General features: G+C 42.9%; 1 protein-coding gene and 1 pseudogene across 3 annotated transcripts; both read left to right on the top strand.

Moving 5' to 3' along the window:
- The first annotated feature begins 104623 nt into the window (after nt 1-104623).
- TMEM163 (transmembrane protein 163) lies at nt 104624-549550 on the top strand. 3 transcript variants are annotated; one of them, XM_029605359.1, is made up of 8 exons: nt 104628-105265; nt 132083-132202; nt 364240-364283; nt 374672-374763; nt 480243-480339; nt 514662-514773; nt 541561-541702; nt 548088-549544. In XM_029605359.1, exons 1-8 carry the CDS (start codon nt 105070-105072, stop codon nt 548146-548148), a joined length of 864 nt encoding a protein of 287 aa, XP_029461219.1. In that variant the 5' UTR covers nt 104628-105069; the 3' UTR covers nt 548149-549544. The 3 variants fall into 3 exon arrangements, with proteins under 3 accessions (XP_029461220.1, XP_029461219.1, XP_029461218.1); XM_029605358.1 differs by having other exon boundaries at nt 104633-105265; nt 132080-132202; XM_029605360.1 differs by lacking the exon at nt 541561-541702 and having other exon boundaries at nt 104624-105265; nt 132080-132202; nt 548088-549550.
- Nucleotides 353126-355088, top strand: LOC115093334 (annotated as a pseudogene).
- Nucleotides 549551-576716: the final 27166 nt, after the last annotated feature.

Below are 576716 nucleotides of genomic sequence, written 5' to 3'. Positions count from 1 at the left end.
ATTTTCCCAAGGTATGATCAGTTAACAGCTTGGGTGAAGAGAAGGATGTAAACTTTTGAGTTCATAACTCAAGAGACTTGGATTTTTTGTTTTTTAAGAGTTTGGATTACATTTGAAGAGCTTGACGTTTTTGAACCCAGCTTGGATACTTTTGCTTGGGGATATTTTTCTTCTTTCTGCCCAGTTCATGCCAGAACTGGAATTACACTCTAGTTATCCCACTCTCATGATAAGAAAGAATATTTTCAATCAGGATGAAGGTGCAAGAGTAGGAAGGCAAATGGACAAAGAAGCCATTTGCTTTCTATTGTTCATTGGGTGCATGGTGATTCTTATTTTTTGTGATCTTGACTTGGATCCTCTTCTTTAAGTTTCAGTAAAACTATCTTTGGGCCAGATTCATTAAGGCTTTTCTCCCATTTTGTGTCTATAGGAAAAACCCTTAGGGGCGGATTTTAAAAGGCCCGCGCGCCTATTTTGCATAGGCCGCCGGCGCGCGTAAAGCCCTGGGACGCACGTAAGTCCAGGGGCTTTCGAAAAGGGGCAGGAGGGGGCGTGTCTGGGGGCGTTCCCGAAACAACGCGGTGTTTCTGGGGTGTGCCGCGGCATTTCAGGGGCGTGGCGCCGGCCCGGGGGCGTGGTCGAGGCCCCCGGACCAGCCCCCGGGACCGGAGGACGGAGCGGGGCTGCCGGCGACGCGCGCAAAGTTACGCCTGCTGAAAGCAGGCGTAACTTTACCGACAAAGGTGGGGGGGGGGGTTAGATAGGGCCGGGGGGGGGGGGGGTGGGTTAGGTAGGGGAAGGGAGGGGATGGTGGGGGGAGGGCGAAGGAAAGTTCCCTCTGAGGCCGCTCCGAAATCGGAGCGGCCTTGGAGGGAACAGGCAGCGCGCGCTGGGCTCGGTGCGCGCAGGTTGCACAAATGTGCACCCCCTTGCGCGCGCCGACCCCAGATTTTATAAGATACGCGCGGCTACGCGCGTATCTTATAAAATCCAGCGTACCTTTGTTCGCGCCTGGTGCGCGAACAAAAGTACGAGATCGCGCAAGTATTTATTTTACTATTTATTTTAATTTATTTTAGTTACTACTGTAACTCTCTTTTCCTTGGCCTCCCTGCCACATATACCAAACCTCTACAACTCTTACAAAATGCCTCAGCACGCATCCTCACTAGTTCCAAAAAATGTGACCACATTACACCAACTCTTATCGATCTCCACTGGCTACCTATACATTCTCGAATCCTTTTCAAGGCTATCTCACTCATCCACAAAAGTATCACTAATGAAAACTCCGACTCTTCAACCCTCCCCTTTTTCCTCGCACTTCCACCCGTCCAACCCATACTGCTCTCCAAGGAACCCTACGTACCCCTTCCATTAAATCCACCAAACTCAGCTCCACAATGAACAAACAGAGCCTTCTCCCTAGCAGGTCCCACCCTTTGGAATTCAATGCCCCCTGACCTACGCACTGAAACCGCCACAGCTAAATTAAAAAAACTAAAAACCTGGCTGTTCATACAGGCCTTTCCTTCCTCCATGAACCGCCCTCCGGAAACCACCTAAACCTTTGAGTACACCTCCTTTATCTTCCAGCACTCCTGCTGCTTTTAGCAACACTCTCCTTCCCCTCCTCTTCCTCTCCTCACCTGCCCTCTGATCTTAACGCTTTTGCAACCTAACTTTTGTCTAATATTTTGTAAATTGTCCATCCTTGCCTTGCCAGTTACCGAAGTTGCATATCTTCCCGATTTGCCCCTCTTGCCTTCCTAGTTCCCAAGCTGTAATTAATCTACTCTGTCTCCTACCTTTGTAAATACTATTAATGTGCTTTTAGATGTTTGCTGTTCCCTAGTTCACAGTTTCTGTTCCATGTAAAGGCAATGCCGAAAGTTTTTAGTTATCTGTAAACCGATACGATGTGCAAACGGTTGTCGGTATATAAAAGTTTCTAAATAAAATAAATAAATAAATAAAATTTAAAATCTACCCCTTAGTGAATCAGGTCCTTTTATCTGAACACCAACTATGGACTTCAGTGTTTTCTTTCAGTGCTCCCCATGTGGACCCTTTTGTGATTCCTGGTTTCTCCCTGTTTTGCTAATTTTAACTTTCCTGCTGTTATTTTTCACAATCTGGCAGCTCCTGGAGATATTTGATATAGAGCATGAAGTGGTCATTGATATAGTGATTGACAGCGCCAGGGGCACTGGAAGAGAATTCTTCCTCCTCATCCGGACTTGAACCCGGACCCATAGCCCCCCCTAATCTAGGAAAAAGCACCAAAATGGGGGACAGGGTGCACGCATTTAGCCGGATAGCTAACTTCCATTCAAATAAAGCAGCTTGCAATTTTTCAGGCAGGCTGCATTATTTGATTTGCATAGTTTAAGGCATGTTAATCGGCTCATTTTAGTATGCACAGTGCCGGGAGCTAAATAACTTGAAATACCTTCTGTTATCCCCGTGTTAGGCCATTTACCGCATGGTAAACAGTTAACAAATCTTGTGAATGAGCCCTTTTATTTGATATGCACAATTCACAAACAGGAATGCTGCAGATGGAGTTTACAACTCAAAGTCTTGGTTCTATGTCTCCCAAAACACAGGTCGCTTCGGTTTCTCAGGACTGCACTTCCCCACAGTCCTGGGGTTTAGGGTTGCCAACTGGCTCCAGATTTCCAGGGCAGGTTGAGATCCAGCCCTGCTTTTACCCCATTGCACGCAGGGATTTGTAATTTTGTTTTTCTAAGGAACAGCAATAAGGAATTCAGATTACAAGTCCCATGCATGCAATGGGGTAAAAGCAGGACTGGATCAACCTGTCCTGAAAATCTGGAACCAGTTGGCAACCCTACTGGGGTTGCTGGTAGTGGCTGCAGCACAGTGCACTGAGGCACAGCCACTGGCAGGTGAGAGCGGATACCACTGGCCCTTCCTGAGTACACAGGTCCTGTTCTGGCTGGCCCTCCCAACCTCCTCACCAGGGTGTTCCCCCACCCACGCATGAATTTCCCTAGGTGCAGAGTCTTCTCTAGAGAGTCCCAGCCACCTATCTACAGAGCTTCAGGCTCTCCTGCCTCTAACCTATACAAAATAGCCCTGATCTGACATTAAACACGCAACAAGCATCAACTTAGTAATCACACTCTCAGTTTCATGTCTGTCTTTATTAGTTTCTCGTTCCTCTGGCGCCCCCGTGGAGTCGTCTATGCACACACACACACACACACACACACACACACACACACACACACCCAGCAGGTCCTCCTTTCATCTAATTGGTGGCCTGCACATTCACCAGGGAGATAGAAGGCAGGCTATGGCAACAGCAGGGAGCAGGGAGGGGCAGAGCACTACAGTGGCGGCAGCAGTAGTTGCTAAGATACAGAGGCACACATGCTCCCATCCAGGTTTACCATACTTTACCCTTGCTTTTTAGTGGATGAGGGTTATACAGCCTGCATACATTGGAACGTTGCAATGTAAGTAGGCTATTTACTCCTCTGCCCTAAACACCTGCCCCCCCTGGGGAACACATCTTTTTAACCCAGCTAGAAAGACATGAGATGGAAAATCCCACTTGTATTGTTAGCCAGGCAGAGGAGTAAAACTTTCAGCAAGGCCGATCTAGCCAGGTAAATGTTGGAGGATGTGGTTCATTGAACCTTTGTGTTCAAAATTAAATTGAGTAACTAAATACCTGAGTAAAACAAAAATTCCTACTCTCATAGTAGCTACAGGACAGTTGCAGGGCAGATCAAAAATGAAACCTGAAGGAAGCAAACAGAGAGAGAGAGAAACAACGTGGGCCAAATTTTAAAAGATTTACGCGTGTAGAGTGGGTTACGGGTGCCGGGCCTATTTTATAAAGGTCTGGTGACATGCATAAAGCCCCGGGATGCATTTAAGTCCCGGGGCTTTAAAAAAGGGGCAGGGCCAGAGGCCTCCGGCACAGCGGCCATTTGCCTCTGTGCCGGGGGATCGCATGCTGGCAGGCTGCCAGCGCACACAACTTGCGCCTGCCCAGAAGCAGGCGCAAAAGGTAAGATAGAGGGCGGGGGTGTTAGAATAGGGCTAGGGGGTGGAAAGGTTAGGGGAAGAGGTAGGAAGGTTAGAATAGGGGGAAGGGAAGTTCCCTCCTAGGCCGCTCCGCTTGCACGCACATGTTATAAAATCGGGTAGTGTGCGCACCTGTATGCCCGCGTGTATAGTTGAACATTTATCCCTGTGTGTCTTATGACATCAGCTCAACCCCATTGCCCAATCATGATTGGGCAATGGGGCTGAGCTGAGAAAGCTGGAAACATTCTAAACAGAGAAAGCTGGAAACATTTTAACGTTATCTTATTTTACATAACTGAGCATTAGTTCAATACGCACAAAAATACACTTTCTTCCCTCTGACAATTGTTCTCTAATAAGTTTCCATTTTAAAAGTGCTGCTATAGGTACCAGGCAGTTTTTACTTCTTTATAAGTAGGCATTATTGTTTTGTCAGATTTTATTAGATTTGTTATGCGCTTTTGATTTGATAGAGCATGATATTTTGATATAGAGATGTCGGGAGATGGATTTGGGGGTCCTGTTTTGGACTGGATCTCTTCTTTTTCTGGTAGATAGGTTTGGATCCAGTCACTTCTTTCATTGGAGTTTAGGAGAAATTAAAGACTATTGTGAAGTGGTTGATGATGAACAAATTGATTTTGAATGAGGGAAAGAGAGAATGGGTGTTATTTTCAGTGAAGGAGGTATTACGACCTTTGAAGTAATGTGCCAGTGCTAAGAAATTTGGGGGTATATTATGACAAGAGATTGACTTTTGAATCACATATTTCATTGATGGTGCAAAGCATATTGTTGAAGCTTCACAACTGAAGAACATTTATAGTCTGAGTCTTCCAGTGTTTAGAATGGTGGTACAGGCACTGGTGGCACTAGTTTTGGATTATTGCAATAGGGTTTGCTGGGAGTGTCTGTAAAGACCACTCAGCAGCTTCAGGTCATTCAGAACATGGTGGCCAGGTTGATATTTGCTTGCCCACGGAGAGTAAGTGCTAGGCCGTTATTAAATCAATTTCATTGGCTTCCTATCAGGGAGAGGGCTAAGTTTAAGATTATGACATTAATGTTCAAGGTGGCCCGGGAAGAGATATGCAATATTTACAGATGTTGTTAAGGAGATATTCTCCAAGTCACAATTTACGTTCAGCCCATGGTGTTTTGTTTCAGGTTCCAGTGGTAAAAGAGATTAGGAAGGTAGTATTTTGGAATAGGATGTTCTCAGTGTGTGGGCCAGTGCTGTGGAATTCAGGACCACTGGCTATTATATTGGAGACAAACTATTTGTCATTCAGAAAGAAGGTAAAAAACATGGCTATTCCCAAGTGCCCAATTTGGGACGTAGATGTGCTGGTTATTGGCTCAAGGTGTTTTGTTATTTTTATAATTGCTGTATGTTTTATGTGATTTTTGTTATGTTGTAAACCGTTCTGGTCAGATATTCTGATTGGCATTAGATGGCAGTATAAAAGTCTGGAAATAAATAAATAAATATGGAATTTTGAAACTTACTTAAGCATGGACTTTTTTTTTTTTTTTTTATTATACTCAAACAAATGTCTAGTCCAAAAACTTTTAATCGCTAACTAACTTTTTTTTGTTCTGCCAATTGTAATTTTGTGTGTTACTTGTTCTAGGAGGCCTTCATATACAGGTATTTAAGACACAAATCCATGTGTGCCTTTTTATGAGCTCACTTGTTAATCATCAGTCCAAGTCCTTTATATCTCATCATTTACTTTTTATATTTTTCTTCTTGCAGTTAAAAATTACTTTGACATTCCCACGCACGGGTTCATGTCTCGAAGTTTACATTCTCTGCATCAGGGGCAGGTGCTGCCTTATTCCACTCCACTACAATGGCATCTCTTTGAACAGACACATTTTTTTATTGTCATATGTTCAAAGTTTGCAAAGAAAACTGATTATTGGCACAACATGGAGAATATTCAGCATGAATTAATCAATCTTGAAATTTTGTAAAACATTAACAGCAAATATTCACTTTCCCAACCATGAAGAAACAAATGTTATAAAATCCCAAACATTATTTAATTATTCAAACCAGCAACACTGAGTTTGGTTTTGAATGTCCATTTTTCAAAGGAGTGATGGTTCCAGTTTTATAGATCCTCTTGTGTTTTTTTGTTTTTTTTACAGATGCTGTGGATGGGAATCAGAAGCCAATGATGCTTTTTAGGAGCTTTCCAACTAGCTGAGCACTAGAACAAGTTACCCAATGGGGTGGTGCAATTTCTGTCACTTTTTATTTATTTCAAATATTTGTTACCCACCATTCCATAGTCCAAAGCGGGTATTTTTAAAAACAGGTTAGATATACATCTCTCTAAGAAGGTTTAGGTATAGTAAAACCTGTCTTAGATGTCCACTTGAGATCCATTCCAACCCAATCGTTCTATGATTCTGTTCTCTAAGTTATCAATTTATCCATTTAGAGGCCAGAAAGGAGAATGTAGTGAACAAATATTTGGGAGGAGAGGGTGAAGATTTAAAATGCTATCCTGAGTTTGAGTGATAAGCCTTTAGAAGCCCCAAAAATGGCAAATAGGGTACAATGAATTATTTGGGGAATTTATGTAGCACAGGTCTCCTAAAGAACCATTATATTGTTAATGGTCAGTAGATGGCAAATTGGACCACAGGTGGTAAGTCAGCAAAAATTAATTCTGGAATTCCCTGAATTCTTGGTGATATCTTTTGTAGTTTAACTCAGGATTTTATGTCATCTTTGTCTAAGACTGGTTTATCCCAAGCAGATCAAATATTAGACTTCATTCTATGTGCATAAGAAGAAGACTTTCATTATGTATCAATTAATCTAAAAGTTATTCCAACCTCATTGGTTGATCACTTTCTTTTTTAATTTAAGATACAGTCATCCTGTTTCCCTTCCTGATAACTACCAGCAACAAATATAGTCTAGAGAAAAATTAATCCTTGACAATGTTAACTGTGTTTTAAATAATTGTGATTGGAAATGTCTCTGCAGACTATGCAAAACATTTTGGGGGATGCTATCTTGAGCTCTGATTAGTACTTGATGCTATAGCCTCAGTAAAATTAAAAACAGTTCATTCTTCCAGAAGAAATCATAAGAGACAGACAAAGAGACTCTGTATAGAGTCTATGTGACTTGCTACATTTTTTTCATAATGAATTCTTTATTAGTTTAATTCATAATACAAAGAACATGAATAAACAAAAGAGAATATATACCAATACATATACAACCATCGGTGTATACAAAAAAAAAGAAAAATACTTAAACCCAAATAAACACACATAGTTCCCATAAAGGAAGCTGCCTGCTTTCAATCACACTTACTAAAACTATTACCAGCATGGTTAAAAGGTGAGGTGAAAGCGCTATTTTAGCCAAAAAAATTTCCTTCAAAAATTGGAAGAAGGATCCATCTGAAGAAAATAAGAAAAAGAATAAGTATTATCAATTAAGTGTAAAGCATTGATAAGACAGGCAAAGAGAGAATTTGAAATGAAGTTGGCCGTAGAGGCAAAAACTCATAATAAAAACTTTAAAAAATATATCCGAAGCAAGAAACCTGTGAGGGAGTCGGTTGGACCATTAGATGACCGAGGGGTTAAAGGGGCTCTTAGGGAAGATAAAGCCATTGTAGAAAGATTAAATGCATTCTTTACTTCTGTGTTTACTGATGAAGATGTTCGGGAGATACCAGTTCCAGATATTGTTTTAAACAGTCAGATGAACTGAACGAAATCACTGTGAACCTGGAAGATGTAGTAGGCCAGATTGACAAACTAAAAAGTAGCAAATCACCTGGACTGGATGGTATATATCCTAGGGTTCTGAAGGAACTAAAAATGAAATTTCAGATCTATTAGTTAAAATTTGTAACCTATCATCAAAATCATCCATTGTACCTGAAGACTGGAAGATGGCCAATGTAACCCCAATATTTTAAAAGGGCTCCAGGGGCGATCCAGGAAACTATAGACCAGTGAGCCTGACTTCAGTGCAAAGAAAAATAGTGGAAACTATTCTAAAGATCATAATTATAGAACATATAGAAAGACATGGTTTAATGGAACACAGTCAACATGGATTTAGCCAAGCAAAGTCTTGCCTCACAAATTTGCTTCATTTTTTGAAGGGTGTTGCACCCGTCGGTCGCAGATGGCTGCAACCTCTGTTGCTCACCTCTCTTCTGCCTGCTCCAGTGATTCTCAAGTTTCTCTTGGCCTTAGCCTGCAAATGCCGCTCTCCCCGGTGTCCCCGGGACAGTGTGGGTGATCCCAGATGCCATCTTGAAGTCAGAGTTACCTAGCGCGCGAGTGCACACCAGCCCCTTCTTATTGCCATCATGGCAGGAACCTCAGGGGCGTTCCTTCCAATGACCTCACCCACCAAGATGTATTTAAACCTGCAAGTTTCAAGATTCCAACGAGTTAGCAAGGACTTCCGTCTTGCCTGATTCCACTCCTTCGAAGATCGTCTCTTCACTTCACAGTACTTGTTCCTGACTACTGAGATTGGATCTAGGTACCCGCTCCTCGGGGGCCTATTGTGCTCTGGCTATCTGCTCCTCAGAAGGCCATCTCGCCAGCAGGAATCTGCTATTTCTGTCTGTGAGTACCATCTTGATGACAAGATCTTCGGTGTACCCCGTACCTCGGGCCACTACCGAGTGCTCTCTGTTACCTGCCTCATCTCTACTATCGTGAGTGCTCTCATCTATTCTGTTCCTCTGCTACAAGTGCTTCTGTCATCTCTTCCTGATTCATGGCATATCCTGCGCTGCGGGTCACTACCGGATCACATTTACGAAGCATCTCCACTCCAGAGGAGCTGCCCTGGTGTACCCCACACTGCGGACCACTACCAGGAGGACCAGCTTCGAACCACTTCACTCCAGAGTTTATACCCACCTAGTGGGATGCCTTCGTTCCTGCTTAATAAAATACCTAACTGTTGTCTGTCTATTGAGATTAGAGCCTGTCGTAGTAAGTCCCCACAGGGCTCCTCCCTGTGGGTGGAGCCAACTCTCACTACGACCCAGGGGTCCACAACCTCACCGAACAATAAAAAGGGGTTAAAAACATGTGGATAAAGGTGAGCCGATAGATGTAGTGTATTTGGATTTTCAGAAGGCCTTTGACAAAGTCCCTGATGAGAGGCTTCTAAGAAAACTAAAAAGACATGGGATAGGAGGTGATGTCCTTTCGTGGATTACAAACTGGTTAAAGGACAGGAAACAGAGAGTAAGATTAAATGGTCAATTTTCTCAGTGGAAAAGGGTAAACAGTGGAGTGCCTCAGGGATCAGTACTTGGACCGGTGCTTTTCAATATATTTATAAATGATCTGGAAAGGAATATGACGAGTGAGGCTATCAAATTTGCAGATACAAAATTATTCAGAGTAGTTAAATCACAAGCGGATTGTGATACATTGCAGGAGGACCTTGCAAGACTGGAAGATTGGCCAACCAAATGGCAGATGAAATTTAATGTGGACAAGTGCAAGGTGTTGCAAATAGGGAAAAATAACCCTTGCTATAGTTACATGATGTTAGGTTCCATATTAGGAGCTACCACCCAAGAAAAAGATCTAGGCATCATAGTGGATAATACTTTGAAATCATCGGCTCAGTGTGCTGCAGCAGTCAAAAAATCAAACAGAATGTTAGGAATTATTAGGAAGGGAATGGTTAATAAAACGGAAAATGTCATAATGCCTCTGTATCACTCCATGGTGAGACCACACCTTGAATACTGTGTACAATTCTGGCCGCCGCATCTCAAAAAGGATATAGTTGTGATGGAGAAGGTACAGAGAAGGGTGACCAAAATGATAAAGGGGCTGGAATAGCTCCCCTGTGAGGAAAGGCTGAAGAGGTTAGGGCTGTTCAGCTTGGAGAAGAAACGGTTGAGGGGGGATATGATAGAGGTCTTTAAAATCATGAGAGGTCTTGAACGAGTAGATGTGAATCAGTTATTTACACTTTCAGATAATAGAAGGGCTAGCGGGCACTCCATGAAGTTAACAAGTAGCACATTTAAGACTAATAGGAGAAAATTCATTTTCACTCCACGCACAATTAAGCTCTGGAATTTGTTGCCAGAGGATGTGTTTAGTGCAGTTAGTATAACTGGGTTAAAAAAGGTTTGGATAAGTTCTTGGTGGAGAAGTCCATTAACTGCTATTAATCAAGTTGACTTAGGGAATGGCCTCTGCTATTCCTGGCATCAGTAGCATAGGATCTTCTTAGTGTTTGGATACTTGCCAGGTTCTTGTGCCTGGTTTGGCCTCTTTGGAAACAGGATGCTGGGTTTGATGGACCCTTGGTCTGACCCAGCATGGTAATTTCTTATGTTCTTAGTTACCCGCCAGTTTTATCTACTAAAACAGTTTCTAAATGAACTGGGTCTACAAATACAAATTTGTTCTTCTGATATGTTGCATGGAAAACGTAAATAAAACAAGGCACCAATGAAAGAACCTGAGGTTTTAACTGAAGAAATTGCTTCCTTCTGATCTGCGTCTTTATAGAAGCATCATGAAAAACCAAAACTCTTTGACCACAAAATAGAGACTCCTTAAACTTAAAATACTGCTCAAAAAATATATCTCTATCAGATGTCAATGCAAAGGAAACCAGAAAAGTTGTTCTAGTAGAGATACTGTCTTCAGAAGTCTGAAAAAAGAAGAAAGGCTTGGGATAGGGAACAGTATTTTCACTTGCTCTGTCTTGCTACCTGCAACCTTCTTATCAGGTATATAATAAAACTTATTAATCAAAAACTACTTTTCAGGAAGGAATTGCAATACTTCAACCACATATTTCTTGAAATATTCCTCACCTGAAATCAGGCTAGAAATAGGAAAATTCAATAAATGAAAGTTATTAGACCTAAGTTTATTTTCGAATAATTCACATTTAGAATATAAGAAAATACTATTTTTAATTCCTGCCATAGACACTGACTGCAATTTAGAAATAGAAGATGATTTCACAACTAGTACTGATTCCATAGCTGAAAGTATTTGAAAGTTTAGAGTCAATATCCACAACTACCTTCCAAATATCAAGAAGCAATATTTCTCCTGAGACAGACAATGACTCCAATTCCACCAAACCAGTTCCAGTTGTAAGTTGAACTGGGGTTGGTATTGAAACAGTTAGCTTCTCCATGCAAACCTGTCTACGCGTCGGTGTCCACTAATTGAGAAGTACAACCTTCTAATTGATTAACGTTAACCTCTTGGTGAGAAATTGAGCCCAATGGAATTGGAGGAGGAGATCTCACTTCTGGGCTTAAGGAGACCTTTCAAGTTCTGTACTCACATTACTGTACAGTGTTGAACTTGAAACTATGTGGCCACATTAAGAAGTCAAGCTGGAAGCTTGTTGAATATATGGAGGTTTCCCTTGCCTTTTCTTGCCCATTTCTTCAGAGTCCTCTTGTGAGGAAAGACAAATTTTCATAAGGGGCATGCCCCTTTGGCACACAGCTTCAGTGCACTGGCAGCAGCGCAGCATAAGACGTCTCTTTTTAAGGCCCCAACACTCCAATGGCATCAGCATCGGGTAGTTTCAGCGCTCCAGAGTCTCCTCCTTGGGACCGGGTGTTGGCAGGGGGCAGGCAGCTAGCTCCTCTCTGCAGGATGCCTCCTTTTATGGCCCCCAATGCTCCGATGGCATCAGCGTTGGGTGGTCTCAGTGCTCCAGAGCCTCCTCCACGGGACCAGATGTTGGCACAGATCCTCGACACAGGATGCTTCCTTTTAAGGCCTCCGATGCTCCGATGGAATCAGTGTCGGGTGGCCTCAGCGCTCCTGAGCCCTCTCCTTGGGATTGGGTGTTGGCGGGGGAACAGGCAGCTCTGACTTGCTATATTTATATACCACTGTAACAGGGACACTTTCAACTTGGGGTGGGTTTGGGGGTGGTGGTTTTATATACACAGTCAGAGGAAATAACTGCAAATTTGATATGACTGATGAATTTCTAGCATTTGAATCAATGAAATGTACCAACCTGAAGAGTTGAATACTACAACACAGTCTCTACACATTGTACGTATTTATAGCAATATGATGAATCTAGGGGTATATTAGTTAAGATTATCCATAACATGTCTGACTGCAACACTTTTGCAAATTAATTTGAGAGCAAGATTAAAGATGTTAGAATGCTGCTTGATGGAGACAATAGGACTTAACCTTATAATCTCTGGGAAAATTATGCCAGCTCTGTCTTTTTCTGAATGTAAAGACATAATGTTAGATGAGATCTAGGATAATTTTACTTACAGTCAACTGCATAAGTTGTCCACTAGACCCATGCCCATTGTAGCTTCTAAAACAACTAGATGGTCCTTGCTTAATAGTGTTATCTTCTAATAGTTTTTGTGTCCCGCGGCCATAGCAGGCCACGACCGCGGTCCCCTACCTCATCCGCGGCGGCAACCCGCCGCGGCAGCCTTGGGGAAAACCCCTGATCGAGTGTGCGTTGCCCCGGCGCGGGCCCCTGGCCTGACTGCCGGGTGAAGAGCCATCTCTGCTCCATCCCCGCGCCGGCCCTGCAGTCTTTCCTCCGCGGAGGAAATTCAAGATGGCCGTCGCCATCCTTAGGGGCGAGGCTGCACCCCCTTCTGAGATTTAAAGGGACCTGATCCCTTTAACAAGCCTCACCTGTTCTTGATCAGCCTGAGCAGGGGAAGTATATAGGGAGACTTCCTCTGCTCATTCCCTGACTTGGCAACGTCCCTCAACGCTGTCTAGTCTGCTTGCTTCGGTGAAGTTCCTTGCGCTTGGACGCTGGTTCCTGTTTCGTCTTGGTGTTCCTGGTTCCTGACTTCGGATTGGCTTATGGTGATTCACTGGTTCCTGACTTCGGATTGGCAAGTGGTGATTCTCCGGTACACGACTTCAGACTGGTGAGCGTTGACCCTCTGGCACTCGACCTAGGACTCCTTCAAGGCTACCGTCTCCAAGGGCCCACCTAAGTCCCAGCAGCCTGGGTCCCTACGGGCTCCTCCGGGGGGGACCGCGGGCTTCCAGGGCGAAGCTCCAGTCAGCCCTTGCACCGACACCTGACCTCTCAAAGGTCCGCCTAAGTCCCAGCTAAGTCCGTCCTAAGTCCTGGGGGGACCGCAGACTTCCAGGGGTGAAGACACAGCTCCTCTTCTCATCTCTTCATCAGTCTCCGCTGCCGCCTCAGTCTCCAGTGCCAAGGGTCAGCTCGTCCCGCCTTCTGCTCTGCCTCGCCTCCCGACGAGAGAACCTACGGATCCTCCGAAAGGTATACCATCCTCCCGTCGGCCAAGGGTCCACAAGCCTGAGCGTAACAATAGTAATATTTTATTAAAAGAAGGCATAATGTCAAACTGTTTGAAGCAAGCCTTAGTTTAACCTGTTTTGAAGAAAGCGATCAATATGAAAATTATTACCTTATTTTTAACTTACCATTCTTGGGTAAATTAAGAACATAAGAACATGCCATACTGGGTCAGACCAAGGGTCCATCAAGCCCAGCATCCTGTTTCTAACGGTGGCCAATCCAGGCCATAAGTCTATTCCACACTACTGTTGCTAGTAATAGCAGTGGCTATTTTCTAAGTAAACTTAATTAATAGCAGGTAATCGACTTCTCCTCCAAGAACTTATCCAATCCTTTTTTAAATACAGCTACACTAACTGTACTAACCACATCCTCTGGCAACAAATTCCAGAGTTTAATTGTGCGTTGAGTGAAAAAGAACTTTCTCCGATTAGTTTTAAATGCTAACTTCATGCTAACTTCATGGAGTTCCCCCTAGTCTTTCTATTATCCGAAAGAGTAAATAACTGATTTATATTAAGCTGTTCCATCCCCTTTATCATTTTGGTCGCCCTTCTCTGTACTTTCTCCATCGCAACTATATCTTTTTTGAGATGCAGCGACCAGAATTGTACAGAGTATTCAAGGTGCGGTCTCACCATGGAGCGATACAGAGGCATTATGACATTTTCCGTTTTATTCACCATTCCCTTTCTAATAATTCCCAACATTCTGTTTGCTTTTTTGACTGCCGCAGCACACTGAACCGATGATTTCAATGTGTTATCCATTATGACACCTAGATTTCTTTCTTAGGTGGTAGCTCCTAATATGGAACCTAACATTGTGAAACCATAGCATGGGTTATTTTTCCCTATATACATCACGTTGCACTTATCCACATGAAATTTCATCTGCCATTTGGATGCCCAATTTTCCAGTCTCACAAGGTCTTCCTGCAATTTATCACAATCTGCTTATGATTTAACTACTCTGAACAATTTTGTATCATCTGCAAATTTGATTACCTCGCTTATCGTATTTCTTTCCAGATCATTTATAAATATATTGAAAAGTCGGGTCCCAACACAGATCCCTGAGGCATTCCACTGTCCACGCCCTTCCACTGAGAAAATTGTCCATTTAATCCTACTCTCTGTTTCCTGTCTTTTAGCCAGTTTGTAATCCACAAAAGGACATCAGCACCTATCCCATGATTTTTTACTTTTCCTAGAAGCCTCGCATGAGGAACTTTGTCAAACGCCTTCTGAAAATCCAAATATACTACATCTACCGGTTCACCTTTATCTACATGTTTATTAACTCCGTCAAAAAAAGTGAAGCAGATTTGTGAGGCAAGACTTGCCTTGGGTAAAGCCATGCTGACTTTGTTCCATTAAACCATGTCTTTCTATATGTTCTGTGATTTTCCTGGCACTGAAGTCAGGCTAACTGGTCTGTAGTTTCCCGGATTGCCCCTGGAGCCCTTTTTAAATATTGGGGTTACATTAGCCACCCTCCAGTCTTCAGGTACAATGGATGATTTTAATGATAGGTTACAAATTTTTACTAATAGGTCTGAAATTTAATTTTTTAGTTCCTTCAGAACCCTGTGGTGTATACCATCTGGTCCAGGTGATTTACTACTCTTCAGTTTGTCAATCAGGCCTACCATATCTTCTAGGTTCACCGTGATTTGGTTCAGTCCATCTGAATCACTACCCATGAAAACTTTCTCTGATACGGGTATCTCCCCAACATCCTCTTCAGTAAACACTGAAGCAAAAAAATAATTTAATCTTTCCACGATGGCCTTATCTTCTCTAATTGTCCCTTTAATCCCTCAATCATCTAATGGTCCAACTGGCTTTCTGCTTCAGATATATTTTAAAAAGCTTTTACAGTGAGTTTTTGCCTCTACGGCAAACTTCTTTTCAAATTCTCTTTTAGCCTGTCTTATCAATGTCTTACATTTAACTTGTCAACATTTATGCATTATCCTATTTTCTTCTTTTGGATCCTTCTTCTAATTTTTGAATGAAGATCTTTTGGCTAAAATAGCTTCTTTCACCTCCCCTTTTAACCATGCCGGTGATCATTTTGCCTTCTTTCCACCTTTCTTACCCAATTAATTGAGTGGGTGGTTTCTCAGGCAACTCCAAAGGTATTTGGAAACTGTAGAAGCCTTGGATAAATACCAGTCTGGTTTATATTCTGGTCAAAGTACTGAGACAATTATAGTATTTTTAACCTATCAGATATGTTGTGATCTAGATCCAGGAAAATCATTTTTGTTAATGCTTTCTGATGGATCTGATGAAGAGAGGGTAAGTCTCTAAAGCTAGTCACAGATGTATTAAGTTAACTTGTTTGTTGACTTTTAATACCATTACTAAAAACTGACAAATTAAGTTGCTTATTATAATGAGGTCCTAGGTTGGATTGGTAGGAAAACAGCATATGTACATGGTATTTTCAAAAGTACATGCACTATTTGAACCCCCTACCCTCAACCATCTGCAAAACTAGCAGGTGCGAAGTACATGGATGGTTTTTAGTAGGCATACTGAATACCAATGTACCTGGATAGTTTCCTTCTGAAATTAATTAAAAATGAAGCAGGGTTAAAGTACTCATGCACTGTACTTTGCAACTATGAGGTCTACTGCTATTTGAAAATGAGCTCCTTGTATGACTGACATAACTTAACTCATGTATGTGTCTTATAGTGGCGTGTATTGGTCATTCGGTACACGTTCATTTATTAAACCATTTCTTCATAACATGACAGGCTGCAGCCACAAACAGCTTCAGAAACATGTTGCAAGCAAAGCTTAATTTTATTGGCAAAATATCTCCCTCAAATGTAGTTGTCAAGCTCAAGCTGACAGGCTTTGCATCGGTTGCTAGGTAACGTGGAATAACACACAACTTGTTTATTGGTTTTATTGGTGAGTAGTTTGGTCCCAAGAGAGGATCATCCAAGACAAAAGCTTAGCCACGTGGGATGTGCCAGACATAGCTGTCATGTTTGGAAGGCTTTTAAAAATAAATGATAAAGCATTTTGTTTATATAGCTAGGTGGTTACCAGCCAATCAAATCTTTTCACCACCTTGCACAATAACTTTGTATTTATTTGTTACCTTGAATTCTCATTGTGCTCCCTTGCTCTTTCAGCTCATTGGGATGGGAACTAGAATGCAATCAGGCTACAGTACAATGAGCCTTTATTAGCAAGTAGCTAGGGGTTTTCCTTTATTTTCAACCCTCTTCCATCACATCTGGCAATTCATTGAAATATGACTATATGCTAAGTCTGAGCAGTAGGTGTCCCTGTTAAGATATGGCTGTGACTACACTGGAACACTTCATGTGGTTTCGAAAGCTCATCTTTGAATAACTCTCATGTTAGTTCAATTAAAACTATCGCACCCTGCATGATCAAAATAATTACTGGATCTCTATGGGGCATAATCAAAACTGCCTGCATCTGTCTGCTTTTTCTGTAAGAAACTATGTGGGTAGGTGTCAATGATTAAATCTATGTGTGTTAAGACCACTGGCCGTGGCCATCCGCGGCAGGCCCAACTCACTGCATTTCTGACCTGGCCCTCCACCTCCGGTGTTCTTGCAGCGGTGGCCAGTTACCACCGCCGCGTTTCTCCCTGCTCCCTGCACTCCACGTGGTGGCCAGGATGTCGCCGACCAGCCCTCCGATCCTGGGCCTCTCTAGGCACGTGCACACGCGCTACATGCTCTACTTTTAAAGGGACCTTGGCGGGAACTCCAGGTTCATCCCCGCCTGATGACATCATGGACCCGGGATATTTAATCCCCTCCTGTAGCCTTCACTAACCAACTTGGCAACAAGTTCCATGGTTCCTATTGGTGCTATACTTTCTCCACGTACTGATTGTTCCTGTTGTCAGATCTTTGCGCTTCTCCTTCCAGGTTCCTCTGTCAGCGCTTCCCGCTCCGTGGGTCCTGGCTAAGCGCAACCTAACCGGACTCCTTCTCAGCGCATCCCGCTCCTAGGGGCCAGGCTCAGCACAACCTTATCCGGACTCTCTCTCTGCACCTCCCGCTCCTCGGGTCCCGGCTCAGCGCGATCTAACTGGACTCTTTCTGTGTGCTTCCCGCTCCTTGGGGCCAGGCTCAGTGCAACCTTACCCGGATTCTCTCTCTGCACCTCCCGCTCTGCGGATCCCAGCTCAGCGCAACCTAATCTGGACTCTCTCTCAGTGCTTTCCCCTCCTCGGGGCCAGGCTCAGCGCCAGCCTATTTGTGAGTTCCAACAGCAGTACCCACGGCTCCTGGGAATTCCCATGGTACTTCTCCTGGAGGACCTTTGCTACAGTGCCTTCTCTCTCCGGGAGTTGGCTTAGCGCAGTACAACTTCAGACTGGGCCTCGGAGCCCCGCTCCTTGGGGTAGCCCTCTACGCTGCTGCTACAGAAGGTCTTGCCACCAGATCACCGAGTCCCAGACGGTACCCCTGCGTTGCTACTCTCCAGGCATCGGCTACAGCAGGTTACCCGCTCTAGCTCTCCTCCTCCTGCACATTACAGTTCGTGTCTCCGCAGCTGCACCTCCTCTCCTCAAGGCCACTCCCACGTGATCCGGCTCTACTCCTATCAGTGCTGCAGGGGCCTTGCACTCGCTGAGACTCTTTCTCCTCCTCCCTCTGAGAGTGCTCCTGTCTCGAACTGTGCCTAACCTCTCTGACACTCTCTGCACTCGCTCGCCTACCCTCTCCGGGACAGCCACACAGGGGCGCTCCTAAGTCGTACCGGCCCTGGCACCCAAGGGTTCAACCTGAGGGGAATGAGGGTCAGCACAGGTGAGGTTCCAGCTCGCCCCTGTTCCCGACCAGCCTCGCCTCCTGACGGTGGGGACCTGTGGGGCCCAACCCTTCAGGTAGCAACAACCCCGCCTCGGGCCAAAGGTCTACAATTCCTGACAATGTGCATTATTCTTCTTTCTGCCCTGGAGAATGCCTCCAGAATCCGCAAGTGAAAATATGTGCATTATTGAACAACGTAAATACTTTTTTTTTTCTGCAGACAGATTGGGCAATATTCAATATCTACTTCTGTGGGTAAAAATGTGTTTTTTCCCATGAAAAAGGCTTTGCATATTGCCCTCTATATGCCCTTTAATTACTTACACTTACGTTACGAGTTTGCATAATTTCTTCTCTTGCCATGCTAGAAAAAAATTAATGCTTTCAAAACCATTTTTTACTTTTTCTCAGATTTTAATGGTGAAAATCATACTTTTTCTCTTCCTGTTTCATTTTTAAACTGATAGAGAGAACTATTCAATTTTACTTAGAGGCCTATTTACTAAGGAATATTATCATGTTAATGCATATTAAATGTGGAATTTGGTAATTAAAATGCATTAAATTCACATTAATATCATTCTCAATAATGCTTGTTTAAGCATTATTGATAATAAGAGAATTCAACTGAACGTGTGGAAAATATTAATGAGATATGTTGCATGTAAATGCATACAGATCAGTTCATTAGCATTAATATAATGTAACGCAAATCAAATTGCACTTGGCGATTTGATTAAGTTATAAAAAGTTAACTACATTTCAAAAAGTGTAATCAATTTTGGCTGAGAAAATTGGCAGCCTGGGTGACACATCCTACATTTTCCTAAAAGGACTGCCAATGGCTCAAAGTAGCTCATCCCCAAAGTGACCCTCGGGCAGGCGTAACTTTTGCAATAAATGTAGGGGGATTTAGATAGGGCTGGGGGGGTGGGTTAGGTAGGGGAAGGGAGGGGAAGGTGCGGGGGGTGGAAGGAAAGTTCCCTCCGAGGCCGCTCTGATTTCGGAGCAGCCTCGGAGGGAATGGAGGCAGGCTGCGCGGCTCGGCGCGCGCAGGCTGCCGATCTTGCACAGCCTTGCATGTGCCGACCCCGGATTTTAAAGGATATGCATGGCTACGCGCGTATCTATTAAAATCCAGTGAACTCTTGTATGCGCCTGGTGCGCGAACAAAAGTACGCATGGGTGCACTTTTTAAAAATCTACCCCTAAGGCTTTTTGCCTACTCTGTGTGTATGGGAATTAAAACTTAGCAATCCCATAGCTCAGACCATAGTACTGTGTGCTGCCACATGGGATATCCAGGTTTATGGCACACATCATTTTGGCGAACCAAGGAACTGGTATGCTCAAGCCTGAGGCGAAAGGCAAGATTGATGCTGCTACTGGGGCAATCCATGATTGGCAGTGATAGTACTTGACAGAGGAGGCATTCCTCCCGCTCTCAAAGCTGTAAAGCTTCTCGAACTGTCAAGGCATGACATCTGAGCAGAGAAGGCATGGAGAGTCAGCTAGGGGAGAAGAAGATAAGGAAAACGTACAACAAAAAAAACCCACTTAAGGCCCTTATTTATTAAAATGCATTAAAAATGTATATGTGAAGGGATATACACCAGAAAATCCCAAAATATCTTAAGGGACCAGATCCAAAGATCTAGCCCGGTCCACCTTAAGTCCCAGATAACAGGGAATTCTGGTCCAGGAGGAGGCCTCTGGGAAGGCATATATCTAGCCAGGCCCAGGAGGGAACAGGAGGCCCCGGAGAAACAGGAAGAATCTTAGGAAAGGTCCAGATCAAAAGACTGTAAATTGTTATGCTGCTTCTTTGTTTATAAGCTGTAAAGATATGCAGTTGTTTTTATGTTGTGAATTAATACAGTTCCTTAATATTCAGCCAGAGCCTTGCCAGCATCTATTCTTTGGCTATTTTGACTGCACATATATATATATGGTATTATATAGTTTTAAATATTGTATTATTTTTTTATTATGTAAAGTATGTATTTTTAAATTGTTTTTATCATGCTATACTCCGCTTTGGACAGAATCATTGAGAGATAGCGGAATAAAAATATTTTAAATAAATAAATACAGCATATTAATGAGCACTTTTAATGCTCATTAGTGTCCCATCATGAACATGTATTTATTAAAGGGCATTAAGCCCTTAGTAATGTAGCTCCCTTTTTCCAAGCATTCCCAGAAATAGATAAGGGGCCACTTACGAGAACTGCAGAGTAGGTGAAAAACTGGCTGCAGATATAAATTAGGATTCTTCCAGACAGGGGACAGCTTCTGCTGTAAGGTCCAAGGGAATCACATGCAGTCAATAAATAAAAAACTCTTTACCAGAATGTATTGTTCTAAAACCAAATATTTTACTGAAAATGAATGTAGGAAAAACACAACAATCTAATCCAGACTCTTGGATGCTCCAAAATACAATTTTCAGTCCATCACAACAACATAATAATGGTTGCAGAGCAATGAAAAAGATCCCAGGTTTCCTTTGGTCCTCCCTTGCCTCCAAGATCTTTTCAGATTAACTTCCAACTCTATTATCCAAATTACAGATTCCCTGAATGCCTGTAAGGACAGCAGTCCTTCAGTAAAGGTTCCCCTCTCTTCTCAAGATGGATACTCTCCAAAGGTTGTGCCTGTAGAGTCCTCACCAATTTCTCTTGCACAAATATAGAATATGGCTGTGGATTTCGAGCACCTCACTAGAAGTCCTTTGACACAGATTTGCAGAAGGTTGAGTTATCCTATCTGAGTAGAAAAAGCAAGGGGGAACTCTCCCATTATTGCAAAACAGTAACAAAATTGGAAAATCAACCTGCTCTGTCTCTGTGAAAAGACAGATAGCTTTCCCACTGGAAAAAATTGAGAATTTGGAGAAACCTCTCCACAGAGCTGGTCAGAATGCTTACTGCCTCTTTCCAGTCCTCTGGGACATTGACTCCACACAGTGTCTCAAGGTGACACTTATATTTTACACAGAGACCCACCCTTTTTTGGAATGGACTAAGAACATCAATAAATAACCAGTACACACCCCTTCCATTACTTGATGGTGAAGCCTAGTGGGCTTTAGAGTAAATATTGCTTTCAAGCTTATGCTGCAGACAGACAACACATGGATGCATCTGCTTTCCTGCTGTTGGTAACACACCCAACTCTAGCCCCCACCTCCATCACTCTCAGCCTTCTAAAAAGCTCAGTGGCATCTCTAAAAGTAAACCCCTCTCCGCAAGCTCTTTCCTCATCCTAGCGCCTCTATGACCATCCCTCTGGGGAAGTCAGTCGTTCCTACTCGACTCCATGAAAAGGGTTCTGAAATAATCCCATCACTCTCATGTCACAGGGCACCCTCGACAGACTCAAACCCTTGCAATGCTTCTACAGTGGCCCCAACTGAAGCAAGATGTTAAAGACTATGTGGATTTGTGTCCCACCTGTGCACAGAAGAAAGCTCTGTCAGGCCAACCCTAGGAGCTGTTACAGCTATTGCTAGCCCCCAGGGAACCCTGAACACACTTGTCCATCAATTTTATTGTGGTCCTCCCTCTCTCAGATGGCATTACCGCAATATGAGTGGTCATCAATCGCTTCTCAAAAATGGCTCACTTCGTCCCACTCCTGGGCCTCTCTTGAGCCCTGAAGCTAGCATGACTTTTTACTCTCCATGTGTTCCACCTTCACGGCCTACCCAAGCCATTTCATCTGGCTGGGAAGTACAGTTCATGGCAAAGTACTGGCGCTCACTTTGTAAAAAGTTCAATATTACCCTGACATCATGACAACGTATCACTCACTGGGAAATAGTCTGAGCGCACTAACCGAATGCCTAAGTCAACAAGTGTCAAGAAAATTTGGCTTCACTTCTACCCTGGGAGGAATTCTCACATAATTCTCATGTCTGTGCCGCTATGGAGTCATCACCATTTCAACTGGTCTACAGGAAGCCACCCGTACCACCCTTACCTCTTCCAGTGGCTGTAACCTCTCTGGCAGCTCAGTTGTCCACTGAGGAACTCCAGAACCTGTGCACCCGCACTAATACCCTTATTGAAAAAGTGACTAAGAAGGCCAAGAAAACCACAGATGCACACAGGAGACCCTCTACTCAATTTAAGGCTGGAGAGAAGGTCTGGCTGAGCACCCTCCACATACATTTGAGGGTGCCTTTAATGTACCTCGCCCCACGATACATTGGACCCTTTACCATAATTCGTCAAAAAGGACCTATAACCTAGCAGCTCAAACTACCTCCCACTTTGGCTATACATAATGTTTTCCATGTCTCCCTATTCAAAACTCTGATATTTACCTGGCCCACCAGGGCACCTCCAAAATCTGAAGAAGAGACTAGCAAGAACAGCACACACTAGAAAGTGGAGGATATTCTGAATTCTTAGCACAGGGGCAAGAAGTGGGAATACCTTATCTCCTGGAAGGGATATGGTCCCAAGGACAATTCATGGGAACCCGTGGCTAACATTCTGGACCCCATCCTTCTACAGGAATTTCATGTCTCACATCCCAAGAAACCAAAACCCTCAGGGAGGGGGATTAAGAGGTGGGTTACTGTTACATTTGGAGGTCTGCGGGTCTACCCCGTGGACCGTTGCACTTAGCTCCAGCCCTGAGCCCAGTGTGGAAGGCCAGAGAAGGCCCCCGAGAGGATCCACAGCAGGCTGCCACCCTCGCGCTGCCTCTGCTCCCTGTGATGTAGTTCCTTGTGCACTGCGCCGTTCCGAGGCGCATGCACACAACAATCTGGCAAATTTAAAGGGACCATGGCTGGAAAGCTTCTGCAGCTTCTATGGATGATGTCTTCAATGCTGCCCTACAAAAGGGCAGTTCCCCTGCTTCAGGATACCTCAGCAATAGGTCCACTACTTTGGTAGAGCAAGTTGCTTCAGCATGTTCCTGGTCTTTTTTCCTGTGTTCCTGATCTTTGTTCCTGTGGTCCTGGTCTTTGTCTCCTCAGTTCCTTCTCTTTGTCTTCCACCCTTGATCAGTCTTCAGTTCTTCTTCAGTTCCTCATCCTGTGGTCAGTCTTCAGTTCTTCTATGTCTTCGGAGTCATTTCTGCCTGCCTGTGCTGTGCCTCGTCTGCCTGCCTATCCATCCTACCTTCCCTCGGATGGATCTCTGATTCTGACTTCGGCCTGCTTGACTCTCGACTTGCTTGAACTCAGCCTGCCACTGACCAATACCTGAATCTTGACCTTGCCTGAACTCCACCTGCCACTGACCACTGCCTGACTCACAGCCACATCCGAACTCTGCCTGCCTCAACTACTGCCTGCCTCCGACTACGCCTGAAACCAACCTGCCTCAGATCCTGGCCTGTAACCCATCCATCTCTTCAGAAATCCAGCTCATCCACAGAGGCCCCCACCTAAGGCCTTTCAGCCCTGGCACCCGAGCGCTCAACCTAAGGGGAATGAGGGCTGGTATAGATGAAGCTCCAGATGCCATAGTCATCTCTGCCAGCTGAATGTGGGGACCTGCAGAGCTCCTCCTTGCAGGTTGCACCAACTCCACTTCGGCCCAAGGATGCATGTCTGTAACACCTTAAAAGTATACCTTTGAGAAGAGCATGTCAAAAAAACCTTGTAAGGAGGGAAAATGTTTGACAAGACTCATTTAATCACTAGAGTTGAGGGGGCTTATTTGCTGGGCTGTGCCCTCTAATATTCTGCTTAGTCTGTGAGATAGGAGCTGTTGTGTTTAGTAGATGGTTGGAGATAAACACATTTCTCCATCAAAGAACATATTACAATATAGGTTAGTGCTAATCACCAGCAGAAATGTCTTCAGTCTGTCTTTTTAATTGGTCTTCTCTTGATCTTGATTCTTTTAGGGGTGAATTTTCACAACTATTTCTGAACATAAAACAGGGATTTATGCACATAAATGTCTTGTTATACAACTGTCCAGGGTTTGTGTGCATACAAATATGTACGTCACCTGATTTTTGCTCATACTTTTATGCGCATAGAGAAGAAGTGTTCCGGGGGTTGGAGATGGTGTGTGGTTTGGATTTACACATACACACACACACACTTATGATTTTAAAAAAGTGTGCAAATTAATTCACATGCACAAGTTATGTTTTGGAAAGAGCAGGCAGAGAATGGTGAATCCAGCAGTAACGGAAGGGGGTGGGCAGGCCCGCGAAAGCCGGCAGCGATTGCACCACCTCAGTGTTATCGCTGCCGGCTTTCGCATCCAATAGCGCCACCATGAAAGGTGATGCTATTGGGCACGCTACTGGCGACGATAACGAAACTTACCTTATCGCCACCAGCGAAGATACCACTGTGTCCACATCCTTGCCGCCCCAACTCCTCCCCTCCCCACCCCCGGCAAGCTATCGCACGCGAAAAGGGACTTTCAGCGTATGATAGACTTAGAAAATGACCCCCTTTGCTATAAGAAACTCTCTTTCTAACAAAAAAATTCATTAACTCCCCACCTCCTACAAAGAGAGTCCATTGTAGGCCTGTTATAACCAGTAAAAATGAATACATTTTTTTGGCTTCTGTTTTCACCAAAAACATGGAAGAGCACCAAATCTGTGATCTTAAGCTCTTTAATGAATTATTGGAGTCGAAGATTTTGTTGTAGACGTGGACTCCTGGAACAAGGTGGGGTTGGTGCAAACTGCAGGAAGGAGCCCTGCAGGTCCCCATCGTTGGCTGGCATAGCTGGTTGTAGTAGAAGCCCAACTGGAATTTCACCTATACTAGCCCTTGTTCCCTTTAGGTTGAGCCTTTGGTTGCTGGGGCCGGCAGGTCTTAGGTGGGGGCCTCTGCTGACGAGCTGGATGTCTGCGGAGATGGTCGGATCACAGGCCAGGGTCTGGGGCAGGCTGGGTTCAGGCGAAGTCAGAAGCAGTTGGTGGTTGAGGTGGGCACTGTTCATATGTGGTAGTGAGTCAGGCAGTGTTCAGTGGCAGGCAGAGTTCAAATGGAATCAAGTGTTAAGCAGGCCGAAGTCAGAACCAGAGATCCATCTAAGGGAATGAAGATGGATGTACAGGCAGGGAAGTAAGGAACAGCAAGGCAGGGCAAGCGATGACACAGAAGACACTGAAGAATTGAATACTGACCATAAGACAAGAAGCTGATGAAAAACTGGTGACTGACCACAGAACAAAAATGAAGACCAGGAATTGAAGAAGGAAGACCAGGAAGTGAAGAAGAAGTCCAGGAACAAGGAATGAAGACCAGGAACATGCTGAGGCAACTTGCATTACTTACAATAGTGGACCTATTGCCGAGGCAAGGAGGAGCTCCTAAGGTGGTCTTTTATAGGCCAACACTGGTGATGTCATCATCAGGTGCCGCTGACATTTTTCCACCACAGGCCCTTTAAGAGGAGCAATGTCAGGCACACACGTGCCTTAGGAGGGGCCCAGGGAAGCAGCGGTGTCAGAGGTAGACTGATCATGGCAGCTGTCGTGTCCTTTCAGGGGGCCTTCCCCGGCATCAGAGAGTGTCGCTTTGGGCTCAGGGCTGGAGGTAAGTGCAGCAGTCCATGGGGCAGCCCCACAGACTGCCAAACACAACAGGTATAGGTTGGGAGGGAAGTTATGAAGTGATAGGGAGAGGATTGAGGGAAATAAGAGTGGGGTATTAGAGAGAGGGAGGGAAGGGAATGAAAGGGAAGCGATTCTCAGTTTACTTCTTAGTACAGCACTATGGCTTTACTTGAATACAAAAATGAAAACATACAAGAGGAAAAGGAATGATTTGAGTGGTGTAGGACATGGCTGGGAGTCCTGCATCTCAATATGTAGGTGTCTGACTATTGTGTGGTCCATATGCAAAAATGAGCAATACAATAAGATTCATATCTTGGAATGTTGATCGGCTAGGGTCTCCTATTAAGAGGGAAAAGATCCTGCAAGCCAGACATAAGGCATCCGTGGCTTGCATTCAAGAAAGTGCAAGAAGAAAGTTAGTTCCTGGTATAGTTTTAAAGTTCCACATGTACGATAGACTTAGACACATGTGGAACTTTAAAACTATACCAGGAACTAACTTTCTTCTTACACTTGTGTGGATATCAGTATATTTAGAGTGCAAGCATTACTCCAGTGTATTGTTGCATTCAAGAAACCCATTTTTCAGAATTATAAAGTAATGAAGATGGGATCTTAAGGAAATAAATCATAATATAAGGTTTTTTTATACGGAATGGAAAAAAGTCCAGAATACCTTTAACAACCTTAATGAGACCTGTAGCACAAGGGGGCTTAAAATGTCCAAACCTGCAAATGAATAATTTGACATGTTTGTTAAGACTTTTTACAGATTGGTTATTTGAAACCTCGACTTATACCTCTGTGGAAAATTTTGCAAATTTGGTGTTATCCGTTATTTAGACATTCTTTGATACAGAATGGAGAAAAAGACATTCCAGGGGAATTTAGGAAACATATGTTGATTGATGCTAGTAGGAAAGCCTGGAAATTATTTTGTAAACTGACACATAGACAAAGCACAGTAACACCCTTTATTTCTATTCAAGAGAATCCACAATTTTCTCCAGATTTAATAACCCAATATTTTGGGACTGGCATGAAAAAGGAGCCAAGCAAGTTCAACAATCCTTTATTGGAGATACGATTATATTACAACATTTTCAAGATTTACAAAAACAATATTCATTATCACATAAAGATTTTTATGCTTTCTTACAATTGAGATATTATGTAATAGATTTAATTAGAAACAATCTGAAGACTGGTAATTCTATGATATTAGAGGAAGGGCTGATAGAAGACAAAAAGAAAAAGAATTCATGTGCCAGATAAAACAGGGCTCTGCATAAAATAACAGTGGCAGACGAATATTCAGGACTTTAGCCAGATGGAACAGGTGGTCAGGGCTAAACTTAACAATAAAAGAGATACAGAAATGTTTTAAAAACACAAATTCTACTACAGAAAATGTTATTCTATGACAAAAACACAGTTTAAATTTCTCTATCAAGGTTATATATGACAAGAAAAGAGCATATTAAGCAAAAATATTCACTTCAGCAATAGGCATAAAATATACTATAGAGATGGGAGACTATGAACATGGATTTTGGAGCTGCCATCAGATTCAAAAGTTTTGGGGAGAATACCAGGAAAATATGGAGGGTATACTAAAAACTTCTGTTCCACTTGAACTGAAAATCTGGCTCTTTGGTAGTTATGGAAATATCCAACCTGATTTATGACAAAATCAGAGGGGTGTGGCGATGACATCATCCTGAGCAGCTGCTCCTGAGTCTTGCTCCCTAGGGATCAGCAGCATATCTATCAATAAATGCATTAAATTGTTCTAGCAAATACTACCTTCCTTGAATATGGAAATTAATGGACAATTTGTGATCAAGAAATCTGGTAAAATACAGAAAGATCAAAGAGATTGGGAGTGGATAAGACTGCCAGTGCTGATGACAAGATGGCGCAGGAGGTAGGCCCTGCCATGGTAGGATTGTCAGAGACTTATGGGACTTATGGGACTTCATTATTGTGGATGAGTATCCTTTCTTTATTAGTCATGCAGTATTAATGGGGAGTTTCCCTATAATTTTCGTATCAACTTTTTAAGAAAATTAAGAAAAATTAAGCAAACGTTTTGCAGGATTTATTAAAAGTAAATTAGACCCCTATGGTAAACGAGAAGATATTTAATATGCTTTACTCGTGAATAGAGGGTCTTACATTAGTAATTTGGCGACAGAGTGCTTTCTGTAAAAAAGTGACCAATACATTTATTCTTTGGTTATTGTTCAGGATTGTCAGAGGCCATGCTAAAAACTCTTGGGGGCAGTTTCTGTAGTGCTCACTGACCAGCTGCAAAAAATACAATCTTTGGTAGACAAGTTGACGGATAAAGTAGAATCACTAGAATCCAAAAGAAAGTCTCGGATCACGATGATCGATTGGGGTCCCTTGAGGGTGGAACTGCCGAGCTACAAGAGAAAAATAATCATCTCGAAGACAAGTTAAATGATCTTAAAAACCAAAGCCAGTGTAATAACCTTTATATCTTGGGGGGGTCCCTTAGAAAGTTCATGGTGAGGCTCTGCTAACAATTTGTGAGAAATGGCTTCCTGAAGCGCTCACTTTAAATGTAGCAGATAGAGTGATTCTGCTGGAGAGGGCACATCAGCTGGGGGCAGGAGGTCTATATCAGGGCAGGCCCTGACAAAGCATTGCCAAATACCTTAATTATATTGATAAAGCAAAAATACTTACAGCGTATTGCAAGACCGTTGATCTACAATATGAAAACTGCACGCTTCTCATCTTCCAAGATTTTTCAACCAAGGTTCTTGCCATCAGAAAACAAGTCATTCCCTACTGTAAGGGAGTTAAATTGTCACTGGAGTTTCCTGCCTGAAAGTCTTTCATAAGGGGGAGACTTGTGTGCTTGCCACTGGTAAAGAGACCAAAGCATTCGTTGTTGATCTGCTGGACTAAGATTGGTTGGCCATACTTAAATTAGTTCTTGTTTGTTAACTGCTAATGAGTTTACAAAAGTAACTGAAAATTGGACCAAAACGTCCATTTTGTTGATTCACAGATGCTTTTGCCAGTGAACTAAATTCTGACAGGTGCATGGCAACCTTCTCAAAGGGGCGGCTATCTTGCAATGGAGGCATTTTGAAACCTTTGTAGAATTGCCTATAATGTTTAATGCGATGCCAGTATTGTCAAGAGCTGACATGGAATGTCATAAACTTAACTGATCATCATTTGCAGACTGGGGCTGAGAATGCATCGGTGTTTCCTGTTTGCGTTTCACAGCTATACCATGTGCAATGCTGCTTGGAAGCACAAAAGTACGGAAGAAGCAGCACCATAAAAGCCCACCAGGAGATTTTGGGAGCTGAATGAGCTGCAGTTTTTGGTGTAGAGGAAAGAGTACACCTCGCATCGGAGCAGACAGTTGGCTCATTCGTTCCTGGAATATAGGGACTGAATAAATCTATTGGTATTGGAGAGATTTGGGTAACGGGAAGTGTGTGGGACTATGCTCATGGTTGCTGTGGATGAATGTGGGCGAGATTGTGTGTGGATGTGTGCACATGCTGGGGCATAATTGGACTGTTAAGGATATATGGAATAGCTGGATAAGCATTAAGCTTACCTGATTTTTGGATAGTATTCACCTAAGGTGGCAGAAAATGTGCCCTAAAGGCCAGATTTTAAGATTTATGGGTGGGCGTAGATATGTGTGTACAACCAGGCGCGCACAAATCTATGCCTGATTTTATAACATGCGTACGCAGCCATGCGCATGTTATAAAATCCGGGGTCGGTGCGCGCAAGGGGCTGCACACTTGTGCACCTTGTGCGCGCCGATCCGTGCAGCCTTCCTCCATTCCCTCTGAGGCCACTCCGAAATCGGAGCGGCCTCGGAGGTAACCTTCCTTTTATCCCCCCCCCACCTTCGCTCCCTGCCCTACCTAAAACCTCCCCTTACCTTTATCTGATAAGTTGCGCCTGCCTCCGGGCAGGCATAGGTTACGTGTGCAGGCCGATGGCTGGCCCGTGATCTCGGGCACAGCAGCAAATGGCCACTGTACCTGGAGGCTCTGGCCCCGCCCCGCCCTGCCCCGTATTGCCCCACCCACTCCCCACCCCCTTTTTCAAGCCCTGGAACATACGCGCATCCCAGGGCTTGCGCGCGTTGCTGGGCCTATGCCATATGCCTATGCCTATGCCTATGCAAAATAGGCTCGGTGTGCGCAGGATCGGATTCTCAGGGTTATGCGCGTAACTTACCTTGCGCGCGCCGAGCCGCGCAGCCTCAGAGGGATCCTTCCTTCCACCCCCCACCTTCGTCCCCAGCCCTACCTAAAACCTCCCCTTACCTTTATCTGATGTTGCGCCTGTCTCCGGACAGGCGTAGGTTACGCCCGAAGGCCGATGGCCGGCCCGCGATCCCGGGCACAGTGATCCCACGATTTCGGGCATAGCGGCAAATGGCCGCTGTGCCTGGAGGCTCTGGCCCCGCCCCCACCCTGCCCCGTATTGCCCCACCCCACCCACTCCCCACCCCCTTTTTCAAGCCCTGGAACATACGCGCATCCCAGGGCTTGCGCGCGTTGCCGGGCCTATGCAAAATAGGCTCGGTGTGCGCAGGATCGAATTCTCAGGGTTACGCGCGTAACTTACCTTGCGCGCGCCGAGCCGCGCAGCCTCAGAGGGATCCTTCCTTCCACCCCCCACCTTCGTCCCCAGCCCTACCTAAAACCTCCCCTTACCTTTATCTGATGTTGCGCCTGTCTCTGGACAGGCGTAGGTTACGCCCGAAGGCCGATGGCCGGCCCGCAATCTCAGGCACAGTGATCCCACGATTTCGGGCACAGCGGCAAATGGCCGCTGTGCCTGGAGGCTCTGGACCCGCCCCTGCCCTGCCCCCGGATTGCGTGTAACTCTATGAAAATCCGCCCCATAGGGCCATATTTTTAAACCTACGCCCGATTTTATAGCATGCACGCGTAGCCACGCCCATGTTATAAAATCTGGGGTTGGTGTGTGCAAGGGGGTGCACACTTGTGCACCTTGCGCACGCCGATCCCTAGGGGAGCCCCGATGGCTTTCCCTGTTCCCTCCGAGGCTACTCTGAAATCAGAGCGGCCTCAGAGAGAATTTTCCTTCTGCCCCCCCCCCTCACCTTCTCTTCACTTCCCCTACCTAACCCGCACCATCTAACCCCCCCCCAACCTTTGTTGGTGAAGTTGCGCCTGCCTCCAGGCAGGTGTAGGATGCGCGCGCCGGCCGAATGCTGGTGTGGGAGCCCCCGACACGACTGCTGTGCCGGAGGTCTCAGTCCCACCCCCGCCCCCGGCCCGCCAACTCCCCGCCCATTTTTTTCAACTCTTGCGCGCGTCACCGGGCCTATGCAAAATAAGTTTGGCCCGCATAGGAGCGGGTTTTCGGGGTTACGTGCGTAATATACACGTGTAACCCTTTGAAAATCCGCCCCATGGTTTTATTTTTGCATATTAATGGGGGGTGGGGGGGGGCTTAGGCTGGGAAGTCCTCCCTGATAAGGAGTTATTTAGACCTAATGTAATACTCTATTGACTATGTAATGGCTAGTATGAGTATAAGCTAACTAAATGTAGATGGATTACATTCCCCAATCAAAAGGAAAAAAGTTCTTATGGAATTAAAAAAGGTTAAAATAAAAATTGCTTTTCTGCAGGAAACACATTTACTGGTGAATTTTAAAAGCTTTACACATGCCAAAACCAGGAGATATGCGCATTTCTCGGATTTGGACGCACCTTGCGGATTGTAAAAGTCCCATGACAACGCGCATATCTCTCATTATGCGCACAAAATATTTTTGGGGAAAAAGGGCTGGGGTGTGGACAGGCTGGGTCTGAGGCGTGAATTCTGTGCACAAGTATTTACACACACAAGCGTGTGCCGGAGTCCCCTACTGCATAACTTTACTTCTGCTATGGAGGGCGTGTAAGTAATAAATAATAAAAAAGATTCTAGTAAGCAAGGTTTAGGGGGTCTGGGCTAACAGGATAAAAAGTAGGCAAACTAACAAGGGGGGGGGGGGGGTAGGAAGGCTGATTGGTTAACTGGGCGAACTGGGATCGAACTGTGAAAATGGACTCTGTCGGCGTGCATATCTACTGAAATCTCCCCACTTATGCGGTCAAGGTGGCAATTGCGCACACATAGGTGTGTCCATATAAACTGGGGCGCACATGAACAGGTGTCCAGGCTATTTTTAACATGCGTGCATATACTCGCGTATGTTATAAAATGGCCTCGCCCATTGGCTCTTAAAATTTACCTCTTAGTGAATAGAGAGTATGCCAAGCTTCAAAGGGAATGGGTGGGTCACTGTTGTTTTTCCTTTTTTTTCTGCTAGACAAAAGGAGTGGCTATCTTAATCCAGAAGAACCTCCCATTTATATTAACTTCAAGGAGCAGTTTATTTGCTGAGTGCAACTTTTATATGAGTAGCCCTTGGTGCAAATAGTTGTAAACGGGGTGCTCTCTGATCCCTTCATGCTGGAAAGGGGAGCAAGGCAAGGTGTCCACTATCTCCATTGTTGTATGTAATAGCGCTTGAACCACTAGCTATAAAATTAAGAAGCATGGCTAGCTGTCAATGTATTAAGGTTGGGTGAAAGCAAATTAAACTTTGTTTATTCACAGATGACATGCTGCTATTTATTGGCAATCCCTCCCTGTAATTATTGATACTATAACTACATATGGCTACTTTTCAGGGTTAAAGTTTAATATGAAGTGCTCCCTTTAGATCCTGCTCTTCAGGAAAGGTGGAATGGAGTTTTCCCTGTAAAATGGAATCGGAAGCCATGACTTATTTCTGAATTTGGTTAACCCATTCGGCACAGACAATGTATAGGCATAATGTTATTGCTGCATTGCACAAGGTGATAGCCCTCCTCAGTAAATGGCCAATGTATCCATTGTCTATCATGGGGTGTTGTGCTGTGGTTAAAATGATCATTCTTCCCATATTACTGTATGTGCTACAGATGCTTCCTATTTGGGTATGAGGAGCTGAGATAAGTCTATACAGGTCCCTGATATTCACTTTTATCTGGCATAATAAATGTGCATGGATTAGTCTAGATACTTTAATGAGCAGTAAATAAAGGGAGGCTGGATATTCCAGGTTTACGCTACTATAATATAGCATGCCTAATGCGATATTTCCAGGACTGGGCTTCTCTCCACAAGAAGTTTGAGAGGAGGGATGAGTGGTCATGGCCACATAGGAATTTAAATTTATTACATTTTTCTAGAGAATCGGTTGGATTGTTGCACCTTGATGCTTTTTGGATTGCCACTTTTGGGAGAGCATGGAAGTGATGGAGAGAAAGATCTCACAGGGCAATGAATTCTCCCCATTTTTATCCTTTGTTGGCAACAAAGATTTCACTATGGGGCTTGATATTTCAGTTTTTCACTCTTGGGAACAAAGGGGATTATACTGTCTTGGCCAACTGGTTAATTCGGAGGTGGAATCTCTGTACTCCTTTCAGCAACTGAGAAAATAATGGGATATACCAATGTGTAATTTTTATGCTTACTTCAAATCCAACATTATAGTTTACAGGTCTGTAACAGAGTTATTGGGAAATTGCCTTTTCAGATGATCAGGAGACCTTCATTGAAACAACCCCTGAATTTAATAAGATTGGAATTTAGGAGCTATTTCTGAAAGAAAAAAACAACTTAAAATACCCCATTTAATGAAGCTTGCGGCCCATTGAGCCAGGGATTTGGGACCGACATTGAAAGAAACTGACATAATTAGTGCGTTCACTACTGTTTACCGCTATTTACTGCTGGCTAATTTAAGGGAGATTCAATTTAAAATACAGCACCGCATACAGATTACTAGAGTCAAGGGCGTTAAGATGAATTTGTGGAAATCTGACAAATTGTTTAAAATGTAATTATTTTAGGGGGACCTTATATCACAAATTTACAGAATACTATAAAATACAAGCTCTTTGGAGACAAATATTTGCACTGTTGTAAAGAGTATTGGGAGGAGTGATCTCTTGGGATGGGAAAATTCTGTTGTTACATTTGTTTGATAATAGTATTATATTACCTAGTGGAAAGAAATGATTTATAGCTGGATAAGAAAGTAATCCTTTCCCATTGGCACAATGATGAACGTCCTTCCTTTAGAGTCTGGAAGTTGGCAATGTTAAATTATGCATCACTGGAATTGCTGATGCATCAGAATTTGCCTGGCAAGATATCTCTGTTGTATTTACGAGGATATATTTTTTTTTTTTGTGGGAGCAAGTGTCAAAACAGTATTAGTGTTGTTATTTTCTATTTAAGGAACGTACTCTGTTAGAGAGATTGGATTACTTGCAGTGTGTTATGTATGCTTGGATTTGGTATGAATGTGGTGTCTAAGGTATGTCTGTTGTACGGATGAGGGAATGTATTAATAATAAACAAAAATGAGAAATGTTAATATTGAGGGAAGAAATGTTCTTTGCTGTTATCATGGAAAATTATTAAGTGGTTACACTTTGTAATCTGTTATATCTGGTTCTCATGTCAATAAAAATGATTATTAAAAAAAAAATCAAAATAAAAAATTATTCATGAATGAAGTCAACTTAGTGGCAAATAAAAATGATTCTGGCTAATTGGATTGGGGAAAGTCCAAGGATTACACAATGGAAGAAGAGAATGGATAAAGTTTTAATATTTGAGTATTTAACAGCGAAATATCTCTCTAGCAAATGATTAGACCACATGTTGGAGATATGGCAAGATTATTTATCAACTATTGAGAACCTAAGAACATTAGAATTGCTATACTGGGTTAGACTAATAGTCCATCCTGATTCCAACAGTGGCCAATCCAAGTCACAAGTACCTGGCAAGTACCCAAACATTAAATAAATCTCAAACTACTATTGCTTATTAATTAATAGCAGTTTATGGATTTTTCCTCTAGGAACTTATCCAAACCTTTTTTAAACCCAGTTACACTAACTGCTGTAACCACATCCTCTGGCAATGAGTTCCAGAGCTTAACTATCTGCTGAGTGAAAAAATCATTTTTTTTTTCAATTTGTTTTAAATGAGCTACATGCAAGTAAGAAATTTAATTTATAATTTGTAACAGTCTGAATTTAAAAGGGGAAGTAGTTACTGATATAATTTTATAGTTTTATACTAAACACAGTGTTAGTAATTGTGATATCATTTTTCTAAGTTGAAGGATACTTAGACCTAATATACATTTAAGATTGCCTTCTCTGTGCTAGTTATACTTTGTAAAATTAAGACTCATGCCATTTTACAAGAATTTCAAATGGATGTAAGATATATTGTAATATGGGTAGCCAGGACATACACTTCTACCAGTATCCGCCCTTTTACAATAATCAATACAATGAATACAATAAATACACAGACACCAGCTTTCTTACCAAAACAGTCGGGTGCCTGAGCCCCCAACAGTAACAAAGAAATAACCAAACCCACAGTGAACATCCGCCACCAGCCAGCAAGTTGAACACTACCAGGCCACCTAGCCTGTAGGGTTACCGCGATATTACACTTAACCGCTCCCATGACACCCCCCCCCCCCGCCGCCGCCCAGCAAGGAGCAGTGCATGTAGACCCCCGCCACACCCCAGCAAGGAGCCATATGTGGAACAACTGCACTCAGTTGCTCCCACTGGAAATCCAGACTTGACCACTGTCAAGTCAGCCAGCGAATCAGCAACAAGCTGAATCCCAACAGGCTCGGGCAACCCGCTCCATCTCAAGCTGTGACAATGCAGAAAATATCCCCTAACAAACAAACTATGAGCAAATAAGGGTGGGTGGGTGGGATGCAGTGACCACAGCGACAGCAGGCAAGTGAGATTTGCCCAGCCACGCACAGCTAAACTCCACCCCCCTACCCTACATTCTTTCCAGCCAAGAGTCAATTGGCTCTCACGCCCAGGTTGCTTTGAATTCAAACCGCAACTGCTTCTAACCTGAAGACTGGAAATTCCAGTCACCACCAACCTCCCCCCATCCCCCCCTGGCTTGCTCACGAAGTGAGCCTGGCACCAGGCTGTCTTTCCATAATATGAGTAGCCAGGACATCTCCCAGCATCCGCTCTTTTACAATAATTAATACAATAAATACAATACATATGCCGACGCCAGAGTGGGATCAAACAGGCTACAGCTTTATTACCAAAACAATCAAGTGCCCAAGCCCCCAACAGTATCAAAGAAATAACCAAACCCACAGTGAACCCACAGTGAACATCTACCATCAACCAGCAAGATGAACACTATCAGGCCACCTGGCCTGTAGGGTTACCAATATTACACTTAACCATTCCCATGAGCCCTGCCGCCGCCCAACAAGGACCCATTCATGTAGACCCGTGCAACAACCAAGCAAGGAGCCGTACGTGGGACAACTGCACCCAGTTGCTCCCACTGGAAATCCAGACCTGTAAATTATAAGCGAATCACTGCCCAAAGTATGCTGGACTAACAAACCAGAGAGGTCTGATGCAGTCGTGGCCTTAGTCACAAGCTCACTAATCCGAAAGGCCCCAAAAAATGCAAATATGAAAGCTAGCCGAAACAAACAGAACTCATATTGCGACACAAACCCCGCCAACATGTTCCATAACCCAAGCAAAATATCATGAGTTATGGGCAGCCACCCATCTGGACCCTGCACCACACCCCTGGACCAACCCAACAACAAATGATGAACAAAAAAACGGCCCATAGGAAAACCCCAACCGTGCACGTGCATAAAAAAGGAAAACCCAAATAATTGTCTAGAAACTGCAGCCTTCGAGACCCCCTCAGCCTCTGTACTCTCAATAAACTGCAAGAAAACATCCGAGACAGGGCCCTACCTCCAACCCAAAGATGCAAGAAAATAAACCACCTTGTTAGCTCCTCGAAGCAGTTTCCATGCTTCTGGGAAAAAAATTTCCATAGGAAAGGAGGCACTGAAGCTCCATACAGATCTGCCTCCAAAGTGAGCTTCAGAAACAGCACCTATTTGCAATGAGAAAGAGAATCAGTCACAGAATTAGTTACGCCCGGAACATGACGAGCCCAAGCGGTCACATTCAACTGCATGCACTGGAACACAAACTCCTGCAGCAAGTCAGAAACCAACATGCACTTCGCAGACCTCTTATTGATAACCTCAATCACACCTAGGTTGTCACACCAGAAAACCACCTTCTTGTTCCGAAAACGTGATCCCCACGAACAAACCACTACCACTAAAGGAAACAATTCGAGAAAGGTAATGTTTTTAATTGTACCCGCTAACTTCCAATCCTCCGGCCATGAAACCGCATACCAAGAACCCTGACAGCAAGCTCCAAAGCTGATAGAACCTGCTGCGTCCGTATAAAACTCCAAATCATGGTTCAATAATGGATTAGATTGCCACAAAGAGGAGCCGTTAAAATCTGTCAAAAATTGGTCCCAAATGCACAAATCATCATGAATCCCATGAGTAATCTAAATATGATGACTGCTCCTCTTGATACCGGACATCGCAAATGACATTCTATGTAAGAAAACTTTCCCCATTGGAAGGAACTTACAGGCAAAATTCAAACTACCAACCAAGGATTGCATCTGTTGCAAAGTAATCTTCTTACAAAGAAGCGCCCTCGTTACCAACCCCTTCATGCTGACTACCTTTCAGAGGATAATCACGCACCATGTCCACCAAATCTAACTCGAATCCCAGAAAAACTAAATAAATGCAGGACCCCTCCATTTTCCCCTCCGCAATGGGAATACCAAAAATGGCAGAACTCTGCTGAAAACACCACAAGACATCAGCACAACCGCTCGAAGTCCACCCCAGTCAAGCCACAAACTACTTAGCCCAGCTAGCCCTGAATCAGAGGCCCAACCCACACAGAAGCCTGAAGACCGACCCTCAGCCGAAGTGGGGATTGAACCCCCAGCCACTTCCATAGGAACGCATGCAGACAAGCTAGCAGCAGAAGCTACCACTAGAAGGCACCGCACTTCAGCTGCTGCACCGATGAGCCCTGAGCCTGCTGCCTCCATGGCACTTGAGGTTACTAGCCTTGGAAAAGTGTTAAGTAGTGTGATTTGGTTTGATTAGGTACCAACATTTGTTAATCAAGAGAGCAGTGAGTCACTCTGCTCTCTCTCTCTGAAGTTAGACTGTTTGTATTTTCCAACCCTCACACCCCTAGCTCATCCTTTAATTTATAGGCAGGTGCCACTATAAAAAAAAAACAACCCAAAAACCTTATTGAGAGTTTGATCATTCCCCTGTAGGCCACTACAAGACATATAGTGATTTCAAACCACAACTACACCTAACCTGACAGACTGGAAATTCCAGTCACCACCAATATCCCCTCCTGGCCAGCTCACGAAGTGAGCCTGGCACAATATTACTATGGGCAGCCTGCCTGCCTGCCCTTCCAGAAATGTAATAAAGTAAGCCATGAGTTAATAGAATGGAAACTGTTGTAGGGGAGGGCGGAGGGGTGAGATGGGATGGGAAAAATAAAATATGAATAGCGGGAAATGTCTAAAGCTGAATTGTTATGTAAGTTAACATTGGGACATGACCCATTGTTTCTGAAATATTTAAATAAAAATGTTTTGAAAAAAAAAACATGGAAGAGGGTAATTTTCAAGAGCCATGTACTCAGGTAAAAGGGCTGCCTGAAATTGCTCATCCTTAATCTATTTAAAAGACAATCCAGTGGGAGCACTGAGAGGAGAGGATCACCTTGCTGGTGGCTGAAAGGAATCAGTAAGTTTTTGCTTGGGACATTTTCTTTTTTAAAAGTATTGGGGTGAAGTTAACTATTTGGAAATATTATTTAGTGTGTTTGTGCTTTTAATAGTAAGGCAGTGAATAAACAGAAGTTAGACTGCGTGTATTTTTAAATAGTCAGTAAGGCAGCTAGTAAGCGGAAGTTAGAGTGTTCGTATATTAAAAACAAAAAAAAGAAAAAAGTAGCCAGAAGCTAGAAATAAGCTAGGAGCAGTGTATACCTAAGTAAAAAGGTTGAAAAGTTCAGTTCAGTTACTAGCCTTGGAAAGGTGTTAAGGTAGTGTGATTTGGTTTGATTAGGTACCAACATTTGTTAATCAAGAGAGCAGTGACTCACTCTGGCTTACTAACTGAAGTTAGACTGTTTGTATTTTCCAACCTTCCCACTCCTAGCTCATCCTTTAATTTATAGGCAGGTGCCACTATAAACCCCCCCCCCCCAAAAAAAAAAACAAAACACCTTATTGAGAGTGTGATCATTCCCCTGTAGGCCACTACCAGACATATAGTGAATTCACTAATACATTTAAAGGACATTAATTGGACACATTCCTGCTCCCATAGTGGGAACTGAACAAATTTGAGATGAAGGCAGCAGTCCAGCAGCAAGAGGGGGGCTTCCCAGTCTTTTGCATTGAGTGTCACATGTATGATTTTTTACGTGCCGGTGAGAAATTGTACATGTGCATGAGATGCAAAGAGCTCCTGGCTCTCAGAGAACGAGTCCGATCTCTGGAGGCTAGAGTGGCAGACCTGGAAGAGCTGAGGCAGACAGAGAGGTATATAGATGAGACCTTCAAGGACATAGTAGCCAAGTCCCAACTTCAGACTGGCAGCTCTGGTGCTTGGAGGAAGAAGATCTCATGATTGGAGAGCATCAACCTGGTGCAGCAGGAAAGGATCCTGTAGCAAGGACCTGCTCTCCAGGTGGTGCATTGTCCTTTCGCACCGAGGTTATCTCCCCAAGGTCTACTATCCAGGAGGGAAGGGTTAGGTTGGCTATCATAGTTGGTGATTCGATTATTAGGCTGGTGGGTGCGAGGATCACCTGGTAACATGCCTACCTGGTGCAAAGATGGCGGACCTCACGCGTCAACTAGATAGCATTTTAGACCGTGCTGGGGAGGAGCCAGCTGTTGTGGTACATGTGAGCACCAATGACATAGGAAAATGTGGGAGGGAGGTTCTGGAAGCCAAATGTAGGCTCTTAGGCAGAAAGCTTAAATCCAGAACCTCCAGGGTAGCATTCTCTGAAATGCTCCCTGTTCCACGCGCAGGTCCCCAAAAGCAGGCAGAGCTCCGGAGTCTCAATGCGTGGATGAAACAATGGTGCAAGGAAGAGGGATTCAGTTTTGTAAGGAACTAGGGAACCTTTTGGGGAAGGGGGAGTCTCTTCCAAAGGGATGGGCTCCACCTTAACCAGGGTGGAACCAGACTGCTGGCGCTAACCTTTAAAAAGTAGATAGAGCAGCTTTTAAACTAGAACAAAGGGGAAAGAAGACAGTCGCTCAGCAGCGCATGGTTCGTGTTGTGTTCCGTGCCCGTGGAGGACCACGGGCGCGGCCCCCTACCTCACTCGCGGCAGAAACCCTCCGCGGCAGCTCCTAGAAATACCCCTGGGCCGGTGCCCGTCGCTCCAGCACAGGTCCCCAGTCTGGCCGCCGGGTGGGGAGCCATCCCTGCTCCTCCCTCGTGGCGTCCTGCAGTCTTTCCTCCACGGAGGAAATCCAAGATGGCCACCGCCATCTTTAAGCACGAGCCCGCGCCTCCTCATTAGAATTAAAGGGACCTGATCCCTTTAACCTTCTACAGCTGTTCCCTATGAGCCAGAGTGAGGAAGTGTAAAAGGAGACTTCCTCTGCTCATTCCTCGACTTGGCAATGTCCCATGTAGTCAGGTCTGCTTGCTTCGGTGATTTCTTGTACTTGGGATCCTTGTTCCTGTCTTGTCTTGGTGTTCCTGGTTCCTGACTTCGGATTGGCTAGTGGTGATTCCTGGTGTGTGACTTCGGACTGGCTAGCAGTGATTCCTGGTGTGTGACTTCAGACTGGCTAGCGGTGATTCTTGGTGTGTGACTTCGGACTGGCAAGCGGTGATTCCTGGTGTGTGACTTCGGACTGGCAAACGGCGATCCCTTGGTATAAGACCTCGGACTGGTAAGTGACGACCCTCTGGCACTTGACCTCGGACTTCTTCTGGACCATCATCTCCAAGGGCCCACCTAAGTCCCAGCGGCCCGGGTCCCTATGGGCTCCTCCCGGGGAGACCGCGGGCTTCCAGGGGTGAAGCTCCAGTTAGCCCTTGCACCGAATTCTCGACTCCTTGACCTCTCAAAGGTCCACCTAAGTCCCAGCGGTCCGGGTCCCTACTGGCTCCTCCCGGAGGGACCGCGGACTTCCAGTGGCGAAGACTCCATTCTTCTCCTTGACATCACGACTCTTCATCTGCTTCCACAGTCGCCTCTATCTCCAGTGCCAAGGGTCAGCTGGTCGCATCTTCTGCTCTGCCTCGCCACCCGACGGGAGAACCTACGGATCTTCCACCTAAGGTATACCATCCTCCCGTCGGCCCACGGGTTCACAAGCCTGAGCATAACAGTTTGGAGGGAGGTATCTTCAAAGGATACTAATGATGCATTAGAATTAGGGCATCCCAACAGTGAGGTTCCGATAATAAGAAAAGTAATCCAAGTGCCTGTAACTAAAAAATCACATAAGCTAAAAATTTCTAATTTATCCCTATCAATTAAAAAGCAGAATGAAAATACAAACAAAAAACAAACTTTGAATTTTATCACACATTATATCTGAAGCAGAAAGCCTGTGAGGGAGTCAGTTGAACCATTAGATGATCGAGGGATTAACGGGGAACTTAGAGAAGATAAGGCCATCGCAGAAAGATTAAATGATTTTTTTGCTTCAGTGTTTACTGAAGAGGATGTTGTGGAGGTACCTGTACCAGAGAAAGTTTTCATGGGTGGACTGAACCTAATCACGGTGAACCTAGAAGATGTGGTAGGCCTGATTGACAAACTGAAGAGTAGTAAATTAGAATGTATAGCAGTGAATGATGACATAGACTTAATTGGCATCTCAGAGACATGGTGGAAGGAGAACAACCAATGGGACAGTGCTATACCGGGGTACAAATTATATCGCAATGACAGAGAGGAGCACTCGGGAGGCGGTGTAGCACTTTATGTCTGGGATGGGATAGAGTCCAACAGGATAAACATCCTGCATGAGACTAAATGCACAATTGAATCTTTATGGGTAGAAATCCCTTGTGTGTCGGGGAAGACTATAATGATAGGATTATCTACTGTCCACCTGTTCAAGATGGTGAGACGGACAGTGAAATGCTAAGAGAAATTAGGGAAGCTAACCAAATTGGTAGTGCGGTAATAATTGGGAGATTTCAATTACCCATCAAAAAATAGTGGAAACTGGTTAGTCTGACTTCAGTGCCAGATTTCAATTACCCCAATATTGACTGGGTAAATGTATCATCGGTACATGCTAGAGATATAAAGTTCCTGGATGGAATAAATGACATTTTTATGGAGCAATTGGTTCAGGAACTGACAAGAGAGGGAGCAATTTTAGATCTAATTCTCAGTGGAGCACAGGATTTGGTGAGAGAGGTAATGTGGTGGGGCCGCTTGCAATAGTGATCATAATATGATCAAATTTTAATTAATGACTGGAAGGGGGACAGTAAGCAAACCCACTGCTCTCGTGCTAAACTTTCAAAAGGGAAACTTTGATAAAATGAGAAAAATAGTTAGAAAAAAACTGAAAGGAGCAGCTACAAAGGTAAAAATTGTGCAAGAGGCATGGTCATTGTTCAAAAATACCATTCTAGAAGCACAGTCCAAATGTATTCCACACATTAAGAAAGGTGGAAAGAAGGCAAAACGATTACCGGCATGGTTAAAAGGGGAGATGAAAAATGCTATTTTAGCTAAAAGATCTTCATTCAAAAATTGGAATAAGGATCCAACAGAAGAAAATAGGATAATGCATAAACTTTGGCAAGTTAAATGTAAGACATTGATAAGACAGGCTAAGAGAGAATTTGAAAAGAAATTGGCCATAGAGGCAAAAACTCATAGTAAAAACTTTTAAAAATATATCCGAAGCAGAAAGCCTGTGAGGGAGTCAGTTGAACCGTTAGATGATCGAGGGATTAAAGGGGAATTTAGAGAAGATAAGGCCATCGCAGAAAGGTTAAATGATTTTTTTGCTTCAGTGTTTACTGAAGAGGATGTTGTGGAGGTACCTGTACCAGAGAAAGTTTTCATGGGTAATGATTCAGGTGGACTGAACCTAATCACGGTGAACCTAGAAGATGTGGTAGGCCTGATTGACAAACTGAAGAGTAGTAAATCACCTGGACCGGATGGTATACACCCCAGAATTCTGAAGGAACTAAAAAATGAAATTTCAGACCTATTAGTAAAAATTTGTAACCAATCACTAAAATCATCCATTGAACCTGAAGACTGGAGGATAGCTAATGTAACCCCAATATTTAAAAAGGGCTCCAGGAGCGATCCAGGAAACTACAGACCGGTTAGTCTGACTTCAGTGTCAGGAAAAATAGTGGAAAGTGTTCTAAATATCAAAATCACAGAACATATAGAAAGACATGGTTTAATGGAACAAAGTCAGCATGGCTTTACCCAAGCAAGTCTTGCCTCACAAATCTGCTTCACTTTTTTGAAGTAGTTAATAAACATGTGGATAAAGGTGAACCGGTAGATGTAGTGTACTTGGATTTTCAGAAGGCGTTTGACAAAGATCCTCATGAGAGGCTTCTAGGAAAAGTAAAAAGTCATGGGATGGGTGGCAATGTCCTTTCGTGGATTACAAACTGGCTAAAAGACAGGAAACAGAGAGTAGGATTAAATGGACAATTTTCTCAGTGGAAGGGAGTGGGCAGTGAAGTGCCTCAGGGATCTGTATTGGGACCCGTACTTTTTAATATATTTATAAATGATCTGGAAAGAAATACGACAAGTGAGGTAATCAAATTTGCAGATGATATAAAATTGTTCAGAGTAGTTAAATCACAAGCAGATTGTGATAAATTGCAGGAAGACCTTGTGAGACTGGAAAATTGGGCAACGAAATGGCAGATGAAATTTAATGTGGATAAATGCAAAGTGATGCATATAGGGAAAAATAACCCATGCTATAGTTACACAATGTTAGGTTCCATATTAGGTGCTACAACCCAAGAAAGAGATCTAGGTGTCATAGTGGATAACACATTGAAATCGTCGGTTCAGTGTGCTGCGGCAGTCAAAAAAGCAAACAGAATGTTGGGAATTATTAGAAAGGGAATGGTGAATAAAACGGAAAATGTCATAATTCCTTTGTATTGCTCCATGGTGAGACCGCACCTTGAATACTCTGTACAATTCTGGTCGCTGCATATCAAAAAAGATATAGTTGCGATGGAGAAGGTACAGAGAAGAGCAACCAAAATGATAAAGGGAATAGAACAGCTTCCCTTTTCAGCTTGGAGAAGAGACGGCTGAGGGGGATATGATAGAGGGCTTTAAAATCATGAGAGGTCTAGAACAGGTAGATGTGAATTGGTTATTTACTCTTTCAGATAATAGAAAGACTATGGGGCACACCATGAAGTTCGCATGTAGCACATTTAAAACTAATTGGAGAAAGTTCTTTTTCACTCAACACACAATTACTCTGGAATTTGTTGCCAGAGGATGTGGTTAGTGCAGTTAGTATAGCTGTGTTTAAAAAAGGATTGGATAAGTTCTTGGAGGAGAAGTCCATTATCTGCTATTAATTGAGTTGACTTAGAGAATAGCCACTGCTATTACTAGCAACAGTAACATGGAATAGACTTAGTTTTTGGGTACTTGCCAGGTTCATATGGCCTGGATTGGCCACTTTTGGAAACAGGATGCTGGGCTTGATGGACCCTTGGTTTGACCCAGTATGGTATGTTCTTATTTTCTTGTATGAGTGGGGTTCCATATTAGTTTTAGCCACATTCAGAAGTGGCGTTCCTGGGATTGTGTTTATGCTGGGGGAAGCAAATGATGCTTATATGTTGCATTTTTTAATCTGTCTGCATAATTTTCCAGTGAAAAAGGTACCTGTACAAAAAGCAAGTGCAGTACCCACAGCAGTTCTCAAAGTGAAAGTACACGCACACCTTCTCTTTGAAAATTGGTACAAAGACTATGAGGAAGAAATACCCGTGGATTGTGCAGCAAGGCAGAGAGTTTGAAAAGTGCCCCATTTATGTCTTAAAGTAAGAACTTTTTTTTTTTTGCTTTCACAAAAGGAAACAACAAACTTGTTGTATAGAGCTCCTTGTCTGCCTACATGTTTGTCTCTTTGCCCTAAATCCAAAGTCACCAGAGAAAACAAAAAAGTAATGAAAATATGAAACCATTTATTGAGTTCAAGAGGTTCCACATGAAACTCATTTAAAGCCCTTGAGTATCCAACAAAGTCATTATAGAGAAGTTCTGTGCCTCACCTAAAAGAGACTAAATGCGATAATCGGAGGTGGAGAAAAACCCTCCCATCTTCTTTTCTCCTAGTTGTTCTCAGTCCCATGACGGCAAATGAATTACATTTCCAAAACTTCCAGGGTGAAAAAGCCTCCTACAATTCATCTCTGAGGAATAACTCTTATTGCAACATAATCTCCCACAGTTTCAAAGTTTGTCTTGTTATTATTTCTTTATTACCCTGCACGCTTTAAAATACAATATTGTGTTGTTATTTTGAGAGTGAAGAAGGCAGTCAGTTGTGAAAAGTAAGAAAGTGAGATTGTCTACTTCTAGGTTATGTATGGTGTGCAGAGAGTCAGAGAGTGGCCCATATGGTAAATAACAATACCACTTAGGATTTCTATTCATTTTCAACTTTCCCCCCTAATATTGTGTACCTCAGGACTCTAGAAGTCCACCTAGTGCCATCGTAGGGGAGAAGCAGCAGCTTCTTCAGGTCAGGACATGCATACACCAGTTATCAGTTTTTCATGAAACATAATTTATTTCATTTTGCAACTGCCTTCCTGTGAAACTTTATAAGCTACCTAAAAACAAATAATACCAAGGGTGAGACCTACCCGCTGCACATTTTGCTTCTTTTTGCAAGACGTTGTTAAAGAAATACATTCTTCTGTAATAACTGATAACTAATACATCAAATTGTGAAGGGCTTTGAAAAGTGAAAGTGCATGTTATCACATTTGTGCTAAAATAGTGCCTGGTATTTGGAAATTTTGTGCATGCTTTTATTTTTTTGCGAAAACCTCACCTGAAAATACAAAAATAGCTACAATCAACAAATACTTATTAAGAGGCAGAAAATGTTTGTTATTCCAAGATTATTATTTTTTAACACATTTTAATGCGCCAGAAAATTTTTCAGATACTTGCACTCCATTTTGGAGCAGGCTAATAAATCATCAGTGGGATGCTTGAATTCTCTGTAGTATATTTGAAAATAAATTTCCAAGTTAGAACATCCTGAAGAATCACATAGTTTTTGTTGAAAACTTGGCCTTTGCTATTATTTAGGAGAATTCTTTGGTTGGATTTCTCTTCACTTTAATTCTCCAGTAGCAAGTCACTTTGTCTTCCTATGCTTTGTAATCAATCAATTATCATGCAGAGCAGATGGCAGCAGTTTTTCCAAGCCTTCTCTCTCAGAAGTGACTGTATGCAGGCTTCTGAGGCATCAGAAGATCCAATATAGGAGTTGGCAGCCTCCAGTACCCTTGGATAGAAGTCTGCATGGATTTTCAGGCAACCACTAATGAATATGTATGAGATAGATCTGTACATATTTGAAGCACTGTGCATTCACATTTACCTCATTGCATTATCATGAGGAATAATCTGAAAATCTGAGTGGATTGGTGTCTACAAGGACAAGAGTTTGCCTACCCCTGATTCTATACAGTAGTGTAATATACCCTTTGTTGCACCAGAGGTGAACCCTTGGGCCAAGGTGGGGTTGACGCAACTCGTAGGTAGGGACCCACCGTTGGCAGGTGGAGTGGGATGATGAACGGAGGCTAGCTGGTGCTTCACCAATACCAGCCCTCATTCCCCACGGGTTGAGCCTTTGGGTGCCGGGGCCAGGTGGGCCTCCGTATGTCATCGTTGATGAAGAGATCGAGGTCAGCCCAGAGACAGCAGGAGAGAGATGGTACAGACTCATACTGGACGAGGCTAGGCGAAGCCAGAGTCCAGGACATCGGAGGCCTCAAGACAGACGTCTAGAGGTAGGCTAAAATCAGACAAGTAAAAGTCTGGGGCTTCTAGAGAGCGCAGGATGGATGACTCAACAAAGAGCAGCACAGATGCGCAGGATGGACGATGACTCCTCAGGAAGTTCAGGAACATGAAGATGGACAACTGGACTTCAGAGACGGAGGACGTCAGGACAAACGGATGGCCAGGACTCATAGCAGCAACATCTTGGACTGAGCTTCGGGAATCCGGCATGATCGACGCACCTGACAGGTCATTCGAAGGAAGACGAAACTTCCGACCCAGCATGTAAGACACATCAGAAGGTCATCCCGAATTTGGACTGAGGATGGGCCACTAGGAGGTAGATCTGGAACCAGGAATAGGATCAAGACTGATGAAGGACGTAAAGAATCCTCAGCAATGATGGATGGAACTGTCCAACCGAGCACCCTACACACCCCAGCCGGGATGGTCACAGACCACTCGTACCACTGCGCGCCTTACACAACCCAGCTGGGCTGGTCGCGGACCATGCAGGGACGGAACAAGCGGATCCTCAGAGACTTGGAACTCGGAACATCAGGAACTTGGAGACATGGACATCTGGAACAACAGGATTTTCAGGAATGGAATCTTGGAACATCAGGACTTGGAACATCAGCAGAAACAGAGAGCAAGGATGACGAGGGATCCCATGAAGACAGGGAGAATGCCAGGAAGGAGCAGGAAATAAGGAGTCCTATGGAGGACTAGCCCCTTGCCAAGGCAAGGAAGAAGTGAAGACTGAGCCCTTTTATAGGGCTGAAGAGGAATGCCCAGGATGAGGTCATCAGGAGGAGCCAGGAGGACTGGCCCTTTAAATTCAGCAGAGAGGCACGGCCTTGCCTCTTAGGAAGCAGGGGCAGGACCTTGGAGAGCCGCGTCCTGCCGCTGAGAGTGCAGGAGCAGGGCTGGGCTGTGGAATAGGCCCCAACATCGGAAGCAGCTTCCTGCTGTGAGAGGAAAGCTGGGAGTGGCTCCTGCCACAGAGGTGGTGGATTCAGAGCGGCCTCCAGGCCACATGGAACCGGCGACAGCGGCAGGCCCGCCACAGAGAATGACATCAGTGGCCTCTGGGCCACATGGAAGCACGGCAGCAGGACCTGCCGTGCAGGAAAAGGAAAGAGGTGGCCTCCAGGCCGAGAAGGCGGAATGATGGCGGCTCCTCCTGAGTAGAGACGGCATCGGGACAGGCAGGCTGGAGGTGAGAGGCTGCTCGCGGCTAGGCCCACAAGCAGAATTGCAACACAATACAGACAAAAACATAAAACAAATAATTAAACCTGAATAGAAAATGAATTCTAAAAATCACATAACATTAGCTAGAACTGTAATGTGAACACCTCGGCAAACTATAGTACTTTCAACTATTTCCTGAATATCATGATGTCTTTTTCCTGTCGTAAGACCAGCAGTACCTTATTCCACAGTACTGCATCAATATAAGAAAAGGCACAAGTATGTGTCACTTGCTTACAATAATCAGAGGACCACAAGCTCCGCAAAGGCCTAGAAGGAATTAATAGTTGCTTTAAATACCCTCTTGCATGGCCTTAAAGACCAATAAGATAAGTTTAAACTTAACCCTAACTGAGATAGGCAACCAGTTCAATCTCATCAGACTCGGTGAGATATATTCCCAGCATCCCAGTTCAATGGATTAGGCGGGCTGCCACCTTCTGAACTGCCTGGGGACCATGCAAATATTTAATAGGCAGTCAAACGTGCAGCGAATTGCAATAATCCAGGGCTGAAAGCACTATTGCCTGCGCCATGGATCTAACAAGTATCCCAACATAAATAAATACTGCCATCTAGTGGCAAAACCAAATGGCACAGATATTGGTAAAATATGTTAATTTTAAAAGATTCAGATTCATCAAATCTTTAAAATGTATCCCGGAGAGTATAATTTTGTGTCTATAAAAAGTTGACAAACATTCATATCACTGTATGTGGGACATGAAACATACTCGGGAGTTAACAATTTTTCTTTTCATTGTTGTTAATTAACATTTGGGCTTCTCATTTGCTAAGTTAAGATTAATGCTAGCAGAACATTAGATGTTACAGCCATTAAGTATTTAAACAAATAGTACAAGTGGGAAAAGTGTCTCAAAATAGTTAAAATAAATCCTTTGTACACCAAAGGAAGAAAACATCCTTTTTGTGTGTGGTCCTGTAGTTCTTCCTTTCTCCTTTTGATTCCAGATTAGTTGAAACTAGTGCTGGGCTTCTGGTGCCATGGACCTTCCTTCACAACTTCCTGTGTATTTCTCCCTGGCCTCTCACTGTTCCTAGTCTTGACATTGCAGCAACGGTCCTGTGGCTAAGAGTCGTGCACCTGGACTCCTTCTGAAACCTTGAGCTCTAAAACCAGTTGAAAGCTGTCACCCTTAACAATGATCTGGATTTCCCCTTCCCTCGGGGACTGTGAACGCTGCCTCTGTGACTCAGGAATTGAACCAGAGACCTCTACTACTGTTACTGAGACAAAAGGCAGGCCCCAAACAGCTGTTTTTGATGTTAGGCAATTTTCTCAGTATAATATCTGTGCTAAACAACTAAATTAAGATTTATTATCTTAACTTGCTGCTAGATAATCAAACCTGCTGTTAGGGGGGAAAAAATGTTATTTCTGGCCTTATGCTGGTGTCTTGGAACCACAGCCTAACTCGGAAGCATCCAGCCTCAGACTGCAATAGTCTGCTGTATGGCCCCCCCCCCCCCACCCCCTAAATATCTGGATTGGTTCTCAGGGGATTCAAAAGGAGTGCGGGAATACCTGGAAGGTATTGCCAGCATTTTAGATGGCTTAGGAGGATAAAGGAAGATTTCGGTCCCAGCGGAAGACCTGTGAGCCCTTCTCCTGAGGTGTATTAATTATATATTATGATGGTAAGTCTGGAAGTTTTGTGCCACACTTCTAAATAGAAGTCTTGTCTCCTGGGCTGAAGTAACCTGGCTTGTGAGTAAGCTGTACCCAAACTGTTAACATTTCCTGACTTCTGTGCTGCAGGTAAACTTATTTTGTCACTGTTATTAAAGAAATCAGTACTGAGACTCAAAAACTGTGTGTGTGTGTGTGTGTGTGTGTGTGTGTGTGCGTGCTGCAGGGGCCACCAACCTGACACCTGCATACCATATCAACTTCAGTTTGACAGGCCTTAAAGTTTATTAATTAAAGATATTCTCACAGGTACTCATCCCATGAAATCATTTCCTTCAGTGAGATGAAAATTAAGTGCCAACTCATCCTTAACAGATTAAATGCAGTGAGGAAGTGATGCTTGAAGAAGTCACACTTTTAGTGTTATCCTCACTTGTGCTTGTTTGCCTATTTTCATCATTAATAAGGAAAGGAATAAGGCTGTTTTCAGGGTAAGCAACAGGGTAGAAATGGGAAGAAAGGAATAAACAAACAATGATTTATTTAAAATAATGTATTTGAACATGTGACTGCTTATAATGTTTAATACTAGAATTTTACTGTAATTTGCTCAATAAATTAGAACTGCATGTGATTCCAGTTAAAAAAAACTGGAAGATCCATACTGAAAAGGTTCTGTATGGATAACTTTTGGAGTTACCTGCACAAAAACCACCAACTGCATAAATTTTGTATGCATAACTCATTGTGCATACAAAGTTTATCCCGATAAAAAGGGACATTCTTGGAGGCATTCTGGGGCAGGAAGCAAAATTGCTGAGTGCTTCCTGGCTAAAATTATGTAAGTCTGGTTGGAAAAATAGCTGTTCTAAAGTTATCTGGGAAAAGTTATATGCGTAACTTTATCAGGATATATTAAACAATAGACTTATCCAGGTAAATCCCATGGAATATCTACGAAAAGTTACAGATAACTTGCCGGTTCGCTGGTTCTCTGAATATTTAACTCTGGGATTCAACATACAGCAGTTCTGAACTGATTTATAAACAAGAATGACCAAAAGCATGCTATTCAGCACCATGGTCTGGACAGCTCCTCAGGCAAAGAGATGTCTAGGACAAACGGCTCGATACTGTAAGGCCGCGGTAGAAACAGTGCGGCAGTGCCAGGCGCACCCTTCCTCCCCGCACGCACAGTTCTCTTCACTTAGCGCCCGATACTCTCTTCTAATTGCATGCAAATGCATGCCGCGGCTGCGAAGCCTTAGGCAAGCGTTAGGACCGCGCAACCCATTTTACTGTATAAAGCGCCTATACAGTATCCTGGGTTCGCGGGCCTAACGCTTCATGGCCGCGCTGGTATCTGTTATTTCAAATGTCATTTCAAATGACATTTGAAATGACAGGTACCAGATGTTCCCCGATGCTCAGCAAACTTTCCCCCAGCCCCCGCTTACCTGCCCTGGCCCCGTCCGGTCTCCGGTGCAGCCCGTCCGGTCCCCTCCTCCCGAAGCAAAAAAAAAAAAAAACCGAAAAAGTAGCAAGGCTCGGGCCTGCTATGGTAGTCCCTTCTCCCTTCTCCTCTTCGTGCGATTCTCCTCCGTGCGATCCTCCCCTCCCCTCCTCTCCGTGCGATTCTCCTCTCCGTGCGATCCTCCCCTCCCCTCCTCTCCGTGCGATCCTCCCCTCCCCTCCTCTCCGTGCGATTCTCCTTTCCGTGCGATTCTCCCCTCTGTCCCTTCTCCCCTCTCCTCTCCGTGAGATTTCAGCGCTCAAGGCAGTCACATGCCGTGACTGCCTTGAGCGCTGAAATCGCATGGCCATTCATCCAGGCAGAGGGAGCCGGCCTGCCTGGATGAATGCACGGCAGTGAAGGAATGGCCGTGCGATTTCAGCGCTCAAGGCAGTGAGCGCTGAAATCGCACGGCCATTCATCCAGGCAGAAGGAGCCTCTGCCTGGTTGAATGCACGGCCCCCGCCGGAATGAATGCCCGTGCGATTTCGGTAGTCACGTGACTGTAGCAAGTCACGTGACTACCGAAATCGCACGGGCATCCATTCCGGCGGGGGCCGTGCATTCAACCAGGCAGAGGCTCCCTCTGCCTGGATGAATGGCCATGCGATTTCAGCGCTCAAGGCAGTCACGGCATGTGACTGCCTTGAGCGCTGAAATCGCACTGCCATTCCTTCACTGCCGTGCATTCATCCAGGCAGAGGGAGCCGGAGGCCGTTTTCGCCGCTGGCTCCCTCTGCCCAGATCCCGCCGCCCGTCTGAGACTATCCCGCGTCCACCCGCCCCCGCCGCTGCTTGGAACAGGCGCCCACCCACCCGCGGCCTAGATTTTACACGTGACCACTCGCTCCCCGGCTCCTGCCGCCGCCCGCCTGGACCCACGCGGCCCTCCGACAGGTATTTAAAAATTTTTATTTTTTTTTCTGACAGGTTTTTATGTGTCCCACAGCATTACATTTTCTCGATCATCTCTGTATCGCTTTTTTTTTTATTGTGTTTTATTGTGTTTCAGTATTTTAAGTGGTGTCGATGGGTTTGCTACAAGACTCACAGTCCTAACACCTACTAGGGAGAGGCGGTAAACTAACACGTTAAGGCCGCGGCAAAACAGCGGGTTACTAAGGAGATAATATCAGCGCCAGTTACAGTATCGGAGGAGAATAGCTAATTCCTTCATTATACAGCTAATTCGTTCATTTACACATCATCTACATGCTGGGTGCGGAAAGGGTTATGTGTCTATTTTAGGAAGCGCTAAGGACGCGTGAAACTGGAGACTGTATCGCTGGATGGCCTTACTCGTCTGTATTGTGCGCTCCCAGCACGTTACAGACGGGGAATCTTTAACTGAACGTTACTGTATCGACCTGAAAGTTAGCAGTACCTACACATGCAACATATTGGTGGATATGACAAGATTTATCTGTTTAATTTTGGAAGTCCGCTGGATAAATCTAGCAGGATGAAAACTCTTCCTCCATCAACTGACTAAATTTGTGTGCACAAAATCACAAGATGCACAAATTTAGTAAGTCAGAAAAAGGGGCATGGCCAGCTAAATTTAACTCCAATCGCAGAAATAGCTGTCCTAAATCTAGCCAGATTTTGTCAGATTAGATTTAAGTAAATTTCAACCAGAAAAGCTGAAAAGCTGGCTCATGATGACTGGGTAAAACTATCCAATTAAAGTATCTTACCTTCTCAATGGGTTTTTGAAAATTGAACAGATTGTGCTTTACTGCATGTATTTGTTAAGCTGACTCCTTACATTTGCCTATGAGTATGATGATCCAGTGTTGGGCTTAACACTGCTTAACTTGTATATCAGTGATGTAAAAGAAGATGACTTAAAATAAAGGACACACCTGAGAACAGGATATTCATTCAGAAAAAGCCTCAATAGATTAAGTGGAAATAAGATTCCTGGATTTAGAATTCATACAGGATTCATCTGGTTTTTACTTAATTTACCTTGGCTTTCTTATTTCCCTCACACTGGTTCTCTGCTTTAGCTATGGATTGTTCAGTTCAGTTTACTTGTGTTGCATTCTTCTACTGCTTCTAAGAGGTCCTGCTGTTACGTGGGGGGTGTTTTAGTGTGCCCATGGGCCTCAGCCCAACCCCAGATGGGTCCAGGACCGAACCGAAGGTTGACGGCATGTACCAGCATGGCTGACGGTCTTACCCTCTGCCAGGCCTGCAAGCTCCCAAGGCCAACAACAGGATGATGTTGGATTGTGAATGGTCCTCTGACCATTCCGAGCCCTTTCAGACCTGCCGCTTGGATTGGCATAAAGCAGCAGGCCTGGCCTGAGGTCAAGGGCAGACGGGCCTTGACACGAAGACATGACACCAAGGTTGATGCGACAGCATCACAGACGAGGGTTAAAGCGAAGACATGACACCAGGGCTGATGGAACGGCATCAGAGACGAGGAACTTGATGAAGTCCAGACGAGATAAGAAGCTGGGAAGGAAGACATTGGCACTGTTTCTCAGGGCGCCCTACACAGCCCACCTTCACGGGCGGACTCAATGAGCTGGTCACGAACCACCTCATCCCACTGCGTGCCCTATACAGCCCGAGGAGGCTGGTCATGGACCACACTGAGAATGGGACAAGCACAGGGAAGAATCCAGTCGAAGTGGGACTCCGATGACGAAGCCAGATGTCGCCCGAAGAACCACAAAGGCTGGCAGGACATGACGGCTCAGGAGCACAGGACACCAGTCCACCTGCAGGCCACTCCAACCCGGGAAAGACGTCGTCCAAGGGAGAAAGACTGACAGGACCAGAAGGCTCAGGAGCACTGATGACACAGGAGCAAGCCACCAAGGAAGCAGGAACATCAGGAAGCGGAGGATCAAGACGAGACACCAGGATGAGGACCTCAGGCATGAAGACATGGCATGACGAGGAACAGACGAGACGAGGAACTCCATGGAGAAGATAAAAGACCTGACGGAGCTCTGGCAGGCAGGAGCCTCCAGAGTGAAGTAACTCCGATGGAAGGCAAGGCTGACTGGAAGTTGAAGTCCTTTTATAGGGCTGCAGACAGGCAACTCCCTGGGAGGAGTTTGGAAGGCCCACACCTAGCTGGCCCTATAACTACAGAATAGTGCTATGGAAAATGCCCTTTCTCTTGTGACATTCAGTCTAGCAATTCGTACTGTTGGGACTTCTAGCAGATTCTTGCTGATAGATCTGAGGCTTCTTGTTGGTTTGTAAAGCCACAAGGAGGTGCACAGCCAAATGGTATCTTGATTATTTATGAGTAAGAACATAAGAACATAAGAAAATGCCATACTGGGTCAGACCAAGAGTCCATCAAGCCCAGCATCCTGTTTCCAACAGTGGCCAATCCAGGCCACAAGAACCTGGCAAATACCCAAAAACTAAGTCTATTCCATGTTACCATTGCTAATGGCAGTGGCTGTATGTAATGTAATGGTGATAGTATTTTGTATTTGATTCGGTATTTAATTGGCAACCAGTGTAAACTGAATAAAATGGGCGTGTTCATTGATGAACCCAGTGAGTACTTGTGCTGCTGCATTTTGAATTAGCTGTAAGGGTTTAATAGTGGAGTCCGGAAGGCCGAGGTATAGTCCATTACAGTAGTCCAGACCAGAAAAAATCAGTCTTACCACTGCCTCTCCAGAAGACTCAGCAGTTTGTTGCAGTTATAAAATACACATTGATGCCACTGTCTGCAGGTTCCAGGCTGCAGGCCCCTATCCTCCTCTTCCTTCTCCATACCATCATGGGTCTTATCTCCTCTCTTCTGCTCCTGCTGCTGTGTGGTTATAAGCCCCCTGCATCTAAGTAACCAGCACATATGTATGTATTTATTTATTTTATTTCTTATTTTACAATTCTTATATTCTACCTAATATAATAAAATTGTTTTAAGCGGATTACAAACAGTGTGAATAATAAAAAAGCAACACAGACCACATATAGACAATACATTCAACACCCTAAAAAAACCATAAAAAATTTCTCATCTTTCAGGATATAAAAAAAAAAGAGGTAATGAAACTGCTACATCAAAGATATTTGTAAAATAAAAGGCTTTTACTTTCTTCCTAAAAATTTTATATTCCAATATCTTTCTCACAGCTTAAGGAAGAAAGTTCCAAAGGGCTGGTCTGAGAACAGAAAAATTACACCCACACGTTTCTTCCAGGCATATCTTTTTAAAAGAAAGAAGCATCGGTAGTGAGTGCTCCAAAGAGCTTAGGGGCGGATTTTAAAAGGGTTACGCGCATAACCCTTAAAAAAAACATAGGCTCGGTGGTGCGCACAAGCCCTGGGACACGCGTATGTCCCCGGGCTTGCAAAAAGGGGTGGGGTGTGGACGGGGAGGGGTGGGGCGGGGAGGGACGTGGCCTGAGCATAGATTTGTTCGCGCCGGGTTGCGCGAACAAGTCTTCGCCCGCGCACAGGTTTTAAAATCTGCCCCTTAATGAATGTGAGGTGATATAACTTTCTTACTATCCCCTTTAATAGCCTGAGGGATGAATTCTCAAAGAGTTATGTGGCAAAAATTAGCCTTTATAATTGTATTTAAAACCATTATTACATGTTGGTGTTTATTGTATTTTGATATATAAACAATGGTTAATAAAATATAAATTAAAAAAAAAATTAGCATAAGGCATGTAAGAAGGCTGTACTTGTGTAATCTGTATTTTTTTTATCATCTTTTTAATGATTTTCAAATAAACATCAACGATAATTGATATAAGAAAAAAGAAATACATTTCAGAATTCACAGATACATGTACAGTCTACAAAAAAAACGGGAAAAGTATAACATAATTAGTCACAACTAAGGGAATAAAGTTGAGACAAACAAAATATCACAAGAAATGCCAATTCAATTGCGTAGTTTAGCTTGGTGATTCCCTAGAAACATGGACAGAAGTTGAAGAGATAAATCTAGACTGGAGACATGTTTCAAGCTGTTTAAAGTCAAAAAATAAAAAAACTACCATTCCTAGCCTTAAGTAAACACTTACATAGAAATCTCAATAGAAAAGAATAACTTAAAGCAAACACCCTATCTCTATATGTCAAAAAAGCTTTCCTTTTATGTTGGATTACTCTTGAAACATTTAGGAATACAGGCACTCTATGACCCCAAAAGATCTTATTCTGTGTAAAAAAAAAAGTTTTAATGTTCAATCCCTGTCTGACCTTAAAGCATAGACAGCCAAGAGTGTAGCTCCAGAGATTATCTTTGCGTTTTGCAGAAAATTGGAGAAATCTAAATCTTCGAGCTGGTCTTTCTCCATCACTATATTTTCCCTAGAAGAAACTAACACAACAGGAAGATAATACAACGTAATTAAGAGAGGAAAAACTCAGCTGGAATTTGTAACACCTCAGAATAATATTTTCTAAGCAATTCCAAAGGGGAAATTAAGGAGAATGAAGGAAAGTTAATAAATCTTAAATTAGTCTCCTAAGATGATTTTCATAATTTTCCAATCTATGATGAGAATATTCCTTATCCTCAATTAGTGCCATATTGCTCTCCTGAAGCTCCTTAATATTCCCTGACAATTCTTGAATCTAACTTTCACATTCGATATGCTTTTGAGAATGAGAAGATGCCATAACAGAAAGATCGTTAATTGAAGACAAAACATTCTCAGTACTACAAGTAAGAAAGTTTTGCAGTCCAACTAATCTGTATTTTATAAAAAGTCACAAGTATCCGCGTACTTTATGTTTCACACACACATATACATTTTGCGGCGGATTTTAAAAGGGTTACGCGCGTAATATACGTGCGTAACCCTTTTAAACCCCTCCTGTGCGAGCCGAGCCTATTTTGCATTGGCCTGGCGACGCACGCAAGCCCCGGGACGCGTGTATGTCCCGGGGCTTGAAAAAAGGGGCGGGGAGTGGGCGGGGTGGAGGGTCTGGGGGTGGGGCAGGACCGAGGCCTCCGGCACAGAGGCAGTCATAAATAAAAAAATAAAGGTAGGGGGGGATTTAGGTAGGGCTGGGGGGGCAGGTTAGATAGGGGAAGGGAGGGGAAGGTGGGGGGGGGGGAAGAAAAGTTCCCTACGAGGCCGCTCCGATTTCAGAGCGCCCTTGGAAGGAACGGGGAAAGCCATCGGGCTCCCCTAGGGCTTGGCGCGCGCAAGGTGCACAAGTGTGCACCCCCTTGCGTGCCGACACTGGATTTTATAATATGTGCGTGGCTGCGCGCGCATGTTATAAAATCGGGCGTACATTTGTGCTCGCCGGGTTGCTCGCACAAATCTATGCTCGCGCGTAGATACGAAAATCTGGTCCTTTGTGTTTATAAAAAGGGACAGTCTAGGGGCATTCTGGGGGGGGGGGGTCATCATTTATGCACATAAGTTGCTATTTTAAAAGACATGTGTATACATTTGGTAACTTACTCGTGCAATTTTACACCTGCTAAATATCTTGTGTAATTGATATCAGACTTGTTTATTGTGTACTGGCTGGGTGGGAGGTATGGATGAACTGGGGGGGGGGGGAGAGTTCAGGCTGAAGAACCAGGAGGTTCTTGATGATGTGAAGAAGAACTGGGAGAACTGGTGAAATAATTGGTAAACTGATTAATATCAATTATGCATGCATATTTTAAAATATGCTGACTTATGCATGCAAATCAGGTTCTATGCAAATAAGTCCTACTTTATTTTGGCACGTAAAAATATACGTACATATATTTTTAAAATAGGTAGGAAAAATATTTATGTTCAATGCATTTAAATATTTGTGCATAAGCATATATCGTATACACACATGTGCCAGGGTAAAGATACACAATACACATATTTATACATGCTAGATATAAAATACTATCATAGATCTACGCGTGACCATATATGCATGTATATGCTGCCATACATATTTGTTTGAAAATTCCCCTCTTATACACTAACATAATCCAATTAAAACCTATCCTCTGCAAAACAGGAAGCCAATACAATTCTTGTAGTCTAGGAGCATTATGATCCCTGACAAAGCAGCTAATTACCAACTGTGTGGCTGAGTTCTGCCAGAGCTGCAAGACCTGCAGTTGAGAAGGCCCACATATATAGAATTACAGTAATTGAGTGTCCCCACTACCAAAGATTGCACCACAGTACAAAAGTCATCCCTGCTGAAAACCTATCTTTGCCGTCACATTAGCCTAAACATATAGAAGTCTGATTCCAATGCTGATTTAATCTGAGCTTGCATGGACAGCCTAGTATACAGCATTAAACTCAAATCATGAACTCCTAAATCTGTATAGCTTACAATATAGATGATTAAGAGGATAAGAGACCCAGTTTTTCAAAACTGTGAATAATAATGTTCTGAGGGATCATCTGGCCATTAAGATATTAAACAACAAATGTAAAGGGCAGCTGTGTTGCAGAAAAATATTTTATAATGTTCTATCTCAGATATATTAATGGTGTTAGATTTATCTATAAAACACATTTATCCTTTCACTAGTAAACTCATCACTCATTTATTGATGGCAGTATGATGTATAATTGCTGCAGCAAGTCAAGTCTACCATAGATGGCTCATGAGCCAGAGTCCCAGACATGCATGCAGTGGGACATTTTACTTCTGATAGACCAAAGGTAATAACTATGAAATTTGGAATCCCTTTTTAACATTCACTGAGAAAAATTTCAATATGTGACAAAACTGAGGAATTTTAATCCATTCTGAAGATCACATATTTTTAGCTCCCATAAAGTAGATGGGCTAATTTCAACTTCCAGACCCTGACTAGTAGAAAATTTGTGTTACATTTGTTTTTATGTTTCTGATTCTACAGAATTTCCTTGAATTGTATTATTTTGCAGGGTTTTTTTTTTTTACACTTTGCTTCACCATTTGATACCTGATAGAAATCAGAAGTTACGTGAATAAAAGAAAGAAATGGTTTTCCTCCCAAGTGCTGCTCCTGAAATGAGTGAATGTAAGGTAGGGATGTGAATCGTTTTTGAACGATTAAAATTATCATCAGATAATTTTAAAATTGTCCAAAATCGTTAGATACGTGATACAATACAAATGCCCCCGATTTATCGTCAGGGGCATTTGTATTGTATTGTTAAATAGGGCGTGGGAAAACCGGCACACCAAAAAAATCCTAAAACCCACCCGAACCTTTAAAACAAATCCCCCACCCTCCCGAACCCCCCCAAAATGTTTTAAATTACCTGGGGTCCAGTGAGGGGGTCCCGACGCGATCTCCTCCCGCTCTCTGGCCACCGCTGCGTTGAGAAATGGCGCCGGTGGCCCTTTGCCCTTATCATGTGACAGGGCAAAGGTAGCGCCGGCGCCATTGTGTTTCCTGGCTCCCGACGTCACGCGTGCGGGAGATCGCCCCCGGACCCCCGCTGGACTTTTGGCCAGCTTGGGGGGGCCTCCTGACCCCCACAAGACTTGCCAAAAGTCCAGCGGGGGTCCGGGGGCGATCTCCCGCACGCGTGACGTCGGGAGCCAGGAAACAAAATGGCGCCGGCGCTACCTTTGCCCTTTGCCCTTATCATGTGACAGGGCAAAGGTAGCGCCGGCGCCATTTTGTTTCCTGGCTCCCGACGTCACGCGTGCGGGAGATCGCCCCTGGACCCCGTTGGACCCCCAGGGGCTTTTGGCCAGCTTGGGGGGGCCTCCTGACCCCCACAAGACTTGCCAAAAGTCCAGCGGGGGTCCGGGGGCGATCTCCCGCACGCGTAACGTCGGGAGCCAGGAAACAAAATGGCGCCGGCGCTACCTTTGCCCTGTCACATGATAAGGGCAAAGGGACACCGGCGCCATTTCTCAATGCAGCGGTGGCCAGAGAGCGGGAGGAGATCGCATCGGGACCCCCCCACTGGACCCCAGGTAATTTAAAACATTTTGGGGGGGTTCGGGAGGGTGGGGGATTTGTTTTAAAGGTTCGGGTGGGTTTTAGGGATTTTTTGGTGTGCCGGTTTTCCCGCCCTCCCCCGATTTACGATTTTTAGAAAAAAAAACTCGACGATCAGATTTCCCTCCCCCCCAGCCAAAATCGATCTTTAAGACAATCGATTACACGATTCACACCTCTAATGTAAGGTTCCTTTAAAGGAGATGGGCAAAGTTTTGGAGGCGAGATTAGATAGGAATCTCTCAGTGCTGAGGCAAATTTCGCATGTAACCAAAGTCACGCTTTAGTATTTGTGGTTCATTCAGCGCCTTTGACCTTTTTTTTTTTTTAAGAGATCTGATTATTACATTGGTCTGTCCAAGTGCATTGGTTTTAGGGGGGAATCTGAATATGTTAAGAGAAGAACTGGGATGGGGGAGGGGCATAACTTTAAAGCTTTTATGGATTTCTTGTTTATCTCCATGTTCACTTTTATTTCTTATAGGGGCCTCTCATAATGCCTGAGATTATTAGTAGTCTGGAATTATATTTGGTGTCATTATTTAATTGCTTCCAGTGGCATCATGAGCCTATAAATATTTGTTTTGTTTTGCTGAAAATTTTTTAAAACAATAAAAATTACATTCAACAGCACACATATCAGGGATCAGCTGTTCAAAACAAAGCCAGTAAGGTACTTCTTCACACAAAACATAGCTGGCATTTAAAATAAACTACAAGAAGATATAGCACTGTGAGACAAATCCCTATTGGTAAATGAGATCAGAGGATGAAGAACATTCCTGCATGGCCTATTCACATTATAAAGAAAGATACTGTGGCAGCATATTCAAGAAATTCTTCTGTGTTTTATTATGCAGTTCTGTTATGAAAAATAAATGAATGCGATTCTGGTACACTCTAATTTATTTTACAATATGCAAACGTTGTATCTGAACCTTTTTTTTTTTTCGTTATAGTAACTTTTTCACATGACTAAATGAATCAGGGCAGGACACTCACAACTGAGAGTGGAAAATGAAAGGTGATCACAGCCTTTTTTTTTTCATTTTAAGGTTGTTTTTATGACATCAGAGTTTATTTTTAGAAACTGTGAACATAGTATGCTGTAAACAGGATTTGGAGGTTAAAACAAGTTTATGGTAGAAGAATCTTATTAAGCTTTTGGAAGCAGGTCCTGAGTGTACTGTGTCTTAGTTTGACGGTAGACCTTCAACGAGCAAGCAGGAAAGCATATGCTAACTTCTACACATCACCTCTCTACATTAATGTCTGTACATTGTATATTAATATTGTCCGCTACACATTAAATTCGAGGGAAAACAATTCCTAAAATATTGTGTAATATTGTATGAAAATTGCTTCCATATAGATGTTTCTCCCGCAGAAACCTTCATCTCTTGTGATCCCTTGTACATAATGCTTTTTCTTTGTTATAGACCAGTGATTCCCAAACTTGTCCTGGGGACCCCCAGCCAGTCCGGTTTTCAAGATATCCACATTGAATATGCATGAGATAGATTTGTATACACTGCCTCTATTGCATCTGGGTGCCTTGGGGAAGCCCCCAGTGCTGAATTTGAGTAGAGTCACTTCCAGGACCTAGTGCCAGCATGGGTAAAATAAAAATAAGTCAAAATAATAAAATTAATAAAATTAACATTGGGGGCATCTTTAAAGAAACAGGGGTTCCTGAACAGACCTATGTGAGGTTAAATAAAGCCAGGGAAGATAAAAGAATAACACTAGCATTACTATGGAGTTCCACTAATAAATAGGAAGATTGAGGGTAAAATAAATGCCAGTGTGCCTTAAGTAAGTAAGCCTCTGACATCTGAAGAATGTCTAGGAAGGGTTTTATTTGCCAAAAAATATGTACAGTATGTTGCGATCTCGGTTGCTAGACTAGCGACCGGGTCCTTACCTTCTTTCCCCCGCTGCAGACCGCGATGGAGCTCGGCATCTCTCGGCCTACTGGGCCTCTCTGCAGTGGCATCTCCACGAGGGAGATGCCGCCGAGCCCCGATCTGGACTCCGCCACCCCCCCCCCCCCCCCCCCCCCCGGGACACATGCACGCGCGAGGGAGGACCTTTTAAAGGTCCAGCCCCAAGAAGCTCCAGCCAGCCCCCTTGATGACGTCAGACGCCGGCAGAGTACTTAAGGCCGGCGTCTGCCTTAGGGAAGTGCCTTGCAACGAGGTTCCTCAGTCTCTGAATGTCTAGTTGTGATCCTGCTGTTCCTGATCCTGATCCTGGTCTTGCTGTTCCTGATCCTGATCCTGCTGTTCCTGGTCCTGCTGTTCCTATTCCAGATCCTGCTGCTCCTGAACCTGCTCCGCTTCTCCTTGGTTTGCTTCTCTGGTTCCTGACTCCGGCTTCGCTTCGATACCCTGTGTCTGCCACCTGCCTCGACTTCTGGTCTGTCTTCTCATCTCTTCTCGCTGTCGTCACCTAAGTCCCAGCGGTCCGGGTCCTCTCGGGCTCCTCCCGGGGGGATCTCGGGCTTCCAGGGTGAAGATTCCTTCTTCTTTTCAAATATCACTGCCATCACCTAAGTCCCAGCAGTCCGGATCCTCACGGGCTCCTCTCGGGGGGATCTCGGAATTCCAGGGTGAAGACTTTACCTTTGCCTCTGCCGTGGTTCCGCCTCCCAGCCTGATCCATCTCCACGGAGCTTTCTCTTCCAATCAGCGCAATCCGCCAGGCCGGCCCAAGGATCCACCGTTCTGTCCGCAACAGTTTGCAAGGCCATGGACCCGGCAGATATCTCTGGACTGCAAGCCATTCCCGGAATGGCCCAATGACTGCAGCAGCAGCAACACTGTCTCGATGTTCTGGCTGCCACCGCCGAGCGATTGGCAAATCGGCTGGATGCCACTCTGCTAGAGCCACCACCAGTGCAACCTCCGGTTCCCACAGTAAGCATAACTGCGCCCACTCAGCTCCCTGCCCCCTCCCGCTATGCGGGCGATGCCAAGGGCTGCCGGGGATTCTTGAACCAGTGCTACATAAGGTTCTCGCTACTTCCTGGTCAATTCCCATCAGATTCAATGAAGGTAGCCTATATTCTGTCATTGCTGGAGGGGAAGGTGTTGAGTTGGGCTTCACCAATGTGGGAATGCCAGGATCAACTGTACCTTAATTTTTGAGCTCTTTCATCTTTTGTATTTATACTGTACTCACACTCCATTTACTCTATCTCTTTTATATTTATTTTATATTTATTTTCTATATAATATTTATTACTATATTACTATGTTTAATTGGTTATCTATTCTATTTGTTCCAGCATTATTATTAGTTCTATTGTTACCTGTTTTATTGTTCAACTGTTCTATGTAAAGCCCACTACTCTTTTTGGGCATTTAAAAGTTGTATGTAAACCGGATTGATTTGTAGTTCCTACAAGAACTTCGGTCTATAAAAATTAAAAATAAATAAATAAAATAAATCCATTGTTGAATAATCTACAGCAGTTTGTCCTCAGTATCAAACAAGCCTTCGACGAACCCGCATGCCTGCCTACAGCTATGTCAGAGCTGTTACAGCTAAGACAGGGATCTCGGTCCCTGGCAGATTATGCTATCGAGTTTCGCACTCTCACAATGGAGGTAGGCTGGTGCAATGACAGCCTGCGGGGAGTCTTTTTGGAAGGCTTGTCTGGTCGCATCAAGCACGAGTTGGCTGCCAGAAACCTTCCAGACAACCTCAACGAGGTAATCGATTTAGCTGGCTGGATTGACTGTCACCTCCAGCAAAGGGCAAAGGAGGGACGATCACTACGCCGCCCCATATCTTTGGCACCTGTCTTCTCTAGATCTATGACAACACCCTCAAGTCAGGGGACGTCACACTCAGAACTGTCAGCTGAAGAACCAATGCAGTTGAGCCGCACACCGTTGACTGCGGAGGAGAGGCGAAGACGCTGGGAATTGGGCTTGTGTCTATATTGTGGCAGCAAGGGCCACTTTCTAGCCCAGTGCAAGGAGCATCCGGAAAACGCCAAAGCCTAGGCAGTTCGGGGGAGCTACTCCTAGACTGTGTTAATTCTGCTCCTCAATGTACTGTACCAGTGACTCTAGAATACCCAGGAGGGTCTTTTAACACTTTGCCTTCATCGACTCTGGAGCGGGTGGAAACTCTGTCTTGGCGGATTTGGTGCAACAGCTGCGGTTGCCCATTGTTCCTCGGAGCCCCCCACTACGAATCACTTCTATCCGAGGTACAGTCCTCCCCGGGACTATTTCTGACTCTACGGCTCCTCTGATTCTCCGGACCGGGGCGCTGCATTCAGAGGAGATATCTTTCTTGATTTTGGAAAAGGCTGTTCACCCAGTGGTATTGGGTTTACCGTGGTTGCAGCAACATTCTCCCATAATTCATTGGGACTCCTTACAAATAGCTCAATAGTTCCTGCCCCAACCTGTGCTAGACAAAAACCTCAAATAGGTCAACCGTGGGGGTTATTGCAGCCACTGCCTGTACCTACTGAACCTTGGACTTTGTAGTAGATTTGCCTTCATCCAATGGGAAAATGATCATTTGGGTCACAGTGGACCACTTTTCCAAGATGGCTCATTTTGTTCCGCTGGCCAAACTGCCATCTGCACCAGAGTTAGCACTGCTATTCGCACAGCACATCTTCCGCATTCATGGACTTCCACAGGACATTGTTTCTGACTGGGGCTCGCAATTTACGGCCCGTTATTCGAAAGCTCTGTGCAAGACGTTTGAGGTTCATCTCAGTTTCTCCACCACTTTTCATCCCCAGAGTAACGGTTAGTCTGAGCGCATGAACCGTTCTTTAAAGACATTCCTCCGCGCCTTTGCTAATGACAGACAGAACAATTGGTTAGAGTTGCTACCCTGGGCCGAGTTTTCCTACAATAACCAAATTCACTCGGCTACTGGAGAGTCACCCATTCAAGTAGTTTATGGGAAGCAACTTAAACCACCGCTACCGCTGTCTGTGTCTGTGCCATCACCAGCAGCCCAGCTGTCTGCTCAGCATTTGCATAGACTCTGGAATTCCATTCAAACCAAACTCACTGCATCAGCAAGCTCCGATAAAAGGCATGCCGATCGGCATCATCGGCCGGCACCAGTATTTCTTCCAGGGGACAGAGTCTGGCTCAGCACCAAGAACATTCACCTTAGGTTGCCCTCTAAAAAATTGGCTCCTAAATTCTGCGGGCCATTCTGAATTGCTGAGAGGGTTGGAATGGTTTCCTATCGCTTACACTTGCCTACTACTTTACGTATTCACAATGTATTCCATGTCTCCCTTCTTAAACCAGTAGTCCTTTCTAGATTTCATCGGAGACCGCCTGACCCTGTGGCTACCCCCGCTGCTGATGATCCTACATACCAGGTTCGAGAGATCTTTGACGTATGTTTCTTCAACCGTCGCTGGGAATACTTGCTGGCTTAGGAAGGTTGCGGTGTGGAGGAGAACACCTGGGAGCCCGCTCACAACATCTTGGACAAATCCCTTCTGCAACAGTTCTACTTGGACCATTCTGGTAAACCGGGTCCCTTGAAGAGGGGACGTAAGGGATGGGGTACTATTGCGGTACTTGGTCATCACAGAACCATCATTTTTACCCTCAGCATCAAAGGGAAGCAGGAGGCAACCAGGAGAGGTTAAATCACAAGCGGATTGTGATACATTACAGAAGAACCTTGCAAGACTGGAAGATTGGGCATCCAAATGGCAGATGAAATTTAATGTGGACAAGTGCAAGGTGTTGCATATAGGAAAAAATAACCCTTGCTATAGTTACACGATGTTAGGTTCAATACCTAACACCCAGGAAAAAGATCTAGGCATCATAGTGGATAATACTTTAAAATCGTCAGTTCAGTGTGCTGTAGCAGTCAAAAAAGCAAATAGAATGTTAGGAATTATTAGGAAGGGAAATGGTTAATAAAACACCTTACTGTGTCCAATTCTGGTCGCCGCATCTCAAAAAAGATATAGTTGCGATGGAGAAGGTACAGAGAAGGGCAACCAAAATGATAAAGGGGATGGAATAGCTCACCTATGAGTAAAGGCTGAAGAGGTTAGGGCTGTTCAGCTTGGAAAAGAGACGGCTGAGGGGGGATATGATAGAGGTCTTTAAGATCATGAAAGGTCTTGAATGAGTAGATGTGATTCGGTTATTTACACTTTCTAATAATAGAAGGACTAGGGGGCATTCCATGAAGTTAGCAAGTAGCACATTTAAGACTAATCGGAGAAAATTCTTTTTCACTCAACGCACAATAAAGCTCTGGAATTTGTTGCCAGAGGATGTGGTTAGTGCAGTTAGTGTAGCTGGATTCAAAAAAGGTTTGGATAAGTTCTTGGAGGAGAAGTCCATTAACTGCTATTAATCAATTATACTTAGGGAATAGCCACTGCTATTAATTGCATCAGTAGCATGGGATCTTCTTAGTGTTTGGGTAATTGCCAGGTTCTTGTGGCCTGGTTTGGCCTCTGTTGGAAACAGGATGCTGGGCTTGATGGACCCTTGGGCTGACCCAGCATGGTAATTTCTTATGTTCTTATGTTCTTACTACTTCCTCCTCCGAGCCACCACCATTGAGGGAGCACCACTGCCATAAAAAAAACTCAACCCACAATTGACCCTCTGACTGAGAATCAAGTCTGTAATTAGCAGTGGGAATCAAGGCTGCACTGACGTTGATCTGGAAGTCTGGTCACAGACTTTGTGACCTGGAAGAAAGCAGGAATTAGTGTAGGCTGCAGCAATCATGGGTATTGGGAAACAGCATTGAGCCACTGCAGAGAGTTGTTCCTCTCAATCTCGCCAATGTGGGAAGGTAGGAGTGGCTGATCAGCTGATGAGCCAAAGCGGACGGACAAGCATTGTGGGCCGCTGCTTCTGGCTTCCACTCCTATCGCAGGCCATGAAGAGAAAAGCAGGCAGAATCAGCTGCCCAGCAGTGATCAGCTGGGTTTCTGATTTTTGCCACTGCTGGCAGCTTCCTCCTTCTCTTGCAGCCAAATCACGATGGAGTGAGCCCCCAGAAGTGCTGCTGCGGTTTCATTTAAAAAATAAGCATAGACACTGGAAATGCATCAGCAAACCCCAGCTATGAACCCCAATAACATCTGACACATCAAGAAAGCAAAGTTAAGTGTGAAAACACTGACAAAAAAACATACAAGCTTGTTTAACAGAGACAATAAAAGATACAACAGAATAGAAAGGACATTGAAAGAAAGAATAAGACAAAACGAAAAAAGACATACAAAGAAAGAAAGAAACAGAAAAAAAGAAAAAGAAAAATACCCAGGAACATCCTTGAAAACAGAACAGGTATTCATCAGTGATATAGTCACTGGTAACCTAAAGGGATGAAAAAATAAAAGAACATAAAGAATCAATAATTATGATTACATTTAGATACTAGAATTAGAAATAACAAAAGATGCAGTAAGGATCTGTGTAAGCGTGAGCCCCTCTTGCCATGACGTCGCCTTGTAGGTTGAGTCCTGAGATCAACGTCAGTGGCGGGCGAGCGTGTCTTGGCAGGGGTCAGACAATGACTAAGTCCAAAATTCTATCCAAATATCAACAGCAGCTGAAGCCAGGCAAGGACAAGACTGACAGTTTGAGACAACGCTGATGGCTTGTGACAAGGCTGATGACTTGAAGCAAGGCTGAAGCTGAAGCAGAGCTGAAGACTGCAGCAGAGCCACAGGTGAAGAGTGAAGCAAAGCTGAAGGCTGAGAAGAAGGAACCAGGCTGGAGAGCTTGAGCAAGCAGAAGACTAGAACCAGGAGGAGCAGGAACCAGGAAACCTTCTTGCTGAGGCAACAAATCCAAGTCCAGGCAGGCTAAGTAGTCTTGTGCATGTGACATCATTATCAGGGTGGGTACCCAACTCTCCCACCAATGTGCACTGAATCGTGTGCACCAATGGCACACCCGCCCTAAGCATCTCTTCACCTGGTCCTTGTATCACACTCATCAGAGCATCCAATGGCAGCTGTCTGCCACTGAGGAGTCTGGGAAGGCGGCTAACAGTACCCCCTCATCAAGCCCCCTCCTCAAGCTTCTTCTCTTCACCTTCTGAGGAGACAAAAGTACTATTTCCTCAACTGGGGCCTCGGGATCCAGACTGGACTGAAAAACCATTCAAAGCAGAAGACTTAACTGAAGAAAAGGTTGAAAGTTTGGACAAGGACTGAGACTGGTTCTGATCAATGGACAAAGGTTCTTTAGCAGGAGGGCAACACAGTTCAGAATTCATGTAAGAAAAGGATGTACATTGAAGCGCAAAACCGGTCCTTCAGATGAGGTGGTTCAAAGTGAACAGTCCAGAGACAAAGATGAAATGATACAATGTGTTGTGGAAGTGAACCCTTGAGCTGAGGTGGAGTTGGTGCAATCCGCAGGGAGGAGTCCTGCAGGTCCCCACCATCGGTAGGCAGAGCTGGCTGGAGTAGAGGCCCAACTGAAGCTTCACCAATACCAGCCTTTGTTCTCCTTAAATTGAGCCCTCAGGTGCTTGGGGCAGCTGGACTTAGGTGCAGCCTCTGTGGAGGTGAAGATCCATTGCATAGAATATATTGCAGACCAGCACAGTGAAGAAGTGGAGTCTGTATGAGCAGTGGCTGTGACAGATGGCAGTCAATGGAGTCAGATTCAGGCTGGGGTCAGTGGTGGGCAGAGTTCACTCAGTGTCATGGTTCAGGCAGTGGGCAGGGCAGGCAGAGTTCAAACAGTAATGGTAGACAGGCAGTGGTCAGAGGCAGGTAGAGGTCAAGCAGCATCGAGGTCCAATCTGATGTCAAGCCAGAAGACCAATCCAAGTCAAATCTGAAATCAATCTAGAAGTCCAATCTGATGGGACAAGGAATGAAGAGGAGGAGGAAGAACGATGAACCACAGAAGCAAGACGAGATGCTGAAGACAGATGAAAGGAAGACTGACCAGAAAGACAAGAACTCAGAAGACAAACCAGACTGCCAAGGAAGCAGGAACAGGACACACAGAAGAAGCAGGAACCAGGAATCAGGAACGCAGAGGCAAAACACTTCTCCAATGGAGTCAACCTATTGCCGAGGCACTGAAGGTTCCTCCATAGGGTTGCCTGGATGACATCATCAGGGGCACATCCGGAGGATTCCTGCCACTGGATCTTTAAATTTTGAGCAGTCGTCTTGCGTGCGCCCTTAGGGAAGGGGGTGGGGATCTGGTGGCATCCTGCCATGAAGAGAAGGGCAGTTGCAGCATGGCCTCCCACCATGCTCCAAGGAGGACTTGATGCCAGGGAGTGAATGGGAGCCTGGAGGCAGGCATGAAAGTCGGCCACATCTCAAAAAGCCGGTATTGGGTCAGAAGGAGAGGAGAGCTGGCCCGATTTAGTGATAAGGGAGGTGGGCTGCGGGACGAGCCCACGATCTGCCGAACGCAACACAATATTCTTGGCAGGATGGACCTCATTGGTCAGTCTTTAAGGAATTCCAGTCAATAGATGGTTAATGAAGACTCATCCAGGGTAATCCACATACAAGAGGGCTGGATGCTTTAGATAGTACATTGAACTGAATGTTCTCTTGGTGAGACCCAATCTGTATTGTGATGGGTGAGGAAGCTGTAGTCACATGACCAGGTAGGGGTTCTCCATAGACAGATGAAATGAAGCAAGGGGTGGTTAAGCTGGTAGTAGGACAACCACATTAATGTAGTAGTGATTCTTGAATAAAGTTGCTCCTGGCTCCGGAATCTACTAAAGCTTCAGTCTGAACTTAATGTTTTCCATAGTTCAGACACACCGGAAGTTTTAGTAGTGGAGAGAAAGCAGGATTGTGCAAGGCTGCCTTCCCAACAAGACTTCTTTTTATAGATTTTTCCGGTCTCAGGGGGCACTGCGGCGCAGTAAGACAAATATTTAGTGAGCTTCACCTTTGTTCTCATTAAGCAAAAGTTGGGTTCTTCAAAGGCAGATATATTTGGTGATTCCATGATGAGCTGCGAAAGATTTGAAGGCCTAGGAACCACAAGAGATGTCTACTGAGAGTTCTTCTTTTCACAAGCCTGTTCCTGGAATCTCAGGTCAATATGAATAGCCAAGGCAATGAGTGTTTTGAGGGACGGAGAAAGGTCCTGGCTGTAAGTTCATCTTTTATTCTTTCAGATAATCCCTGCCAAAGAATAGCAGTTTGGCTATCTTCACCCCAACCAAGTTCGGAAGCTAAGGTACGGAATTCTACAGCACATTCACTAACAGAATGATTGCCCTGACTAATATGAAAGAGCTCTGTAGCAGCAGATGTGGCATGCCCAGGTTGATCAAAGATCAGATGGAATTGCTGAATGAAATTGTCCAAATTCCTGTGAAGCAAATCATTGTTCTCACAAGGGAGAGGCCCAAGTGAGAGCTGGACTGTCCAACAAGGCTGGGGTAAAAATGAGCCAACTGTAATTCAAATTGCATCTTGCACATCTTAAAGAATCCTCTGCATGCTTTAGGATCACCTCCATACCTTGGAGGTGGCAGTAGTTGAATCAAGGACACCAGTCTGGATAGGTGCTGGTGCAGGGTTCACCAGAACTGGAACTGAGACTGAAGCTGGACATTAAGAACATAAGAAATTGCCATACTGGGTCAGACCAAGGATCCATTAAGCCCAGTATCCTTTTTCCAACAGTGGCCAATCCAGGCTACAAGTACTTGGCAAGTACCCAAACACTAAATAGATCCAAAGCTACTGATGCCAGTAATAGTAGTGGCTATTCCCTAAGTCAATTTGATTAATAGTAGTTAATGGATTTCTCCTCCAAGAACTTATCCAAACCTTTTTAAAACCCAGCTACAATAAGTGCACCAACCACATCCTCTGTCAACAAATTCCAATCTTAATTGTGCATTGAGTGAAAAAGAACTTTCTCTGATTAGTTTTAAATGTGCTACTTGCTAACTTCATGGAGAGCTCCCTAGTCCTTCTATTATCTGAAAGCGTAAATAACTGATTCACATCAACCCATTCTAGACCTCTCATGATTTTAAACACCTCTATCATATCCCCCCTCAGCCGTCTCTTCTCCAAGCTGAACAGCCCTAACCTCTTTATCCTTTCCTCATAGGGGAGCTGTTCCATCCCATTTATCATTTTGGTCACCCTTCTCTGTACCTTCTCCAGAGCAACTATATCTTTTTTGAGATACGGTGACTAGAATTGTACACAGTATTCAAGGTGCGGTCTCACTATGGAGCAATACAGAGGCATTATGACATTTTCCATTTTATTCACCATTCCCTTTCTAATAATTCCTAACATTGTTTGCTTTTTTGACTGCTGCGGCTCACTGAGCAGACAATTTCAATGTATTATCCACTATGAACCCTAGATCTTTTTCCTGGATGGTAACTCCTAATATGAAACCTAACATTGTGTAATTATAGCATGGGTTATTTTTCCCTATCTGCAACACCTTGCACTTGTCCACGTTAAATTTTATCTGCCATTTGGACCCCCAATCTTTCGGTCTTGCAAGGTCCTCTTGCAATTTATCACAATCCGCTTGTGATTTAACTACTCTGAATAATTTTGTATCATCTCCAAATTTGATTACCTCACTCATCATATTCCTTTCCAGATCATTTATAAATATATTGAAAAGCACCGGTACTAGTATAGATCCCTGAGGCACGCCACTGTTTACCCTTTTCCACTGAGGAAATTGACTATTTAATCCTAATCTCTGTTTCCTGTCTTTTAACCAGTTTGTAATCCACAAAAGGACATCGCCTCCTATTTCATGACTTTTTAGTTTTCTTAGAAGCCTCTCATGAGGGGCCTTGTCAAATGCCTTCTGAAAATGCAAATGCACTATATCTACTGGCTCACCTTTATCCACATGTTTATTAACCTCTTCAAAAAAATGAAGCAGATTTGTGAGGCAAGACTTCCCTTGGGAAAATCCATGTTGACTATGTTCTATTAAACCGTGTCTTTCTATATGCTCTGTGATTTTGATCTTTAGAATAGTTTCCATTATTTTTCCCGGCACTGAAGTCAGGCTCACTGGTCTATAGTTTCCCAGATCACCCCTGGAGCCCTTTTTAAATATTAGGGTTAGATTGGCTACTCTCCAGTCTTCAGGTACAATGGATGATTTTAATGATAGGTTACAAATTTTAATTAATAGATCTGAAATATCATTTTTGAGTTCCTTTAGAACCCTGGGATGCATACCATCTGGTCCAGGTGATTTGCTACTCTTTAGTTTTTTAATCTGGCCTACTACATCTTCCAGCTTCACAGTGATTTGGTTCAGTTCATCTGACTCATCACCCTTGAAAACTATCTCTGGAACTGGTACCTCCCCAACATCTTCATAAGTAAAAACAGAAGAAAAGATTTCATTTAGTCTTTCTGCAATGGCCTTATCTTCCCTAAGAGCCTATTTAACCCCTCAGTCATCTAACAGTCCAACAGACTCCCTCACAGGCTTATTGCTTCGGATATATTTTTAAAAAATGTTATCATGAGTTTTTGCTTTTATGGCCAACTTAATTTCAAATTCTCTCTTTCCTTGCCTTATCAATGTTTTACAATTAACTTGTAAACAATACATCAACTGTCAGTGAACCTGGTTTCTTTGTTTAATTAATTTATACCAGCTAATATCTCATCCAATGTATTGTTTACAATTTGGTACCTGGAGTACAGATGGTGTTTGAGAGCCACAGGTTGTGATTGATACGTTACAATTAACTTGACAATGCTTATGCTTTTTCCTATTTTCTTCAAATGGCTCCTTCTTCAAATTTTTGAAGGAATTTTTTTGGCTAAAATAGCCTCTTTCACCTCCCCTTTTAATCATGCCAGTAATTGTTTCGCCTTTCTTCTACCTTTCTTAATGCATGGAATACATCTGGACTGCACGTCTAAGATTATATTTTTAAACAATGTCCACACCTGTTGTACACTTTTAACCTTTGCAGCTGCACTTTTCAGTTTTTTTTCTATTTTCCTAATTTTATCATTTTATCAAAGTTTACCTTTGAAAATTTAGTGTTAGTCCTGAGGATTTACATATTATCCCCCTTCCAGTCATTAGTTCAATTTTATCATGTTATGATCACTAATGCCAAGTGGCCCCACTACCGTTACCTCTCTCACCAAATCCTGCGTTCCACTAAGAATTAAACCTCTCTCGTTGGTTCCTGAACCAATTGCTCCATGAAGCAGTTGTTTATTCTATCCAGGAACTTTATGTCTCTAGCATGTCATGATGTTACATTTACCCAGTCAATATTGGGGTAATTGAAATCTCTTATTACTACTGTACTGTCAAATTGTTTAGCTTCCCTGATTTCTCTTAACATTTCAACATACGTCTGATCATTTTGGCCAAGTGGAAGGTAGTATACTCCTATCACTATACTCTTACCCAACATACATAAAGTGCCACACCCCCACCAAGTTGATCTTCCCTTTCATTGCAATATAATTTGTTCTCTGATATAGCACTGTCCCATTGGTTATCCTCCTTCCACCATGTCTCTGAGATGCCAATGGTGAACTTGTATTATGTCTAAATACTATGATAATGTCCATAATGAGTCTTTTACTTGATCGAGTTGCTGCTGGGCCTGTTACATGAACTGGTGCAAGAGACCAATCAATTCTGTATTTTGCTTCTGCATCTGGGTGATCAAGTCAATGATGGCCCATCATGGGGATGCATTCACCGAGCTCATGGCCTCAGAAAACTTTAAGGAACTGCGTATGTGTGAGCCCCTCTTGCCATGACGTAGCCTCTCCTGAGACCCATGCCAGTGGCGGGTGAGTCAGACTATGACTGAGTCTAAAAGTCTACATAAAGACTAGGTTGCAGCTGAAGCCAGGCAAGGACAAGACTGATGGCTTGAGACAAGGCAATCGGCTTGAGGCAAGGCTTATGGCTTGCAACAAGGTTGATGGCTTGAAACAAGGCTGAGGCTGAAGCGGAGCTCAAGACTTCAGCAGAGCCACAGGTAGACTGAAGCAAAGCTGAAGGCTGAGAAGATGAAACCAGACAGAAGACAAAGGCAAGCACCAGGCTGGAGGGCTTGAGCAAGACAGAAGACTTGAACCAGGAGGAGCAGGAATCAGGAGACCTTGTTGAGGCAACGAATCCAAGTCCAGGCAGGCTAAGTAGTCTTGAGCATGTGAGATTATTGGGGTGGGTATCCGACTCTCCTGTCAACATGCGCTAAATCGTGCACACGCCCTAAGCATGTCATCACCAGGTCCTAGTATCATACAGAGAGTCCACTCCCTGCCACACAGTGAACATCCACTGCCAAGGAATCTGGGAAGGTGGCTGGATTCTGTTTCAAAGGCAAGTACTTATCTGACTAAGTTGATTAATAGAATTCTGTAAAGTTCTCTGTGTGGTTCTCTGTATGTAGATATAAACATACATTTTTAAAGCCCGACATGTGCCAAAATTAGGGGATGCACGAATATTTCCGGCCAGCACACGTTGACCAGATTCTAAAAGCTGGCCGGATATGCATGTACTAGCCACTGCATGCACAAATGAAAAGTATATAAAAGGGATGTGGCATGGGCCTGATCTGTGTGGGGCATGGGCGTTCCAAGATTTAACCATAACATTTGTGTGTAAATATTTACGTGCACTAGCACACACCGGGTTCCCCAGCCACATAACTTTACTTCTGCTATGGGAGCACTGAGAGGAGAGGATAACTTTGCTGGTGGCTGAAAGGAATCAGTAAGTTTTGCTTGGGACATTTTTATTTTTTAAGTATTGGGGAGAAGTAAACTATTGGGGTATATTATTTAGTGTGTTTGTGTTTTTAATAGTCAGTAAGGCAGCTAACAGAAGTTAGATCTAATTTTCAGTGGAGAATAGGATTTAGTGAGAGAGGTAACTGTGGTGGGGCCACTTAGCAATAGTGATCATAATATGATCAAATTTGAATTAATGACTGGAAGGGGGACAATAAGCAAATCCATGGCTCTAGCGCTAAACTTTTAAAAGGAAAACTTTGATAAAATGAGAAAAATAGTTAGAAAAAAACTGAAAGGAGCAGCTACAAAGTGTGCAAGAGGCATGGACATTGTTAAAAATTACCATCCTAGAAGCACAGTCCAGATGTATTCCACTCATTAAGAAAGGTGGAAGGAAGGCAAAATGATTATCGGCATGGTTAAAAGGTGAGTTTAAAGAGGCTATTTTAGCCAAAGGATATTAATTCAAAAATTGGAAGAAAGATCCAACAGAAGAAAATAGGATAAAGCATAAGCATTGGCAAGTTAAATGTAAGACATTGATAAGACAGGCTATGACAGTCCTCTCCTCCATAAAAAACAGGAACTTGTTTGAAAACATACCATAAAAATCAAAAGCAGAAACACAACCAAGACAAAGGAAGGTCCTACATAATGTACTTGACACACACATAGACAGTAACATTTGCCTGGAAATTCTTTTACATTGAAAACTTCTCAAAAGACTTTGTAAGCAAAGTAGATGTTATAGACCGGCTCCCCCAGAGGGGAGGAGTTAGCAATCTGTTATAGATCTGCTCCTCCAGAGGGGAGGAGTTATCAATCTGTTATGAATCTAGCTGCTGGATATTCCGTTGAAGGAGGAATTAGCAATCTGTTAGTGAACACCCCACCAGGGGGCGCAGTTAGCACTCTATTACAGATCTTGCTAATGGCGGCGGCCATAGACAAAAAAGATTGGACGGCAGGAGGTCCTTCCGGACCCCCGCTGGACTTTTGGCAAGTCTCGTGGGGGTCAGGAGGCCCCCCACAAGCTGGCCAAAAGTTCCTGGAGGTCCAGCGGGGGTCAGGGAGCGATTTCCCGCCGCGAATCGTTTTCGTACGGAAAATGGCGCCGGCAGGAGATCGACTGCAGGAGGTCGTTCAGCGAGGCGCCGGAACCCTCGCTGAACGACCTCCTGCAGTCGATCTCCTGCCGGCGCCATTTTCCGTACGGAAAATGGCGCCGGCCATACGCGTATGGCCGGCGCCATTTTCCGTACGAAAATGATTCGCGGCGGGAAATCGCTCCCTGACCCCCGCTGGACCTCCAGGAACTTTTGGCCAGCTTGTGGGGGGCCTCCTGACCCCCACGAGACTTGCCAAAAGTCCAGCGGGGGTCCGGAAGGACCTCCTGCTGTCCAATCTTTTTTGTCTATGGCCGCCGCCATTTTTCGGCGCCATTTTGGAAAATGGCGCCGGCTGAAGACGACAAGATTCAGGAGCAGGAGCCCGTTCCGGACCGCTGCCGTTCCGGACCGCCGCTGGACCCGCAGGTTATTTAAGTTATTGGGGGGGGGGTTCGGGAGGGTGGGGGATTTAATTTAAAGGGTCGGGGGTGGGTTTTAGGGGGTTTTAGTGTGCCGGCTCACGATTCTAACGATTTATAACGATAAATCGTTAGAATCTGTATTGTATTGTGTTCCATAATGGTTTAAGACGATATTAAAATTATCGGACGATAATTTTAATCGTCCTAAAACGATTCACATCCCTAGTCTGATGTGGGTTGGCTCCCACAGAGTGGCAGATGATAATACCGCTCTATTAGTGTAAGAAGTAACACTTAGTAGAAATAGTGAATCCCTGGGCCGATGGCAGATGACAGCGCCTTCAAGTGGAGATCTTGAGAGGGACCACCGGCTAGGCTGGAGTATTGAGACAAACACAGATAGTTCTTTATTAGGGCTGAAGTCCCTCTGATACTGGAACTATGATCTCTGAGCTGCTGAGCTGTAAGGAGAGACTAGAGGTAGTGAGTAGACAGGGTATGCTGGACATAACCTGTGGTAGATGATACACTCACAATTGTAGCTCTTTATAGTGTCTTCTTTATGCAACAGAGACTCTTCAGTATTCAGGAACAGGAGCCGCAGGTGAGTACTGGTTTCTATAGGCAGTCTGAAATAGAACTCACAATAACTGTGTATGGGATGGCTTCTGGAATAGAAGAGAGCTAGAAGAGATTTAGGAACGTAGGCCCTCATGGAGTGAGTACCGGTTCCTGTCTGTTAATCTGTAATAGTAATCCATAAGATATTGGTATGCGATATCTTCTGAGAAAGGAATTAGGAACATAGGCCCTCGTGGAGTGAGTACCCAGTTCCTATCTGCAATCTGCAATGGTAAATCATGTTCTCCGTACCTGTGATAACGTCTTAGACTGAAGGGAGCTTTAACGATTAGGAACAAGGGCCCTCGTGGAGCGAGTACCGGTTCCTGTCTGTAATAGGACTCATTGTGTTCACGTCTGCGATCGCCCCCAGGCAATAGGAGTTTTCTGAAACTTCGGGAACGTAGGCCCTTGAGGAGCGAGTACCGGATTCCGTCCAACAATCTGAAAACAAGAATAGAGAGAGCGGAGCCTCCAAGGAGCGGGTACTCCAGGTAAGTTTGAAAAGGCCGAGCAGTGGAGAAAGGTTTCCCCTTGCTGACTCGGATCGTTGTTGCAAGTAGCGTGGACTGCCGAAGCAAGTCCCGATGGAGTTCCTTGCTAACTCGTTTGAGGTTAGCAAAGACCTTTTAAATTGAAAACGGATGACGTCACTACGGGGGACGCCCCCAAGGTTCGCGCCCTTGCTGGTTCAAAGTCTGGAGCGTGCGTGCGCCCTTACGTCCTCAGGAACATGGCGGATCCGTGGCATCAAGCCAGCCCGGGGATACCAGGACCAAGAGGCGGAGAGAAGCCGTGGCTGCATCTGTCCATCTGAGCCGAAGGGAGTCGCCACAAAGGTAGAGAGGGTGGAGCAAGGCGAGAATAGGCACGAACGCAACAGTAGATTAAGGCACATTAGTTCTGGTCTAATTTAGATTAAACATAAAAGCTTGGTGCTAGAGAAAAACATGCACAGCCTAGCTTTCACAATCACCACCTGCCTATTAAAGACATGTCAGCATTTTGTATGCAAGACAAGACCTGGGTCTGGTTACTGGTTTTAGAATGAATATAAACGTTTAACATATAAGCTCAGTAACATTTTTCCATACTTTCATTATAGGTCTCATACCCTTACGGTTGCATGTGGCTAGACTGTCCGTGTAATAAGGAAGTGCTCTTGACTCAGGCTACTGGTCTTCCTCTTCCTGCTCACCTCACTACCAGCTCCTTCTCTTGCAACGGGAATCACTTCTGGAATGGGAGTCACCAGCAACCAAAATCTCCGAGGCATGTTGGGATGCATAGTCTGGTGCAAGACGTCGGGGTTCTGTGAAGCCTCGGACTCAGTGTTGCTACTGCAGGTAGGTCCCAGAGCAGGCCGATATCTTGCCCAGCCCTAATGAGGAGCTAGGATGTAGAGGACTTGACATTTATTTGATAGAGACCAGTGCAATGCATTGAGAATGATGGCAGTTCTTGGTGTCAGCGGGCTAGAAATAATGGAAATTTGGCACAAGATAGGGGGCCGTATTACACAAAGTATGGGACTGGTTTTGGCCTGCGGGCCACAGTTTGCCCACCTCTGGGTTACAACACTAAATAGTAGTGGTATTCAAGAAATTTTTACTACTACTACTACTACTATTACTACTTCTACCTAGCATTTCTATAGCAATACCAGATATATATAGTGCTCTACGTCTGGTACATAAGAGACAGCCCTTGCTCTGTGGAGCTTACAATCTAGTCAAGACAAACATAGATGACAAATAAGAGTCTCCGGTAAATATATTTATTATAGAGTAGTGGGATGTGGGCAAGCCCAGGGAAGGGGGGGGGGGAAGTGTTTTTATTAAAACCTTTAGTGGGAGTGGGGTGGGCTTCTGAAAAAGCTTTGGCGGCGGGGGAGTAACAGAGTTCAGATCTGACTCATTTTTCCTATCATTTTATTCATTTCATTTTAAAGAAAAAAGAAACAAGAAAATAAAGTGTACACCCCTAATAAAGATGCAGGGACTGAGCATATTTCAAATGTGAGGGAACTATACTAGTTACCAGTATCCTGTTGGGTATAGTTTAAGGTACTATCAGTTGCCTTCAGGACAATGTATGGCTTTGGCCCAATGTAAAGAATTTTTTATCTTTTTACATTTTCCCAAGGGTTTTGTGCATGGCAAACTAAGGTCTTTTGGCTATGCCTTCTCTATCAAAAATGTGTCTGTCTCAGAGAAGTAGAAACACTTTTCTTATGTAGCACCAAATCTGTGTAACACTGCCAAAAGAAAGCAGTCTACTAAAGGATTATATAACTTTTAGATGCTCAGTTAAAACTGTAGAGATTTGCTGCAACCATAAGTCCAAGCCTAATATGTTGGAGAGTATGATCCATTACAAGGTCATCGGGTGTCACTAATCTGTTTAAGGGGTTCAAGCAAGAGAGGAAAAATGTTTTTTTTTTCTCTCATTACCTTGTCCTCTGTTGCCTTGCTGATGATCTTACTAATCCTTCTCTAGCTATAACAAAATGAAAACTACTAAATATTACATATTGTCCTGTTCCATATTCCTGCTGCATCTTGTTCTTGAGTATGTTGAAACAACCTCACTCTGTATCAAAACTTGGTTATTTCAGAAAGCATTTGATTGACCTTGTTACATTAGCCATTTGTGGGGTTATTTTGTTCTGTTTTGATGTGTTTTTAGTTTTACTGTTTTAATGGTTTTTATATGTTAGTTGTTATATTTGTTTATATTCTTATTTTAAGATTTGTATTTATTTTCCACAGTTTTATATTTTTGGAAATTTTTGTTATTATCTTGTACCTCACCTTGAGCTATTCTGGAAAGATGAGAAATAAATGGAAAATAATCAAGTAAATAAATAAATAAACAAACAAACAAATAAATAAAGATGTATCCCGTACCTGCTGCATGTCTACATTTGCTGATGGGGCTTAGCTACACTGAGTCAAGTCTTTTCATTCTCTTTCTGCATAATAATAATAATATATTTACATTACGTACTAAGGATTCAGTTCAAACTGTCACAATCCACTTGCATCTCCATCTTAAAGTAAAAACATACAGCAGAAGAAGTCTAATCAGTCCATCCTATTGACTAATTTGTCTCTTTTCAGCTGGTATTGCTCCCTTTTTTAGAATGATGTATTCTATATTTATGTTTGATTATTTATTTATTTATTTTATTATTTTTAAATACCGACATTCGATCTGAGATATTGGTTTACATTCAGGTACTGTAGGTTTTATCTTTTTTCTGTACACCATTTTGAGTTTGTTTTAAGAATGATGGCTTATCAAATTACTATTACCATTACCAATTACCATTTCCTTGGTAGGGAAGTTAAGTTGAAAAGAACTATTTGTTATTTAGAAAGAAGGTAAAAGCATGGTTGTACTCGAGTTTGCTGTAGGATGTGTAGACTGGTTACGTCTCTGACCTAAAGTGCTTTTTACTGTTTTTATGACTGTAAAATTTTATATGATATGTTTTACGATTTTATGTTTATGTTGTAAACCACTCTGGCCAATATTTCTGATGTGTGGCAAATAAATGCCTGGAACTAAATAAATAAATAAATAAAGTTGAATTGGGACTACTGTTGTGTCCCATGCCCGTGGACGGCCATGGGCACGGCCCCCTACCTCCACCGTGGCAGTGACCCGCCACGGCAACTCGAGATCTGGTCCCCTGGGCCGGTGCCCGTCACTCCGGGGCCGGTCCGCAGTCTGGCCGCCGGGTGGGGAGCCGTCCCTGCTCCTCCCTTGTGGCGTTCTGCTGGCTTTCCTCCGCGGGGGAAATCCAAGATGGCCGCCGCCATCTTTAGGCACGAGGCCGCGCCCCCTGGCTTGACTTAAAGGGCCCTGATCCCTTTAATGATACTCACCTGCTTCCAATGATCCAGGGCAGAGGAAGTATATAAGGAGGCTTCCTCTGCTCATTCCTTGACTTGGCAACATCCTACGTTGGTCAGGTCTGCTTGCTTCGGTGAGTTCCAGTGCCTTGTTTCCTTGTTCCTGTTTCGTCTTGGTGTTCCTGGTTCCTGACTTTGGATCGGCTAGTGGTGATTCCTGGTATTGACTTCGGATTGGCAAGCGGTGATCCCTCGGTGTGTGACCTCGGACTGGTAAGTGACGACCCTCTGGCACTTGACCTTGGACTTCTTCCTGACCATCGTCTCCAAGTGCCCACCTAAGTCCCAGTGGCCTGGGTCCCTTCAGGCTCCTCCCGGGGGGACCACGGGCTTCCAGGGGTGAAACTCCAGTCAGCCCTTGCACCGAACATCCGTTTCCTTGACCTCTCAAAGGTCCACCTAAGTCCCAGCGGTCCGGGTCCCTACGGGCTCCTCCTGGGGGGACCGTGGACTTCCAGTGGCGAAGGCACACTTCCGTTTCCTGAGTCACGACTCTTCGTTCGCCTCCACAGTCGTCTCTGTCTACAGTGCCGAGGGTCAGCTGGTCACATCTTCTGTTCCTGCCTCGCCTCCTGACGGGAGAACCTATGGATCTTCTCCAAAAGTATACCATCCTCCCGTCGGCCCAAGGGTTCACAAGCCTGAGCATAACAACTGAAATATTTATTTTTCACTACTTCCTTCTTAGCAAGTTTTTCACATAGCAAGTTAGATTCCTTAAGCCCTAGTAGGGTACTATTTAATAGTTCAAAACTGGTGGTAATTTTTTTTTTCTTAAATGCATGTTGTGAGTAAGCTGTTTAGTGGACCCTTGGGCCGACCTGTGAGAGACTGGGGAGAGGTGTACTATAGTCTCTAGTGATTGACAGGTCGGGAGGTGGATACCAGGCAGGAGCTGGACGTGAGCTTCACCCTGGAAGCCAGTACTCCCCCGGGAGGAGTCCGTAGGAGCCCGGCCGCTGGGACTTAGGAGATCACGGAAGCTGGAGCTGGAGCAGGCAGGCAGGGATCAGGAGTCAGGCAGGAACTGAAGCAGGCTGGGACTGAAGCAGGACTGGTTACTGGAACCAAGCAGGAACTGAAGCAGGACTGGCTACTGGAACCAAGCTGGAACTGAAGCAGAACAGGTTACTGCAAGCAAGCCAGACAGAAGCAAGACTTGGGCACGAAGTGAAACAAGTCTCAGGCAGGAACGGATTTGCTAACGCAATAGCACACTCCGAGGCACGGCGCAACAGAGAACCGCAAGGAACCCCGTTGCAAAGCAAAGTCCTGGGCTCCGCGGCGGCCTTACATAGGCCGCAGTGTCTGACGTCACGGATAGGGCGGAGCCTTCAGTGGCGGAAAACAGCCTTCATAAGCGCAGCCTGCACGCGCGCTCGCGCCTAGGGAGAAGGCGTCCAGGCAGGGCTTCTCTGCGGCGTCCCCCCCGCGAGGATGCCGCGAAACAGGCCGCAGACCCTCGGAGACGGGCCGGGACCAAGGAGGTAAGGGCCTAGTCGCGGCTGCCGCGACTGGGACCGCAACAATGCATGTACTTTATAATAAGACTTGACCTTTGGGCTTACTGAAGAGGCTGCTGATGTAGCGTAATCAAAATTTCATTTATGCCTTTGTTACCAAATTCTGAGGCTGTCACTTTAAACGTTTTCATACTGAGACTACATGTTCACACTATTATAAGATATTTAGCGCAGTGCTGTAATGGGCACATTACAGTTTTGTGGAACATTACTTACAAGATAAGTAATTCAGCTGCGAGAAATATTCACTTGTTTATAATTACCTTCACCTCTACGTTATAATAGTATATTTATTGATACTATTGAATTCTATAATCATTGTTTCATCACAATGTAATTATGATTGTTCTGGTAAACCATTTCATAATGGCCATTCATTTCAAAACTAATATGGTACTTCTCATATACATGCACAAAATTATATTTATATGATACACCCCATGGATACAGAATGGAAGAAAAGTCTTAGTAAATGAGGCCCTTAAAACTTTTCATTTACTAATAATCTGAAGTGTATAGATTAGCTGGTGCTTGTCAATATGGTGCTTGCTATTTTTGCTTTAATTCTGTTTTGCTCCATTGAATTTATATTTCTTCAAGCGTCACATAGGTGGGATGATTTTTTTTTCAGAAATGATGATTTTGGTGTTAATGCTATGCACAAAGGAGTCCATGTTTAGAAATGTGTGGAAATATTTACTGTGAAGTAAAAATGGTAAAAAGCAGGATTTTGGATGTTGTGGAAACTTACTTCATCCAATCTTTTTTTCCCACAAAAAGTTAAGGAAAAATATTTGATAAAACAAGTAAAAAATAGTAAACAGCTTTTTTTTTTTGTTGTTGCTGTGTTTGAAAACCCTTTACCAGTGCTTAAGATGGCATGGGATTTACGCGCACAGGGCACTTGCTCGCCAGCGCGCCTATTTTGCATAGGCCGCCGGTGCACGCAAAGCCCCGGGACGCGCGTAAGTCCCGGGGCTTCGAAAAAGGGGCGTGTCTGGGGCATGTCCGGGAGGTCAGGGGGCGGTCTGGGGGCGTGGTGACGGTTCAGGGGTGGGCCGGGAGGGTGGTCCCGAGTCCCCCGGCACTGCAGCCTATGCCGGGGGATGCTGAGGCGGCGTGCTTCAAGCAGGCGTAACTTGCCCAACAAAGGTAGGGGGGGATTTAGGTAGGGCTGGGGGGTGGGGTAGATAGGGGAAGGGAAGGGAAGGTGGGGAGACGCGGAAGGAAAGTTCCCTCCGAGGCCGCTCCGATTTCAGAGCGGCCTCGGAGGGAACGGAGGCAGGCTGCGCGGCTCGGTGCGCGCAGGCTGCCGATTTTGCGCAGCCTTGCGCGCGCCGACCCCGGATTTTATAAGATTCACATGGCTATGCGCGTATCTTATAAAATCCAGTGTACTTTTGTTCGCGCCAGTGGCGCGAACAAAAGTACGCACGCACATATGTTTTTAAGATCTACCTCAGAGGATCATCGTAACATAGTAATGACAGCAGAAAAAGACCAAATAGTCTGCCCAGCAAGTTTCTTATGATAGTAACTGCTGCTCCATGCAGGTTACCCCTATGTTTCTGTTAAGGGTAGTAACTGCCACTCCGTGCAGGTTACCTTCAAGACTTAGGTTAAGGGTTGTAATATTTACAGTCAAAACCAAGCAACTGTCAAACCCGTAACAAAATTACTGCTAGCAACATTTTTACAGAGTGAGCAGCATTCCTGATAATTCAGACAGTGGTGCTTGAATGTGCTTTGCTTTTGGACTTGGCCGTAGCAGCAGTTCTGTGCTCCTTAGTAAAAGCGGATAGAGAAGAAAGCATGACCTAGTGGCATGTATGTAAGCATTCACAGCGCTGTACTAGTCTGAGTCAAGAATGGGCGTTGGGGCTGCCAGAATATATGACAAAGTGGTTACTAAGAAAAATTAGAAGTCCTAATCTAACAAAGGCTTACCCATGAACAGGTTGTCTGACAGGTTTCAGTGGTGCAATTAACCAGCAACTGGGTCAGTCTGGCAGGCTACATGTTCTGTATTCTGTAATAATTAGAAGTCTGAGTAGGCACTCAGTCTGGCAGGCCACACTAGATACCGTAGATACTTTCATAGGGATGTACTTTTACTTGAAAACAAAATGGGAAATTATTAGGGATGTGCAGACCAAAAGTTTAAGTTCATAAGTCCATAAGTCGAAAGGGGGTCCCATTTGCAGTCAATATGGACATATGGAGAATTCCATAAGTTGAGTCTATGTCCATATGTGCAAATAAAAATTTAAACCCCTCACCCGCCTTAATCCCGCCCCCCCCCAAGATTTACCAAAACTCCCTGGTGGTCCAGCGGGGTCAGGACGCCATTCCTGAACTCCTTTGCAAGGAGCACGTGACGTCGGCGTCACGTCGGAGTGACGCGGCGTCACGTGATTCCCCTCGGGTTCGCTCCCGGACCCCTCGTTGGGCCCAAAAGGAACTTTTGGCCAGCTTGGAGGGGCCTCCTGACCCCCCCCAAGCTGGCGAAAAGTGCCTTTTGGGCCCAACGAGGGGTCCGGGAGCGAACCCGAGGGGAATCACGTGACGCCGCGTCACGCCGTCACGTGATTCCCCTCGGGTTCGCTCCGGGACCCCTCGTTGGGCCCAAAAGGAACTTTTGGCCAGCTTGGGGGGGCCTCCTGACCCCCCCAAGCTGGCCAAAAGTGCCTTTTGGGCCCAACGAGGGGTCCGGGAGCGGAACCGCGATGGACCACGTGACGTCGGCGTCACGTCGGAGTGACGCGGACGTCCCGTGATTCCCCACGCGTCCGCTCCCGGACCCTCACGGAACTTTGGGCCAGCTTGGGGAGTTTTGGTAAGTCTTGGGGGGGGGGGGGATTAAGGAGGGTGAGGGGTTTAAATTTTTATTTAGATCAACAATCGCGATTTCCAACGTATTCAACATAGCTATGTTGAATAAGTTGGAAATCCGATCATTTACGCCTCATCATTTTTTTAAGTTAAAAAAAAAAAAAAGTTGCGTTTTCCATTTAAGTTCAAAACGAATGCACATCCCTAGAAATTATAACAAAATTTTGTTTTGAAATGAAATAAAAATGAACAAAAAAGGCTGTCACTGTTGCCAACTCCCCTCCCCTATTTCTGGGCTGTCTCCCAATCCTTCCCAGCAGGGGTGGCTCTAGACTAACCAGCGCCCTGAGTGAAAACTGCAATTGGTGCCCTCTCCTCCCCCCCCCCCCCCCCCCCCCCCCCCCGGTTTGGTGGTGGCAGCTCTGGCACAACGCTCTCTCCTTTGGTAGTGACAGCGACTCGAGCACAGTGATCACCCTCTCTCTCTCCTACCCAGAAATCCCCTTTTCTCCCTCCCCCCACCTTTTACCCAGCACCATTGTACACTTCTCCTCTGGACTCTAACTCCCAGACTGCCCTAGGGACACACCTAAGACCTGCCAGCCGCCAGAACCCAAGGGCTCAACTTGTGGGGGAGGTGGTTGGTTAGGCGAAACTCCAGCCGGTCCCACCTCAGGACTTCTCCACCATCTGTCAGTGTGGACCTAGTGGGCTTGCTCACCAGGCAGTGCCAACCACGTCACAGCACAAAGGGTCCACTTTTCCAGTGAACCTTACACTACGTCTACTCATTGAGAAGACAAACCTACAAACAATAATTCAACTCTGTACACTGCTGTGAACCAGTGATTCTCACATGAAACAACGGTATATAAAGCACTCAAACAGTAGCTCATGCCACAGTAACCACAAGTCTAGATTATTGAACACACTGTTCAAGGGTCTAACTGATAAGGCCCGCCAAAAATTTCATATAATTCAAAACTGCACGACTGATAGGAGGATGCAAAAAAACATGATCACATCTCTTCTGTCATACAAGAACTACATTGGTTACCAATACCATAATTTAAAAAAACAGACACCAAAACAGATTCTTCTCAGGAGTGGCATCAGCGCTCTGGAATTCTCTCCCAGAAGGATTCAGAGAAATACAAAATTGCTCCCAATTCAGGAAGCAAAAAAAAGCCTTGCTTTTCTGTCAGAACTTGAATGCCAAACCTGAGAGTGACTCTGGAACACTTCCTGACATCACATCAAATGCCTTTGACATGCTACTATAAACAAATATTCTTGCTGTTAAATAATCTTTAAGATTTTAAAAAAGTAGTGTTTTCTACTGTGCTGTTTCATAGACCTTAGCATTTGTTTAAGCAGCTGCAAAGGTTTACAACAGGCACGAATGTTGTTTAAAAATACCATCTTGGAAGCCCAACCCTGATGTATTCCGTGCGTTAAAAAAGGTAGAAGGAAAGCCAAATGAGGTGAGGTGAGAGAGGCTATTCAAGCCAAAAGAACAACTTTCAAAAAATAGAAAAGGGATCCAAATGAAGAAAACAGCATAAACACTGGCAAGTTAGATGCAAATCACTGAAAAGGAAGGCAAAGACAGAGTTTGAAAAGAAGCTTGCTGTGGAAGCAAAAACTCATAATAAAAACACTTTCAGGTACATTCAAAGCAAAAAGCCTGTGAGGCAGTCAGTTGGACCATTAGATGATCAAGGGGTAAAAGGGGCACTAACAGAGGACAAGGCCAAAGTGGAGAGATTGAGATGTTATTTAATGTTTGGGTAATTGCCAGGTTCTTATGGTCTGGATTGGCCACTGTTGGAAACAGGATGCTGGGCTTGATGGACCCTTGGTCTGACCCAGTATGGCATATCATATCTTCTGATTATAGCAGTGGGGGTATACTAGCATCCACTTGACCAATTAATAGGATTGCTTGTCTTCTAGGAATGGTTTCAGACATGATTCTGGTCACAGGGAACTGAAGTGCTGTTATATATGCACAACACAGATAAGATGCTGTTATTTAGCCACCAAGAGATGGTTCAAAAAAGAATCTAATACAGATAGGAAGAGCTGCATAAACTACATGTGGTACCATTATCTCATAACTGTTTCTTGATCTGTGCTTTGAACCAGAATCTGATTTTTTCATTTAAGCGGCATATGGACGGTGTGATAGAAATCAGTTTTACTAGCAGGTGAGTATACTGTTTCTTATCTTGTTTTGTTGAGAAGTGAATTTAAGATAAGACATGAGTGATTAAACCTCTTGCGAGAGAGAAAAATTAAAAGTTTATTCTCAGAAGCCAGCAGTAGTGAAAAGAATGCCATATAAGCAAAATGAGTTTATTTACAAGAGAAACAATTCTAGTAGGGTAATAAAGAGAACAGTATTAAAAAGAATAACGTCAGTAAATTAAAAAATTGAGCAAAAAAAGAGTAAACATTTGTATTTATAAGGTGGCCATAGTGAAAAAGGAATGTTGTATAGGTAAAAGTAATTGCAAACTATTGGACGGCAATAAGAAGAAAAGAAAGCCGTACAAGTAAAATGAGTATAAATACATGCAAGAAATGACAGATGTGCTTTCTGCTTCAGAGCTTCCTGAATGTGACGTAGCCTCTAGTCATGGATTGAAAATGCATTACCAAGATCTGGTTCTTAAGTTCTCCCAGTGTAGGGAGCCCCGTCCGTAGTCTGCCTCCCTAATGGACATGCAACAGTGAAGCATGAAGCTTGCTCACATGTGTAGCTGTGCGGTGGTACCCTAACTGCTCCTTGCCCCCACCAGCCAGCCGGATTTTCATGTTATCTACAGGGAGAACGCACAAGATATATTGGCACGCTCTGCCTGAAATGTTTGCAAATCTATCTCAGACTTATTCATTAGGGATATTCTGAAAACTCAACTGGGTAGGTGGGGGTGGTGTGGGGTCAAATACTGGTTAGAGCACCAACTTATCCTGGATGGTTAAATCACTAACTTGCTTCAATATAACTCTTACAAGGAACACAGGAATCAGGGAGATAGAAGTCAGTTAAAAATTAAAAGCAGTTTCCATGATGCATGAAATCAGCCTGCAGGAAGTGCCTCCTGCTTATGGTGCCGGCACAGACAGGAAGGAGCAGTCAGCAGGAGCAGCCGAAGGATGGGCTCCACTGCCGAGTGATTCGCTCCTTCCTCCCAGCCTCTAGCAGCTGTTTTGGTCTGACAGCCCCCCCCCCCCCCTGGATGGATCTCTAGTGTCTTCAGGTGCTGCTTCGGGCCTGTAATTTAAAGGGGCAGTGCACCAGGTGTATAAAAAATAATAAAACATTTGAGCCGCTTGGTTGGCTCACATACTGCAGGGAAGGTAGGGGCAGAGGTAGTGGGAAAGGTTGGAGGAAGGGAAGGCCTGAAGCAAAGGTTTTTGCTATGGCGGGCGGGAGAAGGAGAAGCAACTAATGCCTTCCCCCCTTCCACACACACACGCCTCCCTTTTCTATGGTCGGGTGCAGGATAGCAGTGAATGTGCCGGCAGTGCTTCTAACCTACTTCTCCTGCTGCAGTCTGAGTCATTTCATCTGGTGCAGTTTGAATTGTGGGAAGAGACGCAAGTTTAGGAGCATCAAACTCTGGGTGCCTCTCTTTTGCCAGGTGCCGCCACTTAAGGTTGACAGCTGGCTCCAGATTTTTAGGACAGGCTGATCCAGTTCTGGTTTTGCCCCATGGCCTGCATGGACTTGTAGTCTTCCTTTTCTTAGGGACATCAATGGGGACACCAGAACTACAAATCCAGGCAGGCAGTGAGGTAAAATCAGGATTGGATAAACCTGTCCTGAAAATCTGGAGCTAGTTGGCAACCCCACTGCTGATGCCTTTTTCGATACAGCCCATGGGGCTGGGGAAAAAATGTTACCATCCTCTCTCTTCCCACTGCTCCTTCTCCATCCAGGGCAGCTCATGCGACGTTAAGGGATGAAGAAGAACCATTACTTATGGCTGCTCTCCTCAAACTGTAGTCTGCTGGGACTAAGGGCGTAAGAGGCAGTGCTGACTAATGCCCAGCTGGCAGAAGAGTAGGGTTGCAGGGCTGCCATGTTACCCAGTTCCAAGAGGGAGACTTTATGGCCAGACCTGGTTATGAACTTACTTTTTCATGCACTGTGGTATTTGTAGTCCCTGGTTCTACCCATTGAATGCAACAGGGTGGGCTTGTCAGAAAGCCAGGACTGGCCTAAAATCTGCCTTTTGGAATTGGGTAGCTTGGCAGCTCTGGATTTGGGGGGCCCAGCTCCTTTTCCTTCTGTGCCTATCAAACAACAGATCTGAACTGCAGGAGAGAGAGAGGAGCCAGTGGCAGAAGCAGGTTAGAAGCGCTGGCCCTGCTCTCCTGCTGGGGAAGGCAAGTGAGGGAGTCTTCAAGCTGGTAGGGGAGCAAGACTGGGGATTAGCGATTAAAGAGGGGAGTGGGGACTTGCAGAATTTCCAAGCTACCCAATTCCAGGAAAGATACATCAGGATTGTCTGAAATCCAGCACTGGCTTAAAATTCCCCTCCTAGAACTGGGTAATTTGGCAGCTCTGGACTTGAAGAGTAGGTGCAGGGCAGGGGAGAGCTCAGGGAATAAGTGTGTGTAGAGGGAGTGGAAACTCAGGGATTAGGTCAGGAAAGAGCAGGGGCTGGAGGACTGAATGGGAACTTGGAAAAGCAAAACCCAGGTGGGTCAGTGGGGGAGCAGGGGAATGGGGAGAACAGAAAGGCATGAATGTGTGTAGGAGGGAGAAGAAGAAGTCACAACTGTATTTGGAATGGAAGAAATGGAAAGAGGGACTAGTATCACATATATAAATGTTATTGGAGTCCCTCATCAGCTGATTTGCCCCAGGCCATGCATACCACACCCTCTTGGAATCAACCTTCCCTTGGGTGAGGGAGTCAGGCCCCTGGATGGGAGGTAGGAGGAACAGGCTAGAAGCTCCAGGGGCAGCAGGGGCTTGGGTTTAAGGTGGGGACTCAGGGATGGGGAAGAGCAGGAACTCAGGGATTATGTGGGAAAGCAAAAGAGCATGGACTCAGATTGGGTAGGGATTGAGTGAGTGGGGACTCAACAACTGAGTGGCGGTATGAATGGGAGTATTAATTGGGTTGGGGATGTGCGACAGGATGAAGAAGGGTAGGGAGGGGGTGAATAGATGGTATGAAAGTGAGAGGCAGTAGAAAGGAACGGGACTGTGGAGGGGTGAGAGGGTGGAAATGGAGGAACTAGGGAGGAGGTGAAAAGGAGGCATGGGAGGCTAGGTAGGGGTAAGAGATAAAAAGGGGCTGGAAGCTAGGGAGGGAATAAGTAACAGGTAAGGAGCTGGGGCTAGTGATGGGATAAGAGGCAGAGGAATGTAGATGAGGGCCAGGGAAGAGGCTGAGTATAGAGGGTGGAAATTGGGGACTAGGGAGTAAATGAATGTTGTGTCCGTTGGTCTTCAACGGCTTCGCCCCGCCTACCTCTCTCTACTTGCAGCTCCTCCCGCTCACCTTGGACTGATGGCCGCCATGGCATCTGCTTGCCATCCTCTCCGGTGTCCCCGGACCGGCTATGGTGCTGCCTCCCGCCATTCTCCTTCAAGGTACCTCTAGGGCGTGCACACGCACGCCGCCCTCATCTTTATTTCCACGTTGGCGCGAACCTCAGGGGCGTCCCCCTGTTCTGACGTCACGACTCCAGGGTATATCTGCCTACTACATTTGCTAGCTCGTTGAATTAGCAACGGAACTCATACGGATGGGATTCACTCTCCGTTCCTAAGCTACTCTGTCGCTCCAGCTCTCAACTGCAACTCTTACTAACCTTCGGGTTCACTAATTGGTACCCGCTCCTCGGGGGCCTCTCTGCTTCTTTCAGGTGCTATCAGGAAACCGGTACTCGCTCCTCGAGGGCCCATGTTCCCTGTGTCGCTGCCTGCAACCTCTACCCTTCTACTTGGAAGAACCAACTACAGTCACCATTTGTGAGTACAGAAAACATCTCTCTCTACAGTACTGCTTTTCCGGAATCAGGTACTCGCTCCTCGAGGGCCTGCCCTCTGCTCCAGTGCCAGACCTCTCGTCTAGTGGAATCTCGGCTACTGCTAGAGAGTACAATGCTACTGAGTCTCTCTGCTCTAAGGGATCAGGTACTCGCTCCTCGAGGACCTGCTCTCCCTGTCTCGGAGCTCTTCTATTCTACTTGGGACTCTGAATGCTAATTCTATTGTGTGCTCATAACTCTCAGTCTCTTTTCCACTACAGCACTGCCTATGGAGGATCCTCTTTTCCAGCGTCCTGTAAGAGATGCGCCCAGCCGGGCTCTACAACCACTACTCACTACTGCCACTTCTGGTGGTTCCATATACTGTTTAATAAAAGATTCATTCTGTGTTTGTCTGTCCGGAGTTTAGCCTGACACTGTGGTCCCTCACGGGACTGCCCCCCCCCCGGTGGGCATGGTCAGCTGCCACAGTGTCCAAGGATCCACCCAAACACCAATAACTATAACACTGAAAGAGAAGAGGGCTTGGAAGCTGGGGAAGGAGTGAGAGACTGAGGGCTGAGGAAGGAGTGTTATTGGGAGTGGAAAGTTGGCAGGTAAGAAGTGAAAAGAGGGAGACAGGAGGGTGAGAGAAAGGGAGAAGGAGGGATGAAATTTAGCTATAAGCGAATAGAGAGGAAAAGAAGAGAGAAATGAGAAAAGAGAGATGAAAGTGAAAGATCACTGCTAGACAAAGGAAGGAAAGAAGACAGGAGACAAGAGATGAAATGGAAAATGGAAAGAAGATTCTGAAAAAGGATTTAGAAAAGCAACAAGAGGAAAGCAGAAAAGAGAGACTGGCACCAACAGAGTTAGAAAACCATATTGTCCAGGCTAAGAAAGGTAGAAATAAACATTTTATTTTCGATTTAGTGATTGGAATATGTGAGCTTTGGAAATGTGCATGTTTTTGTATCTTTGCATTCTGCATGCAGAGTCTGGCTTCTTGGAGTTCCCATTTCAGTTTTTGTCTGCACGTTTCTGTTTCTAATTTGTGGTCCCATATTCTGTATTAGGTAAAGGTCAGTCTCTGTTCTGAGTGTATGACAGAGGTGAGGGATTCTGCTAGCGAGTAGTGTATGTGTAGAGGTCTGTAGGAGTCCAGCTTGTTCTGTTTTCCCAATAAGAGTTGTATTGGTAGTAATATTTTCAGTGTTGCCTTTTCATAGATGGGATTGTTGCTGTTCGAGTTCGGGGAGTTAGGGCTGTTTTGGCATGGCTGGTTTGCTACATAAATTCTGAGGGTCTGTTTTTCAGGAGTTTGTATTATTTCACAAACTGTCTGACAATGCAGGGAGTTTGTGTTTATCATTACTGAGGTAGCATCAGAATTTGAATATATTTTTTTTTTGCATGATGAGTTATAAGGGGAAATGTGATAGCTCTGCTCTGCACATGTTGTTGGGGGAATTTCTGTGAATGTGGAGTGTATTTTACAGAACCAAAGATGCAGCTGGGTTCAAAAAAGGTTTAGTTAAGTTCTTGGAGGAGAAGTCCATTAACTGCTATTAATCAAGTTTACTTAGGGAATAGCCACTGCTATTAATTGCATCAGTAGCATGGGATCTTCTTAGTGTTTGGGTAGTTGCCAGGTTCTTGTGGCCTGGTTTGGCCTCTGTTGGAAACAGGATGCTGGGCTTGATGGACCCTTGGTCTGACCCAGCATGGCAATTTCTTATGTTCTTATGCTCAAGTCCTCTCTCGTTGTGCAAAGACTCCAGACTTCTTTCCTGTATAGAATAATTGTTTGACTAATGCTATCAAATAATTTTGCTGGGTGGTTGAAAATGACCTGGGAATTCTTTATTGCAAAGAAGGCTCTTCAGATTTTTTTCTTGTATTGTCTTTTATAGTCAATTTAAAAGCAGTACCAAGCTCTGGGCATGGGCATGATGTTAAGAACATAAGAACATGCCATACTGGGTCAGACCAAGGGTCCATCAAGCCCAGCATCCTGTTTCCAACAGTGGCCAATCTAGGCCATAAGAACCTGGCAAGTACCCAAAAACTAAGTCTATTCCATGATACCATTGCTAGTAATAGCAGTGGCTATTTTCTAGGTCAACTTAATTAATAGCAGGTAATGGACTTCTCCTCCAAGAACTTATCCAATCCTTTTTTAAACACAGCTACACTAACTGCACTAGCCACATCCTCTGGCAACAAATTGCCATCTCACTGCCCATGCCCACAGCATGGCTCCCTGCCTTTAAACTGGCTATAAAAGACCAATGTAATGTCAAGCTGCTATGCTGTGAGCACTGATGTGATGTGTTAGCTTTCCTGTCTGTCGGACACTGCCCACCCCATGCTTCAGTCTACTGAGCAGAAGGCAAAGAGTACTAACGGGGAGGGGGATGCATTAGAAGCAGAGTCCGTATGCTGGGGAAAGGGGAAAGAGGCAGGGGGCCAAGATGCTGGGGAAGGAGGGTGCCATGTTTGGCGGCTCACAGGACAGCCCCGCGAGCCGCCACACTCACCCCTTCCACTGCACGATGCTGCCAGAGGCCTCTTGTTTTGGCAGTGTTGCGCCATTGCCAAACACCGCTGACCACTGCTAAAGCTGCCATTCCGGCCAGGCCACCGCCGCCTTCCCGTAGGTATGCGTGCATGCATGTGCATGCATAATCTGGGCCATGTGGTGGGAATCCCTGAGCAGCGCCTCCAGATGACGTCAGCCTCCTGACCTATATAAGCAAAGGCCCTGGAGCAGTCCCTTGCCTCAGCAACTGGTCTCCAGCCTTGCAGTGTCTGTTGCTCTGAGTTCCTGGTTCCTGTGTCCTGCATTCCTGATTCCAGACTTGCCTCTCTACCCTTGCCTTGTCCTGCTGTCTCGTCCAGTGTCTCCTGTGTGTCTTCATCTCGCCTTTGAGTGACTTTTCTGATCTTGACCTCTTGCCTGGACCTGACCACAATTGCCAGCTTCCTGGACCTGACCTTTTGCCTGGACTTGACCATGATCGCTTGCTGCCTGGACCTGATCTCTTGGCTGGATTGACCACTCTTGTCTGCTGCTTGCCCTGACCTTGGCTTGTCTCCAACTCTGTTAGTCTGCTGCCTGCCCTGACCTGGGCATACCTTTGGACTCTTGCTCTAGCCACCGCACTAGGGACCTGCCTAAGACCTGCCGGCCGCCAGAACCCAAGGGTTCAACATACAGGGGAGGCGGCTGGTATAGACGAAGCTCTAATCTGTCCTGCTACAGGGCGCATTTGCCAGCTGCTGGCATAGGCCGCCCAGGTTTGCTTATGAGGCTGCTTCAAATATGCCACAGCACAAAGGGTTCTCATCTACCCCACAGTTTTCTGAGGCCATGAGCTTGGTGGACTTGCCTCAGACCTCCACTATTGCCGGGCTAGCATACCAGCTTCAGCAGCGGCAGGACCAGTTGAATACCATAGCTAGTTACCTCCAAGTTATGGCTGCTCGATCTACCCCAGCTTCTGCTCCAGCACCCTTGATATCGCCTACTACTCCTGCCCTTCACCTGCCTCCGACACAGAAATACGATGGAAATCCTGTGAAATGTAGGGCTTCCTAAATCTATGTTAGATGCAGTTTGAACTACAGGCACCTTTGTTTCCTACTGATTGAGTTAAGATAACTTAGATTCTATCCTTGCTGGACAGCGCTGCCCTGGCCTGGGCCCTGCCTCTCTGGGAGAGAGATGATCCACTCCTGGGATGTTGCGTGTCCTGGCTGCGGCAGGCCCGCGACCGGCCCTACTCACCCCCAGTGCCCGGGTCTTGGACCTGGCCCTTGTTCTTTAGCAGCAGTAGGCACCCGTCTACACGCCCGCACTCCTACCACTTCCCCAGGTTCCTCCAGCTGCTCTGTGGCCTCCTCCGGTCCCAGTTGGGTCTCCCCACGTGTGAGTCAGGGAGACACTGCCACCACGTAATCCCAGAAATTGGCCTTAAGTGTGCACGTGCCTTTTCCGACTTTAAAGGGTCCGAGGCAGGAAACTTTCCCGTGGCCCCAGATGATGACGTCGTCAGGCCCTGCTATTTAAGGCAGGCCCCGCCACCTGGTCTTTGCCTTGGCAACAGGTCTCCACGTTTATCGTGTGCTTAGTTGCTACTCTTTTTCCTGTTCCTGATCCTGTGCTTGTTTGTTCCAGTCCTGCATTCCTGTTTCCAGTTCCTGAGTTCCAGTACCTCTTACCTGTTCCTATTTACCTTGGATGGATTCCTGGCTTTGATCCTTGCTTGTTCCTGACCATGCCTTGGACGGATTCCTGACTTTGACCCTTGCTTGTTCCTGACCACGCTTTGGATGGATTCTTGGCTCTGACCCTTGCTCGCACCTGACCTTCATTTCTGTCCACCTGCCCTGACTTTAGCCTGCACCTCAGAACTTTCCTGATGGCTGTAGAACCTTCTAGAAGGTTCTAGAACCTTCCACAAACTTCTATAAGCTACCAGAAGCACTATTTTATTGCAAATTAAATTCTCTTTCAATCATATTCTATACTTCTTTTGAAAAAAATATAATAAAGAAGATAAAAACAGTTTAGTATAAAAAATATAGATTTTGTTAAAGTCTGAAACTTCAGGGCCTTTGGGGGCCATTTTAATATTATCTGATTGAGCTGAAATTTTACAGAGGATGGATTGGAACAATTTTGGGGGTTGGGAAATGAAAAATATTTCAGTTCACAAAATCATATACAACTAAGGGCCACCCTAAGGGGGATGTATGATTAAAGGGACACCTAGGGTGCCAAATAATCTTGCACTGGCCCTGAGGAGGCATAACCTGGGAGAGGGGTGGAAGAGGTTGCAGGCAGCAGGATGGATGCTGGGGAAAGGGGGAAGAGACAGGAAAACAGATGCTAGGGAATGGAGGAATGGAGAGCTGTTAGTGGGAAGGAATAGGAATGGAAAAGGAGGCATGATATTGAAGAGGTCAATGGGAAGATGGAGGAAGGAAGGGAAGGCTAGGAGAGAGGAAAATGGAATGGAAGGGTGAGAGAGAACTGAAAGATTTAAGAAAAGCTAGGGAGGGTAAGAGGAGATGGTAACTAAAAGAAAACAGATGGTGGCTAAGAAGAGAAAGATGGAGAACATGAAGGAATAAGACAGCTTGGGTCCCTGCTGGTGGACCAGTGGCAGTGGTAAGCAGTTGCGCTATAGTAGAAACAGCTTGCAGGGAAGGTGCTACTGCTCACATGCAAAAATGATGTGCCCAGTGGTAGAAGAGAACATCTGCTCACACCCCAGAAAAAAGGAGAGATGTGTTAGCTTTCCTGTCTGTTCCCATACCATATTTTTATCAGAGAATGGCAAACTCAGGGGCCTATTTACTAAATCGCAATAAAAACAAGAGTTAACCCCTGATTTTAACATTGGTTAGTTTCTGCAGTATTTACTAAACCGCTGTAACTGAGTACTGCAGTTTAGTGAATATTGCATTGTTCTTACAATTGGGAATGCACAGATATCATGGTTAACAGGGAGAAAGGAGAGACTTCACGGTGCCAGCAGGGCAGGAGTGACTGAGAATTGTTCTTGCCTCATTAGAGACCTGGAGGTTCCTGTAAGTAGAGAGAAGGGTTCGGGGGGGAATGTAGGGGTATTTTTCCTTTTGGGTTTGGGTAGGGTTCAAAGACAGGGTAGAGCTTACAAATTTACCCTTTATTTGGTGTGGTGGTATGGTGGAGGAGGGGGGCTTGGAGGGGCATCTTTTTTGAGAGGGGTGCTTCAGTCTATGTGGGGAGTTGCAACTCTGAGTTTTATGCTCTTTAAGTATCAAGGGGAGAGGGGAGAAGGGAGAGGGGAGGGGGGGAGGGGGGAGAAGTGCCTGAGAGCATGGGCATGAGTCGGGGACTCAGCAGAAGTTAGCTATTCCTTGTGAGCTCTAGTTAACATCTGTGGCTTAACATGGATGTTTATCATGATCTGCCTTAAATTGTTTGAATATTAATGAACTGATTTGCATACATTTGCTTGTGACACAGCTCATTAATTTTGACACATATTTTATTTGATTTTTTTTCCCATGGGACTAGCAAGAAAGAAATTTGTTTAGCAATATTGTGCAATAATGCATTTTAACAGTCAATAGGGTAGCTTAGTAAAGTTTTCTGTGTAGGCTAGAGTCATCTCCTTTTGTATTACAATCCTATCTGCATTCTCCCTGTGGAAGTTCTATCCTGTATAATTACATCCATAAGTGCAGGGAACTTACAGTGGTCTTGCCAGGGGCATGACCCCTTCACTGAAATCCCAGCATGGTACCCCTGGCCCCATTAGCTCTGCAAGAAATAAGCACTGCCCTATTACTGTGCCCTTTCAATACAGGCTGTGCCTTCTGCCATCACTGGATGCTTGGGTTACCTTGCTGAGAGGCAGCAGGCGTTCCCAGAGACCCTGCTCTAAGGACACCTATTCTGCTACCTTAGAGAGGAGCCACACACCATCCCCTCTCTGCTTTGTTTCATGAGTTGCTGGACCATGGTCCTGCCAGAGCATTGTGTGGTCCTTGCTTAATTGTGAAGGTTGAAGTTGGGATGATGGTGACGGAGAGAAACAGGCCTACCCTGTAGGTAAGTCCCTTCCCCCTTCCCCGACCCAGACTCCTGAAACCTGGTCTTCCTGTACCATAGTATACATTTTCAAGATTAATAATTGGGATTAAGCAATTTACAGATGCACAGATTTAGGACATTGGGAGATTCACATATTGCCAATGTGTTTTTAATATTAACCAAGTGCTTCTCTGTCCAGCAATACTGTTTCCTGCAAACTGCTAGGGGACTTTGCATTATATCCTTTCAACAACAATTTGACCGCATATCTTTACTGTCCCATTAATATATATATATAGAGAGAGCAATATGCCTGACACAGAAGTGAACTTGACTGATTCTGGAAGGGAGATCAGAGTTTATGGCCCGGATTTTCATTTATCTCAGGGCAATGACTGCTGGAAAAAGGAGCAATGAGCCCCGTTCCCAGAACCTGCAAAGCTGATCTGAATTTCCCCACTTGCCAGATGCAGTAGGATATGAAGGTTTCAACATTGACAAATGTTTCCAAACATAATAAGCAAATTCATAAGAACATAAGACTTGCCTTACTGGGTCAGACCAAGGGTCCATCAAGCCCAGTATCCTGTTTCCTACAGTGGCCAATCCAGGTCTCAAGTACCTGGCAGGATCCCAGGGGGTAGGTAGATTCCATGATGCTTATTCTAGGGATAAGAAGTGGATTTCTGCAATTCCACTTTAATAACGGTTATGGACTTTACCTCAGAGAACTTGTCCGAACCATTTTAAATGCAGCCACACTAATAGCTTTCACCACATCCTCTAGCAACGAATTCCAGAGCTTAATTATGCGTTCAGTAAAAAAATATTTTCTCTTATTAGTTTCTAATGTATTACCTAGTAACTTCATTGAGTGTCCCCTAGTCTTTGTACTTTTCGAAAGAGTAAACAATTCATTAACGTTTACTCATTCCATTCCACTCATTATTTTATAGACCTCTATCATATCTCTCCTCAGCCATCTCTTCTCCAAGGAGAAGAGTCCTAACATCTTTAGACTTCCTCCATCCTCTTTATCATCTTAGTCGCCCTTCCCTGTACCTTTTCTAATTCTGCTATATCTTTTTCAAGCTGTGGTGATCAGAACTGCACACTTAAGATGAGGTCGCACCATGGAGCGATATAGAGACATTATGATATTCTCTGTTTTATTCTCCATTCCTTTCCAAATAATCCCTAGCATTCTATTTGCTTTCTTGGCTGCTGCTGCACACAGCAAAAGATTTCAACGTATCAATGATGATGCCTACATCCTTTTTCTGAATGGTGACTCCTAATGTGGAACCTTGCATTGTGTAGCTATAATTTGGGTTACTCTTCCCTAACTGCATCACTTTACACTTGTCTACATTAAATTTCATTTTCCATTTGCATGCCCAATCTCCCAGTTTTGCAAGGTTCTCTTGCAATTTCTCACAATCTTTTTATGATTTAACAAAATTGAGTAATTTTGTGTCATCGGCAAATTTGATTACCTCACTTGTTGTTCTCATTTCCAGGTCATTTATAAATATATTAAAAAGAGGTGGTCCCAAAACATAAGCCTGGGGCACTCCAATATTCACCTTTCTCCATTGGGAAAATGTGCCATTTAGCCATGCTCTCTGTTTTCTAACTTTTAACCTGTTGGCAATCCACAATAGGACACTGCCCCCTATCCCATGACATTTTAGGGGGTCATTTATCAAAGTGCTATATGGCATTTTTGCATGCGAAAACACCATAACGCGATGCAAATTAGGAGGGATTTCTGGCATCACAATTTGCAAAGCCATATTGCACAGTTTTAACTACACCTTTTTCATTTGTGTTAAGCCATGTGATATGGCTTTATTGTACTTTGCAATTTTTTCACAAATAGCATTATCAGGAGAGAGAGAGAGAGAGAGAGAGAGAGAAAGACTAGCTATAAGGTGCTCATACTAGGTAGGTATTTATTCCTCTATAGGAGGCCCACCTAGCTACTCGAGGTGAGGTTTAAGTATTAGTGTAGGGGTTAGGGGCCACTTTGACATCCAGAGTGCGATGTACGAACAGAACAGTGCTCTCTTGTGAAGATTTGTTGACTTTTGGAGTGAGGAAACTCACACAAAGATTAGATTTGTACAATGTTCTCACAAGCTAGCTTGATGTTGCCCAGGTAGAGAGTCCATCAAGCTAGGTTGAGAGAACACTGCACAAATCTCATCTTTGGGTGAGTTTCCTCATTCCGAAGGTCATCAAATCTTCACAAGAGTGCACAGTTCTGTTCGTACGTCACACTCTGCATGTCAAAGTGGCCCCTAACCCCTACACATGAGTGACTTTGTCAAATGCTTTCTGGAAATCCAAATATACTTTATCAACTGGCTCATCTTTATCTACTTGTTTATTTACACCCTAAAAAAATGTAGCAAATTGGTGAACATAAGAACATATGGCTAAATCCATATTTTCTTTGTCCCATTAAACTATGCCTATCTATATGTTCAGCAATTTTGTTCTTTATAATATTTTCTAACATTTGGCCTGGCATGGACATCAGACTTACTGATCTGTAGTTTCCAGGATCACCCCTTGATCCATTTTTAATAATTGATATTACATTGGCAACCCTCCAGTCTTCAGGTACCATAGACGATGGTTTACAAATTTCCAATAGCAGATCTGCAATTTCATTTCTCAGTTCTTTCAGCACTCTGGTCCAGGTGATTTGCAACTCTTTAGTTTGTCAATTTGCCCCAGTACATCTTCAAGGTTCACTGACATTTGTTTCAGTTCCTCTAAATCATCACTTTTGACTATCATTTCTGTCATGGGTATATCTCTAACATCTTCCTCAGTGAATATTGAAGCAAAAAATTAATTTTAGTTTCTCTGCTATGGTATTGTCATTCCTAAGTGCCCCTTTTACCACTTGATCATCTAATGGTCCAACTGACTCCCTTGCAGGCTTTTTACCTCAAATGTGTTACATTCGAACTGCTAGGAGAGCGGTCCCATCTTGAGGGGATTGTGTGCCCTTGGGCCTCGGCACGATCCCAGATGAATCCAAGACAGCACTGAGGATTGGCAAGATGTGTCCAAGCATGGATGAAGACAAAGTCTGACCCTCTGCCGGAACTGCATGCTTCTGGAAGCCAACAACACTATGTTGGTTAGTGAACAGTCCTCCGACCGTTCCCAGCCCTTTCAGACCTGCCGCTAGGAATTGGCAAGAAGCAGCAGGCCGGACTGAGGATGAGGGCAGATGGAGGCCTTGTGACACAGAAGACTCAAGACATGGACAAGAAGACTCTGGAAGTGGATGAGGATCTTGGAAGACTCTCGACAAGAAGAGGAACTTGGAAGACTCTTGGACGAGACAAGAAGCTGGGAAGGTTCAGACATTGGCACTTTCTCTCAGGGTGCCCTACACAGCCCACCAACATGGGCGGACCCAATGGGCTGGTTGCGGACCACCTTGTCCCACTGTGCGTCCTACACAACCTGAAGAGGCTGGTCACAGACCACGCGGAGAGCAGGACAAGCACAGGAAGGGAATCCAGCTGAGACGAAACTCCAATGACGAAGCAAGGTGTCATCTGGAGAACCACAGGAGCTGAAGGTTCAAGAGGACTCAGAAATACAGGAAGAGAATCCAGCTGAGACGAGTCTCCAATGATGAAGCAAGGTGTCATCTGGAGAACCAGAGAAGCTGGAGTGTCAGGAGGACTCAAAATAAACAAAAGAGGGTGGAACTTCGGAAACATCAGGAAGTGGAACATCAGGAAGCCTGGAACATCAGGAGGTGAAACATCAGGAAGCCTGGACTAGGAACCTCAGGACATGAAGACATGGAACATCAGGAAGCCACAGGAAGCAACAAAGACTCAGGAAGCACGACGAGACCTGGAGCTCCAATGAAGAACGAAGACCTGATGGAGCGCTAGAAGATGAGACTTCCAGGAGGGAAGAAACTCCAATGCAAGGCAAGGCAGGACTGAAGGAGAAGCCCTCTTATAGGGTTGAGACAGGAAACAGTCATCAGGTGGGGTCGGGCATATTCAGCCGCGGGCCCTTTAAATCTTGTGAAGAGGCGCGGCCCACGCCCTAGGAACAGGAAGCAGGACGTTGTGCAGGACCATGGCCAGTGGCCATGCTGCTGCTAACCCCGAAGAGCAGGGTAGGGCCAAGGAACAGGCCCAGCGTTGTCGGCAGCTCTCAAGCCGCAGAGGGCAGACCGAGGAGCGGCTCCAGCCACAAGGAAGACCAGGGACTGCGGCCTCCAGGCTGCGGGGCAGGCAGAGAGAAGGTAAGAGGCTGTCCATGAGGGCAGAATCACAACAAAATGTACCTGAAAAAGGTTTTATTATGAGTTTTTGCTTCCATGGCAAACTTCTTTTCAAATTCCCTCTTTGCCTTCTTCATCAATGCTTTGCATTTAACTTGCCAATACTTATGCTATTTCCTGTTTCCTTCATTCAGATCCTTTTTCCATTTCTTGAAATATGTTCTTTTAGCTATAATAGCCTCTCCCACCTCACCTTTTAATCATTTCAGTAGTTGTTTAGACTTCGTTTCACCTTTTCTAATGCATGGAATACAACTGGTCTGGGCTTCCAAGCTGGTATTTTTAAACAATGTCCATGCCTAATCTAAACTCTTAATCTTTGCAGTTGCTCCTTTCAGTTTTTTCCTAACCATTTTCCTCATTTTATCATATTCACCGTTTTGAAAGTTAAATGCTGTTTTAGTGCCTGCCCTCCAATTATTAAATCAAATTTGATCATACTGTGATCTCTATTGCCAACGGCTCCAACAATGTTACCTCTCGCACCAAATCCTGTGTTCCATTAAGGACTAGGTCTAAATACAGTAGTTTTCTCTCTTGTTGGTTCTTGCTCCATGAAGCAGTCATTTATTTAATCTAGGAACTTTACCTCTCTAAAACGTCCTGATGATGCTGGGGTAATTGAAATCACTCATTATTACTGTGCTGCTGATCTTGTTAGCTTCCGTAATTTCTTTTAGCATTTCATTGTCTGTTTGTTCATTCTGGCCAGGTGGCTGGTAATACATCCCCATTGCTATTTTATTCCCCTTTTCATCTGGAATTTCTAGCCATAAAGATTCAACATTGCATTTTGTTTCCTGTAGAATTTTTATCCTGTTTGACTCAGTGCCCTCTTTCACATATAGTGCCACCCCTCCACCAATTTGATCCATCCTATCATTTCAATATAATTTATACCCTGGTATAACAGTGTCCCATTGGTTATCCACCAGGTCTCTGAGGTGCCAATTATATCTACCTCTTCTTCCAGTGCTATGCACTCTAACTCTCCCATCTTATTTTTTAGACTTCTAGCATTTATATACACATATTTCAAAGTATGTTTTTGGTTTGTATTAACAACCTGCTCATCAGATGACAAGGGTAATTGGACTCTTTCTGCTCTTTACTTAAAGACACCTGGTTCACTTTGGCATTAATTGCAACCTCTTTATTGGGATATCCTATTTTCACGGTTCTCTTAGTATCCTCTAAAGATACATCATTCTGAACCATGCCCTTCTGAGCGACAGTCAGCTTTCCCCCATCATCTAGTTTTAAGTGCCAGCAGCCTGGTTCCACTCTGGTTAAGGTGGAGCCCATTCTTTCAGAAAAGGTCTCCCTTCCCCAAAATGAAGCCCAGTTCCTAGCAAAACTAAAACCCTCTTCCCTGTACCATTGTCTCCTCCACACATTGAGAATCTGGAGCTCTGCCTGCCTCTGGTGTCCTGCACTTGGAATGGGGAGCATTTCTGAGAATGCTATCCTGTAGGCTCTGGATTTCAACTTTCTACCTAAAATCCTACATTTTGTTTCCAGTACCTCCCCCTGCACTTTCCTATGCCATTAGTACCCACAGGTACCAAGACAGCTGGCTCCTCCCCAGCACTATTTAAAATCCTATCTATGTGATGCGTGAGGTCCACCACCTTCGCACCAGGCAGGCTGGTTACCAAGCGATCCTCACGTCCACCAGCCATCCAGCTATCAACCTTCCTAATAATCAAACCACCAACTACAGAGCTCTTGGAGTCCTATCCTCAGTGCTAGAGGATACTACATCACCTTGAGGGCAGGTCCTAGCCTCAGGATTACTTCCTGCCTCAGCAAGATGATCTTTCTCTTCCAAGGCAGCACAGGGACTGCCAGATTGGAGGTGGGACTTCTCTACTATGTCCCTGAAGGTCTCCTCTATATGCCTCTCTGTCTCCCTTGGCTCCTCCACATCTGCCACTCTAGCCTTCAAATTAAGAAGAGACCCCCAAGTTCAGTGACTTTGAGCCCCTACTGACACCTTTGCTGGGAGAAGGGCAGTTCTGGAGCAACTCCCATTGATACCAACCTTACCCCGACCCCCATCCCTTTGCCTATTACAATCGCTTTCAGCAGCGCGTTGTGACCAGTGACTAAGATCAACTCCAACAGGTGCTGATAAAATCTCAACTGTTCTGCATTATCATTTTACCGGCCGAGAATGTGGCTGACAAGCCCAGCGCCTGGGCAGGATTTTTTGCTCCGCTGCTTGTGCAGGGCTGCGCCCCCTGGCGGCGAGTGCGTGCGGCGCCGCACAGCACCCCTGTCCGGGCAGGGAGCTCTCCCGCAGCCCGGCTTGGCCACGTCCGCTCTTTCATTCCAAGCTTTGGAAGGGAGTTGGGGCGGGGGGGACGACCAAGACGCTCCCCTCCCGTTTTGTGTCCCCCGTTTGGCGAGCAGCGCCGGGGCTGCAGCCGCTCTCCGTGTTAGCAGCCGGCGATCGGAAATGAGGGGGGGGGAGAGGTCCGGAGAGAAAGCGTTGAGTTTAATTAGAGCCTGCCTGCTGCTTCGCGTTACCGCTTAGCGGCTCCGTGCTGCTGACAAAGCTCTCCTGCTCTGGAGTTTGCATTGAGCTGTGGTATTTTTCCCCCCTCCTCACACCCCATCTAGGTGCGTGTGTGTGCTTTTTTTTTTTAACTTCATTTTCTCATTCCCCCTCGTATTCCTTTGCTGGATGCTGCTTGGACTTCTCGCTTTGGTGAAACATTCCTGCGGCTTTTCCTCAGCGGGATGGACTCGTCGGACCCACACTTCACCGATGCCCCCGACCCCACCATCGTGCAGCCCCTCAGGAACGGGCAGGCTCCCCCGCTGCCTCCGGACCAGGGTCCCCCGAAGGGACCGGAGACACCTTTCCAAATGGACCGGGACCAGCAGATGAAAATCAGCGAAAGTGCCCAGTTCAGCGACGCGGTGGAGAACAGAGGTGAGCTCCAACAATTCACAGACATGTTTTTTTGTTAGCATTGTTATTATTGTTACGTGTCTTTCCTTCTTAGCAAATCTTGGAAACTGCCTCAGGCAATTAGAGGATGCAAATCTGTGCTCCATTCCAGCTCTTGGAAGGAATTCAGGCTGCTGAAGCCAGGATCTGAATAATTTAAGAAGGTGACTAGGTTGTAGAATACATAGGAACCAAGAAGATACTCTGCCTTAAACTACTTTTGAAAGACATTTTTTTTTCTAATCTTACTACCGCTCAGATCTTCCTCTGCTTTGAGTGTAGGCACAGACTCGTTTTTTTTTTTTCTTTCTTTTTTCTTAAGGGGGTGCTTCAGTCATATTTAATGTGCTTTGTAACTGGAACAATTCAGAAAATTAGAAAATGCAATTTCTTGTGAATGTAGACAAAGCATATTATCTACATGTATAGTCTGAAAAAAAAATTGCATTTTACCAGCTTTTATCTCAAGCTCATTAAGTGATATTTCCTTCTGAAAGTTATGTCTGCAATTATTTGCAGATCATAGCAGCAGCCACTATTCCCACGGGTATGACTGCAGAAACTAATTATGATGAGATATATTCTTGTTCTGGCAATGATTTTTAAAGAAATTTTGGAAAACCTTGTGTTTTAAGTGATTGACAAACTAATTACCTTCCTAAAACAAAGGTGCTGAGAGCACAGTTCAGGGCACCTTCTCCCCAGAATTTGGCTGGCTTTGTTTTTTTTTTTTTGTCTAGCAAGTGAAAGTGACCATTTGGTTTGGGAATTAAGACTGGCCACGTGGCTCCAGGTCACAAGGAACTGACAGGTCAAATGGGCATGGTTTTATGTAAGGATGATCCTGCAACTGATTGAAGGAAAGTGTAAGCATATTAAGGTGTAAAAGAGTGGCAGGAGCCGGTGATTCCTAGGCTGCTGAAGTCATGAAGATCTCTTTTGTTCTTCTTTATAAAGAAGGGCAGTGCATTTCACATGCAGGTGCTGGCATACATGTTTATTGTGGCATTGTGTATAGGTGTTAGGCCCAAAAGTTCATGGATTCGATGTAATGCCTGGGCCTGACGGCTGCCTACCGCCACACTTTATTGGCAGGATTGCATCATTCCTTTCCACTATACTAATAGCAACACCAACAAACCAAAAAAAAAAGAATGAGCAAAAGTGACCCTCACTTTGGAATTGTTACAGTCACAGAAAAAAACAAATCTCTCCTTTTGGAGAGGTTATAAATTAGCTGATTATAAGTTAGCTGACTTATATTTGGAAAAAAAAAACAATATTGCTTTTGCTATGAGGAAATATTCAGGCCTTTTGCTGGCTTTGCAGCACAGGAAAGAACTTCCAGAAGGAATGATTATTCATTTTAAACAGCAAAAAAAAAAAAAAAAGGTAAATAATGAAACTTTTTATAGCCTCCTAAAACTGAGCATCTAGTAATTCAATCTCTAGTAATTCAACCCAGTCTTCTACGAGCGGACATATTTTGTGTGTGTGTGTGTGTGTGTGGTGCTTCATACAATTTTCACAATGACATGAAAATTCAGCAGTGATTAGGAGTGTACAGAGTGCTATAAAAGACATTCATTTAAAAGACTTAGGCTCTCATGAAACCATGGACTAAAATAATTTTGCTCCAGCACAGAAAAAAAAAAAATTAGCGAGTATGCTGGCGTGCAAACAAATTATAGTAATGAAACAGTCAGATAGTACAACTGTAATGTTTCAGACAGCAAACTAAAGAATTGGTAACAATAGAAATAGAATCTGTCTCTCTCACACAATCACACACTCTCACTCTCTCACTCACACAAACACACTTCTCTCTTTCTCTGGCAGCCTCTGTTTTTATCTCTTATCTCTTTTTCTTTCTGTGTTATACACAGGATTAATTCCATTAGTCCCAAGTTCCTTGCCCTTCAGATACACTTGAAAGGTCTGCTATCAAAAGAGAGTTCATTCCCTTCACATGTTTGGCCCTCTTGTCTTACCTTCTGCTGAAATAGAGGACATGCTGTGATTCCAAGAGCTGCGTTATCCACATGGGATTAAATTATGGGCATCAAGTTCCTTTTGTTTAGGTAGAACCTCATTAGCCTAAAATAGGGTCCCAACCATATCTCATGAATGCTCCACCCTAAAACAGCAGGTCTACTCTATTTCTGCTTTGTAATAATAGATAACAGAGTTAATGTATACATTTGATAAATACGAAATGCACCAGAAAGAGATTCAGATATATACTGCGTATGGGTGGATTTTTACAGTTTCTTTTCATGAAATAAAATAGTGCATAATCATTACAAAAAAGAAAGCTGAAAATAATTCCAGAGCACAGTATATTTTGTCAGGTAAGGCCATCCAAGGGTAGCTGCCTAGTGCAGGTTTTCCCATAGATGGGCATCAGTTATGCAATGAATAGGCAACATAGACCTGGCTAAATACAGAGTGTAAACGAGATACAAAAAGCCCTTATCAGTGCAGCTAACTCACATATTGCTCTGGTGAATTTTAGGAAAAATTTCCAGTTAGAAACTACTAGGGTTGATCCAGTTCTCTCATGATTTCTTTTTAAATACAGCCCCTGTTGTTGTGACTGAATTCATGCTATCTACGTACTATCTCTTAATCTGTCATGTGTTCATCATCATTCTTTTATCATTTATCGTCAGATATGTAGAAAGGTGGCGCGCTGCTTATTGGAGGGGAGGGGTATAGAGGCACTGACGTACAGTGGAGAATGGAACAGCTGCTGTTGGGGGTGCATCGAGGTCGTTGGTTTATTTATGACAATTTATCATTTATAGTGAGATATTTCATGGGAGGGGAACAGTGCCGCTGACGCAGGGTAAAGAATGCAATGGCTTCTCTAGCCACCGTGTACCAGAGGCCCTATTTACTAGACTTAATACAAAGATACCACTTAAAACAGCTCTGGAGAAGCATCTGCTAACATTTAATATGCTGACGCATCAAAAAGTTAATCCTGATAACCAGGGATTGTATTTATCTTATTTCATTTTTTTGCGGTGTTTTTTCTATATTTAGCGGCATACCAATTTCAAAATTCCCTTCATGTATTTGCAGCGCTCCTGAATTGCTAAAAAAAAAAAAAAAGGCTCTTAAAAGTTTGATTTTGTAGGCTATTTCTCAGATGCTAACATTTTTAAATTTTATTCCCATATGTCTTAATTGTAAAGTTTTTCAGTACTAATAAATTAAGATTAAAATTGATTGATCATTTAACTGGAAAAAGATGCTATTTAACGTTGAATTTCAGTAACCTTTCATGCCCTTTAATCTGGAAATCTAGAAAATATGCTCATTTTATAGATAATATACAATCACAAATTACAAGAAAATCCTATTCTATGTTTCATAAGATTCCGAAATAACAAAGCAATGAGTCTACAATTATGGTGCACAGGGAGAAATTAACAACAGCATTGATCTCAAACAGAAGTTTCCAGGGTCTTGAGGAAATAGCTAATATAAAAATATTTTCCTATATGCATCTGGAAAACATATTGGGCTGGATTTTGATAGCTACGCGCGGGCGTAGATTTGGGCACGCAACATGGCGCACACAAATCTATGCCCGATTTTATAACATACGCACGCAGCCATGCACATGTTATAAAATCCAGGGTCGGCACGCGCAAGGGGGTGCTCACTTGTGCACCTTGTGTGCGCCGAGCCCTAGGGGAGCCCTGATGGCTTTCCCCATTCCCTTCGCCCCCCCCCCCCCACCTTCCCCTATCTAACCCACCCCCCCCCCCAGCCCTACCTCAATCTCCCCCCTACCTTTATTTTGTAACTTGTGCGTGCTGGCCGGCTGCCGGCGCGCAATCCCCCAGCATGGCCCCGCCCCTGGACTGCCCCCAGACCGGCGCCCCACCCCTTTTTCAAAGCCCCAGGACATACGTGCGTCCCGGGGCTTGCGTGCGTCACCGGGCCTATGCAAAATAGGCTTGGCGTGCGTAACCCCCCTGTGTGTGTAAATCCAGCCAAATTTACGCGTGTAGGGCTTTTAAAATCTGCCCCATTATATCTACTCTGAGTAAAATTATTCTTCTCAAATGAGGTGCAGGAACCATTCAAATTTATCGTAGAGACCTAATATAATTTATACTTGTTCATTAGTAAAATTACATTGAGTAACATTAACTGCATAGTCACTTAAAATGAATTTTAAGGATGGATTTTCTTCTATCAGAATATACCTTCTTTTGCTTATCCAAGTATGCAATTGGAATTCAGTTCACCCGAATGCTTTTGGCTACTGGAAGGCAAATATCTGCAAAAAATCCAAACTTCGACTGTCATAAAAGCTGATATTCAGAATATACTAACCAGAATAAGAAGATATTTTTATAGCCCTAAAAAGATATTCAGTATGCATAAAAGGACCCGGAATAGATGCCTTAATTTTGGATTGATTTAATTACCTTTCCAAATCCTATTCAATTAAGTTCAGGGATGGATTGCAGGAAAATACTGGCCCTGGGTGATTTTTTTCAAAACAGCCCATGGGATATTTTATTATTTATTACATTTTATTTATATACCGACATTTGGACATTCGATCTGAGATATCACATCGGTTTACATTCAGGTACTGTAGGTATTTCCCTATCCCCAGAGGGCTTACAATCTAAGTTTTTGTACCTGAGGCAGTGGAGGGTAAAGTGACTTGCCCAAGGTCACAAGGAGCGACAGCAGGACTCAAATGCTGGTCTCCTGGTTCATAACTCACTGCTCTAACCAGTAGGCTATTCCACGTCCCTCATGCATGCCCTCATGCATTTTCCCTGCAGCACAAGTGTCAACAGCTCCCCAAAGCACGTTAATTGAACCCTGGAGCCCAGCAGAATTGAGCCAAAATATCTCCAAAATAAACTTCATCTTTCCTAGATAACTAAGAAGTCGAGCACATTGTAGACCAGGGGCAGGTAGAGCTGCAGCTCCCATTCCATCCATGCAAACTGGTTGGTCCCCTTACACATCTGCTTGTATTTCTTATAGAGATCTATCCTGGATTCCCAGTCTGGTTCTTCAACTAGTTGCTCGTAATGACACTGCCAGCCAGTCTCAGACACACACACTCAGTCACAGATTTTTAGATTGCAGAAAATTTATTGGCGCATACACAAGTATCTGAGATTCTGCCAGGTACTTGTTACCTGAATTGGGCATGGTTGGAAACAGAATACTGGGCTTGATGGACCTTTGGCCTGACCCAGTATGGTAAGTCTTAAGTTAAGACACATACTCTTTCTCAGACAAAAAGACACACCCACACACAGCGTGAGTGTCTATATCAGAGAGAAAGCTACACATACACACACACTCTCACAGATAAAGGGCCGGATTTTAAAAGTCCTAAGCGCGTAAATCCAGAGGATTTACATGTATGGGGGAGTTACGCACGCCGGGCCTATTTAAAAAAGCCCGGCGATGCACATAAAGCCCCGGGACGTGTGTAAGTCCCGGGGCTTGCGAAAAGGGGCCGGGCGGTCCAGGGCGGGGCCAGAGGCCTCCGACACAGCGGCCATTAACGCTGTGTTGGAGGATCGCGTGCTGGCAGGCTGCTGGTGCGTGCAACCTGCGCCTGCCTCCAGGCAGGCGCAAAAGGTTTGACAAAGGTCGGTGGGGGGGGGGGGGGTTAGAGTAGGGCTAGGGGGGGGAAAGGTTAGGGGAAGGAGTGGGAAGGTTAGGATAGGGGGAAGAGAACGGGGGAAGGCAGCGCGCCGACCCCTGATTTTATAACTTATGCGCATCTGCGCATGCAAGTTATTAAATCGGGTTACATGTGTGTGCGCCAGGTAGCGTGCGCACTTGTACGCCCGCACGCTCCTTTTAAAATCTACCCCACATTGTGTATGGGTGTATGTGTTTCTCTCGCATGCTCTCTGACACAGACTCACAAACTCTCTCTGACATGCTAATGTTGTGCTGCTGCTTATGTGCTCACACGGTGAGCGCTGCTGCATCATGTGTAAAGTTCTTGCTTGCTGCCTGCAGTTCCCCATTCTGCAGCAGCCCCTCCCTTTCCCAATCTCATTCTCTAGAAGACTTGCTGGTGCCAGAGCCAGCTGCAACGAGGCGGGGTGGGAACAAGGCAGAAGGTGCCTAGGGTGCCTGATCCCCTTGCACCAGCCCTTTAAGTCAGGCTACTATACATCCCTATACAGAAACTACATTCTAGCAGAATTTCTCACCTTGGTCACATATGCAGAACACAAACAAACCTTCACCATACATGGAATAAAGAGATCCTAAAGTATAAACAGAATCATGGAGATAAAACCTGTACTCTGTATGCAATGTAACAATGGAAAAACTGAAACATCACCATGCCATAAAAAACATTGAACTATAAAATCAAGAAATATAAAACATCATGAGAGTAAAACCATACTTATAGAACAAATATTTCAAAACAGCTGACAAAAACTATACAATTATTAAAAACTCATTACAAATTATAAAAATTTCCCAAACACCAATAAAATAATTCAAGACAGCAAATACATCAAATAACAAGCAATAATCAAAATAAGGATTTTAAAAAATTGCCCGCTTTCCGTACCTGGGAATGTTTGATTTCCAGTTATCCAGAGATTGTTGTGGATTAACAGGGGGAGTGATAGGGAGGCATGCAGATTTTCTCTCATGCAGCTTTCTCCTTGGGCCTGTACAGCATCTCTCACACACACATGCTATCTCTCTCACACACATAAGCTCTCAAAAGCTCCCTCACACACACACATGCTCTCTCTCCCTGTAATCTGTAGGCAGCAGCAGCCTCCTTAGGCCCACACAGCATCACTCCCATACATATACAAGCTCTCACACATGCTACTGTTCACACTCAAGCTCTCACACATGCCACTTCAAACAGACACACACTCGAGTTCTCATACATGCTATTGCTTACACACACACATGCTCTCACCCTCTCACTCTGTCTTTGGAATGTGCACAGTACACCAGCAGCAGTCTCGTCCTTTCTTCAGCTGTGCGGCCCAGCCTTCTTCGGTAAGCAGCGCAGCCCAGACCAAAGTTGCAGTTTCCTTTTTTACATGCGGGGGTTGAGCCTCTCTCTCTCACTGGATTTCTTCATTGGCCACTGGCAGCGCAAAGGAAGCCCCTTCTTCAGTTGCTGGCTGCACAGCAGGGCCTCCTCTTCCGCTGGCTGCAGGGGAAACACCGGCACGACAAATGCTGGCGACCCGCTGCGTCTTCCTATTGCTGGCGGGGAGTGGGAGTGGCACATCCCCGCCACGGGGCCTTTTCTCGTACTGGCGGGGAGTAGGAAACTCGTCAGCACGTCATTTCGCAGTGCTGTGGGTTTTCTTGCCAGCAGTGTGTGGAACCCCTCTGGCTTTAATAATCAAAAGGCATAGTGAGGCGGCCACTGCAGGTATTTTTTTTTTTTTGAGGGGGGATATCTGCCATGCCCCAGATTTTGCCGCCTGAGGTGGTCACCTCACCCTGTCTCTTAGAACTGCCCGAGGTGGCCTCGCAGACCTCTCTTTGAGCACAGCATCCCCCTCTTCTTTTTTTGACCAGGAAACAGAAAAAAATAAAACACGTGATGGGAGCGATCGGCCCATCAGGGGAAGCCCGATCCACTGATAGGCCAATCCGCCCCTGATTAAGTTACATTTCAGATAAAAGTAGATAGTTCCCTACCCCAGAAACTTACCATCTTAGGAGCCCTGGTATTTTTAAGCTGCAGTATTCTGTACTGCAGCTTAGGAAACCCCATGGTAATTTACCGCCAGGAAAAATACCACAGCCTCCATTAATTGCACATTAATGTAGCCTCCATTAATTGCAATTACACATAATTAATTGCAATTACACATAATGTAGCCTCCATTAATTGCACATGATGGTGGCCCCTCAGCGTGAAGTCACAAGATCCCCAGGGAAACCCCCTGGGGATCTTGTGCGACCCCTTTTCCACCCCTGCCCCCTGCTTCCCCTAGAGGCAGCCCCAGTGTCTGGTTTAAAAAATAAAAGGTGCATTGCAATCCCTCTCCCTCCTTAACTCCACACCCTAGCCCTCTCCCTGCCCCTCTCACCCGATCGTACATTTGGACACTTGGTGGCTAAATGGGGCTTGGGTTGCCCCCTAGGCTCCAGGCCCTGTGCTTCTTAGAAAGAATGGCGCTGGCTGGGCCGGTTTTCAAGTGCTGCAAGTGATCACAGTGTTCACCTTTTTATTAACTGCTTTGATAAACCTAAACACTTGCTTTAATCTAGAGCAGTGTTTCCCAACCAGTGTGCCATGGCAATCCTCAGTTTCTCTTTCCGATACAATGGCTGGCCTGCAAGATATCCTCCCTCCAGCAGGGGGAGTCATAGAGCAGTGCATGTCTCCCACTGCTTCTGCTTTCCCCCCTGCTGGTTCTCCTCTACAACTGAAACTGCTCTGGGCCCTGTAGGCTCACAAGTCCTGCTGGTCCCATGCGGTTCCCATTACAGAGGGAAACAGGCAGAAGAGAAAGCAGCATCAACAGGTAAATATTCTGGAAGGGGCAGCTGAATTTTCTAGGAAGCTGGGGGTGTTGGGGGAGAGGGAAGGTAAAGTGATTGGGGGGGGGGGGGGGCATGAAGAGAGAGAAGGAAAGAGAAAGTGCTGATGCCAAAGAGGGGAGAGGGTAGGAAAGGGAAGGTGACGGAAGGGGGTGGTGGAATGAGAGGGTAGGAAAGAGAAGGTGATAGAGATGATGTCTGGGGATGGAGGGAGAGAGTAGGAAGGTGGTGATGCAGGAAGGTGGAGGGAGAAAGTATGGAGGGGAAGGTGATGGTGATGATGCGGGGCAGGGGGGAGTAGGGAGAGAGGGGGAGAAGGTGGTGATGATGAAAGAGGGTGGGGGAGGTGATAATACAAGGAGAGAAGGGAGAAAAGAGACGTTTATGATACAGGGGATAGAAGGGAGAATAAAGGGAAGAGAAGGTGATGATGCAGGGAGAGAAAAAGGAAGAGAAAGTAATGATGCCAGGGGTAGAGAGAAAGGGAGGAAAAGGTAATGATGCTGGGGGATAGGGGCAGAGGGAAGAGAAGAGAAGGTGATGATGCCAAGGGTGGTGGAGAGAAGATGAGGATTGCAGTGGAGTGAAGGGAGAGGGAAGAGAGGAGGAAAAGATGGTGATGATGTGAGGGGTGGAAGATGGAGAAGTAAAAAAGGCGATGATGCAGGGAGGGGGGGGGGGGATAGTGAAGGAAAGGTGATGATGCCAGGGGTTGGGGGAGGAGAAGAAAGAAAAGAGAGGAAGATGATGCCAGGGATAAGGAAGGTGCAGGTGTGCCATGATGTAGTGAACCCAGTGCCAGGTGTGGCACGACACAAGAAAGGTTGGGAACCACCGATCTAGAGAACAATCCTATTACTTCCCTCAGCCAAATGCAGACCTATTTTTCCTTTGCTTCATACCTTTATTATATAATTTACACATGTTCTGCACACATATTTACCTTTTACTGTCTCTTACAAACTGCACACATCCATGGCACTGTCCCCAGGATGATGGAGATTATAGGCAATGACAGTATTGGCTTACAAGAAAGCTACATAAAGCTATGTGAATCGCTCACGTTGACCATTAACTTAGCATTGCTGAATTTAGTCATATCTTTATCATACAAGTTAATGTGTATGGAGACCAATCGCAATGCATAGACAGCTGTCATTAAAAGATATGCAGAAGGCTCTCAGGTGTATTCTTTCAGGTGAGCACTGTGGCACTGAAAGAACAGATGTGAAACTCTTACTCTTATCAACATAGAAAAGTGCGTGAGCATATATGGGTACAAGGTAACAGACACAAAAAGGGGTTGAATTAACCCAAGTTTGAAATTTGTGAGCAGTAGTGCCATGGTCCCTAAGAATGTAGCACATGCTGCTCTTTGAAACACTGAGCTGTGAGAAACCTCAGGGTGGTGGCTCCGTTTTTCAAAGAGCAGCATGTGCTATATTCATAGGGACAACTGGCGCTATGGCTCACAAGTTTCAGACCCTTTGGCATCTCTTATCAGCATAAAAAGGGATCGGGAGATAGTATCTGGTTGCCGAGCTGCTCTTGCAGCTTTTCATTTTTTTTTCTCTTTGCTGTGGCATCTTGTGGCTTGCATTTTTTTCTTCCTAGCTCCTTAGCTCATTGCTGCATAGGGATAAAAGGGGGAAGACTTTCCGATTTTACCACCGATCGACCTGATGGGCTGTTTTGTTGCTTTGCTGCACAACACCAGAGCTCCAGAGCAGGTGCTGGAGCCAGGTGGGGGTAGGTTCATCTCTTGGCAAGGCCTCATTAAGCCCCAAATATCGTTTCCTGCTGCAGCTGATTTTAAATGGGGCTTAGATAAGTTCCTGGAAGTCCATAAATGATCATTAGCCATTTAGACTTGAGGAAAGTTACCACTTATCCATGGGACTGGGCAACAAAAAATGGATCTGCTCTGTGAGATCTACCAGGTGCTTCCTAATGATCTGGATTGGCCACTATTGGAAATAGGATGCTGGGCTCGATTGACCCTTGGTCTGACCCAGCATGGCACTGCTTATCTTCTTATGTATTTGGCCATGGAATATGGGGGAGATCAGTCGTTGTTGGAATTGGCGATGAACCTCGTTGTGGCCTTGATGCTGAGCAGTGGAGGCAATTGGCCAGTAAATATCAGGCTGAATTGATGGAGGTATCTGGGAAGTAGATCAGTTTTGAGGGCCCGGTGGAAGAGTCTCTAGAGCTGTACTATCAAGGTGTGGAACGATGGCCTCTGTGAAATCCCTACAAATCTATGAACATTTTGGGATCTCCTGAGCATTATTACCTTTGAGATCATATGGAAGGGAATTTTAAAGCTAGAATCTTCTCAGGTGAAGGATGTGAATGTTAAAGATTAAATTTTGACATCCAGATTTTCTGACTGTGGGAAAAGTTTTTCTTTTTCTGAGAAGACTGGAAGACCAGTTATTTTCAGTTCAAAAGTGTAACACTGCTTTCATTAAAGAACATGCTTCCTTAGGGCATACAACTGAGGATTTGGAAAATTCTGCTAAAATAAAGAATCTGAGAGTATCAAACTTTCCTAAATTGAGAAATATGTCTGCTTCAGAACTTTTAAAAAGATATCTTCAGGAGATTTTGCTTCTTCTTAAGGAAGCTATTCCTCCCATCTTGGTAGGCCACTACCTCTCCAGATCTAGGTCACAGGATACAAGGGTGGCTTAGTCCATGGAATACATGGGCTAGGAAGCACAAGAGGTAGACATTGGTAATTGAAATTTGTCTGAGTAAGAAAACACTGTTGGCATCCTTTATTTTAGAACCCGAAAGGAATTAAAGATTTTCTTTTGAAAAGGAGATGTTCTCCTAGCTCAAAAGCCATATAACTAAGATGGAAATAGGTGGTGGTGGGGGTGGGGGGTTGGCTCCATTATGACTTTCTCTGGGTCAGGATAACTTTGTCTTGTAAATGTTGGGTAGTGTTTGAGGGAAACGTTTATATTTTCTTTGATCTTGCGCAATTAATTGCTTTCCTCAGGAATAAGCCCCCCCCCCCAACAAAAAAAAGCTCAGATCTGATTCTGTTGTCAGGACTACTCGCTCTATAGCTTTGCTGCTCCTGTTTGTGAGGGTAATTTTCAAAGTCACTTACACGCATAAAACCCGGTTTTAGGGCGTGTGACATTGAGGATAGCCCTAGGAGCATGCATATAACCTGATTACATGCGTATTTTTATGCACACATGTGGTGGAAGTTCCAGAAGGGGGGAGGTGGGCATGGGGATAGGATGTACAAATAGACTTTGGGATTTTCAAAAGTCTGGCAGAAGTTGCACATGTAACTTGGGTGCATAATAGAAGACTTTGGCCCAGCACTTTTGAAGCCATTTTGTGAGCATAGAATCGCTTTGAAAATTAGTGATGAAGTCTGCGCATAGCAGGTTTCTGCAGACTTTACCATTCTGTGCGGCATTCTAAGATTACCCTCCCTGTACTTTCATCAATCCTGGTATCTTTGTTTCTTTTTATGCTTTCCAAAATACGGAACGTTGGAAAAAGTTATACAAAAGGGATCGATATCCATCTGTCTCTCTGTATGAACAATAAATCACCAAAAAAGGGACAGAAATTCACAAATTTGGCATGCGGGAGGAAAATGTGAACATTTTGGACTCGTTTGAAAACCGAAAACATTAGCTTGGTATTTTCAGAGAACCAAGCCTCCCAAAAAATTCTCCATTGCTTACTATGGGAAAGTGTTAGAAGCTGTTTGACTGTTAGAACACAGACCAGCGCTTCTTTCCAAATGTTCCCCCTAACACACGCTACCCCCCCCCCCCCCCCACCCTTATCTGGGATGGAGCAACACCAGCAGAGAGACAAAGAAAATAACTGAAGTAATTGGCAAAGGAAGGCACAAAATGGTGCATCCAAAGTACAGACAAACACTCCTCTCCCACACCACCACCCCCCCCCCCACACACACACATCTCCACACATATCACCACATAACCCCACCCATACACACGCACCCCACAAACAACTCCACACACATCCTCTCATGCCTCCATTTGTACATATGCACATACCTTCTCATGCATATCCCTTTGCACACGTCTACAGTCCTCCATGCTCCCCCACAAATTCCTACATTCTCACTTCCTCCCACACATGTGCAACTCCTGCAGACACACATCCCACACCTGCTTCCTGTACATCCACACCTACACCCCTCCACAGAGAGAAGTTAAATAGATAACACAGCTTCTCAATTCATATACATTCACACGTACACACACACACACCCCCCACACATACATTTGCCCCATCTACACCCCGGCAACTATATCCCTACCCAACATACATAGAGATAACCCCCAAATGCCCCATAACCAACCTTACACTTTCAACCCTGTCACACATTACCCATCTCTGCAGAACATTCCTCAGAGAAACCTACCCTACACACAACATATACACACAGCCAATTATACCCCTCATATATCTGTATGTATATATTCCCATGATACTCTCAGACACTCCCACACACACAACCCTTCCTCATACATCTAATTTACACAGCACATATACACAATCTTTCATAACCAAATCTGCTATCTACACAGTCACCCCCCCAAAAATCACACCTCACAGCCCTCATACACTCACAGCCGTCCACAAACTCCTCTCACCCACACAGCCTCCTACTCACCCCAAAACACCCCCCCACACATCCATTCTGCCAAATACCTTCCCACGTCTCCAAACACACCTCCACTACTCGCAGCCACCCACCCATTCACAGACACACAATCCCACCCAATCCTCCAAACACCCCATCTACACCCCCTCATACACCCACACCCATAATTCACTCAAACTCACTCACACCTCAACCTCTAGAGCCACACCCCACCCCTACATATGCCCCTTCTACAAATCTAGGTTGGAAAGCATTCCTGAATACATGCCTCTGCATGCTTTCTCTACTTGTTTATTTTTATTTTCATTTCATTAAATTTTGCCTTTTTGAATCCCCTTCGCCATTTGTGGACTTAACAGGGCACCATGTTTGTTTTGAATTAAGATGACTTGATATGGTGTAGCTTTGTTTAATTATTTAGACCTCTACTCAAACAACTTGAGATTGTTATCTTGACATAATATATCAATTTACAAAAAGTTCCTGGAGGAAAAATCTATTAACCATCATTAAGGTAGAGTTGCAGAAATCCACTGCTTATTCTTGGGATAAGCAGCTTGGAATCTATCTAACCCCTGGGATCCTGTCAGGTACTTGTGACCTGGCTTGGCCACTGTTGGACACAGGATATTGAGCTTGATGGACCCTTGGTCTAACCCAGTTTGGCAAGTCTTATATTCTTGTGCACTTAAAAATCAATAAAAAAAACCATGGCTCAGCTTGTGAAGAAAATTGACTGTATGTGGGTTCTTCTCTTCCTTTAGTGGGCCTGCAGCCACAGGCCAAGCTTTTATTTTTTTTTAATTTTGTGTGGGTACAAGACAAGAGAAACAACATAAAGCAAGTAGGTCCTTCAAGCCTTCCTTAACCTCTCCCTCATCATCAGTAATGCCAATCTTTAGCATTAAGTCTAAAGAGAAAGGCAGAAAGTAGACAAAGGGGGTAGACAAGAACACAGCAAACATAAAACAGAGAGATAGCAGAAAGAATATCTTAACAGAAATAGCAAGCCTTGAAATCACTCAGATCACATTATGTCACAACGAGGAAAAAGAAAACAAGTAACAGCTTGAAGAATAGGAGAGTGAAATCCTCGCTCCCTCAATAGTAACACACAGATAATGTACAATAACCAACTGCTACCTACTGCAACATGCACGTTTAACAGGTTGCACAACAACGGACAACCAGTGTGACTAAGCAACAAGTCAGAGACTCACACTTTCAGAATGGATAGGAACATATGCTACAGACAGAAAAGATGTGTATTCAAGCTTGCAAGCATATTATAGGGATGCAAACATTTGAGAAAACCAAAAAATATTTCAAAATATAAGAATTGCCAAGCTGGATCAGACCAAGGTCCATTGAGCCCAGCATCCTGTCTCCGACAATGGCCAATCCAGATCGCAAGTGCCTGTCAGATCCCATAAAATAGATATAATTCCTGTTTCTCCCAGGGATAGCAATAGCTGTCTTTAGTCTACCTGAATAATAACGTGTTAGGGACTCACTCCTACAGGAACATGTCCAAACCTTTTTTTAAACCCTGCTATGTTAGTCTGCTTGGTCATGTCCTCTAGCAACAGATTCCAAAGCTTGATTGTGCACTCACTGGAAAACTTTCTACAATTTCTTTTGAATCTGCTGGTTGTTAGTTTCATGGAGTTTCCCCTTGTTTTACCATTATCTGAAAGGATAAATAACTGTCCTTTATGTACTCCTTCCACCCCACTTCTGATTTTATAAGCTTCTATCATGTCCCCTCTCAGCCGTCTCTTTTCCAAACTGAAGGGCCCTAGCCTGCGTAGCCTCCCATCATAGGAGAGATGTTCTATCCCTTTTATCATTTTTGTCACCCTTTTCTGCACCTTTTCTAGTTTCGCTATGTCTTTCTTGACAGGGTGTGACCCAAACTCACACAGTATTGAAGGTGAGGTCGCACACAGGCTTGATCGGGAAGCAATATTATATTCATCTGTTTTATTGATCATTCCTAACATTCTATTTACTTTTTTTATGACTGTCGTCGCACACTGAACAGAGGATTGCAACACATTAGCCACAAGGACTCCAAGGTCCTTTTCCTTGAAGAATAGGAGAGTTAAAGGCATAACCCAGCATTGTGTACCTTTTAGCTGGGATTATTTTTTCCTATGTGCATCACTTTGCACGTTTCCAGATAAAATTTCATCTGCCACTCAGTTGCCCAATCTTCTGGTCTCACAAGGTCCTTCAGCAATTCCTCACAATCCACTGCTGTTTTAACAACTTTGAATAATTTTGTGTCATCTGCATATCTGATCACTTAACTCATTGTTCCCTTTTCCAGATCATTTATGATTTGTTAAGCAGAAGAAGTCTCAGTACCGATCCCTGTGGTTCTCCACTAAAGACTTTTCTTCATTTGGAAAACTGACCATTTAGTCCTAGTTTCTGAGGGTGATTAGCCAGAAAAGTTAGGAATTATCTGGCTAAGTGGTGGTGGCTGAATATCCAGCCCCAGTGAATGGCTGCAACTTAGCCGGATAACTCGTTATCTGGCTAAATGACTAAGGCCTAGATTTTCTATCTTCGCCCGGCTTCCTGAATCACGCAGTACCGGGGGGCAGGGGGGTGGGGGGGGGGGGGCGGGCCGGCTTTTGCACCCAATAGCGCAACCGTAAAAGGTGGTGCTATTGGGCGCAATACTGGCGGTGTTAAGGATTCTTATCTTTCGCCGTCACGGAGTCCGCCCCAAAGCCGCCCCGACTCCTCTCCTTCCGGTGCGGACTCCGCCCCGATTTAGATATCGCGTGCGATACCTTTGGAAAATGACCCTCTAAGCTGGCTAAGTAGTGGGCAGGGCAAGGGCAATCCAGGGAGGAGCAGACTTAGCCAGATAAATTAATCTGGATAACTTTAGGATAGCTGGATATATTCAGCGGCGCAGTTGCACCACTGAATATATAAGATAATTTAGCCAGATAAGTTTATCCGTCCAAACTAGCTGAGCTGAACTGTGACTGAATATTGCCCTCCTTGTTTCCATCCTCTTAACTTAATATTGTGGCAATATTAAGTTAGAGGAGCGAAAGATTAAAAAAAAAATTTTTTTTAAGTGCCGGCAGTCAGGTTCAGGAAACAGATGCATCCGTTTTATGAACCTGTGGCTGTGTACCAATTAGGAAAACAGATGCTGATAAATTCAGCGTCTGTTTTCTAAACTGGTGGACAGCCACGGCAAGCAGATCGCAATCGACTCTAGCGCCTCCTTGACAGTGTGACCCCTAATTAAAATATTGCATGGCGCCTCCAGGAGAGATGCCTGGGGACACGTTAGGAAAGTGGGCACTGAACACTCAGGGCCCGCTTTCAGCGCATTTTTTCTGCATTGACCCCCATGACTTTATAATTTCTTGAGAAATCTTTCTTGGCCTAACTATTCAAGGCCCTGCTCGCGTAAATCCGCCCGGATTTACGCGAGCAGGGCCTTGCGTGCCGGCGCGCCTATTTTCCATAGGCCGCCAGCGCGCGCAGAGCCCCGGGACGCACGTAGGTCCCGGGGTTTTTTGAAGGGGGCATGTCGGGGGCGGGACCGGATGATGCAGTGTTTCGGGGGCGGGACCGGGGGGCGTGGTTTCGGCCTGGGGCGTTTCGGGGGCGTGGCCGCGCCCTCCGGAACCGCCCCTGGGTTGAGTCTCGGTGCGCCAGCAGCCCGCTGGCGCGCGTGGATTTACGTCTCCCTCCGGGAGGCGTAAATCCATGGATAAAGGTAGGGGGGGGTTTAGATAGGGCCGGGGGGGGGGGGGGAAGGGAGGGGAAGGTGAGGGGAGGGCGAAAGAAAGTTCCCTCTGAGGCCGCTCCGATTTCGGAGCGGCCTCGGAGGGAACGGAGACAGGCTGCGCGGCTCGGCGCGTGCCGGCTACCCAAAATCGGCAGCCTTGCGCATGCCAATCCAGGATTTTAGAAGATACGTGCGGCTACGCGCGTATCTTATAAAATCCAGCGTACTTTTTAAAAAAATCTACCCCATAGGCTCTTGCCTATTGTTTTCATTTGGGTCTGTTTTCCATTTTTTGGCCCTTTTAGCTTTAACTGCCTCCTTTACCTCACCATTAAACCACACTGGCAATTATTTGGTCTTCCTTTGACCTTTTTTAAAGCGAGGAATACATTTTAAACAATGTTCATGGCTCATGCAAACTTTTAACCTTTTAAACCATTCCTTTCAGGTTTTTTGTATCTAATTTCCAAATTCTGACATAGTTTCCCTTTTTAAAATGAGATGATACTGTAGTAGTTTTACTTAACGTCCTCCTTCCAGTGATTGTGTTAAATGATAATTCCTATACTACTAGCCTGATGTCGTAGACTTTTAGTTAATATGTATTAGAATATCTCAGTAGATTTATATTAATCCCTGTTGTGTTGATTTATAGTATGAATGTTACTTTTGTAAAACATTTTGATTTTTACTTGGAACGACGGTATATAAAATGTCTAAATGAACAAATAGATACATTTGATTGTCATTATGATCACTATTGAAAAATAGTGATCGGTGCGTCTCGACAACAAATTCAACCTTAAATCCTTCATTTCCAACACAACTAAAGAATGTTATTTCAAATTGCAAGTGCTAAAAAATCTGAAACCACTCCTCCACTTCAGTGACTTCCGTCTAGTACTCCAATCTATAATTCTGTCTAAGTTAGACTATTGCAACTCTTTACTGCTAGGTCTTCCGCTCTTATCTACAAAACCCTTACAGATGGTGCAGAACGCTGCAGCAAGGCTACTCACCAACACAAACAAAAGAGCCCACATCACACCTATTCTTCACAGCCTTCACTGGCTTCCTATAAAAGCCAGAATCACCTTCAAGACACTATCAATGATTCACAAGGATATCATGGGCATCGCACATCTAAATCTAAACACGCAACTCCGCCCTCATACATCACAAAGACCCATCAGATACAACTACAAAGGTTCTTTATATGCTCTCCCGATGAAAACCTCACTTACAAAACGAGCACTCTCCACAGCCGGACCCACCCTCTGGAACTCATTACCGCCGGATCTACGCCAAGAGACTTGCCATCTAACTTTTAGGAAAAACCTAAAAACATGGCTCTTCCGGCAAGCCTATCCAGAATCACAAGAACATTCTGACACCGGTCAAAGAACAAAATAGTCCTCCTCAAGCTCCTTGACCACCCACGATATGGACAGTCCACCTGTATTGAATACACTCTTCTGTTGATGCATTAGTTCGTCGAGCTCTTGCACTACTCATGTTTGCGCCCATCTACACATTTTTCTATTAAATGTATATCCCAAGTTACACTACCCCTATTTAGCTAGTACCCATATTTATCCACGTTACTTTGTCGAGTTACTGTTGCTTATGTAATATTTATTGATGTTCCTATGTTCAGAAACTCTGTTTATTGTAACGCCTTAACCGCGACAGTTTTGTTCTTTGGAAACCGACCTGATTTGATACTTGTATTAAGAAGGTCGGTATATAAAAATCCTAAATAAATAAATAAATAAATAACTATTGCTTAGCGGCCCCACCATAATAACCACTCGTCCCAGGCTGTGTGTTCCACTGAGGATTAGATCTAAAATAACTGCCCCTCTCATCGTTTCTAGGACCAGCTGCTCATGAAGAAGTCATTTATGGCATCTAGTATATCCTGATGAGACACTGACCCAGTTAATACCAGGGTAACAGAAATCTCCCATTATTACTGTGTTGCCAAATTTATTTGCTTTTTTAATTGCAGCTAGCATTTCACAGTCTGTTTCTTCATTTTGGCCGGGTGGCTTGTTGTGTACACCAACTGTCATACTCTTACCCAAGGATTCCATACTCTTACTTCTTTCCTGCAGGATTTTTATCATGCTTGTCTCTGCCATCTTTTACATATCGTGCAATCCATCCCACCAATTTTGTCTGTCCTATCACATCTATATATTTTACACACTGGAATCACAATGTATCATTGGTTACTCATCAGCCTGATGAACAGTATGCATCAGAGTGGCTCTTAGCATGAAATAACTTCTTGGGCCCTACTGGAGGAGCATCCTATTATCCAGAAACCTGGAACCGTATATCCTTGTGGAAGGTGGCCTTAGCTGTACTCCCAGACTGGGAAGATGGTTGTTACTTGTCCATCTTAGTTCTGAAAAACAAAAGTAAAGGCATACATATCATTTAGCAAATATATACATGTAATGATGGATCTAAATTTTTTGCCTTCTCTAGAACAAAGGACAAAAGCTAAAAGAGATGAAGTGGGGAAAAAACGTCCTTTAAAAAAATTATTGATGATCAACAAAATCATAATTCAGTTGAATCTATGCAAAAATCATGAAATGTATTCTTTGAACACAAATTACAAATAAGTGGAAATTTGTTGATTATACTTTAGGATGTAAGGCTAAAACCTAACAAACGTCAGTCACATACTGCAGTCAGCATCTTCCTAAATGTGGGTTAGCATGCGAAAAGGTGGAGAGTTTTAAATATCCCACTGTAAAATTGCATGACCATTGGAAACAATCCCCCAACACGACAGTATTAAATGGAGCATTTTTGTAAAGAGAGAGCTTTTTTCAGTGATCAGTATTAGCTAATAAAACATGTCCAGTCAGTGATGGACCTTATAAAAATGCATTCCACTCTATTTTCTGATTAAGTCCACACATTCAAAATGTCACAAATTCAAAATAGTAGACAAATGAGAGCATGTAAACACTAAATATGTCCTTACATCAAGTTATTTGAAGAAGTCTTTATTTAAACGTATAGAACTCCACAATTTTGAGGAAAAAAGGCAGCTTGTCAACCATATAAGTCCCCCGACACAGTCAACATGTTTCACTGTGAGGGCTGCATCGGGAGGGACAATAAATTGCCATTCAAAGAGCTTTTAGCAACTTTTCCAATTTTAATATGTAAGAGTTCGTCACAAATTGTAATCCACAAATTCAAAATATGAATCCTGTGTTCATCTCTATGGATTGAATTTCCAAAAAAGTTACATGCATAAAAGTAACCTATATATCGTAGCATAAGAACATAAGAACATAAGATTAGCCATACTGGGTCAGACCAAAGGTCCATCAAGCTCAGTATCCTGTTTCCAACAGTGGCCAAGCCAGTCTTGCATTGTGATCTAAAAAAACCTGTCCACCTGGTATATTATTCCTTAGATATCTAGGATGGTAACTGTCATATAGCAGGAGATTATTTCTATCTGTAGGTTTCCTATAAAGGGAAGTAACAAGCAGACCATGATGGAAGAGTGATTATGAATTAATCACCTGTACACTGTAATAAACTATAGAGGGTAATTACCCATTCCCATATTTTATTCACTGTTCAGTCAAAGCAAGCAAAAACCACTTTATACTTACTAATGTGGGCAGAAAGACTTACCATAGTTGCTCATCATGGTCCTAACCATATCAGTTGAAAGAAGAGGGGCAAGCTTGATCTCATGATGATGACTCAGCTGCTATTTTCTCAGTCAGGCAATAAAAAAAACAACATTCATGAGGTATAACATGAGATCTGCTTATGTGACCACAAAGGCAATGCTGTAGAAGAATATAACGGGGCTTTGTACATTTCACATAATTGTACGAGAGGTGGGTTGTGCTGCAGTCTCACCTACAGATCTGTTCTAAGCAGGGGGAAAGCTATTAGGGATGTGAATCGGGCTTCGGACGATTGAAAATATCGTACGATATTTTCAAAATCGTCAGAAATCGGGGGCTCCCCCAAAACGATAGGAAAACCCCACAATATTGTTCGTGGGGGTTCTCTTATCGTTTTGGGGGAGGGTGGGAAAAACAGCACACAAAAATAACCCCTAAACCCACCCCGACACTTTAAAACTAATCCCTTAGCTTCCCCCCACCCTCCCGACCCCCCAAAAACGTTTTACAGGTACCTGGTAGTCCAGTGGGGGTCCCGGGAGCGATCTCCCGCTCCTGGGCCGTCGGCTGCCACTAATCAAAATGGCGCCGATGGCCCTTTGCCCTTACCATGTGACAGGGTATCCGTGCCATTGGCCGGCCCCTGTCACATGGTAGGAGCACTGGATGGCCTGCGGCATTTTTAAAGATGGTGCCGGCCATCCAGTGCAACTATATCATTTTTGAGTTGCAGCAACCAGAATTGTACACAGTATTCAAGGTGCGGTCTCAACATGAAGCGATACAGAGGCATTATGACATTTTTCTTTTTGTTAACCATTTCCTTCTTAATAATTCCTAACATTCTATTTGCTTTTTTGGCTACTGAAGCACACTGAGCCGACAATGTCGAAGTATTATCTACTATGATGCCTAGATCTTTTTCCTGGGTGGAAACCTAATATGGAACCTAACATTGTGTAGCTACAGCAAGGATTATTTTTCCCTTGCATTTGTCCACATTAAATTTCATCTGCCATTTGGATGCCCAATCTTCCAGTCTCGCAAGGTCCTCCTGCAATGTATCACAATCCGCTTGTGATTTAACTACTCTGAATAATTTTGTATCATCTGCAAATTTGATAACCTCACTCATCGTATTCCTTTCCAGATCATTTATAAATATATTGAAAAACATCTGTCCAAGTACAGATCTCTGAGGCACTCCACTGTTTACCCTTTTCCACTGAGAAAATTGACCGTTTAATCATACTCTGTTTCCTGTCTTTTAACCAGTTTGTAAGCCACAAAAGGACATCACCTCCTATCCCAAGACTTTTTAGTTTTCTTAGAAGCCTCTCATGTGGAACTTTTTCAAACGCCTTCTGAAAATCCAAATACACTACATCTACCAGTTCACCTTTGCCACATGTTTATTAACCCCTTCAAAAAAAATGAAGCAGATTTGTGAGGCAAGACCTGCCTTGGGTAAAGCCATGCTGACTTTGTTCCATTAAACCATGTCTTTCTATATGCTCTGTGATTTTGATCTTTGGAATAGTTTCCACTATTTTTCCCGGCACTGAAATCAGGCTCCTTGGTCTATAGTTTCCCAGATCGCCCCTGGAGCCCTTTTTAAATATTGGTGTTACATTGGCCACCCTCCAGTCTTCAGGTACAATGGATGATTTTAATGATCGTTTACATATTTTAACTAATAGATCTGAAATTTCATTTTTTAGTTCCTTCAGTACCCTGGGGTGCATACCATCCGGTCCAGGTGATTTGCTACTATTTAGTCAATCTAGCCTAATACATCTTCCAGGTTCACAATGATTTGGTTCAGTTCATCTGACTCATCACCCTTGAAAACCATCTCTGGTGACAATTTGACCCAAAGTACATTTTTTTAGGAGAGGAATCCATTATCTTTAGTTTGGTAGTACTCAGCATCTCCGAGTGGGTAAGATCTAAGGTTCCTTTTCTTTCTGGAAGACCTCATTGTCCTAAACATCCAATGCTCTGTTCTGCTGTACTGCAGGACAATCTCCTCTCCTTATATTTCCTGTGATGCATCACATTGGGTATTCTCTCTTTTTTTCTCCACCTTATCTGCATGAATGGGAACACACTCTTTTCTACCTCAGGAATAATGTCTGGGTGGCATTAGGATATGTTGATTGAAGGAACCCATTGTGAACTCTTTTTCTCCAAAGATAGCTGACCAGGTAGCTAATTGTTTTCTAGGTTTCCTTACTGGTAAACCCAAAAAAACCCAAACCAAAACCCTGAACAAACTCAAGCTCTAAACAGGATTCTCTATTCTAGCAGAAACAGAAGTCATAAGGATAAGAGCTATTATCTGATTGGTGGGGAATTCTTAAGCCTTGACCATATTCTTAGGACTTGGAAATGTACCGTAACAAGGGGACAAAAAGCATCGGTAAATCTTCCCTTCAGCTGTTGTTTCCAAACACCTAAAGAGAGACAGCTAAAAAAATCCATTCCTCTGAGCCCTTAGGACATACCACAGATCCAAGACCATTTTTATATGTTCTGCAGATAACTGCAGGGGAGGTAGAACCCCCACCCCCCACCCCCTACCTCGCTCCCTTGCTTCTGATGTCTCTCCAGTTCCTGCTTTCCAAAACACTCTAGGGGGCCTCTCTACATTAGTACATTGTGACAACCTCTCAAGGGAGTGATATAAGAAATGGGTTATACCATCTGCCACTCTGCAAAAGGGGGCACATTGATTAGCAAGCAATCCTGTGGCTACTTGTACCTGATTCCAGTAATGGCCTGGCAAGATAAGAAGGGCAGAAGGTCTGATACAATGTCCACTCCAAAGATGGAAATGCTGTTACAAGTACCTTGCTGTGGAGGAATAACCTTTGTGCCATGTTCATTTGTACTGATGACCTCCAATAAGTTAGAGATTGCTTTTTGCCCTAGTAGGAGTATAACAACTTCCCTTGATGTAGAGGCTTCCTACTGACTTCTTGGAAAGTTTATGGTAAGACACAGCCAAGTAGGATCAGTCTGTAGTATATGTGTAGGTGTGTCATTTCCTTTGTGGTGAAATGCTTGGTTACTATTCCTCCAGATAATTACTTATGTTTGTAGTATAAATTACAGACAAAAATTGCAATTGTGCTTTCATGAAATGAGTCAGTTGCTGAATGAGATGTGAAACTGAGGGCGGCTATAGTGTTCTATTTCAGCTGGCTACTCTTCCCAGATTTCCCTTATTCCCCTCACTTGACTAATGAGCTCTGTAATGTGTAGTGGAGAGCTGTAATGGCATAGTATGATAGAGAGATATGGTTTGTGAAGGGAAAGGCCTGACTTGATATGCAGTGAGGCTCACAAACTGTAGGAGTGAGGGCAAAGCGCAATGTATAATGTGCCTGTAACCCTGTTTGGCTCTTTTTCAGACTATGTGATACTTCCTTTTCTCCCTTCTATTCTTTGTTAATTCCTTGTATGTTCAGACTTTTTAATTAAAGATTTGCAATTTTACAAACCAATAATGTGTATTGTGCATTGTTCCTTATGCACCTCAAACAACATAGACATAATATCAGAATTCCAGTTTTCTCCCCAACTAGCAAGGTCTATACAACAACATCCTTACCCACCCCCAGAGAAATGAAAAGGGAGTGAGAGAAAGAAGTTTAATGCCACTGCTACACAGATAAAAATAGAACCAAAACACAGTCCCCCAGTAACATTTTTTAGGAGAAGGTATTCAAAGTTGCAAGTCATTAAGAACATGGCATCTATTTCTGGGAATTAGCATTTGCAAACAATCATTCCACACTGCCAAGAAAGATTGATTGCTCTTAAAAGAGCATGAGGAAACCAATTTTTCCATTAATGTCAATTGATGCATAGCATTCCTCCATGCCCTACCTTCGTTTCATAAAGACTCCTGTTTTCTCTGTACAGCCTCCCAAAACCGACCCCTCCCTCTTCCATCCTTTCCCCCTTCCATACCCTCCCAGCTACCCTAATAAGCTATTCATCTCTTCTGGACAGTCACACATTAATAAGAATGGGGGTTGCCCCATCATACAACACAAAGGCAAAAGTCATCACCCACACCCAATCCTACCCAAAGAAACAGTTCTTGCACCTTCTTAATCAAGACAACATAAAGTCTATAGCAATACCTCAAAAATTAGAAATCAAGCCTAGAGGAGGAGAATGTAAAGCTGTAGGGCCAGTAAAATCTTCTTCCTCTGTCATCGATAAGGAGGAGTCTGAAATGGTTTCACCAATCCCAGGCTCAGTACTTTGCAGGCAAACCTCCAATGGACTAACTTTAAGGTTCTAAAAAAAAAAAATCAAAGAAGGAAGTCGAGCCTCATCCTCCAAGGAGCTTTGAGTCACATTACACACATTCGTAACAGGTCATTCAACGTGAAGCCGGTACTTCAGTCAAGCTAAGTCGCATTGCATGTAATTCCAACTGGCATAAACGTATAAGCTCAATTCCAAGCGTGACATTGAAGTCCTGCCCTCATTTCTGATTTCCCCATAGTGAGATTCCACTAAAGAGGAATTCAAAGTTCACAGTCTAAGGGGTTTCTAATCTCCCAATCAAGCAATGGATGCCATCATAAAAAGTAAAGCCGGTGCGGCTCTCAACTGTCCTGTGGTTTCTTCCTTTTAAATACAGAACTCTTTTAATGCTTACACATTTAAAGGTTTCTAGTTTTCTTTTCTTTATCCTTCTCCCTCCCTTCCCTATGGAAACCTATGGAGTAGGGCTGCTTTAGAGCATATTAAAATGAAGCACTGTGGTGGTTGAGTGTGGGCAAGTTCTGTTTGCTTCTTCCCTTAATTTAAGTGGTCACTGCCGGAGAATGCTCAATGTGCTTCTTTTGTCCAATTGCACCACGGGCCTTGGGGTCGTGCTTTGGGCAAGCGTGAGCTCAGAGCAACCCTAAAGCTTCCCTCGCCAGGGTGATGGCTCCCCATCCCCTGAATACCCCGTTACCCCCCCCCCCTTTTTTTTTAACCTCTGTTTTCCTGCTTTCCACCCTTGCATAATTTGGATAGGTTTTGTTTCTTTATTTGATTTCTGTTATTCATGCCAGGCATACTTGGTGACTGGCCTAGGTTGAGCTGGTTTCAGTGGCTCCAGAAAAGGCCTAGGTTGTTTGTTGTTTTTATATGAGCTCAGCATCTTGAATTATGGCTATTGATAAAAAGTATCTGATCATGAAAAGGGGCGGGGCCATTGGAGACAGCCCCTGCCAGCTCAAATAGTGCAATTGTTAGTGCCATGAATAACATGACTCCATCTATTAGGGAAGAATAATGAAGATTATGCATATTATAATGAAATTGCTAATGCATTACACAAATCTAGATTTTGATATTAAGAGGGTTTATTCAGTTTCCTCGAGACATGCAGGGACTCTGAGCCTCATTTTCTTTTTAAGGAACATGTGATGATGTCTATTTGCTAAAATGAATGAATAAGTTTATGATGAAAGTTTTTGGAATTCCAGAGTATGTGTGAATTGATCCCCTTTTCCCCCCGTGTTCCCCTCCACCCCGCATCAGTAAAGTGTTTCAGAGCATTATATCTTGAATGTGCACTGTGAATTCAGTCCTGGCTCCTATACTAATAGGTTATTATAATTAGTATGTGACTTTATATTCAAGAGGAAATGGGACAGATGAAGCACAGAAATGGGAACATAATATCAGCAGTGTATCTGTGCCATTATGTAGTTTGTTAGTCACAGAGGAGTCACATCATAAGCTGAATGCCGAAAATAGTATCTATAATTAGACAATTAAAAGAATTATTGCACAAAAGAGAATGGTCATGCTGTTTTCTTAAAACATATTTCTGGTTCCTTTTGCATGCTATAGTTTTCAAATTCTATTTAAAACAATAAAATAAGAATAATTAAATTGTACCATTTACCCCACATCCTCAAAATGGAACACAATGTCAAATGTTGGTAAGATCATCCTTCAAGTGCATACAAACCGATGCAGAAAAATGTATATGACATGATATTTCTTTAAGTGCAGTAGTGTACTGTGCTCTTGAACTAACATTATTATTAATATTTTTTGTAAACTTTTAAGATTAATACACAAGGCTCACTGATTTATTTTGTTAATTTTAGCAGGTTTACTAGAAAGCAGCACAAAACTTAAACCTCACGAAGCTCAGAACTACAGAAAAAAGGCACTTTGGATATCCTGGACATCCATCATTGTTACCCTGGTCCTTGCAGTGGCTGCCTTCAGTGAGTACCAAGCACATTGTTAATGCCTCGTCTTGATAGCTTTAAATTTTCAGCATTATGGGATTGCTTGAGGCTTTTAGGTCAGTGCTGAATATTATTTTTCATATATTTTAGATCTGTTTTAAAGCTTGTGAATTACTGAGGCCGTTAATGTTTTATGCAATGCCCAACACTATTTAAAGTCGGGGAAAATCTACTAGACTTTGGTTCTACTTATTTCTTCTCATGGTAGTTCTGTCAGTCTTCAGTTTCATGGAAAAGAAAAAAGGAAAAATGAAATAAATATATACATCTTATTAGATTTCTTTCAACCAGAAGTATTCAACGTGATAGGACCTATTTTTTTAAATATTTTTAGTGTAAACTCAATATGGCAGAAATAATTTTTAAAAGTATTGCTAGATAATTTCATTGTAGAGTAAGTCAGTTTGAAAGAAAGCCATTAAGACCAAGTATAGAAATATGGTTATCAGGTGGCAGTTAGAGTTATATTTTCAAGTGAAATATTTGACTTTTTCCTGCTGAGATGCACTGTGGAGATGCACTGCTGAGATGCACGGTGGAGAGTAATCACAGCCAGCACTTTCATTCGGTGAACTAGGCAGTCGCCTAGCATGCCAAATTTTAGGGGCAGCAAAATCTCTAGTGTGAGCCCCTGGCCATTGGCTGAAGATAGAGAAAGGCCTGGAGATGCTGTGGATGGAACCCATCCCACCCATGGCTTAAAAGGAGGAAAGAAGCCTGGCAGGGCTGCAGATGGAGCCTATACCTCCCATGGCTGAAGAGAAGGAGGAGGAGGAGAAAGGCCCAGGAGGGCCACAGGCAGATCCCATCCCATCCACGACTGAAGACAAGAAGCAGCAGGGTGCAGGAAGACCACACCTGAGCCCCTTCCCAAACCAAGCCGAAGAAAGGAAGGCCTAGGATGGCTGTAGTAGGTGACAGGTAGAGTCCTGGAGTGAAAGAGCAAGGGAGTCTGTGTGTTTCAACGTGAGTGAGAGAGACAGAGAGGGAGCCTGTGTGGGTTTGGGAGTGAGAGACAAGGAGCCTATGAGGTTGTGTGTATATGGGAGTGAGTAAGGGAGCATGTAGGGATGTGCATTCATTCTGAACGAATGTGAAAAATGTAACAATTGAGGCTATTTTCAGTTCATTCGAATCATATGAATTGAAAATAGGCTTCGGACAACAATACATTAAAATTTTCCTTTATTTTCTTATTTGTTTGCTAAAAAAAAAAATCTGTCCTTTGGAGGGACCAGGTCTCATCCTAGTCTTGTCCCGGGGCCTGTACTGAGGCTGGGTCGTAACACTGATGCCTGGGTCTGACTTTAGGCCTGGGTCCAGTGCTGGAGCTCAGCTGATGCTGGATCCCATCACAGATTTCCAGTCACCAAGGCCAGGCCCATGCTGGGGGCTGGCCGAGGCTGGGTCCCATTGCTGAGATCTGGGTCTAGACCCGGGCCCAACACTGGGGCCTGTCTGAAGCCAGGTCCCTTTGCCGAGACCCAGGCCTAGGCCTGGATATGATGCCAGAACCTATGCCTAGGCCAGGCCCAGGCCCAAGGTCTAGGCCTGGAGGCCCAGGCGTAGGCCTTCCTTTGTCTTCTTTCTTGATCCAGTGACTAAAATTGGCATTCTTTGCCTGGAAGATGCACCACAATAATGTCACTGGTACTACATTAGAACCATGCATAGGTGACCAGGACATAGGCTGCAGTATTGAATTTGAGCCTAGGCTTCAAGCTGGGTCCTGGGCCTGATTTTCTTTTATATTGAAGTCAAAGGGGCCTTCTCTTGTTTGTAAATGAGAGAGGGAGCAAGGGTGTCTGTGGGAATGAGAGAGAGCCTGTGAGGTTTTGTATCTGGGATTGAGAGAGGAAGCCTTTGAGTGTATGTGTGTGTGTGTGTGTGTGTGTGTGTGTGTGTGTGTGTGTGTGAGTAAGAGAGAGAGGGAGCCTGTAAGGTTTTGTGTGTGTATATGTGTCTGGGAGTGAGAGAGCAAGGTAGCCTCTGAGTTTGAAAATGAGTGAGAAAAAGAGGGATATGATCTGTGTGTATGTGTGTGAGAGAGAAGCCTTTGAGGTTGTACGTGTGTGTGAGAGCATGTTTGTTTGTGTATGTGTGTTGTGTGTGAGAGGGAGAGAACATGTGTATGTGTGGGAGAGAAGAGACATTGTGCACAAGAAACCTCCCTTTCCATCCCAACTAACCTGCTAATCCATAATAATCTCAATGCTTTTGGAAGTCAAATGTTCCCAGGCATGGAAAGCAGAGGATTTTTTTAAATCTTTCTTAGTTTAAAATCATTGGGTGTTATTTGATATGTCTGATGTTTTTAAATATTCTTTTAGTATTTGGAACATTTTAAAAAATATTTATATGTTTTTAATTATTGGATGTTAATCTGTTTCTTAGCTGTTTTTAAATATTTGTTTTATCAATAAGGTTTAATTATTGTTGATGTTTGTTATTTCTTTATTTTATTGTCTGATTTTTTTATGATGAATGGTAATGTTTCTGTTTTTCCCTTGTTGCACAGCATACAGAGTCTGGCTTGTTGTGGTTTTACTTCAGTTTTTGTCCACATGTTTCTGTTTATACCTTTGGGTTTCTTTATTCTGTATTTGGTGAGGATCTGTCTATGTTCTGCATGTGTGACCTAGGTGAGGTTTTCTGCTAGTATGTAGTTTCTGTGTAGCTTAGCCTGTTCTGTTTTCCAAACAGGAAGTGTTTTAAAAGGGCCTGGTGTAATATTTGCCATTTTGCCTTTTTATAGATAAGGCTGTGACTGATTGCTGGCAGTCAGTACTGTTTTGATATGGGAGGTTTACTATATTGTAACTGTAATTGAGTTTATTCATGGCTTTCTGAGCACCAAGCCCACACCCAACATGTGTTACAACAGACCTAATTTCATTTGGGTTCCAAATATCTTTTATGCAAGGCTTTGTGGCTGGCACATAGGAGTGCCTATAAATATACAAGTTGTAAGTGATATTTTTACCTTGGAAGACTGTACTTTCAATGTTCTTTTTCATGTAAAATCTGTTCTTATAAATGAATAATTTTTAATTCTGCATGGGCTGGGCTGGGGAGTGGGAAGAGGTCGGGGTCAGGACCAGAGGGCGCAAGGCTGTAAGGTTCGCCTAGAGCACCTAATACAATTGCACCGGCCCTGAGAATAATTGCTTCTACCTCTTAATTTTGAACAATATAAATCAGCGTTTTTTAAAATAATTCTTTTATTGATTAAAGCTTTGACATTCAACACTCTTGACCATTGGAAATGCAGTGATATATTAATTTCTACTTTGCAAGGGATAAATTACAGGCATAGGTAGAAAAAAATGTATACAACAATATCCGGGAACTAGTGATTTCAATAGACAGTGAAAGGCAAATATTTTCATCCTTAGGGAAATTAAATTTAAATTCAAATCTAGTTCTGAAGAGCACTTTAAGAGAAAACCAAACCTAATATAACAAGTAAAATCAGAAACTGAGCAAGTCATTGAATGTATATATAGAAAGATATATGTATTATATTGTCAAATAATGTAAACATCCAGGCAATACTGTGATGGCAGCATAACAGTCTAGATTCAAGAGGATGCATTTCTTTTTTATTATTTTCACTACAAATTGCTGAATATTTTCCTTCAAGTATTTGTAACTTGATTAGAAAACCTTGACATTCTAAGTACAAGGCAAGAGGCTGCAGGCATCTATAATGTCTGTCCATAGCCTGAAAATAGAGAAAGGCACAGCATTTCCCTGAGACAGCAGGAGCTGGTTTATTGTTGTAATCTGCAGTGTTGGACCTGCTGGAACTTGGTGTCAGCTCCCAAGAGGGATTATTAAAATTTGACCAAATGCTGTCTGCAAAATTTAGCATACATTAGGAGAAGCAATTCATTTGAAAAACATAGCCCCATTGCTTTACTTCATAAACTGGCATGAAACACACGGGCACACATAGAAAGAATATAAAGCAGATAACAATTAAAACTTGAAAGAAATCAAGGGCTGTGAGAGACTGAGTTTCACTCATTCATGTTCTGCATTAAATAAAATTGGATTGCTTCCTTTATAATTCTCAATGTGAAAGCTCGGGGACAATAATAATCCGTTCTGTGCGACATTGTTATGAGGATCAGGGAACTGAGAATTGCGTAAATCCAGAAAAATACATATATGCATAAAAAGGAAATATTGTAATTTAAACATAAATATTTGACTTCATTGATGAACGGACAACTCTAATTTAGTTATTCTATTTTGCAGTATTTTATTATTATGCTCATTTGTGGTTCTATATTTTATTGAAACTTGTTTTATTTTGTTTAATGATGTTTTTATTGTTGTGATAATTTACAGATGTTCTTGTTGTTTATGGCTTTTAAAAATTATACTTAGTACATTATTGTTTATTTATTATCTTGTAGCATTCTGCTTTGATTGCTGTTAGTGAAACTTGGGTTATAAGAATCTTATAACTAAAATAAAGAAAGAAATGGTAGCAATGGTTAGTCTGCCTGTGCTATATACTAAAGTAGAGCCTTTTTATTCATCGTGATCTGGAAATATTCTTTAAGTAGATTTTCTCATTTGACGAAAAGTGCAGGAAATTATTTCCTTGCATTCAAGAATTGAATTGAATTGAAAGCCAGTAAAGCATTTTTATACATTGTGCAGCAGTGCAGAGTTAAACTGGAGGCTTAGCGGGGTTTTAATACCCCATCAGAGGGCCAGCAGGTTCTCGAAAATTCATGCACTACAATATCTTTTGTTGATCCTTTAAAAGGCATCATGGCTCTACTAAAACTGCAGTAATGGGGATCTGAAAAAATAAGTCTGAATGACTGTGAGAAAGTACAGGGTGGCCCATGGAAATGTAGCCCGCCTCCAGTACCACTACTTTTCCATGGGCCACCCTGTATTTGGAAACGTTTTTGGGCCCATATTTTTTTTGCATAATTTGGCAGGCTTTTATGATTCTAATAATCAAAGAACATACTATGGTTTTGAGATTAATACAGTTCTTCTTCTTTATTGTCTGACTTCTCACTGTTGCTTTTCTAATAAAGCATGATTTCAAAGTTGTTCTGAATCTGGCAGTTTTCTAGTAGATTTATTTTGCTTACACTTAGGAAAAATTTTATAGCAGACAAGACAGTAGAAGATATATTCTATTAAAAATGTACTTTTGGAAATCCCGAATAAGGAAAAATAGTAGCAAATTTCTGCCAAATCTAATCTCATGAAAAGAACTGAAGGGCTCATTTCCAAATACGGCAGTGCTGTTCATCAGCATCAGCGTTCCCTCCGAGCGGCACGGGAGCCCTCCAGCTGTGGTCTAGCCATGGGGCATGCTGCAGCCATATTGTGGTCTGTTACAGGACGTTTTCTGATGGAAGGGAAGAGAATGTGATGACGATGCCAGGGGATGTGGGGAGAGGAAAGGGAGAATGATGATGATAATGCCAGAGGGAGGGAAACATGATGATCCCTGGGGCTTGAGGGAGATTATTGGGGGGGGGGGGGGGGAGGGGAGAGAGAGAAAGTGATGATGCCAGGGGGTGGGGTAGAGAGGGAAGGTAGTGATGATGATGAAGATGATACCAGGGTGTGGGGGAAAGGTAAGAGAAGGTGATGATGCCAAAGGAGAGGAAGAGAAGTTGATGATGATGATGCCAGAGGGTAGGAGAGGGAAGGGAATGATGATGATAATGATGATGCTGTGGGTAGGGGGAGAGGGAAGGGAGAAGAAGAGAAAATGATGATGGTGAAGGTGTTGATGTATACAAAAATAGGAGGGCTATTTCATCAATGACGAAAGTCAAAAATTGAATAAAGAAACAAACAAAAAACACCACACAGTTCAAAGACTTTCTGTGTCCTGGTGTGTACTATACTGTATCCCACACAGGTGAAAAAACTAGTTCCTAAAGAAATGTACATGATGTACATGAGCAGTAATATGTTGTGTTAATTGTAAGCCGCCAAGTACTTTGGATTGTGTGGCTTATAAATCAGGGCACGTAAATAAATAAATAACAGACCTTTAATCATTACTGGCATAAAAACCACCTGCATTTTGCTTATGTATATAGTATGTTTTTGTAAAACTAGTGAATGTGTTCAATAATCACCTCACTGTGCTGTGTGGGACAGATATTCAGAGTGAATTCACAAGGACAATACAATTAATTAGTAAGCTACATCTCATCCCAATAGCCCAACAAAGGCCTCTGTTTCACCATGATGGCTTCATCAGAGGAAATCTATAAATAGGTAGAAATAAAGTAGCACAAGCGGTTTTTTTGTTTTTTTAATGTTTGAACAAAACCTATCTCAGTGGTCCCAGTTCCTGGGTCATAGGATCTTATTTTACACCACCCTGTTAAAAGAAAACAAAACATAGCAGTGCACTTTCTCAGCATTATAGTCCACATAATTATATTCTTTAAACCGACATACCCCAAGATAAATTTACCAATCTCCTGGCTTATCTAGTAATCAACTGCCCAGAATCTATGTGCCTATTTGGAGAGCCCATCTATATACAACCACTACTTCACATGTTCCCGCCCACTAATTAACATATCCCCACCCATTTCACTAAGTATAAGCATATTCACATTCATTGGTTTAACTAAAGGAAGGCTTGCCATGCTGTTTCTTGATTAGGTCCCTTAGAGGTAGATTTTAAAAACATACGCGCACGCGTACTTTTGTTCACGCACCAGGCGTGAACAAAAGTACGCTGGATTTTATAATATACGCGCGGAGGGAACTATTTTTCTACCCCCCCCCCCGCACCTTCCCTTCCCTTCCCCTACCTAACCCACCCCCCCGGCCCTATCTAGACCCCCCCCTACCTTTATCGGAGAAGTTACTACTGCCTCCGGGCAGTAGTAACTTACGCGCGCCGGCGCGGCAGGCCCCAACACAGGCCACTGTGTCGGGGCACTCGGCCACGCCCCTGGACTGCCCACACGCCCCCGATCCCTAACCGTGCCCCCTGGCCACGCCCCCGACCGCCCCTTTTTGCAAGCCCCGGGACTTACGCGCGTCCCGGGGCTTGCGCGCACCGCCGAGCCTATGCAAAATAGGCTCGGCGCGCGCAGGGGGGTTTGGGGTAGGTTTTCGGGGGGTACGCGCGTATCTTACACATGTACCCCTTTGAAAATCTACCCCTTAGGTTGCAGAGTTTGCCACTTGAGAATAAAAAATTGTTCTCAAATGCTGCAAGTATGTACTGACATATCCTTCACATTTAAGTAAAATCTTAGTTGTTCAATGGTATCTGACTTCTGAATCCAGTACTCAAGCAATGGAACTTCTTTATTCCAAATGTAATCTTGAGTTTCAAAATGCTTATTCTGATTCTCCGTTTCATTTGGCCGATATAAATCACATGGGCAAATCACCGCATAGATAACTTGTAACATGGAGCAATCATGTTGATCTGGCAAGACGTTTTGAAGATTCAAAATGGGATGGACAAATTTCTGAATGGTCCAACAGTCGTCACACAAGCTACAGGAACCACATATAGATTGACATCAGCATATCTGATGAACATCTACTGGTGCAGGTGGGAGACTAGAAAACCCTAGGCATGTTCATTAGTTAAAAACAAATGGGAAAAATGAAACAAATAGAGGCCAATTGTTTATTTTGAGGACCCCCAAATGAATCCTATTAGTTTCATTGGTTTTGAATTGAACGATTTATATAAGCCATTATAGTTAATGGACTCATAGAAATCACGAGGAGAGCAATAGGTGTACAATTAGGAATTAACACAAAGTATGGAGGAGGCCACCAAAAGACATAGATAGGACAGACATGCTGTCAAGGAGACAACAGAAATGATATATTGCAGTGAAGCAATTTTCAAATGTAACCTCTCGCTGCGCACTGGGGGGCAGATTTTAAAAGCCCTACGTGCATAAATCCAGGAGGATTTACGCGCGTAGGGGGTTTACGCGCGCTGGGCCTATTTTCAAAAGGCCCAGCGGCGTGTGTAAAGCCCCGGGACACGTGTAAGTCCCGGGGCTTGAAAAAATGGGCAGTCCAGGGGTGGGGCAGTGGCAAGGCCGCTGGGCCGGGGGATCGCGCGCCGGCCAACTGCCGGCGCGTGCAAGTTACCCCTGCCTCTGGTAGGGTTAACTTGTGAACTAAAGGTACAGGGGGTTTTTGGGCTGGAGGGGTGGGACAGGTAGGGGAAGGGAGGGGAAGGTGGGGAGGGGAAAGGAAAGTTCCCTCCGAATCTGCTCCGATTTCGGAGCGGCCTCAGAGGGAATGGGGAAAGCCAGCTGGTCTCCCCGAGGGCTCGGCATGCAAGGTGCACTAGTGTGCACCCCCTTGCGTGCGTTGACCCCAGATTTAATAACATGTGTGTGGCTGCGTGCGCATGTTATAAAATTGGGCGTCAATTTTAAAATCTGCCCCTGGGTGTAGTGACATTGATTTTGAAGACTGAACATGTTAGATATTTGCTGTGCATTCCTTGTGAAGATATTGTCTGTGAAGGCATTTGCTATTTGAACTCTCTCTGATTTCTAGGTAAACGTTTCCGAAACTATTTTTTTGCTGCTGCCCATTTTGCAGTGACAGTTTTCCATTCACACAATAGAGGAAAGTAACTAAGCAGCGCTGTGTTATAATTTCTGTGTCTCAGAGCAGACTTATTTATTTATTTATTTAGGGTTTTTATATACCGGCATTCGAGACAACAGTCACATCATGCTGGTTCACATAAAACAGGAGTGCGAAATAAACTTAAACTTGAACTATGGTGCGGAAAAGGCAGTTACATGTAACAGGGAGAATAGAACTTGGCGAAGAAGGAAAAGGAAGGACAAGATTAGTTAAATATGGCTAACGAATGTTGTTAGAGGTAAATAAATAACAATGATGTTGATGGTGATGTATGTTGATTGTGAGGAGTTAAATCACATTGGAGTCCGGAAATGCCTGATTGAACAGCCAAGACTTGGGTTGCTTACTGTTCTTTTTTTTTCCTTTGTGGTGACTGAAAGCAGAAAGGAGATTTGCTTAAAGAGCTGCTGGTGTAAAAATTTTTCCCGATTTGTCATTTGCCACATAGCATAAGAGAAAGCAGTTTTTGATATATCGCCAGGAAATGATTACTTTAGGTTACTCTTTTATTTTAAAATTTCCATGCAAATGTGTAATTAAGAAGGAACAAGATGTTTTCATATTTTTTCTACCAGACCAGTTAAAGTTTTTTGTGGAACAAAAGAAATTAACTACCTCGTCTCCCCTCACTAGTGTGTAATGAGAGAAATGGATTAGCACAATTTGTGAAATTTTGTTTGAGATTTTTCCAATATTGAAGCTCCCAATTGTTTCAAACCTCTTTTTTGTTGACTTAGGTACTAATTACATTTGGTTATGTTATGAAAACATGCTAGTTGCTTAAAGATTGATTGTGGAATAATAAGTTTGGTAGGTTTTTTTTTTGTATTATCAAACTATATTCTGTATTCATTTTTTCTGTTTTAATAATGGAAAATCAATAAAGATATAAATATAAAAAAAAAAAAAAAGCTGCTGGTGATTTTGTCTCTGCCTGGGCAGTGGGCATAAGGTGAGCACTGAGGGCAGGGCAGAGACTGAAGCATACCAGGCTGTGTTCTGAAGCCTTTTGGTGCCAGAAAACTAGTGCATACAGTATGACAGTCACTGCAGCAGTATCTTTTTGTTCCTTGCACACACACATCAGCGTGGCACTGGATTTACGATACCACTGTGAAATATTAAATCACTAATTTGCACATCCCCAGTAACAAAAAAAAAATCAATCATGTCAGGGATAAGGAAAGGCAGAGCAGGTAAAGTAAATGTTTCCAAACTTGGCCAGGTTGGCACTGGCAATGCCAGCAAGAACCAAAAAATGTAGTCCTGCACCTAAGTTGAAGCAGAACTTCTTCAGGACTAATAATGCTAATATCCGCCTGTATTCCTCTACCTATGATTTCAAGTACCTGATTCCCCTTCTCCTTCCTAAACTTACATAAATTATTGTATATATCCATTATATATTGCCTTAATATAGAATCCATTGTATATAAGCTTTAGTTTAGAAACCACTGGATCTCCAGTGGGCACACTGCTGACTAATTTTTTCATAACTATTGTAAAAATCCATTACTCACTGCTCTAATATATAATCCATTGTATATAAGCCATAGTTTAGAAACCATTGTATCCCAGTGGTCACACCTCCGACTTCCCAGTTATTCAAATTATGCTCTATCTAGTTAACCATTCTATTTCCCCTCCAAGTTATCCCTTCCCCCTGTTCATTGTAAATTTGGCCCTTGTGGGATGTGATATTTTATATGAATGTCGGTATAGGAAATTCTTAAATAAATAAAAGGCAGTATTAGTCAGCTCTATCCAAAAGAAACTGACCTATGGAGATGATCATGTGCCACCACAGAGAGTAGCTCAATAACCAAACATCATATGTGGAAACTTTAGTTATTTTAAATATTTTAAATATTTTGTAAAATGGACGGGAGTCTCATAAATGCAGTAACGATAGCTATTTAAAGCTTTAAGCAGTCTGCTACGTTGAGACTGTGCCATTCAATTTTTTAATCATTGATTCCTGTTCATTATATTAAGCGTGGGACACATTAGCTCTTAAATTTTTAAATTTTTTTTCAGAGGGTTTTCTTTCCCCTAATTTTTTGAATGAAAACGAACGCTCTTTTGTATAAACAACACCACTCTTAAAGATGGTCAGGAGCTGTCGCTCCACGTTGCCCGAGCTGCCGCTCTGCTTGAGATTCACCGCTTTACTGCTTCACAGTGACCGAGCTGTTACTTTAATTGAGGAGACACTACTCCACTCTGCCCAACATGGCTCGTGTTTCGTAAAGATACTTCCTCAGGGGCTTGTGGTAAATAGTGTAATTATGGTCCTTGCGATGCAGGGTTTAGTGTCCTCTTCTCCGGTACGGCGTTTCCCTTAAGGATCCAGTACAGGGAAGCGCTGTACGGGAGAAGAGTGCGATGAGTGCAAGAAATGTCTGAAGTTATTTGTGATTTGGACTGGCTTAAAATTTGGATAGCCTGGTAGGCATCTCCTTATCCACCATCGTTTGTCACATCAATCCCTGATGAAGAAAAGTGATATCAAAACACTACAGCATCGGTTTGCAGATGAGACAACACTCTTACAGATTGTTACCTGTGGATTTAAAGTCATTTGGATGTCTGCTTTTGAAAACATAATCCTTGAGTTTGCAGATAAGTATCTGTCCTCCACTTTGCTTTGCTTCACCTCCACAAGGAAGCTTTGATTTGCATTAAAAAAATGTTATTTAAAAAAATATATATGGGACTTGTAGGAATAAGACTCATTTTAGATCTATGATTATAAACATATTGGACACTAAATATCATGGTCAGTTCTGGTGTCTTGATATATGAGGTCTTTGTTATGCAAAGTAGGTGTTCTGTAAAAATGTGTGCTATGTATTTTTAATTTGAGTGAAATGTTTGCTTATGGTATTAATTTTTTTTTCACTTGACAGGTTCTGATGTCAAGTACTGATACCCTTAGTACCAGCATATGGGACCTGCTGCTTCATATCTACATGCCTTGCCCCTTAAACCACCATGGGGGTCTTAGAGGCATATGCCTATCTGCCATGCCTCATATACTACCATGGGTGTCTTGCTGGAACATACCTATCTGTCATGCCCCTTATACTACCATAGGGATCTTGCTGACACATGCATACCTGCCAGGCCCCTTATGGTCTTGCTGACACATGCCTGCGATATCCCTTATACCACTATTTATTTATTTATAGCATTTATATACCGGGAGTTCCTGTATAATATACATATCACCCCGGTTTACAAGGAACAAGAACTATCGCTTCATTTAGCGGTTTACATAGAACAGATTAATCAAATAACATGCCAGGTAAATAGTATGGAGGTCTTGCTGCCACATACCTATCTGCCATGCCCCTTATATCACCATGGGGGTCTTGCAGGCTCTTGCCTAACTGCCATGCCCCTTATACCACCATGGTGATCTTGCTGGCACACGTTTACCTACCATGCCCCTTATACCACCATGGGGGACTTGATGCTACAGCTCCACCTACCTGCTATACTAGGCTATTAATATGTATTAGTGTGAGTGTTTGGTGCTTCTGTGTTGTTTGCTTTTCTTTGTTTCTTTGTTGTACTGGGTTGTTTGCTTTTCCCCTGAAAAAGAGGTGAAACATTTTGGAAAAAAATGTCTCTTCCCCTCCATCTATTTTACAATTCTTTATTTTGTTCTAACCCCTCAGCAATGATCTCAGCTTGGTTTTCACACCCTGTTTTTTTTATTGTTTCCATTGTACTGTTCTGAGCATAAATCAAAAATGTGAAAAAAAAGATAAAAGAAACAAATTTCTCCTTCCATAGACTTGCTGCCTCATACCTATCTACTCACCCAGCTGACATAACACCGTAAAAGCATGCTGTCACATGCCAACTTGTCCTTATGTTTCTGATGACCTCTTTTGAGTCTTTGGGTATTCTCTTCTTGGTTTGTCATACTGAGGTCTTTTATCCCCAGAACAAATATTTGAAAAAAATGAAAAAAGACACAAGTTTAAATAGTAACATTGTCCATCTAGTCTGCCCAGCAGTTTGCTTATGGTAGAAACTTCTGCTCCATGCAGTTTAATCCCATGCTTTCTGTTAAGGGTAGTAACTACCCTTCCATGCAGGTTACCCCCATGTGTTCTGTTAAGGGTAATAACTGCTGCTCCATATAGGTTACCCCATGCAGAAATGTTATACCATCTGTTTCTTTAAGTCTTTAGGGATTCTCAGGGTTAGTCTCTTGCTATTTTGAATTCATTAACTGTTCTTCTCTTTACTGCCTCATCTGAGAGGGCATTCCAGGCATCCATCACCTTCTCTATGAAGAAATATTTCCTGATATTGGTTCTTAGTCATTCCCCTGGAGTTTCAAATCATAACCCCTAGTTCTACTCTTTCCTTTCCAGCGGAAGATGTTTGAAGTTTGTACATTATTGATACCTGTCAGATATCTGAAGATCTGTATTATATCTTCCCTGCACCTCCTCTCCTCCAGGGTATATATATTTAGATCCTTCAGCCTCTCCTTGTAGGTCTTCTGAAAAAGACCCCACACCATTTTGGTCACTCTCCTCTGGACATTTTCCATCCTGTCTCTATCCTTTTTAATATATGGTCTCCAGAACTGAACCCCGTACTCAAGATGAGGCCTTACCAAGGATCTGTGGAAGGGCATTATCACTTCCCTTTTCCCGATAGGTATACCTCTCTCTATGCAACTCAGCATCTTTCTGGCTTTAACTACCGCTTTGTCATTGCTTTGCAACCTTCAGATCACCAGACACAATCACCCAAGGTCTCTATCCTGGTCTTTTAATCCCCATCACATACAGCTCTTTTGGATTTCTGCACCCCATATGCATGACTCTGCAATTCTTGGCCATGAATTGCAGCTTCCAAATCTTCGACCACACTTCAATTTTTATTAGATCACTTTTCATTCTCTCTACTCCTTCAGGTGTGTCCACTCTATTGCTGATCTTAGTATCATGTGCAAAAAGGCAAACTTTTCCTTCTAACTCCTCTATAATGTTACTCACAAAGATATTGAACAGAACTGTTCCCAAAACTGATCCTTGAAGCACTCCACTTAATGCCATTCTCTCATCAGAGTGGGTTCCATGTACCATTACACACTGTTTCCTGTCAGTCAACCAGTTAGTAATCCACTCCACCACCTTGGCGCCCACACCCAAGCTTCTCATTTTATTCACAAGCCTCCTGTGTGGGATGATTTCAAAAGCTTTGCTGAAATTCAAGTAAATCACATCGAGCGCTCTTCCTTGATCGATTCAAAAAAGTCAATCAGATTTGTCTATTAGGATGTTCCCTTGAATCCATTCTGCCTCAGGTCTATCAACCCACCAGTTTGTAAATAGTTCAGGAGAGCCTCCATTAATTTTCTCACCACTGAGGTGAGGCTATCTGGCCTGTAGTTTTCAGCCTCCTCTCTGCTACCACTCTTGTGAAATAGGACCATAACTGCTCTTCTCCAATCACATGACACCACTCCTGTTTCCAGGGATCTATTGAACAATTCTTTCAGCAAACCTGCCAGCAGATCTCTGAGCTCCTCTGAGCCCCATGGTCTTGTCCACTTTCATGTTTCCTAGTTCTTTCCATTCATTCTCTTCTGTAAAAGGGGTTGCATCTACTCCACTGCCATCCATGGTTTTGTCAAACAGCAACAATCCTTCTTCAGGGTCTTCTTTAGTGACCACTGAACTAAAGTTTTTCTTTAATATTTTTATCATTTCTTCATCTTTCTCCACCCTTGCTCCTTGTCACCTTTCAATTTCACTATACCACTATGGGCCTCCCTTCTTTCTCTGATATATCTGAAAAATGTTTTGTCATCTCGCTTTACCTCTTTGGAAATCCTTTATTCAGCTTGTCCTTTTGCTTTCCTGATTTCTTTCTTCAACTCCTTCAGTCTCACCAGATATTCTTCCCTGTGTTTCTTTGATTGGGATCTTCTTTGAGAACCTAATTTATTTCTTTCTCCTCTTACTTTTGTTTACTTTTCTAATGTATAGATTTGTTTCCTTGTAATAGCTTCTTTAAATTTGGCTCACTATTGGTCCACCTCATCCATTGTCTCCCAATCTTTTATTACTTCTTCCAGGAATATCCCTATTTTTACAAAGTCTGTATTTCTGAAATTCAAAACTCAGATCTTCGTGTGACTACCTCATATCTTATTTGCGATATCAAACTATACCATCTGATGATTACTGGTGCTGAGATGGGCACATACTCATACATTAGAGAGATTATCCCAATTTGTGAGCACCAGGTCGAGTATCACACCCTCCCTCATGGGCTCCATTACCATTTGTTTGAGCAGAGCTCTTTGAAAGGCATCCACTATCTCTCTACTTCTTGCAGATTTCACAGAGAGGATACTCCAATCTACATCCAGCGCAGATTAAAATCTCTAATGAGCAACCCTTCTCCCTTCTTTCACACTTTTTGGATGTCTTCAACCAGATCTCTGTCCAGCTCTTCTGTCTGAACCGGAGGCCAGTAGACCACACCAATGTAAATGGAAGCAAATCTTCCTTTTTTTAAGGCAGTTCATAATGCTGTTCAAAATAATGCTGTTTTCACTACCAGAGCGAGAAATATATTCTATAGTTCTTCCTTTCCTCCAACAGTCTCAGCCTGGTTTTCCCACCCTGTTGTTTGGTTGATTACACTAGGGTGGTTTGTGTAAAAAAGCCCTCATTCAGAGGAAGAACTACCGGCACAACACAAAAAATGCTCAAGAGAAACTATTTACTGTACTGAATGTCATAAGAGGTTAAAGAAGTAAGAGGGAACTCATGCAGAACCACTGAATGAGTAAGTGCAACAGCGATAGTTCAAGTACATGATATGGGAACTTATTTTGTCCAAAAAAGTCATCTTTCTGAAGGAGAAAATACTGGCACAAGACGAAAGATGCTCAAAAAAACCCCCATTTCGATCTTCTAAATTTGATAACACTTAGAGTAGTGCCAGAGATTTCATGCAAAACCAGAAAATCAGAAAATGGAACAGGCTGAGGGCAGTTAAATAATGTGGTAAATGATTCCTAAATAATGCTGGGTTCAAAAAAGGTCTGGATAAGTTCTTGGAGGAGAAGTCCATTAACGGCTATTAATCAAGTGTACTTAGAGAATAGCCACTGCTATTAATTGCATCGGTAGCATGGGATCTTCTTAGTGTTTGGGTAATTTCCAGGTTCTTGTGGCCTGGTTTGGCCTCTGTTGGAAACAGGATGCTGAGCTTGATGGACCCTTGGTCTGACCCAGCATGGCAATTTCTTATGTTCTTATGTTCTTAAGCAGCCCTCACTACTTTCCAGGAAAACCGCACCACAATCAGAGAAACCATTTCCATATACTATCTGTAATATTCTTTACATTTGGAAAACCTGTTCTCCAAGAAAATTTAAATTCCACCCCACTTCTTGGGGGTCTTTGTGCCACTCAACCTTGCTTCCATGCCTGGATCTTTCATCTTGGAGTTCTCTTTGCCACTGTGCCTTGATGTCATACTCCAGACCTAACACCTTGCCAGTCTAGGGGGACTGCTCTGCATCTCTCATGTTGCTTTGGAGTCTTGAAGCCACTCTTTGTGCTGCTTGGCCCCTTTATCAGTACCTGCTTTGGTGGTTTTCTGCCACCTTTTTCGCTTCATTTCCCCTTCATGCTGTATTAGGATGCTAATATCACTTTGGATGCCAGTTTGCCAGTGCCACTTGAGATGCCATAAAGGGCTCATGTCACTCTTGCTGGTGCCCTTCTTTTGGAGCCTTGAAGTGTTCTTCCCATTTTTTCTGCTTCTTTGCCTCTCTCGCAGTGATTTGGTGAAATCCTGCCAAGGCTGGTACCTGTTTGCCCCTTTTTGAAGTTGTAGGCTATTAATGCAACTTTTGGTGCCATTATCCAGTCTCCTCAGTCTTTCTAGGTACCTTGGAGTTCTTTCCCCCTTCTGTTAATATCTTTCCACAATTGATTAGAAAACCCCTATTCTAGAGTCCAATATAGGCTGTAAATTACCTGTAATGCTTCCCCCATTGACTTTAATGGCAAATGAAAACAAATCAAACTAAAAAAATACATTTGTTTTTTGTTTCAAAACTAAAAAAATGAATTAGGGTTCCTATGAGATGAATTTCAAAATGAAACAATTTTTTCCCTGCTGCACACGCCTAGAAGACACTAAGCTATTCAAATTATATCCTCTCTTATAGGCTAATAGTGGGTTTTCCCTGAAGATGGCATGACCAGTTAGTACATCCCAACGGTGCATAATAGCCCACCTTACTAAACCAATGCTAGGCATGAACAAGACTGCCCATATCAATCTTGTACAAGGTTTTTTCTGAGAAGTTTGTAATAGTAATGCCCAATTGGTGAATAATGCCTGTTTGTTTGCCCATTTGCTACATCTGTGGGGGTCTCCTTCTGTTGAAATTTGCCACTCATTTGTACCATCTGTGCTTTGAATTCCTTCCCTGGGCTACACAATCTTCTCAGTCTCAGGAATAGCTCAACAGGGATGTTCTTGCATAAATGAAATGGATGATAGCTGGAAAGCTGTAGGAGTGTATTTCTATCCGTAGATTTATTATAAATCATTGTACAAAATGCATCTTGAGACTTATAGATAAGAATTTCTAAAAATGAAATGCTCTGTTCATGACTATGTATAGTAAACTGCAAGTTTGAATCAATTGTGTTAATCCATACTTTAAATTCAGCCAGAATAGATGCCTTGCCCACCCATACAAAAAAAAAGTCATCAACAAAGTCCTTCCAGAACTTAATATGTTGCCAATAAGATGATATAGAAATATCACCCTCTTCAAATCTGGAGACATAGAAAATTGCAATCGAGGAGGCCATTGTAGACCCCATCATTGTTCCTTTGTTTGAGGAATTGGTCCCCAGATTTCAAATAGTTGTGGCGCAGAGTAATTGATTCTTGTGTTTGCTGCATTGACACTGCAAATACTGAAATGACTGTTTAATAATAAAAAGGGCTGAAGACTCTGATTGAAATTTCTGCTTTTTTTTCAATGCAAGACAATAGACCAGTAAAATGCTGAAGACTGGTGAGAATGTGAACAGCAGGCAATGGTCTGATATCAACAGAAGAGAAATGCAGACAGGTGACTGTGGTAAAAATACTACAGATGGACATTTTTTGCTAAGTACTGCAAAATAGCCATAACTGTATATGGCCACCATCATACAGCCTGCCTATTCATATAGGATGTTATATATGAAGTGCTTTTATGAGAGAGAATTTGAACATATATCCAGTCAGAAAGAGACACATGTTCTCAACGGTATTCTCAAGACATCTAAAAATTACAAAAATGCACTGTTGAATTTGTATCAATGGAGGCAAAGAGAAGATTGAAGGAAGAAGACATCTCTGCATATTCAGTCTGTCTCCTCACTTATATTCCTGAAGCTCCTGATTTGGCCCATCAGAATGATTCAGAGTAAGTGTCAAAGCAGAGATGAAAGATAGGAATTTAGAATTGCTCCACATTACCTCTATTTTACCCTTAAAGATCCCTAGACAATATTAGGAGAAAAACTAATTATACAGAATACAGCTTGGAGAAGAGACGGCTGAGGGGGGATATGATAGAGATGTTTAAAATCATGAGAGGTCTAGAATGGGTAGATGTGAATAGGTTATTTACTCTTTCAGATAATAGAAAGACTAGGGGGCACTCCAAGAAGTTAGCATGGGGCACATTTAAAACTAATCGGAGAAAGTTCTTTTTCACTCAACGCACAATTAAACTCTGGAATTTGTTGCCAGAGAATGTGGTTAGTGCAGTTAGTGTAGCTGTGTTTAAAAAAGGATTGGATAAGTTCTTGGAGGAGAAGTCCATTACCTGCTATTAATTAATTTGACTTAGAAAATAGCCACTGCTATTACTAGCAACAGTAGCAGGGGATAGACTTAGTTTTTGGGTACTTGCCAGGTTCTTATGGCCTGGATTGGCCACTGTTGGAAACAGGATGGTGGGCTTGATGGACCCTTGGTCTGACCCAGTATGGCATGTTCTTATGTTCTTACATTAGTAAAATGTAATTAATAATAATTAATGTAATTAATAATAAAAGACTTGTTTACTTCTTGTCATTCATTATCAAATGTGTTTAATAATACATTATTCAATGTCCAAAACAATGATAATTTTTCCAAATTTTCATAATCAGAATAAATCTAAATTTTTATATACAAAGTTAGAAGTGGCTTCTTTTATGTTATATTCCCCCACTATACAGGGCCAAAGCAACAGGGGCTAGATCACAAATGAAAGCCTGTTGAGCCTCTGTGATTGATATATCTGTTTCAGTGTTACAAATCTTTGCAGATAGTGATCTGATAGGCCTCCAACATGGTCTTGAAAACTCATGTTGGTCAAATAGAAAGTATCCCTGTCTGTAAATAATTACTTTTCCCCAGAACCAATAAGGCGACTAGAACTCTACAGTTAAAATGAAGGGAATTTTTTTTTCTTCAGTACTTCTTCCAGTCGTTCATTACCTATTATGTTTTTTCAGAAGCCATTTTATGGAAGTACCAAAGCAGAACTTGACAGAACACTTCAGAGCCTGAGGGGATTTCAATAGTGATTTCTGAGAAATTTCCTGGAATATTTTCCACTGAATTAATTTAATTTGCAAGTATAAGGTTCTTTATGCAATTAGTTTATATAATGTATATTTATTTCTATACAATTCTAACATTCCTTAAATGTATTAAAGTCAACGGTACTAGTTGCTGTGCTCGCTTGTTTACTGCTACCTGTAAAGCCCCTTACCGTTCCAGCGGCATCCCTTGACCACAGGTTCCTCCGACATAGCTCTTGGCACCCTGCTGCATCCAGTAGCTCTGACTGGAAAGTACACTGCAGCTCCCGAGCTTTTATAGGCTCTGCATTTAGGGTCTCCTGTGGGCGCTGACTGATGACATCATCACTCTCCCTTCAGTGCAGTGAGCCAGGGCCTCAGCAACAGATCTTTCTGGTTATCTCTGCCTGCAGCCTAGGTATTGTCTTTGCTCCTGCTCCTGACTACTGTCCCTGCTAGTCTTCTTGCCTGTTTTCCAGTTCCTGCCTCTGCTGCAGTACTTTCTTTACCTGCCATGTCCTGCTCCTGCCTACCCTTTCTGAACTCTTCCAGCCTGCCTTTATCTCTACCGGAACTCTGCCAGTTCAATCTGGGCCAGCTCCTCATCTCTGCCTAGTCTCTGTCCGCCCATACCGCAGCCTGCAACACTTCAGCTACCACCTGTCAGAGCCAGGCTGCACCAAATCGACAGTGGCCCAAGGGCTCAAGGGCTCACCTGTCTGAAGCATGACGCTACCCATAAGTCTTAAAACAGAAGAGGTACTGGCTCTGATTTAGCAAAGGATGTTTTCCAATTATTCAGGGAATCTTTGATAAATGGAGCCCCTTAGGTGGTCTATCATGAATTTTTGTTCTTAAGCATATAAATCTCTTATTATAGCTGGCTACCATATGTTGGGATGCGAAAGATATTAGATGCAATAGATTCAGATTCTTTTTGAATTCCTTTATGATCTTTGTCCTCACTGCCTCTTCCGGGAAGGCATTCCATACATTCATTATCCTTTTTGTGAAAAAAATACTTCCTGACATTGGTCCTGACTCTACACCCTTGAAGCTTATTATTATGATTCCTTGTTCTACAGTGTTCTTTCCATCCTGTGCATCATTAATACCTTTTAGATATTTAAAAGTCTGTGTCATATCACCCCTGTCTCTTCTCTCCTCCAGGAAATACATATGTAGAGCCTTCAGTCTCATAACTATTTTGGTACAAATCCAATACCATGTTGGTTGCCCTTCTCTGCAATGTTCCATCCTGTTTCTATCCTTTTTGAGATACGCTCTCCAGAACTGAACACAATATTCCATATGAGGATTCACCTCTATGGGGCTTTTTTTTTTTTACATTTTTTTCCTGTTAGTTATACCTCTTTCTATGCAGCCCATCATCTCTCTAGCCTTAGCTACCATTTTGTCATATTGCTTTGTCACCTTCAGATCATCAGACAGTATCACCCCAAGGTCTATGACCCTGTCCGTGCATATTTGACTTTTGCCCCATTCACATATATCTCCTTTTGATTTTTGCACCCCAAATGCATGACTCTGCACTTCTTGGCATTGAATCCCAGCTGCCAAAACCTTTGACTATTCCTCAAGCTTACATAGATCGCTTTTTATTTTCTCTGCTTCTTCAGGCATGTCCACTCTGTTGCAGATCTTAATGTCATATACAAAAATATAAACTTTTCCTTCTAACTATTCTGCAATATCACTCACAAAGATATTGAATAGAACTGGTCCCAGAAATGAACTTGCTATTATCGGTCAGTCAACCAATTACTGATCTATTCCACCACCTTGGAACTCATTACCAGCTTTTCAGTTTGTTCATGAGCCTCCTATGTAGACAGTATCAAAAGCTTTGCTGAAATCAAGATAAATCACATAAAGCACTCTTCCTTGATCTAATTCTCTAGTCAGTCAGGGTTGTTTGACTTGATCTTTCTCTGGTAAAACCATGTTGTCTTACATCATGCAACCCACACTATTGCAGATAGTTCACTATTCTTTCCTTCAGAAGCATCTCCATTATATTTCTCACCACTGAGGTAAGGTTGACTGACCTGTAGTTTCCAGACTCCTCCCTGCTTCCATTTTTTGTGAAGCAGGACCAACCAACCACCCTTTGCCAATCTTGTGGCACCACTCCCTTTTCCAAGGATCTATTGAACAGGTCTGACAGCAGACTTGCCAGCACCTCTCTGAGCTCCCTTAGTATCCTGGGATGTGTCTCATCAGGCCCCCATGTCTTGTCCACTTTTAGTTTTGCTAGTTCCACCCAAACACTCTACTATAAACGGATTAATATCTACCATACTTCCATCTTACCAACCAGCAACTGTCCTCCTCCAAGATCTTCTGTAGTGAACACAGAACTGAAGTATTTGTTTAATATTTCTGTTTTTTCCTCATCTTTCTAAGCACAATGACCCGTGTCTCCTTCCAGTCTTACTATACCATCTCTGGTTCTCTCCTTTCCCTGATATAGCTGAAAAATATTTTTTTATTACCTTGCTTCAAGATGAATTTTAAAAGCCTGGCGTGTGTCAAAACTGGGAGATATGCGCACAGGTTGGGCTGGCGCATGCCAAGCGATTTGTAAAAGCTTTCCATATATGTATGTACTTGCCGCTACGTGCACAAATAAAAAATTCCAAAGAAGGGGCGGGGAATGGGCGTTCCTGGATTTTACATTAAAATCTGCACATAAGTAATTATGTGCACAGGCGTGCGTTGGGGGTCCCCTGCCGCGTAACTTTACTTCTTCTACCGATGACATGCAAGAAATAAAAGACAGACAGATTGGCAGGGTTTAAAGGGTTGGGGCTAACAGGAGAAAAGGGAGGCTATTAAACTAGAGGGGTTTGGAAGTCCTATTCCTTAACTGAGTGAATTGGGCATGAACTGGTAAAACTGGTAATGGTGTTGACGCACGCATCTTTTAAAAATCCTCTATTTATGTGGTAGAAGTGGAATTTGCACGCATAGGCATGCGTCCACTTAACATTGCATGCACTGTGCAAGCGGTCAGGCTGTTTTATAATATGTGCGCGTATACGCATGTACGTTATAAATTGGCTGCGTCCCTGGGCGCGAGCCGACGAACGCCTCTGCGCCTATTTAAAAGTTACTGTCTTTACCTCTTTGACGATCCTTTCTTCCAATTGAGCTTTTGCCATCCTGATTTCTTTTCTTGTCTCTTTCAGCTTCTTCAGATGTTCTTCCCCGTGTTCCTCTTTTTGAGTTCTTGTGTACTTTTTGAATGCTGATCTTTTTGCCCTTAATGTTTCAGTCACCTATTCTTTAGTCACCAGTTTCTGTTTCCTCTTACTTTTATTTACTTTTCTTGCATAAAGATTTGTTGCCTTTGTTATAGCTTCTTTTAATTTAGCTCACTAATGACCCACTTCCTCTATCTTCTCCCAGTCTTTTAACTCCTCCTGAAGGTACTCCCCCATTTTAACAAAGTCTGTATTTCTGAAATTCAGGACTTTGTCTCTCCTTCTTGGCTGCTATATCAAACCATACCGTCTGATGATCACTGGCACTCAAATGGGAACCTACTCGGACAGTGGAGATACTGTCTCCATTTGTGAATACCTGGTCCTGATTTACTCCTACCTCCACAATCTCATTACTCTTTACAGATTCTGCAGCAGGAATGTTCTAATCCACGTCTGGTAGATTTAAATCTCCAAGGTGCAGCACTTCTCCCTTCCTTTCCACCTTTTGGCTGTCTTCACCCAAATCTCTGTCCAGTTGTTCTGTCTGATTTGGAGGTTTATAGACCACACAAGTGTAAATGGAAGTGCCATAATTTTTTTTTTTTTTTCAAATAATACAATAAAGGAAATCCACATCAAATGGAGTTGTAAAATCCAACTATTTTAGTGAGACCATCATATATATTTTTAAGGCTTAGATGGTAACTTTTAAACAGCCACGTGGGCATACAGGTTCGTGCGTATGCCAGCTCACACAAATGGATGCAGCCATTTTATACCATATGCATGTATATACATATATGTTATAAAATTGGCAGTACACGTGTACATGTGCACGCACTTTTATATGGGCATACATGTGAGTGAGCAAATGCCGCCTATACCTCATAAGTAGGGCTTTTTCAGTAGATATATAATAGCCCTTTTATCCAGGTCATTCCCAGTTCACCCAGTTAACGGATCGGACTTCCTAAACCTCACCTGTTATGTAGCCTCCCTGCTGACTCGCCAAGTTTTTTTATTTTAATACTTACACGTCGTCCATAGCAGAAGTAAAGTTATCCGGTAGGGGACACCAGTGCACACTTGTGTGAGTAAATACTTATGTGCACATTACATGGCAACTTCCTGGAACACCCATGTCCCGCCCATGCTTCTCTCAGACGACACCCATGTGCTGCTCCTTTTTAAAACGTTTTGATTTAGGCGTGTACCGAGAGATAAACATGTACTTGCATGCTGGCTCGCACGAATAGACCTGGCCATTTTATACCATACATGCGTATATGCGCATATGTTATAAAATCGGCAGTACGCCTGAACATGTGCTCACAATTTTATATGGACCCATGTATGAGCGCACAAATGCTGCCTCTAACGCGTAAGTTGGAGGATTTTGCTAGGCATGCAAGCCGATGCAAACACCCGTATCCCTAGTTCATTCACATTTCGCTCCGGTAAGGGATAGGACTTTTTAAACCCCCTAGCTAGATAGCCTCCCTTTTACCCTATTAGCCACAACCTTTCAAACCCTGCTGGCTAGCCCTGATTTTTTTTATTTTAAAACTTACGCACTATCCATAGCAGAAGTAAAGTTATGTGGTGGGGGACCCTGGCATGCGCTTGTGCTTGTAAATAGTAACGCGCACATTTCAAGTGACCTTCCAGGAATGCCCTGGTCCCACTCATGCTCCTCCCAGATTATGCCCACACCCCGCCCCTTTTTTAACTTTTTGATTTGTATGCATATTGGGAAATATGCGATTTTTTTCGATTCTTCCGCAACTCTACTTATTTAAGTAATACCTCTCTTAAGTCTCATGTATTAAGTCTTATGTATTCTCTCCCTTTTAATTTCTTTTAACTTTGGTTCTCTCCCCTCCCTCTCCTCTTCCCCCCCTTTTTCCCACTCCCCTCTTAAACCCTCACCCACCCTCCCTCCCCTCGCCCTCCCCCTCCTCTCCCCCCCCTTCCTCCCCCTTAAATCTTCTGCTCCTTTGGTTCCTTTTGTAATGCCTTTGTACTGTTTTATTTTGTTCAGTTCTGTCTTTTATTCTTTATTCTTTTGGTTAGTAATATTATATTACATTGTTTATAAAGTTATTTTGTTATACTGTTATATTGTTTTACTGTATCTCATCTGAGTTCTTTGTAAACCGGCATGATGTGCTTCACGAATGTCGGTAAATAAAAGTTAATAAATAAATAAATAAATAAATATGTGTGTACTTGGGTGTTCTTTAAAATCTGCGCGGTGGGCTAGCCTGAGACACGCATGTATCTCCCGGCTTTGGCATGTGTAGGGCTTTTAAAATTCACCTATTGGAATGTATCACTTAAAAGTAGTTAATGATACAAGCACTTTGCACCAAAACTACTTACTGTAGTGTAGCCCATCATTTATAATCATGGTCTCCTAAGCAAGTCAATATTTTTTAAAAAGATTTTTTTGTTGCATTTAAAAATTAAGAAAAGTGAAATCCATTGACACTTATCTTAAAGAAGTCCGTTAAATATCCTTGTTTCGCCAAGCCCAATACAGCTTGTGTTTCATTATCCTCCTTCGTCAGGGGCAATTTTATTGTGGCAAAGCCTCAAAATAATTTTAAATGGAAAAATATGAACTTCAGGTAAATTATCATATCTAAAATACAGATATTAATTTCCTTTAAATATAAAACATACATGTCAAAGAATATCCAATTTTTTAACAAATGCAGACATTCACAATGACGAGCGGTTTGTTCCAGCATCTGTTTCTTGAATCCTCCATATTTTTCTAGCTATATATAGTACTGAGCTATTTCTTGTAAAACAACTAATCACCTCAAAACAGACTAGGGAAATTGGCCATTCACCATCAGGGCCAGTGCAAGGGTATTGGGCACCCTAGGCGACCCTTGCGCAGCCGCCCCCCTCCCCCAGTCGCACCCCCCTCCCTACCTGTTTCGGCGCTGACTGTGCGCTTCTCAGGGCGCCGAGCCATAGGGGGCACCGAAGAGCAGCCATGTGGTGCCGCAAGCAGGGCCTATCCCGCTTGCGGCAAAGAGAAATAGAAACATTCTGCGCCGAAACAGGTTGGGGGAGTGCGATACTGTGAGCCTCTCAGGGCCGCGAGCAGTGCGCTCTTGAGGCCCTGAGAAGCACACAGTCTCTATTTCTGTTTGCCGCGAGCGGGATAGGCCCCGCTTGCGGCACCTTGTGGCTGTTCTTCGGTGCCCCCTACGGTTCGACGCCCTAGGCGACCGCCGAAGTTCGCCTAATGTTCACCATACAAGTATATCATTTCAAAAGTGTTGCGCACAAATCTGTATTTAAGGACAGCCCACAGCTCTTCTTCCTTCCCCTACACCCTCTGCATTTTGGCTACTAGGATATTATTTTTGACATAAAGAGCTACTCCTCCCCCCTTTTTGGCCTCTCTATCTTTCCTCAATAGGTTATATAGCTTGGAATGGCCATATCCCATTCAAGAGATTCATTGAATCATCTCTATGGTAGCAATAATTTCCAAGTCTGCCTCCACAATTAGGGCCTACAAAATCTGGAAGTTTGTTGGCTAGACTGCAAACATTTGTGCACATAGCTTTCCAACTTTGCTCTCTCAGCTTGCTGTTCTTCTCGGGCACCTTTTCTGTGCTTTTGCCTAATCCTGGACTAAGTTTGATCATTTCTTGACCCACTTCCTGTATTTTTATGTGATGGGGTGACATTTCAATTCCATTGGCTTCCTTATGCCACCCCCATTCTTTAGTTTAAACGCCTTTACTTCTCAGGTTTAATTAACCTTGTACATGTGTCCTAAGGCTATATAATAAAAACAAGGTCAAGGGCGGCTGGGAGATGGGTGAAATCTCTTCACATTTGTTGAGTCACTTCTCACAGAAGGCTCAATCTCCAAAGCTAAGCTTGTCTTCCTTTATATTTAATATTTTCCTTAATATCTGTCTGCTGTATATTTAATTTTATTAATGTCTGCCTGCTTTTAAGAAAAATAGAATTTACTTTCTTTTATTGTTTGCTTCTTTTCACTTACCTGAAGCTAGATAACGGACCAGTTTACAGATTTGCTAATCTCTGGCTGTTTTAACTGTTGAGTGCTTTTGATAAATTGTGTACATCTACCTGGTAAAAATGTTAAACAAATGTGTTAGAAAAGGAACTGCTGCTTTTCTTCTAAAATCTATTTTTAGGGGAAATAAAGGTGTGCATTACCTGAGGACTTTAAAAAAAAATAAAATTAGGGGGTGGAGGAAGTGGTACTTGCAAATCAGTGCATACTAGCCAGGGAAGCTCATTTGATGAATCTCTTCTCACAGAAGGATCAATCTCCAAAAATTAAACTTGTCTTGCTTTATATTTAATAATTTTCATAGTATCTGTCTGTTTTATATTTCATTGCCTTCAATTCTGCAATTTATTAATTGCATTCAAAAGTCCAGAATTTATTTTATGGGGACTGCTTTGTAGTCCCAAGGTTTGCATTTCTCTCTGTCTAGGAGTCTTTAGCATTTATGTCCATGCCGTGTCACAAAACAGTCACTCTGTCCTGAAATGGAACTGCTTCCGTTTCTATGGTAGCAGTGGATTTTCATTCATTTCAAATGCCTGGATACAATGCGTACTTCTGCGACCTTACTGTAGGTAGCGTCTCATTGAATCCTGGCTAAACACTTCTGGTTTCTTTCTTATCAAGCAAAGCGGCACCTCTCAGGACTGCCGCTACTCATTTCAGACAACAAGATTTCATTCCGTCTGCTTTTAGTTGTTCTAATCCATTTTAACATCTTCCGTTTCTCTCATGAAAGAAAATGTGAAGTCAGTTTAAAGAAAACAAAGCTGTTGGGCAGCAATGATATCTTTATTGTGTTAGTGAAATATGGGCATTTATCACGATTTGCTGTGCTCAGCTGTAATTGAAAAAAAACCCAACCCAAACTCTTTCACTGAAAATAATTTAATGACTGAATTTCTTCATCTTCCACATTTGCTGCATTAAGAGATCTATGAAATAGATTGTGAATACTCTATGTACCAATGTGAGCAGTGGAATGGAATATATCTAATCAACTGCTTCCATGAAGTCTAGCAATATCATCCATTACTACCCTCCTATAAAGAGCATGTTCTTTTTTAAGATAATTTCAATAGCTTGATGAAGTTTCGAGAGATCATAGCTGTTCATCCAATCTCATTTTAGTGTACAGCAATTCCTTAATATACGGAAGGAATACATTCCTGTAGTTTTCTGTGTATTGAAATTCTGTACGTCGAAATCTATTTTCCTATCGACTTTCATTAAAAACCAGAGATGCATTCCTATATTCATCCAGGGAGGCTCCTCTATAATGCTTCTGTACAAAAATAGTTCTCCCACAGGATTTTAATTGCTATGCAACATTATTTTCAATTATTTTTATCGGTCACTTTTGACACTTTTTGCTAAATTTCATGTTCTTTGTTAATTTGGTTTTCTAGCAGAATTCCATTATAGCACATTTTACTTCCTCTCCAGCACATCTCCAGTCTGTAAATCAAATTTAGGCCCTAAAAAGTAAATCAAATTACAGTGAAATTCCGCCGAGTGAATTGCCATATAATGACAGATTGCTGTACAATACATTGAAAAAAATACTTTATGTGTAGAAAAGTTGATATAAATTAAAAAACCCCAAAAACTTATTGTCAAGGTCAATAGAGTTTAGATACATCTCAAAGATGGGTAGCCTGAGTGTCAGTAGTTGCATTTTCTTTAGTATTTCTATCCATTCTTCTGACTATATATGCATACCATGTGATAGCTGTCAGAGAAAGGATGAGAGGATGCTGTTGGTAAGAATAAACTCAAGCTTACCTCAAATCTGGCAAATCATAGCACTGAGTAGTAGTACTAACTTTGAGACTCTTATTTACTAAGGCAGGGATAGCCAAGATGTCTGCTGTGATTACTCTCTTTATGCTGACTTCCCTTTCTTACTGGCCCTCACACTCAGAAGGGAGTGTACATATATTTTTTTGAATTTTGCAATTTTGTGAAAAAAGTAAGAACTTCCTTTTACAGCTGGCAAGGGGTAAATTATTACAAATATAATATAATTTACCACAGCTGTCTGGATCCTTTTAAAAATCAGGATCCAGTATAGGGGTAGCCAACTCTGGTCCTCTAGCCATAAATAGGTCTGGTTTTCAGGATATGCACAATGAATTTATATGAGATAGATTGTATGCGATACCTGCATTTTATGCAAATCTATCTAATGCACATGCATTGTGACTATCCTGTTTATGGTTGCTTATGGCTCTTAATAACTGGAGTTGGCTACCTCTGTACTAAAGAGTTTATTTGTAAAAGGTTCTAGTTAGCTGTGCTGAGCTATATTGTATTTGTAATCATTTACTGCTTGCCAGTTCTAAAACAATCCATTTCTTTCCACAAATTTCAAAATTCAATATATATATGTAACCCCTCTTCTGGGTATGCAGGCCAGTAAGAGAGGGGATCAGCATAAGGAGGATAATTTTCAGCAGTTCATGGACATAGTACCCACAGACATGAACCCAAATTTTCAAACCAGACTTATGTACGTAAATCTGCATTGAAAAATCCAGTCAATGATTCGCGCAGACAAAAATGAGCTGCTTAATGAAGGGAAACGTTTAAAAACAAAGTAACCCAGACAAATTTTAAATATCAGCTTTTTCAGTGTCCTGAAAGGAAAAGACACTTCTGTGTGCAATATTGGCAAGTGGTTGAATTGAGTAAACACAGCTCACAGGCATATGGGAGAAAACCAGGCGATCTGGATGAAGACATCCAAAAAGTGGAAAAGATGGGAGAAATGTTGCTCGTTAGAGATTTTAATCTGCTGGAGGTAGATTGGAGTATCCCTTCTGTGGAATCTGCAAGAAGTAGAGAGATAGTGGATGCCCACCTTACCCAGTGTCTCCCAATCTTCTATTTCTTCCTCCAGCAACATCCCTATTTTGACAAAAGTCCGTATTTCTGAAATTCAAAACTCGGGTCTTCGTGCGACTACCTTATATCTTATTTGTGCTATCAAACCATTCTGTCTGATGATCACTGGTGCTCAGATGAGCATCTACTCAGACATTAGAGACATTATCCCCATTTGTAAGCACCAGGTCGAGTATCACACCCTCCCCCCTCATGGGCCCCATTATATCCTTTTGAGATCCCAAGTCATTATTTCATCTTTGAACATTTGTGGGTGCTTGGTTGAGAACACTTTGGTACTGATGTGATATGGGAAGCAAAGTCAACATGAGTTCCCCTGATGAAGACTTCCTACTGAAACTGGCTGCCATCCGGACATGCTTGGGATATTAGGAGAGCATAAAATGTGTATGCTTTGAACTGTGAAATCTTGTGAAATAAAATTTATTGTGAAGATATTTTTTTAGGACTTGCAAAGGGTAAATGGTTATAAATACAATATACCTCAGCACAGATTTTGTTGTGCAGCAGAGAGAAGTGTATGATTCCTTTATAAAAATAGTTTTAAAAACTAGGAGGAAATGTTTGTCTGGGAAAACATTCTTGCAAAAAAACAAATCTTTGAGTCATCCAATCTAGATAAATTAAATACATAAGAACAAAAGAAATGCTACGCTGGGACAGACTAAGGCCCGTCAAGCCCAGCATCCTGACTGTGATAGTAGCCAGTCCGGGTTGCAAGTATCTGGCAGGATCCCATGAAGTAGATCTATTTCCTGTTACTCGCTCTCTGTGATAGCTTTCTTTAGTCTGCCTGGCTAATAATTTTAATGGAATATTCCTCCAAAAACTTGACCAAACTTGTTTTAAATCCTGCTATCCTAGTTGACTTGACCACGTCCTTTAGCAACAAATTATACAGTCTGATTGTGCACCGAGTGAAAAAGTACTTTTTACAATTTGTTTTAAATCTGCTGGTTCTTAGTTTTTTGGAGTGTCCATTTGTTTTTATATTATTTGAAAGGGTAAATAACAGTCCTTTATTTAACTATTCTAGCCCACTCATGATTTGATAAACTTCTATTATGTCCCTTCTCAGCCATCTTTCCCAAGCTGAAGACACCTGACCTACATAGCCTCTCATCATAGGGGGATGTTCCATCCCCTTTATCTTTATTGTTGCTCTCTTCTGCAACCTTCATTGAGATGGGGTGACTGACACAGCACTCAAGGTGCAATCACATTATCTATCAATATAGAAGCAATATGATAGTTTCCATTTTATTCTCCATCCCAATTTGTATCATTTCTAACATTCTCTTTGCTTTTTTGACTGCTGCTGCACACTGAGCTAAGGATGTCAAAATATTATCCACAAGAACTCCAAGGTCCTTTTCCTGATTAGCGACTCTCAGAAGAGAAGCCAGCATTGTGTATCTGTAGTTGGGATTATTTTTTCCTAAGTGCATCACTTTGCACTTGTTCACATTAAATTTCATTAGCTACTCAGTTGCCCAATCTTCTGGTCTCACTAAGTCCTTATGCAGTTCCTCACAATCTATTGCTGTTTTAATAACTTTGAATGATTTTGTGTCATCTACAGATTTGATCACTTCACTTATTCCCTTTTCCAGATCCCAGTATCAGTTCCTGTGGTACTGCATTAATGACTTTTATCCATTTGAAAGACTATTTAGACTTCTTCTCTGTTTCCTGTCTTTTAATTAGTTCCCAATCCACAGTAGGATAATGCCTCCTATCTCATAACTTTGAATTTCCTGAGGGGTCTCTCATGGGGGATTTTGTTAAATGCTTTCTAAAAATCCAAATACATTATATCCACTAGATCATCTTTATCTACATGTTCATTTATGCCTTCTAAATGATTGGTAAGCAAGGCTTCCCTTTGGTAATATCATGTAGACTCTTCCCCATTAAGCTTTGTCTATCTATATGGCTAGTGCTTTTATTTTTAAGAATGGCTTCTACCTTTTTGTCCAGCAATGGTCTATAGTTTCTCAGATCACCCTTGGAGCTCTTTATAAAAATTGGCATCACATTGCCTACCTTCCAGTCTTCAGGTATCTTAGCTGTTTTAAATAATAGGTTCCAGATTACTATTAACAGGTTTGCAATTTAAGAACATAAGAAATTGCCATGCTGGGTCAGACCAAGGGTCCATCAAGCCCAGCATCCTGTTTCCAACAAAAGCCACAAGAACCTGGCAAGTACCCAAACACTAAGAAGATCCCATGCTACTGATGCCAGTAATAGCAGAGGCCATTCCCTAAATCAACTTGATTAATAGCAGTTAATGGACTTCTTTTCGAAGAACTTATCCAAACCTTTTTTAAACCCAGCTACACTAACTGCACTAACCACATCCTCTGGCAACAAATTCTAGAGCCATCTGGCCCTGGTGATTTTTTAAATTTGTTAATCTGATCTATTACATCTTCTGTTATCAGATGTGGGAAGGTTTCCAGCATCCTCCTCAGTAAAGACCAAAGCAAAGAATTAATTCAGTTTTTCTGTTATTTCCTCATTCTCCCTGAGCACCTCTTTTCCCCTTGGTCATCTAGCAGCCCAACTGACCCTCCTCACAGGATGTTTGCTTTGAATATACTTGAAAACATTTAATTTTAATCATTTTTTGCCCCTCTGGCAGTTTTCTTTTCAAATTTTCTATTGGCCTGTCTTATTACTGTTTTACATCTAACTTGCCAGTGCTTATGCTCTTGCCTATGTTCATCCTTTGGGTATGCTTTCCATTTTTGAACAATGCTCTTAGCTTAACTGCCTCCTTTATGTCATCATTAAACCATCCTGGCAACCATTTGTTATTCCTTCAGCCTTTTTTAATGCATGGAATACATTTTATCTGAGGTTTAAAAAAGCTATTTTTAAACAATGGAAAATCCAAACCCTAAAAGAGCAGAACCTCAATAACAAAAAACAAATAGGTTCAAAATTCTATAATTCCATCCTTCATAATAAAGGTTCAATAAAAAATTGATCTAAAAAAAAAGTCTTTTAGCAACACCTTGTAAAACACAGCATCAAATCAACACAAGCGCTAGAGTTCAATCTTTCCTCTCTTGCCATGCAGTGGGCTACAGAAGTATCAGATATCATGCGTTCAATACTTTCATTCATCTGCTGGTTTTACTGAAAAAACCTACTCTACAATTCTAATATATACTGAAACTTTTTTTTTTTTATTAAAGAACCATTAAAGACTTAAATCATCTTCAATAATTAAATCCAAACAATGCATTCATAACAAAACTAAAAAGTATTATAGGATTTTGAGCCTGTTATTTGTATTTTGTTATAATTTTTAAACAATGTGCACACCTCATACAAACTTTTAACTTTTGCAATGCTCCTTTTAGTTTTTTTCTAAATAATTTCCTCATTCTATCATAGTCTTCTGTTTTAAAATTATATGCTACTATAATAGTTTTACTTAATGTCCTTTCTCTGGCGATTATGTCAAATTTGATTGCATTGTGATCACTATTGCTTAGCAGGCTCACCACAGTCATCCTTTTTACCATGTAGAGCATTCCACTGAGAACTAGATCTAAAGTAGCTGCCTCACTCATTGCTTCTAGGACCAGGGTCTGCATGACGTAGTCATATATGGCATCTAGAAACTTAACTTCTCTAGCATGTCCTAGTGAGACATCGACCCAGGCATTGCTGAGGTAATTGAAATCTCCCATTATAATTGTGTGCCAAATGTATTTGCTTTTTTAATTTCAGCTACCATTTCACAGTCTGTTTCTTCATCTTGGCCAGGTGGCCAGTAATATACCCCCACTGCTATAGTCTTACTATACTCTGACCCATCGCCCATGGAATTTCTATCCATAAGGAGTCCAGGATGCATTTTGTTTCCTGCAGGTTTTTATCATGCTTGACTCTGACATTTTTGCATGTAGTGTCACCACCCCTCTGCCAGTTTATACTGAGGTATCACAGTGTCCCTTTGGTTAGCCTCCTTCTAGTACATCTGTAAAAAGGCCTATAATGTCTGACTCACCTAATGCTATTAGACTTCTGGCATTCACACGCCAGACATTTGAAAGTATGTCTTAATTGTACTTTCATTGTTCTTCGTATTCACCTTATTAGCAAATGATACAGGTCTGGACAGTCATTCACACCTGTGTGTTCTTTATCTACATCCATCTTGGCTACTTTAGCCTTAACCACAACCTCTCCAGTGAGACATTCTAACCTCCTTTTTTTTTTTGCAAATATCCTTGGAAGATGCTTCTCTCTGAACTATGCGCCTCTGAGTGACTGTCGTCTTTCCTCCATTGTCTAGATTAAAAGCTTTTCTGTCTTCTTTTGAAAAGTTAGTTATTGTGTTTTGAAGAATTTTTCTGTTTGATACATTATCACTGCTAATCCTGATAATTTGTTTCCTTATCACAGGTTTGCGCTAATGATTCATTCCATACAGAGAGTGCTTCTTCTGCAGTCGCCTTTTTGCAAATCTTTAGCAGTATCCCAAGAATCACGGAAGCTGACTGTATCTGCCCAAGGCTTCACTGATTTCTTTTATAGCTTTAATTTCCCAGTTTCTTACCCTGTACACATGCTTTCTCGAGCAAACTAAAAACATGATTGATCCAAGGACCTACTAAATCTTTTGGATGTCATATTCTAGAAAGATAACTAACTTGGCAGAGAAAAAAGTATAAAGTGTGTCCTCTAACACGTTGGAACCTGAACCAGGCTGCTTAAAATCTGCAGCTTCCGTAACAGTTGGGAACTGCTCTGTCAGCCAAGAGTTGTCAATATGAAAAATCCCCTTTGATTATCAAATTCTCATGGCTAATATGCAAATTCACTAAAAATTCCGCTAACCATGTAACCTGATCATGTTTTCCTCCTGGAGGGCAAAACAACAAATAGTCTGTTCCCTGGTTTTCACAATAATAGCCTCTGTGGGCAATTCTATTTCAAAGGCAATTTGTCTTATTTGAATTAATTTTAGATAAATTCTTACCACTCCTTCTCCCTTTCTTTCTGGGTGCACTCTCTTTACATATATGTACCCATCAGGACAATAAAATATCATAAGCCCTGTACAAGACTCAGTTATTAGCAATATATCCAGTTTATACAGAACAATTAAATCTAGCTTACAGGCTTCTTGTATTCTGTTAGGGTTTGCTCCCCCAGAGGGGAGGAGTTAGCAATTTGTTAGGGTTTAGACTGCGAAGTTAGCAATCTGTATGAGTGAACTCCCCAGGTGGGAAGAGTTAGCAATCTGTTAGAGGTTTGCTTCTCCAGAGGGGAGGAGTTAGCAGTCTGTTACAATCTCCGTGCTGAGTTGCAATCTGTTACGGTTTTGATGTCTGATGGGCGGAGAGCTTAGATGAGAGCTAGCATTCTGTTATGCTCAGCTCCTGAAGTAGGAGGAGTGAGCACACTGTAGTAAATAGGTGAATCCTTGGGCCGATGGCAGATGACAGCGCCCCCAGGAGGGTATCCTGAGAGGGACCATCAGCTAGGCTTGAGTATGGAGACAGACACAGATAGTTCTTTTATTGGACAGGTTAGTAGAACCACCAGAGGTGGCAGTAGTGAGCTGGTATGCCCGGCAGGGCTGAAGTCCCTCAGATACTGGAACTGCGATCCCAGGGTTGCTGAGCTGTAGGGAGACTATAGATAGTGCGTAGACAGGGTATGCTGTATACATAGCCAGTAGTAGATGACAATCTCACACAGAATCTTAAAGAGGCTCAGTAGCTGGAAAGAGTTAGGCCCTCGAGGAGTTCCAGGGAAAGCTCTGAGAGAGCTGTGGCAACTCACGATTGTCTGTATCTGTAATAGCTTCTAGGCAGTAGAGAATCTTCAGAGTCTTCAGGAACAGAGGCCCTCGAGGAGCGAGTACTGGTTCCTATCTGCAATCTGAAATAGAGAAAAGAGAGCGAGGCCTCTGAGGAGCGGGTACCCCTGGTAAGTCCGAGGAAGCAGAGTAGCGTAGAGAGCAACGGGTCCAGAAGACTCCCGCAATCAATCCTAGACCGAGTTTGATTCGTTGTCCTTCATAGTCCTTCATACTCCTTGCTAACTCGAATCGTAAGCGCAAGTAAAGAACTTTTATGTTGGAAGCGGATGACGTCAATACAGGGGGTCGCCCCTGAGGTTCGCGCCCTTGCTGGTACATACTTTGGAGCGTGCACGCCCTACATCATCAGGAACATGGCGGATCCACGGCGTCGAGCTGGTCCGGGGACGCCGGGGAGAAGCAGCATGGAGACGCCGTGGCAGCAAGCCGTCCATCAGGCCCGGAGGGAGTCGCCATAGAGGTAGAGAGGGTGGAGCGAGGGCAAAGAGCAGACCCGAACTCAACATATTCATACGCTCAGCAAAGGCTCTTTGGTCTCAGGGGGAAAGGGAATGGGGCAAGGTGAGGATGAATGTGGGGATGAATGGGTTGTATGGGTTTGAAAGGGCTGAATAGATGGATGAATGACTGGACAGTCGGTGGACTGCTCAGTGTGTAAGACTGGGGATGGGAATTTGATTTTCTAAAACGAAGATTTGCACTATGATTTATATGAGGCCTAGTAGCCTGAAGGGCATGGCCACAGGCTTAGTTCTTGTGGTGTTTCATTTTTTGTCTCTTTTGCCAGCCACATATTTTGTAAGTTTATATTTTGATTATGTATTGCTTGTCTTCTCAATAAAAATTATTTTGACAAAAAAAAATAAAAAATAATAACGCTCTTTCTCCTTAACAGATCTAGCATTCAAATACCCCACCTGTACAATTTTCTCCTTTTTAGACCTATAAACTTCTAACTTCCCACCACATCTAATATCAATTACTCTGTTTACTCATAGAAAGCCATACCTTGTGACTTAACCCCTGATTACGTTCCTGACCCCCAAATCACCTATTATTAGCATAAATGGAATGATTCCTTTCCTGCAAAATGCGTTAAAAATAAAATAGAAATGATCAAACAGCTTAACAGCTGCAACTCACCCCTTACTCACATCTGAAACCACTCAGACAGCATGCTGGGCCCTGAGCCCAGTGGTGGCTCGCCTATAGGCTGCATTTTAGGCAGTCCGAGGGGCAATGCTGAACGACTCCTTCTCAGGGCAGGTCCACACAGCTCAGTGGCAGATCAGGAGAGCCAAAAGACCTTTTCAGGGCAAAGGGATTAGTGCTCCATTTTAATTGTGCAGATTGCCCAAGTCTTTGTAGATCTGCCCATTGAAGCTGTACAATAGCGATGGCAGAAAAAGATGAAAATGGCTCATCCAGTCTGTCTAGTTGTGATTCTTCCAATTTATAGATGAGCATACACGTTGCCATACTCAAGCCAACACCAGCTCCCCAAATGCACACTGTTAGCCAGCATTTGGACACGCGTTTTGGACGTGCTAGCTTTACCCCTTATTCAGTAAGGGGTAATAGCGCGTCCAAAACGCGCGTCCAACCCCCCCCGAACCTAATAGCGCCCGCAACATGCAAATGCATGTTGATGGCCCTATTAGGTATTCCTGCGCGATTCAGAAAGCAAAATGTGCAGCCAAGCCGCACATTTTACTTTCAGAAATTAGCGCCTACCCAAAGGTAGGTGCTAATTTCTCCGGGCACCGGGAAAGTGCACAGAAAAGCAGTAAAAACTGCTTTTCTGTGCACCTTCCGACTTAATATCATGACGATGTTAAGTCGGAGGTCCCAAGAGTTTAAAAAAGTAAAAAATTAAAAAAAATTTTTTTAAATGGGCCCGCGGCTGTCGGGTTGAAAACCGGACGCTCAATTTTGCCAGCGTCTGGTTTCCGAGCCCGTGGCTTTCAGCGGGCTCGAGAACCGACGCCGGCAAAATTGAGCGTCGGCTGTCATACCCGCTGACAGCCGTTGCTTCCGTCAAAAAAGAGGCGCTAGGGACGTGCTAGTGTCCCTAGTGCCTCTTTTTACCGCCGGGCCTAATTTAAATAAATTAAGATACTGTATCGTGCGCACAAGAGAGTGTCCTGTGCTCGCGCTGGGAGAGCGCAGCCCGTTAGCCATCCTAAGCGTCCCTACAATCCAGTAAAATGCTGGCCTCTCCCACCTCTACTGATAGACCATTTCAGGCTTTTTCTACTTTTTCTATGATTTTCAAAATATTAACACTAAGGTCCCCTTATGGTATTATTATTACTACATTTTCTAATAACCCAGGCAGTTACCAAAACTAGTGAAGTCACTGTCCAAAATATCTGACCTCCCCATGCTCACTGGCTTGTATTTCCCCCTTTTTTGGCATAAGGGGATTAATTAGCGCCTATACAACTCGCGTCCAACTGCGGGTTATACAATGCGCTCGACTGAGCGCACTGTATTGCATCGGCCCCAAGGTGAGGGAAAAACCTTAGGGCTGGTCTACAAATTAGAGATGTGAATCGTGTCCTCGATCGTCTTAACGATCGATTTCGGCTGGGAGGGGGAGGGAATCGTATTGTTGCCGTTTGGGTGTTTAAAATATCGTGAAAATCGTTAAAATCATGAGCCGGCACACTAAAACCCCCTAAAACCCACCCCCGACCCATTAAATTAAATCCCCCACCCCAAATGCCTTAATACTTCATCAACTTTGGGAGGGAAGTACTTACTTGCCCTAAACCAATGGCAGGAAAACCGGCACACTAAAACCCCCTAAAACCCACCCCCGACCCTTTAAATTAAATCCCCCAACCTCCCGAACCCCCCCCCCCCCAAATGCCTTAAATTACCTGGGGGTCCAGCGGCGGTCCGGAACGGGCTCCTGCAATTGAATTGTGTTGTCTTCAGCCGGCGCCATTTTGCAAAATGGCGGCGGCCATAGACCAACACGATTCGACTGCAGGAGGTCGTTCCGGACCCCCGCTGGACTTTTGGCAAGTCTTGTGGGGGTCAGGAGGCCCCCCCAAGCTGACCTAAAGTCCCTGGGGGTCCAGCGGGGGTCCGGAAAATGATCTCCTGCCGCGAATCGTTTTCCGTACGGAAAATGGCGCCGGCAGGAGATCGACTGCAGGAGGTCGTTCAGCGGCGGTCTGAAACCCCCGCTGAACGACCTCCTGCAGTCGATCTCCTGCCGGCGCCATTTTCCGTACGGAAAACGATTCGCGGCAGGAGATCGTTTTCCGGACCCCCGCTGGACCCCCAGGGACTTTTGGCCAGCTTGGGGGGGCCTCCTGACCCCCACAAGACTTGCCAAAAGTCCAGAGGGGGTCCGGAACGACCTCCTGCAGTCGAATCGTGTTGGTCTATGGCCGCCGCCATTTTGCGGCCGCCATTTTGCAAAATGGCGCCGGCTGAAGACAACACAATTCAATTGCAGGAGCCCGTTCCGGACCGCCGCTGGACCCCCAGGTAATTTAAGGCATTTGGGGGGGGTTCGGGAGGGTGGGGGATTTAATTTAAAGGGTCGGGGGTGGGTTTTAGGGGGTTTTAGTGTGCCGGTTTTCCTGCCATTGGTTTAGGGCAAGTAAGTAAGTTCCTGCCCTCCCCCTTCCCCCGATTTACGATTTTTTAACGATAAATCGGGGGAATTGGTATTGTATCGTGGCCCTAACGATTTTTGACGATTTAAAATATATTGGACGATATTTTAAATCGTCAAAAAACGATTCACATCCCTACTACAAATACCAAAGGTTCTCCTTAGAGTTAGCCTTAGAGTTCCCCTTAGATTTAGCATGTTTAAATTGTGTCATGGTTTTCATTACCGCTGTCTCTGCCAGCAAGCTGTTCCAGGCATCTACCACAATCTCAGTGAAAACATATTTTCTCATGTGTCCCCTTTGTACCTTCCTGCTTACAACTTCCAATCATGACCCCTTGTCCTCAAATTTCCTTTTCTATGGACAATTTCACTTTCCATACTTTACTACCACTTATCAAATATTCAAATGCTTCTATCATGTCTCCCCATCTCTCCTTTCCTCCAGTAAGTTTACCGTGAGGGTCGTAAGCCTTTCTTTGTAGGATTTGTGTTGCAGAGTGTGCGTTACAAGTTGTGCGTGGGTGTAACAGACAGGTTGTTCGTTTGAGTGAGACAAAGGTTAAATAAGCATGTGTGACAAATATTGCTGACGTTTTTTTCCCTGTGCATATTAAAGCCAAACTCAAGATAATTAGAGAGCTGTGAGCATAACTCACATATTGTGATATGAGATAAATTATTTGTAGCTTCTCCCATTACTGCTACAGCTAAAAATAATTTCCTTTTGCATTAATTTGCACTTTCATATTGTAGTTTCATAAATACATTGCTAAAATTATATTTGATTGCTCAGCCACATCACAGTCTGTAAGCTGTGCTCACAGATCTCTAGTTTAATATCCTGGCAAAAGCCCACTATATCCCACCCTAATAAATAACACTTTGAGGCACAAAGCTTGGAACAGACACATAAAGGTGAATTTTGAAAGCCTGGCGTGCACATTAATTACGGGATGTGCAAATATATCAGGCTCCTGTGTACCGAGCGGATTTTAAAAGCCGCCTGGATACGCGCATATCTCTCTCAGTGCACACATTTCCAGTGTTTTCAAAAAGGGTGTGGGGTGTGGGCGTGGTCTGGGCAGAGCATGGGTGTTTCAGGGCATGAGCCAGAGATGTGCATATAAATGCTCAGGTGCCTGGGCATGCGCCCAGAACCCCTGCAGCATAAGTTTACTTCTGCTATGGAGGCGGTGTAAATTATACAATAAAGCAAACTAGGCAGACCTGCGGGATTTTAAGGGTTGAGGCTAACTAGGGGGAGTGAAGGCAAATTAACCGAGGGAGGGGGTTTGGAGGATCTATCTCTTACCGAGGCGAACTGGAGACAAACTGGTAAAACTGAGAATGGTATCGGCACTCCGCTTTTAAAATCCCTCGACTTGCCTGGTAGAAGCAGGATTTGCTTTCCCACTTAAAATTCAGCGCACGCGTGCACGTGGCCAAGCTCTTTTATAGCATGCGCGCATATGCTCGCAGAAATTATAAAATAGCTGCATCTCTGGGTGCGGACCGACATACGTGTGCAAATGTGCGTCCACGCACCGGTTTGAAAGTTACCGTCCTCCTGTGAATACAGAAGTAGATGTATGAACAGTAAACATTCAGTTATACACAAAGCACAACTTTCAAACAACTCAGCATGGGCCCATCTACGCATGTACATGGCAGTGTGGATATCTACCACAATATCTTATAACCTGGCACGCGCAGATTATAAAATACGTGTGTCTGTCCTCCAACATACAAGAGTATGTTTGGTATGCACGAATACTTGCAATGCATTGAAAGCATGTACCTTTCCTACCTATTTTAGAAATATATTGTATGCATGAAAATAAATAACTTACTTGCGTAAAACCCTGATCTATATGCGGAAGTCGGTGTATTTTAAAACAAGCATGTGTAATTGATATCACCAGTTTGCTTTCACCAGCTCACTCAGTCCTTCTCTAGGTCATGAAGAGCCTCCTAGTTCTTCACCTTGAACACCCACCAGTTCACCCAGACCTTCCACCCAACAAATAGCAAAGAGCAGATGAATCTGATATCAATTGCGTTAGGTGTAAAATTCTGTGAATAAGCTCACAAATGTGTATGTGCAAGTCTCTTATGAAATACTAGCTTGAGGGCATGCCTGTTGGCCCTGTTCTGGAAGGCCCCTAGACTCCCCCTTTTTTTCATGCATAAATGTGCACTCAAGACTGAAATATGAATGTACTTTTGATGCTTACAAAATAGCGTGTATGTGAGTACATGCTACTTACGCACGTATATGCTAATATTATCTGCATAACGCCTTTGAAAATTCACCCCTAAATGTGCAATATTCAGAAATCTCCTAGTTTTGCATCTATAGTAAAGGAAGGGTTTTATTAAGTGTAGGATTAAAATTATAGTAATTAAACATCTCTTTTTTTGCAGGCCTTTTTTCTGCCGATGATTCTTTGTACGGGCACTGTTTTTTTCCCCTTTTGCATCAGTCCCTGGGCAATGACAGGAGGTGAGGGAGCTGGGTTAGGGAACACTATTCATCCCCCCTCCAAACACACACACCTCAACTCCACCAAAGACCGTGCCTTATCTATTGCTGGCCCCTATCACTGGAACTCAGTGCCCCCTGATATACGACTTGAGCCATGCACCCAGACCTTCAAAAGGAAATTAAAGACCTGGCTCTTTAAGCAGGCCTTCACCTAGCACCCCGCCACTCCTGTTTGCCAACATACGACCCCCTCCACTGTACAAATTCCCCATTTGAGTTAATTCTATGTTTTCTTAAACCAGTTACCTGTTCCTATAGCCTCACTCTCTTTGCCTTTCCGCTCTCCTCTATCCTTATTCACATCTCTTAGCCTCATTAATTTAAATAGTTATTTTGTTATAATGTAACTTTTTTCTTCCCTGTTTTCTTCCTCTTCCTCATTTCTCTCCATTTTATGTAAACCGATGTGATGTCCATACGAACTTCGGTATATAAAAGTGTTAAATAAATAAATAATATATGTTGTATTCTCTCTGCTCCAGTCTAAGCTCTTTTCCTCCTGATCTCTGCAGGCTGCTGCCTGTGATGGGAGGGGAGGGGAGGGCAGGAAGCAGAAGTCTGTTCTCTGCAGGGCATTGGCCAATAGAGTTGGGGGCACCACCCCTGTTTGTTATGACCAGGGACAATACAGAAGAGCACCAGAACCCGGAAATTGCCTGTGCTATTAACCGTTCTGGACCCTGACATTTTAATTCCTGTTATATTTTCTTCTTTTTTCCATTTAACCACTTTTTGTCTTAGTTTGGCAACATATGTACATGTCATGGTGATAAAGTTTCCCCATTCTACAGCTGAGAAAAGCACCAGTAGGGGATGGAGAGGAGAGAGAAAAGCAGCAGTGGGGGAGAGAGAGTAAAGCACCGGTGGTGCCTCTCTCTCAACCTCCCTTCCTCCACTGGGGCTTTTCCCATGCCAGGAGGGTGGCAGAGGAGGTACACACTGCTCTCTTATGCCTCCTTCCAATGGGAGGGAGGATAATGCAGTCACTTGCAGGGAGCAAGGTTTCCTTGGAGGGGGAAGGGGCAGGGCCTTGACAGTTGCCCCGATTTCTCCCAGCCCTCCTGCCCCAAGGATGACACCCCATTAAAGTGCCAGCACCTTTCTTTCTAGAAAAAAACAAAAAGCACTACTTCACCTTGCCTTCCCTCTCTCTCCTTTTCCAATTTTTACTGTGATGCGAAGACAAACAATTCTGATCACTTGGGAGTTGTCTTGCATGTAGATGTACTTCTTTTGAGCCCTAAAGCCCTTTTGAATTCTTTGCTACCATATGGTGTTTTTTTCCCAAACTAGGCAAGTCTCACATAAGGTGTAAAAATGAACACTGCAGACAAAAGATGCTTCTGAGGTTAAATTATTTTACAGCTCTAAACACATATTTTTTGATGATACTCTTGACCTAAATTAATGAGACTTCATTAGCAATCAGAAATTAAACCCTGGAACTAGAACTAGGAATCAATTGCTATGAATTAGAAATCAATGTGAACACCCTCCTGGGCTAGGCGAGTAGAAATTGATGATCCTTTCCTTCTCCGTACTAGAAAACCAAAAGACTGTTTTCAAAACAGCTCTATTCTATTTCCTATGGCAAAACAAAAGCTTAAAAATAGGGCCCGCAAGTGGACCAAATCCATAGTATATTCAGCAAGATTACTTTTTAATTTTTTGATTGCACAGCTTCCTTCTGTTCCCTTGGGCTTCCAGTTCAATCATCAATGGCCTCTAATGGGGCTATGTCTTCATGATCCTTCATTCACAAATACCCGGAGTTCCTCCCCCCGCCACCCCACTGTACCCATCCTCTTGTCCAGCAGAGTGATTGTTGAGACAATCCTTTGCCAGGAGGGTCACAGACCGTTGGTCCCTTAGCAACTCAGTAAATATTGCATCCCAAGTCTGACTATTGGGTCATTGTGCAACGATTAGGACTCCTTGATGCAATTGTAAATGCTGCCTCTATAGCATCTCTAGTCTTTACCAACCTGTGACACCAAAGTTTTTATCTCAGAAATTGAACTGAGATATCCCACATTGTAATGCACAGCATCTGAGCCATTGGGCCAGGCATGGCAAGATTATGTCTGAGCATAGGCTACTTGAATGGTAATGTGATGTCACAAAACAAATTATTCGGAAGAAAACAGCGGTACAATAAAGTCTTCAATTAAAAGTAATATGTTATGACAAAACTCAGGAGTTTCATCTGTAACAAATACAATTTAATGTTTATAGTTGCATACTTTGAAAGAAGACTTCAGTCAGTGAGCCTTCTTTGACTTGTCCACATATACAGTACATCTGAAAAGAATTAGGGCATCTATATACATGCGTGTGTGTGTGTGTGATGATTCAGAAGGTAAAATTCTTGTGAAACTCACTTAGAGGCGGATTTTAAAAGGGTTATGCACGTAACCATTTTAAAACTCTCCTGCGCATGCCGAGCCTATTTTGCATAGGCTCGGTGACGCGCGCAAGTCCTGGGCATGCGTATATCCCAGGGCTTGAAAAAATGGGCTGGGAGTGGGCAGGCCAGGGGCGGGGGCAGGACCGATGCCTCCGGCACAACGGTCAAGCTGGGGGCTCAGCGCGCACAACCTACACCTGCCAGAGGCAGGCGCAACTTATGTAACAACAGTAAGGAGGGGTTTAGATAGGGCTGGGGGGCGGGTTAGGTAGGGGAAGGGAGGGGAAGGTGGCGGGGGTGGAAGGAAAGCCATCGGGGCTCCCCTAGGGCTTGGCGCGTGCAAGGTGCACAAGCCTGCACCCCCTTGCGCACGCTGACCCTGGATTTTATTACATGCGTGCGACTGTGCGCGCATGTAATAAAATCTGGCGTAGATTTGTGTGCACCGGGTTGCACGCACAAATTTACGCCTGCGCGTAGAATCGAAAATCTGGCCCTTAGTCTAATAATTATTTGTGTGACGCCTTAATAAAATGACTCAAATATGATATGCATTTTGTTAAAATGCTAAGTAAAATTTAATAATAATGAGGTTAATTTTATAACAGCACTGGTAGAGCTGAAACTCACGTGTAGAAAATACATTTGGACTTCATCCCTAACTTTAAAAGCAGACTTACACATATACAATAAATCTGTTTTAAACATGAGTGGATGTACGTGTCTTACACACATACATTGATGCCTGCTTCTGAGCAGATATGAATGTGTATGCGTACATTTACATGAATAATTTTGAAAATCAAAACTAATTTCTGTTTTACACACACAAATGCTTCTAAAAATTATCCCTAATAATAATATATTTGCATACTTGATCATATGCTGTATGTTTGAGGTGAGTAGATGTTCAGATTTTGATATATAAGTAATCAAGACCTCTGCTGAATGATACAAATTTTGTGATGATGTCACAGATTCCCTATTTTTGAGGCAGTAGGGAAAAAAATCCATGTTAAATTTGAATCCTGCTATTTTTTGACTCATTTAATATTTTTAATAAGTAATTAAATATAAGTTAATAAGAGAGGAGGCATGCTGGATTATGATCTAAAGGAAGTTCTAGGTCATGTGTTCAAGACTCACTTCTGACACTAACTTTCAGTGATTATGGGAAAGTCACTTTACGCTAGGGATGTGCATATGTTTGAAATGGATAGGCAAAACATAATCCAATATACCATATTTGTTTTATTTGATGCTCCCCTCCCCCTGAAATAAATAGAAGTCCTATGAATGAAACAAATAATCTTCATCACCTTTGTTTTTGTTTTCTGTTCATTTCTATAACCTGTTGTAATCTATGTCTGTGTACTACTTAGGAAAAAAACAATTGATAACTATTGGAACCAGCTCTTGCCTGTGTGACCTCAGTGCCTTTTTGGAGCCAAGGCAGGTCAAGTTGTCAAGGAGACTAGCCAGAGGACAAATCACAGTGCAGCATATTTTTAACTAGCCTGCAGCTGCTATCTGAATCAAGTAATGCTGACATCTTCCCACTGTAAAGTCTGAGCATGTCCAAGAAGCTCTGTATTTCCTCACTAGCTCTTCACAGAGGTGGGAATGCATCTAGAAGCTCTCATAGATTTTTTTAAAAAGCTTTTACATTTTGGAATTTGGCACAGGTAAAGGGCTGCTTCTGCTCTTCTTTGTGCTGCAGTGGTTTCTTTCTGTGCCAGAAAGAAAGGTAGTACACTGCTGTTGATTTTGATTTTTCTCTTCACTGGGGAAGGGTCAAGGTGGGAGATAGTGTGGAGATTTCAGTAGCAGTGCTAGTAGTGGGTTTTTTTTATTTCTGTCTGTCTAGATATCAGTGAGGTAAGCAGTGCACCCTCAGAGACTGAAGAGAAGAGTGCTACCAGGCTGCCAGTCTTTTATGTCTGTTAGTGTTTAACATTTTTGTGTGTGTGTGTGTGGAGTCAGCCAGAACTAATGCACACAGCACAGCATACAGACACTGTAGACATGTCTTTGTGTGTGCGACATAGTTCTCCATACAGTGAGTGGTATTGTGAGTAGCACTATCATGTTTTGTAAGTTATTTATTTATTTTATTTAAAATTATTTCTATACTGCCGATACAATAATATAAGACCTAAGCGGTTTACAAAAATAATCAAAAGTACAGTAACCATAAAAACAATAAAATAAATCGTAACATAAAGCATTAAAAGAATAAAAGAATAAAATAGATCATAAAAATTAAGAGTATGTGGGCGGTAGAAAAGTTGAATAAATCATAAATGACATATTAAAGAAAAGAGCAATAAGGAAATTAACATAGTTTAGAAAACATTGGTGTTTAAATGGTATTTGGGTGTAAAAAACGAGTGTGTAAAATGTTATGTTTTTTGTGGAAATCAGATTAAAAACTGAGGAACATAGATATGTTTTTAGAGCCTTTTTGAACTCTTTAATGTTTGACAATTATTTATTATTTTATTATTTATTTAATTTTATATACCGACAGCCGTTTGCACATCGTGCCGGTTTACAGATAACTTACAAACCAAAAATATATAGGCAAAGCCTTTACAAGGAACAGTGTGTAACATAAACAATAGTAACAGAGTAAATAACTTGATAACTAAGGGAGGGAGGGGTGGGGGTGATAGTGGAATGAGTCTGGAAGGGTGACAATAGTGGTGACAATAGGGTGACAATAGTGGAATGAGTCTGGAAGGGAGTTCCATAAAAGGGCTGCAACTGAAAAAGCACATTTTCTTGTTAGATCTAGTCTTGCCACTTTGACTGTAGGAACTTCTAGTAAACATTTATCTTGTGAATGAAGTGGTCGATATTTACACTCCTTCTTCCGTGCTACACCTGTTATGAATCCGAACGTGGACCCCTGTTCAGAGGTAGAGTCAGCGCTACCAAAAAAGGAAGTCAACCCTCTTCGGTCTCTACCGTCGGATGGCAAGGCCTGTTGAAGATGTACCGATGAAGGCTTCACCCTGGAAGCGCTTGATCCCCCCAGGAGCCTGTAGGGATACGGCCACTGGGACTTAGGAGACTTCCTGAAGAGTGACGATGGTCTGGATGCAGGCGCCTCCTGCAGGTCATGGATTCCAGATGGCTGGCGCCTCTAGCAGGTTGTAGTCAGTCCGGGAGTATATGTCAAAGGATAGTCCCAATCCAGTCCAAGGGTCGAAGTCCAGTGAGAAGTCGAGAGCCAGTCCAGGAGCAGGCGGGAGAATGGTCCGAAGCCAATCCAGGAGCAAGAAGGAGAAGGGTCCAGAGCCAATCCAAGTCAAAAACCAGAAGAACACCACCACCGGTCCGAGGGTCAGGAACCAAAGAGTCAGTCCAACGAGGAAAAGAGCAGAAGTGGGACGGAGAGCAAATCTGGAACACAGACACAGGAACCAAGCACAGAGCCTCAATACCAATGCAAGGTCTGGGTGTCAGACCTTGCCTTAAGTACAGGAACCAGGAAGCGGAGTCCCAGGGGGAGCCATGACAATATCCGGTCATGGCTCCTTTAAATATCTTCTGCAGCCATGCGTGCAGCTCCTAGGAGGCTGAGGGGGAGGAGCCGGACCGCCGAGAACCATGCGGCCGGGTAAGGCAGTGGCATTGGCCGCGAAGAAGCTGAAACAGAGGGCTGCCTGCCGCTGCGGGAGCCTCTGATGCTCCTGTTGAGTTTCTTAATGCTGTGGCTGCTGACCCAACCATGGTCACGGCCTGCTGCGGCCGGCGGCCATGACACCCGGCTATGGGGCGCCATGGCCAGCATTCCTAACAACACCTTTCCACTTCTGTCCCTGTTTCTCATTATGAGAAAGGAAGATTGATGTGAACATCAGGCAAATGGGCCTCAATTTAGGAAGGGGATCAGGGTAATATAGGTCAAATTTACCTTGTTTTGACATGAGAAACTGTGTACATGATACTCCCATATGTTCATGCAATTTAGGGATTGAGACTCTCTATGTTATTTATAAAAAGAAGACTTCACTAATGTTCAGGGAGAGACACAGAGAGTAGTGCTTCTCATGAGCATCTGGCCAGAGAAGTCCTGCCCTTCTGTTCCTCCCAAGGATACCTGTATTGCTTATTGATTATGGTCCAATGAAACAAACCGGAAGGTGGTCCCACGTAGCCAAGGCAAAAAAACAGAGGGGACTACCTTACACCTTACACCTTACACTTAGTTGCAGTGCAAGTCTTTGCGAGATGTTTCATTGACTGACAAAGCTTTACTGCAACAACTAATGGTCAGATTGATATACTGATATATGTAGCTGTGAGTATACGGTTACAGCATAAAGCCCCTGATGCAGCCTTTTGGCGAAACTCAGCTTGTATTTTGAGTCGGGCAATTCTAATTAAAGTCTTTCCACGGTGTAAGGTAGTCCCCTCTGTTTTTTTGCCTTGCTTATTGATTATACAATAAAAAATTGATATTTGTTTCTCAAAAAAGTTTGGTGTGGAATCCTTGTGTCCATGGAGAAGCGCCTTAAGCGTGATTTGGCGCTTAACATCTTGGCGACCGTGGCAGAACTCAGCGGCGGCTGAGGCCACTGTGCATTGCACAGTCTCATAATGAGAGACAGGGACAGAAGTGGAAAGGGGTAGTACGGAAGAAGAAGGAATGTTAATCTATGATAAAAAAGAGAAAGAGCATTGGAAACAACAACAGCCGAGGATAAGAATAGCGAAATGGCAAATAAAGAAAGAAGTAATGTACGCAGCTAGGAAAGTGAGGGAAGCCAGTAAAATAAGGAAATAAATCAAGAGTCAGCAGAAGAATTCACACTGCCTTGTGCATACATAGTGCGGCGTTGTTTCGCTGATGGAAGGAGGGTAAGCCGTTGCGGTCTTGGTTGCAAGTGGAAGTAAAGGTAAGCAGTACCCTTTTGAGAGAGAATTTTAGGGTGTGGGTTTGTGATGATGGTTGGTGCTAGTGGTGTAAATTTTTTATATATTCTTCACAGACAGTTGTTCGGTGAAAACAATTTTTGGTATCAATTTTTGGCATGAATATGTGAGTAGAGTGTAGATAATACGGAATGGCTTCAGGTTAGTATACTGACAGAACAGGGAACAATATAGAACAGAGGTTGTTAATGAACTGCTTGTAAATGGTATTTTACTTTTGAATTTTATGCAGTGGAAAAAAGTAAGGAGATGGCAACAATGAAATGAATAATTGCTAAAGAGGAATTGGAAAGGGAAGATACTAAGTGTGGATTGAAATATAGGTGAGTGTGATGACGATAGTAACAATGACTAGGGTAAAGTTAATTAAAATTGATTTGAGTTTCATTTAGGAGGGCTGAGGTTTGTTCATGGAATATATGTTAATAATTAGATGGTGGGTGAAATGATGGTTTTTTTATTGTGATATGTTTAATTTTCCCCAATAACTTTGATTTGGAATTGGAGTTGTATGTCTAAGAAGATATTATCTGGAAGTCGTTGGATGTAAGCATAAGAAGAAATCCCCTGAAGAAACCAACGGGTGAAACAGGAGCTTCCTGTGGGGACATTTACTAAATAAGGTTAACAAGGGACATCTGTCTAAAAAAGGAATTAATATTAAAGAGATATCTGTTAAATTAGGTTAAAAAGGGATATCTGTTTAACAAGCAGTTTATTGAAAGTTATGGGGCGGATTTTCAGAGCCCTGCTCGCCTAAATCCGCCCAAATCCGGGCGGATTTAGGCGAGCAGGGCCCTGCGCGCCGGTAGGCCTATTTTACATAGGCCTACCGGCGCGCGCAGAGCCCCGGGACTCGCGTAAGTCCCGGGGTTTTCGGAGGGGGTGTGTCGGGGGGGCGTGTCGGGGGCGGGCCCGAACCGCGCAGCGTTTTCGGGGCGTGTCGGGAGCGGGTACGGGGCGTGGCTACGGCCCGGGGCGGTCCGGGGGCGTGGCCGCGCCCTCCGTACCCGCCCCCAGGTCGCGTCCCGGCGCGCAAGAGGCCCGCTGGCGCGCGGGGATTTACGCCTCCCTCTGGGAGGCGTAAATCCCCCGACAAAGGTAAGGGGGGGCTTAGACAGGGCCGGGTGGGTGGATTAGGTAGGGGAAGGGAGGGGAAGGTGAGGGGAGGGCAAAAGGAAGTTCCCTCCGAGGCCGCTCCGATTTCGGAGTGGCCTCAGAGGGAACGGGGGTAGGCTGCGCGGCTCGGCGCGCGCCGGCTATACAAAATTGATAGCCTTGCGCGCGCCGATCCAGGTTTTTAGCAGATACGCGCGGCTCCACGCGTATCTACTAAAATCCAGCGTACTTTTGTTTGCGCCTGGAGCGCAAACAAAAGTAGGTCTATTCGCGGAGTATGAAAATCCGCCCCTATATGAAATAGGATGAGTTCAGGGAACATTAACATTAAAGAATAGTAATAATTGTTACAGAAGTGTTTGTGAAATAAAGTGTTTACAGTGTAATTAGGGATTGTTGCAATATGTTTGTAATATTTGTGCACTGGTTGTTAAAGTGAAATAGTGATGTATTGTGAATTTTAATATATTGGGGTGGATTTTAAGAGCCCTGCTCGCCTAAATCCGCCCAAATCCGGGCGGATTTAGGCGAGCAGGGCCCTGCGCGCCAGTGAGCCTATTTTACATAATCTCACCGGCGCGCGCAGACCCCGGGACTCGCGTAAGTCCCGGGGTTCTCCGAGGGGGGCGTGTCGGGGGCGGGCCCGAACCGCGCGGCGTTTAGGGGGCGTGCCGGGAGCGTTTCGGAGGCGGACCCGGAGGCGTGGTTACGGCCCGGGGCGGCCCGGGGCGTGGCCGCGCCCTCCGGACCCGCCCCCAGGTCGCGTCCCGGCGCGCAGGAGGCCCGCTGACGCGCGGGGAGGCGTAAATCCCCCGACAAAGGTAAGGGGGGGGCTTAGACAGGGCCGGGTGGGTGGGTTAGGTAGGGGAAGGGAGGGGAAGGTGAGGGGAGGGCAAAAGGAAGTTCCCTCCGAGGCCGCTCCGATTTCGGAGTGGCCTCGGAGGGAACGGGGGTAGGCTGCGCGGCTGGCGCGCGCCGGCTATACAGAATTGATAGCCTTGCGCGCGCCGATCCAGGATTTTAGTGGATACGCGCGGCTCCGCGCGTATCTACTAAAATCCAGCGTACTTTTGCTTGCGCCTGACGCGCCAGCAAAAGTAGGCCTATTCGCATAGTTTGAAAATCTACCGCAGTGTGTATGGTATGATGTTTAGAGAATGAATGAGGTATGAATGTTTTGATATAATAGGGTATGTTTTATGTGTTTTAAATATTATAAGGAATAAAATTTGAAATATTTAATTGTAAACACGGGTATATTATTTGTGAACATACATAGTGTGGGACAAATTATGAAGGTGCTGAAAAACATAAGTCATTGATCAGGTTGGTAAAGTCTGAGAAAGGAACAAAGCCAAATAGATGAGGGATTGTAAATGAGATTATGAACAATTGATAGGACTTTAAATTGTATACGTTGTTTGATGGGAAGCCAGTGTAATGATTGAAGAATTAGAGTAATGTGATCATTGTGTTTAGTTTTAGAAATGAGAGGGGCAGCAGTATTCTGAATTAATTGTAACAGGCGAAGTGCAATATCAGGAAGACCAACATACAGAGAGTTACAGTAATCTATTCCAGTTAGAATCAAGGCTTGAAGAACAGTACAAAAATCAGTGGGGTACAGTAACGGTTTCAGTTTTTATTGTAAATGTATTTTGTAAAAAAATGTTTTACTACTGTAGAAATGTTTTTTGACATAGATAGATCCAAATCCAAACCACAATAGCAGTGTATTTTAACAACTCTATCATGTCAGGAAATGAAAGAGGAGGGGATGTTGACAGGATTGGCAGCTTTGACAGGGGCAGCAATAAAAAAGGCAGTACTGCACTTAAATTGAAGAGGGACTATTTTAGATCCAGAATGGCAGGAAGGAAGACAACTCAATGCAGAAGAAATTGAAATTTGGATGACATATGCCACCACTACCTGTTCCTCTTGTTTTGGAGCAGAGGGAAAAGGTAGGAAAGTCACCCAAGAATGGTATTAGCAGGGCAAGGGTAGCAGAAGTACAATGCCCATAACCAGTAATATGCTTCTTTGGTTCCTGTTTCTGAGGCAGTAAAGACAGTAGCTGCACCAACTGATTCAGAGGAAGAATCATATCTGGGATTCTCTGAATAAGAAGATATTGAAGAGCTAGCAGCTAAAGAGAATTTGGGTAGTTTAGTCAGTAGCATCTTAGCCTCCGATGAGGTGATGGAGGAGAGAAATGATACTGATAATGTTAAGATCAAATGCCAGGAAGAGCAGGCAGTGCAGGTAGAGAGCATAAATTATGCTCCTGGCATTTTTCCTCAGGGTCTACCTTTAACCTCAACTCTAGTGCCAGGATCAGCCTCCAAGGATTTAGAGAAGGGATCACGGAAGAAATCCATGATCTGGAGGCACTTTAAAGTGAGGGAGGACTTGCTTTTTGCTCAGTATATTCACTGTAAGAAGGATATCAGTCAAGGGAAGTAAGTTGGGCATCTCACAAACACTGGTATGCAGCATCACCTGCAGACACAGAACCCAGGGTGGTAGTACTAGCCTGGGTCCCCTTCAGCCACTCCAGGTAAAAGCCAGAGGAAAGGGGCTGAAAAGGGAAAGACTTTTCCCTCAGCTGATCCCACATCTTCTTCCAGCTGATCCCACATCTTCTTCCAGCAGTCCCCAGAATGAGCTGTCCAAAGCAGCAACCCACCATAGAGGAAATACAGTGTTCTCTAGCACCATTTTGAAGCAAGAGGCAGCATTTAAAATAGTAATGAGAGAAAAGGTATTAAGATGGCTCTATGACTCCTATATAGCAGGGCACCCTGGCCGGGCTTGGATGCTCACCCTTCTTCAACAATACTGCTGGTGGCCACAGATGTAACATGATGTCCAAGCCTATGTGGATTCCTGCCCCACCTGTGCACAGCAGAAATCTTTGTTGGGATGACTCTGGGGGCTGTTACAGTCGTTGCCAGCCCCCTGGGAATCCTGGACTCATTTGCCCACCGATTTCATAGTGGACCTCCCACTTTCTAATGGCTGCACCATTGCATGGGTCATAATTGACAATTTCTCTAAGATGGCTCATTTTGTTTCCCTGCCCAGACTTCCCTCAGTGCCCAAGTTGGCCCGTCTGTTCATGCACCATGTTTTCCGTCTGCATAGTCTGCCCAGACACAGTCTTGTGACAAGGAACCCAATTCATTGCTAGAAATTGGTGCTCCTTGTGCAAGAAATTCGACATTTCCCTGGATTTCATGATATCATACCACCCCCAGGGGAATGGCCAATCCAAACGGACCAATGTACCCTCAAAATGTTTCTCAGAGTGTTTGCCAGTGAAAGTCATGATAATTAAGAACATAAGTACATAAGAACATGCCATACTGGGTCAGACCAAGGGTCCATCAAGCCCAGCATCCTGTTTCCAACAGTGGCCAATCCAAGTCATAAAAATCTGGCAAGTACCCAAAACCTAAGTCTATTCCATGTTACTGTTGTTAGTAATAGCAGTGGCTATTTTCTAAGTCAACATAATTAATAGCAAGTAATGGACTTCTCCTCCAAGAACTTATCCAATCCTTTTTTAAACACAACTATACTAACTGCACTAACCACATCCTCTGGCAACAAATTCCAGAGTTTAATTGTGCGTTGAGTGAAAAAGAACTTTCTCCGATTAGTTTTAAATGTGCCCCATGCTAACTTCATGGAGTGCCCCCTAGTCTTTCTATTATCCGAAAGAATAAATACCCAATTCACATCTACCTGTTCTAGACCTCTCATGATTTTAAACACCTCTATCATATCCTCTCTCAGCTGTCTCTTCTCCAAACTGAAAAGTCCTAACCTCTTTAGTCTTTCCTCATAGGGGAGCTGTTCCATTCCCCTTATCATTTTGGTCACTCTTCTCTGTACCTTCTCCATCGCAACTATATCTTTTTTGAGATGTGGTGACCAGAATTATACACAGTATTCAAGGTGTGGTCTCACCATGCAGCGATACAGAGGCATTATGACAATTTCCCTTTTATTCACCATTCCTTTCTAATAATTCCCGACATTCTGTTTGCTTTTTTGAGTGCCACAGCACACTGAACCGACGATTTCAATGTGTTATCCACTATGATGCCTAGATCTCTTTCTTGTGTGGTAGCTCCTAATATGGAACCTAACCTTATGTAACTATAGCAAGGGTTATTTTTCCCTATATGCATCACCTTGCACTCATCTGCCATTTTGATGCCCAATTTTCCAGTCTCACAAGGTCTTCCTTCAATTTATAACAATCTGCTTGTGATTTAACTACTCTGAACAATTTTGATTCATCTGCAAATTTGATTACCTCACTCGTCGTATTTCTTTCCAGATCATTTATAAATATATTGAAAAGTAAGGGTCCCAATACAGATCCCTGAGGCACTCCACTGCCTACTCCCTTCCACTGAGAAAATTGTCCGTTTAATCTTACTCTCTGTTTCTTGTCTTTTAGCCAGTTTGTAATCCATGAAAGGACATTGCCACCTATCCCATGGCTTTTTACTTTTCCTAGAAGCCTCTCATGAGGAACTTTGTCAAACGCCTTCTGAAAATCTAAATATACTACATCTGCCGGTTCACCTTTATCTACATGTTTATTAACTCCTTCAAAAAAGTGTAGCAGATTTGTGAGGCAAGACTTGCCTTGGGTAAAGCCATGCTGACCTTGTTCCATTAAACCATGTCTTTCTATATGTTCTGTGATTTTGATATTTAGAACACTTTCCACTATTTTTCCTGGCACTGAAGTCAGGCTAATTGGTCTGTAGTTTCCCGGATTGCCCCTGGACCCCTTGGGACCTATGATGATTACAGTGGCAGTGCTTGAGATGTTATAAATGTCTCTTTTCTGCAATCAGTATAGAATGTTCCCCAACAAGAATTTGTTTTATGTGTAGTAATGTTGAAGTTTATCCTGGGTGTTCACTTTATTGGATTAAGAAGTAAAACTTGCCAGTCTTCAGTTTCATGGAAGCCAATTCCAAGCTTTTACATGTCCAGGATATGGCTGTATATCTGTAATTTCTTCACCAAAACAAGTCCTAAAGAGCAAATAGAATGGCCAGTTGTTTTTTTTTTTTTTTTTTTTCAGGTAAATTAATCCCTTCTATATGTTCACCTATCAACTCTGTGAAAGAATTGAATCCACCCTATAGAGTTTCAAGCACAAATCAAAATTAAAATGGTCTTTCTTTTCAAGGAAATTTCCTGACAGTTTTATTTGTGAGATTTTTTATGTATAGTTTTTGGAAGGAAAGAGTTATCGAAAACAAAAAGTCATTATAGATGAATTCAGTTTCTTCAAGAAACAAACAAATGCACAAACCATCATCAAAGACAGCTCTATATATCCTTTCATAAGCAACCATGTAATGCTGTTATACTTATGTCTCATTTTGAAGTGACCTGGTGAAGGGAGTATAACTTTTGAAGGCTGGTCCCAAATATACTTTGTTAGTCCATTAAGAAGTTATCACCCACAACTTGTTTGTTGACTTTCATTTTAATGTCTCTTGTTAGCAAATTTAATTATAAGTAATTGTGTGGTAAAACCATTAGCACAATGGTGAAATCTAATTATTTCTTCTATTAATTTGATGATGCATTAGAGTTAGGAGTTAAAACCAACTGTGTCAAATATTGTTTTATGGTAGCTTGATTGCTTGCCCTTGGAGTAGAGGTCTAGCACTCATATAGATTTCATAAGATCATTACTAGTTTATATTTAACCTAAACACCTCAATACATATAAAAATTATGTATCAAGAAAATTGTTCAAAGATCTGTAATAGAGGTGAATAAAAGAAAGGGTGAAATATGAACCTCAGTAATGAGCAAGATTTAAGGAAACTACATGGGGGCCATATATAGAATATTTACTCCCTGTTCTGGCTCACTTCTATGGGAATCTGACTTAGAAAACTTAGCCAGATAACTCATACATCAGTTTCTATATGGGCTTTGCTGCTTTCTGACCTCAAATGTCAGTTATGTTGTTCCAACTGCTAAGTCCGATAGATCTATAGAAAAAGATAGGTTGGATGCCATCCCGTGCACACTGCATCTGCAGGACCACTGATATTACAAAATAAGATAAATGCTGATTTCTTATCACTACACAGAATACCACAACCATTTACAGTTTCATGTTTAAAGCCATGCCCTTCTGTCTGTGAATTGTGCATTGTCATAGTTCATTCTTATCCCTGTTAATGTTACTGGGGCATTGCTCCTTCTTTTTCTAAATCTGTTATGCAATGGCCTCACAGTGAGAAACCTGTCATGACTAAGGCTCTCTATGTATGACTGAACAAATCCTACTACTATTAATCTACAAATAGCTTTCGCTCCTTCCCCTCTCATGCAGAAGCTGTCATATTCTTGTGCTTTGCAAGACCTGCCTGGACATCGGTTTTTGAAGCCATGTAATTGTAAAATGGACATCAAGTCTGAATAAGATCTGTTGATAAATTCAGTGAGGGTGATTTACTAAAGTGCGCAAAATTGCACAAAACCACTATGCATGCTAAAAAGGGAACATAGTGCACATTGATGGAAGAACACACACTCTTTACTCTTTTAGTGCATAAAATGTAACTAATTATTTTGTAAAGAGCTATTTTTCACATGTAGGTTTTTGCTTGCAAAATTGTATTTAATTCAAGTAATTGTCAGTGATGCAAAATTATGTAAAGCTTCTCATTAGCTACAAATGCATATCTAAACTACATGTGAAAATTTAAAAAAATTAACTAGACTTCATTGTGGTAGTTAAAGGTTATATGAAATTTTCCATAGGAGAACTACATGTACTCTTTTGCCACCAAACTTATTAGCAGAGAAGCAAAATAGCAAAGCAACTTATTACGGTAGCAGCGTCTGCGCGTGCATGTTATAAAATATGATTCCTACGCGCACATATTGGCGGGCACGTGGGCGTCTCGTAGAGATAGCAAAATAGTCTTGACTATTTACTAAAGTGCACATGAAGTCTGGCGCATGTTGGCACATTGGCCTTTTTGCATCATACAACTATAATTCCTTTTTTTTTTACTCACCTGCATTTTAGATACCATCAACCTCAGCCTGCCCTCATCTTTCTCCAGTCCTCACACATCTCATCAAAAACCATACTGACTCAGCATTACTTTGTATAAATTTGTATGTTCAATATAATGTGCATGTGAAATTCAAATGAAATCAGCCCTAGAAAAGGAGTAACGTGATTTATTGTACACATTTTAATGTTAATTTGAGAGCTGTAATGGTTGTTACACTTTATTATTGAACCTTAGTGTTGCGATTCCGGTCACTGGGGCAGTGACCGGGCCCTTACCTCCTTCTGAGGCGCCGCGATTCGCCGGTCCCCGAGCCTCTCGAGCCGCGAGGCAGCGGCTAAAAACCGCAGGTTCCTGGGCCTCCCAAGCCGCATGGCAGCGGCGTCTCCACGAGGGAGACGCCGCCGAAGACTTCGCCCCCTTGGAGTGCCACACGTGCGCACGAGGACCGCCGTTTTATTGGTGCAGCCCCGGATGTCAGAATCCGCCTCCTGATGACGTCAGACGCCAGTAAGGGGGATTTAAACCGAGCCCGGGGATTCTATCTTTGCCTAGCAACGAGGTCACTTTCTGAAGTGCTAGTTGCCTCCTGTCGGTTCCTGATTCCTGCCTGCCTGCCTTGTATTCTGCTTGCTTAATCGTTGGTTCCTGTTTGCCACCTGCCTTGATTCCAGCTCGTGACTTTGACTTTGCCAGTTTGCCGCCTGCCCTGATTTCTGCCTGTGACTCAGACCCTGCTTGACTGCCACCCGCCTCGACTCCGGTCCGTGACTCCGTCTCCGCTGCCAGCCTCCAGTCCTGACTCAGCTCCGTGACTTCACTTTGCCTGTTTGCAGCCAGTCCTGACTCCGGTTCACACTCTTCCTGGGTTCATCAGTACTTCGCCTAAGTCCCAGCGGTCCGGGTCCCTACGGGCTCCTCCTGGGGGGACCTCGGACTTCCAGGGTGAAGACGCCTAAGCCCTAGCGACCCGGGTTCCTACAGCTCCTCTGGAGGAATCACGGGTTTCCAGGTGAAGCTCGTCAGCCCAATGTGTGTTCTGCCTCCCGGTCGTCCTTCCTGGCCGGCCGGCCCAAGGATCCACTTCCCGGATTGGATAGTCGTAACACTTAGAAACAGGTCAAATATTCTTTTGATTAAGCTATACATTGACGGCCAGATTTTTAGTGGCCCGCGCGCATAAAACACAGCGGTTACGCGTGTGGCCGGGCCTTGCCCACACCGCGTGCATTTTAAAAGGGGCCCGGCCGCGTGCGTAACCCCTGTCACATACACAAGAACCGAGGGGTGGTCTGGGGAGTGGGGCGGGGCAGGGCTAGGGGCGCCCGATATAGTGGGGACCTAGGATAGGGATAGGGGGCAGGTAGGAGAGGGGAAGGGGAAATTAGGGTAGCGAAGTTCTCTCCCAGTCCGCTCCTTAATTGGTACTGGGTGGCTCCCAGAGAAGGATATAATGTAGGCTCAGAGAGGAATAGGAGAGAGGCCCAGGAAACTGAGAGGTAGACAGTGACCATGAGTAGAGAGGGAGCCCTAGAAAGTAATTGTAGCATAGTGACATAGTATTGTTGGCAGAAAAAGACCAAATGGTCCATCCAGTCTGCCTAGCAAGCTTCCCATGGCAGTCACTCCATGCTGGTTACCCCCATGCGTCTGCCAAGTCAGGTTACTGACGCTCCATGCAGGTTACCCCCATGCCTATTGTTATGGATAGTAATACTTACAAGCAAAACCAAGCAACTGTCAAACTATAGCAAAATTATTGCAACAGTTTTACATGGTGAGCAACCTTCCTGATAATTCAGACAATGCTGCTTGAACGTTCTTTGCTTTTGGAATTTGCTGTAGAAGCATTATCCCCAGTGTCAGCAAATCAGTACCCCAAAATGTAAAAGTCAGGGCCCAATGTTGGCTGTCTTTAGAATCCAATACCCTTTTTTCCTCACCCCACCATCAAAGCATAGAGCGATGTTGCAGTTGTGTCAAAATCATTAAGGTTACTTGGTTAAGGGTAGTAAGAACATAAGAAATTGCCATACTGGGTTGACCAAGCGTCCATCAAGCTCAGCATCCTGTTTCCAACAGAGGCCAAACCAGGCCACTAGAACCTGGCAATTACCCAAAAACCAAGAAGATCCCATGCTACTGATGCAATTAATAGCAGTGGCTATTCCCTAAGTAAACTTGATTGATAGCAGTTAATGGACTTCTTCTCCAAGAACTTATCCAAACCTTTTTTGAACCCAGCTACACTAACTGCACTAACCACATCCTCTGGCAACAAATTCCAGAGCTTAATTGTGCATTGAGTGAAAAAGAATTTTGTCCGATTAGTCTTAAATGTGCTACTTGCTAACTTCATGGAATGCCCCCTAGTCCTCCTATTATCTGAAAGTATAAATAACCAATTCACATCTACTCGTTCAAGACCTCTCATGATCTTAAAGACCTCTATCATATCCCCCCTCACAAACCTAACCTCTTCAGCTTTTTTCCTCATAGGGGAGCTGTTCCATCCCCTTTATCATTTTGGTTGCCCTTCTCTGTACCTTCTTCATCGCAACTATATCGTTTTTGAGATGCGGTGACCAGAATTGTACACAGTATTCAAGGTGTGGTCTCACCATGGAGCGATACAGAGGCATTATGACATTTTCCGTTTTATTAACCATTCCCTTCCTAATAATTCCTAACATTCTGTTTGCTTTTTTGACTGCTGCAGCACACTGAGCTGACACTTTTAAAGTATTATCCCCTATGATGCCTAGATCCTTTTCCTGGGTGTTAGCTCCTAATATGGAACCTAACAACGTGTAACTACAGCAAGGGTTATTTTTCCCTATATGCAACACCTTACACTTGTCCACATTAAATTTCATCTGCCTTTTGAATGCCCAATCTTCCAGTCTTGCAAGGTCCTCCTGTAATGTATCACAGTCTGCTTGTGATTTAACTACTGTGAATAATTTTGTATTGTCTGCAAATTTGATAACCTCACTCGTCGTATTCCTTTTCAGATCATTTATATATATATTGAAAAACACCGGTCCAAGTATAGATCCATGAGGCACTCCACTGTTTACCCTTTTCCACTAGAAAATTGACCATTTAATCCTACTCTCTGTTTCCTGTCTTTTAACCAGCTTGTAATCCACAAAAGGACATCACCTCCTATCCTATGACTTTTTAGTTTTCTTTGAAGCCTCTCATGAGGGAATTTGTCAAATGCCTTCTGAAAATCCAAATATACTACATCTACCAGTTCACCTTTATCCACATGTTTATTAACCCCTTCAAAAAAATGAAGCAGATTTGTTAGGCAAGACTTCCCTTGGGTAAATCCATGTTGACTATGTTCCATTAAACCATGTCTTTCTATATGCTCTACGATTTTGATCTTTAGAATAGTTTCCACTATTTTTCCCAGCACTGAAGTCAGGCTCACTGGTCTTTAGTTACCCGGATCGCCCCTGGAGCCCTTTTTAAATATTGGAGTTACATTGGCCACCCTCCAGTCTTCAGGTACAATGGATGATTTTATTGATAGGTTACAAATTTTAACTAATAGATCAGAAATTTCATTTTTGAGTTCCTTCAGTACCCTAGGATGCATATCATCTGGTCCAGGTGATTTGCTACTCTTTAGTTTGTCAATCTGGCCTACTACATCTTCCAGGTTAACAGTGATTTGGTTCAGTTCATCTGACTTATCACCCTTGAAAACCATCTCTGGAACTGGTATCTCCCCAACATACTCATTAGTAAACACGGAAGCAAAGGATTCATTTAGTCTTTCTGCAATGGCCTTATCTTCCCTAAGAGCCCCTTTAACTCCTCGGTCATCTATTGGTCCAACTGACTCCCTCACAGGTTTCTTGCTTCGGATATATTTTTAAAAGTTTTTATTATGAGCTTTTGCCTCTATGGCCAACTTCATTTCAAATTCTCTCTTCGCCTGTCTTATCATTGTTTTACACTTAACATGACAGTGCTTATGTTTTATCCTATTTTCTTCAGCTGGATCCTTTTTCCAATTTTTGAAGGATTTTTTTTTTGGCTAAAATAGCCTCTTTCACCTCACCTTTTAAGTTGTGTTAAATGTTTGTGGTTATGGAAGATTATGTGAAATGTTGAAGATATGAAGCTCTGTAAATGAAAAGCTCTGAGAAAAGTCTTGACTGCTCATGTGTTGTGCCACAGGGGTAGATTTTCAAATAGCGCAAATTGGCCTACTTTTGCTGGCGCATCAGGCGCAAGCAAAAGTAAGCTGGATTTTAGTAGATACACGCGGAGCCGCGCGTATCTGCTAAAAACCTGGATCGGCGCGCGCAAGGCTATTGATTTTGTATAGCCGGCGCGCGCCGAGTCGCGCAGCCTACCCCCGTTCCCTCCGAGGCCGCTCCGAAATCGGAGCGGCCTTGGAGGGAACTTCCTTTTGCCCTCCCCTCACCTTCCCCTCCCTTCCCCTACCTAACCCACCCACCCGGCCCTGTCTAAGCCCCCCCCCCTTACCTTTGTCGGGGGATTTACGCCTCCCTCTGGGAGGCGTAAATCCCCGCACGCCAGCGGGCCTCTTGCGCGCCGGGACGCAACCTGGGGGCGGGTACGGAGGGCGCGGCCACGCCCCCGGACTGCCCCGGGCCGTAGCCACGCCCCCATACCCGCCCCCAAAACGCTGCCAACACGCCCCCTAAACGCCGCGACGACCGGGCCCGCCCCCCGACACGCCCCCCTCGGAGAACCCCGGGACTTACGCGAGTCCCGGGGCTCTGCGCGCGCCGGTAGGCCTATGTAAAATAGGCTCACCGGCGTGCAGGGCCCTGCTCGCCTAAATCCGCCCGGATTTGGGCGGATTTAGGTGAGCAGGGCTCTGAAAATCCGCCCCACAGTGCGTAAGTAGCCTCTACTCACATATTCTATATTTTATAAAAGATGAAACTATGCACATATTTTCACTTTCGAGCACACATATATGCACATAAAAAAGGGGCAGTCTATGGAGTGAGGCCCGAAACTTACATGCGTAAATTGCTTTTTCAAAAGATACTTATATGCGTTATTTGCTACTTAGTCGTATATTTTTATACCTGTTAATTAGCTAGCATAAGTGTAATTAAATGTGTTTATTGTGTTGTACTAACTGGGTGGGAGGTCTGGGTGGAATTCAGGTTGAAGAACCAGGAAGATCTCGATGATTTAGAGAAGGAGTGGGTGATCCGGTGGACTAATTGGTAAACTGGTTCATTTCATTATGCACGCATGTTTTACAATAGGCAAACTTATATGTGCAAATCCTGATTTAACGCGAGTAAGTCCCACGTTATTTTCACTTGTAAAATATATGCACATATACTTTTAAAATAGGAAAAGTATATACGTTTAATACCTTGACATACTCGTTTTCAATGCATTGCAAGTATTCGTGCATACATATGTGCTTATTCTGCATGGTAAAGATATGTGCATTTTATAATACTCACGGGTTATAAAATACTATGGTAAAACTATGCACAGCCATATATGTGCATATATGCCTCCGTGTGCAGTTGTTTGAAAGTTATCCTCTATATCTCAAACTTTACTTTTCCTAACTGCTTCTTAAATTTGTTTCTAATTTTGTGAAGGCTAAAGACACAACTTAAAAACCTAATTTTTTAAATAGGACATCTTACTACAAAAGTTTAAACAATGTGGGGTTCATATTCATCTGCTATGTGGCTCAGCTAGTTAACCGGATAGAACTATCCGGCTAACTTAGCCTGCAGATTCAGAGGCGAGGACGCACATTAAATACACCTGGCTATCTTAAAGTTAACCGGATAAGTCTATCTAACTTTAGGAAAGGTCTACTGGATGACCAGACTTAAGCCCCCAGAACACCTCTATCTTATCCGGCCAAATTGTAGCCAGTCAAGTTATCCAGCTAAATGCTTCTAAATATGGATATCTTACTTTTCGGCTTAATGTTATTTTAGTTTTAACATTAGTTTGGAAAAAGTGGCCTTCAGTAAAATGAATTTCATTTGTAGGGTTGCTAGAATATATCTATGCAGATATTATATATTTTGTGTCATAAAATACATTAGCATATATTTTAATATAACTTGACAGTGATTACTGGTTACACAAAAGATCTGGGAATTCTTTATAACTGGTTAATATGTTGAGAAATGGAAAATCCTTTTGCTGCACTCTCATTAGAGGCCAAATTTTGAGTGTATTTATGCTTCCAAAGAGCTAAATAGAGAAATTGTTCACAGGTTTATAGAACTAGAATTTAAGATAATGGTAATGAAATATTTATTTTCTGAATAATTCACATTATGCACTTGCCTCCCTCCCAGCAAGACATATTCTATTATTTTGTATTTATTATGTCAAGACTTATCAGAAGGTATCCAGCTAGAGACTTGAAACAGATAGAAAACATAGGAAATATATTTTCCTCCATGAAGCATGCTGGATATTGTACAAAATAGCAAATCTTTTTTTGGATTATTTTTCAGTTTGTTGTATTTCTGAATGAAATAAAGTATGCAAAACAAATGTTTTCAGTATCAAGATATGACATTTTATAATATTTGTTATAAATATCTCTTGGCCCATCAGTTCTTAAAATTGTGACCTGTGAGCATTTTCCTGTGTTCCTGTTCCCCTAAATGGCCAAGCTATAACATTTTTTGTTGCTGTATATGTTTTGACTATATTCACTGTAAGCGGCCAAATTGATTTGAATGTTTTGGATGAATATAGCTGAGATATTGACCATACATGAATATAGCTGAGATATTGACCATCCATGGACTGCAAATATTATGACTTGGCCCTTTAGAATTCAGTGCACATTTTTGGCTTGGTATGTGTCATCTGTATAAGAGGATTTTAAATTATTATTATTGTTATTACAAAGAGTACAAAGAGTAAGATGTTGGATTATTACATGATATCAACCTTAATACAGAACCATAGAATAAATATGTAACTCACAAGTCAGCATCCATGCTGCAGCGTTGTACACCATGATGGTAACTTTGAAACAGCTGCGTGGGCGCCAAAGGATTCAGCCATATTATAACATACACGTGTATATGCATACATGATATAAAATAGGCTGTTCGCGTGTCCATGTGCACACAATTTTATATAGATGCAAGCATATGCCGCCATTACCGCGTAAATGGGGGGATTTTAGTAGACATGCATGCCAATGCAATTACCATTTTCCCCAGTTTGTTTCCAGTTTGCCCAGGTAAAGGATAGGAATTCCTACCCCCCCCCCCCCAGTTAATTAGCCTCCCTTTTATCCTGTTAGCTCCTACCCTTAAAATCCCATTGACTACCCTAATTTGTTTTTGTTTTAGGCCTTACATGCCATCAATAGCAGAAGTAATGTTACACGGTGCTTGTGCGTTTAAGTATTTACGTCCTGGTTTCATTCATAAATCCTGGAACACCCATGCCCCACCCAGAACACACTCATGTCCTGCTCCTTTTTGGGAAAAAAAATTTTGGCACGTACCAGGAGATACGTGTGTATGCGAGCGTCTTTTAAAATCCGTGCCAGCCCGACTTCTGCACCTATCTCCCAGCTTTGGCGGGCGCTAGACTTTTAAAATTCATCCCTAACTGCAGAGGTTTGAACTGATCAGATTAAATGATTTGGCCTTTTGTATGCAGAGCTTTCTTCTATATGGGAGATATGTCCCAGGTCAAAAAACTTGAACTGGGTTGCAAAGAGGTTTTTCTATAGATAAAAAGAGAGTCATTTTCAACAGTGTGTATAACTCAGCAACGTACATAAGCAGGTGATCCTAGTTACACCTCTATTTTATAAATTGTGCCGCAGGAGCCACACAGTTTTATAAAATACTAGGGATGTGCATTCATTTGCAACGAAATAGGAAATAAAGACGATATTTCCTATTTCGTTGCATTTTGGGGGCCTGACGAAACAAAAGGAAAACCCACGAAATTTCGTGTGGTTTTCCTATTGTTTTTTTTTGGGGGGGGGGGGGGGGGGGAGAAAGGGCACACTTAAAAAAAAACCCAAAAACCCAAACCCACCCCAACCCTTCAAATTAAATTAATTACAAACCCCCACCCTCCCGACCCCCCCAAGACTTACCGAAAGTCCCTGGTGGTCCGGCGGGGGTCCCGTGTGGTGCGGGCCATCCATTGCTCCTACCATGTGACAGGGGCCGACCAATAGCACCAGTAGCCCCTGTGACATGGTAAGAGCAAAGGGCCACCGGTGCCAGTTTGATTAGTGGCAGCCAACGGCCCGAGAGGGGGATATCGCTCTCGGGACCCCTGCTGGACCACCAGGAACTTTTGGTAAGTCTTGGGGGGGGATTATAGGGATGTGCGAAATGGATTTTCCCTAAATTTCGGAAAAATTTGTTTTGGGGCAGCCGAAAAAAATTCGGCCCAAACTGTGGGAAAATGAAATTCCCGCGGCTGGCCGATAACGAAGGCCAAACCGAAGGGTTCAGCCGAATCACATCTCTATAAAATACCTCATATCACCTCCCTAAAGAACATGCATATGTTTCAGTACATGCATTTATGCACATTGGGGTAGATTTTCAAAGGGGTACGCACGTACCCCCCGAAAACCTACCCCAAACTCCCCCTGCGCGTGCTGAGCCTATTTTGCATAGGCTCAGCGGCGCGCGCAAGCCCCGGGATGCGCGTAAGCCCCGGGGCTTGCATGGAGGGGCGTGTCAGGGGGGCGTGTTGGGGGCGTGCCGGGAGTGATGCGCCGTTTCGGGGGCGTGTCGTGAGTGACGCGGCGTTTCGGGGGCGGCACCGCGGGCGTGGTTTCGGCCCGGGGGCGTTCCAGGGGCATGGCCGCGGCCTCCGGACCGGAACATGGAGCACGGCAGCCGGCCCGACGTGCGCAAAGTTACGCCTGCTTCCAGTAGGCGTAACTTTGCCGACAAAGGTAGGGGGGGGTTTATATAGGGCCGGAGGGTGGGTTAGGTAGGGGAAGGGAAGGGAAGGTGCGGGGGGGTGGAGGGAACGGAGGCAGGCTGCGCGGCTCGGCGCGCGCAGGCTTCCGATTTTGGGCAGCCTTGCGCGCGCCGACCCTGGATTTTAATAGATACGCGCGTATCTATTAAAATCCCGCGTACTCTTGTTCGCGCCTGGTGCGCGAACAAAAGTACGCGTGTGCGCAGATTTATAAAATCTGCCCCAGCGTTTATACTCCTATATAAAAGTGCATGCATATATTTAATGCATTAAATTATTGAAATATGTGCACATAATAACCCTAAGTTAGTGTGTGGAGGCAGTATTTTATAAAGTTGGCTTACTGTATGATGTACTTCTGCACCTACTTCCAAGCATCAGTTCACTGAGACCTCCAGCAGTTGACCCAGATCTTCACAAGTTAACCCACACTCTTCACCAGTCTACTTGGCTTTCTCCATTACTTGCTCCAGACCTCCCACCCAAAAACTGCAGACAAGAGATGTCAGACTTAATATTCCCAAATTGATTAGTAGGTATAAAAGTATACATGTATGCTTGATGATGTATTCTCATACTTCGTTTAAAAAAATATGAATGTATACTTTCAAACCCCACCCTGGAATGCCCATTTGAAATGCCCTTGTGTGTGCACATACTTTTCCTTGCAGCAGTGATAGTACACGCATATTCCTGCTCTTCAGAAAGTTCACTTACCATGTAGAGAGGCAGATTATATGTGAATATGCCAATTTTACATGCACAATCCCCATGTAAGTCTTTGGAAATTACACTCACCTCCCAAAGGCAAAATATGGTTTGGCAGTGATTAGGATCCTGTGTGAAGAGAACAATCCAATTGATGTGGTTTAGATTTCCCAGTGAACCATATGGCAGGTTTCATACAACACATGCCCCTTTGGGTATTGCAGTATTACAGTTTAGGATAGACTGATTTTCTAAAATTTATAGTTCTTGTGCTTCTTTGATGAAATGCTTTATAAACTAACGTGCATGATGGCACACATTGAAGCTGCTCTTAGATTCCTACATGAGTTTGCTAGGTGCCATTGCGTTAATTATACTTTGGCTTTGTCTAGAATTTCTCATGCAAGTCTAAATAGGTTAATTTGTCATGCTGGAAGACCTGACCTTTGCTTATAATGGGTCTGGTTAACTGTCAAGTCAGTGATGTATTTCACACTTAAATATAATTTAACAAGGGCTAGTGCCATCTGTGTTTCAAAAACAGTTTGTCACAGCCATACTACAATTTCATTTTATAGGGTGAACTACAGAGTCTTCAATTTGATAATGTCACTTTATGAAAGCTCTTGGTGAGATAATTGCCAGCATGGAACTTTTGTCTTAATTGTTCAACACATTTGTTTTCTGGATAGTTTTCAGTTGTTTGTTACAGAAAAGAAATATTTTTATTCTGCAAGAACTCCACCCAGTGCATCCTGAAAAACTATATTCTTTTGTTGAATAATTAAAGGTGCTGCTGTATGTGTTCACCATTGTTCATTGCAGTAATTTTATGTGCAGTTAGAAATAATCCTTTCGATCCAGAAGCTCTCGGTTTTGAGAAAAAGAATTATGCAAGTCATGGATGTGTTGACTTTGAAGAGAGCTCGTTATTACTGCTGGGAACATCCATTTTCTGCCAGTTGCAGCAGATCAATTAGTTGTGTCAGCATATCCTCTGTTTACCATATCGCTGTGGATTATGATGGTCTCACTTCTGTCCTGTTATGAGCCGGGAGGAGGGAATAAAATTGGATTGATCATTATATTACTGTAGCATTTATTCCTTTTTGTGCTGCAAAGGTGGGCATAGCATGCACACCAAAAAAATAAAAGAAACCTTGTTTCATATCATTTCTAATCTGCTTGATAGTTGCTTCAGAGTGATGCCTTGGCTAAATTTAAGTGCTGGAGGCAAAATTTAGGGAGCTAGTTAGGAAACTAAAGTCCAGAACTTCCAGGGTAGCATTTTCAGAAATGCTTTCTATTAAATGCACAGGACCCCAGAAGCAGGCAGAGCTTTGGAGATAAGACAATGGCGCATGAAGGAACTGGGAAATTTATTGGAAGGAGGCAGCCTATTTTGGTGGGATGGGCTCCAACTTAACCGAGATGAAACTCAGCTATTGGGGAAAACCTTTAAAAAGGAAATAGGAGACTGGTGAGAGCTGTTTTGCCTTCATCTCAAGTTTGAGAAATTTGGAATCCTGTGAAATTTGTCCCGGGGAGGAGCCGGACTGGAAACCGGAGGGAGAGGCGCTGGAAGAACAGGCAGCGCGCGCCGAGCTCGGCGCACGCAAGTTGCACAAATGTGCATCCCCTTGCGCTCGCCGACCCCGGATTTTATAAGATACGCGCGGCTACGTGCGTATCTTATAAAATCCAGCATACTTTTGTTCGCGCCCGGGGCTGGATTTTAAAGGCCCTGCGCACGTAAATCTGGCTGGATTTACGCGCGCAGGGCACTCACGTGCTGGCACGCCTATTTTGCATATCCAGCGTACTTTTGTTCGCGCCTGGGGCCGGATTTTAAAGGCCCTGCGCACGTAAATCCGGCTGGATTTACGCGCGCAGGGCACTCACGCGCTGGCACGCCTATTTTGCATAGGCCGCCGGCGCGCGCACAGCCCCGGGACACGCGTAAGTCCCGGGGCTTCGTAAAAGGGGCGGGGAGGGGGCGTGTCTGGGGTCAGGGCGGGACAGGGGGCATGGCGCCGGCCCGGGGGCGTGGTCGAGGCCTCCGGACCAGTCCCTGGGTCGGGTGATGGCGCGCCAGCAGCCCGCTGGTACGCGCAGATTTACGCCTGCTTTCAGCAGGCGTAAATCTGCCAACAAAGGTGGGGGGGGGGTAGATAGGGCCGGGGGGTGGGTTAGGTAGGGGAAGGGAGGGGAAGGTGCGGGGGGTGGAAAGAAAGTTCCCTCCGAGGCCGGCCTTGGATGGAACAGGCAGCGCGCACCGGGCTCGGCACTCACAAGTTGCACAAATGTGCACCCCCTTGCGTGCGCCGACCCCGGATTTTATAAGATACGCGCGGCAAGTTTTAAGGGCCTTTCTAAATGCCCTAGGATCATTCATAAGATGATGTTCATTGGGTAAAGCATTCTACAATAGAGGCCCCTTCACTGAAATAGCCCTTTCACGAATTTCCCATTTATCATGCTATTTAATGCACATCCCTACTACAATTAAACATATAGATATAAATGGTTTAATGGGGAAGGGCCAGCATGGATTTAACAAAGGAAAGTCGTATCTTACTAATTTATTAGAATTCTTTAAAGGTGTGAATAAACATGTGGACAAAGGTGAGCCAGTTAACATAGTGGATTTTCAGAAGGTATTTGATAAAGTCTCTCATGAGGCTTGGGAAACTAAAAAGTAATGGAATAGAATGTGCACTCTTACTATGGAGAGGTAACTAGACCCTTAGCAAAACCTTTTTGCAGAAAAGATAATCTCGGGGATGGAGGACCGAAGGGCGTAAACCCCATTAGCAATACACCAGGCCTCGAACACCTGCCAGATTCTAATGTAAGCCAGATTAGTAGATTGCCTCTGGGTTGCATGCACAAATCTACGCCCGCGCCTAATTCTTAAAATCCGGCCCTATGGTTGTGGGTTTGATGTTTAAGAGATTGCCAATGGATGATTCAATGAGATTTATGCGTGGGGATAGTCTGATGGTCACAGAAGGGAAACGTTTGATTTTTAAGCTTCTTTATTCAGCAAGGGAAGTTTATTTTATTTATTTAATATATTTATAATTCGTCTCCCCATTTTAATAAAAAAATTGCGCATGGCAGTTTATATTAAGCCTCTGAGCTAGGTCTAATCCAACATCTTGCCGGACCATTGTTTTGTGAAGCCACAGAGCTGGTGCCAGGACCATAAAAATCAGCAGCTGGACTTTATGTGCCCTCAGCTGGCGTTACAGATTTATGATGCAACTGCACTTTGAACATTGCATTCAGTTCTGTTCACTCTCTTAAAAAAGATATAGCGGAACTTGGAAAGGCACAGAGAAGAGAAACAAAAATGATAAAAGGGATGAATGTTTTCTTTTTTTAATTGTAAACTGTTCGGCATAAGTGGTATATCAAGTTTAATAAACAAACATAAATATGCAACGGCTTCCTTGTGAAGAAAAGCTAAACATATTAGGGCTCTTTAGCTTGGAGATGATTGAGAGAAGAAATGACAGCGGTTTCTATAATCATGAGTAGAGTGGAACAGATAAATAGGGAATGGCTGTTTACTCTTTCAGATAGTAAAGGACCTTGGGATACTCCATGAAATTATTAAATAGCAGATTTTGAAAAAATAGGAGAAAATATTTTTTTCACTTGCTGTACAATTCAGCTATGGAATTTGTTGCCAGAGGATGTGGTCAGGGTATCTAGAATAGCTGAATTTAAAAAGGGTTTGGACAAGTTCCCGGAAGAAAAAGTCCGTAAACATTATTATCCAGGTAGACTTGGGAAAGCCATTGCTTATCTCTGAGAATGGGCAACAAGAAAGGGATTTACTCTTGTTGTTCTGCCGGGTACTTTCTAGGAATCAGAAAGTACTGTTGGACTCAGTGACAGGATACTGGGCTCGCTCGACCCTTGGTCTGATCCAGCATGGTAATTCTTTTGAACTTATGTTTTTGGGAATGGAGATGCATGCCACTGTATTTTTACTGGCTATGAATTATTGTCTATGAGCCAATCTGAAGGATTCTTTACAAATCTAAATAAAGAACATCTTGCATTTTATGATATAGAGATGGATCCCCCAAGTAGACAACTATCCCTATTTTGAGATAAAGCAACTTCTTTATCAAAGATTTCTATTTGTCCATCAAAACTATACAGGAATGGATATCTGAAGCTATGTAAGACCAGAAATAACTGGATTCCTTGTACACTGTGCTTTTATTGAATTGTTAGGGAGGTCTGGTCCTATGGAAAGTCTGCAGAACTCCAGAAAGAACAGGCCTGGTTCAGCAATGTAAGGGCTAGTTAGTATTATAAAATAGGGTAAGAATGATAAATCTAAAATATAACCTAGTCTTATTAGTGGTATGAAATAAAAGGTAAAATAAAGTGAATGATTTGTGGATGGCAAATATGTTCTTGGTATGGTTGTGAACCCTAGATCGTAATGAGAGGTGACTCCACCCACAGGGAGGAGCCCTGTGGGGGTCTCACTACGATAGGTGTGGCCTCAGCAGAAATGGACACAGCAGTAATAGACTTTATTAAGCTGAAAACAAAGGCTGAACCTGCGGCGCGGGAATGTAAACTCAGTCCAGGATACTGTGTTTAAAAAAGGATTGGATAAGTTCTTGGAGGAGGTCCTTTACCTGCTATTAAGTTCACTTAGAGAATAGCCACTGCCATTAGCAATGGTAACATGGAATAGACTTAGTTTTTGGGTACTTGCCAGGTTCTTATGGCCTGGATTGGCCACTGTTGGAAACAGGATGCTGGGCTTGATGGACCCTTGGTCTGACCCAGTATGGCATTTTCTTATGTTCTTATGATAGTGAAGTTGCGACCGACGGGCGCAACAATATGCTGTGCCATGTTGTGTATGGTTTCTAAGTCAGAGAATAAATGTTGGTAAGCATGATGCCCTGCCAGGAAGGGATGCATATTTGTTTTCTAACAAAATGAAAAACGCAATGAGAGGGGAAAAAAAAACCCTGCCAAAATTCTGGGTTTTTTTTTGTTTTCTTTCATTTTGAAAACAATCCTGCCCCTCCAGCCTGAACAACATTTAAAAATTGAAACCCCTCTCCCCCCCCCCCACCCCCGGGCCTTCCTTTCCCCCTTCCTATTCCACGGATGCCACTTACCTCATCCATGAGATTCCATGAGGGCTTTTTCTTTGTCTATTAGTAAAAGTACCCATGGAGTTTGCATCAACGTAGAAAATGTTTATTATTGCCCTCAGTGTCTTTCCCAATACATACATAGGTGCAGCACTAGAATGAAATCTGCTTTGAAGTGTCTGAAAGGCAGAATACAAATAAAATAAATAAACAGTGCTGAGCATTCCAAATAATTTTGGGTCTATACCACATTCTTACTGGTGTGCAGCCTCAGCCCCCTCTCCTGCCTACAATCTGCTTGAGTTTTTAGGGCAGGATTCCCAAGCCTGTCTGGATGTTGGGTGTCCAACTCCGGTCCTTCAGAGCCACAAACAGGTTGGGTTTTCAGGATATTCAGGATGAATATGCATGAGATAGATTTGCATATAATGGAGGGAGTGCATGCAGATTTGTCTCATATGTATTCATTTAGATATCCTGAAAATCCGACCTGTTTGTGGCTCTTGAGGACCTGAGTTGACCTCTCTGCCTTAGCCACAGGGTTTTAGGATATCCACAGTGAATACGCAGAAGCTACATTTGCATACATTGAAGTCTCAGTATATGTAAATGTATCTATGTATATTCATTGTGAGTGCCCTGGAAAGCCGACTGGCTATGGAGTTACCAGGGCAGGTGTGAGAAGCCTTGCTCTGGGGAAATGACTCTGCTTCTGGTTGGCAATTTCACTTTCATCAGCAGGGGTCACGCCACACGGTCCCAGCTATTTCATCATTCCTTGTTTGTGTCTCTTGTCTGCTGGTTGCTCCTTGTCAACCTGCTTTTCCTGCTAAGCAGAGCTTCTTAGTGTTGGGGACAGGGAACTATGCTGTGAAAGATGAAATACATGCCCACTCATACTGCTCTCAGGCAAAAAGCTGACAGAACAGATCAAGGTCTACCCTTCCATTATGGAAAATCAGACTCAGAATTGTAAGTTGAAAGGAGGTGCTATTGTAATTGTAATAGATAATAGAAATAAAAAAACATAAAATAATGTTCTAACTGTTTCACAATTATTTTACTGCAGTTTTACATGGCATACATTTTCAAAGGCTTAGGCATCTAATACACAGGTAAAAATAGACCACTTAAGACAGCCATAGCTGGGTATGTGGATTTTTAGCCAGCCACCTGAAAGTATGTGCATGGTTTTGGCTGCATAGCAAAGAAATGTTCCAGCGGGGGTAATTGTGACGGCGTGTTTGGAAATTACATGCGTACATTTTATTTTCAAGAGTATGCTCATGGTAGGTATCCTACAAATGTTCATATTTTATGCCATTGTTTTTATAGCACATAAAGGAACACTGAACACATGAACTTGTAGCTGCATTGATAACCCGATATTCAAACACAGTGATCCCATGCTACTGATGCTAGTAATAGCAGTGGCTATTAAGACAACTTGATTAATAGGAGTTAATGGATGTCTCCTTCAAGAACTTATCCAAACCTTTTTTAAACCCAGCTACACTAACTGCACTAACCACATCCTCTGGTAACAAATTCCAGAGCTTTATTGTGCGTTGAGTGAAAAAGAATTTTCTCCTATTGGTCTTAAATGTGCTACTTGCTAACATCATGGAGTGCCCCCTAGTCCTTCTATTATCCGAAAGAGTAAATAACCGATTCACATGTACTCGTTCAAGACCTCTCATGATCTTAAAGACCTCCATCATATCCCCCCTTAGCCGTCTCTTCTCCAAGCTGAATAGCCCTAACCTCTTCAGCCTTTCCTCATAGAGGAGCTGTTCCATCCCCTTTACCATTTTGGTCACCCTTCTCTGTACCTTCTCCATCGCAATTATATCTTTTTTTGTAATTATTTTATTGTTCTTAATGTGGATTTTTGACTCTTTCACAAAGGCAGGGCAATTCTCAAAAGCCATTTACTCATGTAAATTACCCATCCTCTATGCTGGTGAAAATGTACATGAACCAGAACATACAATTTTATCCAAATTTTTGTGGAAGCCTTGCCAGGGTGGGCTTAGTTTTGGGGAGGCAACAACAAGTAGTTTTGCATTTTCAAAATTACACACCTTTTTCCTAGGCAATTTTGAAATGAAAAGTACGCACATAATTTCCTTTTGAGAACTGATGCAAAGTATGCTGGGAAAAGTAACCATGAACTTTGAAATAATCTGCACAGTTTTGAAAATTGCTCCTGAAGGACTAGGCATGGAAGCAAGCCCAACAAAGTTTTGTGGTAGGAGAGATGCCATCGGAAGCCCCATCCCCTTCTGCATCTCTCTCTCTTGTAATCCCCCTTCTTGTCTTAAAGTTCAGCCACAGTTCATTGAGGTCCTACCCGGTCCATATATTTGGGCATGCCCATATCGCCTCATTACTCAGCCTCAGCAGGGGAAGGCCTTATCCTAGCCATAGAAATTGAGGAATGGCCTGACACCCCTCCTCCCATGACACCATCATTTACTGTCATTACCCTTAACAAAAATATTTAGCAGCTGTCTGCCCTATACAGGCACCCACTTCCAACCTACCTGGCTATGCTAACTCTAGCAACTGTGCTTATCCTCCACAAATGGTACTGACTCATAAGGTGAGAAACTTGTATAAGCTTTTTTCCGGGGATAAGCTACATCCCAAAATGAGGCTAGCTCCACAGTTTCTTTTCCCTTCTTCTTGTCCCAAGGGGTGGGTCCTTTCTGATGGAGGGGGACAGGATAATCTTCTAGGCCCAGGGCTGTTGTCGATGGTACACTTTGGTGAACTTCCATCTCCACTCCCGACTGGTTGTAGACAGTACATCTCACCCATCTGTTCACTCATTGCCACAAGTTGGCCTCAAATCATGTACGGATTTCTTGCTCTGCTCTGACTCACTGCTCGCTCGATTGTTCGCACACACGCTGCTCTGCCACCACACTCTGCACACATGTCTCCTATGCTGAGATGTGTGTCTCCAATGTGCCGCTGTTTTTATAGGCCCTTACTGGCTGTACGTCACAAACATCACTGATGACCTCTTATGCTTACAACACACAATCCCTTCCTTTTGGTGCACTCTGTTTCCTGCTGTTCTCCCAAGGTAGGGAAAACAGCCATTTTACTAACTTTTGCAGTTTAACTTTGTAACACTTAATAGTAATGATATAGTTTCAAATCATTACAGTTCTCTTCAGCTCCATTTTTTCCATGCCCTCAAGCTCCATGTTCCTGGGCGCTATTTTATGTAACCCTTTTTCCGGGGATAAGCTGCATCCCAAAGGGCCATAAAAACATTTCTTAAATGGGGCTAAATCCACAGTCTCTTTCTCCCCTCTTCTTCTATCCAAGGAGTTTTTCCTTTGTTTTGGGGGAAAGATAACCTTCTATGCCCAGGGCTGGAATGAACTCCCTTGAGTGTAGGATGACATAGCTCTCTGGGGCAGACACATTTACAAAATAGGCTGGAATCACTGAATGTGTGCTCAAATTAAAATTTACTGTGATTGATTGTAAGGAAATCATTAGGAGTAAATAATAACATGTCCAGATACATCCAGGTTTCTTATCCATACAGGAGTACAGATTTTTAATGTCTACCTCTTTGGATGTTTCCCTGAAGATTGGGCTGGGAACTTGGTTATCCTCTAGAAATTGGACAGAAAAATGTCTCAGGTGGACTAGGGTTATCCTAATGGTGGAGGGCCATTTTTCCCACGGTACTGGAGGTCCAACGGCACTCCCAGTCTTCATCTTGCCTTTGTCCTATGTCTCTGCAGTGGAAATTCCTTTGAGGGTCTCCAGATGTTCTTCTCTCTTGAATTTCTCTTCAAAATTGCTGGCAGACCTTTCTGGAGGAAAGGCCCTTTTCTGAAAACAGTTTTACTTTCAGCTCTGGGCAAGGAAGGGGCAGAAAAAGACTTCTCTCCCAAGTTGATGACAAAACAATACTTAATCTTCCAATTTGGGGTCTCTGCAATTTCCTCTTGAAGGGCCAAAGTGGTATACAGATCCCTCCTGTACTTCTGAAGAGTGGATTTCTGCCTCCCAGAAAGAATGGGTGTCCAACATACAACTTTCAAAAGCTTAATAAAAGGTAAAAAAAAATCTCACTTTCTCTCTCTTCCCTCCAGTCTTTATCACAAAGACCTGGCAGAGCAGTGTGTCTCTCTTCCTTAGCTAGGCAGGGGTCCTAAACTTGAAAAGCACATTAAAACACTTCTCTCTTCTCCAAAATCAAATCTACACTTCCTCTCACTCCTATCTCTTAACCCCCTCTCATGGACTAGGGGCTATCCATTCTAGCAAGCCTCTGGGGAAAGAGCTATTTGGAATGCTATGTCCCTCTAGATGACTAACCATGGGCTGGGAGCTAGGGCCATTTAGTGGAGATCCAAAGGATCTCTACACTTGGTTTCCAAAAGAAGGAGTTAATAGGAACCAGTGATTTGGCTAAATAGGGCTTAATATATATATACATGGAGCACTGTACAAACACTTTTAAGAAAAAATTAAAAACCTGGTTGTTCAAACAGGCATTCACTTAATCCAACCTAGTCCCCATACTTGTCCCCATACTTGTCTGTCCTCAACCCTGGTAATATTACGCTGACAATGTAACCCCTATTGCACCTGAACTTATCCATAGCCAACAAGGTACTCATAACAATTACTCATTGTAACCACAAATTGCTGCTTTAACCTGTGTTTATCTGTCATACAGTATGTAATATAAAATGTTATATAGTTAATTGCTTAACAAATTTGTTAAATTTGCTATCGCCTTCTCTGCAGTTATTCACTTGGTCCTCTTGACCTTTCCTCAATCTTATCCCATTCCTTACGACTTCCTGTTCATTGTAACTTTAATTTTCCTTTCACCTTTCTAGTTTTTTGCTCCCGGGTTGTATGTGAACCGATGTGATATTCGATTGAATGTCGGTATATAAAAGTTATAAATAAATAAATAAATAATATCACTGGCAACATTCCTCCTCCTTCCTCTAGTTGTCCTGGCCCAGTGGTGGGAATATTGGATCTACCTAACCGGCCACCTCCCAGTAACATAGACATAGTTACAGACATAAAGTTTGGGTTGAGGACTTGATGGTTGGCCATACAGCTCACAAGTTTTAAACTTGTAGAAATTCAATCTCTTTTTGAATCAGTTATTATGTATATGGAATTATAATTAGGCATAGTTTGCATATGCACCAAGAATACTCTCTTTATAGATCCAAGGAAATGGGTCTCCTAAATGGTTGAGATAATCACTTAGCTATGATAGTACTAGCAAATATACTTTTAAATAAATTGGACAGTTTAAACTCCTAAGCAGGGGCTCGAGCCTGAGCCCACCAAGCATGCTGAACCGCTCACCTGAAGAAAAGTAGCATTGAGCCTCGGATAGAGGTGCCAGGGTCCATAGGTCCAGTAGGCCCCCCTCCCAGCCCCTTCATCTTAAACAAATGAAACCGGCCTGAGGAGCCTCCCCACCTACTCTTCCAAACCCATTTGTAACCATCAGAACCCTCCAAAAAAAACTCTGCACTCCAGAAGGCCCTGCCTCTTTTGACAGGTAGTTACTTTACCTGAAAGCCGATTGGTCCCTCCACTGTGAAATATCAATGAAAGGACAGCTCTCTGAAAGGGGATTAGTCCTTTCACTGTAATTTCACAGTGGAGAGACCAATCAGCTTTCAGGTGAAGGAACAGCCTGTCAGAGGAGGCAGGGCCTTCTGGGGAGCAGGGTTGGGTTTTTTTTTAAGTTATAATGGTTGCACATGGATTTGGAAGGCGGGCTGGGGGAATTTCCTAGGCTGGTTCCATTTGTTTAAGATGAGGAGACTGAGAGTGGGGCCTACCAAACTCATGGACCTTGGCAACCTGACCCCGAGACAACTCTACTTTTTTATCAGGTGAGCGGTTCGGCATGCTTGGGAGGAGTTGGGGTAAGGGGGTTTGGGAAAGTGGGGGAATTCAATTCAGGCCTTGGGTTTTTTCTTAAGGTGGGGTTCGTTGTTGTGGGAAGTTTAACGCCTGATTCCGTTTAACGAGTCGCGGTAGGCAGCTTCCTGCTTAGCGTGCCTCCTTGCATTACAAAGTAATAGCTAATAAGGCCTGTTACCCTGCTATTATCATAAAATGTGCTAACCTTGTAGTAGGTTTTGTTGCGCATGTTTTGCCTGCTCCAAAAATCCCTATTACATACCAGGGTTAGGTTTGTGCTGAAAACCCTGAGCCTCAACGGGAATTAAAACCTGCGGAAAGGTCAGTACAGGTTTTTACATTGGCCCCCCATGTGTCTAGTATGCGCACATATTTTTCTGTTGAATTTACGTTCAAATTAATTTTTTCAATGTTTCTCAGGTATCTGAGGAAATTCATTTATTTATTGATTTTATTTATTTAAACATTGTTCTATACCACTTTCCATGCATTGTTTGATGCAGTTTACAAGTAAAAGAAACATACATAATTGATGTAAAATAACAAGCATTAAATAAAAGCAGAGTAAAACAAACTCAAGACTACTGCTGAATTTAACATTTGATGAAGATATGTTACACACTAAGTAGAATCAAATAAAAAAGTGAAACGATGCCAGGATTCAGTTAACATATGCAGTATGTCAATGCAAATGCGAGATCTAATTTCTGAGATACTTATCCTGAATCATTTCAACAACACCTTAAGAAAGAGGATGAATTTAAAAATAGGTGATCCCGTCTGTTTGAATAGAAAGGGGCCTGATTTTTTTATTTTAAAGTTGCAGACTCACAATAAAGACATTAGGGAGGAGTCAAACATTATGATAATCCTGTTTGAAAAGATAAGTCTTCAAAGTCTTTCTGAAGTCTTTCAAATTAGTAATTTCTCTTAAGGCTTTAGGGATTTCATTCCAGATTTTAGGACCAGCAACTGAGAAAGTGTGATTTCCTGTGATATCTAATCTGGATGTTTTAAGAGCTGGAATTTCTAGAAAATTTTTATTTGCAGAATGAAGATGTCTGCTGGGTTTATAAATGTAGAGAGATGTGTTTAACCAGATAGATGATTCATTGTGTCTTAGGTTGAATATTAAAATGTTTATTTTATGTTGGATTTGTGATGAAACTGGTAGCCAATGTAAAGAGTACAAACCAGGAGTAATATGATCTCTCAGTTGTGCTACAGTATTCCTCTTTGTGCTACAGATTCGTGCTACAGATTCGTGCTACAGTATTTTGGATTAGTTGTAGAGGATATGCGGGTAAACCCAAATATAAAGAGTTACAGTAGTTGAGATTGTTTAATGTCAGGGCTTGTAGAACAGTGTGAAAATCCTGTTTCAAGTAGTGGCTTTAAGCATTTTAACAAATGTAACTTATAAAAACAGGATTTGACCACTGCAGCAATTTGAAGTTGAGTATTACTCTTAAGTTGCGAGCTTTGGGGCAGATTTTAAAAAAGTACGCCGGATTTTAAAAGATACGTGTGGAAAATCCAGGGTCAGCGTGCGCAAGGCTGCTCAAAATCGGCAGCCTGCGCGCGCTGAGCTGCACAGCCTGCCTCTGGCAGGCGTAACTTGCGCACGTCGCCGGCTCCCTGCCCCTGCACAGGCCGCTGTGCCGGAGCACTCGGCCCCGCCCCCAGACCGCCATCAAGCCTCTGGCCCCGCCCCGGGCCGCCACCACGCCCCCAGACACGCCCCGATCGCCACGCTGCCCCCGGCACGCCCCCCCCCCCGACACGCTCCCCAAGCAAAGCCCCGGGACTTACGCGCATCCCGGGGCTTTGTGTGCACCGGCGGCCTATGCAAAATAGGGGCACCGGCGCGCAGGGCTTTTAAAATCTACCCCTTTGTGAGTAATTGGGATAGTCTCTCCCTGAAAGCTTAAAGAGGTTGGAAGTCTCTAAGGAGAAAGCCAGTGCTTAACTGAATTAATGCATAAGGAAACAAAAACTAAAGTATCGACCACTGTTAGAAACAGGATGCTGGGCTTGATGGACCCTTGGTCTGACCCAGTATGGCAATTTCTTATGTTCTTTTGACCAAGAAGAGTTGTAAGGAACAAAAAATTAAATGTCATCAGTGTAAATATTGAAATTTACGTCAAGACATTGGAGGGGTTGACAGAGGGGAACGAGATAAATATTGAACCCTTTGGAACACCAGAAGACAGTGGATAAAAATCTGAACATAATGAACAAATTCTTACTTGTTGGATTCTGTTTGATAGATTTGAGGGAAACCATTCTTGAACTACTCCAACAATACCAGCAGATTGTAGGCATGTGAGTAAAATCTGATGATCCATAGTATTGAAAGCAGCAATTATGTCAAGTAGAACCGAAATATAATCTATGTTAGAGTCAAAACCACAACAAATCGTGTCAAATGATAATAATAAAATTTCCATGCTATATATAGCCTTTTCGGAAACTGTGTTGTGAATCCAAAAGTGAGTTGTCAGTAATATAGTCCATAAGTTGATGTAGCACTATTGATTTGATGATTTTTGCAAGTGATGGTAATGACAATATAGGTCGAAAATTTGAAAGGTTGGTAGAATCACCATTTATTCTTTAGGGATGGGGTGATATATGCGCATTTAAGAATTGCTGGTAACTTTCCTGAAGAGAGAGACAAGTTGACATGGGCTGGATTTACTAATGCCGCAAGGCATAGTGAATCCCGCGGTAATGGGGGCGGGGGGGGGGGAGAAATGGGGGGGGGGCAGTCCTGCGATAGCCGGCAGCGATCAAAACTCCATGGTGCGATCAGTGCCAGCGTCGCGCCAAATAACTACACCATAAAAGGTGTAGCTATTTGGCTTGAAACTGACAGCGATAAAGGTGCTTACCTTTCCCGTCGGCCCCGGTGCCGCCCTGACTCTTCCGGGGCTGATGCTGCCCCGACTCCGCCCCCATCTTGGTATCGCACGCAATAAGGGACTTTACGCATGCAAAACATACCTTATCGCGTGCAATCCGCTTGGTAAATGACCCCCAATGTTTCCAGTATTTTGAGAAATTTCATTTTTTGCTAATTTCAATATGGTTGTTGAACAGGGGTTCAGGCGTCATGATGTGGATTTAATTTTTTATATTATTTGATCAATTGTTTTTGCACTAACACAATCAAAAGAATCCCAAGAATGGTAAATATCACGTTCACTTTCTTTTGGTAATAGAAGATAAAAAAATTCATTTGAGATATTATTGGGGTTTTTTTGTGAAATAATCCACTAATTGGTTACAGCTGTCAGGAGTAGCTTTAACTGAGGATTTGTTTTGAATATTAGTCAAAGATTTGACTAGACTAAATAGCTCTGTGGGGTTACTATCAGAAAATTGGATTTTTTAAAAATTGTTTTTTAATGAGATTCATTTGTTTTTTTGTGTTTACCCATGAGTGCCATAAATGTTTTTTATTCACAGTGGAATTGATTTCTTTCGCCATCGGCATTCGAGACATCTCAAAGATTGATTCATAGTTTTAAATTCAGGAGTATACCATGGTACATTATGTTTTTGAAATTTGAGAATGGCTTTTAGGGGTGAAATAATGCTCATTGTATTTGTAAGAGTTTGGCTCCAAACTGTGGTTGCATTTTCAATATTGTCAGAGGGGACATCTGAGAGCATTGGAAGCAAAGTGGATATAAATAAATCAGGGTCAGCATGTACTCTTTTGGTAATAACAGTAGGTGGAGAAAAAGGATTGAGTGTATTGGATTTTATTGTACAATTAAAGGAAATTAAAAGGTGATCAGACCAGGGTATGGTGGTCATTGTTAATGCTGCTGAATTTAATTGTATATAATCTGAATTGATGAAAATCAAGTCTAGAGTGTGTCCATCTTTGTGCGTGGGACAATTTACTATTTGTTTCCAACCAATGCCTGTCATACTTTTCAATATTCGACCTCAGGCCCGACTCATTCAATTCCGAACATATATTCTCCTAAATTATTTTGTTATTTAAATTGTACTCTCCTTGCTCCGTTGAAGTTATTTATTGTTCTCATTAAGTTATTTTATTTTATTTTTCCAAGTTAAATTTTCCCTGTTCTCTGTAAGACATTATTCTACATTCTGTCAATTTTATTGTTACAATGTAAACCGAATTGATTAGTAACTTTGTTGCTAGAACTTCGGTATATAAAACTGTTAAATAAATAAATAAATAGCATCTAGTGAGGATAAAGCTAAGGATGATAGGGAGCTGACATCAATGTGTAGATTGAAGTCACCAGCTACAATTGTTTTTGATAGGTCAACTGGTAAAGAGAGTTTCAAGCAGTGGAGATAAGTCTGCATTTAGTAGACCTGGAGGACAATAAACCAGGTAACATTGACAAGTGAAGAGCAGCATAAACTAAATTGTGAGGAACTATCAAGGTTTTTTGATGGAGGGAAAAGATAGGGTTTAACAATGGCCACCACACGATTAGTTCTGGGTTGGGAAAAGGCAGAGTAGCCATTATGGCAAAGCTGATTAATTATTACATTGTTTAAATGTGAGCATCAGAAAGAAAGCCACAAAAATAATGTGTGGCAGATAATGTACTGATCAATAACAGTTAACATTAAAGCTTTTTTATTTCGCATATGCACACATCAGTTGTGCATAATATTAAACTCCACAGTAAATAATATTGTATAGGGGTCACCTATACAATATTATTTACTGTGGAGTTTAATATTGTATAGGGGTCGCCTATACAATATTATTTACTGTGGAGTTTAATATTATGCACAACTGATGTGTGCATATGCGAAATAAAAAAGCTTTAATGTTAACTGTTATTGATCAGTACATTATCTGCCACACATTATTTTTGTTGCTATTTACCTATATGTGTGTGCTGTTTACTCCGCCCTTCCTTTGTGTTAGCATCAGAAAGAAGCCAGAAATTAAGAACAAGAATAAACCTTCGCAGACATAAACTAGCATATTACAGAGAAGAGCAGAGGGACATTTCAGGGGGTGAACATTTCTAAGGGAAGATCACTCCTATAACAACCTCGCAATCAGGATACCTGAAGGGAATTTTAGAAATCCAAAAGTACTCAAAACATTATAAATTAAGGTGATCAAACACTTGGAACAAAAAGAACTTCCTGATACTGATTTTCTCATTGTTTCAGACGTAAATGTCTTAGAACTGTAAAATTTTGCTGCTTATGTCACGTCTGCTAAACTCCACCCTCACCCCTCCAGCCCTTTACTGAGCTTTAAAGCATACACAGATAACCTCATGCCTGGATGGTTCTGTACTATTTACATCCAGTGTAACTGTGCTGTTTCTGTATTGACCTGATGAAAGGAGCATAACTCTAGAAAACTGGTCACCGATGTATTGTGTTAGTGGATTGGCCATTGTTGGAGACAGGATACTAGGCTTGATGGACCCTTGGTCCGACCCAGTATCGCATATCTTATGTTTTTAAATAGGTATCACCCATAACAGGGCTGGGCAAACTTTTTAAAAACGGGGCCACATTGTTGACTCTTGTCTGCACCAGTGGGGGCATTGCTGTCTCTCTTCACTCTCCCCCAGCAGGTTAATCCCCAGGTTGGACCAGGCAAAATGATATCTCCCTTCTGGACAAGCTTGAGCAGAAGACACACTGGGCCTGTCTTCTTTCACTTCCCTCCCCAACTTCCCCTTTTCCAACATAATTTCTTCCCTCCACATCCACCTTGCCATGCTTTCCTTCCATTTCCTCTCCTCAAAGCCCCCATTCCTGCTGAAAAGCCTCTCCTCACTGTTGCTGCTTTCTTCCCCATTCCCGTGCTTTAGTGTTAGAGTTCCAGCTGCTGTGCAGCCTCCCCTCCACTAGGGGACCCCCCCAGTGAGCAAACACTACAAGCTGGCCAAGCTCCTCCTTCCTGCCTACACCACACCCAGACACCAGACCCTACTTACCCTGCCTGTCTCTTGCCTCAGAGCTTCTGCATCGAGTCTCTTGGCTCCCTGCTTTAGCCACCTTTGCCTTGTGGCCTTCTCAGAACTATCCTTGCTTTGCCTCGTGGCTTCTGTGCCTTCTGATCCCAGTCTTGCCTTGCCTTGTCTCATTGCCTCTTGACCTCAGTCTTGCCTTGCCTAGTGGCCTTAGGGATTTTTTGCTGTTTATCTTACTTTGCGGCCTTCTTAAGCCTTTCCCTGACCTCAGGCCTATCCAGGCCTTGCTGCCTTTGGTGGCCTCTCTCTGTTGTGCCCCTCAGGGCCTTCCTGTATTGCTGCCTTTGGGCTTTGTGTTCCATGTCCTGTCTTAGTACGTCCCTGTTCCCGAGTTCCACTCTTACCTACATGCTGTTCCTGAGTTCCAGCCTTGCCTGCATACTGTTCCTGAAGTTCCAGTCTTATCTCCATGCCGCTCCAGTCCAAGCCCTGGTTTCAGCATTACCTGCACTCCGCTCTGGTCCAAGCCTTTACTCCATCCTTACCTGCACTCCGTTCCAGCCTCCTCCACCATCCTGTGCCACTCTGGAGGCGGTGTCCCCCCAAGCTCTGCCTCAACCAAAGCCACAACATTTACGCTGCTACTGCTGGGAGAAAGGAAGAGAAAATGAGTGTGAGTACGCATGTGTGTGAGAATGAGGAGTATGTGTGTGAGAGAGAGCGTAAGCATGAGAGTATGTGTAAGTAACCCTTGCAATAAGCATGACAGGTGCCAATATGGGACCAGATACTGAGGAACCCCTTGAACCCAGGGCACACTGCCAGCACTGCGGTAAATTAACAGAACTTTGCACCAGCACTAACTCCTCCTCTGGGATCATTGGCCCCTTATCTGGACTAACGACAATGACTCCTCCTTCTGACCCAAATGGGCCAACATCAACTCCTCCTCCTTCTGACCTGTGAAGGCTGATGTAAACACAGACTTCTCCTTCTGGTTCATATGGGCTGACACCAAATCCTCCTCCTCCCGGCCTGCATGGGCTGATGCAAATATAGCATTCACTTTGCCTTTCCAGATAGCAGGATTGCAGCAGCTTCCTCCTTCATGACTGCACAGACTGACGTGTGTGTGTGTGTGTGTGTGTGTGTGTAGCATCCTCCTCTTTCTGACTCGCATATGTTGCTCCTTACAGTGTGTGTGTGTGTGTGTGTGTGGGGGGGGGGTTATTGCTCCCTCCCCCCACCCCCCAGACTCTGCCCGTGCTTATTTTTATATTTTCAAGTGGACTAACATAGCAATCGCAGTATTGTGCACAATGTAAACATCAGACAATCTTTACTTTCAAGGGCATCAGCTAAAATAGTCAGCTTAACACTGAAAGGGAGGAGATTGAAAATCTCTGGCACCTACTTCTCATTTGTACTTCCTGTTGTTTCACAGCAGATTTACCATGCAGAATACATTCATCTTATTCCAGTCATCGCTGTCATTGAATGGAGCCATTAAATTGACATGGCCTATGTGGATAATAGAGGAAAGAGATTAAGTGTCAGAGTTAGGTGGGCAATATAGCTGACACATGTAAGATAAGAACATAATTTACTTGGCTCTTCTTTAACCTTAATTGGCTAAGATTGGTTCTTTATCATTAGAGACTGTCAAACTACTAGAATGACAGTATTTTAAAATCTAGTTTTAAAACTAGTAAGAAACAATTCCCTTCCGCAAAGTGGAGCAATCATGCTCATGAAAGAAAATTTAGTGGCTGTAAACCGTTATCAAGAGCTTTGGAACTTAGGGGGTCATTTACTAAACTGTGATAAGGGTATAATGGCAATGCGTGAAAAAGAGTTTATTGCGTGATATAGCCATATTGCGGCAATGTTGCATAATATTTGCCCTAAACCACTCCTTATTTAGATGAGCTGCTTTGCATGCAAAATATTTTCAGATGCATGCAAAGCAGCTCATCCATATGTAATTCTATGCAAATAAATTCAAGCTGTTAGCCAAAGCTGCATTATTTCCTGAAAAGTTAGCTACATGTCAAGAGTTGTATCTAACTTATCCCTGGAGGCATAGGGACACTAACATGCACCCCAGTGCCTCTGTGCATCAAATTAAAGGATCACATGACCCAAATGCTCCCCCCCCTCCCCCCCGAATGTGCCAAAATGTTCCCTGGGGGTTTGGGCACAGCCCTGTTCACCCCCCACCACCTGTAGAGGTGACTCAGCACAGGAAAAAGTTTAGAAAATAGATGATTTCTCACCGCTTAAATGGAAGTGTATCACTTGGTCTTTTCTTTAGTGTGTAATAATGACTCCCTAATAAAGATTGGATATATATGTTGATATTTCCTAAGACAGATGATTGTGATTAGAGTTAGTCATTATAATATTACAAAGTATAATTGTATTTGTTGTACTTATCTTTTAAAACAATAAATAAAGAATTAAAAAAAAATAGATGTAAATGTCATGTGGTTACACCCCACCCCCTTTCCAAACCTCTCCATTTTGTAAAAAGTCAATCCCCTCACCCAAATATTCCTCAACCCAAACACTGTCGCCACCCCCCAGTAGCAGTCCCCGTCCCCCCCCATCCCCTTAGAGAGCACCTAATCCCTGGTGGTCTAGTGGCTTGCACCCTGACTCCCCACCCCCAGGAGCTCCCCTTACCTAAAGAATGTGACCCCGGTGGTCCAGTGATCCTAGGCACCTGGCCACTAGATGCCATCTTTCAGAATGGCACCAACCAACCCCTTTAAGCGATAGTGGCCCTAAGGTTCTGTGCCTGCCATCTCATTGATTTTGGGGGCCCTTTACCTCTGCAGTATTTTATACTAGCGGCATTTTACTTCTGGGAAATATACCAAGGGAGTTATAAAGTAGAAGGCCAATTACCGACACTTTATGACTCCTGCAATATTATTCCCTATGGGAAAACCACTGCGGCATAGTGAATGAGCCCCTAAGTTTGGACCTGAGGCAACACAGGGCGAAACGACTTGCCCAAGATCACAAGGAGCATCAGTGGGATCTGAAGCCTGGTTTTCCTGGTTTTTAGACTGCTGCTCTAACCACTACTCCTCCATAATCACAACATGTTCTAAATGTAAGCAGCCCCCTTGGCTCCTTACTAAGTTTGCTGGGGCTAGAAAGGACTTGTTTGTGCATATAAGGATGGAGCCGTATGCCAAGCACTTGCATGGGAGATGCCACAATTGATCATTCCAGCTTTTAATGTAGTGATCCGTAGAGTGTTTCAGAAACAGATCATTTCGGAGTGGAGCTGGACATCAAAGAGCTAGCAGGCTTTTCTCTCCCCTCCGCATAGGCTTGTAGGGAGGACACCAAGGATAACGTCTCCGGATGGGCGTGTTGTGGGCATACCATGACGCGAATGAACCTCCCTCTTAAGCCGGTCTCTCCAACCTACTGCGAGTGCTCACTTCAGGACTTTCATTGTGCCAAAAAAAGAGCTCCCTTCCGGAGTTTATAAGGTGGAATATATATACAGGCAGCAATATCAGGGTGCGCCTGGACGTTCTTTTTAATTATGCCGACAGATCCCAATACAATTGAAACTATTTCTATATCTTTCCCACATTTTGTTTAATATGTAAAACTAGTGAACACGATGTGAAGCATGTGCAGCCTTAGATCCAGTCTTATTACAGGTCCCCTGGCACATTGACATAGCTTATTTTCTAGGGTTTTATTTAAAATATACAAGTTAATAATTAGTTTGTCCCCAAAAATATATAAAAAAAATTTTTTCTTCTTAAGGAAGTTTTTTTCAGATTGTATTTCTCCAGGACTCGTCAAGCTGCAGACCTTCTACATTTTTCACTTCCTCCTCCTGCTTTTCTCGGTCCCCAGAGAGAACAGCCAATCTGGCGGCTTGTTTTATGACATCAGCTTTCGCAGGGTGGGGTGGGAGGGGGCCCCCCCATGTAGTTTGAGAAAGCTATTCTTTCCTCATCACAGTACTTCCCTCTTTATTTCATGTGCTAGTAGTGCACATCATTAGTCTGTATTTACCTTACCTGCATCCTAACAGGAAGTGACCTGCCGGCTTACTGAACGGTTTTAAATGTTTAAAAAAAATAAAGAAAGAAAGAATTCAGAAACCATAGCAACTCAACATGCGATTTGAAAAAAAAAAAAAAAAAGGTTCTCTGGTCTTTTGTCCCTATATTGAGCTCAGGATACACATTGTCTTCTTTACTCAGCATCTACTGCTGCAGCAGGGCTATGACCTAATTTTTTTTTTATCCCTTTGCAGTTGCCACCTGGAAACCACTCTCTCTAGATGCTGGGTGCAAGGCAAGCGAGGTTGAGTTAACTACTTGCTGCCTCATTATCTTGACGTACCTCCTCCTGTGCCAAAAGTAATCACTGAAATAAACCTGTAGGCACACAGCAGTCTCCATGGTAAAGGAACATGGCTACTGGACAAAACGTGAACAGATGCGCCTCATATTACAGACCTTTGTGGCCCACTGAGTAATGCCTCCCAACAGAACCCATTCTTTAACTAACAATGTTAATTACAACAGGCCATGTCTCAGAAGTGGCCTGTGCTCATATTTTTCTTGATTAATTCAATCTGAAAATGATTTTACTTTTACCGGGCTGGCAGTTTTGTATAATGTTGAGCACAAAGATGTAGAAGCTTAGTAACATCTATTTAACTCCTGTGTCTGTCTGCCACTCATTCTATTACCCTGAGGAGACTGCATAATCTCCCAGGACTTAAAGTTAGATTGTAAGTTCTTATAACTAGGAACTTTGCAACCATGAATTATCTTGAGTGGCATTGTCTACACAGGTATGTTATCTATCTATCTATCTATAAGGGCTGTGTCAGTCGTTGTTCACTAATATGTTTTGTCTGTGAAGTTCTGTCTCTCCGCTCCCACAACTGGGACAGGCATGCGTAGGAATACATACACATAGGCGCACATTGTACCTGAAGACCTGAGGGTGGCTAATGTAACCCCAATATTTAAAAAGGGCTCCAGGGGTGATCCGGGAAACTACAGACCGGTTAGCCTGACTTCAGTGCCAGGAAAAATAGTGGAAAGTGTTCTAAAGATCAAAATCACAGAACATATAGAAAGAGATGGTTTAATGGAACAAAGTCAGCATGGCTTTACCCAAGGCAAGTCTTGCCTCACAAATCTGCTTCACTTTTTTGAAGTGGTTAATAAACATGTGGATAAAGGTGAACCGGTAGATATAGTATACTTGGATTTTCAGAAGGCATTTGACAAAGTCCCTCATGAGAGGCTTCTAGAAAAAGTAAAAAGTCATGGGATACATGTAGATGCCCTTTCGTGGATTACAAACTCGTTAAAAGATAAGAGATAGAGAGTAGGATTAAATGGACAATTTTCTCAGTGGAGTGGGCAGTGGAGTGCCTCAGGGATCTGTACTGGGACCCGTGCTTTTCAATATATTTATAAATGATCTGGAAAGGAATACAACAAGAGAGGTAATCAAATTTGCAGATGATACAAAATTATTCAGAGTAGTTAAATCACAAACGGATTGTGATAAATTGCAGGAGGACCCTGTAATACTGGAAAATTGGTCATCCAAATGGCAGATGAAATTTAATGTGGATACGTGCAAGGTGATGCATATAGGGAAAAATAACCCATTCTATGATGTTAGGGTCCATATTAGGAGCTACCACCTAGGAAAGAGATTTAGGCATCATAATGGATAATACATTGAAATCGTCAGCTCAGTGTGCTGCAGCAGTCAAAAAAGCAAACAGAATTTTAGGAATTATTAGGAAGGGAATGGTTAATAAAACGGAAAATGTCATAATGCCTCTGTATCGCTCCATGGTGAGACCGCATCTTGAATACTGTGTACAGTTCTGGTCGCCGCATCTCAAAAAAGATATAGTTGCGATGGAGAAGGTACAGAGAAGGGCAACCAAAATGATAAAGGGGATGGACACAGCTCCCCTATGAGGAAGGACTAAAGAGTTTAGGACTGTTCAGCTCGGAGAAGAGACGACTGAGGGGAGATATGATAGAGGTGTTTAAAATCATGAGAGGTCTAGAACAGGTAAATGTGAATCGGTTATTTACTCTTTCAGATAATAGAAGGCCTAGGGGGCACTCCATGAAGTTAGCATGTGGCACATTTAAAACTAATCAGAGAAAGTTCTTTTTCACTCAACGCACAATTAAACTCTGGAATTTGTTGCCAGGGGATGTGGTTAGTGCAATTAGTGTAGCTGGGTTTAAAAAAGGTTTGGATAAGTTCTTGGAGGAGAAGTCCATTACCTGCTATTAATCGTGGTGAAAACATGGAATGGCTGAACGCTGCAATACGGGTACACATACCATAGAGAGATCTGAGATCCACCAATAAAGGCTTACTGTGTTAGCAAAACTAACCTCAGTAAGGGAAAGAGCCCTATCACTTGCTGCTCCAAAAATCTGGAATAACCTACCAGTTGACATTCAGCTAGAACCAAATAGATTAGTATTTAGAAAAAAAGTCAAAACATAGCTTTTCCAGCAAGTTTTCAATGACGGTGATAGTAATCTGTGAAGCAAAAAATACAAAGAAAAAAAAAAAAGAATAAAACTAAAAGCTGAGGTGAAATGAGGTTGAGTTAGTCACAATGTTGAATGTTGTTGTTTATAAATCTCACTGTTAGGCCATTATTATGAAAAATTGTAATGAAGCTTTTAACTTTTTAGAATTGTCTTCATATTATTTGTAATCTCTGATTTTTTAGTATAAATGTTTTTATGTAATTATGTAAACCGATATGATGGTTCCCACCAAATACCGGTATAGAAATTTTAATAAATAAATAAAGTTGACTTAGAAAATAGCCACTTCGATTACTAGCATCAGTAGCAAGGGATAGACTTAATTTCTTATGTTCTTATGTTCAAGTGTGCATGCAAATTCGCAGAAGTGCTCATAAACTCACGCAAGCATGAACAAGCATACACAAGCTTGCCCAAGAATGCAGAAGTGCACACAACCTCATTCAAATATGCCTAAGCTTGCAAAAGCGTGCAGAGGCTCCCAAATGTGCACACACTGACTCACACATGCATATGTACACACAGACACACACAAACACTCAGAGGCACACACAGAGGCAGGGATGGGTAAAGTCATATAGACAGATGTGCAGAGACACAGGCACAGCCAGCCACACATAGGCACACACATACACACACACACACACACACACAGGCTGAGGACCCCCCCACACACGCACAGGCATAGGCCCTCCAACACATAGGCACAGACACACACACACACACACGGGGCTACCCGAAACACAAACTCACATGCAGGCAGAAGCATCTACATACATTACTCAGGGCCAGGCATACACAAACACAGGCACACTATATATACCAGACTATTCGAGCAACACCAAGCACTTTTCATTAGTATCTAATAATCATTGATGATTTAAAATAATCTCAAAATGAATTGTTTTAGTGTAGTTTTCAATATAAAAATATCTTTCTGAATCCCTTCTTCTTACATTTACAAAAAGGAGGAATATCTTTTGTAGGAATGATTCACAATAATTTTTTCTCTAATTTTTGGGTACTGACTTCAAAATTAATGTTGCCCAGATGAGATGCATAAATTAGATTAAAGCAAGCAGCATACTTTTTCAAATGTATTCATTTAGCACAAACAGAATGTTAGGGATTATTAAGAAGGGAATGGAAAATAAAACAGAGTATGTCATAATGCCTCTGTATCGCTCCATGCAGTTCTGGTCACCGCATCTCAAAAAGGATATAGCTGCACTGGAGACAGTGCAGAGAAGGGCAACCAAAATAAGTGGCATGGAATGGCTGCCTATGAGGAAAGGCTAAAGAAGTTAGGGCTGTTCAGTTTAGAGAAGAGGAGACTGAGGGGGGATATGATAGAAGTCTGCAAAATCATGAAAGAACTTGAACAAGTTAATGTAAACTGGTTATTTACTCTCTCAGATAATAGAAGGACCAGGGGGCACTCCATGAAGTTAGCAAGTAGCTCATTTAAAACAAATCGAAGAAATTTTTTTTCACTCAGTGCATAGTTAAGCTCTGGAAGTCATTGCCAGAGGATATGGTTACAGCAGTTAGTGTAACTGGGTTTAAAAAAGGTTTGGATAAGTTCTTAGAGTATAAATCCATAAACTGCTATGACGGTAATTAATAAGCAATGGGTACTTGCCAGGTTCTTATGGCCTGGATTGGCCACTGTTGGAAACAGGATACTGGGCTTGATGGACCCTTGGTTTGACCCAATATGGCAATTCTTATGTTCTTATGTCAAGTACAAGCAACTTCAAAAGGTTAAAGATAAATTAATTGCACAATGTATCATTTACTAGAGTAATTTAAGTTTTGATACCTTATTTTCGTGATTTCTGGGTTCTGTTCCACAGCCCTGGTGTTGAAAGGGAATGTTCTAATGATTAGAGAGTAATGAACCATGAGACCTTGATTTAAATTTTGCTTCTCCCACTGGTACAGTGCTTTTTGTGAACTTAGAAACAAACATTTTAGCTCCCATTGCCTCGGGTATCCACTAGATTATTTCCCCCTTCATCCCTCCTCATGACCTTCATCCATTAGGCAAATTAACTCTTATCTATGCCCTTCTTCTCCAACCCCCATCTTCTGACTCTGCTTTTCTCTTTCCTGTGCCATACTGTGCCATGACCAGAGAAGGGACATGATGCACCCCGAGGTGGTGCATGTCCCTTCTCTGGTCATGTTCAAGTCCAACCTAAAAATCACATTTTTGAGATTGCTTTTCAGTCTTAAACCCTTGCTCTTCCTGATCACAGCCTTTTCAATTTTAACCAAGTTTACTCTCATTACTACATTTCCTGAAATCTCTTATTTGTCTTGTTTGTGTTATCTTGACTAATTTGTGAGCTCCATGGAGCAGAGACTGTCTCTTGTGCTGCGTATATGTGTAGTAGTGCTCTAGAAATGATTAGTAGTATCAATAGGGTCAATATTCAAAAACTTTCTTAGTGGGTTTGATAACCAGTTTTCATTACGGATCCTCAGAGCTCACTGCCAGTCTTGTCAAGGTTGATCTGGAATTTTGGGGTTTTCTCAGGACTGCGACTAAATGAGTCCAAATCCTTAGCCACTGGCGTTTCCAGAGACCATGAAAGAGCAATGGCCGGACACATTCCCCTTGCAGTGGGCGGAGGGGAAACTTAGATATTTGGGAGTGACTATACCCTCTAACCCAGAACGAATATATGAGACGAACATACCTCCACTACTCCAAAAGACTAGGTCCTCCTTGACTGCTTGGGGCGCCCTATCGCTTACTCTTAGCGGCCGGATCAATCTCTTTACCTTTACCTATTACAAAATATGCCTCTGTGGCTGACCCGGAGAGACCTTACTATATTGAATAGCGTCATCAGGCGTTTTATCTGGCGGGGTGGGAAGTCTCGGATTCCTCTTACATGGTTAACAGCACGCTGGGGGGATGGGGGGGTTGGGCCTTCCAGACCTTGCCTTATATAATTGGGCATGTAACTTGCGAGTGATCCGAGAATGGTTATTAGACAGGAGACTTTGTGGATCACTAGAGGCGGACAGAGCGGTGGCTCATCCACATGCTCTTTCTTATGTTTTGCAGTCCCAGCCCTCATCTCTCGCACCGTTTCTGTCTCAAACGACGCTGATAAGGCCTTTTAGGCTCACCTGGGTAAAGCTGACTAAAATTCTTAAGATCCCACGCCTTTGTGCTCCTTTTTTACCAATAGTGGGAAATGCTGACTTCACTCCAGGGTCTCAATCTGGCTCCTTTCTAGTGTGGGAAGCAAGGGGGCTTACCTGGTTGGGCCACTTGCTTGACAGGGATGGGAAGGTTTTGGAGTTTGCAGAATTAGGCCAGGTGTATGGGTTGGGGGTTTCCCATGTCTTTCCTTTCTTGCAGATTCGTCACTATATTAATTAATTGCCGGACAGTACAAAACAAATTTCAGTGTTTGAAGAACTGGACCAAGTGTTCCACTTTGAGCGAGCCAGGAGCCCATCTCTGTCTGACTATTATAAATACCTTCGAAAGAAAACTCAGCACAATGTTAGTCAATCCCTGGTGAGCCACTGGTCACGAGATGGGGACTTCCAGGAATCTCCTCCAATCTTACAGAGATGTTTTAGCCAAGATCTCTCCCAATCAATACTACAGGGAAATGCAATTTAAATTTCTAAGCCGTGCATATGTATCCCCACAAGTGGCATATCAGCTCACCATAGCGACCTCGGCGGAGTGCCCCCGCTGTCGTGCCCCAGTGGGCAATTTATCACGTTTTCTGGTCCTGCCCGCAGGTACACAGTTTTTGGAGAAAAGTAGCTGAGTATATGGCAGACGTCCTGGACGTGGCATTCCCTATTTCCCCTCCGTGGCTCTTATTTGGATGCATTTCACCCATTCGGATTCGAGATCCTGGCTCCCGTTTATTTCTACAAAAAGCCTGTTTGGTGGGTAAAAGAGTCATTCTGTCAGTGTGGCGCTCGGCGACAGCCCCTTCATTCTGGGTGTGGAGGAATCACTTCCATGCCTTAATGACCATGGAAAACCTAGCATCGCACGCAAACCCTCGCCGGAGAAAATTGTTTCTCTCAATATGGACTCTTTATATATAACAGTTGTTGCACCGTACACGGAGCCTGGTCCTGAACGACTGAATCACGATATTAACAGACCCATCTCATCTCAGCGACTAGTAGTCAAGAAATTAGGACGAAGGGGTTAAGGGGGGTAGGGTTTTGGGGTGGGTAGGGAGGGACTGAAGGACATGGGTGCTGTACAACATGTGAGTCTTTTTGAATGGTTTTGTTAATGAGAGGAATGGTCAGGAAACCAACCATCCTCTGCTGTTATATTTGTATCTTGTTAGAGCGAAAACCCAATAAAAATTGTTTAAACATAAAAATCTAAGAGTTAGGTTGGGGGTAGGGGTTGGGGAGGAGATGGGAAAATATAGGAAAGTTAGATAGGGGTATAGGGAAGTTCCCTCACTGTCCGCTCCTTGTAAAATCCCCCCCCCCCCCCACAAACAGAAGTCACGGGCTGACCGCAAATGTGTGCATGGATTTTAAAATCCGGCACTCATGTGCACGCGGCCATCGGATTTTATAACATGCGCATGCCGGCGCACGCATGTTATAAAATTGGCCCGTCCATGTGCGCCCGCTGGGAACCGGGCACACATGGACACGTGCTCACGAATCTTAAAATCGATCCCTTACTGAGGTGGCTGCACTGGCTTCCAGTTCAGCAAAGAGTACAAGTTAAGATTATGAATTTAATGTTTAAAGTGTCTAAAGGTCAGGGAGCAAAGTAATTACAGCAGTTGGTAGCAGTTTATACACCTAGGAGATGCCTTCGCTCCGCATCAGAGATTTTGTTTAGAGTGCCAACAATGAAAGAGGTATGAAGAAGGGCAACCGGGACGCAGCTGTTCTCTGTTATAGGACCGGCGCCGTGGAACTCAGCACCAAAAGAGTTGCAGATGGAGTTAAATTACCTGCTTTTATGGAAAAAGGTGAAATCTTATTTTCCCTGGGAATTTCAATGTGGTAACAACAACAAAAAAATCAGTGGAAATATGACTGCCATAAGAAACCGAGAAAAATCAGTGGAAAAGTCATTTTTCCACTAACATTTTTGTTCTTACAAAATTGAAATTCCTAGAGAAAATAAAATAGAAGCTGAAACTGAAGGTCTCTATACATCTGGCAGGATAATTTTCAAAGTGGATTTATCTGCATAAGTTTGCTTTGAAAACTGGTGTAAGTAGTTGTGGCATAAGTTATACAGGATGCCTGAAAATTCCTCCCTTATTTATTGAAGTATGACAAGAGGACAGAATTTGCAGGGTCATTCATCAATATGCATTAGGCCATTAGGGCCCTAACGCCCACACACATGCAATATTTATTGCGCCCCACAACACAATTGCAAATTTTTTAAATTTATTGAAAGGTGAGGGCTCTATGAAAATGAGGGGCAGTAATGCAGTGTGCAAGTCTGTTAAGAGAGAGAGAGAGCACCTCTGGGGTGGCATACATAGTAGTGTTGTGAACTCTCTACCAGGGTACTATCAAGCTATGGCGAGAGAACATTGTAGAAATCTCATCTTTGTATGACTTTTCTCACTCAAAATCACATCAAATCCTCACTGACGTGTACTGTACTGTTCATATGTCTCACTGTGCATGTAAAACTGCCCCCAAACCCTAGACCACCACAAAAACCGCACCTCAAGTTACTAGCTGGCCCTCCTATAGTGGTATAAACAGTTGACTACTATGAGAGCCTTACAAATAGGTTCTCTTTCTCTCTCTCACCAGGTCTGGGCTGCTTGCAAAGTAAAAATATTGTGGGGCATGATAAAGTTAATGCACGTTGTGATAAAATAACTATGTGAAGGCCTAAAATAGCACATGGTGCAGTAACTCTAAAATGATCATAGCCACAACTCTTTTTCTCATCGCAGGCGTTATTAATGCAAAATTTATCACATTTTGATGAATCTAGGCCTTGGTTTGCAATCACATTTTATGTAAACTGATGATAGGTCCCTGCATGCAGCAATAAGGTGTTCTTGAGAGGTATCTCAAAGCATCAGTGTTCTTTCTCCAAACAAGGTCACATCGAACCTGAGAAAGTGCTGCCTCACTGCATAAATTTGAGACTCCACATCTTCAGTATTCATCTATAGTTAAGCTTTAATTATTGCTTTCCTTCTAACTTTCTTTTGGCGTTTTTTTTTTAATTGGTTTTTTTTTTAAATAAAGCAATCACAAACCTGCCTCATGTTTAGTTCATCCTCTTCTTTGAGGATTTGTTGCTGTGGGCCCTGGCTCTAGAGGACTGGTGGAAGCAGACTCGGATAGCGGCAGCACTGAGCAAAATTTGATGCTGATGGCAGTTGCCTACATTGCCTATTCCTAAATCCACATCTGGGCTGGAAGGAAGTCTTCTTCAAGATAATTACTCAACATTACTAACTGTATGTGTGTGTGTGGGGGGGATGTGACCCAGGTAGTCACCTTCCCTCCCTCCTTGTGCTGAAGTACGTTGCCTCTCTGGTACTCCATTGGCTCAGAGCTTAAAAAAGAATACTGCCATGAGGCTGATAAGAACCAGCTGAATGAAGGTGTTGGTGAAAAGAAGAACAAAACAGATTGGGCCGGATTTTAAGAGGTAACGCGCGGGCGTACATTTGTGTGCACAACCCGGCATGCACAAATGTACGCCCGATTTCATAACATGCGAGTGCATCCGTGCGCATGTTATAAAATCCGGGGTCGGCGCACGCAAGGGGGTGCACACTTGTGCACCTTGCGCACCTTGCGCGTGCCAAGCCCTATGGCTTTTCCCGTTCCCTCCAAGGCCGCTCCGAAATCGGAGCAGCCTCGGAAGGAACTTTCCTTCCGCCCCCCCCCCCCACCTTCCCCTTCCTTCCCCTACCTAACCCGCCCCCCAGCCCTACCTAAACCCCCCCCCCATCAGCTTTGTTTTACAAGTTCCGCCTGCCTCTGGGCAGGCGTAGGTTGCATGCGCTGGCCAAGTGCCAGCGCGCGATCCCCCAGCCTAGCAGCCCCACGAAGGCCTCTGGCCATTCCCCTGCCCCAGACTGCCCACGCCCCACCCCTTTTTCAAGCCCCGGGTCATACGCGCATCCCAGGCCTTGCGCGCATCGCCGGGCCTATGCAAAATAGGCTCGGCGTATGTAACCCCCCCCCGTGCGCGTAAATCCAACTGGATTTACACGCTTAGGGCTTTTAAAACCTGCCCCATTGGTTTTTGTCTGCCTGCATCTCCATCCCTTATCTCCATTTATGTCTCCGCTTCCTGCTTTTACCATTGTAGGGAGCCTAAAGGATCTCCAGAAAAGACGAATGCCCCATTGTTATGTTATTGTGGGCTATAGCTCCCCCATGTGAGCCTGAGATGATGAGCTCCCTATGCCACTATCTTAGGGTGTGGATTCTTTAGTTATCCCTTGTAGGGGGAGCTTGGTACTGGGCTTGCTCCCTTTTTTGTTTTCTCTTGTTAGGGAAGGACTCGAGTCTCTAGAGATGAGTCCTGGGTTTAGTAAAGTAGAAAGAATGAATTTGCTTAACTTTAAGATGTTTTCTTGGGAAACTTTTACTTTTTGGAGGAGGAAGTTTGTCCATGCTTCCTTTCTGTATTTTTGTTTTCCTTTCTTTCAAACAACTGCCTAGGGCCTAGAGGCTCACTGTTGTTCAGGGGAGTGGTGTCTCTCCTCCAGAGAGAACCTTTAAACTATTGGAAGTCCTATTGAGAAGTGGGCCTCGGTTCATTCTTAGAGAGAAGGAGAAGAAGATGTGTTAATGCATCTGCGTTACTGAGTTGTTGAAGAGAGGAGGGTGGAGGTACCCTTCAGGTACCAACTGGGAAGTAAGGAGAAGGAGCGAACAGTTGGTTTAAAGGTATGAAATATGTGACTTTACTTAAATGCATCTAAACTGGGAGATATCCTATTCACCAAAATCTGGGAGGAAGCTCTAAAACTACCCCATTAATTGGAATGACTCAAGAATGAATTGACATCAGTAACAGAATAAATGTAAACTGGAATCTTAAAGTCACAGATTTATTGAGAAGAGCTGAAGAAGTAAATTTGGATTGTAAAGAATAAGAACATGTAGCCGAACATTTTTATCAACTTTCCATCTTTAATCAGAAAATGTTAAGTTGGAAACTCAATCAGCTTCCAGTGTGATTATTACTGCTGTTTACAAAAGACTTTTATGTTGAATTAACTATGGAACAATGCTCAGGGCCTAGGAATAATATTTTCCCCTTCCCTCCGACATGGAATCTTGGCCATCAGATTGGATTAACATCAGGAGGAAAGTTAAATAACTTGAACTCGTATTTCAGGTGAGGCTTTGGGGGGGGGGGGGGGTGTCCTGAGAAGGGAAGCTAGCCCAGGAGTCACACCGTCTACTGCTGTTCCTGGCTGTGCTTGGCTCCATCCCCCTGCTGGCATCAGCGCAGTCTCAGAGCTTGGAAAAAGAGGCCTACCTTGGACTCAGCCTTTCATGTTCTCCTTTAGGGGCCACGTGAGAGCATTTTTTACAAGGCTTCTCCCTCAACCTCTGTGTGAGAGGCTGTTTGAGATGGATTTTGTTTTATAACTGTGTATTGAGAAAATATCATTGTATTTTAAAATGTATTATAACTTTATTTCATTGTGCTTTTGAAATTTCAGGATTGTATTGCATGCTACCAGTATGCTCTTTGCTATGTTATTCTCATTATGCTTGTAAGCCCCTTTGTGAGAACAGCGGGATGTAAATTTAAAATAGAATAGACTGATGGGTCATTAAGGGAGGCATTTTGTAACATGGTGCATAAGTTATACCAGCTTTCAAAGCAGACTTAAGTCTACCAAATTTACCTGCACAAGTTACACCTGTTAAAATATCTACACAAGGTTTCAATGAAAATTTGCCCGCATACTTTGTAAAATTCAAAGCAATGTGCGCACGTCCAATCCCCTCCCCACTCTTCCCCCAGGAACGCCTCTGGTCAGTCAGGGTATATTTAAATGCGGACATGACACACGTGCGTAAGTTTACCCGCATATCATGTGGGCAGTTTTACAAAAGCCCACTTCTGCAGGTAAAGCATTCTTGTACCCACAGACATGCTTTTGAAAATTGCACTGGCAATGTACAGTAAGGCAGATGACTGACAAATATCCCCGTACATTTTATTCAATCAAATGAAGTATTTGATCTGCCATCATTTTTTATTTCAGTTTTTGTATGTCGGTTAACGATTTAGCAATCGAAAATAGAGACGGCGTTACCAGAAAGTGAAAAAAAAAATCCCCATTTATGAACTCTGACTTCATGGCATCCCCGGTCCCAGCTGGCTGGAGGAGAACTCTTATCTCCTGCATAGTAACATTTGGGCAGATAAAGACCAATTGGCTATCCAGACTGCCCAGGTTATTCTGCTCTACACTGTTAAGGAAACGTCCCCAGCTGTCGGCCACAGGAGCGTGACTGCTTTCAGGATATTGCTGCTTCTTATCTGAATTAGTTTTTGTCCTCTTCCTCTTAGCTTCTCTGCCATCCTAGGGAGATAAAGCATAAAAGTTCCCATATCCCCCCGTGTCTTGTCAGCAAGCTTTGTAATAATCTAAACAGCTACCAAAGCATGGCAATAGATACACCAAGGTCTGCGTCAAGTCAGTGCTCGGCTGGTATATTACTGCACACAGCTACTTCAGCAGCCAGCTAACTCCTAAAGAGCCAAATGCTACCTCTTTTTACATATTAAATGGTAAGTATTAGTTGCCATGAAGTATACAAAACTTTAAAAAAAATTCAGTGGCATAAAGAGTCTCACTGGGGGCCTTGAAGAGCCACATGTGGTCCCCAAGCCATTTCTTGAGTATCTCTATTCTACATTGCTAGGAGGTTATCCTTAGAACAAGGAGCTGGGAGCTGTCAGATTTGTTATTTTCCCAGATTTACATTTTAATACATATCGTGAACACTTTAATAATCTTTTAATTAAAAAAAGAGGGCTGGTGTAACAGAACTTGACTAGCATAACAAATACCCACTGAACATTTTTAAGAAAATGAAAATGTTTGTATTTTTATGTTAACTCAGGTACACTAAGGAGGGAGCTTTCAAAAGGATTTACATGCATAAAAGTAGCCTATATCACAGCAATTTATCGTGCACTTACACGCCTAAAACCTAGTGACAATTCAATTGCATATATCATCACAATTTTTAAAGCTCACTTACATGCTTTAAAACCCAGTTTTAAGCACGTAAATCCTTTTGAAAATGACCCCCTAATTGTTTGTTTGCTCCTGTTGTGAATTTATAATAACAAATCGCCCTCGAGCAGGGCTTCCCAAATCTGTCCTGGGGTTTCCCAGAGCCAGTCAGGTTTCAAGATATGCACAGTGAATATGCATGAGATAAATATCTAGGCAGTGAAGGCTCAGCCTATGCAAATTTATCTCATGCATATTCATTGTGGATATCCTGAAAACCCAAAAGGACAGGCTTGGTAAGCCTTACTTGAGTTCACTTAAACTATTTTCAAATCACAAGAACTGATTTGGTATATAATTTATGTGAAAACTGCATGCTAGGTTCGAAAAGAGGAGACTTGCTAAAAAAAAAAAAAAAAAAAGCCTTGTAGAATAAAACACATTTTAGAAACAGCTGAATTAGTTCTCTGACAAAGCAGAAAATGCAATACGTTAAAAAAACCTTCTGCCTTATCATTTTCAGCTGTAGAAAGATGAGTTGATTTGGAGCATGTTTTAAAGAGTTACCATATAATCTGATCTTTACTGTAAGTCATCAGTTAATTTCTTCTATTGTATTTCTACACTTAGGACCGGATTTTCCACGGCTTCCTGAATCCCGGCGTGTGCGATATCAATAGAAAATGACCCCCTCAGCACTCTGTTTTTAGTTGTAGTGGCCTCTCAAACACAGAGTAACGTAAATATATTATTAGGACAATTTTCAAAGGGATTTACCTGAGTAGGCAAGAGTTACCTGAGTATGAGTATTACCCTCCCTTCAGCAGCTAAAACTAGCTGCCAGGTTTCACTTACAGGCCGATACAATATTGGCACGGAGAAAATGGGCACTCATGATTGAGCGCCTGCTCTCCTAATGCACATCGATTGACCTCTCTAGGGCGCCCGATTTAAATCAGCTGCCGCGGTAAAAAGGAGCAGTAGGGGAAATTGTGCCTAACAGACGCTCGTTAATTGAGCGTCCCTTTTCCCTAATTTTATTTTTTTAATTTTATTTTTAATCGTTCTCCTTTTTGTTCCTCCGACTTAATATCGCCACAATATTAAGTCAGAGGAAGTACAGAAAAGCAGTATTTTCTATTTTTCTGCACCCTTTTTGGGCTGCCCAGAAATTTATGCCTGCTCTGGGCAGGCATTAATTTTTGAGGGTAAAAATATGCGCGATGGGTGCACATTTTTTTTTTTGCATTGGAGGAGAATAGCTAATAGCCTCATCAACATGAATTTTCATGTGATGAGCACTATTAGCTTTGCGGGGTGGAGGGGGGGGGGGGGTTGGACGCACGTTTTGGATGCGCTAATCCCCTTATAGCATAAGGGGTTGTGGACGCGCATCCCAAAACACGCATCCAGCCATGGGTTAACCAGTGCGCTCGGCTGACCAAAGAGGTTTGAGAAGATTTTTGTTAAGTGAGGAGTTTTGGCTATTGTTATCCAGTCTGGACCAGTTCCTGATAGAAAGGCAAATCTCCCATCTCTAGGAGGGTTCTTTCCCCACTGTGCCTAGTTAATAGCAAAGGAGAAGACCTGGGAGTGTGTGGTGAGAAAAGAAGTTTGGAGACATCTATTTTGACAGAAAAAAGGAGGTTTTGTATTGTCTCTTGTTTTATGATTGTTATTGAGGACAGTAGAATGTTGATCCACCTAGACGAAGGAGGAGTGCAATGAGTTATGTTAAACCATTACTGTTGAAATGACCGTCTTTCATCTAGATGGATCAACATTCTGTTTTATTTATGGTATTTCAGCTAAGTGGATTTTTGTGGTTTTTGGTATTATTGAGGCAATCATCCCACTCTCTATGAGGTAGGGATAGTGGAAGCAGTGGGGGCTGGATCAATTGGAAGAAGGAGAGTGGCTAGAAGATGCACCATGGATAAAGACACCACTGTTTTTCTTGTTATGATTTTTCTCTTACTATTTATGATTTTTGGTATCCTGTCTTGGATATTCATTTTTAAGTTAAAGTACATACAGTGGCTGATCTTCTCTGAAGGAGAAAGCATTCTTGAAATAAAGCACGAAGGCAGATAATGGTTTTCAACAGAAAACATGTGCACATGGGAGTTTGGACTAAGTAGTGTTACCCATTTCTGCACCAGGGGCCCCAGAGGTATATATCTCCTCCCTGCCAGATGAATCCCGGCATCCCAGCAGCTGGCAAGTGTTGAAAGAGAGAAAGAATAGTTCTGGGAACTGTAGCACCTGGGATTCAGCCCACCAGCGAACTGAGGGGGTCACTATATTTGTCTTGACCTAATATATATATGTTTTTTTGTTTAAAACAATTTTTATTATTATATGCAGAACCAGACGATAATACAAGAAAATAGCGAACATTGAAATAGTCTCTGCATCGAGAATACCCCAAATTAACACTGTAGAAGAACCCCCCCCCAGCTCCCTCCCCCTTTTACTCTTTCCCCTACGATTAGACGGATCAACCCATGTGTTCCATTATTATAACCATCACTCTGCACAATACAGCAAGCAACGCAATAAACTCCAGTTCAGATTAAGCCCAGTTGTTTAGTATCAAGCTGCGGGACTGATGTGGAAGAGATTGCAGGTACAGATCCCAGACACTCAGGAACTTTTTCTTAAGCTGCGGAGATTGGCGCATCATCGCTGCATCCATTTGCATCATCCGATGCAGGCAATTGCGCCACGTCCAATATGAAGGGAGAGCTGTTTCTCTCCAGTTTATTAAGATGAAGTTCTTGGCTACAAAGCAAGCCTTAAGAATTAGTAAACGAGATCCCAAAGGTCTCACTTTTAAGGGAGAGATACACCCAAAAAGTAACCAATAGGGAGAAAGTGGTATGGAAATCCCCAAAAGAGTAACAAGATATCGCACCACTCTACACCAGTAGTTCTTGATAGGTGGACATTCCTAAAAGGCATGGGACAGTGCCACATGCATGACGACACCTCCCACACTCAGAGTGGGTGATATCTTTAAATGAAAGGCGCTTAGGGTCGAAATATAGCTTCGACAAAGAAATTTAAATTGTATTTCCCTATAGTACATATTCGCAGAGATTTGGGATACCTGTTTAAAGCACGCTCATATCATAACCCCGGTAATTGTGAATACCTCATCACTGTTCCATCTCTCTACAAGAATTGAGCATGTATCAATAGCAGTTAAAGTTTTCAATCTTGTATAGTAAAACGAGAGAGAAGGCACTTTGGTTTCCTCAAACAAAAATATATTATCCAGTGACTTGAAGGTCAAGGCCTGACGTGAACCTGGGGACAACGACCCCACATAATGCTGAATTTGTAAATACGGGAACACCCCCTGAGCCGAGAGGCCATACAGCTCCCGGAGTTCTAGCCAGGGTAAAATCGAACCCTCCGGGGTGAGCACATGGTCCTATTGTGAGATTCCCTCGTCTACCCAGTCGTGAAAGGCAAGTGTCTGTGAGCCTGGGATAAAGTCAGGGTTTCCTTGAATCGGCAAAAAATAGGCACATGAGCAATCAGCCTTTAATAATCTCATCAGATGGACCCAGGCAAATCGAATGGGTTTAATGAGTACGTTTTGTACAAGGAATGTTGAAAGTGTATTAGACTGTGATTGAAAAATAAATTTTAACTCTAAAGGGCTGGCCAAGGCGTTATCGGCTAACACATTAATGAATGTGGAAGTATCCAGCAACCAATCCCTAACTACGCGGAGGTTGCTAGCCAAATCTGGGTCCCCCAAACCACCTAGGCCCCACTTCTCTCTCAACCAGATCAAGGGTACTCTCGCCTTCCCTCCCCTCAAAAAAAACCTCCACTGAGCTCTATCAAGCTGCGTCAAGTCCGCCCGCCATACTTGTAGAGGTAAATTCTGAAAGAAATAGAGCCATTTTGGGAGCAGAACCATCTTAAAGAGATTGACTCTGCCACCCAAGGACAACGGTAAATCCTTCCAGGTTAGTAACTTATCTTGTGTGTACTTAAGCAATGGCTGTACATTTAACATAGAGTTTCACCATTGATCGCAGGATAATAATACCAAGATAAGAAAATGACTCCTCGGCCCATTGAGGAAAGTCCACTCCCCAAGTCCGTGGAAGGTCTTCCGGGTAGGCCAATGCAGTGGATTTATCCATATTTAGTCACAATCCCGAAAACCCCCCAAAATCCCAGATTAATTGGAGGAGGGGTAACAGGGATCTCTGGGGGTCAGTATAAAAACTAGTATATCATCTGCAAAAGCAGCGCATTTAAAGGTAGCTGTCTGAAATCTCATGTCTTTTATCTCGATATCTGTATGGATTTCAATAAGGGTTCAATAAGGGTTACGATTCAGGCAACAAAGGGTCCTTCCTAGGTTTATGAATGAGTGTAATATTTTCTGTATTGGTATGTGCAGGGAAGGAACCACTGACCAGTAGTTCCGTGTAAACACGAACTAAAGGGCCACCCACTAATTCAGCCATACATTTATAAAATTCAGCATTATAACCGTCAGGTCTGGGGGCTTTAAGGTATTGAGCCTCTGGATAACCAATAGCACCTCCTCCAATGTGATTGGGCTATTCAATACCTGTTTTTGTTCTCCCGTTAGCTACGGGAGATTTAACTGGGAACAAAAACGATCACAGGCTTCGCTATCCCATCCTTCCAAGGAATATAAGTTACCATAAAATTCCCGAAAGCGCTGCAGTATGGCAGATGTCTCTGTAAGAACCTGTCCAGAGGGAGAACACAGCGCTGGGATATGACGGGACCCGCAAGCCATGCGCACTAAGTTGGCCAATAATTTACCTGCCTTACTGCTATGCTGGTAAAGTTTATACTGATAATACATGAAGCTCTTCTAAGCCCTCTGGTGGATTAAGATATTCAGCTCAGCTTGCACAGTCAAGAACTGAGTCCGAGTTGCACTAGTGTTTGCTCTATTTAAGAGCATCCGCGCTCTTCTTAATCGAGCTGTCAGAGTCAATATTCTATGATCTATGGCCTTCTTTCTATGCACCATATACGAAATGATGTCTCCCCTCAATACAGCCTTTGCCGCATACCAAAATAAGACAGGGGACTTCTCATGCTGTGCATTCAGCTCTGCGTAGTCCACCCATCGGGCCCGTAAATGCTCTTGAAATTTGACATCAGTGGCCAGATAGAACGGAAAGCGCCAGTTAAAAGAGACTGCGTGAGAAGTACCCAGTGCAATCTCTGGCTGTTCGGACTTTGGACAATTCCTTAACACTGATCAAGAAATAGTCTAACCGAGAAAGGGTACCATGTGCTCTAGAGATATGAGAGAAATCTCGTTCCCCAGGGTGCAAGATGCGCCAGACATCCAGTAATTGCAAAGAGCGCTCCAAAAAGGCGTGTCCCCCTCCATAGCCAAAGTCCTGCTTAGAAGGAGGAGATTTATTCAGTTGAGGATCACAAACTGTGTTGAAATCTCCCCCAATTATAATAAATTCACGTAAATAAGGTAACAGGAGTTGATAAAGCTCATGAAAAAAGGAAGGGCTATGATTATTAGGGGCATAGAGATTACATAAAATCACTGTAGAGTGATGGATCTCCGCCACTAGCATGAGAGATCGTCCGAGAGGGTCTTTGATTTCTTTGTGAATACTGATAGGTACATTTTTATTAACCAAGATGGCAATCCCTGCTGACTTGGCTGTGGCAGAAGCATAGTGCACCCCTCCCCCCCAGTATCCACGCAATTTCTCGTGTTCTGTGTCATTAAGATTCGTTTCTTGTAAAAAAGCTAGAGCGGCTTTTCGTCACTTAAGGAGTGTCAGTATCTTCGACCTCTTAATTGGGGAATTGATCCCACAAACATTCCAAGTAATTAAACCAATAACAGTACTAGAGATAACATACAATTAGGTCCATTGTAAAAAGTGTACAAAGCAGTAACCACAGCGAGAGTCCTCCCAGCAAAGACCCCCAGCTGTCTAAAGAGTGAGAAATGAATGGTTTTGAATCAGAGTGAAGACATGACATAATATGAAACACAGTTAGAGCATCTATATATCGCATCAAATCCCCAAATTCCCCTTCCCCCCACCCTTCCAGCCCCACTAAGCCCTCATTCCTTTCCCCTTCCCCGCATCCTGTATTGTAAATGGAGAGCACTACCATGCTGGCATACCCTCCCCCCCCAATCAGGACCCCATCCGCACCATACTAGTCCCCGTCAAAGACTGAGATATACAGAAAGGATTAAAGACTTGAAGCTAACTGCGCTTCAGATCCAAAATAAGCATACAGTGAAATTGCATTATTGAACAGCCATAATATTCTGAATGACATGAACAGATGTATATGCAACCGGTGGAATTAAATTCAGGCAGTATAAGCAAACATAATGCCCGTATAACTCCGGTATTTAGTTAGTGTTTACGATAGCCATTGGCCAGCGTTGCATGTTGAGCAGATGCCCATGGTTTCTCTGCGTGACTTGGAATTCAAAGGAGAAGAATAAGAATACGACCAATGGGGACTTTTATCCCAAATCGCCATTATTAACTATGGCATCATATCAGGCTCCATCAAAGAATAAGATACACAGAAATGATTAAATGCTGGCAGTTAACTGCGCTTTATATCTCAAAACAGTCCTAACATTAAACTGTATTATTAATCAGCCAAAAGATGCCGAGAGAGATAAACAGATTCATAGGCAACTGATGTGAGTAGCTTCAGGCAGTATAAACAATCATAATGCCCAAGTAGCTCAGGTAGTCAGCTAAATTCCACAATAGCCATCAGCCAACTGTTCCTGCTGATCAGATGTCTACAGTGTCACTACCCGGCTGGTGGTAAAAGGCTCTTCGCTTTGTCAGCAGAGTTGTACCAAGTGACTCCCTTCTCAGTGGCAACCCGCAAACAAGCAGGGTACAGCAAGGTGGCCCAGATCCCCTGGGCGATCACTTGAGTGCAAATAGGGGCCATAGCTCTCCTCTGTGCTGCGACCGCCGTCGAAAAATCCTGGAAGACCAGCACTTTGGTGTTTTCATAATGCAGAGCTTTCCCTGCCCTGACTGCTTGCAGGATTTCATACTTGTGCGCAAAGTTGAAATGTTTAGCCACTACTACTTGCGGTCGGGTGGCATTTTGCTTTCGGGGTCCTAGCCTGCTCTATATGCAGCTTGCCATGCGCCTGGGAATATTCAGCTCAGCCGTCAGCCACGACTCTAAGAAGGCAGGTAACTTTTGGTCTTCCAACGATTCTGGCAAACCTACAAACCGAAGACTTGACCGACGGGACCAGTTTTCTAGGTCCTCGAGTTTAGCCGCATTTTTCTCGACCGAAGCCTGCAATGCCGCTATATCAACTTGTGCAGCCTGGAGGCCATCTTGGGTCTCAGACACGCGGCTCTCTAAGTCAGTGAAATGAGTTTCAATCTTGTTTAAATTCACGGAAATCTCCTCAACCTTAGAGGCAATGTTTTAAATATCAGGACCCAAAGCTTCCAGCACTGCGGTTTTTATATCCGCTATCACCGCTACGGGGGTCGACTCGCTCAGGTGAGTAGCCGCCATTTCTGGGGTAGCCACGGTCTGCTGATGGTCTTTTCCCCTTTCCTTGTCTTTTTTGGCAGCACGAGAGGAAATTCCGGGTCAGGCTAATGCGCGACTTTCGTGGCTTCAGCGCACTAATATTTTAGGCTGACTTATCTGATTTTAACGGTGCAGATGAGATGCGATGGAGAGGGCCTAGTGCCGAGAGAGAGAGGGTTACATCCTCCGCCCTCACCGCATCATGTGATCTCCTATATATATATTTTTTTTAATGTGTACACATTTTTGGAATAAATCCTATGGTTGCCTTTAATGATGGCCCCCTCCCTTCCTTCTGTCTGCTTTTCAGCTGTGTTCACTTTTGTGCGCTGTTCTTGCCCAGGCCTGAGCAGGCTTCTGATGAGGGGTATTGTTGCAGTTCTTACTTTCATTATTTATTTATTTATCTATTTATTTATTTATTTAAAAACTTTTAAGTTATATACCATCGCAACGGTTTACAAATAGGCACATAGACTAAGGTTAGTAAATCTAGGATATTGTACATTCTAACAGGTGCCAATAAAGTTCGGTTACAATTTCATAAATAAAATCATTATTTGAGTAATGTTGGTCAAGTCCAGGTATATTATTGAGTTACTATGAGGAGGGCTAAGAAGGAGGAACTTGCCAGGAATTTAAACACTTATCTATCCTAAATGACACAAAAATCAGAATTAGGAAGATTCTGAAATGTTTATGTGCAGTTTTTCATTTGCTAGAAATGCTGCTTGAAAGGAGGACTCAGTGGTCCACAAGTATAGAAAGAGTTACAGTTTACCATGGAAACTGCTATCTTTGCTTTCTTGATTGGGATTTCTAGTAAATTAGTACTATTGAACTCTGTAGAAGAAGTAAAGACTTCCTAATGGACCAGATGCACTGGTGATGAGGTAGTAAATTAAGGTTGAATTCCAGTTGTAACTAAGCTTTATAAGTCTCATGCAAAGCAATGGTCATTGAATAAGAGTTATCAAATTAAAATGGCAAAGATTTTTACAAACAGACATGTTTCTATGATGTCCATTCCCTGTAATCAATGCATTAGAAAGCTTCAGAAGTCATCCTCATTTTGCACGTTAATTTATTATCTTTCTATGTTTCTAAGAGATCCAAGTAGAATACATACAAAATCACTTCAGTAGAGCACTCCAGACTAATGAACTAAATGCACTACCCAAATATATATTGATCTTGGGGTTTAACAGTCTGCAGTCTCAGTAGTCTGTGTTTTTTACTTTTCCTTAATGGAAAAGGAATGGAATGGAAAATAAAACAGAGGATATTATAATGCCTCAGTATAAATCCATAGAGCAACTGCACTTTGAATATTGTGTGCAATTCTGGTTGTCCCATCTCAAAAAAGATATAGCAGACTAGAAAAGATGCAGAGAAGTGTGACCAGAATAATAAAGAGGATGGGATAGCTCCTCCATAAGGAAATTCTAAACAGGATAGGTCTTTGCAGCCTGGAGAAGAGATATGAAAAGATCTATAAAATCACGAATGGGGTGGATCAGGTAAACTTGGAACAGTTATTTACTTTTCCAAATAATACTAGGAGACACTTCATGAAGTTAATAGGTAGCACATTTAAAACAAATCAGAGAAAATATTGTGGAATTTGTTGCCAGAAGATGTGGTGAAAGCAGTTAGTATAATTGAGTGTGAAAAGTGTTTAGACAAGATCGTGGAGGAAAAGTCTATAAATCATTATTAGCTATGTAAACTTGGGATTTGGGAAAGCCAGGACTAGATAGATTCTTTGGGATTCTGCCGAGTACTTGTGATTGGATTGGCCACTGTCAGAGACAGGATGCTGGGTTTGATGGACCTTTGTTCTCACTAACGGGCTGATTCAGTAAAGTTCGCGGGAGAGCGGGCAAATGCCCGCTCTCCTGTGCGTGCGATTCTGTATTTAAATGAGGCCCGGCAGTAAAAACGGGCAAAAGGAGGCGCTAGGGACACGCTAGTGTCCCTAGCGCCTTCTTTTGGACCACAGCAGCAGCTGTCAGCCGACGCTCAATTTTGCCGGCGTCGGTTCTCGAGCCTGCTGACAGCCACGGGCTCAGAAACCAGACGCCGGCAAAATTGAGCGTCCGGTTTTCGACCCGACAGCCGCCGGCCGACTTCAAATTTTTTTTCTTTTTCTTTTTACTTTTGGAAAGTTTCGGGACCTCCGACTTAATATCGCCATGATATTAAGTCGGAGGGTGCACAGAAAAGCAGTTTTTATTACTTTTCTGTGCACTTTCCCGGTGCCCGAAGAAATTAGCGCTTACCTTTGGGTAGGCGCTAATTTCTGAAAGTAAAATGTGCAGCTTGGCTGCACACTTTACTTTCTGTATCGCACGGGAATACCTAATAGGGCCATCAACATGCATTTGCATGTTGCGGGCGCTATTAGGTTCGACGGATTGGACGTGCGTTTTCGGCCCCTTACTGAATAAGGGGTAAGGGAAAACGCGCGTCCAGTGGCAGGTTAACAGTGTGCTCCGTCGGAGCGCACTGTACTGTATCGGCCTGTAAGTAAGGCATTTCTTAAGTTGTTAATTGCAAAATACCAAGAGATGCATCTGAAATTATTTCCTAAAGCATGAGAACCAGCTTGATTTCAAAATATCAGTTTTCTTGTTTCTTGGACTTTTTGCTTTTTCTTAGTCCTTGATGTCCTAATTTATATCACTAGTTTTATTTTCACCCCCCTTTTTGGAATAAAAGGTGTGCATATTTTCTTATGGACATATCTTTTGGTTTGAAGAATCTCTTTCCATGAATCTACTCTTCAGGTGTTCATGCTGTTTATTCATACTTAGTATCAGCAGGATGATGCCTACCTGTGGTTTTGATAAGGGTCAACACAGCAGTACCCAAATATTTTTAAATTGATAGGAAGGACCAAGTAAGAGGGCCTTTTGAATTAATTGAAAATTAATATCCTGTCAAGAATGCTATATATATATATATATCAATTAAAAAGGGGAAAACCTTAATGCATTTGTTTTAACCATGCAAATACTGCACCTTTAACTGTATGCATGCATGTACTACAATGCAAAATGATACCAACAGTGAAAAACGTAGGTCTAGTGGCTTTGTGGCTTTTCCTATTTTAAACATATTGAGGTCCCTATTCAGAGGCATTTAGCCAGATAACTCACAAATTATCCCGTTAAATGCCAACTTTTGAATATTTTTGGCACTTATCTGGCTAAACTTTAGCTGGATAACTCATTATCTAGGTAAAATGTAGCCGGGTAACAAAGCAGCATTCCAGAGACATTTATTTATTTATTTATTTATAGAGTTTTATATACTGTCGTTCGGTTTTGCCATCACAACGGTTTACAAGCTTCCATTTAGTTAACAATCCTACGAAATGTGTTACGCACGTTGTAGTAAAAGTGAAGTCAAGGGTAAGTTTGCAGATTAACAATGGTAGAACTTAATTTAGGTTAAAGAGTGAATTTCACCTAATACAAATGGTTTCTGGGAAGAGTTGGTTAACTGGCTAAATCATCGGGCTAACTCTGATGCTGGATAAAGGTTTACTGGATAAAGGTAGACAGCAAGATAAGTTCATCCGGCTATCTTTGCAATCCGGCCAAGTGATTGAGATTAATAATGCAATGGAAACTTGTTATATTTTTCCCAAAAATAACAAAAAACAAACACATTCTTAGGAAAAAAAAATATGTTTATGAAAACATTGTAATCAAAAATTGCTTAATGCGTGAACTGAGCCTTGTTGGTCATGGATTTTTTTTTTTTGCTTAAAGGTACAAAAAGCTGTACATCGGCATGGAGCGCATTTTTTTATATCTTACTAGTCAATGGTCTTTATTGTGTACTCCTCCTATTACAGAAATGCTGCTGGGGATTACTAGCTAACTGTGATTCCTGCAAAAACTTGCCACAAAGATAGGATACTAGACTAATGGGCAGACAAGAGAAAAGCATAAGTGCACCCGGTATGTTGCTCTTTGTTAATTGATTTCAAGGAGCTGAAACACTGGGTCTGCAGGTCTCAGACTGATGTCATAATTAATTTCTCATCCACCAAAAAAAGATGGCCCTGTGCACAAATGAATAGCTAAGAGCAGAAGTTATCACTTCTAAAGATTAAATTAGGAAAAGCATTCTGTATAAATAAATAACAAAAAAACACACCCAAAAGTAAATAAATAAATATTCACCAGATAGAACTTTTTCACTTCACCCACATTATTTTTGCCTTAAAGGTGGGGAAGTGGGGGAAGGGGGACTTCAAGAGATATAATATTTCCCCAAATATCAACTCTGATAACTCCCTCCCTCACAAAAAAATGCTACCAAAAGATATTTAAAAATACCTGCCAAAAATATTTTGACCTCGTACATGCCCTCATTCTCCCTCTTTTCAAACAGTCTCTTGGAAGAGATTCACCCAAATCTGGACATGCTTTATGCAGGAGTTGGAGGAGTTTCAGTTTTTTCAGTGTTCACAGGCTAAAACTGCAAGGAAAAGCAATTAAAGCTCTGATTTGGAGTGATTTCATGGTTTAATGAGTTCCCTAGAATTGTAGTAGTTTGCTTAAAATGTCCCAAATGATGCTGTTTTGGAAAGGCAGAAATGAAATCACATGTACTGATGTCTGACCCCCTACTGTGTAATTTGTACGGTTACCTTGCGGCTTCAAGCAAGTTGCCAAACATCTGTGTACCTAACACCTTACTCTTCCTGGTGGTGTGCCATGTACCGAACATTAAAGCAGCAGTAACAGCAACATTTTAGCCAAATCACTTGGCAGTTAAACAAAATTATTGCTTTTGGTCTTTTTTTTGTACATCATTCCTGAGGAGATAATGTTTTTTTCAACTATTTAAAAGCTCATCTTACTCTTTTGAATGTAAATAACTAATCCTTACCAGAACAATGAGCAGCAATCCCATGATATATATATATATATATAGGGAGCAATTTCCATAAGCCTGCGTTGTTGCCGGGTGTGAGCACACTCTAGTATACATGGACCTTGTAGCTCCTTTCGAAAAGGAAAACTCTCTGGATGGTTTCCCTCAGAAAGTTGCCTGCAAGATAACGATGCACAAAGTACTCATGTACATTTGCAAAAATTAATTTTGCAGGCAGTAGATCAGGGGTAAAATAATGCACATAGTTTTGGTCATAGGAAAATAAATTAAATATAAGAATTTATATCCCATCCCCTCCACATACATAAAATCATTATAAAAAGAAAACAACATAAAAAAAATACAAACTAAAAATATAATCTATATGCAAAACACTCATAAAATACTAATTTCAAATAAAATAAAATAGAAATAAAGGCTTAGGATCAAAATAAGCCAGTGTCAGACTAACCAGTGCCTAGACGTAAAAGAAAATAGGTGAGAGGATGAGTAGATAGAGTCCTGGCCTGCCGTTATTAACATGGCATTGGGCCGGACTCCCTCCCACCTAATCATCATGTTATGCTCAGGCTTGTGAACCCTTGGGCCAACGGGAGGATGGTGTACCTTAGGAGGAAGATCCGTAGGTTCTCCTGTCGGGTGGCGAGACAGAGCAGAAGATGCGACCAGCTGACCCTCGGCACTGGAGACTGAGGCGACTGTGGAAGCAGATGAAGAGTCGTGACGTCAAGGAGAAGAACGGAGTCTTCGCCACTGGAAGTCCGTGGTCCCCCCAGGAGGAGCCCATAGGGACCCAGACCACTGTGACTTAGGTGGATCTTTGAGAGGTCAAGGAGTCCAGAGTTCGGTGCAAGGGCTAACTGGAGCTTCACCCCTGGAAGCCCGCGGTCCCCCCGGGAGGAGCCCGTAGGGACCTGGGCTGCTGGGACTTAGGTGGGTCCATGAAGACGATGGTCCAGAAGTAGTTCGAGGTCACGTGCCAGAGGGTCGTCGCTTACCAGTCCAAGGTGGTATACCAAGGGATCGCCACTTGCCAGTCCGAAGTCACACACCAGGAATCACCACTTGCCAGTCCGAAGTCAGGAATCCGGAACACCAAGACAAGACAGGAACAAGATCCGAAGTACAAGAACTCACCGAAGCAAGCACACCTGACTACGTAGGACGTTGCCAAGTCGAGGAATGAGCAGAGGAAGCCTCCTTTTATACTTCCTCTGCTCTGGCTCATAGGGAACAGGTGAGTGTAGTTAAAGGGATCAGGTCCTTTTAAATCTGAGGAGGAGGCGCGGCCTCGCACCTAAAGATGGTAGCGGCCATCTTGGATTCTCTCCGCGGAGAGAAACGCCGCGAGGGAGGAGCAGGGATGGCTCCTTCCCGATGACCATCACTGGGGCCCGTGCCGAAGTGACGGGCAAGGATCCGAGACCTCCCCCAGAGCTCCCGTGGTGGGTCGCCGTGACGGCGACCCACCGCGGTAGGGACAGCGGTCATGGCCTTCCACGGCCGCGGAACACAACACATCAGACCTCAGTACAGTTGAGGGGCTGTGCCCTTTATGTGAGGTGGCTGGTGGATTTTGCTCCCCTTCCCCTACATTCCTCATGGGAATTTGAACCACACAGGGGCTGAAGATCTCCCTGGTTGGTTGATTCCCATGGGGATTTTGATGGGTTCGGGGCCTGGTCCACCTCTCCTCGCCGCCCTCTTCTTTTCTAAACAACTTAGCTCTTTTCCATTTTCCTATTCCTCAATTTTTTCCCTGTTCACCTTCTTCGTTTCCCACCCCTTCTCCCCTTTTCCTTTCCTTGTGTATTTGCTGGTTATTGTTTTGTGTTTATTATCGCAGCAGTGGGTGATCTGAGTCCTGTTTGATGTTATGTATGTATAATTGGTGTAATCATTTTGACTCTTGGGATGTGTGTCAGGCATTGTTGGTGGTGGGGCTGATTTTCTGGGTGCTGGTGGGTCGGTGCAGTCACCAGTCATGCTGCAGAACCTCCCATTTGGTTGTGGCAGAGAAGGAATGGTGCATGGCTGTGATTTGCCGGAGTGGCCTGGGAAGCCAGGATTAGCCATTGGTGGCATACTGCTGGGTCATGATAGTATTTATTTTATTTTATTTATTTATTTATTTATTTATTTACATTTCTATACCGGTATTTGGTGGGACCGTCATACTGGTTTACACAGTTTCATAATACAAATTAAAACGAAATGACAAATACAGACAATCTAAAACAATACTAAAAATTATGAATTTCATTACAATTAAAAAAAAAAAAAAAAAAAGGCCTAAACATAGAACATGTAATACTGGACATTCAACGCTCTGTTTTACTCATCATCTCTTCACACTTATCACCGTTTATTACTTGTATCACAAGTTACTGTCGCCTTCATTGAATACTTATTGAAAGAGCCTTGCTTTGACTTTCTAATCGTATTTTAGCTGGCAGATTGTTCCAGATTTTTGGGGCGGCGAGTGATAAGGCTCTTTCTCTCAACTGAAGTTAACTTTGCTGAAACCATCGAGGGAATAGATAATAGGCCTTTATTGGCAGATCTTATGTACCTGTATTGCGGCGTTCAGCCATTCCACCTTTTCCTCATGTACTACCTTGTGAAGAATATAGAGGGTTTTAAACTGTACTCGCTGTTCAATTGGTAACCAGTGGAGTTCCTTTAATATTGGCGTGATATATCCTTTTCTATTGGTACCTGTAAGCATTCGTGCTGCGGAATTTGGCATAATTTGCAATGGACGGATTGTTGAATAGGGTAATCCGAGCAATAGGGCATTGCAATAGTCAGTGGATTGAAAAATTAGAGCTTGAAACACTGTTCTGAAAACTTTTAGTTTTAGCAAGGGTTTCTGGCTGGAAGAGGGTGTAAGGGGGATGGAGAGGGTGTCAGCGCTGTGAGTTCAAGCTGTATTTTGGTTAATGCCGTTAATGCTGTTTATATGGGGCTCAGGTGGTTTTCAATAAATTGCAGCCATGTTTAAATCTCTTTGAAGTGTATTGTGTATTGTTTGGGGGCGAGAGAGTGGGAGGGAGACCGAGGCTGTCCCCAATGCCTATTTTATATCTAGCTGCAAATAAGCACATCCAAATGGGATGCCTACTTTGCACCTGCTATTTCTGCAAATAGCACAAGTATGTTTGAAATTCAAATGTACGCACACTGTGTTCCTCCCTAACCCAAGCATACCAAACTGAGATTGCTTTTTTATTTAACCCAGCTGAAAATATATGTGCTAGGCATGTCCATGCATGCTTTTAGCTGCTCTGAAGGAAACAGTTTTTAACTAGGACAATTCGGGCAAATCCATATTTACCCTTTGAAATTTATCCTACCCGAGCGTATAAGTGCACATCTTTATTCCAAAAAAGCGTGACAGGTGTAAGTACCAAAAATAAAAGGTAACCTAAAAATTTGAAATTTATGGGATTTACGTGGAATGCAAGTGTTTTGAATAAATAGAATAATAAGACAAAAAGCAGTGATTAAACCTCAAGATGGTCAAGCTGGATTTTTGAGAAATCTAGATGCTGTTCCTGCTTTAAATATTTCTTGCCACATTTCCAGCCCAGAGATAGCTGTGCTTTTTTCTGCATAGTTTGCTGTTTAAAAGTATTTATCCACCCATCTTTTATTCTTGATTGAGTGAAGTTTTACCACTCCTTGTACTGTATGATTAAGATGTTGCATTAAACCAAAATTAAGTTAAAAAATGTTGTTATTTCTTACTGTAGCCTTTAATTTACTTTTGAAACTGAATCGTGCCTTCTACGTGCAAGCATTGTACTAAATTACTACCTCTAGCAGTAGTGCAGGTCTTGCACAAATTAATTTTCAGGATATAATGAGCTGAGGTTTTTTTTTTTTTTCATATCAAATTAAAATTAAATTAGGGATCCAATCTAGGAAGGACATCATCCTTCAAGAATGCAATTTATATTCATTTCATCATCATTGTGAAAGTTACCCTGGCTGGGATGACAGCTGATTTAGATATGGAGAGGTAAATGACGACCACCAAATATCAAGCAATGGCTTTCTGTGAATTGCCATCCTCATGAAAGTTCTTAAACTGAGCAAAGCCATCTTGCAGGCATGCTGCATTCTAAAACTGTAGATTAAATTCTTTTCCGATATCACTTGTGGGCTGGTACAAAGTTTTTTTGTTGCCTCTGGAGATGGGTCAAAAAGTTGTGATCACTTATGAAGTAATACCTAACTCATCCCATTAACCCAGTATTTTCAGTTGGGAAGGGATTGAGCAGATCGCAGTCTGTAATCAAACAGAAAGAATCTAGTAAGATTAGTTTATGAATAACTATATCTTTGATTTAATTGGATACTTATTTAACCTCATTGGATTGGTTCAATTTAACTGCAGAATTATTTTTTTTTTACCCAAGATTTTTTTCTTTTACCAGAATCTGCTTTCACTGGTTCCTTCTACTTAGTATTGCGACAAAACTACATAAGAACATGCCATACTGGGTCAGACCAAGGGTCCATCAAGCCCAGCATCCTGTTTCCAACAGTGGCCAATCCAGGCCATAAGAACCTGGCAAGTACCCAAAAACTAAGTCTATCCCATGTTACTGTTGCTAGTAATAGCAGTGGCTATTTTCCAAGTCAACTTAATTAATAGCAGGTAATGGACTTCTCCTCCAAGAAGTTATCCAATCCTTTTTTAAACACAGCTATACTAACTTCACTAACCACATGCTCTGGCAACAAATTCCAGAGTTTAATTGTGTGTTGAGTGAAAATGAACTTTCTCCGATTAGTTTTAAATGTGCCACATGCTAACTTCATGGAGTGCCCCCTAGTCTTTCTTGTTGTGCGTCCCGGCCACATCCGTTCCGTGGCCAGCCCTTTTCACCTTGTTCTCCCATCCATGAGCTCCGGGCTCTCCTCCTCCGCAACCGCAGCCAGTTCGCGGCGTCCCCGGCTCCCCCACTCTCAGTCTCCTCCACAGGCCTCACAGCAGAGCTCCCGTCGGGGATCCGTATCCTCGGCCCCGCCCCTAGGCGCGGGCATGGCCAACCTGCAGCCCTTTAAAGGGCCAAGCGTGGGAAAACCCCAGAAGACGCACGCTGATGACATCACAGAACCACCATATTTAAGGCAGGGCTCAGACCCATTATCCCTGCCTTGGCAATCGGGTCGTATACTCCGGTGTTATATAGTTTGCCTGTTCCAGTGTCTCCTGCTCCTTCGTCTCTCCATTCCTAGTAGTACCCTTCGGACTGATCTCACGGTACTGACCTTTGCTTGCTCCTGACCTCATCTGACTGCTGCTCGGATCTTGACCTCTGCCTGTTCACTGACCACGTCTGACCGCTGCCTGGAACTTGACCTCTGCCTGACCTGACTACTACTGGATTGACTAAAGGTATTGACCCCTGCTTCGGCTAACCATTCTGGACTGATACTCTGGCCTTGATCCACGCTATCCACTCGGACACTTTTTTTGGCCTCCTGTGACCTCTGAACATTCTCGCCTGGACATCGACCGTGCACCTTTGTTCGTGGTGGGCATGCCACTGCACTTCCTCTGTTGGAGACCCTGCGAGGCCCACCTAAAACCAGGCAGCCCGGGTACCCAAGGGCTCAGCCTGCGGAAACCCCGGGTTGCTATTGGTGAAGCTCCAGCTAGCCTATGTCTCCTCCTGTGCTCCACCTCCTGGTGGCAGGCGCTCTCTGGGTTTGACCAGAGAGCCGCACCAATCCTGCACCAGACCAAGGGTCCACCTCCAGCGCAACATTTCTATTATCCGAAAGAGTAAATAACTGATTCACATTATCCTGTTCTAGACCTCTCATGATTTTAAACACCTCTATCATATCCCCCCTCAGCTGTCTCTTCTCCAAGCTGAAAAGTCCTAACCTCTTTAGTCTTTCTTCATAGGGGAGCTGTTCCATTCCCTTTTTCATTTTGGTCGCCCTTCTCTGTACCTTCTCCATCGCAACTACCGTATTTTTCGCTCCATAAGATGCACCTGACCATAAGACGCACCTAGGATTCAGAGCAGGAAAATTAAAAAAAAAAAAATGGTGTGCTAAACCGGCTCTGTTCCCAGGTGTCTGTGCGTCTTATGGAGCAAATTAGGGTAAGGCATAAAATGTTTTTTTTGTCCCCATTCCAACCCTTTAAATTTAATAAACTACAACCCCCCACCCTTCTGACCCCCCCCCCCCCCAAGACTTGCCAAAAGTCCCTGGTGGTCCAGCGGGGTTCGGAGCGATCTCCTGCACTTGGGCCGTTGGCTGCCAATATTCAAAAAGGCGCCGATAGCCTTTGCCCTTACTATGTCATAGGAGATACCGGTGCCATTGGGCAGCCTCTGTCACATGGTAGGAGCAATGGACGGCCGGCGCCATCTTGTGCTCCTACCATGTGACAGAGGCCGACCAATGGCACCGGTAGCACCTGTGACATAATAAGGGCAAAGGCTATCGGCGCCATTTTGAATACTGGCAGCCAATGGCCCGAGTGCAGGAGAACGCTCCAGACCACCAGGGACTTTTGGCAAGTCTTGGGGGGGGGGGGGTGTCAGGAGGCTGGGGGTTTGTAGTTAATTAAATTTAAAGGTTTGGGATGTGTTATAGTTAGTGAGGTTTGGGTGGACCCTTGGACACTGTGGCAGCTGACTACGCCCACAGGGGCAAGTCCCATGAGGGGCCACAGGTCAGGCTCAGCTCTGAACACACAAACACAGATAGTTCTTTATTTAGACAATTTGACAGTAGTGAGTAGAAGATGTAGCCCAGTTGGGCTAGTATTCCCCAGGGTGCTGGAACAGCGGTTCCTCCGGTAGCAGTGCTGTAATGGAGAGAACTGAGAAAGTGAGTACAATATAACATTCACAGAGTCCCAAATATGGAGAAGCCCCGAGATAGGGAGAACTGGCCCTCGAGGAGCGAGTACCAGATCCCTGGAGGTAAAGAGATTTGTTGGCAAAGTACTCACTCAGCGGTTTCCACGTAGGAGATGGCACTGGTGCTGGAACGGGGGCAGGCCCTCGAGGGGCGAGTACCTGGTTCCAGGGAGACAGCTCTGAGGAGTGGATGAAAGTAATACTCACTGATGGTGTCTGTAGCGAATTCTTCCAAGTAGAAGAAGAGATAGATGCAGGCAGCGGGTCAGGGAACATGGGCCCTCGAGGAGCGAGTACCGGTTACCTGATAGTAACCTGAAAGAAGCAAAGAGACCCCCGAGGAGCAGGTACCCCATTAGCAGAAAGAGTGCAATGGAAGTTGGAAGGCAGAGTAGCTGGGTACAGAGAGCGAATCCCATCCGTAAGAACACCCTTGCTAACTCAACAGCTAGCAATAAACTGTAGGCTTAAATATCTGGGCAGCGTGACGTCATCACAGGGGGACGCACCTGAGGAACGCGCCAATGAGGAAATAAGTATGAGGGCCACGCGGCTCGCGCGCCCTAAGGTACCTGAAGAGCATGACAGGAGGCAGCACCCAAGCCGGTCCGGGAACGCCGGAGAGGATGGCAGGCAGACGCCATGGCAGCCAGGCGTCCGTGAAGAGCAGGAGTAGTTGCAAAAAAGGAAAGGTAGGCAGAGTGAAGCTGTTGGGAAGTGACGGTCGCAACAGGGTGGGGAATAGGGACAAAAAAAACATTGGTTGTAGTTAGTTTTTTAAAATTTTTTCTTTATATTTGCTCCATAAGACGCACAGACATTTTCCCGCCAGTTTTGGGGAAAAAAAGTGCATCTTATGGAGCAAAAAATACGGTATATCTTTTTTGAGATGCAGCAACCAGAATTGTACACAGTGGGGCAGATTTTAAAAGGGTTACGCGCGTAACTACGAATACCCGCTCCTGTGCGCGCCGTTGAAGCGCGCAAGTCCCGGGACGCGTTTATGTCCCGGGGCTTGAAAAAAGGGGAGGGGAGTGGACAGGGTGGTCCGGGGGCGGGACTGAGGCCTCCTGCACAATGGCCATGCATCTTACTAAACAAACGTCGGGGGGAGAGGGTTTAGATAGGGCTGGGGGGCGGGTTAGGTAGGGGAAGGGAGGGAAAGGTGGGGGGGGGGAAGGAAAGTTCCCTTTGAGGCCGCACCGATTTCGGAGCGGCCTCCGAGGGAATGGGGAAAGCCATCGTGGCTCCCCTAGGGCTCGGCGTGCGCAAGGTGCACAACTGTGCACCCCCTTGCGCGCGTCGACCCCGGATTTTATAACATGCATGCGGCTGCGCATGCATGTTATAAAATCAGGCATAGATTTGTGCACGCTGGGTTGCACGCACAAATCTACTCCCGCGCGTATCTATTAAAATCCGGCCCAGTATTCAAGGTGCAGTCTCACCATGGAGCGATGGACCAAAAAATCCGTTTAGGCAAATATGGAGGTTAGACGCCAAAGAAATGTCCAAGTACAACTTTATTAAAAATGGAGACCAATAGTTTGTATGTGTGCCCGACTCAGGCCAGAGTTTCGCCCCACACCGGGGCTGCCTCAGGGGCTAAAATAAATAAATACAAATGTGTAAACAATACAGGATATACATAATTAAAAAATAAATACAAATAATAATTAAAAACATAAAAATGTGTAAAACAGGTAACACGTACAAATAGCAATATTTCAACGAACACTTCAAATGATGCAGTCAAAGATACAATGAAAATGAAACATTGAAAACCAATATTAACATAATCCTTATTACCTGTATATGTTGAATTGCTATATTGTGAGTACCAATAGTATTCTTAAATGATTACATAAAATGGTCTAGTGGTCTGATGCTTCTGCAATGAATAATAAAAACTGCATATAGATCACCAATACAAAAAACTTAAATGAACAACGATTAATTATAAGAAACAAATGTTTTGAAACAAAATGAGATTGGAATGTGATGTGATATTAGATAGTATAAATTAAATTAATAAGAAAAAAATAATAATAAAATAATAAAAAATGAACATGATCAATTACGAAAACTTAATATCAAAATGAAAGGACCTAATAAACTGCTGAAAAATGATTGTCCAGTGGTCAAATACTATTATAAAGAAACAATATTGGACTCGGCCTCATAAATAAAATGTGATAATTAACATTTGTAGAATAAAAGTGACAAATAAATGAATTTATTAAAAGGAATATAAACTTAGTGTGTGAATGGGAAATAGACTTAACAAATAGTGCTCTGTGAAATAAATGACCTAGTGGTAACTTGCTGCTGCTCCAAAGTACAAAATATCAAAAAAAAAAAAATGTGTGGTCGGTATTAAACAAAAACTAGCAGGACAACATTAGTGAAGTGTAAGGAGAGGTGAAATAAATTAAATACTATTGAAGATGAAAGAATTAAAAGGGGGAAAAGGACCATTAAATACTCTCTGTGATATCGTGAGCAAATCGGCACGCAGAAGATAAACAATTAAATGAATAAAATGGTCTTGAAACTCACAAAAAAATGGTCTTAAAAATCGCAAAAAGGCAAAAAAAAGGGGGGGGGGGGGAGTGTCCAACACAATATTAATGAGACTGTGATAAACGGAGAATAGTAACCTGTTAAAAATCATCGCAACTATATTTAATGACTACGCTCGGGTGTTGTTTAGAAATATCAGGGCGGCAGGTCACTATGTAGAAATATATTTAAAATTGCTCGCTCACTGGGAGTACTTAATCTGTATGTAAACAAACGCCAAAAATATAAAAATGAGAAAAAAACACTGATTACAACTTGAAAAGTGACTAGCAATAAGTATTGACAAACAAAATAAAATAAAAATACAGCAACCTCTTAGAAATACTTCTTAAAATTAATTAAAGCAAAAGGGTGACATGAATGTTTACAAAAGCGGCAAGACGATGTGCCGACATGGAGCAATTGACTTAGGCATTTTAAAACTCTTATTAACAAACTGAGTTGAATTGGCTAACGCCCAGATTAGAATTAACAGTTTGAAAAACAATACACCCTTTTGTGAAAGTAAACTCTTGGAAAGAATACTTACTAAACAATTATGTCGGTTTCACTCGGTCTCCACTGGAGTACAAAATGGACGTAAAGGAGGAAGCTGGTTTAGAAGGTGCTTTAAATATGTGGTAAAATTGTGCCAAAAAGGTTGTCAATCTCAAAATGGGGGCGTGGTTAAGTCAGTGCTCCATTGGTAGATTGAATGTATGAGACATATTATTGAGATGCTAGAACATGTTTGTGGATCTGACAAATTGCCTTCAACAAAACAACAAAACCTAAACAATTAATTAAAAAAATAAATAGAAGTAATTAAATAGAAGTAATTAAATAAATAAATAAATAAATAAGGTGACCTATATATAAATTATATAAAAAATAAAAACATATGACCACTAAAATACAAATACTAATTGGTTACTATAGAATAAATGAAAGGAAAAAACAGGTAAAAAATGAAAAATGTGAACCCACTGTACTAAAAAAACTATTTTTTACGTAAAACACATCAAACTAAAATGATAAACGCTCTCCGAACACATATATGCAGATAAAAACAAAAATGTGGCAAATATGAATCATCAAACGCAGTTCATAAAAAGACAAAATAATCGATTTCTAAATTCAACCCATGTGGTTCAATAGTCTTAAATTAAAAAATGTACTTTTGTTCTAGTTGTAAAAGTATTTTGTCTAAATCGCCACCTCTCCAGTTTGGTGTAATTTGCTGTATCACACAGAACTTAAAATCATTAAAACAATGATTCATTTGAATACTGTGTTGAACTAATGGTTTTGACTCTATTCTTCTTTTGATGCTGCTTTTGTGTTCAATTATGCGCTTGTTGAATTGCCTAATTGTTTTGCCTACATATGCTTTGTTACAAGTACATAGTGCCAAATTAGTCTTACAGTTTGTAAAAGTTCTCAGTTTAAATGTTTTAGTCATACCTGGAACCTGCAAGTTGGTGACCTTCATATTCACATTGCAAACAGAGCAGTGTCCACACGGACGATGTCCTGGAGGTCTTCTGTCCTTAACTGAGTTGATAGGCAAAGCGGACGGGGAAACTAATTCTTTGATGTTTTTGTCTCTTTTATTAGCGATCATCAGACCTTTATCTTTGAAACATGGTATTAACTGCAAGACTGACCAATGTTTCTTGAGAATGTTGGTGATTTGATGAGACATATGTGTGTGTGTTATAGGACATACTATCCAGTCATTAGGTTTTTTGGTTTTTGTGGTGAGTAAGTCTTTCCTGCCAATCATGGAAGCTTTTCTAAAGCCTGCTTCAACATATTTTTGTGGATACGATTTAGCTAAAAACCTATCTTTCAGTTCTTCTGAGAGGGATAAAAACAATGTCTCATTGCCACACAAACTTTTTAGCCTAAGAAACTGGGAATACGGTAGATTTCTCTGTAACGACTTATTATGACAGCTCGAATAGTGCAGCAATTTATTAGTATCTGTGGGTTTTCTATATATATCAGTTAAAAAATTACCATTACTAAAACTCACTAAAATATCTAAAAATGGAATACTAAAAGTATTAAAATTAATAGAAAACCTTAAATTGTTGTCCAGTGTATTGATCCATACGTGAAATCTTTGTAGAGTGTCTGAGTTGCCTTTCCAAATTATAAAAACATCGTCAATATACCGCTTCCAAAGTAAAATATTTTCTTTAAATTGGTGATCTATCAAAAATGTTTTTTCAAATCTAGCCACATAGAGGTTGGCAATAGACGGAGCCATGGGCGAACCCATGGCCACTCCCTTTGTTTGCAAAAAGAATTTTTTGTTGAATGAAAAAAAGTTTTTCTTCAGAACATTTTCATTTTATTCACTATTCCCTTTCTAATAATTCCCAATATACTGTTTGCTTTTTTTTTTTTACTGCTGCAGCACACTGAACTGATGATTTCAATGTGTTATCCACTATGACGCCTAGATCTCTTTCTTGGGTGGTAGCTCCTAATATGGAACCTAACATAGTGTAACTATAGCATGGATTATTTTTCCCTATATGCATCACCTTGCACTTATTTATTTATCTATTTTATTTATTTATTTGCAGCTTTTATATACCGACATTCGTTTAGTAACATCACATCGCTTCACAATCAACAATGCTTAGCAACAGTGCTATATAAATTAACGACTAGCAGCAGTGCTTTATAATTGAATATTTTAACTTAAAAGAGTAATGATAATGCTTTACAATTGAAAAATTTAACTTAATAGAAATTAAAAACAAGAAAAACAAAGTAAAAAACAAAATGAGGGTAATTATCGCTAGAGGAACTAGATTAAATGGAACTATGTCTAAAGAAACTAAACTAATGGTATTACATCTGGAATTACATCTATAACAGCAGAGTAAAGCGCATATTGCATATAGCAGCAAAGTAATTTCATCTGCTATTTGGATGCCCAATTTTACAGTCTCAGAAGGTCTTTCTGCAATTTATCACAATCTGCTTGTGATTTAACTACTCTGAACAATTTTGTATCATCTGCAAATTTGATTACCTCACTTGTTGTATTTCTTTCCAGATCATTTATAAATATATTGAAAAGTAAGGGTCCCAATACAGATCCCTGAGGCACTCCACTGCCCACTCCACTGAGAAAATTGTCCATTTAATCCTACTCTCTGTTTCCTGTCTTTTAGCCAGTTTGTAATCCACGAAAGGACATCGCCACCTATCCCATGACTTTTTACTTTTCCTAGAAGCCTCTCATAGGAACTTTATCAAATGCCTTCTGAAAATCCAATATACTACATCTAACGGTTCACTTTTGTCTATATGTTTATTAACTCCTTCAAAAACGTGAAGCAGATTTGTGAGGCAAGACTTGCCTTGGGTAAAACCATGCTGACTTTGTTCCATTAAACCATGTCTTTCTATATGTTCTGTGATTTTAATATTTAGAACACTTTCCACTATTTTTCCTGGCACTGAAGTCAGGCTAACCGGTCTGTAGTTTCCCGGATCGCCCCTGGAGCCCTTTTTAAATATTGGGGTTACATTAGCCACAGAATCTCAGAAAGTAGGATTGTTTATTTTTATCAATGAGCCCTAAAGCGTGACATACCTTTATGCCAGCTTGTATAAAATTTGCCACGCTGCAATGGGTGCATTGGCCATGCAGGAAACTTTTTGCCTCGCGGGTATTAGCAAATGGAATTTACACGTGATGAATGCTATTAGCTATGCATGGTTTGGACGCGTGTTTTGGACACCTTAATTCTTGTATTGCATCAGGGGTTATGGATGTACATCCAATTGCGTGTTAAGCCGTGGGCTAGCCGCAGCTCATGGTATTGTATTGGCCCCCAAGAAAGGATTTTGGAGAGTGGAAGTTTATGGAAGAGTTGTGTAATTTTTTGGAGGTGAGCCAGTTTCTGAAGGAAGGGAAACTGGTGTCTGAAAGGATTGGATTCTACATCTCTTTTACCTTTGCTCATTGGCAACTGCAGGGGTGAAGAGCTTGAAGACTTTTTAGATCCTGGATATTGCTGAGAGAGCCTTTTGGACTTACCTATTTGAAGGCTATATTTTTGGATGAGAGGTTTATGTCACTCTTTTTCCAGCCCTTGTTTATTTCTGGAATTACAAAGATACTATCCTACCCTCCAAGGGGAAGGAATGATTGAAGTGGATGCTGGTGCTGGGATGAGAAGAGCATCTAGAAGGAGTGTCTTGTATAAAGAGACAATGGTTTTACTGACTTTGATTTCTCTGATACTGTTTTTTATTTTTTCTTTACTGGCTTGGATTTTGATTTTCAAACTCAAGTAAACTTTTATGTTGAAGACCATTACTGGAGCCTGTGAGGTCAATATTCAAACCATTTAGATGGATAACTTACAAGTTATCCATCTAACTTACAAGTTATCCATCTAAATGGCAAGTTATCCATTGAAATGTTTAGTTTTGAATATTGACCTCTGTGATTTTTGTTTCTCATTGGACATTAAGAAGTTGGGTGGGGAGCACAAGTGTTTTATTTTTGTTCATGTCTCACTTCCTGGAGGACTCCCCTGCCCAGTGACTAGGATCAGTGGACTGAGGCTTAATGAGGATGACTGCATATATGATCACACCAAGGGTCCAGGAGGTGAGAAGCCTTCCCTCTGCCAGATGGACCCCAGTATTGCAGCCCCCCAGTTTCAGTCCTCTTACAGTTGTTTACTACTTTATGCCAGTAGATTTTCAAAAGATTCATGTATTTACAATGAGAAGAAATGTCTGTATTTTTAGAGGTTGTTTTTAAAAATTAATGTATCTGAACTGAAAGAAAACTGATATCTGTAATATTATTCAGGAGCATTTGCTATCAGTAACCTAAAAAATGCTTAGCATCTGACATTATAATATTCTCTAGTATGCAGGTCTGTAGATGGGGAAGTATGATTGGAAGGCTTTAGCATGCTCAAGACTCCATGACTTGGTCCTTAAATAGAGTTAGAAATACCAATACTTTCCTAATTTTGCCCACAAATTCTCTACGATACTATTTATGTAAGTTACAAGGAAGCTGATTTATCATGTCCTTAATATATCAGCTTAATATCATGTCCTTAATATGCTTGACTAGGCAGTCAGTATAGCAAAGTATGTTAACATAGGACATTAATACATGTTAATTAGCTTTCATTAACAGCCCGTGTTAATGACATTTATTTATTTAAAGACTTTTTTATACTGGTATTAGTATGGACATCATACCAGTTTACATTTGAACAAAAGGTTAGAAATACATAATAACAGGGTCCATTTAACGGGAGGGGGGAAACCAACATAGTACAGCGTAGAAAAATAGAACAGCTGCAACATAAACGTGATAAATAATGGGCAGCATCTAGAAGTACGGAGCTACGTCAGTGCAAGAAAACAGGTTAATATAAATAACAATGTCAAGTAGACAAGGCGATATGTACAAGGACATATGTACAAGGTGGTGTCGTGACAGTAGGTTAAAAGGGTACAGGGTGGCAACAGGGGGTGTACAAAGGAAGGAAGGAGGATAAGAAGCAGGGGAGGGGGGAGGATTAGTCTGGGTAGGCTTGTCTAAACAGCCATGTTTTAAATTTCTTTTTGAATTTGAATGAGCAAGGTTCTAGGCGGAGACTGGTAGGCAGGGAGTTCCAGCGTGAAGGGCCGGCAATAGAGAGAGCACGTTCTCTGGTGGAAGAGAGGTGTGCTGTTTTCAGGGAGGGCACGAGCAGGGTTCCTTTATTAGTTGTTCTTGTGGGTCGGTTAGACCGCACCACACTAAGAGGGATATCAAGCCAATTGGAATTGTGAGAGAAAATGGCTTTGTGAACGATGGTTAACATTTTGTAGAGAATTCTGGAAGGGATGGGGAGCCAATGTAGGTCTTTAAGGATGGGGGTGATGTGCTCAGTTTTACGGGTGTTGGTGATGATTCTAGCTGTCGCATTTTGGAGCATTTGCAGCGGTCTTATCGTGGAGTAAGGGAGACCTAAGAGGAGGGAGTTGCAGTAGTCTAATTTCGCAGATAGAGTGGTTTGAATCACAATGCAGAAATCTTGGGAGTGAAGTAGTGGTTTAAGTTTTTTTAGGACGTTAAGTTTGTAAAAACCTTCCTTAAGAATGGAGCTCACATATTTCTTCAGAGTTAGTTGTTGGTTGAGGAAAATTCCTAAGTCTTTTATAAAGAGTGGTGCGGCAATTGATTTGAAGGCTGGGTCAGAAGAGAGAGAGGGATTGGGAGAAGAATGTGGTGAGATGAGAAGGAGCTCAGTTTTATTAGTGTTGAGGGCAAGGTGGAGGTTGGTGAGGAGAGCGTTGATAGATGTAAGGCAAGATTCCCAGTGTTTCAGCTCATCGGAATTGGAGGTATGAATAGGAATGATGACTTGAACATCATCAGAGGTTAAGTTCAGAGAGTAGGTGGCAAAGCGAGGTGAGATAAACATTGAAGAGGGTAGAGGAGAGGGAGGAGCCTTGTGGGACTCCCTGTAGGAGGGAGTGTGGGGCAGAAATGGCGTTACCTATTTTGACGGAGAATTTTCTGTTGCATAGATATGATTTGAACCATAGTAGAGCAAGACCAGAAATGCCAATCTCTTCAAGACGGGCTAGTAGGAGGGAATGGCAGATAGTGTCAAAAGCCGCGGAAATATCTAGGAGGGCGAGGATGTAGCTGTGGCCTTGCCCCATACCTCTGAGGAGATGATCAGATAAGGTGAGAAGGAGGGATTCTGTATTGAAATGCTTCCAGAAGCAGAATTGGGCAGAGTGGAGGATCTTGTGAGTTTCGAGGTAGTCCGTTAGTTGAGAGTTGACTACTCTTTCCATTATCTTGGTGATGAAAGGGAGGTTTGAAATAGGGTGAAAATTGAAGGGGTCTTTTGGGTCAAGGGAGGGTTTCTTCAAGAGGGGTTTAACCACTGCCTGCTTGAGTGTGTCAGGGACAGTGCCAGTAGAGAGGGAGCAGTTGATAATATCAGCTATGGCTCTAGCTATGGAATTAGGGACAGCTAGGAGAGCTTCAGTAGGGATGGTGTCATTAGGGTGGGAGGCAGGTTTGAGTTTCTTGAGGATGGATTCAATCTCTTTGGAAGAGGTGAGATCCAGGGAAGAGAGCGCGGGAGTGGCGGGTGAGATGCCGGTAGGGGGAGGGAACGAGGAGTTGGGGAATCTAGTGAGGAGCTTCGTTATTTTATTGTGAAAATAGTGTGCAAGTTCCTCACTTTAGCAGCAGCCTCAGAATCAGGTATGATAGGGGGTGTCGGTTTCGTGAGACCTGCGACGTAAGCGAAAAGCGCCTTGGGATTGTATCTATAGTCGTGAATCTTGGCTGCATAAAAGTCCCGTTTGTGCTTCAGGGTAGTAATTCTGTAATAGTGCAGGGCTGTTTGATAGCTTGCGGAGTGCTGTGGGGTTGGGTCTTTGCACCAGGTTCTCTCTTTTTGGCGGAGTTTATTTTTCATTGATTTTAATTCAGAGGTGTACCATGGGTTCGCGTGCTTGGAGGTAGTATTTATGGTGCATGTGAAAATAGGGCAGAGTTTATTAGCTATATCCAAGGTGATGTTATTCCATGATGCTAGCGCAGTGTCCGGGTCGGAGCAGTTTAAGTTATGCAGGGAAGAAGTTAGTGCGGTGATTAACTCGTCGCTAGGGCAGGATTTTCTGGAGACTATGGTAGTATGGAGGGCCTTCCTGCTGGGGGGGGGGGGGGGGGGGAACTGTTAATGTTGAAAAGGCTTTTTCTTAGGTAATGGTTGGACCACGGGACTGGGGTGCACGATGGGGAGGTGGTGGAGCAGATACCGGAGTTAATAAAAATTAGGTCAAGGGAGTGACCAGCTATGTGGGTAGGGGAAGTAATGATTTGCTGAAATCCTAGAGCATGGAGGGAGTTGAGGAGGGTTTCACATGAAGAGGAAGGGAGTGGGGCGTCTACATGGAGGTTAAAGTCTCCAAGGATGATGGTGGAAATGTCAACTTTAATGTACTCAGCAATGAATTCGATCAAGGGTGAAGGGTTAGTTTCAAGCAGGCTTGGAGGGGAGTAAACCAAACATATTTGTAGTTCGGAGGATTTGAAAAGGCCTATCTCGAGCTTCGGAGGAGTGGTAATGTGTACGGGTTTAAGGTTTAGGTATTTTTTGGCAGTGAGGAGGAGGCCTCCTCCTCTTTTTTTGGGTCTCGGGATTGAGAAGAGATCATAGGATGATGTGGGGAGTTGATTGATAACGACCACATCAGTTTCTTTAAACCAAGTTTCAGTGACCGCACAGATGTCAGGCTTGCAGTCGGTCATAAGGTCATTGAGGATCGGGGTCTTTTTGGTGAGGGATTGTGCATTGAATAATATTAGGGAGAGTGTGGAGAGGCCTAGGAATTGTGTCAGCGGAGAGCTGAGGATGGGGACATGCAAATGAGTTATGTATCAATTTTCGCCAGACAAAGTTAGTGCATTAATGTGGATGTGTAATTAAGTTTCTTGCGTTAATGGCTTTGTGTTAACTTTCACATGTGGGAAGAAATTTTCAAAGGAGTTGCACGTGCAAATGTAACATATTATCCCAGCAATTTTAAAAAGACATGAGCATAAAGTGCACTTACACGTGTATAACCTATGGACAATTCAATGGCATATATTGTAGCAATTTTCAAAAGCCCACTTACACGGGTAAAGTGCCCACACTTGTAAAACCAATTTTAAGCATGTAAATGCTTTTTAAAATCAGGCTCATAATGTGCATTATTTCTTTTTTTGCGCTAATAGATAATCATCTATTTTGTGCAGATTTGCTTCTCATTACCTAAATTCTCCTAGATTTAGCTTGTATTAAAGGACATTGGCAACCCTGTTAATATGCTTTAAATGTCTGCATCATTCATTAATGCCCTGTAGTACATTGGCCCCTAAATAATGTGAAACTTCAGCTGCATATTTAGCTAGAAAGCACCTATTCCAAGTAGGACGGTTGCACCACAGAAAGAACGCTCTGTTTCTGTTGCTGGGTTTCTGTTGATTTTCTAAAACAGCAAGATCGTGCTTTGAAAGCTAACTTTAGGGCCATTCCAAAGTCAGACTCTCTGTCGGGCCGATACAGTAAAGTCCGCGGGAGATGTGTCAGCAGTTTGCTTGATCCAGGGCATCGTTTCAGTTGCCTCATGTGCTCCCCCCCCAGAACGATGTTATCATCAGTTAGTGCCTGCTCCAAAGAAAAAGGAGGTACTTTAGCCCTAGGTCTGTGCACGACAAAATGACTTGCTTTGCAGGGAATGAAAGTGAAGGAAATTTATTCCTCATCAAGTCAAGTCTCAGAAAAATATTGATTTTTGCTCACAAGGTCCTTTGCTGCAGAGATTGTACATTCTAATTTTTCCTTTTTTTTTTTCCAGATTTAAACAGCGTTATAGTGAAATATTATTACCATTATTATGACTAGCAGTATTAGTAATAATGTAGAGGTTGCATAGCAACAAATACACTTTAAAATCTTAGCATTCACATTTTTATTTTTACCCAGTTATACTAAAGGGGGGGGGGGGCATATTAGGAAGAGGTAGTTGTCCATTGTTTTACTTCTTGAGGAAAGCCGTATCACATCACCCAACCGGCTTTACCCATTGACACAAGAGTCAATGGGAGAACTGGGAGCCGAGCTAGAGAGTACCTAAATTCTCACCACTAGATTACCTATGAATTCCATATACCTGGGCGATAATGTGATTTAATGGCTTTGCGAGATAAAAGCCTGAGCAACAGCTTTGTTGCAAATAACCTGATGGGCACAGTCCAGTTTATTACTCCTACTGTGTGTCAAACTGCAACCCACCTAGAATGGATGACAGAGCAGAAAATAAATATTGTAAATGAAATAAAGAAATAAATCCTACGTAGCTCATTCTACATGGACCCGAGGAAACAAAGCCCTTGAAAGCTAGTTACAAATGTTTTAATGTACTCCAATAAAAAGTATTGCCTACAACTTGCTTATTGATCTTTATTTCTATTATTCCTAATGGAAATTCAAGTAACATAGATGGATTTTTATTTTTTTTTAATATTACCGAATGTGGCAATCTTGCCTGAAATCCCTTCATGTTTCTCTTTGTATTCCTTTCTGTTAATTGAGATTGAAAAAAGATACTGCAGTTCAGCTGTCGTTCTGTACAGCTGAAGAAAACAGTGTCCTCCTAGAGACTGTGAAGTTCTTGCAGGTACGCATGAAGAGCTATGAAATCATTTTCTTCTCTCATATCACGAGGGGGAGGTGAGTGTGAAATCATTTAAGCTTTTTAAAGTGGAGATCAGAAACGAAAATATATCTCTATACGTCTAGGAGGTGGCTGTGCCCAGATATGTGGAGGGGAATGATTGGATGTATAAATGTAGTGGCACAGCGGCAGCAGAACACATTTTCAATTGGGGAACCATGCAAATTGTCCCCAACTCCGCCCCCAACTCGGTGATGAAGGCTTGGTAGCCCTAAAGTAATTCAGTATTATGTTGAGGCTGCGGGTAGATGTGGGACAGGAGATAGAAGAAAGAGGAGGGGAGACTAGAACAGAGGGATAGAGCAAGAGCTGGGGGCAGGGGGAAATGGCAGGGGACAGAAGACGGCAAAGGGGGCACAGGGAAAGAGGGTAGGGGAGAGACCTGGGGATGTAGTGGAGAGGGCTGGGGGCCACAAAGCGGAGAGGGCTAGAGAGCACTGAGAAGGGGGATGAGAGCTGGGGAGCATGCGGGAGAGGGCTGGGGGTACAGGGACAGAGGATGGGGTGGGGGAGAGGCCTAGGGGGCACAGAGAAGAGAGCAGGGGAGAAGCCTGTGTGGCACAGGGAAGAGGGCAGGGGACAGGGAAAGAAGAGACATAGAGAGGAGAGGGCAGAGGGCACAGGGAAGAGAGCAGGGGAGAAGCCTGTGTGGCACAGGGAAGAGGGCAGGGGGACAGGGAAAGAAGAGACATAGAGAGGAGAGGCCTAGGGGGCACAGAGAAGAGAGCAGGGGAGAAGCCTGTGTGGCACAGGGAAGAGGGCAGAGGGCACAGGGAAAGAAGAGAGGGCAGGGGAGAGGCCTGGGAAGCAAGGAGAAAGGGGGGGGGGGGCAGCAAATGAGAGCAAGGGAGAGAACAGGGGCCATGGAGAATGAGGACAAGGGGACACAAAGAGAGGAGAGGGCTGTGGCCAGGGGGAAGGGTCAGGAAGCAAAAAGAAAAGGACAGGATGGAGGCAGATGGAGAGGATCAACCTCAATGAATGTAATACCCCCTTCTCAAAAAAAAAAAAAAGCAGCAACCAGAATATTAAAAAAACAAAATAAAGTAGACAACCAAGTCACTTTTGTCCCCTCAGCCCCCTCTTTCATTTTGCTTTCAGTCCCCTCCCCTCTCCTCCTCCTCTCGTCTCCCTTCAAATGGAGCCCTGCTCTCAAATTTTCCTGAGTGCTCCAGAGTCCTAGCCCTCCTCCTCCTGCTCTCTCCAGCCCCCTTCCCTCCCCTCCCCCTCCCCAGCTATCCCTTTTCTGGAGAATGGAAGCATAGGCAGAAGCAATGAATCGTGCAGCTGATTCCCAGACAGAACAGGGGAGCCAGCAGCGCGCAGCAGAGGCCGGTCGCGGATTGAGATCCCATCTCCCACAGAAGCTGGCCCCATGCAAAGGATGCGTGTGCACCGCGGAGGCTGGGATAGCTAAAGGCAGGCCCCAGCCTAGCAGTCAGTCTTCTCTCCTCGCGATGGCTCAGTCAGCTCATATGGTGTGCAGGATCAGCTAGCCAAAACTTCCAGCAGCACAGGTAAACAAGCCAAAAAAAAAAAAGCCTACACGTGTTCCAGGCCCTTTTTAAGCTTGCTCCTGGCTGAAGTTTCCTCTTTGATGTAAGTTCTGCAGTGAGCAAGCTGTAGCTCAGGTAGAAGGAGCGGGGAGGGAACGGGAGTTGGTGGGGGAAGGGGAGGAGTTATGTTGCTGTTCATCAAGAAAGTTTAAGGAAGGGAGCAGGATTTGTTCTTAGCAGCTTCTGAATTTGTTTTGGGGGGGGGGGGCATGGCGCCTCCCCCCTTCCCTTTTCAATGCGTACGTAGTGGCAGACGCCAAAGTAAGCCATCTGCAGTGGTTTCACAGATACAGATTACTACACAGGGGTACTTTATTAATTTAATTTATTTAGTTACAGTAACTTGTATTCTGCCTATTACCAGGTCCTGTTCTAGGTGGATTCCAGAAAAATATGAAAGATAAACATGAAATAAATAATTGTAAGGCAGGTTGTGGTTTGTCCTGTTCAGTGGTGAGTACAGCCTGCATCTCTAATAACTTTTAAGGCTATCAGTCTACAGATTAAAATGTTCTAGGATGATGTAGACTATAAATGATAACATTTGACAAAGAGTATTGACTGTATGGCTTAGCAGAAGTAATGGATATTTTCATGAAGGATTCAGTCTAGTCGCTTCACAACCAAAATAAACTGCATAGTAACCACTTTTTACAGTATTAAACCCTTGATCTGGTGCTAAACTTCTTCGTCATTTAAACCATTTTTATATCTCTGCTTAAGGTTCAAGTCAGTCAGGCTGAAGAAAAATGAACACCATCAGGGCCAGATTTGTTTCAGGAAAACGTAGGCCAAAAAGAAAAGTTTATGAGGTCTGCAAGTCGATAGGCGGTTTGCAGTTCAGGGAAAGCTATTGATTATGCAAAACCAGTGATGAGCCTTAACTAGCCTAGGTGGAGGAGCAGCAATTTACTAATTCATTTTTAGGGTTGTCTTTGTGCAGGATTTTTGTCATGTGAAAAATGAAACAATCCCCCCCTCCCCCAAAACCGTACCATCCCTAGTAACAGCAATGTTAGAATGAACAGAGTGTCCCCACTAGTCCGATCTGTGCTGATCCTATCACTGGGTAGAATGTCGGCAGTTCAGTCTTCATTTAAGTCTCTTATAGTGCTTCTTGAATAAAATAGCGTGATTGGCATGTCCATCTTGAATAAAGTAATGTGGATACTGTGTAATACACATGGCACCAATTTTATCATTTTCTTTAAATGTAATTCCATGATGACTAAAGACAATTCATTTTAAAGTCTAAAACTGGTCTGAAACCAGTTTCCTTACTCACTGGCAAAGAAAATTGAATAAAGGCTGTACTTTATTTAGTGATGGGGAGAGGCAGTTATCAATGCCTGCCTAAAACTTTGTTTTACTTGTGAAAATGGGGTCTCTGAAAACTGTTTATTCAATCTGTGAAGTACCACTATGTGCATAAGAACATAAGAAATTGCCATGCTGGGTCAGACCAAGGGTCCATCAAGCCCAGCATCCTGTTTCCAACAGAGGCCAAACCAGGCCACAAGAACCTGGCAATTACCCAAACACTAAGAAGATCCCATGCCACTGATGCAATTAATAGCAGTGGCTATTCCCTAAGAAAATTTGATTAATAGCCATTAATGGACTTCTCCTCCAAGAACTTATCCAAACCTTTTTTGAACCCAGCTACACTATCTGCACTAACTACATCCTCTGGCAACAAATTCCAGAGCGTTATTGTGCGTTGAGTGAAAAAGAACTTTCTCCGATTAGTCTTAAATGTGCTACTTGCTAACTTTATGGAACGCCCCCTAGTCCTTCTATTATTCGAAAGTGTAAATAACCGATTCACATCTACCCGTTCAAGACCTCTCATGATCTTAAAGACCTCTATCATATCCCCCCTCAGCCGTCTCTTCTCCAAGCTGAACAGCCCTAACCTCTTCAGCCTTTCCTCATAGGGGAGCCGTTCCAGCCCCTTTATCATTTTGGTTGCCCTTCTCTGTACCTTCTCCATCGCAACTATATCTTTTTTGAGATGCGGCGACCAGAATTGTACACAGTATTCCAGGTGCAGTCTCACCATGGAGCGATTATAGCATTATGAAATTTTCCGTTTTATTAACCATTCCCTTCCTAATAATTCCTAACATTCTGTTTGCTTTTTTGACTGCTGCAGCACACTGAGCTGACAATTTTAAAGTATTATCAACTATGATGCCTAGATCTTTTTCCTGGGTGGTAGCTCCTAATATGGAACCTAACGTGTAACTACAGCAAGGGTTATTTTTCCCTATATGCAACACCTTGCACTTGTCCACATTAAATTTCATCTGCCATTTGGATGCCCAATCTTCCAGTCTTGCAAGGTCATCCTGTAATGTATCACAATCCGCTTGTGATTTAACTACTCTGACTAATTTTGTATCATCCGCAAATTTGATAACCTTATTCATTGTATTCCTTTCCAGATCATTTATATATATATATATTGAAAAGCACCAGTCCAAGTACAGATCCCTGAGGCACTCCACTGTTTACCCTTTTCCACTGAGAAAATTGACCATTTAATCCTACTCTTTGACTATCCCATGACTTTTTAGTTTTCGTAGAAGCCTCTCATGAGGGACTTTGTCAAACGCCTTCTGAAAATCCAAATACACTACATCTACCAGTTCACCTTTATCCACATGTTTATTAACCCCTTCAAAAAAATGAAGCAGATTTGTTAGGCAAGACTTCCCTTGGGTAAATCCGTGTTGACTGTGTTCCATTAAATCATGTCTTTGTACGATTTTGATCTTGAGTATAGTTTCCACTATTTTTCCCGGCACTGAAGTCAGGCTCACTGGTCTACAGTTACCCAGATCGCCCCTGGAGCCTTTTTTAAATATTGGGGTTACACTGGCCACCCTCCAGTCTTCTGGTACAATGGATGATTTTAATGATAGGTTACAAATTTTAACTAATAGATCAGAAATTTCATTTTTTAGTTCCTTCAGTACCCTAGGATGCATACCATCAGGTCCAGGTGATTTGCTACTCTTTAGTTTGTCAATCTGGCCTACTACATCTTCCAGGTTCACAGTGATTTGGTTCAGTTCATCTGACTCTTCACCTCTGAAAACCATCTCCGGAACTGGTATCTCCCCAACATCCTCATTAGTAAACACAGAAGCAAAGAATTCATTTAGTCTTTTTGCATTGGCCTTATCTTCCCTAAGAGCCCCTTTAACCCCTCTGTCGATTTCGGAAAAGATCGATCAACAAGACCTAGGAAATTTTAAGATTACACCCTCAGATCACGTACGAGACTTAGATATACAGATCGATGAGAACTTTTCAATGAAAAAGCATATAAGCAAATTAATAAAAACAGGATACACCAAACTGAGAATACTTTACTGGCTGAAACCGTTGCTAACAATACAAGACTTCTGCACTGTTTTACAAACATTAACATTTTCAAACATAGATTACTGCAGCTCCCTATGACTTGGCTTACCCTCAGGTCTACTAAAACCACTACAGAGATTACAATATGCCTCAGTTAGACTCTTACTAGGGACAAGGAAATTTGACCACATCACCCTGTTGCTGTTATCACTGCACTGGCTTCCTGTACAATCCAGAATCCATTATAAAGTATTAATTCTAATTTTTAATATCATCAACATTAGCCCATGTTTAATCGGAATGACTCTTCAACCATACACCCCGCAGAGAGCCCTCAGATCTCAAAACAAAGGACTTCTAAAGGTGCCTACAACACGGAACACGCACCTAACTCAAATAAGAGACAGAATGTTTTCCATAGCAGGCCCTACACTATGGAACTCTCTTACAAAGTCTCCATGCCAGATAACAGAAAGAAAGAGTTTCAAAAGAGAACTGAAAACATGGCTCTTTAGAAATGCATATAAACTAATGTAAAAATCCAATATGCCAATAACATCGCTGTCAGAACCTTAAATTATGCTAACAGACTGAGCAATATATTTGGATCGAACTTGGGGTATACTGAGTAAAATGAAATGAAAATCGTAGGTTACAATCCTACCTCAAAGCACCCTAGTTACCATGAACTTGATGTTGATGATCTACCCAGCACATGCATTTGTTGCTGAGATGAACTAGATTATGTATAAATTTGACCTAGAAAATGTATTTGCTGTTATTTTGAACTAGAACAATAATATTGAAACAAAATAGGAATGTTGACCCAATAACTGAAAGCTGAGTTTGTAAACCATTGTGATCTTATTTTGGAACAACAGTATATAAAACGTCTAAATAAGTAAATAAATAAACATGTTATGCAATACATTTTATGCTAAAAATCACCCTCAGCAGAGTGGCCTCAGTACAGAAATGGATGTTAACACAAAATAATTCAACATCTACATTTGCTGTCTTGAGATCCCCCATGATAACCAGCTCAAAGTGAAATAGCCAATTAGGGAGATTTCATCCCCTTTCCTGCACATAAAATGAAGGGGATGTGGTGCCTTGATGTATCCCGAGTGGAGGAGTAGCCTATAAACCAGGAGACCAGGGTTCAAGTCCCACTGTCACTCCTTGTGACATTGGGCAAGTCACTTTACCCTCAGGGACAAACTTAGGGGTAGATTTTAAAAACATACGCACGTGCGCTACCCGGTGCGTGCATATGGATGCGTGATTTTATAACATGTGTGCGCTGGCACGCGCATGTTATAAAATGCAGGGCGGTGGGCGCAAGGGGGGTTGAAAAATGCAATTTACGCACGGCGACAAGATCTGGCCTCCCCAGTTCCCTCCCAGTCCCCTCCAATTAAGGAGTGGTCTGGAAGGGAACTTTCCTACCCCCCCTACCTACCCCACCTCTTCCCCTCTCCTCCCTGACCCCTTAAAATGCCCTACCTTCTTTTTTTTTCAGTGTTTTAAAACTTAAGCCAGCCGGCTGCCAGTGCGTGATCCCCTGGCACAGCGGCAAATAGCCGCTGTACCGGCTGCCTCCAGCTCCAGCCCATCCTGACCCCTGGACTTACCCTCCCCGCTCCTTTTCCTCGGCCTGGCTCTTGTGCGTGTAACCCCCGTTTTTATACGGGCCGGCCATTTAAAATTGGGCCGTTAGATTGGTGGCCGCGCCGTCCGGAACAGCCCCTGGGTCGGGTGATGGTGCGCCAGCTGAGTGCTGGCGCGCGCAGATTTACATCTGCCTCCGGCAGGCGTAAATCCGGCGATAAAGGTAGGGGGGATTTAGATAGGGCCGGGAGGGTGGGTTAGGGAGGAGAAGGGAGGGAACGGAGGCAGGCTGTGCAGCTCGGCGCGTGCAGGCTGCCCAAAATCGGCAGCCTTGCGCGCGCCGATCCTGGATTTTAGCGGCTACGCGCATATCTATTGAAATCCCGCGTACCTGGTGCGCGAACAAAAGTACGCGCTCGCACAAAATTATAAAATCTACCCCTATACGAGCATAAGTATGCTTCCATGTGAATACATTCAATGCATTGAACGTGCATATTTCTACTACCTATTTAAAATCTGTATGTGCATTTATTGTGCATAATTTAAATTACCAGTTTTACAATTTACTCTACCAGTTCTTCCAATCCTTTCCCAGGTCATCGAGACCCTCGTAGTTCTTCAGCCACAGTTCACCCAGAACTCCCATCCAGCCAATACTACACAATAAACATCTTTTTAATATTACTTACGCAAGATAATTAACAGGTGTAAAATTATATGAGTAAGCTGGCAAATCTATTAGGTGAATTGCGAAAGCCATATGCGCGCCAATGCCTGCGCGCACAAGTTGGACCAGTGCACGTCGAGCGGATTTTATAAGCTGCCCATGTATGCCTGAATCTCCCGCTGTGTGCACAAGACAAAAGTTTAGGAAAAAGGGTGGGACATGAGAGTGGTCTGGGTGGGGTGTGGGCATGTTGGAGGAAGACCAAGAGACATGTGCGTAAATACTTGCGAGCACAAGTGTGCGTCGGGGTTCTCTGCCGCATAACTTTACTTCTGCTGTGGATGGCGTGTAAGCAATAAAATAAAAAAAACTAGGCATGTCGGTGGGTTTTTAAGGTTCGGGGCTAACAGGGGAGAAGGGAGGCTATTTAACTAGTGGAGTTAGGGAACGAACTGGGAAAATGGCCAATTGCGTCGGTGCGCGTGGCTTTTAAAATCCCCCCACTTATGTGGTAGAAGTTGCATTTGCGCACATATGCACACGTCCACTTAAAGTTGTGCGCATGCTCAGCCTATTTTGTAACATGCTCACATATACGCGTGAAAGTTATAAAATGGCCGTGTCCCTGGGGTGATCTGGCAAACGCATGCACATGCTGCTGTTTCAGAGTTACTGTCTCTGCGAATAAGTGCCTTTTAAAATAGCAACTTACACACACAAATGTTGAACCTACCCTTGAATGCATCTAGACCGTCTCCTTTATTCTTATGTATATGTGTGCGCGAAAGCAAAAATACGTTTGTATGTTTGATGTTTATAAAATAGGATGTATGTCAGTAGATGCTACTTGAAAAATCCATAAACTGCTATTAATTAATAAGCAATAGTAGCTTGAAGTTTATTTAATGTTTGGGTACTTCCCAGGTACTTGTGAGTTGGATTGGCCACTGTTGGAAACAGGATACTGGGCTTGATGGACCCTTGGTCTGACGCAGTATGGCATTTCCTATGTTCTTAATGTTGTGAGGCCGATCAGTCAGGACTAGCCAGAGAACAGACTCCGGCCTGGACTCTGGCAACAATCTTTATAAGCTTCTTTATTGTTAAGCAGAAGTAAACTAAGCAAGTTAGCTGGTTTGTGCACTTCAGCAAAAAAATGTGCGAGCCCGTGCCAAATGTCCGGGGTCTGCAGGTGACCTGGGACTGGGCCCTGCGCATGGCCGTCGCCTTTTTCCGATGACGGCAGCATCTGGACGGGGGAGCACCAGCCCGGGGTCAGCTTCTATCAGGCGGGCTTCCGCCGGCACGTCATCGGGAGTGGCTGGTCCCCCGGCCGCTTCTGATGACATTATGGCAGCGTTTAAAGGGCTCAGTGCCGCCCGGGGCAGTCCCTTTTCGCCGGCAACAACGTTCCCTCCCACCCACCCTGCATGTGGGACATGGGCATGGGGGAAAGTGCATGCCTCTCTATTAAATACTCATGTTAACCTTCATTTCAGGTATTGGGATGTGGTTCCATTACAGAGGTTAGTAGTTATTGTTAGTTAGAACATGTTCCTGTTGTGATCTGTTTTTTCATTATGATAGAGTATTATGTTAAGCATCTGTATGCAATGTTGCAGCCGGGATTTTTTTGTGTAGGGGTACAGCGGGCACGGGAACAGGTTGGAGCTGCCTTACGAAGACAGGTCAGCCGTGGGGCTGAAGAGAAGGCCATGTTGCCTGAAAGGGTGGGTACCATGCCCAGTACATTTGGGCCCCCTTGCTGGAAAATGCGGCGGGGGGGGTGCCTGTCCTTGGGTGCGTTGCCTTGCTAGTATGTGGCGGGCGGATGTGGGGTGTGGAATCAGATTCTTTCGAGCTAGTAAGGTATTTGGCCCGGGTACTGGTTTTTTATATCTCATGTTGCTGTGTTAAATAAAGCTGCAGCCTGTTTATTTCCAATTTGAATGCTGTCATGCATATTTATTTCAGGGATGAGGGTAAAGTCTCCAGCTGCCCAGCCGGGCGCACATCCTGGTTGCGGCTCCCAGCGTCATAATTGTTACCTACAGTTTGTATTCTCGAGAGCTCTGTTTCTTTCCTTGGGCCTCCCTCATCCCTCTGGTCCTGGTCCCTTATCCCCGCTTGCAGTGATCCACCCTATCCCAGAATCCCTTGCTGGGATGGGACTTAAGGAGAACCGGTACAAAGCTGTACTCTGTCCTTTAAGATGTTCTGAGGGAGTTCCTCACACACGCATATATGCTAATTTTTACACGCATAACTCTTTGAATATTCACTCCTTAATATTTAATAGCTACCTAAATTCTCAAAATTGCTTGTGCAGTTTGGACAGATGACTGATCTCTTTAGCCTATGTTTTGTACCGAGTGCCTCAGAGCCTCATCTTTTCAGTCGTATATGCAGCTCATGTCACTAGAGAGAGTGGTACTCATTGCATGTGGGAAATCTGGGCTGAAGCTTAAATGACAGACTCACTTGTTCAGCTGCAGAGCCGAAAAGGAAAGCAGAAGCTCAGGCTTAGCAGGAATATCAGGCAACATATATTTTCTTATTCTCCATATTGTTGAAAGAGATTGGAATATGAATCTTTTTCAAAGAGCCTAGGATTATAATATATTCTAGTGGAAATTAAATCAAGGAGTTTGCCTTGGGTAAAATAGTTATTTGTCAAATGTTTGTATAACATACACGGATTCAGTAACAAGCAAATAATAACTGTATAGTTTGAAAGATTCCCATGAAGCACAATGGTAGAGCAGGCATTAGAATCAAATGTATTTCTGTAAAATATGTAAAAGAAAATAACCCCTTCTAAAGAGAAGAAGAATCTGCATTCTGCAAACATTTATTTTCCTAGCATGTGGATAAATGGATTCAGGACCACCTCTATCAGCAGATGGAAAAGGAGCAAACTGATGTCACAGTATATATAGTTCTGCAGTGACATCAGCTTGCAGTATTCTCCATCTCCAGCAGATGGTGGATGTGCATCTCCCTACTGGGGATTGCTTCAGATTGTAGAAGGAGAATTAAAACAAATTGTTTGCCCTGCTCTCCTGTGGTGATACCAAATGGTTCTTCATATTGCTGAGGTGATTTCCATGGTCCCTCATTTGTGTGCCTTGGTCTGGGAGTTGGTTTTTCAGCTGGCGTGGACTTAGTTGATTGTACAGCTTAAAGGCAGCGGGTCCAGGAAGCCGAGCACAGCGGTGATGGCAGATGCCCTCTTCCACTGCAGTCAGACCATCTCTGTACTCAGCCGGGAAGGGATGAGCTCAGGTAAGTCAGGTCTGCATCCAGGTTTCCCCCTCTGTCAGGGCCTCCCTGGCTTGGTTGAGGTCCCCATCCAATCTGGAGCAAGGGGTGCCTTTTCAGGCTCCTCCACCAGGTTGTGTTTACCATGGATGCGTGCCACTTGGGCTGGGGCACCCAAATAGAGGGCCTCCACACCCAAGGTCTGTGGACTACTCAAGAAGCTCGGTGTCATATAAACTTCTTAGAGCTGAGGGATCAGCTGTCCAACAAGGTAATCCTCATTCGGACAGGCAACCAGGTGGTGATGTGATACATAAATTATTGACACTCAGACGGCTCCAAACCCTTCCTCACTCAAAATGACTTTAGAACAGTTCTGCAACTATTACTCTTTGCAAACCTAGACTACTGCAACGCCCTACTCCTCGGCCTCCCTTTTACCACCATACATCCACTACAAATTCTTCAGAACGCAGCTGCCAGGATTCTATCAGGAACCAAGAAAGAAGATCACATTACACCTACTCTCATATCCTTGCACTGGCTCCCAATTAAATACAGAATAGAATATAAAGTTTTATCAATCCTCCATAAATTAATCACAGGACCACAAAACCATTGGCTAACTGAACACATTGAACTACATGCTCCAAAAAGGAATCTTCGCTCAATGAATAAAGGCCTCCTCAAAATTCCTCATGCTAAAATCACGCACCTAGTATCAACCCGAGAGAGAGCTATATTCATCGCCAGCCTATCGCTATGGAACGCCTTACCCCTAAATCTAAGAACCAAAGTTGACACCAAAACTTTCAAAAAAGAATTAAAAACCTGGCTTTTTACTAGAGCTTTTTCAGAAGATCTCAACTATCAACACCAACACCAACCAGACAACTCCAAAGAAAACAAAGACACCAACCTATCAACTTATGACAGACTTATCAAACCACGAACTCTATAACAGAAATCTAAATTTTCCCTATATAATCTAACCCTCTTTTACCCCCATTGCTACCCAACTTTATCTTTAAATTGTATTTGTTAAAACTCTAATGTCACTCTCCTAATGTAAACCGTTATGATGGCAAAACTGAATATACGGTATACAAAACATGTTAAAATTAAAAAAAATAAATAAATAAGCAGGGGAGTCACCAGGTCTTTCTTCCTTTGTCAGGAAGCAGTAAGATCTGGAGTTGGGCTCTGTCTCAGGAGATGTCACCCCGGGCAGTGTACTTGGCTGGTGCAGAGAACACCCTAGCAGACAGGCTAAGTCGCACCTTCTGACTCTACGAGTGGTCCCTGAAGCAGGAGGTGGCGTACCCAAACTTCCATCTCTAGGGAATCCCATACGTGGATCTGTTTGCCTCCCCCTGCAACAGGAAAGTTCCTCGGTACTGTTTTCTTTCCAGGTCAGACGGCCAGCCAGCCATGGATGCCTCTGCTCTCCATTGGGGAGAGGGCCTCCTGTATGTGTACCCTCCACTTCAGTTGGTGATGAAGACTCTCTTAAAGCTTTGCCAGGACTGGGGGACCATGATCCTTGTAGCCCCCCATTGGCCTAGGCAAGTCTGGTTCCTGCTTCTGTGGGATCTCTCCTAGTGGGACCCGATCCATCTGGGGATTGTCCCAGACCTCCTCATACAGGATCAGGGCAGATTGTGCCACCCCAACCTCCGGACCCTGTCCCTTACAGCCTGAATGTTGAAAGGTTGATCCTGCAGCCATTTGACCTCCCAGAGGAAGTGTCTTGGGTCCTGGTAGGCTCAAGAAAGCCTTCCACCAGGAAGTCTTATGCTTTGAAGTGGAGGAGGTTTACAATCTGGTGTGATCAGAAGGGCCTCGACCCCCCTTCTCCTGTCTGATCCGGGAACTCCTAAGTTATCTGCTGCACCTTTCGGAAACTGGGCTTAAGACCAACTCCGTTTGCGTGCCCCTGAGTGCCATAGGCGTGTACCACCAGGTGGTGGATGGGTCGCCCATCTCGGTGCAGCCCCTTATAGGGCAGTTCATGCATGGATTGCTTCAACTGCAGCCTCCTGTAAGGAATCCTGCAGTGTTGGCCCAGTTGATGATGCCGCCGTTTGAGCCACTGTGCTCTTTTGCTCTCAAGAATTTGACCTGGAAAGTCATATTCTTGATAGCGTTCATGACGGCATTCAGGGTCATTGAGATGCACACCTTGGTGACGTATCTGCCCTACACAAGGTTTTTCCATGACCGGGTGGTCCTACGAACACACCCTGTTCCTGCCGAAGGTGGTTACAGAATTCCACCTTAACCAGTCCATTGTCTTGCCCACTTTTTCCCCCAGGCCTCATTCCAATCCAGGAGAAAGGGCGCTGCACACACTAGATTGTAAAAGGGCCTTGGCCTTCTACCTGGACCGGACAGCAGGCCATAGACAATCTGCTCAGCTGCTTGTCTCTTATGGCTCCGATAGACTGGGTATGGCTGTTACCAAGCAGACTCTTTCCACTGGCTAGCGGAATGCATCGCCTTCTGCTATGACCAGGCAGGCCACGTCACAGCTCATGCTGTTGGGGGGGAGGAGCAGCAGGCCAGCTAAAGATTTTCTGCCTTCCAATAAAAATAATGTAAATTATACTAATAAGTATAGTGTAAAACTACTTTAGTTTTATAATGCAATATAAAAGATGGAAATGTTTGCCAATTTGCTTCAGAACCTTTAAATTTTTGTCACAGAATCTACCCCTGAGCTTCCACAGGAAACTAGGGGACACTGTACCTTAGACATTCTGTCCCCTGTTGTTCAACCTTGGGGGATGGGAGGGAAGAGGGGGATGACAGGGGCAACAGCACCAACAGTGCCTAGGGGCACCAAAATCCTAAATCCTTCACTGGATACTGGCAGACAGAGTGTAAGGAGAAAGCTCCGCAATGGCTGTTTGAGCATGGGAGAAGGCTGAGCAGTACTGAGGATGGGTGCAAGTATATCTGCAAGGAATATTGAAGGTCAACAGGCCCTTGATAATTCACCAATGTAGAGGAATTTTGTGACTAGTTTCCAAATGGGGATAACATCTGAATTCACATTGGAGGAAATATGGAAACAATTTGGGGGTTGGGCAAGACTCACTGCACAAATTGCGCTTATTATGGATAAAATCAGGTGCGGACTGGCCTCTTCGGGGGATTAGACATCCCCCTGTGGGCCAGTTGCTCCGATCATGTTATTTTTGCCCCAAAGAGAAACCTGCGGGCCTGTGGCAGAGCCCATCCTGCTATTGCTCGACATAGGGCCCTGCATGGTGAGGCCCTCCCCTCTCCACCTTGTAGAAGCAGCGGGTAGCAGTGGCCTTCTTCCACCTCCCTTCTGCATTGAGGAGCAGCACTGCCATCCCACAGCGGACAAAGGGAAGGCCAGAAGAAAGGGGTAAGTCTGAAAGTTATATATGTGTATGCTTGTGTATATGAGAAACTGCATGTGTGCTTGTGTGTGTGTGTGCAAGAGAGCCTGCATGTATATGAAAGTGCAACAGAGTCTGTGTATGTGTGAGAGACTGCACATGATTGACAGAGTGAGAGTGCCTGAGACTGTGTGTGTATGTTTGTGTGTGTGAGAGAGAGTGAAAGAACCTGTGTATGTGACAGCTTATATGTGAGTGTGAGAGAGAGAGACTCTGTGTATGACAGCATGTGGTGTTTGTTGGGAAGGAGGACAGAAGTAAAGATTGTGAGGTCCATTCCCCCAATCCTCTGCAAAACTACTGTTAGGGAAAAGGAAATTTGACCACATCACCCCCTCATTGGTAGATCTACATTGGCTGCCAGTACAAGCAAGAATACACTATAAAGTGCTAACACTCATCTTCATCATAATCAATGATAGTAACTCCTGCTTACTAGGCATGACTCTCCAACCAAACACACCACAATGAATACTTGGTTCACAAAACAAAGGACTATTAACAGTACCTGCACCACGGAACAATCATCTAGCGCAAATAAGAGACTGAATGTTCTCTATAGCGGTCCCCAAGTTATGGAACTGTAATGAGTGATTTCGTCTCATTACAGAAAGAAAGAGCTTCAAACGTGAACTGAAAACATGGCTCTTCAAACAAGGGTATGATCTAACATAAAATTACAACTTGTAGAAAATTATATAGATATGGTTTGATGAATGATCGACAATTATTAAGAGGCTTAAAAAGTATTAAGACAACTCACTGACTACCTCATGAAGATTATCTAAATGGAACTAATTTATCATGAATTACTATTTAACAATCTAGCTAACATGTTTTGATGTTGTGTCAACTTGTAATTTTTATTTAATTTACTTATTTAATTCTTTTCTATACCGGTATTAGTGGTTACATCATACCGGTTTACATCCGAACTGAAGGTAGAAAGTACATCAAACAGGGACAGGGGATGGGACAACAAGGAACAGGAGAGAAGGGTAGCTGAAAACTGGCAAACAAGAGATCAGAATAAAGAGGTAACATGTTAAACAATGTAACAAAACAACTAAGTTCAAGTAATGTACTGATGCAGCAGGGGGTAACAGTGCAGGGGATCTAATCTGGGTAAGCCTGTTTGAAAAGCCAGGTCTTTAACTTATTTTTGAATTTGACAGTGCAAGGCTCAAGTCGGAGGTTTGTGGGTAGTGAGTTCCAGTGGGTGGGACCGGCAATGGAGAAGGCTTGGTCTCTCGTGGAGGTGAGGTGTGCCTTCTTGAGGGATGGGATATGGAGAGTTCCTATATTGTTTGCTCTGGTGGGGCAGTCTGAGAGTGTGAGATGGAACGGCTCATCAAGCCAGTTGGAGTTGTGTCTGTAGATGGATTTGTGAATAATAGTAAGGGTTTTGTAGAGGATACACGAAGGGATCAGGAGCCAATGCAAGTCTTTAAGGATAGGGATAATATGGTCATATTTACGGACATTTGTGATAGTTCTCGAGATCGCTTTCTGGAGCATTTGAAGCGGTTTTATGGTGGAATAGGGGAGGCCTAGGAGTAGGGAGTTGCAATAGTCCATCTTGGATGAGAGGGTGACTTGAATGACAGTACGGAAATCATAGGTATGGAGTAAAGGTTTAAGTTTTTTCATGACATTAAGCTTATAGAAACATTCATTGAGGATAGAATTGATATATTTTTTCAGATTCAATTGCTGGTCAATCCAGACACCAAGGTCTCGTACGAAGTGCTGAGAGGAGATGGAGCTATATGCCGGGTCGCTTGCGAGGGAGGGTTTGGGGATCTGGTGTTGGGAGATGAAGAGCAGTTCAGTTTTAGAGGTATTTAGGGCGAGGTGGAGATTCGTGAGTAGGGTGTTAATGGAAGCGAGACATTTCTCCCAAAGTTTTAGAGAATCAGAGATTGAGTCGTGAATTGGTATGATGATTTGGACATCATCGGCATATAGGTAGAATTTGAGGCCAAGGTCGGATAGGAGCTGGCAGAGGGGAGTGAGGTAAATATTGAATAGGGTGGATGAGAGGGAGGAACCTTGAGGAACTCCTTGGGAGAGGGAGTAATGAGTGGATTCAGCATTGCCTATTTTGACAGAGAATTGCCTATTGGACAGGTATGATTTAAACCAATGGAGGGCTGAGCCTGAGATGCCTATGTCAGATAGGTGGGAGATGAGGTGGTTGTGGCTTATTGTGTCCAACGCTGAGGAGATGTCAAGTAGGGCGAGAAAGTAGCAGTGACCTTGGTCCATGCCCCTGATGAGGTGGTCAGATAGGGTGAGTAGGAGGGTTTCAGTATTAAAGTGCTTGCGAAAACCGAATTGAGAAGGGTGTAGGATATTGTTGCTTTCGAGGTAATCCATGAGTTGGGAGTTTACTACCTTTTCCATGATTTTAGCAATAAAGGGGATGTTTGAGATAGGACGAAAATTCGTTGGGTTGTTGGGGGTCTAGCGAACGTTTTTTGAGCAGGGGTTTGACAACTGCATGTATGAGTGTGTCTGGGACTGTGCCAGAGGAGAGGGAGCAATTGATGATGTTGGCTAGGGGTTTGGCTATAGTGTTAGGAATGGTGAGGAGTGCTTCGGTGGGGATGGTGTCTGTGGGGTGGGATGCAGGTTTAATCTTTTTAAGAATGGATTCAATTTCCTTGGAGGGGTAAGGTCAAGGGAGTCAAGGGTGGCAGTGGTTACGCTTGGACCAGGTGGTGTGGGAGGTGGGGTGAGGGGGAATCTGAGGAGGATGTTTGCTATTTTTTTGTGGAAGTAGAGAGCTAGTTCTTCACATTTGTTACTAGCTACATTGTCAGGGATGGGGGGAGTGGAAGACCTAGTGAGATCTGCAACGTAGCAGAAAAGGGCTTTGGGGTTGTACTTGTATTTATGTATTTTTGATGCATAAAAGTCACATATGGATTTAAGTGTAGAGAGTCTGTAGGAGTGCAGGGCAGATATGAAGATGGAAGCATGTTGGGATGAGAAGTCTTTACGCCAGATTCTTTCACTCTGTCTGAGGTTATTTTTCATTATTTTTAACTCAGCAGTGCACCATGGTTTTTTATTTTTTGATGCTGGGTGCAAGTATCGGCTGGTGACTGGACATAAATCGTTTGCGATGTCATGGGTGAGGTTGCTCCATGAGGCAAGTGCAGCTTCAGGATTGGTACAGTCGAGTTTTCACAGAGAGGTGGAAAAAGCTGAAATCAGGTCCTTGCTGGAGCAAGATTTTCTGAAGACAATGGTGGTACTTTGTGCAGGGTTGCACAAGGTCAGGGCATTTATAGAGAGTAGGGTTTTGATGTGAATGTCGCATGTTTTGATGTTGCGTGATGTTGCGTGGATCTATAAAGTGAATATTGCTTTTGTAAACCATTGTGATCTTTTGGAAACACAGTATATGAAATGCCTAAATAAATAAATAAAAGTGTATGAGAAAAAATATAAGGGAGTTTGTGTGAGAATGAGAATATATGTTAGAAAGTGTGTATATGTTAGAGAGAAGAGAAAGTTTGTGCATACTTCCTATCCCTGACTAATTCATGACAATCTGAGGGTAACTGGAATATAAAGTTCCTAGGTATGAAGAGCAAGGGATTTTTTTTTTTTTAGCCATAGTTTTAATTATTGGGTGTTATGTGATGTGTCTGCTATTTTGAAATATTTTATTGATTGGAAAATTAAAACAAAAAATCAATGTTATATATTTTTAATCATTCAATGTTCTATTCATCAGTTGCTTTGAAATATTTATTCTTTTTATGAGTATGTCTTTACTTTTATATAAACCTCAATCATATCTTGATTTTATCGTTTGATGTTTAATGAGGAATTGTGATGGTTCTTTTTTTCCATTGTTGTACTGGATACAGAGTCTGATTTGTTATGGTTTCCAATTCAGTTTTTGTTTGCATGTTTCTAGTTCAACTTTATTGTCTCTTTATTCTGTATTTGGTAAGGGTCTGTGTTCTGCATGGTGCCTGAGGTGAGGTATTCTGCCAGCATGTAGTTTCTTTGTAGGGATCTATATAAGCTTGGCTTGTTCTGTTATCCTAATATCAGGTGTATTGGTGTTTTAGGGCTTGCTGTAACAGAATAGGTAGGCAGTGGTTCCTGGTTCCATTTTCCCTGTTCCTATCTGGCTTCATCCTCAGATTGACTACACGGACTTTGACTTTGCATTGCCTGACTTCACCTTTGACTCTCTCCAAGCCCGGATCTCTGCATTGCCTGACTCATTGTCTTAGTGGTGGGAACTTTCAAATATGGAATGGGTGATCTCTTTTCGATGTCCCCTTACCCCCAAATTGTCCTAATCATGGATACGTCCACCCTGTGGTGGGGAGCTCATGTAGATGGGCTCAGAACCCAGGGTCTCTGGTCTGCTCAGGAATACTCTTGCCAAATCAGCTTCCTGGAATTTCGGGCGATCAGGTACCCGCTATGGGCTTTCAGAGATTGGCTGTCCAACAAAGTTGTCCTGATCCAAACCAAAAACCAGGTAGCCATGTTGTATGTCAACAAACAGGGAGGCATGGGCTTGTACCTCCTGGGTCAGGAAGTGGTCCAGATCTTGTCATGGGCCCTGTACCATGGGATGGTGCTCAAGGCCTGGTATCTGGCCTGGAGGGAGAACATGGTAGCGGACAAGCTGAGTCAAGCTTTAAGACTCCATGAGTGTGCCATGGATCAGGGGATAGTGAATTGGATATTCCGCCTCTTGGGTAGCCCGGACTTAGATTTGTTCACGTTCCCTTGCAACAGGAAGGTACCTCGGTTCTGCTCCCTGTACAGGTTGGATGGCAAACCAGCTTCAGACGCCCTTGCCCATCACTAGGGCAAAGTTCTTCTGTATGCGTATCCTCCAACTCCCTTAGTGATGAAGACTCTTTTGAAGCTTCATGAGGACAAGAGGACTATGATCCTCATAGTCCCTCATTGGCCAACAGGTCTAGTTTCCACTCCTACGGAAGTTGTCCATCCAGAGACCGATCAGTCTGGGGACTTTCCCAGATCTCATCACCTATTGGAAGCTGGTTTAAAAACCAACTCTGTTAGAGTTCATCTCAGTGCAATTGGCGCATACCACCGAGGTATAGATGGTACGCCTATCTCTGTACAGCCTATAGTTGTACAATTCATGCGGGGCCTGCTTCAACTAAATCCTCTGCTAAGGCCTCCTGCTGTGTTGTGGGACTTCAACGTGGTGTAGTTCAGCTGATGAAAGCTCTTTTTGAGCCGCTGCGCGCCTGTGACCTGAAGTACCTGACCTGGAAGGTCATATTTTTGGTGGTGGTCACTTTAGGACACAGGTTAAACGAGTTCTAAGCCTTAGTGACTTATATACTTTGCACTGTTTTCTCATGACAGGGTGGTCTAGCGACACACCCTGCCAAAAGTGGTGTCAGATTTCCATTTTAACCAGTGCATCATCCTGCCAACATTCTTCCCCAAGCCCCATTCGCATCAAGGAGTAGGTTGGGCGTTGCCTTTGCCAGATAAACACTATCCAATTGGCTAGCAGATTGCATCTCCTTCTGTTATGCCCAGGCTGGAATGCCTCTTGGGGGTCATGTCAAGTCTCATTTTGTCAGAGCCATGGCAGCGTCAGTGGCCCACTTGCTAGCAGTTCCCATGGAGGAGATCTGCAAAGCTGTAATGTGGAGTTCTCTCCACACATTTACATTGCTCTGTCTGGATAGGGATGGCTGACATGACAGTAGGTTCAGCCAGTCTGTCCTTTGGAACCTGTTTGAAGTGTAGAACCCAACTCTCCCACTAGGGTCTGTTGTTTGGCTGTCTCCCAATATATTACCAGCAGCACCATTGTTGTTGTGCCTGTTGGCATCTGGTTAGGGGTCTTTTGGTCCCCTTTTTGTGTTTTGGAGCAGTCTATAGCTAAAGATTCACCACTGTGTGAGGACTACCAACCTGTTTGTCCTCGGAGAAAGCAGAGCTGTAACAGGTGTACTCTGAGGAGAGTAGATTATTAGTCCTTACGAAACCCGCCTGCCACCCCACGAAGTTGGGTTTCTCCTATTTTTTGTTTTAATTAATTCTATGTTACAAGACGGGAGAGGGACCCTGCATGGACGCATGGTGTAGGGCATGCTGGGCATGCTCTCTGTGCCTAGACAAAGGTCTCGAAACTTTGACATAAGTTTTCCACATTGGGGCTCCATCTGATGATGCCACCCATGTATGAGGACTAACATCCTGCTATCCTCGAAGAACACCTGTTACAGGTAAGCATCTCTGCTTTTTCTGAGTGATAAAATGGCGCAGTCAGGTAGAATCTTACCCTCTTTGTCTGCTCCTTAATTTATCTGCATGTTGATCTTCTTGGTGTTTGGGTAATTGCCAGGTTCTTGTGGCCTGGTTCCCCTCTGTTGGAAACAGGATACTGGGCTTGATGGACCCTTGGTCTGACCCAGCATGGCAATTTCTTATGTTCTTATAGATTACTGAGATGATCATACTAGGTTCTTTTTCTTATGCTTTGTTAAATTTTAGATTGTAGTATTGTTTCTTGCTAAATGGTGGAATTTATGGGAGTTTATGCATATCAATATTCTGCTCATTGCTTCCTTTTTAGATAATACTGATTAACTATATTATTATGCAAATGCTGATATTTCAGCCCAAGTTGTTTTTGCTTGCCATGTATAGTTGAAATACATTATAAATAAAAAAGCTAAAAAAAACAAACTTTCGCCAGGTAGACTAGAGCAATCCATTACTATGTATTTATTTATTTAGGAGCTTTTATATACCGATGTTCATGTACTGGTACATATCACGTCGGTTTACATAAAACCAAAGTAGGAAATTACATCGAACAATCGAACATTGTGTCAGACAAGAGGTAACATTGCTATCCATGGGAGTAACAACAAATAGATCTAATTTTTAGAATTTGCCACTGTCGGACACAAGACACTGGGCTAAATGGGCTTTGGTCTGACCCTGCATGGTGTTTCTTATGTTTTTATGCAGAGACATACATTTTTTTGCTTCCCCAATTTAAAGAATGACTGAAACTCTTGTATTAGGGATATGCATTCATTTAAAATAAGAAATCAGAATGAAAAAAAGGCCTTTTCCAGTATGGTTTGTCTAGATTTAAATGAAACAAATCTTTGCTGGTTATTCTTTTTTAGAAACAGCATGCACCGTTTCTGAATAGTGTGCTCTAATTGCAAATAGCATGCTCTTGAAATACTATACACTACTTTCTGAAATGAATTAAACCTGGCAAAATGCGGAAAAGAAAATCCCTCAGTAAGAGAGTTATATTGGCTAAAAATAAATTTCTTCCCTAAAGAAATATCTTATTATCACAATAAGGGTAAGTATATAGTCAATTTCAAATAAGCCTAAATTCAAAATATTTTATTAATTTAAACAGCTTATGTGATAATTTATATCAACATTCAAGTTTATACTAACAATCAAGAACAAAAACAATTTTTATATATCCAGTGTTTGTATGACAAAGTGTAAAGAATACCATACAAATATAAGACATACAAATAAAATAGAAACTATTTTACCAAACACACCTACACATCCACACAAAAATGATAAAATAAAAAGTAAAATCAAGATAAATGCAGCTCTGCAGCAAATACTGAATTCTCTCAAATACATAAATCCTTCTTGGAAAAGCGACCAAAACTCCAGTTCAGCTTTCTAATGCATAAGTACTTCTTGAAAAGGCAACCAAATCTTCGAACCAAACCATAGATCTTTATGTAGGAAATAATCCCCAAGAACAACTTAATGAGGATCTACATTTAGAATTGGATTGGAGTTTCCGGCTAACTTATCTGGATAAGTCTGGTCATGTTGCAAGGCAGTCCACTAAAACTTATCTGGATAACTTTAATTCATCTGGGCATATTCAGTGGCACAGTTGCACCACTGAAATTCCCATCTAGGTTATCCAGATAAGTTTATCTGGATGACTTAGCTGGACTGCCTGCAGCTGAATATCGACCTCTAAGAAATCAAGCACCAGTTGACCTTCTTAAGCTATCTACTGAAAATAAAATAAAAAAGGCTAATTTCAGCATTCCTTCTGGAGTACACAAACCCTGGTAAATTAAACCCTATTTAGTTGCACTTTCAATGTGGTTTCTCTTTTGCTCCATTCTGTTGGGTTCTGCAGAACTTTCACTTGTGACCCTGGATGGACACATTTGAGCTTACATGCAAAGGAATCATTGCTGTGGTAGGTGGTGTTGGAGAGAAAATAACTAAAAAAATGGAAAAATAAGTTCAAGAACAAAATGCTTATGTTTTTCTTATGCTATAGTATTTTCCTTTTTCAAGATCCTCAAAATGGTTGATGGACTTGATTATGATCACCTTGATTGATCTTTTATGTATGCTCTCCTTCGTAGTAGCCCAGATTGACAAACTAAAGAGTAGCAAATCACCTGGACTGGATGGTATGCATCCTAGGGTACTGAAGGAACTAAAAAATGAAATTTCTGATATACTAGTTAAAATTTGTAACCTATCATTAAAATCATCCATTGTACCTGAAGAGTGGCCAATGTAATCCCAATATTTAAAAAAGGCTCCAGGGGCGATCCGGGTAACTATAGACCAGTGAGCCTGACTTCAGTGCCTGGAAAAATAGAGGAAACTATTCTCAAGATCAAAATCGTAGAGCATATAGAAAGACATGATTTAATGGAACACAGTCAACATGGATTTACCCAAGGGAAATCTTGTCTAACAAATCTGCTTCATTATTTTGAAGGGGTTAATAAACATGTGGATAAAGGTGAACTGGTAGATGTAGTGTATTTGGATTTTCAAATTTGACAAAGTCGCTCATGAGAGGCTTCTACGAAAACTAAAAAGTCATGGGATAGGAGGCGATGTCCTTTCGTGGATTACAAACTGGTTAAAAGACAGGAAACAGAGAGTAGGATTAAATGGTCAATTTTCTCAGTGGAAAAGGGTTAACAGTGGAGTGCCTCAGGGATCTGTACTTGGACCGGTGCTTTTCAATATATATATAAATGATCTGGAAAGGAATACGACGAGTGAGGTTATCAAATTTGCGGATGATACAAAATTATTCAGAGTAGTTAAATCACAAGCAGACTGTGATATATTACAGGAGGACCTTGCAAGACTGGAAGATTGGGCATCCAAATGGCAGATGAAATTTAATGTGGACAAGTGCAAGGTGTTGCATATAGGATGTTGCATATAGGGTGTTGCTGTAGTTACCACCCAGGAAAAAGATCTAGGCATCATAGTGGATAATACTTTAAAATCGTCGGCTCAGTGTGCTGCAGCAATCAAAAAAGCAAACAGAATGTTAGGAATTATTAGGAGGTTAATAGAACGGAAAATGTTATAATGCCTCTATATCGCTCCATGGTGAGACCGCACCTTGAATACTGTGTACAATTCTGGTCGCCGCATCTCAAAAATGTTATAGTTGCGATGGAGAAGGTACAGAGAAGGGCAACCAAAATGATAAAGGGGATGGAACAGCTCCCCTATGAGGAAAGGCTGAAGAGGTTAGGGCTGTTCAGCTTGGAGAAGAGATATGATAGAGGTCTTTAAGATCATGAGAGGTCTTGAACGAGTAGATGTGACTCGATTATTTACACTTTCGAATAATAGAAGGACTAGGGGGCATTCCATGAAGTTAGCAAGTAGCACATTTAAGACTAATCGGAGAAAATTCTTTTTCACTCAACGCACAATAAAGCTCTGGAATTTGTTGCCAGAGAATGTGGTTAGTGCAGTTAGTGAGGCTGGGTACAAAAAAGGTTTGGATAAGTTCTTGGAGGAGAAGTCCATTAACGGCTATTAATCAAGTTTACTTAGCGAATAGCCACTGCTATTAATTGCATCAGTAGCATGGGATCTTCTTGGTGTTTGTGTAATTGTCAGATTCTTGTGGCCTCGTTTGGCCTCTGTTGGAAACAGGATGCTGGGCTTGATGGACCCTTGGACTGACCCAGCATAGCAATTTCTTATGTTCTTATGTTCCTTGAGTTCTTGTTTTTAACCTTCCTGATATAGGTTTTTTTTCTTTTCTTTTTTTTTTTTTTTTTTTTTAAATCTTTGTTCATTTCCAATTATAACATTCAAGAGAACCTTGATTTAGGAAACAGTGATGAAAGCAATAAAATCAAACAAAAATGCATGAAAGAAGAAGAAAAAGGTTTCATCACTATATAGAAAATCACATTATATGGGGAGAATACTAGGAAACAATTTAAAAAAAAAAATTATATTTAATGGCCCTTTAGAAACCTAAGCCAAATCTCATGTTATAGCATTGGTATCCCCCGGGATACTCTTATTCTGTAGAAAGTCTTGGAGTTGTGAAGGATCAAAAAAAGTATAGGTAGCACCCTGGAACCTAATAATTCATTTACAAGGAAACGAGTAAAAAGGAAGCTCCCAAGGCCAATACACCATGCTTTTTCAACAAAACTAATTTCCTACATTTATATTTCTTTGACTACATCAAGAAATATTAAAATCTTTTGACCTTAAAACTGCATATCTTTAGAATGAAAAAAAAGCTTTAAAGTCCATTGCTTGTCAGATTCCAGAGAGTATTAAACTGATAATATAGCCCTTTCCTTTAATTTTGAAAGAAGACTTTTTTAAAAAAAAACCCAAACAGATCCAGAGTCTCCGAATTATTACATCAGAAGTACAAGCGATAACTTTAACATCCAGTAAACCATACATTTTGGAAACCAATGGAATAACCTCCTAAGAGACCTTCAGAATATCTACATAAAATCTCCTGAGCATCTCTATAGGAGGAATGAAAGAGCATTTGGGAAAATTCAAAAATCTTAGGTTGTTAAACCTTTTAACAATATTTCTTAAATTCTCAATTTTCCTACTTAAAGATGGATGATCTTTAATTAAAGTAGCATTAATATCATGCAGTTCAGAGCATTTTTCTTTAATAATAGACAGCTGTGCATCCTGATCTTTTATTTGTTGAGAATGAGTATTAACCTAGACAGATACATTATCCAAAGTTCCCAAGACAGAGTCTAATTTAGATGAAAGATCATAAGAATGATATCGCTGTCCATAAAATAAACATAGTTATTACTCATTGGAGTAGATGAAGTCACATTTGATACTACATGGAATACCCCATCAGGGTGTGTAGAGGGTGAAAGTATTCCAAACCCTTCATTGCTACCCCTGGATCCCAGCTGAGCGAGACCTCCAGTCTGCAGTAATCTTGGGCTGTTAGGACTAAGAGAGGCCGAAGCTTCGTATACAATGGATCCAACTGCCCCTAGTACCTGATGCTACTTGACCACAAAACGTAGTCCTCCAACGTCATCTGAGTAATAGGAGGGGGTTGCAGAAGGCTTAGGTGGGAAAACAGTAATGTTGCCTGTTCTCTTTTTACCCATTAGCTATGGAGGACTTGAAATATGTGAAGAAAGCTCAAAAACCTATCTGAGGGGCGTGCCCCTTTGGTGTTTGGCTTTAGTGTGCTGGCGCCAGCGCATCACTGACCACTTCATTTAAATTCTCCGGCCCCACAAAATGACATCTGGGAGGTGGGCATCACATGGTCGCAATCAGGATCTCTCAGGTGGGCCATCCTTGCATGCTCTCACCCCCTCCCCCAACTCAGAAAGCATAGGGTTAGATATCTAAGCTATTAGACGCAAATGGAATATTTTCAAGAATTTTGGCCTATACTCGGAATGAAAAAATACTCTTTGAAAATACAGGTTTGTGATCTTTTTGAATGCTATAATACCCAACATGCATTGCTTGATTAAATATCTAAATAGTCTTATTCAGATGCAAGTAATCAGTATCTCAAGTCTAATTGTAAAGATTATGTGTCAGTTTTCAAACTGGTTGATGTAGTCTCCAGGTACTTTTTACTTGCAGACTTTTTGTCAATTTTTAAAAGAAACTTTTCTCCTTTGAAAACTGACTTGGAAAAAGTATGCACACAGACTTGCACCTGCTGCATGGGTACTTTTTCCGGTGGAATATCTGCACTTCTTTAAAATTTAAAAGCATGCACATGAATGCCGACTCTGCCTTCAGATTGCCTCACCCAGTATGCACCCATATTTACATGCCTAATTGATTTATGTGCTCCTTATCTGCCCCCTAAACTCACCGCTGCGCCTTCCTCCTTTCTATTTTTGTGAATTACATGGTCATCCTTCCAGTCTCCTTTCTCTCTCTCCTTCTCTACACATATCCAAAACTATGCTAAAACTTGCCAGATTATCTCTATAACATTGCCCAACCCATTCCCTTTCTTTCTGAACACCCTACCAGAATCCTTATCCAGTCTCTTAACTCCTCCGCTATATACTATTGTAACCTGCTCCTCGTGGGTCTCGTGGCGAGCAGTCTCTCTCCACTGCAATCTATCCTAAATTCAGTTGCATGACATATCTTTCGCAAAAGTCGCTACACTCACATAACCCCTTTTCTGAAGTCTGCATTGGCTCCTTATCTGTTCCCACATACAGTTCAAGCTCCTCTTACTCACCTATAAGTGCCTTCACTTTGCAGCTTATCACTACCTTTCTTCTCTTATCTCTCCCTACACCTCTCCAAATGCACTTCACTCATCAGAAAGGCACTTCTACTATGCCCTTCTCATCTACTGCTAGTTCTCAACTCCATGCTTTCCATCTGGCTGCACTATGTGCTTGGAATAGACCTCTTGAGCTAGTGCATCATGCTCCCTCTCTCGCCTTGTTTAAATTCTATCTAAAAATCCACCTTTCTGAGGCTGATTTTAAATCTTAAACCTGTTGGTTTGCCTTCAGCCTCATTAACAAATTTTTAACATCAACATTCGCTATAATTGTCTGTATCCAACCCTGCCCCGCCTGAGAGTCATAATTTGGCAACAAAAGGAGACAGAGACCAAGACTGGAGAAAGAGGCTGCAGCTTTATTGTAAACATAATTAGCGTAAATTCCCTACACAAGCCACCTGATCTCAATTGTCACCTGTCGTGTCTGCCCAGGTGCTGTCCGCCATGTTTCCTAGCAAAACAGCCCCATGTGCCCAACTCCCCGACTTGACTTCCTAGCCAGGGGGCCACCCAATGGCCGGCAAAGTTGGCCCACTGGCTCATGTACATGCCTAAAAGCTGCAACAATTTCTTAACAGGGTACAAAGTTAGTCACAATCTATCTAATATGATTTAACAGATTATTAACTGAGAACAAGGAATAGTTAGAAACATGGCAACCATATTACATTCAATATTTCACTTTAAGCTCAACCACATAGGGAGGGTGGGTGGAACACGAAAGCCAGGAAAGAGGGGATGATGTTCGGGTAAGCCACTTAAATCTTACCCGTGACGCAATTGTTGGGTGCCCGGGCCCTGTTGGATGACATCGCAATTATGCTGCGCAGGGGGAGGGATGGGAAATGCAGAAGCACCCGGATGCACATGGCCCTTGTCGGTGTCAAAAGGCGCTGTCCCAAACGGCGGCCTCGAAATTAAAAGAGGGCAGTCGCGCACTTGGCGTGAACCCACACAAAATTGTCTGTTGATCTACATGTTTGTCTTGATTAAATTGTAAGTTGTATTGAGCAGGGAATGTCTCTTGTGTGTTGTTCTTTATACAGTGCTGTGTACGTACATGAGTAGCGCTATACAAATGTTAGCAGTAGTAGTAGTATAGATATAAATGTACGTGCACAGAGGTTTGGAAATTTGCAAAGGCACCAGCTGTGTGGGTAAAGACTGCTTGCTTATAGGTACATTTTCAAAGGCCCACGCACATAAATTTTGTGGCTTACGCGCGTGGCTGGGCCTTGTGCCCACCATGCGCATTTTACAAAAGGCCCAGCCACGCCTGTAAACACCGATACGCGCACAAGTGCCGGGTCTGTCAGAGGGGTGACAGGGGGTGGCCGGGACAGCATCATTAGCTGCTGTCCCAGGGAAATGCACGCCGGTAGTTGGTCGTCGCGCAGAAGTCGCTTCCGCTCTGATGGAAAAGTAAGTAAAAAAACAAAACAAATGGGGATAGTTAGGGTTAGGTTAGGGGTCAGGGAGGAGAGGGGAAGAGGTAAGAAGGGTAGGGTTAGAGATAAGAAAATTCCCTCCCAGTTCGCTCCTTAATTGGGGGATGTCCGATTGTGTCATTACACGTAGTTTACTAAAATTCACCCCCTGCACGTGTAGCCATGAGATTTTATAACATGCGCGCGCTGGTGTGTGCATGTTATAAAATTGGTGCAGCCATGTGCATGTGCCGGAAACCACACGCACAAGGATGCGTTCGCATGCTCCTTTTAAAATCGACCCCTATATCTGCATAAAAGCCTTTGAAAATTGCCCTTAGTATATAATGGGGATTGGTGAGCTGCTTCTATTGCTTGGATCTTTTTGTTTATAGCTAGCTCAAATCTAATCTCATTATTTCTTTATTGTCTAGATTTTGGACCTGACTTTGACCTGATTGTAATGTTTAGTGAGGTGAAAGCTGAAATTTGAACTTTCAGTCCACAACTATTATTAATGATTCAAACTTTTGACAGTCTCTTTTTATACCATTTTTCTTGGAAAATGTCATTGAGTTCCATGAAAATGATTGTGAACTTTGTTTCGGATAGAGCTGTAGTGGGGCAGTGTCAGCTTGCAAGCTCCTGCAATACAAACTGCACTGGGGAGGGTGTCTCAATGCTGGTTTATTTTTTTTGTTTGTTTTTTATCATCTCTTTATTAGTTTGAAATAAACATCAAGTATAATTGATACAAGGAAAAAAGTAACATTCAAAGAATAGCTACAGAAATATTTTCCAAAGGAAAAAAATTAACATGGTCCACAAATGAGCGAAGAGTGTTTGAGACAAACCAAAATATCACAGGAAAATGCTAATTCAATTTACTAATTTAGCTTTGTAATTCCCTAGATGCATGGACAGAAGTTGGAGAGAACTCTAGAGTGAAGAAATGTTTCAAGTATTTAGAGTCAAAGAACATAAACCTATCATTCCTAGCCTTAACTAAACACATACATGGAAATTTTAACAAAAAGAATAGCTTGAAACAATCACCCACATATGTCAATCACCCTCATATGTCAAAAAAAGTTTTTTTTTTGTGTTGGGTTACTCTTGAAGCATCTGGGAATACAGCCACTTTGTGACCCAAAAAGATCTTATTCTGAATGCGAAAAAAATTGCTTTAAAGCTCGGCTGCCCGTTTTTTAACCCGCTTTGGATGCACGTTTTGAGCACGTAAGGCAGACCCGTGATTTGGTATCTGCTTTTACGCATCCTTATCGCTTGCCGAAAAATACGCGTATCCCTTTCCACCCGCTGCATGTATATGATATGTTAATGATCGGATTAGCTATTCCCGCCGATACAGTAACATGCACCCAAATTATCGCCTTTTTAACCAGCTTATTTACCGCGTCTTTAACCTAAATATGTACCGCCTACCCTGACCCTGGTGTTAGTATGGTGTTCAGTCAGCTGCGTACCGGACAGTGCCATGGACAACATGCATATATTGGTTCTGGCGATATTTTCCATTCGGCACAGACGTCCGTACAGGCAGCGGGGCACTTCAGTTATGGACACCCGGATACAGGCGGGAAGGTCCATGAACGGAGGCCCCGACCTTGGCTGTCCATCCGGCCGGACGTCCAAGGCAGCGACCATGGACGTTGGAAGGCAGTGGGGCCTCCGATCATGGATGCCCGGATACAGGCTGGAAGGTCCATGAACGGAAGCCCTGACCTTGGACGTCCAGCCGGGCGCTCAAGGCAGCGGCCATGGACGTTGAAAGACAGCAGGGCCTCCGATCATGGACGCCCGGATACAGGCGGGAAGGTCCATGAACGGAAGCCCCGACCTTGGACATCTGTCCGGCCGGACGTTGGAAGGCAGTGGGGCCTCCGATCATGGACGCCCGGATACAGGCGGGAAGGCGGAAGCCCCGACCTTGGACGTCCGGATGTGGAGTGTTGGGGGTGGCCTCCGAACAAGAGGATGTCTGGATGCTCAGGGTAGTGGCCCCGGTGTCTATGCGGGGTCTGTAGAAAAGAACCATCCACTTACCTGGTGGAATGACATTTCAAATGACATTTGAAATGACAGGTACCAGTGCACCCTGGATACTGTATAGGCGCTGTATACCGCTCTATACAGTAAAATGGATTGCGAATGCCTACCGCTTCATTGACGCGCTTTGGACGCTCGTTTGCTGCCGCTTGGATTTGCGTCTAATTTGAATACTGAATCGAGCGGCTTGTGAACCAAAATGTGCACACGTCAAACGAGCGGGCGCCTGGCACTGCCGCACTTTTTCTTACGCGTCCTTACTGTATCGGCCCATATATTCTCAGAGTGCTGTTAAATCCTTGTATAAGGGCCTGGAGGTGGGTGCGTAGGCTGAGTAATATGAGTGGGGTCAGGTCCTTATTGCGCTCCTTTTTGAGTAATCCTGACTTTTTGCCTGGCTGAGACAGTGGCCTGGTTTTAAAATCATGGGCGGATCAAGGAATACTGTTTGCCTTTCACTTATATGACCCTGAGTCTCGTCTCTTGTTGGACTTTACCACACTGGCACGAAATTTCCACTTGCCAACGAAAAAATTCTATGCCTTCCTCCAAGTTCGCCACTATCTGCAATCTTTCGCCTGGACAGCTGATATGGTGGAGGCTGAGATGAAATTTGCAAATGCCATCTTTGACACCGCCTGTTTAGCAAACACTATCACGGGATGGAAAAAGTTGGGACAACAGTTTCGTACCGCTGGCCATGCAGTTCGCTTGGCTACCTGGTGGTCCACGGCTCTGTGCTCACCTATCACGGTGCAACAGATTTCTGCCTGGTTTACAGCCTTATACAAAACACTGCTGGATCTTGGCCTCTGGGAAGTACAATATAAAATTCTTCACTGTCTCTACTATGATGATGTTCGAAGGTTTAAAATGCGACTGGCTATGTCGCCCCTTTGTATCAAGTGCGGGACGGTGGCTGGTACCCTGCTCCACTGGCTATTTGACTGTCCATTACTTCAACCCTTTTGGAGGAATGTTTTGGAGGTGGTTGATGCTTGTGTCAGAATGTCTCTCAACACTACAGGTCGAGTGTTGTTAACCAGCGGCTCGCCTAGGCCCCAACCTGGGGGCCGCTCAAAGACTGAATGTGTGGCTATAATGATGGCTTGCAGAACGGTCCTGGCTGAGTGGACGGAGCCAAAGGTAGCTCCTTCGATCGCTGCCTGGATTGGCAGAATGGCTTCCTTAGGGCAATTGGAGAGACTGGATTTCCTGGCTGGCAAGCGGCAACCAGACAAGACCTACTGTGCCTGTTGGGCTAAGTGTTTCGATGCCTTCCCAAAGGCTTTGCAAGATGATCTGCGACTCAGTGATTTCATGCTGCATTGGTCCTCTAAGGAGATGGGGGGGGGGGGGGGGGGCGCGGGAGGTTAGGGTGTGACTGATCATTGAATGAGGTATGCTGTGGAGCGTATGGCAAGGGGCGGGTGGGGGGGGGAATGGGTGGAAATATAAAAAGTCAGAGATTGATGGTATTGAGAGCCTTTCTTATGTACTATGCTCCTATTGTTGTACTGGTTCGTTACAAGTATTCTATGGTCCCGGTTGGGATGCTTTTGTTTTTTGATGTACCACTTTCCCGGTTAATAAAAATTATTTGGGGAAAAAAAAAAGAAGAGCCTAGCACAACAGGAAGATAATACAACTTAGTTAAGGGAGGAAAAGACTCAACAGGAATTTGTGATACATCAGAATAATATTTTCTAAGTAATTCCAAAGGGGAGATTAAGAAGGATTGGGAAAATTAATAAATCTCAAGTAGGTCTCCTAGGGTAATTTTCATAATTTTCCAATCTATGATGAGAATATTCTTTATCCTTAATCAATACCATATTAGCCTCCAGGAGCTCCTTAATACTTCCTAATGATTCTTGAATTTTACTTTCACATTGAATATGTTTTTGGGAATGAGAAGAAATGGTAACAGAAAGATCATTAATTGAAGTTAGAACATTCTCAATACTAGAGGTAAGAGAGCTTTGCAGTCCAACTATAGCTGTCCATACTGCTTTGAGGGTAATCAGAGATGGTTTTACAGGAGGAGCTACAAAAATTTAGCCCGAGCCCAAACTAGTATTCCCAATGCCAACTTAATCCCTCAACCAGTGTGGTCATCGGCTTCATCACAACCAGCAGTGCTGACTTAGCGCCATCCCTGGCTTCCCATGCTAACTAATTAATTCACTTATTTGTGGTTTGTGTCTTACAACCACTTTGAGTGATTGAATGCCTATATACTATTTGTAATCACAAGTCTCGTAGATGTAAATTTTGTGCGTTTGTTTTATAATCTTGTTGCTAATTTTATGAAAAATGTTCGAGTGTAAACCAAAGACACTTATCTTAGTGCTTCATATGAAGATATGCTGCCTGACACAATTCGTGTTTCAGAGGTTTTCCTATCTCAGGTGCTCAAGCAATTGATCTTTATATCAAGGCTTTGTGTCTTGGTTGCAGTGACTGACTTTTCTATGCCAACTTTTTTATGGTGACTTCTAGAGCATTTCCCACTAGGATCCACCATTTTACTTGCTCTTATTTATATAATGTGATTGGGTAATGAAGACACCAATTGGGAATGAAAGAATTTGGGCCAATCGGCGTAATGCACAAGAAAGGTACAAAATGATATTGTCCACTACCCAGAAAAACAAGTGACATCCACTCTATATTATCATTCATGCCCTGTGGGGAGCTAGAGGATAATTTAAAAATTCAATGTTGTTCTTTGAGGTTCAGCTGTGCTTTAATATCTCCTCCTCGACTGGGAGGAGTAACTATATCCAGAACGGTCCAGTGTAGTTGTTCGAAGCTTGTTGCAAACAATGTTTAACTATGGGCACATCCAATATTGCCAGGGGATGTGGTTAGTGCAGTTAGTATAGCTGTGTTTAAAAAAGGATTGGATAAGTTCTTGGAGGAGAAGGCCATTACCTCCTATTAATTAAGTTGACTTAGATAATAACCAGTGCTATTACTAGCAACGGTAACATGGAATAGACTTAGCTTTTGGGTACTTGCCAGGTTCTTATGGCCTGGATTGGCCACTGTTGGAAACAGGATGCTGGGCTTGATGGACCCTTGGTCTGACCCAGTATGGCATGTTCTTATCCTTGTGATAAGTCTACTACGATGTTCTCGAAGACTTGTTCTAATTGATCTTGTGTGTCCTACATAAGTGCATTGTAGTAGATAAAAAGCATTGCATGAATTGCAATTATTAATGAATGACTTTTTAAATTATTCTTTAGTTGTAGGGTCTTGCCAAATATTACCTTCTAAATTGGTTGAACACATGCCACAAGAACCACAGGAAGAATGCCCTTGATGGTGTGACATGTCTTGTTGCATTTTCTGCTGTAGGTAAAGATGCTCGGATAATTCAGTTTCTAATGCTAGGACCCTTCTTGAAGGAAATCAGTGGCAAATTGGAAAAAATGGTATGAAGTTTAAACACATGCCAATATTGCTAGATACTTTGGGTTATGGATGCTGCCTTATGAGAATGTTATAAGACACAAACAGTTTGAGTTAATGGACTTTTATTACGATATTCCAACAGCGCTGTATGAGGGAAATACCTTGTCCTCTTGTAAGCTGTCTTGACCACTGAAAATGGATAACCTCGTTCGAAAGAAAAGAGGCTAAAATGAATGATTGTGTCTTAAACTCAGTGATAGAGGAACATATTCGTTGAATCCTAAAAACTTAGATCACTGGAAGGCCGTATGGTCATTTCAGCCAGTTTCCCAAATCTTCTCAACCAGCAGAGTGAAATACCCTTTGAAGTTCTGCAGGGCTGGAAGTCTCATAGTGGCCAGAATCAGTTCAGAGCTTCACCTTTGAGCAGGAAGCTTACTGATTTTACCTTGACCACCTCATTCCTGAAAAGGGGTAGATTATTCTGCATATAGAGATAGAACTGGTTAATATATTCTTGTAATTGTTCTCTGGTGCCTTCAAAAGGCTTCAGATACAGGGGTACAATGCTAGTGATCCCAGGCCTGCTAAAAACAGTAGTGCTTTCTGAGGGCAGCACCTTCACAGCTGTAGGCAACAATACTCAAAGGTAACAAAAGATTTACTACTATTGCAAGATGTGCTTCTCGCAAGCACCAGGTTTGGTTTAGTTACCAAAGCATCTCCTGCAGATGAGGGTGTAGGTTTGCCAAATTTCTCAGGTACAACAGCTAGGTCAGTTTCAGTTGTAGCAAACATTGGGTTGGAATCTCCCTTTAGCCTCCATACTCAGCCACTATCCTCCCCTGCACATAGGAGGGCTAAATGTCTCACCTTAACCTCATCATTAAAACTGCTGAAAAAAATTAAATAGCAGCAGAATTCAGCAAAGAACCTTAGGAAATCCTCAGAGTCATTGCAAAAAAAGGCCTCAGTAGTTTAGAGTGGGGATCACCTGGGAATCACCTGACCAGGGCCTCTTATTTGTAAATTCAGGCTGCTAGATTCATAGTATAGTCTTTTAAAAAGTAAATCATTTATGTAGAGTCCATAGGTAAAAGTCACTTGAAAATACATCCTATCTTCTATTTTTATTTTTCTTGCAAATGTTAAAACAGGGACTGAATTACAAACCAGGGTCACTGCATAGCTTCAGAGCAAGCAAGTTTCCAGGATGTGGTGCTCTGCGCAGAAAAACTGCATCCGGGTTGCTAATTGTTCCCAACACCTGGGTGAACTCTACTCCACATTGAAGAAAACAAAACACAAATAAAGAGCATCCTAGTTTGAGTCTGACTAACAACTTTGTTTATTTTCCCTATCTATCCTGGAAAGAAGCTTAGGGGTAGATTTTCCACATTTCGCTCGTGTCCATGTGCGCGTGCTTCCTGACGCATATGCATGGGCGCGACGATTTTCCTACATGCTCGCGCCGGCGTGCGCATAGTGGAAAATCCGTGAGCTGCGTGCACATGCGCACCGGATTTTATAATCCGTGCAGCAACGCATTTCAACCTTCCCCAGTTCCCTCCCAGTCCACTCCCCCTCCTTTCCTTAGGTTTTTCTTTTTGCTTTGATATTTATTTCATTTCTAATAAAGAAGTTAAAGAAATGAAAAAAAAATAAAAAAATGATAAAGCAAAAAATGTTTCTATGTACATCCCTAATATCAATACATTGTCAGGTAAATTTTAAAGGAAGCACTTATGCGCCCATAAACGCGTGTATTGGGCACGCGAGCAAAAATGCGCTTAATTTTATATCGTGCATGTAAATACACGTGTATCGTGTAAAATATCCCTGCCTCATATTTGTGCAGCCTTTACGCATGTAGTTGCACAAGCGTCCATATTGGGGGGGAGGGGGGGAGAGAATCTGACACACTATATATTTCCCACTGTAAGAGGGGCACTTTCAACTCAGGGTGGGTTTTCGGGGGGGGGGGGGTGATGATGTTACGTTGGTCTGGCTAGAGCGCAAGGGTTTGTAGACCCTTGTAACACTGCCCCCCCCCCCAAAAGCCACCCTGAGTTGAAAGTGCCCCTCTTACAGTGGGAGGTATATAGAGTGTCAGATTGTCTCTCTAATAGAGGTTCTATCTCTCCCCTCCCCCCATATGGTCACTTGTATGAGTATACACTTAAAGGCTGCAGTCATATGGGGAAGAAGAGAGAGAGAGACAGTCTCTCACTCTATATATCTCCCTCTGTAAGAGGGGCACTTTCAACAGGGTGTTTTTTTTTGGGGGGGTGCTGTTACAAGACCCTTGTACCCTAGGCAGTCCAATATAACATCACGCCCCCCAAAACCCACCCTGAGTTGAAAGTGCCCCTCTTACAGTGGGAGATATATAGTGTCACATTCTCTCTCTCTCTCTCTCGTTCAGGATCCCTCTCGCTCCAGACTTGTGCCTCATCAGGACCAGCCATGTTCAGCCTTCCAAAATTTGGGGTTACATGCCCCGCCCCTTTTCTTATTCTTGATGTGCCATGTACTTCCCGGCTACTTAAAATTTGCGTTGGCTGTGTGTGAAAATCTCTTATTTTTAGATTATTAAAATATTTCTTTTCAAGACATTGACTGTTACAAAATAATCTTGTATATCACTCTTTATAATTAGGAAGATGACTGATGACAGAATCATAGATGCTATCCATTTACTTTTGTCAAAACAAAACCCTTTTATAGGAATCTGAAAGTAATTTGCACATAGTATTCTTCTTTTATGAGGCTGTTACACAGAAACATTAATTAGCATACAGTTAAAATATGGCTTCATTATTCTATACATTTTAATCTGTTTTATTGGGCATGAAAATGTTCTAAGTTTTGACATGAAGAATATTATAATATTGTCAGGTTCCTAGCCTATATAGTGAAACCATACTTCTCATACCGGGTTCAGCACAGGATTTATTCATAAACAGTAAGGTTATCATAAACAGCACATAGATTACTTTACTTTCAGGGATTCAGACACAAGCTACAATTGCCTTCACAGCCGGAAGTTAGTGATAGTCCATAGTCCTCGATAATATGTCCAAATATGACAAGGCAGAAGCAGATCATGGCAAACTCAACCAGAGGTTAGGTAATTAAAGACTTCAGGTTTAGACCCAAAGGGCACCCTTCCCCAAGATTTTGATAATTAACCTCAACAATCATGATCTGCCTCCAGTCAAACACCCCCTTGTCCCCAGAACGATCCTGTTGAAAACACAGGACACAAGTATAACTGAGATCCCACTGGCCTTATAATGTACATTAACTATACAGCAAACTCAGTGGAAGAGTCAAGGGAATGCACGGCACTGGCTGATTCTTACATGGTCAGTGATGTGCTACTAGTTTTCCATCAAGGAGCTCTCACCAGCTTTGTTCCATTTGGTGAAGCATTCCTTGTTATTTCAAAAAAGGTTAACCTTCTACTACCTTTCTCCATATAACAAAAAATAAATGGTACATAAAACATACAATAACTTAACACTGAAAATGACATTCCAGTCATGGGATCTGTGGTGGACCCCAAATAAATGATCTAAAATTATTGTGAATCATACATCCCTTCATCAGATGTTACATTAGAGACATTACTCACTTCTGATGAAGGGACTTATGTGGTCTCAACAGCGCATGCACAATATTTGGGAATAATACTTACATTGATCCAATAGAAGAGAAAATGTAAATAAAAAGAAATGATTACTGCCTGCAGAGAATCCAGTTTACTCAAGGAGCCAAGCAGCTACTAGATCTCTGTATTATATATTCCGATTATTAAATAGAAAATAAAATGCTTTTTCTGTCTTTGCTGTCTAGGTGGAGTGTTTTTCTAGTCATGTTGGGACTGGTCTCTTTTTTACTACTTTCTTTGTCTGTCTTCTCCTTATCCCTTTTCTAGACTCCCCTTTCTATTTTACTTTTCTTCTGTACCCTGAATTCATCACTTCTTCTCTTACCCCTGTTTTGACAGTAATATTTTTCTTTCATCTAATTTTCCTCCATTTTCCTCTCTCTGCTCAAACTCTCTCCCTTATACTCCCTTTCACTCTCTATTCCCTCACATCTAGAACTTATCCTCCTCCTCTACATTACTTTTCTCTTTTACCATCTATCACCTTCCACTCTCTCCAAACATTTGCCCTTTTCAACTCTCTATCCCCTCACAAGGATGCTCACTCTTCAATCTCCTTCTAGCAAGCACCCTTCAATCACCCCCTCTCTGGAACTCTTACCTTTATTGACACACTGACTACCTCTCCTCCAACCATCCCTTTTAACTCGTATCTCTTCTTTTCATTCACCTCCCCTCTTATGCTATTCCATCCCTCTAGACTACTCTGTTACCTCCAATAATCCTCTCTCTCAATTCCCCCACTCAAACTCTTTCTTGATTCACTTTCACCCCCAGTCATCCTTTTGTCTACTCTTCCCTTCCCCCAATATCCTGCTCTGGTTCTCTTATATACTTTCTCCCATAATCCCTTATGGTTCTCACCCACACACCCACTCCATCACATCCCCATCAGTCCCTCTGTCAAAAAGAAAAAAATCTTTTTATAAATTGCATTTGTTGAAAAGAATTCGCCCTCTTCTTTTCTTTCACGACTGTCGTACCATTTTGCAATCTCTGATATTCTCGGAAATAGACTATTGTAATGCTTTATATTTAGGTCTTTCAGATTCTGCTCTTTACCCTTTGCAATTAATTCAAAATTCAGCTGCTCGTGTGCTTTCAGGAACTTCGTGTCGAAATCATATTACCCCTGTCTTATATTCATTTCATTGGCTGCCAATTAAATATCGAATTCATTATAAAGTTCTGTCAATTATTCATTCTCTTATCTATAATACATCATCTACATGGCTTTGTAGTAATCTCCGCATATATAAACCAGCCAGACAACTTAGATCTCTCTCAAAAAATCTCTTAGATGTACCCACAGTTAAGTTGGCAAAATCAGAGTTAACTAGAAAAAGGGCCTTTTCAGTAGCTGGCCCTATATTATGGAATGCACTCCTGGATTCTCTTCGTCTTATTTCATCTACACAACAGTTTAAAAAATCATTAAAAACTCGTTTATTTCAGAAAGCATACAGTTCATTCATTAACTCCCAAAACTAATACACACCCACTTCTTCTTCATCATCAATATTTCAGATTGATATATCTCCTATAGCTATGCCACAAACTCAACCCACCTCCTGTTTATCATCGCAGGGTATGCATGTATGTTATTTTAATACTGTATTGTCATTTTATTGTATAATTTTTATTTCTTTCATTTAATTTATTTATTATGTATGTTTTGTTGTAAACCGTTTTGATTAATTCTTTTGAATTGTAAAAGCGGTATATAAACATGTTTAAATAAATAAATAAATGTGTGTCTCTTTCTTTCAAATGTTTTGCTGCTCCCAGTCACCGCCTATGTCTCTCACTCCAATCCCCCATGATTTCCTCAAGGTTTCTGTCACCTTCCCCACCTCTGGCTCTGTCACTTCCATATGCCTCTATCTACATCTCCATCACCCCCTCTGGCTTTCTTTCCTATAAACCCTCCTCCCCTCAGCTCTCTCTCACACACTCTGGCTATCATTTTATTTTTTATCTCCCCCCCCCCCCCCCACCCCTTCCACTTGCATCCTCTCCCCAGCTCTTGTGCTTCTGTTCTCTTTGCACACAATCGCTCTCCCTCATATTTCTCATGCACACCCTATCTTAGGTCTCTCTTACCCACTCTGTTTACCTCCATCCCAGCACCAGTCCTCTCGCACCTGCTGTAGAACACATGGCATTGCACCCTTTGAAGAGGAAAAAGTTTCCAGACAGTCAAAGCTTGCAAAATGAAGAAGAGACGTAATTTGCCCCTCCTTGCGCTCCCCTCAGAATTCAACCACCTCCTCTTCACTTCTTATCAGGCTGCAACTCCCTCATCACCTCCCCAAAATTAACCCCCTCAGTCCTAGGCATTCCTCTTCCTTCTCATTCCCCTTTTAGCAATCACCTTCTCTCCCTTCCCACATATTACTCACAGGAGTCACTGCTGTTGTCTGGGTTGGGCTGGGGCAAGGGTATTAGGCACCCTAGGCCAGTGATGGCTAACCTATGACACGCGTGTCAGAGGTGACACGCCGAGACGTTTTTGCTGAGACACGCAGCATTTCATGGACTATCGTGAATTTTTTTTTTCCTTATCGGCTGTGCTGAGCCTTTTTTTTTCCAGCTGCGCCGACCCTTTAAAATTTGTTTTTTAGTATACCCCCGCCCTCCGGACCCCTCCCCCCCCCCCATGCCCCAGGGCGCAGGGAGGCTCATGTAGCACAACGATAGGCAGATAGGCAGGGCTGTAGTGAGGCTCACGTCACCACGGCCTGAAGAAAAAGATCGCATTTAAACACGCTGATACTCCCCCTCCTTCCTGCCTGTGTGGGCAGGAAGGAGGAGAAGCATCAGCGCGTGCAGAAGAGAAGCAGCACTTGCGCTTACGGGCCGCCGCGATTTCCAAGTTGCAGTGGCCCGAGAAGAGGAAGAGGCCCGGTAGCAGGGCTGCCGCGGCCCGAGAAGATCAGGGCCACTGCAGAGCCCATCCTGCGGCGACCCGCGAAGAGGAGGCCCAGCGGTGAGAGAGAGGCTGAGGGTCTGTATGAGATGAGTTGAGAGATTGTGTTTGAGAGTGAGGACCTGAATGTTTGCAGAGACAGCATGTGCTTGAGCAAGACAGCATGTGGGGGAGAGAGTGAGCCTGTGTGTGAGAGTCAGATAATATGTGCCAGTGAGAGCCTGTGTGTATGAATGATTGTATGAGAGAGAGCATGTGACAGTGAGAGCCTGTGTGTGTGTGAAAGAGAGACATGCATGTGAGAATGAGAACCTGACTGTGTGTTTGAGGGAAGAAGATGGAGAGAAAAGAAACAGAAAAAAAGACAATATAAAAGGAATTGGCAAAAAAAATAAGAAAGGGAAGGTGGAAAAAAAAAGCCTGTGACCAACCAAGTAGAAAACTAAGATCAGACAGCAAAGGCAAAAAAAAAATTACTTTTTAGTGATTGGCACCTGTAATCTTTGGGAATGTGCAAGAATAGCACTTTCTCTACGGATCTCACAATGTACGAGATCAGCATGGAGAAAGTGGAAGCCCACGGGGCCTGCACAGAGGAGGCAGCAGAATGGGCTTCAGTGTCAGTAGCAGCAATCGGCACCTCCCCAATAGCCACGCGGCATCAGTGACAGTGGCAGCAGAGGAATGAGAGAGGTTCTGAGGTTGCTGGCAAAAGAAAGAGAGGGGGGGGTCTACCTTTAGTGTGTGAATGTGTATGAATGGGACTCTGCCTGGGGGTGTATGTGAGTGAATGCATGGGTGCCTGCCTGGGGGTCTGTGTGTGAGAATGAATGTGTGCATGCCTGGGAGATGGGGAGGGAGTGTTGTGAAAATGAATGGGAGCCAATAAAAGAAACCGACTGACAGATGAAGTTTGTAACGCTTGCTTGGGCTTGAAGTGTACGAAATACCAACCTTCAATTGAAGATTTAGCCAATGAAATTCAGCAACAAAAAAGTCACTAAGCAGGCAAGGTAAAGAAGTATTTGTTTTTGCTTTAATAATAAATACAGTACATATATTAAAATTATAACTTTGTTATTAATTAGAGCTACAAATATCACAAAATTATGGATTTTTCTAAAAGTGACACACCACCCGAGTTATGCTCGGGTTTTTTTAATGAATTTTGACACACTGAGCTCAAAAGGTTGGCCATCACTGCCCTAGGCGAACCTTCTGCCTTGCGCATGTCCTCCCCCCACTCCCATCGTGCTGCCCCCCTGATTCGCCTCCCCTATCGGCTTGACTCGAGCTGGTAGTCAGGTCGGGTGAGGATAGTCGGGTCACAGAAGAGACAGCCGCTGCCGTGGCGGAGGTAGAGGCAGCTCAGCAGCCGCCGGCAGGATATTTTACCGACAATCGACGCATGGACCCATCCGTTGCGCCGCCCCCTACCGGCTCGAGTCAAATGGTTAAATATCCTGCCGGAAGCAGCTGAGCTGCCACTACCGCTGCCACGACTGCTGCCCCTGGGACCCTAGGCCCTGCCTAATTACCCTGGTGCTTCCGCCGGCCCTGGGTCTGGGATTACTTCTGCTCTAGCTCTCCCCCCTCCTCCTGTCTGGCTGGCAACAGGAAGTCTCTGGTTGGAAAGGAGAGGAAGGGCTAGAGCAGACAGAAAAAACAAAGAAGAACCCCACCCCCTTCCTTTGCTCCAGCTCCTCTCTTCCTTTTTCTATTCTCACCACCAACCATGCTGCCTTTTGCCTTGAGAACAGAAGAGGGAAGGGTTGGAGCAAGGATAGTAGCATTTTTTTCTTCGCTTTTCAGTGTCTGCTTCAGCCTCACTCCTTCCCTATTTGTCTCTGAATGTCAGGAGTGGAGGAGCTGGATTAGGGAAGAAAGTGGTAAAGATAATGACCAATTTGTTAGCATTTACTAAAACGTATAAATCAATTTTGTTAAGGCGATGTAAAGAGTATAGGAAGTTGTGGTGACAGTGAAGAAGGCAAAGGATTTTTAAAGATATGTCTAGGCTAAATCAGTTGGAAAGACGTGGGGGAAGCTTGTTTTGAGGAGGTGATGCCGATGATAAGGAGAACAAGGAGTTTTAATACCTTGAATGGATAAACTAATATTGTGTGTTATATGAGTTAATGGGGATCAGCAGGGTTGAGGGGACTTGGAGGGGATATGGTGGTGGTTTTGTGTATTTTGTTTTTTTGTGTGTGTTTTGTTTTATTCTGTTTTTTATAAACTGTTCTGAGCACCTTGTATGAATGAAATAATAAATAAATAAATGCCAAAAGGTCACAAATTTCCTCATCTGGGTTCCACATAGCATAGCTAAGCAGCGCTCAAGTTGCCAGTTGGAGGATCCCGTGCTGGCAGGCGCAAAAGGTGAAATAATTTGGGGGGTTAGGTTAGGGTTAGGGGTGGAAAGGCTGGGGGAAGGGGTGGGAAGGTCAGGCTAGGGGGTAGGGAATGGGGGAAGCCTATGGGCATCGGCACGCACAGGGTGTACAATTGTGCACCCCCTCACGCGTGCCAACACGTGCATGTTATAAAATCGGATGTACGTGTGCGCGCGCCGGGAAGTGTGCGCACATGTACGCCCTCGCGTATGTTTGAAAATTCACCCCAATATGAGAAGGATATGCGCTGGAGTTTCTCAGTATTCCTTGGGATGTTCTTGGTGTCTCCCTGCCACTCTCTGCAGAAGAAGCAAGCAGTCGAGAGTACACTGTCAAGTCTCCTCAGCCTGAGGGCTGTGGTTCCAGTGCCCTCATCTCAAGAAAATATGGGTCGATATTCCATTTATTTCATTGTGCCCAAGAAGGAGAACTTCTTTTGTCCAATCCTGGATCTCAAAGGGTTCAACCGTCAATTGCAGGTGACTCACTTTCACATGGAAACATTGCACTCAGTGATAATGGCAGTCCAGTTGGGAGAATTTCTGACCTCTTTGGATCTGTCCGAAGTGTACCTCCTTATACCTATTCAATTGGAGCACTAACGTTTTCTTGTACACCCATATTTAGACCCTGGTTAATTTGGGCCACGTCTCTGGAGGAGAGCTGTCTGGTGACCCACAAGGTGATCTTCTTGTTGCAGGACCTTGGTTGGGTGGTGACTCTAGCCAAAAGCAGTTTTCAGCCATCTCAGACATTGGAGTATCTGGGTATATGCTTTGACACGAAGCAGGGCTAAGTTTTTCTTCTGGAAGCTCGTATTCAAAAGTTGAAGGTGCAGGTGAGTCTTTTGGTGAGCACTATATTTCCGACAGTGTGGTCCTTTCTACAGTTGCTTGGGTTGATGGCAGCAATCCTGGAAGTAGTACCATGGGTTAGGGCGCATATGCATCCACTTCAGCATTCCCTGCTGTCTTGATGGAACCCGCAGTCTCTGAACTATTCGATTCGGCTCCACCTGTCAATGAAAGTCTGCTCTCACCTCCAGTGGTGGTTGCAAGTGGATCATCTGAGAAAGGGAGTCTTCCTGATGTCACCGGACTGGTTGGTATTCATGACAGATGCGAGCCTCCAAGGTTGGGGAGCTCACTGTAAGGAACTAATGGTGCAAGGACGCTGGAATACAGAGGAGTCTCTTTGAAATATCAATCAGCTAGAAGCCCAGGCGGTCCGGTTGGCATGCTTACAGTTCAGAGCAGATTGCAGGGCTGAGCGGTCAGAATAATGTCGGATCACACAACAACGGTGGCTTACATTAATCGGCAGGGAGGAACCAAGAGCCAGCAAGTATTGCCAGAGATAGACCAACTTATGGAATGAGCGGAAGTGCATCTTCAGATCTCAGCCTCGCACATTGCAGGAAAAGACAATGTAAGAGCAGACTTTCTAAGCAGGGAGAGTCTGGATCCAGGAGAATAGGTATTGTCAGATGAGGCATTGCAGCTGACAGTGGATTGCTGGGGTCTTCCATTTCTAGACCTGCTGGTGACTTCTCACAATGCGAAGGTTCCTCGATTTCTTCAGTTGCAGGAGAGATCTGAAGTCCTTAGGGGTTGATGCTTTCATGCAGGACTGGCCAGAAGGCAAGCTGCTATATGCCTTTTCCACATGAGCCCTATTGGGAAGAATGGTTCAAAGGATCGAAGGCCATAGATGGAGGGTGCTTCTGGTGGCACTAGATTGGCCCAGAAGACCATGGTATGCAAAACTGCGAAGATCTCCCTTCATTTTCTGTCACATAGGTACCTGTTGCAGCAGGGGCCTGCCCTTCACAAAGATCCGACTCAGTTTTGTCTTACGGTATGGCCCTTGAGAGGGCTTGCTTGTTGAAGCGTGGATATTCTACTGCAGTGATTGCCACCTTGCTACAAGCACAAACGTTCTCCACTTCTTAGCCTATGTGCGGGTTTGGCAAGTGTTTGAAGCTTTGTGTGAAGCTCAAGAAGTGCTTCCTCGTTCAGATAGGATCCCGCTCATTTTGGAATTCTTGCAGAGTGGGTTGAATAAAGGGTTGGCCCTTAATTCCTTGAAGGTACATGTAGCAGCTCTTGCCTATTTCAGGGACCAGGTGAATGGTGAATCCTTATTGTCTCATCCTGATGCAGCTTTTTTCTTGAGGGGAGTGAAACATCTTCATCCTCCCTTGCGGTTACTGATTCCTTTGTGGAGTCTTAACCTGGTGTTGGATTTCTTGGCAGACCCTACTTTGTGACTGCTAAGTAGCCTTCCCTTGCGGTTACTAATCTTGAAAACAGTGTTTCTAGTGGCGATTTGTTCTGTGCAGCAAATTTCCAAGCTGCAGGCCCTGTCTTGCTGGGAGCCATTCCTTCGGGTGACTCAGGGGCAATACAGATGTGTACTGTTCCTTCCTTCTTGCCTAAAGTGGTCTCAGAATTTTACTTGAATCAGTCCATTTCCTTACTGCCCTTGGGTAAGGAAAGAGATGCAGAAGAATATGCCTGTGTGTCCCTTGTATGTCAAGAGACATGTCATGAGATATCTGGAGGTTTCTAAACCTTTCCGAAAGACGGATCGCCTAGTCTTCTTTCATGGTGGAGGAAAACAGGATGAACCAGCTTCCTGGGCTATAATAGTTTGCTGGATTAAGGAGGTGGTTGCAGCCGCATATGTGACGGCTGAAAAGCCATTGCCCACTCAGGTGAGGGCTCATTCCACTAGGGCTCAGGCAATGTCATGGGCGGAGGTTAGATTGTTGTCTCCTATCGACATTTGCTGAGATTCGACATGGTCCTCCTTACATACCTTTTCCAGGTATTATCATCTGGATGTGCAGGCCCGGGAAGATGCAGCCTTTGTACGTGCAGTTTTGACTGGACCACAGGCAGCTTCCCGCCATATTTGGGAGTAGTTTGGGTACATCCCATTAGTTCTGGATTCATCTGCCTGGATGCCAAGAAATGAGAAATTACTTCTTACTTGATAATTTCCTTTTCTTTACGGCAGACAGATGAATCCAGCTTCCCGTCCTTGGCTTCCGAATGATTGCACTATGGTCCTCCTGCAGGGCTAAGAGTTTCCAGGGATTACTAGTAAGTGTTAATCCAGTCTCTAGACTAGTGTTAATACATTCTGTGTTTGAGCTTAATGTTTCTTGTTCTTTGAGTACAGTATTGGATGTCTATTTTAATCACGTTTTTTGCTAGTCTGTCCACAGTTGCTTCTGAAGAGAATACTGGCAGGTTGATGTCACTGCAGGAATATATATACTGTGACATCAGTTTGCTCCATCTCCATCTGCTGGTAGAGGTGCTTAACCCACTGGTTCTGGATTCATCTGTCTTTCCTAAAGAAAAATAAATTATCAGGTAAATAGTAATTTCTCAGTTGATAATATACCTGGTCATTTCAAGATAAATTTACTTGGATAATAAGAGAGGACACATTGGACCATGCTTCAACATGCCCTTCTGGCAATTCTGTGGACAAGTCAATAAAAATGGTCCTATTGTGATGACCACCCAATAGATCATCACACAATAAAATAATCAATTTATCCTTCTCTCTGAAAATGCACATTGGTAAGCATATATTGTGCATATGAAGGTATCTGATCAAGAATATTTTCAAAGAGTTTATTTATTTATTTTATTTATTTAAATACTTTTCTATACCGAAGATCATGTACAAGTACATATCGGTTCGGTTTACAGTGAACCAACAGTTGGAAATTACATCAAACAATAAGAACATAATTTAACTAAACCTACTGTATAACTTGCTGAAATAACTTTGAAATAGAAAAAATTGAGATTTTTCTTTTCATATTTCTTTTATACGAAATAACCAACAATATATGTCTGTGTCTTTTTGGACACTTCCGTTTTTTAAAAAAGCAAGTGCTTTCTGTACAAGAATTCTATGTACATCATACAATTTCAACAAAATGTGACTTCTTTTACATCGCGTTTGGATTTTTTCCTTTTCTTGCTGAATTATGTCTAGAATGAAATGAAACATACCCTGTCATTTTGTAATTCATCTGTTCTGTTGAAAAAACAAATAAAAGGAAGGCTTTATTTATCTTTATCATAACCTTCTTGCAGTGCTGCCATCTGTTATTGTGGAAGCCATTGTGATAGCACAAGCAGAAGTATTAGAGAATGTGAGTAGTAAGATCGCATCAGTTCTTAAGAATAATCTTGCTTTCATATGAAGAATAAAAGCTCAAGGGCAACAGTGCAGAAAATATGTAAATGTTACATTCACTTGTGTCTGTCTTATCAGTGTTAACTATGATTCAAAATATGTCAAAAGCATTTAAATAACAAATTATAGAGTCACATTTTTCTAGGAAATATTGACCGAAATCTTTAAATTTGGCAAAATGCGTAATTTTTCCAGTGCTAGGAATCTATCAGATTTTAAAGTTATGGTAACATAGGGATAATACTGACAATAGTAATTTTTATATATTCATATTTATATATTTATTAAACCATCTTAGTAATCAGTAACAAAAACAAATTAAATTTAAGAATCAGATAGGGCTCGATTCACACATTTTATTATTTTAACTTTTGGAGGGTGATTTGCTGAAAAAAATCATGTAGGAATTGTTGTAAAAGCCCACAGATATTGAGCCAAAAAAAAATTACTACTACCTGAAAATGGATATTTGGAATATATCGCCTACAGTACCAGACGTTTTACTACTATGCAGCAAAATATGAATCATGACTTCACAAAATGGACACTGACCTGTATTTCAGTAAAATACAGAGATGATGAACTTTGGCTAAAATGGCAAGATTTGACTGAATTATCTGATCTGCTGTTTAACTAGGCCTGTCTGAAGGAATACAGCTTCTCTCAGTAAACACTGACCTAAGAATGCAGGCCAGGTGTGTGTGCTTAGGGTCAGTTCCAAGACCTGTAGTTGAACCCAAATCTGCCTGGAGATGGGAACCACCAATCCTGGAAGACAGGTTTATCAGACAGGTCATCATGCAGGTGAACTCTCACACAGCCAAGTCAGGTCTCTGGTCAAGATGTTACAAGACTAGAGCTCTCGTGCCCTGGTCAGGAGCTGTGACACATCAGAGGGGGGTCCAGCACTCCAGAGTGAAGGAGAGACCCCCATTTCATGCACTTATTTGAATATGTATGAGCTCTTGCAAATGTATATCCTGGCTTTTAAGAACAGCATGGAAGAGGGGCTTAAGAGGATGGTGGCAGAAGATGTCCTAATAACACCTGAAGATAACAGCTATTGCTCTCTGCCCCTCTCAACAGCTCAGAGGATCTGCTTCAGCATCCCAGAGAGCATTGCACAGATTAGTGTCTTTCCCAGCACAACCATAGAGACTGCGCCAGGGAGAGACTGAAAATATCTTCAAAAGCTGATTAATAACATCCTAAGCAAGTCAAAGTTATATTGATGTGTATTGCTCTGAGTTCTCCTACAATATGTAAAGCTTTAGTCGTCATAAGCATATGCTGTGTTAAGGATTGTGATATAAGTTTCTTTTCTCCGAGGCATGAGCTAGCTATATTATTCTAACTTGTAAGTCTGAAATGTCTGACAATAAAAGGTCTGATTCTGAGATAAGCAGTTGTCCTTTCCTGGGCTTCTCATATCGCAATTAAGGTAAATAAGTGATAATCTTCAGTAGTACAGTCACTGCCCAGAGAGAAGTGGGAGGGAAGCAGGCTGTAACTCAAGACCTACAGGATACCCTTAACATTCCTACAGTACTGTTGGAGAAAGTACCATTGATGCTTTATTAATGGCCTCTATTCTGCTGATAGACATGCCCAGAAACCCCTGTCACATAACACCTTAAAAAAATGTTAACCACCTTACATATTTTTATTTGCTGGATAAAGTTTACCATACAAAATATCAGTACTGTGTGTGCCACTATAAATTTTGATGCTCAGCTTTTAAAATCCACTTTGGCCTATTGTAACAGCAAGAATCTATATAAATATTTAGGAGTAGATAAAGGTGCTATAATCCAACACAAATCACTGAGAAAAAAAGATCAGCAAAGAATACTACAGGCGGCTGGAGCTGGTATTGCATGCAGATAAGGCAACTTTGCTAATTCTGATTATGCTTGGGGGTTTATATAAATTTATCGGCAATGCTGGGATAATTTATAGACATTTGTGTCCTGTTTGGTAGAGGAGTTTTGTGGCTGCGTAGGAAATTTAACAGGGGAAAGTTTGGTCCTCCCTCCCTCCTTTCACTCATCCATCCCTCTCTCTGCTTTTATAGATTATTATTGTTTCGGGGGCAGAGTCCCGATTTCCCACACAGTCACGAAGGTGCTGGCTTTGTGTCTCTCCAAAGACACAACCAGCACTCTTTTTTGCAGATAGGGCAGATCAATTTTCAGGAAACTACTGCCATTAGTAAAATGTTATGCTCACCTAAAAATGACAGAAAAATGTGATTTAATTTTCTGGTGTGAGTAGGAGTAGCTGTGCTATGATACTGCTTCAGAGAAATGAGCTAGAAGAAGTGGAGAAGGCCTTCCAGTGCATGTGCTACAGCCTCTACCATGGTCAGTCATCCTGTTTGGAATATCACATAATTACTGTGGTTTTATAGCAGAAGTGATTCAATGGGTATATGGCCTTCAAACTGCATATAGAGCAGATTTTTCATGAGGTCGTACTCACTGAAAGGAAAGGCTGACAGCATAACAAGTGCAGGTGACCTACTTCAACATAATTACCTTTTCATGCACACATGCATGGTCCTGGATGAGCATGTGTTTCCATGTCCCTTTACCCTGATAGTCCTGAATAAAGTTATAAGGGCATGCTGTCTTGGATAAAGTGAAAACTGAAGTTTCATAATAGTGGAATGTAGAGATAGATTGCTTGTGAAGGGAAAGATTTTCCTAAGTGTGCAGTGCAGTGCTGTACATAAAAGAGTGAGAGAAAGAGGAAGTGTGAAATGGGGATGAGAGAGAGAATTTTGTTCTCTTTTGAAGGTTCTGAAGTCAAAACCTGAAACCCTTATGACACGCTATCTGTACCGGATCGTCTGCCATCACCATAAGGATCATATAAGGAGCCGGGGCCATGGCTGTCTTGCTCCACCCTTCCCTAATCCAGTAAGACATGCCAAACCCCCAACCTTGGCTCACACCTGCGGAGTTTGCTTCCCACGTTCTTGCCCCTGCTCTGCAGAGCATCTCTGGTTGAAGTCCCGTTCCCATAATGACTTCATATATTTCAGATTCATGCTTTCAGTTGGTTATTACACTTGCTAATCAAGAATATTCCATCCATTTGACCAACGCCCTTGTCTCTAACTCTCATCATCCCTTTGCGACACTCACCTCCCTTCTCAGACTGCCTCTGTCTCCTATCTAAGCTTTCACTTTCTGCTCAAACTTTGCTGTTATTACTTCCAATGGAAAGATTAACAAAGTTATTCACAAATTCTTCACCAGACTGCCTCCTCCACCTCCACTTCATTCCCTTCCTCTTCCTTTTTGCCCTGCCATACTTTCTTCCTTTTCTGAACTTACAGAGAAAGAAAATACCCATCTGCTCTCCTCCTCCAAACTCAGTACTTGCTCCTCTGATTTCATTCCTTGGTGTTAGCATCCCAAATGTTCTTGTAATTAAAATTCATAAAAGTTTCCAAATGTCCTCAGTCTCTTGATCTTAGAATTAATTGGAGATTTGAAAAGCTTGCTAATTTTCATTACAAGAAACTATGAGGAGTATGTTGCGTTTGGCAATCCGCAGGCCTGCCCCATGGAGAACGCTGATGCTGAGGAAGGCCCCCCGAGAGGATTCGCGGCAGGCCGCCACGCTCGTGCTGCCTCTGCTCGCTGCGACGTCTGTCCTTGTGCACTGTGCTGCTCCGAAGCGCGTGCACGCGGCACTGCCAGTTTTTTAAAGGACAGCAGTGGGAAAGCCTCCACAGCCCCTACGGATGACATCATTGATGCTACTACCCTATAAAAGGGCAGTTTCCCTACTTCAGGATGTCTCAGCAATAGGTCCACTACTTTGGTAGAGCAAGTTGCTTCAGCATGTTCCTAGTCTTTCTTTGTTCTCGTGGTCCTAGTCTTTGTCCTTCAGTTCCTGGTCTTTGTCTTCGTCCTGTGATCAGTCTTCAGTTTTTCATTAGTTCCTCTTCCTGTGGTCAGTCTTCGGTTTTTCTATGTTACCTCTGCCTGCCTGTGCTATTCCTCACCTGCCTATCTGTCCCGCCTTCCCTCAGATGGATTTCTGGTTCTGACTTCGGCCTGTCTTACTCTCGACCTTGCCTGAACTCTGCCTGCCATGGACCACTGTCTCCCTCTGACTGTGCCTGAACCCAGCCTATCTCGGACCCTAACCTGTGACCCAACATCCCTTCAGACATTTGGCTTGTCAGCAGTGATCCCCCCCCCCCCCCCCCCCAAGATCCACTCACCCTAAGGGGAATGAGGGCTAGTGTAGGTGAAGCTCCAGTTAGGCCTCTGCCACAGCCAGCTCTTCCAGGCGACAGTGGGGACCTGCAGGGCTCCTCAATGCAGGTTGAGCCAACTCGACCTTGGCCCAAGGGTCCATGCCCGCAGCAGAGTAGTTGTATGACTGAAAGACTGGAAGTATTGGAAGAATGTTTGTGCTTTATTAATTTATGTATTTATTTATTTATTTTGAGGGATTTTTTTATACCGACATTCGTAGGGTAACATCATATTGGTTTCCATGAAACAAGAACATCAGCAAAAAATTGCTTTACAGAAAACTATAATAAACTGTGAACTGATAAAGTTAAAGAGATATCAATATTATTTAGCAATAATAAAATGGGAAATGATAACGTTAAAGTGAAAACAATATTATCTAGCAATATAAACTAAAAAACAGCAAGTATATTATAAATGCAATATTACTTAACAATAGTGCAACAGTTAGGTAACAAATGCATAGGGGGGAAAAAGAAGGGAAGGGGAGAAAAAAAGGAGGGTTGTGGATGAGGGAGGGAGTGAGTAAATGCAGCAGTTAAGTAACAAATGCATAATGAATAAGGTACAATGAAGGGGTTATATGCAACAGTTACAATAAATTAAGAGAAAGTATACAATGAAACATTCTTTCTATTGAGTCAGGAAGGATACAAGGGGACGGGATCAGGAGAAGGCTTGTCTAAATAGCCAAGTCTTGAGCTTTTGTTTGAATTTTTTTGGGGCATATCTCTTGACGGAGGTCAAGAGGGCATGGAGTTCCAGGTTGCAGGACGGCTATGGAAAGGGCATGCTCTTTAGTTGAGGACAGGTTGAAGACTTGGTGGGGGGTGTGGGGGTGTTAGGTAGCGGAATATTGGGATCGAATTGGTCTGTTGTGATTGTGGAAATATAGAGAATCTTTGAGCCAACGCATATCGTGTATATGTAGGGTTTTGTGTATAATGGTTAATGTTTTGTAGCGAATCCGTGTGGCAATGGGGAGCCAGTGTAATTTTTTTAGAATGGGGGTGATATGTTCATTTTTACGAGTGTTGGTGAGAATGCGTGCTGCAGCATTTTGAAGCAATTGGAGGGGGAGGATAGTGTATTTGGGGAAGCCCAGGAGGAGGGTATTACACTAGTCGATTTTTGTGAGGATCAGTGATTGTAGTACCGTACGAGTGTCAGAGAAATATAGAAGGGGCTTTAAATTTTTTTAGGGTGTGTAATCTAAAATAGTCTTTTATGGTGGTTTTGATGAATTGTTTTAAATTTAATTGATTGTAAATTATGACTCCAGGGTCCCTCAAATATAGTGATGCGGTGATTGTAGGGGGAATAGTGAGAGGTTTGGGTTGGGAGGTGGAGTTATGATTGCCGGGGGTGGTAATGATTAAGATTTCAGTTTTGTCAGTGTTGAGGGAATGAAGTGGAAACATCTGTAAAAAATGTTTTGAGAAATGCTCAGATATTCTTGATTGAGAATGGTTATAAAATGTAAAAAAAATGCTTTCTGATTTAATCTAGTATCACTGTAATGCTTGTTTCGCAATACAAAAATGTTATATTTTGAGATCATTCTTATGATCATTTTGATTTATATAAGATCTTGCATACATTAAAGACATCATCTATCCAGTTTCTACTTATGGTTTATCCCAGGGGTCGGGAACCTTTATGGCTGAGAGAGCCATGAACGCCACATATTTTAAAATGTAATTCCGTGAGAGCCATACAAGACCTACCAAATTAATTTACTCCAACCCCCTACTCTCCTGATGCCCCCCCAAGACTGCCAAATTAATTTACTACAACCCCCCACCCTCCTGACCCCCTCCCCCCCCAAGACCTGCCAAAAGTCCCTGGTGGTCCAGCGGGGGTCCAGGGCTCGCAGACAAATCTTTAATAAAAAAGTAAAAATCTAACAAAACCCTCCACCCTCCTGACGCTCCCCAAGACCTCCAAATTAATTTACTAAACCCCCCCCCCCTCCAAGACCTGCCAAAAGTCCCTGGTGGTCCAGTGGGGGGCCAGGAGCAGTCCGAGAGCGATCTCCTGGACTTGGGCTGTCGGCTGCCAGTAGTCAAAATGGCGCCGACGGCACTTTGCCCTCACTATGTCACCGGGGTCGACCAATGGCAGCGGTAGCCCTTGTGACATAGTGAGGGCAAAGGGCCATCGGCACCATTTTGACTACTGGCAGCCGACAGCCCAAGTCCAGGAGATCGCTCCCGGACTGCTCCTGGACCCCCGCTGGACCTCCAGGGACTTTTGGCAGGTCTTGGAGGGGGGGGGTGTCAGGAGGGTGGGGGGTTTTGTTAAGATTTTTACTTTTTTATTAAAGATTTGTCTGCGAGCCAAATGCAGCCATCAAAAGAGCCACATCTGGCTCGTGAGCCATAGGTTCCCTACCCCTATCCTGTTTATTTTATTATTTATAAGTAGATTTATTGCATTCTGGAGGTAGATTTTTTATATTTTGCTGCTAATTATCATCCCATCTCCTTCCTCCCTTTCACATCCAAACTGCTTGAAAATGGTGTTCCCCTTTGCTGTTTTTTATTCTCTAATCATTTGAGATCTGCTCCAGTGTGTGTTTCTTCTTCTACATTCCACAGAATCTGTTCTTGCCAAAGTCTCCAGTGACTTCTTCATGGTCAAGTTCAAGGATCATTACTCAGTCTTCAGTCTCCTTGAAATAGCTGCTGCTTTTGAAACTGTTGATCATCATCTAGTCCTTGACCTGCTGTAATCCATTGAATTTTGGAACTCTGTACTCTTCTGGTTTTCTTCTTATCCCTCCCCTCATTTTAACGTGTACTCTAGTACTTCCTCCATCACTCTTCTAGTTTGTTTTTTTTAAGCCTCTTTTCTTTCTACACTTCTCCCCTTGGTGTTCTAATCTTTTCTCATGGCTTTCAGAGCCACTTGTATGCCAGTGACGCCCAGATCTACCTCTCTACACCAGATATTTTACCCTGTATCGGGTCCCAAATCTCAACTTCTTGTCTGACATCATTGCCTGGATATCGTGAAGCTACCTTAACATGGCCAAGACAGAACTTCCAAACCCTCTTCCCTCTTTTTCTGTCTTTGTGGATAAATACTCTCATCTTCCCATTTCCCATGGCCCATAGCCTTGGGGTCATCTTTGATGTCTCTTTCCTTTTTTAAGCACATCCATGACACTGTGAAGGCGTGTCATTTTTATTCCTCTATAACATTGTAAAATCCATCCATGTTCTAAAATAGGCTGAGCATGCAAGCCCCGAGGCTTTACTGCGGGGGCGATAAGGGGGCGGGGTCAGATGCTCCAGGCACAGCGGCCATTTGCTGCTGTGCTTGGGATTGTGTGCTGGCAATTGGCCGGCAGGCGCAAAAGGTAAATTTAAAAAATTTTTTGGGGGGGGTGGTTAGAGTAGGGCTAAGGGGAGGGAAAAGTTAGGGGAAGGGGTGGGAAGGTCAGGTTAGGGGGAAGAGAAGTTCAATTTTGGAGCGGCCTGGGAGGGAATGGGGAAAGGTAGCGCGGTTCGGCGCACGCAAAGTGCACAATTGTGCACAAACTTGTGCTCGCAAGTTATAAAATCGGATGTACATGTGGGCACGCCGAGTAGTGCGCTGGGTAGCGTGCGCACATGTATGCCCGCTCGCACCTTTTTAAAATCTGTGCCTGATATTGTAGCTCTAAAAGATCTTTAGAAATAAGATCAGTAAAGTAAATGGAATACTTATCCCAACCTTATTGTTTGGAAATTTAGTATATTTGTGCAGTGCTGGACATTATCATTTTGTCATCTAGTTTCTATGAAACTATTTTGTACGTTTTTGTATTTTGTTTGCCTTGCTTTTATTATGTGTGTAAATTCTGTATATCTCCTAGGCCTAACAGTGTTAGGCGATTAATACATTTTTAAAATGAAATGAAATGAAATTATAAGCAGCCAACAATACCCTGTGTACCTGCCGATGTTAATGATACCGGTAGTGAACTGCTGTTTCCACCTGTGGCATGTTTATGGCATGATGCAGAGTATCTACAGCTTTACACTCTTGATGCTGTAAAAACATTTTTTTTATATATATATATATTTCACCTGCCATACTTCTTTCTCTGCATCTCTCTAAATGATATAACCAGATAGAGTTTGAATCTCTGAATTATGATGAACATAGCATGGTTACTGAAATGTCGAGATGCTCATTTCCATCTGTTAGCTATCTTTACTGTAGTAGTATTACAGAGTAGATAAATCCCTTTCAGTTTCATAGTGTGAGACAGGCCTCACAAGCTGTTTCATTGTAGTCCCTTTTTATAGCTTGAAGAGATTACGAGCTTGTCAGAAAGATAGATATTGTTGAATGATCTGGGTTTTCATGATGCAGACTTACTTAATTGGCAGTCACCAAATGTCTTTATTTTTATTGTATTTCAGTATATGAGGATTAGAAATTGACCACAAAGGAGATTATTTTTTGCCCTTACGTTTCAGTATTTTCATACGGATTTTTTGATATAATAGACGTATGTTTACTTTGTATATAAGTAAAGTACCGTAAGTTTCTGCTACAAGTTCATTTATCTCTGTAAGTTGTGCCATAACTGTTTTGTTTTTTTTTAAGGTTTTCTGCATTATATAATTTGTTCTTTATGCCTTATAGAAGCTGTAAAAATAGCAATGTTTCTGTAATCTAGTCTAGAAAATATCCAATTCAAATGCAAGTTGGGGGATCACTGTAATGGTTCATTACAATGCAGGAAAAAAAGCATTAGAAACAAAATATAATGGCACATAAAGAGAATAAGACCTATTGAGTTTGCCCATTCTTCCTTTTGACTGCAATACCACAGAGCTTAGATGACCTCTGGCTTTGTCTTCCCTTCCTCAGTGCGCATGTCAGCCTTTCTTGAATTCTAATACAATTTTTACTCTGAACACCTCCCCTGGGAGGGTTTTCCATGTATCCATTGCCCTTTCTTGTAAGGAGATGTCTCTTAATGTTGCTCATCTGTCTATCCCTTTGAAACCTCACAACAACACCCCTTATTTTGGAACTTCTTTTGCACTAAAAATGTTTGCTTCGTGTGCATCAAATATTTATACTTTTAGGTATTTAAATGTCTCTACCATATTCTTCCTTCTCACATCTCCTTTATGGTATACATGTTTACTTCCTTCAGAGGGATTATGGGCCAGGCTCACCTCTCTGTTGGATGCCCTTCACTAGACTACATTTATAGTATCTCCTTTTGGAAAAGCAGCCTCCAGATGTGGACACGATACTCCAGATGAGGTCTAATGATTCTTTAATTTGAAGACCTTTACCTGTGCACCCCAGCATTCCTCTGGCTTTAGCCAGTAGATCAGTAGATTGAAGTGCCTTTTTGGAACCTTGAGATCATTAAATATGATCTCCCCACAACAAAATCTTGGAGATGTCTGAAGAATAAATTTAAAGAAGCTTAGAATTCTCCTGTATAATCATATTCAATTTAAAAAAAAAAAAAAATCCATGACTTGTTTCATTGTTTCTCTCAGTGGATGATGCATCATGGGAAATCCAAAGTCTTTTAGCTAATCTTAATTATATTCAATTAATTCCATACTATCAATGCAATTATAAGCATTACTTGAATTAAACCATTCAATTTCAGTTCAAACATGTTCTTTATTTATTATACTAGATTAAAATGAGCAAATGATCCTCAAATCCTGACCAGTAGCATTTCATTTAATTAAGAAGGTTAAATGGAATATAAATAAGTGAAATTTAATCTGCAGGCCTATCTGCAACCACAAGCAGCATCACTGGATGTATGCCACACATTCCCTTAATACATAGTCAAATAATTTTTACAGTTTTTTTTTTAAAGCCTAGCAATACTACAAGCACGTTTTTGATGATACATGCAGTTCTAGAAAATATATTCTACATGTATTACTTTCACTAATGCTGTAGCCTTGAACGCTGAGCAAATTTGCTATCATAATGGAACAAACTTTTGCATAATTAATGGATTGATTATTTATTTTTCTCTACCAGTTTTCATACACAATGTCAGCAGCATGTAACAGTCTTTCCTTAGAGAAGTTCTCTGTTTGTTGCTATTTCTTTTGTTACTTTCAGACTTAACAGAGGGTTTTAAAAGCTGAAAGGAAAGAAACGAGATTTTTTGCAAGAAGAAAATCATATGTTCCCCCTGTAAGATCTCTTTCCTTCACCAACCTGATTGAAAATTTAAAAAATGCTTAAAAACTGTTTCACTCTACTAGATTCACCAGTGATGAAGGTGAGTTCCAACTCTAAAAACATGGTTAACACATCTCTTTTCACTGCCAGGTGACCCTTTCCCTTTCAAAGATCAGGTAAAGGGGAATCCAGTAGAAAACTAGCCCATGATGCCGAATACATTCCTGCATGGAACCCACCCCCAGTCCTGTTCTGTCCCCTTTACTCTGTGCAGGTTACTCTGTGCCTTCCAGGAAGCACAATGATATAGCCCAGGGCAGTTATATCACTGGGCTGCAGCTTTAAATTGGCACCATGACCAAGCTTTTCATTCCCCTTACCATGCACAGGCAATGCTTCTGAAAGTGCCCAATACTTCAGCCCGATCCCTAAAGTTTGGAAATCTGTATTTTAGTGACTTCATTTATTGCCAGATCATTGGTACACAAATGGATTATAAAATCCCTTCTTCAGTGATAGTACAAAGAATCTGGTTTGTATTGCTGCTAGCTGAGGATCCTGCTAGGCATTTGACCTTGTTACCTTCCAAGTTTGTGCTCAAGTTAATGCCTTTAATAATGGAATCTCTTTTAAAAGTGCCTTTGGGTTTCTGGGAACAGTGGGTATCTTTTTCTCAACTCATCTACCACGTGAGACCTGCCGTGTAGAGCAGTGGTTCTCAACCTTTTTTCTGTCGGGACACACCTGATAGATGGTCCTCACATGCGAGACACACTGAACACATGACAGTCACAGGACTAGCTAACCCTAACCCCGACCCTCAGTAATGGGTATAAAGCAGCACTAGAACATTCCCTGTACACCTCACCATACAAAAAAAATATTCTGGTGTTATCTCAATAACAGCAACACAAACTCCCTCTACTATCAGGTGCAATAGCCCTACTTATAAAAGGACAGCAGTTCATCACGAATGCATGTCCAATTGAGAAAACACAACAAATAAAATGAGGTATTTTATGTGCCTACATGCTAGTTAAATATCTCACCTCGGTTATACACACAAGATTGACCTTCACCAAGTACATAAAGACCACAAATTACAAATATGGAGACAAACTGGAATGAAAAACCAAAAAAAGCCACTCTGCATGCAGAGCAAACCTGGAGAAATAGAAACAGAAATATAGCACCTAACCGAGTCCCAGGATCTGCAATAATGCACACAAACTAACCAGCACAAAGTTACACCTGCGTTATGGCATGCATTCAAATGGAACAACACTACAAATATTAAACCAGAACCTAAACACCAATACACCTCCCATTAGGAAAACAGAAAAAGCCAAGCTCCTTTAGATCCCCCACACAGAAGTAAAACTATACCAATAAATGTTTCAAACAGCTGATGAACAGAACATCATCTAACAATTAAAAACTCTTAAAAATTATTAAAAATTCTTCAAAACACCAATGAAATATTTCAAACAGCAGACACCATCACATACTACTCAATAATTAAAATGGTAGTCAATCAAGAAAAATAAATTTAAAAAGCACTCTCTCCAGCAGTTCTCCTACTCCTTTCCCTTGCAGGTCACACCAGAAGCAGCAGTAGCTGCTGAAGCTGTCCTCACGGTTCTCTTCCTTAGGGACCACAACCAATCTCTTCTCTCTCTCTCTCTCTCACACACACACCCACACCAGTCACACCCTCAGGACCAGTTTCTGTCTCTCACACACCAATCATCTCCCCAACCAGTCTCTCTCTCTCTCACACACACACAAGCACACACATACCAGCCATCTCCTTGATCAGTCTTTCTCACACATACACACACATCACCTCTCTGGCCAGTCTCTCTCAATCACACAATGCTCTCGCTCTTTCTTACTTTCAAACAGGCTTTCAATCACACACATGCTCTCTCTATTTCACTTACACACAAGCTTTCAATCACACACATGCTCTCTCTATTTCACTTACACACAAGCTTTCAATCATACACATGTTTTATCTCACTTACAAAAAGGCTCAATCACACACATGCCCCCCTCTCTCTCACAGCCAGCCAAAAATATGCTCCATCTCTCTCTCGCACACCCTCCCTGACTCACATATACACCACACACATACATAAGCACCCTCTCTGTCTCACATACATTCCACACAGACACAGAAGCACCCTCCCTGTGTCTTTTACACACACCACATAGTCACAGAAGCACCCTCCCTGTCTCACATACACATTACACTTTCACAGAAGCACCTTCCCTGTCTCACATACATGAAGCACCCTTCCTGTCTTACACCACACACACACACAGAAGCACCATTCCTTTCTCACATACTCACCACACACACACACACACACAGAAGCACCCTCCCTGTCTCATATACACATTACACACACACAGAAGCACCTTCTGATCTCAAATAAACACATACATACACGTACACACACACAAAGGTCCCCAGCTGAACAGCTCGTCTTCGGCCCAACGGCCTGGACTATGGCGGCAGCTAGCAGCGACAGTCTTCATTTCTTCGGCCCCGCCGCCTGGTCTCCGGCAGTGGCTGGCAGCGCTGGTCTTCATTTCTTCGGCCCCCGCCGGCTGCGAGTAGTACACGACACACCTGCCGGTGTGTGGCGACACACTGGTTGAGAATCGCTGGTGTAGAGTATTGTTGGTTTCTAATGCTGTGAAGATAATTTGTGTGGGCATAATTTGAGGAAGGAGGCTGTCCTACGAGAGCCCACAGTAACTCATCTATTTCTCGGATATTTTGGCTCCTTTGTAGGAGAGGTAGAAGATTTTCTGGATTTTTGTGCATTAATGTATTAGACGTGAATTTTAAAAGTTGGGGATGCGCGTGCATGTAGGATATGCACATGTCTACCTGATTTTAAAAGCTGCCTAAATGCATGTGCATCTCCCAATATGCAAATATCTCACTTGGATCGAATAAGGGTGTGGTGTAGGTGGGACATTACTTACGCACCTGGGCATGTGCCCAAGCCAAGTGCCACGTAAGTTTACTTCTGCTATGAAGGAGGTGTAAGTTTAAAGAAAATATACAGATCCCCCTTAAGGGGTTTAAGGGGTTGAGAGTAACTGGAAGGAGTGGGGGTTGAAGAACCTAGCTCAATACTGGGTGAACTGGAGGACAAACTGGTTAAACTGGTCATGGCATGGACGTGTGCCGGTTATAAAATTCCCCCATTTGTTGGCTCATGCTCGGATGTGCCAGGCTGTGTGCGCCCAGTTGCAAACTTAGGTGCACACATACGCGCGCCTAGGATATTTTATGACATACACGTGTCATGTGTGTATATGTTATAAAATGGCCATGTCTCTCGGAGCGGCCCAAGTCTATGTGCACCCGCGCATGCCCCTTTGAAAGTTACTGTACCTGTGGAGATTATTTACTAAACTAATTTCCATTAAACCGTGGTCATCAATGAAAGATACAACTAACTGAACTTCTTCATGAACTGACACTCCCAGAGAGAGTGAGAGAGAATGTAAGTGTGTGTGTGCGTGTATGTCGGGGTGGGGTTTGCCAGTCAGAATACATGTGATACTTCTATATCAGTAGCATTACTTCTACATCAGAGCATTAAGATATAGTGTTATGGATGCTGGAGGTTCTGCCACATTGTTTTTAGTTTAATTGGCTCTTATTTACATGTATGCAGTCTGTATTACAATCCAAAGAAATTCCCAAGTTGCTTGCATCAATTATATTTGTTTCATGACTGAGGCATTACAGGTTTGGTTCTTTTTTCAGTTTGGTTACTCAGTTACACTATTTGAAAAATAAGATTATGAGCATTAGTCAAAAACCACTGGAAAAAAGATTATGCAAATTTTTTTCCACAGGGATATTTGCACTAAAATACTAACAAAATTAATTATGATAGATACTTGAACCCAGGGTGTGAATATAATTTCCATAAAGGATTTTGTGCTGGGACATGATATGATGAGACATCAGTCATTTGATCCCAAGGTAAAATCATGTGTGAATATCTATTTCTATAAAAAAATATGAAAAGATCTGCTATAGTAATTCATTTTGACATGACAGCATTATCTCTGTTATGGAGCAGCAGATGATGGCAGAGAAGGACCAGTTGGCCCAACCAGTCTGCTCAGTTGTTCAGGCAGAATTATTTTATGCTTGGATGTGTTCATTCTATTATGTTTTAGAAATTGGCACATCATGAACCCAAACAGCCAGAGCGTGTGATATTTGGTTTGTGGTTGTTTTCATGGTCACACCACAACACCCAGCGAGGACGACATTGGTAAACCCGTGGGAGCTGGAGAAACCAGTGAAGATACAGAAATAAGGGATTGCTAGCATGCAAAGCATAACACCATTTTGCTCTAAGGAAAGCTCTGTGATGGCACCGAAATGCTGGCATTTAGGAATGTGGAAAGTTGAAGAATAAATTTTGGCACTTTAAATTTAAATATATATATATATATATATATATATATATATATATATATATATATATCAAAGCTCCTAAATTCAATTTTCTAAGAAAACGATTATATGCCATGTTGCGAATGGACCGTTAAAACTGCAGTATGATTTTTCCTTTGTTAGAGATGATAATCTATACAACCATCTGCCCCTATTCCTGCCCCTCCCCCGGCCCTCAGCATAATTGGCCTGGGAGAGACTGAATGTATTAGATCTCAGGACCTAAGCATAATCAAGCCTGGCTAATATCTTGACGGACTATGAGGAAAGGCTGCAGAAGGCAAAGGCAAGCCCCTGCAGTACTCCGACAAAAAAAAAAGAAAGGGTCGTGGGATCCAGCACGGGGATAGGCTCACCTAATTTTTCATACCCAGAAATGGGTATAAGGAGTATAGCATGAACAGTAATATAGTCACCCCTGGGTCTTCAATCCCTGGATGTGTGACAGTAAATAAATGATTTCCTTCCAGTTTTGGAATCATCTCACAGCACACAAACAGTGACGTGAAACATGGTATTAGCAATTGGAGAGGAACTTTGAGTTGAAATCCAGTTATCACAGCTTTATACTTTCTCTGCCAACAATCTTGGATTCATTGATGTGTTTGCATTGTAAATCTTGTTTAGCTGGAAAGCAAATCCCCCTAATTTTGAACTGTATCTATCAGTCTTTTTAATCTGCTTTGACAATTAGTTTGGATTCTGAAGTAGTTCACCGCTCATCTGATTAAAATGGGGGTTACAATATTGGGCCTTGCAAACTGGAGTGGCAGGAACTCTTCAAGAGGTGACCAGTGATTTCCTAATCCCTAAAACTGTCAGGCTCAAATCATGTCTCCTTTACTTCATCTAGAAAAACAAGCAATTGGTTCAACTTTGCAAATGTGCATCTATCCCTTCTCTTGCTTCTTTGTTAAAGCACTTAAAGGTTACATTAAAACTCTTTGAGGCAAGATTCTTGCTTTTCAGTGTACAAGGCTTTGTATGGCTCTTTTGTCTTTATTTTTTTTTTATGTCTTTGATTATTTGTTGATTATCTAATCTAGGGGTTCATTTACCAAGCCGTGATATATATTTAATGTATGAAAAACAGCATTTACTGCACAAAAATGCGGTTTATCATACAGTATATGCTTATCGCAGCAATATTTTCCCTGAAAAAAAAAAGCATGAATTTAAGTGAGCTGCTTTGCTTGCATAAACTTTGCAAATTCATGCAAAGCAACTCATTCATACCTAATTTTATATAAATAAAATAACACAGCTTACCTCAAACAATGCAAACCACAATATTTTTTGAAACATTACCTACAACTCAGGAGTTGTAGGTAACTTTTCCCAGAGTCATTGGGATGCCAACGCTCATCCTGATGTCTCTGGCATGCTTCTTAAAGGGCCAGCAACAGCCCACCCCCCTGGAGAGCTGGTGAGATCCCTGCTCTCCTCCCATCTCTAGAGGTGGCCCAGCATTTTGAAAAATTGTTTTTCATCTTTTTTGTCTGAGGCGCCAACAAATAAGCTTTGTGTCCACAGTTCGGACTGGTATGTATCAGACATAGGGGTTCCATACGGATCAGTGTTATCTCCCACTTTATTTAATCTTTATTTGCAACTGTTATGTAAACTGTTAGATTCCTTTGGTATTTTTTGTAGGGTCTTTGCAGATGACATCCAATTGTATTTTGAAGTTGGTTCTGATTGGCAAGCTATTTTGATTTCTTCCTGTCTGTTAGCTGTTATTAATAACTGGCTTTTTGAGAATGCTCTTGTTCTTAATTTGGCAATCCTTCAGGCCATGGAAACCATGGCCTGAAGGATTGCCTAACATTTCTATTGGTGACATTAATCTTGAATATTCTGATCAAGTTTGGAATTTGGGATTCTTTTTTGATTCTTTACTATCATGGAGAAAATAATTAAATTTGGTTCTTTCTTCAGGATATTTTAAATTGAAGCAACTAAAACATGTTAGATCTTTGATTGGGCTGATTTTCGTATGTTAGTTCAGGTGTTTATGACAGTTCTGGACTATGGCAATTCTCTGTACCTTGGAAATCCCAAAAATAGATTGTGTGCATTACAGCTCCTTTAGAATTTGGCTGCTAGGTTGGTATTGAATGTCTCCAGATATGTCTGTGTGACACTATTACATCACTTTCATTGTTGCATGTTGAACAACGGGTCAAGTTTAAGATCTTAAACCATATGTTTAAATCAACTCATGAAATGGCCCCAATTTTTTTAATAAATCTGTTTAAGTAGTATGTTCTAAAATGAACTCTGCGTTCAGTGATAAGAAACTTTTAGATTTGCCTTCAACTAAGGATGTTCGTTTACATGACACAAGGTCATGGGCCTTTTCTTTTGGGGGTGGTGTTTTGTGGAATGATTTACCTGTGGAGTTAAGGGAGCTCACTGATTTCAAACTTGTTTTGTAAAACTGTCAAGTGAATTTTATTCAGAGAAGTTTTTTTGTAGTTTTTATTGCTGATTGTTTATTGTTTTTGTTTTATAATAATGCTGTATCTGTTTTTTGTAATCCGCTTAGTATGGCATTGCCACTATAGGTAGAATAAGAGTATTTTAAATAAATAAATAAATAAGAAATAGAAACTAAAACCTGTGCAGTGAAGTCTCGCCCTCCTACCCAAATCTCTATCCCTTTTACAATATATCAGCTCCCCATCCAAATACCTCCCCATTTCACCCCCTATACCCCTAATAGAAGGTAGGCTCCCCCTGCCCCTTGATAGGGGAAGAGAATGGCCAGTGCCATTTTGGAATTAGAATACCAGGGGATATATTTAGACCAGTGGTTCTCAACCTTTTTTCAGTCAGGACACACCTGATAGATGGTGTTCACATGCATGACACTCTAGACATAAGACAGTCCCAAGGCTAAATGTAAATGTACACTTTGCATCCACAGGACTTCCCCCCCGAACCCTCAGCAATGGGTATAAAGCAGAACTAAAACATTCCCTGTACATCTCACCATACAAAAAAGATATTCTGGTATTACCTCAATAACAGCAGCACAAACTCCCTCAACTACCAGGTGCAATAGCCCTACTTATAAAAAGAGCAGTTCACCACCAATGCATGTCCTATTGAGAAAACACAACAAATAAGGTGAGTATTTAACTAGCCATGCTAGTTAAATACCTCACTTCAGTCACACACACAGAACTGACCTTTACCAAGTATAGAAAGACCTCAAATTACAAATATAGAGAGAGAAACTGAAATAGAAACCCAAAAAGTCATTCTGCATGCAGTACAAAACTGGAGAAATAAAAACAGAAATATAGCATCTAACATAGTACCAGGATCTGCAATAATGCACACAAACTAATCCGAACAAAGTTACACCTGCATCATGGCCTGCACTCAAACAGTAACAACCCTACCTATAAAAAGGCAACACTACAAATATTAAACCAGGCCCTAAACACCAATAAACCTCCAATTAGGAAAACAAAACAAGTCAAGCTGCTATAGATCCCCCACACAGAAATTATTGTAAAACTATACTAATAAATGTTTCAAAACAGCTGATGAACAGAATAACATCTAACAATTAAAAACTCTTAAAAATGATTAAAAATTCTCCAAACACCAATAAATATTTCAAAACAACAGACGCATCACATAATACCCAATTATGAAAATTGTTGTGGTGGTGGACCCTTAGCCCAAGGTGGAGCTGGTCACGGATGTTCTCAGGATTCTGTATCTGCAATGGATTTTAATAAGACCCTCCTCCTGATTGGCGTAGTAAGTTTAACTAAGTTAAACCTTTACTTAGCTGGACACAAGAATATTTAAAGCTCCCTGGCTCCACACTGTGCATTGGCCACAATGGTTCTCCTGCTTCTCTAAGTTTACCTCCCCCAAGTTCTGAGACAGCCACACCCAATCCAGATAGACAGGTCACTTCTAGAAGTTTGTTTGTCCTTTTTTGTAAATGTTTTTAAACAGCCTTTATGCCCTAATATTAATATTTAAACAGATTATTAGTGCCAGCTAACTCCAAATGAGAAATAGATTTTATCAGATTAAAAGCTGATTTGTTTTAAATCTTAACTCTTTAGCAGAGCAACCAAACAGCAAATTTGTTTTTTAAATCTTAACTCTACAGCAGAGCAACCAAACAGCAAATTAATTTACTAGAATAATATCTGACTATAAAGAAATGAAAAAACAGACAGGAATTATTCACAGAAGCCTTCTACAATACGTATAAGTAATAAGCAAGAATACTTAGCCACAAAGAGAATTCAGCTCCACTAGGAGAATTCAGATCCACACTGTGCACTGGCCACAATGGTTCTCCAGATTCATAATCACATCACTTGCCATTATGGTCAAATCATAAAAAGATAGTCTCAATTTATCTCTCTTTTTCAAAGGTATTCTTTGGGTGACAGGTGACTCCATGAGTCTTTAGAAACCCTAGTTCACCTACCCTATGGCCCGTTTTTTTTAGAGGTTACTCCCAATGCACACAAGGCCTATTTCACCTAGCTTGCCAGATAGCTACCTAGCAGTCCTAGAAAAGATTTGCAATAAGAAAGATGATATGACAGAGGATCTTAGTGTGTGCTGATCTGAGTAGGAGATAGAGTGCTGCTGAGAAACCACTGGCACAGGGGAAAACATAAAATTCAAGACATCTGGCAAGCCACACTGTACATGATAGTAGAAATATTAGAGCTAGAGGGAGGGGCCTTTAAAATATAAAAACAAGAGGGAAAGATTAAGACAAAATATAGAAATGAAATTAGTGTGCCCATTCCCTGTCAAGGAAAAAAAAGGGGACAGGATTACCCGAGAAATCATCCCAATCAGATCAAGAAACAGAGCTAGAAATCCCAGAGAAGCGGAAGAACCAAGCAAAGTACCTCAACAGGAAGAACAGATAGAGCCTATAAAAACATTAACAGAAGAAACAACTAATGAAAATATAGAAACTGAAGAATTTATGCCTAGACAGTGGGGGGGGGGGGGGGGGAAATAAAGGAAAACCACCAAGTGATTTACAGAATGTTATCAGTTATATTAGAGGTAATTGTCTGAACAGATACATAGAATTAGAAAAGAAGTTAAAGAAAATGTTGAGGACAACATAAAATTTTAAGCAGGGGGAAATGTGGACAGGGAAAGTCAATTAAAATAAATTTAAAAAGTACATGAATGAAAAGAACGCTGCTAAGCAATCATTGCTGTGAGAGAGGAAAATTGCCTCATGTATCTGGGATGAAGGGGTTGATAAGCAGTGATTAGTTTAGATAAGTAAACAAATATCTACTTGCTGGGATTGCTTAATCACAGCTCAACAGACAGATAAGGCAAGCAAAAGCAGCATTGGGCAAGTTTGTGCAGTGTGCTGACAGCGTAGGGAGTGCTTTCTCTTTCTCCTGATGGCTCACTGCAGGCTATCATCTGTTAGTAAGGGAGGGGGGAGTATCCTCTGATTCTTCTGCTACTGCCAGTGACTGCATAACAGCAGCAGCAGCATTAAGAGGTTTATGTCACCTTGGGTTAATTGAAAACAGCTGATGGAAGTTCCAGGAGCCTTAAGCAAGCTCCTGATGAAACAAGAAAGTACAGGTGTGACTCAGCAGTGACATCACACAGTCATCCCTTCTAGGATTGTGGCTGAATTGACACTAAAATAAACTTAAAAGTAAAGAAAACAAAAGTAAATAAAATTGAAAAAATGTTAATCCCATGTGGGGAAGGACAGAGGAGATCACTATTAAAGTTTTAAAGAAAACTGTGAACTCCCTGACCCAATTTTCATTAAAAGATCACTAAAAACATCAAAATTGAATCAAATGAGCAACGGGCAACAGCTAAGCAGTCACTGGGAACCTGTTGAAAGCCACCATTGTAGTTTGGGAATGTATTTTTAGAAAGAATAATAACCCATTTGGGGGGGGGGGGGCATTTTATTGGCTAAAAATGAATACAAAAATTACTGTATAAATTGAGCTAAATGTAGCAGGTCACGAGTGGAGGAGTCTTATTTAATGTTGTTTGGATAGAAAATGTGGTGGATTTCAACAGAGGGGCATCAGTCTCAATTAATCCATTTTTAAGGATTGGAAAAGAGATGAGCTTTTTGGAGGTAATACTCGGCATGTGCCTTGATACATTGAATATATGAGAGAACATTTTTCGGTAGTGAAAAATGATTTTTATTTGTTATTTAATATGTTCCAATTAGTTTAAATGAAAGTAAGCCAAGCTTCCTATTAGAAAACTAGGTCCAGCCACTCAGTCTAGTAAAAATTACGACATTGTATGAATGAGTAACAGCAAAATTGGAACAAAACCCATACTGATCTAAAAAATGCCATATTTAACACTTTCTATGTGTAGCAACCAGTGCTGAGGTTAATGAGGTTAAAAAAAAAAAAGTTAATGCACCAGTCATTTTAAAACAATAAAATCAGGTTAAAGAATTATTCATTTAAAAATTATTCATTTTACACACATAAAATACAGAATAAAAAGAGAGTATCACATATAAAAGTTGAGAAGAAATTCAAGAAGGTTAAGAATTATTTACAGCAGTGATGTTATCAGAACAAGGATTTTACTAGCAAGGTGAAGTCTCTGCAATTTTAGTATCAGGAGGAGAAGTAACAGAGCAGGAAGGGCTACGCATTAGTCAAGCTCTGAAGCTTACGATGACCTTAAAAACAATTTTTGGGTGGAAAGAACAAAGGGATTACCCAATAAGAGTATGTGAATGAATGTGTGCATTCTAATTTGTTAGGGGCTCTTGTTGAGGTAACATAGAAACATAGAAACATAGAAATGACGACAGAAGAAGACCAAATGGCCCATCTAGTCTGCCCAGCAAGCTTCACACATATTTTCTCTCATACTTATCTGTTTCTCTTAGCTCTTGGTTCTATTTCCCTTCCACCCCCACCTTTAATGTAGAGAGCAGTGATGGAGCTGCATCCAAGTGAAATATCTAGCTTGATTCGTTAGGGGTAGTAGCCGCCGCAATAAGCAAGCTGCACCCATGCTTATTTGTTTTACCCAGACTATGTTATTAGCCCTTATTGGTTGTTTTTCTTCTCCCCTGCCATTGAAGCAGGGAGCTATGCTGGATATGTGTGACGTATAAGTCTTCTCCCATGCCGTTGAAGCAGAGAGCCATGCTGGATGTGCATCGAAAGTGAAGTATCAGGCACATTTGGTTTGGGGTATTAACCGCCGTAACAAGCCAGCTACTCCCCGCTTTGTGAGTGTGAACCCTCTTTTCTTCTCCCATGCCGTTGAATCAGAGAACTTTGCTGTATATGCATTGAAAGTGAAGTATCAGGCTTATTTGATTTGGGGTAGTAACCGCCGTATCAAGCCAGCTACTCCCCTCTTTGTGAGTGTGAATCCTTTTTTCCACATTTCCTCTTGCTGTTGAAGCTTAGAGCGATGTTGGAGTCACCGTAAGCCTGTGTATGTTTATTTAATAAGGGTATTGACTCCAGGCAGTAGCCATCATTCTGGCGAGTCACCCACTCTTCATTGGCAGCCTCTTGACTTTATGGATCCACAGTGTTTATCCCACGCCCCTTTGAAGTCCTTCACAGTTCTGGTCTTCACCACATCCTCCGGAAGGGCATTCCAGGCATCCACCACCCTCTCCGTGAAGAAATACTTCCTGACATTGGTTCTGAATCTTCCTCCCTGGAGCTTCAAATCGTGACCCCTGGTTCTGCTGATTTTTTTCCTTCGGTAAGAAGAGCAGAGTAGAATAATAGTAAAACCTGCTATGCTGTGGTGAAAATTATGCAAGCTATATAAGTTGACCGATTGTATTAAAAGCCTCAAAGTGCTGAGCTAAAAAAGAAAAATCCCAGACTCTCACAGTCCAGAGAGTATAGAGCAAGAGCTTATTTGATTCTGGATTGGTACATAACTCTCTTGAGCATTTGGCATAACAGATAATATGTTGCCCTGAACTGAGAGTGCAGAGAATATTAAACTTGACTCAGAGGCAGTATTGAGCAACTAACTGCAGAACATAGTCACAGAAAATTAGAAAAAAAAGAAAAAAATAGCCAAACCATAAATCCATTGGCTATAAGCTGTAAAGAAGTCTGCGTTACAATAAACTACTCTATAGTACAAGAAATAGAGCAAGGTGACAGTGAAGAAGAAGGGAAGTGAAATGAAAGAAGCCAGGAATGTTTTAATCCCCCTGTTTTTTCATTAGAGTAGGGTTAATTAAATTAAATGTTATTATTAGATAGAATACAGTTACCACTAAGCAGTCAGAAACATTACCCTTAGGGAACACTACAGACATTAGCTGGTGGAAGAGTGGAGGTTTAGGGAGTTAGACTCTTTTCTAAATTTAAGAGTAGTGTAGTAGAAGGAAGAGTCAAGAACGAGGACAAGGAGGAGGAGGAGAAGAAAGTATCCAGCATCCTTATCAAGGAACAGCAACATAATAGCAAGAACGATGAGAAAGGTAAATGTATGCATACACTAAAGCAAGCCTGCAACAAAGAAAGAGTCAGGAACAAACATTTAAAAAACACACTGAAGAAAAAATAGAAGACAAGAAAAAAAAACCAAATAAATTGGTACTTACCTGAAAAAGGTTCCACTTTATAGACACTTGAATCTGAAAGACAGCAAAGTCTTAGGCTGAAGCTAGTAAAAAGGAAAAAGTGCAAAAATTGAAACATAGTAGTTATACAGCTAAGAAAGCATACTTATCTGATGATGAACCTTTGGTTGACCATCAGGAGTTGATTAAATATCAAGTCCTAGAAAATAAAGCAAAAAATTGCATGGTTTTTAAGATAAGCATTTATTATTTCATGATTGAACTACATAATAAAAATAAATGGTTAAAAGTTGTGCAACACCTGGGTGGAACGGATCATTTAATTGGTACCCTGGAGCACATAGAAAGAAAAGAGATGGACTGTTTCTGTACCACTGTTCCAAGTATCTATACAACTCTTTCTCCCTAACAGGTTTAATTTGAGTCCAAGAGTTCCAATATGTGTGACTAACAATAGCTGCAATTAAGCCCTGTTTCCATCCTTAGTTCCCAGCATCAGTAATTATACAGTCTTAGCATCTAATAAACATACATTGTGGTTTCCAACTTCTTTACTGATAGTTTGATTAGATCAGTGGTTCTCAACCCTGTCCTGGGGACCCCCCCAGCCAGTCGGGTTTTCAGGATATCCACAATGAATATGCATGAGAGAAAATTTGCATGTTATGGAGGCAGTGTATGCACATTTTCTCTCATGCATATTCATTGTGGATATCCTGAAAACCCGACTGGCTGGGGGGGTCCCCAGGAACAGGGTTGAGAACCACTGGATTAGATGTTTGGATAATATTTACAGTTAGATTTGTTTTTCTTCATCAAAGTCAATAAATAATAAACAGCAGATAGGAAAAACTTGTGATTTCACTTCTTGGTAAAGTCTGTACTTCTAGTGGAAGCTTTATATTTACACAGATTTACTCCTTATATCCAATTCCTTACTTTCCTCAGCAGTCCAGATTAAAGTTTGTTTAATGTCTGATTACCTCCTAATATATTTCCTTCTTGCTCTTCTCAGAATATACCATACTGTCCCAATATTTAATCAGAACTTAGTCTCAGATTTAATACCTTTTCCTGAAATCCTCTTTAAATGCATTTAACTCCTTTAGCAGCACCTGAAGGGTACTTCAGTCTCCCTTGTATTTTCCTAAATTTTTTCCACTTCTTATACAGAGCCAGGTAGGCACTTCTTACACCCTTAAGTAACCTTTCCACAATAGCAACAATGTTCTTGTTACTTTTATGTTGTACCTTCTTTGTTTCTCCTATAAGCGCACTAAATGAGATCCCTTGCTTTAGATGGAATTTGCAACTCCTCTGTATCTTTCTGAATGGAAGACTTCCCTCTTCCAAAGCTTTGGTATACTGACTCCCAGGTATCATGGGCTATCAGTTCCAATTGGAAAAAGTATTAGCTGAACCCTAAGGGGAAAAATCAAGCAAGAAGCAGGAAGGGTGGAAGAATGGAAAATCCAACAGAAGAGATAGTTTAAATCAGTTAATGCAAAACTATTCTTCATCTGCAGCAGGTCACTGTCATTGTGTATGTGAATTAGGAGACATATCACAAGCATGTCTTCCTTCCCCCATATCCAGCCTCGAATACAGGGAATCCCCAAGCCACTGCAAGAAGGGGGATGGGCTCTCACAGGGAAATCTAAAAAAAAGTGGTTTAAAAGAGTCCAAACAATTTTTAAAGGTAGGAGGATGAGTCAACGGGAAGCCAACCCCTAAATGGAAACTTCTTTACTCCTTTCCTTTAAATTAGAAGGAAAAATTAAAAGTGACAAAGAATTCCTACTCCAACAAAATCCAAACTAAAACCCATGAGGATAGCAGGGGGGATGATAAGCAACCAGCACACACTACTTGCATGTTCTCACATGGGGGAGCAAAACCCAAACCTCTCTCACATATTGTTATACAGAACCTCCCCAGATTAATGGTACACTCTTTTAGTAAGGGGAAACCAAAGATTTTCTCACTTTTTTCTCCCACAGAAGTCCCATGCCTCACTCCTTTTACCTCTCACTCTCTTTCCTTCTCACTTGAGGACACATAAGGGGTCTTGGATAGTTATCTGTTTCTGACACAGAAGTCTCAAATTGTTACTCTTTAGAAGCTGTAAGGATTTCAGACACTTCCCTTCTGGAGCGGCTCCTGAGCCAGTGTATCCTCCTCCTCCCCCCGTTCCGTTGGAGCATAGTGCTAGTCTCAAGCTTTGTAAAGAAATAGCCAACTGCATCCTCTCCTCTAGGCCCAGCCAACTCCCTCAACGTAGTCCTCAGAAAAATCTCCAAGTTCAAAACCTCTTCTCCCTCTTTGAGTAATCCTTGACCTCTGCAGCACTTCTCTTAATCCAAGAGAACAAATGGTACTTTTAGATGATCTTTCACACTTGTAATCCACTTGCACACTTCCAGCAGTGCTTCTGGGTGAAGCACCAGTTATTCTCCTTTCTCTCTTGTGGCCTGGACCCTCCAAACACTTACACACGTTGAGTTCCTTCCTCAGTGACCAGGCCACACACACACAGATTTATACCAGATATAGAACTTCAACCATTGGTCCAACTTCATACTTGCCGCTCACACATAATTCACACCCCCTCTGGGGCTGTCCTGGAACACTATCTGGAATTTTCCCAGTTCAGAAAATAGGATAACATTTTAACCTTTATAAGAAAACCACACCCTTTAGCATCCCCTTAGAGGAAGGGCTACCTCAAAGTGTCCTCCCACCAAAATCCTTTGCCCAGGCTTGCCCAGACCACAACCTTCCCAATTGAAACATCTTCACTTTTTCATCTTTAAACTTTGACACTGTACAGAATAAATATATGTAAATATGTAGCTCCCTAAAACTACAAGAACAGTGCACCACTTAGTGACACCCATACCAAATAGAGTATAGGTTTACATTTAAACTCCCCTGATAGTCATGTGTTCAGTGTGTCACACATATGGGTATCATCTGTCAGGTGTGTCCCAACAGAAAAAAGTTGAGAGCCACTGCCCTAGAGACGAGGTGAAGGGGGAGGGTGACAAGAGACATTCAGATACCTGAAAGGTATTAATAATGCACAAGAAGCTAGCTTTTTCAAAAGAAAAGAAGTTCTAGATTAAGGAGTCATGTTCTGAGGCTCTGAAAAGTTAAACTCTGGAGCAATGTCAGGAAATATTTTTTCACAGAAAGTATGGTGGATGTGTGTGTGTGTGTGTGTGTGTGTGTGAATGCCTTCCTGGAGACTGGAGTGGTAATAACTTCAAGAAAGCATAAGATAAGCCTAGAGGATCCTTAGTTCCAGAAAATGGATAGTGGGAAAATTAATTAGCAGCAGGGTCTGTCTGGAAGACTGCAAATACAGTAATAAATAGTACTAGAAGTCCTAGTGGAAATGCAGGTACTCACATAGCTGGGGGTTTGTCTGGCAAGCAATGTGCTTTTCATGATCTTCATTTGGTGTAGCAGGTTGGTGGTGGCAGGGCTCTATCAGGAAAGGCCACGAGGACCTAGGAGGCTGGATATTTGGGTAATAGACTGGTATTGGAGGCTGTTCAGATGACTATGGGATCTTGTGGTTGGACATGGGAGGGGAGAGATGTGAGAGTGAATTAAGAAAGGGGATCTTACATGTTTAGCTATGCAGGAAGGTGGAGTATGATGGAAGAAGATGGCAACATATTTTTCATATTGCTTGGGAAAGGTGACAGGATGACAGCATTGGTAAATTATGCCATCCATTTACCTGCAGAACAGATGCAGAATAAGTAGGGACCTTAGTTTTCAGTTTTTATTTTATTTTCCATAGGAATTTATCAGTGTTTATCATAATGAAATAGGAGAAATATCAGGGAAAAATTGTTTTTCTGATTTTTTCCCCCCTATTCTTGTTCGTTATAATAAACACTGACAAATTCTTGTGGTAAGTAAAATAAAAATTGAAAACAAAGGACCCTAAGCATGTGTGAGAGGATAATTTAGTCTCCATGCTTGTACAGTATTTGACCATTGAAAATTGTCTTTCCCACTACTAAACAAACATTTAATAAGGACAGAACTTCATTATACCACATCAATTAGTAGTGTGAGGAGGCTTTCTTGAGGGTTGCAGATTCTTAAAGAACCCACACTGTTCACGGAAGTCAGTGAATATAAAACCAAATGGAACACCATTTTAAATAAGTCCTCATTGGCTGGAATGATAATGATATTAGATACTTCCAAGAAAAATGAACAGATTTGAAAATGAAGATAGACATTAAAATAGACATTAAGATAGACATTAAAAATTGGCAAACTGAAAGAACAAGATAAGTGACTATAAGTGACTATAACAAAAAGGTGTAGTTTTAGAAAGTAGAAAGTAGAAGTAAATTTAAGAGAGATAATACAGAAAGGTTTTATATAGCATATCAATGTGCAATGAATTGGTTTTCTACAGTTTAGAGTTTGTTTATCAATTGAGGGATGCAAACATTTGAAAATCTGCTAAAACTGTCTAGGTCCCTATGCTCAGGTCACAACTAGTCCAAGCTACGGAATCTTATCTATTTGAGTGGAGGGGGGGGGGGGGGGGATTAGAAAGAAAGCGTCTGATTTCATTTATACTTGCCACAATCCTTTAGTTACACAAATTTATATGTTATAGTCAATCGCAGAAGCCTCACCAAACCAGGCAAGTGCTTCCATTAGCCAAACTATGCAGTTGCCTAGAGCGCCAACATTTTGGGGGTTGCAAAATCCTGTCAGTAGAAGTGGTGTGCTGTGCCAGAGTTAATACCACCACAGAAAGGAATGCTGTGCTGAAGGTAAGTTAGAAGAGGTGCATCACCTAAGGTTTACCTAAAGGGCCAATATCTTTTGCATCGGCCCTGCACCAAATTTTGAAAACTTTCATGAGATTTCAGTGAAATGTGGTGATGTTTTGGGGTAGAAGGTAAAGCTTTAAATGTTAATTGTTACAATTTATAAATAATTTTGATATACAGATATAGTGCTTTGGCTTATATTATTTTTTATATTAGCCATTCATTGTCATTTAATTATACAAAATGAGTGTTACAATCCTGCTCGCGGCGGGGCTGCAAGCAGGCTGTCACCTTCTCTTCGGCCAGCTCAGTCTGACCCCCAATGTTGTCTTGTCGGCACGGCAGGAGCCGTGCCACAAATTCCTGTAGCTGCAGGAGGCCGCCTTCGTACCAGCGCTGGGGATCTTCCTCGCAGTATGGAGCTGCTTCGGTCCTGCCTCTGCGGTCCTGTGGCCGCCATCTTACCGCCCCTGCGGCTGCCCGGGGCTGTGCCTGTTTTCTTTGCCGTGGACTTCGGCCTGCACCGTGGCCCAGAGGCCGCTGATGTCATTGTTCTCTCTGATGTGGCCCAGAGGTCGCAGTCCCCGGGGCCTTCTTGCGGCAGGAGCCGCCCCTGGAATTTCTCCTAAGTGGCAGGATGCTACCGCTTCAGCGTTGGGCCTGCAAGGCCCAGCTCCTGCTTGAGCTCCTCCTTCTCGACGTCAGCATCTGTAGGGCCACTGTCCAGGGTCCTGCAGACTTCCTGTTCCTGTCCTACTAGGGGTGGGCCTGCGTCTCTCCTCTGGAGTTAATGGGCCAGGAGGGAGTGGTCCCTCTGGCCCCACCTGTAAGCTCCTCCCTGCGTGTTTCCTGCTTCAGCCTACAAAAGGCTTCCACCGTCATTCCAGCTTTGCCTTTGCAAGGAGTAAGTTCCTTCCTGGAACTTGTCCTCTCAGAGCTGGTCTACTGAGGACCCCTCGTCTCTGCTCCTGCTGGCATTCTTGTATCTTCGTGGGATCCCTCTTTGTTCCTTGGTCTCTTGTCTTTGGCCTTGTTCCAGATGTTTTCCTGATGTCGTCTGTATCCTGATGTTCCTGTCTTCAAGTTGTTCCAGATGTTTTACTGATGTCATCTGTATCCTCATGTTCCTGTCCAGAGGTTCCTTGTGGTCCACGACCAGCCCGGGTGGGCTGGTAGAGCACGTTGTGGCCCAGTGGTCCACGGCCACCCCCGCTGGGGTGTGTAGGGCACTGGTGAGATTCTTCCATCTCATGGACCGAAGATCCTCATAATTCATCCAAGTCCCGTCTCAGATCAGCGTCCTCAACTTCTGAGCTTCGGTACCCTCAACGTCTGAGCCTTTGGCATCCTCAATGTCTGAGCCTTCAGCGTCCTCAAAAGTCTGAGCCTTTGGCATCCTCATCGTCTGAGCCTTCAGCTATCTCCAAGCTGAGTTTGCCTTGGTCCTCAAATGAACTCTGTCTTGTCAGTCCAAGGTGTGGTCCGCACCTGGCCTTGGTTGGCTGTGGAGGGCGCCCTTCAGTACTGGCCTTAGAGTCTTCATTTACTTCAAAGTCCTCCTTGTCCTGCAATGTCCTGATGTCCTCGTCTGCCTTGCCACGTCCGATGTCTTCATCTGCCTTGTCCTCTGTCCAGCCTGCTGCTTCCTGCCACTCTCTAGCGGCAGTCCGAAAGGGCTTGGAACGGTTGGAGGACCATTCAGAGATCACCATGTTGGTGGTCTCAAGGAAGTGTGCACGTCCGGTCGAGGCTCAGGGTAAGGATGTTTCACCGCAAGGGCACGCATCTCGTCCCGCGCTGGAGAGCGCCCCCCTGGAGCTCTCTCCCATCTGTAGTGCAACAATGAGGATAACTTTAAAAATCATGCCTATATATTCAGCTATATGGAGACGTGCATGCATGTACATGTATTTTATATTGTGCATGCAGATGAATGCACACTGTATAAAATATGCATAAATCTACCCAATAACATGTTTATATATCAAAAACACTGGAAGGCATTTTAAAATAGCCAGATAAGTTTTGACAATTCAATGGCATATGTTGTAGCAATTTTCAAAAGCTCACTTACATGGGTAAAATGTATTTAAGCGTGCCATGCTTTTTAAAATCAGATTTTTGAAATTTGCTACAAAATATGCTATTGAACTGTCCATAGGATATTCACATGTAAATGCACTTTTCGCGCAGAAATGGATTTTTTAAATTGCTACCATGACGTGTAAGTAATAAAAAAAAATCTAGGAAGATCAGTAGGGTTTTAAAGGTCAGGGCTAAGAGGGGGAAAGGAATGCTATTAAACTAGGAGGATATGGAAGACCTATCACTTGGAACTGGGAACGAACTGGTTTTAGTGGCCATGGCATCAACGCACGTCCCTTTTAAAATCTCCCCACACAGGCAGAAGAAGTGGGACTTGCTTGCACAAGCTCGCGCCCACTTAAATTTCAGCGCACATGTGTGTGCAGCCAGGATATTTTACAACATGCACGCATATATAGTCGCATGTGTTATAAAATAGCTGCGTGCCTGGGCACGAGCCAATGAACATGCGCATATGTGTGCCTGAGCGCCGCTGTGAAAGTTATCGTTTTATTTTCTGAACATCACATAGAAACATTGAGATCTATGTTCAGACATGGTCCAGACATTGCAAAGATAGCTGGATAAATGTATCCAGCTAACGTTGGAGGCATATTCAACAGTGCAGCCACACTATTGACTATAGCTGGTTATCTTAATTAGTTAGCCGGCTAACCATAGCTGGCAAACTTTAGGAGAGCTCTTTGACTTGACCAGACTTAAGGGGTCAAGTCTCTTAGGGGCGGAGTCAGGGTGGACGCGGCGGTAACTTCGCTGGCGGCGATAAGATAAGACCCGTTATTGCCGCCAGTAGAGCGCCCAATAGCACCACCTTTCACGGTGGTGCTATTGTGTGCTCCCCCGTTACCGCCCCCCCCCCCCCCCCGTTACCACGGGATTCAGAAAGCCGCGCACCATTAGAAAATCCAGGCCTTAGCCGGCTAATTCATCCGACTAAGTCTGAATATTGGAATTAGCCAGTTAACTGACTAACTCAGCTCCTCCCAGTTTCGCCCCTGAACTGCCCCTAACTTATCCGGTTAAATTCTACCCGCTTTTTGTATATTATTTATATCTTAGAAGTAGTTGAATGTTTGTGAAGTTTCCGTACACATCTGCTGAAGAGAGAAATGGCTTTACTGATAACCCCGTATCTGACACTCCATCATCCAGGGTCAGGCTTGGAATCCCACTCTGCCACCACATCCGACGTTTCCTGCATCGTTCTGGCTCCAAAGCAGGGAACTCTATCACGGAACTAAAGGAGCAGATCCCCTGAGTTAGTAGGAAAACCAATCTACTTTAACTAGTTTTCTCATATACATCCTTGTCACAATGTTTCAGTCATTTTATGACTAGCCTCTCAGTGGTTGCAAGGAAAACATAATTATTCAGTGATGTCTTTGAATCTTGTCAGGATTTCTATTTTAAAATTTATACTGATTGTATATATATTTTTTAATTTATACTGGTGTTCATATTGTCTGCTGATTGAATGGATTGAAATGTGTTCTTTGGCTTTTTTTTTTTTTTTACCCATTGGCAGAATGCCAGCTTAGGGACATACTCAAGAAAAATGTTTCCTTAGGCACAGAAGAGGAAAAGTGACTTCTTATATATTACTCAGGCCTAAATCATCAAGGTCTTTTCCCATATGCACAGAGTTGGAAAAAAGCCTTAGAGGTGAATTTTCAAAGGAGTTACGCATGTAAAATTAGCATATACTGTATAGCCTCAGGTACTGCAGTGATTTCCAGTGGCATTGAAAGTAAGGCACAGCTGCCTCAGGAGCCAGGGCCAGTGCTGTGTTTTGAGTTGGCTACCGTTGGTCACGTAAAACGCAATAATCATAACTAGTAATTGATCCAGATACCCAAACCCCAGCTATCTCATGAATTAGGCTCTCGAGTCATGGATGACATTTTCCATTTTACACGAAAGATTTTGAAAAGTTTCCAGGTTTGTGTGTTCATGTTTGCCCTTAAAACATTCTAATGCCATTTTTTCCGCCTAAATTAGAACACAGTGAGAGACTGATAAAATGAACTTTGTTTCCTTGGAAAACGTGTGATGAAGATGAGCCTCTGACCTTTTCATTACCAGAGATATATTGCAGCTCTGTGACCTTTAGTTTTAATCGAGAGATTGTCAGCAAATCAGCTACTGTATCTGGAGATCTGCAGATATTTTGATGAGTTCTTATCAACATTTATGTTTTTTTATATATATATATCATTGGAGAGGTTAAAAACCCATCAGAATAGACACTGTAAAATTCTTAAAATTTCATCTGTCTGAACAGACTATACATCATTCTTCTCAAGGTAAAAGTGATTTTTATGTTATGGTGACTCAATATTAATCTTCAGGAGCTGTGGATACAAAAAAAATGATTAGATAGACAGGAAAAAGAGATGTCAGAACTGGGATTAATTTGAACACTTAAGTTTGAATCTCTTCACCGCTATTAACCCAGTTGATGTACGAACTTAGGGAAATTACTTTAAACTTTCAGTTTTGTGGTTCTTGGTTTTCCAAGGAAAGGGGAAATGCGATGGGCCTGAAACTGACTAAATATTGTATTGCAGACTTTCCAATCTTAAATCATCAGCTGTCACTGTTAGAGAATAGCTTAAGAACATAAGAAATTGCCATGCTGGGTCAGACCAAGGGTCCATCAAGTCCAGCATCCTGTTTCCAAAAGAGGCCAAACCGGGTCACAAGAACCTGGCAATTACACAAACACCAAGAAGATCCCATGCTACTGATGCAATTAATAACAGTGGCTATTCCCTAAGTTAACTTGATTAATAGCCGTTAATGGATTTCTCCTCCAAGAACTTATCCAAACCTTTTATGAGCCCAGCTACACTAACTGCACTAACCACATCCTCTGGCAACAAATTCCAGAGCTTAATTGTGCGTTGAATGAAAAATAATTTTCTCCGATTAGTCTTAAATGTGCTACTTGCTAACTTCATGGAATGCCCCCTAGTCCTTCTATTATCCGAAAGTGTAAATAACCGATTCACATCTACTCGTTCAAGACCTCTCATGATCTTAAAGGCCTCTATCATATCCCCCCTCAGCCATCTCTTCTCCAAGCTGAACAGCCCTAACCTCTTCAGCCTTTCCTCATAGGGGAGCTGTTCCATCCCCTTTATCATTTTGGTTACCCTTCTCTGTACCTTCTCCATCACAACTATATCTTTTTTGAGATGGAGAAGGTACAGAGAAGGGCAACCAAAACGACTAGCTTGAGAATATATAAAGTACTAGAGATGTGAATCGTGTCCTCGATCGTCTTAACGATCGATTTCGGCTGGGAGGGGGGAGGGAATCGTATTGTTGCCGTTTGGGTGTGTAAACTATCGTGAAAATCGTGAGCCGGCACACTAAAACCCCCTAAAACCCACCCCCGACCCTTTAAATTAAATCCCCCACCCTCCCGAACCCCCCCCAAATGCTTTAAATTACCTGGGGATCCAGCGGTGGTCCAGAACGGCGGCAGTCCGGAACGGCCCCCTCAATTGAATCCTGTTGTCTTCAGCCGGCGCCATTTTCCAAAATGGCCGCCGCAAAATGGCGGCGGCCATAGACGAAAACGATTCGACGCAGGAGGTCGTTCCGGACACCCGCTGGACTTTTGGCAAGTCTTGTGGGGGTCAGGAGGCCCCCCCCCAAGCTGGCCAAAAGTTCCAGGGAGTCCAGCGGGGTTCCGGGAGCGATTTCTTGCCGCGAATCGTTTTCCGTACGGAAAATGGCGCCGGCAGGAGATCGACTGCAGGAGGTCGATCAGCGAACCCCCGGAACGACCTCCTGCGTTGAATCGTTTTCGTCTATGGCCGCCGCCATTTTGCGGCGGCCATTTTGGAAAATGGCGCCGGCTGAAGACAACAGGATTCAATTGAGGGGGCCGTTCCGGACCGCCGCCGTTCTGGACCACCACTGGATCCACAGGTAATTTAAAGCATTTGGGGGGGGGTTCGGGAGGGTGGGGGATTTAATTTAAAGGGTCGGGGGTGGGTTTTAGGGGGTTTTAGTGTGCCGGTTTTCCTGCCCTCCCCTTTCCCCCGATTTACGATTTTTTAACGATAAATCGGGGGAATTGGTATTGTATCGTGGCCCTAACGATTTTTGACGATTTAAAATATATCGGACAATATTTTAAATCGTCAAAAAACGATTCACATCCCTATAAAGTACTATCATTCTCCCTTAATTTTATGAAGGCATTCTCATGTCATTTCAACTTGGACAATTTTGGAGGCCTTGAGATATGGTAGAAAACATGAGGCTAGGGTTGCCAACTGGCACTGTTTTTTTGTTTTTTGTTTTCCAGGACAAGCTGATCCAGTCCTGAGTTTTCTTCACTACATGAATGGAGATGTAGTTTTGTTTTCCTTAGAGAAAACAATGGAGTCAGTTGGCATACGTACCCAGGAGCCCTTCATATGCAAAAGATCATTTGGAGGATTTTTCTCACTGCAGTGGGTGGCAATATCCCTGCAACCATTTGTCTCATAAGCAAAAGAACTCCTTTGTGCAGAATGACTTCTGTGGGTAAAGTAGTGCTTTTTCTTTACATGCAGAAGTGGCACTTGAGAAAATAGCATAAGCAATAAATGTAAAAAATTCTATGCATTCATATGGTTGTACTTTTATGTGCACAGGGGAAAGGCATTTCAGGGGGTACAGTTTGGATGGGCTAGTTTTGCCAGAAGAATTTTTTAAGTGAAAGCATGTATGTACTTTCACTTTGAAAATTAGTGGAAAGTCTGCCGGTAAAAACTTCCCACAGACTTTACACTGGCTAAAAATTATCCAAGAGCTCATTATTCAGAGTTTTTCCAGCTAATGTTTGGAGTTAGACAGATCCTGAGAATTAGGAGGTCCATATTCAGCTGCTGCGCCGCTCTGTTAGTTAGCCGGTTGTTCTTAACCGGCCAGCTAGTGCTGTATATTCAGCATTGCCAGCCGCGCCACTGAATATACCCAGCTATCTTAAAGTTAGTTGGTTAGGTATAACTGACTAACTTCAGGTCAGCCCTTTGGCCCGACCAGAGTTGGCTGAATAAAAAAGCTGCTTAACTCTGGATATCGAGTTAGCTGGTTAATTTATGTGGCCAGCTCAACTCCTCCTCGATCCACCCATTCCCCGCCGGCTATAAACTTAACCAGATAAGGGGGTCATTTATCAAAGTGCTATATGGCGTTTTCGCATGCGTTAAGGCATTTTCGCATGCATTAAGGACCTTTAACGCCTGCGAAAATGCCTTTAGCGCATGCGAAAGCACCATAACGCATTGTGTGATACAAATGAGAAAAATAGGAGGAGTTTTGTAGCCAAGTGGGCTGAGCTCAGTGTTTTGCAAAGCCAAAATGCCATTTTTAGTTCCTGGAGAGCCAGCCTAGCTGTCAGGGCCCTTCTACAACCATGGGGGGGAGAGAGAGAGGGAGGAAACTCACCCAAAGATGAGATTTGTGCAGTGTTCTCTCATCCTAGCTTGATGTTACCCAGGTAGAGAGTCCATCAAGCTAGGTTGAGAGAACATTGCACAAATCTCATCTTGGAGTGAGTTTCCTCACTCCGAAGGTCATCAAATCTTCACAAGAGACCACTGTTCTGTTCGTTCATCTCACTTTGAATATCAAAGTGGCCCCTAATCCCTACACTAATACCTAAACCTCACCTCGAGTTACTAGGTGGGCCTCCTATAGAGATATAAATACCTATCTAGGATGAGGGCATTATGGCTAGTCTCTCTCTCTCTCTCTCAGCCTCAGCATTAAACTACTACACATGGTCCCCCCAGTGGCTGTATATAGGAAATACAACAATTCTGGCACATAATTGCACTTTACATAGAGGTAGAGCTTAAAAACATACACACACATACTTTTGCCCTACCTTTGTTGGGCAAGTTACGCCTGCTTGAAGCAGGCAAGTTACGCCTGCTTGAAGCAGGCCCTGCGCGTGTAAATCCTGCAGGATTTACGCGCGCAGGGCTTTTAAAATCTAGCCCATAGGTATTAGCAATAAACTGCCTATTACCATAACACACACCCCTTTTCCTATTGCATGCAATATTTAGTGCATTTTGATAAATCCAGACCTAAGCCACGTATCCAGCCAAGTGGTGTCCGCTGACCATAACTGGATATTCAGCGGCGCCACTTAGCCGGCTAAGTGCCATTTTTGAACATCGAGTTGTAGATTTTTACCCCCACTCCACAGCAAAATTTTGTTCAGATAAATTTACTTACACAAAAAAAAGGTGGCGCAGGATGAGGGTGGATGTTCCCAGCATATGGTTTTACTTTGTCCAGGCCGCGCTGATATTGAGTGCTGTCCAGAGAAAGTTACTCCAGTAACTCTGTTCAAGTAAATAGCAGGACTAAAGTTACTTGGGGAAGTTTACAGTTAACGATATAGAAACAGAAATGACGGCAGAAAAGGACCAAATGTCCATCCAGTCTGCCTAGCAAGCTTAAGGTAGTAACTGCCACTTGGTGCAGGTTACTTCAGGTTTCTCTTAAGGGTAGTAAAAACCACGCCACGCAGTTATCCCAAGCCTTATGATACCCATACAAATTGCAGCTAGCAACATTTTTTTTACTGGGTGAGGCGCTTTCTTGAAAATTCAGACAATGGTGCTTGATGTGCTTTGCTTATGGATTTGTCTATAGAAGCAGTCCTGTGCTTTTATCTCTTATGTCTGGGTATCCGAATCCGAGACTGTAAAAGTTGGGGGTCCTCTTAGTTGTCTGAATCCAATTCCCCTTTTCCTCCTGCAGTTGACGTGAGGAGCAATGCTGTAGTTGCATTAAAAGCAACAAGGCTTATTGGTTAAGGTTAGTAATCTCCATGCCTTCTGCTAAGGGCAGAAAGTGCCACATCAGAAAATTAGCCAAATGCACACTTTCTTCATTTCCTTTAGGAATTGGCTATAGAAGCAGTCCTGTGATTTTTCCCACCCCGGAGTGCCCATTCCCTGCCCATGCCCCTCCCTTTTCCACCCCCTTATTCTTGATGCATGCATAGGTATATACGCTCGTACTTCGTAGCCTCTTAAAATTAGTGTTGCTCGCGCACGGCCCACATATGCGCATATGTGGGCCGTTTTTTGCCCATGCAACGCTTTTAAAATTGACCTGAGAGAGTGCTGCTCTAAAGATTCTGGATTTCAGCTTTCTACCTAAGAGCCTAAACTTGGCTTTCAGAACCTCCACCCCACGCCTTACTATGTCATTGGTGCCCACATGTGCCATGACAGCCAGCTTTTCCCCAGCACTTCCTAAAATCCTACGTAGGTGATGCTTGAGGTCCACTGCCTTTTCACCAGGCAGGCCAGTTACCAAGTGATCCTCATGCCTACCAGCCACCCAGCTACCTACATTAGCGAGCGTTAAGACCCTATCGCAAAATGATAAATTACCCTGTTAGGTTGCTAAGAGAGAAGGTATGCATAAATTAAAGTCATTTACATTTATGTGGTGTATTTAATGTTAATTTAGCAATGACCTACAAGGGGATAATAATTAATCTATTGATAAGGGCTGGGTCACTCCCTTGTTTTAGATATGTAAATCCCTGATTGAATTTTGGTGTGAAAATGTCTCTTGTCCTCTTATGGGATAAGAGTATAAATCAAAGAATGTGCTTAAGAGAATGTGGGAGTCTGAGTGGGTTGGTGAGAGGGAGAGTAAGACTCACTTAAATTACCTAGCTTTTCATTCTTTAAATCAGGCACACACTAACATTTTCCTACCTTTCCTTTTTTTTAGTCAGGAACACACATTAAAAATTATCTACCTTTCCTTTCTTATAACCATGTACAGAGACACAAAAATTACAAGGTCCAGAAGGGTAGCTGAAATTAAAAAGAGCGATTCAAAAGGAAATAGGATAGCAGGATATCCCTGCTTCCTTTAACAATTGAATATTGAGAGTACTACTGATTTATGTTATTGCATCAAATACCATCACAGCTAATTATTGGGTGTGGGAGTCAAGGAAAACACGCAATTGGGAAACTTCAAAGAAGACATATTTTTGGTTTTGATGGATAATTTCACATTTACATGGAAATGTTAAGTTCATTTTCCCCCCTATAGCTTCTGTCTCTGTTCTCAAGTTAATAAACTTCCTTCTCCTCTCTTGGGTTACTCTAGAAAAATCTGGATAAATCCAGATTTTTTCACCATGGAACAGCAATAATCTATTTCTCATATACAATCGAAATACTGTCTCTCTGTCTGAGGCAAAAGTAAAAGAAATATGTAAGGTAGCCCTGTTTGTTATCACTGTTTCAGTACTAGCTTCAATAACATCAGTCAAATGTAACTGTTCTTCACTAGTTTTCTTCTCAGCTAATACTTTAGTTTTAGATGTAACATAATAAATCTTAGACAGAACTGGAAGGGTTTTTTGTGGCATATTACTTCTTTTGATAATCAGATCAAATGATGTGTAGCTTAAGATTAATTTAGGTAGAAAAGTTACAATGTATCTGAATTGTGTAACAAGTGATTGTATTTGTTTGTGAAAATGCATAAATAAAAAATTAAAATAAATAAATAAATAAATTACAAGGTCCATATTCAGAGGCATTTAGTAATTCAGAGTTAGCCAGGTAATTTATTTGGCTAACTCTAGTCGTGCCAAAGAGTTGCCCTAAAGTTAGCTGGATAAAGTTATCCAGGTAACTTTGTTATCCAGAGAGTGACTGAATATGGACCTCTACCAACCGTTCCTTTCTTTTAATCAGGCACACACAGTAAAATTTACCTAGCTTTCCTTTCTTTTAGTCAGATACACACCCTTAAAATGATCTTCCTTTCCTTTCTTATAATCATGCACACAGACTAAAAATGAATTTACCCCACAATTTCACCTCTCCTCCAGACTTTAAGTTGCAACATTACCCAGCAAAGCAATACTCACCGATCCTCTTCAGCCAGCAGCAAATTCTTCTGCCCTCAATACACCCTCAGAAGTACTGTTTATTTCTACATGCATAACCCCTATGAAAATGTACTCCTTAGTTTTGCTTGAATTGTTGGAGCAAATCCCCTCCTTCCCTTGCTATGTAAAAGAACAATGTGTGCATAGGGCCCTTAATCTTGTAGATATACATATATGTGCTTTACTCACAGCAGCATGCACCTAACGTGGTTTTTAATGTTTCTTAGAGAAAGATTGATCTCCCATGATGACAGAGCATGCTTGATTTAGCAAACTTTTATATACTGATAAATATGGTCTCACTATAACCAGCCTCTATGAAAATCATATTTGGTGACATCAATCTTTAAATGTTCATGTCTGCTATTAGGTTTTGTTTTTTTGTTCACTCTTGAGATCCAAGCTGGGCAGAGTATTTTGCAATAGCTATCGACGACAGGAATTCTCTTAAAAATGAGCTGTATGAGTGGCAGGTCACCTTTGGACTAAGATGTGAGCACCCTTTATGGAAAGGGATCCCTGGGGCTCAGTGCTGGCATTCACCTGTCACTAGGGATGTGAATCGTTTTTTGACGATTTAAAATATCGTCCGATATATTTTAAATCGTCAAAAAATCGTTAGGGCCACGATACAATACCAATTCCCCCGATTTATCGTTAAAAAATCGTAAATCGGGGGAAGGGGGAGGGCAGGAAAACCGGCACACTAAAACCCCCTAAAACCCACCCCCGACCCTTTAAATTAAATCCCCCACCCTCCCGAACCCCCCCCCCAATGCTTTAAATTACCTGGGGATCCGGCGGTGGTCCAGAACGGCGGCGGTCCGGAACGGCCCCCTCAATAGAATCGTGTTGTCTTCAGCCGGCGCCATTTTTCAAAATGGCCGCCGCAATATGGCGGCGGCCATAGACAAAAACGATTCGACGCAGGAGGTCGTTCCGGACCCCCGCTGGACTTTTGGCAAGTCTTGTGGGGGTCAGGAGGCCCCCCCAAGCTGGCCAAAATTTTCCTGGGAGTCCAGCGGGGTTCCGGGAGCGATTTCTTGCCGCGAATCGTTTTCGTACGGAAAATGGCGCCGGCAGGAGATCGACTGCAGGAGGTCGTTCAGCGGGGGTTCCGGACCGCCGCTGAACGACCTCCTGCAGTCGATCTCCTGCCGGCGCCATTTTCCGTACGAAAACGATTCGCGGCAAGAAATCGCTCCCGGAACCCCGCTGGACTCCCAGGAAAATTTTGGCCAGCTTGGGGGGGCCTCCTGACCCCCACAAGACTTGCCAAAAGTCCAGCGGGGGTCCGGAACAACCTCCTGCGTCGAATCGTTTTTGTCTATGGCCGCCGCCATTTTGCGGCGGCCATTTTGAAAAATGGCGCCGGCTGAAGACAACACGATTCTATTGAGGGGGCCGTTCCGGACCGCCGCCGTTCTAGACCACTGCCGGATCCCCAGGTAATTTAAAGCATTTGGGGGGGGTTCGGGAGGGTGGGGGATTTAATTTAAAGGGTCGGGGTGGGTTTTAGGGGGGTTTAGTGTGCCGGCTCACGATTTTAACGATTTTTCACGATAGTTTACACACCCAAACGGCAACAATACGATTCCCTCCCCCTCCCAGCCGAAATCGATCGTTAAGACGATCGAGGACACGATTCACATCTCTACCTGTCACAAAGAAACTAAGACCCAGAGGGGGAAATGAACAAGGTTAAGTTTAATGTTTGCTGCACCTGCACAGTGACCATTCCAAAACACAAACAAAGCAGGCAAGGTCAAGAATCACAGAGCCCAAGAAGAATCATGAGGTCCAAAAATCGAGGTCTAGTGCGGGGCTTCAGGAATTCAGATAGGCAGCACAGCAACCACCACCACTAGGGTGGCCCCCTACTGAGCCAATCAGAAGTCAAAAAAAGCACTAAAGCTACATGAAGAGCTGATTGACCTCTGACCCTTTCCCTGCCTGACAGATGTAGCTGTCAGGTGGATACAGGAGAGAGAGCGGAGATGGAGCTTGATGCTATGAGAAGATACACTAGCCCAGTAAATCGGGCTGCCTTCCCTCACTTCACAGTAGTATTGCTGGGTATCGGCATGTTCTTCACTCCCTGGTTCTTTATCTATGAAGTCATCTCCACTAAATACACACAGGATATCTATAAGAAACTGCTCATCTCCCTGGTGGCCTCACTCTTCATGGGCTTTGGAGTCTTCTTCCTGCTGCTTTGGGTTGGGATCTATGTATCAGTATGGAATGGTGGGATGGATGCAAATTTTTATATGGACAGAATCTCAGAAGTCTCTTATCTTTTTTTTCAAAACTATAAACCATGGAGACCATTCCAAGCTGGGGGCGTAGCCACAGGAAGCTGCACAAGTTTTGGATTAGATCTCATTTTGTTTGGCTGGCCAGGATTTTGATGGCTTTTATAGCACAGGGCTCTATGGCACACTTCCAGTTCATTGTAATACTCTTGTAATGGATTGTGCATGGACTCCAGTTCTGTGGTTCAGAAAAGAAGGGTGGGGGATGGGACGGCGGAAGGCCCTACCCATCCCAGAGTTCTGAGATGCTCTAGTTCAGTGTTCAGAGAGAGCCTTTCTTCAGAGTCAGGGTCTTCCACATTTTAATGTACAACTCTGTAAACTTTCACAGCTCTGTTAATAAAGGAGAAAAACCACCTCTGCTCTATTTAAAAAAAAAAAAGACAAAAAAAGAAACATCTTCAGAAAGGCCAGCAGCTCCACCTGGAAGCATAGTGCCTCGCAAATTATGGGACACAGTTTCAGGGCCAGCCTGTGGCCTGACAAAGACTTTCTTAGAATTCCAGGATCTGCACTTTGAATCTTTTAACAAAAGATGTCTTTTCATAATCGGATTCCTTGAAAAAAAAGATTTCTGAATCATGTAATGCTGATCACACAGTTGACTTGAAAAAGGGTTTTGATCTTGTGACTACTATTTCCTTTATGGTTAAGGCATATCTGATTATTTATTTTAACCGATAGTGCAGAGTACTGATGTGAAAGCTACTTACAGTACCCTTCACATTAATGGGCTTCATCACAGTTTTTTTTGTCTCCACAGCCAGTCTGGTAAATGTTTCCCAGGGCAAGCCTATTTTTAGTTTTCAAGCTTATCTGCTTTCTGCAAACAATCACAAGGACATAAAATGCAGGAAAAATGTAGGCTTTGCTCTCCCTGTGGGAGAGGCACATATATGTGCAGGTTTTCTCTGACTTTTCTAGACTAACCTTTAGGGTAACACAGATTCTGCGACGGGTGCCGTAGCGGCGCCTTCAATTCCTTTTCTTTATTCCTTCTCCTTTCACCTCGGGTATCTATTCCCAGATTCTCAGGGTCTGGAGTCATGTGCGCTATTATCTACTGCACTCCTCAGATAAGACTGTCAGAGACTGTGAACTCTGCATGTGCTCACAACGGTTTCTGCATGACATTTCCAGCCTCGGTCGTTCTTTCCTGTATCATGCATGCTCTGTTATGGCAAAAAGAAAATATTCTGTTCCCTCCCAAATTTCAGTTTTGTCGTTATCCTTTTTATTTATGACTCACTTTTCCAACTAAAGGCTTCTCAAAGCCAGCTAACAAAATTCAAAACACATACCACATCTCAGCAATAATAATCTGATTTCAGTTTATCCGAAAAAGAAAATGATCATTTTTGTTTAAGATGACATAATTAACTATGATGTTGGAAAAATGGTGGAAGTTTACAGTGATCAGCACCAGAAACCCCCAGAAGTTGATTTTCCCTCGGCAGGTTATCTTTAACTGGATATTCAGCTGCACTTCTCCAGCTAAAAAGCACAGCTGACTATCCAGGTAAATCTGACCACATAAAATACGTTTTCCGTTTTCTTTTAAATCTTAGCTGCTTTTCCCCAATTTTAGCAAGTGCATGAAGCATGTTGGGAGCTGCCACATGAAGGATCCCAGTTTGATCCCTGAGTTGGGTCTTCTGCTGCCCAGGTCAACCGGGGCTGGGGATGCTGCAAAGGCAACGTTCACAGCCCTTGGGGGGAGGAGGGGGAGGCAGTCATGGTTGCCTCTTAAGAGTAGATAGATTGACTGAAGAAGGAGCTCTGGTATGGCCCCCCCCACCTCCGAAGCCCAGGACCATCACTATAATGACCAGACTAGGTATCTTGGAGGTGGGGGTATAGAAAAGAGGAAAATCCCTGGGTAGTTGTGAATGAAGACTCATGGCACCAAATCCCAGAGCAAGTTTTGACTGACTCCATCCTGTTTATATCCTTTGAAGGTGTAATCTCCAGAATTGTACTCACTATTCCAAATGAGGTCTCACCAGGGACTTATACAGAGGCAATATCCACTACCTACTCCCCCTCCTGAAGGTTTGGTAGTCCCCCCATCAATCCCAGCAACCTTCCCGGACGAGAGCTAGAAAACAAAAATCAAGAAACCCACTACCTTTGGACAAGACATCTCTCAATAGGGAATGTCTGACCACTAGCAAGCTTCTCTTTTATTACCTCATAGTTACCTCATGTAACTATGAGGTAATAAAATTACCTCATATTACCTCATAATTAATAATAATCATATTACCTCATAATTACCTCATAATTATCATAATTATATATTATAAATAATAATCATATTACCTCATAATTACCTCATGTAAAGCCTGTTGCTGTCAAATGTTTTACTGTTTTTTAAACTGTTACATGTAAAGCCTGTTGCTAATTTATTGTTTCACTGTAAACCGAGGTGATGTATGTCTATACGTACCGCGGTATAAAAGAATCTATAAATAAATAAATAAAATAAATAGTTGTGAGTCTGTATCCTATTACTAAGGGACACCATTACACATAGTAATATAGAATGCTATTAATATCTTGTTTTTCTTCAAGGAATGGATTCTTCTTTTTAGCTGTTGCTCTGCAAGTGTGATTCCATTATTCAGGAATATACAGTAGAATTTAGATAGGATTGGCAGGATAGTGTATATTGATCAGGACACAGGTTTGCTAAACAAGAAACCACACCTCATTTCCAATATTCACCACTCAGCAGCGAAGCCTCCTACTCATGGAAGAATCCTACTTTACCGCATGTAGAATAGCTTATGAGTGGAAAACGGTGAACATGTTCTCCAAAATAAGCCCAGGTTAGAAAAAACATGGTAAATGATCTAGGAACTAAGAAAATGATGACTAGGACTGCTTTCTCCCTCCCTCTCTCACTCTTTGTTTATTTTTTGTCGTCGTTCTTGTCTGGAAACTCCTGTCTTCTGCATACCCATCAATTTGCTCAGACTTCTGCAGTGCCCGCATTTTTAGCCTGGTTAAAATGAGGCGTTCTCACGGGGGGTTAAAACAGTGCACGTAGATTGGATTTTCACGTAAGCGCATCCTGTTTTGCATCCCCTCCTAGGTTGCCTGCACAAATAACAGTTTCCATGTGTGCAGGCTCTCTTTGTGTATGTGACTTTGTGGCTTTTGATTTTGAAAGAGAAGCAAAGTGTGTGGGATCTCCCTGCAGTGCATGGCTGCAGTGACCATGTACATTGAAAACAAACAATGCGGGCTTTTCAGAATTGCCCTCTAACGGTTCTAGGCATGAAAATAAAAAGAAGAAAGGAGGAGCTTCTAATTAGTTTAAAAGGCATCATGTTCATTCAGCTAAAATGCTGCCTGATGTTTAACAAATAAAAACTCCTGTAGCAAGACTTCCCCTTTAGGGGTTGATGTCCAATGAGCGTCACACCTGTGTATTTATGTGCATAAATTGTGCTTTAATAGCAACTAGGGGGTTGTGCTGGTAAAAGTACTCGCAAGAGGCATTCTGGGGGAGAGGGCCAAGTCAGGCGGGGAAAGGATTTACACATATGCTTTCGATTTTCAAAAGCATGCACATAGATGTACATGTGGAAAGTTATACCTGCTCTAAGCAGGCTATAACTTTATGCACATATGTCCGCCCATCTACTATGAGAACCTACAGATTTTCAAAGTGGAGTTAGGTTCATAAGACTGCTTTACAATTTGGGTTAAGTACTGTGTGTAAAATGTATCCATAGGCTTTAGCCCTACATGTGTGGTTATAAAATTACCGTCCCTGTGTTCAGTAAGGGATATGCAATTATTCATGTCAAATTAGTGGGAAATAGCCCTGAGAAACCCAGCACAACCTGAAAACATTTAAAAAAGACCTAAAACATTTTTATTCCGCAAATTCTATTCTAACCCTCAGACGCCTGATCATCCCAGCTCTCAACCAAACTCGCTACATAATCCTCTTTCTTCCTGCTCTCCCGATGTACCCCCTTACCCTCCCTTTCTACCCCTTCCTGCTCTCTGAATTGATACGTTAAATTTTATGAAAATGTTCTCCTCACTCTTCTGTTATACATCTACTAAGAAAAATGTATATTGTTCACAAAGTTTTACTGTGCCCAACTACTATGATAATTGCATATTTTGTATGATATTACATATTTTGTAAACCGTTATGATGGCTCTACTGAATAACGGTATTTACAACCCTACAAATAAATAAATAGTTCCGCCTCCTACGCAGCCTTCCCGCCAGCAGAGGTCATCAGCGAGCCTTGCTCACAACTGCTCTAGCCACCTCCTTGTTGATCACATGTCATGGCAGTTCCAGCCTGTCCATTCCCTCCTTGTCCCTTCGTTGAGTCACCTCAGCCCTTTAACCTGGCCATCCTTGACTTGTTACCTGTCCTGTCCAGTACAGTCCTTCTCCTGCCCTGCCCAATTCAGTTCAGCTCCCTGTATGTTATCTCAAGCCTTGCCCTTGTCTCCTGGCCCACCCTGCCCTTGATTCCAGACTATGTCTGCAGCCCTGCCTGAATGCACTCATGCCTGCCCTCAGTACCAGCCTAGTCTCCTGTCCAGTACCCAGCCTGTGTTTTGTTCCAGCTCCCAGCCTGTAACATGTTCCAGCTCAAGCCATGCTTCTACACTTGGCTTGTCCAGTTTCAGATAAGTCCTGCCAACCAACAGAACCCAAGAGCTCAACTTGCGAAGGAGGTGGCTGGTATAGGCAGGAAACCTAGTCTGGCCCTGCCCCTGACTCTGGCCCTACTCCTGCTGGCTGATATCCCAGCCCAGCCTGCCTGACTCATGACAAATAATTCTTCAAACTATCCTGTGCTCAAATGTAGATTCTAAGGGTTGAATTTTAAAAGCGTTGCTCGCGCAAAAATGTCCACATAAGTGCATATGTGGCCCGCGTGCAATGCAGATTTTTACAAGCTGCGAAGTCTGCGCGTATATACTGGTGCGCACGTCAAATATAAGAGGATGCAAAAGGGGGGGGGGATGGGTGTTCTGGGGTGGGGCCAACAGTTATGTGCATATCTCCATATTTTAAAACCGGAGACCGCGGTGCATGTCAGCTTGTTATCAGCATAACTGTACTGCTGCTCCAGATGAGAATCAAGACTGTAAGTGATAGGAAGGGGTCAACTGGAGGGTGTGCAGGATGAAAAACCAGAGGGGTTTCGAAGACCTCGATATTAACTGGGCAAACTGGTGGACTAATTGGAAAAACTGGGTTTTCCATCATGTCAGCCTCTTTTAAAATCTGCCTACATACATGCGTAAAAGAAAACAAAGTCTTATGGAAGACCAAGCCCACTAGCTGTGCTCTACTAACGTCTTAAAATTAGGAGTATACTTATGCGCGATTGGTGTATTTTAAAACGTACACATGCAAGTGAGCGCACAATTTAAAATTCCAGCATATCTTTGTTCGCGCGCCGATACACACATGTATGGGCACATGCGTGTTCATTTTAAAATTAGCCTGTAAGCTTTTTAGAGACGGCATGGTAATCATGCAACATTTCACATTGAGATCTGTGTATTCTAATTGTTCTTTACAAGCAATAAATATTAATATAAAATTGAGAAACTTGGATATTGGTTTGGTTACAGTTATATCTGATGTATTCTGTTTATAAATGAAATGTTATGTTGTGTATATGACATTTTTAAATATGATGTACATTGTCTTGAGCAACAGTTTTTTGATGGTAATATGATAGACAAATTCTCAAATAAATAAATAAATTGCAATTATCATTCTTTGTTCAACAAGACCTCCAAGAGTTCCATTAATTGGAAAGTGTAAAACACAAATTATAGAGGTTGTGGCTTCAGTGGTTGCATGGTTTAGGGGGATTACTAACTTGTTTATTCCAAAATAAAATTTTAGTGAAGTCATACTTTAAAGTTATTTAAGAGTTTTATTCTGTAAAAGCTAAATCGAGAAATAAAGTTACTCTGTACAGCAGAAAAAACTTAATTTAGATTTGGTGTTAAATAATTTCTATTGAGAGGAACTAAAGGGTGTTAGCATTTACACCCATGAACAATGCATGCTATTTTCTTGGGCATTAGCAATATAGATGGTAATACTAATATGCATTCAGATGACATCATTAAAAAATATATACAAATAGCTTCAAAAGCTATTAATGTTGGTATAGGGGTTAGGCTTTGTTGCCCCTTGGATGTTTTGGGATGGGTTGGATGACCATTTAATATTCCTAGCTAGAAAATACTAAGTGGACTTCTGTGGGCAAAATAGCCTTTTAGAAAATTGCCCAACCAATATTCATGTAAAATAGCACACATACTGACTTCAGTGCCGGGAAAATAGTGGAAACTATTCTCAAGATCAAAATCGTAGAGCATATAGAACTACATGGTTTAATGGAACACAGTCAACATGGATTTACCCAAGGGATGTCTTGCCTAACAAATCTGCTTCATTTTTTTGAAGGGTTAATAAACATGTGGATAAAGGTGAACCGGTAGATGTAGTGTATTTGGATTTTCAGAAGACATTTGACAAAGTCCCTCATGAGAGGCTTCAAAGAAAACTAAAAAGTCATGGGATAGGAGGCGATGTCCTTTCGTGGATTACAAACTGGTTAAAAGACAGAAAACAGAGTAGGATTAAATGGTCAATTTTCTCAGTGCAAAAGGGGTAAACAGTGGAGTGCCTCAGGGATCTGTACTTGGACCGGTGCTTTTCAGTATATATATAAATGATCTGGAAAGGAATTCGATGAGTGAGGTTATCAAATTTGCGGATGATACAAAATTATTCATAGTAGTTAAATCACAAGCGGATTGTGATACATTACAGGACCATGCAAGACTGGAAGATTGGGCATCCAAATTTCAGATGAAATTTAATGTGGACAAGTGCAAGGTGTTGCATATAGAGAAAAATATCCCTTGCTGTAGTTACACGATGTTAGGTTCCATATTAGGAGCTACCACCCAGGAAAAAGATCTAGGCACCATAGTGGATAATACTTTAAAATCGTCGGCTCAGTGTGTTGCAGCAGTCAAAAAAGCAAACAGAATGTTAGGAATTATTAGGAAAGGAATGGTTAATAAAATGGAAAATGTCATAATGCCTCTATATCGCTCCATGGTGAGACCGCACCTGGAATACTGTGTACAATTCTGGTTGCCGCATCTCAAAAAAGATATAGTTGCAATGGAGAAGGTACAGAGAAGGGCAACCAAAATGATAAAGGGGATGGAACAGGTCCCCTATTAGGAAAGGCTGAAGAGGTTAGGGCTGTTCAGCTTGGAGAAGAGACGGCTGAGGGGGAATATGATAGAGGTCTTTAAGATCATGAGAGGTCTTGAACGAGTAGATGTGAATCGGTTATTTACACTTTCGAATAATAGAAGGACCAGGGGGCTTTCCATGAAGTTAGCAAGTAGCATATTTAAGACTAATCGGAGAAAATTCTTTTTCACTCAACGTACAATAGAGCTCTTGAATTTGTTGCCAGAGGATGTGGTTAGTGCAGTTAGTATAGCTGCGTTCAAAAAAGGTTTGGATAAGTTCTTGGAGGAGAAGCCCATTAACGGCTATTAATCAAATATACTTAGGGAATAGCTACTGCTATTAATTGCATCAGTAGCATGGGATCTCTTGGTGTTTGGGTACTTGCCAGGTTCTTGTGGCCTGGATTGGCCTCTGTTGGAAACAGGATGCTGGCTTGATGGACCCTTGGTCTGACCCAGCATGGCAAGTTCTTATGTGCATTGTTTTAACTGCATCAGGAGAGATGTTCTAGTGAGGGGCTGGGGAGAGCAGAATCTGAGCACGATTTGCATTTATACACATCCTGTTTTGATTGTGAAACATATGCACATACATTTCCTCCAAACCTTACCCTGCACAAAGTAGCAGGTGTAACTTTGAGCGGGTCATTTTCGTGGATTAATTTTCAAAGCAAACTTGTGTGTGTAAGCTAGTTTTGAACTAACTTACACACAGAAGTTGTATTTTAGCTTGCAAAATAAGCAGGCTCTTATTCACTTAGATTACCCCCTAGATGTAACCCACCCTAGTTTATCCCCAGATTTATGCAGGCTGTTGCACAATTGCCTTCTAGATGTAACCCAATCCCATGTTTTCACACCATTACTGCAGTGCACAGATACTGCTGCTATGTATAGGATTTGGGGTGTGCCCAATTTAGGAATTGCTATTCTGAACAATTAATTTGATAGTGAAAACTATGATTTCAAATGTCAGTAGCACTGAGGAAAGTGCCAGTTGTACAATCTAATTTGATGAAAGCCTTTTCAGCACTTTGGGCAATTACATGGCTCATTAAGTTTTCTTTTTTGTAGAGTGTTTTCATTCATAATTTGTTTACATTCCTTGATATTTTATTTTTTGTTATCCGGTGCCCTGTTTATTCAGATTTCCAGTGCCACTGCATTGAATTTGAGCTGCGGGGGTCTAGAATTAGTTTTCAGGTTGCACTTCCTTGTGGTAATTGTGTGAAACACTTGCTTCTCCCCCCACCTCCCCCTTTTGGATGAACTTGCAATTGTAAAAAAATTGCTTCAGAAGGTGCAAATGGCTGCATTTCTTTCTGCGATTTTTACCACAGCCGCCCAGACTTAGTCCTTAACTACCAAACCATTTTTTTTTTTAATTTTCAAAGGAAAGGAAGCGAGGGTCACGGGAAGAAGGTGAAAAGGGGAAGACTCGGGAGCAATCTGAGGAAATATTTTGTTTCACATAAAGGGCGATGGATCCATAAAACGGTCTTACATTAGAGGTGACAGAGACAATAACAACAACAGCAACAAAAATGTATCAGATTTCAGGAAAGTGATTTCAAGGACAAGCCCAGGGGATCTCTTTTGGAGGGGGGGGGGGAGAGGATCGATTGAGCTCTGCAATAAGTGGGGCAGGAGATGGTGAGACTGGACGGGCCTTACTGTCTTTATCTACCAACGTGTTCTGTGTTTCTGTGTAAGCTGGTACCAGTCTAGAAACCTTTCTAAAGGGTATTTATTTGATTTTTTTGAGGTATAAAAGACCTCTGAGCCATGTTATCTTCCTCTGTTTTCCTTTTTTTTTTTATATATATATATATATATATATATATATATCCTCCCCCACCAAGATGCATGTCAGGTTGACTTTAGTGCCCTCAGCAGCCTGGAATGCTAGAGGAAGGCATCCTTAAACTTTCCTCTAGCACTGCCAGTTCTGCCAGCAGGGGTCACCATGGTACTTGGAGCTATCTTCCCATCTTCCTGTCTTGCCCTTACCCCGCCCCAGGATCTAGTGCATAACATCTATGGTGCAAACTATCCTGTACGTTCTGTTGGAAAGGAGATTTGAACTTGAGTCTCCTGCACCTCAGTGCACAGCGCTGTAGCCCTCTGGCCAGCCCTCCGAAATTATTTTTATTCACCAAATTGACAAAAAAAACTTGGCTGTAAAGTTTTCCGAGGCTCGAATTTTGGATGAATGGACCCAATTATCTGTTATGAGGAAATCTGTGTAGAAAGCAGAGTGCAGTCCCATCTGTTTGCCACCAGCTGTCAATATTTAAACGCCTTCTACTTTTGGGAAGTATTTACAACATTGATTAAGCTGGGGGGTCACAGAGATTCTGCAGCATGAGCTTAAATTTCCCCTCTCCCACTGACTCGTTGTGGTCTTGGGCAAGCCACTTTGTCTCCCTATCCCTTTGTTTAACCAACTGCAACTGGGTGATCATATATTCCCATTGTAACTGCTTCCTTCATCCCAGAGATATTTGCTCTGTCCATCCCGAAGGCTGCTGCTTCTAAAATATTGAAATGAAAAGCATACTGGGATTCTCTTTGGATGAAGCCGCTGTATAAATTTAAGTTATTATAGATTATAAAAATAACCGGGTGTATAACTGTGTACAAGGATCAGATGGCTTGAGGTCCAGAGAGACAAATAACTAATCCAGTCCTGTGTTTTGAGAGCAGGAGGGCTGAGATGTCTCTGAAGACCTGCAACCATCTGGTAGCTTTAGCTTCTGAGCAGCATTTCACGAAGCCAGAATTTTTTTTTTTCATCTCAGGTGCTTTCTTGCTGCCAAAAATCGACCTAAGCATTATGGTATGACAGAGGGGAGCATGTCATATGAATTATTCACATCCTCTCTTGTGCCAGATGAGCCAAAACTAAAGCAAGTCGAGTTTACAGGAGGTGGAAATGAATCGTTCTCAGTCATGGCCTGGCTGCCTCAGCTCAGAGCTTCTTGTTTGTTTTTTGTTGTGGGTCTTGTCTGTCCAACTTGATTAGATTGTAAGCTCCAAGGAGTAGGCACGATCCATTACATGTCTCTGTACAGCATTCCGCACATCTGTTATGTGCTGCACAACTGATTACCACTACTACTACTACTAATAGTAACAATAAAATAATAAAAATGATAATGATAGCAAAGCCATCAGCAAATCTTACTGTAGTTTGGTTTTCTGGCAGCACAGATGGAGGGGGATGCAATGTCAGGAGCAGGATCAGTGGTTCTTATTGTAATTTGAGGGGGGGGGGGGGGTTTGACATCAATATCAGGGTTAAACTAACGTCGATGCTGCGTTCTAAAAATATCCCACTCAAGTCAGCTGCTGTTCTATAGAAACCATGAAGAAGCAAACACATGCACTTTAAATGATATATCATGTTCTTGTGTCAGTCTAATATCTAGAAATTAGTTACTCTTAAAAGAGCATAGCATGAATACTTATTAAAATGTATATGCTGACGGTTACCTCTTTTTATTTTTCAGCTGTCTCTGTAATGAGGCACAGTGCATCATCATTTGGATTTGCTGTAAGTAACATTATATGTTTGAAATATATTATACGACTTTGCTTCAGTATTTCACATTCTTTGTCTCAGATGCGCGTGCAGATGAATGAGAATATCTCATAGCCTATAAAGATACAAGCAACATTACCTTTTTAATATTTTGTTCCTAGGGAGGGTAATTTTCAAAGGGATTTCTGCAGATAAAGTAGCGCTTTGCCTACAGAAAGGGCCTTTTAGAAACTGAGCATACGTTCACAAACATTTCCAGCATGGGGTAGAGGAGTTGCATTTGGAGGGCTGGGTTGGGATTTAAGCCCATAGGGGTAGATTTATAAATTTGCGCGAGCGCGTACTTTTGTTTGCACACCAGGCGCGAACAAAAGTACACTGGATTTTATAAGATACGCTCGTAGCCGCACGTATCTTATAAAATCCGGGGTCAGCGCACGCAAGGGGGTGCACATTTGTGCAACTTGCGCGCGCCGAGCCCGGCGCGCTCTGCCTGTTCCCTCCAAGGCCGCTCCGAAATCGGAGCGGCCTCGGAGGGAACTTTACTTCTTCCACCCACCCCCCCGGCCCTATCTAACCCCCCCCCTACCTTTGTTGGCAGATTTTCGGATCTCATGGATTTGCCGTGTGTAACCCTGCCCAGACCATGCACCCTGCCCAGACCCTGCCCACGCCCCGCCCCTTTTTCGGAAAACATTTTTTTTGTGTGTAACGGGAGCTCATGGTCACAGGCCTTTTAAAATCCGTACAGCACGAGTGGGTCTGAGTCACGCGCGCATCTCACGGATTTGCCGTGTGCAAGCCTTTGAAAATCGATCATTATGGGCGTAAATCCCAACCCAGCCCTCCAAATGCAACTCCTCTACCCCATGCTGGAAAATGTTTGTGAACGTATGCTGGGACTGTACCATGAAGTCAGTGCTTAAGTAGTTGCGCGCACAAGCGCGGTACCAGGGTCCCCATCGCATAACTTTACTTCTGCTATGGAAGGCGTGTAAGTAGTGTAACAAAATAAATGAGGCTAGTCAGTGGGGTTTTAAGGCTCAGGGCTAATAGGGTAAAAAGAAGGCAAGTTAGCTAGGGGGTTTAGGAAGTCCTCTCCTGTACTGGGGTGAACTGGGAGCAAACTGGGAAAAAGGCCTATTGCATCGCCGCACGTACCTACTAAAATTAACCCCACTTACGTGCCTCAAGACGGCATCGTGTGCACATCAATAAAAATCATGCGCATGCGCAGATAGCCTGTTTTATAACGTGCATATATGCGTGCCTGTTATAAAATCGGCACGCTCATGTGTGCGCACTGGGAAATGCGCACATATGTGTACACATGTGAAATCCTTAGATTTTTCTTCAAACATTTTTATTTTAAACTCTCACGGCAAAACTACGGCACCCAATAACAGCTGTAACTGCATTCGTATCGTTTTTCCTGGATAATTTTCAAAGCAAATTTGCATGTGGAACTTGGACACATAACAGTCCAAAAATATATGCGGCCCTGTTATAAAATAACCCCAAAATACTGAAGATGAATGTCACAAGTGGTAAAAATGGGTTTAATTCTTTTTACATCCTTTTTGATATAGTTAATTTGACAAAAATCCATGGAATACACAAGATTTTTTTATGCACAGTTTTTGTAGTCTCACTCAATTTACCGTCTGAAAAAAAAATCTTTTTATTACGTGGATTGTAAACTGGCAGATTATATGTATGCCCTTCCGAATTTGCTGCCTGATTGCCTACAGAATTAGTTTATTATTGTAGAAAAGGGAACAATAATTGGCAGAAGTATACTCATACTGTAATTAAATGAATTAGCAGTGAGATCAAGACTGTATGCTGTGACAATACATTATCAGTGTATTGCTGTAGGTTCTCCCCATCTCCTGCTGAACAGACACATTTATTTACTAAAGAACATTAATGCGAACACAAGCATTGATGCATGATAAATGCCGGCTTTAGCTCTTAATTCATGTTAACATGGTATTAAAACAATTGAGTACATTTTCAAAGGGGTTATGTGCAGAAAATTAGCATATACACGCATAAGTAGCCTGTAATCACATATATGCTATTTTATAAACATCCAAAGTATGGGCCGGATTTTAATACCTACGCGCGGGCGTACATTTGTGCACACAACCCGGCGAGCATAAATGTATGCCCGGTTTTATAACATGCACGCGCAGCCGCGCACATGTTATAAAATCCGGGGTCGGCGCGCGCAAGGGGGTGCACAATAGTGCACCTTGCACGTGCCGAGCCCTTGGGGAGCCCTGCTGGCTTTCCCTGTTTCCTCCAAGGCCACTCCGAAATCAGAGTGGCCTCGGAGGTAACTTTTCTTCTGCCCCCCCTTCCCCTACCTAACCCGCCCCCAGCCCTACCTAAACCCCCCCCCCAAATACCTTTATTTTATAAGTTGCGCCTGCCTCCAGGCAGGCGTAGGTTGCATGCACCAGCCGCCGGCCGGCCGGCAATCCCGGCACAGTGGCAAATGGCCGCTGTGCCTGGAGGCTCCTGCCCCGCCCCTGGACCACCCCGCCTACATCCCACCCCTTTTTTTCAAGCCCCAGACTTACACGCATCCCGGGGCTTTACGTGCGCCACCGGGCCTTTTGAAAATAGGCCCGGCACGCGTAGGGCTTTGAAAATCTGCCCCATGTGTGTATTTTCAGTTTTTCAGGCACATTTAAAAACGCAAAAAAAGGAGGCAGTCTAGGGGCATTCGGCGTGGGGTCTAGAGATACATGCGGATGTTGCTGTTATATATGAGATATTTACATAGAAATGATCTATCTTATGAGTACAATTTCACTCCTGTTATTTAACTGGTACAATTGATATTGGATGTCTGCAGTTTTTGAGTGGGAGGCCTGGGAGAACGGGTCTAAAATGAAGTGCTAGAGGGCCTGGGTGAACTGGAGATGGGCTGGGTGAATTTGCAGAGGTATCAGTGACCTGGCAATTTCAAATCCTCATGCAAGAAAGTGTTGCTAAGCGCCCATACATTATAAAATACCTGGTTTTACATGTACATGTTCTATATTTTTAGCACTAAAATATATGCATGTATGATTATAAAATAGGTAAGAAAAGCAAGCACTTTCATTGCAGAGGAAACATACACACGTACTCTCGGAGCATAAGTACCCGGTAGATCCCACTATGCAGTTTATAAAATAACAGGATAAACGCGAATAGGTATGAAAGTTATCCTGAATGGGGCAAATGTGTGAATTTCCCCATTCTAAATGAAAAAATGTCCAATGTAGAAAACAAATTGAACCCACAATGAAACTTAATCCCACATAAAATTCTCAAAAACCATTTTATGAAAAAATCTCACAAAGGACTTTTTACAAAAATGCACCCAACATAATTAATTAAAGGTCTGTCATTTTTAGGGCAATACCATTGCAAAACTTCAAATGGCAAAGAAATCATTGCCTAGCCCTATTATATATAATCATTGGTCCTATATTTGTGAACCACTCTCTTTTTTTATACATGTAAAAATTGATTACCGTATTTATCTTGCAAAGCCAGCAGTCAAATCAAGCCATCAAATGTCCAATTCAAGGAATCAGGAAACCTTTCTAATTATACAGTCTTTCCAATAAATCTGGGATGAAACGGCAACTCTGTTACCCCGCTGCCTTTCTGTCCATCATTGTGAATTACCCTATTAACATGCATTAAAGCATTAACAATTCAGATGAGCTGCTAATATGCAAAATTATGAAAAGCAGCTTTAAATTTTTCCATTTACATATTCAAGCAACCACTTGATTTGCAAGCAAAACAAAAGAAATTAAATTACTAAGAAATACAAAATACCGATGGTATTTATATAACAAAAACAAAGAATATTGCCTATAAAGTCCTCATCGGGGGAGGATACCAGGCACAGCATCAGGTATATTTACCTTAACAATAAGGAATATTTGGGATCAGATACAAAAAGCTTTTTATGATCGAATAAATCTGAAGTCATTTAGTATTCATTCAGTAGCCAAAGGAGAAGAAATATTTGTACAAAGCTTTTTTTTCATTCAAAAACTCAGCAAGCTGTTGAGGTATAAAAAACATAAAAGGATTACCCTGAAACTTAACAATACATTTACATGGGTATTTCAGCAAAAAGAAAGCCCCAAGTTGTATAACTTGGGATCTCAATTGAAGAAATAATCTTCTCCTTGATTTGGTGGATCTTGCAAGATCTGGGTAAATACTAATCTTTAAGCCAAGAAAAGACTCAATTCGGTGTCTAAAATACAACCGTAATATCCAGTCCTTTTCCGACTCTAATAAAAAACAAACAATCAAAGTGGAAGGAGACACTTGATCTTTCTGAGTAGATTCCAAGAAATTTGTGAGATCCAAATCAGGAAATGCAGGGGTGAGAACTTGTAATCCTTTTCCCGCATCTGAGGATTTCTTGTATGGGGGGATATAATATACTCTTGACATCACTGGCAATGTGTCTCAGGAATTTTCAATATCTCAGTGCCCTTTTCCACATGTCCCTTGGTATCATCCTTGGGAAAGTTTATGCATCTGAGATTTTTCCCCCTTATCTGATTTTCTAATTGCTCTGTTTTGTTTAACATCTGATTCTTCAGTATAATGCTCTTTTGAATTTTAAGAGAGTCTTTCATTTGTTCCTCCAAGAGTGAGCCTGCTTTTTTGCTCACCTCTGCCTCTTTCTCCAAATTTTTTACACGAGAATCCATTTGTTTTATGATGGTCGCCAACGGATTTAATTGTAAAAATAAGTTCTCGTTTAACTTTTGGATTGCATCCCAGATTGAGTCCAAGGACATTACTTGAGGTCTAGCCAGTTCTTTCCCATGCTTTATAGTATCAAATAATAATGGCTGCTGAATTCCAATACCGGCCTCAGCTCCTCCGGTTCTGGCTGGCCGTATTGAAGGCCCCACAGGGCCTCTAGGATCTCCCACACTTGTTTCATTTACAACAGCAATATCTTCCTCTTCATCTCCAGTCATTAAGGAAATCGTAACCGAGTGCCTCACCACCGCCGGGTTTTCCGGAGGTCTTCGATCCTCCTGCTGTGAGCCTTCTCACGGAGTACTTGCTTGTCTGACAACGTGAGCGTCCATTGGGCCTAAATTAGGAAAAGCCGAGGAAACAGGCTGAACCACTCGTTCCTTAGCTCGCCTTTTCCTCACTGTGTGCGGCATTGCTAAAGTTTCAGGTAACAAACCGACGAAGCAGTCTCACTCTCGTCCGCTCCAATCCGCCATCTTGGCCCTCGAAAAGCAGCTATTTAAATGCAGCGCAGGTAATGTAAACACATGCATTCTTGTTTATGCCACCATTGATGCAGTTAAAGCTTTTGCATTGAATACACACAGTATAGTGCATTTTAACGTGCACAAATGCAATGCATTTAACACACTAATTAAAATCTTTAGTCATGGAATAGTGTGTTTCAGCGTCAGTATAATAAAGTGCGCTACCGCTATTGCAAGAATTAACATTTGTTAAGTACTGTTAGTGTGCACAAGTTTGATATATATATATATATATATATATATATATATATATATATATATATATATATATATATATCAAACTGTTAACAATGATGGTAACTTTCAAACTGGCACATATGCGTATGTTATAAAATTGCCTGGTTGCGCAAATGTGCAGAAATGTTTAAGTAGGTACATGCATATGAACGCAAATCCTGCTTCTACCATGTAAATTGGGGAATTTTAAAAGGAATGCATGCTGACGCCATTCCCACTCTTACCAGTTCATCCCCAGATTATCCACTTAAGAGATAGGTTGTCCAAACCCTACCCCCCCCCCCCTAGTTTGATAGCCTTGACTCCCTCCAGTTAGCCCTGACTCTTAAAATCCTGCCAATCTGCCTAGTTTTCTTTCAGTTTTAACTTACATGGCATCCATAGCAGAAGTAAAGATACGCAGCAAGGGGTCTCGGTGTGTGCCGAGTTGTGTCAGTATTTATACGCACATCTTAGGTTCACACCTTAAAATGCCCATGCCCCACTCATGCTGTGCCCATGCCCTGTCCCATTTTCAGATGTGTGCACTACAGAAGTATTTTGCATATCTCAACAGCTTTTAAAATCTGTTTGATGCGCGCAAACCCAACTTCTTCCCGCATCGTCTAATTAATTAATTAATTGATACAAAATTATTCAGAGTAGTTGAATCACAAGCAGATTGTGATACATTGCAGGAAGACCTTGTGAGACTGGACAATTGGGCATCCAAATGGCAGATGAAATTTAATGTGTGCAAGTACAAGGTGATGCATATCGGGGAAAAATAACCCATGCTGTAGTTACACGATGTTAGGTTCCATATTAGGAGCTACTACCCAGGAAAGAGATCTAGGCGTCATAGTGGATAACACATTGAAATCATTGGCTCAGTGTGCTTCAGCAGTCAAAAAAGCAAACAGAATGTTAGGAATTATTAGAAAGGGAATGGTGAATAAAACGGAAAATGTCATAATGCCTCTGTATCGCTCCATGGTGAGACCGCACCTTGAATACTGTGTACAATTCTGGTCGCCGCATCTCAAAAAAGATATAATTGCGATGGAGAAGGTACAGAGAAGGGTGACCAAAATGATAAAGGGGATGGAACAGCTCCCCTGTGAAGAAAGACTAAAGAGGTTAGGACTGTTCAAGCTTGGAGAAGACGGCTGAGGGATGATGTGATAGAGGTCTAGAACAGGTAAATGTAAATCGGTTATTTATTCTTTCGGATAATAGAAGGACTAGGGGGTACTCCATGAAGTTAGCATGTAGCACATTTAAAACTAATCGGAGAAAGTTCTTTTTCACTCAGTGCACAATTATACTTTGGAATTTGTTGCCAGGGGATGTGGTTAGTGCAGTTAGTGTAGTTGAGTTTAAAACAGGTTTGGATAAGTTCTTGGAGGATAAGTCCATTACCTGCTACTAATCAAGTTGACTTAGAAAATATCCACTGCTATTACTAGCATCAGTAGCATGGGATAGACTTAGTTTTTGGGTACTTGCCAGGTTCTTATGGCCTGGATTGGCCACTGTTGGAAACAGGATGCTGGGCTTGATGGATACTTGGTCTGACCCAGTATGGCATATTTTTATGCTCTTAATGCCTACATTGGGCTTTTAAAATTGACCTCAATGCTTTTAAGATATGTAAATTAGCTTGCAATAGTTTTTATGTGAAATGTATGCTAATGAGATGAACTATGCAGATTATCTAATTATCTGCTAGTGCAGTTATAATGTAATCATGCAAACTGTTTCACAGCTGCATTATTGCAAAATATTTACCCACACCTTAGGGAGATGTAATTAAGTTATTGCAATACTATCCATAGGTAATATATGCATCAGTGGTGTGCGGTGACATTTATAGCAGGGGATTCAGTCTCACTCCCCCCCCCCTCCCACACATGCTGCCTACTCTTCCCACCATCCTTCCCTGGTCTACAGCAATCTCGCTCCCTCAACATCCTCTCCCCTAGAGTGGAGCTTCTCAATATTTTGTATTTCAGGGCACACTTTCAAGTTTGCTTGATCATCATGGTGTACCGAACCAAATTTTACAATGTCAAGTATATTCATATCCGCTGGTCAGTGACTATGAAAATGCCAGAAAATGTACTTTTAATTAAATTGATCAGAACTACCTTCCCCTCCCCAAGGGCCAAACAGCACTATTTTTCTCTCTAAGCCAAACCCCCCTCAAGATCCAATCCCAATCTCTATCTCTTCAAATCCCAATGTTCCCTTTAAGGATTGGCTTGCTTTATGCAAAGATTACCCTGTGAGTACTACTTTCTTTGATGCAAAAAGCTTATCAATTTTTTGCTCACAACAACCCAATCCTTAAAGGGAACATTACTTTAAATAAGAGATGGACTTACCCAATCACCTAATATCTACTAACAGCAGTGGAAATAGAATGTGTGTGAAAAAATATTTTCAGCAATAACATTCAAAACAGCTTTCTACATGCAGGTGAAATTCATAAAGAGCAAACGTTTGTTAGAAAAGTAATGAAGAAGGGATGATCATAATGTTGTAAAATCCAGTGATGGAACATACAATCTTTTTCACAGCAAGAATTAGACAGACCCTCACAAAACAAAACAGAAAGGCCATAAAGTATAAATAGAAATGTGCTAACAAAGATTGAACATAAGCCCAACTGCATTATGCAGAACAACAATGGAAAAAAAAACATCATCATACTTCACAAAACATCAAGCAATAAAATCAAGACATAATATTAAAATCATACTTATAAAACAGCCAACAAACATTCAGTGATTAAAAAAAAACTTGTTACAAATTTCTCAAAAAAACAATTAAGTATTTCAAAACAGCAGAAACAATACCATACAATACCAAATAATTAAAATAAAAGGGAGTTTAAAAACTCCTGATCTCCATACTTGTGATCTTCTGTTTCCTAGTCTCCCTGAGATTGTTGTAGATTGGGGGGAGGGCTGCACAGATTTTATCTTCTTTTTCACACATACACAAAATAACACATTCATTCTCCCACACACTCCCTCTCTCATATACGTGCCTATGGTCTCACACACATTTTCTCTCACACATACATAGGCCTTCTCTTCCTCATAGACCCATTATGTGTGTATGCGTGTGCCTGTAAGAGCCTGTATGTGACACATTGCTTTCATAGGCACACATGTTCACATGGGCAATCAAACATAAGCTCTCACAGCGGCACACAAACAAGCAGGCTCCCAATTTCTCACTCTTGCTCTCTCACAGACACACAGGCAAACAGGTTCTCAGTCTCTGTCTCTCTCTCTTTCTAACAGGCACACATACAAGCAGGCTCCCAATCTCTCTCTTTCTCTCTCATAGGCACATATGCAAGCAGGCTCCCAGTCTCTCTTTCTCACAGGTACATACACAAGCAGGCTCCCAGTTTTTCTCTATCTCACAGGCACACACGCAAGCAGGCTCCAAATCTCTCTCTCCCACACAGGCAAACACACAAGCAAGCTTCCAATCTCTCTCTCTCTTTCACATGCACACACACAAGCAGGCTCCCAATTTCTCTCTCTCTCTCTCATAGGGGATCATTTACCAAGCAGATCGCACGCGATAAGGAACAATTTGCACGTGAAAAGTCCCTTATTGCGTGCAATACCAAGATGGAGGTGGAGTCGGGGCGGCGTCAGCCCCGGAAGAGGAGAAGTCGGAGCGGCACCTTTTTCACTGTCAGTTTCGCGCCGATAAACTACACCTTTTATGGTGAAGTTATTTGGCGTGACGCCGGCAGCAATCGCACCGCAGAGGTGTGATCGCTGCCAACTATCGCAGGACCGCCCCCCCCCGTTACTGCGGAATTCACTGTGCCTTACGACATTAGTAAATCCAACCCGTAGACACATACACAATCAGCTCTTCCATCCCTGCTGGGCCTGTTTCAACTTTGGCCTTGAGCAAGATGGGCTCTGCTCACGGCTCCGCCAGCCCTTTCTTCTTTGGCTGTGAACGGAATGGTTTCTGCTCATGACCTCTCCAAGCCGTCTCTCTTTTCAGCCACAGGCAGATGGGCTGCACTTGTGGCCTCTCCAGGCCTTGTTTTTCTTTTTTTTTCTTTTTTGGCTGGGAGTAGGAAGGGTTCTGCTCACAGCCTCTCCAAGGTTTTTTCTTTCTCTTTGGCTGCGAGCAGGTGGGCTCTGCTTGCAGCCTCTCTGGTCCTTTTATTTCTTCTTTGGCCGTAAGCGCGATGGGCTCTGCTTGCGTCCCTCGCCAGGCCTTTTTCCTCTTCTTCTGCCATGAGTGAAATGGTATCCACTCACGGCTCACTGGTTTGTAGGTTTGATGGCAAAAGGAGTCATGTTTTGCCAAATGTCATCTCCTACAGCCTCCAGGCTGGTCTCATGATAAGAACTGCGAGACTGGCTCCGCGGCAGCTGGAGATGACATTTGGTTAAACGCGACAAATGCTGCTGTTTGGGGAGGGGAGTCAAGGTAGGGAGGTGTGTCACCATTGATTGGATCGGGAAGGGGTTTAGTTTATCCCTGCCCAATCTGTTGTTTAATGTTAGGGTGGCACTTACCACCCATAGCGACGGCTATGGGCTGGGGATTCACTGAATCCCCTGAAGGCCCTGACCACACGTCAGTGCTACCCATGTACTTTATTTGTTGAGTTATTTCCATATCATAAACATCTGCCATTAGTATACATGATGAGCAATGCATTTGCACATTTTAACAGCCAATCTTAGTGCAGTTTAATACCTGGATCCCTAAGTGCACTGAAATAATGCATGCTTAATGCATTTTAGTAAATAGGCTCCTTAATAAACTTGAAAACTGAACAACTGTATCTGTGTCCCATTTCAGTTTGATGCAATTCTGGATGTCTTATCGTCAGCTATAGTGCTTTGGCGTTACAGCAATGCAGCAGCAGTGCATTCTGCACATAGAGAATACATGTAAGTACACGTATCTAATTTTAGCTTTTACAGAAGTCTATAAGGCTCTTGCAGTCAAGCCACTATGTTGTAGATTCCGGAGCTGTGACAAGGGCAAAGACTTCAGCATGCCAACAAATCTAATGATTTATTACAGTTCAGTACATATTGCATCCTATGGCTCTGCAACCTTATTTTCTTTCTCTGAGTAAGATGGTGAATTCCCCTGTGCATAGTTGGTTATATGAATGTGTGCTGGAGAGCAGTAGCATTGAAAACCCAATGTGCTTTGTTGCCGCTTTCACATTTCTCAGCCTATTGTTTTTATTAAGATGCATTTCCACTGTGTGATATGAATTGTGCATTTGTCATAACACAACTTTTTGGAAATGAAATACAGTTTGCTTACATTATAAACTGAGGAGAGACAGCCCATTTTAGACTGCCAAAAATAAGATTTGTGCAAAGAAAACTAGCGTTTCCCAACCTTTTCAAGACCAAGGCACACTTACAATTAGGGGGGGGCAGGCAATGCAGACATGGAGAGGACTCGTGATCAAAAAAAGAGCTGGGGAAGCACTGAAAACCCCACCAGTCTCTTTGTCAAATTTTAAAACAAAGGGAGAGAGAGGATACAGAGATAGACCTGAATTCCTCACAATGGACCAGTTCTCACTATATACAACTGCCGAGATTTGTATGATGTGGACAGCCAGCTCAGTTACCTTGGCTGTCACATGTGGCTGACAGAGTTCCTCCACTGCTGCTGCTCCCAACACTCAGAGTGAGTCACATCCTGTGCTCAGTGCACACTCACCCTGTCTCACTCAGCCTGGGGATGAGACAGAGGCTCGAAGGATTCAAAGGAGGACGCTCATGAGGGGGGAAAATGAAGAGGTGAACTGTGCACCGAACAAAACGGGGCCTGGGTATCATGCCCTGTTGCTGCCCATTAATTGCTTCACTTCAGGGGTCATGCTGTAGTTAGGAAGAAGAGGCATGCATGATTACACGTGTTCTTAGAAAGGAGCTCCTACCAGTGTAAGAAGCACCACTGGTGTCTCTTGTTGCTGTGAGGTGCTGGCCTGGATTTGAGCATCAGGCAGCGAAGGCTTTCCATGGCACACCTGATCAGGTATGAAGGCACACCAGTGCGCCAGCACACACTAGTTGGGAAACAGTGAAGTAGTTGACGAGGGATTATACCTTTTATAAGAATAACAAATGTTTAAGGACTCAGACCTTCCTGACTGTTATTATCCCTTTCTCAAGTAATACATTTCCAATAAAGCTTATACTGTATAAGAGAGAAAATTGTAGCCTGTGAGTACCAAATCCGGGTACATTAAATTTTATTAAAACGTGGAGATATTCAGGGCCAGCTGCAGCATGAACATAATGGGAGAGCATTTATTGTGTGTGGTAGAGGGAGTGTTTAATTCAGTAACAGACCTATCTTTCCTTCCAATAATTCAGCTCAATCTGCACACCATTCCTTCCTCCCTTCCCTTTAGCTTAATCCCCAGTTCTTTCTCTCCCTTCTTTCCTTCCTTCCTCTCAGCTCAGTCCATGGTCCTTTCTCATTCTTTCCTTCTTCTTTTCATTCAGATCGCAGATCAAACCAAGCCTGATTCTCCCAGGAGCAGCATTTTTGGCAGTGGTGCCTTACTGACAATCCAGATGCATTTGACGCACTTTCACTGTTGTCACCTGCTCTGTGTTCTCTCCCTGCTGGCACATTCCTCCAAGATACTAGCTGTAAAATTTAGAGACTGAGATCAAAACCAGCATATCCTGGCTTACAAGTGAGGTTCATTCTTAAACACAGAAACATGGTGATACAAAAAGATCATTTAGTTTATCTACTCTACACATCCACACCAAATACTCAGCTCTACAATTCCTTCCAATCCCTCGGAGATACCATGTGCTTATCCCATGCTTTTTTAGATTCAGATACTGTCCTTGTCTCCACTGGAAGGCTGTTCCATGCATCCACCACCCACCCTATAAAGAAACATTTCTCCTAAGTCACCCCCTTTCTCCCTCATCCCATGACCTCTTGTTTCAAAGCCTCCTTTCCGCTGAAAGAGGACCATCTCCTGTGCAGTGATACCTTGGAGGTATTTAGATGGCTCTGTCATATCTCCCCATCCTTCCTTTCCTCTAGGATATGCATGTTTAGATCTTCATGTCTGTACCCCATATAATATAGAACCATTATAATAGTCACCCTTTGGACCAATTCCTTCCATTTCATATAATTTTGAAGGTGTGGTCTCCAGAATTGTATACAATATTCCAAATAAGGTCTCACCAGAGACTTATACTGGGCAATATCACCTAATTTTTCTGCTGACAAATCTTCTCCCTATCCATCCAAGCATCTTTCTGGCTTTTGCCAATGCTTTATCCATCAGAAATAATCACCTCTTGATCCCACTCTTGTTTTGTGCTTAGAATTTCACCTTGATATTGTACTGCTTCCTTGGGTTTAGAACATAAGATTTGCCATACTGGGCAGTCGAATGGTTCATCAAACCCAGTAACCTGTTTCTAACAGTGGTCAATGCAGGTCACAAGTTCCTGGCAGGATTCCAAAAGGTAAATGGATTCCATACTGCTTATCCCAGGGATATGCAGTGGATTCCCTAAGTCACATTAATAATGGTATATGGACTTTTCCTCCAGGTACTTATCCAAATCTTTTTAAAACCCAGCTACACTAACAACTTTTACCATGTCTTCTGGCAATGAATTCCAGAGCTTAATTATGTGCTGAGTAGAAAAATATTTTCTCCTATTTGTTTTAAATACTTAGTAACTTCAATGAATGTCTCCTAGTCTTTGAACTTTGCACTTTTTGAAAGAGTAAACAACCAATTTGCATTCACCCGTTCCATTCCACTCATTATTTTATAGACCTCTATCATATGCTGTCTCTTCTCCAAGCTGAAAAGCCCTAACTTCTTTAGCCTTTCCTCAAAGGGGAATAATTTCATCCCTCTTATCATTTTGGTCACCCTTCTCTTTACCTTTTCTAATTTTACTATCTTTTTTAAGATATGGTGACTAGTATTGCACACAATACACAGATATGGTTGCATCATGGAGCGATGTAGTACTATGATATACTCTGTTGTATTCTCTATTCCTTCCTAATAATTCCTAGCATTCTATTTGCTTTCTTGGCTGCCACCACACACTGAGTAGAGGATTTCAACATATTATCCATGATGACACCTAGATCCTTTTCCTAAGTAGTGACTCCTAATGTGGAATCTTGCATTGTGTAGCTATAGTTTAGATTGCTCTTCCCTCTGTGCATCCATATTAAATGTCATCTGCCATATTCATGACCAGTCTTGCAAGGTACTTTTGCAATTTCTCACAATCCTCTTGTGAATTTAACAACTTTGAATAACTTTGTGTCATCTGCAAATTTGATCACCTCACTTGTTCCCATTTCCAGGTCTCCCTGAAGAGATCTGTGGGGCACTCTGCTATTCACCTTTTTCCACTGAGAACATTGTCCAATTAGCTCTACTATGTTTCTATCTTTTAACCAGTTCCCAATCCACATTATGACATTGCTTCCTATCCCATGACTTTTTAATTTCCTCAGAAGTCTCTCATGAGGGACTTTATCAAACACTTTTTGGAAATCCAAATACACTACATCAACTGCTCATGTCATGGTCAGGCAGGCTGGATTCGGGTGTTTCCCCAGCAGGAGCGGTGCAAGACAAAACTTCAGGACAGAGCAAGGGCAAGGCCTTCTACCTGACCAGCCTCCTCTCCCTTAGGTTGAGCCTGCAGGTTCTGGGAGCCGGCAAGACTTCCATGCCATAGTACATGATAACAGTCCGGCAGGTCAGGCAACAGGCAGGAGCTGGCGATGAGGGCTGGAACAGGAGGCAAGGCCTAGGACTGGGACAGGAACAGGAACAGGAAACCCACAGGGACAAGACATGGCTGGACAGGACAATATAGGCTAGCAGGAAACTAATGCAAAGCAAGGCACATACGTAGAGACTATAGAATCTCCATTAGATGGCCCTAGTTCCTAGACCTTGGTTAGACAGCTGCAAACGGCCATACCAGTCTATCCTCCAGCACCTCCCCCAGAGGATGTCTAGATTGTAGAGCCCTTGTAGATAAGAGGGGTGAGGTGTGCTCTCTCATAAGAGTGGTGGCAGTGTAGTTTAGATTTTGAGGGAGAAGGAGCTTATTTCAGTGTGTTCTCCAAGTCAGGCCCCCAGCTTAGCACAGAAGGAAAAGACACTGTCCTTCTAGTTCCTCTGTTAGGATGGATTGGGGCGGGGGGGTGGGGAATGTTAGAGATAGAAGAATTTTTTCTGTTTTTTCATCCTTTTGCAGTTTTTGATCTGTACCATTCCTGGCAGGCTGTACCTCTTTATCCACTTAAAGAGGAGGTTACAGTGACCAGTTAAAGAAGAGAGGTTTTTTCAATTTGAATGTTGGTTTATCTGTAGAGGGAAGGAAACTGTTTTTTCTGTCACCCATCCCTGCCCAGAGTTGGAAGCTTTGAGGACTGCTTTCAATAGTTGGCCTTTTCTCCAGGGAGGTATGAGTTTATGTATTCAAGAGGAGTTGAAGGGAGAGAAGAGGAGAAGGATATCTGGAGACCCCCAACAAAGTTTCCATCCCTTGGACACTGCCAGGTTAGAATGTGGGATTCTTAGTGGACCTCAGGTACTGTAGTAGGGGATCCAGTAACATAGACATCCACTTCAGACCCTTATTATCCCATTCCATGGAGGATAAGCAAGTTTTAAGCTCCTGTTTGGAGGGACACTTACACAGATGCAGATATTCTTTAAAACCTGACTCCTGTAAATCTGGATGTACTTGGATACTTTATTTATTGCACCTATTAATTATTTTGAAATCAATCACAATAAACTTTAATTTGATCACCCATCCAGAGAGTTTAGCCTCGTTTGTAAGTGTACCTGTCCCAAAGAGTTATGGTAATACATACACATGGGAGATCATTACTGTCTGGGCCAAGAAGATCAACCTTCCCCTTACAGAAAAGAATTCATCCCTTGAGGACAGAAGAGTTGGGGGAAGTGGCAGATAAGGTAGCCCCTAAAGAAATTATTTTGTGTGCCCTTAGGTTAAAAGTGTCATCTCCAAAAAAAGGGTTACACATATAAGACCCAAGGTTAAAAACAGACAAACAGGCCTCAAGGCAAGGCAGAGTGAGGCTATGAGGCCCAAAGGCCACAAGCAAGACAAAAGGCCAAGGAGGCCACAGGATAAGGCAGAAGACTACAAGTGAGGCAGAAGGTTACGGGAGCCCACAGGATAAGGCAGAAGGCCAAGTAGGCCAGGCAAAAGGAAAGCAAGGAAAGGTAGGCCGAGGTGACTTGATGAAGAGGCACCAAGTTGTGGGAGAAGCAGGGCTAAATAGGGCTGGCCTTGCTGAGTCATGGGGCATCAAGGAGGTGACTAGCTCAGGAGAGAGGATGGCTCCATGAGGGCCTCTGCTGGCAGGGAGACTGTCTAGCTGCAGGATCTTGTCAGTACCTGCTTTTAAGATCTCCTCTTCCTGGGTTCCATGTGACATGGGAGTTGTGAGCAGTAGGTCAGGTGTTCCTTAAGGCAAAGGCAGGAGCATAACTACAATGGCAGTGGGTACTGGCTTCAGAGAAGTCATAAATTGCATAGTCCATAACTTAGAGACTGCAAATGCATCTTGGACTGGGGCCCTGGGCTGTGCAGTATGAGGAGCAAAACTGCTGCTGGAACAGATTCTGCCTAGAGCAGTGTCATCTGGAACAGTGTTATTGGACCGGAGTCTATCTGGAGCAGCGTTGTTGTACTAGAGTCCATCTGGAACAGTGTTATTAGACCGGAGTCTATCTGGAGCAGCGTTGTTGTACTAGAGTCCATCTGGAACAGTGTTATTGGACCGGAGTCTATCTGGAGCAGCGTTGTTGTACTAGAGTCCATCTGGAACAGTGTTATTGGACCAGAGTCTATCTGGAGCAGCGTTGTTGTACTAGAGTCCATCTGGAACAGTGTTATTAGTCCGGAGTCTATCTGGAGCAGCGTTGTTGTACTAGAGTCCATCTGGAACAGTGTTATTGGACCAGAGTCTATCTGGAGCAGCGTTGTTGTACTAGAGTCCATCTGGAACAGTGTTATTAGACCGGAGTCTATCTGGAGCAGCGTTGTTGTACTAGAGTCCATCTGGAACAGTGTTATTAGACCGGAGTCTATCTGGAGCAGCGTTGTTGTACTAGAGTCCATCTGGAACAGTGTTATTGGACCGGAGTCTATCTGGAGCAGCGTTGTTGTACTAGAGTCCATCTGGAACAGTGTTATTGGACCGGAGTCTATCTGGAGCAGCGTTGTTATACTAGAGTCCATCTGGAGCAGAGTTGGTGGAATGGAGTCCATCTGGAGCTGAATTGCTGAACCAGAGTCCGTCTGGAGTGGAGTTACAGGACCAAAGTCCAACTGGAGCTGAATTGGTAGACCTGGAGTCCCTCTGGATTGGAGTCACTGGACTAGTGCCCATATAGATTGGAGTCACTATACTGGAGTCCATCTGAAGTTGAATTGCTGAACCAGAGTCCATCTTGATTGGAGTCACCAGACCAGAGCCCGTCTGGAGCTGAATTGGTAGACCAAAGGTCCTCTGAAGTGGATCTGCTGGACTGGGTCCCATCTGGAGTGGAGCTGCTGGACTGGAATCCCTCTGGAATGGAGTTAGTAGATCGGAGTCCCTCTGGGCCAGATTGACTGGGTCTCTCAGGCTGGAAAGACAATATAGGAGGCATCAAAGGTGTTACCAAGTCTCTCAATGGCAGGACAAAGGTATTTGACTTCTCTGTACACAGAAATTCAGATTTTGTGGGGACAACAGATTCCTGGACTGGACTGCAAGAGCAGGTAGAGTTGGAGTCTCTGGGTGTACTGTGGCATTCACAACAGGGCCAGGGATAAGGACAAGTTTATTCAAAGCTGCTTTACCTAAAAAGGCACAGGCTACCTTTTTTAGTTCTTAGGACAATTTTTCTCAGGGTTTGATTGACAACAGATGGCTTAGAAGAGCTCAGATCAGCTGATGGAAGAAAATTCACCATTAAACTGAAGCTATCTGAATGCCTAAGTACCCGGTTAAGTACAGCAGATGGCTTAAGGATTTCCAAAGTTGTGCTGTGTTCTGCAAGCTGAGAAATGGACACCAAAGGCACTACAGGAGTAGATTTTTCAGCTGGGTTCAATTGTGTAGGTATTAGTTTTAAATTTCTTTGATTAGCTTTGGCTGTGATGGGAATATTCTCTAAATGGGTTGGAGACTGGAGTAAAGCAGATTCAATAGGAGCTGGTGAGGAGTCTGTGCAAACTGTCATGACTTGTAAACTAATCCCATTGGTAACAGAAGTGGAAAGTGCTTGAGGCTTAGAAAATCTTTTGTTAAATTTACCAGGCTTGCAGTGAGTTAGAGCAAATCTCGTTAAGGCTTTGCTGAAAATAGCTGGTTGAGCCTGAATCTTAGAGACTGAACTGAGAATAGCTCTCTGATTAGAAACCCTTGCTACCTGACACAGGCATAGGGGCAACAGCAGCACTGGAATCAGAAACAGAATTTATTTTTGCAGATAGAAGTTTCTGATTACTTTGGTTAATCTTGACTGTGCTTGAATTAACTATGGATCTAAGGGAAACTGAAGTATAAACTGACTTAGCTGGCATAACCTCCACTCTGGTTATAGTAGGAACAAGGATATCTGAACTGTGTAACACAGTGTGTTCCTTTGGTTGTAATTTGCTGGTCTTTTCCATTACAAGGATTTGCTGTGCTGAGACAGCCTCAGAAGAGAGCAGAGATTTCTCTGCAGCAGATTTAATGGAAATGGTGCAAAAACAGACTTGGCTTGTGGTTGGAAGAGTTTCTGGCTGGACCTCAGGTCTGCTAGGGTTTGTAGCTTAGAAATTGGTTTGGGTACAGAGCAGAAGAGACAGATGTCTTCCAACATGATATTCACAAACTGGCAGGCCTTACACCCCTACCTGATATGATTGTGGAACAGATACTTGACACATTCCAATCAAAATGGTTGATTTCTATATTAGCATCTGTTGCATTCCTAGTAGGAGAGAAAAAGTCTAAGAGAATTTTCACAAGACTTATCAGGCTGGTAGAGAGTACTCGATCCACTCCTGTGGAGTTGGTATACCCTTTTCATTCTGTCACAATCGGGCAGGCTGGATTCAGGTATTTCTCCAGAAGGAGCAATACAGAATTTCATGACAGAGCAAGGCAAGATCTTCTGCCTGACCAGCCCCTTCCCCCTTGGGTTGAGCCTGCAGGTTATGATGGTCAGCAGGACTTCCTTGCTGATAAAATGATAACAGTCAGGCAGGACAGGAACAGGAGACAAAAAGGATCTGGCAACAGGCAAGTGCTGGAGACGAGGGCTGGAACAGGAGGCAAGTCCCGAGGCGAGACAGGAACAGGAACTGGAAACCCACAGGGAAGAATGGGTAGGACAAGACACGGTCTGGACAGGAAAAGACAAGAGTAGAACTGGATAGAACCATATGAGTAGGACGAGGCAGGTACAACATAGGCTAGCAGGAAACTAATGCAAAGCAAGGCACATATAAGACCAGACAAGGGAAAAAAACAGACAAGGAGGCCCAAGCAGGCCACAAGGCAGAGCGAAGCTAGTAGACCCAAAAGCCACAGGGCTGGACAAAATGGCCAAGGAGGCCACAGGATAAGGTAGGGAGACCTAGGAGGTTGCAAACAAAGCAGACAGCCACAAGCAAGGCAGAAGACTACAGGACAAGGCAGAATGCCAAGGAGACCACAGGCAAGGCAGAAGGCCAAGGAGGTCAGGCAAAATGAAATCAAGGAAAGGTAGGCCAATGCAAAAATCTGAAATGACTCAAAGATGCACCGAGTTGTGGGAGAGGCAGGGCTAAATAGAGCTGGCCTTGTTGAATCATGAGAGCATTATGGAGGTGGCTAGCACAAGAGAGAGGATGCTCCATTAGGACCTCCACTGGCGGGAGTCTGTCTAGCAGCCAGGATTGTGACAGCTCACCTTTATCCATATATATTTGCCCTCAAAACATGTAGCAGTTTGGTGAGGCAAGACTTCCCTTGGCTAAATCTATGTTGGCTTTGTCCTATTAAATCAGTGCTTCTCAAGCCAGTCCTCGGGGCATACCTAACCAGTGAAGTTTTCAGGAGAGCCATAATAAATATGTATGAGTTAGATCTGCATACAATGGAAGTAGTAAATGCAAATCTATGTCATGCATATTCATTGTGGCTATATTGAAAACATGACTGGCTAGGTATGCCCCAAGAACTGGGTTAAGAAGCACTGCATTACAGTATGACTATTTAAATGTTCAGTAATTTTGTTCTTTTTGATAGTTTCTATCATTTTACCTGGTTCTGACATGAGGCTCACTGGTCTGTAGTTTCCTGGATCACCCCAGAACCCTTTTTCTTTCTTTATTTATAAATATATATCCTACCTATCTAAAATACAGGATGGAATATAATAAAACTTACATACTAAGATAAACAATAATATCACATTACATTGGCAACCCTCCAATCTTCAGGTACCATAGATGATTCTAAAGAAAGCTTAACAAATTGCTAATAGTATGTCTGCAATTTTATTTTTCAGTTCTTTCAACCCTCTGGGTTGTATACTATCTGATCCAGGTGATTTGCTATTCTTTATTTTGTCAATTTGCCATATTATATCTTGCAGGTTCACCGAGATTTATTTCAGTTGTGCAGAATCATCATCTTTGAATATCATTCCTGCATTATATCTTTCTCAGTAAAGGCTGAAGCAAAGAATTAATTTAACCTCTCTGCTATAGCCTTGTCCAAGTGCCCTTTTTACCCCTTGATTATCTAGTGGTCCAACTGACTGAAAAAGCTTTTATTATGAGTTTTTGTTTCCAAGGCAAGCTTCTTTTCAAATTCTGTCTTTGCATCTAACTAGCCAGTGCTTATGCTGTTTTCTGTTTCCTTCATTTGGATCCCTTTTCCATTTTTTGAAAGATTTTCTTTTAGTTATAATAGCCTCTGCCTCACCTTTTAAACATGCCGGAAGTCGTTTAACCTTTTTTCCACCTTTTGTAATATGTGGAATACATCTGGTCTGGGTTTCCAAGATGGTATTTTTAAACAAGGTCCATGCCTTGACTGGCAGCCAGTACCTCTTCTCTGGCCTGCGTGAAAAGAGAAAAGGTCCTGCGGAGTCACCAGTGCTTCACTGCCCAGGGATCGCAGAACAAAGCAGGGTCATTAGCACATCGCCTCCCTAGAGGCCAACAGCACCTTCCTTCCTGCTGTGGCACAATAAGAAGCTCAGGGGGGCATGGGTGTGCTGCAGCAGAGGGAGAGAGTGAGAGAGTTTGTTTGTGGGGGAGGAGAAAGAGCCTGTGAATATGAGAGCATCTGTGAGTAAGTGTGTGTGGGGGGGGGGGGGGGTGGTGGAAGACTTACGAGGAGAGGCTAAAAGATCTAAATATGTATACCCGGAAGAGAGCCGGTGCTGAAAGGTTTTAATGATGCACAAACTTTGAATCTTTTCCATCAGAAAGGAAACAGTAGAACTAGGGGTCATGAAATGAAACTCAAGGGGGGACAACTCAGAACTGTCAGGAAATGTTTCTTCACAGAGAGGGTGCTAGATGCCTGGAATGCCCTTCCAGAGGAGGTGGTGAAGAAGAAAGCAGTCAACAGATTCAAAGGGGCATGGGATAAACACTGCGGATCTCTAAAGGCTAGAGGGCGGAAATGAAGAAGAGGGTGCATGGGGGTAACCTGCATGGTGCAGCAGTTACTACTCTGCGGGTGCATGGGGATAACAATCCTCACCCAGTAGTCTGGAAGCTTTTGATGCACCTGCAATATCACTTCCCGCTTTGGCAGTGGAGAGAGGAGAAATAAAAAAGTGCATTGGATACAGACAACAACCAACATGGGCCTCGACCTTTATGATCTGACATAAGGGAAAAAGCACAGGACAGCTTCTACAGCCAAGAACCGAAGCAAAGAATGTCAAGCAGCATTGTCCGAATTATCAAGTACAAATATTGCTAGTGTAATTTGTTATGGGTTTTGACAGTTGCTTGGTTTTGATTGTAAATATTATTACCCTTATCATAAGGCTTGTGGGTAACTGCCGGAGACAAACATGGAGGTATCCTGCATGGAGCGGCAGATCCTACCATAACCAACTTGCTGAGCAGACTGGATGGACCATTTGGGCCTTTTCTGCTGTCATTAATATGTTATGTTACTATGTCTGCTGTAAACTCTAATAAGGTAAATTTTAAAAGGAGCGCACATGCGCCCATAAACACGCGTATTGGGCACGCGAGCGAAAATACGCTCGATTTTATATCATGCATGCAAGTTCACGTGTATCATTTAAAATATCCCTCCATGCGTATGAGTGGAGCCTTCATGTACTCACAAGTGATCATATGGGGGGAGAGGGAGAGAGAGAGAGAACCTCTATTAGAGAGACAATCTGACACTCTATATACCTCCCACTGTAAGAGGGGCACTTTCAACTCAGGGTGGGTTTTGGGAGGGTGGTGGTTACAAGGGTCTACAAACCCTTGTGCCCTAGGCAGACCAATGTAACATCATCCTTCAAAACCCATCCTGAGTTGAAAGTGCCCCTCTTACAGTGGGAGGTATATAGAGTGTCTGAATCTCTCTCTCTCGCCCAGACTTGCGCCTCATCAGAACCAGTAGTAAAGTTATGCGTTGCCATATTCGGTCTTGCAAAATTCGAGGGTTACATGCGTAAGTCTGAGCTCCACCCTGGAACGCCCCTTTTCTGCCTCCTTATTCTTGATGCGCGTACAGGCTTCTTAAAATTTGTGTTGCTCGTGCACGCCCAACATACATATGTATGGGGCTGTTTTTGCGCGAGCAGCGCTTTTAAAATCTACCTGTTAACCTTGGAAGCTGCTCCTTTCAGGTTTTTCCTAACAGTTTTTCTCATTTTATCATAGTCTCCCTTTTGAAAGTTAAATGCTGTCATAGTAGACTTCTTTAGTGTCTTCCCTCAAGTTATTAAGTCAGATTTGATCATGTTATGATCACTATTACCTTTTGCATAAAATCCTGTGTTCCTTTAATGACTAGGTCTAAAATAGCTCCTACCTTGTTGGTTCCTTTACAAGCTGCTCCATGAAGCAGTCATTTATTTCATCTAGGAAATTCACCTACTAAGTATTTACCTAGTTAATACTGAGGTAATTGAAATCACTGTTCATCACTGTGATGCTAATTTTGTTAGCTTTCCTAAGTTCTGTTAGCATTTTATTTGCTGTTCATGTTGGCCAACTGGACAGTAATATACCCCCAATGCTATTTTATTCCCCTTTTCAAATGGAATTTCTATCCATGTATTTATTTATTTATTTAAGGTTTTTACTATACCGACATTCGTTGGAGACATCACATCGGTTCACATTGAAACATAACAGCAGCGAAGCTGCTTTACAGAGGAACAAGTTTTGATAACAATGAACAATAGATGGGGGGGGGGGGGGGGGGTGTGAGATAACCAGGGGGAGCTGGCATGGGAATTTATAGGTTTCAGGAATTAGATTAACTATAAGAATATCATAAACTATTTACAACGTTTATGCATATTGGCAGATCACAAACTAATTACAACGTTTATGCATATTAGCAGGTCATGGGGGTTGTTAAAGGGGAGTAGGTGGAAAAGGGTAGAAAGGGGGGGAGGTTTGTAAGGGACAGGGGATGGGGAGGTGGTGGGAGCAGGTGATAGGTGAAAGTTGGGTGGTTAGATTCCTCCTCATGGTTTCCATATCTTCCTGTAACTCTGTTGCAGATTTTTTTTTTTCATCCACAAAAAGGCAAACCTTTTCCAAAAGCCCTTCTGTATTATCGCTTATGAAAACATTGAAAATAATCTGTCCAAGGACTCATTCCCATGGCACAGCACTAGTAACCCCTTCTCCTCTGTCACCTCCCACTCAACCAGTTTCTAACCTAGTCATTCACTTAAGGGCCCATACCCTTATTTATAAATCATTTATGCTGAGCCATGTCAAAGGCCTTACTGAAATCCAAGTGCATTACATCTAATGCTTTCCTCTCATCCAACAATCTGCTCACCCAATCAAAGAAACTGATCAGATTCATCTGAAAAGTCTTTGGTAAAATCATGCTGACTCAAATCTTGTAATCCATTGACTTTTAGAAACTGCATTATCCTCTGTTTTAACAGAGTCTATTAATTTACTCACCACAGAGGTCAGACTAACTGGCCTGAAGGTCACATCTTCCTCATTTTGTGAAGAGAAACCACATCTGCCTGCCTTCAGTCCTCTGGAATGACTCCTAACACTAAGGAAGCATTGAAACATGTCAGAGAGCTGAGCTGCCAAAATTTCTCTAAGTTCCCTCAATACCCCTTGGTGTATCCCATATTCCTGCCAAGGTATGCACAAAACAAACCCATTTGGAGATACTAACCTGAGAAGGTGCTACAGGAATAGAACCAGGTGGATTACTACAGGGACAATGCACGTGCAGACTTCCTCTGCCTCTCCTTATGGTGCTCCTGCCTCGTTACCGGAGTTTTAGTTGGCAAATCTGGGACACTTGTTCTCCTGGCACTAGTAGTGAGTGCAATGAGCAAGCAGTTTATAAGAGATTTGAGGAAGTCACCTCTGGGAAAGGTTTTATCTGCCTAGTCTCTAAATATGAAATTTTCTGATACCTAAGAAAGATTCTTTTCAGTTGAGTTTTTTTTTTAATGTTAATGAAAAAAATATTAATGAGGTATGTCCTGCCAATAGACACATGAAGAAGTCAAATCAGACCATCAGATTCAGCTTTTTTCTAGAACATTATTCCTCTCTATGAGCCTTATTTACTGAATTTTTTTTTCCATAGACATAGAATGAGGAAAAAGCCTTAGTAAATCAGGCCTATGGGAAATACATGCAGAGTCTAAAATTATTTATATTTATTAATAAATTAGCATTCTTTTTCAAATAAAATACATTTTCCAACCTTTGATGTTGCTATGTATCTCAAGACCAAGCAGATGAGGCTAACAATCAAATGTGGCTCCATGTAGCTACAAACTCCTCAAATATATGTTTTTATTCCAGTAAAGCAGACCTAATGCAGGAATTATACTGTATACAACACTTGCATATATTTACTGAATTAGAAAATACCAACCTCTAGGTACCAGTTGATTTTACCCAGTTAGTACTTTTGATAAAGCTTTTGCACTTTGACCTCACACCAACTATTAAATTGCAATATAAATGTCAGATACCAACTCCAGCTCAATTCAGAGGAGAATAAAACATACGGGCCTCAGTACTGAAAGCTGAACGTTTATGTAAGTTAGCCAGATAAGACTTTTCTGGCTAACTTATATGAGATATTCTGCTGAATATCCTGAAAGAAATAGTACGTAAATCTGCCTATGTTAGATCTGCTCTATGGCAGGTCTAACTTCTCTGATTAACTTAACCAGATAAGTCTGAATATTGGCACTTATGTGGTTGAGATAACCGGCTAAGTAGCCCTGCCCAATCTACCCATTGCCACCTCCAAGATATCTGGTTATCTATTTAGCCAGATAAATACTTATCCAGCTAAGTGTGACTGCTGAACATAGCCAGGTTTTCAGCAGCCGCCACTTAGCCGGATAAGTCACTACTTGTCCAGCTAAGTAACGCTGAATATCAGCCTCAAAATTTTTAAATTTTTCCCTCTTCTTTTAGCTCTAATATAACGAGCAACCAATGTTGATTTTATACAATGCTCACAAGCTAATGTATGAAACTGCGTTATTATGACAAGACTATGCAAATTTGTGAATTAGTGCATTCAATTTACCACAAACCTTTTTGCAGAATATATTATGTAAATGAAACTGTGATAGTAGCCACATAGTATGTTTTTCAAAACAAAATAACATGCAAAATGTAACTATTTTTGGCATTGTTGGGAGAGCATTAGTATTATTTAAACATATTTTATGATAAATATCACAATTTTCTCTTACAACTCCTATAAAATGGCTGCCAGGCATGCTCAGTACATTCCTTTCTGTTTGCTTTGTCCAGTCTATTATACCCTTGTGATTGTGCTATGAGACTAGTGGACTGAGTGAAGGTTAGGCTTTACTACTGGTAGAGAAAAGAGGCAAGGTTAGAATAGAACTTTTGATTCCTGATTGTGCTTGTCTGTGTGTGTGTGTGTGTTTTTGTATTCCTTTTCTTCCCTTCTTGTCATGTGAATGTGTTTGTAGTCTGTCTCTTTCTGTGACTGCATCCAGCTTTCTCTCTGTTTGTACTTACAGTGTGCTTTAGAGATGTGTTAGGCATGCGCGGTGAAAGCATGGAGAGTGATAGTGGTGTGTTTGAGAGTGAAAGGAGTGTGACTGGGATGTGTGCGTGGATAGGGAAGGGATGGATGAGGTGATGGTTTGAGGAGTTGGAGAGGCAGGTGTAGTGGGAGCACTAGAATTCAGCAAGTGGGGAGTGTGGAGGTAGAAAGCAGTAGGGAGGAAGGTAAATATAGTGGGAGGAGGAGACAGGGGTACACTAGTCAGTAGATGGGAGGGGGTGGATAGGGGCAGGATGGGCATAGGGCAGAAAGGAAATGGAGGGAGGGCCAGATGCAAGATCAGGCAGAGGGCAGAGCAGAAGGGAGTAGATCTAGGAATGAGAAAAGACAACAGGAAGGCAAGGACCCACAGCTGACCACACAGGCAGCAAACAACAAGCAAATTGGGCCCAGTTCACTGCAAGATTCTACATCGTCTACCCATTCACAAGTTCACTTCAACTGAAAATGAGTTGCGTTTCCTAGGAAGTCCTGGCAAACAATAGCAGTCTGTAAGGAAAGGACTCTCAGAAAAAAGAGCAAGGCAACAAAGGACCACAGCTGGCAAGCTATCCCTACAGAGGCCTAATCAGGCCAATCACCTGGAAGTCAAGCACTTAAGTTAGATGTGATGTCATCACAACATATTAGAGAGGCCCATGGCAATAGAATCTCAGGTTGTTGTCGATGGCCCATTGCTATAGTGGCCTGCACAGTGGAGAGATCAGTTGCAAAGTGCTACAGTATCAGACTGTACCACCCTCTCAACACCCAGTCTTCTGTGTGAGGAGAGGGCCATGCCCTCACAGAGTGATGCCTCACTTTGCTACTCTATAGTGTCAACCCTGCATCCATAGCGGGGAAGCACACCTTTTCTGAGATGCCTGAGGGGGTGAGCCTGTATTTGTGAGGAAGAAGTGTCCTTAATGGGTGTGTGCCTGGCAGAACATCCACTTGGTGAATGGAAAGAATAAAGATGCACTTACCCAGCAGCCACCCTAGGCCATTCCTGCCTTCCTCAAACTGGTGGAAGAGGGCAGAGTTATGCTGGATATACGAGTCATAGCAGGGCCATCACATTCATGATTATGGGGCCAATTTTCAAAGAGATTAGGCTCCTAACTTTTGGAGTTAGGATCCTAAGGCCTAGAGGCCTAAGCCTTGATGTTTTATTGCAGAAGGGGGGTCCCACCATCACAGGGGTTGTCGACTTGATAGTGGGGCCCCTCCGCCGAAAAAGCATCGCGGCTATATGGTGTGTTTTTTTTCTCGCAGGCAAACATCGCCTTAAGGGGCCACTGGCCCGAAAAAAAAAGTTTCAGCAAACAGGGATATAGAGTTCGGGTCAGTGCTGACCCTGTCTTAAGCCGGGGCTGCCACTTGAGGTGGCCCCTGTACCCCTAAAGGGAAAAAAAATTGAACATGCAGGTGCACGATGACAGCTCCCCTCTCTCCCAAAGGCCATCATAATCCCATCCCCCCCCCCCCACCCAACTCGACCCAAAAGCATAAACAATTTTAAAAAATAGGGTCTCTGCCCCTTCTGATCCCCACCCACCCCCACATCAAAGATAATGTCCCAGCCCCTCCTGCCCATACCCATTCCCTGACCCTTCCTCCGGAAGCCAGAAAATTAAAAAATTAGGGTGCAGGTCCTGTACCCACCTCCCACACCCTCTAAATCTTTAAATGGATCCTGCGTGGGGACCAGATGCAACCTCATACCTGGCTCGGTCAGCACCATTTTCCAAAATGGTGCAGACCTGACCTTGCCCCAGCCATGTGACTGAGGTAAAATTCGGGGATTGGATCCAGGCACCTAAATGTATGTGAATTTTCAGCTGAAAACAGGTCCCTAACTTAGGAACCTAATTTAGGTGGCCTGAATTTAGGAGTTCAGCTTTTTTTTTAATATCTGCCCCATATGTGCATCACATACCACCTGGATATTGATGGTGTGATAATGCTTGAGGTTATGGATAGCCTCCCGCAGTTGAGCAGGTGGTATGAAACCGATGTGTACAACTCAACTGCATCTATCATATTTGGTAGGCCCGCTCCAGCTAAGAAGCCCCTGTTGAGGTCCTTCTATTGTTGCCACAGAGTTCAGCCAGTACCTTTTCACCTTGTCCTCTTCCCAAAGGCTCAGCAGGGAGGTCTGCTGATGGAAAATCCGCTGATGTCGTGCACCAGGGACCCTCCTAGGTGTGTGGTGTTGGCATCTTCTTCACTGGGGCTCCCCAGTTGGTTGCTCTTCTCCCACTCTCGCTTGCTGCTCACACTCTTGTAGCTTTTACAAGAGCTCTGCCGCATACCCAACATGTTGCCTTACATCCATGTGACTTTTCCTGCACTGTTTTATAGGCTAGCCAGCAAAGTAAGACGTGCACCAATGCACTACCCAGCATTTTTCATAGTGTCTATTTAAAATATTTATATCCTGTATTATCAAAAAACATCGAAGTGGCTTCCTTAATAAAACACTCATCATCAATCATGACATAGACCAGTCATTCATAAATAAAGCATAAAAGCACCAAATATAAAAAAATCATTTAAAAAACTGCAAAAACAAGGCCATCCTCTAACTTGCAAGCATATATGAGAAACTCACAATGCTCACAAGCTTGCCTCAGTCTTGCTCCTGAAATGCCTTCTCAAATAAGTAGGGCCTTTACAGAAAAGTAGCATGTCTTTTTTCCAAAAAATATAGCAAAATGTTAACCAGAGCCAGAGCCAGGCCATTTGGCACCTATGGCTAAATAAAATTGTGCGCCCTCACCCTGAACACCAAATACAACACCGTGAGCGGCAGCCTCAGCTAAATGTAGGGGGCTTTTATGTTTATTTGACCCAGCAGTTTCCTCCTGCTCCTGTGGGCTTCCAGCTCAGTCATTACCAATCGAAAGATCCTGGCGCCATGAGCCTTCGTTCACAAATACTGAGGACCTTTTTCCCCCTTATTTTATATCCTCTCCCAGTTTATTTGCTCCAATAATTGCAGTGTCAGTCCTGGGCTGTGGGCCATGCACCAGGGCTCCCTCCAGAACCTTGCAGTCATGGACCCCCAAATCCAAACACCACTTGGCAGCCCCCTCCCCAGTCATTCCGTCCCCCCCACACACAGTTAAAAATGGTGCATTCATAATACCAGATTATACACGAAAAAGGACATTCTGAGGTAAAAATATCACTTACAACAACACCTATATTATATTTGCATGCAGAAAACCCTGCAAAAAATGTTAAAGAAAAAAGGCATTTGGAACCCATATGGTATTAGGCCTATGATTAGTAATGCATGTTAGGTGTAGGCTTGGCCCTCAGAAAGCCAAGAGGAAATTGAATTTACAATATAGCAGACCTCCCATACCAAAACAGTACTACATGCCAGCACTCAAACAGTAACAATCCTACCTCTGAAAAGGCAACACTGTAAATTTTCTAGCAGCCCCTAAAACACCAATACACCTACTATTAGTAAAACAGAACAAGCCAAGCTACTATGGACCCTGCACAAAACTCCATGCTAGCAGAACCCCTCACCTTATTCACACATGCAGAGAACACCGACGGATTCTCTCCAAATAATGAACAAAGAGATCATAAAGTGTAAGTATAAGCATTCAGATAAGAACTGAACTGGAAACCGCAACAAGCCAGCCTTCATTTGCTCAGTGTGGCTTCTGCTTCTGACTTGGGGGGAGGGAGCATGGAGAGGTAGCCAGTGCTTTTTGCACCCAATAGGCCGTGTCGCTTTTCATTGCCGGGGGTGGGGGTGTTTTTAGAAGAGGCCCAAGCAGGGTGAGGGAGAGGGAGGAGGAGGAGGAGGCTGATGTTCCTTGTGACCCCCCCCCCCCATGGACTGCGTTGCTTCTCATTACCAGGAGTGGCGAGGGGGGAGGAGGCCAGTGCATCTCGCAGCCCTGCTGCTGCTCCTCACTGCCAGGGCGATGAGAGAAAGGAGGAGGCTGATACATTCCACAGCCCTGTGGGCCGCGCTGTTCCTCGTTGCTGGGGTAGGGCATGGAAAAGCAACTTGAGCAGCAACTACTTCTCAGTGCATTGAGGGGGAGGGTTTGCTGCTGGCTCTTCAGTACGATGGCGCCCCTGGTGAGGCTAGTTACAGCTCTGAAGTTAACTACACCTCTTTGAGGTGTAGTTTAATTTTTTTCTGTGCAAAAACCTGATATTTTAGTGTTTTTGTGCATTTTTCGCCATTTGCAAAATGTATTGCCCAAAATAATGTTGCAGCTTAGTTCATCAGCTTGTTATTTGTCACTGGGACTTAGCAGCTTCCTAATTAGTTGCTCTATCTAATCACAGTGCAGGCTAAAATAAGTGTAATTTTCCACTACAATTTCTTTCATAAAAACACAAATTTTGTTTTATTCTGAATAAAATAAATAACACTACAGAAGTCATACATTGTGTACAAACATTTAAAAAAAAAAACAAACAACCCTGTATTGTTAACCTGATTTTTGTCAAGAATGCTCTAACATAGCTCTTGATGCTCTGATGAACATGGGCATAACTCTCTATTCCCTAATCAGACTTCAGTGTAGTCGAACAGCTGCAGCATCTAGGAACATCTGCATAGGCTGGGCTATAAAATATAATTTGTTATTCAAGTCAGGAGAGATTGATGTATGCAGATAAATCAATGTGTTGGTGCAATGAAATTGCTGTTTCTCTGAATCACTAAACCTATACAAAAAGAAGGTACATTTTAAAGAAAAAAAAAACAAAAAAAGGGACATTTCCTGCTTACAGTTGTAATGGTATCTGTAAACTTCACTGGACATGTACATCGGGAGCAATGAAGGCATACGAAGGAATTATTTACTTCTAGCAGTTATAATTTCTATAGCCCTATGAAATGTGCTCCTGCTGTATAAAATACGCATGAGGCAGTCCCTTCAAGGCAGACAAACAGGGTGAATAAGAGAATTAGAGAGTTTCATTTATTATAGAAAATGGTTAAAACCAACAAGGGATTACGATTTAAAAGCAGCCTCTAAAAGGTGAGAGTTTAGACTGGATTTGAATGAGGCCAGAGAGGAAGCAGGAAGTCTAACGCCAGGCATACAGCGTAGCAAGGTGGAAAGCGCAAAGTCTTGAATTGGCGAGGAAGGAGGTGGGCACAGATAAGAGTGACTTGCCCAATGAGTGGAGGTCACAAGTGGTGTAGGATCATAGAGACGAGATAATGGGGAGCTGCAAAATGAAGACACTTGTAAGAGGAGCTTAAACCATATGCGGGGAGGAATAGGGAAGCCAATGAAGTGACTTAAGGAGAGGGGTTTTATGGGTAGCCTATTGGCTATTAATGGGCAAGATAAACATGGGAGAAAAAGACTAAAACTGTCAAGTGTACATTTCTGCTTCGTTAAATGTGCAAGGAAGTTGGAACAATGGGCATAAAACAGTAGGCCATAGGTTTGCAAACCATGATATTTACACCTATTTTCCCAATGGCCTTGAGCCACAGTTCAGCCCAGGGCATATTTCTTTTTTAAACTCGGCACAAGTGCGGAGCTATTATTTATTGCTGTGTGTATCTCAGAACATATAAATTCCAGCATTGTCTATTGCTGCAAGCAAGGAAAAGAGAAATGTCAGGTAACAGTATAAACTCTGCAACAGTGGGTTCTTCCTTAGAGAGGAGAGCTCACCAGTGTAACCTTTTTGAAAGAAAGTGGTACGTAAAAACCTTTAAATGTATTTTTAGATGTTTTGAACTTAAAGCAAGCTGTTTTGAATGAAAGTGTGAATTATGGTACTTGTATGTAAATTACTAGACTTTTATAACATCCTTTGGGCCTGATTCGTTAAAGTATTTCTCCCATTCTCTGTCTATGGGAAAAAGCCTTGATGAATCAAACCCTTTGTTTGAGGGTTGTGTGTCAGGTCCCTGTTGAATACCTTATTTTGCTCAGTAGAGAAGGTGATATTTCAGCTGCACCAGCATCGTGCTTTCATCCTTTTTTACTCTGAGGTGTCTGTTTTGTGCTGTGATGTGGATGCTTAGAACATGAGTGAGGTGCACTTGCAACCCAGAGTTGATGAATGTAGTCATCATTGGTCCCATGTCGTCCTAAAGAAATATTGTAGTCTTTGTTGTGAAGGCTGAGGATTAATGGATACATACATGCTGTGTTTTGTATTGCTTTTATTGCATATTATGATTGTCTTATACACCACCTTAAGTGCTGGATTTAAGTGTGGGTTCCAAATTTTTAAATACATTAGAGAAGAACTAAGTAATAATAATAATAATATTGTCAACTCTTTTTAGGGTTAAGCTGCTTGATCTTAACAAATAATATCTCTGTTGTGATTCTGCTTGTAATGCAGCCTCCCAACCAACAAGGGCCCTTGGAGAGCATTAAAAGCCCAATGAATCGTCAAGCTTTTTAACACATCATGATTTTTAACACGTAGTTTCCCTTATCCGGTATTGTAAGTTCTCTTCCTTGGTGCTCCAAGTCTCCACATCTTCGGATGCTGGTATTTGATGTGGTTAGTCTAATTATTGTACCTGGGTTTAAAAAAGGTTTGGATAAGTTCTTGGAGGAGAAGTCCATTAATTGTTATTAATCAGGTTGACTTAGGGGTAGATTTTTAAAAAGTGCGCCTTCGCGTACTTTTGTTGGCACACCAGGCGCAAACAAAAGTACGCTGGATTTTAGTAGATACGCGCATAGCCGCGCATATCTGCTAAAATCCTGGATCGGTGCGTGCAAGGCTGCCGATTTTGGGCAGCCGGCGCGCGCCAAGCCGCGCAGCCTGTCTCCGTTCCCTCTGAGGCCGCTCCGAAATCGGAGCGGCCTCGGAGGGAACTCCCTTTCGAGGCCGCTCCGAAATCGGAGCGGCCTCGGAGGGAACTCCCTTTCGCCCTCCCCTCACCTTCCCCTCCCTTCCTCTACCTAACCCACCCCCCCGGCCCTATCTAAACCCCCCCCTACCTTTATCCCTGGATTTACGCCTCCTGGAGGGAGACGTAAATCCACGCACGCCAGTGGGCTGCTGGCGCGTGGAGACGCGATCCAGGGGCGGTTCCGGAGGGCGCCCCGGCCCGAAACCACACCCCCGGGCCCGCCCCCGAAACGCTGCATCCCGCCCCCAAAACGCCACGCCGATCGGCCCCGCCCCCGACACGCCCCCCTCGAAAAACCCCGGGACTTACGCGAGTCCCGGGGCTCTGCGCGCACCGGCAGGCCTATGGAAAATAGGCGCGCCGGCGCGCAAGGCCCTGCTCGCATAAATCCGCCCGGATTTACGCGAGCAGGGCTTTTAAAATCCGCCCCTTAGAGAATAGCCACTGCTATTACTGGCATCAGTAGCATGGGATCTACTTAGTTTTTGGGTACTTGTCAGGTATTTGTAGCCTGGATTGGCCACTGTTGGAAACAGGATGCTGGGCTTGATGGACTCTTGGTCTGACCCAGTATGGCATGTTCTTATGTTCTTATAATTTTGTTAGAAGCTGGGTTGTGTACAATAGCAATGATATATAATATATGATGTCAAGTGGGAAATCAGAGGATCAATTTCCAGACCTGACTTCTCATTGGAGTAGGCAGGAGCTGTGGAGGCTGCCCTAGCCCTTGGGGAGGAGAAGAGAGGTTCAATCATCACTCAGCAGGGACATTTATGGGATGCATCCACATTAGGTTTCCAGAAAAGCTGCAGTCTATGACCTCCTGCTGAGGGTTGTCTTTGCGATTGTTTATAGAAAAAAAGGATGGGACCTGATGAAGAAATATGTTCCTAGAGACCATGAATAAAGGACTGTAGTGCCTCAGCTTTAAAATCACCTATCATAAATGGTAATAGTTGGGGATAGGGCAGATTATCTCAGGTATGGAAGAAAACAAGCCAAGCCCCAAATTCCACTATATTAATGGATAGATCAGTGACAGAATCTTTCTTTTAATGTTGAACACATGCTTCCAGGATAGATTTATTGAACTGATAGAAAATATTGTGTAATTTTAAGTGTGTTTGGTTATAATAGATTCAGTTCAGAAAGAAAGAAAGAGATGTTTTATTAAAGCATTTCTGAAGGATTTCTGTATAATGTGAAGACATCACATTATAAAGACATATATAGTGGAATCAATTAGTCAACACTTTGATTAGACAATAACTATTGATATTTTGTAGCCAGGAGATTTAATTACATAGATTTACTTATGCAGTTTGTATTAGTGCTTAAATATTTTGATACATTTAGGAAATTGTCTTGGTATTTTGGTCACAGTAATGGTGGTAAGACCCGTCTGGTCTGCCCATTTTCCACTCCGTTAGAGACTATCGATTCTACGTGTTCTTAGGCGTTATACTCACCATTCTGCTGTTGCATTTGGTAGTCTGCAATCTGCTCCCTTGAATCGCCGCACTCACTTCCCTCGGCTGGGCCAGCTAGCCATGTGGCAGGACTCCACGTCCTGATGCAGTGACGCCAACAGGAGGACGTCGCTGACAGCAATGTGCCATGCCTCCCGTTAGGTGCACACGACCACCACTTCCCGGCATTTAAAGGGACTGCAGTGGGAAAGTCCCCACAGCCCTTAAAGATGACATATGAGTACTGCCCTATATAAGGGCACCTCCCCAGAAGCAACAAGCCTCAGCAATAGGTCCAGCTGCCGATGGTAGTGCATGTTGTTTCCCAAGTCTGTTCCAAACTTCGTCTTCAGCCTTTTCCAGACTTCATCTTCAGTCTGCCCCAGTCCTCCTTGCCTGACTTGCTCTTGTCTTGCCTGCTTGCCTCAACCCTATCCATTCCTCTTCTTCTCCCTTGGACGGATACTTGTTTTGACCTCTGCCTGGACTCTGGATATGCTTGACTGCTGCCTGCCTTTGACCTCTGCCTGAACTCTGGATATGCCTGTCTGATGCCTGCCTTTGACCCTTGCCTGGATTTCTTCATCTCTCTCAACACATTGTTCCTTGTCATCTTTCAATTTTACTATACCACTACAGACCTTCCTTCTTTCTCTGATATATCTGAAAAAATATTTTGTCACCTTGCTTTACAACTCTTTTGCAATCCTTTTTTCCGCTTGACCTTTTGCTTTCCTGATTTCTTTCTTTGTGACCCTCAGTTTCACCAGGTATTTTTTCTTGTGTTCCTCTATTTGGCATTCATTATACTTCTTGAATGCTTTTCTTTTTGCCTTCAGTTTTTCAGCCACTTCCTTTGAGAACCAGATCGGTTTCTTTTTCCTCTTACTTTTGTTAACTTTTCTAACATATAGATTTGTTGCCTTTGTAATTACTCCTTTCAGTTTGGCCCACTGTTGTTCTACCTCATCCATTTTCTCCCAGGCTTCCAATTCTTCTTCTAGAAACATTCCCATTTTGACAAAATCTGTAAATGTGAAATTCAAAACTCGGGCCTTTGTGCGTCTTCTCTGTATCTTGTTTGTGATATCATACCATACCATCTGATGGTCACTGGTGCTCAGGTGGGCACCTACTCGGACATTTGAGATGTCCCCATTTGAGAGCACCAGGTCAAGTATCACACCCTCCCTTGTGGGTTCTATTACCATTTGTTTGAACAGAGCCCCTTGAAATGCATCCCTTGTGAGTCCACAGAAGGGATGCTCCAATCCATCTCCAGCTAGCAACATTTCTCCCTTCTTTCCCATCTTTTGGATGTATTTAACCAGATCTCTGTCCAGTTCTTCCATTTGAGTTGGAGGCCTGTAACCACACCAATGTAAATGGAAGCACCATCTTCTTTTTATAGGACAGCCCATAATGCTTCTTCCCTACCCCATGTCCTTTGCATTTCAGTTACTTGGATATTGTTTCTGATAGAAAGAGCTATTCCTCCACTTTTTCCTGTATGTCTGACCTTCCTAAACAAGTTATAGCCATGGATGCCCAATCAGGAGACTCAGTGAACCATGTCTCTCTAATAGAACAATATCCAAATCCGCTTCCACCATTAGAGCCTGCAGGTCTGGTATTTCATTGCCCAGGCTATGGGCATGTGTGTTCATAGCTTTCCTGCTTCTCTCCTTGGACATCTTTTTTGCCCTATTCAGCTGATCTTTGTTAATTTTTCACCCACTTCTTGGAGATATTGGGGGTGACATTTCAATTTCCTTTTGCCACCTCATCCTCTAGTTTAAATGCCTTTTGATATATGATTTGAATTTTTCCCTTAGGATCTTTTTTCCTGCCACAGACAGATGTAAGCCATCTTTGACATAGAGCCTCTTACTATTTCATAAAAGGTCTCAGCCCCCAATATATCCAAAACTTTCTTTCTTACACCAGATTTTGAGTCATGCATTGAAATTATTTATATGGCTTAGCCTATCCTTCCCCTTTCCATGAACAGGTAACACTTCTGAAAAGGCAATACTCTTTACCGTGTGCCTAATCTACTTGCCTAGAGTCTGAAAATCCCTCTGTGTGGCTTGGATGTTGTTTCTAGCAAGGTCATTGGTTCAAGGATGGATGATAAGATCAACTTCAGAGTCCTTACTTTCTTCATTGATTGCATTGAGTATCTGATTAGCATTTCTACCAACTGAGGATCCTGGAAGGCATTTAACTATAGTGTTCCCCTCAAGAAGCATTACCAAATTAGTGCCTCTGATGACTGAGTCTCCCAGCTCAACCAGCTTCTTTTTACGGTTTTTGGTTGTGTTATGGAATTTCTCTGTCCAATGAGTTTCTTCTTTCCTTTCTGCTCCCACATCAGTCTCCATTACTAGAGCTTCTTCATTTTCCAATACAGAGAAGGCATTTTGTACTTGTGTCACTTGAGAGAGTGGGTGTCTCTGCATCACAGGTCTTATCCTACCAGAACCCACTGTAATCCATTTATTCTTGGATTTCTGGATGCTCTGTGCAAGTAGAGGAGGGCATCTGGGCAGCACAAGACCACAAGAACCTCGAACATCCACATCAAGTTCAGCAGGTCATTATGAGACAGGCCCATTGGTCCCTGTTGTTCGCTCGCTTCTATTTTGAGTTATACCACCCAGTGCTCAAGAATAAACGAGCAGATACCCTCTCTTGCTCCTTCCAAACCAAGGATGTTACGGAACCTCCTAGGCACATCATCAATATCACTAAGACAATCTTGGCCACCATGCTACCTGGCCCTCCAGAGAAGATGGTAGTACCTTCCAGATTGCATGAGAAAGTGTTGAAATGGGCCCATGACTCCCATGTCGCAGGACACCCTGGGTGGGCATGAACCCTTGAATTGCTTCAACGGCACTACTGGTGGCCCCAAATAAATGAAGACATCAAGGCCTATATTAACTCATGCCCCGCCAGCACACAGCAGAAAGTATTGCATGGCCGACCTTGAGGGCTGTTACAGCTGTTGCCAGCCCCCAAGCAACCCTGGATCCACATGTTCATGGATCTTTTTGTGGACCTCCCTATCTCTAATGGTGCCACCATGATATGGGTGGTGATTGATCATTTCTCCGAGATGGTACACTTCGTCCCATTATTGGCCTTCCTTCTATTCTGGAAATGGCATGTCTGTTCACCCTCCACATTTTGCTCCTACATGGATTACCATGAGGGGGAAAAAGGTTAAGTATTTAATCTCTTGGAAGAACTATGGTCCAGAGGAAAATTCATGGGAGCCATCCTCCAACATATTGTACAGCAATCTCTTAAAGGACTTTCATCAATGGAAACCTAGAGCCTCAGGGAGAGGGCTTAAGAGGGGGTGATGTTGCATTTGGGGGTCCTGCTGCCTCTCAATGCCGTGAAATGCATTGAGAGGCAGCAGGACCAGTCTGGCCAGGGGAGGTGAATGCAGTGGTTCATGGGATGCTGCTCCATAACGTGGTGACACTGCCAGCAAGATGCCATCGATAGCAAAGTGCAACACTTCCCCTTAGGCATGTGCGTGCACTACATTCCGGCATTTAAAGGGACCATGGCGGGAAGGTCCCCGTGGCCTCTAGAGATGACATCATTGGTACTGCTCCCCAGAAGCAATTCGCCTCAGCAACAGGTCCAACTACCAAGCATACTGTATGTATCTTCCCAAGCCTGTTCCAGTCTTCTTCTTCAGCCTGCTCCAGTCTTCATCTCTGCTTGCTCCAGTCCTCACCTGCCTTGCCTCAGCCCTATCCATTCCTCCTCTTCTCCCTCGGATGAATACCTAGTTTGATCTCTGCCTGGATACGCCTGACCTCTGCCTGGTTATGACTCTTGTCTGGCGGCCTTGGACCGTGTCTCCAATCATCAGCAGAGACCCTCACCTAAGTCCTGCCAGACCCAGCACTCAAAGCTCAACCAGAGGGGAACATGGGCAGGTATAAGTGACAGTCCTGTGCAGCCTCTGCTTTGTCTGGGTCCGCCTGCTGACAGCAAGAATCTGTAGGGCTCCTCCCTGCAGGTAGAGCCAGTCTTGCTTCAGCTCAAAGGTCCACAGACACAACAGCTTCAGCTAAGGCTTCCCTGTGCTTGTCTCATGCTTTTCTGAATTTAGAACTCCTCTATCTTGATTGGGAGGATGCCCCATACATCTGCCTTTGAGAAAGCATATTCTTGTGTGAAATGTATTGAGGAACACTCTGCTTGCCTGCCCTACTGTAAGTTTTTGCAGCAACATTTTTTAATTTATGAAATCATAAAAATTGATTTTATCCCCCTCACCCCAACTCTCTCCTGCCAAGTTAGCCAGCCAGCCAGATGTCCCATAAATATTCATTCCCTGGAGCTCCCCCATACTAAGTACTACCCAGGTCAATAACCCCACCCTAGCCTCCAAATCCTGCCTCCCCATATCTTGCCCCCTACCTCTTTCAAAATCTGCCCCTTCTACTGTTTCTCCCCCCCCCCCAATCTTACCTGAGAGTCCCAGGGTTCAAATAGAGCAGAAATGATCCTCGTTTGCTCCTGCCCCATCAGCACCATACACCAAATGGTATTGGCTTACCCTAGGGGCTCTTTTAACTTGCATCCCCTCAATCTCTTCCCCATGTACCACCACTGCTAGTGCCCCACAGTCCTCTACATTAAAACACCCACATCCGCCTACACTCACATTCCTATATACACACTATACCCCCATATACTTGTACATACACACATGTACCACAATCACCTCCACCAACAACGTGCAGACATAGAGACACAGCCACACAAACTACACACACACACTGCCACTCATACACAGACTACATACATACACAGATACACCCAAACCAGACAAATATAGACATATACTAGAAAAACCGTACCAAAATATAGCATGTACTCAATATGTAATGTAAGAATCCCACAACTTCCTTATACAAACCTGTGTTGGAAAGCATTCCCAAAGCCATGCCTCTATGTGCTTTGAATTAAGTTTGAAACATGTTAAGTCTTAATGGAACACACAAATAAATTGACTATGAATAGCTACCACAGTTTCTCTGCAACACAGTGTCATGACAATTCTGTAATTAACAAATCTGACGAAGGCAGATAAAAATGTTGCCAATCTGTGACAGGGAACTCACTAATTACACATAGAAGATAATATTCATTTAAAAGTCAGTACCAAGTTAAAATATTTGTACAGCTTGTGTTTGCATGCATCAGTAATCTTTTATGAAACGCTAATCCTATTGTACCCTTTCTGCTGTTAACAGGAGTAAATTGAGCTTATTATAGTAATTGTATAGGGTTTTGTTGGATGCCTTATTAGATACCATGTCACTATATTTCATTTGCCAGGGAAACGAGTTATTTATTAGGAAAGATACTGTATGTCTTCGGGCGCGTGCTTTTAGAGGTGTCAATTTTGCATATATGTAGGCCTCTTTTACAGAAAATTTGGCATAAGAAAATGATTCAATATTATGTTTTGCTGAAAATTAAAGATTTTAACTTTGTTTTTTTTTTCTTTATTAAATTTTCCATTATATTAACATTATAGAAATAAAAAGGCAAATGAAATGCAGAGTTACAAATCAAAAGTATACAATTCTTCAGGAAAAATATCAGCTCTGCATACAAAACCCATAATCATGGGGGAGAAAGGAAAATACATGCACACTTACACATAGTATACAACTATGAATATATGCAAAATCCAAATAATAATAAAATAGGTGAGAGGAGTTACAATTTTTTACCTGTCGTCATTCTTTTTTATCCCACCTGGGTTCTTATCTAATAAGAATGTCTCCAAATGAAGACGGTCAGAAAATCTAAACTTTTTCCCCTGAAAGGTAATACAAGGAAATTAAAAAAATATATATTGCTCCTATAGCCAGTATCCTAACCTTCAGAGACAAGAAATGCCTCCGACGAGCTTGTGTAGCTCAGGAGTTGTCAGAAAACATTTGAATTTTCTGTCCGCAAAATAATAGGAGAAATTTTTAAACACTTTGGGGCAGATCTTTAAACCTGCGCAGGCGTACATTTGTTCGTGCAACCCGGCGCTCTCAATAATCTACGCCCGATTTTATAACATGCGTGCGCTGCCACGCGCATGTTATAAAATCCAGGGTCGGTGCACGCAAGGGGATGCACAATTGTGCAACTTGCGCATGCCGAGCCGCGCAGCCTTCCTCCGTTCCCTCCGAGGCCGCTCCGAAATCGGAGCGGCCTCCCCCTCCTAACCTTTATTGTAGAAGTTATGCCTGCCGGCTCTCCAGCCCCCAGCACAGGCTGCTGTGCCGGAGGACTCGGGACCGCCCCCCCGGACCGCCCCCCAAACCTCCACCATGCCCCCAGCCCACCTCCTGACCCCCGAATCTGACACCGGACCCGCCCCGTTCCCGCCCCTTTTTCAAAGCCCCGTTGAGTCTATGCAAGATAGGCTCGGGGCAGGCAGGGGCAGCTTTTCGGGGGTTATGCACGTAACCCTTTGAAAATCTGTCCTTTTATCTTTATCTTGTTCAAGCAAGAAGAAAACAAAAAGTGTAGATCTATTGCTAATAATATCAATTGATTCCTCCAGAAAGGTAGATAGCCCTAGACTGGGGGATTCAACCGTATCATCATTTTGAATCCTATCTTTTCTCACCAATCTATTTGGAAAATGAAAAATTGTAGATATCTTCGGTATATTATCTTCATCATATAATAATATATCTCTTAATAATTTTTAAAACATTTCATATAGTGATAGCAGACGTGTCTATGGAAAGTTAACCAGACTTAAATTTTTAGAGCACATCATATTTTCTACATTCTCAATTTCATTATGATTAACCAAGTTATCCTTGATATGCATCCATTCTGAGTTCTGCAATAACTGAACTTTGGAAGTTATTACACCAAAATCATTCTCAAAACAGGAAATTTTGTTAGCCTATCCATCAATTAATAATCTATTCGAATTAACTATAGAGGACAAAGATGCATTCACTTGAGAAACATTAGAATCCAGCTTGGATATCATCCTCCATATTGGGAACATTGACAGGCTGCTGAAGCCTATTTCCATGGATGTAGTAACATTATCAACAGAAAGTAACTGATTAGATGTTAAATGTCCAGCCTGCAGGTAACTATTAGGCTTTTCAGAGTCTACGCCACCAGCAGGCATTATATCGTATACCTTATTGACATCAAGTGATGGTATTCTCGATGGTTGAGGAGGAGAAGACGGACCCCCGCCAGGACTCAAGGAAGCTGAAAAAAAAGCTCCTTCACCGTCCTCGTTTGGCGACCCAATCACTCTAACAACATGATTGTCCAGTGGGCCTCTTGAAGTAATAGGAGAGGAAGATGTAAGTTTTGCCTTCATTTTTTTCCCCCATTTAAAAAGGGGAAAAAATAAGCAGTCAGGCCCAGTCCACCAGTCTCAGCCGGACAAAGCCGCACGCCCCTTTGGCATGCCGGCGACAGCAGTGCACCGCACTGCCGTGAGTCTTAAAGCGGCAGTCACCTCCCAGTGACGTTACCTGCCGTGCCTCCTGATGGCAATGACCAGCTCCAGCTAGGTCGAGCGTCAAGGCAGGTCCCGCAAGATTGTAACTTCTCCCAGCCAAAACCGGGAGAAAGGAAGACTAGGCAGCCCGACTCCTCTCACCTCCAGTCTCCCCAGGAGATTTTAACTTTTCTACTTCATGAATGAAATCATTCATCCATTTATCTTTACTGAGTTCCAAGAAAGGGTTTCATTTTTAAAGGGTTTTGACCCTTCCATGTCTATGAGAAAACTATTTAGAGAAAATGGGCCAGACAGGTATAAACAAATATAAAAGGAAGCACCATTTTGCTTTAGGTCAGAGCACATGAAGTATGATTACAGTGACCTTTTTATGAAAATTACTACTGTATATATTGTACAAAATGCAGTTTTATACCTTTACAGATTCATTTTCAGTGCCTAATTTGGGATTTTTGTATGCTGAAAAAAGATGACTTGATCAACATGAACAATTTTTTACTTTCCTGGGGCATGAAACTTCAGAGATGAAAACGCTCTGTCATTAAAGGTATAAATCAAGCTTGTAGAGTTTATATTTCACATTTTCCACTTCTCCTTCTTGATTTTGAGGTGGTAAACATGTCGTCGATCAAACATCCCAAGCTAGCCAGGAGGCTTGCTGATGTGAATGTTGTGAAGGGTGAATTGTGAAGTAGGTGAGGGCCAGGTGTGGAAAATCAAAGGAATCCCTTGTTCATCTCCATCACTGTCTAGCATGGCATTCATGTCTTCCCAACATGACCCTGGACACATCAGAATAGTCCATAGAAAGATGGAAAAGGGGGAAGTTTAACTTCTATTTCGCAGCATGAGATGTGAACCTTTCTCCTTTTATTTTTGATATCTAAATCCTAGGAAGAGATGATGCAGGGAACCCTGTCAACATTTTCCCGCACTGTCCTGTAAGCTTGGGCTGAATGTTATACTTTGGCTTATGCAACTACCATATGGACCTCAGAACTGATGTAAACAAAGAGCAAGGAGAAACCTTCAATAAGACTGACCCTAGAAGAGTGCCGGACGCAGGGTCAATCAACAGAAGTGCTGGGGATGTGGCTACCATGGCAGAGTGCCCCCCCCCTCAAAATCCTGTTTGCCACCTCCTAAGGTCAGCCTTGACTTTCAGTCATGGAAAGAATAGCGCTCTGTCACATTAGAATGGGGGATGAAGTCTCCTGCTGTCCTTTGTTTGGATTGTGGTTCTGTGAAACTGAGTTATTGTACTTCAGGGTCTTGCTAAGCAGCTCTGATACTCCCCAAGGAAGGAAAAGAGCTTTCTAATGGTGATTGGCCAGATGGTAGGGTGATTTGGCCTTCCATAATTAAACTGTGGCCTTCTGTGTACATATCTTGCTCAAAAGAATTTAAAAAATGGGATTGCCTGCAAGTGAGTGGTGATAAGAATCTTCTCATTGCTGTGTCTTTAGTATGTGTTCTGAATATGAATTTATATGGAAAGCAGAAAAGAAGATGTAAATAAGTGTGTGTATTTATGACAGGAAACATCAAATACCTGGCTGTGTCTCCACACCTTTGGCGGGTGAGTCAAGGAGCAAATCCAGGATAGTTATTTGGGGGGGACTGAGGAAAACCTCCTTTTGTGCCGTTTTTCGTCATCTTGCATTGTCATGGACTGCAAATCCCAGTTGGGATTTGCAGTCCATGACAATGCAAGATGACGAAAAAGTATGTGATCATGTCAAATGGAATCTAGAATTGGGTCTGAGCTGCCATTTGTATGCATTTATCAGTGATTCTTCATTCCTTACAATAAAGTTGTGAGAATTTGGCAACCTGCTGTTCCAAGTTCTCAGCCTTCTAAGAATGGAAATTTGTGTTTCTGAGCATTTGCCACCACCTTTGGAGCATATTATTGCAGTCCAGTGTATATCCTGGAATGAGGTTTGTGCCTGTGTAACCCTTCCTAGGGTCATTAGAAAAGAACTCCCTACAGAGAGAGTTCAAAGAGTTGTGTGCAAACATTGCTTGATGGGATGTGAGGGTTTTTTTTTTTCTTTCCTTCTATAAAGGAGGGGATTGATGGGGCTATAAATACTGCTTCAGCACGAGGTACAGGGGAATTGAGTGCAGTGTAAATACAGAAGATGTAGAGGAGAGTCATGGGATTCCTAACTCAGGATTCCACCTAAGGTAGAGGAATGAAGAGTGAGTATAGTAAGTGTTAGATTCTAGTTACTTGCAGCCTCCCAGATGTGAGGTGGTGTAAATGGCTAAGGAATTTTTGGTCAAGATCATTGAGAGCCATCCAGAGAGCCTAAAGCTCTTAGAAGAGGAGATTTTGATCCTGCTAGGGAAGCCCAAAGTGAAGGAAGCAAGAGGAGGAGGTTACCCTGAAGATTCTGGGGTTAAAGACTGAGGACTTGAATTAACATCTGTAAGGAATTCTCATTTTTGGATATTGAACTATAAGTGACTGCTTTTTCTATTTCTACCAGTTTCATAAATATTTTTTCCTCTTTTGCTATGTTATGACTTTTGTTATGACTTTGAGACTTTAATATTTTTTGGACTCTTTATTAAATTAATTTTCTTTAGAGCTACATTCTGAGGTTTGGATCCTTGTACTGTGTATGTCTCCCCTTGGGCCTCCCAGATTTTTCTGGTTCCCAACTGATGGAAATTGGACTCTTCCCCCATTTCCAGAGCTGCAGAAGGATCACTCACCAGTGAGAACAGGGTTACACACCTGTTTCTCATGAGGGTTGGATGAGTTTATTATTGGTGCCTGGAACACTCAAAGGCAGATCAGGAAAGGCTCCAGAAGCCTAGTTGTATTCTCTTGGAGGTGTAATTACTGCAGAATCTATGGATAATGGTGAATCTAGGGGAAGCAGAGAACAGCCTTTCTGTCTTCCAACTAGAGGAGGGCTTAGATAAATTAATTTGAGACATGAATCTGAGAAATGGGCGTATTAGGTGAAAGGTAAGATTGAAAGAGTATCTTGAGAGGATGAGTGTTAATAAGTGCTTATGATGGACTGGCAAGGCCCAAAGAAGCATTACTCTTTATATTGCAAAGATTATATTTTGCAGAATAATTGTGAAATATCTAGAAAAGGTACTTTCCCGGCAAAGGACTGTGTGCAGGGATGAATTTTCCATTAGACAGATTAGATATGTGCCTAGGGTTGCTGTGCTATGCCATCTCCACTTCTAATATTTTCTCCTCTTTTTCTAGCCCGGTCCCATCTCTCCACAGTTACTGCCCTGAGCCCAGCCAGCCTGTCCCAGCCCCATCAGCAGCAAGGCTGGAGAGTAGTCTCATAGGCATCAGCCATTGATTCACCGAAGACTGTTTAATAAAATAGGAACTTTTACTGTTAATGATACTATTCAACATTGGCCTGACTAAGGTATTACTGTCAGCATCTCCCTGGGGCCAGCTCTTTGCTAGCCAATGCCCTGTGCAAAAACTTAAATTGGTGCCTCCTCTCTCCTCCTCTATTCAATGATGATAGCTCTGGCATAGTGTACCCTCCTTCAGTAGTGGCAGTGGCTCCAGCACAGCACCCCGTTTTCTCTCCCCCCGCTGTTGCTCAGCACAATTATCCCTCCATCCCCTCTCTTTTTCTCTGTCTACACGGTGTGGAACAGTATGGGAGAAGGAGTGCTAGCATGATGGTACCCCCCTGATACATGGCACCCTGTGCAGTCACACAGATCACACACCCTAAATATTTTAACAAAAACCAGCCCTGCTTCTCTCAGTAATACTTCATTTTCTTTCTCCCAGTATCTGCTAGTGGCACAGCATGAACATACCTTTTTTTTTTTTTTTTTTTTTTTTAAATTATTTATTTAATGCAAGCTTACATATATATAGAACAAGAAACCGCTTGTCAAGAAAAATTGATTCGACAATAAAGGATAATTGTACAAAACAAAAAGAATATCAAGACTTGATAAACATTGTCGAATTCAGTCCAAGTCCACAAGATGAGGATCCAAGCACAATTTCAGGAAATAATTTGTTAATATACAGCATAAATGCATGCAATAACGAGAGCTTGTTATATATAACGGACTCAAATACCTGTCAAACTTATGGCATTTGGGTGACAATGGGAAGAAGGGATCTGACCTCCAGTGGTTTTTTTTATCAGTCAAAAAGAGCGATAAATGTGCAGGTTAAAAAATACACAAGAGGCACCCTTATATTTTACACAACTTTTACAAGGAAATTTCAAAAAGAATAAAGCTCCCAAGGAAATTTCAAAAAGAATAAAATAAAACTCTAGGTTTCATAATCAAAAACTATTGTCTTCTTTTCTATGTCTGCTTGGCCACATCAGGAAACATTCTGACCTTGCAATTTAGAAATAGCTTAGAGCTATGTCTAAAAAATAAATGCAATACCCAGTCTATCAGATTCCAACAAAAAAGAACCCCTCACTATCAGACTTTTCCAATATGGCAGACAAATTGTCCAATTCCATTAGTTACATAACAGGTTACTGATCAAAATTGGAAGTTTCCCTTCTGGAGCTGGGTACATAATCGGGCGGATTTTAAATGCCCTGCTCGCGTAAATCCGCCCAGATTTACGCGAACAGGGCCCTCGCGCCGGCGCGCCTATTTTGCATAGGCTGCCGGCGCATGTAGAGCCCCGGGATGCGCGTAAGTCCCGGGGTTTTTTAAAGGGGGCGTGTCGGGGCGGGGCCGAATGAAGCGGCGTTTCGGGGGTGGGACGCGGCGTTTCGGGGTTGGGACCGGGGGCGTGGCACCGGCCCGGGGGCGTGGTCGAGGCCTCCGGACCAGCCCCCGGGTCGGATGACGGCGCGCCAGCAGTCCGCTGGCGTGCGTAGATTTACGTCTGCTTCTAGCAGGCGTAAATCGAGGGACAAAGGTAAGGGAGGGGTTTAGATAGGGCTGGGGGGGTGGGTTAGGTAGGGGAAGGGAGGGGAAGGTGAGGGGAGGGCAAAAGAAAGTTCCCTCCGAGGCCGCTCAGATTTCGGAGCAGCCTCGGAGGGAACGGAGGCAGGCTGCGCGGCTCGGCACCCGCAGGCTGCCCGAAATCGGCAGCCTTGCGCGCGCCGATCCAGGATTTTATAAGATACGCGCGGCTATGCGCGTATCTTATAAAATCCAGCGTACTTTTATTTGCGCCTGCTGCGCGAACAAAAGTATGTGATCGCGCTCTTTTTTTAAATCTACCCCAATATGTTTTAGAAATAGGAGAAAAGATATCTGAACAGGCCCTGAGTATCTTCAGAAAATATATTTTTACCATGTCCTTAGGTGATATCAAAGGGCTTTTAGGAAAATTAATAAATCTCAAGTTTTTCCCTCTCATGAGATTTTCCATTTTGAAGGTCAAACGCATATTTTCTTTAATAGTAGACTGTTGTAGAGCATTCATAGATTCAACTTCCTTTTTATTAAGTTCAACACTGTTATCAAGATTAGATTTAGAGGGTTCCAACACAGAAACCCTGGTCTCAATATCTGCTACCTTAGCCACCAAAGGATTAATCTGAGTAGAAATCATCTCGCCCAGATCTTCAATAGCCTCCCATATAGTTGCCAAAGAAAAATGGGTAGATCTTACCAGGGTAAATGGCATCGAAGGCACAGGAACCTCCACAGTGAGTTGAGAGGGGAGGCACCAATTTAAGTTTTTGCACAGGGCATTGGCTAGCAAAGAGCCGGCCCCAGGGAGATGCTGACAGTAATACCTTAGCCAGGCCAATGTTGAATAGTATCATTAACAGTAAAAGGATCCTATTTTATTAAAGTCTTCAGTAAATCAATTGACACACCATTTCATTGCTTACACCAAAACCACCAGTGGCAGAAGACCCCCATTGCCCTCCAGGGATTTCTAAAGCAGGTGTCACTAGGGCCATGAACAAATCTCCAGCCTCTGAGAAGGAAGCTGTCGCTCTGGCATCATCAGCTTGCGGCGCCTCACTTCCAGGGGTTGATACCTTTACGACGGCTGGGTTCAATGGAGGAATCTGATCGCCAGTAGGGAGAGCAGAAAGTGAATCTGAGGAAAGGGCAAGTAACTCTTTTTCTTGCCCTCTGGCTGTGTAAGCCCCCACACCACATTTGTATCCATCAGGCCGTGCTGGAGGGAACCAAAGAGGGCTTCAGAATCAATTCTCTCCCTGGCTCTTCGCTTGCGGCTGGTATGAGGCATCTGAGAAAGAAAATTAACCAGAAGTAAGGACATCCCCTCGCAGTGAGAGTTACAATGCCGTCTTGGATCATGCACATACCTTTTAACTCTCTCATGACATCTTCCTCCTTTGTGAGAACTCCATAACTCTAGTTAAACAATGGTTAACATGGCATTATTTTTTAGCCTTCCACGTTTCTGTAGACAAGCAGTCATATCTCAATCAGTTTGTAGAGATCAAGTCTCATGATAGGCTTCACTGTATGACTATCTATATGACTGAGGGACTGTTGACATTGAACTTTTTAATGCTGGGTGATTGCTGGGAACACCTGCATATCAATAGTAGGCTTTGATTCTGCCACAGGGCTTTCCAGGCCCTGGTGTACCATTGGTCAAGTCTATAGCACGAAGGGAGATTTTGGTGTTGAAGTTTCTTTGTTAAGAGTTCACTGGTGTGCTCCATTGTTTTACTTTCTATATACATTCAGTTGAACACTGTCCCTATATTTCAGTTGGGGTAAAGGATGAGCACTATGGCACCTATTGAAAAGATAGGCATATTATTGTTTAGCTTTGTGTCTAGTTCAGATACTTTTTTCCAAGTCTGGCTATTTTGGGAGAAAATTCTCCGTCAAAGTCAAATTCTAATTTGTTGATCCATTAGCAGGTGGCGGGGACTCAGACACAAAACTGGAAGCAGAGTTGCCCTATAGTTCATGAGGGCTAGCAGAGGATCTGGCTGTTGTAAAATATGTTTGGCCCTCTTGGCCATTGGCCTATGGAAAATGAGGGCTTGTCATGACATGTTTGATGTCATATGCTGACACAAACTGCTGGAATGCTTTGCTAAAAACCTGAGTACCATTATCAGTCTTGAATATTTCTGGGATACCAATATGAAATCTATTGCAATGCATTGCCATGATTTATAATGGATTGCTGTTGTCATTAGAGGTTATTTCTTTTGATTATAGGTACTTGAGAACATTGCTCTGTTTTACAAATGTAATAAGATGTGATCTGAATAAACGTAAGACATGCCATGCTGGGTCACACCAATAATCCATTAAGTCCAGCATCCTATTTCTGATAGTAGCCAGTCCAGGTCACTTGGAGTACCCATCAGATTTCAGATAGGAAAGCTCATTCCATGCCACTTGCTCCCAGAAGCGGGAGGTGGGGACACCCAAAGCTATCTGGCTAAATAATGGTTAATGATCCTGCCCTCAAGAAACTTATCCAAACTTTTTAAAACTCAGCTATACTACTAGCCGATTTGTTTTAAATCTGCTGGTTGTTAGTTTCATGGAGTGTACCTCCAATATCTCTGCAAACATAATTTCTATCTGATATGCCAGTGCCTCACTTATCAAACTGTAACTGGCTAACGGTAATGACATTTTTCTCTTTCCTGTCCTTATCAAAAGATGTCATGCAGCAGGGTGCCAGTACTGATTGCATATATATTTATATATATTTCTAAAGTATTAATTTGAAAAGTGTTAGTGGTATATTGTTTGGATGAAAGGTGCAATATAAATCCACACTATTTTTACCAGCATAATTTTAAGGGTAGAAGTTGGTATATACTCCAATGGCAGCAATCCAGATCCATGTAAAACATCCTTTTTCAATGATTCAGAAAAAGATTGACAAGAGAAGGCAGTTCCTTAACATCTTTGGCATCAAAGCATTTCCTTTTAAATTTGCCAGCAACTTCTTGCAAGTATTCAATCCATCCAAGTTAATTGTAACATAAAATCAGCCGTTCATTTCCATGTACAACATGCATGAATACATACACCGCTTATCCATTCTAGCCACATGTAACCATAGGAAACTTACTCCAGCTGCTGGTGTGGACCTGTACAGACATACAGTATGTCACTGTGTAAAGTGCAGCTGAATGCGCTTTTACCAGACTTGGTTCCCAGTTTTGATGAAGTTTCTGGGTTAAAAGGTCAAATTTTGACATTCTGCCTTGATACTCATCAAAATCTAGTCAAAAGCAGATTAGATCTATTTTGAAATGGGATTTTATCTGTGCGCAGCGTGTAGGGACATCTGTGTCTCTGACCTTTCTGTGCCCGATTGAGAATTCTAAGACTTAAAAATATGGAGCAGAAAATGACTTCTATGGATCCATAGGATTCCTTACTAAGAAATGTGTCCCTTTCTCTCATACTGTCCACACGCCTCAGAAAGCCACCAAGGGGGCTGGGGTTCAACCGGCGGGGAGGAGGACAATTTTCCAGGGCCCTAAGCTCCTGAGGGTAAGTACCTTGTAAGTCTCTCACACCCAAATAGTCTCTCTTCAATTAGTACTCACATAGGTGGATCTCTCAATTCAGCAGGCTGGTTCTTGAGGTGGAAAAAAAAGCAAGCAGAGGTTTGGAGTGGTGGTCAACAAAAAAAAAAAAATAGTTTTACTGCAACTTATAAAAATGAATTCCAGGCAACAAGGAAAAATCATCAAACAAATAGCTCCAAGCATCAAAGTCTTTCCCTACAGGTTCAGCCTCTGAATCAGTGTCCAAATCTCTCCCCAGTGAAGATAAAGAAAAACCTCTCTTCTCCTTTCCAAATGTAGGCAGGGAGATGGTGGTGGAAAAATAAACTCCCTCTTTCAAAAGATGACAAAGAAACTTCTGCAAAATCCAAAGTCATCTTCTCCTTTTAGGCCACTACAGTCCTTGTTAAATAGTGGACCCTTGACCCGGAGCGAGAGGTCACCCACCTGAGGAAACTTGGTGCCCTTAGCCTCCGGAAGGTGGAAATCCTGGAATAGCCAACCCCTCAGTACCCTTCGCAATGGTCCACAGCGATAGCGATACAGGCCAAAGAACCTGACACGCAGTTCCGGTTCCAGGCAGGGGTCAGAGTCCGATCCGGGTCCAGGCAAGTAGCAGACCAAGCAAGGTCAGAGTCCAATCCGGGTCTAGGCAGGCGGCATGCAAAGCAGGGTCAAAGTCCAATCCGGGTCTAGGCAGGCAGTAGGCAAAACAAGGTCAAAGTCCATTCCGGGTCTAGGCAGGCAGCAGGCAAAGCAGGGTCAAAGTCCAATCCGGGTCTAGGCAGGCAGCAGGCAAAGCAGGGTCAAAGTCCAATCCGGGTGTAGGCAGGCAGCAGGCAAAGCAGGGTCAAAGTCCAATCCGGGTCTAGGCAGGCGGCAGGCAAAGCAGGGTCAAGGCAAAGCAGGAGTCAAAATAGACACGCCACAGCACGGGACCTGTTGTGAAGGCAATCCGTCCCTCACTGAGCAGCGTTTAAATCTCCCTCTTTGGCTGACGTCATCTTCCAGGGACGGCCCCTACTCTGCGTCCTGACCCCTTTAAGGGGCGGAGCCAGCCACGAACCTGCTGACTCTGCTCCTCGGGGGGACGCCATTGCTGCGCCGCGGCCCGTGCGCCGCGGACCGCCTGAAGGGAGAGCTGGAACGAGCCCGCCGGAGGAGGTAGGGGGACCCGATCGCTTGCGGTTGCGATCGGGCCTCACAACAGTCCTCATGTATGCTGGATGCAGGGCAAAGTAGCTCCTCGGGTAACTGTAGACCCAACTTTGACTGGCAACAGGGCTAAAACCACCCAATCCTGTCCCCTCAAGCAGAGGAGTTCCCTCCTGAAGTGGGAGCAGGTAAAAAAAAAACAACCCCTAAAAAAGCTAGCTCTTTCAGAAATCAAAATCTTCTCCTTAGAGCTCTCCTGGTGTATCCCACTGGTGCAGATGGGAGGGGCTTACTGGAATCCACACAGAGCAGCAGCTACCACGTCCAATAAAAACCTACATCCAACCACACCTAGCTTATAAAGGGGAGCTCAGCCAATCCCAAAACAAGGGGGAATAGCCATCCAACTGGGGAGGATCTAAACATGCAAAACATTCTCCCAACAGATGGAAAGAAGGCAAAAACATCTAGTGAGGTATTTTCGAGACAAAAGGTGAAGGGAAGAAGTTAATGAAACAGTCTGTTCCTTAGTTGTTAGGTCTAGGTCCTAAGATCGGGAACTTCTGAAGGTGTAAGAATTCCCCAGATTTTGGATGATAGCTATGTGGCTTAGAAACCTAGAAACATGAAAGAGGAAAAAGACCATGTGGCCTATCTAGGCTGCCCATCTGCCCAACTAATTTAGCTTCTCAATTCCCATTACTCCTTCAGAGACTCCTTGTGTTTATCCCATGCTTTCTTGAATTCAGATAATGTTTATATTTCTATCACCTCCATGGAAGGCTGCTCCAAGCATCCATTACCCTCTGTAAAGAAATATTTCCTCCCGAGTCTACCCCCTTCACCTTCATCCCCCATGACCCCCTCATTCTAGAGCTTTCTTTCCATTTGGAAGAGGCTCTCCTGCTATGCATGGAAACCTTGGACATATTTAAATGTATGTATCATATTCCTCCTAAGAACATAAGAAATTGCCATGCTGGGTCAGCCCAAGGGTCCATCAAGCCCAGCATCCTGTTTTCAACAGAGGCCAAACCAGGCCACAAGAACCTGGCATTTACCCAAACACTAAGAAGATCCTATGCTACTGATGCAATTAATAGCAGTGGCTTTTCCCTAAGTAAACTTGATTAATAGCAGTTAATGGACTTCCCCCCTCCAAGAACTTATCCAAACCATTTTTGAACCCAGCTACACTAACTGCACTAACCACATCCTCTGGCAGCAAATTCAGAGCTTTATTGTGCATTGAGTGAAAAAGAATTTTCTCCGATTAGTCTTGTCTTTTCTCTAGGTTATACATGTTTATATCTTTAAGTCTGTCACCATATGCTTTAAAAAGAAGTCCATTGACCATTTTATTAGCCACTCTCTGAACTAACTCAGTCTTTTGAAGGTGCAGTTTTCAGAATTGTACACAGTATTCCAAATGAGATCTCATCATGGGATACAGGGACAATATCACTTTCTGTTTTCTGTAGACCATGACTTTCCTTGTGCAGCCAAGCATCTGTCTGGCTTTTGCTGTCATTTTATCCAACTGTTAGGCACTTTAAAATCATCAAATACAATTGCCCCTGGATCCTGCTCTTTGTTTGTGCTTAAAAGAATTTCACCCCATTGGGTTTTGCAGCCTAGATGAATAACTCTGCATTTTTTTAGCATTAAATCTTAGCTGCCAGACCCTAGACCATTCCTCGAGCTTCACTAGATCTGTCATGTTTTCCACACTTTCCTGGCTGTCTACCCTGTTGCAGATTTAGGGATAATTGGCAAAAAGACAAATCTTTCTGGACAATCTGAAAATCGATTGAGATATTCTTCACTTCCAATCTTATCTCTGTTTGTTGTATGTGGTCCTGCAGTGGCCCTTCTACAGTGAATACCGAGCAGAAATATTTATTAAGCAATTTTGCTTTTTCCTCATCTTCCTGGAGAAGAGATGGTTGGGGAGAGATATGATAAGAGGTCTATTTATTTATTTGAGTTTTTTCTATACCGGCATTCACGATGGGAATCGCATCATGCCGGTTTACAATAAACAAGATGTGCAGAAAGGGAGAATAATAATAACATTAACAGGTGCAACATAAAAAGTAGCAGTTACAATATAACAGTAAGTAGCAGTTACAATATAACAGTAAGTAGCAGTTACAATATAACAGTTACAATATAACAGGTCTATAAAATAATGAGTGGAGTGGTACGAGCAAACGTTAATCAGTTGTTTACTCTTTCAAAGAATACAAAGACTAGGGGACACACAATGAAGTTACTAGGTGATAATTTTAAAATTAACAAGAGAAATTATTTTTTTTACTCAACACATAATTAAGCTCCTGAATTCATTGCCAGAGAATGCATTGAAAGCTGATACTATAGCTGTGTTTAAAAAAGGCTTGGCAATTTCAAAGAGGAAAAGTCCATAAACCATTATTAAGGTGGAGTTGCAGAAATCCACTTCTTATCCCTGGGATAAACAACAGGGAATCTATCTACCCTCTGGGATCCTGCCAGAGGGTAGATAGAAGCCCTGCCCCAGGTACTTGTGACCTGGATTGGCCACTGTTAGAAACAGTATACTGGGCTTGATGGACCTTTGGTCTGACCCAGTATAGCAAATGTTATGTACTATATTTTCTACATAGTCCGCCCCTTCACCTCTGTGTCTCACAATGCCACTTTTGCACTTCCTTCTGTTACTAACATATCTATAAAAGGTCTTGTCTCCCTATTTTACCAGGTTTGGTATTTTTTCTTCCATTTGAAATTGTGCATTCCTGACTACTTTCCCAGCATTTCATAGCTTTTCCAGATATTGCTGCCTGCCTAACTCTGTGATCTCTTGTAGTTTATGAATGCTAACCTTTTCTCCTTTACCTTTTTCAGCTACCTCTTTAGAAAACTATAGAAGCCTCTTTTTACTTTATTTACTTTTCTAAAAAAAGGTTAGTTGCGTTCATAATATGTTATAATAGTTTTGCCCACTGCTCTTCCACTTTCCCTAGATTTTCCCATCTAGCTAACAAGCCCTTGGCTGAAATTATAAACTGCTCCCTGTCTCAAGGAATAGACCCTGACGCACTGAAACTCGCCACCCTTAAACCTCTACTGAAGAAACCTAACCTCGACCCAGGAGATCCCTCTAACTTCCGTCCCATCTCCAACCTGCCATTTATCGCCAAACTCATGGAAAGAATAGTTAACACCCAACTCTCCGACTATCTAGACAAACACAAAATTCTCTACCCCTCTCAGTTTGGTTTCTGTAAATTCCTAAACACAGAATCCTTCTAATTTCCCTCACGGATAACCTCCTCATGGGATTAGACAAAGGACAATCCTATGTACTGGCACTGCTTGACATCTCTGCCGCATTTGACACCGTGAATCACTCCATCCTCCTAAACCGCCTCTCAGACATAGGTATCTCAGGAACAGTCCTCAGATGGTTTGAGTCCTTCCTCAGCAACAGATATTATAAGGTCAGAATAAGCAACAAAGAATCCCCTCCCATCAGCTCAACACTTGGAGTACCCCGAGGCTCTTCCCTCTCCCCTACCCTCTTTAATATCTATCTCCTACCCCTCTGCCAATTCCTTGCAAAACTAAATCTAACTCATTTCTTATATGCCGATGATGTACAGATACTGACTCCCATAACAGAATCCCTCCCCAAAACCCTCAAGTTCTGGGACAGCTGCCTTCACTCCATCAACCTCCTCCTCACCAGTCTCAACCTCGTCCTCAACACAGCCAAGACTGAACTCCTCCTCATTTCCCCGGATCACAATAACCTTTCCCTCCCTGGCCCCTCAACTACCACAGCTGCCCAAGCGAGAGACCTCGGACAACCGACTGAACTTCAAAAAATTTGTTAAAAACACAACTAAAGACTGCTTCTACAAACTTCAAATTCTGAAAAGACTTAGACCCCTCCTCCACTTCTATGACTTTCGGACGGTCCTCCAAGCTATCCTTTTCTCTAAAATCGACTACTGCAACTCCCTCCTTCTTGGCCTCCCTGCATCTACCACAAAACCCCTGCAGATGCTCCAGAATGCCGCCGCCAGAATCCTAACCAACTCCAGCCGAGGAGATCACATCACGCCCATCCTCAGGAATCTCCATTGGCTCCCTTTAAGCTTTAGAATCCTTCATTAGTCACTCACTATTATTCACAAGACCATCCACAATCAACACTCTCTCGAGCTAAAAATCCCGCTACGACTCCATACTTCAAAAAGACCGGTTAAAGCGGCCTACAAAGGAACCCTACACACTCCCCCCTCCAAATCCACCCTTCACACCTCCACTAGGGAACGTGCCTTCTCCACAGCTGGGCCATCTCTATGGAACGCCATGCCACCAGACCTACGCCAGGAACACTGCCCGCTGACCTTTAAGAAAAAAATTAAGACCTGGCTGTTCAAACAAGCCTATCCTTAACCTTATAATCTGTGATGTTTCACATTCAGTATTTTTATTGTATATATTTTATATCTATATATCATTGTTATAACAAACATCTTTCACATATACTACTACTCTATTGTTCCTTCTCTCCTTACTCTCTTCCACCCTCCAAGTTCCAGTAACCCTCGTTCATTGTAACTCACCTCTTCTCTTAACTCTCAGTAGCCTTAAAGCTATGATTAAGTTAATGTTAATTTTACCCTTGTTCGATGTGAACCAATGTGATATGACATGTGTCATGAATGTCGTCATAGAAAAGAATTAAATAAATAAATAAATAAAACAACTCCTTGGGGTACTCTCCCATTTTAACAAAGTTAGTCTTCCTGAAGTATAGGACCCTCATCTTTGAATGAGCCTACATCTCTTGCGCGCCACTACTGAACCACACCAGTCCCAATTCTGGTGTATATGCCCTTATTATTTCCGTCCCTTAACCTCTACCTATTATATTCTTAACCTCTACCCATAGGAGGTAATGGTATATATTGGTTTCAGTAGTAGATGGTTTCATATGGTCTTTATACCTTTACGCTTGGGTAATGTCATAGGGTGACATCTAGTATTTATATATTTATTTACTTACTTATATTTTTAAACTTATAATATTTTTACAGCTCTTCTCCTTAGCATTTCTGATCCTGCTAGACTAAAGTCCTATTACAATGATTAGAAGAGTTCTATGGTTTTCCCTGGTTTGCTAGTAAGGAATCTAGAGACCAGTCAACAGCCCACTGAAAATTATTTGAGAAAGGGAATTCATACCCGCTTTCCTTCAATCAACGTGTACAAGTGCTGCCCAGCCATTATTCTGGAGGAGGAAAGGAATATGTGTCCAACAAATACATCACAGAAGGAAAGAAAGATTTTCCCTCAACACTGTGCATCACAGAAGTAAGGCGAGGTGTGTATGCAGAGTAGAGCACTGATTGTCAGGTACAAGGGGGTGACCCAGAGGGAAAAGGAACCCTTAGAGCCATTTACTAGGAGTTCCTGAATCAAAGGAAAATAATGGGAATCCTGAGAAAATGGGCTTATGAATATAAATGTAACCAGGCCTGTCAGGGTTTACTATGTCTTGGCCTGGGATAGCATCCAAAAGGGGGAATTCCTCCCTCCTTGTTCTACCCTTCCTCCTTATGGAATGGGCTTCAGGCTCCCATATAAAGATGCATGAGCATGTGCAAAAGGGCTTTGCCATCCCCCAGGTGGACTGACCAGATGGTGTGAGGTTTCTCTGCTTCACAGTGGACAAGGCCAAAGGAGAGAGTTTTTGGAGTTCAGAGTTGGGGAAGAAGATTTTGAGATTTTTGAGGAACAATTTCTTCCCACATCCCTTTAATAGTGGGCTGTAGCTGGTTCGGGATTGTGGGTAGCAATTACTTTGAGGACTGCTTTTTGATTGTATAGAATTTTGAAGGGGGAAAGCTGACAGTCACTCAGCAGTGCATGGTTTGGAGGAATGTATCTTTGAAGGACACTATTGAAACAGGAGAGTTAGGGCATCCCAACAGAGAGGTTCCAATAAAAGCAAAAATATTCCATGTGCCTATAAGTAAAGAATCACCTGAGCTAAAGAATTCCAAATTAGCCATATCAACTGAAAAGCAGGTTGTTAATACAAACAAAAAATGCCAGAAGTCTAAGAAGTAAATGGGAGAATTAGAATGTATAGCAGCAGATGATGTGATTGACGTAATTGGCATCTCAGAGACCTGGTGGAAGGAGGATAACCAATGGGACAATGCTTTTTCAGGGCACAAATTTTTTTGCAATGATAGGGAGGATCAACTTTGTGGGGTTGTAGCAATCTATGTTTGGGAGGCTATAGAATCCAACAGGATAAAGATCATACAAGAGACTAAAGGGTAGATTTTTAAAGGTGCGCACACGCATCCATGTGCGCACGGTTCCCAGCACGCTCACATGGACGCTCACATAAAGTTCCTGGACATGCGTGCGCATGTGTTAAAATCTGTGGGTAGCTTGCACATGCGGGCCAGATTTATAATCCGCGCACACATGTGCGGGGGGGGGGGGGGGGTGTGTGTCGAATTTTGCAAGAGTATGCGTGGTGACACAATTAAGCCTCCCCCAGTTCCCAAACCCCCTATCTAACCTGCCTTCCCTTTCCCCTCTCCACCCTCACCCCTAATGCTAAGCTAGCTACCCTGATTTTTAAATTTTTTTTTACTTACTGATCCTCGGGAGCAGAAGCAACTTACGTGCGCCAGCCAGCTGCCGGCATGCGCTGTCCCGGTTTGCGCCCTGTCCTGACCCTACCTGCCCAGACCCTGCCCTCCAGCCCACCCCTTTGAAGAAGCCTGGCCGGACCCGTTGAAAATGCTCACGATATGCGCAAAGCCCAGCCATGTACGTAAACCCCGGGTTTTACGCACGCAGGCCTTTTAACATTTGGCTGCAACTGCTCAGTAGAATCTATATGGGTAGAAATCCTATGTGTGTTGGTTAAGAGTATAGTGATAGGAGTATACTACCGTCCACCTGGCCAAAATGATCAAACAGATGATGAAATGCTAAGAGAAATCAGGGAAGCTAACCAATTTGGCAGTTCAGTAATAATGGGAAATTTCAATTACCCTAATATTGACTGGGTAAATGTAACATCAGGACATGCTAGAGACATAAAGTTCCTGGATGTAATAAATGACTGCTTTATGGAGCAATTGTTTTAGGAACAAATGAGAGAAGAAGCTATTTTAGTTTTAATTCTTAGTGGAACGAAAGATTTAGGTAATGGTGGTGGGACCTCTTGGCAATAGTGATAACTAGATCACATTTAAACTAATAACTAAAAGGGGGACAATATGTAAATCTACAGCTCTAACACTACATTTTCAAATGGGAAACTTTGATAAAATGAGTAAAATAATTCGAAAAAACTGAAAGGTGCAGCTGCAGAGGTTAAAAGTGTACAACAGGCTTGGACATTGTTTAAAAATGCAATCTTAGAAGCGTAGTCCAGATGCATTCCACACATTAAGAAAGGTGGAAGAAAGGGAAAACGATTACAGTCATGGCTAAAATGTGAGGTTAAAGAGGCTATTTAAGCCAAAAAAACATCCTTCAAAAATTGAAAGAAGGATCCATCTGAAGAAAATAGGAAAAAGCATAAGTATTGTCGTTAAGTATAAAACATTGATAAGGCAGGCTAAGAGAGAGTTTGAAATGAAGTTGGCCATAGAGGCAAAAACTCATAATAAAAAATGTTTTTAAATATATCCGAAGCAAGAAACCTGTGAGGGAGTCGGTTGGACTGTTAGATGACCGAGGGGTTAAAGGGGCTCTTAGGGAAGATAAGGCCATTGCAGAAAGACTAAATTAATTCTTTGCTTCTATGTTTACTAATGAGGATGTTGGGGGGATACGGGTTCTAGAGATGGTTTTCAAGGGTGATGAGTCAGACGAACTGAATGAAATAACTGTGAACCTGGAAGATGTAGTAGGCCAGATTGACAAACTAAAAAGTAGCAGATAACCTGGACTGGAGATCTGAAGGAACTCAAAAATGAAATTTCAGATCTATTAGTTAAAATTTGTAACCTATCATTAAAATCATCGCTTATATCTGAAAAATGGAGGGTGGCCAATATAACCCCAATATTTAGAAAGGTCTCCAGGGGCGATCCTGGAAACTATAGACCAGTGAGCCTGAATTCAGTGCTGGGAAAAATAGTGGAAACTATTCTAAAAATCAAAATCACAAAGCATATAGAAAGACATGGTTTAATGGAACACAGTCAGCATGGATTTACCCAAGGCAGGTTTTGCCTCACAAATCTGCTTTATTTTTTTTGAAGGGGTTAATAAACATGTGGATAAAGATTAACCGGTAGATGTAGTGTATTTGGATTTTCAGAAGGCATTTGACAAAGTCCCTCATGAAAGGCTTCTAAGAAAACTAAAAAGTCATGGGATAGGAAGCGATGTCCTTTCGTGGTTACAAACTGGTTAAAAGACAGGAAACAGAGTAGGATTAAATGGTCAATTTTCTCATTGGAAAAGGGTAAACTGTGGAGTGCCTCAGGGATCTGTACTTGAACCAGTGTGTTTCAATATATTTATAAATGATCTAGAAAGGCATACAACGCGTGAGGTAATCAAATTTGCAGATGATACAAAATTATTCAGAGTAGTTAAATCACAAGCGGATTGTGATAAGTTGCAGGAGGACCTTTCGAGACTAGAAGATTGGGCATCCAAATGGCATGTTATGAACCTGCCGCGGATCCCATCCCGCGGACAGGTCCTCCACTTACCCCAGGCCAGCCCGATGCTGCCATGTCCTTTCCTGTGGGTTGGGCCACTCCCAGACCGGGCTGCAGCAGTTTCTCCTCTGCCGCGGCTTGGTGCCGCCGCCGGGACTCTCTTGCTCGTGGCCTGGGGTAAGTGGAGGACCTGTCCACGGGATGGGGGTCCATGATAGGTTTGTAGCATGCCATTTGGATGCCCAACGGAACGCCTCGCTCTACTGCCAATGCCATCTTGCGGCCTGGAGGCCGCTCTCGACGCCTGCCTGCTCCTTCTTCCACACGAAGGCCGCTGCTGTCCGTGGTCCTGCTCCACCTCCTGCTCTCAGGCCCTCTAGGCATTGGCACGTGCCTCTTCACTCTATTTAAAGGGCCAGTGGTGGGAAGAGCCCGCGGCCCCACCAGAAGCCCTCTTCAGTCCACTTCTGGCTTCAGCCCTATAAAAGGGCTTATTTCCTGTTCCTTGCGACCTTTGATCCAGAATCCACAGTTGTCTGTGTTCTTCTTTGGGTCAAGGTCTTCCGTGGTCTTCATTGTCTAGATGGCTCTTCATTCGGTGTTCCTGGTCTCCTCCTCCTGATGTTCCTGGTCTCGTCCTTCGTCGGAGCTCCTTCGTCGCCTGCTCCATGTCCTGATGTTCCTTGGTCCTGATGTCTAGAAGTCCTGATGTTCTGTGGTTCCATTCTTGAAAGTCCTGATGTTCCATGTCCTGATGTTCTGTGGTCCTGATGCCTTCGCCTTTGTCTCTGCAATCAGTTCCCAGTTTCCTTGCGTCCACCTTTCCTGGCGTGCCACCGTCGTGGTCCGTGACCAGCCCATGGGGGGCTGTGTAGGGCACCTCGTGGACAAGGCCTTCTTCTCGTCTGCAGCGCAAGCCTCCGGAAGACTCCTGTTTTTAATGCCTTGCTTCTGAGAATCCTGAGTCTTGAATCCTGTCCCGGTCTTCGGAGTCCCTTGTGCCTCTTCTGTCCATGCCCAAAACTCTGCCAGAACCTGCTCCACTTCAGCGTGATCCCTGACCAGCCACAGGAGGCTATGTAGGGTGCGCCGCGGTGCTGGCCTCTACTGAATCTTCGACATGTTCTAGTCTCAAGTTCCACTACTTTGCCTGGATTCTGCTTCGTGCTTAGCATGGTCTGCGACCAGCCATGGGCGGCTGTGTAGGGCGCGCTGCGATGCAGTTCTCACCCAGTACTTTTGCCTGAGACCTGAATCCTTGGCTGAGACCTCCAAGTAACCTGAATCCTTGTCCGAGTCTTCTGAGTATCCTGAGTCATCTTCCGAGTCTTCCTGAGTAACCTGAGTCTTCATCCGAGTCCTTCTGAGTAACCTGAGTCTTCGTCAGAGTCTTCCTAGTTCCTGGGTTCCTCTCTTTTCTTGTTCCTGCCCTCAATCTCCGTCTGGCCTCATGCACTCGTTGTTCCCAAGTGGCGGGTCCGAAAGGGCTACCGAGTGGCCAGAGGGTCACACTGGTGCATATAGGTCCAGTGGAGGGCTGATTCTGCCTTGTTCCTGCTCTGAAGTTCCTTGCCGTAGTCCCAGTCTTGCTTGTTCCTGCTCCTCCCATGCTTGCATGCTCTCACCTCCCACGGTGTGCCTTGGGGCTCCTCCCTGAGTCATGCCGTGGTTCAGGGGCTCATGCTCTCTCATGAGCTAGTGACCGCATCTCCACGCTATCAACATCAGCCGTAGGCCATGGTCGCAACATGGCAGATGAAGGTGATGCATATAGGGAAAAATAACCCATGCTATAGTTACACAATGTTAGGTTCCATATTAAGAGCTACCACCCAGGAAAGAGATCTAGGCGACATAGTGGATAATACATTGAAATCATTGACTTAGTGTGCTACAGCAGTCAAAAAAGCAAACAGAATGTTAGGAATTATTAGGAAGGAAATGGTGAATAAAACGGAAAATGTCATAATGCCTCTGTATCACTCCATGGTGAGATCACATCTTGAGTACTGTGTACAATTCTGGTCGCCGCATCTCAAAAAGATATAGTTACAATGGAGAAGGTACAGAGAAGGGCGAACAAAATGATAAAGGGGATGGAACAGCTCCCTTATGAAGAAAGGCTAAAGTGGTTAGGGCTGTTTGGCTTGGAGAAGAGATGGCTAAGGGGGAATATGATAGAAGTCTTTAAAATCATGAGAGTTCCAGAATGGTAAATGTTAATCAGTTATTTACACTTTTGGATAATAGAAGGACTAGGGGGCAGTCCATTAAGTTAGCAAGTAGCATATTTAAAACTAATCTGAGAAAATTCTTTTTCACTCAATGCACAATTAAGCTCTGGAATTTATTGCCAGAGGATATGGTTAGTGCAGTTAGTATAGCTGGGTTTAAAAAAGGTTTGGATACATCATGGATGAGAAGGCCATTAATTGCTGTTAATCAAGTTGACTTAGAGAATAGCCACTGCTATTGCTGGCATCAGTAGTATGGGATCTGCTTAGTGTTTGGGTACTTGCCAGGTACTTGCAGCCTGGATTGGCCACTATTGTAAACAGGATGCTGGGCTTGATGGACCCTTGGTCTGATCCAGTATGGCAATGTCTTATGTTCTTATGTTATTCAGAGGAGGAAGAGAGTGGAGACTTATTTATTTAAAACATTTTTAACCCGCCCTTCCTATGTTCAGGGCGGGGTACAAATTAACATTCATAGTTAATAAAAAAAGGAATCAAAAAATTAGAAACAATAATTATAAAACGTACATCACATAGTACAAAAGCTTAAAACATAATATCAATCTTTAAACGCTTGTTTAAATAAGAAGGTTTTCAGTGCTTTTTTAAAGCACCTAGGATCTTTCAGGTTTCTAATTTCATTGGGCAACGAATTCCAAAGAATCAGACCTGCTATCTAGAAAGCTCTTTCCCTGGTTTCATCGACATGATATTTTAGGGGAGGGGATATCCAAAGGATTTTGATTTGCTGAACGGAGCGATCTTACCGGGGTGTGTATTTTCATAATGGCATTTATCCATGGGGAGTGTACACATTGTTAATGAGGGAATGGATATTGAGGGAGTGGTTCTGGCTAATGTTGCAGGGACAGGATGATAATTACCTTATCCTTTTTGGAGACGGTTTTATGTAAATTGATCCAGAGGTTCCAGCTAGAAGGAGATGGATGTGCAGGATGGATAAGACACTGTTGTTTTTTTCATTGTGATTTTCATAGCACTCTCTGTGATTTTCTCCATACTGGCATGTATCCTATTTTTCAAACTTCAGTAAAGTTTATTTTTGTTGAATACCATCTCTTCCTCCATGCTGCCTTATGAGTGAGAGGGATTCTAGCCAGCGATCTCTACCTCTGTAAGTACCAAGCATTCAGTGACTGTGTTAAGGAGAGAGTGAGTGCACAAGAGACTGAGTTACCCACCACAGATTAAAGGGCCCCGGGGGTTCTTCCCGCTCCCTTCCGGTGAACCTGGCCCCCCAGGGTTATTAATCCGACATGTGAGAGCTGTTTGACATCCGGGAGAGAAGCTATGACCGAGGGACTCTGCTGTAACCCTTCATTTAAGTGGCCCAAAACCAAAAGGTGAAGATATGGATTCATCTCCTAAGAAATCTACTCTGTGCCAAATTGTTATACCTGAACAAGTTGGGTCTTAAGTAAGTAAGGTTTATTTTGTCGGAACACCACCTTCAGCATGAAGAGTGTTTAGTTGGAGTGACTGATAGGCCATTTTTCAAGGGCCTTGAAGTATAGATTCCCCTCTGTTCAGGAATGAACCCAGGACTAAGATAACTTTGCCAGGTCCCCTTCTCCTATACTGAAATGGGAGGGGGCTACAGACTGACTGCTGATAAATTTTAACTACTTTAAATTTGTGAATAATTTTTGCAAACCTCACTCTCACCCTACTATTACATGTTCCTTGCTAAGTATAAAAAAAAAGCATACATAGTAAAAGGGCAAATTGAGATGTCATTCTGAAAAGTGAAATGGAATATGCCATCTCAAAAAATTCACTATGAATTCCACGAGAAATTTATATTTCTAATAATGATACTTTCTATAGGAGATAAAGAAATATGACTTAACTGCACAGATTTTATGCCACATCCTGCCTGCTCTCTACCAGCACCATAGTGATCAATTATAATTGGACAGACTCAGCGGGACGTTCTTTTGTTAACTTATACACATGGAGCTGTAAAGTGGAAACTGCATATTCCATTTACATTATGGAAATATGCAAGCGGATTCATTCCAAGTCAAGGGGAAGATTCACTTTAAAATTTAAATTAAAATGCAAAAATGGAAATGACGTGTCTTGTGTTTATCTAATAGGCTTAGAGAAAACCACTTTGATGGTAGGGCCACTTTTGATTTGATTTTAGAGTTGAATGCAAAGGAGCCATTTTGCAATTTCTTTTTAAGGAATATAACAGAAACAAAGAAATGTGATGTCAGAAAAAGATGATATGGCCTATCTAGTCTGCCTTGTTTGTTTCTATGGAGAAACAAACTGGTACCAATCTAATTCACTTGACAGACTTGACCTTAGCTTTTTACAAGTTATGGCATGTATCACTGTATCAAATGCTGTGATGTGGGACAAAATGTAAGCAGAAACATTAATCCTGCTATTTTAATCCTGTCATAGGTATATTTATAGTTAATCACATTCACTATTATATTTTTGTTTAGCTCTGTCCAAGCTTTGCTGCCTTGGTTATGGATTTGAAATAAGAGAGCTTGGCCTAAGCCAAGTGGAAAGGGATGTGTGTGACTCAAGATCAAAGGAGAAAGGGGGAAGAGATAAAACTAAGTTAAATATACCCCTCCATATATGACTGAAGCAAATGTTTACTATTTCAGAATAGTTACTACTATAAGGGAAGTACTAACCATCTGGAATAAAAGGGCATTTTTCATTATTGTTGAATTCTGTGTGGCCAACTGAGTCATCCATTAAGAATTAAATACAAATTCAATTGCAATCCTCTTCCAAGTGTATAAGGTGAAAAGGGATGGGGATCACCATAGAAAATAAAACACTACCATTCTTAACTGCCCCTTTGTGTGCCCCTTTGTGCATGCTTGAGTACACGCCTGAGCATGTGCTGAAACTCTATACGGATTCCTGCTAATCATACGAAAAAAAAAAGACTGTAAATCTCCACCTGTTGCCTTCTCACCATGAGTATTCCAATTGTCACTGGCTGAGATCGCTACGAACCACTACCACCAAGACTTCTTTAGCTGCCACCATCCAAGAGGTGAGATCTATTTAATATACCATTACTTCCTCACAAACTCCTGACTGTTACAACAGCTCACATGATTTTCCTTATAAATGCCCAGTCTATATCTAAAAAGGCTGTAATTTATACGATTTGCTCATCAAATCCTATGCTAACTCTTTGTACGACCAAATCCTGAAACACGCTCAATGATACTCCCACCTTAAATTGGTGCTGTCCAGAAGGCTACAGCTACTACTTATCAACTTTGACATCAATGAAGAGGCACTGGACTGCTAATAATCTTTAAGAAACATTTGAAATTCTCCCTTGTCACTTTATCAATTCCTTCTCCCTGCAAGATGCTTCTTATTACTTCCAAACATATCATCTGTCTCTCACTTATTGTACCCCTGGTTTGTTGAACTACAATAGTTCTCCCTTCTTTGAATGGCTGTCTGATGCTCCCATTAATCCTTCAAAACACTATTCCTGGGTGACTTCAATTTACACATAGACTCTATTCCCCAATATCCAGCCTGTGAAACTTTTCTTGAGCTCTTAAAAGCCTGGGTTGGAAACAGATAATTAACTCTTCAACCCATAAAATCAGGAATATGTTGGATCTGTTATTCCTAAATCCTTCCTTATTTTCATGGAATCCTGCAGATATAACTGTGGACAAAGTCCCATGGTCTGACCACTTCCTGATCAAATCAATATTAATGCCGTCATCTCCCTATAATAATCCACTGTTCTATAAACGGGCCCACATTGACTCAGACCAATTTAAGGAACAATTACATCTCATTGTGCCCTGACAATTCCCTCAATAACATGGTAACCAGTTGGCACAACCCAATCTAATCATTCTCAGATAAATTAGCCCTACTGAAATTGCATAGCAAGAAATGCACTACCAGGACACAATGGTATATTCATTTCTTAACCTTTACAGAAATAAACCCCAGGGGAAACTGAAGTCAAGTAGAGAAGAAATCCCACCTCCCCAAACTTCAGTATATACTGCAACACTCTCACCCAATGCAGAATAGCCACACAAGCAGCAAAGAAAAAAGCATATTTTAATAACTGCATCATGACAGCCATGCACAGGCCCCGGGAGCTGTTCCACATTGTGAACAGCTTGATCAAGCATCCATCCCCAGTCATCCCCTTTGCATCTGATGACTTAAGCACAGACTTATGTGACTCCCTTGTTTCATTTTGCTCAAATAAAACCACCAGCATTTGCTTGACATTTTCTACATACACCCCCAAATTATAACAATCTCCTCATTCTTTGGTCTGACTTCGAATATGTTTCTCAATCTAAAATGTAATTCATAAATATGTTATTCTCATCCTCTTCTCCATTAAAAATTCTGTTATACTCCCTTGCTTAAAATATCACGCCACAAAATCATCAAACCAACTACGTGAATCATAAATGTAACTCTCTCCACAAGTGATCTCCCATCATTACTCAAAAAAAGCCAAGCCACAGTCCATCCAATGCTAAAGCAAACTTCTGATGACCCTTCAGACTTTGCAAACTGTCAACCAATTTCTTCACTCCCATTTCTCACAAAAATAATTGAAGTTGCCATTCTGAAGCAATTGACTGATTTCCTTGACACTAATTCGATACTCAACCAATATCAGTTTGGCTTTAGAAGATATCACAGCACAGAAACCCTTCTATTGTCCAGCATAGATTCAATTTTAAGGAGATTTGACACAGGCACATCCTACATACTAATTCTCCTAGATATCACATCAGCTTTTGATACCCTAAACCGTAATATTCTTCTCTCACTCCTCTCCAGTGCCAGAATCGCTGACATCATCCATTGCTGGTTCTCCTAATACTCAAACAGAACACTACAAGTCAGAATTGTCACTTCAACCTCATCATGGCATCCTATAACAACCGGCATTCCACATGGATCTTCACTCTCTGCAGCATTACTCAATATCTGCTTCAACCCTCTCTGCCATATTCTATCCATATTAGGCCTTTCTTACAGGTTGTACATCAATATACAGTTTTTTTCCCCCGCTAAAATCCACTTGGGCCTCCACTACAGAGTTTGCCATGCTCTGCCTCTCCAGTATCAAAACTTGGTTATCACACAACAGACTTGCTCTCAATTTAAAAAAGACAAAGATTATGATATTAGGTCACTCCGTAAAATCCACCATCCCAGACACCTGTACATTTGACAAACAGACTCTTCAGATATCCCAGAAAGCCCATAATTTAGAAAAAATAATCAACCCCCTGCTATCCATGAAACCACACATTGCCTCAATAACATAGAACTCTTTTGCCAAATTGAAATTACTCCATCATATCAAACCTTTTCTAACCCTGCCAGACTTCAGAACCATTCTTCAATCATTCATTATTTCCTCCTTGTATTAATGCAAGTCTCTCTATATTGGTTTACTTCAAAACACACTTCAAGCCCTAAAAAATCATTCAGAACACTGCTACCTGCATGCTAACTGGGACACACATTCACGAACATATCACGCCTGTACTATACACATTACACTGGCTCCCAATAAAATTGTGTGTCCAATAAATATTAGCTTTCATATAGACAGCATATTGCACAATTCATTACATTTTAGCATCTCGATGCGGTCGTTATTGCGATTTGAAAAATGACCTCCTTAGTTTTAGCCAGCTAGCTACTTAGAAAGATCACTCCTAGGTATTCAGCTGCGAGAAAGTTTCAAAACCACGGCGTTTGTCTGCCTAAGTGCTAAACTTATCTGGACAAACGCGCTGAATACCAACCTCACAGTATAAGTGTAGATTAAGCAAATCCTTTCTAAGGACAGTGTTACGATCCCGGTCACTAGATTAGTGACCGGGCGCTTACCTCTCTTCCCCGCGCTGCTAAACGCCAGGTCCAGGGCCCTCCGGTCCGCGTGGCAGCGGCGTCTCCACGAGGGAGACGCCGCCGAAGACTCCTCCCCTCAGCGGGGCAACGCGCGCGCGCGGGGAACGGCGTTTTCAGCTGTCAGCACCCGGATGTGCTGACACGCCCACCATGACGTCAGACGCCGACCGGGAGATTTAAGCAAGGCACTTCTCTTTCCAAAGTGCCTTGCAACGAGGTTCCTTTGTGGAGTGCCGTTGTCTTCGTTCCTGCCGGTTTCTGTTTTGCCTGCCTGCCTGACTCGATCCCTGCCTGGTTCCTGGACTTCCGCTTGCCTTGTGTTTCTGCCTTCGCCTGACGTTTACCTGCCTTGACTCTGGTTTGTGACTCCGACTCCTGTTTGCCTGCTGCCTGCCTTGACTCTGGTTTGTGACTCCGACTCCTGTTTGCCAGCTGCCTGCCTTGACTCCGGTCCGTGACTCCGACTCCTGTTTGCCAGCTGCCTGCCTTGACTCCGGTCCGTGACTCCGACTACTGTTTGCCAGCTGCCTGCCTTGACTCCGGTCCGTGACTCCGACTACTGTTTGCCTGCTGCCTGCCTTGACTCCGGTCCGTGACTCCGTCTACTGTTTGCTTGCTGCCTGCCTTGACTCCAGTCCGTGTCTCCAACTTCTGGTTGCCTGCCGCCTGCCTTCGACTCCGGTTTGTACTCTACTCCTGGGTTTCTTCGTCTTCGCCTAAGTCCCAGCGGTCCGGGTTCCTACGGGCTCCTCCTGGGGGGACCTCGGACTTCCAGGGTGAAGACTCCTAAGTCCTAGCGACCCGGGCTCTCACAGCTCCTCTGGGGGAGTCACGGGTTTCCAGGTGAAGCTCCGTTTGCCCAGTGGGAGTTCTGCCTCTCGACTGTACTCTCGGGTCAGTCGACCTAAGGATCCACTTCCGGATTTCGCCCACCGTAACAGACAGGTTGACAAAAAACACAAAAATAGTCACTGCTTATAGTAGATGAAACAACTTGGTCTCTTGGCTGTTTGACCCTTCCAGTTCTCCTATCTGCTTTTTTTTCTTTTTGGCTGTTCTCACTTGTAAATGTTAGCAACCCTGTGGACATGGAGGTCAGCTGAAGCAGGGTTTTACATTATACGCTGGAAACTTGTTTCTTTGTTTTGGAGTTGAGCACTAAAAAATTAACACGGGTTTTCTCTGTTGAGATCAGCACAACTTTAAACACACACTGCTTCTTTCTGAAACAGCAGCTCTATTACTATTTGCTTGGCACAAGTTCTGTATCTGACTTGCACAAAGGACTCAAGATCATAACTCCTGTGCACATCTGCACACACAGAGAACATAAGAACATGCCATACTGGGTCAGACCAAGGGTCCATCAAGCCCAGCATCCTGTTTCCAACAGTGGCCAATCCAGGCTATAAGAACCTGGCAAGTACCCAAAAACTAAGTCTATTCCATGTTACCATTGCTAATGCCAGTGGCTATTCTCTAAGTGAACTTAATAGCAGGTAATGGATTTCTCCTCCAAGAACTTATCCAATCCTTTTTTAAACACAGCTATACTAACTGCACTAACCACATCCTCTGGCAACAAATTCCAGAGTTTAATTGTGCATTGAGTGAAAAAGAACTTTCTCCGATTAGTTTTAAATGTGCCACATGCTACTTCATGGAGTGCCCCCTAGTCTTTCTATTATCTGAAAGCGTAAATAACCGATTCACATCTACCCGTTCTAGACCTCTCATGATTTTAAACACCTCTATCATATCCCCCCTCAGCTGTCTCTTCTCCAAGCTAAAAAGGCCTAACCTCTTTAGTCTTTCCTCATAGGGGAGCTGTTCCATTCCCCCTATCATTTTGGTAGCCCTTCTCTGTACCTTCTCCATCGCAATTATATCTTTTTTGAGATGCGGCGACCAGAATTGTACACAGTATTCAAGGTGCGGTCTCACCATGGAGCAATACAGAGGCATTATGACATTTTCCGTTTTATTCACCATTTCTTTTCTAATAATTCCCAACATTGCTTTTTTGACTGCCGCAACACATTGAACTGACGATTTCAATGTGTTATCCACTATGACGCCTAGATCTCTTTCTTGGGTAGTAGCACCTAATATGGAACCTAACATTGTCTAACTATGGCATGGGTTATTTTTCCCTATATGCATCACCTTGCACTTATCCACATTAAATTTCATCTGCATTTTGATGCCCAATTTTCCAGTCTCACAAGGTCTTCCCTCAATTTATCACAATCTGCTTATGATTTAACTACTGTGAACAATTTTGTATCATCTGCAAATTTGATTACCTCACTCGTCATATTTCTTTCCAGATCATTTATAAATATATTGAAAAGTAAGGGTCCCAATACAGATCCCTGAGGCACTCCACTGTCCACTCCCTTCCACTGAGAAAATTGTCCATTTAATCCTACTCTCTATTTACTGTCTTTTAGCCAGTTTGTAATCCACGAAAGGACATTGCCTCCTATCCCATGACTTTTCCTAGAAGCCTCTCATGAGGGACTTTGTCAAATGCCTTCTGAAAATCCAAGTACACTGCCATCTACCGGTTCACCTTTATCCACATGTTTATTAACTCCTTCAAAAAGGTGAAGCAGATTTGTGAGGCAAGACTTGCCTTGAGTAAAGCCATGCTGACTTTGTTCCATTAAACCATGTCTTTCTATATGTTCTGTGATTTTGATGTTTAGAACACTTTCCACTATTTTTCCCAGCACTGAAGTCAGGCTAACCAGTCTGTAGTTTCCCGGATCTCCCCTGGAGCCCTTTTTAAATATTGGGGTTACATTAGCCACCCTCCAGTCTTCAGGTACAATGGATGATTTTAATGATAGGTTACAAATTGTTACTAATATGTCTGAAATTTCATTTTTTAGTTCCTTCAGAACTCTGGGGTGTATACCATCCGGTCCAGGTGATTTACTACTCTTCAGTTTGTCAATCAGGTCTACCACATCTTCTAGGTTCACCGTGATTTGGTTCAGTCCATCTGAATCATTACCCATGAAAACCTTCTCCAGTATGGGTACCTCCCCAACGTCCTCTTCAGTAAACACCGACGCAAAGAAATCATTTAATCTTTCCGCAATGGCCTTATCTTCTCTAAGTGCCCCTTTAACCCCTCGATCATCTAACAGTCCAACTGACTCCCTCACAGGCTTTCTGCTTCGGATATATTTAAAAAAGATTTTACTGTGAGTTTTTGCTTCTACAGCCAACTTCTTTTCAAATTCTCTCGTAGCCTGTCTTATCAATGTCTTACATTTATCTTGCTAACGTTTATGCATTATCCTATTTTCTTCTGTTGGATCCTTCTTCCAATTTTTGAATGAAGATCTTTTGGCTAAAAAAGCTTCTTTCACCTGCCCTTTTAACCATGCTGGAAATCGTTTTGCCTTCTTTCCACCTTTCTTAATGTGTGGAATACATCTGTACCATGCTTCTAGGACGGTATTTTTTAACAGTTTAACAGATCACACCTCTTGCACACTTTTTACTTTTGTAGCTGCTCCTTTCAGTTTTTTTCTAACTATTTTTCTCATTTTATCAAAGTTTCCCTTTTGAAAGTTTAGCACGAGAGCCGTGGATTTGCTTACTGTCCCCCTTCCAGTCATTAATTCTAATTTGATCATATTATGATCACTATTGCCAAGCGGCCCCACCACTGTTACCTCTCTCAGCAAATCCTGTGCTTCACTGTATTATTATTTTTTTTAAAGGTATTGGGTCAGGGGTAGGGGTGCTGAAGCCCCTTCCTTCCCGCCTCCTTCCTACAGTGCTGCCAATCTCTATGGCCCCCTCCTGTGGCTTGCTTTCACTTTGAAACAGTGCATGAGTAAAGGGAGGAGGGGAACATGGGGATCGGCAGCATTGCCCGTGCTCTGATGATGATGCATCCATGAATTGGTCAGCAGCCCAAGCGCCAGCTGACTTACAGTTTAGCTTCACTGGCTGCCCCTTCTCCCTCAGTGGTATCTTAGCCCCTACCTGTATGGGATGCTGAGATAACTCCCTCTTCCTTCTCTATGGCCCGCCAGTGGCACTTCTTGCTTCTATGGTCACCGAGGCAAAAACCATTTCCCAGTCGGTGTCCCGGGCTTGAACTGGCACAGGAGAAAAGGTATTAAACCTCCCCTCCCCTCTGCTTTATTCAGAATCTCCCTTGGGCGGGGAGGAATGTTTCCTCTCTGCTGCAGCCTAGGCTGAGAACCTGCTCACGGTGTCTCCTGCCAGAACTTCAGCAGAAAATCCAAAGCCCCCCCTCCCCCCACCCCAACAGCATGTGGCTTTCTGCCAACTCATCAGAATATTAAAAAAAAAAAAAAACCCAACAGGAAACTCTGTCAAATTATTCAGGCGGGGGGGGGGGGGGGAGGGGAGAAAATGGTGATGAGCTGGGTGGGCACCCGGAAAGGGTGTTTATTTGAGTATAAAAGGAATGTGGCTGAGAAGAGGGTACCAGGGCTGAGGAAGTGAGGAGGGTACCAGAGATAGAGGATGGAAGAGAGAGAAGGCAAGGAGGGAAGGGAGACAGGGTAGAGATGCAAAGCAGAACAGGAAATCCTATATTTAAAGAAGCATCGTTGCAATAAAGATACTAATTTGAATGTAAATGGTCGCTGCTGGTAATAATAATAGTAATAACATTGTTTATTCTCCCCCTCTCTCCTTTGGAAGCTCTCATCTAGCCTTGGCCCGAGGTACCTACATATATGCTTCTGAAATATTTAATTGTAAAGCTCATTAATATTCTGCTGGGATGAAAGTTGCTGCATATTTATGGTAGTAATCTTTCTTTAAACTTTGTGAGAAATTTATGAACACTTTCATCTCTCCTAAGACTTGGCAATACATCTTATTCTGTACAAGTGCAATTTACAATTTCAGTAAGAAGTAATTCTGTTACTATTATTAGCTTCACAAAGATTCCAATTTTATTTATTTCCTTATTCAGATGACTAACCCAAAGGAGACCCCGTGGGCAAGACATATACTGTAATATTAAATTAAAAACACTTCTTCATTTTGCACATCAGTTTTATACATCGAGCCTTGGTATGTGCCAGAGCAGTGGCTCAGTAACAGTGCTATGAGCTGCAATGCAGGAGATCAGGGATGGCCTGGGCTGGGGATACCGTGGAGGTGCGAAGCTCACTTAATGCACAATGGTGATACCTAAAGGCCATACTCCCAGTGCTCACGTACCAAGGCCTTAGTCACTGTAATGTCTTGGCTGGATGGCAGAGGGAGATTAAAAATAGGGTAAAAATCCTGGGTAGTTGCGAATGAAGGCTCATGATGCTATACCCCAATAGAGACTGATTTCAGATTCACTGGAAGACCAAAGGAGAACAAGAAGATGGCTATAGCAAAAAAAAAAAAAAACAAAACTCTGCACAAGTTTGTGTAATTTCCATGTCTGGCTTCAGGGCATTGCTAGGATCTTAAAAGATATGGGGTACGGTCCCATAGGTCTTTCCTTCCCCCCCCCCCCCCGTGAGATTTTGATATATATTGAAGAATCAGTTGCCTCTTTCTTCCAAGTATGATTTTATAAAATTATATTACACCCCCTCACCCTGATTGTTGTACACTGGGAGTGAGTGTGCAAACACATACATGCTTTCTCTGTCTCTCAGACACACACACTTCCTCTGTCTCTCAGACACTCACACTTCCCCTGTCTCTTACATACACATACATTTGCTTCCTGTCTCTCTCACACATACACACACACACACACACACACACACTCTTCCTCTCTTACACACATATACACACGTTTCCTCTGTCTCTCCCACTCAATCTCACACACATGCAATTCCTTCCGTCTCTTACATACACTCACACATACACTTCCCTTTGTTCTTTCTTTCTCACACACACACACTTTATATGCACACACACCTTACAGGGCCCCGCAAGACTTAGACGGCATTGAAGAGAGGCACGCACTCTGTAGCAGCAACCAGCAACACAAGGAGGCAGACATATACCTTTAGTTTGCCAAGACCAGGATGCAGTAGACAGCAGTTTTAATTTTTGAAGGCCGAACCAGCATCATAACCCTCACGGGACTTGAAGTTGGCTGGAACAAGATAGGAGTGGGGGAGATTGCTGGGCCAGCCCAAGATTTGGAGAGAGGGAGGGAGGCAGCAGCAGCAGCAAGTTGCAGCAGACAGCAGGGTGACAGGCAGCTTAGCGACAACTGCAGCAAGAGGATGTGGCTGGCCAGAGGTCTTTCTGTAGGTCCCGAGCAGAGGACTCTGGCTGTGTGGGTCCATGTAATCAGACAGAGTGCAGATAAATCACCGGCTGCATTGATCTCTCCCCACCCGAATCCGAAGTCGGCGGCAGCAGCCGTGCCTGAGCTGCAGCTAGGGAGGAGCAAGGAGAGGGGCAGGACAGGAGCTGGAACGCAGAGTACAGCTACAGTAGAGTTGGCACAAGAAACGCATGCTCAATGTAGGCAGAGCATGCTTTTTTTCCCCCTTCTGTGGCCACATGGCAAGGCCATATTTTAAACAGCTGATTGGTGCTACCAAACCCTCCCGATGGTATAGGACCATCCTCCCCATTGTAACCACTGGTTGTGTTGACTTTGTTGCTTCCCCTCACGTGTGTGGCTGTGATTTGGGGCAATGCCATTGTGCCCGGCCCTAATGACACCTCTGTCCAACTTGAAGATTCAGAGTAAAAGGGGACTTGGAGTATGTGTTATAGAACTATATTTAAGAATTAGTGCATACATGGAATAAAGAAATATTAACATCAGACTGTAAAGGCCTGGCAATTTCTTATGTTCTTAAGGTTTGAACTGGTTATTAAGATATTCATGAATTTTATATTGATAATAATTGTCATGGTCAGCATATAAAGAAGATGCTAAACTTATTATCTGCAAGTAGTAAGGTGACATTATATTCCTTTTCACTATTAATGCTACCTTATTCTATGGAAGATTTCAGTCAGATGTTCTATGGAAGATTTCAGTCAGATGCACATTCCTTTTGAAATACATAAAAGCAATAAAACACATTAAAGAGTAAAGAAGTAGAAGGAAACGTAGGGCTCTATATTCAGCCGCTTTTAACCCAATAACTTGTGAATTATCTGGTTAATTGCCTGCTTTTGAATATTTTGGGCACTTATTTGGCGCAGTTTTGTTGGATATCTCAGTAGCCGGCTAAAATCTAGCTAGATAATATAGGGACTTTTCAGGGGCATTTCTGGGCAGAGTTGTTAGCTGGATAATTTATACAGCTAACACTGATATTCAGAGTTAGCTAGACAAAGGGAGGGGGGGATATATTAACCCTTTTAAATTATCAAGAACAATTTTGGATGCATAGGTTACAATCAGAACATCCCAAAGAACTCAACGAGGAGCTTGATTGGTTGTCTTTGGTTTAATCATGATTTGATTTACTTCAATGTCCATGGGATCATATATTCAAGAGTTAGTTTGAATCAAGGGATTAGTACACTGCTGAACGCATGACATTTGAAATAGAAAAAATGTTTGCTGCTGAAGGGGATAAATAGCAGAATGAGACTATACTGCAGCCCCTGAGGAAGGAGGTGTTCCGAAACTTGGTCAGCTTGGGATTTAAAAACAGCAGAAAGAATATCGAGCAGCAACTTTAAAACAAAAATAATGGACATCAACGGTCTGAACAGCAGCTAATTATTCAGTATTTTAAAGAACATAATCTTTGGCGTCTTTGGATTAATTTGAAGGATAATGAATGAAATAAATTAAAAATTACAAAAATATTTATTTATATAAAGAAGTACAGATACGTTTTTTCACACAAACATGTTTTTATTGTTGGTGGCACTGCTATACAGAAATATAAAAGGTGATAGGTGATGAGTTCATGATTATAATTAAGTTCTAGTGGGTAACCGGGATGATACCTATTAATAGTATTATATGAAACCACCATTATTCACTTTAATAAATTTAGTGGTTTGAGCAGTTTTGATCCACTACAATAAAATTAAATAGAGGAGTGGGTTTGTTATATTGATAGGTAGGTTTGAAGGTAAACCTACTTCCAGGGTATTTTAGGTGTTGACTTTAAACTTAGCCAGGTATATTCAGTGGCATGGCTGCACCACTGAATATCCTGGCTAAGTTAGACGGATAAGTCTTGTCCGTCTAACTTACTTAGGCCTGGATTTATCAAAATGCGGTAAATATCGCATGCAATGGGAAAAGGGATGTATTTTATGGTAATGGGGAGTTTATCGCAATTTGCACTAATATCTATGCAAAGAGCTAAGTTACCACAAATTGCAATAACTTTTTTGCACTTTGAGATAAGTGCCAGAATGTGGTATTTCCTACATACAACCACTGGGGGGACCAAGTTTATGAGAATGAGAGAGAGAGAGAGAGAGACTAGCTATGATGCCATCACCCTAGATACGTATTTATATCTCTATGGGAGGCCCACCTAGTAACTCGAGGTGAGGTTTAGGTATTTGTGAAGGGGTTAGGGGCCACTTTGACATTCAATGTCAGACATACGAACAGAACAGTGCTCTCTTTTGAACATTTGATGACCCTCTGAGTGAGGACACTCACCCAAAGATGAGATTTGTGCAATGTTCTCTCAACCTAGCTTGATGGACTCTCTACCTGGGTAACATCAAGCTAGATTCTAGGGTGATGGCATTATGGCTAGTCTCTCTCTCTCTCTCTCTCTCCTAAGTGGATGCTCTGGGAGCTTCAAACCAGCATCCGCAAATCACAATAGGTGATCAGCTGTAACACAAGCTATCACACGGCTTAACACTCCTGAAAAAGTTGTAGCTAAAATCAGCATTAAAGCCATGCAATAGGGCTTCACAAAACAGTAACTCCTCCTCTTTTTCGGATTTGCATTGCACCATACGATATGGTGCTATCGCATGCGTTAAAGGCATTTTTGCATGCGTTAAGGGCTTATCGAATGCATTAACAGGGCTTTTCGCATGCGATAAGCCCTTAACGAATGTAAAAATGCCTTAACACATTTTGATAAATGAGGGGGTTTAGTTGGCTATGTCTGAATATGGACCTCTTTATTTCTGGTTTTCCTATCAGTCATAATGTGCAGGAACAGAATAGGATAAACCCTTTATCACTGAATTCTCAGAAGTCATGGAATGCAGCAGTCAGAGTAAACTTTCCCAATGGTTTACTATATGATGCCCCAAAGAGTGAAAGTACCAATTGATCAGCATTCACTTAAACAGGAATTAGATCATTTACATCCCCCAAAACAAACATTTTACTGAAATATATGGCTTATATATGTTACTCTAGTTTTTCCCTTTGTTAAATTGTAAACCGATCCGATATGGTAATTTACTATGAAGGTCGGTATAAAAAACTGTTAAATAAATAAATAAATTATATTCCTTACAGTTTCATGTACCCAAATGCGCTTACCTTCCAGTATACCTATGTTCACATCCTAACTCACTCTCAGACTCACAGGACAGGTACAGTACGACCCTCATAATTCTTTTCCTTTTAAACCCTAGACTCACATCCATATGGGACATTAGGATTGCAACTTTAGGGATAGATTTTTAAAAAATACGTGCACGTCCATGTGCGGGCTCTACCCAGCACGCAAACATGGACATGCAATTTTATAACATGCGCGCGCCGGTGCACACATGTTATAAAATCGGGGGCGGTGCGCGCCAGGGAGGGTACATTTTTGCGATTTTCGTGCGGTGATGCATCGCTGCTTTCCCCAGTTCCCTCCCAATCCCTACCACTTCCCCTACCCTCCCCTTCCCCTCTCCCCCCCAACCCCTAAATTTCTTTTTTTTACCTTTTTGGCACAACTTACTTCAGCTCCCGAACTGAAGTTGCACGTGCCGGCAGCCGCACGAGGCTCCAGGACAGCGAACAATGGCGCTGTCCCAGCCCGCCCTCCCAAAACACGCCCTCTGGCCCGCCCCTTCCAAGAGGCCTGGCACTTGAGCGCATCCCGGCCTTTACGAGTGTGGCCGAGCCTCTTGGAAGATTCGCCCGGCACGCATAAGGCCTGGCCACGTGCATAAAGGCCAGGATTTACGCGCGCCAGGCATTTAAAATCTGCCCTTTAGGGTCTACTCATGGCTCCTTTGCCATTTGACCTTCCCCTTGGTCTTCTTCACTTCTCCATCCATCGATGTGCAGGTCTCCCCAGTATCCTCTGCAGTGCCAGTACAAGGATGTCCAGCCACCCTAGGCAGTGATCTCTCTCTCTCTCCCCCCGACCTCCCTGAATCAGTGATCTCACCTACCTCTGCGTTGCACTGCTTGACTCCTTCCCTTGGCGCCCTCATGTCGACCTACAGCATCCCGCCCCTTTCCGGTGCCCTAGGTGGCCGCCTAGTCCACCTAATATGTCCCGCTGGCCCTGATCCTCTGTGCTTGGGACCTTCATGGGGCACTCCTCATTTCAGAATAACCCTCTAAGCCTTCCTCCTGGCCCTTTCCTCAAGGGGAGGAAAACCCTCTTCTTCACACCCTCAGCCTCAGTGCCTTTTCCCTTGAGGGGACAAAAAAAACCCTGCAGGGCCTCACTCCATACTGAAGTGGTTCCCATGCCCACTAGCCTACAGGCTGGCCACTACATCCTGGAGGACCACTTCTCTCTCTGTCCTAGGAAAAAAGGGACCAATCCTGCCATGTTGACAAGGCTTTATAATTCCCTGGGGCATCTCTATTCAAACCCTCTTGAATTTAAGGGCATGTCACACCACCAGAAACACCATCACCCTGATACCTTTCCCACTACCTCTATGGAACTCAACACCCAACAAGTGCCACCCAGTGGTCACTTTGCAAAAATGCTGGTTCAAACTTTCAAACATTTTTCTGTACAGGTCAGTCAATGTAAACTCCTGAGTCACACCACCTAACGTATCTTGTACAACTAGAAGGGAAAAGGGCACAATTCTGGGATCTTCCCACATATGTAACTTAGGAGCCGAGGGTACAAGTATTTAGTGAAAGGGGAAAGAAGAAATTGTTAGTTAGTCGAGAGCTAGTAGTCTACTGGACTCATGACTTGGGCCTTAATCTGTGCTCCTTTACCTTCATGCAACTCTCACTCATATCTTTTTCCTCCTATGCCTCTCTATACAAGTACAATATTATTTATTTAATTTATTTATTTAGATTTTTATATTCCACTTTTCGGCACTTCAAAGTGTTCATCAAAGCATATTACATTCAGGTACTATAGGTATTTCCTTATCCCCACAGGGCTTACAATCTAATTTTTGTACCTGAGGCAACGGAGGATAAAGTGACTGAATGTCTCTCTGTTATAAGCTATCATGAAGTGTGCAATGCAAACCATTTACACTCCCTCATACAAGAGATTATTGGGAGAGGGAGTACAAAATGAGATGTATAAAAAAAAAAATTATATTCTGAAGCAGTTTTTCATTACATTTAGATGAAAAATGCTATGTAAGTGCAAATAGTTATGGCATTGCTATTACTGTTATTTATCCACCAGATATGTTAGCAGACACTAAAGAGCATGTAGCTTTTATTTCAATAACAATAAATATATATATATATATAATAAAACCAGCATTTGAAAAATACACACATACTATGGCTAGATATTTTGCCTGCTATTTTTAGAATTCTTGCACTTGAAAAAAAAAAAAAGCTACAACTTGATATTGTAGAGAGCTGTAATCCTAAGACATATTAAAAATAAGCACTAGAAGCTACAACCAAAAAGGCCAAGAAATCTATCAGAGTTCATAAATTATTCATTGCTGGTCTCCTCTGTAAGCAGACAACAAGAAGACTAATAGTTCATCTCTTTTCTCTTTGCTTTTTAAAAAATCTCCTGCCTCCCTATTGCAAATGTTCTTCCTTCCCGTAAACGCCGTGCCATGCTTCCCCTGCCCGCAGGCCTCCTTGAAGAGCAAAATTTTATGAGGGCGGCAAAATGCAGCTTGAGCGATGTCGCAGTGCAGAAATCACCCAGATTATCCTTCTCCTTGCTTCATCCTTCACCTGGTGATGGCACGGATTAAGCCCAGCTTCTGCCATGCAAACTGCCACCTTCGCTCATACAGTCCTGCAGGAAAGGAGCTGCAGCATCGCCAAAAGAGAAAGTGGCTGCAGATTGCAGAGCACAGATGAGAGTTTTGCATGTTCTGCCAAACTGACAGATTGGCTGACATCTACAGAATTAAAAATAGCAGAACCCTGCCGTGCTACTTAAAGCACTGTAAGTCTGTAGGAGCCAAGAGGTGCCAAGAAGCCATGCTGTGCCAGCAGACAATTCCATTACTACTGAGTTCAAAGGGAAAAAATGTACCTGGCAGAAGGGAAAAAAATTTCAGTTTTGACAGATATCCAGCCTTTTATTTTGTACCTTACTGTATTGAAAAAAGGGCACGTGTTTCAAATGTGCTTCTATCTTTTGCAGAACAAAGAAGCATTTGTCAAGTAAATTACCTTGACTAGAGCTCTGAACATACTGACACTACTTTTCTGTTTTTGTAATATCCCATTATAAAATACTTCAAGGACATTATTGTATAAATGGTGTGAAGTCTGTAATTTATTTTTTGGCATTATCAGAGAGGTTAACCTTCTTCACTTGATAGAAGGCTGGTATAACACGGCTCTGCTGGTTTATTTTAAAAATTATTTTGATATTCTATCGGGCCCATGTTTGTGAGCCTCTCATTGATGTCCGAATCGGAACTTTTTCGTGGTATATCTGCTCTCCTTTGTGGTTAGACATGAGAAAGGTAAGGTATGGGAGGGAATTGAGAGGGGATCCTGTGCGCTCCTCTTCCCAAGATGGTGGAGTGCCAAGGAGGAAGAAAAACAGATTGTGCTGAATACAGAAAGAGATCTTGCAGGCAGTCACACTCTGTGACCAGCAGCTATACGAAATCTTGGCAGTGTGGACAGTGTAAATGGGTAGACTGGATGGGCTGATTAGTCCTTTTCTGCTATCATCTACCATGTTACTATGTTAGTTTAAGGCTATGATATTGATCACCCTACATAACTATTCTGTGGAGTTCTACCGGCTCTCCTGTCAGAGAGAGGATCTTCATTGCTAACCAAGAGTTAACAAGTGCCAACTGGCTTGCACCGGTAGGCTTGGTAATACATTCATACTTGTATATGGGCATGCATCCATATGTTTTTGTTTTATGAAGAATGCATTGCAAAAAGGAAGGTTTATATAATATAAATTTATAAATGTATGTGATAAATTTGATAACAGAGCTGGAAAGAAGTAGGGGAGGAAGAGTAATTAGAAAAAAAGATAGAACTGCGATAGGGAAGAGAAAGTGTGGAGAAATATGGGAGAAAAAGAGAAGAAACCGATATGTACAGCAAAGGAAGACTTAACTTTGGGAGCATAGTGGCAGACTAGGGGTGTGCATTCGTTTTCAGCATATTGTCAATCTGCAACGTATATGTCCCTATTGGGGAGGTCACGAAACGTATGGCGAACTCCCACGAATACAACGTATTTAACAAATAAACCCCCCACCCTCCTGACACCCCCCCCCCCCCAGACTTACCAAAGGTCACTGGTGGTCCAGCAGGGGTCCTGGAGCGATCTCCTGCACTCGGGCCGTCGGCTGCCAGTATTCAAAATGGCGCCGATAGCCTTTGCCCTCACTATGTCACAGGGGCTACCTGTGCCATTGGTCGGCCCCTTTCACATGGTAGGAGCAATGGACGGCCGGCGCCATCTTGTGCTCCTACCATGTGACAGGGGCCGACCAATGGCACCGGTAGCCCCTGTGACATAGTGAGGGCAAAGGCTATTGGCGCCATTTTGAATACTGGCAGCCGACGGCCCAAGTGCAGGATATGGCTCCAGGACAACCGCTGGACCACCAGGGACTTTTGACAAGTCTTGGGGGGGGGGTCAGGAGGGTGGGGGTTGTAGTTAATTAAATTTAAAGGGCTGGGATGGGGTTATTTTTGGGAAACAAATACATACGTAACTAATGAACGGATCGGGGTCCCCCGAGAATGGATGCAATGGATTTGGCTCCCCACGAATACGAATACCGAATGGATCGAATCCGTCCCTGCTGCACATCCCTATGGCAGACCTCATTTTACTTGTGCCTCTCTAAAGAGCATGTGATATTTCAATTTGACATTTTAAGTTACCACTTATGGTGCCTGACTCTCTTTTTAATTTCAAAACACCTACATTTCCCTGTTTTCTCAAGTCCATAACTGAAAAATACAGGAGTGCAATAAGCCCCTGGAATATGAGGTTTTATTATTGATCTGACAAAGAAATGTTTTGCTATGCCCATTTTTGGAAGATTTCCCCATGGTTTTCTCTTTTTAATGTACAATTTTGCATTTTTTCTATTGATCTTCATGGTGTTGAATTCAAAGTTTTAATGCTTAAGATTAGTACCTACTGAAAATTCCTTTCCTGGTCTCAGAACATGTGGCAATATCATACTGAGGGCAGATTTCAAAGATATTTACCCAGATAAAAAAAGCCTGATAAAAAATTACTCTTGCCCAATGCAGCTAAAACAAATGAGCTGCAGACATAGTGCATGTACTTTACCTGGGTGAGGAAGAGGCATTCTGGTGAACGTGGTTAGGTAAGGGAAAGAACACCGTGTAGATAGTTTCTCTTTGAATATTTGCTTAAAGTATGAATGCTAAAAGCACCCACATAAAAATGAATTTTAAAAGCCAGATACATGCCAAAGCCAGGAGATAGCGGATTATCAGGCTGATCCAATAAATCTGTGCAAAAAACGGGCAATCAGCCACCTCTCCTGGGCACGTGATCGAATATTTAAATGAGGAGTCGTGCTAAAAAAGGTGCTAGGGACAAATGTGTGCCCCTAGCACCTCCTTGGCAGCGGGTGCCCAGGAGAGGTGGCTGTCAGGGGCTTTAGGAAAATGGACGCTCAATTTTACGAGCGTCCAATTTCCTAACCTGTGCCCAACCATGGGTTAGGAAAATGGACGCTCGTTAATTGCGCATCCCTTTTTCTAACCTGACTGCCAGCACACTTTTAAAAAAAATTTTACATTTTTTTTTAAAAATTCTCGTCCTTTTTGTTCTTCTGACTTAATATCGCCACAATATTACGGTAATTCAGAGGAGGTATAGAAAAGCAGTATTTTCTGCACACTTTTTGGGCTGTTCAGAAATTAACGCCTGTTGTGGGCAGGCGTTAATTTCTGAGAGTAAAAATGTGCGTGTTGGGCACACTTTTTTTTTTAATATGGGGAGAATAACTAATAGCTTCATCAATATGCATTTGCATGTGATGAGCACTATTAGTTTCCCGGGGTTTGGATGCACTAACCCCATTATAGAATAAGGGGTTGTGGACGTGCATCCAAAGCCCACGGCTAACCACGAGTTAAACAGTGCGCTTGGCTGAGAGTACTGTATTACATTGGCCAATATGTTGGGCTGGCATGTGTTGAGCAGATTTTAAAAGCCACCTGGATACATGCATATCTCCCGCTGCACGCACAAAAATGTTTTTGGCAAAAAAGGGGTGTGGGCAGGGCATGGGCGTTCCTGGATTTCACATTGAAACCAGCACGTAAATAATTACGCGCACAAGCACGCGCCAGGGTCCCCTACCACATAACTCTACTTCTGCTATGGATGGCTAGTAAGTCATAAAACAAAAAAACTAAACAGGGGAGAAGAGAGGCTATTTAACAAGGGGAGTTAGGAAGTCCTCCTATCCCTTACCTGGATGAACTAGGAATCAATTGGGAAAACTGGTATTGCTGTCGGCGCGAGTTGTCTATTAAAATCCCCCAACTTACATGGTAGAAGTGTCATTTGTGCGCATAGGCACTCGCCCACTTAAAAATTGCGCGAGTATGTGCATGCACTCAGCCTATCATATATCATGTACACATAAACGCACGTATGTTATAAAGTCTCCGTGTTCCTGTGCGCAAGCCGGCAAACGCTCGCAAACGTGCACCCACGCACCTGTTTAAAAGTTACCGTCGTAGGGCCTGATTCACTAAGTTATTTTTCCCATAGACACAAAATGGGAAAAAAGCCTTAATGAATCTGGACCATAGTTTGCAACTACTAGGGCTATCTGAAAATTGCCACCAGGTAGCCTAACTTTGAAATCTATCCCCGATACAGTATTTGCTTGTGCAAGTATTTTATAAATTGTGTGTCGGTAGCTGCACAGTTTATAAAAAAACTTGTATTTCTGCTCCGAAAGTATGTTTGTATGTATATTTCAGTACGTGCAAATATTTCCAATGCAAGAATACGCATACTTTCTTTAGCCATTTTATAAACATACTGTATGCCCATATATTTTACGCACAAAATGTAAGGAATCTTTGGTTTCCTTACCAGAAAGACTGAACCAAAATTCTGGTGAGGTACAGAGAGAGTAATGAAGCAGAGTTTCAGGTGTTTCTCACCCATGTGGGAGAAGCAAATGATGTGCTCAAGAGCCTTTATAAAGCACTGCCACCATCTTAGCATGTATTTCAGTTTGAATTATCAGTTGCACTTTAGAGTTAAAAGCTTGAGTTAACCTGTTAAGAGACAGTATACCCTATGCCGTACCACTTTAGTTATTTTCTGGGTTAGGTCTCTGGAGACAAGAACGGAGACAGAATGCCCTTTCCCTGTAGTATTTTGCCAGAGGAGGAAGTTCTTTTCACTTTTCCTGCCTCTTTTTGAGTTGCCCCGTTGAGTAACATTTTGTCTTGTTGTGTTACTGAGCACCCTAGAGCCCAGGGACTCAGCTGTTGCTGGTTTGAGGAGCAATGCCTTTCCCTTAGAAAGGACTGGAGGAGGAGAAGAGGTGGCATCAAGGAGGAATGGACTCATCTCAGTTTCCAGGGAAAAGTTGAGGTATGGTGTAAAACTTCTGAATGAACTCAGAGAAGAATGGTGTGATAAGTTGCCCATCAGGTGCCACAAAGTGGAGAGTGATGAACAGTGAAGACTATGGTAAAGGTATGAGAAACAGGATTTTGTTGTGATTTTTGGAAGTTACTTGTAATATTATTTTCCCCATTCGTGTGGGAGAATTTGAGGAGTAAAATATACAGTGAAGTGAAGTAAAGAGTCAAATTACTCAAGGAACTGGCTGAAGTATTTGGAGAACTAGTTGTTGGAAAAAAGTATGTTCACAAATGTATTAAACTTCATTCGTGAAGATTAATTAGACAGTTTCAATTTTGAGTTGTTAAAAACTATCAGTTCACTTTTACAGCCTATCAGTAAAATTGAGTTGGAACCCACCTAGTCTCCAGAGTGATTATTGTTGCTGTCTATGTTGGGAGATCATCATTGCTGTTTTCAAGACATGGAGAGCGAGAGAGAGACTTATAGAGGGGTTTATGAGGAACTAACATGAAAGGGCCTCAAAACTGAGCTTCCCACCACAGAAACTCTCAGAAAGATGTAGTGTGATGAGAACTATGCTATTAGGGTCCTCCCTTTATGATGTGGGCCTCTGGGTTTAATAACAGGATTTTCCCCCCAAGAGGTTTCAGAAATAATTATGACACTGAACAAGTAAATACCCAGAATTAAATATGGAGGCAGGTATACTTTAAAGTATGCATGATTATTTGGAATCATTAGATTGCTAATATCTCCATAAGTTCTCCCAGTCTTTCTCCAGTTCACCTAGACTAGGGATGTGCAGAGGGACTGCATACGTTATATTCGTATTCGTGGGGGGGCAGATACGTTGCATTCGGCAAGGGGGGGCCCCGATCCGTTCATGCGTTCCATTCTTATTAGTTTCCCGGCTAAAACACACCCATTTGACATCTTACCTACAAAAACACTCCTCGCCATCCCTTCAAGAATTGCAATACCTATAACAAAGATTCTTAACAAATCTATCACTTCAGGAATCGTTCCTACCCAACTCAAGCACGCCATAATTAAACCAACTCTGAAGAAACAAGATTTAAACCCTACAGATCCAGCAAACTTTCGCCTGGTCTCTAACTTACCTTTTCTCTCCAAAATACTAGAGAAAGTCATCAACAAGCAACTCACCGAATTCCTGGATGAAAATCAACTACTCTCCCCATATCAATATGGATTCCGCAAGTACCACAGCACTGAAACTCTCCTTCTAACACTCTCTGATACTATCCTAAAAGCATTAGACGCTGGTCAATCATATATACTTGCCCTGCTGGACATTTCATCGGCATTTGACACAGTCAATCACAACATCCTCTTAACACGCCTCTCTCAAATTGGCATTGCTGGTAGTGCTCTAGGTTGGCTTGAATCCTTCTTGAACGGCAGGAAATACAGTGTAAAAATTGGCCAGCAGGAATCCAAACCTAAAAATCTGCTACAAGGAGTACCTCAAGGCTCTTCCCCATCTTCCACACTTTTCAATATATACATCACTCCTCTCTGTCAGCTATTAATGAAACTAGGTCTCCCACACTTTATATATGCAGATGATGTGCAGATTCTAATCCCTATCAATAACTCCTTACCCAATGCGCTCAAAATTTGGAATACTGCACTAGCGGAAATTGAGAGTCTATTAACTGAAAACTCATTAGCAATAAATACCAACAAAACAAAACTGCTCATTATTTCTTCACAAAACAACAACCAATCGAACCCTACTCTACAACTTCTTTCCGACCATCACACTATACAACAAGTCCGCAGTCTTGGTGTCATAATTGACAATCATTTTACATTTAAAAAATTCATCACTTCCACTATTAAAAGTGGTTTCCACAAACTTCATACATTGAAAAGGATAAAAACTCTACTACACCCAAATGACTTCCGGACTGTACTACAGGCTACGATATTACCTAAATTGGACTACTGTAACTCCTTACTACTAGGTCTACCAAATGTCTCAATACAGCCACTACAGATGCTACAAAATGCAGCTGCACGCTTGATTACTAACACTCACCGCCATGAACACATTACTCCAGCACTACAACTACTACACTGGCTTCCGATTGCATTTAGGATAATATTCAAGGTACTTACTCTCATACACAAAACATTATATAACCAAGATATGCATTGGTCTTCTGAATTCTTTACATTCCATACTTCGGACAGACAAATTAGAAAAATGCACCTGGCTAAGCTAAATACACCGACGCTTAAACAAATAAAATATGTCACGACAAGAGAACGAACATTTACGATAGCTGGTATTAACATATGGAACAAATTACCTACTGATCTGCGCTTGGAGCCCTGCCACAAGAAATTTAAACAGAATTTAAAAACATACCTGTTTAAACGAGCCTACAATTTATGAACCTTACTCTTCATATTAAATTATTCTATGATATGTATATAATACTTTCTTCCCATTCCAATCAGTTACTTTCAATTACGTTAAACACCCTTTGGTGTCCTATCTTCCTGCAATATGACTAATATGGACCTAAAAAAAAATTTCTGTACTGTTAATAATGTTCCTTTAAGTTGCTCCCCAGTACTATACACCCTAGCTAAGTCTAGTTTGGTTTTATTATACTACAATTTGAATGTTATCAGCTATTGTATCCTTTCTTAAATATGTTGGATTGTAAAGCCTGTGCTCACTTAGGGGCGGATTTTCATACTCCGCGAATAGGCCTACTTTTGTTTGCGCTCCAGGCGCAAACAAAAGTACGCTGGATTTTAGTAGATACGCACTGAGCCGCGCGTATCTGCTAAAAACCTGGATCAGCGCGCGCAAGGCTATCGATTTTGTATAGCCGGCGCGCGCCGAGCCGCGCAGCCTACCCCCGTTCCCTCCGAGGCCGCTCCGAAATCGGAGCGGCCTCGGAGGGAACTTCCTTTTGCCCTCCCCTCACCTTCCCCTCCCTTCCCCTACCTAACCCACCCACCCTGCCCTGTCTAAGCCCCCACCTTACCTTTGTCGGGGGATTTACGCCTCCCAGAGGGAGGCGTAAATCCCCGCGCGCCAGCGGGCCTCTTGCGCGCCGGGCCGCGACCTGGGGGCGGGTACGGAGGGCGCGGCCACGCCCCCGGACCGCCCCAGGCCGTAGCCATGCCCCCGTACCCGCCCCCAAAACGCTGCTGACACGCCCTGAAAACGCCGCGACGACCGGGACCACCCCCGACACGCCCCCCTCGGAGAACCCCGGGACTTACGCGAGTCCCGGGGCTCTGCGCATGCCGGTAGGCCTATGTAAAATAGGCACACCGGCGCGCAGGGCCCTGCTCGCGTAAATCCGGGCGGATTTACGCGAGCAGGGCTCTTAAAATCCGCCCCTTAATGTTCATTGTAAACCGAGGTGATGTTTGCCAACGAGCCGCGGTATATAAAAGTAAATAAATAAATAAATAAAATGTAATTAACAGCGTGAGTGCAGTAGATGGCTCCCGGACCCTCGCTGGACCACCAGGGAGTTTTGGTAAGTCTTGGGGGGGTCAGGAGGGTGGGGGTTTTGTTTAAATTCACTCCTTTAGACAGCCGAATAATTCGGTGAAGATTTGTTGTATTCGTGGGAATCGCAATACGTTTCGCTTCCCCACGAATACAATGAACATGGCCCTATACGTTGCGGATTGCCAATAAGTTGCAAACGAATGCACATCCCCTAACCTAGACCCTCTATAGCATTTCACCTTGAATCCCCAAAGCTTCACCTACACCTTCCAACCAAAAAGTGAGGACAACAGACAAGTCCAATTTCACTTTGGTTCTGTATAATTGTATATCTCTTACAAAATAGCAACTTCCACACTCACTTATTAACCCCTCCCCCCCCCCCCAAACTACCACCTTTTTTCCTGTAGGCAAAAAACTGAAAATGTGTGAACTTTCAACGTTTATAAAATAGCATGAGCATTTGAAAATTCACTCCATAGTGAACAAAATAACTCAATGACATCTCTAAATTATATAGAAACAGCTGTCTTATCCACTTGTCAAAGAAAATAACTGCAGGAATAATTCCTTGAAACCACCCAGAAAGCAAGAGGTTTATAGGATATGCTTACATTTCTGTTAAAATCATTCTCTCATCATATGCTTATGAATAGATCTTTATTTCTATTTATTGATTTGAGCTACTGCACATTCTGCCATTTGAACAAGTATATCCCAATATTTATTTATTTATTTTATTTATTTATACGGTTTTATATACCGTTGCATAGAAGCAAGTTCTATCTCTACGGTTTACAATATACATTTTAAAAATCAAAAACAATGAAGGAAATAAAAAGTACATCATAAAATTTCCAAGAAATAAATTACAATAGTTCAATAAAAGACTAATAAATAGAGACTAAAATTAACATTAAAATCAGATAAAAACAGACTAGAAAATAGAATGGATCAAATAAAAAGATCTGTCTTATACCTCAGGTGACTGTCTCAAATGCCTGTTTAAAAAGCCACATTTTTAGATGTTTCCTGAATTTCTTCAAATTATTTTGTAGCCGTAACTCTTGTGTTAATTTGTTCCAGAGGGTTGGACCTGCAATTGAAATCGCACGGTCCTTTACTTCGCTCAAGTGAGTGGACCTTACTGTTGGGACTGTCAGGAGGGCTTTATTGGCTGACCTAAGGTTGCGCTGGGGGATGTGTAATTTTATAGTTGAATTTAACCATGCAGACATTTCACTGTACAATATTTTGTGGATACTGAATAAGGTTTTATGCATTCTACTTTCCACGGGCAACCAATGTAAATCCTTTAAAAGCGGAGTGATATGATCCTTTCTTTTTGTATTTGAAAGTATACGGGCTGCGGTGTTTTGCAGGACCTGTAAAGGACGTAATGTTGCTTTTGGCAGTCCTAACATCATGGAGTTGCAGTAGTCTAATCCAGTGAATAACAAAGCTTGGAGTATTGATCTGAAGTTTTTGTGTGAAAGTAATGGCTTCAAGCGTTTTAACATCATCAGTTTACTAAACCCTTCTTTAACTTTCTTAGAAATGTGTACTGTAAAGTTTAGTTCAGTCCATAATTACACCTAAATTCCTTGTTGAGTCAACTAACTTGTAACTTGTTACGTCATTGAGAGTTACCACTTTCTTTTCTAAATTAATATTTTTCCGATCTAAAATCATAAAAACAGATTTATCTAAGTTTAAAATTAATTTAATTTGTGTTAGCGGTTGTCTAATTATTTTTAGGTACATATCTACTAATTTAAAAGTTGACTCTAAACCATTTTCGATTGGGAATAAAATCTGGATATCATCTGCATAAATGAAATAATTTAAACTAAGACCAGTTAAAAGGTGACACAATGGAAGCAAATAAATATTAAAAAGAGTAGCTGATAACACAGAGCCCTGTGGCACTTCTGTTGCTAATTTAACCTTCTCAGAAACGCTATCATTAATTTTCACTGTAAAATTTCGATTATCTAAAAAAGTAGTAAACCATTTCAAAGTAATGTTAATTAATCCTATGTCCTGTAGTCTGTCGAGAAGTATTTGGTGATCCACCGTGTCAAAGGCGGCTGATAGATCCAAAAGGACAAGTAAGTAACTTTGTCCTCTATCAAACCCTCTGAGAATGTTGTCTGATAATGATAGTAAAAGTGTTTCAGTACTATATAATTTTCTGAAACCATGTTGCGATGGATATAAAATCTCATTCAATTCCAGATACTCACTTAATTGTCTGACTACTTTTTCAATTAGTTTTGCTAAAAACGGCAAATTTGAAATAGGTCTATAATTTTTTTTTGCTATGGAATATTCCATTAAAGTATTTTTTGTAGTAGAATACTTAATCCTCCTGCTTTGGCAATGGTTGTTATATTATTCCATTCTCAATGGGGTCAGATGGCAGGACATTAACCCTTTTTATTTAGACCTTTAGATTTTAGGTTTTAAACGATAAACCCTGCTAAAAACACTCCCGATGCGAAAAATATAAAATAGGTGATTATTAGATAAACATTTGCCATACTACACTCTCACTTCTCCTTTACCTACCCTGGATCCTCCACTTTGATTTTGTGCCTCTTCCACATTAACGACCCCTCAGCTGCACAAATGTAAGTATTTGATTCAACCAGAAAAGGTACCCAACAATATATTTGCACCTCCAAAATACCGATAAACACCGATTTTTGGTACACACAAAGAGCTGCTAATTAGCTGGAAAATGCCTACATTTACAATTTATAAACAGCTAAAATCAGAAGCCCAACTTACATTCAATAGCATTCAATCTCCGCCAAAAGATCAAAAATGGACCACTCCTTAGAATATAACTCAAAACTCTGTTTCATTGTACACTTGATCTTAACCAAAATGATGGGACGTGATGGCAGATTCTGGTGATAATTCAATATTGTTGTTTTCCCCTTTCCTTTCAACATTGGGGCAAGAAACATTGGCCTAGTAAACAGCAAAGTCATTGAATGAAGCCCTTTGCTGACATAACCGATAAGAGCAGATAGTGCACTTGACCTTAACGAAAAGGCAAAGAAGAGATCTGACAGACAGCTTTCCTTTTCATACAAGGTTAATGCCAAATATAACTCATTAAATTTTGATTGCTGGTAAATGTTCACCTGTGTAAAAGATGTTATTTTACCTGCCCTGTCTTTGGTTACATACTCAATACTATAACTGAACCATAAAAGCAATTTTGAAATCCCCTAAATTTGAGTGACTTAGCTGAACCTTTTTAGCACAAATTAATCAGCCTTATTTCAGTATATCCTACCCTCGTCTGTTTTTGTATATGCATATCTTTTAGATGAAACTATGTACATGCAAAAAAAGAAGCAGAGGGATCTAACAAGCATGCCAAATTCAGGGTGGAGTAATGGTATAAAATAAACAAATGCACACTCATACATATCATTTAATAGAGGGATATGTTCTAGAATTTCTTACTGAAGTCAGGCACATATATCAAGGAGACACTCATCTCCAGGCACACTGCAGCTTTTCACACATACATCTGGTAACTATTTCACTGGAGAAATTACCTTTCCTATTCCCCCATATTCATAATTCTCTTCTCCAATGATTTCTGCAGGGAATGAAGACAATTTTAATAATAATTAAAAAAAAATCTGCTCCTGCAATTATATTCCTCAGTCTACTGAGAAAAAAGAAGTCCCTTACAAATATTGTCTCACAGATTTTCCATCCTTCTTTATGACTTCCTCTGGCCTCTTTTGTCTCACCCAGATTCCCTGAATACTCTTAGCAGAAATCACTACACTTATCTGATCATTGCTAACAGGGAGCACATCAGAGAAATGCCAATCTAGTAGGGATGTGCACTCATTGGAAATGAATAAGGGATCCAAAACAAAAAAGCCCATTTCTGGTTAAGTTTGTTTCAAATGAAATGAATCCCTCATGCCTCCAAAAGACCTGAAAATTTTCAGGTTTTTCTTTTTGGAAATAGCTTGCAGTATACCCTAATAGTGCGTGTTAATTATTGCAATCAGCGGTTCCTGGGCTGTCCCGTTGCTCTCACCTCCGGCCCTGGCTCGGCCGCTGACACTGCAATTTCCCACCATTTTCCACATGTTGGGATGCCATCCTCAAATACATCAAAGAGCTGCCAGGCCCTCTTGTGGCAGACGCTGCCGCTCCTACACTTCCCTGTGCCTCTTAGGTGCACGTATGTGACACAGGATAACTTAAAAACCCCGCAGTGGAAAAGCCCTGTGGCACACCTCTGGATGACGTCAAATGTGCTGGCCTCGCCTATAAAAGACCCTTCTCTGCCTTGCCTCCGGGCCTCGGCAATTGGTCCACTACTGTAAGTCGAGCGATTTGCCTCATTGTCCTTGCCTGTGTTCCTGGTCTTCGCCTCTTCAGTCCCTGGTCTTTATTTCTTCAGTTCCTGGTCTTCTTCTTCATTGTGGTGTAGTCTTCAGTTCTTCGTGTGGTCTTCATCTTGTGGTCAGTCTCCTTGCTGGCCTGTCTGTGCTGTTCCTTGTCTCCCTGCCTGCCTATCCATCCCACCTTCCTTGGACGGATCTCCGGTTCTGACTTTGGCCTGCCTTGAACTTCGCTTGACTTCTGCTTGCCACTTACCACTGCCTGCTCTCTGATTATGTTTGATCTCCATCTTTTCCGGACTCTGGCCTGCTACGCAACCATCTCTTTGGATCTACAGTTCGTCAGCAGAGGCCCCCGCCTAAGACCTACCCGGCCCCGGCACCCGAGGGCTCAACCTAAGGGGAAAGAGGGCTTGATAGAGGTGAAGCTCCATCTGGGCCTCTGCCTCCTCCAGTTCCACCAGCCAACAGTGTGGACCCACAGGGTTCCATCCTATAGGTTGCACCAACTCCACCTCGGTCCAAGGGTCCACGCTCGCAGCAGATTACTGAGGCCATGGATTCAGTGGATGTCACTGCTCTCCAGACCATTCTGGGTCTTCCACACAAGCTCCAAGAGCAACAATGATTTTGGAACTTTTGGCATTCTCCTTGGAGTGACTCATCCCATGTTTGGATGCAGCCATGGCTTTGGCCATCCCAGTACTTCCACTGTCTGCATTACCAATTCCTGCAGTACTGAATCTTCCTATTCCTAGCTGCTGGCCCTACTCTGGTATGCTGGGGATCCCAAGCAATGCCAAGGGTTTCTGAACCATGTCAGATGGACTTTACCCTGTTAGCACTGTTATTCCCTGATGCTTTCATGAAAACCCTCTACATCCTCTCGATATTGGATGGGAAGGCCCATGGCAGGAGCAGACAGGCCATGGCACGACTCAGGGAGGAGCCCCAAGACACACCTCCCACGGTGTGTCTTGGGGCTCGTCCCTGAGTGTGCCATGGTCCAAGAGCTCACATCCCCTGTTCCAGAAATGACCACACCTCCGCGCTCATAACAGATACTTATTTATTTAAAAATGTATATACCGCAAATCTAAATTACTAACCGGTTTACAAGAAACATTCATAAAAACATAAATAATAAAACATAAACAAGACACATTTAAAAAATAAAATACCTTATCTCTGGCTACATTCATAGTCATATTAAGTCTATAATCAGTACTGGTCCTCATTCTTATACATCAGTGCACATCATAAATTCTGCTCCCTGCTGCGCTCACGTTAAGCATGAACCTGAGAAAATAGAAGGGTTTTTTTCCTAAATTTTAGCAGAGAAGACTCTTCCTTAAGACTTCGAGGGAGAGAGTTCCTCAAAACATGGAACTGGACATAAAAAAGTCTATCCCGAGATTCATCAAGATGAATGACCCTAGGAGAAGGAACATTCAAAAGCATTTGGCTAGAGGATCTTAAGGTTCGTGATGGACAGTATAATTTCAGAGATGCATTAAAACTCGGGGAAACAATACCATTCAAACCTTTAAAAACTAGCATCAGTATCTTAAAAGAGATCCTCCATTTAACAGGGAGCCAATGTAAACTCTTCAAAATAGGTGAGATATGCTCATGCATCGGCGTCCCAGTAATTATTCCAGCAGCAGAATTTTGAGCATACTGCAATACCGTAAGGTATTTTGGGGGAAGACCCAAGTACAAGGCATTAGAGTAGTCCAAAGAAGAAAGGGCAAGAGACTGGGTAAAAGTTCTTAAATCTGACTCGCTTAAGAACGGCTGTAATCTACGAAGCATATGAAGTTTAAAAAATACCCCTTTCACAACTCTTGAAATTTGAGGCTTTAGTGATAACGTGGAATCCAAAATTAAACTGAGATTCCTTGCCTCGGCCACTATTGGGATTTCAACCCCATCCAAAATCAAAGATTTCGGTACCCTCATAACAGAGTATCTTTCCAAATATAAAATTTCCGTTTTAGTCATATTTAAAAGAAGTTTATTATTTGACAACCAATCTTTAAGAGATTTTAAACAGTAGGAAATCTTCTTATGCGAACAAATGGGTACAAAAAACTGAATTTCATCGGCAAAAAGACGATAGCCAATATCATGTTGTGATAAAACTTGACAAATTGGGGCAATATACACATTAAACAGTACTGCTGAAAGGGCTGACCCCTGAGGAACCCAGTGTTCAAAGCAAATTCATCAGACCAATGACCAGATACATATACCGATTGGGAACGATTACTCAAAAAAGAAGAAAATCATTTTAAAACACTGTTTCCTATGCCTATACTTGATAGACGATTAATAAAAATAAAGTGGTCAATGGTATCAAATGCCACAGTCAAATCTAAAAGTACAAGAAAAAACCCAGTGTCACAGTCAAATCCACGTCTAAAAATATCAAAAAGAGACGAGTGTTTCGGTATTATGAGTAGGACGAAAGCCGTACTGATGGTTGTCTAGCTCGTGATGAACATCTAGAAATTCTTGAAATTGACTCAACACTACTTTTTCTAACAATTTGGCAAGAAAGGACAAGTTACTATTTGGACGATAATTGTTTATATTGTTTGGATCAAAAGTAGGTTCCTTTAATACAGGTTTAACCATTGCCAATTTTAAAAATTTTGGCAAAGAACGTTCTTGTAACATACAGTTAATCAAGTGTTCCCTCCTCAGGGATTAAGAGGCAAGCTTGGGAAGGATCAGCTAACCAGAGCAGCCCCAAAGGTTATAAATAAGATGTTTGCCCTGAGGGAATCGCCACTCCTAAAAAAGGGGTTACAATTAGGTCACTTGAGAAACATATCTTGAACATGTTTGGATTTCCAAAATAAAATGTATTGCAAAACTGTATCCATTCCACTTGATTTCTGGTGATCCAGTCCAGGTTTTCCCCCAAGTAAACATGTTCCTTTTTCTCAGCACATGTAACATTCTGGCACTGTTGCCAGGGATACAGAGAAACAGCTTGGAAAACAAAGTAGCAAAGAGGTCAGTGGAGGAACACTCAAACTAACATGATTTGTCTCTCCTAAGGGGCAGATTTTAAAAGCCCTACACGCGCGCTTGGCCTATTTTCAAAAGGCCCGGCGGCGTGCATAAAGCCCCGGGACGCATGTAAGTCCCGGGGCTTGAAAAAATGGTCGGAGCGGGGTGTGGGATTGGCCAGAGGCCTCTGCAAGGCTGCTGGGCCGGGGGATCGCGTGCCGGCAGATGGCCGGCGCATGTAAGTTATGCCTGCCTCTGGCAGGTGTAACTTGTGAAATAGAGGGGGTGGGGTTTCGGGCTAGGGGAAGGGACAGGTAGGGGAAGGGAGGGGAAGGTGGGGGGGGGGGGAGGAAAGTGCACCCCCTTGCGCGCGCTGACCCTGATTTTATAACATGCACGCGCATGTTATAAAATCGGGCATACATTTGTGCGTGCTGTAGGCTGCACGTGTACATTTTAAAATCTGCCCCTTTGGTTTTAAGTCCATCTGTGAGAACTCTGATAAATACCAAAATTATTCCCAAGTTAAGAACATAAGAACATGCCATACTGGGTCAGACCAAGGGTCCATCAAGCCCAGCATCCTGTTTCCAACAGGATGCTGGGCTAATATTCCTAATATTCAAAGCAGTTCCTAATATTCAAAGCAGAGAAAAGAAAAGCTTGACCCAATGTTTCTTTACAGTACAGTCAGCTAGCCTTAGAACTGTTTTTTTTTTCCAATGAAATCACCATTGTAGGGATATCAGTGAAGGAAAGATTCAGCTGACAGTTTAGAGTGGGGAAAGAAGAGCGGTGGATTTTCCTCAGAGCAGGCTTGCTGTCGCAGAGCTCTGTTCTAGAGGCCATTAAAAGTTGAAATATCCACTTTAGAAAGTGGTGGAGAACAGTAGGAAAACCCAATAGGGTGAGTGAGTGAGGTGTGAATGAGTAGTTTGTTTTTTCCAGCCAAGGTAAGAAATAATGTATCTCAGGGTACAGTTAAGACAAATATAGCTGTGCCGTGAGTTCTTTTCCACAGCTTTCGCTGTTAGCAAGAAAGGCTGGAGTAGAGAGTTTTATTTTGAAAGAAAGAAAAAAAAAAGAGAGTCTCATATAGCCGGATCACTCAGATTCCAGCTCACAAGTAAGACATATTTATGAAGTGTTTTGCCCCATACTCAGCAAGGAGGTAGATAACTCTCTTGGAAGGTGACAAGCAGACAAGTTAGCCTGGTTCCTGTCCTCCACTATTTCTGAGAGCTATGAAAGGGAATGCAAGACAGCTGAAGGCTGAGGAAATCTCCTCTACAGCAGAGCTTCCAGAAACTGAAATGAAAAATAAAACCCTTAAAAGATTGTCCAATCCAGTCACTAAAAGACGCTCTCACTCTAGCTAAGAAAAAAAATTAAAGCCAGTTTTAATAATTCTTTGAAAGAGGGCTATTCCACACCTTGGCATTTTCAGCTAAGTTAGGGTCTGATGTGAGAGAGTATTTGTGAAAGAAAGTATTCCTGTTCTCCCCTGTAGAGTAGGCTGCTATTGCTTATTCTTTTGTTTCACTCTAGTTAGCAAAACAGTTTCACTAAGCCATTGTGAACAGTCACCAAGAAAAATAGTAGAGGCTGGAAGAACTGTGTGGATAGGGAGATACTTTCTCTTATTGTCAACAAGGAGGGAGATCTACAGGATCTAGAGCCACCAGTGTTAGGGGGTCTAGGCTGCAATCCCAAGTAGCGCAAGCCATCCATAGATTCAGCAACCAGTTACCAAGAAACACTATCTGTGAGTACAAGCTGCAAACATAAGCATGACAGCCTCAGCGAAGTCTCCAGCTAAGTGAGTGAACACATACATTGACAGGCCTAAAGAGACAGAGACATACCAGGAAAGTGAAAAGGGAAAACAGAGAGTCTGAGGGAAGCAAAGGAAAGATAGTTAAAGAAGCTATAAACAGAGAGCACATAGAGACACATGAAGTTTTAATAATACTTACCTGAAAGAAGGATCCAAAGCTTTCACATTTCTCGGCACTCCTGGAAATATTTCTGAAAAGAGAAAGCAAAGAGACACAAAGAATCAATTCTTAAAGCTTTAGCAAAAAAAAAGAATAGAGAAAAAAATCCAAAGGAAAGGGTTTAATATTAAGAATTATACTTATCTAAAATGTATTCTGTATTTGTCCAAAGGATCCGGATCTATAGAAGTAGAATCCTAAGAGAAACAAAGGGGAGAGAAGTGATTATGTAGATAGTTCTCTATTTCATGTGAAAGTTGAGTTTTATTATCAGAAAGAATTGTTAGCAGAAATTTGTAGACTAAAGCTTCCCCCCCCCCCCTGAAATTATTCTACTCAGAAGGAGAGTTCCATTCCTTCCCTGTTTTCCCCTACCTACTCTGGGAGAAATTGCTGGGTGGGATATGTGGGAGAGCCAGTTGGGCAGAGGGCATTGAGTTGTACAACTGTTGTATAGTATTAAAGAGCCTGCCGCCAGAGACCATTTCATTTATTATTTCATTTATTAAAATGTATTGATCGCTTAACACAACAGGATTGTGGCCTAGGCGATTTACAATAGAACGTCCATAAAATAATATCAAGAACAAACAACAATAATATCACATACAATAGCATTAGACTCTAATACATCATAGAACTGCCAGCATTAGAAGTTCAGACCTTACATTAGGAGCATTGAAGGAGGAAGTTTTTTAGGGAAATCCTAAATTTCTTCAGATTTTCCTGCATTCGGACCTCAAAAGGTAAGGTGTTCCAAGTAGAGGGAGTGGCTACAGAGAAAGCAGTTTCCCGTGTAGACGCGAGATGGGCATGACGGACGGAAGGCACATCCAGTAAACCACGTTGTGATGATCTTAATTGCCGAGTAGGATGGTAGATTCTGAGAAGGGCATTCGCCCAGGGAGGAGAGTCCAGACTGACTCACTTACATAGTAACATTATAGTAAGCTCGGACAGAGTCTTTCACCAAAGAACTTACAGTTTACACTTAGAAGCACCTTTTTATGCTCACAGAAGTAATATATCTACAATTCTGGAAAATGCTACCTTTGAGCTTTTACTTTTGTGCAAAGAATTCAATGTAACCATGTCTGTCATTAATGGAAAATTGCAAGCTATTGCTAAACAAATAAAAAACACTATTGCTTTATCCTGGTGGAAATCTTTATTCGAATATTCCCCCACTCCTCAATATTTTCTTAACATTCTTGAAGCATTGTATTGTTGTGATATAGGTTATCCAATCAATTCTTTTCCTGATGTTGATTATCTTTATCTTCATGTATCACGTGTGGTTAAATTGCTATATCCCACAATTGCATGTATACCAATGTCTCCTAAGATTTGTGATTTTCTTGTGCTCTCATCTCTGTGCTGAAGTTCGAACCCAGGATAAAATCAAGAGGGAAAATGTAAATAGTAGCTATAGTGGTCATTTTTCTTAATATTTTCTTTATATGTTTTTATATAATGCTATGTAGTAGGGATGTGAATCGTTTTTTGACGATTTAAAATATCGTCCGATATATTTTAATTCGTCAAAAATCGTTAGAGGCGATATTTAATAGGAATTCCCCCGATTTATCGTCAAAAATCATAAATCGGGGGAAGGGGGAGGGCGGGAAAACCGGCACACTAAAACATCCCTAAAACCCACCCCGACCCTTTAAAATAAATCCCCCACCCTCCCGAACCCCCCCAAAATGTCTTAAATTACCTGGGGTCCAGTGGTGGGGTCCCATTGTGATCTTCCACTCTCGGGCCACGGGTGCGTTGATAGAAATGGCGCCGGCGCTACCTTTGCCCTGTCATATGACAGGCCAAAGGTAGCACCAGCGCCATTTTGCTTCCTGTCCCCCGACGTCACGAGCGTAGGAGATCGCTCCCGGACCCCCGCTGGACCCCCAGGGACTTTTGGCCAGCTTGGGGGGGGCCTCCTGACCCCCACAAGACTTGCCACAAGTCCAGCGGGGGTCCGGGAACGACCTTCCTGCACTCGAATCGTGTTGCCGTACGGCCGGCGCCATTTTGCAAAATGGCGCCGGCCATATTGCAAAATGGCGCCGGCCGTACGGCAACACAATTCGAGTGCAGGAGGTCGTTCCCGGACCCCCGCTGGACCCCCAGGGACTTTTGGACAGCTTGGGGGGGCCTCCTGACCCCCCACAAGACTTGCCAAAAGTCCAGCGGGGGTCCGGGAACGACCTCCTGCACTCGAATCGTGTTGTCGTACGGCCGGCGCCATTTTGCAATATGGCCTACGCTCGTGACGTCGGGGGATAGGAACCAAAATGGCGCCGGCGCCATTTTCTATCAACGCACCCATAGCCCGAGAGTGGAAGATCACAATGGGACCCCCCACTGGACCCCAGGTAATTTAAGACATTTGGGGGGAGTTCGGGAGGGTGGGGGATTTATTTTAAAGGGTCTGGGTGGGTTTTAGGGATGTTTTAGTGTGCCGGTTTTCCCGCCCTCCCCGATTTACGATTTACACGATATTTACAAAAACAAAACCGCGACGATTCGATTCCCTCCCCCCCCCAGCCGAAATCGATCGTTAAGACGATCGATCACACGATACACATCTCTACTGTGTAGGTAATGAGAGAATGTGAAAGCCAGTTATAGAATTGCATTACAGTTTTTTCTTTTTTTTTTTTTTTACTGAGACAAACCACAGAGGCTTCCTGTCTCTTGTGCAGAACTTTGTAACACATAAGATGTAGAAAGCAGCAGGCTTTGCACTCAAGTGCAGGTGGGTAGGGGTGCAAGGCAGAATAGGGTGATAGAGAGGTCAGATAAAAATATTGAACCATATAAAGGTCAAAGGGTTGGAAAGTCACTGCTTGGCCTGGTCAAAGTCACATCAACGAACCTCCAGCCAATCGGCAAGAAGAACTGGGCAGACAGCAAAAAACACAACTTTTGCATTAGGGCTGAAAATGAGACAGCTGGGCATATGCGACCTTGCAGAAGCAGGTGATAAACTAATAACAACCTTGTGGTGTGGTTTTGTCAAAACATAATCACAGCAGAAAAAGGCCAAATGGTCCCTCCACAGTCTGCCCAGCAAGCTTCTTATGATAGTAACTGCCACTTCGTGCAGGTTACCCCTATGTTTCTGTTAAGGGTAGTAACTACCGCTCCATGCAGGTTACCCCAGGCCTTATATTAAGGGTAGTAATATTTACAATCAAAACTAAGCAACTGTCAAACCTATAACAAAATTAATGTTAGCAACATTTTTATGGGGTGAGCAGCCTTGATAATTGAGACAATACTGCTTGAATGTGCTTTGCTTTTGAACTTGGCTACAGAAGCAGTCCTGCACTTTTCCCCCTAATGTCTGCATATCAGTACCCCAGACTGTAAACGTCAGGCCCAGCATTGGTTGTCGTCTGAATCCAATTCCTCTTTTACCCCTGCCGATGAAGCAGAGAGCAATGTTGCAATTGTATCAAAATCATGAAAGCTAATTGGTTAAGGGTAGTAATTGCCACTCCATGCGGGTTACCCCCATACCCCCTTTTCTTAATTTCCATGCTCTAGCCTTTAGGGATCCACGATGTTTATCCCATGCCTTTTTTAATTTGTTTAATGTTTTCATCCTCACCACCTCTTATGGAATGACATTCTTCTCCGTGAAGACATATTCCTTGATGTTGGCTCTGAGTCATACCCCCTGGAGTTTCATTTTGTGACCCCTAGTTCTATTGTCTGCTTCCAACGGAAAAGGTTCGAAGTTTGTCCATCGTTAAAACCTTTCAGGTATCTGAAGGTCTGCATCATAAGGCCTATTGAAAAACCTTACACACACATCAAACCAAATGAGGAATCTGGTGTATAATTTTCATCAATATTACTATGGAACCACGCACAATTTCTTTTAAGTTTGTAGGACCTCTGTGCTACTTAAGGGTTGTAACATGTACAACCCTTAAGTAGTTTACAGGTCCAATATTACTTTATTTCTCCTAAACAATACTTTTTCTTAGGGTTTTTAAGCAGCCCAATTTTTTAAAGTTATTTTTCTTGTTTTATATAAAAATGTTCAAAGACCCCGCTACTAAGATGTCATAAAAATACCGTATCACCAATATATACGAAAGCAACCGCTCTTCACTTCAAATAGAAATAGTCATTCATACCACTCATGGGAACACAATACTCATCTGTTGTATAATTTTCTAACGCACTCCGCGTCATAGCATCGTCCCGTCCCGACACGATCGTGTTTCAGACCGTCCTGGTCCTGCTTCAGGGGTAAAGTATGAAGTAGAGTTTTAAAGGGTCTCAAATAGTCGCTGTTCTCGCGGTTCCATTTAAAGTTGCTTCTTCGTTTGGTTTGATGTGTGTGTACAGTCTTATGGATCTGGAATAAGATTGATTGGGGCATATTTGTTGTGCTATTGAAAAACCTGACATCATGAGCAAAGTGACCATAAGTCCTATCTAGCCAAGAGCATGTCTGATGTTGCATGTTACATCAGATGGAAAAGATAACTCTGACAGAAAGAAGTACCACAAGCAACAGAGAGACATCCTGTCTTTGCAACATCTTGAACTGTAACAATTTTGAAGCCGAGACCAGCGTATCCAAGAAAGAGGGCGAGAGACTGCAAACATCAGAATCCATGCTGGGAGACATATGACCGGCCATTCTGAGATTTGCCAGACTGGAGACATTCATGGTTCAATTTGGGTGAGACAAAATCTTGCTAAGGTTTTAATTATTTTTGGGGGGGGGGGGGTTCTTTCTTGCCTTATAAAACACAGAGCTGGGTTCACATGAATATGCTAAGGAGACATATATAGTTTACTAAATAAAGTTTGGTTATAATTCTTAATAGCCTAGTGGTTAGAGCAGTGGGCTATGAACCAGGAGACCAGGGTTTGAGCCCCGCTGTTACTCCTTGTGACCTTGGGCAAGTCACTTTACCTTCCATTGCCTCAGGTACAACAACTTAGATTGTAAGCCCTCTAGGGATAGGGAAATACCTACAGTACCTGAATGTAAACCAATGTGATATCTCAGATCAAATGTTGGTATATAAACATAATACATAAATTGTAATTTATAAGTACTCTGGGTTTGGGAATGCTACTCTGGAGGGATAATCCCAATATAATTGCTATAATGTCTCTTTCCTGCTTTGTGGACATCTGTATTTCTTTCCCTACTGTGGACCACTCCCATCTTTCTACACCCAAAATGCATTACTTTGCATTTATTAGTATTGAAGCTAGGCTGCCTAGCAGTGGACCACTCCCTGAACTTTCCTAATTGTTTTTCTTTCCATCTACTCCTTCAGACATGTCTACTGTGTTGCAGATTTTAGCCTCACCTTCAAAAGGGCAAACTTTTATATAACATAGGAACATAAGAAGTGCAATGCTGGGTCAGAACAAGGTCCATCAAGCCCAGTATCCTGTCTCTGACAATGGCCAGGTTGGGTTGCAAGTATCCAGCAGATTCCATAGAGTAGGGCCATTTCTTGTTAATCACTTCTAGGGGTAACAATGTTTTATGGACTTTTCCTCCAGGAATTTGTACATATTTTTCCTCCTAATCCCTCTACAATATTACACAGAAAGATATTTAACATAACCAGTCCCATTACTGATCCCCAAGGTACTCTACTTGTAAAATATACCTGTAAGGATCCTTTGCAAGATATATATTTTTATTTCTATTTTATTTTGCCTTTCCAAACTTAAAAAAAACTGAATCCATTTCATAGAGACAGACAATTAACTTCTGCCTACAGATGTATCCTATGAGATAGAAACACAAACACCCAGAGCCATTTCCTAACTCAGAAGTTAGAGAAACAAAGGCAGGAAACTGAGGGGAAGGGGTAGAATGGGTCATTAAGATAAATCTGAGTTTAGCTGCATTAGATATCACACAAAAATTATATTATAGCAGAGTATAATTTGCCATCATGAAGCAGATAGAGAGACCTGAGACTTGTACACGTTTTCAGCACATCACAAGAAGATGTCCAAACAAGTTTTTGCAGATATAAAGTCAGGAAGGTACTGTGGACATTTTGCTAATCAGACCAAGATTACAATTAAGGTCTGACATGCACAGCCTTGCCATCCAATCAGATTTGAAATGAACTCCAGCCAATTGGTAACAACTTGTTGACATTGCAGAGTGCCCCTCTGATTGTCATAAGGCTCAGTCATACCTAATGAGATATCTGAAAGGCCAATAATTCAGATGTCTATGAACTGACTAACCAATGAAAGAAGCCTAACACCAGACATCAGCCACTTATGATCTGAATACTGATGATGACAAGCTAAACTCTGCCTATGACAACTGCATGCAAAATCATCAGCACAGAAAACTAAACTAAGAGGATCACAACAGACAACAGGAAGTGCTGGGAGCAGAAGACACTGCAGAGAGGCCTGGTAGTACAGTGGCATGTCATGCTAAAGATTTCAATTTTAAGACTTGTGAAGCAGCTAAACTTCAGGTGATATACATCTTAGATGGGGATAGCAACTTTAGATTAACAACTTTAAATAGCAAGGTTTGTTAATACATTTTGGATAAATTCCTATTTTTAAGTGATAGCCCAGAGCTGATAGAGTTATTGGAAAGGATGGCATCACATAGCTTATAATTGATTTGTGCATTGTTACAGGATCTGGGAGGTGGAGGTCCACTAAGGGTTAAGGTGTATACCAATTGGAAATTTGGGAAGTGGGGATCCACTAAGGGTTAGCCCATTTTTCCATTACAATTATAGATAATTTAGCCTAGAGATTAATTTGGGGGAATAGGAATCCAAGATTTTAATATTAAGTTTAAGATTTTAATATTAAGTTTAAGATTTGCAAGCCTTGCATATAATCAACTTTAAGTTTAGAATGGCATGTTTTCTGATGTTGTCTAGAAAAGAAGGAAAAATTAATGGACAACATCTGGAGAAACTAATGATAAAGAGCCCCCTTTCAACAAATAATTAAGGAAGGAGATGACAATTTTTACACCAATAAAGTATAAGAAAGTATATACAATTTATTAAACTCACAGAATGTTTATAATCTATGTCTTTTATTCAGCAAGAGAGAGGAAGTGCATCTTCTGCTATGTTCAGTGATGTTATTAGCTCTCTTTATTTGTCCTGTAATAATTACACAGGAATATGGTTAAAAAAATGACACTTCATATTCTGTTATTGTTAGGAAACCTCTGCAATAAAATTTGGATGCTTTCTTATCTGTCGGTGCATGATAGTGTCTTCTTCTCCACTAGTTTACATGTTCATCGCCTTTCTTTCATCAGCATGAACTGCATTTACCACCATAGTCTGTCATCTATATTCCTCAACCAGTTTCTAATCCATTCCATTAGCTTATATCCCATTCCACTCAGTTTATTTATTATGCCACCTCTGTGAGACAGTATCAAAAGCTTTTCTGACATCCAAATACACCACATCTAGTGGCTGTCCCCAATCCAGTTCGCTGGTCTTCTAATTGAAGAAATCCATCAGATTCATCTGCTAGTAATACTATACTGTCTCAGATTCCAAATCCCACTAGATTCAAGGTGTTTCATTGTCCTTTGCTTCTGAATAGTATCCATTAATTATTCCATCACTAAAGTCAGAATAACCAATCTGTTATATCCAAATTCTTCCATATTATCACTTATTTAAAGAGGAGCAAGCCCTTCTCCAGTCTTGCAGAACTTCTCCCATCTCCAAAGATCTATTACAGAAACCATTTAGCAGACCCACCAGAACCTCTCTGAGTTCCTTAATATCATAGCTTTGTCTGCTTTTAGTTTTTCTAGCTCCACAGAAATACTTTTCCATAAATGGTAGTGCTTCTACCCTACCACCATATGTACTCTTTCCAACAATCAGCGGTGCTTCTCCAAGTCCTTCAGTGAATATCAGAGTATTTGTTTAGCATTTCTGCTGTTTCCTCATTCCCTCTCAGTCATACATAGGGGGGCAGGTACTAGTCCCATTTCCGCCAGTGTTTCTGTATCAGCATTTTAGAGAGGTTTAGCTCCCCATCTGCCAGTGTTCCTGCTCCAGCCTTACCACAGGGATCACTGGCAAGCTCCAACAGGCCCCATAAGAAGGCGCAAGCTGATGCCAAACGCCACAAATAAGGTTTTCCCCTTTAGCGTGTCCCTTTGTGTGTCCTTTTTGTGCATCAGCAGTCGCTTGGATATTTGGCTTCTTCCGGTTAATCCTTGTTTTTGGGCTCCTTTTGTTGTGCCCATGTTTTGAGTTTTTATGATGTCATTCATCCCAGTTATAATGGGTCAAGGCTGCTATGGTCATAAATGTATTTTAACTAAACAATCTAACCTAGGCCTTCTCTTCTTTCATATCCTATTCTTATGCCTGCTATGAAGCCTGGAAGAGAATTTTTTTATTAAATTAAATGTACTTTATTTAATGTTTGTTCTTTGACTGCTAAATATGCACTTATTCCCAGGAGAGACTTTTTGGGACATCCCAGCATTGCTCCTAGCCAGAGAAAGACAGGAACTCAAGAGAACCAGAGCCCCTCAGTTAGGCCATCTCTGCAAGCTCTACTTACAAGTAGAGCTGTCGCTTTAAGGGTTTCCCCTTTAAAGAAAAAGAAGTCCATATTCAGCTGTTGGCCTGCTAGGAATGTTAACCTGATTAATTTCTTTTGCTAACCTAGGGCCTGATTTAGTAAGGCTTTTCTCCCATTCTGTGTCTACAGGAAAAATGCTTAGTAAATGAGGCCCTTAGCCAGGATATTTAGCGATGCAAGTGTGCCACTGAATATGCACTTATCCAGTTAACTTTAGGACTGCTTTTCGGTGCACCTAAAATTATTCAGCTACCTTAACCAGATAACATTGAAAAGTAGGGTTATCTGGCTAACTTAGCTGGATAACAGCACTCCACCCTGGACATCCCTGGACATAACTGTATAACAAGTGGTCAGACCAGCGGGATTTTTAAATCCTGACATGTGTCCGGCTAAGTGCTAAACAGTGTATCACTGTACTTCGACAGAAAACTCATGAAGAAGGGAAATCCAAGACAAAAGTCTTAAGTCCTGATGGCTGCTGAACTCTGGGAGGACTTCTGATTTGCCAGATACTAGTGACTATACAACAGGTGAACTACTGACAATTCTTGTTGTTTTGGATGCATGAAAAATAAATCTAGACAGTAAGGGGTAGATTTTAAAAGGTTGCGTGCGGGCACCTGATTTTATGACTTGCGCACGCAAGTCATAAAATCAGGGGTCGGCGCGCGCAAGGGGGTGCGCAATTGTGCACCTTCCGTGTGCCAAGCCACGCAGCCTTCCCCCATTCCCTTCCCCCTAACCTGACCTTCCCACCCCTTCCCCTAACCTTCCCCCCCCCCCCTAGCCCTACTCTAACCACCCCCCAAATGTTAGTTTTACCTTTTGCGCCTGCCGGCCGACTGCCAGCACACAATCCCCAGCACAGCAGCAAATATGACCACCGTGCAGGGAGCCTGACCCCGCCCTCGGACCGCCCATACCCCGCCCCATTTTGCAAGCCCTGGGACTTACACGCATCCCGGGGCTTTACGTGCGCCGCCGGGCCTTTTTAAAATCTGGCCTTAAATATCTCAAGATATTCATCTACTTACATACTCCCTAAATTGGGCAGAATCAAGCCCATAGTGCCTAAGGCATATATTTTTTTTTATCTGTTACAAAACCCTTTCCAAGTCCCTAATTACACATGCAATTATACAATAGAACACTGAAAGCAAATTCATAGTGTCTGTCAATTCAAATTATTTATAATTCCCAAAGATGTAAAATTATTTTCACTTTTGTTCAATTGGGCCATTGAAGGGACAGTTCAGCGTTTGTTTTTTTTCTATAGAGTGAATAGTGAAGGGATACCATATACTGCAAGTCTAAAAAAAAAAAAAAGTTCTAGTCTTGTACACTGCCATTGTAAAGTGAGAGACCATTAAAATGAGCTAATTTTGAAGGGCCTAGACTGCCAGTGATGCTGTGAACGGAGCAGCAATGTCCTGTCTAAGCTCTCGCCGGAATCATGTTTGTTTACTTGAATTTGGTGGCTGATTACTTTGTTCAGAGTAAAATGTTGCAGGCTAAAGACACTGGCAAGTGCTCCATTCCTTCACTCTGGGCAGAGCAGTAAGATTAAAAAAAAAAAGTGTGAAAAAGGCTTGCCCGGTAAAACAGGTAATGGTGGAGGAATAGGCCTTGGAGGAGGAGACAGGGCCAGAGACTTTTGAATCAGGGGAGCACGCTGCCTATATAAATGCTTTGTTGGAAAGGTTTTCCAACCTGGTGCAGACTGTGCAGGAAAATACGACACACCTCGAGGAGCAAGAGGAGAAAATAACTGAATTAGAATTTGCTTCCACATCTACTACAGCCAAGCTTGAAGAGATGGAGAGGAACTATGAAGCGATGATAATAGACAAGTAAATGACCTTGCGAACCAAACCTGGTGAAGTAACTTGCGTATTCTCAGGTTCCAGAGATAGCAGACAGAAGTGATGCAGTGGCCTTCTTCTTTAAATGATTGCCTGATCTCCTGCATTTGGAGGATTACAAGGGCTTTATCAAGACTGACAGAGTGCACCAAGCACTGGCCCCCTCCCCTGCACAGGGTGCTTGTCCATGCGCTATCGTTATTAAACTGCCTAACTTTGTAGATAAAAGATCCATAATGAATGTGGCGCGAGATGCACAAGAACTCACTTTCCAAGGAAATCATATTCTTATTTTTCAAGATTTCTCCTCCGAGGTACAGCAAAAAGGCAGGCATGTGTCTGTGTCAAATGTGAACTGCCAGAATTGGGGATACGCTATGCCATGCTCTATCCTGTTAAGTTGAAGATTACTGCAAACAGTGCCTCAGTATTCTTTGAATGAGTTAAAAAGGTGGAAGCCTGGATTAAAAAACAGGGTACTAACCATGTATCCCAGGATTAGATGGCTCCTACAACTTGATATTCAGCCACTATCTCCGTGCCACGTGGCAGGGGCATCGGGCGGAGCACATCAGATAAAAGTCTCTGTGTTTTCAGTTCCTTTTCAGAGGCTCAGATTACATAAGAACTCTGTTATCATTATCTTTTTATTTTATTTTATCTGTGCAGTGCTATTGATTTTTTAAAATTATACTTGTTGCACCCATCGGTCACAGACTGCTGCGACCTCTCATGCTCACCTCTTTTTCTGCTACATTGTCAATTCTCGGATGGATGGCGGCCTCCATCCTCAAACGCCGACCTCCCTGGCGTTCCCCGGACGCCGTGGGCAATGCAGACTGCCATCTTGTTCCTGGAGTCACCTAACGAGCGCACACGGGGCCGTCTTTAGTACACTTCATGGTGGGAACCTCGGGGGCGTCCCCTCCGCATGACGTCACCGCCTTGCTGTATTTAAGCTGACTGCCCTACACTCAAACGAGTTAGCAAGGAGTTCTTGTTGCTGAATCCGCTTCTCCTTGGAGTTCTGGTTCCTGTTTCCTGTCTCGCTGGGTGAACGCTCTGAGTACCTGCTCCTTGGGGGCTCTTCCGCATTCATAGGCTATCCGCTCCTCGGAGGGCCTTCCTTGGAACTAATCCTTGTGAGTACTTCTACTTCATCTCTCTTCAAGCCTTGCTGGGATTCCAAGCGGCATACCCCGGAGCCTCAGGCCACTACCATATCTTCACCAGCAGGATTCGCTACATTCTACCCTGCACTGCAGGATATTTGTTCTTCGTTCTCAAACACCGTCTGAGCTCCAGAACCTCGGTCTACCTCAGCATCATCATCACAGTGCAAGTCATCTTCGGCGTACCCCGCTCTGCGGGCCACTACCGGATCTGCATACCTGAGGTATTTTCTACTGTATTGGGAAGACTGGCGTACCCCGCTCTGCGGGCCACTACTGGATCGTCACTTCTGAGGTACTACCCTGGGTATAACCCTCAGCTCAAGAACTGTACTTTGACAGCATTTCCTGCTCCACGGGTTCTGCTCAGAACTGCACCTTCATTCCATTCCACGCTCCTCGGGTTATGCTTTCTCTCTCTCTCCTTCATAATAAAGTCTGTCTTACAGCTGTGTCCTAGATACTGAGACTCTGCCTACAGACGGTGAGACCCACGGGCTCCTCCCTGTGGGTGGAGTCATCTCTCACCTCGGCACAGGGTTCACATCCATATTCAAAACACAACAGTGCTTCTTTGATTGCTGCAAATTTTCTAACCCTGTGCATAGCTGCTCCTTTTAGGCAGGCTTGGTTTCGCTCATCCACTTTTTGATTTTCCTCTGTGACTGTTGGCAGAAAATGGCCTGCAGCATCTGTTGGACAGTTTTTAGGCTCCCAGGAGGGGTTTTTTTGAACTCTGTGTTTGTAATGGATAGCATTGGCATTCAGTGTTTTCCTTCTGCCAGTAAAGGGTTCAGCTGGAGTATATTGTTTCGTATGGAGGAGTAATCAGCTTCCTTTTCCACCGGTCCGGGCATGTCAAGTGTGATGCGAGAGTTGACTGTACAAAGATTGATCCTTTTTATCCTTCTTCATTTTGTATTGCGCTTTGATTTTGCTATCGCCGCAATTCCTGGAATGATGCTCCCCTCACTTACTTACCAGATCATTGGGTGACTGAGTTCTGAGGATGACTCAGCTAAGTTTCCTGCTATTTGACGATTTTCCTGCATTTAATGTTTTTTTATGGACTTGTTTTATAATAACTGCACTAGTTATTTTATAAGTTGATCTTTCACAATAGTGGTTTAGGAGGTTGGTAGCTTGGGCGGAATGGGCTCGGGTTGGGGGTTCCATGGGTTATTTGAGTGGTTCTGTTTTTAACATAGGACTGGGGGAGTGGTGGGTGTGATATTGGAGGGTGGCGGGACAGTGTTCTGAAGTGTTGGTTTGGGGGTTATGGCCCTCCCTTTGGGTCCTGATGTTTATCCTACCTAAGGGGTCAGGGCTGCTGAGTTTTTATATAGATATGGGGGTGGGCAATTGTTTGGTTGTTTCTGGGAGGATGTTGGGGATGGGTTTGGGATGGTTAATAGTTGGTTATGGGGAAGAAAATGGCATATTAGATGTGTGGGCAGAGGGCTTTGGCGTGGGATGATTCTGAGACATCTGGATTTTTTTCATTATTATGTCAAACAATCTTTCCTGTAAGCAATGCACATCAGTGTGTATATATTTGATCTTTATTTGTGGAATTACTTTCACATATTATATCTTTCTTGATTGGTAGCTTACTGCTTTCATGTGTGCCTTGTTTAACATAGTGTCTCTGAATTTGAAGAGGATATCCTCTCTGGTCAAGAGAAATCGTATTTTTCAAATTGCACATAGGAATAAAGTCCGCATTCTGTTGTTACAGGAGTCACTCCTTATCAAACATGAACATGATAAGCTGAAGGCTAGCTGGCCTGGACAGCTTTATTACTCTTTGAACAAACTCTTAAGAGTTGATGGACATGTATATTAATTGACAAGAATGTACCCTTAACTATAAATCACTCTTTAATTCGGATTATTCTGTGCCTTAGATGAATTTTATTTTGGTCAATGTATATGGTCCCAATGTTGACCAGGTGGAATTTTACCGAATACTTACTGATAAAATTGCACTCTTTGGCTTTGATACCTTGTGTATTGGTGATGATTGGAATGTTTGCCCGGATCACAATATTGATAAAACCTCTCAGCTGAAATCCTAATCTTCTTGCATTCTTCCCACTCAAGTGCTCATTGATACTTTCCAGCTAGTAGATATCTGAAGACTTCAGCACCCCAAGGAAAGAGATTATACTTTTTACTGTGTCAGACATAATATGTACAGTAGATTAGATTATTTCTTGTGCTCTTTGAACATGGTATCCCATTTGGACAATAGTGCTATTTTAAGTTGTGCTATATTTGACCACCGCCCAGTTGGGATCCTTGTATCTACGGAATCACCTAAATTTAAATTCTTTTCTTGGAGGTTTAACACCTCGCTTTTAGGTCATCAACATTTTGCAACTTTGCTCTAGGAGATGGTTGCTGATTTTAATTCCCATGGTGCAGTGGAGGAGTACGATCCTGTATTATGTTGGGAGGCTTTTAAGGTGTTTCGCAGGGGAAAAATCATTAGATATGTAGCTTCTTCAAAAGCGCTGGAGGGAAAAGACTGAAGCTCTGTTGGGGAAAATACGCCCTAATGCTTTTTGATAATGACCATCCAAATCTGATAAGTCAAAATTGTTTAAGATTGGTTGTAAATTCATCCTTACTGTATGCTTGATGAATTTCTGGGCTGCGAATGATGGATTTAAGTATTTGGGTATATTTATACCGAGAGACCTATAGCATCTTTGCTGAGTTATACTGGTTTTCTATAGGGTGAATAAAATAGGATTTGCTGGCTTGGGAAAACTTGTCTGTCTCATGGGCTGGTAGGATTAATTTGTTAAAGATGAGTATCCTTCCCAAGCTGCTATATTTATTTCAGCATGTTCTGTACATTATACCAGCTAATGCCTTTGCTGATCTCATAGCGCTATTGGCAAGTATATCTGGCAGCATCAACCAGCCAGAATTTGATTAGATTGATTGTGGTTGCCTAAAAGGCAAGGGGCTTGGGTCTTCCTAATCTGCAGTTGTACTACTGGGCAGCTAGATTAGTTACTGTTTAAAAGCCTGGCTCACAGACTGTAGGTCCTCCTGGCTAGCAATGGAAAAGGAGCAAGCAGAAGAAATTGGTTTAACTATATTCCCCTTTTTGCCTCCTGTCTCACCACATTCTAGGCGAATTTGCAGGGCTAGCCATGTGCTGGCACAGATTTTGCTGGTTTGAAGGCAAGTATTGAAATTTCTCGGGGTGTGCCACCAACTGCCCCTATATATGCTAATTTGTTGGTTGCAGGATGTACATTTTTATCCATTTTTAAGAAATGGAATGCCAAGGGACTGATTTTTATTGCCCAGCTTTGGGAGGACGATGGTTTTCAGACATTTCAGGAGCTTAAGGAGGAGTAGGATATTACTCGGGATTTGCACTCCTCTTACTTGCAGCTGAAACAGGTCCTTGGCAGACATTTTGATCTGACCAAGCTGCTTCAGTTTTAAAATAAAGTGGAGGATTTTTTGACAGATGTAGATGCCTTTTCTAAAGGTATCGCTATACTCTGTCAAGGTAATTTCACTGATAAATATGGCTCCTTCACATCGCAATATCTAATTGATGTTTGGAATAATGATCTTGTGCTGGAATTAGACGCAAATGTCTGAAAATCTTTCTGGCTTGCTGCCTTTCATGCATCTATTTGTATGCATTGTGTAGAGCTTATGAACAAGCTACTTCACAAAACGTTATCATACTCCTTTTTGCTATGGGAAAAACTTTTCCCTAGACATGAGCCCACTTTGCTGCAGAGGGTGTGGTAAGACTGGCACTGTTTGCAAATGTGGTGGTATTGTCAAGAGGTTCAGTACTTTTGGTTGGATATTACACAAGAAGTAGCCAATATTTTAGGAGCACCTATCCATCTTAAGCCACTCCTTAATTCCAGAGAAATCTAAGCCTTTGGTGGGTGTCAGTTGTTGCTGGCTGTCCGCTTTACTAAAGCCACCCTTTGGAAATTCAACCTCTGTTTAGAATATTGGCATGCTCAGACCCGTAATATAGCTAATCTTGAAAAACTGCGCTACAGTCTTAAGGATGAACATTCCAAATAAACACATATGGGGACCATTTCATTGCTTTTATAATATAACATAATTATTTGTACCCCCTCTCCTTACATGTGTTCTTTGTCTGGTTGTATACTGTTTCTATATGAGATATCTTGCCTTTTTTGCTTTATTCGTAAATGCTTCTGCTTTTAGAAGTTTTATCATTCTTGTTTGTGCCTTGCCTGCCTGTGATATTTGATGATTTTCAGGTTACTGTATGCCAAGAAAATTCTAAAATAAAGAGTTTTTTAAAAAAAGAGCTAATTTTAGAAATATTTCTACATTATTGATTTAGCTTCTAAGGTTCACTTGAAATGATCCATGTATATCGATTGGGTATTGCAGATATGGAAGGAGAGGAGTCAAGAAAAATGCAGAAGAAGCAGAGTGCTGTGCATAAAGTTGAAAGTCTTCCAGATTACCAGGAGGGGGACAGAGCTATTTACTTTTTGATTTTTAAAATGTCAATGAAATTCTATGGTAGGGGGTATACTTTGCACATCAATGACTGTTGCCTGAGGTTTTAAACTCTGCATTAACAAACCCTCCAATAAATATGTGGCAGCAGATTAAAAGAGAAAACAACTTCAGGGAGGAGCAAATTATTTGTATTCATATAAGAAACAGCTCCATCAACAGAGGATTACAAGAGTTTTTGATTTAATTTGAGTTATATATTTTGGGAGGTTTTGGGAGTGGATGGAGATCTAAGAACATAAGATATGCCATATTGGGTCAGACCAAGGGTCCAACAGGCCCAGTATCCTGTTTCCAACAGTGGCTAATCCAAGTCCAAGTACCTGGCAATTACCCAAACATTAGATAAATCACAAGCTACTATTGCTTATTAATTATGGATTTTTCCTCTAGGTACTTATCCAAACCTTTTTTAAACCCAGTTACATTAACTGCTGTAACCACATCCTCTGGCAATGCATTCCAGAACTTAACTATGCATTGAGTGAAAAAGGATATTCTTTGATTTGTTTTAAATGAGCTACTTGATAAATTCATGGAGTGCCCCCTGGTCCTTTTATTATCTGAGAGAGTAAATAACCAATTTACATTAATTTTTTCAAGTCCTTTCATGATTTTGTAGACTTCTATCAGATCTCTTATGTGAGAGAGAAAAAATAGGAACTATATTAGTGGTAGAGCAGTATTGTATTGCATTTATTGTATATTTTTTATTTTGTTATGATTATATACTTATTTAATATTTTTTTGTAATTTAATCATAAGCTACTTTGAATCTATTCTGAGAAAAGTGATGTATAAAACTTGAATATCTATCATGTGGCAGAGGAGGTGGGGGAAATGGGGTAGTGACATAAACACTACTCAAACTTTCAGTTTGCCTTCCTTCCCCTCTCCCCTTCCCCAACACTGAATTGCCTCCGTGATCCTGATCCCCAATAGCCATGACGGACAAGAGGCCCAAACTTGTATCTCTTTGTGTGTCTTGGTTGCCAGAGAACCAGTAGGTTTTTTAAACAGTAAACTGACCATGTGTGGCCTGGAAGTGAAAAAGTCAGCATGCACAGGAAACTTGAAGGTTTCATGTTAGATACTGTTAGCACAGGAGAAACCTGAAAGAGGTAGCATATTTATATATTCATAACAGTGACTTGTCTAATCTTCCTTCGATGGCACTTTTAATTAAAAATCTATTGTTTCCTTTTGTTTTTATATCTTATAAAATTTTAAGATATCTTTTGTTAAAACCACATCTCCAGGTTATAAAATTTTCATTTGCTTGGCTTAAGCTTCAGCCTTTTGGCAGGATTCCTACTCTGGCTGTCTGAAGATGGTATTTTTTGTTTTTAGCAGCTTGTGTTTTCATTTAAATAGACATATGCAGCATCTCATCCTAGAGGTGAAAATCATAGTGGTCCCTGAGAACCAAACCCAGTCCTAACAAACTGAAATATATTCTTCCGGAGTAAAATTTGAATCATGTTTTTGACATCATTCAGATTCTGCTTTGACAAGTTCTATTTGTGACAAACCTGTTGCTTTTAGGTCATTTGTTATAATGCGGATGTACTCATAGTCATTCCTAGGAATATATAATCCTTCTAGCTCCATGTAAGCCTTTTCCCATCTTTCTCTCTTCCTTTCTTTTCAGATCCTGTGTTATCTTGGGTGTGATATTTCTCCTCTCAGCTATCTGTATAGTGGCCAAAGCAATCCATGACCTTGCGACTAAGCTGCTTCCAGAAGTGGTAAGGTCACTCTCTCGTTACTTAAAGTATTGTCTCTACTGCCCAACCTTTTGCATTGCCAGTTTACATTATGCATCTCATGAGAGCACAAATACTTCATATTTAGGGTCAACATGATGTGAAACAGAAACAGCCGAAATGACAAGAGCCTAAATGCTTCCATTTGACTTCTCAGAACAAATCATTTTGAGGAGAGATGTGTGAAGACCTTCAAAATAAGTTTATGAACAGTTCGACAGATCGGGATACATTTTGAAGGTTAATAGAGTTGACTGGACAAAGTATTTTTTTTTTTTAAATAAAGAACTCGTCAATCCAGACCTACCTAAGATCCATTGAAAGGCATTAAACTTAAGATCTAAGAATCAGAAAAACATGCTAATTATGTAATCTCAGCATTTGGTTCCTGCCTACCAGTATGGATGGTGTGGAGTAAATGCTCAGTTTATTAAATGTAAATGAGTTCAGGACCAACGCTGTCACTCAAAATTCCTCATTCCTTCTCCAATGAATTAAATCCCTGCATAGACTTAAAAGCAGAAGAAAACTCCATAAAAGTGACATTCACCCTTCAAACTTGTGGGACCCCTTTTTCTTCAAACAAATAAATGGAAAGGCTCTCAGGAAAGGTTTTAAAAGCACTACCTTAAAAATAAAACTAGTGCTCTATAAACTTGTCTCCAGGCCGCCTTCCTTTTAAGGGAAAAAGAAGTCCCTTTTAATAGTGGACTTAAAGTCTTTAAGATTGACTCTATCAATGGCTCTGTTTTATTTAGGTTTTTTGCAACAGACACAATAGAAAAGATTTATTGCCCAAATGGGTACCTACTGGGTTTTTTCCCCCCTTACAGGGTTTTCTGTTTTGTAGTCTTTTTTTCAGACTACATATCTTTTCTATGTTATCATCATGACTTATGGTCAGTCCTAGCATTTAGGAAGTCCGTATAAATTGGTTTCACAAAGAAGTTGGTACAGACTGGATTTGAATCATGAATAAGGCGTGGACAGCGTGACGCCAGGCAGTGCCACCTCTGGAGCTGGTAGAGTAATTGTATTGGTAAGGCTCGACACCACACATCTTTCTAAGATAACGTTCGCAGAAAAAAAAAAATACCATAAGTGAAAGTCAAAGCAATCAAAACATTCCCCTCTCCCTCCCTCCCCCAACGAGACCGCCAATTTTTAATGAAGCACAATCAGTGTCCCCTCTGGGGAGTGGATCTTTCATTGTTTTAAGCTGAAAGTATCAATTGAGGTTTCAAACACAAAGGGCCAGATCTTAAAATCTACGCCCGATTTTATAACATGCGCACTCTGCCGCGCGCATGTTATAAAATCCGGGCTCGGCGCGCGCAAGGGGATGCACACATGTGCACCTTGCGCGCACCGAGCCTGAGGGGAGCCCCGATGGCTTTCCCCGTTCCCTCCGAGGCCGCTCCGAAAGGCCTCGGAGGGAACTTTTTTTCGGCCCCCCCCCCACCTTCCCCTCCCTTCCCCTATCTAACCCACCCCCCAGCCCTAACTAAATCGTCCCCCCTACCTTTATTTCAAAAGTTGCGCGCGCTAGCTCGCCATCCTCCAGCACAGGCTGCTGTGCCAGAGGATTCAGCCCTGCCCCGGACCACCCCCAAACCGCCACCAGCCTCCAGACCCGCCCCCTTCCCGCCCCTTTTTCGAATCCCTGGGGACATACGCGTGTCCCAGGGCTTGTACGCGCTGCTGAGCCTATGCAAAATAGGCTCAGCGAGCGCAGGGGCAGAATTTTTCAGGTTACGCGGGTAGCCTTTGAAAATCTGCCCCAACATTTGCAGCACAGTTATCAAAGCTATTTATGTGGGAAAGCCCTGATTTGACCAGGTAAAGTGAGGGAGGGTGGATTTCAGACAGTCTGGCCAAATAAATGATGTGTGGGATTTCTACAGTGTGCACACTTTTAGCTGCATTTGGGGGTAGGGGGGTGGGGGAGTAGTCACAGGGGTGTGTTTTGGGTGGGATCAGAAATCAACCTGCATAGATTGTATTTTGAAAACTATGCATGTTCTTTTCCTTTAAAATTCTACCTACACAAGAAGCAGGTGCAGAAGTCTGTGGATTAGGGATGTGCATTTTTGGTTCGTTCTTTCATTTGGTCCTTTTATATTGTTGCATGTTTTGGGGGGTTTTGTTTCATTTGTTGTTATAGTCTATGCATCTAAATGCTATTATGCATGCATAAAATAGAATTTTATGTCCCTAAAACAAATTTTAGTACATAAGCTACCAAAGGAAATGTATTTAATTTCAAAATATTTGTTACCTGTTCACTCCCATGGTCAAGGTGGAATACATAGAAACAATCATAATCAGCACTTGACTAAAAACATATATAAATAGATAGTAATTCCATATCCTCTCAAGGTGCCCACGTTCCCAAAAATCCACAATTTTTAGTCAAATGCCTACATATGAGACCACTTGCATCCCTTTGTTGTGTCCCAAAAGAAACCAAAAAATGAAGGCTTTTAACTGCCTCCTAAATGTTTGCATTCACCCCATCCGAGAGAGAGTTCCACAGTTTTGGGCTGAGCCACTGCAAAGGTTCTAGAAGGGGTTTCATCGAGCCTCTGGGAGGAGTTTACATTTTCAAAGCAACATTCATACAGCTTATTGCATTCACTGTTCAGAGCTTCCTGCATAAACATAGCCAGTTTAAACTTTATTCCCCATTGGACTGGGAGCTGGTGCATTGATCGCAAAACCAGGGAAATGTGATCTCTCAAACCTACCCCCGTCAATACACGTGCTGCAGCATTTTTACCATCTGCAGGGGTCTAAAGGCCGTCAATATATACCGAATAACAGAAGTCAAGGCCTGTTATCACTTGCGTCAGCAATACTGTGCAAAACCCTGATGATTCAGGCATGCCTTTATTTTCTGCAACATCTGTAACTTGAAAAAAGGTTCTCAGCTTATACACGCATTGAAAGATCAGGTTCTAGGGTTTCTCCTACGTCCCTAACTTGAGCTGACCCTGGTATTGACCATTCTTTAAACTTTACAGGAGAAGGATTGTCAGGCTGGAAGCCCCTGCAGTACAAATCGTGCTGGGAATGGTGTCTCAATGCTGGTTTATTATTAGATAAAACAATGACATGAATATTCCCCGTCATGATTTAGGCTTCTGATTATAGGGTTTTTTTTTAACTGATAAAGACCCCTGATGTGAAAAGAATTAAATAGATGCTTATTTCGATAAACACCAGAAAAATACCACTTCCCCTAGTACTCTCTCACCTCTCCCTTGCCTATCCTGGATCCTTCACTTTGTTTTTGTGATTTTTCACACTAACGACTCCTCGGTTGTACAAAGGTATGTTTTTGATTCAGCTGGAAAAGGTATCCAACAACAGTACCTGGTGCCACTAAATCACCGATAAACACTGATTTTTGGTACCCACAAAGAACCCCTAATTAGCTGGAAAATAAACACCTAAATTTATAATTTATAAACTCCTAAAATCAGAAGCCCTACTTATGATGCACTGCAGGTATGAAAAAAACAGGTATCATGAATCAAGGTTGCAAACACTCATGGTTAGGGTAAAAGCTTAAATCCAGTCCAGATTAGTTTCCACAGTAATTCTGCTTCATAGACAAACACAGACAACACTTGAAATATCACTTCTACTTACAGGCTTAACACAAAGCATCAGTATATACCTAAGGAGAAGAGCTCACACATCTTCTTCTGAGATCCCACGCCATCACTTGGCCTCCTTGCCATATAAATGCTAAGAACACCTTCCAGAAGGCCTAGCATAACTTTTTGAATTCTCTAAGTGCCGATCCAGATCCTCTAAGATGCAGGCCAGTCCTTGGGCCCTGCCTTTAGCACCTCACAGCAATAAGAGACACCAGCGATAGTTCTTAAACTGATAGGAGCTTCTTTTTGAGAATGTGTACTCATGAATCATGGATAGATGGACAGTCTGGATGAACTGTATGGGCTTTTTCTATTGTCATGTACTTTGCTTCTTTGTAAATAGCAAATACATTTTGCTTGGCCTTTTTTTTTAGTTTACAACTGCAACAGTAGCTTTGAAAGAATCCAGATTTATTTTTAGTTCATTTTCCAGCATCACGTAAGCTAGGCTCCTCAAAATATAAATATGTCTGCTTTTTGGTTCAGTTGCATCCCCTTTGGGTCTTAAACTGAGGTCTATTTTTTTTTTTTTGCCCTAATATATTTTATTTCTTGCTTTATTTGCAGATAAATATCTATCTTCCTCTCATTGTTTAAAAATGTGCACTGTCTTTGCGGTTGTATATCCTTCTCATTATCATTGTTTATGTCATGCCTTTCTAGCCAGGGAGTTTATGGTGTGTTACAGATAGAGCTATTAACAGAGTACAGTACTGCAATTTTGTGTAAGTTGCAGATAGAATTATTAACAGTACAGCATAGCAATTATGTGTAACTAATGTGTTAAGATGCTAAAGGATTATTGTTGGTGCCTCTTAGCAATTTTAAAGTGAATTTTAAAAGTCTGGCGTGTGCCAAAACCAGGAGATACGTGAATATGTCAGACTAGCACGTGCCAAGTGGATTTTAAAAGGCGCCCACGTATGCGCACATCTCCTGCTACGCACACAAATGAAAAGTTCCAAAAAAAGTGGTGGGGGATGGGCATGGTCTGGGCATGGATTTCAACTTTGAATTTACGCGTAAATACATACGTGCACCAGGGTCCCCTGCCGTGTACCTTTACTTCTGCTATAGAGGATGTGTAAGTAATAAAATTAAAAAAAAATAGTTTGGCGGGGTTTTAAATGTAGGGGCTAACAGGGAAACAGGAGGTTATTAAACTAGGGGGGGGGGTTTGAAAGTCCTATCCCTTACCTGGGCAAACTGGTAATGAACTGGAAAAACTGGAAACATCATCGGCGTGCATGTCTACTAAAATCCCCCCACTTACGCAGTATAAGTGGCATTTGCACGCATACGCGTGTCCCCACTTAAAATCGTGTACACGTGCACTCAGTCTGTCTATTTTATAACAGGAATGCATATACGCACGTATGTTATAAAATGGCCGCGTCCCTTGACGCAGGCCGATGAACCTGCCTGAGCGCCTTTTCAAAAGTTACCGTCCCTGTGTAAGATACACATTAGCAGAAGGTGAATATTTCCATGATTTACAATAGACAGATAGCATTGCTTAAGAAAAGTACATCATGAAAATATTGCACGATTGGTAAGGGACTATATATACAGTGTCTTTAGTATTTGGCGCCATTGGCAGGGGCGGTTCTATCATTAGGTAGAGTGAAGTGGCTGCCTCAGGTGGAAAAATTTGGGGGCAGCAAGAAATGCCCCCCCAGTACACTCCAGTGGCAGCCGCTTCATCCTGCCTGCAGAGCCAAGGTGCAGCACAAATATGCCCGCAGGGTTCCCAGCCCCCACAGGCAAGCAGACAGGAACCGCGGCACCGCTGAAGATGACAAGCCCCTGGGGGTTGGGAACCATGGTAGACCAGGGTAGGAGGGAGTGAGTGGGAAGGGAAGGGATTGTGAGTATGGGTAGGTGTGAGTGAAAGGGAAGTGGGGTGTGTGAGAAGGGAGGAGAGGGAAGGGCAGGGGAAGGAGAGGTAGAGGGAAGGGAAGGGGGGGTGTAAGTAAGAGGGGAGGTGTGGGGGAAAGGAGAAGAAGAGGAGAGTGAGGAAAATAGTTGAAAGGTGTGGGCAGTAGGGTTGCCAAATTTCAACTGTAAAAATTCTGAACACTTGGAGGAGCCGAGTAAGCTTCTTGCTGACAATGTCCTTCCACATCCACACACGACAGTTATTGTCATCTGCCCTTGGAAAATGTGCTTTTGATTTGAGGGAGAATCATAAACACTTGTCATTTATCAATGTCAACCTCAATAACCTATATCAGACAGTATGCAAAATGTAAGCAAAAAATATGTATATAATTTATTTAATTAATAAGCTAATCCTTTGATTTTCCATTTTTTTTCTTATTTTTCTTCTCTTTTGCTTACATTTGCATACTGTCTGATATAGGTTATTGAGGTTGTCTATAGGAAACAGTAGGGGTGGTCTAGGGCATTGTTTGATAGATTTATCAATGTCACACAAACTTTCTAATAAGTCATTATATACTAAGCTAATTAAAATTATTCTTCAGTCTGGATGGGGATTTTAAACATTTTTTTTTATACACTTTGTAACTTTAAGAATACAAACTACATGACATCTTTTTAAATCATTGGTATTTTACCAAATTTAAATCTTTAAAATATTAAAATATAAAACATCACAAGCTACAGAGATTCCATTTATAAAATGGAAGAGCGCACCAGGCCCATATAATACAGCCACTAGAAACTGGGGAACCAGAGAAACATCTGCTATATCTAGCGTTGCCTTACCAAGTCTGGAGTACCGGCCCTTCTGTCAGCCCCAGCCTCCTGACTTTGTCCACAGCCCTCAACCCCAGCTGGGGCATCATCCAGTTCAGTAACAGCAGCAACTGGCCAAAGCGATCACCACACACCGGCCTCAGAACAACTCTGCAGCATTTGCCAGAGTGCGCAAACCTTCATTTGGGCACAAGCACAGAAGAAAATCTCTACAGATACCATCCCTCTTGCTCCCTTATCGCCTCTCCCCAAAAAATCAGATCTGGAAGTACCACACTTAGGACTATGTGAGGGACAGGAGTTGATGGATTGGTAAAATCCCCAGTAATCATCTTGCCGCCACATCAAACTGCTACCACTCAAAGCCAAGCAGAGAAAGCCCGGCGATCTCATGGCTCTCCCAGGGCTGGTGCAAGGGTATTAGGCATCCTAGGTGAACCTACAGCCCCTCCCAACCCCAGTCCTCCCCACATGCATTTACAAAAACATTTTTTAAATGAAAAAGGACATTCAAAGTAGTCCAAGGTAAAAATATCACTGACAATAACATTCATGTTATATTACATGCCCTGCTGTGGTACCGACCAGAAAACGCTACAAAAAAGTTAAAAAACTATTTGGAGCCCATATGCTACTAGGCCTATTTTAACATGTGTTGGTTGTGGACTGGGCCCTCAGAAAGCCACGAGTAAACAGAATAGCAATTGCAATACAGTAAACCTCCCACACCAAAATAGTGCTAACAGCACTCAAACAGTAGCAATCCTACCTATGAAAAAGCAGCACTGCAAATATTACACCAGGTCCTAAAACACCAACACTCCTGCCATTAGGTAAACAGAACTAGCCAGGCTGCTTTAGATCCTTACACAGAAAATACATGCTAGAGGAATGCCTCATCTCAGCACACATGCTGAACAGAGACCCTCATCAAATATAGAATAAAGAGATGATTAAGTATAAACAGAAAAGTGCAGACAAAAACTGAACTGGAAACTGCAACAAGCCAGAGACTCTGCATGCAGTGCAACAGTGGAAAAACAGAAATATCACCATTCCTCAAAATACATCGAATGAAATCAAAAAATATAAAACATCAATAACAGTATAATCATACTAATAAAAAGAATGAATATTTCAAAACAGCTGATGAATAGAACATCCAACGATTAAAAACTCATATACATTTTTTAAAACTTTTCCAAACACTAATAAAATATTAAAAAATGCAGATACATCAAACAACATCCAATTCTTAAAATAAGGATTAAAAGAGCTCCATACCTGGGAACATTTGATTTCCAGATGGTCCGAGAATGTCGAAGATTGCTCACCACTGATGGAATTATTCGCTAAAGTGTTCCCATCACCAGAATCTGCCTTAATTGTAGGAGACTTTAACCTCCATGTAGTTAAAGCACCAAGAGCCACTACCTGTGAAACATTTCTAGAGACAGTGAAAGCTTTGGGATGGCCCCAATATGTTTCCAAAGCTACTCATAAAGCAGGACATAATCTAGCCCCCATATTTGCCTATTCTGGTAACTGTCTAATCAATACTTCTCACACCATTATACCCGGGTATGATCACCAATTAATAAAGGTGGAAATAGCCTTCCTTAACCCAACTCATAAAAGTAAAGATAATAATCACACTTTTACCTTTAGGAAAAGGATAGACACAGAGGAACTTGCAGAAGCAATAGAAAAGAGACTCCTTGAACTACATCAAACCAACGCTCACATCACACCCTCACTAATTTCTCTACACTGGTTGCCAGTACAATCCCGAATCTATTTTAAAGTAAAAATAATTCACGCCAGTAACACCGGGATGTTAGGTGTGACACCAGTGGCGTAGCCACAGGTGGGCCTAGGTGGGCCGTGGCCCACACCCTTCAGAGTCAGGCCCGCCCAAGTGTCCAGGACCGGCAGAATAAAAAGAAATCTGCAAATGCACGGCTGCCAAAACTGAGTAGAACACCATGGAGATCTTCGGCCAAGCCCATCCCAAGAGAAGAGAAATCCAGTGCTGGGTGGAGCCAGCCTGCCCGCCCTGCGGCAGTCCCGTTCCTGTGCATGAGTTTCCTTGTTTATAGGGGGTGGGGCCATTGCAAGGCCGGCCTGGGCATTCAGGCTGTCTTCAGGCCCTGGGCAGGATTTCTTTTCTGTTCCTGCCCTGGAAGAAGTACAAAAGCTGAGCAGAGGTTAGAAGCTGGGAGGGGCTGATTTTGCAGGGGAAAAAAAAAGGTATTAGGGAGTAGGGAAGAGAGAAGTCAGGAAGGAATTTGTAGCGCGAGGAATCAGATTGAAGGAGAAGTGAGGACTCAAGTATCGGAGGGAGGTGGGTCTCCAGGGGATGCCATAGGAGAATAGGAATTTGGTGATTGGTAGGAGAGCTGGGATCTATATTGGATGAGGTTTGGGGCGGGGGAAGAGTGTGGACTCAGAAAACGAGAGGGAGATTGGGGAATCAGGAATTGAGATGAAATTGGGGGGGAGGGTGCAGGGGGAGGGTGGATTCAGTGAGAGGAGTAAAACCCAATCTGGGAGCAACATGACTATATAAATAAAATGATTAATCACACATAAAAAAAAAGCATTTTATTTTTAATTTAATGATGGGATAGGTAAGTTTTATGAATATGTATCTCTGATAGCTTTATATTTTGCTCAATATTGGAGGAAATGCATTTCTGTTTCTATATCTCCAGGGCTGCAATTCTCAGAGTTTAGCTTATTGGGGTTTCCAGTTTAGTTTTTGTCTATATATTTCTGTTTCCAGTTTGTGTTCCCTTATTCAGTATTTGGTGAGGATCTGTCTGTATTCTGCATGTGTGACTGAGATGATGGACTCTGATAGCATGCAGGGTCTGTTTAGGGATCTATAGCTGTCTGACTTGTTCTTTTTTCGCAGTAGGAACTGTAATAATGTTTTAGAGCCCATTACAATATTTACTCTGCTGCCTTCTCCTGGGTGGGGGGAGCCTACACAACCCACTGTGCATTTCCACGGGCCTGTGGCACACAACTGAGCCAGTCTGTAAAGTCTGAGTATCCTGGAGCCCGGCTGGACAATATTAACTGATTATTGTAAAATATTCTGGGACCAGTTCAAAGTCTCTAATCTTACCATGTCTCCTACACAAAATCTTTATTTTGGGAATGGTAGGATTTTGTTCGCCAATTTTACTTTCTCTTGTATACAGGATATACCCTATAGTCCTGAGGCTTATATACTGGGTTTGAAATAATTTGTGATAACAAAATTTGTAATTTTGCATATTTTTAGAGGGTGGATTACTACAGTTTTTGTGGGGAAAGTCCGCTGGACCATCCTCCCCACCACCCCTTTTCCCCATGACCCCAGAGCTTGCTTGCCTCTGGCACTACAGAAAAACAAATGTCCTAGATTCGTCCCATCAGAAATCTGGTAGCCTGCTATACCCCAACTGGACTGGTCACTAAGCAATGTCCAGACACTTAGAAGCCTGAGAAAGAGGATGCATGGGAGACATCGTAGTAATGGTTAGGGCAGCAAAAGAGGTAGGACTGGCCCTGGGGCTTGACTGTCAGGCTGATTTCAGTATCAGCTTTCCTAAAACGCGTGCCCATCCACCTGTCCCCGGCCACGCGATGCGGTAGGCAAATGAGCCCTGAATTAAAAAAGGAGGCGTTAGGGGAAACTGTGGTTCCTCTTGTCTCCTCGGCATCGGGCGCTCAGGAGAAGTCAGGTTAGGAAAACGGACGCTCAATTTTACGAGCGTCCGTTTTCTTTACTCGTGCACAATCACGGGTTAGGAAAACGGACGCTCGTAAATTGAGCATCCGTTATCCTAACCTGACCGCTGTTGAGCCTTTTTTTTTTTTTTTAGGTTGCTGCTTTCTGTGGTTCTTCTGAGTGCATAAGGGGGGGTTATGGACGCGCATCCAAAACGCGCGTCCAACCGCGGGTTAACCTGTGCCCTTGCCTGAGCACACGGTATTGCATCGGCCTCTGTGTGAGCTCTGGGAGTTAGTGCTGTTATGGTATGCTAGGTTTTGCTCTATAGGTTCTGAGTGGTTTTGTATTATTTTACTATGTGCCTGCCTGGCAGTGGAGAGAATTTGTGTTGCTGTTACTCAAGTGCTACCAAAATTTGAATATTCATTTAAGGTTTTATATTTAAAAGTATGATCAGTTATGTGTTTTTACAGGATCATTCTCAGAGGGATGAGAGGAGGATGACTATTAATTTCACTGTTGCAGCATTTTGGCAGGGTCCCTATTGATCCAATCCCTGAGTCTGCTAAGTAGCAAATAACATCTTTGGGAAGACTCAGCAGTGTGCTTAGTTAAGACAAAAACAGAACGGGAAGGGGATTTGAGAGTGAAACTGCTGGGGACAGGATAGATCCTAAGGCAGGGGTGGCAAACTCTGGATCCGAGAGCCAAGAATAGGCCTGGTTTTCAGGAAATCCACAATGAATATGGATGAGATAGATTTGCATACAATGGAGGCAGTGCACGCAGATCTATCTCATGCATATTCATTGTGGATATCCTAAAAATCTGACCTGTTTGTGGCTCTTGAGGACTTGAGTTGGCCACCCCTGTCCTAAGGGAAAAGGGGGAGGGGGGCTTGAGACTTGAGAGAGACTACTGGACATGAGCAGGAATTGAGAGAGAGACACAGGACAGAGTGAGGGGTGGGAGTCATCTCATCACTTCACCCTGTCCCAGCAGTCTCTCTCTCTCTCTGTTAAAGGGGGAAAGAAGGACATTGCAGCAGAGATTGCTGTGAGGGCAGAAGAGTTTATTGATAACAGCATAACTAGCATGCTCACAAGTCCCTGCCTCATGCCCACCCAGGTTAACCTTGTGCTCTGCCAAAATATCAGTTCTGGCTACGCCACTATGTGACACTACAACCATACACACCGCAGAGAACACTGAGGGGGTTATTTTCCAACTTCGCATGCGAAAAGCACCATAACGCATGGTGCGATGCTAATTTGGAAAAGGGGGAGAAGTTTGGGGCAGGATTTCTGTCAAAGTGGGCTGGCTTCGCAGATATGGCTGTTTGCGAAACCATATCGCACAGTTTTAATGCCAGAAATAACTACACCTTTTTCATTGGCATTAAGCTGTGCGATACTTTTTGCAAATAGTGTTTTGGGTATTTTAAGCTGGGGGGGGGGGGAAGAGATAGAGAGAGAGACATACGAACAGAACACTACACTCTTGTGAAGATTTGATGTCTTTCAGAGTGAGGAAACTCACACAAAGATGAGATTTGTTACCCAGGTTGAGAATCCATCAAGATAGGTTGAGAGAACATTGTACAAATCTCATCTTTGTCAGCTCGATACAGTAACATTCAGTTGAAGATTTCTCGTCTGTAACGAGCTCGCTGCGCACAATTCGGACGCGTAAGGCAAACCAGCGATACAGTCTCCAGTTTCGCGCGTCCGTAGCGCTTCTTAAAACAGACGCGTAACCCTTCCCCACCCGGCATGTAAATGAACGAATTAGCTGTATAATGAAGGAATTAGCTATTCCCCTCTGATACCGTAACGCGCGCTCAGGTTATCTCATTAGTAACGCACTGTTTTGCCGCGGCCGTAACGTGTTAGTTTACCGCCTCCCCCTAGTAGGAGTTAGGACTGTGAGTCTAGTAACAAATCCATCGACACCGCTTAAGACACTCAAAAACAATAAAACACAATAAAAAAAAAAAAGCGATACAGAGATGATCGAGAAAATGTAATGATGTGGGACACATAAAACCTGTCAGAAAAAAAAATAAAAATTTTTAAATACCTGTCGGAGGGCCGCGTGGGTCCAGGCGGCCGGCGGGAGCCGGGTGGTCGCGTGTTAAATCTAGGCCGCGGGCGGGTGGGCGCCTGTTCCAGGCGGCAGCGGCGGCGGGGGGACACGCGTTAGTTCGAGATGGCCGGTGGGCGGCGGGTGGTTGCGTGTTAAATCTAGGCCGCGGGCGGGTGGGCGCCTGTTCCAGGCGGCAGCGGCGGCGGGGGGACACGCGTTAGTTCGAGACGGCCGGTGGGCGGCGGGTGGTCGCGTGTTAAATCTAGGCCGGGTCCGCACAGGCGCGCATTCATTCATTCACTGCCGGTGGGGGCTGCCCCGGCAGCCCCCACCGGCAGTGAATGAATGCGCACCTGTGCGACCCCTGCGATTCGGCGCTCAAGGCAGTCACATGCTGTAACTGCCTTGAGCGCCGAATCGCAGGGGTCGCACAGGCGCGCATTCATTCAGGCGGAGCCGGCTGCTTTCGCCGCCGGCTCCTCCGCCTGGATGAATGAATGCGCGCCTGTGCGACCCGGCCTAGATTTAACACGCGACCACCCGCTGCCACCCGCCCGCCGGCCGTCTCGAACTAACGCGTGTCCACCCGCCCCCGCCACCGCCGCCTGGAACAGGCGCCCACCCGCCCGCGGCCTAGATTAAACACGCGACCACCCGGCTCCCGCCGCCAGCCGCCTGGACCCACGCGGCCCTCCGACAGGTATTTAAAAATTTATTTTTTTTTTGAACACTCAGGTTTTTACATATTTTTGGTTTGTTTTTTTTTCACTTCATGGTGCCTGTCATTTCAAATGACATTTGAAATGACAGGTACCAGCGCACCCTGGTTACTGTATAGGCGCTGTATTAAGCGCCTATACAGTAAAATGGGTTACGCGGGCATAACCCTTCCCTACCGCTTTAAAGCCGCGGCATGCATTTGCATGCGATTAGAGGAGAGTATCGGGGACTAAGTGAAGAGAACTGTGCGTGCGGGGAGGAAGGGTGCGCCTGACACTGCCGCACTGTTATTACCGCGGCCTTACAGGATCGACCCGTGTGTGAGTTTCCTCACTCTGAAGGTCATCAAATCTTCACAAGAGTGTACTGTTCTGTTCGTACGTCTCACTCTGCATGTCAAAGTGGCCCCTAACCCCTATATTACTACTTAAACCTCACCTCAAGTTACTAGGTGGGCCTCCTATAGAGATATAAATACCAAACTATTAGAAGGGCCTTATAGCTAGTCTCTCTCTCCCTCTCTCCCCCCCCCCCCCCCCCCCCCGTGAAGTCTGTGGTAATACCTATGCAAAACGCTAAGATAGAAGAGGGCTGCAGGATTTCATGCTATCACATCGGGAAGACTTTCGTTTAGCCAAGCCCAATTCAAGGTATTTCAAACTAGGGTGACAAGCCATGCAGTCTGAGGTTTCAGCTGCTCGAGGTCCCGCTCCTCCGTCTTTTCTGCCCTGCCTGCCCAATACCTTGCAACCTCCTAAACTCTGAGCCTGACACTCCACTGCCTTATGTGCCTCCACTCCTCTTCAGCCGTGCGGCCTGATATCGTTGCTGCCAGCTCTTACCTCGGCAATGACATCTCCTTCATCCTCCCGGTGCAGGCCCACAACATTTCTTTTTCTGGGCCCGTACCAGCAGGATGAAGGAGATGCTGCTCCTGCAGCCAGTGCCGGCGCTTCTTGTCTCTCCTGTGGTGCAAAACAAACGTTAGCTATTTGAACTGCAAGGGACTCAATATCTATTGTGCGACCATGTGGTACAAACAGATCTGCAGGAAGGAGAGACGAGGCACTGGCGCTGGGCCTTAGGAGAAGGCACAGCTTGCAGGAGACAGAGATGCCGAGCAGAAACCCTCCAGTTGCACTTTGGAGGGCTAAAATCCGGACATTTTAGTTCCCCTCCTGCCTTCTGGACATAAGCCTTAATTTCCGTACTGACTGGAGAAAATCCAGACAGTTGGCAACCCTAGTGGGAGGTAGAGAGGGAGCAAGAATATATGGGCGTGTGTGAGTGGGAGAGAATGCAGGGACAATTCTGGCAGTACTGCAACAGTGGCGATTCCTTGTTCTTCCTGCTTGTGTGGGCCCCAGAGAGGAAGCTGAGTTGTGTGGGCTTGTGTGGGTGGGAAGGAGGAGGAGGCGTAATCGCTGTGATCAGAAGGAGCAGGAGCATCAGCAGCATTGGCCCACGTGACCAGTAGAAAGGAGCAGTGACAGCCCACACCCTGAGAGGAAAAAGAAGTCATCCCATCACCTGCGAGTACTAAAGGTGGAGGCTGCTGCTGCTGCTTGTGCATCCCAGAGGGGGAGGAGAGTGTGTGTTGCGCATTTCTGTATGAGAAAGTGTGTATGTGTATATATATGAACAAAGACAAAGTTTGTTTGCGCAGGCCAGGATAGAGTGCATCAACACGGACCCCGCCCCACCTTCACCCATCTCCCAAGAGAGCAAATGCTGGGGAAGGGTGGGATTCAAGTGATAGGGCTTCTGGCCATTTTGGAGCAAGCATGTTACACAGTACTGTATCAAAGTGATATCTGCCTGGGATTCTGAAATGGATCAGCACAGCTATGGCCCGATTTACATAGATTAGAAGAATTACAATCATGGAATGGCAGGAGCTCTCAGAACCTTTGAACACTCATATAAATATTCAGCATTAAAATGTAAATCAGAACACAAAGAGCCTGATCAGGATTTTGATTAATTAAACTGCCAATTTAATTTAATTTGTATTTTTGCTATTACTATGCTATTGCTTTGAATTTCAGATCACAGCAGCTTTCTTTTTTTTCTCCAAATAAGACTGCCAATGTTTTCACAATCTTTGAATGAATTTGCATAGCATGTAATTGAACAAACAACTGGAGGAAGAAATATATCAAGTACTTAAATATTCAGTTCATCAACCGCTAGCTGTCCGATATAAAAACCTCATCTTGGCGTCCATTAGAAATAATGCATCTAACGACTGTATTTCCTACTGTGTGTAATGTAGGTCATATGTCAACTTCTAAGTTGGATTCAAACAGTGTTCTCTAGCAGAGAAAGTGCAAGCTTCTTCCTGTAATATTCACTGGCTAGGTTGCGCTTGATCCAGATTAAACAAAGAGGAAACTTAATTTTGATGTCTTAAGTGATGGCTCACATAAGAGTTTGTTGCGGGGGAGGGGGGCTTGTCATATTGATTCTCTTCCCTCACCTCTCAAATGAAGATATCTTTTATTGGCTAAAAAAAAAAAAAAAATAGTGAATAGGTGGTGGTATATGCCAGCTTTCAAAAACTTCTTCAGGTGACTTTGCAGCTCTAAGAGTGGAAGCAGATTTTATATACAACAAAAGCATTATTTTTAAATTAAATTAATATCCTTGCTACATTACAGAAGAGAGCAATAAACAATGACTGCAGCGTTGTCTTCAGTAACTTAACCTAGATGGAAAATATATGCCAAAATAATATGGAAACCCTTAGCGCTGGACTTTGAATTTCAAATCATGCAAATGAGCTACCTAGAATCTTTTACCATACGTTTCACTAAATAAAGCACAGGGCAGTGTGCATCAAAAAAGAACAAGCTAGCAAAAAATCACAGATTGAAACTTTAATTTAGATGCTGAGTTGGCAATGTAATAAACACATGGGAAATGGCCTCTCTGTATTTTATAGCAATGCAGACCACCTGTATGGAAGTTAAACTCAGCAGCAGTGTATTCTATCATAGTTTATGCTAGCTGCCAAATTATAGGGTGAGAGAGAAGTTAAGTGAAATCTATAGGCAAGTGATTTCCTGCTCCATCAATAATACACCAATATCATGGAGCCTAATTCATCAAAGGATTTCACACCGTTTTAATGTAAATCCCAACTGTATCATTCTGTTGTAAGAAAAACTTATTGACTCACTAAACTGATCCTGAAAAGGTATAAATTCTTGCACTCCATCCCTAGGACCCTTCTTGTCTGGCAACTGTTCAACACTGCAGTGCCTGCTACATCAGTATTCAGCCACATGCACAGAATTTGAAGGTCAAATTGTGACGCGATGTGGATATTAAATGCTAATCCACACGTCTTCAAAAGAAATGCTGAACATATACTAAAACCAGTAATAAGTGACAGCATGTTAACTTGTAAGGTTAAACCAGGGTCATCCTTGGGGGCCGATGCAATACAGTGCGCTGAGCCCAGCGCACTGTATAACCCGCAGTTGGACGTGGGTTGTAGAGGCGCTAACTAATCCCCTTATGCAATAAGGGGATTAGCGCCTCTACAATGTACGTCCAATGTGGCGTGAAACTAATAGCGCTCATCACATGCAAATGCATGTGAATGAGGCTATTAGCTATTCACTCCGTATGAAAAAAAAAAATGTGTGTCTAGGACGCACATTTTAGCGATCAGAAATTAACGCCTGCCCAGAGCAGGCATTAATTGCTGAACAGTATTAAAACTAATACAGAAAAGCAGAAAAAAAGCTTTTCTGTACTGCCTCCTACTTAATATTCTTGGGATATTAACTGGGAGGTACATAGGCCATAGGAGTGAACACAGCCAGCAAAATCATATACGTGGGCATATGAGTACACATGGCACCCATGCAGGAGAATCGTTGCCTTGCTCATCTCACCTAGTGAAGCAGAGCGGATGAGATTCACTTGATAAAATGCTGCTAGTGTAACCCCCCCATCCTTTTGGTTGATTAATTTGAAGGGGGCCACACAGTTCCCAGGATGCTATTAACGCCCCAGACCTCTGATTCTCTCTGCCATCCCACTACTCCAGTAGCTCCTGGGATGCCGGGGGGTTCACTGACAGGAAGGAGGTCTAGACCTCCGGGGCCCTTAGCGCAGTGGTAGAAGTTTTCCAAACAGTCCCTCACTTTCGTTCACTTCTCAGTCACCAAACAAACTGCTCACTGTAGCAGAGTTCATTTGACAGAGCCAGCACCCAAAACACAGAAGGAGGCAATGATGGTGCTGAACAAAAATAATTTTCTTTTATCTTAAAAAATAAGATCCAGGCCAATATTGCAAAAACCATAAATAGCAAAAGAAAAATCATAATTACAAAAAAGCTCCAGTCTCTTTATCCATGGAGCAAACTCTTTCAGCCCTGAGTTTTTTCACTGAATCAGTGTCCAAGTCTCATGCCCTATAAAGAATAGGATAGTTGTCTTCCTTCACTAGCATGTATTAGGAGGAGAAAAAAACCAATAATGTTCTGTCTCCAAACTGTTGCATAGCAGATCTTCAAAAATCCAGATATATTTATGCACACTGTATGCTGGCCGCAGGATAGTCTTGCTGGAAACTCCATTCCTCCCATAGGACCTGGTGAAAAATAGCATCTCAAAACCTGAAAAAATTACCAGTGGTCAGCCAGGAAGCCTACCAAACACCACCTCAAAAACGTCTGTTGGGATCATCAACTCCTAAAAGTGTAAACAGGAGGGGAGGTTTTTATGTATATTAGTGTGTATTGAACTAATGCTCAGTTATGTAAAATAAGATAAAGTTAAAGGGGCAGATTTTATAAATCTGCGCACACGCGTACTTTTGTTCGCGCACCAGGCGCGAACAAGAGTATGCGAGATTTCAATAGATACGCGCGTATCCATTAAAAACCGGGGTCGGCGCGCGCAAGGCTGCCCAAAATTGGCAATGCAATACAATACTACTCTACCACTAATATAGTTCCTATTTTTTCTCTCTCACATAAGAGATCTGATAGAAGTCTACAAAATCATGAAAGGACTTGAATAAGTTAATGTAAATCAGTTATTTACTCTCTCAGATAATAAAAGGACCAGGGGGCACTCCATGAAGTTAGCAAGCAGCTCATTTAAAACAAATCAAAGAAAATTCTTTTTCACTCAGCACATAGTTAAGCTCTGGAATTCAATGCCAGAGGATGTGGTTACAGCAGTTAGTGTAACTGGGTTTAAAAAAGGTTTGGATAAGTTTCTAGAGGATAAAACTGCAATTAAGGTAATTAATAAGCAATAGTAGCTTGTGATCTATCTAATGTTTGGGTACTTGCCAGGTACTTGTAGCCTGGTTTGGCCACTGTTGGAAACAGGATATTGGGCTTGATGGACCCTTGGTCTGACCCAGTATGGCGTTTCTTATGTTATTATGACAGCATATCACTGTTCTTCCTCCTCAGTTGAAACATAGCTGCTGGTGTCAAACTAGTTTTGCCCATTATCTAAACTCAAGCATTGGAGATCTCCTTTGGCACAATATGATCTTCTGTGTTTGATCTTATTACATCCTCACTTATGTCACTGCATTGGTCACCAGTACAAGCCAGAATATACTTTAAAGTATTAATGAATAATATTCAACATCATTCATCCAATAAAACCGGCTTGCTAGGAGTGACACTACAATCATACAATCCACAGAGAATAATAAGATCCCAAAATAAAGGACTATTGTCTATTCTCACAATAAAAGCACCCATCTGATGCAAATAAGAGATCGTGTGGTTTCCATAGCGGGTCCAAAGCTCTGGAATTCTCTGCCTGAGACACTACATATTTTACCAGATGGAAAGAAATTTAAATGTGAACTAAAACCAGGGCTATTCAAAAACGCTTATGAACTAACCTAACAACTGCAGAATATACTAAACCACAAAAACATTAAGAATAAAAGATAATCAAATCATGAAGAATAATCCTAATGAGAGAATATAAGATTCTCAAACAACGTTCTGACTATAATGTGAGCACTCTCATTTGATTTAACTTAACATACTCTTTACCTTAAATACTAGATAATTTAGTAATAGACTCTAGATCATTTGTTAATATTTATGCATGCTATGAATACCAACGCTGTAACCAACCATTGCTTGTCTGTTAAGAAATAACTATGAATGTCACTTTGTACACCGGCTAACTCAAGTCCTGTCCATTATGCCCATTCCCTGTCCCTGAATTGTCCAGCTAAATACGTATCCGGATAAGTAACTTATCCAACTAATGGCACTCACCGATCCTAGCCGGATAATCAGTGGTGTCTCTTGGCCAGATAAGTACTATCTATCTGGCTGATTGATGTTTTCAATATTGGCCTCCATATTGTTATTTTCAGCGGTAACTGAGAATGTGTTGGATCATATTGTGAGGAACACTGGCAAGTAATCTAGTATAAAAGCAGATCCGATAATCAAAGGAAAGGAAAGCCTGCATCTGGGCAAGATGCAAAAACTCACTCTCTCCTCAGCAGCACTTCTCTTTAGACTAGAGCACCCACAAAAGCCTCTGTTCATCTTATTACAATTCATTTTAATCATTGAATGAAATGCAAAAACCAAAAAAAACCCTTAGTCCTGTACTATAATCAGAGGGAGCTAAAAGTTAACATTTGTGCCCTGTAAGAAAAGATTTTAGAGGCGGCAGAAGAGGGTCCACACAAAGATGAAAGCAACTGAGTTCGTGGGAGTTAATCAGACCTTATTTTTATGATTCAGCCAGTGCTTGCATTTTTCTCAGTAATAGTGGTACAGGTTGGAGCAATGCAGTCCTCGGTAATATGGCAAGAAACTCCAGTTTACAGAAGTAAGAACCCATCTAAATTTTCTTCCTTTTTTGTATATCATATAAAATACATTTTGTGTGTATAGGGAGGATAATTTTATAACTGTTCAAGTAGGGCTTGTACATGCAGACTTTAGCCAGCATTTTGAAAGTGAACTTAGAAGCTTAATACTTTGAAAATGTGCAGATAATTGGCCTGGTATGCACATAGATTAGCTCATGTAAAATTACACCTCCTTATTGGAGGATATAACTTAGGCAGGTTACGGTAATTTACACACTAAACCTTTTACAATAAAAAAAAAAGTACTGTTTGTGCTTAATTCCAACTCTGTTCTAACTCCTCCCCACCACCTTTCTGCCATTCATGAAAAGCAGACGCGTAACCAGATTCTATGGATACTTTTATGCACAAAGAGCCCTGGTCTATTCTGCAAGAGTCATTTGCATGCATAAAACTGGGATTTATGTGCATAAATGGCTTTGAAAATCAACCCAGTCAGCAATAATTTTATAACAGCCAACTTAAATGAGTAAGTTACACCAGTTTTTCAAAGTGGACTTAGGGGCAACACAGTTATACCTGCTGCTATATGCACACAAAATGTTCACGGAAATCTAGAAGGCTCATCACCCAGTAAAAATGTTGCAAAAGTAAATTTTTTATTGGTTATGATAAGGCTTGGGGATAACTGCACAGGGCAAATACTACCATAAGAAGCTTGCTGGGCAAACTGGATGGACCAGTTGGTCCTTTTCTGCCATCATTACTATGTTACTATGTAAATCCAAACCCCTCTCCAACTCCACCCCCTCTCAATATAGGTAAATTTGCATGTGAACAAGCAATACATGTATAAGTTTACCCACCTATCAGCGGACAATTTTATAAAAAGCCATTTCCGTAGAGTAAAATATAGAAATTTCTTTAAAAATTGCCTTCATAGTGACCAATGTTTAAATAGCCCATGTATTTTCAAACTGTACTGGTGCTTTTAACCCACACATTTTATTTTGAAATTCTTAACTGGTCTATATAGATTTTTAATGCAAAGTGACTTGCACATTCAAGTGAGATGGATTGATTGATGCGACTTGGCTTGGCCTGTTTATCTAGTAAGGGAAGGAAGGAAGATTTCTAATGTTTATGGACTTCTCCTTCCTCACCAATGACTTTGGGAAGTCATCTTACACCTGTCAAGAGCTCAGTTCATCGAAATATATTTCTGACTGGGAGAAAGTGCATAGCAAAAGATGTTAAGGGGTCTATATTCTAAAGCTTCTTAGCCGGATAAGACAGATTTATCCAGCTCAGTGGCTGCCACTGAATATCTGACTACACTACTTAGCTGGATAAGTCACTTATCCAGTTAAATAGCCAGATAATCAGTGGGCATAACAGGGCAGTGCTACCTGTCTGGCCAATTTATCCCAGGATTCATCATTCCGCTATAATTATATAATTCCGTGCATTCTACTGTAAGCGCGCTGGAACAGAAGAAAATAGAGTTTGAATTGCATAATGAAAATACACGTGTTTTTGTTATGGTAATGGTCATGTTAAATGTTTTGTCCTCTTCAGAACTGAATAAAGGAAATGCAAAGTTCATATGAGAATAAAGCGGAAATTAACTTTTCTATTTCAAGCCTAAAAGATTTTAATGTATACACGTGATCCTACATGGTGCTCTGTAATGTGATGTATGTAAATATAAGGATAATTTTCAAAGGGATTTTACCTGTGTAGATCACGTGAAAATTGTCTGCCCTGTATGTGGGTACAAGGGAACGCATAATTTGACAAGTGGTTACCTTGTACCTACATTGTAGTGGAGCTGTTCCTGGAACTAGCACAGGTTGGGGATGAAAGCTGCATGCATAGTTTTGGATTTTCAGAACCATGGAGTCAATATTCAAAGACATTTAGCCAGGTAAATTCAGAAGTTATCCAGCTAAATGGCAACTTTTTGAATACTGGGGCCCTTACCCAGCTAGGTTTTATCAGGGTAATTCATTATCTGGTTAAATTTTAAATCATCATTCTGAAGGTGTTCCAGGGCAGGATAAATTTATCAACTAACTCAGTCAATTTTCAACTGTATCTGACTAGGGGCCGGGTTTTCTCCCATTCTTTGGAAAAAAAAGCCTAGTAAAGTTAGTTGGATACATTTGGGTCTGCCTTGATCGGCTATGTTCAGAGAGGTTTGGGGCTGGGAGAGCTCAGCCTGACAGGGCAGATCTGAAAATTATTACCTGGGGGTTGGAGAATCAGGCTGCAGGCCTATGTGTGGATGAGGGGTTTTTTGTGTTTTTTTAAACTCTGCCACTTAACTGACTATATTGTTTTGAAATATAGCCGGTTAAAATAAAAGATATCCAGCCAGATACCTTTAAACCTAACTGGCTATATTCAAATAGCCGATTAGGTTTAAAAGTTATTCAGCTAAAGTTGGCCAGATAACTTTAATCGTTTAGCTGGATTTCTTTTCCGCTTGCTGCCTTTACTGAACATTGGCCTTTGTGTGTGTAGCTTTTGGTCAGAAAAAGTATTTGTGGAAAGCAAGTGCAAATCTCAGCAGGTACTTTTCCCTAAGGCAATTTTCAAATTAGAAATAAGTGCCTACTTTTCCTTTGAAAATTGCTGGAAAGCCCACGGATAAAATAAAATACCTGTGAAGTTTGCATCAATGCAGCAGCATGAAAATTGCTTTCTGTGTGGTTTGTGGTAGGCAGAATAGCTTCCTGTTTTGTATTGCCAGCATCTTCTATTTCCCATTAATTTCTGTGCATTGTCACGCCCCAGACTGCATGTAGAAAGGCAGCTCGTTGGTTGACGTGGGAGCATCAATTTTAGGGCTTCATGCCTTTCCTTTGTGCTGATCTCAGATTCTGATCATGCTCAATTATAGTACCTCCGCATTGATTCTTCCTATGCTTGAAAAAATTAATGCTTGTAGTACTGACCGGAAGTCATTTGGTGTTAGTAGTGGTTTAAGTCTTCTGAGAGTCATAAGTTTGGCGTAACCTTCTCTTACTTTTAGAGATATATGTTGTTTCATACTTAGTTCCGTATCGATAATCACTCCAAGGTTTCGTCCTTTCTCTGCTAGTTGTATTTTTTGGTTGTTATTGATTGTTATTGGGTTTTGAATGATTGTGATTTTTTTTCATTCAAGATGAAGAATTCTGTTTTCTCTATGTTAATAACTAATTCCATCTGGTTTAAGAGCTGTTTTATTATATCTAGATACATGTTGGCTAAGGCTAATGTTTTCTCAATTGAGTCATTAATTGGAAGTATTAGTTGAATATCGTCAGCATATATGTAGTGTGAGATGCCCAGACCAGCTAGTAGATGGCATAACGGCAGCATGTATATGTTGAATAGTGTGGCAGATAGGGCTGATCCCTGCGGAACTCCTGTTTGAAGGTTTATTCTTTTTGACATTGTTTTTTTGATTTGCACTTGGAAATATCTGTTATCTAGGTATGATTTGAACCATTTGATTGTTGTGTTGCATAGTCCTATTTCTTCTAATCTATTTAATTGGAGGGTGTTGACGTTTTCATCTGAATTGGTTTACCCCATCCCAAGATGAGACGTTTATTCAGATTAAAACTATTTGTACAGCAAAAATAGTCTGAATAATTAATACATAGCCCATTATTGCAGCTTGGCTTGTTAACATTTTTGTATTGCATGCAGGTATTACGGTAGTCAGTGAAGTACGCAGACTGCAGACTGACAGGCAAGGTGCAGTGTCAGTGCTGTTGAGGGACCTGAGCTGGAGATATTACTCTTTTAGGACCAGCATTGAACAACTGTTTTTCACCATAACCATAGGGACATCAATTTTTCAATGTAATTTCCCCAAGTAAACTGGCTGTCTAAAAACTGCTCTTGCTCAGTCCTGCTAAAAGCACTCACAGGGTTTCCTAACATCCCTACATTCAGCCAGCCGGAGGGCAGGCATTTCCAGGGGTCGTGTTCAGCGGTGGGGTTGGTAAACAGTACATGGAGATGGGGAATTTCTAATCTACACACTGTTTTCTCAGTCAAAATTTGCCTCCAGCAAAAGCAGGTGCAATGGTGCAGGTTCTTTGGATCCCTGAGCAGTTTTCAAAGGGAATCTAAGAATGTATTAAGTAGAAAGTCCACCTGTACAAAGTACCCATGGACTTTGTGCCTAGGCAGACTGTTTGAGAATTGTTCCTAAGTCGAGTTCTTGGTGTCTTGAACCATCTGTCATTTTTCCTCCTACAGTAATTGTGTTGCCTGCCTACAATGAGCAATAGTTTTGTGATGTGAATAGTAATCCATAAGTAATTTAGATGATATCAATTTAAATTTCCCACAGACCTTTGACATCTGTTTAATCAAAATGATTCTGCTCGCTTTAATCAGTGCTGTAAAAAAAAAAAAGGATGGAAAGTGATTAAGTTCTGAGATTGCTTAGTTGGTAAATGACAATAATTTCTCCTTGCTATGTGTACACTTTGAACAGGCTCATGCCTGCTCCCCTTGTCTACTCTGTTGCATAAGGGTAAGCCTTGTAAGATCCCCACTTTTGTTCTTTTCATTTATTCTTTGGCGTGGCATTGCAAATCAACCAGCTTCCATCTGCCTCCATCCTGTCTAGTTCAAACAAAAGTCTTACTTGTGCTGCTTTGATTTTGAAAAACATTCAGGTGCTTTTTTTTAGGTAGCCCACCACATTTGCTAAAGCTCTTGAGGAGGTCTTTCAACACTAACCTGTACTAGTAACTTCACTCCCACATCATTTCCTGTTCTTCTTATAGTTTTAGGGGTCCTTCCTGGCCGTGAGGTGGGAAGGGGACGGGAAAGAATAATTCTTTCAAGGCCCATCTACATGCGGGATGTCCTTCCGCACCTCCCAATAGGAATATACAAACTTGCAGGCTAGTGTTGTTCAAAGACAAAGACATTTACTTGTTTGTGCGGGAGATGAATTGGCAGACAGCACATTTGCATCCGGTGCAGTCCATAAAGCAAAGATCCAAACAGAACACAGCCAATAGATACGCAGTAACTAGAAATCCCCTGCACTAGGCAATCTCTGGAATTCATTGCCAGAGGATGTGGTGAAAGCATAGGGGCAGATTTTCAAAGGGGTATGCGCACAAGATACGCACATAGCCCCCGAAAAGCTGCCCCTTCCACCCCCTGCGCACGCCGAGCCTATCTTGCATAGGCTCGGCGGTGTGCGCAAGCCCCGGGACGCGCGTAAGCCCTGGGGCTTTCCAGGGGGGGGGGGCGTGCTGGGGGCATGTCGCGGCCGGCGCATCATCGGGGGCATTCCGGGGGTGGGGCCGTGGGCGTGGTTCCGACCCAGGGGCATGGCCGAGGCCTCCGAAACTGCTCCTGAGCCAGGGAATGGCGCACTGGGGGCCAGCCGGTGCACACGAGTTACGCCTGCCTCGGGCAGGCGTAACTTTTGAAATAAAGGTGGGGGGGGAATTTGTTAGGGCCAGGGGGCGGGTTAGTTAGGGGAAGGAAAGGGAAGGTGGGGGCGCCGGAAAGAAAGTTCCCTCCGAGGCCGCTCCAATTTCCGAGCGGCCTCGGAGGGAACGAAGGCAGGCTGCACGGCTCGGCGCACACAGGCTGCCGATTTTGCGCAGCCTTGTGCGCACCGACCCCAGATTTTAAAAGATATGTGCGGCCACGCGCATATCTTTTAAAATCCGGCGTACTTTTGTTTGCGCCGGTTGCGCGTACTTTTTAAAAATCTGCCCCTTAGTGTAGCTGCATTTAAAAAAGGTTTGGATAAGTTCCTAGAGAAAAAGTCCATAAACCATTATTAAGGTGGAGTTGCAGAAATCCATTTCTTATCCCTGGGATAAGCAGTATAGTATCTACCACTTGCTATCCTGCCAGACCACTGTTGGAAACAGGATACTGGACTTGACGGACCTTTGGTCTGACCCAGTATGGCAAATCTTATGTTCTAGTCAGTACTTGGTGCTGCAATTTTTTTTTTTACCGCGTATGCAAAGAGCATTAATTACAGACCCATTTTTTTCAGTGCACCCAGTACTTTAAAAATGGAATTGTAATTGAAAACCTTCCTTTTCAGAAATGTATCAGCGTTTATTGTAATGAACAATAATGGGAGAAAAATCAGAATAACATGACATTTTTTACCTGATATTTCTCCCATTCTTGTTTATTATAACAAATGCTGATAAATTCCTGGGTAAAATAAAATAAAAATTGAACATTAAGGTGCATAAATGTATTGGACAATATATATCCTTAATTGCAATTTTCTCTGTTTTAGTACAATCATTACAAAGTTGAACACGAATCAATTTTCAGAGAGCCTTAGTGCAGATAAGATTAGTCAGTTATCTTTAGTTGAATTTTCAACCAAATCTAACCAGGTAGGTTTGGCTGAAAATTCACCTAAAAATAACTGGCTAAATTGATCTAGCTGACTGGATTGAGGACTGCAATTCTGTGTAGCTGAGATGCCCCTCCTAAATTTTGCCAATTAATGCTGAAAATTGGTGTTAACTGGCTTAAGTCTTAAGCCCACCCAGGAAAGCCCCTGGAACTGCCCCCTTTTTGATTGGCTGAATTTGACTGTGCTGCAAATTTACACCTAGACTCAGGAAGCCATGATATGTTTTTGCAGGAGGTGTCCCACTATCTTGGGGTGGGGGAGGGGTGTTGCTGGGATAGTGCCCTCCCCCCGAAAACCCATCATGGCTGTATGGCGTGTTCTTTTGTGTCATGGCAAAACATCACAACATAAAAGAAGGCAGCCCCAAACTCACGGGACCATCATCAGTCCCGTGAGTTTGGGGCCTCTGGTCCCCTCAATTTTTGGCCCCGCTATTTTGAGGGGGCCTCTGGTCCCCTCAAAATAGCGGCCAAATGGGGAGGTTGAACAGGGGTCAGTGCTGACCCCCATTTCAACCTGAGGTGGCCTCAACTCCACCAAAAATGAAAAAAGTGCCAATAATGTACATGGTGGTTGCGGCCCCCCTGAAGTCCAAGCCCCCCACGTCAGGCCCCCTGAAGTCACTGCAAGCACCACCCCAACTTTCAACCCTTCGCCCACACCCTCCCCCCCCCCCCTGATATGACTCGGATCCCTGGACCATACCCTAGTCACATGGCTGAGGCAAGGTCAGGACAGTGCCATTTTGGAAAATGGCGCCAACTAGGATAGGTGCAAGGGTGCACCCATCTCTGATGCAGGCTTCACGTTAAGGTAAGGAGGGCTCTGTGTGGGGCAGGAGGGTGGGAGTTGGGGGGGTTTACACGCCGTGAGTGGGGAGTTTGTACACTTCAGGGGGCTGGGGGTGGGGCTTGGAATGACTTTGAGGGGGCCAGGAAGATGGGGAGTTGGAACACTTCGGGGGGGGGGGCCAGGGGGCAGGAGCTTCAGTGGGTGCTGCCACCATGTGCATCTACTTTTATTTCATTTTGGGGGGGAATCAGGGCCGGCTCGATTGGCAGCCCTGGGTTGAAACTGGGTCAGCACTGACCCCCCACTGAGCCTCCCCTTTTGGCTGCGGGTTTTCATTCATTCATTCATTCATTTATTTTTATGGCTGCTTTAAATGTGCGGTGGGAGCCTCAGGACCTGCGTTAGGCTCCCGGGCCTCCCGCCACACATCTGAATCTTCCGTAGGAGGTGTTATTATTTTATCGTGGCTGACCTCCTTCTCGGTCGGCTGTGATAAAATATGAGCATCAAATTGCTTATTAATGCCCTTCTTTGCATGAATTTGCATTATTCATGCATGCAAAGAAGGTCATTGTAATAGGGGAGGGTATCTGATAGGAAGATGCAAAATATCATGGTTATCGCAACGATAGTGCACTATTGCAGCGATATAACCCGTGTTAGAACTGTAACGCAGTTTGATGAATGAACCAGATAAGCTGGTCAAATTTAACTGGTCGGAAGAAAAGGGTGGGGGTGAGGAATCAATAAAAGCAGAGGTTTAGCCAGTTAACTCTTCAAGATAGCCAGTTAGTCCTTTTGAAAATCCACTCCCGATTGGCTGATTTGCCATAGTTTGCATTGCTGCAAAGACTACAATCACACACTTTATAGCAGTGCTGAACAGTGAACTGATTTACCGTCATTGATTCTACTGGTGTGGCTGACAAAGCAGCCTTAAAATTGTTATATGTACTGAATGCCCATGTTCGGGGGGGTTTTCTATCTGTTTATGTAGTTCCCCCCCCCCCCCCCCCCCCCAAATACCTCAGATTCCACAAGCATGTCTGTGAGTCTGCCTAATGTGTGGGATATTTAAATCACAATTCATGCTAAACCCCATGAAAGGTGCACCAGAGCTGCTGGCACACTACAGCAGTCTAAACAGTGTCGTGCTAGTTTGTATTGACATTTGATAAATCAGCTGTTAAGTGCATGAAAAATTAGCATCCAGTCTTCAATTAGTTAGCTTGCAGGCATCTAATAACAGGCCAGGATAAATCGTTTATTTAAAAATATATTTTAGGCTCATAGTGACAGATTTCCAATAGAAGTCTTTTCAGAAAAATAGGTATTTTTAGTCATCTACTGATTAATTTTTCCCAGTTGAAATTAAAAAAAAAAAAAAATAGTCTAAATATAGTCCCTGAGGTCACCAAATGGTTTTGAAAAGGTTGGTTTTATAAGCAGTAGTTTTAAAATAGTAATTATTGTGATACTATAGAGTATATTATTGAACAAGTTACAAAAATAAATCTTTGTCAGTAAAGGACAGTGGTAGGCAAGCCAGAAAATTTGCAAGGAAACCCAAGCCAGACTGCAGGCTTGGCTCTGAGAGCCAAATGAATTAGCACTGAAAAAAAAAAAAAAATCAACGAACAATCCTGACCAAAATTAAAATAAGCAGTTTTCAAACATCTTTGTATTTTTGTCTCTATTTCTTCCTTCTTGATTTGCCCGATTTTAGTTTTTTTAAATATATTTATAATTTACATTTATTGCTCACTGATACCACAGTAATATACAATCACAATAAAAAATATAACACAATCATAAAAACACGTAACCCTGTGAATGTAAACAGAGCTAAGCCACACCTTTACATTCTGGACTGACACGTATCCCTTGGAAGACTATTCCAAAACTGGGGTCTGTAATGGAAACAGCTCGCCAACTCACTCGCTGTAATCGAGTCACCTGTTTAGATGGCAGGACCAATAAGTTCGCCTGTGAAGAATGCAGGGTTTCGTGTTGGAACATAGGCAGATAATCTTTCAGTAAGGTATCTAGGACTACCCCCTTTCACAACTTTAAAAGCCATTATCAAAAGTTTACATTTGTACCGGGTCTCAATCGGCAACCAGGAAAAATTTCTTAAAAGGGGAGAAACCCAATCTGAGATCACAAGCCTAGCAGGATTCTAGCTACTGTGATCAGCACCAGCTGTAGTCTCTTGATCATTGCCTGCGGGAGACTTCTAGACACAGAACTCTCCGAGGCATGAGCAGCATGGGGATCCTCGCACATGGGTGACATCATCAGGTGGAACCCAACACGGAAGTTTATCAAAGCTTCCAGAAGCATTTTGCTCCGTGGAGGGTGGGCATTTTTTAAATAAAAAACCTTCACTCAGCTAAATCAGTATGAGGCCAATATTCAGAAGCCATTTAGATGGGTAACTGCAAATGTATCCGTCTGAATGGCTATCCAGTGATCAGGGCCGGTGCAAGGGGATCAGGCACCCTAGGCGAGCCTTCTGCCTTGCACCCGTCCCACCCCCCCAGTCGCACAGCCTCCCCCTGGTCTCGGCCCCAACTCCTACCTTATATCCAGAGTGCGCTTCTCTAGGCCGCAAGCAGGTTGGGTGCGGCTTGTGGAATTTCTACTCCTCTTTGCGGCCGGCATGGTCCCACATGACTATTCTAGTCTAAGGGTCAGCGCCCCAGGCACCTGCCTACTTCACCTAATAGGACGCACTGGCCCTGCCAGCGATATTCATCGCCATATGCACCTAAATTCTAGGTGCATAAATCGGAGGCATTCCGGGGTGGGTGGGAGGTGTTTCTGTGCGGAGCAGAGTTAGCCGCATAAGTTATGTGGCTAACTCTGATATTTGAAGTTAGCCACTTAATCAGTATGGCTAACTCTGGTCGGCCCATAGGGCTGTCCTAAAGTTAGCCGGTTAGACATAACGGGCTAATTTTAAGACAGCAGGGCATATTCAACGTGACTGTGCTGCTGAATATACCCTGCTAGTTAGCCAGATATTTTTATCCACGTAACTAGCCAAGCCGCACAGAGGCTGAAAATGGATCTCTATATGTCCAAATAAATGGCTTCTGAAAATTGTTAGGGCTTCATTTTTCCAATATACATTTTTGGAGTTATGATATAGTAACATTTTTACAGTGTAAATGGAATGCAACTTCACATCAATATTTTCTATAGTTGTTTTTTTTTCTGGTGCCTTAACCACTTGTCTTTATTTATATTTTGCTCTTTCGTTTGGAGGAGCGGTGTTAGGAATATTTCTGTTGTAGATAATCAGCTGCCTAGGGGTGCCGAGCAGAAAGGGACACATGCTCCTCTGTCTCTGTAGTTCTTTTTTCAAATTGCTGCTCAACCTTTGGATTCAGCCCCTTAAAGGCACAGGAGCAGGCTGGCCGGGATTCTACAGTGCTCCAAATGCCACTGGCCTGCTTCTTTGCCTTTAAGGATGGAAATGCAGTGGGGCAGAGGGGGCAGTGCCCCTTTCACCACACTGCATCCTTGTGTGGAAAGAGGACCGCCGGTTCTGAAGGGAGACTCACCTACCTGCTCCCTACCCCCATTCACCTACGGATGCTTATAGTTAAAATAAACAACATAATTAAGATTCCTTTTTTCTGATTTATAATAATATGAAATGTTTTTGAAAGCTCACAGTCACAATATCGCTGTACTGCCTGAGCAACTGAAAAGCAGACTTAGTGGAGTTAATGGGTGATATGTAGACTTCTTGGTTGATGTTCTTAATATATAGATATGCTTGGAGTTTCCTCCTTTTCCAGTTGGTCTTTTTCTTATTATGCATTCTTCATTATTTCTTTGAATCTCCCCCTTTGCTGTGGACTAATGATATATGGGGTGCTTATACTATTTCCTGTAATGTTGATTTCTTTACTGTTTTTGCAAACTTTCATATATTTTGGTCAAGAGTATCTTGATGTATGCTAGAGTTGCAATGCAATAATAATATTAACATAAAGCAGATTTCGTGCTGGGTTTACCAAGCTTTTTTTTTCCCCCAATGACGCAGAATGGGAGAAAAGCCCTAAGTGAAAATTTTTGAACTAAAGTGAGTGTGGCCATAATAAAAGGTTCATATCTTGTATTTGAAAACTGTGCAAAAATATTAGTAATGTACTGAGGTGGAAAAAACTAAAGGAGAGATCTAGGAGGAATGCTAAAAAAAAAAAGGAACGTGATTAAGGCTAAGAAACAACCTTTATCACTTTCAGAACAGCAGTACTGGGTAAACTTTCCTTCTCTTGGCTGAATTTTCCCCTCCGTCCTCGCCCCGTCGCTGAAGGGGCCAGTTTCCAAATTCTGACTGTAGGCGCAATGTTCGTGGGTAACTTTCTTTACCCTTGGAGTTTGCACCATTTCTCAACGGGAAAGTTTGAAAACTGCCCAAGGTAAACAGTAACCAGCAGAGATTTCCACCCGCATTTTCCTGCGGATACCTATTCCGGCCAAAAAATCTAAAGCATGCAGAGTTTTAAAAATGCAAAACGATGCACGTTGTTAACCTTCTCTGCCCCAACCCTGTCCACATCTCCAAAAAAAAAAACACCGCACGTTAAAATATGCACATGGTGGACCTACAGGTGGGGCGGGGCAATTTTCAGATAAAATGGCTTTTGAAAATTGCCCTCTAACTTTATTCACTACTTCTGCCCCACCTCCTCTTGCTCTCTTCCGTCCCTTTCATTTTTCTCTCTGTTCTTTTCCCATCTCTCTCCCTCACCTGCCACCACTATTTGGGGGGTCATTCATCAAATCGCGATAGGGCCTTACTGCGGTAACGCACGTGATAATTACCGCATCGCGCTTTGATTATTTAGATTTGAAATTAAAATAAAAAAGGGAGGAGTTTGGGCAGGGTTTTGAATAATGAGGGGCCTGTAGCGCTGCGGGCGATAATGTTTCACACATTATTGCCGGCAATAGCGCCGGACGTAACTTGAGCTTTTCTACTGGCATTATGGGGGCGAAAGTCTTCAGTGCGGCCGCAACCGCGGCATGTGACACCGCACCGCCGCAATGAGGCTGGCTGCACACTTCCCTCCCCCCCCCTCGCCCCTTTTTGGCCTTGGGCGTCATTCCTTTGCCTGGTGAACAGTTTTTCTTCCGTAGAGAAACAGAGGAGGGAAATATGGCCATGGTACACAGGGTGAAAAGCGGGGAAGGATGCTTTCAAGTGCGTACTGTGGAGATTTCTTTTTAAAATACAACAGTTGTCCTTCTTTAGCATGGTATATATATATGAGATATGAATTGCTAATTTAGCCCGCCATGCTATAGCGCATTACCCAGCATGCCTTTGTTTTAGTGCATTACAGCCACTTTTTTTTTTTTTTTTTTAAATTAAAACCAGCATTACTGAAAAGACCAGGTCCAACCTATCTGAGAGACTGCCTTTCTCCCTAGAAAGCCCCATGTCAGCTGAGATCCAAGACAGGGACTCTCCCCTGTGGTCCCTCCTGCTCCTGAAGATTCTAGGCTGCTCTGTACCCATCTATCTATCCCCAAAGCTTTGGAACTCTCTCCCCAGTCTATCCCCAAAGCTTTGGATCTCTCTCCCAACAGAGACCAGACTAGCCACCAATATTCCGTTGTTCCGCTGTGGGGTTAAAACCTGGCTCTTTTACTAAACCTACCTTTTCCTAGCTGGCCTCACGCCCAAGTGAACTGCTGCCTCCCCTTAGACCTCCACTCCCAACAGCACTGGCCTCCTAGCATGCTGCTACCTACCATTTCCTTGTCACATACATTATTCTCATTTATAGTTTGTGGTACATCTTCTTAGTTTATCGGTCCGACTTCCCTGCCTTCCCTGTTTCTTCCTCCTCTAACTTTATTTTGCAAACTTCTCATGCATGACATGTTTTCGCTATGGCTCTACATTTATTGTTCACTCCTCCTTCTGACCATCCCCTCTTTATTATATTATTTACTCTGTCCTTTCTGTCCTGCAGACGTAAACCTCTCATCTGTTTGGTTTTGTAATGTTTCCACAATTTATTAGCCATGCCTCCCACCCTTCATCCCCTATGTATTACATTATCTTATGGATAGAATCTACCCAGAAGGATAGTAACTTTCAAATGAGCGTGTGTGAGCTCATATACATGTGTATACGGGCACACGGCCAGATACGTGGCAATTTTTATATCCTGCGTGCACATATGCGCGCATGTCATAAAACAGCCCTGGCGTGCATGTGTGTGCTTCTAATTTTACAAGTGTGTGCACACAGCCGCGCAATGTCGGCTTTGAGCTGTGCAAGTGAGGGAATTTTATAACGGACACGCATCCATGCTATGGCCAGTTTCACCAATTTGTCCACTAGTTTGCCCAGTCTACAGCATGGTCCTCCAAATCCCCCCTGGTTCTTTAGTCTGCACTCTCCCCAGTTAACCCAAACCCCTCAAACAGCTCAGAAATGCCTGGAAATAGTTTTATCGATACTTATACCGCTTCCATAGCAGAAATAACTTTACATTCGAATATAGCTGGGTGTGTGCCCAGGCGCATAGGTACTTGTGCACACATCTCTTGGCCCCACCACGGAACACCCACGTCCCACCCACACTCCACCCCTTTGTCCCTGATGCAAGATATTCTCACATCAGGACTTGTGCGCGAATGTTCTGCATGCGCGCACATCTCCCGATTTTGGCGCGCGCACGCCCGACTTTTAAAATTCACCTTTAATCCTGTACCCTGCTCTGAGTACTCCGGTAGGGAGAGAGAAATAAATCCTTGCAATTATTTAATGATTAATAAATAATTAATTGCATCTTTGTACTCATTATTTAAAACCTCTAAATTCACTTAAATGAAGATTGCCAACAAACAAAACACTAACTTGAAGCGGCCTACACTAACAAGACAAGTCACAGTTTGGACAAATGATCTTTTCACATTTCTGTTGAAACATGCAGAAACTCTTCAATCTCAGGGCTTGGTGGTCATGATAGTGTATGGTACAGCGTTATTAAAATTAATCTGAAATGCGAGCATGGATTAGATATGCCTGGGGTGGCCACCTCATCCATGTCAACCCCAAAAAGCTGATTCCAGTCCTGGTTTTCCCTCTGTGGCATGCATGAAAATGCATGCTAAAGAAATTAGAATGACAACGCCAGGTATGCAATGGGACAGAAACCAGGACTGGCCAAGACTCTTCAGGTTGACCTGGAGAGGTGGCAGTCCTAGATATGTCACTCCCTGTCGCAGTATGAAAGGCTATTCCTCTGTGATAGTGCTTCCAGTATCTACTGACAGATGCAACAAAGACAAAGTCTATGATTTTCTGTTTCAGGATGACTTTCTCTTTAGTGTCTCCATTTTAAGTGGAATCCTTTGCTCCATATTGGCGGTGGTAAAGTTCATGTTGGGGAAGGTCCTTACAAGCAGAGCATTGATAACAGATGGTGAGTAAGAATACTTCTTCTTCTTCTTCTATTGTATATCAAAAACGGTTCCTTTAACAACAAATTACCCAACCACATAAAAAAAGGAAACTGAAATCGTTTTTCTTTTGCCGCCTTTTAGATTTGGTTATGTGTAATATTTACATTCACGCAGCATGCTAATATGCTGTGTATCAGTAGAAAAAATATGCAGTCTCCAAGTTCAGCCGTCTTCTGATATAGCAAATAGAAAGGGTAGGCAACTCTGATCCTTCCATGCCACAAGTTATCATGAGGTGTATTTGCATACATCACCTCCATTGTTGCAAATACATCTCATGTACATTCATTATGGATATCATGAAAACTTGATAGACTTGTGGCACTCAAGGACTGGAGGCGCCTATCCTTAGCCTACAGCAGGGGTGACCAACTCTGGTCCTCAAGAGTCACAAACAGGCCTAGTTTTCAAGATATCCATAATGAACATGTTTGAGATATATTTGCATACAACGAAGGCAGTGCATGCAAATCTATCTCATGCATATTCATTGTGAATATCCTGAAAACCAGACCCGTTTGCAGCTGTTGAGGACTGGAGTTGGACACCCCTGGCCTATAGCAACCTGTGCTGCTTATAGCCCAGTGGTCCCCAAAACTGTCCTGGAGGGCCACCAGCCAGTCGGGTTTTTGGGATATCCACAATGAATATGCATGAGAGAAAATTTGCATGTTATGGAGGCAGTGCATGCAAATTTTCTCTCATGCATATTCATTGAGGATATCCCAAAAACCCGACTGGCTGGTGGCCCTCCAGGACAGGTTTGGGGACCACTGTTATAGCCATTTCCTGGCCTCGGTGGAGCTATCTGGTTCTTGGTTAAAAAAAAAAAAAGCTGCCATCCCTACTGAGTTATATGCATAAAAGTTATCAATAAGAATATAATTATGCAAATAAATGAAGATATTGTCTATTTTCAAGAGATGTTTGTGCAACTAAACTATACAATATAGCTAATATGGTGACGCCTCCACCTCCTCCATCCATCCTGATGACAGTGGACTTTCAGGAGGAGCTGGACTGCAGGGTTCGGTAGGCAGTGCTCTGAGCCCTGCGGGGTATCAAGCTGCCGCTGGCACCAGTCCCCATGCCGGTGCCTGCGCCATCTCTCCTGGCATCCCTGCTAGAGCATCTAGACGTCCTTCTGGGCATACTTCCGATGAAGCCGATGCGCAGGGAACCATCAGTTCCCGGCGGCCACCAATGCCCCCCCTCCAGAGCGATTCCTATTATTGGGTCCGAGGAGGAGGAAGAACCCATGTGGCCAACGGTGCCCTCAGGGCCATTAGTGCCATGGCTGGAGTTCCCCAATCCTTTTCACGGATCATCAGGGTTCTTGGTGCCGTTAATGCCCCCGGTGCCATCGATGCCCTCAAAGCTAAAACTGAGAGGCTTGGGCAGGGACCTTCCACGCCAGCTCCTGAGGGACCTTAGTGAGGAGGAGCCCCCATATGACCCCTGGAAAGATGACACATCTGAGTTTTCCTTGGAACTCTCAGATGTCCTTCTTTCCAAGCCATCTGTACCAGAGGAAAGGCGTTGATCTTCCCTGGAGGATCTCTTCTTTGCGGGCTTCGTCTGGGCTGTGGCAGAGGCCATCCTGTTCCAACTCCTCACTGAAGAGGATGCTTGGCACAAAATGCTGGAGGTCCTCCAATTTGTTGATGCCCTGAAAGAGATAGTGGCTGTCCCAGTCCATGAGATTTTCAAGGAACTCCTCCTCAGGATCTGAGAGCACCCGGTGTCCGTTCCTCCAGTCAATCAGAGAATTAGAATGTATAGCAGTGAATGATGACAGACTTAATTGGCATCTCAGAGACATGGTGGAAGGAGGACAACCAATGGGACAGTGCTATACCGGGGTACAAATTATATCGCAATGAGAGAGAGGAGCACCCGGGAGGCGGTGTGGCGCTTTATGTCCGGGATGGCATAGAGTCCAACAGGATAAACATCCTGCATGAGACTAAATACACAATTGAATCTTTATGAGTAGAAATTCCTTATGTGTCGGGGAAGACTATAGTGATAGGAGTATATTACCGTCCACCTGGTCAAGATGGTGAGACTGATAGTGAAATGCTAAGAGAAATTAGGGAAGCTAACCAAATTGGTAGTGCGGTAATAATGGGAGACTTCAATTACCACAGTACACTGGTGCAGGATAAATATTTAATCACCATCAATTTCTATGGTGTACTTGAATTGGATTTTCAGAACATCAAGAATATATATAATTCAAACAGGCAACTCCATGAATTCCAAATAATACTTTAACTTGGTCCCCCGACACGGTCCCGTGTTTCGCTAGGCTGCGTCGGGGGGGAACCAGGGGTACATTCAAATCTAAAGTAATAAAAGCAAAATAAAAGTCAACTCAGGTAAATGGTGAGAAAGGCTACATAGTAACATCCATTAAACAAATGTACATACCTCTGAAATGATACCCGGAGCGCGCAGGCTCTCGCAGGTGTCAGCCATTTAAACACAGAAAAAGGCGCGAACGTGACAGCTCTCGCGAGAGCTGTCAAAAGCCAGCAAATCTCGATGGATCCATGCCTAATAAAACAGGTGCCACTCAATTTCTCTGTTAAGGTCCTGGGGAGCAACTGTGTTAAGCGTAAAGATCCACCTCTGCTCCCTCCGACCCAGAACCTCGGGGAAGTCCCCACCCCGAAGGGGGGGACGTACCACCTCGATAACTGAAAAGGAGAGATCAGAGACGGTGTCTCTGATCTCTGATCTCTGACTGCAGTCATACGACATCGACTTCTGAGTTTACACAACCCAGTACGGGGCGAGTTTTTAAACTCCGCTCCACATCAGACTGCCTTACAAAGGGTGTAGTGTACATTGTAAAATGTCCTTGCTCTCTACTCTATGTAGGCAAAACTACGCGAATGTTGAAGACCCGAATGATTGAACATTGTTCAAATATTCGCCTTCATAGAGTAGACGAGCCTTTGGTTTCGCACTGGATTGAATGTGGTCACACCGTCTCTGATCTCTCCTTTTCAGTTATCGAGGTGGTACGTCCCCCCCTTTGGGGCGGGGACTTCCCCGAGGTTCTGGGTCGGAGGGAGCAGAGGTGGATCTTTACGCTTAACACAGTTGCCCCCCAGGGCCTTAACAGAGAAATTGAGTGGCACCTGTTTTATTAGGGATGGATCCATCGAGATTTGCTGGCTTTTGACAGCTCTCGCGAGAGCTGTCACGTTCGCGCCTTTTTCTGTGTTTAAATGGCTGACACCTGCGAGAGCCTGCGCGCTCCAGGTATCATTTCAGAGGTATGTACATTTGTTTAATGGATGTTACTATGTAGCCTTTCTCACCATTTACCTGAGTTGACTTTTATTTTGCTTTTATTACTTTAGATTTGAATGTACCCCTGGTTCCCCCCCGACGCAGCCTAGCGAAACACGGGACCGTGTCGGGGGACCAAGTTAAAGTATTATTTGGAATTCATAGAGTTGCCTGTTTGAATTATATATATTCTTGATGTTCTGAAAATCCAATTCAAGTACACCATAGAAATTGATGGTGATTAAATATTTATCCTGCACCAGTGTACTGTGATACTTGCTCATGTGCAAGGTTTTGCTTCTCTTCTTTCTGGACCAGACTTCAATTACCCCAATATTGACTTTGTAAATGTATCATCGGTACATGCTAGAGATATAAAGTTCCTGGATGGAATAAATGACATTTTTATGGAGCAATTGGTCCAGGAACTGACAAGAGATGGAGCAATTTTAGATCTAATTCTCAGTGGATGACAGGAGTTGGTGAGAGAGATAATGGTGGTTGGGCCGCTTGGCAATAGTGATCATAATATGATCAAATTTGAATTAATAACTGGAAGAGGAACAGTATGCAAATCCACGGCTCTCGTGCTAAACTTTCAAAAGGGAAGCTTTGATAAAATGAGAAAAATTGTAAGAAAAAACCTGAAAGGAGCAGCTACAAAGGTAAAAAGTGTGCAAGAGGCCTGGTCATTGTTAAATATTACCATCCTAGATGCACAGTCCAGATGTATTCCACACATTAAAAAAGGTGGAAAGAAGGCAAAACGATTACCGGCATGGTTAAAAGGGGAGGTGAAAGAAGCTATTTTAGCCAAAAGATCTTCATTCAAAAATTGGAAGAAGGATCCAACAGAAGAAAATAGGAAAATGCATAAGCATTGGCAAGTTAAATGTAAGACATTGTTAAGACAGGCTAAGAGTGAATTTGAAAAGAATTTGGCCATAGAGGCAAAAGCTCACAATATATCCGAAGCAGAAAGCCTGTGAGGGAGTCAGCACTGTTAGATGATCGAGGGGTTAAAGGGGCACTTAGAGAAGATAAGGCCATCGCGGAAAGATTAAATGATTTCTTTGCTTCGGTGTTTACTAAAGAGTATGTTGGGGAGATACCCGTTCCGGAGAAGGTTTTCATGGGTAATGATTCAGATGGACTGAACCAAATCATGGTGAACCTAGAAGATGTGGTAGGCCTGATTGATAAACTGAAGAGTAGTAAATCACCTGGACCGGATGGTATACACCGCAGGGTTCTAAAGGAACTAAAAAATGAAATTTCAGACCTATTAGTAAAAATTTGTAACCTATCATTAAAATCATCCATTGTACCTGAAGACTGGAGGATAGCTAATGTAACCCCAATATTTAAAAAAGGCTCCCGGGGCGATCCGGGAAACTACAGACCAGTTAGCCTGACTTCAGTGCCAGGAAAAATAGTGGAAAGTGTTCTAAGCATCAAAATCACAGAACATATAGAAAGACATGGTTTAATGGAACAAAGTCAGCATGGCTTTACCCAAGGCAAGTCTTGCCTCACAAATCTGCTTCATTTTTTTGAAGGAGTTAATAAACATGTAGATAAAGGTGAACCGGTAGATGTAGTGTACTTGGATTTTCGGAAGGCGTTTGATAAAGTTCCTCATGAGAGGGTTCTAGAAAAAGTAGCAATGTCCATTCATGGATTACAAACTGGCTAAAAGACAGGAAACAGAGAGTAGGATTAAATGGACAATTTTCTCAGTGGAAGGGAGTGGGCAGTGGAATGCCTCAGGGATCTGTGTTGGGACACTTTCCTTTCAATATTATTATTATTATTATTTATTATTTATAGGTTTTTATATACCGATAGCCGTTTGCACATCGTATCGGTTTACAGATAACTAAAACTTTTTGACAGTGTCATTATACAGAACTTTTGGCACTGCCATTACATAGAACAGTAAACTTTGCATACAAGAAATAAACATCAACAAACAGTAACTGGGTAACTATTTACAGGGAACGAAGGTTCCTCAATTGGAAGCAGATGAGGGAAAATTAACAAGAGCACATAGTGACGGTAGTACGTGGAAAGCATTGTAATCAAATCAAGAGGTCATAGGGGAGAAGGTAATTGAGAGATAAAGACAGCAGAAGCACATTGTAAAAGGTGATACAGGGAATGCATTATATAAATGATCTGGAAAGAAATACGACAAGTGAGGTAATCAAATTTGCAAAGATCTGGAAAGAAGATCTGGAAAGAAATACGATCTGGAAAGAAATACGACAAGTGAGGTAATCAAATTTGCAGATGATACAAAATTGTTCAGAGTAGTTAAATCACAAGCAGATTGTGATAAATTGCAGGAATACCTTGTGAGACTGGAAAATTGGGCATTGAAATGGCAGGTGAAATTTAATGTGGATAAGTGCAAGGTGATGCATATAGGGAAAAATAAACCATGCTATAGTTACACAATGTTAGGTTCCATATTAGGTGCTACGACCCAAGAAAGCGATCTAGGCGTCATAGTGGATAACACATTGAAATCGTCGGTTTAGTGTGCTGCGGCAGTCAAAAAAGCAAACAGAATGTTGGAAATTATTAGGAAGGGAATGGTGAATAAAACGGAAAATGTCATAATGCCTCTGGATCGCTCCACGGTGAGACCCCACCTTGAATACTGTGTACAATTCTGATCGCTGCATCTCAAAAAAGATATAATTGCGATGGAGAAGGTACAGAGAAGGGCAACCAAAATGATAAGGGGAATGGAACAGCTCCCCTATGAGGAAAGACTAAAAAGGTTAGGATTTTTCAGCTTGGAGTATAGACGGCTGAGGGGGGATATGATAGAGGTGTTTAAAATCATGAGAGGTCTAGAACGGGTAGATGTGTATCGGTTATTTAGTCTTTCAGATCATAGAAAGACTAGGGGGCACTCCATGAAGTTAGCATGTGGCACATTTAAAACTAATCGGAGAAAGTTCTTCTTCACTCAGCACACAATTAAACTCTGGAATTTGTTGCCAGAGGACATGGTTAGTTCAGTTAGTATAGCTGTGTTTAAAAAAGGATTGGATACGTTCTTGGTGGAGAAGTCCATTACCTGCTTTTAATTAAGTTGACTTAGAAAATAGCCACTGCTATTACTAGCAACGGTAACATGAAATAGACTTAGTTTTTGGGTACTTGCCAGGTTCTTATGGCCTGGATTGGCCACTGTTGGAAACAGGATGCTGGGCTTGATAGACCTTTGGTCTGACCCAGTATGGCACGTTCTTATGTTCTTAACAAGCCTGGGCTTTGAGAGGTGCCGCTTCCCACACCAGTCTGTGGTGGTGGAGTCTGCCCTCAAGAAAGCCAAGCGTTCCTGCATCCATGCCTCTGCCCCACCAGGTCAGGATCACAGAGCCTAGGATGCCCTAAGAAGGAAAGTTTTTCTGGGTGCTATGCTCATCGCTCGTATCGCGTCCTACCAACTGTATATGACCCAATACCACCAGAACCTGTGGAAACAGGTCCAGGAGTTGTTGGAGTGCCTGCTCCAGCAGCAGCAGGATGCTTTCATGGCGATAGTGCAGCAAGGCCTGGAGGTGGGTAAACATGAGGTGCGGTCCACCTACAAAGTGTTTGAAATGGCAACAAGGGTGTCTGCGCCCGATTCTCGATCTGAAGGCATTGAACAAGTTCTACAAAGAGAAAAGTTCAAGATAGTCTCTTTGGGCGCCCTGATCCCTCTCCTGCAAAAAGGAGACTGGCTCTGCTCCCTCAACCTAAAGGACGCCTACACCCACATTGAGATCTTCCCCATCCACAGGAAGTATGTCCACTTTCTAGATGTCAAGGAGCATTTCCAATACCATATGTTGTCCTTTGGCCTCACTTTGGCCCCATGGGTCTTCACCAAATGCCTGGCAGTTGTGGGGGCACACCTGCACCGGAAAGGAGTGCACATGTATCCCTATCTGGACGATTGATTAATCAGAACACCACCCAGCAGAGGGCGCTCCGCTCTGTGTCCAAAACTGCCTGTGTGCTGCAGTCTCTGCGGTTTGTCATCAACTACCCCAAGTCCCATCTCAGCTTATCCCCACATCTGGGCTTTACTGGGGCCAGACTGGACACTGTTCAGGCCAAGGTGTTTCTGTCCCATGACCAAGCGCTTCCTCTGGCATCACTGGCTAGTTTGGTCCACCACAGTCATCAGGTTTCTGCTCGCTTGTCGCTCCATCTTCTAGGTCATATGGCTGCATCTGTTCATGTTATCCCATTCACCCGCTTGTGTATGCGCAGTGATCAATGGACCCAGCGCTCTCAGTGGTTGCAGGCAACTCAGGACCTCAATGCACCCGTCTGCATCACACAGCCTCTCAGCCTTCCCTGTCCTGATGGGAAAATCTCTCCAATCTGGAACAGGGACTTCCATTTCAATTTTCCTCGCAGCAGATTGTGCTCACCACTGATGCATCCACCCTGGGTTTGGGGGTGGGGTGGGGGGGCACATGTGAACAGCCTCTGTACACAGGGTTGATGGACGGAACAGAAAGCTCACTGCCAGATCAACTTCCTGGAGCTCAAAGCAATTCGCTATGCTCTCTGGGTGTTTCGGGATCATTTATCCCACAAAGCTGTCCTCATCCAAACGGACAATCAGGTGGTGATGTGGTATATCAACAAACAGGGAGGCACGGACTCCTTCCTCCTCTGTCAGGAGGCAATGCAGATATAGTCCTGGGCCCTATCCGAGGACATGCTCTTGTGAGAGATTTATCCTGCGGGGACAGAAAATGTTGTGGTGGACTGATTGAGTCAGGCATTCAGTCCACACGAGTGATCGCTGGATCCCTTAGTAGCGGGCCGGATCTTCTGCCTGTGAGGAACACTGGAAGTGGATCTCTTTGCTTTCCCTTGCAACAGCAAAGTCAGCCACTTCTGCTCCCTGTACAAGAGCCACAGAAAGTCAGCCTCGAACGCCTTTGCCCGCCACTGGGGTAAGGGTCTTTTATATGCGTATCCTCCACTTTCGCTGATAATGGAGACTCTCATGAAGCTCCAGCAGGACAAAGGGACCATGATCTTGGTGAGCTCCGTACTGGCCGAGGCAGGTCTGGTTTCCAATCCTGCAGGACTGTCTGTCAGAGAGCCCATCTGTCTGGGGACCTCCCCTGATCTGATCACACAGGATCGTGGCAGGCTGCACCATTCAAATCTCAGGTCATTATCTCTGACGTCCTGGATGTTGAGAGGCTAGTCCTGCAGTCCCTTGAACTCTCTGACGAAGTGTCCCAGGTACTGGTAGCTTCAAGAAAGCCTTCCACTAGGAAGTCTTACAGGCTGAAGTGGAGGAGATACTCCATCTGGTGTGGAGGTCATGGCTTGGATCCATTAGTCTGCCCCATGTTGCAGTTGCTGAACTACCTGTGGCACATCTCTGAAGCTGGCCTAAAGACCAACTTGGTCATGGTACACCTGAGTGCCATCAGCGCTTACCATCAAGGTATTGGTGGTACACACATCTCTGTGCAGCCCATAGTAGGGTGATTTATGCGGGGCTTGCTTCAGATGAAGTCCCCCCATGCTTCCTCCTGTTGTGTCCTGGGAGCTCAATGTGGTGCTAGCATAGCTCGTGCATGACCCGTTCAAGCCTATGTGCTCCTGCGATCTGAGGTCCTAACCTGGAAGGTTCTCCTCTTTGTGGCGGTCACTTCGGCTCCCAGTTAGCGAGCTTCAGACATTGGTGATGTATCCGCCCTACATGAAATTCTTTCATGATAGGGGTGGTCCTGCGTACTCACCCTAAGTTTCTGCCTGAGGTGGTGATAGATTTTCATCTAAACCAATCTATTATTCTGCCCACCTTTTTCTCAAGGCCTCATTTCCACCAGGGCAAACAGGATTTACACAGTTTGGACTGTAAGAGGGCTTTGGCTTTCTATCTAGAATGCACTGCAGGCCACAGGCAGTCCATGCAACTCTTCATATCCTTTGACAAGAATGGGCGTTGCGGTGGGCAAACAAACTCTGTCCAACTGGCTGGCAGATTGCATCGCCTTCTGCTATGCGCAGGCGGACCTTCAGCTTGGAGGTCGCGTTACGGCTCACTCAGTGAGAGCCATGGCAGCATTGGTGGTCCACTAACGAGTGATCCCCATTGCCGAAATCTGCAGAGCCACAACGTGGAGTTCTCTACACATGTTTACTGCTCACTACTGCTTGGACAAGGATGCATATATGCGTATCCTCCACTTTCGCTGATAATGTTGCGATGGAGAAGGTACAGAGAAGGGCAACCAAAATGATAAAGGGGATGGAACAGCTCCCCTATGAGGAAAGGCTGAAGAGGTTAGGGCTGTTCAGCTTTGAGAAGAGACAGCTGAGGGGGGATATGATAGAGGTCTTTAAGATCATGAGAGGTCTTGAACGAGTAGATGTGACTCGGTTATTTACACTTTCGAATAATAGAAGGACTAGGGGGCATTCCATGAAGTTAGCAAGTAGCACATTTAAGACTAATCGGAGAAAATTATTTTTCACTCAACGCACAATAAAGCTTTGGAATTTGTTGCCAGAGGATGTGGTTAGTGCAGTTAGTGTAGCTGGGTTCAAAAAAGGTTTGGATAAGTTCTTGGAGGAGAAGTCCATTAATGACTATTAATCAATTATACTTAGGGAATAGCCACTGCTATTAATTGCATCAGTAGCATGGGTTCTTCTTAGTGTTTGGGTAATTGCCAGGTTCTTGTGGCCTGTTTTTGCCCTCTGTTGGAAACAGGATGCTGGGCTTGTTGGACCCTTGGTCTGACCCAGCATGGCAATTTCTTATGTTCTTATGATGGTTGACAAGATAGTAACTTTGGCCAATTTGTCCTTCGTAACTTCTTCCAGGCTTAAAAACCCAACTCTCCCTGCCTAGGGCCCATTGTTGTGTTCATGCTGCCTCCCTGTGTTACCAACAGTGCCACAGTTATGTTTGTTCCCTTTGGCACCTGATTCAGTGCCTATTGGTCATAAACCTTACCGGGAGCAGCCTGTAGCTTGGTATTCACCCATCTGTGAGGACTACCATCCTGCTTATCCTAGGAGAAAGCAAAGTTTCTCACCTGTAACAGGTGTTCTCCTAGGACAGCAGGATGTTAGTCCTCAGGAAACCCACCCACCACCTGCGGAATTGGGTTCTCCTGCATTTTATTTTATTTTTTCACTCATAATTCTATGTTACAAGACTGAAGAGGGACCCCACTTGGACGTGCAGATAGTGACATTCTGGGCATGCTCAGTGTGCCAGTCAAAGTTCTAGAAACTTTGACAAAAACTTTGCATGCCGGGCTCCATCTGATGATGTCACCCATCTGTGAGGACTAACATCCTGCTGTCCTTGGAGAACACATGATACAGGTAAGCAACTCTGCTCTCCAGCCATATGAAATGCAAACAGTTTTGAAATATCCAAAGGCAGGGAAACATTTTCTAAAAGTTTTTCCTACACAGTCCCAGAATACAAGGGTATCTCCTCAAACTGCTTGAGTCCTGGAACTGTACTCAGGTGACTTCTCTCCTAGCTCTTCCAAAAGGTGTCGTCTTCTTTGGAGTCAGGAAGATATTCCTCTCCCAGCAGAATAATGCCTCATTTTCAGTCATGCAGCTGGATAACGTTAGGATAGCTGAAGTGTAGTCTTAAAGTTACCTGGATGAGTTAACTTTAGGATAGATGGGTATCTTTATTAGCACTCCTGCCCCACTGATATCTTAGATAAGTTAGCTGGATAAGTTTATCTGGCTAGCTTTGCCAGCTGGCAGGTAGCTGAATATGGCGTTGGTGTGTTTGTTAAGAGTGCACACATACTATGGATGCTACATTTTAGTAGGTGTGCTAAAAAAAAAAAAAGCTTAGGAGGTAATTTTCAAAAGGATTTATGCACATAAATGGGCTTTTGAACATTATTTTTATGCATGTAATTCCTTTGAAAATTACCTCCTGGGTGCATTCCCTATTAATTGCTATTTTAGCTTGCATGAATTTTAGCACAAGTTTTAGTGCATAGCCCCATAATGTGAGAGAGCATTTAGAAATATATTTAGGGAGATAAATGCGTAAGAATTATCTGTTAATATCTTACCCATCTTATAATCACAGTCCTCAGTGGTAGCTCAAGGGTAGATTCTGCAGTAAGAGTTTGGAAGCTCTATGGCAAGGTTTCTCTGAATTGTACAGCAATTATGTTGTTAGCACCGCCGGCTGCGGCAGCCCACGACCGAGGCCGGGTGTCATGGCCGCCGGCCGCAGCGGGCCACAACCGGGGTCTGGCTGGCGGCCGCGGCGAAGATAGCTCACCCGAGGTGTCGGGAATCCTCGAGGGCTCCTACGGTGCAGGCAGCCCCTTCGGTTTCTCCTACGGCCGCTTCCGCGGCCAGGCTCAGCCGCATGGTTCCTTGGCCGGGTCGGCTCCTCCCCCTCTGACTCTGCTAGAGCCGCACGCGCGGCTGACTTTAATTCTTAAAGGAGCCATGACAGGAAATAGTCATGGCTCCTCCTGAGTCTCCTCCCCTGGCTTCCTGGCTGGGTTTGATCCTGAGCTCCGTGTTCCTGGTTTGGTTCTTCGTCCCTCTCTGCTTCCCACTCCATTGGATTGACTCTTGGCTTCTGACCTTGGACTGGCGTTCGTGTTTCCCTGGCTTGATCCTGGTACGGCTTGCAACCCTTCTCCTGATTTCTCCTGGACTGGCTTCGGATCCTTCTCCTGTTTTGATCTTGGACTGGACTTCGACCCTTCTTGTGTACCGACCCTTCTTGTGTACAGACCTTCTTGTGTCCAGCTTTGGACTACTCTGCGACTCCATCCTCAAGACTACTATGACCTGCTGGAGGCGCCAGCCATCTGGAACCCACGACCCGCAGGAGGCGCCTGCATCCAGACCTTTCTTCAGTCTTCAGGGGAGTCTCCTAAGTCCCAGCAGCCGGGTCCCTATGGGCTCCTCCTGGGGGGATCACGAGCTTCCAGGGTGAAGTCTTCGTTCAACAGCTACAGCCTTCGGCCTCGCCATCTGACGGTAGAGACTTAAGGGGATAATTTCCTTTTAGATAGCGCTGACTCTATCTCAGAACAGGGGTCCACCTCATGATTCATAACATATGTGGCATATTTTCATAAATTTACACTCTGGTCCCCCTCACTCACTCTTACCTCTGCACCCTCTCTGATCTCCTGACTCTTTCCTCCATCATATCTCCTCACATACTCCTCCCCACCCCTCCCACCCTCTCTGGTCCCTTTGCTCACCCTCCCATTCCAGCTCAGGGCTAAGAGGAGACCAGCAGCAGTGAGGTACCATGTGCCGCTCTCTCCTCCTGCTGCTCAGGTTAGTTTTGCTCTTTGAACTGTGCGACACAGTGTAGTACTGTACAGTTCAAAGTTCCCAAACCAGCCCTGAGCTGCAGAGTAGGATGATGCAGCCCAAAGTGCTGCACAGCTATTATCCCTCCTCCTAGCCCCAAGCCAAAATGGGCAGGTAAGCAAGGAACTTGAAGGTGGGGAGAGCGGAGATTGAGGAAGAGGTGAGATGCCCTATGGCCACTTCTGCTTTGATTCGGCACCCAGATTCCTGCTTGCCAATTCCTCAGCAAGAGCCAGATTTTTGTGGCCTTTAGCATAGCTGTGGGAGACATGGGGCTCTGCTTATTGAAACATCAAAGAGAGAAAAAAAAGGTTCATATGTGTATTTGCTTGAGTTTGGTTTTAAAAGTGGAGATTCAGCATAGTAACGTAATAAAAGGTTGACTTGAATATCAGATAATGGAAGGAGAAATATAATAAATATTTCAGAACCTATGGGTATCCTTATCTGTTACAGGGTTATTCCAGTTTATGCCAGACCCCCATATGCTATTTATACTGATCTATAATTTGCTGAATGGTCATATTTAAAATTCAAGCCATCTGCTTCAAATAAGCTTTGTATTCTGTTATGGTACATGGATAGCCACTGTGAGGTTTTTGCAAATAGTTTTTCATGGAGCGTAAGTAGCTATTGAAAATTTCTGTGGGTTTTATCCATATGTGTTGGTACAATTTACCAATTGCCTTCAAAAGTAATTTATTTTTTATTAAGCTTGTGTAAAATGTGCCTAAATGCACCCTCTTGGATTGGGCTAATGTTCATAAGCAAATTTGCAAAGCCATCTTCTACTTGCAGAAGCACTGGCAAAGAGAGTATGAACACTCGCTCTCTGCCCGAGTCCTTTGTTTTCTGATGGAAAAGAGCGTCTTGCCTTCAGCAGATAAAAATGCCATAGCCCATGCTCCATATCAAGTATCTATGCTAAAATATATAAATAAAAATGAGAGTAAATAGAGGCTTGTCTCATTTATTTTTAGATATTGTTTGGCACAGGCTTGATGTAGACTTTCAAATGCATCAGTTGTGGGGGTGGTATTTGGAAGCCGTTATGAGTAAATGGATGTGGGGTTTTTTTAAATAGCTAAAATAAATGACTTTATTTATAATGAGGCAACCCTGCTCATGGCCTTTTCTCAGTTAATGAAATTATATCCATGAATGAGCAACAGAATTTTTTCTTGCTCTTCTCATTGCTCATTTGAAACATTTGAGTACAGCAAAAGTTGTTTCTGAATTTGGGCCAACTGCCAAAGTCTGTGTCGATATTTAAATAGTTTGAACTTTTCTCCCATCGTTCTGACATCAGAAGAATAGGTGAATGAAATAGATTCTAGCTAGTTAACAGGAAAACGTTTGATATTCAAAAGGGCTACAGCCTCTTGAACAGACTGAAAATGTATCATGCCCTTATATCAGCTGCAAGAAAAGCTCAGATAATACTTGTATAAGGAACCAACCCGTCCACCTATAGGGTGGGGGAATTCCACCCCTGGCTCCAAAGAGGTGCGGCTTCTGAGGAAGGGGTGGAGAGAGGGAATTGAACAGGCAACCCCAGATGTAAGCGCTGTGTGGACCACCCACCAGCCTTTTCTTTCGGTGGTTTTCCCATCTATCTGTGGATGGCTCCAAGGTGGTCCGAGCATGCTATGGTGAGGCGGGGTTGGCCACATCAGGGGCAAACACTGCAAGTAACGCGCTAAAGCTGGCAGGGCAGGCCCCTATGTTGCACGGATGGGTGAGAGCCGAGATGAGTTGGCCTGTCAAGTCTTTGGCTTTGACAGCCAGGACTGGCCTGTTCACTACTCAAATTATGTTGCATATTTATGATTGATTTATGACTGATTTTATCTCAGCTAGATTATTGTAATGCTCTTTATTTAGGATTGCCAGGGAAATTAACCTGTAAATTACAGATAATACAAAATGCAGCGGTGCAGCTCTCACTGAGTCCCAGCTGGGCTCTACTGTTACAACTGCAATGGTTACTCATCTCATTGCAGTATCAATTTAAGTGCTTTGTGTTGGCTTTTTAAAATGTTGAAGGGTGGTTGTCCGCCTCCTCTGATAGGGAAATTGCAGTGGTATGATAGTGGTAGGATTTCTCGATTTTTATCTGTAAAGCAATTAATAAATGTTAATAAAATGAAATGAGTGACTCTTGCTCTTTTACAGACCAGGATATCATTGCTCGTTGGAGAATGTTTTACCCAGTAATCAAGGATCGGATTGCAGGATAAGTTTAGGGGCGAGGCTTTGACAGTCTGCGGAACATTGTAATGGGGATTGGCTTTTACAGCCAACCCCCGTGATAAAGCAATGCTTCTTGAATGCATATTGAAATTTTGCAGGGGAGGGCGTGCTCACTCCAGATATTGGAGGAGCTGGTTGGCATCTTTATATTCAGTAATTGAATTGTGGCAGGCAATTGACCTGTGAAGTTCCCTCTCTCGAACAGTAGTGTGATTTAGTGTTCTTTTACAGGTCAAGAAAAAGCAAGGGGAGGGGAGGAATTGGATGGGGAGGGCAAGCAAGAGGCTGAGAGGGAGGAGGTGAGTTGCACCTGTCAAGGTTGAGACATTTCCTGATGTTGAGCTGCTGCTGGAATTATTTGGGAGGCAGAAAGAACATTTGAAGGTTAAGGGAAGTGCAAGAAAGTAAAAAACTTTAAACAGCCAGCCCACGATAAAATGAATTACCAGTTACACAGGGACAAACTGAAGATCTGTTTGTTCATTTCAGCATTTCATAATTACAGTAAGATCTATGATCATTAGCAGACTGATAGAAAGAAATGGTAATGTTCAAAGGTAATTCAGTGGTTAAAATTGCCTAGTGGTTAGATCAGCAGGCTAGGAACCAAGAGACCAGGGTTCAAGTCCCACTGATGCTCATTGTGACCTTGGGCAAGTCACTTTTCCCTCCATTGCCTCAGGTACAAACTTAGGCCTGGATTTTCTGAGATCGCACTGGTTTGTGAATCACGTGGTAACAGGAGATGGACCTGCGAAAGCTGGCAGCGATCTCACCACCGTGGTGTTATCGCTGCTGGCTTTCGCACCCAATAGCGCCATCGTGAAAGGTGGTGCTATTGGGCGCGCTACTGGCAGCGATAAGGGTTAAGAACATAAGAACATAAGAAATTGCCATGCTGGGTCAGACCAAGGGTCCATCAAGCCCAGCATCCTGTTTCCAACAGAGGCCAAACCAGGCCACAAGAACCTGGCAATTACCCAAACACCTAGAAGATCCCATGCTACTGATGCAATTAATAGCAGTGACTATTCCCTAAGTAAACTTGATTAATAGCAGTTAATGGACTTCTCTTCCAAGAACTTATCCAAACCTTTTTTGAACCCAGCTACACTAACTGCACTAACCACATCCTCTGGCAACAAATTCCAGAGATTTATTGTGCGTTGAGTGAAAAAGAATTTTCTCCGATTAGTCTTAAATGTGCTACTTGCTAACTTCATGGAATGCCCCCTAGTCCTTCTATTATTCGAAAGTGTAAATAACCGAGTCACATCTACTCGTTCAAGACCTCTCATGATCTTAAAGACCTCTATGATATCCCCCCTCAGCCGTCTCTTCTCCAAGCTGAACAGCCCTAACCTCTTCAGCCTTTCCTCATAGGGGAGCTGTTCCATCCCCTTTATCATTTTGGTTGCCCTTCTCTGTACCTTCTCCATTGCAACTATATCTTTTTTGAGATACGGCGACCAGAATTGTACACAGTATTCAAGGTGTGGTCTCACCATGGAGCGATATAGAGGCATTATGACATTTTCCGTTTTATTAACCATTCCCTTCCTAATAATTCCTAACATTTTATTTGCTTTTTTGACTGCTGCAGCACACTGAGCTGACGATTTCAATGTATTATCTACTATGACGCCTAGATCTCTTTCTTGGGTGGTAGCTCCTAATATGGAACCTAACATCGTGTAACTACAGCTAGGGTTATTTTTCCCTATATGCAACACCTTGCACTTGTCCACATTAAATTTCATCTGCCATTTGGATGCCCAATCTTCCAGTCTTGCAAGGTCCTCCTGTAATGTATCACAGTCTGCTTACCTTATCGTTCTGCTTACCTTATCGTTCTGCTTACCTTATCGTTCTTACCTTATCACCGCCAGCGAAGTTTCGGCAGCGTCCACCCCGACGCTACCCCGACTCCTCCTCTTCCAGTGCCGATGCCGCCCTGACTCCGCCCCGATCTAGGACATTGCTCCATGGTGAGGAGAAGTCCATTAACGGCTATGAATCAGGTTGACTTAGGGAATAGCCACTGCTATTAATTGCATCAGTAGCATGGGATCTTCTTGGTGTTTGGGTAATTTCCAGGTTCTTGTGGCCTGGTTTGGCCTCTGTTGGAAACAGGATGCTGGGCTTGATGGACCCTTGGTCTGACCCAGCATGGCAATTTCTTATGTTCTTACTGCCCCAGCGCAGTGAGAAGCACAGAAAGCAGGAAACTTGCTCATCTGTACTGCCTGTTGAATGCAGACGAAAGAAGAACTGAGAAAAGGAGGCAATCCTCCCCCCCCCCCCCTTTCAGGGCTGCCTAGGTTGGGGGAATCTTGCTGCTTTTTTTTTTTTTTAACTCCTGTTCTTGCAGAACGAGCAGGGAGATGATGATTGAATCTTCAGTATGGAAACTGAGAGGAGGAGGTGACAACTGCCCAGGGTATGCTTGTAACTGTTTATAACTGCCTGGCACTTAAAGAGTTAAACAGAAGGTCACTGTCCATGATTGGCAGAGGCAGATCAGCCAATGGTAACACTGTTTTGCGTGATTAGCCCCAGTCAAAAAAGGGGGAGAGGGAGAGGACTGGGTAAGAGAATGTCATGGGGAGAAGCTGCTGGGCTTGGGGGAGCAAGGACTGACAAGATCACAGAAGTGTTCCTGGGTTTGTCTGATCCATCCCAAATTAAGTACTAAATAAAGACTGTGTATCCGTGTGTGAACCCCTGGATCTGAAACCTGGTTGCAACGAAAGACACAGCCTTATGGTGGAAGCAGGGGCGGGCGGACAGTGATCTGGGCCCCCAGGCAATAAGAATCATTGGCCCTCTAACCACCCATCCCAGGCTAGGGGAGAGTGGTTTGGGCCCTCTCGCACTGCCCTACTCTGCAAATGGTCAGACCACCCCTGGGTGGCAGCCTGAGACCCAGTCAACTGGACTTCCAAAGACATCAGAACCAGAGGCTAAGAGGCAGGACCACCATGCCGCAACTACAATCTGCCTCTAGTCTGTGTATAGATCAGGCAAATCTGAGTCCCTCCAAAGAGTCTCTGGTTAAATAAAATCCCAAGAAAGTATATGACTGTGCTTTCTTGTTCCTGGAAACATTCCCTTCCTTCACCGAAAGCCTCTACATGCCAACAGTTAATTATCAGAGGAACCCGCGCAGCAGATGTCCCCTTACAGAGAGCTCTTTGATCCTTCTCAGGAGTGATGCTAATGAAATACTGTAACCTACAGCGACTTCTATTTTCAGTCCGCTGTGTTATTTATATAAAAATGTTGTATGCTGCCTATGCAGCAAAAGTTATTCTAAATGGATAATACCAAAACAGTGACTTCAAAATGTTAAAAATGATACAAAACGAAAGAACAATTCAAAAAGTCAAACCTTCAATAAGGTAACAAAAAATGTGCAGTCCCTCTGAAAAAATATCAAATACACATTACCATAATCAGAGGACTGTTAAAATACTGTATAACATTCTTAATCTCTTTTCATTAACAATGTATGTTTATTAGTAATACAAATTCAACAAATAAATGTTTTGCGGACAATATCAGTATTTACCTAAATGTTTATACATATATATTCAGTAATATCGAATAAACATGTATTCCACCCCATGTAAAATAATTTATTACACCCCACAAGTAAAGTCATGTACTACACCAATATATGCATTACCCTCCATTCATACTATATTCCACACATACTCATTCACACTTAACACCCATTCAAATCATATAAAATCCACATTATAAGGGGAAAATCCCCAGATACAAGCTAAAAAGATAACATACTATTATTTTGAAAGCATTGATATTATTTTAACCATTCCTCAATATGCTTTCTAATTTCACAAACTCTCAATTTCTCAAGCTCCTGATTTCTCAAGCTCCTGACAAGGACCCTCGTTTCACCCTATACAGGGCTTCCTCAGGGGGATTATTAAACTGTTTTTAATCTCGTACTTTTATATAGAGCAAACATTTATTTGTTGAATTTGTATTACTAATAAACATACATTCGGGCCGATACAGTAAAGTGCGCTCAGGCAGAGCGCGCTGTTAGCCCCCGTTTCGCCACGCGTTTTCGACATGCTATTTTTACCCCTTATACAGTAAGGGGTAATAGCGCGTGGAATACACGTGGCCAAACCCCCCCTCCCCCCCCGAAACTAATAGCGCTCATCACATGCAAATGCATGTTAATGAGCCTATTAGTTAGTCTCATGCGATACAGAAAATAAAATGTGCAGCCAAGCCACACATTTTAATTTCGGCCAGCAGCGGGAAAGTGTACAGAAAAGCAGAAAAAACTGCTTTTCTGTACACCCTCCGACTTAATATCATAGCAATATTAAGTCGGAGTCCCCAAAGATAAAAAAAAAAAAAAAAAGAAAAATCTAAAAAAAGAAAAATCTGCCCGCAGCCCGCGGGTTGGAAGACGGACGCTCAATTTTGCCGGCGTCCGTTTTCCGAACCCATGGCTGACAGCGGGTTTGACAACCGACACCGGTAAAATTAAGCATTGGCTGTCAAACCCGCTGACAGCTGCCACTTCTGTCAAAAAGGAGATGCTAGGGACGCGCTAGTTTTTACTGTGGGTCCTAATTTGTATATTGTTGCTTCCTGAATCGCGCGCCCAGGAGAGTGGCCTGGGCGCTCGCCGGCTCTCCCGCGCATTTTTCTGTATCGGCCTGATTGTTAATAAAAAAGAGATTAAGAACGTTACAGTATTTTAACAAACCTTCTATAAGGAGCAGAGTGGAGGAGTAGCCTAGTGCTTAGAGCAACAGGCTCCAAAACCAGGGAAGCCAGGGTTTAAACCCCCACTGACACTCCTTGAAACTTAGGGCAAGTCACTTCCCCCTCTATTGCCTCACATACAGACCTAGGACAAGTCATTTACTACACAATATTTTCTCTACCACATTATAAGCTGCCAAACGCTGCTAGACATGCTATCCAGCTTTAACCTGAACCAACAAGTGAACATCCCCACTCATAAAGCGGGTCACACGTTAGACCTGATCTTCACCAATCACCACTTCTCAGACACATCCATCTCATCCAAACCAGTCCCCTGGTCGGATCACTTCATCGTACAGTGCAGGACACAAGTACATACCAACAACATGATAAATGCAAACGATCTACTATCATTCAAATACCAACCTCCCTTCCAACCCAACCTACTCCAACAAGAGCTCGGAAAACAACTAGCTAACTTAGACCTCTCCAACATCAACAATGCTATACAATCCTGGCTCCACCTTACTGAACAAACTGCAAATAACATAAACCCTATAAAAACAAAACAGATTAAAAAAAACAGAGGTAAAAACAACCCATGGTTTAACTCTCAACTTAGATCAATGAAAACCAACCTCAGAAAAATAGAAAAGGAATGGAGAAAATCCAAATGCCAAGTAACCCTACAAAGATACCGCACGCAACTTGCCACCTATAAAAAAATGATTATGATCACCAAGCGTGACTACTATAGTCAAAAGATAAAAAAAACTCCTCAAATAACTCAAACTCCCTGTTCAACATTGTAAGAAACCTTATTGAAGAGAACGACAACGCCCCTACAACCAAAACAAATAATCTAAGCCAAGACCTGGCCCTGTTCTTCAAGAACAAAATAAGCAAAATAACCAGCACCTTCAACAATCCCTCAACCACAGAGGAACAATTTGACAAAACAACCATAACACCCTGGTCAAACTTCGATCCAATATCTAACACCGAAGCTGGAAAAATGCTAAGAAAAATCAACCTAGCGCGTCACGATCTAGATATAATCCCAACACGAGATCTGAGGCTTCGTAAAAGGGGCGGGGAGGGGGCGTGTCTGGGATCAGGAGATCCATGAAATCACGCCACCGCTTTCGCACATTGGGGGCAGAGATAATGCCAGAACTGGAATCTAGGGACGGGTCCTGCACAAAATTAAAATCTCCTCCCAAGATGAGATCCCCCTCTAGATGTTGCTTCAGTATCTTATGTAGGATGGCAATAAAGGGAACTTGCTGTGTTTGTGGGAAATATACATTAAGCAATGTGACAATTTGCTTACCTACTTTAATTTTATCTACAGTTCAGGTCACTAATGTGTGAGATCTCTTCATGTACAAAAGCCGAGGCAAATAGTATCCCCACCCCTGCATACAGATTGTCCTTAGTGCTAGCAGCCCAGTAGGATGCAGGGAATTGAGGGAAGACCAAGAGGCGTTCGTGCTGTTTCCTGACATGTGTTTCCTGAACAAACACAATACTGGCCTGTTGTCTTTGGAGTTCCCTTTTCAAAATCAACCTTTTCCTAGGGGTGTTCAGTCCTTTGACATTTAAAGAAAATATTTTTGTCACCATTTATCCAGTCATGTTATCCACCATCCCCAGTTCAGGACATCGGCTCCCTAACATCGCAGTTACCTTTCTGCTAGTCTCACTGAGTTGGTTCCCGCAGCCTCCTCTATAAGGTCTAATATCCCCATATTTTTCTCCGAAAAAAGAAAAGAAATTGCAGCATATTCCGGTATGTCCCCAATATATCCTATAGTATCCCTGAAACCTCCTTTGGGATATCCCTCTGCTGGAGGTCTGCAACATCCCACGCATAGCAGGCCACCTCCGTCCTCCCCCCAAGCCAATTTTTGTGAATAAATGAGCTCATCTTTGTAACTAAAACCCCACCCAACAAGAACCTTATGTATCACATAACCCAACATGAACCACAGATGACTTCAATATCAATATGAAAGAACAAACCACCTCTGGATCAGGCCCCGAGGCCTGGCAGTCATTTTCTTGAATGAGGTGCATCTACAGGTGCAGTGATATCCTGGATGGATTGTGCATACCATCAGCCTTGATCCGGTGTCGGAGAGCGGTGTGCATCCGGCTGTCTTCGGAGCCTCTTGCCCCTTTTTCCTGCTCTTTGCCAGCGAGAAGCTGCATCAGGTAGCTGTGCTGTGACCGCCATTTTAGGTGCTTGGAAGGAAACTGGTAGTTGCGCTTTGTGAAAGGCCTCCGCTGCCTCAGCAAGGGTCGTAATCCTATATGAAACACCCTGTACTTAAAAAGTTAGTCCAAAGGGGTAGGTCCACCGATACTTTACGTCCTTTTCCCTCAGGGTAGCAGTGACCTCCCTGAGATCGTAGCGTTTTTAATTATGACCGGTGCAAGGTCCTGAAAAATAGACAGGCTGTGGTTGCGCCAGGTGATTTCCTTCATCCGTCTGGTAATGGCGTAAATTTTTCCTTGAGAGGAAAACTAGTGAAACACACAACAATGTCCCTTGGCCGATGGTCCCTCCTTGGGCCGAGGGCATGATGCGCCCGCTCAAATCGCACCTCTGGATGGTTAGAGGTTGCCTCCAAGGGGCCTGTACTGCCCTGCAAAAGTAAGAATGTGCAAATTTGGGTAACCACCTTGTGGACTTCAGCAAACTCTGGGGTTTCCGGGACTCCCTGGATACGCAGATTGTTCCTCCTACTCCGATTTTCTAAGTCTTCTACCTTGGCTTGAAGTGTCTGAATTTCGGAGGTCGAAGTGGTTTGCTGGGTGGTCAAGATGTTGATAGCGTCTCCATGTCCCTCTGATCGCACCTCCGCGTCATCCACTCGGTTTCCAAGTGCCGCCAGGTCCTCTTTCAGATCAGCAACCGACACCATGATGTCCGTCTTATGCTGTTTTAAATCAGCTCTCAGGTCTATGAACCACTGCCGAGCCTCATCTCTGGTGGGTAGGGACGCTATGACCGATGTATCCGGGGTGGCCGGGCCATGTGTGGTTTCTACCGGCATCGCGGCCGCCTCCTTATCTGAGCCCGGAGACTCAGCGCCATCTCGACCCAGCTCGGACTGATTTTTCCCGTAGGAAAATTGTCAGAGATCCCTGGTCTTCCTTTTCAAAGTCATGTGGGTTGCTAAAATGAGAAAGCTTTTCAGTTTAGCAGTTTGTTCTGACAAAAGGCTGGGTTAAAGCGGCAATTCGGCAAGTTTTAATACTTGTGGGGAACGGAGCCGATCAGTCAAGCGACCTCTCGCATCGGATGCCAACAGCGCCCCCACACACTACATTTTTAAGCCTTCCAGAGGAAGAGGTGATCATGAGGTACCGCTTGAGGTCTAAGGCCATATTGCCTTTATATGAAAATCTCAAAGCAGTTCTCGATTCTGTCAGAGAGCAGGCTCATGCCATACCAGGCCTTGTGAACGGTTGGGGGTCGATTTTAAATTTTACGCGCGCACAAATGTACACCCGATTTTATAACATGCGCATACTGCCGTGCGCATGTTATAAAATCCAGGGTCGGTGCGCGCAAGGGGGTGCACACTTGTGCACCTTGCGAGCGCCAAGCCCAAGGGGAGCCCCGATGGCTTTCCCCGTTCCCTCCAAGGCTGCTCTGAAATCGGAGCAGCCTTGGAGGGAACTTTTTTTTGGATCCCCCCACCTTTCCCTCCCTTCCCCTATATAACCCAACCCCCGGCCCTACCTAAATCCACCTCCTACCTTATTTGATGGAGTTACGCCTACCTCCGGCACAGCGGCCGTGCCAGAGGACTTGGGAACGCCCCCGGACCCGCCCCTGGACCACCCATTTTTGAAAGCCCCAGGACATACGCACGCCGCCGAGCCTATGCAAAATAGGCTCGGCGCACGCAGGGGTAGGTTTTTGGGGGTTAAGTGCGTATCTTACGCACGTAACCCTTTGAAAATCTACCCCTTGGTGAATAGCACCTACTTAAATACCATAACCTTAGATGACCAGCAGGAGGGAACAGCATCTAACTTAATATTTTATTTTGTATTGCTACTGATCTCCAGTGGTTGGTTAGAATACTGTAGCTTACTTTTGTTATAATACTGTGAAAATGAAACTGATTTGCTTAATTGTGTTTCTTACTGCTCACATTTTTATATTCAGTAAATACATATTTTGATTTATTTTTAACTTGCAAAATATATTTTATGCAATTTGGTGGACTCCTGGTAACATATCTGTCTAACCTTGCAAATTGTTCAGGGAGTTGTGTTTATTTCATTCATTTTTCTCCTCAATACTCTTTTTGGGATGGGGCATGAAGAACAGCAAAATAGGGATCAAGTCATCAGCTGCAAAACGAATTTGAGGCATGCGATCCTGCTGAGAGAATTTGGTAGTAAAATATGGCGTCTGACAGAGACACAAAAGGGCAGTCCTTAGACGAGACAAGATTGTGAAACAGTGAAAACGCAGATAAATATCAGCTGAAAGGGGAAAAGCAAAGAAAAATTAAACAGACAGATGATGTGGACGCTGGGCATTCAGACCATCTAAAATAAGGGTTTCATGGTTGGTTGTTTTTTTTAAAGATGATAGCAGTCAATAGATTTAACCTTATTTGCTTTAGTCATATTTTCAGAAGTATTTGTGACAATCTGAAGAGAGAAGCAAAAAATAAAATACTTGGGCCAATTTTACAAATATTCTGACGTAGTTCCAGACAAATCTTCTGTATTCTTATTTGGTTATAAGTTGTGTATTGTCATGCATTTTGAGTACAATAAACTCTAAATAAAAAAAATACTTGTGACAATTTATGTTCCAGCAGCTTAAAGAACATTTTCCTGGATGACAAGTATGCAATAAAAAACCAAAAAATCTCCAGTGCAAGATTCTATAATAGTTAGAGCAAACCTAATTCTGTCTAGTTCCCTATAAAATATGTTGCATCTCCTTCAGCAAAGAGCTATCTCATTTGTATCTAGGGGAAAAATGCTTCAGGACTGACAATCTTGTTGCCTGTCTTACTAGTTACAATGGGCTGGCATTGAGCCTGAAAAACTTCATTTTCTGGCAGGCAGTCTTTCGTTTGCCACCGGATCCGCCGTCTAGAATCAGAATGTCAGCAGCAGCTGCCACAGGCAGTGACCTAAGGATGCTAATCCTTAGCTTCAGCTGGATCAGGTGTCTTTTGCCTTTGTGTCTCAGCCTGTCAGCTTGCTTGTCATGTTTGTGTTGAGGGAGGGGGAGTTGAATTTTTATGTGGTTTTCCTTATTGATTGGGTTAGGTGTGGTTTGCATGGGTTTTCTGTTTTATATCGTACCATTAGGCTAGGTTTCATAATGTTCTTCATGCTTTCAAAAACAGCTGAAAATAAATAAATACGAACGAATATTAGCCTTGTGCGCAAACGTGCACACCAGTTACCCGATACGTCTTTCAGTGCAGAACTTTTATGCAAGCTCAGTCAATATAAGACTCCTTTGCTCGGTTGAGATTCAATACTGGTTACAAATTAGATTGAACTAGGCTCATCCAAAGGCTCAATCATTTGCAAAACAGTCAATATTCTGATTATACTTCTGCAGCACAAACATCCAGGATGGATGAGGGGAATGGACTAGTGATGTTTTAGTTTTAAAGAAGGCAAGGAACTTGCAGAAGTACAGCTTCCTTATCTGTCGTACCAACCTAGATTAGGTCACAATCGTTTGATCAGAATTCACAAATAATATTTTATGCTTAAAGTCTTTTTCATTGTCTTCGACTAAGTGATATTTGATAGGGTTTTGCAAAATGGCAATACATTTTTGCAGAATTTCACATTGATAAAGATGGCCTCTTTCTCATTATTTAATAGGTTGACTTTAGGTTAGTGGAGGCACTGTGTTCCTTGACTTTTAACATTTATCATTGCACACATGATATGCTCACTTCTTTCCAAAAGAGGAAAAGAAGACCTCATGGCTTAGTGATATACAATAGAAAATCTAGGTCATGCCAATCTCTCGATTTTTGTACGCTTCCATTTTCTTTCCCTATAGGGAGAGGTCAAGATGATGTACACCAACTGTGAGAGCAGGGCAAAGCTTTTCCCAGGCTTTGGCATTGCAACTTGCAGTTGCTTACAAAGTGTTTCCAATTGCAGTGATGTTTGGTGCTACCTCTGTCCACTTTTGGAGGGTGGGATGGTGAAGCAGAAGCGTTACCTGCACATGCTCTGAGCCCCTTCTCGTCTAGAGACTCCTGGATCTGGAATGAAACCCGGGAAGCAGTGCGCACCATTACTACACCACTTCTTGATTAGATTTGCATATTTCTAACATTGACTTTTTACTGGCAGAAAATAAGTAGTCATGCATGGTATCTTTTCTTTTTTTTCTCACCATGAAGCAAAGCACATGCGTTTCTTCAGCATCTTTTATTTATTTAGACATTTTATGTACCGTCATTCCATGTATAGATCACAACAGTTTACAAAGTGACATTCATCGTTATAACTCAACACACAAAGATTTGTTACAGAGGTGGTATTCATAGATAGGTATTAATATTTTTCAAGTGAAATTTCTAGGAGGTATTAATAATAGATCTGGTACTTAAAGGCAAAGAGTATTGAAAAATAAATCGCAGTGATAGTTTTCACATCCTAGTCAGTGGGTTGTTTTGAGAATCTTACATTCTCTCGTTTGATTTTTTCTTCATGATTCGTTAATAATCTTAGGTCCTTCTTGAGGTTGTGACTCTGTATATTCTGAAGTTTTTAAGTTAATTTATATGCATTTTTGAATAGCCATGTTTTTAACTCACCCTTAAATCTCTTTCTGACTGATAAAGTATGCAGCGTCTTGAGATGCCTTGCAATTTTCTACATTTCAGATAAGATGATGCTGTTGTCTAATCTTAAAATATTGCAGTTTGCCATTTTAGCCTATGAAGTCCCTCATTTCATAGGACCCACACAATTTCTCATTGTTTAAGGGTGAGAACAATAGTCATTCCTTCCTTAATAATTATGTTTTCTTCCTCTAGGCTTTAACTCTCTGGTTGGTGGAGTAATGGGGTTTTCTATTCTTCTGAGTGCAGAGGTCTTCAAGAACAATACTTCTGTCTGGTACCTCGATGGCAGCGTAGGGATATTAATTGGATTCATAATATTTGCATATGGTGTCAAGTAAGTCACTTTCTCATGTCTTTCTAGCTCCTTAATAAACTATTCAAATAGTTATTCTTTACCATATATGCAATTGCTTATTCATAATAATAATATTGTTTTAATTCACATACTGTAAACATGCATTTGACAGCCTTCTATTATTTTACCAATTTGAAGCCCGTCTCATTATATATATTCCAGTACTGCGGTAAGAGATAATGCCCTTTTTGCTTTTCTGTGTGACTGGTGTGTGAAGGTCTCTGCTTCTAGGCCTTGAGGCTGTCAGGATTTCTGTTTAGAAGTGCCAGAGTTAATCATTTATCAAGAGACACTAACTCAGGATTAGCCATTATTCTTTTCCAAGAGAATGTTGAGGTCAAAGGCATAGTGTAGATGTTAAGTATCCTTCTCTTCCATGACCATAGACATTGAACATTAAAACGAGATTGGTATATTGACATATCTACCTAAACCTGTAGAGGAAGTAACTACTTTTAGGATTTTAGAAAGCACCACTGAAATTAGTTCTTTTCTATGGAACGGTGTGCGTGCACGCACATTTCTTGACTTGCATTTACTAATTTTGTTTTGTCTTGTACTTACATTTTTGAAGACATTTTAGAATTTGCTGGCTTCCTTTCAGTAACCTCCACCACTTTAGATTTGGTGTTTGTACTCCTCTGGCAGATCAAGATACTTCAGAGGAAGATGACTGAGGGAAAAATATATGAACTGTGACTCTAGGATGCTTTTCCCGTAATGTATCTCATAGCCTGATTACTTGGCTATACTTCCAAACATCTTCTGTTATACAAAGACTTAAAAAGGGACCCTTTCAAACAAAGCAAGCTTTGCACTTGAAAAACACTCAGATACAGCAATTGGCCAAGTATGCACACACGTTCGCTCATGTAAAGTTACACCTCTTCTTTGGAGGGCGAAACTTAGGTGCATGCACTTTTTAAATCAAAAAGTATGCGAAGTGTCAACTCCGCCCCCAAAATGCCTCTCCTCAGTGTGCGTGAAAGTAAACATGAAACCAGCTTACATGCATAATTTTACGCACACCAAATCCAGGTCAGTTTCTGAACAGCCATTTATGCACATAAAAAGCAGCTTTCCTGCCTCTAAATGTCTTTGAAAATTACCCCAAAATACATTTGATTTTACTTTTCCTCCATACACAGAATATATCAGAATTTTCTGGAATTTTCATACAAAGCAATCCTTTTGAATATTCTTTCATTCAGTATTCATCATTACCAGTTATACAGTGAGGTAGATTATTTGTATATTTGTTCCTAGAATTTTACAAATCTTGTACGACTGGGAGCACTTCTTGTTTCATATTATTTTCTAAACGTTAAGTAATGGCATCTTAAATTATGGTTGTTTTTAGCATATGGTATAGATTAAATATTCTGTTTCTTGTGCCTTCAAAAATATCTAATTAGATCACAAGCTCATACCTAAGGGAGTTCTATAAGAAAGTAGCATAAAAATTGAACACCTTTTTACATGGTTTGCCTGGATTGTTTTCCTTCCTGGTAGGTAACAACCTGAAATAATTTACTGCAATTGCAGTTCCATCAACTGTTGCCCAATGTGCTCTCTTTCAATATTTCTGTAGTATTGGGAATGGCCATAATATATCTTCATGTGTGTAACAGCCTTACAGAATTCTCCACCAATATTTCATTTGTGATAGGATACAATGAATCATATGTTGAGTAGAAGTTGGCATCTGCCATTTGAATATCCATTCCTTGCTAGGTCTCTAATAGGGATGTGCTTTCATTTGAAAGTTCAACAAAAATTCCCATTTCAAAACAAATAAAGTCTCGTGTGTTTTCATTTTCAAATGGAGCGGAAGTCCCTCCCCAGCCCCGCAAACAATTACCCTATCCATGGGCCTAAGAGAGAGAAATAATCTCCAGTTACCCTTGCCCTGTTGATTCTCCATTTCAAAATAGTCTTGGTGAGCCTGGGGACTGGCACCCATTTGTCATGGAGCAGTATATCTATACCTCCCTATAGTGGTACCTCTGTACAATAAACGGACACCAGCCTCGAGGCTTTGCCAGCGCCATTTTGAATTAAAGACCTGGTTAGGCAGGAGCTACTGGAGATCACTCCTGCCCCTTATACCCATGGATGGGGTAAAGTGGTTGGGGGGGAGCTGGTCCAGGAGAGAGGTTCCTGGGGTGGGGGGGGGAGGACTTTAGCAACAGCAGGGAGGGGAGAAAGACAAATGAATTTTTCATTTTCTTTGGGGTTTTTTTTTTTGTTTGTTTCATTTTAAAAATCGATGGAATGAAACAAGTGACAAAACAAAACAAATGAAAAAAAAGTAAATAAACAAACAAAAAGCAAAACAAATTTTAAAAAAATGTTCCGCACACATTCCTAAGGATTTCATGTTGCCCAATTCCCGTGTTCTAAACCTTCATTAATATGGCTTATGTACTTCTCTCTACTTTTTGTTTGGACTTTACACAAATTCTCCTTTATACCAGTCATGGTTTTTTTCAAACAATGCCAAGTTCTCTCCATCTAGAATACATCTAGATTTTTAATATGAAATTATTTTTTTTTTAAATTAAACCTTTTATCCACTCTTTTTTTGAGCATTGGTCTATGCTTTGTCTAGTTCTTTACACCTACCCTTTTCTTTGTACATGTACTATAACAAAACCTGGATCAGAATTTGGGTTGTACAATACTGGTGCTGATATCAGTTTTTCTTTCCATTTTTGCCTGGATCTCATGAAATAACTTCATTAATACATATGTATTTTGCTCCACACTCTGATCAAATGCAGGGGGTCATCGAACACACCATGGGCTCCAAGGTCCTTTCTAACAGCGGGCGAAAGACGAGTTTTCAAAGACCTTGGGTTGTAAATCCCTTCAAAATCCTGGCAAACAAACCACGCAGCAACAGCAAGTTGGGATTGTTCCAAAATTAAAGTTTACTGAAGTATTTTGAGAAGGGTAAATGAGTCGACATTGTGTGCATTTCTGAGATCCATACAGAAAAACAAAATCCAAGATACAGTCTAGAGTTAAAATTACTTGTTAGCAACACTGGTAGGAAATTTCTTCTCCTATACCCTTTAGAGCAGGGGTCGGGAACCTTTTTGGCTGAGAGAGCCATGAACGCCACATATTTTAAAATGTAATTCCGTGAGAGCCATACAAGACCTACCAAATTAATTTACTACAACCCCCTACTCTCCTAACGCCCCCCAAGACCTGCCAAATTAATTTACTACAACCCGCCACCCTCCTGACCCCCCCCCCCCTCCCAAGACCTGCCAAAAGTCCCTGGTGGTCCAGCGGGGGTCCAGGGCTCGCAGACAAATCTTTAATAAAAAAGTAAAAATCTAACAAAACCCCCCACCCTCCTGATGCCCCCCAATACCTCCAAAATTAATTTACTACAGTCCCCCACCCTCCTGACCCCCCCCCCAAGACCTGCCAAAAGTCCCTGGGGGTCCAGGAGCGGTCCGGGAGCGATCTCCTGGACTTGGGCTGTCGGCTGCCAATAGTCAAAATGGCGCCGACGGCCCTTTGCCCTCACTATGTCACTGGGGTCAACCAATGGCGGCGGTAACCCCTGTGACATAGTAAGGGCAAAGGGCCGTCGACGCCATTTTGATTACTGGCAGCTGACGGCCCTTTGCCCTTACTATGTCACAGGGGTTACCGCCGCCATTGGTCGACCCCAGTGACATAGTGAGGGCAAAGGGCCATAGGCGCCATTTTGACTATTGGCAGCCGACAGCCCAAGTCCAGGAGATCGCTCCCAGACCGCTCCTGGACCCCCGCTGGACCACCAGGGACTTTTGGCAGGTCTTGGGGGGGTCAGGAGGGTGGGGGGTTGTAGTAAATTAATTTTGGAGGTCTTGAGGGGCGTCAGGAGGGTGGGGGGTTTTGTTAGATTTTTACTTTTTTATTAAAGATTTGTCTGCGAGCCAGATGCAGCCATCAAAAGAGCCACATCTGGCTCGCGAGCCATTGGTTCCCGACCCCTGCTTTAGAGATTCTCCCAGGCCCTAGAGATTTCCCTGTGTTGGTATGTGGGTGCAATTGCTGATTCAATTCTACAAACAGGACCTTGATTCTACTCCTGAAAGCAAGCAAGCTTCCTCTCTGATTATTCCTCCTCTGAGAAACCCCTAAAACACTCAGTGATGAGCTTTTGTATCCACACTTATGCTGCACAAGTTCCTGGGACAGGTTCACTCACCTGGCAGCCACCTTCTGCTCCAATCCACCTCTAACACAGATGGCATAATCTCCAGTGGCGTAGAAGACATATTCCCTTTACTTAAGGATCACCTCCTGATTCTTTCCTTTAATGTTTTTCTGGACTCCAAGGTCTGTTCCCTCTTCTGGAATGCCTGGGAGCTCCACTCAAGCTCCAGCCACCTTCCCTGGAGGAGATGAAGAACAGGCAAACTGCTATAATAGAGAACTACTCTCACGGCAAGACACCATCCAATAAGGCGTGTCTGACCACTAACAACCACCTCTTTACTAGCCTCATAGATATGAGTCTATGAAGGCACATGCTCCATTTTGTGACACCCTTTCATGTAATTTGTAAAGATTATAATTCTGTAAATATGGATGAAATCACATGTGCTGTGCTCTCATTTAGTACTTGATTCATCAAGGTCTTTTTCCTATATATCCAGAATGGAGGGAACCAAACAGCCTTAATAAATCAGACTCTCGGTATTGGAGAAAGCAATTGTCAAAGCATTCAATCCATGTAAATCAGCTGTTTAAACATTGCCCACCCTTAATGTGTCTAAAAGTCTGCTTGTTGATCTATAATGCATGGCCTTTTAGCCACATTGAGTGGAGATATTTCTGGGAGCATGTTCAGGATGGACGAGGAAAAGTATGCACATAAATAGTATTTTTGATGCTACTTGCATGCACTTCCAGCAAATTCTACCCACATACAAAAACAAGCATTAGCACAAACTTTATAGTTTTCAAAGTGAAAGTCTGCACATATTTTTCCTTTGAAATCTGGTGCAAAGACTATGGGTAAAAAATAGGTGCAGGCTTTGCATCAATGTGGGTAGTTTGAAGATTGCATCCTATGGACCTGATTATCAGTGCGACTTAGGTGCAGAAAACCTGGGAGGGGGCCAGTGCACATAAAAGTATGTGCAGAACCCGGTTTCGTGTGCACTTTTACACCACTGGCAGCACGCCTTCCAGAGGGGGGAATCTGGGGTACAGAAGCAACTTCTGCGCACACGCTTCAATTTTCTAAAATATGCATGTAAGTTACCTCTTACAAGTTATGGCCGCCTTGGTCTGGGTATAACTTTGGGAGTTGGCACTTCTGTGTGTATGTCCAGCCCCTTAAGGAAAGTAAATTTATGTGCATAAATTTTGGTTTGAAAAGCCTAAGTAAAGTTTGTGTATATCCTAAGAACATAAGAAGTTGCCTTACTGAGGGTCCATCAATCCCATCATCTTGTTTCCAATGGTGACCAATCCAGATTACAAGCACCCAAACATTAACTAGATCCTATGCTACTAATGCCAGTAATAGACGTGGGTATTCCCTAGGTCAGCTTGATTAATAGCAGTTTATGGACTTCTCCTCTAGGAACTTATCCAAACCTTTTTTAAAACCAGCTACACTAACTGCCGTAACGACATCCTCTGGCAATGAATTCCTGAGCTTAATTGTGTGTTGAGTGAAAAAATGTTCTCTGATTTGTTTTAAATATGCTACTTGCTAACTTCTTGGAGTGCCCCCAAGTCCTTGAATTATCTGAAAGAGTAAATAACCGATTCACATTTACTCCTTCAAGTCCTTTAATGATTTTATAGACCTCTATCATATCCCCCCTCAGCTGCCTCTTCTCCAAGCTTAACAGCCCTAACCTCTTTAGCCTTTCTTCATAGGGAAGTCGCTTCATGCCCTTTGTCATTTTGGTTGCCCTTTTATATACCTTCTTAATGCAGCTATATCCTTTTTGAGATGCAGCAACCAGAATTGCACACAGTATTCAAGGTGCGGTCTCACCATGGAGCGATACAGAGGCATTATGACATCCTCCATTTTATTTGCCATTCCTTCCTAATAATTCCTAACATTGTTTGCTTTTTAGACCACCACGACACAGTGAGCCAACAATTTCAATGTAATATCCACTATGTATTATGTATAAACATTACCGCTTTGTGAGAAGTTATAGAATTACCTTGCATGTGCTATAGCATAACTGGCAAGTTTTTAATGGAGATTTAATTCTAAGTTTGCTACGCATCAAACATGCTTCAGTGCACTAGGGGGGCTATGTTGTTTATAATCCTAGTGCCTAAATGTTCCCTTTTATTGATACACGTGATTTGTTTTTACTTTCAGGTTACTTGTTGATATGGTTCCTCGTGTCCGGCAAACACGTCACTATGAAATGTTCGAATGAAAAAAAAAAAAAAAAAGGAAGAAGATATTGCTGTTTCTGCACCCTGTAATTTTTAAAGACTGTACGAGCATACAGTATACACATATAAGCAAGTGGTGCCAATAATATTTTATTAAATACGCAGTTTAATGTTTCCTTCTATTTTTGTTTGTATGTTTTAATGGAAAGTGTTATCTGTGAAGAAATGATTGATAGGTGCACTGCTTGCAACTCAGCACAACAGCAGTCCTGTCCTGTGTATTAGGTTCCTGAAACCGCTAAGCGGCTCTACAAATGCACACCCAGTTTGCAATTTTATGCAGCTGGCATGAACCGTGTACTGGTATGAAAATATTGGTAATGATGCAATAGACTTCTCTGGGCTAGAAATGGACAAATGCAAGAGGAAAATCAGTTTGGTCCAGATTCTCCAAATGGGTGCCATAGTGTGTGAATAAGACCAGAATTTCTAGCCTCCTTAGCTCACAGTCAGACTGGATATTAACAGCTGCCTTTGATAACATTTTCATTGGCTTTGAACTGAATCCTTCTTTTCCATTGAACTTTTACCCTTTCGTTGCTAAGAACATATGACAGCAAAAAAAAAAAAAAGGTAAAATGAAAAAAATATAGCAGAAGGGGGATGAAGTGATCCAATGGAAAAGAAGAAAAAGAGCACAAGAAATAACGAATCTGTAAAGAATATTCTCTCCCTTAACGACCTCAATCTCTTAAACAAACATCCTATGCAGGGGGGGAGGGGAGCACAAGACAACTTGAAAATATTGAAAGGATGTCTCATGAAAAAGAAATGGCACAAGGCATAACTCCTTTGTAGCAGTTGGCTATTCTTTCAGGGCTTTCAATGCAACTTTGATAGGGCCTCCAATTAAAACAAAAACAAAAAAAAAAAGATAGCACAAATGGAAGTGGCACTGTTTAAAAAATGAATGCCCATTCTCTTGAGAGCCTTGACCTTCAGGGGGCTGCCCTCCAGAATGCAGCACAATATGATGTTACAGTTTCTAATATTTTAATGTCCTACTATTTTGTTAATTCTAAAAGTACCTACATTAGCTATTGAAAAATTAAACAGTTATATTTTTTAGTATTCCAAATGCAATACGTACATAGCTTTGCATGGATCAAACAAGCACACACATGTATATACCGAAGCCAAATGGAAAATGTATGTGAAAAATAATTACCTCTGTTTTTGAAAACTATGTAATGTCAGTATCTTATTTGTATTATATATAGAGATATACATATGTAGAATATGTGAATGTATTGCAAACTTAACGTTAGTGATGGTTTACAGCTTTTGGTAAGGTACAGAATGCTTAATGAATGTTTATTGTTACATTTAGGTTATTCCATTAAAAAAAAAAAAAAAACCACAAAAGGAAGAAATAATGTTCCAGCACAAAACCTTATGTACATCTTAAAAGTTCTTGTTATCATTGAAAAAATGTATAATCAAATCAATAAAACTTGTCATATCTATTTTACACATGATCAGAATTTTAAAACCATTTCCTGAATATAAGGTAAGAAAGAGCTCTTCACGAGCAACAGTGCATTAAACTAGATTCTTTGGATGTCAACCATTTTTTTTCCCAGAATACTTTTACATGTTTGTGATGACTGCTTACCAAAGGTCCAGCACTAACACTGACCACTAACATATGTTAAGAGCAGATTTTAGCATGGATGTTATTTGGCACAAAACAGTACTGTTAGTGCCCAAATGTACTAAATAGCTTAAAACACAGTGTTTTGCGGCAGATAACGTGATGTGTTTCCAGTAATGTTAACACATCGGTAACAGTGGAAGTGGTAATACACAGGCTGATGTCGGTCATGATATTCCCGCCATCTAAAAAATGGGCCCAGAGGATCACCCTACCTTTGCGAACCCATGTACAGCCTCCCCCATCCTAATAATCAGGTTAGTATCCCCCTCCCAAAAGATTGTATTTATTTAACATTACTATAATGATTTGTATATGAGATGTACAGAATGCCGTGCAGAAACACATAATGGACAATCCCTACTCTTTGTAGCTTACAGTCTACTTAAGATGGGCAGAAAACACACTCAGCAAAATCATGAAGTCTAAAACTAAGACCGCAAGTATGACTGAGAAGGTGGGATAATGTGAAGAAAAGGTGAATTAAATTCAGTAAGGCTTCAAAGAGTGAAGCAAGAGTCTGCATAAGAAACAATAGCCTCCCTTTGGTGAATCGCAGCAAATGTTCACATTTTCCTGAACTGTTGTAAAAGGGTCTATGGGGGTTGGGGGCAGGCAAACATCTATTTGGAATGGCTTTAAAAAATCTATTTGGGATGTATGGAGGATGGACCCGCTATAGATCTATTAATACAGTCCACTGTATCTTTGAACTGACCCACAAGAGGTTATTTGCCCCTTCACCCCCTACTTTAAACATGTTGTAATCACCTACTGGAGGCCTCCATGCTGAATGTATTTACTCCTGCCTAGGACATAACTAAGCCTTGGCTGCTTTTCCTTTGTCTTGCTCCACTCTCATTATGTTCTAAGGGAGAAAATCAGGGGCGATAAGTAGTGCCGCATGCTACATCTTTTCTCTTTCATATTCCATTCACATGTAACATGAAAAAAGTGTCAGGATATAGATACCAAAAAGTACTATTGCAGTAGCTTCTCACTGCTTTTAAGGGGATAGTACCCCTTTCTTTGCCAAATATTTTGGCACTCATCTTACTTAAAGTACTTTAGCAGACCCTTCCTACCCACAAGCAACCTAATGCTCTGACTAAGCTCATTATCTATACCTCATCTGTACATCTTCTCACATTCATGGACAACCTGTACCCACACTGTACTCATGCATCCATACTTCTGCACTCATACCTATCAATCATGCTAACATACCACTAAACTTATCGAAAAAGATATAGGAGTGTAAAAATGAAAATATATATTTTTTTACTTTTTACTACCCCCTTTTGTGTATAAGTGCTTCCTAGTGCAGAGTTGCCATGTCCTTGATGGTGTTTCTCTCAGGAATGGGATGGAGACAGTCTCTTGGGCATCCTCTCCTTTCTCTGGAAGAGGCGAATTTCATGGTGGTTTGGGAAGAGAAAAAAGGCAACTCAAAGGATGCTTTACATAAAGCACAGAATCCAGTATGTAAAAAGTAACACATAAAGGAAAGTATTTACTACTATTTGTCATTTATAAAGCACTACTAGACATACACAGTGCTGTACAGATACATATAAAAGAGTCCCTGCACCAATGAGTTATCAAAACAAACATACATGACAAACAAGTCAATGGGAAATATATATAGATATGTTTATTTAAAAGAACTTCTTAGCCACACACTCCACAGATCACAACGGTGTACAATATAACATATATAATCATATAAAAACAACAAGTATACGACAGATGCTATAAACATTGATTTGATATATGGTTCCCCTTCCCTAGCCTCATAAATGTAGCATCAAGTACATAAAAGGACTATACACCATAGACATGTTGATTTGCCCATATACTTAATTTTCAAATGCCACGTTTTTAATGCTTTTTAAAACTTGTTAGCATCATTCATAATTCGGAAACAGACAGGCTTAGTATTCCATAGTCTTGGATTTTCCACTTTACGAATCATTCCCCCTGTGAGCCTAATGTATTGAGTGGGCATCCAAAAGACCGGTATTTGCTGACCGTAATAATTGTGTAGGGGTATTTAGAAGTAAATTAGCTCCTAACCAAACCATTTCCGTATTGTAAAAGATTTTAAGCAATAAGGTTAACACTTTGTAATGAACTCTGTAATTAATTGGAAGCCAATGCAATTCTCTGAGTTTGGGAGTAATATGACCATATTTTGAACAGCCTTTCAAATCTCTAGCTGCTGAGTTTTGAAGTAACTGTAATGCTCTGATATGTGTTGCTGGGATTCCTAAGCGTAAAAAGAACTACAATAATCAAATCCAGTAAACAACAAGATTTGTAAAGTAAGATGAAAGTTATTTATATCTAGAAAAGGTTTTAGCTTCCTTAAGATCCTCGATCTAAAATATCCTGTTCTTAATTTTTTTATGTGAGCTGTAATTGACAACTTTCCATCAAAGAGCACCTCAAGATCTTTAACGATGGTGGAACATACTGTTTCATGTCCACATGTAGATCTCTCTCTTCCAATCCGTGTTAAATCCTAGGGCATGCATGCACTGTTGACAAACCTGGACAGGACTTTTGGAGACGATGCTGCATGGTCTGGGTACTCAAAAACAAACAAATAATAGTAAAGGGTAGAAATCAACATATAAGGTTGACACAATAATGGTTAGAAATATAGACAAGAAATGGAATACTACAATATACAGAAAAAGTAAAAAGACACAACATAGCAATGAGCAGGACAGATGCTAGCCACTTTGCACACAAATTACATGCCTTTTTTTTTTTTTTTTTAAAGCAAACAGAAAACTGCATCCAAAGCACAGAATCCAAGTTAAAACACAGCAGACACAAACACGCACGCACATAGGGCAGAGACGCAAGCAACCGGCTAGGGCGTAAATCTGAACTTGTATCAGAAACAAATAAAACATCACAAAAGAGCATCATGCTCTCAAAGAACACTAGCTGGAAAATAAACACCAAAATTTACAATTTATAAACTTCTAAGAGTAGAAGCCCTAGTTATGTTATATTTATAGATTGCTTTCCAGTTGGGATGTAGGCCCGTGGAAGATGATATGTACAGGAATATATTCTAAGAGAAGAATCACCATGAGAAAGGAAAGAAATAAGGAAAATGCAGGTCTGTAATTGATTAAAGGTCATGGGGCATTCGATAGTTCCAGGAAGCATTCAGAGAATGATGAAAGACTTATTACTGCCTTACAAGTAGCCATTAGATGAGGCTACAGGATAATTACATTTATGGTTAAATTTGTTTATTAAGTTTAATAATGAACACACAATTTAATGAATAAATAAATTAAACTTTGTCTGGTGATCAAAAGACCATTTATGATTGCATCAGTCACATGTTATATAGGTTTAAGAATGTCAGCAGCATTTTTTTTTATTTTTTTTTTTTTAGCTTTACTGCCAAAGCACAGACCCATAAAAAAAATTGCTTTGCTTCAGAAGAAAACATCTCCCCCTGTTTAGTCCCTTTGTTAAAGGAAAGGAAATGATTAGTTTTATTTTTATTCCATATGTTTAATGCTCTTTTGAGTACTCAGGATTGCATGGTCTGAAGCAGCATGGTTTTATCAGAGGGAGTTCATGACAAATGAATCTGATTCATTTCTTCAATTGGGCAACTAGGTAATTGGACTGAGGGCATGCACTGGCTGTGGTTTATTTGACTTTCAGCAAACAGTTTTTATACCGCCCTGCATTAAAAGATCATCCATGAGCGGCCCGATGGTGGGTCTCAGGTTGGTGGACTGATTAGGAACTGGTTGAGTGATAGGTGACAGCAGGTGGTGGCAAATGGATCGTGCTCTGAAGAGCAGAGGCTGATTACTGGACTGCTTCAGAGATTAATCCTGGGGCTGGTTGTGTTCAGCCTCTTTGCAGGAAATATTGTGGAAGGGTTAGAAGGAAATGTTTGCCTTCTTGCCGATGGCATTAAGATCTGCCACACACTGAGCACCTCTGTGAGAAAAGTCAAAATGAGATGTGATCTAAAAAAGCTTGAGGAGTGATCTAACACTTGGCAATATAGATCCAATGCAAAAAAGTTCAGAAATCTGAGGGAGCAGTACATTATGGGGTGCGCACTGACCTAGGGGTAATAATGTCCAATGATCACAAGGAAGCAAAATAATGTGATAAGGCTGTCACCAGAGCCACAGGGATGCTACCCTTCAAAATTAGCCTGCCTAGAGAACACTTAGCCATCAGGAGAAGAAGCACAATGGCTGATGGAAACCACCACAAATAAGGGAACAAAGGTATAAATTTCTCTCTGTTTCAGGCCAGTGTAGAAAGGTGCACACTGTTGAACATACCCTGTCTACCTGCACTCCATCGTGCATTTTCTGTGTACCTAAAATGGGACTGCTGCCTAGCGCCCTCTCAAGGAAATCCCATGCAAATTAGGGCATTAAGCAGTACTCCCCAATGCAGAGAGACTGCCTTTGACCAGCACACCTTTCTTAGCACTGGAAACTTAACTCCTGGGTCACAGCTGGAGTCACGTTTCTAGCATTACTGCACTGGCACAAGAAAAGGGGGGGGGGGGGGCAGTGAAAACGTCCAGAACATTATCCAGGTAAGCGGCGGCAGCCACTGTCACTTACCCAAAGTACTGACTTATCTGGCGTGTTTATGTCTGTTCCAGGGCTGCAGAAGGGTCTACTCACCACCCTTGCAGCCACTGAAAGTGAACCCTGATGAAAGGGGGTGTTGGGAATGAGAGAGTAAGGTACTCTGACACAATATCTATGACATCATTTATTAATGTGACATCATGGTAATATACGTTATTTACAGAAAGTTATTTACATACCACATGATTGCATATGCCATCCAGCACCCTTCGTGTCATCAGCCTTGTATCGAGGAGTCGTCAGGTCAGCAAAGGCGAGAAGAGGGTTTTCAGTGTCCAGCACTCTATACTAGAGATGTGAATCATGTGATCGATCGTCTTAACGATCAATTTTGGCTGGGGGGGGAGGGAATCTGATCCTCGCGGGTTTTTTTGTTTTGTTTTTTTAATCGTTTAAATCGAGGGAGGGCGGGAAAACCGGCACACTAAAACAACCCTAAAACCCACCCCGACCCTTTAAAATAAATCCCCCACCCTCCCGAACCCCCCCCCCCCAAATGTTTTAAATTACCTGGGGTCCAGTGGGGGGTCCCGGTGTGATCTTCCACTCTCGGGCCACGACTGCGTTAATAGAAATGGCGCCGGCGCTACCTTTGCCCTGTCATATGACAGGGCAAAGGTAGCGCCGGCGCCATTTTGGTTCCTGTCCCCCGACGTCACGAGCGCAGGAGATTGCTCCTGGACCCCCGCTGGACCTCCAGGGACTTTTAGCCAGCTTGGGGGGGCCTCCTGACCCCCACAAGACTTGCCAAAAGTCCAGCGGGGGTCCGGGAGCGACCTGCACTCGGGCCGTATTGCCATATTGCAAAATGGCAATACGGCCGGCGCCATTTGCAATACGGCCGGCGCCATTTTGCAATACGGCCCGAGTGCAGGAGGTCGCTCCTGGACCCCTGCTGGACTTTTGGCAAGTCTTGTGGGGGGCAGGAGGCACCCCCAAGCTGGCCAAAAGTCCCTGGGGGTCCAGTCGGGAGACAGGAACCAAAATGGCGCCGGCGCTACCTTTGCCCTGGCAAAGGTAGCGCCGGCGCCATTTCTATTAATGCAGCTGTGGCCCAAGAGTGGAAGATCACACCGGGACCCCCCCACTGGACCCCAGGTAATTTAAAACATTTTGGGGGGGTTCGGGAGGGTGGGGGATTTATTTTAAAGGGTCGGGGTGGTTTTTGGGTTGTTTTAGTGTGCCGGTTTTCCTGCCCTCCCCCTTCCCCTCCCCCGATTTTTGACGATAAATCGGGGGAATTCCTATTGTATCGCGCCTCTAACGATTTTCGACAATTTAAAATATATCGGACGATTTTTTAAGTCGTCAAAAAACGATTCACATCCCTACTCTATACGTCTTTAGAGGCAATATCTCCTACTCCCGCCGGACACTGGAAAGTCCTGCTCTTTTATACTGTGCCGTAAACAAGTGTGCGTGCGAGAGAGAAATGATTGATCACTATCCCCCCCATGTTATGTATCAACAGTTGCTACTACTCATTCGGACTCATCCTGTCCCTGGCATGCAGGCGGCTGATCAGACCGCCGTATTCCTGACAGTGAACCAGAAAGCTGAGTTGCACAACCTGCTTAACAAGAACATATTTATCCTACACTCCACCCTTGATCAATCATTCTCCAATGCAGGCACCACAGCATACGAAGCCACTGTAGTGGTATATATACTTTGACGTGCTATTTTATGCACTCGATAAATAAGATAACATGTACGCACTAGGCACAGGAGGCATACACACATTACAATGATAGGATGAAAAATCCAATTCAGAGTCATTGTGGCAGTAGAGGAACGTCCGAAAAACACATCCCACCAAGAATGAGAGATGTCTTTTATCAATTGTTGTTGTAAATGTAGTAGGCGTTCCTTGGCAAAGTCCGCTCGAAGCAGGGCACCAGTTACAGCAATGTCCACATGTCTCAGGGTCTGTTTCAACGAATCTGAGGTATTCAATACCTTTTGCAGTTTAGTCAAATCCAACAATGGTGTCTTAAAGAATAAGTCCAACTTTACCCCCAATTGCGCATCAGCGATGTCCATTGGTAGTAAATAATATTGTCGAGAACCAAAAGTAAACCAAGTAACATTATACAGGCATCCTGTAAAAGTCAAATTATATACACATACAGTTTCAGGGAATGGAATTATGAAACCAGTTACATTATCAGGTAATATTAGAAGACTACAGTGTGCCAAAAGTTGCTGCAACGAGCAATCGTCGGGTAATGTGGAATACATTAAAGTGCAAGCCAATCCCATTAGTGTAGGGGTACATATTGTATTGCCAATAGTGTGATTATTGGTGGTCCGTATCCAATTGTTAGTATGCAAAACTTGTAGTAGCACACTTCCTCTTTCAGGAAGATAGACTGGGAAAGGAAGTGATGTAAATTTACATACAGTATCTGTTAATGTATTGGAGGCGTTATAAAACGTGATTCGGCCTGTACACCAATTTGTGTCGCATATTGTATACTGTGGCTGTGGCAGCCAGCCTACAGGATATTGGTATGGTACATATGATTGGAACAATTCCTTCCAAATAGGAGAAATACTCATGTATAGTTTGGTTTGTATCATCTCTATCTGTTGTTGCAGATACAAAGCTTGCATACGGGATTGTGTCCAATTAACAAATGCAGTCAAATTATGTCCCATGCATGTGTACGGGGTCCGGAATCCAATTTGCAATAATATTAGTGATGAGACCTGTATCCCCTCTCGCCGTGGCAATTCTGTTTGCTAATACCTCTATGTCCATAGTATTTAATGCTCCCATTCCTGTACCCAATCCTCCCAATAGTGTATCATACCATGCTCGTTTATATTGTGTAAGTTTGGGTCGGTGGGGAAATGTTATGTTAAATTTCAATTAAAATACTCTAATCACTTGAGGTACACTGCAACAATAGCAGAATGTAACATCATTTATACCCTTATCCACAAATTTGTTGAAGATAACACCGACGGAGAGTGGTATCAGACTCTTATATGGTGTATCCAATCTCATGGGCTCTTGCCCTCTACAGGGTTGCAACCCCTCTCTTGTTTCAAACACCAGTTGTTCTCACCTCATTTACCAACTCTCTGAAGGTGAAATTTTCATTTTATCTTTTTTATAAGTGCAAAAAATGCCTCTCTTACTTCACCAGTGCCCTTGTTTATTAAAAACTATAATCTAATCTCCCATTTATCCCTTAAAAAATCGTGTTTAGCGTAATTTAGCTCATTGAGCTATACTATGTTTCTACTTATCTTTATGCTATGATCCGCCCGACATTGGCAATGTTTCGGCGCGCCCGGCGCCTGCTTCAGGGGCTATTAATCGTTCTTAAACTTTTCTACAAAGAAAACAGAGTTATAATAACCACTTAGTTTCCTAAAAATCTTTTCACTGCTTATGCAACAGTACTTACAATTCAGCGTGTTTCAAGCTCTTTCAACTCTTTCAGCTTTCTCTTTGTTCAAAAATGGCGCCTAAACGCCTTCATTCACCCTCTACCGGAAGTCAGCTGTTTTATATTCAATTCCTTCAGCTATAAATAAACTGACCAATCGACTTCCTTGTTTAAACCCATGGGGGCAATGGTGTTCAATTTAAAGATCCAGCGTTGTTCACGCTGGAGTAAACAGAGATTTAAATCTCCTCCTCGCTCATTTTGCTCAACGCTTTCCAGGACCGTACTATTCAAACTGTCAAAACTGTGCGATTTGTCCACGCAATGTTTGCACCAATGGTGCCTCCATCCGACCACGTTTCAAAGCACTCTTATGTTCAATTAAACGCGTTTTCAACAATCTTGTAGTTTTCCCTACATATATGAGTCCACATGGACACCAGATCGCATATACCACGTTTTTTGAAATACAGGATGTTGATTTAAATGGTTTAAATTTTTGCAATTTGCTGAGAGGAATGTCTGTATTGGGATGGGCCAATGGACACATCGCACAGTTCCCACAAGGGAAATGTCCCTTTACCTCTTCAGACCTCTCTACTGCTATCTGAAAATGTGAGTTTACCACCTGATCTTTTATACTTAAACCTCTTTTGTATGCAATTAGAGGCTGTGCCTCAAAAACTGGATGTACTTGTAGTACATTCCAGTGACGCCGAATACTTCGCGTCACCTCATTTACCTTCAATGAGTATGGTAATACACATGTCAACCTGTTGGTTATCCCCTTTTGCCTTGGTTGTAATAGTTGCTCCCTATGATTCCAACGGGCTCTTTTACACGCTTTCCGTATCACAGATAAGGGATAACCCCTATCTGCAAACCTAAGGCTCATCTCCCTTGCTTTTATTTTATACTCTTGGGTTGTAGAACACAACTTCCTGAGCCTTAAGAATTGGCCAAAAGGTATACTGTTCCGTAAGGGTAAAGGATGACAACTTGAGTATTCAAGAATGGTATTGCGATCGGTGGGTTTCTGAAAAATTGTAAACGAAAATTTATTGACCTCCAAAGATATCTGGATATCTAAAAAGGAAACAGAAACTTTATCAAAGATGTACGTAAACTGTAGAGCTTGTTCACACGAGTTTAACCAAATCATAAATTCTTTGAAAAGGATCTCAGACCCATGCCACACAATAAAAATGTCGTCAATGAAACGGCGCCACACTAGGATATTCTTTTTATACGGAGAAATTGCTAGCCATTGGGATTCAAAATGTCCCACGTACAGGTTTGCAACGCTGGGGGCCATTGTGGCCCCCATAGCTGTACCCCCCACCTGCTGATAATAAGTGTGATCAAAAAGAAAAAAATTTTTTTTCAATGCCAAACTGGCTAGTTCCACAATAAAAGCTGCTGGTGGGCGGGTTAAAGATGTTTGTGATGTCAAACTTGTTTGCAATACCGCTAACGCCGCTTCCTGGGGTATGTTCGTGTAAAGAGACACAATGTCTATTGTCGCCAAAGAAGCTTCTTCCCAAGGGATTTCCAAAGTCTCCAAAAACTGTATTAAATCTCCCGAATCTCTTACATATGATGCCAATAGAGGTACAAGTGGTCTCAAAAAAGTGTCCACATACTGGGAAAGTGGTTCCAGTAACGAACCCCCGCGAAGAGATAATTGGGCGCCCCGGTGGCTGCTCAAGATTTTTGTGAATTTTAGGAAGGTGATAAAAGGTTGGTACCTTAGGATGATCTACTTTTAAAAAACGAAATTCTCTCTTTGTTATCCAGCCTTGTAATACGGCCTCTTCCAATAACTCATCAATTACTATCTTCAACTGGGTCGTAGGATCTCTCTCAAGTTTCATATAGAACTTCTGATCTGCCAGCTGTCGCAATGCTTCTTGTTTGTAAAACTCTTGATCCAACACTACCACTGCTCCTCCTTTGTCGGCACTCTTGACCACTATCGAAGAATCTCGTTTTATATCCTGCAAAGCTAAGTGTTCTTGTGTTGTTAAATTCCACTGTCCCTTCTTAAATTCACTACGTATGCTGTCTATATCTTTTGAACTAACTTTGCAAAGGTATGTATGATTGGATCAATATTACCAGGAGGGCACCATGTGGATTTAGGGTGCACAGCCGAATCATCCGTCACATTTCCAGGTGGTTGTTGGCTAAAAAATAATCTTAAACGAAGATTCCTCAAGAATTTCTGAAAGAATTTATTTAACTCGAAATGGTCAAATTGTACCGTCGGTACATATGTTAAGCCTTTTTGCAATACCTGGATCTGCGTCTGAGAAAGAGAGCGGGAGGAGAGATTGATCACTGTGGAATCACAGCTCTCCCTTTTCCTTGTGATCGTGTCCACCGCTTCTGTTGTTTTCTGCCCTATCGGGGGATCTTGTGTGTGCGATTGGAATCTGACCTTGCGGTCTTGTTTCACCTCGGGAAAAGGAGTAGTCGAAGATCTGGTATCTCCCGAAATATTTTGTCCACGTGTAATTTCTTCACCTGAAGAATCATCTGAACTGGATTCAAAAGTTTTCTTCTGCCCATACGTTCTTTTTAACTGCGGGTTCATCCAATAATAAATGGACCCTTTCTTATAATCCTGTTCATCCCGAACAAATTTATTTGTCTTAAACTGTTTCAATTCTTCGGTGAAATTGTCGATGGTCTCTTGGAACTCCTTCCATTTACTATCAAAATTTTCCAAATTTTGCAGTTTAATTTTCTCAACCAGCTGTTCATGTTCTTTCTGTAGAGTTTCCGATAATGTTTTAGCTCTTTCTATAACCAACAACATCAGGTCTAGGGAACATTTGTTGAGGATTTGGTTCCACTTGACCAGAAAATCCTCATGTTCCACATATAGTTTAGGTTCCTTTATAATTCTTAGCCCTCTTGGTATACGTTGGACTCTACAGTATTCTATCAGGGTTCCATAATGTAGGTTAGTCCGTACTAACCTTTTGTTCAAACGAACCAGATTTTCCCAAGTTTCTCCCTGAATCCCTGGTAAGAACACCGCTGGAGCTGACAAAACTTCTAGTAGATGTGACTGTGAAAAGCTGAATGTATCATCCCACTGCATAGCCATAATTTTTCTACAGCCAAAAAATTTTTTATTCTTCTCGAATCCAATTAAATTATATTATAGAATGGCTCCTCACCTCAATGTTAATAACTCAAATAAAATACTCTAATCACTTGAGGTACACTGCAACAATAGCAGAATGTAACATCATTTATACCCTTATCCACAAATTTGTTGAAGATAACACCGACGGAGAGTGGTATCAGACTCTTATATGGTGTATCCAATCTCATGGGCTCTTGCCCTCTACAGGGCTGCAACCCCTCTCTTGTTTCAAACACCAGTTGTTCTCACCTCATTTACCAACTCTCTGAAGGTGAAATTTTCATTTTATCTTTTTTATAAGTGCAAAAAATGCCTCTCTTACTTCACCAGTGCCCTTGTTTATTAAAAACTATAATCTAATCTCCCATTTATCCCTTAAAAAATCGTGTTTAGCGTAATTTAGCTCATTGAGCTATACTATGTTTCTACTTATCTTTATGCTATGATCCGCCCGACATTGGCAATGTTTCGGCGCGCCCGGCGCCTGCTTCAGGGGCTATTAATCGTTCTTAAACTTTTCTACAAAGAAAACAGAGTTATAATAACCACTTAGTTTCCTAAAAATCTTTTCACTGCTTATGCAACAGTACTTACAATTCAGCGTGTTCAAGCTCTTTCAACTCTTTCAGCTTTCTCTTTGTTCAAAAATGGCGCCTAAACGCCTTCATTCACCCTCTACCGGAAGTCAGCTGTTTTATATTCAATTCCTTCAAGCTATAAATAAACTGACCAATCGACTTCCTTGTTTAAACCCATGGGGGCAATGGTGTTCAATTTAAAGATCCAGCGTTGTTCACGCTGGAGTAAACAGAGATTTAAATCTCCTCCTCGCTCATTTTGCTCAACGCTTTCCAGGACCGTACTATTCAAACTGTCAAAACTGTGCGATTTGTCCACGCAATGTTGCACCAATGGTGCCTCCATCCGACCACGTTTCAAAGCACTCTTATGTTCAATTAAACGCGTTTTCAACAATCTTGTAGTTTTCCCTACATATATGAGTCCACATGGACACCAGATCGCATATACCACGTTTTTTGAAATACAGGATGTTGATTTAAATGGTTTAAATTTTTGCAATTTGCTGAGAGGAATGTCTGTATTGGGATGGGCCAATGGACACATCGCACAGTTCCCACAAGGGAAATGTCCCTTTACCTCTTCAGACCTCTCTACTGCTATCTGAAAATGTGAGTTTACCACCTGATCTTTTATACTTAAACCTCTTTTGTATGCAATTAGAGGCTGTGCCTCAAAAACTGGATGTACTTGTAGTACATTCCAGTGACGCCGAATACTTCGCGTCACCTCATTTACCTTCAATGAGTATGGTAATACACATGTCAACCTGTTGGTTATCCCCTTTTGCCTTGGTTGTAATAGTTGCTCCCTATGATTCCAACGGGCTCTTTTACACGCTTTCCGTATCACAGATAAGGGATAACCCCTATCTGCAAACCTAAGGCTCATCTCCCTTGCTTTTATTTTATACTCTTGGGTTGTAGAACACAACTTCCTGAGCCTTAAGAATTGGCCAAAAGGTATACTGTTCCGTAAGGGTAAAGGATGACAACTTGAGTATTCAAGAATGGTATTGCGATCGGTGGGTTTCTGAAAAATTGTAAACGAAAATTTATTGACCTCCAAAGATATCTGGATATCTAAAAAGGAAACAGAAACTTTATCAAAGATGTACGTAAACTGTAGAGCTTGTTCACACGAGTTTAACCAAATCATAAATTCTTTGAAAAGGATCTCAGACCCATGCCACACAATAAAAATGTCGTCAATGAAACGGCGCCACACTAGGATATTCTTTTTATACGGAGAAATTGCTAGCCATTGGGATTCAAAATGTCCCACGTACAGGTTTGCAACGCTGGGGGCCATTGTGGCCCCCATAGCTGTACCCCCCACCTGCTGATAATAAGTGTGATCAAAAAGAAAAAAATTTTTTCTCAATGCCAAACTGGCTAGTTCCACAATAAAAGCTGCTGGTGGGCGGGTTAAAGATGTTTGTGATGTCAAACTTGTTTGCAATACCGCTAACGCCGCTTCCTGGGGTATGTTCGTGTAAAGAGACACAATGTCTATTGTCGCCAAAGAAGCTTCTTCCCAAGGGATTTCCAAAGTCTCCAAAAACTGTATTAAATCTCCCGAATCTCTTACATATGATGCCAATAGAGGTACAAGTGGTCTCAAAAAAGTGTCCACATACTGGGAAAGTGGTTCCAGTAACGAACCCCGCGAAGAGATAATTGGGCGCCCCGGTGGCTGCTCAAGATTTTTGTGAATTTTAGGAAGGTGATAAAAGGTTGGTACCTTAGGATGATCTACTTTTAAAAAACGAAATTCTCTCTTTGTTATCCAGCCTTGTAATACGGCCTCTTCCAATAACTCATCAATTACTATCTTCAACTGGGTCGTAGGATCTCTCTCAAGTTTCATATAGAACTTCTGATCTGCCAGCTGTCGCAATGCTTCTTGTTTGTAAAACTCTTGATCCAACACTACCACTGCTCCTCCTTTGTCGGCACTCTTGACCACTATCGAAGAATCTCGTTTTATATCCTGCAAAGCTAAGTGTTCTTGTGTTGTTAAATTCCACTGTCCCTTCTTAAATTCACTACGTATGCTGTCTATATCTTTTTGAACTAACTTTGCAAAGGTATGTATGATTGGATCAATATTACCAGGAGGGCACCATGTGGATTTAGGGTGCACAGCCGAATCATCCGTCACATTTCCAGGTGGTTGTTGGCTAAAAAATAATCTTAAACGAAGATTCCTCAAGAATTTCTGAAAGAATTTATTTAACTCGAAATGGTCAAATTGTACCGTCGGTACATATGTTAAGCCTTTTTGCAATACCTGGATCTGCGTCTGAGAAAGAGAGCGGGAGGAGAGATTGATCACTGTGGAATCACAGCTCTCCCTTTTCCTTGTGATCGTGTCCACCGCTTCTGTTGTTTCTGCCCTATCGGGGGATCTTGTGTGTGCGATTGGAATCTGACCTTGCGGTCTTGTTTCACCTCGGGAAAAGGAGTAGTCGAAGATCTGGTATCTCCCGAAATATTTTGTCCACGTGTAATTTCTTCACCTGAAGAATCATCTGAACTGGATTCAAAAGTTTTCTTCTGCCCATACGTTCTTTTTAACTGCGGGTTCATCCAATAATAAATGGACCCTTTCTTATAATCCTGTTCATCCCGAACAAATTTATTTGTCTTAAACTGTTTCAATTCTTCGGTGAAAGTGTCGATGGTCTCTTGGAACTCCTTCCATTTACTATCAAAATTTTCCAAATTTTGCAGTTTAATTTTCTCAACCAGCTGTTCATGTTCTTTCTGTAGAGTTTCCGATAATGTTTTAGCTCTTTCTATAACCAACAACATCAGGTCTAGGGAACATTTGTTGAGGATTTGGTTCCACTTGACCAGAAAATCCTCATGTTCCACATATAGTTTAGGTTCCTTTATAATTCTTAGCCCTCTTGGTATACGTTGGACTCTACAGTATTCTATCAGGGTTCCATAATGTAGGTTAGTCCGTACTAACCTTTTGTTCAAACGAACCAGATTTTCCCAAGTTTCTCCCTGAATCCCTGGTAAGAACACCGCTGGAGCTGACAAAACTTCTAGTAGATGTGACTGTGAAAAGCTGAATGTATCATCCCACTGCATAGCCATAATTTTTCTACAGCCAAAAAATTTTTTATTCTTCTCGAATCCAATTAAATTATATTATAGAATGGCTCCTCACCTCAATGTTAATAACTCAAATAAAATACTCTAATCACTTGAGGTACACTGCAACAATAGCAGAATGTAACATCATTTATACCCTTATCCACAAATTTGTTGAAGATAACACCGACGGAGAGTGGTATCAGACTCTTATATGGTGTATCCAATCTCATGGGCTCTTGCCCTCTACAGGGCTGCAACCCCTCTCTTGTTTCAAACACCAGTTGTTCTCACCTCATTTACCAACTCTCTGAAGGTGAAATTTTCATTTTATCTTTTTTAACAATTAACATTGAGGTGAGGAGCCATTCTATAATATAATTTAATTGGATTCGAGAAGAATAAAAAATGTTAAATTTCAACACATGTTTTGTAATATATGGTATAAAAGGAATGCATGTCTCGGGGAATCGGACCACCAGCTGGGAATGACTAGTAACTTTTTTTATAGGTAGCAATGTCCAAAAGTACCCAAAGCGGGTCCGATTTGTAATTACAGTAGCATTTTCACATACTAGCACCCAGTCATTAATACTAGTAAGTGTCATATTGAGTGATTGGATTGGGGTGGAATTGCATATCTTCTCCTTCCACATAGCTCGGGTATATTGTAGACAAGGAGCCAAATAGTTACGACACTGTATGGCGGTGTAACTGGCTATAGAAAACTGATCCCCGATGCAATACTTGTCGAGTAATCTAGTGGTTTTGTCCTGTGTTGTCTTTGCTTTCACTACTTTTGCAGTTGTGGTGATGTTCCAAACCACACAAGCATCGTATGCTTTACATGTGAAATTATCCTGCGTCCGAGAGGAGGTGCTGTTCTTCCACTTGATAGTCCCCCGTCCGGAGGTTACTTCTACAGGCTGATATAGGGTGTGCACCATACCAATGATGGCAAAGAGGTTGATCGCCATAAACAGAGTGCAAGCCAACCTGTAGCGAGAGAACACATCGTTCGTTATTCTCTTAGTTTACATCGGATACTGGGTACCTGTATCCAATGTTCATCTCTTTCTGGTAGTACAGTCAGTACTGCATCTTTGCCAACAGCTAAAATTTCACCTTTCTTAGGTTCTCTATGAGGTGTGAAGATCCATATTTTAAGCTCCTGGATGTAGTTTACTTGGATTGGAGGTGCTTCCAAAGGCACCTTGTCCTCAGGGAGTGGAATTGGGAATTCCCCATACCATTTGGTCTGTTACATAGGGAATAATAATCAATTGTACCATTTTGGTTTGGGCAGGAACGTAAATTTCTTTATTCATCAAGTTGTGATACAGTAATATATGGGACCACGGTAGTCAGAATCAATGATTCCCCCCAATACAGTTATGCCTTGTTTGCCCAACTAGATCGAATACACAGCCATCTGAAATGTTGCTTAGGGATGCTGCACCCAATCTGTAAATCATACAATAAAGATTCATGGGGAGATATCACTATAGCGGTGGGATTGGTTACATCATATCCCGCAGCTTCATAACTATTTTGGCGGGGCAATTCGATGTTTCCCGAAGCCGAGACCCAGCATATGATATTTCGGATCTGAGTAGAAGCGGGTTCCTGATTATATAACTTCTGGAAAGGAGTCTTTCTGTCCTTTTTTAAAGGTCTACTATTTAGCAACTGTAGAGCTGTGGACAATACAGATTTCCACCCCTTCATGGTGGCAGATTTTGTAAGAGAGTGTAACATTTTTTAATAACCCATTCATACGCTCAATAAGGCCGGCAGCTTGTGGATAATATGGAATGTGTGTGAAAGATCCATTCAATGTAGTTGTCTCTAGCATATTGCTGCACTAAATTACCAGTAAAGTGAGTCCCTCTATCGCTCTGAACTTGTTTTGGTATTCCATAATACAGACTCATTTCATTTAAAAGTTTTAACGTAGCTTTCTGATTAGCTTTTGGTGCAGGCAAAGCCATCATGATTCCACTAAATGTATCTACTGCCGTACATAAATATACATCTCCTCCACATTTTCGTAAAGGGCCTATAAAATCTATTTGCCAAATAGTGGCAGGACTTAAACCACGATGGATATGCCCCTGCTCAATAGCTTGTGGTGACCTTGGATGTGTCAACTGACAATATTCACATTGTGTGAGTATGTTTTGAAAATCAGGGAGGGATCCTGGTATCCCTCTGGCTTGGGCCCACCTGTGAGTAGCTTCCGCCCCCAAGTGGCCACTTTTTTCGTGTGCCCATTTCCATAGCCCCTGCTCGTTTGTGGTCGTGACACTGGCTCGGATTTTTGCGTGTTTATCTGCAATGGAATTGTATAGATTAGATAAAGAAACATCTTTCACATGTGCGTCTACATGGAACACTAACATGCTTTTTGTGACACTCAGCCCAGATTTTTTGCCAAATGTCAGCACCCCATACCGGGCGGTGATGTATCTTCCATTGATCTTTATGCCATTTTGGCATTCACTGAGTCATTCCTTTCATGACTGCCCAACTGTCAGTATAAATGTGGCAATCCGTTTCCCCTTTTTGTAAAGCCATCCATATGGCATAAAGTTCCACAAACTGGCTAGATTTGCCTTTCCCTTCCTCCTGACTTACTTCGTTTGTATGGGGATTATACACTACAGCCTTCCATAATCGCTCAGTTCCCCTTCATTCTAGCCGAACCGTCTGTAAACCAAGCATGTAACTGCTGTTCTTTGGGTAATTGGTCGAATGGTACCCTGGTAGTAACCGGAGAAGGAGGAATATCCAATGTTTCTATCTGTTCTTTTTCTTGATTAATAGGAATTTCCGCTACCTGTTCATGGAGCATGGAGTGCCCAGCCAAGCCTGATTTCGCCCTGTCCTGGATATACCATTTCCATTTTACAATGGAAGCTTCTTGCGCATACCCTATCCGATGGGTATGCGGGGTGCTGTGTACCCACTGCATAATTGGGATTAAAGGGTGCATAAGGATTTCATGGTTCTGAGTTAATTGGTCCATGTCTAACAAAGCCCAGTAACATGCTAGTAACTGCTTCTCAAACTCTGAATACTGCCATGCAGCATCAGGTAATTTCCTGCTCCAAAACCCTAACGGTACTCGTTTACCATCTTGTTTCTGCCACAGTCTGCATGACAAGATGAAAATGAAACTTGTAATTCTACTGGCCCCTCCCTGATAGGCCGTAAGTCTAATGCTGTTTGGATAGCGACCTTAGCCTGATCAAAAGCATCTTGTTGTAATCGTCCCCATTCAAATTTTTCCTTTTTTCGAGTGACTTTATACAATGGGGACAATATTTGCCCCAAATGTGGAATGTGCTGTCGCCAGAATCTAAATAGCCCTATAAACTTCTGGGCTTCTTTTTGATTCCGCGGCGGGGAAAACAACACTATCTTATCCTTTGCCTTTGGTAAGATTTCTCTTTTACCATTCGACCACTGTATCCCCAAAAATTTCACAGTGTTGCTAGGTCCTTGTATTTTATTTTTGTTAATTTTCCAACCTCTATTCTCCATATTTTCTACTACTTGTGCTAGAGCTATCGCTACTTGCTCTTCTGTATCCCCTTGTACTAATATATCATCAATGTAATGAGTTAATTGTATGTCTTTTGGACAATCATACCTTTCTAAATCTTCTGCCACCCTCCGGTGACATATGGTAGGGCTATGTAAGTATCCCTGAGGTAGTCTAGTGAAGGTATACTGTCGTCCTTCCCACGTGAAGGCAAATTGTTCTTGGTTTTCTTTACAGATAGGAATTGTGAAAAAAGCATTTGCTAAATCAATTACGGCGTACCACTTCCCCGAATGTTGCTGTATCTGCTCTACTATTGTTACAATATCGGGGACTGCGGCAGTCAGAGGGTCCATATTTTTGTTCAAAGCCCTGTAATCTACTGTCATTCTCCACAAACCATCTGATTTCTTCACTGGCCAGATGGGATTATTCCAACCGCTAGTGGTTGGAATTAGCACCCCCGCTTCCTGTAAATCCTTAATAGTTTCTGTTATCTCTATGTCCTCCAGGTATCCGGTATTGCTTTTGGCATACCGGACCCCTTGTTTTAGGCAAAGCTATTTCTGGTCCCACAGTTCTACCCACTATTATTGTTCTGGATAGATATACTGGTCTATTGTTTTCAAATGCTACTTGCTTACTTGGTGCCTTTCCAAACACCATTTGCCCACATGTTGTATTCAACTTAAGTCCCTGTAACAGATCCATCCCAATTATATATTCCTTAATGGGTACAATTGCTACCTTAGCTTGAGGAATTTTGTATCCTCCCACGACTAAAGAAATTATGGTTCGTTTTCTTATCACAGTTTTTCCTCCGAGACCCGCTAATTCTACCTTTTGCCCCCCCCCCCCCATGTTTCTTGGGATTTCCAAATATTAAAGTGGCCTCCGCCCCCGTATCTTCTAAAGCCATCACCTGCTGTGCCCCATTTCGCCATTGTATTTCTACCCCAATATGGGGGCGATTATCCACGGTGACAGCAGCGATTTGGGGGGTATGGCCTTTTTCCTATTGTGCCCAGGATAAGTCCGGATACAGTCTGGTACTATTGGCCTCCTGAGGTGGGGCGCTGGGTTGTATGGACTCAGACTCATTTATGAAGGGGTTTGTAGCATTTACCTCTTGCTCTTTTTTTCTCTTGCAACAATTGGTTCATCTTGGTTAGTAACACTTTTCCCCAGTCTTCCTCCCTTTCCGCGTAAACTTTCTTTTGTTTACCCTTGCATTTTTGCAGATACAATTTATACATGTCTTTGGTTGGAATACCATCTATTTTCTCTTTAGCCACTCGGGCAGCTATCAATGCTGCAAACATATATCTCCTTGACACCCATGCGTCCGTATCTCGGTTTTGGAGATCCCTGTATCCCTTTCGAATACCTTCTCCTCTGTCACATACTTCGCCTTTAAATGTGAAAGTCTTATCATTGCGCTCTTGGATCCCTAAATCTAGGACCTCTCTGATTGCCCAAATCAAATCTCCAATTTTCTTCCCAGCCGTATTTAATAGCAAGGTCAACATAATGGACCTGTGTGCCGGGATTACGGTACGCATAATCTCTGCCTGAGCCGTATTGGGCAGGGGTAGATCCAGGAAATCTCCCTGCAAATTCCTCAGACACCATGTTTGCATGGTAATTTCTTTGATACGCTGTATGATATCATGCATATTATATAATGGTTTGTTACTGACGGGCCAATCTAATACAGTGCTATACCTTGTTTTAGTGGCAGCGGCAACTACTCGAAACAAGTCCGTCATGTCCCCTTGCCAAACTACTGTTCTGATAGCTGCCCTTACCTCTGGATCGGTAGAAATCATAGTGAATCTTTTAACATCTTTTTGATCAATCATAATGTCTCCCGCCCCCGAGCTCACTAGCCAGCGGTCAATAGGTTAAGAGCATAAGAACATAAGAAAATGCCATACTGGGTCAGACCAAGGGTCCATCAAGCCCAGCATCCTGTTTCCAACAGTGGCCAATCCAGGCCATAAGAACCTGTCAAGTACCCAAAAACTAAGTCTATTCCATGTTACCATTGCTAATGGCAGAGGCTATTCTCTAAGTGAACTTAATAGCAGGTAATGGACTTCTCCTCCAAGAACTTATCCAATCCTTTTTTAAACACAGCTATACTAACTGCACTAACCACATCCTGTGGCAACAAATTCCAGAGTTTAATTGTGCGTTGAGTAAAAAAGAACTTTCTCCGATTAGTTTTAAATGTGCCCCATGCTAACTTCATGGAGTGCCCCCTAGTCTTTCTACTATCCAAAAGAGTAAATAACCGATTCACATCTACCCGTTCTAGACCTCTCATGATTTTAAACACCTCTATCATATCCCCCCCCCTCAGTCGTCTCTTCTCCAAGCTGAAAAGTCCTAACCTCTTTAGTCTTTCCTCATAGGGAACCTCATAGGTTCTCCTGGTTTTTGCCCCATGCGATCCAATATCTCACTTACTTCTTGTTGGGTGAAGTCCTCCATTACTTGTGTACCATCCTGTTCGCTGGTCTGCTTTAATTTACGCCTGACTATGGGACATGCTTGCTCTACGTGGGGAGGGGGTATTACTGCCTCCTCCTCACTGTCCGTAGAGTCCCATATGTCCCCGTCCCATATCTCTGGATCCCAGTCATCTTTCATAATACATGCTCGTATTTAAGAATGATTTACTCTTCCTCTTCGTTTTCTATATTTGTGTTGTGTTACCCGCACAGCGGCTCGTTCGGCAACCGTCTGATAATGTTCTGCCTTCTGTTTAAACGTCTCTAAGTGACACCTAAGCATAACATTATCTTTGAGGAGGTTGTCTATCTCTCGCTCTAGTTCAACTAATTTCCCTTGCAACACGCTTTTTTGTTCATGACATTTCCTATATCCTGTTAATACTACCCATCCTCTCCGTCCCACTGTCCCCAATTCTTTTCTTTTTATTACGGGGACCTGTTGGAGTTGATTTACAATATCTAAAGGTTCTCCTCCTATATCCCAAGCCTCCGCGAGCCCTGTATTCGTAGCCCATTCCTGGGCCAACATTTTATACGGGGTTTTTTCCCATCTGGGAATTTTTAAATCCACCGGGCTTGGTGGTTCGGATGTCTCTTTTTCGTTTTTCCTTTTACATAGAGACATCCTGTTCAGTGACACCAAATATTGGGAATGAGAGAGTAAGGTACTCTGACACAATATCTATGACATCATTTATTAATGTGACATCATGGTAATATATGTTATTTACAGAAAGTTATTTACATACCACATGATTGCATATGCCATCCAGCACCCTTCGTGTCATCAGTCTTGTATCGAGGAGTCGTCAGGTCAGCAAAGGCGAGAAGGGGGTTTTCAGTGTCCAGCACTCTATACGTCTATAGAGGCAATATCTCCTACTCCCGCCGGACACTGGAAAGTCCTGCTCTTTTATAACATGCCGTAAACAAGTGTGCGTGCGAGAGAGAAATGATTGATCACTATCCCCCCATGTTATGTATCAACAGTTGCTACTACTCATTCGGACTCATCCTGTCCCTGGCATGCAGGCGGCTGATCAGACCGCCGTATTCCTGACAGTGAGCCAGAAAGCTGAGTTGTACAACCTGCTATCCTACAGGGGGGGGGGGGGGGGGGTACAAAATGGCACCTGAACAGTGAAGGAGAGTGAAGATTTGGTGTTTCAAACTATTTGTTTTGTGAAAACTGTAGCTTTCCAGTGTGAAGAAACGGGAGAAATTTTTCTTTTTTTGCTCCCAAGATGGCGCCTGAAGGGGGGGCATGGATACGATGAAAAACTCCACCAGGGGGTGGAGGCAAGAGCCCTGAGATCTGCTGACAATAGTCAGAAGGGGAAGTCGGACTGCTGGATGTTCCTGGAGGGAATGTGGCTCGCTGCAGAGGCAGAAACAAGCGGTGTGATTGTAAAGCAGCACTTTCCTGCAGTTTGAGAGTCCAAGAAAGCTGCAGCGCAGGAGCCTTTGTCAGTGTTCAGAGCTCAGCTTAACAGACAGTTGCGCCCAGGACACAGATTTGCTGGGATGCAAGCTGAGGCAGACTGCAGGCATGGTAGCTGCCGAGTCCTACAGCCAGTAGTGTGTGTTTTCAAAGAGACGGCAGCCGTCTGCAGGGCTGAGGGGGGAAGTAGACCCTAGCATCCTTGAAGTTAATGCAACAGCCCCCAAAGTTATGGAGACAGGAGCTGAATGGCCATGGAGTGAGGGGTGTGTGATAGGCTGCAAATGGAAGTCGGAGACCCGGAAATCCCAGAGCAGATCCACAGTCCACTTTCATATTTCAATTTACAATCTTGCATCCAGTGCTGTTCATCTTCATCTGATTACCAGAAAGAGGTGTCCAGAAAGATGAAGTGGTCTGTCCTGGAGCCATTCCAGTGGATTGCCTGCTAACATCATTGAAGAAGGGTGCCACTTCTATGACCGTCAATTTTGTTCCAGTATTTCCAGTTAAATCCAGTTGCTTTTGAAAAGGACTTCAGGAGAAAACCTCTCTCTCTTTGTTGTCCTATGTTTGTCTTTCTTGTTTTTTCTTATAGGTGCAGTTGGTTCCAGACACCTACACTGTAGTTTCCTATGAACAGTGATTATGGAGTGAGCTGCATCCTGTGGACTAAACTTTAAGCTTTATTGCAGTTTAAAGGGACTTTGCTCCCTGAAGCTGATGACCTGCTTTGCCAAGAGAGCTGGAAGACCTGAAGAATCTTCAAACTTTAAGGACTTTAGTTTTAAAATATTTTGAGTTTGAAAAAAAAAAAATCACAAAATACTAAAAATGTTTCCAAATGTTGTTTTTCCTTCTTCTCCTCTGTTAATGCTGTCCATGATATTCTATTTGAAATGTTCTAACACTTCATTTTATTTTCAGGAAGAGGTGTTTAGAAGATGAAGACACCCTCTCCCACACATTTTTCCCTGCAGCATCCAGCCAGAATATGGAGGATGGAGCGTAAAGGCGTACTGATCTCTCCAAACAGAGATCTCAGGTGTTTGTGTGAACCTCTAACCCAGAGACTCATAGTAACAGGGACGGTAACTTTCAAGCAGCCATGCAGGTGTACAGGTATAGACGCTAGAGATGTGAATCGTGTGATCGATCGTCTTAACGATCGATTTCGGCTGGGAGGGGGAGGGAATCGGATCGTCGCAGTTTGGGTTTTTTAAATATCGTGTAAATCGTGTAAATCGAAAACCGGCACACTAAAACATCCCTAAAACCCACCCCGACCCTTTAAAATAAATCCCCACCCTCCCGAACCCCCCCCAAAATGCCTTAAATTACCTGGGGTCCAGAGGAAGGGTCCCGGTGTGATCTTTTACTCTCGGACCTCGGACCTCCGTGCGTTGTAGAAACAAAATGGCGCCGACCTGTCATATTACAGGCCGGCGCCATTTTGGTTTTTTGTCCCCCGACGTCAGGAGCGTAGGAGATCGCTCCCGGACCCCCGCTGGACCCCCAGGGACTTTTGGCCAGCTTGGGGGGGCCTCCTGACCCCCACAAGACTTGCCAAAAGTCCAGCGGGGGTCCGGAACGACCTCCTGCAGTCGAATCGTTTTTCCGTACGGAAAATGGCGCCGGCCATACGGCATATGGCCGGCGCCATTTTCCGTACGGAAAAACGATTCGCGGTAGGAGATCGCTCCCGGACCCCCGCTGGACCCCCAGGGACTTTTGGCCAGCTTGGGGGGGCCTCCTGACCCCCACAAGACTTGCCAAAAGTCCAGCGGGGGTCCGGAACGACCTCCTGCAGTCGAATCGTTTTTCCGTACGGAAAATGGCGCCGGCCATACGGCATATGGCCGGCGCCATTTTCCGTACGGAAAAACGATTCGCGGTAGGAGATCGCTCCCGGACCCCCGCTGGACCCCCAGGGACTTTTGGCCAGCTTGGGGGGGCCTCCTGACCCCCACAAGACTTGCCAAAAGTCCAGCGGGGGTCCGGAACGACCTCCTACAGTCGAATTGTGTTACCGAATGGCCGGCGCCATTTTGCGCAAAATGGCGCCGGCCGTACGGCAACATGAAACGTTTTTCCGTATGGAAAATGGCGCCTGCCGTATGGCCGGCGCCATTTTCCGTACGGAAAAACGATTCGACTGCAGGAGGTCGTTCCGGACCCCCGCTGGACTTTTGGCAAGTCTTGTGGGGGTCAGGAGGCCCCCCCAAGCTGGCCAAAAGTCCCTGGGGGTCCAGCGGGGGTCCGGGAGCGATCTCCTATGCTCATGACGTCGGGGGACAAAAAAACAAAATGGTGCTGGCCTGTCATATGACAGGTCAAAGGTAGCGCCGGTGCCATTTTGTTTCTACAACGCACGGAGGTCCGAGGTCTGAGAGTAAAAGATCACACCGGGACCCTTCCTCTGGACCCCAGGTAATTTAAGGCATTTTGGGGGGGTTCGGGAGGGTGGGGGATTTATTTTAAAGGGTCGGGGTGGGTTTTAGGGTTGTTTTAGTGTGCCGGTTTTCCCGCCCTCCCCCTTCTCCCGATTTACGATTTTTTGACGATAAATCGGAATTGTTATTGTATCGCGGCTCTAACGATTTTTGACGATTTAAAATATATCGGACGATATTTTAAATCGTCAAAAAACGATTCACATCCCTAATAGACGCATGCTGGCTCGCGTTAGTGGACACAGCCATTTTATAACATACACGCTTATATACGCACATGGTATAAAATCAGCTATACGCGCGTGTAATTTTATATGGATGTGAGAACATGGCATTTGCATGCACAACTCTACTACGTAAGTGGGGGGGATTTTAAAAAGAACGCTCTGATGCACTAGCCCTCTTTTTCCCAGCTCACGCCCTGTTCGCCCTGTTCGCCCTGTTCATCCAGCGCTCTTCCTTCCACTCCAGCAATCATCCAGCGCTCTTCCTTCCACTCCAGCAAGCATCCAGCGCTCTTCCTTCCACTCCAGCAAGCATCCAGCGCTCTTCCTTCCACTCCAGCAAGCATCCAGCGCTCACCCCTCCAAGCCTCAATGCATACTGGTCTCCCTATTCCAATTCTCCAACAAAGGTCATTTCTCATTAGAAACCCATCAGTGTTTTCACGGCCAACTACCTATAAATCACTCATTCCTATCATGATTTCCCCCCTTACACAGACACTAGGCCTGGCTCTTTTCTCTCTGATTTTATTCAACGCTCAATCCCTTACCAAAAAAACACTAATACTTAATGACCTTCTACTGGACACCAAACCCGACCTCTGTGCAATTACTGAAACATGGCTTAAACAGACGGACACCGCACTAATATACCAACTTCCTACGGAATCCCATGACTTCTTCTCTATTCCCAGACAGAAAAGAAAGGGTGGGGGTATTCTCCTTGCAGCCAAAAAAGAGCTGAGACTTACTCAATTCCCAATTCATTCTCCCACAAAAATTGAAGCCGGATTTTTCAAATCTGACCAGCTACAAATCATTCTAGTCTACGCCCCTCCAGGACTGCTGGAATCAGATGCCTCCCCCATTCTAGAAATAATAGCTACTAACCTAAATCTTGCGGTTCCAGCCATCATTTTGGGAGACTTCAACTTACATGTTGATGACCCCTCTCCATCTACAAACTGTGAAACTTTCCTAAATGCAATGACCGCCATGGGATTCAAGCAGATAATCAACAACCCTACTCACAGAGCAGGACACACTTTGTATCTCATTTTTGTAAACTCAGGCATCGCGTACTCAGCACCCCCCATATGCAAAATAGTCCCCTGGTCAGACCATGCTTTAATTTCTACCACTTTTTCGCTGGCACAATCTAACATCAAACAAGATCTTCAACCTCAATTTACTTACAGAAACCTATGTTCATCCGATGAACTTCACGAACACCTTGTCCTAGAACTCCCCCACATAGACATCTCCACTCCCAACACGGCTCTCCACTCATGGTCCAACATCACAGAATCGGCAGCTAATAAACTCTGCCCACTGGCAACAAAAAAACCTAAACATAATGCCGCCAGAAGACAACCCTGGTTTAATGACCAACTACAAAAACTCAAGCTTTCACTGAGACAAAAAGAAAATAAATGGCGTAAAGCACCATCACCGACCTCCCTCTCAGCTTACAAACTCGCTCTTCACATTTACAAGAGCGCCACACTAAAAACAAAAAGGGACTACTACGCTCACAAGATACATCACCTCATCTTCGATTCAAAAGCCCTCTTTACTTACGTCTCGAACTTAACTCAACCCAATTCTCCGGACATCCCACTCAACCAAGCGCACGAAAAAGCTGAGGAGCTGGCCATCTTCTTCAGTAACAAAATTTCCAACCTGCAATCTCAACTAAAAACGAATACCCTAGCCCCACCCAGCACATTCCGCCATCACTGCAATGACATTGCTATACAAGCCTTCGAACCCATTGCAATATCAGAGACCAAGTTAGTATTGAAG

This window comes from Rhinatrema bivittatum, chromosome 6 (genome assembly GCF_901001135.1).
Source record: "Rhinatrema bivittatum chromosome 6, aRhiBiv1.1, whole genome shotgun sequence".
Lineage (NCBI taxonomy): Eukaryota > Metazoa > Chordata > Amphibia > Gymnophiona > Rhinatrematidae > Rhinatrema > Rhinatrema bivittatum.
The sequence above is the reverse complement of the archived record's forward strand: the minus strand, read 5'-3'. Positions and strand labels throughout refer to the sequence as shown.

Excerpts from the sequence above, each read along its gene's own strand:
- TMEM163 (XM_029605358.1), top strand. The coding sequence starts at position 105,070 with ATGGACTCGTCGGACCCACACTTCACCGATGCCCCCGACCCCACCATC. Across the intron at positions 364,284-374,671 it reads CATCATCATTTGGATTTGCT|TTTGATGCAATTCTGGATGT; the intron begins GTAAGTAACATT and ends GTCCCATTTCAG. Across the intron at positions 514,774-541,560 it reads CAGAGCATTGATAACAGATG|GCTTTAACTCTCTGGTTGGT; the intron begins GTGAGTAAGAAT and ends TTCTTCCTCTAG.